The sequence below is a fragment of the Nycticebus coucang genome, chromosome 8, assembly GCF_027406575.1.
Source record: "Nycticebus coucang isolate mNycCou1 chromosome 8, mNycCou1.pri, whole genome shotgun sequence".
NCBI classification, from domain to species: domain Eukaryota; kingdom Metazoa; phylum Chordata; class Mammalia; order Primates; family Lorisidae; genus Nycticebus; species Nycticebus coucang.
In genome coordinates, this window is record NC_069787.1 from 133,266,103 (window position 1) to 133,842,818 (window position 576,716).

The 576,716-nt window shown below is 41.3% G+C and overlaps 1 protein-coding gene across 2 annotated transcripts; it reads left to right on the top strand.

Annotated features, from left to right (window-relative positions):
* The first annotated feature begins 13,105 nt into the window (after window positions 1–13,105).
* On the top strand, window positions 13,106–438,408 carry LOC128592504 (translation initiation factor IF-2-like). Of its 2 annotated transcripts, XM_053600449.1 has the most exons (6): window positions 13,106–13,924; window positions 65,369–65,458; window positions 111,115–111,218; window positions 350,233–350,357; window positions 436,287–436,355; window positions 438,306–438,408. In XM_053600449.1, exons 1-5 carry the CDS (start codon window positions 13,132–13,134, stop codon window positions 436,312–436,314), a joined length of 1,140 nt encoding a protein of 379 aa, XP_053456424.1. In that variant the 5' UTR covers window positions 13,106–13,131; the 3' UTR covers window positions 436,315–436,355; window positions 438,306–438,408. The 2 variants fall into 2 exon arrangements, with proteins under 2 accessions (XP_053456424.1, XP_053456423.1); XM_053600448.1 differs by lacking the exons at window positions 436,287–436,355; window positions 438,306–438,408 and adding an exon at window positions 354,650–354,758.
* The last annotated feature ends 138,308 nt before the right edge of the window (window positions 438,409–576,716 follow it).

Consider the following 576,716-nt stretch of genomic DNA (forward strand, 5'->3'; position numbering starts at 1 on the left):
TCCTTGTCCACCTTCCTCGCTCCTCAACTTCCTATCCTCCTCCTCTTCCTTTGTTTATTACTATTACCTCACCCTCGGCCAGACTTGGAACTGAAGCTATGTTACCACACACAATCAATAATTAGGACTTAAGTTTGGAATGGTTTCCCTCAAAAACTATGAATGTCTTTGCTTCATTAGCATGCCATGTAACTAATAGCAGGTGCACTCTCGATGCGGCATATACATTATAGAAGCTTTACTCAAAGTGGCTGGTCTGTGAATGCTTCCTTACTTAGTCCCATGGGTGATAAGGTGCTTACCTCAGAATGAAAGTCAGAAGAGTGCTTACTTCATTGATCTTGACATCAAGAAAATATATCAGCTAAGCTAAATCATATTCTTTTGATGCAGTCTACTTCTGTTCTGACGTAAACTCATCTTACTAGGGACCAAGGTGACACGCTTTGCAGTTTAACACTCATCTGCAGACTGCACATTTAAAAAAACAATTAGGATGCAATTCACATAAATACAATTTACCTTTAAAAGTGCTTTTTAGTATTTTGACAAAATTGTATGAAAATGCTATCTGATTCCAGATATCTAATTCCAGCACCATCACCACTAATTCGGAACATTCCCCCACAAAAAGGAGGTCCCCGGTGTACTGATAGTCACTCTGTCTTCTCTGCGGCTGCAGTTCCTGAAAATCACTGATTTACTCTCTGTCTCTATGGATTATCTGTTTCGGGCCTTTCTTATAAATGGCATCGTAAGTCAGTACGTGGCCTACTGGTTTCTGACACCTTCCACTTAGCATGAGGTTTTCAAGGTTCATCCATTAGTGGTGTGTATTCATTCCCTTTTATTTACGGCTGAAAAATGTTTATAGACATATCATATATTGTTTATTCACCAATTGAAAGGCTTTTAGGGTGTTTTAAGTAGGTACGCACATTCTCATGTCAGTTTTTGTGTGGACAGATGTCTTCAAGTCTCTTGACCTAATAGTCACATCTGTGTTTGAGATTTGGAAGAACTGCCAAACTATTTTTCAAAGTAGCTATACTGCTTTAGATTCCTACTAGCAAAGTATAAGGGTTCCAATTTCTCCATATCATTGACAATATTTGCTAATGTGTCATAGAGTCTAGCATCCTAATAGGTGAGTCTACATCATAGTAGGTGAAAAGTAACTTATCCGTGTGGTTTTAAGCACATTTCCCTAGTGACTATTGATGTTGAACACCTTTTCAGGAGCTTGTTGGCTATTTATATATCTTCCTGAGAAATGTCTAGTCAAGTTTTCCCACCATTCCTTTTATTGTTGAGTTGTGAGTGCTCTTTACATATGCTCGATAGTAGTCCCTTATTGGATATATGACTTATAAACATTTGATCCCATTCTGTGGATTTCCTTTTTACTTTCTCGATTATATGCTGACTGTACTTTGGATAACATATTCAGTAGTTACATAGTAAGATGAAACTGTCTGTTTCATCTGCTGTATCAGTGGTTCTCAACCTTCCTAATGCCATGGCCCTTTAATACAGTTCCTATGGGTCACAACCCACAGGTTGAGAACCGCTGTGCTATATTACAGGAAATTATAGGAAATATTCCAGCGGCAAATGTGTAATATTTTTGTGTATAAGAGTAGGATAATGAACTTTCAAGAACCCCAGCTTTGGCCTTATAAATTAGGGCCCAAGCCACTATTTGGGTTTAACCTTCCAGAGAATGGCTGGCAAGTTTTTCTATCTTTTTATGTGCGGTTGAAATGGATAGGTCTGAGACCATATTGGGTTTGATTTTTTTTCTTATGTAAACTGTTTTACTTATATACACTGAGGTTTATGAGCCACTATTTTGCTCATTTACTCACTCTTTTGAAATTCTCCTGTAATTTAGCCATATTGAGTTGGGAAAGAAATGGATAACCTTATCATCAAAGTTTGTTTTGGGCTATTCCTGGTATGAAAACTTGTTTTTAAAAAGGTAAGCCAGTGGCATATCATCAGCAACTTATGACAGTTATGACTCTAGTACCTAGATAGACAGTCTCCTAAGCCCACACCTCGGAGGTGGTGTTGCTTTGCTCTGTGTTTCTTTGTGATCAAGCCTGCTCACCTTTCCTGGCATATTTAATTGTATTGGCAGGGTGTTCAACCACAGCCCATGGCTGGCTTTGAATGCTTATCTGAGTTGTCTTGGGCCACACATTAATTACACAAATACTAGCTAGAAAGCTGATGAGCAAAAAAAGTTTCATGCATGATTTTTGTGATATCTGCAATCACAGAGAAGCATTCATAGCCAGCCATGGGCCAGAGCTGATGTCCCTGTTAGGGACTATTTGGATATAATGAGTTACCCACAGTAGTCATCCATAAGAACAGGACTTTAGAATCTAAGTTGCCCTTTTATTGATAGTCTGCAATACATTAATAGCGAGGGACTTCAATGTCCCTCTTTCAGCAATGGACAGATCACAAAGACAGAAAATCATTAAAGACATACTGGGCTTGAATTACACTTTAGACTACATGTGTCTTGCAGACATACACAGAACATTCTATCCTACAGCAGCAGAATGAACATTCTTCTCAAACACATGAGAAGCAATCTCCAGGATACATCCTATGTTAGGCTACAAAACAGCTCCTAACAAATTTAGATTGAAAACAGTATGAAGCTAAAAATCACTAACAGGAATTTTGGAAAATTCACAAATATGTGAAAATTAAACAACACATCCCTGAATAACCAGTGGCTCAAAGAAGAAATTAAAAGGAAAATTTAAACATAATTTAAGAAGAATGAAAATAAACACACAACATTCCATGGGCTGTGGGATGCAGCAAAAGCAGTTCTATGAGTGGAGTGTGTAGCAGTAAATTACTGCATCAAAATACAAAAGAGATCTTAAATGAACAGACTAATATTATACCTTAAGGGAAGAGAGAAAGAAAAACAAGCTAGGTTCAAAGTTAATAAATATAAAAGCAGGAATAAATAAAGTGGAGACTAAAAACAATGAAAAGATTAACAAAAGTAAGGGAGAAGAAAACTAAAATAGACAAGTCTTTAGGTAGCCTAAGAAAAAAGACTCAATAAAACCAGAAATGATACGGAAATACAGAGAATCATGAGGTCACTATGAAGAATCATGCTAACAAATGGGATACTCTAGAAGAAAAGGATAAATTCCTAGAAACATCCAACCTAAAAGACTGAATCATGAAGAAATGGAAAATCAGAGCAGACTGATAAGTAAGGAGATTGCATCAAGAATAAAAAGACTCCCATCAAAGAAAATCCTGGGCTTCACTGCTGAATTCTACCAAACATTTAAAGAACTAACCAACCCTTTTCAAACTCTTTCACAAAATTAAAGAGAAGAGAATATTCCAAACACATTTTATAAAGCTAGATTTACCTTTGTGTCAAAGCCAGGAAAGGACACTATAAGAAAAGAAAATTAGAAGCTGATATCCTTGATAAACGCAGATGCAAACATTGTTAACAAAACACTAGCAAACTGAATTCAATGGGAATACTCACCAAAACAAAGTGGAATTTACTTCGGAGTTGCAAGGATGGTGCAATGTATGCAAACCCATAAATATGACAGACCACGATAATAGAATGAAGGAAACAAACTACATGATCATCTCCGCAGGTGTAGCCAAAACATCTGATGAAACTCAACATTCTTCCATAATAAAAAAAACTCAACAAAAGAGGAACAGAAGGAATGCATCTCAACACGATGAAGACCACATATCATAAGCCCATAGCCAACATCACACTCAACAGTGAACAGTTGTCCTCTAAGCCCAGGAACAAGACAAGGGTGCTCATTTTTGCCATTTCTCTTCAATATACTAGTCCTATCCAGAGCTAGTAGGAAAGGGAAAGAAATAAAAGGCTTTTAAGTTAGAAAGGAAAAAAATTAAATTATTCGTTTGCAGATAACATGACACCATATAGAGATAACTTTAAAGACGCCACCAAAAATATTTAGAAATAATAAATTCAGTAAAGTTGTGGTATACATTTTGACATACAAAAATTAGTGACATTTCTTGTTATTAACAACCACCAAAGAAAATAAGTAAAAATAATACAATCTCATTTATAACACCTATGGAAATAAAAATCTTTGGGAATAGACTTAACCAAGGAAATTAAAATCTTTACACTGAAAACTACAAAACTCTGATAAAATTAATTGAAAAAGATAGAAATAAATAGAAAGATATCCCATATTCATAGGTTTAAAGAATTAATGTTGTCAAAATGGCCATAGTACCCAAAGCAATCTGCAGATTCAATGCAATTCCTATTAAAATTCCAATGATACTTTTCACAGAAGTAGAAGAAATAATCCTAAAATTTTTTGGAATACCAAAAGACCCCGTGTAACCAAAGCGATCTTGAGAAAGACGAGCCAAGCTGGCAGCATCAAACTACCTGACATCAACATATGACAGAGCTATAGTACTGAAAACAGCATCGTACTGGCATAAAAACAGACACAAACAACAATGGAACATAATCCAGGCACTTACGGTCAATTGACGTTTGATAAAGATGCTAAGAATTCACAAGGAGGAAAGGAGAGCCTCTTCAATAAATAGTGTTGGGACAGCTGGAAAGCCACATACAGAAGAATGAAATGAAGCCTTCATCTCACACCAGATACAACTCAAATTAATTAAGGACCTAAATGTAAGGTTTGAAATAGTAAAACTGCTAGAGGAGAACATGGAGGCGACGTTGGCTTTGAGGTTTTGAACGTAAACCCCAAAACACAGACAACAAAAGCAAAAACAGACAAGCAAGGAATCCCATCAAACTAAAAAGCTTCTGCCCAGCTGTGAAGAGGCAAGCTTCGGAAAAGGAGAAAATATCTGCAAAGGGTAAATCTGATGAAGAGTTAGCATCCAAAATAAATGATTGCATTTCTCGCTGCTGGGCTTTGTTGAGACTCCCTTTTTTCAAATTGAAGTTTGAGCAAGTCTGTCGGCACCATTTCTCCACAAGCACGTGTTCACTTCAAGTCTTTGTGTCACCTTCTGGTAATGCTCACTTATTTCTCTAGCTTTTTATATCATAATTATATCTGTTATGGTCTTCTGTGATCAGTGATCTTTGTCGAAATTGTGTGGAGCACCATGACCCACGTGACTTGTAATTGTGTGGGGACACCCACATAGGACAAAAAACAGCAGGAAACTGTATCATTACATGTCCTGTGCCTTCTGACTGCTCCACTGAGTAGCCACTTCCCCATCTTGCTGCCTCTTCTCAGGTCTTCCTGTTCTCTAAGAAAAAATGATATTAAAAATAGGTCTATTAGTAACCCTATAATGATTTCTAGGTGTTCAAGGAAAAATAAAGAGTTTCATGTCTCTCACTTTGAATTAAAAGCTAGAAATGATTAACCTTAATGAGGAAGCTATGTCAAAAGCCAAGAGAGGCTGAGAGCAAGTCTATGCATGCCAAACAGTTACCCAAGTTGAGAATGCAAAGAAAAAATTCTTGAGGAAAATTAAAAGTGCTCCTCCAATGAACAGACAATTTGATAAGAAAGTGAGAAATAAAATCTTATTGCTGATATGGAAAAAAAATTCGGTGGTCTGGATAGAAGATTGAACCACCTACATCATTCCCTTAAGCTAAAGCCTAATCCATAGTAAGGTCCTAATTCTCTTCAATTTTATGAAGGCTGAGAGAGAAGCTGTGGAAGTTGGAAGCCTGGCTGGTTCATGAGGGTTGAGGAAGGCACCTGTCTCCGTAACCTTCAAGGGCCTATGGAGAAACTGCAGCAAGTTATCTAGAAGATCTAAGATCAGTGGTGAAAGTGGCTACACTAAACCACAGATTTCCATAGAAAATTAAATAATCATTGGAAAAAGATGCCATTTAGGACATTCCTACTTTGAGAGGAGAAGACTGGGCCTTCCCTCAAAGCCTCAAAGGACAGACTGACTCATTTGTTTGGGCTAATGCAGGTGGTAGCATTAGGTTGAAGTCACTGATCATTTACTATTCTGAAAATGCTATGGTCCTTAAGAATTCTCTTAAGTTTACTCTGCTTGTGTTCTATAAATGGAACAGCAAAGCCTGGATGACACCACACCTGTTAAGTATGGTTTGTTAAATATCTGAAGACCACTGTTTAAACTTAGTGGTCGGAAAAGAAGATCCCTTTCAAAATACCACTGATCACTGACAACGTACGCGGCCACCCAAGAGCTCTGATAAAGATGTACAAGGACATTGCTGTTGTTCTCATGCCTGCTAACATAACACTTGTTCTTCAGCTCATGAATTAAGGAGTAATAATAACTTTCAAATTTGTTTATTGGAGAATACATTTTATAAGGCCATCACTGCCATAGGTAATGATTCCTCCAATGGATCTAAGCAAAGTAAATTGAAAGCCCTTTAAAAAGGATTCACCATTCTTTTTTTTTTTTTTTTTTTTTATTGTTGTGAATTCATTAAAGGTCCAAAGAACCAGGTTACACTGATTGCGTCTGTTAGGTAAAGTCCCTCTTACTAATTGTGTGCCTGCAAGAACATTCATGATTCATGGGAGGAGGTCAAAATATCAGGACTGAACAGAATTTGTAAGAATTTGATTCTAATCCTCATGGGTGACTTTGAGAGGAAGTAGACGCAAGTATGGTGGAAACAGCATGAGAGCTAGCATTAGAGGGGGAGCCTAAAGATGTGCCTGATTGTTGCAATTTTATAATAAAACAAATGGATGAGAACTGCTTCTTATGGGTAAGTAAAGAGAGTGGTTTCTTGAGATGGACTCTATAGTTGAAGATTCTGTGGACATTGTTGAAATGATCACAAAAGATTTAGAGTATTACATAAACTTAGTTGATGAAGCAAAGGCAGGTTTTGGGAGTGTGGACTTCCAATTTTGAAAGAAGTTCAACTGTATGGAAGAATTCTGTATGAAAGAGCCAACTCATTAGGCAAACAGTAAGAAATTGCCACAGCCACCTCAACCTTAGCAACTGCCACTCTGATCAGCCAGTCACCATCAACACTGAAGCAAGACTCTCCACCAACAGAAAGATTATGACTTGGGTGGCGCCTGTGGCTCAAAGGAGTAGGGCGCTGGCCCCATATACCGGAGGTGGGGGGTTCAAACCCAGCCCCGGCCATAAAACTGCAAAAACAAACAAACATTATGACTTGCCGAAGGCTCGGATGATTATTAGCATTTCTTAGCATTAAATCATTTTTTAAATGAAGGTATAGATTTATTTTATTAGGCATAAGGCTATTCACACTTAACAGAACACAGTATGGTGTAAGCCCAACTTTTATATGCACTGGGAAGCCCCAAAATTCATCGACTCAACTTATTGAGGCTCAACTTATTTGAGCCCCCCAAATTCATCGACTCAACAATTTGCTTTGTTGTGGTAGTCTGGGATCGAACCCACAATTTCTTCAGAGTGTGCCTATAAAGGAAATCCAACAACTATATAGCAAGAAAACAAATAGCCCAGTTAAAAAGTGAGCAAAGAGCCTAAAAGTACTTTTTAAAAAAGATAGAAAATGTACAACAGGTGTATGAAAAAATTCTCAATGTCACTAATCATTAGAAAAGGACTAGTTAAAACCACAGGATCACTTCATACCTGTTAGAATGGGTATTACCCAAAAGGCAAAAAAATATAGTAAGTGTTGGGGAGGATGTGTGAAACAGAGAGCCCTAGCACACTGTTCTAGAGAATGCAAATTCGTCTAGCCATTATGGAATGTCTGAAGGTTCCTCATAAAGTTAAAAATAGAATTACGATACAATCCAGCAATCCTGCTTCTGGTTATGTAGCCAGAAGAATTAAAAGCAATATCTCGAAGTATGGACACACCTTTGTTTTCTGCAGCATTATTTACAGTAGCCAAGCATGGAAGCAACCCGTTGACAGACGAGTGGATGAGGAAAATGTCATATAAGCCTACAATGGAATATTATAAAGTCTTAAAGCGAAGAAAATTCTGTCATATGCTACAGCATGGGTGAACCTTATGGATATTATGCTAAACGAACCAGTCATGAGAGAACCAGTGCTGTATGATTATACTCACGTGAAGTATCCAGTGCAGTTAACATAGAAGGAGAAGGTGGAGAGCGGGGTGCCAAGGGCTGGGTGCAAGGGGGAGCGGCAGTTAGGGTTTATGAGAAGAGAGTTTCAGTTTGCAAGATAAAAGATTTCCAGAGATCTGTTGCACAACAACATGATTATGCTTTACACTACTGATCCACGCACTGAAAAATAGTCAAGGTTATAAACGTAATGTTTCATACAGTATTTTTTACCCTATACACATAAATCGGCATCAGCCGTGCAAGGCGTAGATCCTGTAAAGTGTAAGTCAAATGTCTAGCGAGGCTAATCTTCTATTTACTTTCTAATAAATAGAAACAGTTCCAGATCTGATCATTTCATCATCATTTACCTATGATTGGCAAATCTTTATGACCAGCAGGAGCATTTTGCCATATTGAGAAATTATGCATATAAAACGGTAGACAGATAGTTCAGTTTATAACTTTCTTTTAAAAATGATAGAGAAAACTATGGGTTTGACGGGACGAAATTTAGTGGCAGGTAAGATGAAAGGGGGAATGATTATTCACAGCTTTGTGTGGCGATCCTAGGGGGTTTTGGTGAGTTTCATTCTGTTTTGCCTGACATCAAGATTTCCATCTACGTGGCTCATTAGTGCTGGTGAGCACTCCTGTAATGGCGATTTATTACACTTTCAGGTGACAGAAGCTGTCCTTTGAAGAATTGCTTCCTGACCTCGTCTTTCAACTCATAACACCTGCCAAATGAAGTGGCTGGCTCTTTTGTCCTGTCGCCATACTGACCCTGGGAGTTTTTGTGTAGAAGAAACAAGGCTGGAAAGCTCTGGCTGGACGGTGTTGGTACATCTTGCTTGTGGAATTGCTGATACAGCTTGCTGGTGGAATTGCATGGATAAACACTTTCTCAGTTAGAAGAAGACAGACAACAAGATAAAGTATTTGGTTACTGCAAAGTTTCAAGCACCAGCTGAGGAAGGTTTTGAGAACATCTGGTTGGAATCTATTTCTTTGTAGACAAGCAATCCTTTCTACCATCAGCATACATAAAGCATGAAATTGACTCACTCTGCCTCCCTCTTACAAGGGAGAGCAGGTTAGATTTACTGCTCTTTTGATGCAAGCCCAGAGGGAGAGTGGGGTGGCAGGTGGCGTACCCATGGAGGGCCCCCCAAATCTTTTGGACTCCTCTCAGGGAAAATATTTGTCTGTAAAATGTAACCCACGTTTAAGAAGCTGTCTGGGCTGATAGTATAAAAGATCATTTACAAAAATAAAACCCAGCTCATGATGTTCTCTTGTTTTCATAAGATTTGTATCTAAAGAAAGTTTGTCATCAACATAAAACTCCCTTTTTTAATCATAAAAATTGGTTCTTTATGTACTTGGATCATTCTATTCCCTAGTTAAATTTAAATTTCTCTTACTTGGGCAATAAGAGTTGTTTTCTCCGCATTGCCTTCATCTATATGTTCACAGCACCCTAAACCCACCACATTTCAATGTTATTTTAGTGTGTAAGACTGCAACTAACAGGTTTCATGACATTAAAACTTTTCCATTTTAGAGCTATGGCACAACCACACAATCAAACCAAATAACCATTATTTTTAAACTGTGTTAATGTACCAGAGGAGGGGGCGCTGAATTCAAACCAGTGTCTTCTAGTCATGGGAAACTTCTAAATGCTTATGAGAGAGTATATTTCACTTAATGATAATTCCTTACCTGGAGTTGTGTTTATATTATTATTCATGCTAGACTAACTTGAAATCCACCTCGCTTTATGAAATGTTCACTAATCATATTGAGCCTGTTATGTTCAGAGTGCTTTGTATGTTCATCCATAATAAAAACGTGCTTCCAAACTGATGCACACTTAAAAGGCACATTTTCTAATTTGTGATTTTCAATATGTCTATTTATTTCCCACATGCCTAATCTTTCCTTTATCAAACAACCGTGCAATCACATGATTTACATCCATGACTGTATTTTCTCCATTATTCTTTAGCTCTTAAAATAGTTCTGAATGTCAGCTGTGAGCTCTGGATTATATAAAATTTAGCCTTGTAATAAATATAGCCTATTATTTATACAAGGCTTTCTGAAATATAAGGAAAGAAAATGTTCAGAAAGTTTTTGCATTTAAGGAGAAAATGAGATTAGTTGAAGACAGATCCAGGCACAGTTAAAACTAGTTCAAAAGCAAAAATAAGCTTAGCAAGTGACAAAAAATTTCAGGGTACAATTTTTACTATAACCTTTAGGTAGGCTAAAAATTTGCATTAAAGTAACTCAGATAAAAATGTATTGAAACAATCTGGAGTCTTTAGGTTCCATCTGAAACACAAACTGGAAATCAAATCAATACAGAGATACTTTGCTAAGAAGAATATGTTCCAGCTCCATCCATGTAAACATGAAAAAGGTAAAGTCTCCATCTTTCTTTAAGGCTGCATAATATTCCATGGTGTACATATACCACAATTTATTGATCCATTCGTGGGTCAATGGGCACTTGGGCTTCTTCCATGACTTAGCAATTGTGAATTGGGCTGCAATAAACATTCTGGTACAAATATCTTTGTTATAATGTGATTTTTGGTCTTCTGAGTATATAACTAGTAGAGGAATTGTAGGATTGAATGGCAGGTCTATTAGCAAAGTATCTCAAAAATAGAAGAAAAACTATCCAATGTACTCAGCCCTACTATGAAACTAATTTATAGCTATTAATTGGGTTATGAAAGCTATAACCCAATTATAGCCTAAGAATATGGGGAAAGAGGAAAGGGAGGGGAGAGAGGAGGATGGGTGGAGGGAGTGTAATTGGTGGGACCACACCTACAGTACATAGGTACCTGTGAAACTTACTAAATGTAGATTATAAATGTTTTAACACAATAACTAAGAAAAAGAAAGGCTAGGTTAACCAGTGTGATGAAAATATTTCAAATTGCATACAAAACCAGCAGATGGTACCCCATGATTGCATTAAGGTACACAGCTATGATTTAATAAAAAAAAAAAAAATCAATACAGAGGATTAATCTTTTTACCTATACTTACATCCAGGCGAGGAGGAGAACAGCCCCACCTTATGCAATCAGTACACTCACTATTATGGGATGGCAGCCCCCTGCCTGCCTTTGGTCATTTCACTGTTGATTAGCACCTCAACACAAGAGGGAGATAAAAAAGAAGAGGGGGTGACATTAGGCAATCAACTCTGTTACTTGTCAACAAACATGGCAAAAAGATTTAGGATAAGTTAGAAAAGAGGGTTAACAAAAGATTTAAAAATTATCAACGTACTTTAGCAATGTGTCAGACTTGTTATTATCAGAACTAATCAAGAGTGAGCCAAGTTGTAAAGCATCTATATAGCAGATGCCAGCGCTGCCACCAAGGCCACCATCTCTGGGGTGAGAGAAGGCCTGAGTCGGCGACAGCTGAAATTTAGAAGAAAGAAGGAATTTTTGAAATAAGGGCCTCAAGTAATGATTTCTGTTATGTAAATGGCTTTAAAATTCTATTGGTTAAAGATATTTGTCAAAAGAAAAAATTGTCTAGTTATATATTTGTGATTTATTTTCACTGCAAGTTAAACTTCAGTTAAAACATGTTAAAAATACAGCTATGTCCAAGCGAAATAAAAGATACAACACGGTGCCATGAATTTCAAATTCCTCCCCAAATCAAGGGGAACTGAGGCACAGGATGCTAATGAATTCCGGAGCAGCCTGCTCTATTTCACCTTCACTTTTTTTTTTTTGTTGTTGTTGTTCTTTTTAGAGAAACCCCCAAAGTTTGCTCTTCAGTCGGTTCTGTAACGCCCACTGGCTTTTTAGGTTGTAGAAAAAGCAAAAGAAAAGAAAGGGGAACACGGGGTCAGAAGACTGTGATGTTCAGCCAGATGGTTAATCCAACTGGCAGGGCAAGAGGGAGCCCAGGAAAGCCGCACAGGGAAGAGCCTTTCAGGGCTCCGGGGCGGGACCAAGCCGGTGGCCCTACTTCAAGGCCAATCCTCGGGTAGGAATGCGTCACGGGGGAGCCACTTTGGGTAAGTTTAGGAACCAAAGAAAAACTTGTCCCACTGCAGAATGCTTCATTTTCTTCAGGGCTAAAGAGCAGATCATGGCTTCGGAGGCTGCGCGGTCCTTGTTGGAGGGCACGACGCACCAGAGATTTGTATTTTCAAGAAACCGAGTCCAGCGGTTTGCGGCCTTCCGGACAGCAGCTGGCGCCGGGCAGAGGCGCAGCCTCCGGACTGGGCTGCGGACGACCGCGTCGGCCTTGGCTTTGAGTCCCGGGCAGCCGACCAGCTCTGCAGTCCGAGCTTCCGGTTCCGAGCAGCGCTGACCTTTCAGAGAGGACAGTGGGGGCTCGCCACCTGCCGCGCCTCGGTGTATGGGAGGGAGTAAGTTTGTTAAAGGGTTTGCTCCTCCTCATAACTCCACGGTCTGAAGGGGTTGAGGTGGTGGCCAGGGGAAACGAAGAGAGGGCGGCGTGACCTGCAACTGTCGACTTGGCAGGAGATTTGACCCCATCAACTGCTGTTCGGTTCCCACTCGGTGCACGACCCCGCCGCCGGGTGCGCTGACGCCTCCCGGGACTCGCCGCGGGGAGACGATCCCAGTCCGCCCTCCTGTGGTCTCCGCCGTGGCAGGTGCGCGCTGGTTAGGCCCAGAGCTGGCTCGTGCGCCGGCGGGGGCAGGTCTGCGTCGCCTCTTTGGAGGGATTGGAGGGTGGGTGGGAGGCGGGTGAGTGGGAAGGGTTGGAGAGCGGAGTTAGGCGGAGTATTGGGCAGAGCCCCTGGGTTTCTGGCGTCCCACCTGCCCCTCCGGACTCCCGCGTGCGGCCCCAGCATGCAGCATCCGCCGCGCGTCTTCCCCTCGGCGTCCCGCGGAGAGGAGGGCGGGGTCCGGCGGCCCAGGGCGCAGCAGCCGCGGCGGCAGCTGGGCTGTCTCTTTAAGCGCTCCGGAGGGGCCGGGCGGGAGGCGGCGAGCGCGTTTCCATGGCACCGCTGCTGCGGGGGCTGCGGGACCGCCGGGCTCGCCCAGCTTCAGTCGCTCCCGACGGAGCAGGGGCGCGCAGCGCGGCGGTCACTGCGCCTGGGGGCTCGCCCGGCCGACCCTCCGCCTTCCCGGCAGCTTGCGTCGCCCGGAGGGGCCGCGCCGCTGCCTCCCGGTCCTCGAGGAGACGCTCCTCGCCTGTCCTTCGAGCCTGGCACACCAACTTCTGCCCGGAGAACCCAACTTCTGCTTCGGGTTCGGACTTGCCGAGCCGCCGGAACCGCGCGCTCCGCGCAGCCCGGGCGGTGGCTGGAGCCGCTCCGCCTCGCCGAGATGACCCCGCGACTGTGGCTCCGGGCTCCCTGCGCTGGGGCGGCTGGCGCCTGGCCGCCGGGAAGCGCCCTGCAGCTCCGGCCCTGCATGTAAGTGGCGCCCGCGCGCCCCGGAACGCCGGGAGAGAACGAGAGAGAGAGCGAGAGAGCGAGAGAGAGAGGGAGAGAGCGAGAGAGCTCGTGCGCCCCGTCCGGTCGCGTCCCGCCCCGCCTCGCCCGGCCCGGCCCCTCTGCGAACGCCACAGCCAGGCCGGGAAGGGGCCGAGGACCGAGGGCGGCGTCGCTCCCGCGGGCTCTGCGGTCTGTTCCCGGCTCAGCGCAGCGGGAACGCGGCGGCCGAGGCGTCCTGGGGAGCGATCCGGGCCGGGCTGTGCACCTGACTCGTCCTCAGCCGGGCAGGGCTTCCCGCCCCATCGGGTTTGGGTGTGTGCGCGTGTACGTGGGCTGTGCCTGTGTGTTTCAGGTAATTTTCTCCTTGTAAGAGTAATTGGCTAATGACTAGAGTCTCTTTGTGAACGGACTGTGAATGAAATCTTGTTGAATAGTGAGTTTCTTGACATTTTTCTTCTTCAAGAGACCAATGACTTCGCGCTTATGTTTCTTTTTTCTTTTCTTTTTTTTTTTTTTTTGAGAAGTATCACCGAATTCAAAGGAGTGGATTATTCCACAGGTTCGATGAGAGAGGTAACCGGGCTTATCTGCTGAAGTGGGGCCCTGGGAGAGGAGAGTGTCGGCCACGTCGCTGCTGGTCCCCTGGGAGGATTGAAGAGCTGGGGAGTTGCTGATTGTCTGAGACGGTCATGGTTCCCTTTCCGGGGTAGAAATCCTGTCGCTGGGACATGCTTGTTCTTGGTCGCTCCGTCAGGTGCAGTGAGGAGCCCAGGGGAGTCTAAGGCTTTAGAATCGCCTTGTGCTCTGGGCTGGCTGGAGAAGTTTCTCTGACTTCTGGGGGACCAGTGAGAGGACAGCCTGATCTAATTCTGCCTCAGGATTTCTGCTCTTGGGCCGTTAGGAGCAGATACCAGAGCATTTTCAATGTTTACACATTTTCGCCACTCTGCTACTTTTTTGCTTCATCTTTGTTTGTCTGAAACGTGATATTTAATCATAGAAAAGTGGCTTAGGTAAGTGCACAAAGCCATGCATACATGTCTGGAGCTTTACTTTTTCCTGTAAGAAAAATTCGGTTTTATTTGGTTCGGGGATTCACTTCGGGTTTCTGTAGTTCCCTCTCACCTGACTGGTTACTGCAGATGTCACTGGGTACAAATCTGGACACACGGCCGCTGTGTAGTATCACAGGTGTAGTTTGTAAATATGTATTTGGCAGGGAGTTTTGGCTGTGTGATTTCGCTTGGATTGATAAGATATGTCTTGTTTATTTTGAAGAGAAGCTGGACTTGACTTTCCTCTTCAGTGTTTCTCAGAGGACACCTCTCACTTTGGACAGCTTGTGCTGGCATTTGCCTTCCCTTCCTAGAAGCTGCCTTGCTGCGAGCTCCCTGAGTACCATGCTTTTACTTTTACAGGTCACTTTAAGCGTATCCTGGTTGGGCTTATCAGGCAGCCACAGAGTCACCCAGGCACACTGAGAGGGAACAGTCCCTTCCGAGAGAGACACCGAGAAACCACAGGAACACCCTCATCGCTTCTGACCTGGCTTAGCTGTTTGACCTCATGTTACAGTATTGACTCTTTCACTGACTGGAATGGAGGGATGACACTGCATATTTTGTCTTCTAAGGAGGCTGCTATGCAGCTTATTTATTTATCAGATGGGAGGAGATCAGTATGAAAATATACACATTCTTAAGTGTTTAATAGAGATACTTTTTCTGGGGAGTTATTGCATAAAGGAATACTCTCCTGACTCTTAGTGCTTTCTGAAATCTGGATGGGAAGAAACCAGTCCAATTTGCATTTAATCCTCTCTGGTACTAGAGTGAATATGATTTCTTAGGCAGGGACTGTATTGGGATCGAGTGCTAGGCTTCTGCAGATACCTTTCCAATTGTTTCAGGCATGTGCAATGCAACCGTGTCTAGATTGCACTTGGCTTCCACACCCCTGTCCATCTATTAAATTAGAGAGAATCCTTCCTGAGATTTGTACTGACCTCTGAGGTCCCTTATCCGTGCGTGCAGGCTTCTAATGAGGTGGAGACTACTGATGAGAATTGGTCATCTTACTGAATGACACACATAGGTCATTAACACCGGTGAAAGTTTTATGTAGCTATCTTGTACTTGAACAGATTTTGGAGCTGGGGTTACCCCTGAAAATAAGAAATAAGCTTGTAGCTAACTAATGCTCAGCCTAGATTTAATGCAGGGTGTTTGTGGTACATTGCTCTGCAGGTAAGCTCATTTTCAAAGGAAATTTTCTTAACAAAGCAAAAACCATATGACAGATGAATATTCAGACTCTAATGATAATTGATCTGTCAGATGTCTTATCACTTTCAGGAAATCTTGAATAACTAAGGTGAAGCAGATTCATAAAATCAGTATTCTGCAGAGTACTTCAGTGTCTATTATGTAAGTAAGTATTAGAAATAACGGGTAACAATCTCTTTAATTCTTACTTAGATGCCAGACAGATTTCCGACAACTTTACACGGATGACTTCATGTAATCCTAGAAGTGCCCTGTGAGGGAGGCAGTATTATCACACACATTTTCCAATGAAGAAAGAGACAGTAAGGTTAAGAACACATTCCAAGAATTCAGAAGATCTGGATCCAGGCAGTTTGATTTTAGAGCTGGAGTTCTTAGCATATACAGCCCATTTCAAACGCCTAGGCCTAGCCAGTGTTTTTAAAAGGTTCTTCTTAATCACTTCCAAGCTTTCTCAGTGAGAGTGAGGCTGGTATCTTCTCCCTAGGTGGATTTGAGAAGCCTGTGTAGACTTTTTTGATAGTTCTCACAGCTGCAGGGATCTGTTGGTATTGGTGCTGGGAATGGCGGGAGCTTGGAATGTTAATTGTCACACAACAGGCAGGACAGTTAAGCACAGGAAGATCTGATTTCTCCCCTCTTCACTGAGACTCTCCCTGAGAAATTCTCCTGCTATCTGAGGGCTGCAGTACGCTTGGGTATTAAAACCATAAGGTAGCCTTAAACTGGGTTTAGTGCAGTGGGAAAAGGTGTCCTTGGCAATACCATTAACAATGGGAGATTAGTAACTGGTGATGGCATTTTGGTAAAGGAATACTGAAGAGTTCACTTATGTTAATGGAATTCTGTAAATGTTTCTTGAAGGATTAAATAGGAGGAAAGAAACTCTATCTGGATCTTTGAGAATCAAAGGAAAATGGTTGTCTGTAATGCATTCTTTCAAAATTTATCCTTTGTAATGTATTCCTGTAAACACTTGCATAATTGTTTTATGCAAGACGGTGAAAAGTAGTAAACATGGAAGTGTTGGAGACGTCAAACCAAGCAGAAGTGGATAAAGGCAGGTCCAATGGCTCAAGCTTCTGGAACTTGGAATATTTAGATTTCTCTGATACCAGGAGGAAGATTATAAAATGTGTGCCCGTTTTGTGCCTCAGCAGTCACCTAAACTGGGTGGGTGATCTCACACATCCATTACCCTAAGGTGGATTATCTGCTACAGGCAGTTTTGACAAACACCTCTAAAATATGACTGCTTTGGAATGATCTGTCCACCTCTCTCCCCAGGGCACACACGCAGAGCTAAGTTCCACCTTGCTCTCTCCCCAGGGCACACACAGAGCTAAATTCCACCTTGGCTTTCTTTGCTGGGGGAATAGCAGAGATGTAGGTTTTATGAAGAACTAATGGATTTAGAAATAGAGCAAATGAGGAAGCTGTGAGAATAATCTGGGATAGTGAAGGGGAATTAACAAGTGTTGTCTGTTGCTCCACACACCATACCAGAATTTGCTTTTTATTTTATTTTGCTTTGCTTTGTTTTCACTTTCCTTATGATAAAGCCTGAAATGGAGCTGTCTTAGTCTGTTTTGGCTGCCCTAATACCTCGCCATAAACTGGGTGGCTTTTACAGGACATTCATTTTTTCCAGCTGTGGAGACTGGGAAGTCCAGGTCCAGGGCACTGGTAGACTCAGAGTCTGGCAGGGCCTTTGTCCTCGGTCATAGGTGCAGCCATGTCCTCTCAGGTAGAAGGGACAGATTTACACTGATCTCAGTCATGAGGGTTCCACTTCAGGACTTCCTAGCCTCCTAAAAACTCCAGATCCTAATACCATCACCTTGGTCATTGGAATTTTAACCTATGAATTTTAGGGGGAGACAGTCATTCAGGTCATAGCATGACTAAATAAGAGATTTCTGGGGCTGATAACAATCCCCTTTTAAAATTATGAATAATTTTAGTGTGATCTTGGGGGGGGTCTGTCATTTGCTTATTAATCTAAACTAGTTCTGAAAGACTTGTTTCTCCTTTTGAAATCGGCAACATTAAATGAGCACAAAGAGAGTTTGAGAAGAGGAGGCTGTGGTGCACCCTCTGTGGGTAAAGCACTGTTTTTAGGAGTTTGTGCTTATTAATCTCTCTAGTCCTAGCGACAGTTATATGAGGGAGACGATCCTGTTGTCCATGAGGACACTGGGGTGTTGTGGGTTAGGTAACATGTCTGAAATTTTGTGGCTCAGAAGTGGTGGGGTGGGCTCGGGGCCCCTTCTGCCAGCTCCAGAGCTCGTGCCTAATCACCTCTCCCCACGGTGCTGCCTGTACCCTCAAGGCTGCCCTCCTCGGCTCCTAAACCACCGGCCTCTCTGACCTTTTGGCTTACTCCGAATCTTTCCTATTTTCAGTAATAGCTGTTCTTTCTCCTGTTCTCCCAAGTAGACCAAAACCTTTGCCCGATAGTTTTAGCAGTCAACACCAATCCTTGCGTTGTTGATGAAATTGGCATTTTGTTACAGGAATTTTCTCAGCGTCTCTGTCCTCTGTCTTAATATTATTTACATGTTTACTCTCTTCGTTCTTCTGTGTTTCGTAGAAATAAATTTCTCCTTCTTGTTTCAAGATACTCCCTTCCCTGTTTGTTCCTGATCCCATCTTTTAAATGGTTTTTCTACCAATCGTTTCTTTTCCTTCTTTGATTTACAGCTCTTTCCTTCACACTGCCTTCCCCACTTTTCTTCTAAGTGTTCCCAGGCTCCCTTTCTCCTTCTCTTCCTGGCCTATGTCTAGAATATGTCTTATCTGTACAGATACCTCCCCTGCTTCTACTCCTCTTCGCCTTCAGTTGCTTAAAAATAGCTCAGAGATGCTGCTCCCCTCTTTATAAAAAGTCATGCATCATTTGACCCATGGCTGTCTAGCTGCACCTGCTACCTGGCCTCCTCAGACTCTGCCCTCTTTTTGGAATTTCCCCGACTTCCTCTTTTCCTAGCATGTGGGATTACTAGCCATATCTGTTTCTTTCTTTTCCACATCTTTCTTTGCACTTTTCTGTTGTACACTTTGTCTTATTTGTAGTTTTTGTCCTCCATGGGCCCCTGTGTTCACCCCTCCCATCTTCGTTTCCCTTCTTATTCTTCACCTGTTACCTGGTTTACCTCTCTCCCTCCTGTCCTCATATGCACTATCCTCATGACACTCAGATATGTACATCAAAGCCCTAATCTAGGAGGTACGGACTTGCCTTTTTAACTGTGGATTTATTAATACCCTCTCTGCAGATCTCAGACTCTGTGTGTCCCTAGACGAGGTCTGATCCTCACTGTCCTCTCTGCAGATCTCGGACTCAATGTGTCCCTAGACCACATCTGATCCCCACTTTTCTCTCTGCAGATCTCAGACTCAGTGTGTCCCTAGACCGCATCTGGTCCTGACTGTCCTCTCTGCAGATCTCAGACTCGGTGTGTCCTTAGAGCTCGTCTAGTCTCCACTGTCCTCTCCATAGGTGTCAATCTCTGTGTGTCCCTAGACCACGTCTGGTCCCCACTGTCCTCTCTGCAGATCTCAGACTCAATGTGTTCCTAGACCACATCTGATCCCCACTTTTCTCTCTGCAGATCTCAGACTCAGTGTGTCCCTAGACCACATCTGGTCCTGACTGTCCTCTCTGCAGATCTCAGACTCGGTGTGTCCTTAGAGCTCGTCTAGTCTCCACTGTCCTCTCCATAGGTGTCAATCTCTGTGTGTCCCTAGACCACGTCTGGTCCCCACTGTCCTCTCTGCAGATCTCAGACTCAATGTGTTCCTAGACCACATCTGATCCCCACTTTTCTCTCTGCAGATCTCAGATTCATTGTGTCCCTAGACCACGTCTTGTCCTCACTGTCCTCTCCGCAGATCTCAGATTCAGTGTGTCCCTAGACCACGTCTGGTCCTCACTGTCCTGTCTATAGATCTCAGACTTGATGTTTCCCTAGACCATGTCTAGTCGTTACTGTTCTCTCTGTAGACCTCAGACTCAGTGTGTCCCTACACCACGTCTGGTTGTCACTGTCCTCTCTGTGGACCTCAGATTGGTGTATCCCTAGAACAGGTCTGGTCCTCACTGTCCTCTCCACAGATCTCAGACTTGGTGTGTACCTAGACCACGTCTGATCCCCACTGTTCTCTCTGCAGATCTCAGACTCAGTGTGTTCCTAGACCAGGTCTGATCCCCACTGTCTCCTCTGCAGATCTCAGACTCAGTGTGTCCCTAGACCAGGTCTGATCCTCACTGTCCTCTCCACAGATCTCAGACTTGGTGTGTCCCTAGACCATGTCTGATCCCCACTGTCCTCTCTGCAGATCTCAGACTCAGTGTGTTCCTTGACCAGGTCTGGTCCCCACTGTCCCCTCTGCAGACCTCAGACTCAGTTTGTGCCTAGACCACGTCTGATCCTCCCTGTCCTCTCTGTAGATCTCAGCCCGGTGAGTCCCTAGACCTCGTCTAGGCCCCACTGTCTTCTCTATAGATGTCAATCTCTGTGTGTCCCTAGACCACATCTGATCCCCTCTGTCCTCTCCACAGATCTCAGACTCGTTGTGTCCCTAGACCACGTCTGATCCCCTCTGTCCTCTCCACAGATCTCAGACTCGTTGTGTCCCTAGACCACATCTGGTCCTCACTGTCCTCTCTGCAGATCTCAGACTCGTTGTGTCCCTAGACCACGTCTGGTCCCCACTGTCCTCTCCGCAGATCTCAGATGTGTTGTGTCCCTAGACCTTGGTTAGTCCTCCATGTCTCAATTCATAGGTGCATCTTCTTTGTGATATTTGAAATTTTTTATCCATGATAATATATTATGTACTTTACTTATTTTTGAGCTTTACGTGACATGGTTGTAACAGGGATTTGGATATGGCAATTAGATTAATATAAGTTAATATTTATCTTCCTATCACTTGCCAGATGCTGTAAACACCCACAGTGAAATTCTTGGTGCAAACACTTAAGCCTGGTCATGCTGTTTTTAGTCGTAGATCACTGCAAATATCCCTTGGTTGATCTTCCCTTTTATATCCTCTAAAGCATCTGTGTTTTTATTGTATGTGCCACTTAATTTTTATCATAGTTGATTTCTAAGGCAAAGCCCCCCCTAATGTTATTTCCTTTCTTTAAAACTCTGGAATAAGATTTAGGCATCATAATATTAATATTATTCTTCAATAGCATTTACTGTGTACCAGGATAACTTAAGCACTTTACATATTTTAATTCATTTAATCTTCACAACATCCCTATCAGAAGGTAATATTAGTGATACCATTTTAGGATGAGGAATCTGAAGTCCAGGGAAGTGAATGTTTTCCAGAGAGAGTTCTGATAAGGTCATGAAGTTCAGGAGAGAGGTGGGATAGTAATTTAACTCCTGGGATTATGAACTCAGGCCATCAGACTCTCGAATCTGCACCCTCAGGTACCTCACTGTTTGCAAGGGCATATCTTTCTGCCACCATTCAGTTTTATATAGACTAAGTAGTTGAGTTTAGACGGTTTTCTTCGCTTTTTGTTTTTTAATTTTTTTCTTTATTCCCCTTCTCCTAATCAAGAACTGTGAGTAGCCTAAGTTCACTCTACTTCCAAAGTAAGAAGTTAGTCTGGCACGGTTGCCAGTTGCTGACAGAGCCACGAGATTCTGGATCAAAGACTTTGTTAGACCGTTAGTCCATAGAGCATCCTGAGCTTGATGTCCACATCAGCTCACTGTGTCCCTCCTCACAGATAAGTTCCATGGGGGATATGAGAAGGGGCTGTAATGGTCACTGTGTGCAGAGGGAGTCTGTGACACCAGTCGTGAGGGACCTGGAGCTCAAAACTGCCAATAATAACAAAGGGCCTGCTGGCCAACCTGCCGGCCAACCTGCCAGTCCTCGCAATTACGGGGAACATTATCGTAATTATCCTGCTCAGCAAACAACTCTGCCCTCAGCCCTGGCGGAGGACACCCTCTGCAGCTTCCGAGGCTGTTTGCTGTACAACTGCCCTTCCATAATAAAAGCCTGCGATGCTGCTTCACAAGTAGAAGTGCGAGAGACGCTGAATGTCCCACTGCGTACCCAACAGCTCTCCTGTTCCCCATTTTTGCAGCATAAATGTGCTGAGGTTTAAACCTGCCTGTGCTCTCTTCTGTTGAGCCCAGCACTGGTTCTCCCATTCTTTTTTAACACTTTAGGCCCTCAGAGCTCCATGGACTTACAAGTGTAGTGAGTTTACTCAAGGGGCTGCGGTAAAACTTCAACTGTCTGTCTTTTCTTCACTGCCATTAAAATCAAATCACTAACTCAGGTGCTCACTAATCCAGAACCTCTAAACCTGTGTTACCAGGTGTAGGGGGCTTTGGACAGCAGGGGAGTGACCTCATGAGACCTTTGTTACCAGGTGTAGGGAACTTTGGACAGCAGGGGAGTGACCTCATGAGACCTCTGTTACCAGGTATAGGGGACTTGGACAGAAGGGGAGAGACCGCATGAAACCTGTGTTCCCAGGTGGAAGGGACTTTGGACAGCACGGGAGTGACCTCATGAGACATGTGTTACCAGGTGTAGGGAACTTTGGACAGCAGGGGAGTGACCTCATGATACCTTCGTTACCAGGTGGATGGGACTTGGGACAGCAGGGGAGTGACCTCATGTGACCTGTGATCCCAGGTGGAGGGGACTTTGGACAGCAGGGGAGTGACCTCATGAGACCTGTGTCCCCGGGTGGAGGGGACTTTGGACAGCAGGGGAGTGACCTCATGAGACCTGTGATCCCAGGGGAGGGGACTTTGGACAGCAGGGGAGTGACCTCATGAGACCTGTGTCCCCGGGTGGAGGGGACTTTGGACAGCAGGGGAGTGACCTCATGAGACCTGTGATCCCAGGGGAGGGGACTTCGGATAGCAGGGGAGTGACCTCATGAGAGCTGTGTCCCCAGGTGGAAGGGACTTTGGACAGCAGGGCAGTGACCTCATGAGACCTATGTTCCCAGGTGGAGGGGATTTTGGACAGCACAGGTGTGACCTCAAGAGACCTATGATCCCAGATTGTGGGGACTTTGGAAGTGGGGGAGTGACCTCATGAGACCTGTGATCCTAGGTGGTGGGGACTTTGGACAGCAGGAGAGTGACCTCATGAGACCTATGATCCCAGGTGAGGGGGACTTTGGATAGCAGGGGACTGACCTCATGAGACCTATGTTCCCAGGTTGGGGGAACTTTGTACAGCAAGGGAGTGACCTCTTGAGACCTGTGATCCCAGGTGGAGGGGACTTTGGACAGCAGGCGAGAGTGACCTCATGAGACCTGTGTTCCCAGGTGAGGGACTTTGGACAGCAGGAGAGTGACCTCATGAGACCTGTGATCCCAGGTGGAGGGGACTTTGGACAGCAGGCGAGTAACCTCATGAGACCTGTGTTCCCAGGTGTGGGGGACTTTGGACAGCAGGGGAGTGACCTCATGAGACCTGTGTCCCCAGGTGGAGGGGACTTTGGACAGCAGGGGAGTGACCTCATGAGACCAGTGTTCCCAGGTTGGTGGACTTTGTACAGCAGGGGAGTGACCTCATGAGACCTATGTTCCCAGGTTGGGGGAACTTTGTACAACAGGGGTGTGACCTCATGAGACCTGTGATCCCAGGTGGGGGGGACTTTGGACAGCAGGGGAGTGACCTCATGAGACCTGCGATCCCAGGTGGGGGGGACTTTGGACAGCAGGGGAGTGAGCTCATGAGACCTGTGATCCCATTTGGAGGGGACTTTGGACAGCAGAGGAGTGAGCTCATGAGACCTGTGTTCCCAGGTGGGTGGCACATTGCTGAGGGTACAGCCAGAGAGGCAGGGCTCCCTGCAGGGATGCTCATTAGGTACTTGGGAAAGTAGCTTGAATCAATCCAATACCCAGAAGATGTGGTGCTGCTGATGAATGGAGGTATGGGTCTGAAAGCTTACTATCAAGGAGAGCTGAGGAGTGGAGCTAGTGAGTGCATGGAAGTGAGGGGGTGAGTGGGAAGGCCTTCATCCTCTAGGAGGGGAGGGGAGGAGGAGAGGGTGGAGGCGTCCACTGTGACCATGGGAGTGTTCACGTGTCTGTGAGTCCTCTGGGGACCTTCCAGGGAAGCTCTGCCATAGGCTTCGAGGCTGGCGAGAGTGGTCCGGCCACAGCATGTAGGGGTGTTGAAGCAATGGGAAACAAATGTATGTGAAAAGTGAGGGAAAAGATTATTGAAGAAGGAAACTGGGAAATTTTCATATGTGAGAGGAGGGTGTGTGAAAAGTGCCTGAGGAGGAGACCTGCTGGGAGGGAGGAGAGAAGGCGGGGTGTGCTGTGGACGCCGTGGGGTTAGATGAGTGGACGGTGCCACTACTAAAACCCTGCCTTGTACAGCCTCCTGAACAGACCCAACTTCAAGACGTTGGTCTAGTTGAGAACTTCACTCCCAGAGCCATGATGACAAGAAGCAGACTCCTATCGCGTGGCCTTGTGTTGGCAGGTGACATTTGTGCCTGGCGTTTTTCTCTGTGCTCTGTATCTGCCATCGTTCTCAGCTCCTTATCTGCATGGCCAATAGTAACGGCAGAAAGAATGTCCAGCTCCTGGATGGTGCGTCTGCTCCTGGATGGTGACCCAGGTACAGTCCCCACAGAACTATAGAAAATGGTTCATCATACTTCAATCATAACTTTCATAGAAAATGGTTCTATGGGGACTGTAAGGTGGGTATGATAGGGTCTCCACCTGGAGGAGCTTATTATCAACTGTGGTGTTCTTTGCTGTGGGATAGTCAGGCACGTTAAAGCAGTGACACCAAAGTAGAGCTTGTAATCAGGAAGGAAGGAAATAAATTCATGAGAGGAAATCATGGAGAGCCTCATGGAAGTGATGGCAGGTTGGGGTTAAGGTCACAAGAGTATTCATTTTCAGGAAGACAGCACTGCATGCAAGGCTCTGGCGGTGTTGGAAAGGCAGAGTGTCTTTGGCAGATGATACACACGGCAGGTGACAGGTGTCACCACCATCATCTCCAGGCACCTGCCGCCCGACTCTCACCAGCATACTCCAGGGTCCCCAAATGTACCCCACATGTTTCTGCATGGTGTCTTTTTTCTTTCTGCATCCTCCACCACTTCCAGGCCAATCTCCAAGGCCCAGCATGAAAGTCAGCTATTTCACGAGTACTTCCCGGCCCCTCAGATAGGATTAATTGTGTCTCTGTCTGTCTCAGCAATCTCAGTGGACAGTTTTGTTTAACGTAGGTATCTGGAGATCTCTAGCATCTTCTAAAAACTGATCACCATGATAGCCTTGTGATAACAATGAGGATGTGTTTGGAATTAGTTAGAAGTACTTCCAGCTGACTCCTGGTAAAATCACCTTGTTGTATATAAATTATGTGGCTTGTCAACTCATGATCTGGAAAATGTTTCCTGTCACTCTTCAGTGAACAGTTTCCACTGGTGCTTACAGTTTCCCTCACTGATGTGGTTAATTAAGGATTGACAGTAATCCTGAGCTTCTGTGGATTTTACTCTCGAGAGAAAAGGCAGTCCAAGGAGACCAGGGGTTCAATTTCTCTAAATGATTGTAAAAACATTTTCATGGGTTAGTGGAGTGGATGCTGACTAGGTAAAGAAATCTAATTTTGAATAGTTTTTTTTTTTTTTTTCTGAAGCTGAAAGCATTAATGTATAGTTGCAGGATCGCAGGTGTTTATTTTATTTGGGGATCTCATGGACAGCGTGATGACTATAGTAAAGAGAACTAAGGGCAAGTACTGTGGACCTTACTGCTGCCTTAGAATAAGGGAGTAGATTTTAAATGTTCTCTGCACGGGCAAAAAAGGCAACCAGGTAAGGCGATAGACATGTTGAGTAACTCGATAATGGCGATCATTTTACAATACAGTGCACACACAACACACACACACACATACACATATACACATACATATATTTATGTCAAATCATCTCATTATATATCTTAAATTGACATGATTTTGTTTATCAATCATACTTCAATAAGCCTGGAAAAAGAACACAAAAATAAAATAATAGTCAAATTGTATTGCTTCTTTATTATGGAGTTTCATGAACAAAATTTCACTATCCTAACTACAAAGTCCAAAAGGTAAGAAAACAGTTCTCAGCATGAATAAACTGGAAATGTATCTTGATATCAAAAATTTATTTTCCAATGCATTTCACGGTTTACTCATGCTGAGATCCACTTCTTATCTTTGGAACTTTTGAATCCTCTGTATCGGGATGATCAAAAATGAATATGGGTTTTCTTTAAATGTACTGGAATAGCACCTGTGAAATAAAACTAAGACACAGCGATGTACATTAGCCGGCTGTATGACAGCATCATATTTGTGTTGGGCTGTAAGCGTGTCATATGCAATACTGGAATGAAGTATGAATTTTGACAGCAAACACTGTAGGCCTGGGCCATTGTAAGATACCCCGGCCTCTCTGTACAGCAAGTCTTGCTTGGCTGACCTGAAAGCAACAAGTCTGGAGACCAGGCAGGGAGCTTCCCCTACTTTTATGACAGTGGTTCTCAACCTTCCTGTCGCGACCCACAGGAATTGTATTAAAGGGCCATGGCATTAGGAAGGTTGAGAACCACTGTTTTATGCGTCTACTTACAGTAGAAATGCTATTAACATTTTAATTGTTTCACATCTAAATTTTCTCTAAATGTCACCTTTAAAGGGCTCTGGTGTATTAAAATTTGAAGGACCAGAGAGTTCCTAGTCTATTCTAAGGACCTAGTGATGGTAAAGACTCTAAATACTTTTTTCTTTCCTTGAACAACCAACTGATTCCTTGTAGTAGCTACGTGTGTTTAAAGGCAGGGTCTGCACTGGCCAGGTCCAGTCCCACGAGAAACTGTCTCCCTCTTCTCTCTTCTGAATCCTTGGGCCTCTGCAAGTCCCTTTCAGCATTTCCTGTTATTTCCTGTGCTTTTGTTTCATTGCCTTTGTTATTTCTATAGGCAGAGTCTCATTTCATTGAGGAAAAGTATGAACCTAATAATGGTTGCATTAACACTAGACACTGATCATCTAGTGCTTTCCAAATGGTCATTTAGAGTTTCAAAAGTTCACTTATTTAAACAGAATTCCTTTATAAAATGAGGAATTACTTTTAAACAAACATTGTTCAGTATTTCTTTACCTTCTAGATGTTGGTTGTTATAAAGCAAGGAAAGTTCAGGTTTATGCCTCCTAAAAAACAGTAGTTTATCACAATATTAGTGGATGTCTTTATCTGAAATCCCAATGCATTATAGCATACTCTGTAAAACTAAAAGAAAAATAAAAGAAACTGGATTTTTATCATTTAAATAAGTTTCCATCTTAATGATCAGAGAATGGAGAGCAGATGGTTCTCTAAGGGTAAGACGTGAAAACCAGTTTCTCTGTCATTATACATGTGTTAGCCCTTTGCTTCTGTGTAAACGAGACGTCTTCTGGGTCGGTTGACGTCTGTTAGATCTCCGTAGGCAACGCGGCAAGGACTTCCCACATTATTACACTTATTTTATCTGAACAAAAAAATCTGTATATTTGTACTATGCCTCTGATGTTGAAAAGTCATTATTTAAGGATAAAAAGGCAAATAAATACAATTTGCTGTAACTTACATATTTTATTCAATCCAATTTTATTTTCTCCGTGATGAGTATAAGCCTTTATTGGTCCTCCCCTCAGTTACGTTTGAAGATGTCCAGCTCCAGAGAGCCTGCTTCTGTTGTGAAGGGTAAGTGGTCTGGTTTGGGTCGACCAGCTGCAGCACTGGTACCAGCTTCAATATTAATAGAGGTACACTTTGAAACCTTTCACCCTCAGAAATTCCTATTTCATTTTCTCATAAGTTTTATTCTGTTTGTCTTGTGAAGTCCCCTTTTTGTGCTTAACAAAACGTTAAGCCTTCATTTCAGCTTGGGTCTGTGATAGAGGTGTCGATGTTTAGATTCTGGAGCTATTAGGGTCCAAGGAGAGTTAACGGATGTGCCCGGGTCACTGTGCTGTGGTCTTTGTGCTACATGTCACATGTGCATCAATAAACTTGTTTTCTCTTGAAAACCATCTTTAAAATATTCTCTTTCATGTGTGACATCCACGTGGCCGCATGTCACATTCTTCATAACTTCCCCAAGGCTTTGCTTCTTGCTGTGACTACTTCAATTATCTTAAAATTTAAGCTTTTCATCTGGTGACATGGTGGGGCGTTTATGTTTCTGGCATGATTTTCTAGTGTAGAGAAAAGAGGCCTGTTCTGAAGGAAATAGGATCCTCTTCTGATGGGGTGGAGTTCTTTGATAGGGGGTTCTGGTCCCCATGGAGATAGATACTTCAAGAGAGCTAAGGGCCTAGAAGAAAAGTTAATTCTAAAGGACCCCAGAAGCCCAAGGAAGGCTTTTTCACGTGTGATACCCTGGCTGAGAATTGAACTTGAACAAGACGTGAAGTCTCACAAAGGAGGAGGGTTACATGTGGGGAGCAGGATTGTGAGTTAGGCTTCCTGCCTCTGTTCAGTGTGGTGCCAGGAGATAGTAGGGCTTTTGACCTACACACAAATTAAATGCCACCTGTCAAAAAAGTAAGCATTATGGCTGATTCTTTGCAATTGTCTGAGATGGAAAACACATTTGTGAGGAAGCAGCCAGGAATGGAAAGTCTGAATTAAAATGAATTATTGCTTGAAGGAAAGATAGATGCCTATTCTGATTGAACTTGAGGCTGGCAGTGAATCCATTACACCAACATACCATCATTGTCTGTTTCATCGAGGACTTCATTTGCCTACGAAATAAATTTGTTTTCTCTTGAAAACCATCTTTAAAATTTCTGTGTGTGAGCAAAAAAAAAAAAAAAAAAAAAAAAGAAAGAAAAATTGGAAATGGCTTAAATCTCCAAGAATGAGGAAACAGCTAGGTAAATTATAATATATCCTTATAATGGAGCATTTATGCAGCTATTAAAAATGTTTACAAAGAATTTTAATGCCCTATAAAATGCTTATAAGTCAAAGAAGAAACAGGATATGAAGGCCCGTTGCAGTATGCTTTTATATATAAATCTATGAATATAAAAATAATAAGGAGGAAATGTATTAAAATATTTTAATAGTCTTTATGTCTTGGTCGTGAATTATGTATAATTGTTACTCTTTCATCAACAGCTCTCAGTTTTGGCCAACTTTTCTTTAATGAACATCTATTACTTTTCCATAGGAAAAAATACTTTTAAAATGTTCAATTTTCTTCTGAAATTATTTTTCAATCTGTAATCTATTACTGACACGAGGCAGATGAAGACAACTTCGTAAGACCACTTTTGAGCCACCTGTGGTACTACACTTTGTTTCTGATAAAAAACTTCAGGATTCATTTGTATTTCAGTAAGGTTGTGTTACTGGGCACTCAATCTGGGCTGCTAATATTTAATATTCCAGTAATGATCAAATAAATATAAATTTTCTTAATTTAAAGGCTCTGGAAGTTTCCCAGAGCAGGAGGGAAGAGTGTCCATAGCGCGTGGGTTCACTCTGATCACCTTGCTCCAAATCAGCTGCTGTCAGCTACTCAGGGACAGGGGGCGTGAGCATGGGGTCTTCAGACTTAGTGGGTCAGGGTTACCGTCACGTGTTATGTTTCTCCTTTTGTGTGTATCATCTGCTATATACTTTAACAAGTTTATTACTTATCTTTTTCTACTCCTGAGGGTAAGATAGACCTGACTTGGTTTTCAGCCTATTCTTACTTCTATAACCAGTTGCTTACATATAAAAATATTTTGCTTGCCTGAAACTCAGTTATCTGGCAGCCTGTTCACAGGTGGTGCTTTCTATCTGTGGGTTCCACCTCCCCTGGGCACAACCAACCACAGATCAAAGATAATTGAGAAAAACAATAAAAAGTAACAATATAGCGATAAAATTGTGAGAATCAGAAACTACAGTAGAACATAGCATGTACACTGTATTAGGTGTGGTAAGTAATCTAAAGATGATTTAAAGTGCATGGGGGGGATGTGCATAGGTGATATTCAAATATCACACCATTAGGGGCTATCCACTGTGGAAGAGACTTGTGCATCCACAGATTTTAGCATCCGTGGGGGCCTGGAACCAGCTCCCAGAGATACCAAGCAATTAGTGTACCTGGGAAATAGTTGGGAATCAAGAAATAGAAAGTAACAGCAACCTAACTAGCAACGATCACCACTTATTGGATGCTTCTCAGAGGGGCACTTACCTTACTATCTCATTGAATCATCCCAACCTATGCACTGTTTATAGATGAGAAAAGGGAGGCTCAGAAAAGTTGAGTAGCTTGTGCAGGGTCACACAGCTGGTTATCGTGAAGCTAGGACCTGACCACGTCACCAAACCCAAACATACCCTTGAATATTACAGCCCATGAAAGTGAAAGCACATGTTACAAAGTCTGTGCTCTGAGAAGGCTGGATTTTATACTTCAAGGTCCCAAGAAAGTTTCACTGTATTTTGCACATGACTTAGGCAAATTTGTGAAAAACATATTGGAAAAGAGGAAAAAGGGTCTTCTAGATGTAGGAATTGCTAGCAAAGTAGAAGATATGGCTGTACACTGATAGTAAAGGAGACTAAAAAAATTAAAATACATTCCCAAGAACTCAGAAAGCTTGATATTCTGGGTCTGTTAGGAAAAGTTATCTTGTTCCCTATATTAACTTCTTTATCAATATAATAAATACAGAGCTTGATAATGGTAGATTCATCTTGCCAATAAAATATTACAGTCAGTATGGTCCTAATTTTTGAATATTTCTATTTTTATTACATAATTTATGCATTTTGTATTAGAAAGACTCGAAAATACAGATAATATAAAATAACATACTAAAAATATCTCATAATTTCACAGTCAGAGATAGCCACTATTAACATTTTGGAAGAACTACATTTACATAAATGTAACTATAGATATGTAGGTTTATGTTTTAACAAAAGGGACTATGTTTTGTTTTTAAAAATTATCTTTAGTTACTGTTCTGTTATAGAGAAGTATATAATACATTTGACAGTGATTTTCTTCCAGTAAGTATTAAAATACACACATTTATCTGATGCTTTAAGGAAAAGTGGATATTAATCAGAAAATCATTCTGTGTGAATCAGTTTGTTTCTTAATGATGCTATATCAGTTAGGTGCTAGGTATTTTATTTTTATGATACAGCACTCTCATCACTCCCTTGTATTTAGATTAAACATTTTAGAGAAAGATTTTTTTTTAGTTAAGAAGAAAGGATCAGTAATGAGAGTGATGATGTAAGGGTGTTTTGAAAGGAAAAAAGTAAACCTGCCCTATATTCCCCGGCTAGAACTGCTGTGATGTAAAACCATCTTCTCTTTCCTTGGAATTGCAGCAGTTTTGTATCCGTCAGACTATTTGCTTCAGGGGGAGGGGCCGGGTCCATTTCCAGAAGCTGTTGTCTTTGGTTAGTTCCTTTGACAGTGATTCCTTGAGCTCCTACTCTGTGCAGGCCTCGTGTTAATATAGCAAAGGAATGTAAAAATGTGCCTGCTAGACTCAAAAAACTGCCCTCTAGCGACTCAAAATCCCAAACTGTTGTATGAGAGGGAATTGAGCTGAGAGGCCTGCAGAGGACGTGAAAGGTGAGAGTAGCCCTGTGGAGGTTGATGTGCTAAGTCTGGAGTAGCTGAGCTGTGTGTGGGCAGGATTAGGGGCTAGGGAACACGCGTGTTTAGTGATGGAGATGAGGGTATGACACTGAACAACACTCCAGGAGCTGAGAAGTCTGGGCCTGTCAGAGGGACATCACCCGTGTGCCCTGCTGGAGGTGGGATTTTCTCTTAAAGGAAGGAGGAGCCCTTGGAAATACTGTCAGCAGAGCCAAGGAGAATAGGTGTGGTGTAGAGGAAGGCCTCTGTAGCTATGTGGTGGTGGTAGGACGTGATAAGGATGTGACCTAGAGGGTTAGAGAGGAAGACATTGAGCTGATGATCTTGCTGATTGAGGGATGTGGGAGGAAAGAGAGTGGGCAGAGAAAATGGTAACATCATTGCCCCTGGGTTGGGGACGGGTTGCAGGGTGAGGTCCCCTGCGAGCGAAGAGGATGCTGAAGACAGCAGATGGAGAAGGTATTTCAAAGACGATGTGTGTGGGACGGGCACTGATGGCTATGTGGGACTTGAGTTCATAGAAAGCCATGCCCAGAACAGCAGGTGCGGAGGTTGTCTAAGACAGACAGCCGTAGGAACCAAGGAAGGGGAGATGACTGCTCCGGTAACGTCTGTGGGGTCAGAGGGACCCGAGGACCACCATCCTTCTCGGGGTCAGAATGGAATAGGGGTTACAGGATGGCCTCTGCTCCTGGGTTCACCTCCTAGTTCTCCCTCTTTGCAGGGCCAGCTAGCTACTCCTGCTGTCTCCTGCCCCATAACATGGACACAAGACATACTTGCATCTCGGGCTGGTTGTGAACCAAATGAATTTCTTTCTCACAGTACATGGGCTGGCTCTTCGTAATAGTGCCATAGATTTTGGTTTAGCTTTACTGTGTTATTAAAATGACTGGGGGAAATAAAGGAGAACCAGTGAAGGACACAGAATAAGTCGTCAAAGGTCCAGAGGAGAGGGCCAAAAACAAGGAGAACCCCAGAGGGAAGGCGGGTTGTCTCAAATGTCTCAGGAGAGCCTGGTGAAGCAAGAGTGCAAAGGGGCCCTTTTTGGTTATAAGAGTTTGCAGGAGCACCTGCTGGGATGGGGCCAGGATCCTGACACACTGGTCTGGGAAATTAAAAGGAGGAGAGAGCGTGGCTGAGGTCAAAGAGCCAGGCTGGTGGTGAGAGAGGGGTTGGGTGAGTGAGTGTGGGTATTGGGAAGTGTGAATGAATCTGAGGTGTTTCATATAAATGAGGAGGATCAGCCCAGGCATGTCGCCAGGAAGTGAATTAAGAGAACTCCTTAAATGCCGTGAAGGCTATGTTAGCCAATTTGAGGAAAACATTTCAAATTGTATATAAAAACAGCACATCGTACCCCATGATTGCATTAATGTACACAGCTATGATTTCATTAAAAAAAAAGAACCCCCTCATTCGTGCATCCGACTTACTCATGACAAATCTACTGTGTGTGTCACAGGGCCACGAGCTGAGGAAACTCTCAAGGAACTACCCTGGAAGGCTGTGTGGGGAGAGACGGCTGTAACTGTTCCATGGCCTTCTGGCTTTGGGAGGTGAAGGGGGGGCAGGAGCCCTATCTCTCTGGGGCTGAGATACAATTTACGTAGGCCTGGTAGCATCCTGGGCGAGTGTCCGATCATGGTGCTGATCTGAAGACAGAAGGTCATCTCTGCAGCTCCTGCAGCAGGTACGACCACAGTTCAGGGGCTCCCTGCCGGAGGGAAGCCCTGCAGGCTGGCTTCTCTCTGTCCTGCTCACTGGCCTGTTCCCAGTGTGGCCTCTGGCTGTATCTTTTACTAATATGCTTTCTCTTTCAAAAGCAGAACAGTATATTGGAAAGAAGATGAAGCTGGATAACTAAGGAGTCCGTCCACTTTCTTTCATTTGTTCAAATATGCTTTGAGCACCTACTGTGGGCCCAACAATATGCCGTGGGCTGGAATTACCACGGGGGCAGAGTAAGTAGAGCCCCTGCCCCAAAGAGCTTGCATTCCAGGGAGGGAGGCTCACAGTTAAGCAAAACCACACTCCAGTAGGCGGGTGGAGGTTCACAGTCCTGCCCAGACCAGCCAGGGCACCTTCCAGGCCAAAACTGCTGGTGAAGCTGAGAGCTGGGAGGGGAGGCAGGTTGAGGGAAGCCAGTGCAGGGCAGGAGGGTGGAGAGGTTTCTAAATAGAGCAAACAGCCCAGGTGGAGGCCTTGCAGATATGGAATAGCCTGCACTTTCCCGGACCTGACAGAGGCTGAGAGAGCCTGGGACGCAGTGTGTGCCGTCCCTGTGGCCAGTTAGGTGATCCTGGGCAACAGTGACTCTGATCTTCTATCCCCTCCTCTGTAAGGCCAGAAGTGGGCAGAAGGATGTCTTTTTAGGCTGCTGTTCTTAGAACATGGAGATAAAAACAAGATATGGAGGAAATTGTGCTGCAGACTCTAAGTAGGGTGGACTGGAGTGCGGGGAGGGCAGGAGAGAAAGAAACGTTGGATGTGCTGGACGCTGCTGGCTGACAAGGGGGCTGTGCTGGGAATCTGCACCGGGAGGGACACGCTCCCTGGAGATGGGGTGCTGGGCCGCACAATGACTGGGACATTCCAGAGAGAGGTGGTTCATTTGTGCTGGGAATCTGCACCGGGAGGGACACGCTCTCTGGAGATGGGGTGCTGGGCCGCACAATGACTGGGACATTCCCGAGAGGTGGTTCATTTGTGCTGGGAATCTGCACCGGGAGGGACACGCTCCCTGGAGATGGGGTGCTGGGCCGCACAATGACTGGGACATTCCCGAGAGGTGGTTCATTTGTGCTGGGAATCTGCACGGGGAGGGACACGCTCCCTGGAGATGGGGTGCTGGGCCGCACAATGACTGGGACATTCCCGAGAGGTGGTTCATTTGAGAGGGATCACCATGAAATGTTGCAAAGGAACTGAGTTTGTGAGTTTCGGGAGGGTGGAGCAGGGACCAGAGCCGGAAGGCTGAGGGTAAGGATACAAAGGAAGAAAGAACTCTGCATCTGTGTCAAGGAACTTCAGAAGAAAGTGCTTAAAAATTGGATTGACCTTGAGCTTAGATTTAACTCCAACGTTCCTTCAATACATGCTCTTTTCAATCTAGTTAACTGGGTAAACTCTACACTTCACAACAGAGAACACCAAAGTGGCAGCCAGTCTGTGGCTGGTCAGAGCACACCAGCGAAACGGCAGATGCCGAGTTCCCAGCAGCTGTGGAGCCCATGTTTTCTATTTCGCTTCTATTGCCAGTGTATGAATATTAAACATTTTTTGAAGTTTCCAATATTCTGTTTGTAGCAGCGTAGAAGACGACCTGCACATTCCTTAATAGAGTTGTTCCTCAGCAAAATCAAGGGAGACTTGAATTGTACGTGAGGGTTATTTTTACAATTATTTGAAGTTGCAGTGTGTGGGAATTTAACTTTATTGATGTGCGTTTGAGTTCTGAAAGAGATGAAAGATGCTGGGGCAACGTGCTCCCTGTGTATGTTTGGGGATGGGATTGCCCAAAAGGGCACGGCCACCCCTGGCACAAATGCTCGATTGACCTACCCAGGTAGGAGAGGAAGCCCAGCAGGGTGGGGCGGGTGCTGGAAATTGAAAGGCAATCATGGGCACGGCGGGGAGGCCCCTGCTGCTCCTTCCGATTTAACATTCCCTTGGCATCCAGACCACATGCATAGTTTAGCATCGGTACAGGCAAAGGGGAGAACGTGGGGAGTTGGGACAGTGTTGCCGTTGGTTACTGTGATTTGCTATAGTTTCATTTTTCTCAATGGTCAGAGAGTACTGTTTGCAGTCAGAAAACCCTCCCCATGTATGTGTCCTTCAAAGGACTGATTTATGGTTGCTATGGGAACTGTTTTATCAAATTTTGAAAATTAGTGTATTTCAGGTCATCTGTAGAAAACAGTCTCTGTGTGTGTGTGTCTAAGGAAGGAATAGAATTTTGTTCACATCATTAAAGTGAAACATGCACCTTTGTTAGGTGGCTTGTGCGGTGTGACATTGTTCACTCCTTTGTGAATCCTGAGCTTTGCCTTAGAATTGTATCCAGACTCTGGCTAGTCCTTGAATCCTTCCTGGTGGTCACTCTGTTCCCAGCCATCTCCCTGTCCTTCCTGGACTATGGACACAGCCTCCTAAGTGGCCTCCCAACTTATACCCTCCACTCTTTCCCACCCTGCCCGTGGAGCGATTCTGTTAAAATATATCTGATCACATCCCCCTTCTTCTCGAAACCCTGATCATTTCCCCCTCACTCCGAGGAAAAGCCAGTGTCCTCATGGGGACCCTCAGGCCCCCTGACCTCCCAGCTGATCTCCTGGAACTCATCTTCGACTGCTCAGACAGGCTCAGCCTATGGAGGCGCACTCAGCTCCTTGCAAGGAGTTGCCTCCCTCAGGGCTGTGGGGTTTGCTGTTTATCTGCCTAAAGATACTTCTCCAGACAGCTGTGCCACTCACTCTCCACCTCGTTCTGGTTATTTGCTTCAATGTCAGCTTCTCAGTAAAGCTTCCAATTCCTCAAGATCTTACCTCCCCTTTCCTGCTTCCCTGTTTTATTTTTTCACAGCACTGATACTGATCTCATCTACTATTTATCTGTCCATTTCCTGCATCAGGTTGTCAACTCCCTGAAGACATGCTGTCCATTTCCTAGTACCCGGTTGCTATTAATATTTGTTGAATAAATAGTCATATTCCTTTGCATAATCTCCACAATGGTATCTATTTCTTTCAGAAAGACCTGTCCTGTGCCTAGTTAAGTGTTGATGACATTAATCACCAAATAGCAAACATCACCCCTAACACAGGGCAGAGGGTACAAAGTTGAGTCAGGAGGGAGTGCCAGGCAGTTACAGGACCTGCTAGTTAAATGCTGCGGGAAAGGCAAGCCCAGGTGGCTTTGGGGGAAAGGGGCAAACATTTCTCTAGTTCCTCACGATACTCTCCTATTTTTCAGCTTCAGTGAGGTGACATGAATTTCCCAGGCTCCTGAGACCTTCAGGTCAGATAGTTAAGACTGGCTGGGCGTAGGCCGAAAGCCCCCGCTACAGGAGCTGTCACTCTGCCTCGTCACAGGGACAGGGAGGTAGGTTTAACTCTGTTCAAAGACCTATTTACTTCTTTCACAGAAGACTTAAGTTGAAAGGCCTCTGACTTCACAAGCAAAGAGGTTGTATAAAGGCATGTCATTATTTCTAATCACTGAATGTCTCGAAGAGTGTGACAAGGCCATCGTGAGTGGAGATATTAGGAACTTGTCCTTCTGAGGTGTCTTCTCTGTGAAGACTACCGGGACCCCGTCCTCAGGCAGAGTTTCAATGCTCTCTTCTCTGTGCAGCCCTAGTGCTTGCCTTTTTGTTAATTATCAGGTTTTTGGATAAATGGATGATTATTTAGACACCTCCTTTGTCAAATATAGGAACATCTTGGCGTAAGGATGGTTTTGTCTTGATGATCCCCAAGCACCCAGCACTTCTGCAGATGTTTTTGAGGAAACAAATCCATAGGCAGAATCTGTAACTGAAAATACAAATCCTTGGGGCACACCTGCTGCGTAGGGGGGACTGTGGCCTCTCTTCATCTTCACATCTTCACATCTCAGACGCTAGGGAACAAAGGCAGATTATATGATCTCTGCAAACCATCCGAGCCAGACTGTGACAAGATGTGGGAAAAACTGATTTCTAAGGTAGAAACGCTGGCAGCTTTTGGACAAAGAAACATGATTCGTAATTAGAATCCATAGATTGTTTTATAATTTACCAAGTGCTTTCACCAACATTTCATTCTCACAGAACTCAGTGAGGTAGAGAGGTATAATCCCAATTTACAGACGATGAACCTTCAGAGAGATCAGGATAACGTTGAACTTGATCAGCTCACACAGCTGAATTATGGAATTCACACAAAAACCTAAGGTCTTCTGATTTCAAATCCTGGATATTTCCTCCTGTGTCTTATCTTCCCAGTACACTGAAATTTTGTATCCTTAAGAATATATAGAGCTGTGAGTTACGTTCTCCATTCATGGTATCTGTAAAGGTGAGTCGAATGTTGTTTGCTTCGTAACTCTTTTCCCTATCGTAAAGAGCTTTGGTTTACGAATTAATAGGACCACGTTTATATCTTTTAATAAAGCCACATTTTATTTTTTACTCATCTTTCATCTATGGAGTGAGATTATAGTTCTTTATCTCACTTGAAATACTTTACGATAATCTTATGTAAAATCCAGATGGGCAGAAGAATTTTATAAATGTTGAAAATGATTGTGTTTGTTCTGTCTTGCATATTTTGACCTTTTGAAAGTTTATGGCTAACCCCAGAGTAACAGACTGCCAGTGCTATTTATTCAAGAAGTTATTAATATGAGATTTATATATGACAGAAGGTAGATGGAATCTTCATAGATGAAGGCCAGTAATAGGAAGTAGCAGATATTAATATGAAAAATGACAGCTTCTTTAAAAAATATCAAGTGAACTTTTGACTTAAAGCTAGTACAGCAGGCCTGCAGGGACAGGAAAAAATAGACTGGAGGGTCGTGTCTCACACTTGCATACTTAAACCATCTAAGTCTGATTTCCCTCCAGCATTACCAGTCTCATTGATTATCGTTCTTATTTTTCTTTGCACTTCAACCAAGTTTCTAGACAAGTCAAAGTGGTTAGAAGATTGATCTGTGTATATTTGCTGATCGATTGCATTTGTTACAAACTGCAGTGGAAAAAGTTGTCATAAAGGTCTCAATTAAATAACACACCAACTGCCACAGATAAACATCTCATAGTGGGATTTCAGCTGAATATACTGGGCTGCAGTTTTTCACTTTGCATTGATCAGGTAGCCCTGTGATTGCAGACAGGGGCTTAAAATAGTTCTCTAGAGAAATTCTATCCTTAATAGAGTACATGCAGGTATGTTTAGGTGTGAGTCAAGGGAAAGTCCTGGGAAGGTTCAGGAAGTAACTATGGATCTGAAATCTGCAGTGCAGTCAAGGTAATTTTGGAAGAGCATAGGAGTCTCTGTGATAAATTATAAAATGACATTCATAGAACATTGCTTATAGATAATGGTAGATATTAAAACTGGCTTAATCAGACACCCTTCAGTAGGAAGGGCAGAACTAGATTTCGACTTCTTATTGTTAGGAGGAGAGCAGGGCGTAGCACACACCCTTGATTAATAAGCCAGTGCTCCTTTTTAGAGAAGTTCTTCTCATCTAAAGGAATAATCCAAAATATGGAGCAAACCAACAGCATGAAGGTGTTGGTCCATGTGGTAGAGTTTTCACAGGCATTGAGAGTTAGGCTTGTGAAGTCAGCATCATGAAAATTACTTTGATATAGGATTACAGACAAATAAATTGTTTTATGCAGATAAAATTGTAGATAACTTGCTATTAATTTTTGTCATAAATATGTACACAAAATATATTTTTGAAAAAATAGTAGCCATTTGATTACTCTAGTCAACATCTTACAGGTAAGATAACCGAGGTTTAGCACAGTTAAATAGTTTGGGGAGGCCGTGCAGCTAACCTGTGGCCCAGGCTGAACTTGATTCCACGGTGCCTGCCTCCCAAGACTGTGCTTTAATGTTGCTCCTGCACTTAAAATATTATATACGTATATTTTATAAGGAAAATTAAGGAGAAGCCCAGAGAGGTGTGGTGAACATGTTTCTCCTTGACTTGGTTTGTCAGCTTTCATTTTCTTTTGACTTTCAGTTTTCCCAGTCCTTCTTCAAGGGCATCTCCCTTTCCCTTTCAGTTTGTGGTCACGAAGATTCCCATTTCCAGTAAGACTATATTTTGGCGGATAATCAAACCCGTGCCTCACCCACTCTCCCCCGCTGTGTCTGTCTGGTCTTCTGTCCCTAACCGTGTCCTCCAGGACACCTCCCGCCGGTCTCAGGTTATTCCTTCTTGCCTAAGACTACTGGGAATAGCCAAGGAATTCTCAGACTCCCTTTTGGGGGTGACTGTCATTGAGTATTTGCAATCTCAGTAATTCGGCATCTCTTCTTTCTTGCTGTGTCCTTCTCCTTTTGTGAGGTGTTTCTCTGGAAGGTCGTAACTGTGTGAAGCAAACCTGGCTGTTTCTGGAGGCTTAATATGAATTTGGCTGTTTAAAAGTTTTAAGCAGTGTGACTATTTCCCTGTCCTCCCAGGAGTCATGGGTAGAGGTGGAAGATGCTGGTGTTTATCGCATGTTTTTAATTAACTTGTTTGTTTTTAGGGTATCTTTTCTTCTCTGCCATTTTTCCCTTTGGACTCAGCAAGTTTTTGAATTGCTGCTTCTCCTGCCAGGAGAAGGTCCTTGGAGAGAGGTCCTAGTGATGGTAAGAGACCCTGGAGATCTCAAGAGATGTTAATTAGGAGAAGTAAATAAATGGCCTGTTTATTCATATGCGCATTTTAATGCTATCCTTTCCTTTTTTAAATTAAGAAGTAGAAAATGTGCTTGTGCTTAAATGTAGTGTAAAGTTTCTTGTATTCCTCTGGGTCCTGGTGCATTTTCCCTGGTTGCAGAAAATATGTTCAAAAGAATTTTATCTCTGGAGAATGTCCGTTCTCTGTTTTATGGCTTTTTATTGGTGCTGTAGCCCCCTGCACAAAAAATAGCATATGAATAGTAATACCATTTTATAATCTTCCTGGTAACCATACTTGCTTATTTTTAATAATTAGAGAGGACCAGAATTAAAGCAATAGAGGCTTGGGAATAGCTCATAATTTGCATAAAACTCTTTTCATCAAAAAGTGTAAAAATTTGGAGTGACAGAGCAGGGAGGAACCTTTAGAGTGTCTCTTCACTCCTATCTTCAGGAACCTCACGTTTAAGACAGCGTAAGAAAGTGCAATGCTTCCGCACTTTGGAAGCCATTAAAAATATTTTCAAAACTCTGGTATCCTCCTTTTAAAATTGAGTAAGTCATGCCAGTGGGGCTTTCTTATTAGTCTTTTACTTGATCTCTTAAAACAGAATTCAAGCTTGTTTCATGTCCTATTCAACAGAGGTGACATAGAATAGCAATGGGGAGCCCGAACTCTGGGGGTTGGACCCTCAGTTTAAATTGTGACTTTGTCGCTTGCTATTAGTAGCACTTTGCCACCTCTCCTGGATGAAATATTTGGCTTCACTTAGCCATAGTGCACTCATGTCTAAAGTCGGGTTATACCGACTGTGGAAATTTAGTGAGCTGTTTCATGTAAGAGATGCTACGAACAGTGCCTGGTACAGACAGGCGTTAGAGGATTGTTGTTAGGTTTGCAATTAAAACAGGAAGCTGCTCTGCACACTGGACAGGGTAGAGTAGCAGGTGGGAGGAAACCGGATCTCAAGTGTCAGGAGGTAGGAAGAAAGCCCCAATTTGCAGTGTGTGCATGTTATGATAGAACCACGTCTAGTTACCTTCAGGGGACCATGGAGATAGGTCTGACGTCAACGAAGAAAGAAATGATAGTTTCAAAATCCATCCAGCAGAACTTAATCCTATTGCTGTGGACTCGATGGAGTAATGTTGCCTGGATCATACTGCTATTAGCTGAATTTGCAGATTTGGACTGATATGATTGCAATTCTTGTTAATGGGTCACAAACATTATTGGGAATTTGAGAATATTTATCATATAATAAGAATACCTAGAATGAAAAAATAAAGTAGAATTAAAAGTAGAAAATCGGCACTACGGAGTGACAGAACTAAAGTGAGTCACCCTGCGGTCTAATGTATGCGTCGTCACTGAACTTCAGATTTTGGTCTGAGGTCCTTTGCAGCCAAGACAAGGAAGCTGTGATCAGTTGCATTATTATTATTATTATCTAAAGGGGAAAGTAAAGAGTTAATTTTTCCTAGTAGACTTTTTAAAGGAGATCAATCACAGGGCGCCATCAACAATGAGCACTGATTTAATAACGATCCCTCAGTCAAAGATTTTGAAGCACATCTTCTGTTTTAAAGCCACCTTGGGAAAAGTCTGAAGATGATCAAGTGTCAGTTCCGCACAGGTGCGGCTGGGAAAGTAGCGCAGTGTGTGTACGTGAACTTGACGAGGTCTGATTTTATCCACAGGGCAGTGAGGAACTATGAAGTCCTAGAAGGCTCTACATCTGTCAACAACGTCCTTTCACATCTCTTCTCTCAGCCAGAGTTTGAGAGGAGCTGGGAAGTGAGGTCTTATTCTAGAGGTGAGGGCCGGGGTAGGAATACTCCAGTTGGGAGTTTTAGCAGGACCAGTATGCTCATAATTTGCATAAAACGCTTCATCAAAAAGTTCCTTCATCCTTTTTTTTGAAGCTCTGAGTTTGGTAGGGTGCCTTGGAGCCCTCGTCGGGGTGGGTGGGGCTAAGTGGAAAACTTCGAAGGTACAGTTAGTCAGTGTAGCTTTACTTCTTTGCATAGGTTGAATTTGATCAAAAGACTTATACAGCAAACAGTGGAAGAAGTTATTTTGCTTAAAAATACTGGAAAGCTGCTACCCTATTGCATGGTTATAGGGATTTTGGTTTTTGTTTTGTTATTTATCACAGCAATAAAACCATCCACCATAAACTCTCATGGTTTAATTTAACGAGAGGTTTTTTTTGTTTGACGTGAGCTCCAGCCAAACAGATTAGTTGCACTGGGTAGGCAAACAAATAAATAAATGAATATCCAGTATCTTATAGTTCCCTAACTATATCAGCCTCTTGGAGAACATTTTCCAAAGATGCTGACTTTAGTTTTAGAGTGATTCACACTGCTCCATAATTTTTTATTTTTGACCGTGGCTATTTTGACCTTGGCTCACATATCGAGACCAACCTAATAATGAAAATAAACCATAACAGCATACAGAAGAATATTTATATTTCTAATTTCTATGGAAATAGAAAATGCTTCCAATTCCTACAGTTATTTATGACACATTTAAGACACTAAAACATAGGCCTGCTCCGTGCCAGTAGAGATGATTAGTTCTGTTTTTGTAACCCTAATTATTCCAACATATAAAAATGCAAGCTTTGCATAAGTGTCGATAATCAAGTCTCTGCATCGATATCATGAATCTTAGGTCATAGCTTGTTCCTGTCATTAGGGTGAGGGCAATGTAAGGTGGATAAAAGGTGTCTTTAATCTGTTCTGAAGTGGCAAAATACAGATGAATAAAGATAAAGCCTTCTTTTCAATCTGTGCTCTCTGATTGAAATGGAGTTTTATCAGGTCTTTGGATTAAAGAAGACTGGTCATGGAGTTGAGAGTTGTTTACACTTCCTTAAAGTTTTACATCCCTAATCCTAAAAATTTATTTAGAATAGGGTTACCAGAAATTTATTATATAAATCAGGATACCTTCGAGGTGCTTAATAACAGGGTGTAAGCAAAGAGGGAAGGCAAACTTCTGGGCAAACACCATGTATGTCTTCCAAAGTCTACATGTAAACAGATACAAGAACCTCCATGTGACAGGGTTACAGAGATGGAAATATAGTTTATTAAAAGTAATAAAACATATTCATAATTGAACAGTTAGAACATATAAGAGATATAAATAAAAATATAAATCACCTATAAACTTATTCCCTAGTGATTGTAATTGATAATATTTGGGTGAGTGAATTTCCATCTAGAATTTTTTTTTAATTAAATCATAGCTGTGTACAATAATGCAATCATGAGGTACAATGTGCTGGTTTTATATACAGTTTGAAATATTTTCATTTAACTGGTTAACATAACCTTCATGGCAATTTCTTAGTTATTCTTCAGACTTTTATATCCTACATTTAGTAAATTTCACCTGTACCCTTCTAAGATGTACCATAAGTGTGGATTCATCTAGAATTTTTATGTGTGGCAGAGAACATACAGTTTCTCTCTTGTTTTAGTTGGGATTACTTTTAATTACCATTTTGTAACTGAGGCTTTGACTCCATTATTAATGATGAGCATTTTTTTCATGTCAAGTCTTTTTTGAAAATATGTTCTTTCAGGGTTATAATGTGTTTTTTATCTTATAGTTGTACTGTAATTTATTAATGCTTCTCTATCATTGGTATTTTGAGTAAATTCTGATTTTTTTTACTACAATAAAATATGGTGAACCTGTTTGCACCTTAGTTTTTGAGTCTCATAATTTCCTGAGGCTGAATTCCTAGAAGTATAATTACTGATATAAATTTTCAGGGCTTTTGGTATGTTTGTGTATACATATATCTGTAACTATATATGTATCTATATCCATATTCAAATTGTCCTTCTGCATAAGTATACCAATTTAAAATACACCAACCATGTGTTATATTGTCCCAAATGGTTGATATTTTCTTATATAACATCTATAATAGCAGTACCTAAATTGAGCAGAAGAAAATGATGTACATGTCCAGTTTTCCTCCGACGTAGCTCCCACTTTGCTACAGGGCAAGTGAGTAGAAAGTAATGACTTCATTGAGATGCCTTTTGCTTTATTAACTTTGGAGAAATCACGACATCTCTTACTATTTTTTTCTTTGAATGGTTTCATGAAATGACGAGCATAGTTGGGTTAGGTTATGAAAATATAAAAGTCTACTGAATTTTTTAACATATCTGAGTGATTCAAAAAAAGTGGAAGTGAATTAAGCATCTAAATAAGTGTTCAGCTGAAACTTTGGAAAGTGCCAAGGAGAGGTGGTGTGAATATCAGGGCTTTTCACTGGCGTGGCTGTTCCAGGTGGGGTAACTTCAGTTGGATGTGTGAAGCTGTTTTAAACTGAGGGATCATCCTTTTGCTTAGTTGCAGAAGCTAAAGGAGGTCATTTTTCAGGGTCTTTGGTCCGTCCGACTGGCATTGTTCTTTTTTTAGAAGGTGAACGAACGATTATAGAAGCTCAGCCTCTGAGGGGCCCCTGTGATGGAGGCACAGCAAGTGAGCAAACGCACAGCTCTTGCTCTGAATGGAGCGCAGGAGCCATGAGCAGGTCTTCACCTGCCCTTTAGGGATCTTATTTTCTTAACTTAGAGGAGTGATCCTTTCCCATTCTATTTTTTTCTTGCTGTATTCTAAATAATCTATTGGGGAAAATATCAGCCCTGAAGAGCTTCTCCTTGTCTCTCAGATTGAGGGAAGAGAGTCCAGTAGTCCCCTGGGCTAAAGGGAAGGTTTACAGCCACATCACGTTTGGGTCTCCTAAGGCAAGACGGCTACTAGAGCAGTTGTGGACCCCTTGTGTTTCACTGGGACTTCCCTGCGTGCGTACCCAAACCTTCCCTCCATCTTACCTGCGTATTTCATGAGGCCACACAATGTGCAGAGTGGTATGTTCAGAACGTGTATACTCGCTCAGGTCCATGAATGTTTTGGTAGAGCTTTATTGGTGTATAAGACAAGAATACGATATTTACTGGACACTTCAGATGTGCTATTAATACATGTAAGTCCTCTAAATTAAGAAGTTAGTTTAGGTTTCTCCTGTGAGGAGGATGGTGCATGTCTTAGGATCATACGGGGAGTTGGCCACAGCGCCATGTGTGTGGGAGGGTGGGTTAGTAACTGCAATTATTAAGTTTAAGGATGCATCTTTTAGCCCTTCACAGACTTCTAAAATAGGAGACTTCCACTTAGATCAGTGGTTCTGAACCTGTGGGTCGTGACCCCTTTTGATTGTATTAAAGGTTCATGGCCTACTCAGATCAGGAACCAGATAAGGCTGCCCATTGTCTCCACTGCTCTTTAACATTGTAATGGAAGTTTTAGCCATTGTAATTAGGGAAGAAAAGGCAATCAAGGGTATCCATATAGGGTCAGAAGAGATCAAACTTTTGCTCTTCGCAGATGATATGATTGTATATCTGGAAAACATCAGGGATTCTACTACAAAACTCTTAGAAGTGATCAAGGAATACAGCAGCATCTCAGGTTACAAAATCAACATTCACAAATCGGTAGCTTTTCTATATACCAACGATAGTGAAGCTGAAAAAACAGTTAAGAACTCTATTCCATTCACAGTAGTGCCAAAGCAGATGAAATACTTGGGAGTTTATCTAACAAAGGACGTGAAAGATCTCTATAAAGAGAACTATGAAACTCTAAGAAAAGAAATAGCTGAAAATGTTAACAAATGGAAAAACATACCATGCTCATGGCTGGGAAGAATCAACATTGTTAAAATGTCCATACTACCCAAAGCAATATGCAATTTTAATGCAATCCCTATTAAAGCTCCACTGTCATACTTTAAAAAACAATACTTCGTTTTATATGGAATCAGAAAAAAACCTTGAATAGCCAAGACATTACTCAGAAATAAAAACAAAGCAGGAGGAATCACACTACCAGACCTCAGACTATACTACAAATTGATAGTGATCAAAACAGCTAGGTACTGGCACAAAAACAGAGAAGTAGATGTCTGGAACAGAATAGAGAACCAAGAGATGAATCCAGCTACTTACTGTTATTTAATCTTTGATAAGCCAATTAAAAACATCCAGTGGGGTAAAGATTCCCTATTTAACAAATGGTGCTGGGTGAACTGGCTGGCGATCTGTAAAAGACTGAAACTGTATCCACACCTTCGCCATTAACTAAGATAGACTCTCACTGGATTAAAGATTTAAACTTAAGACATGGAACTATAAAAATACTAGAAGAGAGTGCAGGGAAAACCCTTGAAGAAATCGGTCTAGGTGAGTATTTTATGAGAAGGACCCCCCGGGCAATTGAAGCAGCTTAAAAAATACACTACTGGGACCTGATCAAACGAAAAAGCTTCTGCACAGCCAAGAACACAGTAAGTAAAGCAAGCAAACAGCCCTCAGAATGGGAGAAGATATTTGCATGTTATGTCTCCGACAAAGGTTTAATAACCAGAATCCACACAGAACTCAAATGTATAAGCAAGAAAAGAACAAGGGATCCCATCGCAGGCTGGGCAAAGGACTTGAAGAGAAACTTCTCTGAAGAAGACAGGCACATGGCCTACAGACATATGAAAAAATTCTCATCATCCTTAATCATCGGAGAAATGCAAATCAAAAGTACTTTGAGATATCATCTAACTCCAGTAAGATTAGCCCATATCACAAAATCCCAAGACCAGAGGTGTTGGTGTGGATTTGGAGAAAAGGGCACACTTCTGCACTGCTGGTGGGAATGCAAATTAAAACATTCTTTTTGGAAAGATGTTTGGAGACCACTTAGAGATGTAAAAATAGATCCGCCATTTAATCCTATAATTCCTCTACTAGGCATATACCCAGAAGACCAAAAATCACATCATAACAAAGATGTTTGTACCAGAATGTTTATTGCAGCCCAATTCATAATTGCTAAGTCATGGAAAAAGCCCAAATGCCCATCGATCCACAAATGGATTAATAAATTGTGGTATATGTACACCATGGAATATTATGCAGCCTTAAAGAAAGATGGAGATTTTACCTCTTTCATGTTTACATGGATGGATCTGGAACATATTCTTCTTAGTAAAGTATCTCAAGAATGGAAGAAAAAGTACCCAGTGTACTCGTCCCTACTATGAAACTAATTTATGGCTTTCGCATGAAAGCTATAACCCAGTTACAACCCAAGAATAGGGGGAAGGGGGAAAGGGAGGGGAGGGAGGGGGGAGGTGGGCGGAGGGAGGGTGATTGATGGGATTACACCTGCGGTGCATCTTACAAGGGTATATGTGAAACTTAGTAAATGTAGAATGTAAATGTCTTAACACAATAATAAAGAAAATGCCAGGAATGCTATGTTAACCAGTGTGATGAAAATGTGTCAAACGGTCTATAAAACCAGTGTATGGTGCCCCATGCTCGCATTAATGTACACAGCTATGATTTAATAATAATAATAATAAAAAGGTTCATGGCATTAGGAAGGTTGAGAATCCCTGACTTAGATGGTGGGATGGGATAAAATAAGTAGGATGTCACTAAGGAAGGCCAAATTTGGTTGTCTTTCTGATGGATAATAAACCAGCTAGAAGGCAACATTGTCTAAGAGGAAAACCAAGTAGTATCAAACGCATTTCTTGGGACATATAGAAGAGAATTACTATGGTGTATATCCTTCAAGGTTGGAAAAGGAGGGGGAAATATTTTTAAACTGCAGAGTGAGGAACTATTAAAAGATCAGAGGAGCAACATCTGTCAGAGCCTCCCGGCTATGCTCTGTCCATCGCTTCCCACACAGCCTTTCCCAGCAGCTTGCTGAAGACTTTGGCTGCCATGTGTTCAAGGGCCAAGTGTTCATCTCTTTTAGGGCTGCGGGGTCTCTCAAGGTAACCCTGTCAGTGTTTAACGGCACTGCCAAAACATTATTCCTGTTATCCCACCTAAACAAAACAAAAGTGACAACCAAAATTGTTCCAGAAACAGGGGAAGCACAGGGTGCCAATACACACTGAAATGTGGGAGAATCATGGGAAGAACTGTCTGGCAAAACACGCTGTGAAAAAAGAGAAAAGAATTCAAATGTGAGCTTTCTGTGTTTACAGGGAACAGTTATGTGATTATAGAAATGCTTTGCTTTGGTGGATGGACAACACGTATAAGATGCAAGTGTCTCTTGCGTTCAAACATTCTGAATTACTATCTGGAAGAGTATTGCACAGTGATAGACTTTTAATTGACTGACATATTTACACGCCTTCAGATAGGAGGAGAAAATCAATGGTCTCCAAGAATCAATTCTTATGTTAGGATTCCCTGATGATTATTGAGATGGTTGGTGTTGAGGGTCTGTTGTGAGGTTCCAGGCGCCTGTGGGTGTAATTAAATGGATGTTTACTAAGCAGCTGCTATGATAAGAGGTGTGGGATACAGAGCTAACCAAGATGTGGTTCGGTTTTTAGAGGGAGTTTGTGAAATCCGTAGAGAGATTCGATGGCACCGATTTGAGAAGGGCTGCCTGAGAGCACGCCGCATTTCTACAAGAGTCTTTGCTGCTGCAGAAGCCGGTCTCGATGTGGGAGAACATGCAAAGCTCTCCTGGAGGGAGAGTGGTCTGCACCTGGAAGGGGAGAAGAAGGTTGTGACTGATGGGAGGTAAATAGGGGACCCTACACACAGAGAGAGGAGGGCGTAGAGGTGGGAATGCAGGTGTGTTTTGTTTTCTCAAAGCCAGCCAGGGTTTCTGAGGAGGGAGCACCATCAGAGCTTTAGGAAATAGCCTTTAGGAAGAGACAGGACATAAATAAAGATGGGGCAGGCAGCTACCGCCTTGGCTTAGAGAAAAGGTGGTGAGTGCTTGTCCTGGATACGCTGCAAGGAGGGAAGATGAGCTAGTCCTGGGAGGGAATTGGGAAGAAAGGCCTGGGTGGTTGTGAGGGAGAATCAGAGGTAACACAAAGACAGCAGAATCACTGTGGACTATTGAGGCCACCGTGAAAACTGGGCAGAAGGCAAGTGTCCTTGCCGTCGAAGCCTGCTTCTCTTCCAACTTCGTTGCTTCCTCCCTTCCCATCCTTCCTTCCACCCCTCCGTCTGGCCTCTGCTTTATGCCTGGCTCTGGACAAGGTGAAGTGATGAGGGAAAAAAAAAAACTGCAAAGGATACCTCCTGCCCTGCCCTGCCCTGCAAGTGCTTGTCCTCTAGTTTGGAGGATAGGATCCGTCCACACGTCTGAAATCAGAAGCACACAGTTGACGAGAATATAACTGTTGTGTGGATTTGGAAGAGAAAACCAAGGGGCTGGATCTCTGCCTTACAGAAGCTAATCTTAGATGCAGACATGCGAAGCTCTGTGTGTCGGGTAATACAGGGGCTCAGGCTCACACTCTGCTCGTTTGCGTATCAGGTAGTACATGGATGGGGTCAGTTTAATGTCGGATTAGACATTGACAACAGATTTCTCTTTCGGGGAGAGTTCTTGAAGATGTTAGCTTCTCTCCATGTGCTGTCACCTTGTCGTCGGAGATCAGAGGAATATTAAATAAGTTTGTGACAAGCTATTCCTGCCCTCCTGATATTTGCTGAGATTCCTCACCCCGAGGAATTCCTTTGCAGATGCTTCTTTTTGAAAGCTTTCCTGTATTTTATAAATATTTGTTGAACGAATGAACATGGTGACTGTATAAATCAACTTAACCCCAACTTTCAGACATGGCATTCCTAGATGACGCGAAATCTTCAATTGATTTTAGGGTCGCGTGTGTTGTGGCAAAGTCTTAGCCCGGGAGCCAGGCTTGAGGTTTCCAATTTCACGTCTGGGAGTCGTGAACTAGAAAAGTGCAATGCTGCCCATCCACTCCCTTTTTAAAATAAGCTTTGTGGCTCCAGTAGAAAGTATGAGACTTTATTTTATTCCCAGATTATTTAAAAAATCTTAAAAGAATCCAAAATGGGCTGGTTATTTTGCACTTCCCTCTTAATAGCACCCAAGGATAAATACCGGTATCTCTTGTTGCCATCTGTTTTTTAGTTTCTAGGTCTATTTTTATTTCGTGTTTCTATTCTGTTAAAAATTCTATTCTATTTATAAAAAAGTACATATAGTTGGCAATGTGAGATTTTTGCATCTTCTTGTGTTTCATGAGACCAACTACTAGATCGTTTTGGAAGACATAGTGATTTGTGAAATTTAAATATGAACACCAATAGAGAGGGGAAGAAAAACAGTATTTGCCCAACAGGAGATGTGTTCTGCTCTTCCCAAGGCCAGAGGTGAGGGCCCCTTGGCTGGAAGAGCCTCCCCACGTCTGATCTTTGGACAGTCACTGTGGTCAAAGGCAGACTCAGAACATACACTGTGTCTGTAGGGTTGTGGTATTGATTCTTGTATGACACTTGGAAGCATTTTTTTTTTTTTCCCCATTTCTTCTCTTTTGGGACTCTGTTCTCTAATTAAAACTGGTGTTTTGGAAAAAAGAGAACGTGAATTCTGAATACAGTAATAAATTATATCCTTGCTTCAGATGGAATTAAAATGACTGCAGACTTGAAATTTCCCTGCCTCTGAAAACTTAATTTGATCTTTTCTGTTACATACCAAGTAGTGATTTGTAGAGGCACAGACTGTGAGATTAATTGAGGCAGCCATCTCTTCTGGCGCATCTAATCTTACATCTAATTATCTGATCATCTGAATCACAAATACAGTAGTTAAAGGGTGTCTGTTGAAAGGGCAGCCTTAAAATATAAATATTAAAAAGGAGCTGCCTCGTTTTCAGCAGACAGACATGCGGATGTTGCAATAAGCATCATGTTACTGGTGGCTGTGGGTTGGCAGGTTACATAAAAACGTGGTTACATCACTCCCTTACTAAAAGGTGAAGATCATTCTGAAGTCTGCACTAGGCTTGTTTTGACAATTAACCTCCATTAGTATTCCAGACCACATAAGAGCAAAACTCTTAAAAGGTTCTCCTTTCATGAATGTGCTGTCTAATCGACTTCATCATTTAGGACCGTCGTCACTGTAAGGGCTGAGTTGATATTTATACAAAGCAAAACCTTAAGTACAATATTATGAGCAATTAAACCCAGTGTGCATGGAATTATTGTACATTTATATGTAACAGAGTAAAAACATTGCACCGGACTGGTAAGCTTTCTCTATGAATCTAATTAACTTTGACAGGCTTTGGGCTTTTCTCCCTTTTTTTGGAAGTGCTGTAGGTAAACGCTCTTGCATCTGGAAAACTTCAAACAGTTTGATCAGCATTTTAGATCTGATTTTATATGTGCGTATTGAGGCTCTGTCTTAAATACAGAATTGGCGGGCGTGGGGCGCACAGCCTCTTGTGGTGGGGAGGCAGATGTGGCTGGAGCACAGCTGTAGGCTGGAGCCCCTGGTGAGCGCTGCTGCCCCCATGTCATGGCAGATACTGCTACAAACAGCTCTTCACATACTGGGCTCTGGTTAGTGTTGTGCTTGTGAAAAGTTGACATCTCAGTGCTGATGGGTGGGAGGGCAGTTGGGGGGAGAGGTTCCTCTCACCCTTACCCGCCACAGCCTCAGGGAACAGAGGCATCAGGAGTAAATCCAGGTCCCCACGGAGTCCAAGGACTGTGTTTTATGAATGTGGAGTGAAGGGCCCCGGCAGGCAGGGATTACAACACTGGGGGTGCGGGAGTCCCCTGTCTCCTCTTGATTCACTGAAATCTCCCTAAAACTGGGCCTTGGGTGGAAGTTAGGAGTTTTTCTTTTTTCATTAAATCATAGCTGTGTACATTGATATAATCATGGGGCATCATTCACTAGCTTCACAGACCGTTTACCAAGTTTCACATATACCCTTGTAAGATGCACCGCTGGTGTAATCCCACCAATCCCCTTCCCTCTACCCACCTCCTCCCTCCCTCCCCTCCCTCTCTCCCTTCCCCCTATTGTTAGGTTGTAACTGTGTTATAGCTTTCATGTGAAAACCCTAAATTAGTTTCATAGTAGAGCTGAGTACATTGGGTACTTTTTCTTCCATTCTTGAGATACTTTACTAAGAAGAATATGTTCCAGCTCTATCCATGTAAACATGAAAGTGGAAATGTTGAACAGGCCCATATCAAGTTAGGAGTTTTTCTAGTTAATTGCCATGGCATAACCAGAGCGGCAGCAACAAACCTCCACAACCAACCGAGTTGGTTTACTCAGGGCCAACCACTTAGGTGATTTGCATACATTATTTAATCATTACCTCAACTCTCTGCTACTATTTCCAAATTATGAACGAGGAGACAGAAACTCAGAGTGTTCATTCTCAACATCACATAACTAGAAAATGCTGTTAGAATGTTATTAAAACACAGGACAAAAAAAAAAATTAAAAAAAATAAAACGCAAGGTAGACCATAATCAATTAACATTGAATATTGAATGAGATAAAAATTAAGTGAAAAAATGTAACAAAGCAGTATATGTCATATGGGGCTATTTATGAAACAAGTATAGAAAAAGAATTTGTGTGTGTACATGTGTGTGTCTATGTGTACATGTACACTTACACACATATATGTATATATTCACACACACACAGAGGGTGCTGAAAATTGTATGTATGTTTTAAGAAAGGAAAAAATGTACTAAATTTGTAATACCTGAGTCACATTTGACTTCTGCAATTGCAAGAGGTGCTTAATGTGACTTGTGTTCATCTTTTGTTATCAGTATGTGTCATTGCCATTTTGATAGAGTTTACCATATGTATACATTTTTGGCGCCCTCTGGGTCTGCCCACGTATGTAAACGTAGACAGAGAGGAGCAGAGCTGAGCACACACACGGCCGACGGTGGTCATCGTTACCTGGCTGAGCAGGAGGAAGAGCCAAAGGAGAACGATGTTTCAGGTTTTGCTCAGTAAATTCTTCCCTGTTCAAATCTTTAATTCATGTGTTGCTTGGGTAGTCACAAATTTAAAGTTCAAGAAAGGACTTTAGCTGAGACAAAGAAAAGTGGTAGCAGCTCTGTGCTTTTTTCACTAATCTATGTGGCCTTTTAAAATGTTTATTAATGTTAAAACATCCCTGAGAAAGGAGTGGTGAATTTCCTGTCTGCCTATTGGTTATCAAAAAGCTCTGCTTGTAGATGACCTGGGGTTGTATTAGAATTCCATTTTTTTTTTTTTTTTTTTTTTGAGACGGAGTCTCACTTTGTCACCCTCGGCAGAGTGCCGTGGCATCACAACTCACAGCAACTTCAAACTTCTGGGCCTAAGTGATTCTCTTGCCTCAGCCTCCTAAGTAGCTGGGACTACAGGCACCCCCCACAAAGCTCAGTTATTTTTTGGTTGCAGTTGTCATTGTTGTTTAGCAGGCCTGGGTCAGGCTCAAACCCGCCAGCCTTGGTGAATGTGGCTGGCTCCCTACTCACTGAGCTATGGATGCTGAGCCCCAAATTCCATTCTCAATTTAAACCAACCAGTACGTACGGAGTGGCTATGGTGTGTTCTGCCCTGGGAGGCCCTGATGCGGTCTCAGAGATAAACAGGGCCCTGGCTCTGCTCTCACAGTGTTAACAGCATCATGAGCAACTTGTGCCTAAGCAGCTGATGAAAAAAGCCCATGTCACACAGGTGGTGATAGCTGGAGAAGCAGAGCTCTACAGGGACCTGGGTGTTGGGGTGGGGACAATGATTTCTAAGGCCAGAGCTCACGTAAGGTCAGGGCTCATGTAACAACTCATTTGGCACCTGGGAAATGTCTAAGAGGCTGGGTATGATGGGCGGTATTAATATGCGGCTTCTCTTCTCAAGGACATGTGTTGTAGGAAAGAGAACATTAGAATACAGGCCAATAGCAAAGAGCAAGGAGGGCAGGGGAGTGTGTGAGCAGCTGTACAGTGGTACAGGTTGGGCACTGAGCAAGACGGGGAGTCTGGAAGTGCTGATCACGGGGGGCAAGAATTGCAGAAGTTTCCCTAGGGAGACAAATTATAATACTGGTATTCTGGGAGTTAGAAGTTACCCTGTAAAAGAAATGTAGCCAGAAACCCTCTTTTATACTTTGAAATTGGCCTTTGAAGTTTCTCTTTATCTCTGACCCTTGTTAAAAAAAAGGAGCAGAATAACAAGTAAGTGTATCCACGGTAGCTTCATTTAATTGATGTATTTATATGTTAATGCATGTGCATTGTGATGGTGTGCACATGTGTGCATGTATATTCCCCTGTATGGATGTGTTTGTATTTGTGTGCGCATGTATCTAGTGTACACGTGTACATACATGAACACAAAATCAGGCATCGCAGACAGATGCCTCCCACCCCTTCTCCTCCTCTCCCTCCCGTCCTTCCATTTGTCTTTTCTGCTTGTGTAACTAAGACATTGAACATGGAATCAGGGACCCTTGATAGAACTACAAACTACAAAAGATTTCTGCTCTAAGGAACAGGTGCTGGAAGTGGGGAGGAGCTGGTTGTTTTGGGAGTTTCCCTGTAAGAGGCAGGAAACCCACATGATCATGTACGTAAGCCCCTCGCACAGTACCGGCACATCCCAGATGCTTCGTAAGCATTCAGTCTCTACTCTGCCTTTTCCAACAAACTTTAATGATTCAATCTAGGAAGAAGAGAGAAAAACCCACATGTGAGAAGGTTATAGAATTTTTTTAAAAGGCTATGAGTCACATATTTGAAAGAAATTTTATTTTAAACAGCCAGTTCCTGCCAGTGTCTCAATATTACAGTGACTGGGTCAGTTACTGGGCAACTCTGAATGTCTCAGAGGAAGAACAATGTGGGTGCTGTTAAAATGCGTCTGCATCCAGAGGAATCGCATATGTTGTAGAGTATTGGGGATGGTAAATTTTTTTTAAATATTCACATATTTCTGTGATATCAATGATTTTTCCTTTTTGTTTTTAATACTTACAAAACCCATAAAGCTCTTCATAGCCAGTGTGAATCATACTAATTTAGTTGAAGACTAAACTGGGAGTCTGAATCTTCATGCATTTTTTAAAAAATGGTAATTTTCCAAATTATATAAGTATAATGAGAGAGATAACATGTTTGTTGTAGAACTGCTGGGGTCTGCCTGTATGTGTTTATTTGGGGTAGTTTTGTAGAGCAGGGTGGACATTGTAGGAGGGAGGATTAAAGTCTCCCTTCCCCGACCATCACTTGGACCCCTCCTGATTATTTCTCTGGATCCCAAAAACCACATTGGTTCCATGGAATACTTGGAGCCCTGTTTGAGCAAAGGTTCTTATCCATCTGAACTGATGAGGTGGGACAGATATTGCAGGGAGCCCCGGTCCTCCTGAGTTGGGTGACCACTCACAGACACTCCTTTACTCTGCGTGAGCTTACAGGTGCCAGCGTTAATATGTCTCAGATATGGTGCATTAGAGACCAATAGAAATGGTTCTTGTCCCCAGGAAACACAGCATACGGAGAGGTACTTGATAAAGGGGTTATTCTAGGGCTTGGAGGCAGTGGTGTGCTCCTGCTGCTTGACCTTCCTGGGAGTCCGTAGTGAGCAGGTCCTAATGAGTGACTGTGTGTGATGTTTACCTTCTCTACATGGCCTTGAACCAGAATGTGACTTCTGTGACGCAGAGCTTCCCATACTGTTATTTGTGTGTTGAAATCTGAGCAAACACATGACTCTTTCCCTGCCATTGTTACACGGTAATTTCATTCAAATGGTCCTTTTGACATCCTGGCTTTTCTTTAATTCAGCCTGGTAGGAGCATATACACCCTCACTCTCTGCCCCCAAACACCAGTCTGCTTGCCTGTGAGATCAGCAGGTCTGAAGAAGACAGTGGGGGAGGAAGAGCAGAGAGGATTCATCTCTGTTGTCACAAATGACAGGAATTCCTTCTTCGATGGGGCTGGAGAGTGTCTTATTGGGCATATGTACAGCATTTACTGTACCCAAACATCATCTCATTTATAATCCAGTAAACCAGGAACCTGGATTAAGAAATTGCCCATTCCATTCTTTCTCTCCTGGTCTTGAGAGGAAGGTTTCAGGATGGTAGCAGAGGTTCCTGCGGCTCTGGGATGGGACGGACTCACTGAGCGAGGCTGCTCCAGGGGCGGTGGAATGCGGGTATCATGGGTGTGTTTCTTAGCCCCCCAGATGATCATGGTTATCACAGTTTGAGGGTCGTTGGTAATGTAGATCTGTGATTGCAGACTGGAGTAAATCTGTGTTCCATAATGGCAAGTTGCTCCGCCGGGAGTCTGTCACGAGGCAAACTGGATCTGGCTTTTGATCTTTTTAGAGTAAAATAAAATTTTTAAATTTATGCAAATCAGCTAGTTCCCCCGTTTTCTCGTTCCCCCTTTTCTGCTCCCCTCCCTTCTCTCCCCTCTCTGCTCTTCCTCCCGCCCCACCTTCTTCATACCTGCTGATCTCACCCATCAGCGGACTGCTGTCTGGGGTGGACTGTGGCCACTGGGCGAGGGTGTTTAGGCTCCTATCGGGCTGCCCGTCAGGGGTCCCTAGGATGTAGTTCTCACACCATAGCATGCATTAGGACCTCCAGAGGACTGGGAAACACCAGATGGCCAGACCCCACCTCCAGAGTTTCTGCCTCAGTAACGAGGAGGGGCCGGGGATTCCCTTCACTAACAAATTCCTGCGTGTTGCCAATGCTGCCGGTCCAGGAACCCCACTTTAAAAAACTGATCTAGCAGCAGCTCTCCTTTCTGTATAAAACTATTATTGCTTTTTATATTACAGTAAATTATAAAAAAGTAAATTATAAAAAAAGACCTGATTTGAGGATGGATTATCACTTGGAATAGCTATAATTCTAGGGAAAATTGGAGAATCTGCTCTGTCTTTAAGTATTTCAGGGAGGAGACAGTAGCTTTCCTAATAACTTATTCAAGTAGTTTTTCAATAGGAGAAAACATCTGGTATAAGGTCTTTATGTGAAACTTAGCCTATCTTTGTCTTCAGCTTTTTGACTTTGGAAAGGTTTTTGTTTTTTGTTTTTGGCCGGGGTTGGGTTTGAACCCACCAACTCTGGCATATGGGGCCGGTGCCATACTCCTTTGAGCCACAGGCACCACCACTGACTTTGGAAAGGTGACATCACTTGGTAACTGAAGAAAATCATCCCTCTTCTCTCTTCCCTGTATTCATATTTCCAGGATAATAATACATTGCTTTAGTACTTCAGTACTGACCTTAATTTAATTTGATAAACAGAAGGATGCTGAATGGTAAGGCCAATTATTTTTGATGAAAGAAAGCTGATCTCTTTTAACCTGTACCAGGAAGATTTAACAAAAGACACTTAAGTTCCTGGAAAGATGTTTATCTGACCTGGAGTGACTTTAATTTAACATTCCTCTTTCAAGTAAGGGTTTATGTCAGAGAATTATATCGATATACCCTGGTGCCAATTGTGTTTTCTAGTTAGTAAATTAATGGCTGATGTAAGCCCTGGTCTGTAGGATAGTTGCGTGACTTTTCATCAGACATCGGGTGTAATGATGTCTGAGGATACAGCCAATTTTTCTATAGTAATTGTTTTGGTATTTTTTAAAATTAACAAATAAAAATTGTATATCTTTATCGTGTACAACATGTTTTGAAATATCTGTACATTGTGGAATGGCCGAATTGAGCTAATTAACAAGTGGATTACTTCATATAGTTTTTTTTTTGTGTGCGTATGGTAAGAACATTTTAAATCTCCTCTAAATAATTTTTAAGAATATAATTCATTGTTATTAACTAAGGTCACCTTGTTGTACAGTAGGTCCCTTGAATTTATTCCTTCCATTTATAAACTGAATTTCTGTATCCTTTGACCACATCTTCCCATTCCCGTCCCCCTCTCTGCACGGCGCCCGTCTGCACACTCTCTCCTGAGGTGACTGCAGCTTCTCAGATTCCACGCATACGTCAGATCACTCCGTGTTTCTCTTTCTCTGCCTGGCTAATTTCACTTAAGGTGATATTTTCCAGGTTCATCTATGTTGTCACAAATGACAGGACTTCCTCTTTTTATAAGGCTGGAGAGTGTCTTGTTGGGCGTATGTACAACATTCACTGTATCCATTTATTCACGGAGGGACCCGTAGGTTGATTCCATATCTTGGCTTTTGTGAATTATGGTGCAGTGAACATGACTGTGTAAAGATTTGTTCAAAATCCTGCTTTTAATTCTTTGGACATATACCCAGAGGTGGATTCTGTGGTGGATCTATTTTTAATTCTTTGGGAGCCTCCATACTGTTTCTTTAACAGCTGTACTAATCCACCTTGTACCTGCAAAGTAAGGCTTCCCTTTCCTCACATCCCCCCAACTCTTGGTACCTTTCATCTTTTTGGTAATCACTCTAATGGATGTGAGGTGATATATCATTGTGATTCAATTTTTGTTTCTCTGAAAATTGGTGATATTGAGAATGTTTTCATATACCTGTTGGCCATTTGTCTGTCTTCTTTTGAGAAATGTGTATTCAGATCATTTTCTATTTCTATACTTTTTTTTTTTTTTTGAGACAGAGTCTCACTATGTCACCCTCAGTAGAGTGCTGTGGCATCACAGCTCACAGCAACCTCCAACTCTTGGGCTTACGTGATTCTCTTGCCTCAGCCTCCTGAGTAGCTGGGACTACAGGTGCCCACCACAAGGCCCGGCTATTTTTTTGTTGCAGTTGTCATTGTCGTTTAGCAGACCCAGTCCGGGGTTGAACCCACCAGCCTTGGTGTATGTGGCTGGCGCCCCAACCACTGAAGTATGGGCGCCACCCCATTTTCTATTTCTTAATCAGGTCATTTGTTTTCCTACCATTGAGTTGTTCATGTTCCTAATATATGAATTTTGGATTTTAACCCAGTTTTAGCTGTATGGTTTGCATATATTTTCTCCCATTCTGTAGGTTGTTTCTTCATTCTGTTCATTGTTTCCTTGGCAGAGTGGAAGCTTTTTGGTTTGATATAATTCCGCTTGCAGATTTTCACTTTTTTTGCCCATGCTTTTGGGGTCATATCCAAAAAATCATTGCCCAGACCAATGCCATGGAGCTTTCCCCCGTGTTTACTTCTTTTTTTTTTTTTCTTTGTATTAAATACTTTATTCATCTTCTTGCCACAATGATGGCACATAATAAACTGCTCCAAAACCCAGTAGCAACAAACCTGCTCATGGGGCTGTGGTTTGGCTACGGCTATTCTGGATACTACTGGGATTTACTAAGTTTGATTCCAGGCTATGTGTTGAGTTCTAGCCGATACCATATTTCCTCATTTTCCTTGGACTTAGAGCTATCTAGGGTACATCTTAGTGTGCTAAAGTATCAAAAGACAAGAGCCATGTCAACCTGTACAATCATTACATCACATTTGATTATATCCCTTGGCTTTAGTAAACTTCATAGCAAAGCCCAATATTTATGGATTTATGGGAAAAAGAGGAGTGTTTTGTTTGTTTTGAGACAGAGTCTCAAGCTGTCACCCTCCGTATAGTGCCGTAGCATCACAGCTCACAGCAACCTCAAACTCTTGGGCTTAAGCAATTCTCTTGCCTCAGCCTTCCAAGTAGCTGGGACTACAGGAACCTGCCACAATGCCCAGCTATTTTTCTGTTGCAGTTGTCATTGTTTTTTTTTTTTTTTTTATTGTTGGGGATTCATTGAGGGTACAATAAGCCAGGTTACACTGATTGCAATTGTTAGGCAAAGTCCCTCTTGCAATCATGTCTTGCCCCCATAACGTGTGACACACACCGAGGCCCCACCCCCCTCCCGTGTTTACTTCTAGTGGCTCTATAGTGTCACGTTTATGTTGAAGTCTTTAATTCATTTTGAGTTGCTTTTGTATCTGATATGAGATAAAGGTCTGATTTGATTCCTGTGCTATGATTTCCAGTTGTCCCAACACCATTTATTGAAGAGACTATTTTTACCTATTATGTGTTCTTAGTATCTTTGTCAAAAATCAATTGACTGTAAATGCCTGGTTTATTTCTAGGCCTTTTCTTCTATTCCCTTGGTCCACATGTGTGTTTTTATGCCAGTATCATGATGTGTTTACAGCTTTGTAGCATGTCTTGAAGTCAGGTAGTGTGATGACTCCAGCTTGTTCTACCTGCTCACCTTGGCTTCGGGTATTTAGGGCCCTTTGTGGTTCTGGTTCCATACAAATTTTAGGATTGTTTTCCTGTTTCTTGAAAAATGCCATTGTGATTTTAATAGGGATTACATTGAATCTGTAGATAGCTTTGGGTAGTATGGAAATTCTGACAATAGTCTTAGGATCCGTGAACACAGGATAGCTCTCATTTCTCGTCTTCTTCAGCTCCTCTCATCCATGATTTTTAGTTTTTAGTGTACAGAAATTTCACTTCCTGCATAAAGTAAACCTCAGATTTTATGGAGTCCAGGTCTTATAAAATCTAGGGGGGTTCTTTTAAAGAGGAAAAAATATGTCCTTACATTTGCAAATTTTACAAAACGTGTAGTATTATGAAAATGTTGTTTATCTGTTTCCAGGGCTAGAAGTGGCACGTGCCAGCAATGGCCTGCAAAGGATGCGTTTTATTCATGTCAAGGACAATCTATTTCTGATCATACTGTGTATTATAGGCCCTCGATACCATTGCTAATGCATTGTGAATTCTTCACCACGGTGTCTTCAAAGCAGGGTGATTCCTATTTCTGAGACACTTTTTCTGATGCCACTAGGACTTGATGTTGAATGTACGTTAGCTTGAAAAAAAAATTAGAGAAAGAAAATATTGGATAGAATGTAAATCAACCAGTATTTTTCTATGTAATGTAAATCAATAGCTTGTTTATAAGGAACCTCCCCTCACATGGGAAGGAGATGGACAGTAAAGACAAAACAATGACAAATTGGTTGACCAAGGAGAAGTTATTAGCTGGATGGTCCTGACAGGGTAGCAGCCAGGCTGGTTGGGGCAGACTTCTGTAGACACGATTCTTTCTATCTTGTAAGTTTTAGAGGAGACATGGCTGGAAGGTTTCGAATGGCGGAGAATTTTCGTTTGTGAAGTCCTCAAATTAGAAAGGTGTTAGCGGAGCCCTGGAAGGTTAGGTTAGGGAGAGAATGGGATACTGAGATGGGCTGAGTGTCAGAATTGTTTGTCTTTTCTGCTCTTGAAGATGTGTGGTCAGGTGAATATTCACAAGTGTTTGTGCTTTGAGATGATGACAAAAAATAAATGAAGAATAAATATAATCATTACAGCTTCCTCTTGATTCAGATCAATGCAGTGGCTTGATTCTTACAAGAACCTGAAGGAAAATTTAATAAAATAAGAGAATTAAAGAGGCAGGTAAAGCCATTTTAAGATATTCACAAATACTGAAAAGGTTTTTCTTTTGATTTGGAATCGTAAGGCGATCATCTAAAGGGAAGGGGGTGCAGTATTGGCCCATTCTATTCCTGATCAGTGTAGACCACCATTCCTTTTAAATAGTTTATGCATCATAGTAACTAGATTGCCAAGGAAAACAAAGTATCATTTATAATTGTTATTTGAATATTTTATGTAAAACCTAATCTTTTGAAAACTTAGAGAAGTCATTGTAGATTAAGATAAGAAATAAAGATTTGTACTTATAAGAAATTAATGATAGTTCTGAAATTGGGGAACCATTTAGTGCTGGGAGAGATAAACACAAATTGTAGCATCTATCTGATAGAGTTTTGTTTAGATTGCTTCTAGTGATAAACCGTCTATAAGAATATAAATCAAGGGCTAGTGTTTGCCATAAATTTGCAATGTTTAGCATAATTTTCATTCACATTTCATACTAAAGTGACACCAAGAAATATGAGATTAATAGTTATTAAGTGAAAATGTCTTTCACATTCGTAGTCATTTTTAGAAACGGTTACATGTAATTCATTTAGGGAGCAGAAAAAATTAATTTGCAGCTATGTTGAGATCTAGAGCATCAAAACAAAGAGGGAGCAGCATATAGTAATATACCATAAGGGTGGATTCATTTTTAATTTCTTCATTTTGATTTTTGGTACCTTAGAGTCCCCTTCAGGTCACCGCTTTTCAGTTTATTGATGCTAGAATATTATACAAATAGCTTAAGGAAGGAACAGCTTGGTACCTGTTCACAAATTATGTCATAGGTTTAGAGACCACAGGCTTATCCGTGCTGAGAGGATAGAGGTCAGAGGGCAGCACAGCAGCCTGGTGCTTTTTATTAATTTCAATTAGTGTTTTCATTAGGAAGTGTCATTTTAGATTCTGATTTTTTTTTAAATGAGGCAGAATCTAGTTTAATTTATTTCACTTCACTGCAAATTGGCAATGATGTATGAGATAAATCCTGCAGGTAATATCTCTTGGAGAAATTTAGCCTCAGACTTTCTTTAGGAGCTTTTACATCCAGCTAGTTTTTGCTAAGCATTGGTTACATGATAGGTACTGTTGTGCGTGTTTTACAGGCAAACTGATTCATGTCATCTTTATTACAGGAGCCCTTTTCTGGCAAAGTCACCCATTCACATACCTTTCACAGAAGGTGCCACTTACTAAACACCTTCTATGTAGGCCCTGGACTAGGGAAGCAGTTGAAGTTTTAGAGGCTGTTGAAGAAAAAAAGGATCATATTTAAGAGTTTATAGAATATAAATCAAGAGTTCTGGTAAATAAAGTATTGTTAAGTCCATAATTTGAGACTTTATTGCTCAAAATACCCATCACAGATAAATAAACTATTTTAAAAATATGATAGTACAAACAGGGTTATGTGAAAGTTTGAAATGGGACCCATAGGTGAACCAGAAAATGGGGGTAACACCAAGCAGTAATGAGTCGGGGTATCACATGGGTCCGCTCAGCTCTGGGTCTCGAAGCAGGCGGAGGTAGCTTAGAGTTAAAGAACAATCGTGCCCCCAAACTCAGTATGAAAGTATGAACTATCCCTTCCTGACCATGTCCCCTTTCAGTCCTGGGCTGCCCAGATACTGATTTCCAGGAAACCGATGCCTGGTTTCTGGAGTGGGTGCCCAGGAGCCCGTGGAGGGAGCTGTAGCTAAACAGCACCCTGGCCTGGAAGAAGGCTCAGTGCCGGAGTAGGGCGTGGGGGTGTCTTCATTTTTATTTTTCTCATCCTTAGCACATATCACTAGCTGATTCACACATTTTTAAGTCATGTCAGCTTACTAAGTGATTTTAGCTTAGCTGAAAACTTACATTTTAAAATCTGTCTTCTTTTTCTGCCATTGCAAGCTGTAACTATTGCTCTGGTAGCTTAAAGAATCAGCGAGGGCAGCGGCAAAGGCTGGTCTGGCTCCCGCACACCTGCACTCTCTCCCATTTCCTCTCCTGGATCCTCCTGGTTTGGGAGGAGAAGGGAGGAGAAAGGAAGTAGCTTCTGTAGTGTCGAGACAGTACCTGATGGATCTGGGCTGTTTTTGTCTGGAGTTGTTGCCCTCTATTTTAGATGGTGTGCCCCGTGTCCAGCCTGGCCTTTGTTTGAGGGTCACCCCAGAGAAGGGCAGTGCAGTCTCTGTTTGATGTCAACCATGGTTTATAAGCCCAGCCCATCTTGGAAACATGTGGTCACTTGATGCAGCAGCCACACGGGTCGAAGTCAGATTTATTTCCTTTCCTCTTTCCCCAAGTCTTTTACTCTGAAGGAAGAAAGAACTAAGGAGGCGTGGATGTCACTCGTAGTAAAATGGGGTTTCCAGTTCTTAAGAACATTATGTAGAGAGATGTGCAGCTTTTGGATGACACTCTGAAATGTGGAAAGACGTCTTTTGTTTTAGCTCTGCCGTTAGCCACAACCCTAAGAGCACAAGAAAAGGTCTCCTTAAAATCCTGCTGCCCTAGATATGTGCAGAGGGAGAGACAGAAGAACTTTCTAGACCAGGTTTAAATCTTCAAATCAACCTCCAAAACAAAAATAAGTTTCAGGGAAGGCGGTTACCAAAATCATTGATCAGACTGTCAATTAATTCCAGCAGAAATAAAAATTACTTAAAGTTATAAAAAATTTAAATAAGTGTTAAATCCTAAAAGAAAAAATGAAAAATACACACATAAAATATGAAATGTGTGCATCGTATCTGGGAATCTGATGTCCAGGTGTAGGTAGAGCAGTTTGCAGAGAAGCTGATGTCCACGTGCAGATAGAGCAGTTTGCAGGGAATATGATGTGGCCTTGTGAAAGCTCAGATTTTCTTTAGGCTAACTGCCCAACTCCCGGTGGGTTTATGGATGCAGTTTTTATATTTATTATTCATCACAGCACTGTAAGCTACTAGGTTATTAAAATGTGGTATGCAAACTCGTAAATAACATTCACCTTGGACCTCATTCAATTTATATGAGATTAAAAGTCCAAACATTCACCTTTCAGAAAATATATCTGGAAGTGAGAATTGGGCTATAAATGACATCAGATGGTTAGATTTGGAGCCACAGCAGAAAAGTGATAACAAAAAGGAACCACAGTCCCAGAGGGTGACGAGTGTCATGAGGTGCTTATTAGTCCTCTGACTATCACTGGACATGTTCACAGAGTTACTTGGGGGCTGACCAGAGCCCAACATCGGAGCTCATTTCTGTTTTCCTAGATTATGAGTATGGAGACTAAGCCAGACTGTTCAATTCCGAGGGCAGGAATATCATAGTTTGATCATTTTTGCATTCTCAACAGGATCATTGCTTGGCTTGTAAGTGACCTTGAAACCATGAAAATTATGACTATTTGGCCAAGCTTGCTATTATAATTAGTGGTGTTTTCAAATGCAAAATGTTTGATACGGACCAGTAAATCATTCATCTTTAAGTAAAACATTCCTCAAATCACACAAGAAGATAATTAAAAAAATTTAATTCTGGCACTCCAAGCTATCAATATTAGTTAGCCCCACACATTTAAAAATTAAGGATAGTGTATCTAAAATCCTACAAATATGTATAAACTTTCTGTAAGGAAATATTAATATAATGGTGTAAATTGAAAAGTGTTTGAGTTTAGACAAGCATTACACGTGAAACCCAATTAAATGTGTGGATGTGAAACATTGTTCAGAAATAATTTCCAGGAAAAAATAAGACTTCTTTTGATGAACTGGCTTGCTTTTGCTTTATAGATATTCAGAATTCTGCAATTGTGTTTTCAAATTTTGAAAGAGCTCAGAGCTTGATTTGCAGCTTAATTTTTTTAACCGGGGGAACTTAGGACTTTTATATCTCTCTTCTAAATTTCTCATGGTCTTTAAAATCTATTCTGATCATTTTTTTCCCAGGTCCTGATTTTATTTTGTGTTGCATGTATTTCTCTTTGTTACTTTATGTATTTTTAACACTATCGCAGGTTTCGTGGAAAATGAATAAATAGATGCTTCACATATCACACATGTATTTTGAAGACATTCCTCCTCTTTTCTTTTTCCAAGGCCAAATGTTTGTGAAGAACATTCCTTCCCATCACCCAGCTCTGCAAACAGGCTGCTCCGGCCCAGGGTGGTGTGTGGCTGGGAAGGAAGGTAAGGCTGTTTCTGTCACTCCTTTTTGGTTATTAAAAATCAAGTACCTCAACAGCTCTGACATATTTTACCCAATAAATTTTGTGTTCATTAAGCAAATGGGTGTAACTCCGCCCATCTAGAACTTCCAAAGTTACATATTTTTCTTCAGTCACAGGATATGTTATTACTCTACTTTAGGCCTCATTTATGTGTGCGGTATTTTGGGTTAGATGCCGCTAATTTTATCTCATGGCATGATAGACCTTTGAAAGCTGAAGATCAGAAAACTATCAGACACAAGGAATATTGTGTTGGCTTGCTAAATTTAGCACACCTTGGATCCAGGGGACCCGCAATGCTACGCCAACGTCTGACCTGTCCTTGGAACTCTGGCAGCACCTTTGAAACCCAGAGCTGCTTTCACTTTATTGCGGCCTTTGAATTCAGATTATCTCGGCAGGCCAGACGAGGAGAGAGACGGCAAGTGTCCACAGTGCTTGTTCTGCGAGTCAAGGCTTCATGCAGAGTTTTTTCCCCCCAAATTTTAAAATACTTTCATAAAACATTGAAGAACTTCTGAGTACAAATACACATAGTTGATGATGGGTTAAGGATCTGAACTTAGGATACTTAACATTAAAAAAAGCATCGTTTCAGCTTAGGGAAGAATTCACTACTCATATTGCCAACAGAAAGCTGGGGAATTTAACCGTCACTGGCTTTGCCATTGTATAAAAATATGAGACTGCTGATAATACAGGGCCAAATAAACTATTATAAGATTAAATAATTTATCACTGTGGGTATTTACTTATGCATTGTGTGTGGGGACATGGGTGATGAATCTTTGAATGAATAGTCTTTGCTTTTGGCCTAAACTCAGGACTTTAAAATGATGTCTAAATAGAAAACTTCCCCTGGCTCTTACTAGAGGTATGACCGTAGGTAAATTTTCTTTTTTTTTTTTTTTTATTGTTGGGGATTCATTGAGGGTACAATAAGCCAGGTTACACTGATTGCAATTGTTAGGTAAAGTCCCTCTTGCAATCATGTCTTGCCCCCATAAAGGTAAATTTTCTATATTTCTCTGTGCCTAAGTCTGTAAATCTAGAAAAACAACACCACACATGGATATTATAAAGGTTGACTGACAGATATTAACACTGGGCCCCATGCCTGGCACACGGTAGGTATTCAGTACGTGTTAGATTTTTTTTAAAGTTTATTTTAAAAATTATGATGGAGATCATATTTATATAGTTGGTGATTTTTTCGTTAGAGTACTTGAGTTTGAAAATGGCTTTTCATTTAGATGTTCTGTACTTACCCGCAAGGTTTAATCATTGTTGGTAATGGGGAGAAGCTGAAGAAAGTCCACTGATTAAGTATTTGGGGAGACAAACGTAAGTGAAACATGTTTTATGTTTTTATTCTGAAGTACTTTTATACCTGTTGTGCATGACAGTGAGTTTGGAGTGAAGGCAGTGTTCAAAGATGTTTATTTAGCATCTTTGCCAAGCTTATATCCCCTTTATCTGTATCAAAGTAGACGAACCTATACTCACATCTCAGTTGTAGAGACGCGAACAAAATATCAGGTCACACTTCAGGTTGGTGAGAACATGTTATTAAAAACGCCACAGCCAATAAGCACTATTTCTGATAGAATAGCAAAAAGCGGACTGTGTCCACATGGTGGGAAAGAAGTGTTGAAAGTGGACCTTGAATTGACCTTGAATAATAAAGAGGATTTGGACTTGGGATGAGGGCGAAGGAATATCGAAGGGAGAGAATTTATTTGTACTTTTGGGATAAAAAGAAAATATGGCATTGATTTGGCAGAAAGATATCAGCCTATTTAGAGATATTTGGTATTACGATGGTCTTTTGGTTAGTCAGCATGAATAGTGCGGTGTTTTCAACCTTTTGTTCATTATTTCCCCCCAAGGAGCCTTTTTAAACTTTTTTTCCTGTAATTGCCCCCATGAACGTTTAACACTGCTTATCTGTGTCTGTGCTGTGTGCACCTGCGGGGCCATACTCGGTGGTGTCAGCTGACAGCTTAGACTCCTCCACCCACACCAGTAACCGATTGTCCTCCCCCGTGGGTGACGTCACCACTGCTGAGAAGTTGAGAGCGCTTACTGGGGCCGGAGTATGACACGCGTTACCTTCTTGTGCTTCAGGATTCCATTATTCTCTTCGTACTTTTGGGCTCCTTTCTTGGTAGTGTGAGTGATTCTTTTTTTTTTTTTTTTTTTGTAGAGACAGAGTCTCACTGTACCGCCCTCGGGTAGAGTGCCGTGGTGTCACACGGCTCACAGCAACCTCTAACTCTTGGGCTTACGTGATTCTCCTGCCTCAGCCTCCCGAACAGCTGGGACTACAGGCGCCTGCCACAAGTGTGAGTGATTCTTAGCTATTTTATACTACAGGACACAAGGATCCATATTAATTGTCATTAAACTGTACTTATAATGAATCTTGGTTGTACATGTGATGAGGTATATGTAATATGTGCAAGTTATATACATGCATCTCTCTAGTCACATTTATTGCATCTGTATGGACGGATTTGAACTGGAGGAGAAATCACTGGGTTTGAGGTGGCAGCTTTGCCTGGAGAGGCAGTGTTCTAGCCCTGGGTTAGGTTCCTGTGCTTGTAGGACCTGGCAGGATGCCAGCTGCAGGCAGGTGCACAGCACAGAGCCGTGGACGGTCCAGGAGCTGCTGGGGGCAGAAGCGGGGAGCCGATGAGCCGGCTGCCTATACGGTGAGTTACAATTCTCCCTGTCTAACCCTGTCACTGGAGCTGGTGCCCGTTTTGCTCTGTTCTGGTCTTCAAACTTGTCAAGTTTTTGGCATCTTTGGAATCACCGCAGATTCTGAAGGTCTCTTTGGTCTGAAACTCACACATGACATGTGTGAGAATGCCCAGCAGGCCTTCCTGTTAAGTGTCTCTAAGGACAGGTCCCAACTCAGGACCTGTGAAAGGCTGCTTTATATTCCATCTCTTTATTTAAAAGACAGTTGATTTAAAACCAGGCGGGTTACACCGTGACTTCATCTTTCTTTTCTGTTTGCCCCTTTTCCATATCATCAAATTTGTAATCCGCAGTTGATTCGAAAGTCTGGAGGAAAATCATCGTTGTAAATCTAAATGGGATTTCTCAACTTGGGCTTGTCTTGATTAATTGCCGAACTCTGGAGGCAGTTTACTTTTTAAGATGAGGTATGCAGTCCTTTTGCAGACCTCTGCCAAGAGCGTTTCAAAATCTTTGGAGTGCGTGTGACAGCATGAGGCAGCAGAGCTGATGGCTTTATACAGTTCATTGACGCCAGGAGAAATGGTCGTTGTTTAGCGACTCCTTTGCCTGTATTATGTGTTTATGGTCATTGCAAAGTTACTTAAAATGCCTCAGTGTGCTGGAATCAGTGCAGGACCGAGCACGACAATTCATCTCTCCTGCCAGGCTGTTCCCTGGGGAGTTGGCTGCATCCTGCTTCCTTCCCCAGTGCGCTTTTTGCTCTTGAAATGTCTCAGTGAAGTTGCCGCAGGCTTGTGGTGAGGGGTGCGCTGAGGGTCACTGTGCATCTGCATACAGCGCTAGCCTGCCATGTAAGATCGGTGAAAACATCTGCCCAGGACTTCGTCTTTGCTGTATTACAAACTCCTGGAAATTGGTGACTTGTGAGATGATTTCTTTACATGGCTGTGTGACACCTGTCATAGTCTGTTGTCTCTGGTGAGTTTGGGGCATCTCTATTTGATCTGTAGGTTGTTTTGAGCACACATTCATATTATTCATAGAGTTTCTTTAGACCAGTGTGTCTCAAATTTGAAGGTGAATACAGATCACCTGGTAAATTGTTAAAGTGATTTCAGTTCAGTAGGTCTGGAGGGCCCTGGGCTTCAGCGTTTCTAGATGGTACAGCCATTCCCTCCTGCACACAGAGTCCGGTAAGGCTTTAAATGGAGAGCCTTCACTTGTAACAAAAACGCTGTTTCACCTGCAGTGGGAGGTGCTGGTGGAAGTGTCTGTGGCTCTGTGGCAACCTGGTGCCTTTGCTGGTTTCCCTTCCTTCTCTGTCTTCCATTCTCCCATTCTGCCTTTAGCTGTCTTTGCCGTGGGGACTCCTTTCAAAGGAAGCGAACGCCCAGACGGTGAGACCCAGCAGGGGATCTCATGGACCCCACCACTGGGCCATTAGCTTCCACCCTTTTACCGTGATCTGGTCCTGCCTGCTTGGCTTGAGGGCCCGGCCAGTTTTGCAGATTCAGACTGAAGGCAGGACCACCTCTCTGGAGACTGGTGAACACTCAAAATGAGCCGTGACGTAAACCCAATAACTTAAGGAATAATCAGTGTCACAAGATATGCTTTGTGCTTTTGCTTTAGTCACTCTTAAGAGTTCAGGGGGCAGCAGTAAGTACAAAGCAGTCCATTTTGTGAAGGAAATGGCAGCGTGATAATAGGTAAACCTCATTCTGACCTCAACTGTTAAATCTTTAACCATAGTTTAAGATCGCTGATATAGTATGTTTCTGAGAGATTTCTGTGGTCTGTGAATGAACAAATTGGGATTAACAGGGATTTGTCAGTTAGACAAGTTGATTAACATTAAATTGACTAGTTAATTTACTACTTGGGGGTCTTTTATTTTAATAAAGAAACCCCAAACCCTGATACTTACGTGATTCTCAAAGTTTCAACACTTGGTAACTGAGTTTTCGAGGCTGGAACTTTATCCACTGTCACAATTGTGGGCATGAACAATAAAGATGCTTCTTGTGCAGAGAATTTTCAGAATGGCCACTGACTTATTCTTTTCTGTGTCTGTCGTGAGGCTGGGCAATTTCAAAAGGATTTGTTTTGACTGAGTTATCTGAGTCTGGTCTCCAGAGAGTGTGAACATATTTGCATTTTCCTTTTCAGAGTAAGGAAAACCAAAGCAGACTATGTTAGAGAAGTTAAAGAAATATGTGTAAATGGCTATCACAAATATTGCACCATTATCTCCTGCTGCTATCTCCTTTGCTTTCTTGTATTAATTCCTCGAATCTTTGTAAGTGGAATTGGGAGGTTACTGAGAGCTCATCACTCATGTCCACTTTTCTCCTCTGCCCTTGGCATAAGGTTAAGGCTAACCTTTTCCATGGGTCGCATCAGAGCCATACTTCTAAAATAATCCTGATACTCTTTCTGGGTTGTTTGCTTTTATTATTATTATTAAATCATAGCTGTGTACATTAGTGCAATCAAAGGGCACAATGTGCTGGTTTCATATACAATCTGAAATATTCTCATCAAACTGTTCAACGTAGCCTTCATGGCATTGTCTTAGTTATTGTATGTAGACATTTATATTCTGCCTTTAGTAGGTTTCGCCTGTACCCATTCTAAGATGCACCGTAGGTGTGGCCCCACCCATTACCCTCCCTCTCCCCCCCCTCCCCTCCCTTCCCCTTCCTTGGCCCTTTCCCCATAGTCTTGTGCTATAGTTGTGTTATAGCCTTCATGTGAAAGCTATAAATTAGCTTCATAGTAGGGCTGAGTACATTGGATACTTTTTCTTCCATTCCTGAGATACTTTGCTAAGAAGAATATTGTGAGTTAAAATAAAGCCTCTTTTAAATTCCCATTTATTTTTTGATCAGGGAACACTGATTTTCAAACAGGTCAGTGGATGCTTTGAGGTGTAGGGCGTTTTCATTATTTTCAAGAAGGTAATAGATATTATACAGTGATCCACGGGAACAAATGATTTTCCTCTAAATAAATTATTTCAGCTACATGTGCTACTCTGGTTTCCAAATCTGGATCAGATTATGAAGGGCAATCTCAGATGTCATTCATTCATTAAGGATATTTAAAACTCAATTATTGCTTTCTAAGTGTATTTGTTTTGATAGAGCAAATCTTGTAAAACAAAGTCCCAGAGGGCAAAGGAAATTATTAAGAGACATTTGGTTATGATAATGACTTAGGAATTATACAGGGATTAATTTATTCTTTATTTTCTATGCCAGTACTTGAATATTTTGATTATTCTGTTTCTTAATAACTTTTATTTACTAATGTAGTGAAAGTACTTTATGAAAATCAGTTTTCTTGGTATATCTCAGTTTTGTTTTGGTAAAAATGCTGGATTATTTTAATATAGGAAGAATCCATCCATCTTTTCTACAAGTTTGTTTGTACACCCTGAAATTCCAGAAGCTCTGAGAGGTCAACCACACACAGTAGCTTTCAGTAACCTACACTGCATTCTTCAATATGTTGTTGTCCAAATGTGTTTACCTTTAGATTTTTGACGTTTTTGTCTTCTGTTGCTGTAGAACTGTTGAATTGCCAAAAAAAAAAAAAAAAAACTGATGAGCCCTGGGAGTCACGCACCTGCAGCTGGGATTCGGACACTCCTACATGGTGCTACATTTCATCCAGCAGAGTTTTATGAAAGGATTATGAAAACTGTCTAAGATATCATTTAAATGTTTAAGAAACAAATGGGGACCCCAATTAAGAAATGACACTAGCTAAGTCTTGAAAGAAGATTAAAAATTAAAATCAGCAAAGACTGTTTTTAAAAAGAATATATCGTCAGGACGCGCAGTCTGTCAAGCAGGCTGATTACAGGGTCTTGACACTGCCTATTAGCTGCTTCTTCGTCAGTGGCTGGATTTGAGTTCTGATAGATGAGTAATTTAAGTGAAAAAGTTTCAAATTATAAAAAAAAACCCATTATTCAATAAAAAAGCAAAAAAGCATACAGCCCTATTGCCTTGAGATAAACATGGTGGTCTTCCTTGTATAATTACATTCACATGTATGAAATTTTACGTAAATGAGATCACATTCTGTGTGCTGTTTTATACCCATGTTGTCCCCCCCAAGTCTTTCCTTGTGTTCTCTCCTCTTCCCTGTTAACTTCTTTCCCCAATATTAACCTGCTGTGTACCATTTTGTGTGTACAAACAGAGGTGTGATAGTCCATGACATTCAGGTACCACAAATTTTTGACCACCAATTTAGTGATGGACATTGATTGTTTTGATCTTTTTGCACAATAATCAATGCTACAATAATGTGGTGTTTTAAATGCTGTGGGACAAATTTCCTGCACTGGAATTGTTTTTTTTGTGTGTGTATGTGGGGGGTCGGTGAATATGTGTGCTTAATTTCTTTTTTTTTTTTTTTTTAATTTTTTTTTTTTTTTAGAGACAGAGTCTCTCTTTATGGCCCTCGGCAGAGTGTCGTGGCCTCACACAGCTCACAGCAACCTCCAACTCCTGGGCTTAAGCGATTCTCCTGCCTCAGCCTCCCGAGCAGCTGGGACCACAGGCACCCGCCACAACGCCCGGCTATTTTTTAGTTGCAGTGTGGCCGGGGCTGGGTTTGAACCCGCCACCCTCGGCATATGGGGCCGGCGCCCTACCGACTGAGCCACAGGCGCAGCCCTGTGTGCTTAATTTCAATATGATTAAAGTTCAAAACAGTTAATATTTTTAAGATGTTTTGTGGATCATGATAATGGCTTTAGCAAGTTATTTGATTGGGATGGACTATGATCTAGCTGGAATCCAAATTATGTACTTATTTTTTGACAGGGTAATATAACAGGGAATCACTGCATCTTCTTCCAAATTCAGGAATGTGATGAATAAGTATTTAGGACTGGGTTGACTGCAGACATGGATTGCTCTCAGCACAGGCTTAAAGTATATATATATATATATATATAAAAAGTCTAGAATAAACCAGCTGGTCTTTAAAAAAAAATGGAGAAAAGACTCCAATCCTAGAGAGGGAAGGGACGTGCTGATAATTGAGAGAAGTGCTTGAAGTTAATAATGATTCTAAAATTGCTGATCTACTTAACTCATTTGAAAAATCTGCCTCTAATAAGTAAAAATGAAGAAAATGAATTTGGACAATTAGGAAGCAATGAAGAGCTTTCTAAAATAGCTATTGATTAAAGGAATCAAAAGAAATTCTTTGAAGATTTGAACATATGCAAATCAGGCTAGATAGCTGGTGGTGGAATTATCTATCTTATTTCATTTTGTGGATCCAGGAAGGACAATGTGGAGCTTCATTAACTGATTGATACCCCTCCCCCCACCCAAGCCACCCCTCTTCACATGAGTCACTCAGTTGGCCTTTTCTCTGGTCAGACGTTGAGCTGAATAATCACCTAATGGTTGGATGCTGAGACCTCAGATCCTCTTGTTTCTTTCCGTCAGTCTTCCTGTCTGTTTTCCAATTAGTCATTAAATATTTACACACCAAACTGGGTGCTAGGCACTGCAAGTGCCAAAACCAGTAGGCATCCTTGGCATGTTGGGAAATAGAGACCAAAGCTGGCAAGTGCCGTGATGGGGAGCAGTGCCTCTCTTACAGGGAACAAGAGATGGCCCATTTGTGTCACACAGGGGCTGAGGGGTGGTTTCTCAAAGATTTGAAAGTATGAAATACAACTAGTTCCTAAAGATAAACAGAACAATAATGTAGAGTTATTCAGAAAGAGAATAGCATATTGCCCAGAAACAAGAACTAGTATACCAAGTTCAAAGAATAATAACAATGTCGATATTAGTAGCTCCCTTCAGGGCAATAAGAGATATGTGTGGGGCATGGCAAACAAAAAAAAAAAATGAGTTTTGTAAAGATCTAGGGGGGCAGTTCCTTAGGTTTTCTTGGTCTACCCAGACCAGGTACTCCATAACCTTATGCAGAGGCGGCTAACTGATGGGATTTTGCAAGGGCTTTGCTGAGTCTACCTCTCTGAGCAGGCAGTCCTGGAATTGGGGTGTCTTGAGTGTAACCCAGTACTGGCTGGCACTCTGCTCTCGTGTCTGTGGCAGAAGCCCCAAGAGCAGTGGTTCTCAACCTTCCTAATGCTGCGACCCTTTAATATAGTTCCTGTGGGTCGTGACCCACTGCCTAAGTGGCTCCCCTTACTTAAAAGTAGGTGTTGATGCCCATTAAAATGACATGTTGCTGGAATGCTATCTGGTGACACAAGTGTCCTCAGGAGTTCTGGGGGGGAGGCTGGGTCTTATCAGTGGCCACCAGCATTATCTTTGCTTCATCTTAGAGAAGTCATTTTATATCTGTAGCTTCACTATTATCATTAGTGAAACAATAGCTCTGGTTTTCCTGAGCACTCACCATATGCCAGATGATATTCTAAACAATTTGCTTGTATTAAGTTACCTGTCTGTACAACTGGTCTATGAGGTGAACGTTCTGACGCCCCCCAGTTTTAGCCACCCGAGGTGTACAAATTGGTCCAAGGTGTGATGGTTAGGGAGCGTGGGATCTGAGATCCAGATCCTCAGGTTCAGGCTCCAGAGCCTTCGAGCTGAATTTCCGATTCAGGAGGCCTTTGTAACAATGTTTGACATAAATTTCTACCTGCCGTATCGTTATTTGTGAGAATTGTATAAAATAACACAGATGACTTATGAGCTGGAAAGCTTTTTCTGAGCATTACTTCTTGTTTTAACTGCAAATTCTCTGAGAACTGTAGAAGAGTTCCGGGGGAGAGAAGAAGGTGCTGCTGCGGCGTCACTTCTCAGGTGGGAAATCTGGGCCGACTTTGGGGGTTGGGTCCCAGCTGTGACTTTGAGCCAGTCAGGAAGTTCTAGCCCAGTGGTCTGATGTGTGCTCTGCATGACTGTCTGTTCTATGAGGATCGGATGTTAGACCAAAGGATTTTCCTGACGTGGCACGTCTCTGAGAGCATTTCTAACTCGAAAGTGTTATTTGTGAGTTGACTCGTGTTCCCTCACAATTCCTAGGTTGAAGTGCTAACCCCAGCACCTCAGAACATGACTTTATCTGGAAATAGGGTGGTCGCAGATGTAATTAGTCAAGATGAGGTCATAATGAAGTGAGGTAAGCCCCAAATCCAATATGACCTCTGTCCTTATAAAATGGGAAAATTTGTCACACCTATAATCCTAGCACTGTGGGAGGTCAAGGCGGGTGGATCGCCTGAGCTCATGGGTTCAAGACCAGCCTGAGCAAGAGCGAGACCCCATCTCTAAATATAGCTGGGTGGGTGCCTGTAGTCCCATCTTTTTGGGAGGCTGAGACAAGAGAAGCTCTTGAGCCCAGTGGTTTGAGGTTGCTCACAGCACTCTACAGGGGCAACAAAATGAGACTCTGTCTCAAAATAATAATAATAATAATAATAATAATAATAATAAAAGGGAAAATTTGGGCAGAGAGACATGCACACATGGAAAATGCCATGAAAAAATGAAGGTGGAGACTGGGATGATGCATGGACAAGATAAGGAATGTCAAAAGAATGACAGGGAGTGGCCAGGAGGTGGGCGGTGGGGACGGGAGAGGCGGCTGGGACAGGAGAGGCGGCCGGCGGGGACGGGAGAGATTCCCCCTCACGTTTCTCAGAAGGCACCAACCCTGCTGCCCCCGGCTCAGCCTCCAGAACTGCGAGACAGTGTTCATGGCTTCAGCCCCTCAGTCTGCGGTAATTTGTTACGGTGTCCTAGCAAATGAATATGGGAAGTTTAGAAAACATTTTCTCTTTCTTCACAGCTTCCTTTCAGCAGTTGGCCTATTGAAACAATGAAAATGGGAAGAAAATGGCAGGGGGTTTATAAAGAGCAAATCATGCTAAGAAAACTCGATAGCTTACTTTAATTGAATTATAATGAAATTAGTGTGAGAAGGAGATTTAATTTGAAAAAAAATAAAAAAAATCATTAATTGAACATGCTTAGAATCCTGAGTCCTAAGTGAGCGTTAGGAGAGGACGACGTTGAAATGAGGTGCAGTTTGCACAGGACGAGTAACTGGGCAGGAGGGAGCTGGGGTCACGGAGGCTGCAAAGCCCAACACTTTCTGACTGTTGACAGGATGGCGTGGGTTACCCTGAGCACATTATTTTTCACCGTATTAATAATGTCTACATTGTCTACGTGTTAAGTGTGTGTAAGCGTAAGATGGTCCCTGTGCAGGGCAGCACAGACAGATTTAGGTTGTTCCCATGGATGGGCCAGTCTACTTGCTAGTGGCTCAAAGCATACAGACTGCATTACATGCACAAAATCATTTAAACATTGTATGACCCTCAAATACTATACAAAATCACTTTCTGTCTGTGTGTATGAGGTGCAAATAGTATATAAATGAATCTGGTGTTCAGACCCGGGGCTCATTCCCAAGACATCTTATTATCTGTCAGCAAAAATTCCAAAATCCAAAAAAGCATCCAAGCATTTTGGATAAGGGATACTCAGTTTGTGTTTTGGAGCTAAATTAATACATGTTCTTACTTAGCATGAGACGACGATGTTAAATCCAGTGTTATTTTTGTCACGTAAAGACCCTGGGCATGAGAGCCCATGACCCCCGCAGGGTGAGGCAGGTGTCACTATGCTCTCCGCTATGCAGCCTGACGCAGAGTACGGCAGGTTGTCAGGAATGGGAGCCAGTGCAACTGAGAGGGGGAGGGACAGGCTCCCTGTGAGCAAAGTGAAGGATGGGGTGTCTGACATCGCCCAGAGTGCCTGAGAAAGGGGCTCTGTGCAGAAGGTCTTGATGTTGATCTGAAAATAGAAGTTTTGAAGGGTTTTTGCTGACGTGGGCTTTTAGGTATGCTTGGCATGGCTGGCCAGTGTTAGCAAATTTAAGGAACATTTTTTAAAAGACTGCATGAGAACTGCCTGATCTGGAAGATAAATAACCTCAGAGGAGAAAGACCACACCATCCATAGTTATTTTATTCCACACAGTGTGGTTAATGACCAATGAGAACATGTTGACTGTGGAGAATGAGGATGGTGTAGTCAGCTCACAGACCCAGCCTTCTGGTGACAGGTCTGTCCCCAGGGCTTTAAACAAGTCGGCTGATTTAATGTTCACAACAGCGCTACAGATGAGCGCCATTAATAGTCTTTACAGATGGTGTAACTGAGGTCGAGAGAAGTTAAATAACTTACCTGAGGTCACCCAGGTGGTAAATGAAAAGGGCAAGGTGTGTACTGAGGTGACCCAGCTCCAGGTCCAGTCTTTCAGCCACTGTGCAACGCTATTTCTTTAAAAAAAAGAAAATTTTGCTTATGAAAAATAGAGTTGGTATCTTTTCCCTGAGTGGACATGGGGGACTTATACTTTATTTCAAGTGTTTAAACCTAGTCATTGTTCTTAGAAAACAATCTTTCTTACAAAGTTGAGCTGAATGGTAATCTTCATTTGAAGTTTTACTTACCATACATCCATGTTAGTAAATGCTTATTTAGGGCCTGCATAAGACCTACACAGCCCCACTGTGGAAAAACCTGCATAGGCTTGGAGAAAGCAAAACAAATCTTTGTCATGTGACAAATGACAGTCTCAGAAAGACATTCAACATGGTGCAGGGACTAGGTTGCTTGGAAAGTTAGGACAAATGAGACGGGATGTTAATGCCAGGCCACACAGTCCTGCCTCGCTCAACAGTTTGGATTTCAATGCCTTGTGTGTATAACACCACTGAAGGTTTTAAGATAGGGCACTTTATAAATGAAGGTGCACTTTAAAGATATACCTGTAAGACAAAAGTAAAAGCTGAAACTCCAAGGAAAAGAAAACGTTCGTATCATTGAAATAGTCAAATGTTGCATGTCCAAGAGTCTTCCCTTTATCTGAGGGGGATATGTTCTGCGGTCCACAGAGGACGCCCAAAACCATAAATAGTGCTGAATCCTACACACACTGTCTTTCCTGTACATACAGACTTGTGATAAAGTTTAATTTAAAATTAGGCAGAGTTGGAAATTAGCAACAATGTTAATAGAGTAGATAGAACAACTTTGACAATATACTCCACTCAGAGCTCTGGGGATGTGGTCTCTACGTCCCTCCGCGTTTTACGTGAGAGACTCACCCCCTTCTGGTGATGCCGCGAGGTGCTGAACTGCCAGCCTGGGGAGATGGAGTGAGGTGCGCGGCTGGGACTGTGAGTTTCCAGGTTGGGGTGCAGCCTGGGGAGATGGAGTGAGGCACGCGGCTGTGACTGTGACTTTCCAGGTTGGGGTGCAGCCTGGGGAGATGGAGTGAGGCGCGCAGCTGTGACTGTGACTTTCCAGATTGGCGTGCAGCCTGGGGAGATGGAGTGAGGTGCGCGGCTGTGACTGTGACTTTCCAGGTTGGGGTGCAGCCTGGGGAGATGCAGTGAGGTGCATGGCTGTGACTGTGACTTTCCAGGTTGGGTTGCAGCCTGGGGAGATGAAGTGAGGTGCATGGCTGTGACTGTGACTTTCCAGGTTGGGTTGCAGCCTGGGGAGATGGAGTGAGGTGCATGGCTGTGACTGTGACTTTCCAGGTCGGGGTGCAGCCTGGGGAGATGGAGTGAGCTGCATGGCTGTGACTGTGACTTTCCAGGTCGGGGTGCAGCCTGGGGTGATGGAGTGAGGTACATGGCTGTGACTGTGACTTTCCAGGTTGGGGTGCAGCCTGGGGAGATGGAGTGAGGTGCGTGGCTGTGACTGTGACTTTCCAGTTTCGGCTGCAGCACCACCATGGCTTACGTCCCTTCTGGCTTCCCACAACTTCACAGAAAGTTCATTCTCCACATGGATCTTAGAAACCTCAGCATACAGTTTTTTTCTTGTCTAAGTCAAGAACTTTCCCCTTTTCACTTAGAGAAAGCATTTTCCTGCTTCTCATTGGCATATCTGAATTGCTACCATCACTGCTCTGGCACTTTGAGGCTGTATTTAAATAAAATGAGGGTTATCTGTCCTGAGCACTGCAGTCCAAGGACAGCAGATCGAATAACGCAGGTGGACACCAAGAGACCGACGTGCAGGAGCTGGTCAAACGGTCCGTCACGTCCCAGGCGCAGTGGAGAAGGCCAGTGTGAGGTGTCATCACATGGATCAGAACAGTGTGCCAATTAAACATTTATGAACTGTTTGTTTTTGGAATTTCCCATTTACTATTTTCTAACCTCAGCTGACCTTGAGTAACTGAACCCTCTGAAAGAAAAACTGTGAGGGTGTGCGGTCGTTTCTCCTTTTTCCTGCTTGCAGCCAACAGTTTTTGTTTTTTTCATTTATTTATTTTTTTAAGTCAAATTTCTCTTATCAAGTTAAAAATTAAGATTTTCTTAAACAATTTTTAGTTTATTAACTACAAGTTTAAATTATATTTTTCTTGATAAATGAATTTGAAAGAAGAAATCCTGGGTTAAAAACAAGAGATAATATTCTATATTATAGATATTGAAATTCTGCCTTCACTAATTTTTGGAATGTTACAGCTGGGCTCATTCCTACCATTTTAATTTGCAGTACATGATGTGTGTGCCTGTGTGTTGTGAGATTTCACGTGAGCTTGTTTATTTCTGGGTATTCTAAGCCAGACATGCACTAACAACATCACCACTAACAAAAACCATTGGGATTTGTTACTTGGTTTGGTGGGACAGTTTCATTCTTTAGTTAATTTTGAAGTCATAAGTTATTTTATTGTACCATAAAAGCCTAGTAGGCTGGGCACGGTGGCTCACCCCTGTGATCCTGGCACTCTGGGAGGCCAAGAGAAGTGGATCGCTTGAGCTCAGGGGTTCAAAACCAGCCTGAGGAAAAGCAAGACCCCATCTCTACTAAAAATAGAAAAATTGGCCCAGGCGTTGTGGAGGGCACCTGTAGTCTCAGCTACTCGGGAGGCTGAGGCAAGAGGATTGCTTGAGCCTAAGAGTTTGAGGTTGCTGTGCGCTGTGACAATGTCACAGTACTCTAACCAGGATGACAGAGTGAGTGACACTCTGTCCTAAAATGAATGAATGAATGAAAAAACAGCCCACTGGTAATAGCTGTCGGTGGAATGGACCATTCCACTCTTCTCTGTTAGAAGTTAGGCTGGTCAACATAAGAAACTGCAAGTGGGGTAACCCACCATCAAAATGCTCAGGTGATCAGGCTGTTCTGTGTTGGGTTAAAAAAAGCTTCCGCCAAGTTCTCTGCTTCCAGGTCAGTCTGGGAGTCTGGTATTTGTTGGGTAGAGGTGGAAGGCAGGGGGATACACCTGGTGGCCCACCACCTCCGACGGGTGGGGAGTGGGGAGGACACATCTGGTGACCCTGCCACCTTCGACGGGGGGTGGGGAGTCCCCTGGGCACAGGGTGTCTTGAGGGTAATGTAAGGATACATTTCCTGAGAGGCAAAGAAGAGGACTTGAGAAGACAAAGCAAAAGGTTGAATCCTGCATGGAATGAAAGGAGGAGGGAATGAGAGTCAGGGCAATCAGAGACTCAAACTCACCTGCCCAGGTGAGGACCCTGCGCAACACGAGCTGGGCATCCTCCCTCACTGGTCAAGGGTGGTGAAAGGCTGGACATGCAGGACGCAAAGCCATGATGTAAGGGCTGGACCTGCAGGACACAAGGCCTTGATGTAAAGGCTGATGTGAAGGATGCGAGGCCTTGATGTAAAAGCCGGACTTGTAGGATGTGAGGCCATGATATATGGGCTGGACGTGCAGGACACGAGGCCTCGATGTAAAGACTGGACTTGTAGGACACGAGGCCCTGAGGTCCTATTTCTTAGGCATGCATGATCATTTCTGAGGTGCTTACTATCTTTCTCAGAATGTATTCTCTGGATCGCAGTTGCCATTGTATTTTAGGAAGTGTCATATGAAATGAAGTCTCCTTGAGACCCTGGGATAAAACCGACTTGGTCATGATGTATAATTTGTTTGATGTGTTGCTGGATTCTGTTTGTTACGATCTTATTGAATATTTTTGCATCTATATTCATTAGTGATATTAGTCTATGATTTTCTTTTCTTGTTGGATCTTTTCCTGGTTTGGGAATCAGAGATAGAACGTGTTGGGTAGTCTTCCTTCTTTTTCTACATTTTGGAACAGGTTGAGTAATATAGGTACTAATTCCTCTTTAAAGGTTTGGTAGAATTCTGACATGAAGCCATCTGGTCCCGGGCTTTTCTTTTTAGGGAGATTTTGTATGGTTCATGCTATTTCAGAACTTGATATGGGTCTGTTCAACATTTCCACTTGATTCTGGCTAAGTCTTGGAAGGTGACGTGCTTCCAAGTATTGGTCAATTTCCTTCAGATTTTCATATTTCTGAGAATAAAGTTTCTTGTAATATTCATTAAGGGTTTTTTTGAATTACTGAGGAGTCTGTTATTTCGTCTTTGTCATTTCTGATTGATGAGATTAGACATTTTACTTTTTTTTTCCTGGTTAGGTTAGCCAAAGGTTTATCTATTTTATTGACCTTTTCAAAAAACCAACTTTTTGACTTATTGATCTGTTGTATAATTCTTTTGTTTTCAATTTCATTTAATTCTGCTCTAATTTTGGTTATTTCTTTTCTTCTACTGGGTTTGGGGTTGGAATATTCTTCCTTTTCCAGTTGCTTGAGATGTCCCATTAAGTTGTTGACTTCCTCTCTTTCCATTCTAAAAAGGTTCTGCACAGCCAAGAACACAGTAAATAAAGCAAGCAAACAGCCCTCAGAATGGTAGAAGATATTTGCAGGTTATGTCTCCAACAAAAGTTTAATAACAAGAATCCACAGAGAACTCAAACGTATAAGCAAGAAAAGAACAAATGATCCCATCGCAGGCTGGGCAAGGGACTTGAAGAGAAACTTCTCTGAAGAAGACAGGCACATGGCCTACAGATATATGAAAAAATGCTCATCATCCTTAATCATCAGAGAAATGCAAATCAAAACTACCTTGAGATACCATCTAACTCCAGTAAGATTAGCCCATATCACAAAATCCCAAGACCAGAGATGTTGGAGTGGATGTGAAGAAAAGGGGACACTTCTATACTGCTGGTGGGAATGCAAATTAATACATTCCTTTTGGAAAGATGTTTGGAGAACACTTAGAGATCTAAAAATAGATATGCCATTCAATCCTATAATTCCTCTACTAGGTATATACCCAGAAGACCAAAAATCACATTATAACAAAGGTATTTTTACCAGAATGTTTATTGCAGCCCAATTCATAATTGCTAAGTCATGGAAAAAGCCCAAGTGCCCATCGATCCATGAATGGATAAATAAATTGTGGTATATGTACACCATGGAATATTATGCAGCCTTAAAGAAAGATGGAGATTTTACCTCTTTCATGTTTACGTGGATGGAGCTGGAACATATTCTTCTTAGTGAAGTATCTCAAGAATGGAAGAAAAAGTATCCAATGTACTCAGCTCTACTATGAAACTAATTTATAGCTTTCACATGAAAGGTATAACCCAGTTACAACCTAAGAATAGGGGGAAGGGGGAGAGGGAGGAGAGGGGGACTAATGGGCGGAGGGAGGGTGATTGGTGGGATTATGCCTGCGGTGCATCTTATAAGGGTACATGTGAAACTTAGTAAATGTAGAACATAAATGTCTAAACACAATAAGAAAATGCCAGGAATGCTATGTTAACCAGTGTGATGAAAATATGTCAAACGGTCTATAAAACCAGTGTATGGTGGCCTATGATCGCATTAATGTACACAGCTATAATTTAATAATAAAAAAAATAAAGAAGATATACAAATGGCCAAAAAAAGAAAAAAAAAAAAAGAATGAAGTCTCCATGTTCAGAGGAGCTTGGGAAATGCTCTCTTAGCTAACGTCATATTCATTTTGTTGATACTTTCCAGAGCCTTCAGTGTGTTAAAGTGTATTGTGACTCCCATAGAACAGAGTGTTGATTCCTGTGTATTCAAAGCCCGTATGGCTCTGTGGCCTTTTTACTGGGGGTATCTCAAAGCCTTGAGAATTATTATTTTGTGTAGAGCCTACTTGCTCTGGGAAATAGATATATAACGCATTTATTTTATATACACACATATAAAAATAATAAAAAGCTAAAGCTGTTTTTACAATCTGCTCAACTAATAATAACATATTTATATAGTATTTTTAAAAAACCCCCACACTTTCCATATGTTACCTCATTTAAGCTCACAACCACTCTGCGAGGGAGTTCATCTTACTCCCAAATTAGAGTTGAGGTGACAGAGCCCCAGAAAGCTTAATTGATTTGCTCAAGTCACAGCTTGGAGTAGCTAAGCCAAGATTTCAACCCCGATTGTTAATGTTTCTGGTGCTGTCTCTCCCTGGCCTGGGATAGCAGGGCTCACACTGGCCCTGACTGCTCCCTCTCTCACCACATGGCCATGGGCCCAAATTGGAGGAGGCAGAGGGGTCCTGGGGAGCCTTTTCTCTTCTTTCTCGGTGGGGGTTCTCATGAAGTTTTCACAGTTCATACTTTTCTGTTTCCTGCCCTTCATGCATCAGCATTTAGTCCCACTTCTTCTAATAAACAAGTTTAAACCAATGCATTTGTAGATATTACTGGTTTAACGTATTTGTATTTTAACAAGGGCCTTTGAAAGCACAGAGCTCGGCCTACCTTTTGATAGGGCTGTGGCTGTCAGCAGATGCAGAGCCCTCGTTGGTGGGGCAGCTTTCAAAAATCCCTCCACATGTGCCGTGCAGGCCGTGGGTCGTGTCACCTTCTCCCTGAGGTGCAGAACTGCTGTCTGTCCCCCCAGGTGGGTTCTAAGTGTTAGCGGCCAACGTCCCTTCATTACTGTCAGTGGGTCTGAAGCTCCAGCCACAGCTGCTCCGTGCGCTTGGTGCTGAGGTCTGGGCTTCTAATCAGTGATCATTTCGGGTTTCACAGCCACCACCCGCTCTGCCTTCACCTCCCCACAGGGTACCTCTGTAAACTTGCCTTCTAACCTCGACGGTATGAAACGCCCACCTGCACCTTCCAAATGCCCACGGCCTCAGTGCCGATCACAGGAGCGTGTGTTTACCATGGAGTCAAGTGCTCCACGTCAGTGTCATAGGACAAAATGGAAGGGTGTGGAAAAGAATGGAAACTTATTTCCAAATAGATCTGCTCCTTGACCTCAGCTTCCAGGTCATCGCTGTGCCTTTGGAATGTCACACCTGAGAAGGGAATCTTTGCTTTGCTAGAGACCTTGGGTCTCCAGATAGTCTGACAATACGATTTAGGCTGGGGGATGGGGGATCTTGCCACACCAGAAACACCCACAATGTGACTGAGGGGAGGGGCCTTGGGTCGTGACCAGAGGGGCCTCAGCAAAAACCCTGAACGCTGTGCTCCGTGAGAGCTCCCGGGTGGCAGCCATCTGTGCACTGTCACCTACTGCCACACAGCAAGAGCTGACACTTTTCTGTCTCTGGGAGTCACGGGGAGGACCGTGGAAGCTCCGCTTTGGGTGGTTTTTGGACTTTATTCTCTGTATGCACTTCTTCCCTTGGCTGATTTTAATATACTAACTCTAAGAGTTTTATGAGTTCTTCTAACAAATTATTGAAAGTGAGGGTAGTTTTAGGAATCCCCAGTCTTTCAGTTTGTGTCAGGAGGGAGGGTTATGCCTTGCGGGAAGAGTTGTCTCCCTGGTTTCTTAGTTGGCCTAAACTCTTGCCGAGGGGAAGTCTCTTTTCTTCTGCTTCAGGGTGAAAGTGCTCCGGATCTCAGTTTGATCCCTGTCTGTGTGGGACGTGGAGACAGATCAGGAGCATCCCGGCTGCTCCGTGGGGCAGGGTGGTGCTGGACGGGGCTTCCTCGTTGCTGATGGAAAGGAAGTATCTGGACAGCTTTGGTGTGGTGTGCGGAAAGGAACTGCCCTGCACACCATTTATTGAATCAGGTGGCAAACTACAGAAGGCAAAGGCGGAAACAATGTTATTATAATCTGTTGGCTGCGAACAACCCCAATAACCAGACGTGCGAGCCCAGTAGGAGCATAAAGGACCCGAGACCCCAACTCTGAAGAGCCCACTGGCGTCTGAGTGAACGTTTGTTGAAGTTGTGACAATGATTTAGAAATGGTTTTAAGACTGTAAGCTAAAGAACATTTAACAGCTAGAGTTTTAATGATTTAGCTTAATTAAAGGCGATTTTTCCCATTTTGACAGGAAGTAGGACATATTCTATGCTAGTGTGGGTTCTAGCGACCCCTCCTTGTCTTCATTTATCCTGAGGAATCTTCCGCGGGAGGCTGCAAAGTGCAGACACTTACATTACATCAACCTTGGAGAAGGGTCGAAACAAACCTATGAGTTAAGCAAGAACATGTTACAGCTGAAGAGCACGTCAGGAATACCTCAAGAGAAAAATAGCACTACTTGTCCCCACAGCCTGTGTACCACTGACATGGCCCCCTTTCCATCTCCCTGGAGTTAAGTGAAGACACGCTGTTCTTCACTCTAGTCCCAGGGTGTGTAGACAGAGGAGAGAAATCATAGCCCTCGGTTCCTCACATATAAAGGAGGGACAGCGCAGGTGCATCGTCAGTAAGATACACTGACAGAGACACATAATCATACTGTGAAAACCTCAGATACCACGGCTGGTTAGTGAAGGTCTGGGACTCAGGGAAGCTCAATGCTTCATCCTTAATTTAGAGAATTGTTGATAAATACAATAGCACCTAGAGAAAAATCATGAGAGAGAAAATCATGTTGTAAAAGGATTCAAGGAAAGGCATAAGATGGAAAATAAAATTAAAAGGAAGCACATCAAATAGAGGATATATGTTGGAGAACATGGATGGTAATTAAAATGAAGACTAAATACACTAATATAAGAAATACAAAAGTTGATATGTGTGACGTATCTAATTCAGGCACTGTAAGTTATTTTCTTATTTAGATAGTTTTACATTATGACGATGGCACATTTAAAAAAGGGAACATGTATTTTCTCTGAGTGTCACTTGAAAAATTTTTCACGCCAAGCTGTAATTGAAGTTTTATAGATTAGCGCAAATACTGTAGGGTGAAGAATGCTTTTTCATAGCCAATTAACAAAAAGGAAAAGTTATCCATGTAACAAGAAAATTAAAGCTGACAAAAACTAATAGTTTAGTAAATAGAAAACTAGAGATGATATTCTGCATGATTCAAAGTCATTTATGTACTGAAAAAGAGTGAAGACGCCTTTGTGAAGTGGGGAAAGGAAGCTGGGAGTGGACTATTGAGTCAGCGAGACGGAGGCGCTTGAGTGAAGGGCGGCTCTGTTATTCTTCTGAAGATGGTCCATACTTATTCATTCTTGCCTTCAATTTATTCATCGACTCCACAAATCATTGTATCAAACACTTAGCTAAATCTTTTGATTACGAAGGTGAAATGCTCTTACCAGTTAAGAAAATGTTCTTAAAGGTTAAGAAAAATGATTAAATGCCTTCTTAAGATTTAAGCAATATTTTGTTTGGCATAATCTAGTAAGAAGTATTTCATTTCCTTTTAAGATATTTTTGAAGTCCTCCTAAAATGCATGTGACCTTAGAGTAATATTATTTTTCAGAGAATAAGAACATTCTTTAACCATTCCGAATGGATTGTATTTTACTACAAAGGAATAATAAAGATTGAAGTCAAGAAAAAGATTGTCAATAACACCAACCAGCCTTTCAAAAATTGGGGAAAGGTAGTCCCTATCACACCCAAAGGTCTGTTGTTACAGTATTTAAAAATTTCCCTCCTTTTTTAAAAATTAATTAGATTGGACAGAAAAACAGGCTTCCAGGAGTCGTCTTTGTGGCTTTAACCTGCATCACGGTCCTTCTGGCTTCAACTTACTTCTGTTGTAAAATATCACCTGTGAGAATCAGCCAGGGAGCAGCAGGTGAGACTGGATACTTACCTTAAAGACGGTCTTTTGGCTCCTGACCACTAACAATGTGATCATATCTGTACCATTTACCTAGTTACACAAACCTAAGCAAAAAGAAAATGTATAAAATCCAATGTCACAGGCTTAAATAATATAGCTACTTTTCCATTATGTTTGTTAATTTATTTCTTTAGGGCATGACATTGAACCCTATGTTATCTGCACCTTAAAAAAAAAAAAAGAATAAGAAAAAAAGGACTTTTTTTTCCTCAGGGAAATAGATTTGCTTTCATTGAAGATGTGTGACCAGATTATGAATGACCCAGGCAGTACAGGCAAAAAGGAAATGACAAAGTCAGAATGAACAGAGGGGAAAATGGCCCGTGACACTGTCTCAAGGTCGAAGGTCTACGGTTTCTAAATGGTGACTCAGGCCAGGACTGACTCTCAGCATCTCTCTAACTGATTCCCAGCAAGGGACCTGAAACAAATTGAGTTTTAAATATGTCTGTTGAATGAGTGAATTAATAGATTCATCAGAATTTAATTTAACTTGCTAATGATTGGTGTGCAGCTTTTAACTCGAGACTTGGAGTTACAGGCATCTTATTTCTCTCTGGGCCATGGTGCCAGTGGCTGGGGTCATTTTCTCTCTACCAGGAAGGCAGGGCTTTGGGTGTCTGGCAGCTCAGCGGGGCTTTCCCCAGGACAGACGACTTAGTGCCACATCATAATGCTATCAGTCATGTTACCTTGTGGTAAATAAACTTGTTATCACAATAAAACATTCATATCAACTAGTCATTAGCATTGGTACTTTTCTTAAGACATTAAAAACTCAAGAGCAAAAAAAGAAAACCTAAAGAAACATAAATATTTAGTTTCAAATTAAATGCCATCGCTGGATTTCAGAGGAAACCAATCACTACCTAATCCCACTCCTGTATCCTCCCAGGGATTAAGTAACCAATTTATTTCAAAATTTGTTTGGAGTTAATAATCTCCACAGCCGCATTCATGGCTCCACGGTGCTTGGGGCTGCAGAGCAGCCTGGGCATCAAAGCTCCTGCATCCGTCTTCCATCCTTTTCTCAGGTGAGACCTTTTCTGCCTGCTGGCAATTTCTCAAAGAGCAGCATTAATAATTTGCCATCGGACGACTTCCAATTCTGTTGTCTTGTTTCCTTGTCTGCTCTGCACCTTTTTTTTCTTCACAAGGAGAAACAGGCTGTTTTGACAGCAGGCGGTTGGGTCAGGGCCTCCAGCGAGGAGCACAGAGGCGCTCCTGGGACTGCCCCCAGTGGGACGTCCCTCGTGTGTGCCGCGCCCGTCATCTTCACGTCCTCTCCTTCTGGAGGCCTCTCCTCAAAGAGCCACACGCTCAGGATGTTTGCAGGTTTCTGTTGGCAATTCAAATTTACATGAAAGTTCCATAATTGAAGTATTTTTGAAAATCCTCTGGTGTAAGGAAAACATGACACCCAGTACTGCAAATATAATTTTATATTCAGAAGCAGACATATTTTGAAGGTAAAACATTTGAACTGAAAAGGATGAACTGAGAGATTTATTTGAAAAATTTAGTAAAAGATATAAAGGGAAAAAGTCTGCCATTTCTGTGTGTGGTCGTCAAAGGTATTTCCCCGGGCTGGTTGCAGGCTCGTGAGGGCTGACTACCGGTGCCAAGAGTCTGTAGTATTGTCTGCATTGGAATGGACGAGCGCTGGGCATAAGCCCAAGGTCAGATACGGCGGGGCCAGTCCATCGCTGTAGGTCACTGTCCTCCAGGGCTCTCGGCAATCTCCCTTCTCATGAGCACTAGTTAGAATAGATCAGATGTTTACCACATGCCGCACAGGATGATGGCTTTTGAGGGGAGAGTCGTTTGCATTTTTCTCCTATTTGGAATAGAAGAGAGGTGCTGAGTGAGATATTACTGTATTGACTCCTCAGAGCAGCCCTATGGAAAAAAGTATTTTATGTGCTATCATTATCGCTATTTTAGAGATGAGAAAATTGAGGCTAGGAGCAATTAAATAAATGGCTCAAGGCTGGTGTAAGTGTAGTGGGACTCACGGGGGGAGCCCAGGGTCTTAGTGTCACCTAGCATGTGACGCCGTGTGATTCAGTGTCTGCAGTGGACACTGCTGTGTTACCTGCTTCGAGTGACCTGGCATCCATGTTCCCAGAGGTCCCAGCATTTAACTCGGCATTGCAATTTCATCTTTTCTCTTTCCCCTGGCTTTTAAAATGACTCCTGGCCTATAGGAATATCTTCCATAGATTTGAAGAGATGTTTCAGGGTTTTTTCCCCACATTATAAATCATAGTTAGTGCCGTTTATCAGAAGTAGTTTCATTGTTTGGAAGTGCACTTGCCATAAATTCAGATGCTTTGTGGAGCCTATTTACAGATGAGGGTTTTCTGTCATTCTTCACTCCTTCTGAAAAGGAAGCAGCAAAATGGTGATTGAAAAATCATCAGCCAGTTAAGTTCCCGTGACAGTAGTCCATCTGAGGAAGCACGCCCAAGTCTCTGAAAGTCCTGCGTCTGTGTGCCCCAGCATGCAGGAGATAGTGCACAAAACGGCAGACAGAGGTGGTGCGGCCCGCAGGGGAATTGGGTTTTCATTGTGTGTGTCAAAAAATAAATGAATTCAAGAGTAACCACTTGAAGAGTCATTCTCCGTTAATGTCTTTGGTGCAAAAATGTGCTCAGATTGTGCTGCCTCTGAAGAGTGTGACTCAAAGAAGTAAATTACTTTCTAGCTAGCAGCTTTTGATTGCCACAGGCTCGTGGTACCAGCCAACCCAGCAAAAGTAGAGCAGAGAAAACAGTAGTTTGCATTTTTCTCTTAATCAAAATGAGGGAGAGATGAAATGAGAATCCGTGGAGGTACCGAGCTTTGTGATGCCCGAAGTTTATAAAAAGGCGTAAACGTCCTGTCACAAGTCTCAACAAGAACCACTTCAATGACTGGTATACATTTCCCAGGAAGTTTTTATTTGGAATAGAGGGTCTAGGAAATGGTTTTGAGGTGTGAAAGCTGTAAACTGTATTCTTTGAAGGTTTTTCAAGTATATATTCAGCAGTTAATGTAATTATGTAAATTTGTCTGGGGCAGTTAGACAGTTAGAAGCCAGGGCTAGTGAAAGGCTCAGTCAGAGGTTCACCCGTGGTCTGGGCATCCAGTAAGCATCTGAGCTGTTCTGCAATCAGGCAGAGGCTTCTCTGGTTCTCTGGTCCCAAGGGGACTGGGCCATGAAATAAAGTGTTCCCAGGAGATCTACCCAGACTGCATGGCAGGTGCGTCCTTGAGATGCCTGAAGTGGGCGGCACCGAACGTATATACACACGTTGGGAGGGTGGGCTCAGCCTGTGACTCTGAGCACACCAGGTGCGTGTAGAATGAACTGTGAATGATCTGTTTGTGACAAGAATTTATTTGAATGAGTTTGAGAAATCTGACTTCATTTGTAAAACTACTGCAAGGGAATGCATACTTCTTGAATTGCTTCTGCTTTGCTGTTATATGTAACAATTCCTAGATTCTGGGTTGCTCAAAGTATTAAATAAGGTGATATATGGATAGCAGCCACTTCTGTGCCAGGCAGATGGTAAGTGCCCAGTAAATGATGTCTATTATTTTTAATAGTGTGTGACAAGTACCAATATTAACTAAATGTAACATACACCACTTTGAAGGGCTGATATGAATTGACAAAAACTCTAGGTGTTGTGTAGGTACAAAATACTAACACCTTGGTTTTATGGACCTTAGAAATGCAGCGTGCCTTACAGCAGCGTAACAGGTAGTCCCGGTGTTACTGAAGAATTCTTTGTGCGTGGGCACAATCTCATTCATACAGGTGTGGAGGAGCCCAGGAGGGCCCACGTGACATACGATGCTTATGTGAAAACTTGTTAGGAGATTTAGAAAGCGTGAGAAATGAACTTCAGTAGATATACAGCTGGATGGTAAGAGCCTTCCAGAAACTGTCTAGGGGCAGGAAGTGAGAGACGGCAGAAGAAATGGGGCTGGTGGACCTGCAGGACGACAGCTCTTCTGTCAGACAAAGGCGTCCTGTGTGGGAGGAGGTCGGGGTGAAACAGTTCCTTCAAGACAGTGAAGGGAAGGGAGAGCACAGGGTTAGAAGTTCTGAGTTGAAGGCCCGATTCTGCTCAAAGATGATTTTGTTGTCCCTGGCAAAGTGAGCACATTTCCTGGGCCTCGTTACCCTCCTGTAGGCGTCCTGTGAATGCTGTGGGTGTGAGAGGGGCCTCGGCAACCTTCCTGAGAACTTACTGGAGTAGCCCGGAGAGCAGGTGTGCTGGTGACCACACTGAGTCTCGGCTGTGATCTTAACAGCACAGACAGTGCGAGGGCCTGACACAGAATCTGAGAGTGGTCAGCGTGTTAGGGTAGAATGGGACGCGGTGCTTACTTGGTTTATCACCCAAAAGAAAGGGAAGCTCTGATGTTTGTGGGTGGGGGGGAGACTGAGGAAAGAGGAAGAAGGCGAGAGGCAGGAAGAGGTGAGTAGATGTGGCTTCCAGAGAGAAATAGGATCAGGGAAGAGATGTGCAGGAGGCAGCAGAGCTGGTGACAAGAGGCAGAGCACCCCCCGCTTCCTCCCTCAGCAGGTGTCAACACAGATGAATTCTGCCCCACGGTGTCCAGACTCGGCTGCAGGACCCTTCTGCAGGCGGCATCTTGGGATGCGAGAATGAGTTCAAGTGTACACGTTACACACTTCTCAGGCCTAGGTTAGCTCCAGTGTTGCTATGAGACCTACTGATTCCCCCACGTCACTCTTATTGTTGAGTCTTCTCCACCCGACCGCCTTTTCATTTCTGCTGGTTATTCGTCCTCTGCTATGGACTGGACTGTGTCCTCTCCTCCACATTTGCCTGTGGCAGATCCCACTGTCATGGTGTTTGACATAGGTCCTGTGCGGAGGTGACTAAGGTGGATGAGCGGACAAGGGTGAGAAGAAAGGCTCCGTGTCTCCATAGGAAGAGCCACAGAGCTGGCCGTTCTCACCTGCACACGCGGAAGAGTTGGGGGAGCCCAGGGCTCAGCCACCTGCTGCTCGAGGCAGCAAGCCTCAGAAGAAACTGACCTTGTTGCATCTTGATACTGGGCTTCTCCAGAACTGCAAGAAATTAATTTCTATTGTCTAAGCCTGTACAATCTGCGTTTTTTTGTTATGGCAGCCCACATGGCCTAATTCACTCACACCTGTGGCCCTAACCTGTGGTCATAACCTGTGGTCTGAGTCTTGTCCTCCTAACTCAATATAAACTCTTTAACTCAGTATCTTGCTTTATACGGCCTTGCTGTCCTCAGGGTGTGAATGTGACACTGAAAAGTTTATAAGTGACTTGGATCTTGACTGCATTTTGTTTACTCACTGAGGAAATCATGTCACCAGTTTTGGAAGACTTTTTATAAATAACCTGAGTAAGAGTTTTAGCACCCAAATTAGGTCATCTGGAATATATATTTTATCAGCCATTGTTAGTGCTAGCATGTTAGTATAAAATGGTGAGGATAAACTGATGAACAGAAACAGGCTCAATTTTTGATTCTGTAGATAATTTGCTAGTTTTCCAACAGGCACCTGGGCCCAAGACTCTGGGCCATGCCCAGTAAAAATCTCAGCCTTTGGCACAATTTTTTTTTCTTTCTTTTTTTCCAGCTGTGATTCTGATTAGTGACTGGGCTGAGACTGGATCCCAGGTTGTTGGGCGCTGAGTCAAGGCTTCCTGGAGTGCCAGTAAAGGCTATGCTTTGATTTCATTTTGCTCTGCTGGTATTTCCTATTGCTGAATTTGATGGGGGAGAGCTATCCCTAAAATATTCCTGTATGAGTTTTTTTTTTTAATGGAAGAGCATTTTCCTCCTTATTAATGCAGATGAGACTTTAAAAGCTCATTTACTGAGCACTTAGTATTTGCCAAGCACCTGTCCAAACCATGTAAACTGTTATGCAATCCTTGCAAAGTTTCCAAGTAGGTACTTACTGTCAGTACTTCAAGCTGAGGCCTGGAGCAGTCATGTAACTTACAGCCATCGAGTAGGAAAGCCTGGATCCACACTCAGACACAGCCTGCTACTGGAGTCCAGACTCTTCCACATTAACTGTATGCCTCTCCCATTGAGTACAAGCCCCAGAGAACCTGTCCTGACCGTCTGCACCATCTAATCAGCATAAGCTAATAATATTCTCTCTTGTTCTGAGTGGCAGTGAAGAGCTGGCAACGTTAAGTAAGATAATTATTTTTTGGAAGGTGAGCGTCTCATATACAGTGTCATTTATCCTTTAATTTGTGGCAGTAGATTGTAGAAGTTGAAGGTGTTCTGGAGATAGACTAAGGACACATTAGCCAGACTCTGCAGATTTTTGCTTGTTGACTTGGGAAGGATTATTCATTCTCTCTGTACCTTAACTTCTTCACATGCAAAATAAGAAAGAGGAACAATTCTTATCTGTTAGGGTTATTGATAACAAAATGAGAGATGTGTGTGAATTACTTGATACTGTATCTGACATGTAGCAAGCACATGATAAACCGCCAGCAGCCCCCCATCAAACCACAGCAGAAGGGAGGTCAGTGCCGGTCAGCTGGGTGCATTCCCAGCAGCCCCTCATCAAACCACAGCAGAAGGGAGGTTGGCATCGGTCAGCTGGGTGCATTCCCAGCAGCACCCCATCGAACCACAGCAGAAGAGAGGTCGTGCCGCAGCGCCGGTCAGCTGGGTGCATTCCCAGCAGCCCCCCATCAAACCACAGCAGAAGGGAGGTCAGCGTCGGTCAGCTGGGTGCATTCCCAGCATCCCCCCATCAAACTACAGCGGAAGGGAGGTCAGCGTCGGTCAGCTGGGTGCATTCCCAGCATCCCCCCATCAAACTACAGCGGAAGGGAGGTCATGCTGCAGTGTCGGTCAGCTGGGTGCATTCCCAGCAGCCCCCCATCAAACTACAGCAGAAGGGAGGTCGTGCTGCAGCGCCGGTCAGCTGGGTGCATTCCGAGCAGCCCCCCCATCAAACTACAGCAGAAGGGAGGTCATGCTGCAGCGCTGGTCAGCTGGGTGCATTCCCAGCAGCACCCCATCAAACCACAGCAGAAGGGAGGTCAGCGTCGGTCAGCTGGGTGCATTCCCAGAAGCCCCCCATCAAACTACAGCAGAAGAGAGGTCGTGCTGCAGCGCTGGTCAGCTGGGTGCATTCCCAGCAGCCCCCCCATCAAACCACAGCAGAAGGGAGGTCGTGCTGCAGTGCTGGTCAGCTGGGTGCATTCCCAGCAGCCCCCCATCAAACCACAGCAGAAGGGAGGTCGTGCAGCAGCGCCAGTCAGCTGGCTGCATTCTCAGCAGCCCCCCCATCAAACTACAGCAGAAGGGAGGGTGTGCTGCAGCACCAGTCAGCTGGGTGCATTCCCAGCAGCCCCCCATCAAACCACAGCAGAAGGGAGGTCGTGCTGCAGCGCTGGTCAGCTGGATATATTCTTCATTTGCTTTCTGGTGAATGGAACAAGTCAAGGGAGAGTCATCAGATTGAGCGGGATGTTTCTAGGCCTGGTCTTGTCACAGGACAAACTGTTTATGTGGATCTATCTCTACAAGGATATTGTGAATAATTAGTGACCCAGTGATGATCCTGAGAGTGAATAAGAAGTGAGAGGCAAGTGTCCTTATGATAAAGGATTTTTTTCCTTCTGGGTAGATGCCCAGTAATGGGATTGCAGGATCGAATGGGAGGTCTAGCTTGAGTGCTTTAAGGTTTTTCCATACTTCCTTCCAGAAAGGTTGTACTAGTTTGCAGTCCCACCAGCAGTGTAAAAGTGTTCCCTTCTCTCCGCATCCACGCCAGCATCTGCAGTTTTGAGATTTTGTGATGTGGGCCATTCTCACTGGGGTTAGATGGTATCTCAGGGTGGTTTTGATTTGCATTTCTCTAATAGATAGGGATGATGAACATTTTTTCATATGTTTGTTAGCCATTCGTCTGTCTTCTTTAGAGAAGGTTCTATTCCTGTCTCTTGCCCATTGATATATGGGATTGTTGGCTTTTTTTATCCTTTGTATTAACCTGGATAGAAGTGGAACACATTATTCTTAGTAAAGCATCACAAGAATGGAGAAGCAAGAATCCTATACACTTAATTTTGATATGAGGACAATTAATGACACAGTGGGGGTGGGGGAAGGGGAGAGCAGAGAGAGAGGGAAGGAGGGAGGGGGTGGGGCCGTGGCGTGTGCCACACATTTTGGGGGGGGGCAAGAGACGATTGTAAGAGGGATTTTACCTAACAAATGCATTCAGTGTAACCTGGTTTCTTGTACCCTCAATGAATCCCCAACAATGAAAAATAAATAAATAAATAAATAAACTCAGGGAATGAATATTTAGACTTTATTTAGAAATCTTTACTTTTTTTAAACTGGGATGTTTCTTTCCTAAAGTACTCCAGATAGCACCCATTTTTCTTTTTATTAATGCACTACTGTTTCAATATCCAATTATAGCGTAGACTAATCAGTGAGATCATGAAAAAAGTGCAGGAAGGCAGGAGGCCATGTTTCTGCCCCCGCTTGTCTGGAGGAGTGAGGACTTCTCAGATGTCCTAGTTGGGGTGGAGCTGGGGGCAAGGGGGCTCCAAGTTTATCAGATCTCCTGCCTTTATGCCATTAGTTACGTTACCTTAGGGAGATTATTTAACTTTCTCAGCCTGTTTTGTCACATGTAACATGGAGACTGTCATTCTCACCTGTGAGTTAAAATGAGGATTGGGCTGTATGCAAATCACCTGGTACAAGAGGTGGGTGGGGGGATTCATTCAACACGTCCTCCTGCCATTCAGAGATGGCAGACGTTCTTCTTAGGATCTCAACGCCATGCCCCATGCTGTTACAACATGACTCTCCATTACCAAGAAAATAATTTTTAGAAGTTACGGGCATTTTGAAGTACATTCAATGGTGGTGAGTTTTGCCTCCTTCAAATGCCTGGACACATATTATCTAAGTTCTAGTACACAGGCAGAGAAGTAGCCCAAATTATTGATACATGGTGAACTTTAAAGCCTAACCTTTCTTTTTTTTTTCTTTTTTTTTGGTTTTTGGCTAGGGCTGGGTTTGAACCCACCAACTCCGGAATATGGGGCTGGCGCCACACCCCTTTGAGCCACAAACCTTTCAAAAGCTATTAATGTGGAGGGCGACGTCTCAGAAAGTAGTATGCAAATCCCCCAGATGTAAATAAACCGAGCTGAGTATGGGCTTGTTATGTTACTGGATTCAGGAGACCACTGCAGATGACACCTGACCCACACGTCAGCAGATCAGTATGAGTCACAACAGATCCCAGACAGAAGAGTCCCACTCTGCTGGTCCTGCTTACTGAGGTGACACCTAACGTCCATGGCTGAATGGTTACCTTCTCAGGGTGGCTTGCCCGGACCTTCCTCTGCAACACATCACCTCCTCATGTCAGCCGCTGTTCACACTTCTCGGCCCACGTGCAATGCCGTGTTTTGTTTTTCTTCTGAGCATTTACCACTGTCTTTTATACTGTGCGTCTTTTTGGTAGACTCCCACAGCAGAAGGGAAGCTCGTTAGGGATAGGAAGTTTTTTCTGCCTGGTTTACCGTTGCTACTTCACATCTCTGTGTTAGAACACTTCCTAGCACACGACGGCTCTCTGAGTATTTTTTGAATGAAGGAGCCACACTGCCATTTATATTTGCATAACTCTCCAGTAGTGAAGGTGTGTATTGCATGTAAGTAAACTGTTGCTAGTCCACTGTTCAGTCATTTCCAGTAAATCTATTCTTGACCCGACAAAGTAATTTCAGAAATTAGGGATTATGAACATCCTGCTATTCATAATTAAGGTTCTTGAGCCCAGGGTAGGAAGTTCAGGTAAAAGCCCCTCCCACTATCATTTCAGCATCCATGGTAGCAGACTGTATTTGTTTCAGAGGGAAGATTATCAAAATTAGCCTACAAAGTCATAGGATATCCCCCAAGTAGGTAAGAGAATGATTATTGGACATAAAACTTATCACCAAGCATTCTAAGGTTCCTTTACACGGTCAGTCCTTAGGACTGAGGATGTCTGTGTTGGCAGAAGGACATGGAGCTGAGCCTTCTACAGGACCGCAGATTGACTTACATCCATTACAGTTTCTCGCTTGGCCATGATCTTCACAACACTAAATACGTTTCAGTTATAATGTTACTACTTTAAATATCATTGTCAATTTTTCCTTTGAAAAATACTTTTCTCTTATATGATTTAAAAGAATATTGAATTTTTATAAAGATAAAGGTTCTTGTACCCAGACACGTGTCTTTGATTTTGATAATGTATCGTAACTTAAAAATTCAGTAAACAGTCACTGCAGTAGGCAGAATTCTGGTTCCCTAAAGATGTCCAGGTCCTAATCCCCAGAAGCTGTGACTATGAAACTTTATGTGGCAAAAGAGAGGTTGCAAGTCTGATTAAGGTTAAGGACTTTGAGATGGGGAGGTTTTCTTGGATTATCTGGTTGGCAAAATCTAATCACATGAGTCTTTACAAGTGGAGAGTTTTTCCCAGTGGTGATCAGTGAGAATAAAATAGAAGGAGCTGTTGCCAGCTTTGAGAGAGGAGGAAGAGGCCGGCTACCCAAGGGATACAGGAAACGTCTAGAACAGCAGTTCTCAACCAGTGGGTCACAACCCCTTTGGGGGTCTCCTGCATATCAGATATTTACATTACAATTCATAACAGTAGCAAAATTATAGTAATGAAGTAGCAATGAAAATAATTTTATGGTTGGGGGTCACCACAACATGAGGAACCATATTAAAGGGTCACGGCATTAGGAAGGTTGAGAACCACTGTTCTAGAATCTGGAAAAACCGAAGAAATAGATTCCCTTCTAGAGCCCCCAGAAAGAACCCTGCCCTGCAGGCAAATTGGTTTTAGTCCAGTGAGACCCATGTAGGATTTCTTGCCTAATATAAGAAAGTAAATTTGTGCTTGTGTAAGTCAATAAGTTTGTAGTAATTTGTTACAACAGAAAGACAAAATTAATATAGCTGGGCACAGTGGTGCCCACCTGTAGTCCCAGCTATGTGGAGGCTGAGGCAGCAGAATGGCTTGAACCCAGGAATCTGAGCTCAACCTGGACAATAAGCAAGACCTCATCTTTAAAAGATAATGATGATACAAAATTAATATAGTCACTGGTTGGTAAATAAACCATACTTATATGAGGTTGTAGTCATTATTTTAAAACTTTTGGTTGTTAGACTTGTGTAAGTAAATATTCATTACAAAAATTTTTTTCTTCCTTGCCAGTGATGTGAAATACTCATTAAATGCCTTACTTTGAAGTGCACTTTGGGGTAATTACCTTATGGTGCCATAGTAACTTAAAAATCAGATGATTTTGAAATATCTGAATGGTGAAAGATTATCTTACAATCAGTTGGAACACATTTCTTTTACACTGTTGATTTGAATGCTATGGAAACACTTTGGTGTTGTTTTTCTGGAAACAGTTCAATGTCTGAGGAATCAGCTTTTTTACATTGTAAACTGTATCTCATTCACACGGTCTGGAGTTAATTTTTCATGAGTGATAAATTGCCACTTAACATGAGCTTTTGCAAGTGAAATCTGAAACTATACCTCCGTGTTGGGCCTGATGGTAATGTGTGTCAGGGCAAACGGCTGAGCAGGAGAAAGCCTTGCAGTGGCGCTGACCCGGCACCCCAGCCGTCCAACTGGATTCCTTCGCATTATTAGTATTTATAGTCGTTTCTTCTCTAGTATTCTTTAGCTCTGAGTTTTGTTTAATTTAAGAAGGGCTAGTGAAGTTAATTATGTTGTCTAGAAATGGAAAAAGAAACCCACCAATAGCCGGGAAGATTCCTGCTAATGTTGATACGATTGAATTCATAGTGGAGGCAGCTGGATTTAATTATCAGTCTGCAACGTTGCAGCTTCAGCGGCAGTTGCTGAGGATAGGATAATGCAAGTCGCCTTCAAAGTCACTCACATTAGAGATAAAGACCTTGTCATTCCGTCAGACAGTTGGCTGAACAAGTATGAAAATGAACAAAGATTTCCCAAGGGAGGCTGCAGACTCAGGATTGGTTGTGTCTCTGGCTTTGATTCAAATATGTCAGACACGGAGGATTTTTTCTTTCTAACTTACAGTGTTAGCCATTCTTAGCATGAAGGGTGGGTTGTGGAAAGAGGTGGAGGGTGGAGGTATCAGGTAGCAACTGTAGAAATCCTTAGTTAACTACTTACTCCACTTTTCCTCATTCAGTTCATTTATGGGGAGAAATGTAGACAGGAATCCCGGGTTCTAATTATCTTAGTTGCATTACCTAAATACCAGCTTAAATTATTTTATTTTATTTTTTTGCAGTTTTTGGCCGGGGCTGGGTTTGAACCCACCACCTCCAGTATATGGGGCCGGCACCTCTACTTCTTGAGCCACAGGTGCCATCCCAGCTTAAATTCTTTCACAGCCATGACCAAGCTTGCTTAGAGCAACAGTGGGCATTGATAGCAGAAACTGAATATTGCTTCTTCTAAATCAGGGTTTTTCCCTAGCAGCACTATCACCATTTTGAGCCAGATCATTCTGGTAAGGGGCCATCCTATGATACTGTTCTGCAGCCTCTTGGCCTGTATTTCCTGAATGCTGGTAGCATCCCTTCTGGTGTGATGACCAAAAATGTCTCCAGATACTGCCAGAAGTCCCCTGAAGGGGTGCAAGATCAAGCAGGCCTTTTTGAAAACCACAGCTACTGAAAATCTGTGAGAGGAGATATGCAAATTACTTTTGGAAGGTACAAGAAGTTCCTTTCCAACAAGCTCTTGATAGTGTTAGCTTATTATCCTATAAAGTGGACAGTTACTGTGCTTGGTATTTCCAAGGGAATGGAATGCTTGTGGGAAATACGACCATGTTAGAACTCACGTGGGCGTGTACACACACAGACATGCACACGGACACCTCCCATCTCTGTAGGAACTGCTTGCTTTTATAATGATGTCCTTATGGGATTTCAGACAGGCTATTCAGAAGCACAACACCTCTCAGCATAAATCCTACCGCCAGGGTTGCTTCTCCGCACAGCCGTACTTCATCCTCTAGGAAGCAGCCCTTTAGCGACATGAGATATGAAACAGTGGGACGCAATAAGAAACGAATGAATCTTTAATGAAGACTTTTTAATAGAAGTCGCATTGTTTTAATAATAGGGAAGATAACACGGCGTTAGTGCTGGCAATTAATTAAGGAATTCTTGCCAAGATAATTGGTAATCATTTTCCTAATTTCCTTGCATGATTCAATACGTACATTTTATGGGTCTTTGGTAAAATTATTTTTGAAGGTGATAACCTTAGTTGACTAAATCATTGCTCCCTTTGCATGTAGTTGGAGTTACCAGGTCGGGGTTCAAAAATGTTAAGGGAGTTTTTCCTGCCTTGTTTCAGCTAATGCAAGAATAGTTAAGATTTGCCTGTCTTTCCAAGTATGATGCAGAAGAAAAAGCCCTCTTAAGGTCCATCTGGAGGCTTTTATTGATTTTTGGTTGCGTTTTTAATATGTACTCATCTCAAAGCTCATATCTAAAGAACACAGGGCAACTTGGGTCTGGTTTGGTTTAATGGAGAAGGGAGAACTTGGAGATCTGAGGTCTGTTCCTATCTGACCGTGAGCAGGCTGAGATTTACTCTTCTAATCCCTTATACACAGTAGATAACAAACTACCCCCCCACCATGCACCAAATCCCCTACCCCTATAAAATGTGATAGGGATTAATTAGAGACGTCATTTGAAATGTTTGTGAGCCTAGAAGAAAAATGTGATCTATAATGCAGGGTGTTCCTCATTTTTTCCTTCCTGGTCTCTGTGCTGGGCAGCTCTGCCTCCCTGTCTCTTCCCACCTCGCATTTAGCTGTTGTGGTTGATTACGCTGTTTACTCACATTCCCTCTCCCAGCTTGTATTAAAGGAACCGAATTAGATTTCATTTTGTCGAGAGATTTAAACCCTACTACGTCGGACAGATTTTGAATTCACTGTTAAATGCATTCCTACAGGCCCTAGTCACAATCTCAACAAAGTTGAAAACACCAACTTTATTTTTTTAGCCACCTTGAATAAAAATGATACTGTTTATTTTTAACATGTTTGGAATATTCTGATATAAACACTATCAATTCTGATGGACTTCAGTAATGGGAATAGTATCTGTGCTATTTTTTTTTTCTTTTATGGAAAACTGATTTCTAACAGTTCCCTTTTTTTGGTAAATCTAATTGCTTTTGCTTCACCCAGAATTCGCAGGCAATTGCTTTTCTCACTATTACAAATATATTGCGAGTGGAGCTTTTCTGTTCAGGGTGGCTGACCTGAATCTGTTTTCTTTCACAGTAATCTTGTGATGTTTCCAAGCTCAGGGAAGCTGACAGAGTTTGAAAAGACAATATTCATCAGTCAGACTATGGCTGCTGCTTTTGCATCTTTTACATATAACTGTCAAAAAATCCCATTACTACCCAAGTTCGGGCCAAGGCATGAAAGTACAATCAGAGCTTTGCAGATCTGGCAAACAGGAACTCGAAACCATCCCTTGTTTTTGACCCCAATTTACTGCTATCCCACACAAATTTGGTGTTCTCAATTTCTGAAGAAATTATCTATATCACACATACGGGCTCAGGTCCAGAGGTCATAGGAAATGTCACTTTATATTAAAAAAGGGCCCACCTCAAATCTGGCTTTGTGCTTTACTCCTTGCATTAATAATGACTTCTTTCCAGCTCTCATTCTGCTCTTCAGTCCTGGGGGACACATATTTTAATTTTTTATTGGCTGTGGTAGAGTTTTAGCAGGTTCATAGGAGTCCTGCCCATTGCTTTCTGAAGTAGCCAACGAGGGGCTGGAGGGGTGTGTGTGTGCGTGTGTGTGTGTGTTTGTGTGTGTGCATGTGTGTGCGTGCGTGTTTGTGTGTGTGTGCATGTGCGTGCGCGTGCGTGTTTGTGTGTGTGTGCGTGCGCGTGTGTGTGTGTTGGTTGGTGAGGAAGAAGCAACAGTTGATTTCAACTGAAGCAGCACACATGGGTCCCTAGTTAAAGAGGATAGAAATCAGAATATTTGTATGCATTTGGACCCGTGATTTTTAACAGGTGTGCCTTGAAGATGTTTAAAGATCGTTAATTAAATTATATTCAAAAGAAGGTCAAAGCACAGTAAGTATATATATATATTTTTTTTACTCCTTTTTGATTAGCATAATTTAAGCGTGTTGTGGAAGTATGTCATCAGACGAAAAAGGTTGAAAAACACTGATTTAGACCCTCCTAAGGGCTCCTGGACTCTGAAATTTGATGGTAGATAGGTTAAGGACAATCAAAGAGAAGACAGTTTATCTGTGATTTGACCTATATAGCAAAATTTATTGAAGTTTGTAAGATCAAACTTTAATTAAAAAAAAAATTGAGGCCAGTCATGGTGGCTCCTGACTGTAATCCTAGGACTCCGAAAGGCCAAGACAGGAGGATCCCTTGAACTCAGAAGTTTGAGACCTGCCTGAGGAAGAGCGAGATCCCATCTCTACTAAAAACAGAAAAGCTAGCCAGGGATGGTAGTGCACACCACAGTCCCAGCTACTTGGGAGGCTGAGGCAGGAGGATCACTTGAGCCTAGGAGTTTAAGGTTGCTGTGAGCAAGGCTGATGGCACAGCACTCTAGCCCGGGGCAAAAGAATGAAACTCTTTCTCAAGAAGAAAAAAAAATTGGTTACTGTAGTCAACTAGTCTCCACCCTCTGCCTGACTGCTGGGCCTGATAGCATTTCCTTCTGTATACTCTGTGGGTTGAATTTATGCTCCCTAAAATATTTATGTCTAAGTATTTTGCAACTCAAATGTTTAACCATAAAATATACGTAGAGATTTGAATAAGGCACAAAATATCATATTTATGATAATTTGCCATTTTGAGAAATGACAAAGGTCTTATCACGTAAGTATTTGTAGAATCTGACTTTTTAGGTGATGACAGCTTTGTTGACTGACAGGCAGGTTGTCCAGAGGAAAACAAAATCCATCTTTAGGTAGAAATCATCAGGTAGGGTAGAAATCAAATACAAATGTGTGGTGCAGGTGTTTGTGTCTGAGTCCTGAGATTCCACACTGGAGCTGTGGCACGTTCGGAGAGAAGATCTCCGGGCTCCTTTTGTCCCTGGGCATCATAGTTCTCAAAGACAGTATGATAGAATTGGCCAGAGGAGGTTCTGGTGGTTAGATCTGAATCATATTTTCTGTTGGAATCTCAAGGATTCCTTGAAACTTACATCCTACTTTTCGCACGTACAGGTGGAGGAGCTGAGTAGAAAGTTTTATATGATTCGACAAGGGAGTGGTTTGGTTTCTTCACTTCCAGCGTCCCCAAAACTTGTTTCTGCCATTTGTTTTGATATAAAAATCAGTGCCTTATTTATTTAGTACTCACCCTCAATCTTGTTTTGAATTATTTTAACACTATAAAGTTCACCTTCTTTTTCACCAAATAGGAATGACGCTACCTGTGAAAACAGAGAGTGAGTCTCAGGTAGCATTTTCATAGACCCCAGTGTGCACAGAGCTGCATTTGTCATCAGAGGCCACTTCCCCAGGCCCTGACGTCTCTGAAGCTGAGCCCCCATCTTCCTCCAAACTCACCACTGCTGGGGTTCGCTCCTTAGCCGTAACAAACTTTCCTCCCGAAACTGGGTACCATCCTCGACTTCTCTTTTTCTTTATACCCTATGCCAAGTTTAAAAAAAGGAAATCCTTTTAAGTTCTAGTTCTGTGTTCCAGTTATGTACAGAACTCATGGCTTCCCACCGCCTGCTCCGCCTCTGTGTTTGGTCTGGTTACTGCAGGTGCCCAAGCTGGCTCCTGCCTGATCTTAGCTCTCCTTTCTCTGGACACAGGAAGACAACGCTCCTGCTCTGAAGGGTGCCGGGGGGCTCCCCGCGTACCCACTGTGCGTGGGTACTCACTGTCCCCCTCTATGCCGGGCCCTCTGATCTCATGTGCACCTGCTCCCACGTACCCACTGTGTGTGGGAGTCTTCACTGTCCCCCTCTATGCCGGGCCCTCTGATCTCATGTGCACCTGCTCCCGCGGACCCACTGTGTGTGGGAGTCTTCACTGTCCCCCTCTATGCCGGGCCCTCTCATCTCATGTGCTCCTGCTCCCGTGTACCCACTGTGTGTGGGAGTCTTCACTGTCCCCCTCTATGCCGGCCCTCTGATCTCATGTGCTCCTGCTCCCGTGTACCCACTGCGTGTGGGAGTCTTCACTGTCCCCCTCTATGCCGGCCCTCTGATCTCATGTGCTCCTGCTCCCGTGTACCCACTGTGCGTGGGAGTCTTCACTGTCCCCCTCTATGCCGGCCCTCTGATCTCATGTGCTCCTGCTCCCACGTACCCACTGTGTGTGGGAGTCTTCACTGTCCCCCTCTATGCCGGCCCTCTGATCTCATGTGCTCCTGCTCCCGTGTACCCACTGCGTGTGGGAGTCTTCACTGTCCCCCTCTATGCCGGGCCCTCTGATCTCATGTGCTCCTGCTCCCGCGTAACCACTGCGTGTGGGAGTCTTCACTGTCCCCCTCTATGCCGGGCCCTCTGATCTCATGTGCTCCTGCTCCCGCGAACCCACTGCGTGTGGGAGTCTTCACTGTCCCCCTCTATGCCGGGCCCTCTGATCTCATGTGCTCCTGCTCCCGTGTACCCACTGTGTGTGGGAGTCTTCACTGTCCCCCTCTATGCCGGGCCCTCTGATCTCATGTGCACCTGCTCCCACGTACCCACTGTGTGTGGGAGTCTTCACTGTCCCCCTCTATGCCGGGCCCTCTGATCTCATGTGCACCTGCTCCCGCGGACCCACTGTGTGTGGGAGTCTTCACTGTCCCCCTCTATGCCGGGCCCTCTCATCTCATGTGCTCCTGCTCCCGTGTACCCACTGTGTGTGGGAGTCTTCACTGTCCCCCTCTATGCCGGCCCTCTGATCTCATGTGCTCCTGCTCCCGTGTACCCACTGCGTGTGGGAGTCTTCACTGTCCCCCTCTATGCCGGCCCTCTGATCTCATGTGCTCCTGCTCCCGTGTACCCACTGTGCGTGGGAGTCTTCACTGTCCCCCTCTATGCCGGCCCTCTGATCTCATGTGCTCCTGCTCCCACGTACCCACTGTGTGTGGGAGTCTTCACTGTCCCCCTCTATGCCGGCCCTCTGATCTCATGTGCTCCTGCTCCCGTGTACCCACTGCGTGTGGGAGTCTTCACTGTCCCCCTCTATGCCGGGCCCTCTGATCTCATGTGCTCCTGCTCCCGTGTACCCACTGTGTGTGGGAGTCTTCACTGTCCCCCTCTATGCCGGGCCCTCTGATCTCATGTGTTCCTGCTCCTCTGTACCCACTGCGTGTGCGAGTCTTCACTGTCCCCCTCTATGCCCAGCCCTCTGATCTCGTACTCCTGCTGACTCTCCACTTCCCACTGTCTGTGCCGGCCACACCGCCTCTGCTGTCCCTCGTGCGGGCTGAGCATGTGCCCTGCCCTGCCCTGCCCTGGCTCCTGCTCAGCTTCCCTCGCTTCTGTAACTGTTCCCCTAAAGGTCTGCATGGCCGGCTTCCCCATCACACAGCGGGTTCTTGCTGGAGGAATCTTTATCTGGGGTATCTTATCTGGGATATCTTTAAAATTACAGCTGCTTGCCTGGCCCTTTCTACCTCCTTACCTTGTACAATTTCTCACCCCTCAGGCACATACAGCTTTCCAGCAGGCTCTGCCATTTAGTTCATTTATTTGTACTCCTTGGATGCCAGCTCTATGAAGGTGGAGGGTTTTCTTGGGCTCTGTTCAATGCCACATTCTGAACCTGGAACAGTGCTTGGTACACAGCATGCTCTCAGTAACCAGGGTCATTAAGTTACTGCCTACTATAAATGTATTTTCACATCCTTCTTTCAATTTGATTCTCCTCTGTGCTCCTTGGAGGTTGGATACAGGAGTCAGTTCTTGACTCATGAGTAGATGTTGAACAGATAGAAGCCAGTGGCCTTCAGGGAGCTGGGAGGAGTACAGAGGGGCCAGGACAGAGAGAGCTGCGTGTGAAAATTTGAGAGGGGAAAGGTACAAGGGTGCAGGAGAGGAAATGGTGGGAAAAGAACATGAAAACCTCACAGCAGGCAGCTTGTGGAGGGTCTCATATACCATACCAGGGCGTCCGCTGTGTCCTCAGGGCAGGGAAGGGCTGTTCTGAGATCACATAAGACTTGACTCACTCAGAATGATATTTTGAAAAAAAAAAACAAAACAAAACTCTTTGATATAAATTATTTTTCTTTTCTTTTTTTTATTAAATCATTTGCACATAGATCATAAATACATTCATGCCATTATGGGATTCAAGTGTTGATTATTTGTACACATTGGAGTGCTTACATCCTACTAATCAACATAGCCTTCACCTCATTTACCCAATTACAGCATGAAGACATTTGTGTTCTACACCTGATAGATCCAACTTGTACTTAAATGTGTTCCATAGGTGTGGTCCCCCTCCCAACCCTCCCTTTATCCCTTCCCATCCCCTTCCCCTTTCCTCCTTCATCCTGGGCTGTTTCATTTTTCATATGCAAGTGTGAGTGATTGGAAATTGGTTATCTTTTTTTTTCATTCCTGAGATACTTTACTAAGAAAGTACTACTTTACTCCATCCATGTAAACATAAAAGAGGTAAAGTCTCCATTTTTAATGCTGCATAGTATTCCATGGTATACATATACCACAATTTATTAATCCATTCATGAGTCAGTGGGCACTTGGGCTTCTTCAATGACTTGGCTATTATGAATTGAGCTGCAATGAACAATCTGGTGCAAATATCTTTATTGCCAAATGATTTTTGGTCCTTTGGATATACACTTAGAAGAGGAATTGCAGGATCAAACAGCAGGTCTACATTTAGATCCCTGAGTGTTCTCCAAACTTCCTTCCAAAAGGAACGTACTAGCTTGCATTCCCACAGCAGTGCAGAAGTGTTCCCTTTTCTCCACATCCACACCAACATCTGTAGTTTTGGGATTTTGTGATGTGGGATATTCTTACTGGAGTTAGATGGTATCTCAGAGTAGTTTTGGTTTGCATTTCTCTGATGATTAAAAATGATGAAGATGATATAAATTCTTTTCAACAATTATTAACTCTTCAAATGCATAGATGGACATAGAAAACAATGTCATGGCATAATTATCATGAAACATACCTTGGGCAGATTATGGCAAATGAATGTGGTTCCAAGCCACAGAGAAGGCCACATTTGCACTCAACAACACGGGCTCTGGGGACCTTTGTAAGAGGAATGCCTTTGACCCTATCACCAGCTTAGGAGCTTTGTACCACCACCCTGGTGATGTTTCTGCTTCATCATCAAACAGGCTCCTTAGTCCTGCACTTCTTAACCATTGAACATACTTTTATTTGTTTTGCTGCTAACAGGAAAATGATAACTTTCCTTTTAATGAGCAGCATTTTAAATTAGTTTTCTATCTGCTTTCATAAAGAGAAACTGACTAAAACTTTTAGTATGAAATCCAGTTGCTTTGGAAAAACAAAGACTTCTTTGTTATAGAAGGAAAACAAGTCTTCTAGAGAAGGAAATTGTATTTTTGGAGGAAGCATTGGAAGCTGATACGTGAGAGATAGTATGTAGGTTGCCAATGGTGATTGTAACTTCTCCAGATAAAGACTCTACCAGGTGGACGGTCTCTGGGAACTGTCACATGTTCAATTAAGATGTTTTAGCGAATTTAGTGAGAGTCAGGTAGTTTTTCATCTTTATCTCAACTTCCAGCACATCAAAAGAACTTCGCTTTAATTGCCTCTTGTAGAAATTAATCTGTATGGAATCCTATCTCCAAATAGCCAGAGAGGCCAGGCCCACGCCAGCAGGCAATCTTCTCTCCACACTTGCAAGTACCCGGAGAGATTTGCTCATATGTGAACAGACCCCTGTTGGGCTCTTATTAGTAGAGTTAGGAGAAACTTATTTTAAATTGAGAGTTTAGGAACTCTAATAACTTTTTGTCAGTTGGAATTTTATTCTTGGTTCTGAGCAACAGAAATTGGCTGGTTATTTTAAGCCCAAGTATTTCACTGCGTGGCTGGTTGAGGAGGGAAGGGGCATGCTCATTTTTGGGAAGAGGGGGTCTGATATAGAAAATTTGCAGAAGCTAGCAAGCTCCGGGCGCAGCAGGAACCACAGTCAATAGCAGAAGTCTGGTTTGCAGATGGCGACTGCTTCTGCAAGGATTCTGTCTTCCAGAAGTTTCCTCTTTTTTTTTTTTTTTTTTCACAATTCAAGCTGCCAGAAGCAAGTGCCTGACAGGCTACCAGAGAGTTGGTGATGGAAAACTCTCTCCCTTTTTGCCATTAGTGTGACATAACAATACAAGGTGGGTCCTACTGCCGAGATAATACCAAATGCACAATGTAATCTAAGGAGGGTGACACCATCTTCATAGGAAATTAGAAGTAGGGGAGATCAGATGCTCTCAAAATGATGAGCACTTTGTACACTTGGCATGTTATTATATGTTTGTTTGTTTTTTTTTAAGTGACTGGTAGGGTAAGGGATAAGGATTCTTGCCTTTGTAAATTGGTTTAAATTATCCATGTATTTTTATACATCCACATGGTATATAGATTTCTCTTTTTGTATCAAAAACGAAACAGTGGGTTAGAATAGAAAATGGGGAAAGTTTGATGCAAACCAAATTTACTGTCTACCTGTAGTAACTCAGGACTTTCTGTAGTACCATAAACCCAAGATTGCTGCTTTGCAGGATGCTTGAATTGCTCTACTTTGTGCTTGCTTACTATTTCTGAACTTCTAACAAACAGGAGGCAGGGTAAACACACTCAAAAAGTCTTTGTTTATCTTCAAATAAGCTTAGGAACAAAGAGAACCACTGATTAAAAGTGAGGCAGGTATATCAGTATATGTGTGTGTATATATATATATATTATTTATATATTTTAAAATTTTAAACTGTTAAGAGTCAATTTCAGGCCTGATGTTGTGACTTAAACACTTTGATGGGCCTTTCTTTTCTTTTTTTAGAGATAGAGTTTCTCTGTCACCTACTCTAGGGTCCAGTGGCTTAATCATAGCTCATTTGTAACCTCAAATTCCTGGGTGCAAGTGGTTGTCCTGCCTCAGCCTCCCAAGAAGTTAGGGATCCAGATACAGATGTGTACCACATGCCTAGCTAATTAAAAAAAAAAAATGTAGATACAGGGTTTTGCTATGTTGCTTGGGCTAATCTCAAGTTCCTGGCCTCAAGTGATCCTCCCAGCTAGGCCTCATTAAGTCTTGGGATTACAGGGATGGGCCACTGCACCCAGCCTCAGTGAGTGTTTCTTTTTTTTTTTTTTTTTTTTTTGTAGAGACAGAGTCTCACTTCTCACTTTATGGCCCTCGGTAGAGTGCCATGGCCTCACACAGCTCACAGCAACCTTCAACTCCTGGGCTTAAGCGATTCTCTTGCCTCAGCCTCCCGAGTAGCTGGGACTACAGGTACCCGCCACAACGCCCAGCTATTTTTTGGTTGCAGTTTGGCCGGGGCCGGGTTTGAACCCGTCACCCTCGGTATATGGGGCCGGTGCCTTCCCGACTGAGCCACAGGCGCCGCCCTCAGTGAGTGTTTCTTAAAAACAAATTAATTCTTTACATACCCACTGGATTATTATCAAAGTCATAAAATTAATATGCATAGAATACTGTTATCTATAGACCTTATTCAGACTTTTATCAATTAGCCAAATGTCCTTTTTAGAAAAAGAAAATTTCAGAGCTTGGTATTCTGTTGTCATGTTTTGTTGGTCTTTGTAATATGGAGTAGGCCTGAATTACTCTGGAAAACTCCTGCATAACTCTGGAAAACTTCTGCATTACTCTGGAATACTCCTACTTTACTCTGAAAAACTTCCACATGGATCTGGAAAACTCGTGCATTTATCTAGTAAACTCATGCATTAATCTAGAAAAAGGGTTTTTTAAATATTTTAAGATACGGATTTATAAAATACTATGGGTATGATAACAAGAATGGTGTTGTATCAAGTCTGATGATTAATAAGAGTGCAAACTTGCCAGGTTTCACAACCTGGGTACATCAGTGTCTCATAGCTGTGTTCAAGTTTACACGTGGCAGTGTCTTATTGAGCCCTGTTCATTATTGTTGTGTGTTCTTGTGTGCCGTGGTGAGAATGACCAAACTTGAACTAGAACAACAAACAAACATTTGTAAATTTCTTGTTAAACTTGGCAGGAGTGGAAGTGACATTCGGATGCTGTAGTCCAGGTTTATTGAGAAACACCATGAAGAAAATGGCCTTGAACAAATGTATTAAATGTTTTGATGAGGGGAAAGAAAGTCGCTGATGAAGAGAGGTCAGGGCACCCAGTAATGAGAAGAACTGATGAGAAGAAGTGACTCTGAGAAGCACAGCAGACCAAGTAAACATTGACTGAGAATCAGGGGAATCTTAGGCAACAACTCACAGCTCTTACATCACAACAGTGTACCAGCTCACACAGCACTGTCTGTGAGGGAGTTTTTAGCCAGTAAACAATTAACAGTATTGGAACACCCTCCCTACTCACCTGATTTGGCCCCTAATAACTATTTTTCTTTACCCAACGATAAAGGAATTATTGAAAGGAAGACATTTTGATGAAATTCAGCACACCAAGGGTAATACAGTGACAGCTCTGAAGGCCATTCCTGAAGAGAGTTCCAAAGCTGCTTTGAAAGGTGGGTTGGGTGCTGGCTAGCTCCAGAGGGAGTGACCGCAGTGGCACTCAGTGACATTCAGCAGTGAGGTGGAGGCCCTGTTTCTAGGATGACTTTGCAAACTTACTTGTCCTCATGTTCTCAGGGCATGTCAGGAGGCGTGTCAGGAGGCATCTGAGGCTGAGTCCCGTTCCCCGGGATGTGAACTTTATCACTTGGTTAAGGTGGTGTCCACCAGGTTCACCAAAGGTACTATTTTTCCTTTTTAATTAGTATCTAATGCAGAAATATTTTGACACAATGGAAACAACCCATTGTTTCTCCAACTTTTACTTATTGATATTTGTGTCAACTGATAATTTCTGCCAAATGCTGATTTTTCTAATTATTCCTTCTATGTTTTTTAGTTGTATTTTGCTATAATGAAGAATGTTCCTTGTTTGTCTGTCTGTTTGTATTGAGGTGGACTGAGAGATGCTTGGTCAGGGCATCCTAATCCTTCACTCTCATGATTTATTTCGATGTTTGAGTTCTCTTGAATTTGCCCAATGTTAGCCCTTTTAAGGTGGTTCCCATGGACTTCTACAGTTCTTTCCTGCCAAGATAAGAAGACCCTGTGTCTGTATTCCCCATAACACAGTGTGTTGTGTAACGTAGATGCTTAATAATTATGCCGAACCTGCCAATGATTTTTCACCTTAGATTGTGTAAAATTTGCCTTCAAAGTAAACTTCTCTAAAAAGCTAATTCAGGAAAATACACAAAACTTTGATTTATTATTTTCATGCTTAGAATACCATGGGTGGAACAAAATTATAGTTTTCTAATTTTGTTTAAACTTGATTTTCTCCTTTTAAAGTAACTTGCCCGTCTTCTTTATTTCATACGATGTAAAATAATTCGCAAACATGAGGGTATGTTCTCGGTTGAGTTCCTTGTCTGACATAACAGACACATTGGTTTTGTTGCCTGTTATCCTGAGAGAAGTTGGGGATCTTCAAGCAAAATGAATGAAAATAGAAATTTTCTTCCATGATTAACTTGTGTCCCAGGCAACCCTTTGGGACTGGTTCATAACTTTCTTCCTTCTATGCTAATCCTCTAGGCTCCTTCTATAAAGAAATTGTTTTTGAGATTAGTTATTATTTGCCTTTTATTTCCTTTAAGATAAAGAAGTTATAAAAGAAACCAAATGCCAAAATACTGCCAGTATCTTGCCTATATCTTGATATAATTTTTTATTTTTTGATTTTGATTTTTTTATTAAATCAGCTGTGTACATTAGTGCAATCAAGGGGTACAAGGTGCTGGTTTCATATACAATCTGAAATATTTTCATCAAATTGTTTAATATAGCTTTCATGGCATTTTCTTAATTATTGTATGTAGACATTTGTATTCTGCATTTAGTAAGTTTCACCTGTACTCATTCTAAGATGCACCGTGGGTGTGACCCCACCAATTATCTTCCCTCTACACTAACCTCCCCCCTCCTTTCCCCTCCCTTGGCCCTTCCCCCATATTCTTGTGCTGTAGTTGGATTATAGCCTTCATGTGAAAGCTATAAATTAGCTTCATAGTAGGGCTGAGTACAATGGATACTTTTTCTTCCATTCTTGAGATACTTTGCTAAGAAGAATTGAAATGGAGCCCTCAACTTAACTTAGGCTGGGCAATTGCCTTGGGAGGACAGTGTTAACTCATCTACCGTTAGGAAGTCGCTGATGTTCGGAGCTTAAGCTACCGTGTCATGTTCAGATGACTACAGTATAGTGGGAGACACCTAAAGTCCCAAGTAGGACAACAAGGGGTGCTGAGAGCAGGGATGGGGTGCTGACTTTGCCCAGATGAAGCTAGTTAGCAAGATGTCTTTAAAAATAAGTGCAAATCAATGTGTCCAAAAATGGAGAGTTTCTTAAATCTTTCAGGATGGTCGACGTTAAATGATAATTTACTCCAAAAGAGATAAGTTATATGAACAAAAGTACTCATCATTTTAAACTATAACCAATAGTGTTCTGTAACCACATTGTGAATTTGGGGGCGTGTCCTGTCTAACAGATTTGCTCTTATGGAGTGAGGTGACATAATGGCCTCATAAATGAAGGAAGGCATTGAACAGATTGCCTATGGAATGGTGTGAAGGCTTTTGATTATTTTTATATGATGTAATTGTAGTATTATGGATTTAAAAATCACTAAACCTGGCACCCATTTACCCGTGCAGAGGGCACGTGTGTAGAGAAGCTTCATGAGTGCATGAAATCCTTTACGTTGTGAGTCCACTTTTCTGGGCGTTTACATTTTACCCTGAAAGCGTCCTTAGCCTTTATCAGGTTCTTGGTGGAGTGCTGTAAATTAGGAAGCACTTGTGCAGTGGTGTGTTGAAAGTAGGACTTGACTACAATTGTCGCCCTAGACTAGCTACACTCAGTGTAATCTTAGACTAATAATTTCACTTCTCTAAACCTCAGTTTCTTCATTTATAAAACAGGAGATTTAAAAAAAAATAAAATAGGAGATTTATTTGAAGTCAAGTCTCCTCCAAAGACGTACCTCAATTGCCAAGCACATTGTGAAGGATTCTGCAGTCTTGGGTGGACACAGGGTCAGTATTTTGCACTTTACAAGCATAGCCCCTGACAGGTACTAAGACATTTGAATCTTGATTTTTCAGTTTCCTTTGGAGGGGGAAACTGTCTGTTCTGGGCCCACGCACAGCAGCCAGTTGGAGCAGGTCAGTACGAACACATTTGTGAAACCACATGTGCTCAAGGTCACCACAGCCCCCAGCATGCCCTGCATCCTCCATCCAGCCTGCTTGGTTTATTTATGGCTTTCCTCAGTTGGAAGCATTTGATATGGTCTCCTCTGATCTGCACCCTTAAGCCAAGGAAAGAGAATAGATTGATTGGATCAGGGGGAGGTGACATCATGCTAGGAACGGCTGGCCTTGGGTGAGGCTTTACAGAGAGAATTCTGAGGCTGTCTGTATTCCTGTGTACCCCAATTATGGAGGAAATTTTCATGCTTTTTGATGAAAAAGGTTTCTCTGCTTGGAGTTGATAATGGAAACTGATCCTCAACTTGTATGACATTAAACATCTTGTATGACACCCGATGCATTTGCCCTCTGCCGATATTTTAGGATGTTGTATTACCCCGGGCTTAATAGATCCCAGGTTAGAGTAGAGAGAAAGAGTCTAAAAATAGTGGTGTTTATGTGATGAAACTTCTCTGGCCCTGCTTGTTTACAAGTAAGATGAAAACTAAAGTAATGGTGCATTTTTTTCCTTTTTGTGTATTTCATTTTTTATTTCAGAATATTGCAAAGCTACACATGTTTTGGTTACACGCATTGCTTTTATACAGTTTCAGTCAAAGTTATAAGTGCACATTTTAAGCAACTCCACTGTCCAGCTCGGGGGTCTACAAGTTTTTCTGTGAAGAGCCACAGAGTAAATATGTTTTGCTTTGCAGCCCATATAGTTTTTGATGCAAGCACATAATCCATGTTAAACAATATATAAACATATAAACGAATGGTCAAGTCTGTGTTCCAGTAAAACTCCATTTAGTACAATGGATAGATTTGACCTGTTGGTTGTACCTGCCAATCCCTGGGCTGGTGATCATTAGAATATGGTGGCTGATTTTAAAGATCTTGACAAATAATCATGACGTTTAATATAGGACACTGCTGCAGGAGGTATTAGCCAAGAAGACCCTCAGGAAAAGTGGTCTGGGGTAGTTTAACTCCACCAAGAAGACGCTGTTGGGTGACAAATTTATGTTTGACATAAAAATAATTTCTTTATAACTAGAGGGGTTACATTTTAGAATGAATTATCAGGGCAGTTTGTGGACTCTCCCCGAAAGGTTGTAAAAATAGTATAGATTTTTAACTTTTTGAGCCAACATTCTATAGAAATGTGAACAGAATGATCTGTGAGTGCCTAGAGATGATCAGTCGGAAGGTGAATTCACGCAGTTGTGCAACACCGGGCAGCAGCAGGCTCACAATTCCACTTTCTCATTTTCACCTCTGCACTCAATATTTTCATGTTCTTGGGGAAGGATTATTTTAAACCCCTTCATAATCTCTGACATGCCCAAGTGTTCCAAGGAGCACGGTTGATTAACTGCTAATGAAACTATTAGTAGTGTATTCAATGATTGTGAAATGCTACGTAAATTTTAAATAGCACATGTAATATCTCATTTAGCAGAATTATTTTCAATTCCTTTTGAAATCTCTGTTCTGTGTTTGCCTATTCTCTGAAGTCTTCTCTGCAGACAGCTGTGATTGTGTGAAGGGGGAAGGTCATTAACCATTTCATTAACTTCCTTGGTCACACTGTGGGTCAGTAATTTAAAGCAGTAACTATAGAAACTTCAATTAGTTCAAATTACTGTCTCACTTATATCAAATAGATTCGTAGAAAAATACGGTGATAGCATCAGCAAGGACTTTAGAGACACTGCATTCAAACCTTTTATAGTTAGAACACAGAAACTGGAATTCTGTTGTGGGTTTGAGGGTGCCTGATAGAAAACTAGAACTTCACATAGATTGCTTATTCCACAAAATAAAGTTTTAAAATTTCAGATCTTTACTGGCCATAAATTTATTAGAAGGATGTAAACTCAGGTTTCATAGACCTGCTTAGCCAAAGTATTTATCATCGTGTATAACCTGATAAATATAAACACCTAAGTTCTTTTTGAGAGCAGCACTCTGGACATTCAGCTATTGCCAGTTCTGTTTTCTTCATGTGAGTGGTGCTTTCTTAGAATTTTTGTTATCCGTACGAATAATGACATAAACTAAGAGGATGACTGTGGGGCGCGGACTGTGGCCCCCAGGGCCCCCACAAACTGGGAAATGCTCAGGGAGCGACCCCCAACCACGTCTCCTCCTTTAACAACATTCTTTTCACCTGCCAGAAGTCACGTAGCCCCTGCATACTTTCCCTGTTATCGGCATGTACAGTTTTTCCTCTTCATAAGTTTGATCTCTACGTCATGTGTTAAGATTTAAGCCACCTTGATTAAGACGCTGAATAAATAAAACTGTCTCCCTGGCTCAGGTGCTGGCTGCCGCCATCAGCTGCGTCGGTCCTCCCGACGCCATCCTGTCTCTCCTTTCCTGTTGTCTTCGTGTTTCTCTCCTTGTTTCTTCATTTCCCACCATTTCCACTCAAATCAACTCTCCGTCCTTGCACTGGTTTGCGAGAGATGACAGTGGAAACTTGTGCTCCACATGGCAGGTTAAAGATTCATTCTAGCCTATCGGCATTCTATAGGGGAGGAGTAACGGACGAGTGTAATCGCTGCATTATACTTGTTAGATCATAAGTACAATTTAATAAAGAAAGAAGACCATTTTCCTGTTAGTAGGGATCAAATGTTAGCATAATTGCAAGTTAAAAATTTATCTGAGAATATCTGTGTCTTATAGATGGTATAGATGAAGAAAACGTATGAGATATTTCTTTTCTGATACGAGTCTTGTTTTAAGCCATGATGATGTGTATTATGTGTAATCACACAGCAGTCATGATTCCCGTATCCATACAGTCATAGTCTACCGTCCCTTCCATGATGATTAAGGATGCTTCCTTTAAAGCAGTGACATAAGGGGGGCTTTGACACTTGTTTCAGATTTAACCAAGAAGTTTTTGAAATGTTTAAATTGTATTTACCACACCAATCTATGAGCAACTATTTGTGTGTGAGTTATCAGTTTGTAAGAAAAAGCAGTGTCATTAAGCTAGTTACTACTCCAACACGATCAGCAAAAATACTATGTGTCATGTTCCAGCTTCAGCACTTGTAACGTACACACTTGACCTTGAACAGTTCTGAGTATTTCCAAATGTTAATTTTACCAGTAGATTTTATGCCATTGACATCGAAGAAGTATGTTGTCATCTCCGCCTGCAATTCCAAAAACTTTGCAACAGCAACATCGTATTTGTGAGACTAATCTTAAGATGCATTTCATTTGGTACATGTACTTATTAATTTTTTAAAACATGGAATATGATTTATCTACAGTACAATGTACAGATCATAAGCACCTGGTTTAATAGTTTTGAAACTTCATCATGGTAGGGTTTCTGCTATTCAATTCCACCATTCCCTGAACCGTAGCCCTGACACCTGGGACTGCGGCTCTGATTCCTATCGCCACATCTTCCTCACTCCGGGCCCACAGCCTCGTACGAGTGGTGTCGTGAAGTGTGCCCTGGGTCACGTGTGACTCCTTCACTCCACGTGTTTCTTGAGCTTTGTATATAATGTTGGCTGTTTCAGCAGTTCCTTTATTTTTATTGCCAAGTATGAATGTTTTTGTCATGAACTCCTGTTTTATGATGCGAGTTAAAACTGTGGGAAGGAAGGACTAACTTCATAGAAGTTAGAGAGAAAGGCTACATTTGAGGATTTTTTTCCTCCATGTAGACCAATTCTTACTCAAACATACCCTATTATATCACACATTTCTATAGAAACAAAATTATTGTAATTACAATAACTGGACTTCACATGTCTTACTATAAATATTTTAGGAAAAATGTTAGAGCATGGCCTCAGAGTTTTTAATATATGCATGTGTACTATTTACTAATTTTATCAAATAAATACTTATTGGAGGCCTACTACATGGCAGGCATAACAATGAGAATTTTCTCATGTTATGAAACGATACGTAAAATTTGCAGAAGAAATGAAGCATCAGTAACTGACACAAACCCATGTATTTATTTAATTGATGATCCCCAGTTTTAGTATTAATGTGTCACTTTGACGCAAATGAAAAAATGTCGGTAAAGATGTAAGATCTGTCAGGAGGGTACTGAGGAAGTTGAGTTTGTATACATGATCTTTCAGAAACTGTCCTCGAGATTTTCTTTGCTACTTGTTGTTGAAAAATGGACTCCACAGGGCTAAAGCATCATGGAGATTTTAATTAAGTTTTAATTAAATATTTTCCATGGTTTTGCATAATGAGAAGATAATATCAAATCTAATTCCTGAAAAGTCTAACGTGCATCCTGGTCATTAGCACATGAGAGATCTCTAAGCCTCCACGCATGAGTTAGAACTGTTTTTGTGAAGTGTATTTTAAAAGAATGATACTAACACTGTTTCTAAACATGTTTATTAAAATCAATCAACTCAATAGAATACTCCATGAGGGAAAATTTTTGTTTTAATTTTTACTTCAGATTTTGCTGGTTTTACTCTACTTGTTAGTTTTTAAAAATCTCAGTGAAGTACTCTTTTGGATTTTTAAAAGTCTGAGGAGATAGAATATAAAGTGTTTCATCACTTTTTAATTTGTAAACCTGGTAGAAGTTGCGTAAAGTCTTTGTTTCTTTGTAATTGGGGATAATAATATACCAAGATCATAGGTTTGTTGTGAGGCTGACACGTGAGAATCTCATAGTATTTTAGTGCCCCACATTGACTGTATTTAAATGAAGTTGTAAGGATCAACTGACAGGATTGACATAGGGGTCCTCAAACTACGGCCCACGGGCCACATGAGGCGGTGTGATTGTATTTGTTCCTGTTTTGTTTTTTTACTTCAAAATAAGATATGTGCAGTGTGCATAGGAATTTGTTCATAGTTTTTTTTTTGTTTGTTTGTTTTTTAAACTATAGTCCGGCCCTCCAACAGTCTGAGGGACAATGAACTGGCCCCCTGTGTAAAAAGTTTGAGGACCTCTGATTGAAATATATGACAAAGTTGTCATTTCTTCATTTTTAATATATTGTAAGCCTTAACCAAATAAAAGTATCCTGTGCCTCTCCTGACCTTTAAAGATGCTAATTTAAAAAAACCTGGTTCAATTGACCAAACATATATTAAGTTTTCATTGTTTGTCAAGAATTGTATTAAGTTCTAGAAATTCAGAGATGGACTTTTACTTATTCAGTTTTTTTCCCTTATTCTTTTCAGCTTTGCATTCAGTTTGTATTTTGACCCCCCCTGGTAAGGTCTGTATGTTAACATTGATAAATTAATTGAGGGGACTATCTAGTCTCTGAAATCTCTTTCAGTCTTGAACTCCTATGCCTCCTAAATCTGAGTTTTGGATCCTCACAGGGACATGTGCGGATGTTGGAGAGTGCAGCAACTTCACACCCAAGTTCCAGAAACTTCCGAGTCAGATGGACCTGGGTATCAATCTTTACCAGTTGGGGAAGGCAAGAATCTCTTTGAATTTATCTTTGTGGAGTAATCCATAAAATGAGGATACAAATATTGCTTCCTTTGTAGTGTATTATAAGGACTAAATGAGAGAATGTGTGTGAGGTACTTTTATGCTCAGAATATGATAAACTGAAAATATTAGTTGTTATTATTTGGGCTATATGAGCATAGGTAATTTACTTACCCGATATATTCCTAAATGTACCCAAGTTTGAATAAAGTGCATTTGTTCTTATTTTTGGCTTTTATTTTTAATTAGGATGGATACATAATAATGTGTGTATTTATAGGCTGTGTTTGATGTGTTGATACAGATGTACGATAAGAGTTAATCAACTCAGGGAAATTGGGGAGGAGGGGTCTGTCATCTCCAGCAGTCATCATTACTTTGTGTTAGGAATGTCCAAATCCCTGTCTTTCAGTCACTGTAAATTAGGCCCTAAGTTGTTGATTAAAGTCACCTTTTTGCTCCAAGTGTCGTCTGTTCATCTAACTCCATTTTTGTGCCTATTAACCATCTTCACTTAATCCTCCCCTCCCTGCCCGCCACCCTGCTCAGCTTCTGGTAACCATCTCTCTACTCTGTCTCTGACGTCAGTTGTTTTAGTATTTGGGGTTACACATACAGGCGAGAACAGGTGAAATTTCTCTTTCTGTGCTTGCCGGATTTCAATTACCATAACGTTCTCCAATTTCATCCATGTTGCTGCAAGTCCAGGATTTCATTCTTTTTTGGCTGTGTATTATAATCCATTGTGTGCGTGGACCACAGTTTATTTATCCAGTCCTCCCCGGGTGGAAATGAGGTTGATTTCGAACCGTGGCTGTTGTGACTGGCGCTGCAGCGCACATGGGACGGCAGATGTGTTTCTGATAGACTGAATCCCCTCCTTGGGGATTGCTGGGTGAGATGTTAGTTACATTTGCAGGATTTTTTTTGTTTGTTTTGTTTTGCTTTCTGAGGTACCTCCCTACTGTTCTCTACAGTTGCACTAATTTACATTCCCAACAGCAGTGGTCAAGGGTTCCCCTTCCTCCACACCCTCCGTGAGGAGGCTTTGCAGGCACTCAGTGGTTACTGAGTGTGTAATCTGTCTCCGCAGCCATGGCGGCCCCAGCCCAGTGATGCTGTGTCTCTCAGACGCATGGTGGTACCACCTTGGTGGACTTGGGTAAGATACAGGAGAATTTTTTGTGTTAGCAGGCGAAGTCTCTCATCTCACCTCCCTCACTCTGTGTACTGGACTGCTGGAGTTGGGGGAGCAGTGACGTGGGCACTGCCTTGGGGCCCCCAGTGCCAACTCACACTTGGAGCCAGCCCGGTCTCACACAAAGCCCATGGTGACAGCTGGCTGGCTACCTCCTATGTTTACGTAAAGCCCAAGGACCCTTGAATCAGCAGGTGGTGAATCCCGCTGGGTTTTGGCCTTCCCTATAGGGAAGACTGTTTCTTCCTGGCCCTGGGTGAGTCTAGAAATGCCATCTGGGACTAGTCCTGGAATCAGAGGTTCAGGAATTTGCTCAGTACTTTATTTTACTGTGCTTGAGCTAGTACTCAAGCTGTAAAACAAAGTCCCCTGAACTCTTTCCTTTCCTCCAAGTGAATTAAGATTGTCTCTGAGCTACCTTGCCTGGAATTGTGGGGAGTGACAAAGGTATTGTATTGGCTGCCACCGCTGGTGTCTCACTGGGTCATGTGTACCCCAAGGCCACTGGCACCACTGCAAGGATTGCCCAAGGACTGCGGCCTTTGTGGCCTGTCTCCTTTGAAGATCTATTCTGCTTTTTGTCACCTGGTGGTGGCCTGGCCTGACCTCAGGTTTCAGGACAGATGGTTTCCACGTAGCCAGGCTGATATAAATGTCCCCTCTGTGGACACTGGCAGAGCCTGTGTTTTCCGCTGTGACAGGGCAGGCCTGAGCTCCAGGGCAGAGTCCCACAACGTCCCTGTCCCTTCCCTGGCTCACAGATTCTCTCTCTGCTTGGGGCACTGGGGCTGCTGGGATACAGGAGGGCTGGTGTAGGCAGCACTAGACTGTCTTTCTGCCTCTCCAAGCCTGCTTTCCTTGGCACAACGTGAAAATCACCCATCTGATGTTTGTTTCATCTGAAGGTGCCTCTGCATGTGTACGGTTGTTGAGTTTGGTGTTTGTGCAAATGGCCATTGCTGGAGGGGTCTGCTTGGCCTGCTCCTCCCTGCCCTTCTTTTACAAGAGAAGTTAGCGCATATGTTGTGATGACTAATGTATGCATTCCTGTGTATTCTGATCACATTCTCGTCAATTGAGGACAGCGCTCCAAGGTTCTTTGTTGGTAGAGGACGGCCGCATAGTAACAGGGTCACCCATGTTTGGTGTCATCCTGCCCAGCACAGGGCTCCACACAGCTGCTGCCCCAGCTTCGCTGATTCAATGGACAGTGACTGCTGAAGGACCTAATGACAAGAATTCTGCATGGTCACCTGCCACTAATACACTAGATGATGAACTCTTGTCCAGGACAAGGTTCATAAATGGTTAGCACCAGAATGCCGGTTTGTGCTTGCTGGCATCATCCCATTACTTCCCAATCTCTGTTTTTTTCAATGACACAAATACATAGACATGTGGCCTTTTGGTGACTTAATAAGATGGGATACAATCATACCTTTAACTTCTTCATAGCAAGAATCCTAAGTACTAAAGGAAGCAGGTACCTTTCCTTTTCCTATTTTATTTTCAGTAAATTTGGGACCAGAAGAAAATAGATGACCTGTGATTATGGACCAATTTTAAGCAGATCCAGTAAATGTTATTCTGTTTCGGAGGCAGGTGCTTTTCCCCGAGGGTGACACATTGTCCCATCTCTCATGGTCAGTAATGTCCTTATGACTTTAAGCTGAGCCTTTCAGCATTGCCCTGGGGCTCCGTTGTGTCTGATGTGACTATGGGGCCTCCGTATGAAGAATCCCTATGGGATTGTGACGGAAAAAAAAAAAAAAACAAGTGCGTATCATTAAAAGTTACAACATGGGGCCAAAGCCAAGCTTCCCTTTCTATATCTTTGATCTTAATGATCTGAGTTTGGGCCAGAATAGTTTTCTGCTCTTAGAACAGCTGCTGGGATATAAAAGAGCATTTCTAAGAAGTATAGAGATGGAGAAATATGAATCAAAATCAGGATTAGTGAAGTTAATTTAGCCATTGGATATAAAGAAGTATTTTGATATCTAGTTTGGTAATGTACTGGGGGGGGGTCAGGTATTCTTAATTAAAAAAAAAATTCAAGGTTAAAATTTAAAACTATACACATCTTTCAGATTATTTTTCTTGTTAGTGTGTGGAGTCAGATAGAAAGTAGAGATATTCCGGGTGGTGCCTGTGGCTCAAAGGAGTAGGGCGCTGGCCCCATATGCTGGAGGTGGTGGGTTCAAACCCAGTCCCGGCAAAAAACTGCAAAAAAAGAAAAAAGAAAAAAAAAAAAAAAGAGAGATATTCCAGGGTATAAATCCTCCAGTGGGAAAGTCAGTCAAAATAATCCAGATGTTTCTGCCCTTTTAAAGGTTAAAGCTGGTTTGCTCATAAAGCCCAGAGCAGTGTGATGGGAGATGTTTAATAAATCTTGGAATTTGGTAGTAGAAGAAAAGTGGTGAATTTACAGACCTTAAGCTTGGCTGCTGGGATTGTCACATTCTGCCACCTAAGAGCAGAAAAGATTTCTTCCAGCTGTAAAATTGTGGGTTATAAGAAATGTCACACTTTAACTTTCTTTTTTCCTGTTTGAATCCATATGCTCTGAATGTTACCAGCTTTTCAGGCTTTAGAAGCTGAAGGCTTCTGCTACTGGAGTGAAATTCATCTCCATGGCTCTCCTAAAAATACATGTATTTCTTTTTTGAAATATCAGCTCTGGGATGGCAGGGATAATTTCACTGTGGCCTTTACAGCGTTTGGCTTTTGTCTGGAAGACCCAGACAGTGCAGAGGGTATGACATGTCTCTGCAGTGACACGGACACGGGCCCCTTAGGACTGACATTTCAGAAACTCCCTCGTGTATTACAAAGCAACACGCAGAGAGGGTCTCAGAGTCACTGGATAGCGAACTTCACCGCAGGGAAGGAGGCAGGGACCTGCAGTAAAGGCTTTTCAGGGGAAACCATTAGGCATAATGAGATTACTCCAGCCGGTGGTGGATTCCTGTCAGTCCAGCCATCTCCAGGGGAAGCTGGGAGCCACCAGCCTCATGCACGTGCCCACGGGCCTCACGCACGCCACCACCAGCATCATGCACACCCACACGGGCCTCATGCACGCGCCTCCACCCCCCGCCACCCCCCTCCACCGGCCTCATGCATGCCCCCCCCAACCGGCCTCATGCACGCCCCCACCAGCCTCACGCATGCCACCACCAGCATCATGCACACCCACACGGGCCTCACGCACGCCCCCCACCACGGGCCTCACGCACGCCACCACCAGCATCATGCACACCCACAGGGCCTCATGCACGCGCCTCCACCCCCCGCCACCCCCCCAACCGGCCTCACGCACGCCCCCACCAGCCTCACGCACGCCCCCACCAGCCTCACGCATGCCACCACCAGCATCATGCACACCCACACGGGCCTCACGCACTACCCCCCACACCGGCCTCACGCACGCCCCCCCACCTCCCGCCACCCCCCGCCACCGGCCTCACGCACGCCCCCACCAGCGTCACGCACGCCCCCACCAGCGTCACGCACGCCCCCACCAGCGTCACGCACGCCCACCCAGCGGCCTCACGCCTCTCCCCCACCGGCCTGGCGTGTGGCTCTCGCTGGCTTGTTGCTGAGCTCTGGTACCTTCAGTGACCTTAGGCACTGCTTTCAGGGTGTGGGCTAAGAATTCGTCAGGCTCAAGAGATGTTTTAAAACTTCACTTTTCATCTGAGTTGGCCTTAGGAATTCACAGATAAACTGGGAAAGGAGAAGGTAATTTTAGGGTCTTTTGAAATGTGAACTATCTATAAAATACTGATGAGACATACAGTGAGCTATTCTGGGGTTAGTGCAGCAGCACTGGTAGAACACGTATATATGAAAAAATATTTGTAGTGTACTGGTCTGACATATATTGAAGCATCTTAAAATAGATGTAAAATACTGGTATCAAAAGAGGGCTGATACTGTGTTATGGGTTAGTTGGGCTTATATAATCTTCGAGCATTGTTATTATGGGAAGCATGGTTTTAAAGTGATAGTTCAATTATATAATTACTCATTAGCATTTTTTTTGAAACAAGGCTTCGTTTTGTCACCTGGGCTAGAGTACAGGGATCATGGCTCACTGCAACCTCAAACTCCCAGGCTCAAGGGATCCTCTTGCCTCAGCCACTTGAGCAGCTGAGACTACGAACACAACACTGTCACTCTTGGATACTTATTGTATTTATTTATTTTTGTAAAAACAAGGTGTCATTATGTTGCCCAAGCTGGTCTTGAACTCCTGGAGTCAGGTGATCCTCTTGTCTTGGCCCGCTCAGGGGCTGCGATTACGGGTGGGGCCACCTCAACTAGCCTCTTAGTTCTTGGGCAAACATCTTTAGAAAGATTTGGAGACAGACCTGCTAGCTGCTCAGCCATTATCTGTATTCTTTCTTTGCTGTTTAGCTCAAGACAGCTTGAGCCTTTTATGACATTCCTGCTCCCTCTTTGCCAGCCCAGTACTATCCCATTCTGATCAGTGAGGTCTGGGGACAGGTAGGCTACGGAAGTCTTGGAAAAGCCTTTAATTTCCTGGTAAAAGGGAACACACATTTTGACTTAGCCAGTGTCTGCATGGTTATTTTCATCTTTCTGTTTGTTGCCTTGTTTAGAAATTGAACTGATTATGGCTACCTTCTACTTCTAGTTATGGGAGATGAAATCGTAGTTACTGGAGGGATTTTGAGTCATGATTGCAAAGTGGCTGCTACACCCTGCAGACGACCTCCTCACAGAGGCCAGGAGTTAATTCAGTGACTGGCTTCCACTTAGATTTTTCGCCCTTACTAATTCACACGGCTAGAACAGTGGCAAAGCATAGACATGGGAAGTACGTGGATCCCTGATAGTTCCAGTTAGGAGTTGAACCTGTGAGTCCAAATGCTTACCTATGAACTTTTATTATTTGCTTACAGCATCATAATAAGATGGTGTATTACTTGCAGCTGTACACATTACTATATAAAATAGACAGGTAGAATCTGGAGGGGGGGGGATATATTTGATGCTTGACTAAGAAAGAGTATGACCAAGGAGGGTTGACCCGTGTGAAGTGAATTGACTGTTCTCCAGAGTAGTAGAAATTGGTGGGCGGCGCCTGTGGCTCAAGGAGTAGGGCGCCGGTCCCGTATGCCGGAGGTGGCGGGTTCAAACCCAGCCCCGGCCCAAAAACCACAAAAAAAAAAAAAAAAAAGAAATTGGTTATGAAATCCACTAACGGCTTTATGGTAAAATGAAGATCTATTCCAGCATTTCTAGTTATTCTTAACAAAAATACTAGACCTATTTTCTGGTCTGATTATTAAGTTTTCTAAAGCAGTTTCTTACCAGCATTTAGGAAAGAATTCTAGCTATGTAAACAGCTGTTATACAGGGGACAGGGGATATGTAATCTAAAATGTTAACCTTAAAAAAGTCTATGTTTGCATTTATCAATTAGGAATTATTTTGCATTTCATTCCTTTGCTCTGAACTGACTTAAAGGGCCCAAAGCTATACTAGAATGGTTAATTTATCTATGGATTGTCAAAGATTAGTTATGTGTGGGCTTGGTGCCTGTAACACAGTGGTTACGGTGCCAGGCATAGCAACGAGGCTGGTAGGTTCAAGCCTGACCCGGGCCAGCTAATCAAAAATGACAATTGCAACAAAAAATAGCTAGGTGTTGTGGCAGAGGTCTGTAGTCCCAGCTACTTGGGAGGCTGAGGCAAGAGAATCACTTGAGCCCAAAAGTCTGAGGTTGCTGTGAGCTGTGACGCAACGGCACTCTACTGAGAGCAACATAGTGAGACATTGTCTCAAAAAAAAAAAAAAAAGATTAATTATATGTGATTCAGTAAGTAGTAACCCAATATTTTAAAAACTACTTATCGTCATTCAGTAAAAAAATAAATAAATAAAAACTACTTATCTGTTTAAATTTGGATTAGATACATTGGTAAATAACAACTGGAGAACACACTTCACATATTCAACCTCAAGCATCTCTGTGTTTCATTAAAACTGATTCTAATAAGATGTTTTGAGCAAGATTTGTCCCAGTGAACAAAAAATGTAAAATACCTCAGTGGACCAAATAAGAATTGCTTTAGAAATGGCAAATTTCATAACTGATAGCAGTGTTCTGAGTGAAAAAAAGTCAGTTTAGGGTGTCAAAATGCTTTTTAATATTCAGATTTATCCTGGTGACTATTTCATTATTGCATAGAAGCCCAAAGTGGGTGAGATGTTACAAATACCAACAGTGAGGAAATCTGGTTCTTTTAAGTCGTGTTCTTGGCTGAGGCTACAGAGTTTCCCAGGGGTGTCAGTTATAAAGCAACACACAGGGCTTGGCAGCAAATTGGAGCTAATGAGCCTTCCATCCCCAAGACTGTCCAAGAGGCATGCTAAGTTTCACCCATCTGTCACTAGTCTCCTCTGTCCCATGTCAGAGTCAAATTTGGAAACTGATGACACTGGAGGTTCTGTTATGTTCCTGCCAGCTTGGATGTCCTGGAGCAGTAACTGCCGTGCATGTGGGTTTCTGCATGGGGCCCCGACTTCGGACCCTCCGTGTTCTGGGCCTTACTTGCAGGGCACCGGATGGTAGAAGCCGCAGAGACGCTAACACCTATTACTTTAAAAAAAATTATTTTATGTGAAAGTCACAGAACGCAGAACAAACCTAACATTTGGTTGGATTATATTTTTTTGCTCCTTAACCAAATACGAGTGGCTACATACTGTACAACTATACATTTTCAGAGAATGGTGGTCTAAGGTACTGTAGTTTATGAGGATAGGATTGAAAACATCACAGTAAAAGTTACCCCTTTAAACACCTGATACAAATGAATCTCCGGAATGATGTTCAACAAACAAAGCCAGACACTTGGAAGAATCGACAAGAACGATAGTGTTTACAGAAAGCTCAAAAATGGGTGACTAGTGTGTGTCCAGAACATCGGGGCAGTGGCTGCCCTTGGGGCAGTTCCTGAAGGTGGGGTTCTAAATGCTAGGAATTCACTCTTTGTTGGTCTGGCTAACGGTTATGTGATGTGTTTATGTTGTGAAATTTGTCAACATAACGCATTGATAGTTTGCCTATTTTTTTCGTTTGGATATCTTTTTTTTTTTTTTTTTAAGTGATTTTCTGATGTCCCCATTCAGGCCACCAAATGATAAGTTTGGAAAATGCTCAGCTGCTCAGTAGGTGTTCATGGGACAAGAAAAGAATTTCTTGAGGCCAAGATTAGAATGTGAAAGTGTCAGTTTATGTTATGTTAGAGAAAGGGAGGAGAGTGGGGGGAAGAGAGCAGAGAGCAGGTGATGAGAGGAGGGAGCTGGGGAGGGGAGAAGGCCTGAGAGAACGGGGTACATCCCACAGGCGGGAAGGAAGGACGTCAGTCCTGAATATCATTTTTCAATTGAAAAAATTAGAAAAGAATTACCTTGTAAATTAAGTTGTTTAAAAATAATACACTAACCACAAAGCAAAAGAATTATTTTTCAACATCATTCAGAATTATCGATGACAATGACAATTATTTATGGGGTGTGTCTATGTTAGATGTGGCTCTAAGTGTATGAATTGCATTACTTAGTAATTATACCAATTTTGGAGGTGCTGATTATCCTGGTTTGGTAAGGAAAAATTGGGATTTGGAGAAATTATGTTGTTCGCTGGTGGTCACAGAGCAAGTTGGGGGCTGCGTGCACACTCTGGTGCTGGTGGGTCTGGCAGCGGACCAGGAGGAGCTTTCCCGTGTGCTACACGCCTGTGCTCCTGGCTGCAGATGCACATGGAGACAAGTTGTTAATTTCAGACTGTGGACTTGATTTTCATTTTGGGAGCAGTTTTTTCCCCTGTCTTATCCTACCATTCCCACAATCATCAATGATTTGTTATTACAGGCAGATTTTGCTCTCAATCTGTACTTGGAATTTATAGAACTCAAGAAAGAACCAACTATAAAGCAGCAGTGGTGGTTTAAGCCTAAAGTTTGAAAAACACGAAAGGTTAGCGGTATTTCATAGAGAACTCCAGCAGGTAAATTTGGGGATACTTTGATTGGCAGCCTCATGATTATTTTTATTATTTTAGAAGGCTGCTTCCAAGTTCTCACCTTTCCTTTGTGCTTCTAAAGTTTATGGTCAAGAAAAAAAAAGAAGTGGAAGATAAAGCTTTGAAGGGTTCTGCGGAGTAATTAGACTTTGGGAAATAACGCAGTCTAAGAACCACATTTTATTTCTCACTGGAGGACTGATTTCCTCCCAGGGACCATGGGCAGTGCTCATGAAGAGGTGAGTGCTGAGGGAGGTGGGCCTGTGCCCGGGGGAGGACAGGTATTAACTTTTGTGCCAGGCAAGATGAAGGGGTAGAAGTGATAGTTATATAGTTTCAAAAGCACCAAAGCATCTCCTTTTATCCCCACGATTCTGTGAAATTGTTACTGCTGTTAATGTCCATTTTGTAAATTATGAATCTGGGGCTCAAAAAGACCCGGTAGGTCACAGAATATGGAAATGAAGGGAAGAGGAGTTAATTATTGCTAGATAAACTGGGAAGGCTTTCTGAAGGAAGTGCACGAGTTCGGTGCTTAAACAACAAATTAGATTTGAGCACAAGGGAGTAAGGGAAGAGCCATGCTGGTGGAAGGAGTGGTGAGAGCCAAGATCCGACCAGCAGATAGGAGCAGGTGTCTTTTTAAAAGCCGTCAGTCTTCCACTGTGGGGGAGAACGGGTCTGGGGCCATGGTAGTTTGGCTGACAGAAAGAAAAAAAACATGTTTGTGATCACACCATGCAGCCTGGTTCTGTGGGCTGTAGGAGTAGAGATCGTATGTGTCAGTTAACATGAATACTGTGGATAGACAGGAGAAGAGAGGAAACGGAGGGCGGAGGCTGGGCAGCGAGTGAGACAAAGGTGCAAGTGCGCTGAGTTAGGATGAAGCGGTGGAGCTGGGGTGGAGTGGGGTGGAGAGCTCTCCAGTGGTGACGGCTTCCTTGTAAGGCCGGAGCTCCCGCCTGTCCATGACCTTCTAACCGAGCACCATTGCAGAGGGAGCCTGAGGAATCTCATGAAGAATTTTCATTGTAACTCCATTTACCTGCTAATTTGATAAATTAGGGTTCTTTCTAAATTTATTAAGATTACAGCAAGTAAATGTGGCACTTTTCACTTATTTGTATAATTTTAATTTCATCTTATATGGACACATTTTGGAAAAAGATGAACTTAAAGCTGGCTTTAAAGCTATTATGTTTGAAGCAGGGAACTGCTGTTTCACATGTGCCTCTGGCTTCTGTTCTTTGTAGCCTGGTCCCTGGGTCTCTGGGTCTCTGGGTCCCTAGCACGTTTGACAATCAGAGATTTTTTTTTTAACACTTTTTCCTCTGTGTAACAAGATTACTTCTAGTAATTATCATGGGACAGTCAGTTATTTTTTTTCTTTTTCTTATTAAATCATAGCTGTGTACATTAATGCAGTCATGGGGTATAACGTGCTGATTTTATATACAGTTTGAAATATTTTCATCCAACTGGTTAACACAGCCTTCACATTTTCTTAGTTATCGTGTTTTTTGGTTTGTTCTTTGGATTTAGAATAACAATGTAATCAAAATACCTTATAATTTTAAGGTTTAAGTAAAATACTATAAAACATTCACAAATGCCAGGAAATGTGTGGAAAGCAAGGGAAATGTTACACCATGTGGTTTGTACTGTTTCACTGATTTGAATTTTACACACAAAAGAAAATTCCAGCTAAACACCCAGCATGGCAGAATAAAAGGACTGTAAGTTCGGAATCTTCTCTAGGAAGACTGCGCTGCTGTTGCTTACTTTGAATCTAGTGATTAAACGTAGATCAGGAAGTAACACATGTGTTGGAAACACAGTGGCACCTGAGGAAGCTCAGGTCGTTCATCCTGAATTATTGTAAAAGTTACATTTGAAATGAATACGTGTAGTTCAGTTTTTACTCGCTGGGGCTTGGTTGTATACGGGGAAGTGAGTTGTATGTTAATTGTTCTCCAGACTTTTATGCGGAATAAAAATTTTATGAAAGAATAAGTAATAAAGACGTGCCAATTTGAAACATACAAGTTATTAAACTCAATAGTAACTATAGAGTTCTTCATAAATTAGACCAAAACACACTTTTCAGGGTGTGTTGTCATTGAACTTGTTGAAATTACGGGTCCCTGATGATGAAAAAAAGCTAGCCAACATTCAGGCAGCCTTGCAAATGATAGCCTGGGTCCCCAGCATGTTTGACAATCAGAGATTTTTTGAACACCTTTTCCTCTGTATAAGAAGATTACTTCTAGCAATTGTCATGGGATAGTCAGTTATTATTTTTTTGATTTGATACCCTCGTGTGCCACATGCCACGGCCTCCACTAGTGCCCCTCTTCCCTCTGAGATGGCTCCTTTCCCAGCCCTGCCTCTGGCCATGGCCTCCGTCGCCCTTCCAGTCTAAATCAGACACCACGTTGGTTACTGGATTACCAGGCCCGAGTGCTGTTGTCTTCCCTTCTGTGACCCACGACCAGCTGTTTTCATAACTCTGCAGACTACCTGGTGATATTTGCAAATGTGGTTACTGAGAGGATAATCTTACTCAGCACTTTTTTCCAACCAGCCAAACCACTCTGAGACACTTCTTACAGTTCAACAAAAAGGAAACTATTACAGTGGCCACATTTGCTTTTGTGTTGCCATTGATGTTATAGAGACTCAAGAAATAGGATATTAGCACATATAGGCCTGCAACTTAATGTATGCACTTCATATTTTCTCTATCAAAATTTGAACGTACTTCATATTTCTATCCCCCTCCAGAACAAGATGAGGAATGCTCCCCTGATCTAGCCTCATCTCTTTTGTTTTCTGTTTTACCAGTGTCTGAAATCTTTGTTCTGTGTTTTTTGTTTTTTTTTTTTTTTGTAGAGACCGAGTCTCACTTTATCGCCCTCGGTAGAGTGCCGTGGCCTCACACAGCTCACAGCAACCTCCAACGCCTGGGCTTAAGCGATTCTCTTGCCTCAGCCTCCCGAGTAGCTGGGACTACAGGCGCCCGCCACAACGCCCGGCTATTTTTTGGTTGCAGTTTGGCCGGGCCGGGTTTGAACCCGCCACCCTCGGTATATGGGGCCGGAGCCCTACTCACTGAGCCACAGGTGCTGCCCATTCTATGTGTATTTTTAAAGCCCTCTGAATTCTTTTATTATACTGAGTGTTCAGTCAGAATTGCTGGGAGATGTTATTACTTTGCACTGTTTCACACACCCCATGTCCTTCTCCTTCCTGAGGCGCATTGCGGGGAGTGTGTGTCACCGGTGGAGCCCCAGTCTTTGTACATCTCGAGGGGTCTTGCCTTATCATCACTGGGTCTGGTTAGTTCAGCTGGGCCTGGAAGTTTAGGCTGGTGGCCGTTTTTGAACATTTCTGAATATTCTGGCTGCTATGCCGCTGATTGATACATGCTGCCAGCCCAATGATCACTCGTCTCTCTATAGCTCTTGGCTTAGAAGGCTTTTAAAGTTTTTTCTTGATCATTAATGTGTTCTAATTTTATTATGAGGCATCTAAATATGAACTTTCTTTTATAAGTCTTGCATTCTTCTCATTTTCACCATCTGAGATTTATTTTTCTTTAGTTCTTGAGAATTCTCAGCCATCATAATTTTTTTTTTGGGGGGGGGATCTTGATCCTTCACCATCATCTCAATTTGCTACCAATTCTGGAAGCTGGAATGGTTATGATGTATGGAAGCTGAGTGACGTTGCTAGTGGTCACTGATTCTGGGACATTTACTCCTTCAAGGGTGTATGTGTGACGGTACCTCCTAGCTCCTCCCAGTTAAACAGAAATATAGCTAATAAATGTGAGCAGAAGTGATGTGTGTCATTTCCAAGTTGAAGAAGGAAAACACCTGGGCAGCCATCCAGCCTGTCTTTCCTTCTGCTGCAGCAGTTGGTAAATAAGCTTTTGTGCAGCCACTGGGATGTGTCTGTTGTTGCCACATAGCAGATCTGCCCTGATTAACCCCGAAGCCTCTCCGCCCATTCTGCAGTGTGCCCATGGTTCCCTCGCACCATTTTCATTTATTTATTTCTCTAACACTCTTTCAGCGGAAGAATTGTTTTTTCCCCTGTGTTCAGCTTAGGTTTAATCTCTGTTTTTAGTGTTTATTTTAGCAACTCTTTTCCTACCATTTAATGTTCTATCTCCATATTAACTACCAGTCCTGGGTTTATAATTATTAATTGTAATTTCTTATACTCAACTTTATATATGCAATTTATCTTCATTTCTGCAATATTCTGCAAGTATTTTAAACATATTATTTGTGAATAATTTTCAAACTTTTATTATTTGCATTCCCCTCAAATGAATTCTCTCAATTCTTTATAATGTCAGCTGTTTACTGTGGCAGTTCTCATCTGATAAGAGATTTTTGTTTGCTAACTCCTTTTAAATATGAGTTTTGGGTTATTCTTTGTGTTGCTGCTGGGCATTTTTTTTTTTCCTGTTTAATTCCTTTTTTCTTGAGGTCATATGCCTTTTCTACTAGCTTTGTGGTTCCCTCTATGGAGCTCCTCTCTAATCAGAAGTAGGCCACACGCTGCCTATGGTCTCTGGGCCTCAGAGGTGCTGGTGTTTTACAGATCTTGTTGCTAAGTCAGGGAACGACTGGACCCAGGGTCAGTATGAGAAGCAGCTTTGGTTCCCCTCACTGCTCTGAGTGTATGCTGAGGCAGTTTCTGCCTTAGGCAATAATCACCATTTTTTATCAAGTCTTTTTTTACAAAATGGGAACACTAGACTCAACCTCTGGTTTCACACCCTGAGTCTGGTCCCAGTCTTCTGATGCAGCGTCTGGACCCCTGTCCCTCTCCTCCCCATGTCCCACCTTGAAGTTTCTTTATTCTAGTCCAAGAACCTGGTAGATTGTTCTTAGTGTTTTGTTTTTCTGTTCTAAGATGTTATTCTTCCTTCTAAGCCCAGTTTTGTCTTTTAAAATATTATTTATTATGTAACAATTATATAAATGGATGTGTGTGTTTTATTCTTTGCTATAGCTTAGAAGCAGGTGGAATGATTATTTATACCTGAACTCATAATTCCATCTTAATAAGAAGTTAAAGTCTTTAATTTAAATGAGATTAACCCTCTGACTCATCACGTGGTGATCCTTTTCTTATTACAAATTACAGATATTTCATTTTGATTTATCTCCCTCACAATGGTTTTCCCTTAAATTTTAAAAGATCTTCTCGGAAATTACAGAGTTGTTTGGTGTGGAGGCAGCTGATTGAGTCTGAAAGAACATGATGGGGCCTCAGCAGAATGATTAAGATACCTGCCACTCACCTTGCTCCTTTGTGGGAGTGGGTGAGTGTGGGTAACCCAGCTTTCTAGTCTTCTCATAGTTTTTTTTTTTTCTTTTTCCTCTTCATTTAGTAAAATAATTAATAACTTAGGGAAAAAATAAACAGAGATAGGAGGACATCAGGGTTAGAATCACCTAATAAAATGTTGCTGGTATCTGGGGAAAAAGGTTGTGCCCCATTTATCTTCTGTCTGCTGTGGGTGAGATGAAATCAGGTCCTGTCTCATTTGTACTATTAGGCGTACCGGTGACAGGCTCCAAGACCGTGTAGGTTATAAAATGCAATATTTTTCAAAGGAGTGTCCGTAGAGATGCAACAGTGTTTTACTTTGAAGATTAGCTTAGCTTTTCATTCATTCTTCTTTTGTTGAATTTTTTTTTTAATCACAAATGTGTTACCCCCCCTTTTTTTAGGAGTCAGGGTCTTACTCTTGCTCAGGCAAGTCTCAAAAAAAAAAAAAAGCAATGAAATAAATATAAAAAATAAGCAAGGAAACAATTGTGTCACCCTTGGGAATATTTTTATAGGTAATCAAAACATTTGAAACAATTTCAGGGGATTTTTTCACCTGATTAAAGAAGCCTTTCCTTTATTAAAATACTTAAGCTTTCATGGTACATTTATCTGCTTTTATATCATTCCTTCTTTAACCAAAAAGTATTCTTCTTTACAAAAGATACTCTTTTTTTTTTTTTTTTTCTTTGTGGAAATAGTTTTAAAAGGTGTGCCATGTGACATATAACTTTAACTTCTGTACTGGATTGAGTATGGTTCCAAGAAGCTGTAAGCTTATTTGGAAATAAGGCCTTTGCAGATGTATACAAGTTAACGTGAGGTCATGCTGGGGTGCAAAGAGCCCTCATCCAATGATTGTTGTCTTTATAAGGACGGGGACATTGACACACAGGCACAAAGCGAGGAAAATGTCACGAGAAGGAAGAGATGGAGGTTGGAGCAATATGTCTGCATGCCAAGGACTGCCAGCCATCAACAGAGTTAAAAGAGTTTCCCCCTGAGAGCCTGCAGAGGGTCAGTGGGCTGGCACCTTGCTAGGGACCTCCAGCCTCCAGAGCACACAGTTTATGGCACCTTTTTCCTGGAAATCCTAAGAAAGTAATTTGCCTTTTTACATAGCTTATTCTGAGCGTAATGAAACCTTTATCTGTGGTGTGACTAAGTAAATTTGTTTCAAACCCATTCTGTTCAAGGGGCCGTAGAAATGCACTGCCCTGTCTTGCCCCTTGGGAAAGTAGACAGGGTTTCTTTGCTTTTCTTGCTGGGCCTTCCGTTCTCTGGTCATCAGTTGTTTCGTTTCTTTATGTCCGTTTACTTCTTTCTTCCACTCTGTGTTCAGACAGCTGTTGTGCTCCAAGAAGGACTGAGGTTTCCAGGAGCAAAAATCTCAGATAATCAAATTTCATTAGATCAGTTCTTGAATTTTGTGCTTAATTCTAAGTCTGTGGGCTCAAGTAGGAGAGTCTGACTTCCCAAATGTTTTTCAGCCATAGATGCTCTAGGAAAGAAACGGTGGCTGTGGTGGTGACGTTCACGTTGCCTACTGTATACCTCGTGTGGCAGGCTCACACTTTCTCACAAGATGTGTCAGTGACTACAAGAAGTTTAATGGAACTTGGTTGGACCAGTACTTGACACCACACTCATTCTTTGTTATCCATTAATATCTCAAGATGCTACGAAAGTCACTTGCAGGAATGCTGTTTGAATGAGAACAGCGTCTTCTCCCTGATGAGCCTCAAGGCTCCTGAGTTTGTTGTGAGCCTTCAGCTCTTTTTTTTGAATGTTTGAGGTCACTGAAAGCAGGACTGTGAGAGGCACAAGGAGTCCGCCCTTGTCCTCACCAGTTGTTGGTCTCCCTAAAGTACTATTGACTTGAATGGGAGTCTGTTGTTCATTTGAGCCTATTTTACATTTATTTTCCTGTCATAATTTTGGTGCTGAGAAAGATTAAGTAAGTCTCAAGTTGGAAAATGCTGTAAGAAATTGAAATCAAAGGCAGAGACACATCAGCACAGTGGACCAGGCTTTTCCTCTGTCTGTATATAAATCTCTCACGCTTCCCAGGGTGTCTGGATTTTGAGTTAATGATGCAGCATTATGTCTTACATCTAATTAGTTTAATTCAGAAACCAAACAGGGTTGTCCCAAGGTCTGCGGTTTGTCCTGCAGGAGCTGGGATGACGCACTTGTGCTCTCATCATCAGTCTGCTCGACTTCCTTGATGCAACAGGTGTGGATAGAGCAGGTGACAAAATGTACAAAGTCCTGGCCCTGAAGGAGCCCAGGTCCTCGTATGGAGAGACCAGCAGAAATGATACATTTCTAAGATTTCCAGTGTATATGTTTGTAACAGGAAGTAAGAAAAATAAGGTGGGACAGGGCATGGGAATAGAGGTGAGGGTGAGGGACAGTTAGCAATTTGGAGGATAGTGAACAGAGAGGATATCATTGTAGGCCGGGTGTCGTGGCTCCTGCCTATAATCCCAGCCCCTGGGAGGCTGAGGTGTGTGGATCTCCCGAGCTTAGGAGTTTGAGACTAGCCTGAGCAAGAGTGAAACCCCATCTCTACTAATGGCTCCATCACGGGAGACTGAGGCAAGAAGATCTTTTGAGCCCAGGAGTGAGAGGTTGCTGTGAGCTATGACTCCATAGCCCTCCAGCTTTGATAACAGAGTAAGACTGTCTAAAATAAAGAAGGAAGGGGGGAGAGAAAGAGGCTGAGAAGGAAGGAAGGAAGGGAGAGAGGGCGGGAAGGGAAGGAAGTGGTATCATTGAGAGGATGGGATTTGGTAAGACATCCAAAGAGTATAAAGGAACAACCCATGTAACTTGTGGGAGAACATTTGGGAATGTGGAACAGCCAGGGGCAGGGATGTGTTGGGTGACTGGAGAACAACACAGCTGGTATTTTGTACACGGGGGCTAGGGGCGGAGGGTGTGTGATGGGAAGACGGGGTGGCCTCATCCTGAAGGCCTTTTAGGCCACTCCAAGGATTTTAGCTTTTGCTCTGTATGGGATGGGAAGTCATTGAAGAGATGTGAGCAGAGAAATGCTGCAATCTAGCTTGTAGTTTAATAGCAGCATAATGACTGCAGGATGTCGCCACCCAAGCTCAATGAGCAGCCCTCACTAGGGCCTTGGAAACAGACGCAGGCAGGTTTTCCTGGAGGGAATCTACCCCATGGATGCAGATATCATAGGAGCTACGGAGTGAATTGATCTCTGTTTTTTTTTTGTAGAGACAGATTCTCACTGTACCGCCCTCGGTAGAGTGCCGTGGCGTCACACGGCTCACAGCAACCTCTAACTCTTGGGCTTACGCGATTCTCTTACCTCAGCCTCCCGAGCAGCTGGGACTACAGGCACCCGCCACAACACCCGGCTATTTTTGTTGTTGTTGTTGCAGTTTGGCCGGGGCTGGGTTTGAACCCGCCACCCTCGGCATATGGGGCCGGCGCCCTACTCACTGAGCCACAGGCGCCGCCCTGGTCTCTGTTTTTAAAATAACTAAATTGTATTAGTTAAAACATTACTATAATCTATTCTAAGAGAAATGTTCTCAGAGTGGTACAGTAATTGAACATGAACCCTACACAGACATGATGAATCCTTTTAAGTCCTCCTTTCTCCTAGTTGTACTGTTCAATGACAAACAGAGAAAAATGATTAGGAATAACAGAGTCTTTATGGTGGGATTTTTTTTTTTTTTTTAAGAAAACTTGAGCTGAGAACCTGTCCATATTCTTTTTTTACAGAAGAAAAAAACATCTGCTGAAGAAAGACGTGTTCCACCAGTTTTGAAATCAGCATTTCTGTTCTGTCATTTAATTATCACCAGATTTTAAAAATTATGGTCAAAACAAGTTTTATGTCATGGGTTTCCTAGGTGCAGTTAGAAGCCCAACCCTCTTCCTTCAGCTTAAACATGCTGTCGTTAAATAGAACTTTGGAAACTAGTAAATAAAGGAATAGAACCAGGAGTTTATCCTATATTTCTTAAGCTATATCTTAGAATAACCAAATAGTTAATGAGAAGAATATTATTTTTGCAGAGGCACATTAGCTATAGAGAAGAACATTAGCTATAATATAACATGAACCACTCATTTATAAACTTACAACTTGTAAGACTTGTCCTCACTCAGACATCCCTTACATCAGTATTTGTTCTGATTCCATCCAATGTCAGTGCCTTTTCTGATCAGAATAGCAGTATGAAAATATAACATACTTTTCTAATCAGTGTATTAAATATGAATATATTGATTATGGAAATGCAAATAATTTTTACATGAAAATACTAATTACATAAAAGATGTGAGATCTTCATGAAGTCCACAAAAGCAGTGTTTTGTGAACTGTTTGATCCACTCTCAAAATTATTAACAAAGATCTGGGAGAGTTATACTAGTTAATCATTTGAAGAATTGATAAAAACTTTATGGATTATCAAAGATAATGCTTCTGAAGTACATGTGCTTAATGTCAAATCAATAATAATAAATAATAATAAGTTATCAATTATTTAATTCATATTATATTCCAAGTATTGCTCCAAGTACCTTATTTACAGGTGGATATTGGTTTGGCTAAGGTATACCAAAGGCTCACAACAACAAGAGCTTGGATAAGCAAGAGTTTTATTTATTTTTTATTGTAAATACCTAAGCTGATATAGTGACTCCAGAGACCTGTGCTCCTTCCATGTTGTTGCTCTGCTTCCCTTGGGTGCTTGCTTCACTGCACAATTCAAGAGATCTCCCTCTCTGGCTTGTATTTTTACTAGTCATAGTTTTATGTCCTTTGAGAGTCAAAATTGGAAGCCAGGGGATTAGATTAAAGATGGCGACTGAGTAACAACTTCCCTTCAACTGGGAACAGCGAGTCTGGGGAGACAAGACTCCAGGCATCTCTGGCCGGTGGGATCTGCCTATAATCATCCCTTTGAGGATACAGGGAGCCAGCAAGGGACTTCTGGACCCCAAGAGGAGGACAAAAACAGTGGAAAACAGGTGAGTGGTTGTGTGTGTTCGATCGACCTAATCACGCTGGCAACCGAAAATACAAGCAGCAGTGAGACTGCAAACTGGAAAGGCCTTACCTGTGAACTGTTTTGGTGTTCTTGGACTTGGCACTCAGTTGAACTGCCTTGGGGAGAGCTTGAGCAGGAGTGTGGAGAATTTTGGGCATTGTCTGGGGCCCCAGACTGAGCCACTGAGCTGGTGCAGGAAGCCATTGTGAAAGAACTGCCCCGGCAAGCTCCACCCTCAGGGTCTCAGAACAAGGATTGGGCGGGTCAAAGTAACCTACTGACTGAGCAGCCTAAAGGCGGGGACTGAGCTGCCTTACAGCCTTAATCCTTAGGGGCAGAGTGAGACAGTTTTGGCACACTGGAGCCTTGGGCTGTTGCCCTGGGTAGAGTGCCGTGACGTCACAACTCAAAGCAACCTCAAACTCCTGGGCTTGGCGCCGCCCGGACCTCCATAACAGCTGTGCAGTGACCCCCGACCGGTGACCCGCACCCACCAGGCCTCCGCATTCCCTGACCAGGAACTGCGGGAGCCATGCAACCCTGTGTCCTGCCTCCCGTGTCCTCCCAGGTTCCACACTAGCCTGTTCATCTGGACAGAGACTCTGGTAGCTGCGTGTCCTTTGGAGCCCTCCCTGCCTCTGCACAGAGCTCTTCTCCTTGCCAGAGACTGCTGGAGCCTTGGGCTCTCTGTGCCAAAGTCACTGGGTGCCTGGCACTCCCAGAACTGTGTGCACCACCCCCAGCCCTGTTGCTGGATCCGGTGTGTCACAAACCGGAGCTGCTTCCACAACCAGAACTCCCTAGCTAGAGCAGCCCCAGAGGAACTACACAGGGTCACTCCCTACAAAGATCCAGCAACAATAGAGTGATCCCACTGGGGTCTAATCTTGGACAGACACCTCCCCAACTCTGAGGACAGCCAGAGGCAACGGTGATAAACAATCATGAGTCGAAATCAACAGAAAAACTCTGGCAATATGAATAATCAGAGTAGATCAACTCCCCTAAGGATCAATGGGGCAGAAACAGCACAAGATCCCATGCACAAACAAATAGCTGCGATGTCAGAAATTGAATTCAGGATCTGGATAGCAAATAAGATCGAATTAGAATTCCAAAAGTTAACTCGAGAATTCAATGGATTCAAAGACCAAATGACCAAAGATTTCGACACATTGAGACAAGAAGTTGCATCCCTCAAAGACCTGAGAAACACAGTAGAATCCCTCACAACAGAATGGAGCAAGCAGAAGAAAGGATTTCTGACACTGAAGACAAAGCTTTCGAACGCTCCCAAACCCTCAAAGAAGAAGAGAAATGGAGAGCAAAAACAGACCACTCTCTCAGAGAGCTCTGGGATAATTTGAAGAAAATCAATATTCGTCTTATAGGGATCCCCGAAAGTGACGAAGTGGCTTCACAAGGCACAGAGTCTCTTCTCCATGAGATTATGAGGGAGAACTTTCCAGACATGGCAAGAGATTCTGAAATTCAGATAGCAGACAGTTTCAGAACTCCAGCACGACTCATCCCAAATAAGACATCCTCCAGACACATCATCATCAATTTCACTAAAGTTAATATGAAGGAGAAAGTTCTGAAAGCAGCAAGACGAAAGAAAACCATTACCTACAAGGGGAAGTATATCAGAATAACTGCAAATCTCTCTGCTGAAACCTTTCAAGCTAGAAGAGGATGGTCATCGACTTTTAATCTCCTAAAACAAAATAACTTTCAACTCAGGATCCTGTACCCAGCTAAACTGAGTTTCATTTATGACGGAGAAATTAAATACTTCAACGACATTCCCATGTTGAAGAAATTTGCCACAACTAAACCAGCTCTCCAGGACATTCTTAGACCTATTCTCCATAAAGACCAGCATAATTCTCCACCACAAAAGTAAACCCACCCCAAAAATTTTTGATCAAATTCCAACTTCCACAGTTGCAAAAGGATTAAAAATGTCCACCGGTCTCTCGAAAGGCTTATCAATACTCTCAATGTGAATGGTTTAAATTGTCCTCTAAAGAGGCATAGCTTGGCGGACTGGATACAAAAACTCAAGCCAGATATCTGCTGCTTCCAAGAATTGCATCTTACATTAAAAGACTGATATAGACTCAAGGTGAAGGGATGGCCATCTATATTCCAGGCAAATGGAAAGCAGAAAAAAGCAGGCGTTGCAATCCTGTTCGCAGACACAACAGGCTTTAAACCAACCAAAATAACTAAGGATAAGGATGGACACTTCATATTTGTTAAAGGTAATACTCAATATGACGAGATCTCAATTATTAATATTTATGCACCCAACCACAATGCACCTCAATTTGTAAGAGAAACTCTAACAGACATGAGCAACTCAATTTCCTCCACTTCCATAGTAGTTGGAGATTTTAACACCCCTTTAGTAGTCCTGGATAGATCCTCCAAAAAGAAGCTAAGAAGAGAAATTTTAGATTTAAACTCAACCATTCAACATCTAGACTTAACAGACATCTACAGAACATTTCATCCCAACAAAACTGAATACACATTCTTCTCATCAGCCCACGGAACATACTCCAAAATCGACCACATCCTAGGCCACAAATCTAACCTCAGAAAATTTAAAAAACTAGAAATTATTCCTTGCATCTTCTCAGACCATCATGGAATAAAAGTTGAACTCAATAACAACAGGAACCTGCATACCCATACAAAAACATGGAAGCTAAACAACCTTATGCTGAAGGATACATGGGTTATAAACGAGATTAAGAAGGAAATCACCATATTTTTGGAACAAAACAACAATCAAGGTACAAATTACCAGAACCTCTGGGATACTGCAAAGGCAGTCCTAAGAGGGAAATTTATAGCATTGCAAGCCTTCCTCAAGAAAACGGAAAGAGAGGAAGTCAATAACTTAATGGAACATCTCAAGCAACTGGAGAAAGAAGAAAACTTCAACCCCAAATGCATCAGAAGAAAAGAAATAACCAAAATCAGAGCAGAATTAAATGAAATTGAAAACAAAAGAATTATACAACAGATCAATAAATCCAAAAGCTGGTTTTTTGAAAAGATAAATAAAATAGATAAACCTTTGACCAACCTAACAGGAAAAAAAGAATAAAATCTCTAATTTCATCAATCAGAAATGGTAATGATGAAATAACAACAGACCCCTCAGAAATTCAAAAAATCCTTAACGAATACTACAAGAAACTCTACTCTCACAAATAAGAAAATCTGAAAGAAATCGACCAATACCTAGAATCACACCACCTACCAAGACTTAGCCAGAATGAAGTGAAAATGTTGAACAGGCCTATATCAAGTTCTGAAATAGCATGAACTATGCAAAATCTCCCTAAAAAGAAAAGCCCTAGACCAGATGGCTTTACGTCCGAATTCTACCAAACATTTAAAGAAGAACTAGTACCTATACTACTAAACCTCTTCCAAAATATAGAAAAAGAAGGAATATGACCCAGCACATTCTACGAAGCAAACATCACCTTGATCCCCAAACCAGGGAAAGACCCAACAAGAAAAGAAAATTATAGACCAATATCACTAATGAATATAGATGCTGAAATACTCAATAAGATCCTAACAAACAGAATCCAACAACACATCAAAAAAATTATACACCATGACCAATTCAGATTTATCCAGGGTCACAAGGCTGGTTCAATATACGTAAATCTATAAATGTAATTCAACACATAAACAAACTTAAAAATAAAGACCATATGATTCTTTCAATTGATGCAGAAAACGCTTTTGATAAATCCAGCATCCCTTCATGATCAGAGCACATAAGAAAATTGGTATAGAAGGGACATTTCTTAAACTAATAGAGGCCATCTATAGCAAACCCAGAGCCAATATCGTATTGAATGGAGTTAAATTGAAATCATTTCCACTTAGATTAGGAACCAGGCAAGGTTGCCCATTGTCTCCATTGCTCTTTAACATTGTAATGGAAGTTTTAGCCATTGCAATTAGGGAAGAAAGGGCGATCAAGGGTATCCACATAGGTCAGAAGCGATCAAACTCTTCGCAGATGATGTGATCGTATATCTGGAAAACACTAGGGATTCTACTACAAAACTTTTATAAGTGATCAAGGAATATAGCAATGTCTCAGGCTACAAAATCAACACCCATAAATCTGTAGCCTTTATATATACCAACAATAACCAAGCCAAAAAAACAGTCAAGGACTCTATTCCTTTCACAGTAGTGCCAAAGAAGATGAAATATTTGGGAGTACACCTAACAAAGGATGTGAAAGATCTCTACAAAGAGAACTATGAAACTAAGAAAAGAAATAGCTGAAGATGTTAACAGATGGAAAAACATACCATGCTCATGGCTGGGAAGAATCAACATTGTTAAAATGTCCATACTGCCCAAAGCAATATATAATTTTAATGCAATTCCTATTAAAGCTCCATTGTCATACTTTTAAGATCTTGATAAAATAATACTTCATTTTATATGGGATCAGAAAAAACATCGAATAGCCAAAACATTACTGAGCAATAAAAACAAAGCAGGAGGAATCACGCTACCAGACCTGAGACTGTACTATAAATCCATAGTGATCAAAACTGCATGGTACTGGCACAAAAGCAGAGAAGTAGATGTCTGGAACAGAATAGAGAACCAAGAGACGGATCCAGCAACTTACCGTTACTTGATCTTTGACAAGCCGATTAAAAACATTCAGTGGGGAAAAGATTCCCTATTTAACAAATGGTGCTGGGTAAACTGGCTGGCAACCTGTAGAAGATTGAAACTGGACCCACACCTTTCACCATTAACTAAGATAGACTCTCACTGGATAAAAGATTTAAACTTAAGACATGAAACTATAAAAATACTTGAAGAAAGTGCAGGGAAAACTCTTGAAGGAATCGGCCTGGGTGAATATTTTATGAGGAGGACTTCCCAGGCAATTGAAGCAGTATCAAAAATACACTACTGGGACCTGATCAAACTAAAAAGCTTCTGCACAGCCAAGAACATAGTGAGTAAAGCAAGCAGACAGCCCTCAGAGTGGGAGAGAATATTTGCAGGTTATAACTCCGATAAAGGTCTAATAACGAGAATCCACAGAGAACTCAAACGTATTAACAAGAAAAGAACACGTGACCCCATCTCAGGGTGGGCAAGGGACTTGAAGAGAAAATTCTCTAAAGAAGACCGATGCAAGATCTACAAACACATGAAAAAAGCTCATCATCCTTAATCATCAGAGAAATGCAAATCAAAACTACTTTGGGATATCACCTAACCCCTGTAAGAGTAGCCCACACAACAAAATCCCAAAACCAGAAATGTTGGTGTGGATGTGGAGAAAAGGGCACACTTCCCTACCAGCACCCATAGCCACTCCCTTGATTAAAGCAGCCTGCTGGGGTTTAGTCAAGCAGGCTTAGGGACTTCTAAGCTTCCACAGGCACAAGAACTTAAAGAGCAAGAGGAAATGAAAGGAAAATTAGGGCAAGGAAACAGATAAAAGAAATCACTCATGAGGAAGAATCAGCAGAAAACTCCAGGCAACATGAAGAACAAGTCCAGAACAACCCCGCCAAGGGACCATGAGGTAGCTACTGCAGAGGATTCCACCTATACAGAAATGTTAGGAATGACAGAAAGGGAATTTAGAATACACATGTGGAAAACAATGAAAGAAATGATGGAAACAATGAAGGAAACTGCTAATAAAGTGGAAAATAACCAAAAGGAAATCCAAAAACAGAATCAAATCAGAGATGAACGATATGAAGAATATAAAAAGGATATAGCAGAGCTGAAGGAAATGAAACAGTCAATCAGGGAATTTAAAGATGCAATGGAAAGTATCAGCAAAAGGTTAGACCATGCAGAAGAAAGAATTTCAGAGGTAGAAGACAAAGCTTTTGAGATAACTCAGATAGTAAAAGAGGCAGAAAAGAAGAGAGAGAAAGCAGAACGTTCACTGTCAGAATTATGGGACTTTATGAAGCGTTCCAACATACAAGTTATAGGAATTCCAGAAGGGGAAGAAGAATGCCCCAGAGGAATGGAAGCCATACTAGAGAATATTATAAAAGAAAATTTCCCAAACATAACTAAAGATTCTGACACAGTGCTTTCAGAGGGCTATCGGACCCCAGGCGCCACAACTCTAACCGAACTTCTCCAAGACACATTGTGATGAACCTGTCCAAAGTCAGGACAAAAGAAAAGATTCTGCAAGCTGCCAGGAGTAAGCGCCAGTTGACCTACAGGGGCAAATCCATCAGAGTGACCTCAGACTTCTCTAATGAAACTTTCCAAGCAAGAAGACAATGGTCATCTACCTTTAATCTTCTTAAACAGAACAATTTCCAGCCCAGAATTCTGTACCCTGCTAAGCTAAGCTTCAAAATTGACGGAGAAATCAAATCATTTACGGATATACAAACATTGAGGAAATTCGCCACAACAAGACCAGCTCTACAGGAAATACTTCAACCTGTTCTGCACACTGACCACCACAATGGATCAGCAGCAAAGTAAGAACTCAGAAATCAAAGGACAGAACCTAACCTCCACACTGATGCAAAAGATAAAACTAAGCAATGGACTCTCACCAAATAAGACGAATAGAATACTACCACACTTATCAATTATCTCCATAAATGTTAATGGCTTGAATTCCCCACTGAAGAGACATAGATTGGCTGACTGGATTAAAAAACACAAGCCATCCATTTGCTGTCTGCAAGAAACACACCTGGCTTCAAAAGACAAATTAAAGCTCTGAGTCAAGGGTTGGAAGACAATTTTTCAGGCAAATGGAATTCGGAAGAAAAGAGGAGTTGCAATCTTATTTTCAGGTACATGTGGATTTAAAGCAACTAAAGTCAAAAAAGACAAAGATGGTCACTTTATATTGCTCAAGGGAAAACTACAACAACAAGACATTTCAATTCTAAATATCTATGCACCCAATTTAAATGCTCCCAGATTCTTGAAGCAGACCTTACTCAGTCTGAGCAATATGATATCTGATAATACCATCATAACAGGGGACTTTAACACACCTCTTACAGAGCTGGACAGATCCTCTAAACAGAAATTAAACAAAGATATAAGAGATTTAAATGAGACCCTAGAACAACTATGCTTGATAGAAGCATATAGAACACTCCACCCCAAAGATAAAGAATATACATTCTTCTCATCACCCCATGGAACATTCTCCAAAATTGATCATATCCTGGGACACAAAACAAATATCAACAGAATCAAAAGAATTGAAATTTTACCTTGTATCTTCTCAGACCATAAGGCACTAAAGGTGGAACTCAACTCTAACAAAAATGCTCGACCCCACCCAAAGGCATGGAAATTAAACAATCTTCTGTTGAATAACAGATGGGTGCAGGAAGAAATAAAACAGGAAATCATTAACTTCCTTGAGCATAACAACGATGAAGACACAAGCTACCAAAACCTGTGGGATACTGCAAAAGCAGTTTTGAGAGGAAAATTCATCGCTTTAGATGCCTACATTCGAAAAACAGAAGGAGAGCACATCAACAATCTCACAAGAGATCTTATGGAAGTGGAAAAAGAAGAACAATCTAAGCCTAAACTCAGTAGAAGAAAAGAAATATCCAAAATCAAATCAGAGATCAATGAAATTGAAAACAAAAGAATCATTGAGAAAATTAATGAAACAAGGAGTTGGTTTTTTGAAAAAATAAATAAAATAGATAAACCATTGGCCAGACTAAATAGAAATAGAAAAGTAAAATCTCTAGTAACCTCAATCAGAAACGATAAAGGGGAAATAACAACTGATCCCACAGAGATACAAGAGATCATCTCTGAATACTACCAGAAACTCTATGCCCAGAAATTTGACAATGTGAAGGAAATGGATCGATATTTGGAATCACACCCTCTTCCTAGACTCAGCCAGGAAGAAATAGACCTCCTGAACAGACCAATTTCAAGCACTGAGATCAAATAAACAATAAAAAAGCTTCCAACTAAAAAATGCCCTGGTCCAGATGGCTTCACTCCAGAATGCTATCAAACCTTCAAGGAAGAGCTTATTCCTGTACTGCAGAAATTATTCCAAAAAACTGAGGAAGAAGGAATCTTCCCCAACACATTCTATGAAGCAAACATCACCCTGATACCAAAACCAGGAAAAGACCCAAACAAAAAGGAGAATTTCAGACCAATCTCACTCATGAATATAGATGGAAAAATTCTCAACAAAATCCTAGCCAATAGATTATAGCTTATCATCAAAAAAGTCATTCATCATGATCAAGTAGGCTTCATCCCAGGGATGCAAGGCTGGTTTAACATATGCAAGTCCATAAACGTTATCCACCATATTAACAGAGGCAAAAATAAAGATCACATGATCCTCTCAATAGATGCAGAAAAAGCATTTGATAAAATCCAGCATCCTTTTCTAATTAGAACACTGAAGAGTAGAGGCATAGGTGGCACATTTCTAAAACTGATTGAAGCTATCTATGACAAACCCACAGCCAATATTTTACTGAATGGAATAAAACTGAAAGCTTTTCCTCTTAGAACTGGAACCAGACAAGGTTGTCCTCTGTCACCTTTACTATTCAACATAGTGCTGGAAGTTCTAGCCAATACAATTAGGCAAGACAAGGAAATAAAGGGAATCCAAATGGGAGCAGAGGAGGTCAAACTCTCCCTCTTTGCTGACGACATGATCTTATACTTAGAGAACCCCAAAGACTCAACCACAAGACTCCTAGAAGTCATCAAAAAATACAGTAATGTTTCAGGATATAAAATCAATGTCCACAAGTCAGTAGCCTTTGTATACACCAATAACATTCAAGATGAGAAGCTAATTAAGGACACAACTCCCTTCACCATAGTTTCAAAGAAAATGAAATACCTAGGAATATACCTAACGAAGGAGGTGAAGGACCTCTATAAAGAAAACTATGAACTCCTCAGAAAGGAAATAGCAGAGGATATTAACAAATGGAAGAACATACCATGCTCATGGCTTGGAAGAATCAACATTGTTAAAATGTCTATACTTCCCAAAGCAATCTACCTATTCAATGCCATTCCTATCAAAGTACCTACATCGTACTTTCTAGATTTGGAAAAAATGATTCTGCGTTTTGTATGGAACCGGAAAAAACCCCGTATAGCTAAGGCAGTTCTTAGTAACAAAAATAAAGCTGGGGGCATCAGCATACCAAATTTTAGTCTGTACTACAAAGCCATAGTGCTCAAGACAGCATGGTAGTGGCACAAAAACAGAGACATAGACACTTGGAATCGAATTGAACACCAAGAAATGAAACTAACATCTTACAAACACCTAATCTTCGATAAACCAAACAAGAACTTACCTTGGGGGAAAGACCCCCTATTCAATAAATGGTGTTGGGAGAACTGGATGTCTACATGTAAAAGACTGAAACTGGACCCACACCTTTCCCCACTCACAAAAATTGATTCAAGATGGATAAAGGACTTAAATTTAAGGCATGAAACAATAAAAATCCTCAAAGAAAGCATAGGAAAAACACTGGAAGATATTGGCCTGGGGGAAGACTTCATGAAGAAGACTGCCATGGCAATTGCAACAACAACAAAAATAAAGAAATGGGACTTCATTAAACTGAAAAGCTTCTGTACAGCTAAGGAGACGATAACCAAAGCAAAGAGACAACCCACACAATGGGAAAGGATATTTGCATATTTTCAATCACACAAAAGCTTGATAACCAGGATCTATAGAGAACTCAAATTAATCCACATGAAAAAAGCCAACAATCCCTTATATCAATGGGCAAGAGACATGAATAGAACTTTCTCTAAAGACGACAGACGAATGGCTAACAAACATATGAAAAAATGTTCATCATCTCTATATATTAGAGAAATGCAAATCAAAACATCCCTGAGATTATCATCTAACCCCAGTGAGAATGGCCCACATCACAAAATCTCAAAACTGCAGATGCTGGCGTGGATGTGGAGAGAAGGGAACACTTGTACATTGCTGGTGGGACTGCAAACTAGTACAACCTTTCTGGAAGGAAGTATGGAGAAACCTCAAAGCACTCAACCTAGACCTCCCATTCGATCCTGCAATCCCATTACTGGGCATCTACCCAGAAGGAAAGAAATCCTTTTATCATAAGGACACTTGTACTAGACTGTTTATTGCAGCTCAATTTACAATCGCCAAAATGTGGAAACAGCCTAAATGCCCACCAACCCAGGAATGGATTAACAAGCTGTGGTATATGTATACCATGGAATACTATTCACCCATTAAAAAAAATGGAGACTTTACATCCTTCGTATTAACCTGGATGGACGTGGAAGACGTTATTCTTAGTAAAGCATCACAAGAATGGAGAAGCATGAATCCTATGTACTATCTTGATATGAGGACAATTAATGACAATTAAGGTTATGGGGGGGGAAGCAGAAAGAGGGAGGGAGGGAGGTGGGTGGGGCCTTAGTGTGTGTCACACTTTATGGGGGCAAGACATGATTGCAAGAGGGAGTTTACCTAACAATTGCAATCAGTGTAACCTGGCTTATTGTACCCTCAATGAATCCCCAACAGTAAAAAAAAAAAAAAGGGCACACTTCTACACTGCGGGTGGGAATGCACACTAATACGTTCCTTCTGGAAGGATGTTTGGAGAATACTTAGAGACCTAAAAATAGACCTGCATTCGATCTTATAATTCCTTTACTAGGTATATACCCAGAAGACCAAAAATCACAATATAACAAAGACATCTGTACCAGAATGTTTATTGCAGCCCAATTCATAATTGCTAAGTCATGGAAGAAGCCCAAGTGCCCATCGACCCACGAATGGATTAGCAAATTGTGGTACATGTATACCATGGAATATTATGCAGCCTTAAAGAAAGATGGAGACTTTACCTCTTTCATGTTTACATGTATGGAGCTGGAAGATATTCTTCTTAGCAAAGTATCTCAGAAATGGAAGAAAAAGTATCCAATGTACTCAGACCTACTATGAAGCTAAATTATAGCTTTCACATGAAGACTATAACCCAACTATAGCACAAGACTATGGGGAAAGGGCCAAGGAAGGGGAAGGGAGGGGGGCGGTTTTGGTGGAGGGAGGGTAACGGGTGGGGCCACATCTATGGTGCATCTTAGAATGGGTACAGGCGATTGCACTAATGTACACAGCTATGATTTAACAATAAAAAAAAGAAAAAAAATGTTAGAATTAGAATTAAAAAAAAAAATTGGAAGCCAGATATATCACTTTTGCTCATATACTGCTGATAAACACCTAGTCACTTGACCATATCCAGCTGCAAAGATGGTGGAGAAATGTAGGATTATTTTTGGTGGCCATATGTTCAGGGCTCACTGGCAGCCTGTGCCCTCGGGAATTATTTTATTCCATCCCCATAACAATTCTGTGAGGTAGACACCATTATGATCTTGAGTATTATAGATAGATTAGACATCTTAGGTCTGGAAATGTTTGATGATTTGCACAAACTTAGGAAATCCTTTAAATGTTTTTGCAAATATGGCCTTTGTTTTGATCATGCTTTGAACATGTAAAGTGGGGATGTCCAAGTTTTTTCTTTTTTTTTATTCCTGTGCCACACACTGAAAGAGAAGAGTTTTCTTGAGCCATACAGTAATTACACAAACAGTAAAGAAAGCTGATTAGAAAAAAAAAATTCTGTGTCTACTATATGTGATATTTGACACAACAGATAAGCAGAAATAGTCCTCACAAAATCAGCATGTGACCCACAGGCAGCAGGTTGGACACCCTTGATGGAAAGGAATGTCTGTGTTTCTAAAACTTTGAATGGTAAAGGAGAGATTTACTTATCTTTACTCAAGTTAGTTTAGAGTGACACTTTTGTAAAATGCCACAGGAATAACAGCAGTTGTTTCAAAAATTTCTGAACACTGACTCTCAATTGTTTTAATACCTTGTTGCAGACGGGGAGAATAGTTTGTGTGCTGGCATCAGTCCTCGGATCACCATTTCTATAGCCCTGAATAAAGCCATACACCTTTAATAATGAACTTCAGTAGAAAAATGACACTGACTTCTCACTCCTGATGTGCTCTTTAATCCAGTCTTGTTTGCTTCAAAAGCTGATGAGCAACTACAGCTGTAACAAATATTGAAAAGATAAACTGTGTACATTTTTTCATAATTTCAGTTTTATCTGTCAAGAAAAAAAATTATTTTTTATTCTCCTTACAGAGAAATTTTGTACTTCACTCTGTTTAAATTTGCTGTCGTATATATTTTTTAAAAATACTAATTATCCTGAAGTGCAGCTTCGTGTACATTTACAAGTGTACTTGAAACCTCTTGCAGTCTTGAGAGCTGTGGGATCCTTTAATCTCCAAAAAGAATTTATATATTCTTACAATAAAAGATGCTTGGGCAATGTGTCTGTCAAATGGAAAGAAAAATTCAAGAAATCATTTGCAGGAGGGGTAGCAGATACAGCTATCATCTAGGCTGGCTTAAGCCAGTTTATGTCATGTGTAAATTCTGCTCAATTGGTCATAGTTACCTAGAATATCATGCTGAGAAAAATTCTGAGTCCAAATAGGTTCATCTGGGAGGGCCCATTGTGCATAATTAATGATGCCTAGCAGAGGAGCGGGGGGGGGGGGTGTTGGGGGTGTGTGGGGGTGTGGGGTAGGGTGCACAAATTCTGTGTTATTTTCCTCCATTAACTATTTTGCTGGTTCCGAGCTTCTTGCAGCAAAAGGAAAGTATTAAACATAGTAGGTTATGTTTATTATCACATGAAAAGGAAATACTCACATTTGTAAGAAAGATAAACTTTTCCTTTGTTCAAAATTTTGAAATGGTTTTGTTTCCTACATGGATGGAATGTTGAAAAAAACACAACGATTAGCACAGCACATCTTAGCACAGACCCTCAGCAGTGAGTTGCCAGCAGGTACACCAACAGTTATATACTGATTTTTTTTTTTTTTTGCATTTTTTGGCTGGGTCTGGGTTTGAACCCTCCATCTCCGGCATATGGGGCCGGCACCCTACTGCTTTGAGACACAGGTGCCGCCCAATTATATACTGATTTTTGAAAATAACTTTTGATAGTCCAAGAGCATGTCAAACAGAAGAAACAAGGCTTAACTTCTGTAAAAAAATTCCAGAAACCCCACACTGCCCTTGTAATTAGTGACGAAGAGACTAACATAAACGTATGGAAGGTTAAATGATCATTCTGTTATTCCCTCTTTTTTCTCTATATGAAGTTAGGGTTTACGTATTTTTTCTTTTTCAAAAATTATTTCATTTTTCTTCCCTGTCCAAAGAGATAATGTGACCTGATGTATGGATGGGACATATCAGGGAGATGAGAAGATGGTATTTGCAAACTTCCAAACTACGGCTGGTATTTTCACAGAGGTTTTGACAACGGAGATGGTGGTGAAGGCAGCTGCCAATAATAGATCAATGCACAGAGGCAGGAGACAGACCTGTGTAGACTGGGTGCTCCGCTGCTTTCTTCTCCAACACCTTTTTCACTACCTACCTTCTGTTCTTTTGCTCCAGATATTCATAATCCTTATTTGGTCCCTTGTCCAATGTTTCCTACCTCTTTACGCATTTCCTGCCCTTTCAAAGAGTATAAACTTTATGATTCAGTAGGAGCAGATTTGAAGGTCATCTCTCACCTTGTTATTTTTTCGGTTGGCAGAGGTGAGCTTACACTGTTACTGCTCATGGTGATGCCTTCTTAGCAGAGCTCATGCTGGTCCTCACCCTGGTGTGTTCTCTGCTGCTGTGATGCTTCAAGCTTGAATCATCCCTCTTACTGTGCTTTATCTGTAAAAATTAAAAACTCCTCAGTGCTGTCCATACAGTAAGTAACGTTGTGCTCTGAACAACTCTCCTAGGAGATAATAAATTATTTTAAAATGTTAATTGGGGAGACTTCCACTTCTGGCCGTTATAGTAGCAGGAACTGAATTTATAGTCCTGCCTGAAATAAGCCCTTCAAAATAGATAACTTATACAAAATAATAGTTTTCTGACACAAGACATCTGACCTTGAAGGTCAGTAAGCTGAGAGACTGAGAACAAATGAGCTGTTGTTATGATTGCCCCAGTTTATTCCCTGAAGACAGTTTCCAGGTCCAAGCACAGGGAGGGTAAAGCCTGGCAAAGCCTGCAGGACCCCCAAGTTGAGAAGACAGAGCTGAGTCTGGGGAGACTCAGCAGTCCAGGGTTCCCAGGACAGAGTAACAAAAAGAGAGACTTTGACAGTGAGAGGACACGGGAGATCTTCAGAGGATCTCCTGGAGCCCGAGCGCTGCCATCAAAGTCAGGGGAAAGAATCCTCTGAATTAAAGGATTAAAAGGAGCAGTGTCTGGCCCTCACAGGCTGACGTGTCTGTTCCTACTAGCCAGACAGAAAAGGCACCGTCAGTGGGTCGTTGCCTGGAGCACTCAGCAGTGGGGGAAGTTGGGCTCAGAAAATGGTACCCTGAGCAAAGGCCCCGGAAGCAGCTTCAGAAGCACCCTCTGGCCTTCTCCTGCTGTCCTTTCTCTGGCTCCTCTAGCCACGGAGGAATTATCTGACCTACCTTGTTTTGACTGTAAGTCGTACGACCTGACCTCTCACTCCAGAGAGGGACCTGTCCCACACCCAGAAGGAAGAAATGAGCCAAGAGGCCAACAAGAACCTAGAGAAACAGGTTTTCCGGGGCTTCCCCCCTGGGGCTGTCAGCCTGAGATTGGACCCTTCTGTCCAGTCTTATTGCTGCTCTGGTCTCCACACCTTGTTGACCCTAGGCGTAAGAATGGACCTCTGCCCCCCATCTTTGGGTCTTCTTTCTGAAGGCTCCTGTGTCACATGAAACTGTGATCAGATGAGTTCTCATCCCTTTCCCTTATTAATCTGCCTTTTGTAGGTTGATTTTCAGCAGCCCTTCAGAGGGTGAAGGGGAAATTTTCCCAGGAATAATTAGCCCTTTGGAGAACAGTTCTTTGAACTCATCTTGTATGTTATGAAAGCAAATCTGAAAGAATCAACTGTTACTACATAACCCAACTTTTCAAATGACTAAGAACAATTGCCAAGAGAGGCCATAGTCAGCCATAAAACAAATCTCATTAAATTTAAAGGGATTCAAGTAATGCAAGTGTATTGTCTGACCACAATGGGAATAATGATAAATCACCAACAGAAATATATTTGCAAAATCCCCCATGTATTTGAAAACAAATTGTAACGTGCTTCTAAATAATCCTTGTCCAAAGAAGAAATCAAAAGGAGAAATAAAAAGTAGTTTGAATTGAGTACAAATAAATGCACAGCGTATCCAGAAATTGTGAGGTCCTGTTAGGCAGGGGAAATTTTTGACACCAAATGCCCATGTATTATTGGAAATGAAGAAAAGTCTCCAATTAATGACTCAATTTCCACCTTAGAAACTAGAAAATAAGTGCAAATTAAACCCAAACTAAGCGGGAAGAAGGAAACACTAAAAACCAGCAAAGCAATCAGCAAAACAAAACAGAAAAACAAGAGAAGATCAATGAAACTAAACACTGGTTCTTTGAGAAGATTAATAAAATTGATAACCCCCTAGCAGGATTCTTCAGAGGAAAAGCAAGAGTGAAGATGTAAATTAGCAAAATCATGAACCAGAGAGGTGACATCACTTTAGATTCTAAACCCATTAAGAATAATAAAGGAATACAATGAATAGCTTTATGCCAATAAGTTCACCAACTTAGATATAATGGGAATATTCATTGAAAGACACAAATTAACAAAAGTCACTAAAAAAATTAATACCCCATGTAGCCCTATATTATACTTAAAGAAATTGCATTTGTAATTCAAAACCTTCAACAAAGAGAACCCTAGACTAAAAGGCTTCACTGGTGAATTTAGGAGGAAATAGTAACAATTCTCTATGAAGTGTTTCATAAAGTCTAAGAGAAAAAAAGAAGAGAAAAGAAAATAGTGACTAATTCTCACATAAATTGGATTTAATTTTGACCAAAGTACATTATTTGAACAATAATTTTTAATTCAACTTGTTAATATGTTGTTTAGGATATTGCATCCTCATTTATAAGTGAAATATGTTTGTAATTTCCCTTTATAGTAATGTATTTTTTCCAATTTTAATATCAGGTATATGCAGATGAAGTAGAATGATTTTGAAGTATTTCTTCTTTTTCTATTGTTTGTAAGATTTGGCATGATCTTTTTTTTGAAATTATCTTCCATTTTTATTTATAAAAATAAACTTTGGAAAAAGAAAAAAAAGTTAACTCATGACTCCATACGGAACCTCAGAGTCAAAGCATTCTATGATAGATATACTACTATTTGACAATGTGAAGGTTACTTTTTTTGCATTATGATTATTATTGCTCAGTATTTCGTTACAGCAATCATCTGATTTCTTTTCTGAATGTATTTATTTTCATTCGTTCTTTGCGAGGTTTTTGTTTCTAGTCTTTACCTTAAACATTGTTATTGTTATTAAATTTTAAGCCTCTTTCGTTTTGTGAAGGCAAAAAGTGGAAACCAAATAAACACATGTACATGTGAAAAAAAAAAATTAAGTCTAAGAGAAGACTTCCCAGGTCTTTCTTTGTGACCAGAATTGTCCTGGAACCAAAACCATGCAAAAATATACCAAGAAAAGTTTAAAATGACAGATCAGGATCCTTTATTCTTTAAAATTAACATAATTCATTAATTCATTAAAATTAATGTAAAAATTTATAATTCTTTAAAATTAATGTAAAAATTCTAAATAAAAACTTTAGAAAACATAACTTAACAATGTGTACAAAAGGTAATACCCAATGACCAAGTAAGATTTATCAGGCACGTAATATAATATAGTTACAAACTAACAAATTAACAAACTGTCAAAGAAAACATATGACCATCCCAATAGTTACAGCAAAATCATTTGAAAAATTAAATATTCATTTGAGTAAAAACTCTGAGCAGAGTAGGGATGGAAGAGAATCTCTTTGGTCTGACAAAGGGACTCTATGCAAACCCACAGCTCATTCTATTTGTGGAAAAACGGTATGTTTTCCTGGTGAAATGAGAAACTAAGGGAGATGGTACACTTCTACCACTTCCAGTCCACAATGTGTAAAGATTCTAGCCAGTAAAATTAGGCAAGAAAAAGAAATTAAATTTGTCTTGATTGAAAAAGAAGAAACACAATGGCCTTTATCTGAGGTCACCTGGTTTTCTATGTAGAAAATCTAATAAAGTCTATGAAAAAGATAATAAAACTAAAAAGTGAGTTTAGTAAGGTTGGAGCACATAAGGTAATTATTCAAAAATTAAAGATCTCTATGTACTAGCAAATCTCATGATAGTCAAATTAACAAAGTGATACCATTTACTGCACAATGAAAAAGTATGAAATGGCTTGAGATAAATTTAACAAAAGATGCAAAAGAATGATACACTGAAAATTACAAAAAAATGCTGACAAATTAAAGAGCTCTTAAATCAATGATGAAAATATGTTAAAAGTCATTTCTCTCCAAATTGATCTATAGATTCAGTGTAATGCTACCCTAATACCCAATAAATAGTCTTCTTTTTGGGGGGAGAGGTTAGCAATGACTTGTTAATAAGTAGCTAACTTATTCTACAAGTCATACAGAAATGTAAAGGACCCAGAATAGATACAATAACTTTGCAATAGAATTTAGAGAACAAACATTACCTGATATCAAGACTTAAAAAAATCTATGATAATCAATACAGTACGATGTCAGCATAAAGATAAACAATGTGTCAAAAGGACAGGAGAGCTGAGCCCAGGAGGCCTGTACACACACACAGACGGCCCATCTTCTGCAAAGCTGCAAAGCCAGTTCACTAGGTAGCTGGAGGTTTTTTAAAACCAACAAATAGTGCTAGAATTATTGGATGGGCATAGGCAGCAAAAGACAATGGAGAAAAAAACTCAAAAATGAATCATAGGTTTAATGGTTACTGAGGCTGGGAAGGGTAGGGTCATGTAGGGGATGTGAAGAGAGATTGCTTAATGGGCCCAACAGTATCGCTAGAAGGAATCTGTTCTGATGCTCAGTAGCACGGGGGTAAGGGTATAGTTAGTCAAAAGTCATTTATTGTGATTTTCAAAGTAGCTGAAAGAGAAGATGTGGAATGTTGCTAACACGAAGAAACACTAAATGTGTTTGGTGATAGATGTCCCAGGTTACCCTGATTTGATCTTTATGCACTGTTTACTTGTATCATGTCTCATGCCTCCTATAAATAATTTCTACAATTAGTAGGAATCAAAAACTTGTAGCACAGTGGTTACGACACCAGCCACATACACCGAAGTTGGTGGGTTCGAACTCAGTCCCGGCCAGTTAAAACAACAATGACAACTGCACCAAAAATAGCCAAGGGTTTTGGCGGGTACCTGTAGTCCCAGCTACTTGGCAGTCTGAGAAAAGAGAATCGCTTAAGCCCAAGAGTTTGAAGTGACTGGAAACTGTGATGCCACAGCACTCTACCAAGGGCAACATAGTCGGACTCTATCTCAAAACAAAAACAAACTAGGTACATAGCCAGAGGAGATGTACAGATGGCAAAGAGCACACGAAAATACTATCGACAGAAGATCAGAAATATGTTCATGTTTTAGAGAGCAGCATGAGGACCAGGAAATGAAGTCCACACTAAACCAGAAGACACCACTAACCGTCTCCTAGAATTTCAACTTTAAGAAGCTGCTAATAAAAGCACTATTCCATCTTATAAGTAGAGCACAGTGGTATGTTCGTAGTGGAATATGTTGTTGATATAATAAAACATATTTGTAGCAAAAAAAAATACTATTGACATCGTAAGTCATTGGAGAAATGCAGATTAGAATCACAAGAAAATTTAGCTACACATCTAACAAAATGCCTATAATTCAAAAAAATGACCATGTTGGCAAGAAGCTGGAGAGTCGGGAACTTGCCTCTGTGGGTGGCGAAGTGGTGGAAAACGACTTTGTGAACACTCTGGCCAGTTCTTAAAAATGGAAACACACACTTACGTCACTCTGCCATTTCTCTCATGGATATTTACCCACAGGAAATGAAAGTGTATGTTCATTCAAAGATTGTGCATGAGTGTTCCTAGCAGCTTTATTTATAAGAGTGATAACTGTAAAAAAAAAAAACAAAAAAAACCCCTGATGTTCATCATGGCGAATTTATAAGTAGTCTGTGATGTGTCCATACAATAGGGTGGCACTCAGCAATAAAAAGAAACAACATAAATGAATCTTAAAGTAATTTTTCTGAATGAAAGAGCCTGACCGAAAAGGAACATATTGAATGATTTATCTATTAGGAAATATAAATTAATACTTAGTCACAACAAAACAGATCAATTTTTGGCTGGTGGTGCTTGCGGGTAGAGAGGCTGGAGCAGGGCTGCGAGGAGAAATTATGAGGAGGCACCAGGAAACTTTGTGGGGTCATGAATACACTCATTTTGTTGATTTTGGTGATGGTTTCATGGGCAGGTACCTATGTGAAAACTTACCAGACAGTTTATACATTGTAGTTTTACTGTATATCACGTCTGCCTCAGGAAACCTGTTAAAATGCCAACTGTTTTCTGCTGTCCTTTGCCAGGTCTTAGGGATTCTCTCCCAGACAATTTAAGCTGTGAGTTAAATGCATAAACATGTGTAACAGTGTTGCCCAGGACTGAGATTCCTCCCTGGCTGTTGACCACTTTTTCATCTCTCCACAGGGTGCTGCAACACCAGAGAATTCTGTGAATGCGGTTTTTATCCCCAGCCCAGATGAGGTTTAATTCAGCTGCTACCTTTAGCAAGTGATCTGTCAGATAGGCAGGGCTTAAACAGGAAACTCACCCCCTGGACAGGAGTGTGGTATAACTTAAGCCAGCTCTCATGATTAGGAAGTTCTTGAGTATAGTGATACGTTTCTATTTGTATTGTTATTGATTGGAATGAAAATATATGTTATTATAGAAAAATTCTTAATATTTGAAAGCCCAGATAGGGGAGCGAGATGAGAGTCCGTCAATGTTGCTGCTGGGTGTAGTGCTGGGACTTCTCAGCTGGATCCTTCCCTAAATGCTCTCTCAGAGAGGACCACGTGGGGTGCCCTCGTACCAGTGGCCCAGCAGGTGGAGTGAGGGGGCTCTGACCTCTCACATTTTGTTCAAAACAGGATTATTTTTATGAGTTTTTTTTTTTTTTTTTTTGGTGGTTTTTAGCCGGGGCTGGGTTTGAGCTCACCACCTCTGGTATATGGGACCAGTGCCCTACTCCTTGAGCCACAGGCGCTGCCTTTTTATCAGTTTTAATTTTATGGTTTTGTGTAAATTTTCTCTTGCTAACTTTTTTCTTTCTCTTTTTAAGTCACTGGAATGATTGAAATAATTTATTCTTGGAGCAGAGACACATAAGTTTAAATCTTTCTTGCCCATTTTTTAGATGTCTTACTCATTAGTAAAATTGGGTAAAACAGATTGAGTGAAACACTCAAAATAATTGAGAGTTTCTACCTCACCATCATTGTTTTGGTAGTCATTTGCTGCAGTTGCCGTAACAAAACACCACAGCTGGGTGACTTAAAACCTAGAAGTTTTTTGTGTTACCATTCTGGAGGCCAGAAGTGCAAGATCAAAATGTTTGTGTGTTTGGTTTCTTCTGGAGCTTCTCTCCTTGGCTTGCAAACTGTCTCTCTCCCTGGCCTTCCTCCCTCTGGGTTCTCATGTGGACCCCTTGGTTTGTGTCCTAATTTCCTCTTTTTTTGTTGTTGTTGTTGAGACAGAGCCTCAAGCTGTCACCCTGGGTAGAGTGCAGTGACATCACAGCTCACAGCAACCTCTAACTCCTGGGCTTAAGCGATTCTCTTGCCTCAGCTCCCCAAGTAGCTGTAACTACAGGCGCCTGCCACAATGCCTGGCTATTTTTTGATTGTAGTTGTCATTGTTGTTTGGCAGGCCTGGGCTGGATTTCAACCCATCAGCTCTGGATATGTGGCTGGCGCCTTAGCCACTTGAGCTACAGGCACCAAGCCTAATTTCCTCTTTTTCTGAGAACACCAGTCACGTTAAATTAGAAGCCACCATGTCTTACTGAACCTTAATTATCTTGTTAGAGGCCCTATCCTCAAGCAAAGTCACGTTCCAAGATACTAGGAATTCTGACTTCAATAGGTGAATTTTAGGGGAACAAAATTCTGCCCATAACAGCTTCCATTTTTATTTCTTTTTCTTTTTTATTTCTTTCCATTCTTGTGTTACTTTGTTAAGAAGAATGTGTTTCAGCTCCACCAAGTAGACACAAAGACGTTTCAAAGTCTCCATCTTTTCTTATGGCTGAATATTGCTCCAGGGTACACAGATAACAAGACTTGCTAATCCACCACAGCTGGATGGGCATGTGGGTTGATTCCATGTCACGGTGATTGTGAATTGAGCTGTAGTAAACATTCTGGTGCAAATATCCTTGTGGTAAAATGATTTTTATTCTTCTGGGTAGATTTCCCAGTAATGGGATTGCAGGATAAAATGGAAGGTCTACTTTTAGTTTTTTGAGAATTCTCCATACTTCTTTCCATAAAGATTGTGTTAGTTTGCAGTCCCACTAGCAGTGCAAAAGTGTTCCTTCTCTCCACATCCATGGCAGCATCTGCAGATTTGAGACTTTGTGATGTGGGCTATTCTCCCTGGAGTTAGGCGAGATCTCGGGGTGGTTTTGATTTGCATTCCTCTGATGGTTAGGAATGATGAGCACTTTTTCATGTGTTTTTTAGCTATTTGTCATCTTTAGAGAAGTTTCTGTACAAGCCCATTGCCCACTAATAAATGGGGTTGTTTTCTCTTGTTGATTAGTTTGAGTTCTCTGTAGATTCTAGTTACCAGGCCTTTGTCATATTTACAGCATGCAGATCTAGTCTCCCATTCTGAAGGCTGTTTGCTTAGTTGTGGTGCCCTTAGCTGTGCAGAAGCTTTTTAGCTCGACCATGTGCCATTTATTTATTTTTGGTGTTGCTGCAATTGCCAGAGTGTCTTCTTCATAAAACCTTTTCCCAGGCCAATTTTGTCTAGTGTTTTCCCTACACTCTTTTCTATGATTTTTAGTTTCGTGTCTTAAATTTAAATCTTTTATTATTATTATTATTATTTATTATTTATTTTTTTGCAGTTTTTGGCCAGGACAGGGTTTGAACCTGCCACCTCTGGTATATGGGGCCGGCACCCTACTCCTTTGAGCCACAGGTGCTGCCCCTTGAATTTAAATCTTTTATCCAGTGAGAGTTGATTTTTGTCAGGGGTGAGATATGTGGGTCCAGTTTCAGTTTTGTACCTGTGGCTAACCCAGTTCTCCCAAAACCATTTATTAAATAGGAATTTTTTTCTCCGGTGCATGGTTTTGTTTAGTTTAATCAAAGATCAAATGACAATGTGTGGCTGGGTTCATCCTAGATTCTGTATTCTATTCCATACGTACATATCTCTATTTTTGTGTCAGCACCTGCTGTTTTGATCATTATAGACTTGTAGTATAACCTGAAGTCTGGTAATGTGAGGGCTCCAGATTTGTTTTTATTTCTTAAAATTTTATTGGCTACTTGGGGTTTTCTCTGGTTCCATATCAATCGAAGTACTGTTTCTTCCAATACTTCAAAGTATGATGGTGGTACTTTGATGGGGATTCCATTAAATCTGTAGATCTCTTTGGGTAGTACGGACATTTTAATGATGTTCATTCTTCCTTGCCAAGAGCATGGTATGTTCTTCCTTTTTGTGTGTGTGTCTCAAGGTTTCATGGTTCTCTTTATAGAGATCCTTCACATCCATTGTTAGATATATTCCCCAGTATTTCATTTTCCTTGAAGCTGGGAGGTGTTGTGTCTTTAACTTGATTCTTGATTTGACTGTCCTTGACATATATGAAGACTACTGATTTGTGGACATTGATTTTGTAACCTCAGACATTGCTGTATTTCTTGATCACTTCTAAGACGTTTGTATTTGAATCCCTGGGGTTTTCTAGTTATATGATTATATCATCCATGAAGAGCAAGAGTTTGACCTTCTCTGTCCTGCTTTGAATATACCTGATGTCTTCTTTTGCCTGGTTATGATAGCTACAACTTCCTGCACTGTGTTGAACAGCAGTGCTGATAGTGCACATCCTCATCTGGTTCAAGTTCTAAGTGGAAGTAAGTTCAGTTTTACTCCATTCAATATATTGACTGTGGGTTTGTTGTAGATGGCCTCTATCAGTTTAAAAAAGTGAGTTCTTTAAAAAGATTAATTGATAAACCCTTGGCCAAACTAACCTATGCCTATTTTCTTTTTTTGTAGAGACAGAGTCTCACTTTATGGCCCTGGGTAGAGTGCCGTGGCCTCACACAGCTCACAGCAACCTCCAACTCCTGGGCTTAAGCGATTCTCTTGCCTCAGCCTCCCGAGTAGCTGGGACTACAGGCGCCTGCCACAATGCCCGGCTATTTTTTGTTGCAGTTTGGCCGGGCCGGGTTTGAACCCGCCACCCTCGGTATATGGGGCTGGCGCCTTACCAACTGAGCCACAGGCGCCGCCCACCTATGCCTATTTTCTTAAGTGTTCTTGTCAAAAAAAAGGATGGTAGATCTTGTCAAATGCCTTTTCTGCATCAATTGAGATAATTGTATCTGTCTTTGTTTTTTTATTTTATTTATGTCGTGAATTTTATTTATGGATTTATGCTGAACCAACCTTGCATCCCTGGGATAAAATCTACTTGATCATGATGTATATATTTTTTAACATGTTGCTGTATTCTGTTTGATAGGATCTTACTGAATATTTTTGCACCAATATTCATTAATGATATTGGCCTATAGTTTTACTTTTTTGGTCCTTTCTTGGCTTTGGAATCAGGGTAATATTTGTCTCATAGAATGTGTTGAGGGGGGATTTCTTCCTTCTCTGTATTTTGGGATAGGTTATGCAATATAGGAACTAGTTCCTTTTTGGAAGTTTGATAGAATTCTGAAGGGAAACCATCTAGTCCAGGTATTTTCTTTTTTGGACTATTTTGTATTGTTGATGCAATTTTAGTGCTTGATATAGGTTTGTTCAAAATTTCTAATTCTTTCTGACTGAGTTTAGGAAGGTGGTATGTTTCCAGGTATTGGTCCATTTCCTCTAAATTTTCAAATTTCTAGGCCTAAAGTTTTTTGTAGTAATTGTTGAGGATCTTTTGTATTTCTGTGGTATCTGTTGGTTCCCTTTTTCACTTCTAACTGAGGTTATTAGAGATTTTACTTTTCTATTTCTGGTTAATCTGGCCAAGCGTTTATCAATTTTATTAATATCTTTAAAGAACCAATATTTTGTTTCGCCTGATCTTCTGAATCTTTCTTGTATCTTAGCTTCCATTTTTATAAAACGAAGACTTGCCTTTCAAGGTTCTTTTCAGCAATGATGAGATAATCTATGATAAAGCATTCGTAAATGACCAGGCACATCTTAGGCACTTAGGAGATGACAATTATTCCAATTGTGAAATAAAAATATGTGTCTTTGCTCATACAGGGAAAATAAATTTTAGATACTGATGCCCTGACTGTAAGTGCAAGGCTTTTTTCCCCCTGTAATTTAAAATGTGCGAAGATGTAAAAGGAATCTATAACAACATCATAGAAAATGCTATTCAGGTTACAACAAGTCTGTTTTTAACAAGTTTAAATTTGGATGAGAAGGGCAAGACGTGACTTTTGTTTCTGCAGCTCTTCACTCGGGTGAAGAAGAATAGTCTTCAATATTCTAGAGCCCTTAAATTAAGGAGAAGCCCGATGAGGAGGACAGGTTATACATGTGTGTGATGGCAGTGGTAGCAGTTTGCACCACCTCCAATTCCTTTCCTGTTTTACCACCAGGGGGGAAAAATGGGAATTCATCCAACTGTGTTTTAAACTGTGGTCACAGGAAAGGTCGTTTCTGTTTCTTTCCCCCTAAGAAATTCAAGAAGTCTGAAATTCAAACACACTTGTGAAATGCAAATAGTTTTATTTATTAATGGCCATTAATGGTCTGTAATCATCACAGCTGATTAAGTAAATAAGCAAATCATTTATTAGAAGTGTTTGCAGAATTAAATTCACAAATTCTCTAATTGTTTTTCTTCTAGATGAATTTAGCCATATCTGATCTTGAATTGAGTGAAGGAACCAAGCTTCAAAAGAACACAATTTGAAGAAGCAGATGAGTATCTTATAATTATAAAACATCATGATGCTCTTTAAAATTCTATATGTTACTCATAATTTGTAAGTTCAATGATCTGTGCTGTTATATTAATTAACTCTCAAAATTCTAATAGCCGAGCAGATCACTTGATTTCACTTGCCTACACTGCTTTATGTTAATTAATGGAAACTATAAATTCAGAGCCCTTGCAAATTGTGCTGCTTCATTGAGTTTAGTGCTCTTATAATTCCTGCTCTTAATTAAATAATGAGGCTCCAGAGCACATTCGTAACTGTGGGTTAAAACAGATTGAGGCTATAGCTGGGATTCCTACTAGCCAGTCAGGAGAATCAATGTGTGTCTTTTCTAATAAATGGAAGAATTTATTATTGAATCTTCAGCCTGGTGAGGTGGGAGGCATGCTGTAGAAAAACCCATCTTTGTTTTGATCAAGTTGGATTTTCATCTGCTCTTTCCAGTTGCCCCTGCCTGGTTTGGAAGGGGTGAATTCTTTTGTTTCTTTGTGATCAATGCAAGCCTTGCTTGTGTAGAAGAGGAGCAATCAGTGTAGTGTGCTCTCTTCCTTCCTTGAAGGTGACTTTTTGTCATTCATTCTGAAGTCAACAAATATGGATCCAACAAATATGGATGGAGCCTCTACAAAGGACCCAAGGGCTACAGACACAATAAGGAGATTCCTTTGAGAAAGCACTGAAATCTCAAGTCACATGAATCTTGGAGTCCAGATTATTTCAATAGAGAGAATCCATATAATATTTTCATACTCTAATCATACAAAGGAATTTTTTTTTTTTTTTGTGAGACAGTCTCAAGCTGTTGCCCTGGGTTGAGTGTCATGGCGTCACAGCTCACAGCAACCTCAACTTCCTGGGCTTAAGCAATTCTCCTGCCTCAGCCTCCCAAGTAGCTGGGACTACAGGTGCCCACCACAACGCCCAGCTCTTTTTTGTTGTTGTTGCAGTTGTCATTGTTGTTTTAGCTGGCCCAGGCTGGGTTCGAATCTGCCAGCTTTGGTGTATGTGGTTGGTGGCCTACCCAGTGAGCAACAGGTACCGCCCCTATACAAAGGAATTTAAAAAACACATTATTTATAAGAATTTATCATAGTGAAAATGTCTGATAAAAGAATAATACTTTCAGCTGAGAGTTCGTATAATGAATAAGCCAGCCTTAGTTTTTACCTGGACTGAAGGCTTTTTTCCTTCTCCCCCCATCATTCCGAAGTACATTTCCTACCTAATCACTTGTATTTTACTTTTTACTTTCTTTCATTCTCTTTAGCACAGAATGAAACAGCATATTTTGTTGCTCATGTTATTCAGCTTTATCCATAGGATGAGAACATCAAGGGCAGTTTATTTTTAAGGAGTAACCGCATCCCTTATCACAAAGTTTTTCTACAGAGGAGAAGTAAATTTTTCATCCATGACAAAGTAGTCTAAGGATCAAAGTAATGCAGAATAGCAGTTGTGGGGATAAGGGGACATGTGCCCTTTCCCTTGAAAACCAACTCACAATTAAGGAAGATTAATGAGAGGAAGAGGTTGATTTACTGTGGGCATGGGGAGAATCATGGAGTGATTGCTTGGTATCCCAATGGGATTCAATATTTTTATGTTTACCTTTTAGAGGAGAGGGGATATTAGCAGCACAGGTAATTTTGTTTCAGGGTTGCTAAGAAGGATGAATGAATGGAGAGAATACATTGATTTATAAATGAATCTCTTATGGAACTAATTAGCCTGAGAGAAAGGTGTTATGTTTATATTTAACATAATTTGGATCAGGTCTGGTTGCATTCTTGATCATGTTCCCTCCCACCCTCCCCCCGCAATGTCCTGAGGTAACAGTGAGAGGAAGGGGAATAGATTATTGTTTTGATGGTCAGTGTGGTTTATGCAGAGAGAGGAAGAGGCCCTTCTAATGCTTTTTGATCATAAATGGCCTTAAATTTGAAATATTCTTTGTACCAAAGTGTCATAATTTGGGGGACACATTTCCTAAGTTCTTTTGCAGGAGATCTAAATTGCACCTGAAGGATTTAACTGGACTCTGCTAGTTCATGATTATTCACAAGGTTTCCAATGGGTGGGGAATCTCTTTTATTTTAGCCAATCTCTTTTCTCCTTCCTTTTGATCCTTCCTGTAGTTATTTGATTTCTTTCCAGCAAATGAAATATTCAACTTTATTACTTGGCTCAGTTTCCTTTGAGAAAGAGGCTAGGACAATGTATTGGTTAATCGTGATTCAAAATCATATGTAATAAATATTGGTTAAAAGAGATTTAAAAATATATGCAATAAGCATTGGGTAATATAATATCTCATTTACTGTAAGATAGTGCTGATGAAAATGTGGCTCACAATCTCTTAGAACCTCATCAAACAAATCTAAGAGAAAGTGTTGGGAAGTGTTGAGAGCAGTCTGCCATTCTCAGAAACCCGCATACATGATGGGTAGACCCTTACTGAACAGGGTTGAGCTATAGAAGAATCAGGGATAAACAAAGAACAAACATCAGTCTTTTAGCACAGGTAGTTAAGTACTGATGCAAATTATCCTTGATTTTTAAATGTTTCCTCAATTTTAAGATACAGCTCAACTTCAAAGTTGTTATAATGTGAAAAAATAAAACACTATTTTAGGGGTTTTGGAAGTTTTCCATTATTAATTTATTCCTTTATTTCCCATGAGAAGTTTCTTTTTATAGGAGGAGTGGAGGTATTTCTTCTTTTTATTATCTTTGTGTGTATGCGTGTTAATGTCAACAGTTGTGTGGTGTAATCAAGTTGAGTTGACTTTGATTTCAGGCAGACTTATAGTGGGCTTATAATTTGGACAAGGCTCACATTCTGTAACAAGAGAAATAAAAATACATCTCAAGGTTGTTCATGCTCCTTTCTTATTCTCTATTGGATTAATACAATAGACCATTTGGGACATGTTTCTTTTTACTTATAAATATATCTCTCTCTCAAATATGTGTGAGCACACACACAAACTCATATACATAGATAATTTTTAATGCCTTAATATAAATTAATAATCTCTGAATTTACCTTTTATGTACTACTAATATGACATTTTAAATATTGGTTATGAAAAATTAGACTAATTATATGAATACTACAAGTGAACGTTTTAAAATGAGGTCAAGAATTACCTCTTATGCCTTACTCTCTGGCTCTTATTCTGAGTAATAGCTCATTGAACAAATACCGGAAATACATTAAAATTGAGTGTGCCCTTAACATGGTTAGTTTTCAAATTATTCAGCTGTTGAACTAATACATTTGATATATATCTTCTACAGATAATAATATTTTATAACCCAATATTTTAAATTATTTGCAATAGTCACATTATCTTACATTCTTAAGCTTTTAGTAAATTTGTATTATTTAAAAATTTTAAATAATTATTAGCTTATGAAGATTTCTTTGGAGTATGAAACTTTTCTTTAAGAAAATTAAGCCCTAACAAACAAATAGTATTTGCTACATAATCTTGACTACCACTTTAATAAATTCTTTTTTTAGGCAACTTTTATTTAGGATATTCTTATTTTGTCAGGAGAAGTATATGCTAACATTTAAGTTAATTGAGCTAGACCTTTATTTTACGTTTTGCCTACCTTATGCTTTATTTCTATTTGAATTTTAATATCTTGAATTGTAAAATTAATATAATAGCATTCAGTTTCATCTTAGTTTGTTGAGAAACTTGAACTTTTATTAGGAGATGAGCTAAACAGCTAGAAGCTAGATGTTAGGTTACCTTTCATTTTCAAGTAGTTACATGAACTAGGATCATATTTTAGTAAAAAGTGTTTTACACATATTTTAAATGATTTTACCATTATAAATTATGTACTTAGTTTATAAAATTAAAATGAAGAAAATTAGTATTATTTGATTCAGCAAGTATTTTACTATCTTGTGATTGCTACTTTTAACATTACGGTGAGTCTTTCAGGATTTTAATCATACATTTATTTTACTTAATTTGATAATATTTTATCTTCTAAAGTAGTACCATAACATATAACATATTCAGTTTAATGGCAGTCTCTTAATAAACGTAATTTACGTGATTATTATTAACATTTAGACGTCCTTGTATCGAATATAGGTCAGCCCCAGTTTTTACATCTTGTAACTAAAATTCTGCTCACCTGGTGTCTTTCAATCGCTACAACACTGTGGGGGCAGGCAAGGATTGGTGTATATAGGTATATATGTTAGTACCTGTCAAGGGATTGAGAGGTTAAGGTACCAACCCAATGTCATAAAATCAGGAAGTTTGAAGGCTAGCTGATAAACCAGACCCTTGCTGTTGTAATAATTGCCCTTACTCCTAACTTGCTCCCACCATTAAAAGGAGACAGGACAGAGATGATGCCTGTCAGGTGTGTGTGACCGGCGCACAGTTCCTACCTCTGCAGAGGTTGTGGCAATGGATTAAGAGAGTTTTTAGATGAGACCTCAGCGTCGGTGCAGCTTGTGACCTATTGAGGAAAGAGACTGAAAACAGCATAAAATTACTATGTGTGCAGAATAGAATTATCTGACAGAATAATGACATTCCTCTGCAATCAGCTAAAGTGGAAGGAGATTCTATTTAATCCAACCAGATTAGATGAAATGAAGCTTGGTAATCAAGAGCGGTACAGATGTTTGGGTAAAACTGATCTCATCTCTGATGAACCAGAAACATGCTTAGAAAATACAGGACTCAAAAATGTATGCATTAGATTAACCAATCAGTATCTCACGTGCATCTCAAATTAAACTTCAAAGCTATAATTTAGAATGTATGTCTTTTAGAAAAACAAAACATATTCTACTCCTAAGTTAGACTGGCATTGTTACTTCCCTCATACCCAGTAAAGATGCGGCAGTTTCTCGCTATGCCATGGATTTAATCCTATCTTTTATTTTGGGGGAAGTTCTTTCATTGAATCATGAGACTATTTGTGTTTCATATGAGCAAAGTTGGCACACATCACAGGCAGTGGGCAAGCTGACGTGGCTATAAAGAGCTCACACTTAACCCTGAGTAAATTGATAACTGGCTCACTGGGACCTTTCCCTTCCCAGAACGCTGAGGGAAGCTGAGAAGGCCGTCACGGAGGGGCATGATTTACGGTATTTATAGGTAAGAAGTGCTGATGTGTTGCTGGCTTTTATCCTGATGGCCAAATGAGCAAGGCATCCCAGAATAACCCACGTAGGCATCTCCTTGTGCCATTCTGGGTTAGTCCCTGTCGCTAGGAGAAGGCTCTTTGCTTTTGTCCCTTCCAAAGTAAGAATTCTGGCTTGAATTTTCATTTCCCAAACTCTCTGAACAATAATGCCATTCTTCAATGATATTTGGAGACATTTCATACTTGCTCCCTGGGCTACACACAGTACAGTGATTTGATATGAACTGATAACATTTTTTTGTTCTCTCACAAGGTAATAATACCATGCATTTAAATTTTTCTCAGCCTCAATATTCTCTCCATAAAATGGGAAAAAACCTGGGGTGGTGGTGGTGGTGGTTGTAAGAAGTGAATGTGATGACTTGGATGAAGCATGGTGAACACGCAATAGATAATAGCTGTTATTATTCACTCAAGAGTTGGTCAAAATCATAACAGAAAGGAACTAAGTTTTGGTATCAGGTCTACTCATTTTCTATTTTGTCTTTTATTAGATGTATGACATTGGTCAAATACTCTGTTACTAAGCTAAATTCTCTATTACATGCATGAATTGTGTGTGTGTGTTCTTTAGATAGAAAAGAACCTGACACATGTATTTTGGGGAATGCTTACTGTGTCAGAGAACTCTTCTGGAATTATTTAGGAGCAAATTGAGAATTTTTTTTTTAGAGACAGAGTCTCACTATGTCACCCTTGGTAGAGTTTATGGCATCACAGCTCATAGCAACCTCTAACTCCTGGGCTTAGGTGATTCCCTTGCCTCAGCCTCCCGAGTAGCTGGGACTAGAGGCACCTGCCACAACGCCCAGGTATTTTTTGTTGTTGCAGTTTGGCTGGGGCCGGGTTTGAACCCACCACCCTTGGTATATGGGGCTGGTGCCCTACCCACAGAGCCACACGCACCGCCTTTGAGAATAATTTTTTAGCAGTCATTAATTTTTGGAGAGCACAGTGTAGAAGTGGTTGTCAGTGTTTTGTGATGAAGGTAGTACATCATGAATGGTTGACATTCACTGTTGTAATAATAATTTAAGCTCATATAATGAATCAGTTCAAATCACTGAGCATATTTACCAACCTGTACACATAATTAACATTTTAATTCCCCTGAATATCTTATCTCATTATTCACACAGCTTAGGAAAACATGTTAAATAGACCCTGGCAGTAGTAAGCTGAGGTTCTCCCAGACACAAGAGAAGGACATTGAAGTTCTGTTAGTGACCACTTGAGTGTGAGGTCACTTCTGAAGTGAGAAGAGCAAAGTTGTGGGTATTTTCATGATCTCCCCAAAGTTCTGATCTCCCCAATCAAAACTTTGCTAGAATATAATTTGAGCTTAGTGGGTGAGATTTGAAAATGGCCTATTTTGTCTTAGATTTAAGAAACTTTAATTTGCTTCTGTTCAAGTTACTGAGCTCAAATGTTCCCCAAGCAAACAGACCAGGGTCCTTCCTAACCTCATTCACCATATTCACACTCGACTCGATGATCTTCTCATTTCCAAACGGTTGGACTGCCATCCAAATTCAACAGGGCTTGATTTCTCTTTTTTTAAATTTTTGATTGGCTTTCTATATTACTCTCTTCTCTTTTCTGAGGCTTCCTTTCACAACAACAAATAAATGTTCAGCAACAGAATCAATTGTCAAATACCAAGCCAATATTCAAGTTATAGGGTAAAATGACATTTTTGAATTCCTATTAAAATTCCCACTACAACATAACAGGAAAAAATAGAAACTTGTGACACTGAATGTCAAGACTTCCATCAGGAGACAACATTTCCAGTAATTCACCAAAATGATAAACACACAGGGAGAGAGGGGAGCCCCCAATACGTGACCTCCAGGCCTTTTAGAAAACACGGAGTTCTTCCTTTGGCTACACATATGCGAATCTACAAGAAAGGTGATATGTGGGCATCAAAGGAATGGGTACTGCCCAGAAAAGCATGCCGCACAGATGTCACCATCGCACAAGTAGAAGAGTCTACAGTGTCACCCAGCATGCTGTTGGCATTGTCATAAACAAATAAGTTAAGGGCAGGATTCTTTCCAAGAGGGTTAATGTTTTTACTAAGCATAGTAAGCCCTCTAAGAGCTGAGATAGCTTCCTAAAATGCAAAGGTATCTTCACAAAGGAAAATGATCAGAAAAAGAAGCCAGAGAAAAAGGTACCTGGGTTCAACTGAAGTGCCAGTCTGCTGCATCCTGTGAGAACTAATGGAAAGGAGCCTGAGCTCCTAGAACCTGATCCCTATGAGTTCATGGCATAATAGGCACAGCGAGCTTGGTGACAGCCAATGGAAAGGCCCCAGAGCTGCTGGATCACACTCGAAGGGTTTGCGGCAGAAGGGGCAGACAGCGCAGCACTCGGGAAAGCCAAGAGAAGCAGGTGTGTGAGGGGCGTACGGTGCCGGGACCTGTTCCCTGTGAATTCATGGCATAACCTGGGCAAAAAGCATTTGGGGGAGGGGGGCTTCTGTTAAAAAAGAAAGAAGACTTACAACCAATCTATTGCCAAAGCATGGGGAACAATTTGAAATAATTAGTTGAAAAAACTGGAGGATTAAGTTGGATAGGAGAATGCAGTTCACATTTTTTAAAAGGTATGCCTATCTAACTGTTCACTAGCAAATTTTTTGAATTGAAAGAATAAATAAAAATAGCTTTTTGAAAAACATTTATCAATTTAAAGAGAATTTTGGCCAATTGAGAGGACCAAAAATTGAAATGTTAAGAAAATCTTTGTTTAAAAAAAGGGAGGGGGAGAAAAACTACGGTCAGTTAGAGACTGCAATCTAAATCATGATTGCTTTAAATTTTATAAAATTCAGTATAAAAGTGAAAAATAGTCTTAGAGTAGTATGGACAATATAAACAGTAATTTAATTTAAAATTGACAATCATTTTTGTTACTGATAACTTGAGATTTACAGTTTAAAATTTAAAGATAAACATCAGTGGATTTAGACTATACTGAGTATCTTGCAAATTGCTAGAGAATATAAAAGTATAAAAGTTATAAATCAAAGTAAGCATTATAAAGTAACATGAAAATATATAAGGGAAGACTAAATATAATAATCTTGGCAATTAAAATGAACTCCTCTGTTAACATAAAAGACTTTCACATTTGTTAAAAATTAAAGACTCACTGGTTCCAACTTGCCCAGGGACAGAGAATTTTAAAAGAATACACGTTTAGAGTAGTATCCAGACAAACCAAAATAATAAGAACAGAAATGGTAATATTAATTTTAGAAAAATTTATTTTCCTGGACAATTTTATTTTTCTTCAACTTAAAAGAAAGTTACAATCTCAGTAAATATATAACAGAAAAATAAATATGCAAACACTCTTAAAAATGTAAGCTAAATTGACAAAAATAAATGTTTTAGAAGAATTTACTATTTGTTCAGTCAATAAAATATTAAGTAAAATAAAATAGCACAACCAGAAAAAATTAACCTAAAGGACTCTGTAACCTTTAAAGACCACACACTCTTATATATACACAGGTGTGCGCGCGCACACACACACACACATACACACACACACACACACACACACTCTCTGGGTTTTTTTGATGCAAAGTCTCACTCTGTTCAGCCCAGAGTACCATGGAGTCAGCTTAACTCACAGCAACCTCAACCTCATGAGTTCAAGTGATCTTTCTGTCCTAGCCTCCCACAGTAGGTGTGACTACAGGTGCCCACCACAACGCCTGGCAAGTTTTGTTTTTGTTTTTCTGTTTTTAGTAAAGTTGGGATCTCCCTCTTGTTCAAACTAGTCTTAACTTCCTGAGCTCAAGGGATCTTCCTGCCTCAGCCTCCCAGAGTGTCAGGATTAGAAGCCTAGGCCATCATGCCTTGCCCCCACAGACTCTTCTATGACTTGAGAAACACTACAAAACTCCCTCCAACTTGAAATTGTACAGGGTACATCCGGTTATTCTATCCATTAAAGTTTCTGAAATCAGATGATTTTAAATGACTTCCTTCATATTTTCAGAAAAAAAGATACTTCCATACAGAACATGGAAAAGTTAGAATTGCTGAACATGATAAATTTAGTACAAAAAGACTGCATATCTGACCCAAATGGACTAGATAAGGTGGTGGGCATATTATTTATTTTGTCCTTGAAACATCTCTAACCACTCCCATCCTTGCTAAATGAATTCTCCTTTTCTTTGTTCTGGCTGCAGTCCTCCCCGTTCAAGGTGACTAATCATGATTGGTCCAACTCTAAACTAAGGAAGAATTATGTTCCTCTTTTTTAGCAGTTCATTTTTCTGACATTCTCTAGAGCTTGGGTATGTCTTATTGACTCGGCTATGGCCAGTTGAACTCAGGGGAACTCTGCTGGGGAATCCTGGAGAAACCCGAATCAGTGTCTTAATATAAAGTTAGATGGGAGAGCAGGGCCTATTGTCTGGAGTGGCTGCAGCCATTTTGTGACAATGAGATGGCAAGTGGAAAAAAAATCCTTGACTGTAGATGAAGATGATGGAGAAGAAAGGTTGTTCAAATGCAAGGGTATATTTCACAGTAACTAAGAGTAAATTTTAAATGTCTTGCCACAAAAAATAAGTGAGGTTGATGGTGATCTATTTGATTTAAGCACTCCACATTGTATATCAAATTATCACATTGTACTCCATAAATGTATACAGTTATCATTTTAATTAAAAAGGAATAAAAGATTCTTGTTTTTTCAGCAGTTCAAATTTTTCCATGTTAAAATAAATATTTAAAGAACTAAAAAAAAATAAAAATAAAAAGAGCTTGTATTACTGATGACATAATTGTCCTTTGAACCAGTCTTGGAATCTCCTCTTGTGCTTTTCCTATTAACTTAAATAACACACACACACCCACATACATGTGCACACACATACGTGCCACTGTTAAAGTTCATTTTATTTTTATTTTGTTGTAATACCTGGAAGTACTCATTCGATAGAAAGCCAAAAATCCAAAATAAAATATTGGCAAAGAAAAAGAATTAGGAGTTCACAGAAAGAATCACTTACCACACTTTAATGATGTTATGCTGAACTAAAACTTATTTTTAAGAAGCAAAGATGCTCTAACATTAGGAACTGTATTACTATAACAACAAATTATGGAATCTGTTACATAATTAATATCCACTACTAATGGTATTTTAAAGTGTAAGTAAAGCTGAAATAAATATGCTAAATTTAAAAAATAATATTTTGGTGAGTTTTCCATTATAGGTAGTTAAGGTAAGATGAGGGTAATTATTATTATTGTAATCTAAATAATTCTCTTCTGAATGTTGTAGTCAGTAAAATATGTTCTGAAATTGAAATAAAATTTTAAATGTTAAAAAGGAAATTAATACTGTTATTTGAAAAGAATATGATTACATGCCTACAAATCTAGTGGAAATAAACTGAATTGTTAAGAATGCTCATTAGAATGGCCCGAGGTGAACAGACACTGCCCAGTCTAGTGTCTGCACACAGACACCCCAGGATGTGGGGATGGTAGCACTGACTCATCTGAACTTGAGGACATTTATCAAAACATGAAAGGTACAGTCAGCTTCTATATCTATGAGGAGACTAAGTAGAGACTCTAAGACTGAATAATTCCAGTCACTCTGAAGGTCTGTTGTGCTTTGTTGTGTTGGTATTTTATCATCTTTTATCAAGCCCTAGTTGAAATGTCCTTATGAGCATTTATCATCTTTCATTCTGATGTCATCGCTACCTAACAACATTTGATAAATTATTTGGCTTCTCGGACACCTTGATCCTGGAAATAGGGGTGTGTGTGTGTGTGTGCGTGCGCGCGCGCGTGTGCACGCACAGACACGTGTTCTAGAGACTTCTAGTACCTTTCTTGCTAATAAAATTATATTCCTACAAATACAGCAGTTAATTAGAATTCTGGTTAAGTACAACAGCAGAAAGGATATGAATTGGTCAATAAATTATATTTTGAAAATTGGTTTATATAAAGAAAAAACAAGTGACAACAGATTTGTATAAGATATGTCAAAATGCCCAGGCAATTGAAGCAGCTTCAAAAATGCACTACTGGGACTTGATCAAACTAAAAAGCTTCTGCACAGCCAAGAACACAGTAAGTAAAGCAAGCAGACAGCCCTCAGAATGGGAGAAGATATTTGCAGGTTATGTCTCCGACAAAGGTTTAATAACCAGAATCCACGGAGAACTCAAACGCATTAGCAAGAATAGAACAAGGGATCCCATCGCAGGCTGGGCAAGGGATTTGAAGAGAAACTTCTCTGAAGAAGACAGGTACGCGGCCTTCAGACATATAAAAAAATGCTCATCATCTTTAATCATCAGAGAAATGCAAATCAAAACTACTTTGAGACACCATCTAACTCCATGAGCCTAGCCTATATCACAAAATCCCAAGACCAGAGATGTTGGCGCGGATGTGGAGAAAAGGGAACACTTCTACACTGCTGGTGGGAATGCAAATTAATACATTCCTTTTGGAAAGAGATATGGAGAACACTTAGAGATCTAAAAATAGATCTGCCATTCAATCCTGTAATCCTGCTACTGGGCATATACCTGGAAGACCAAAAATCACATCATAACAAAGATATTTGTTCCAGAATGTTTATTGCAGCCCAATTCATAATTGCTAAGTCGTGGAAGAAGCCCAAGTGCCCATCGATCCACGAATGTATTAATAAATTGTGGTATATGTACGCCATGGAATATTATGCAGCCTTAAAGAAAGATGGAGACTTTACCTCTTTCATGTTTACATGGATGGAGCTGGAACATATTCTTCTTAGTAAAGTATCTCAAGAATGGAAGAAAAAGTACCCAATGTACTCAGCCCTACTATGAAACTAATTTAGGGTTTTCACATGAAAGCTATAACCCAGTTATAACCTAAGAATAGGGAGAAGGGGGAAAGGGAGGGAAGGGAGGGGGGAGATGGGTAGAGGGAAGGGGATTGGTGGGATTACACCAGCGGTGCATCTTACAAGGGTATATGTGAAACTTGGTAAAAGGTCTGTGAAGCTAGTGAATGATGCCCCATGATCATATCAATGTACACAGCTATGATTTAATAATAAAAAAAAAGATATGTCAAAATGAATTCCACATAAACAGAAAAATTTTATTTTATTTTATTTTATTATTTTTGTTGTTGTTGTTGGAGTTTGGCTGGGGCTGGGTTTGAACCCGCCACCCTTGGTATATGGGGCTGGCGCCCTACTCACTGAGCCACAGGTGCCGACCCAAATGGAAAAATTTAAAAAAAAATAAAAAATTACTAAAGACTTTTAAGAGAATCTAGGAGAACATGTACATGGATATAACTTATATCCTAGGTTTAGGAAAAATTTCCTAAAAGGGAAATTACTATCAAATGCAATGAACTCTTGCTTGGGTTAGTAGACAGGACTTGTGGGGAATGTATCTGATATTTAAATGTCTCAACGTACACCATTAAATTCCCTCCCATTATTTTGGGAGGGAGAAGAGTTTTTCCAACATTTTATTCCTGGATTCTTATGGTTTTATGCCTTATACATTTAAGTCATTTATCCATCGTAAATTAATTTTTGTGAGTGGTGAGAGGTACAGATCCTGTTTCAGTTTTTTTCATGTGGCTATCCGGTTTTTCTAGCAGCATTTATTGAATAGGGACTCTTTTCCCAAGTGTGTATTTCTGCCTGCCTTGTCAGAGATCAGTTGGCTGTATCTGGATGGTTTTATATTTGAGTTCTCTATTCTGTTCCATTAGTCTATTTCTCTATTTTTTGTGCCAATACCATGCTGTTTTGGTTACTATAGCCTCATAGAATAGTTTGACGTCTGGTAATGTGAAGCCTTAAGGTTTGTTCCTTTTGCTTAAGAGTGCGTTCGCTACTTGGGCTCTCTTCTGATTCCAAGCAAAGCATAGAATTATTTTTTCTATATCTGTGAAATACGATGTTGGTATTTTGTTGGGAACTGGATTAAATCTGTGAATCACTTTGGATAGTATTATGGCCATCTGAATAATGTTCGTTTTTCCGATCCACGAACGTGACCTGTTTCTCCATTTGTTTGTGTCGTCTGCAATTTCTTTTCTTAAAGTTAAGCAGTTCTCTCCACTCAGGTAAAGACAAGAGATGTAAAGTCTCCCTTTATGGCTGAATACACGTACCACAGTTTATTAATCCTTTTGTGTGTTGATGGGCACTTGGGTTGCTTATACATCTTTGCGATTGCAAACTGAGCTGCTATAAATATTTCAGTGTAAATGTCCTTAAGGTAAACTGATTTTTTTTTCTTCTGGGAAGATACCTAGTAATGAGATTGCCACTTCATCTATATTTTTGAATTTATGTGGAAAGAGATTTCATAGTATTCATAGGTGGTATTTTGTATGTATCTGGTATTAGTTGTGATACCTTCATTTTTATTTCCAATTGAGCTTATTAAGGTCCTTTCTCTTTGATTCATAGTTAATCTAGCAAGAGGTACAATAGTTTTGTTTATCTTTTCAAAGAACCAATTTCTTTTTTTTGTTGTTTTGAGACAGAGTCTCACTGTGTCATCCTTAGTAGAGTGCCATGGTGTCACAGCAAGTAGCTGGGACTACAGGTGCCTGTCACAGAACCCAGCTATTTTTGGTTGCAGTTGTCATTGTTGGTTAGCTGGTCCCAGCTGGGTTCAGACCCACCACCTTCTCTGTATGTGGCTGGTGCTGTAACCACTATGCTATGGGTGCCGAGCCAGAACCAACTTCTTATTTCACTGATCTATAGTTTTCTGTTTTCAGTTTCATTTAGGTCTATGCTGACATCAGTTATTTCTGTTCATTTGTTGGCGTTGGGTGTGGTTTGGCTGCCTTTTATAGTTCCAATGAGATATTTTTATTTTCTTATGACATTTTTGTATGTGAAACGGCTACCATAATTCTTGAGCCAGACTTTGTAAGGATGAACTCTTTAAATTCTTGGGAGTCATTATCAAAGAGAAATTTGATTCACACAAGTGAATTTAGAAAGCATTTATATATTATTACAACCATTCTAAAATTTATAACAGTTGAAATTATGTATTTTAAAACATTTTTTTGTTTCAGGTTAATTGAGGGTACAAAGAATTAGGTTACAATGTTTGCCTTTGTTAGGTAAGGTCCCTCTTATAATTGTCCAATGTGATATTTTTAATAGGGATTGAGCAAAACTGTGTTTTAAAATAATTTCAGAAAGTTAGGTTAAAGGGGTTAAAAATTCCCTTAAAAAAACAAAAAACAAAAATGTAAAGCTGTGTGCCATGGCTCACACATGTAATCCCCGCACTTTGGGAGGCCAAGGTGGGAGGACTGCTTGAAGCCAGGAGTTCGAGGCCAGCCTTGGCAGCATAGACAAACCATGTCTCTACAAAAACTAGCCAGGTGTGGTGGCAGGTAACTGTAATACCAGTTACTTGGGAAGCTGAGGTGGGAGCATTGCCTGAGCCTGGGAGTTTGGGGCTACTGTGAGCTTTGATCACACCACTGCATTTCAGCCTGGTGGCTGAGTGAAACCCTGTCTGGAAAGGAGAGGAGAGTAGAGAAGGGGAAGGGAGGGGAGGAGAGGGGAGGGAGGGAGAGAGAGAGAGAAAGATAGAGGTGTAATATGTATATCTATGCGTACTTACATATGATAAAAATATATAGAAAGGTAAAAATTAAAATTCTTCTCTGCCCTTATTCCTTCTGGTTTTATTTGGTAGCCATAACTACTTAACAATTTTACCTTCTTTTGAATATAGAATCTTATTAATAAAATCCCCATACCTTTGGCAACTTGAGACTGTATTTATCAACTTTCCTTGTGAAAAAATGAGGGATTTAAACCTTGAAGTCTATTCTAATATGAAGGCAGCAGATGAGCTCATGCAAGGGGTGGATAAGGGAATGAGCAAGTGGGGAGGAGGACGGAGGGGACGGGGACTCAAGATGTACCGCACACTTCTTGGGGGAGGGACACAATTATAAGAGGGACTTTTTCTAACAAATGCAATCAGCATAACCTAATTCATTGTACCCCAATGAATCCCAAACAATAATAAAAAAAGAGACAAAAAAAAAAACCTCGAACATCCTGCTAATTTTATAAGTTTTATATTTTTAAGTCTTCTGAGTTTCTTGATTTAATTTATATGTATGTATACTTATATGCGTATATGTGTATATGCATATAATATTTATCACAATTCAAAGAACAAAAGTTAGTAGCCTTCATTACTTTTATCCCGTCTTTCATTCTCCATTTTATAAAATTTGCTAAATTATTATTACATTTGCTACAATTCATAGTATTTACATAAATTCTGAAAACTATGTTTATTTTGTGCTTTACCTATAAATTGACTCAAAAAAACAAACATTATTAAAATATTATAAATGTGTACATAAATATTACTGTAAAACTAATGTGTAGTTGGACCCATAAAAGAGTGCAATTCTTTGTCTACAAAATATTAAATGTGATATAGTAATTTCTTACATGTGGAATGTTTGAAGGCCAAACTTCTATTTACTTGCACTTGCAAAAAAAAAAAAAAAAAAAAAAAAACCCAAAAAACAAAAAACAACTTTCCTCTGACATTAGTTTGGCAAAATATAAAATTATATTTCAATATCATTACTCTTTAAGATTTGAGAAATCTTCCTTGTTGCCCACGGGATTGCTCATGGGAAACTCATGATAATGGGGAAACACGAATCCTTGCTGTCTCCCATGAACTCGTGATAATGGGGAGCATGATGTCATGAGCACACACGAATCCTTGCTGTCTCCCATGAACTCGTGATAATGGGGAGCATGATGTCATGAGTACACATGAATCCTTGCTGTCTCCTGTGAACTCATGGTAATGGGGAGCATGATGTCATGAGCACACACGAATCCTTGCTGTCTCCCATGAACTCGTGATAATGGGGAGCATGATGTCATGAGTACACATGAATCCTTGCTGTCTCCCATGAACTCGTGATAATGGGGAGCATGATGTCACGAGCACACACGAATCCTTGCTGTCTCCTGTGAACTCATGATAATGGGGAGCATGATGTCACGAGTACACATGAATCCTTGCTGTCTCCTGTGAACTCAAGATGATGGGGAGCATGATGTCACGAGTACACATGAATCCTTGCTGTCTCCTGTGAACTCATGATAATGGGGAGCATGATGTCACGAGTACACATGAATCCTTGCTGTCTCCCGTGAACTCATGATAATGGGGAGCACGATGTCACGAGCACACACGAATCCTTGCTGTCTCCTGTGAACTAATGATAATGGGGAGCATGATGTCACGAGTACACACGAATCCTTGCTGTCTCCTGTGAACTCATGATGATGGGGAGCATGATGTCACGAGTACACACGAATCCTTGCTGTCTCCCGTGAACTCATGATGATGGGGAGCATGATGTCACGAGTACACACGAATCCTTGCTGTCTCCCGTGAACTCATGATGATGGGGAGCATGATGTCACGAGCAAACACGAATCCTTGCTGTCTCCTGTGAACTAATGATAATGGGGAGCATGATGTCACGAGTACACACGAATCCTTGCTGTCTCCTGTGAACTCATGATGATGGGGAGCATGATGTCACGAGTACACATGAATCCTTGCTGTCTCCCGTGAACTCATGATGATGGGGAGCATGATGTCACGAGTACACACGAATCCTTGCTGTCTCCTGTGAACTCATGATAATGGGGAGCATGATGTCACGAGTACACATGAATCCTTGCTGTCTCCCATGAACTCATGGTAATGGGGAGCATGATGTCACGAGTACACACGAATCCTTGCTGTCTCCCATGAACTCGTGATAATGGGGAGCATGATGTCATGAGCACACACGAATCCTTGCTGTCTCCCGTGAACTCATGATGATGGGGAGCATGATGTCACGAGTACACACGAATCCTTGCTGTCTCCTGTGAACTCATGATGATGGGGAGCATGATGTCACGAGTACACATGAATCCTTGCTGTCTCCCGTGAACTCATGATGATGGGGAGCATGATGTCACGAGTACACATGAATCCTTGCTGTCTCCTGTGAACTCATGGTAATGGGGAGCATGATGTCACGAGTACACATGAATCCTTGCTGTCTCCCATGAACTCGTGATAATGGGGAGCATGATGTCATGAGCACACACGAATCCTTGCTGTCTCCCATGAACTCGTGATAATGGGGAGCATGATGTCACGAGTACACATGAATCCTTGCTGTCTCCCATGAACTCATGATAATGGGAAGCATGATGTCACGAGTACATACGAATCCTTACTGTCTCCTGTGAACTCATGATAATGGGAAGCATGATGTCACGAGCACACACAAATCCTTGCTGTCTTGTGTGGTGAACTCATGATAATGGGGAGCATGGTGTCACGAGCACACACGAATCCTTGCTGTCTTGTGTGGTGAACTTATGATAATGGGGAGCATTTTGTCACGAGCACACACGAATCCTTGCTGTCTTGTGTGGTGAACTCATGATAATGGGGAGCATGGTGTCACGAGCACACACGAATCCTTGCTGTCTTGTGTGGTGAACTCATGATAATGGGGAGCATGGTGTCACAAGCACACAAGAATCCTTGCTATCTTGTGTGGTAGGAAATAGTTTTACTCTCTGTGGAAGTTTTTAGGATATTTTCTTATCTTTGTAATTCTGAAGTTTCATCCAGAAGTTTTTAGGTGTATGTCTTCGTAAAAATATTGATTAGTCTTGCTTTGCCCTACTTGAACCGTTCACTTTTAAAGGCATATTTGTTTCTGCTCTGCTTTCTTTTTAGTGTTTTCTTGATCCCTTTCCCCTCTAAGTTGATTCATGTGTTTCCTGGACTTTTTATTTGTGAGTCAAATTTTTACTCTTCTTGTTCGTTCCTCTGTTACTTTGCTTTTCATTCTATGACACTCTACTTTCTCTCTCTCTCTCTCTGTCTCTCTTTAATTTAATCATAGCTGTGTACATTAATATAATCATGGGGTAACATACACTGGTTTTATATACAATTTAACATATTTTTATCACACTGGTTAACATAGCCTTCCTGGCATTTTCTTATTTATTGTGAGACTCTACTTTTATACTAGAGATTTTCACTGCCTTAGCTTTTGTTTCCTTCTACTGTTAAATCAACTGTGGATCTTACAGCCTATCAACGAGTCATGAAGTAAATTGAATGAGTTTCTTTACGAAACAGGTAGAATGATCATAGAGAGTATGGCTGTAAGAGAAAGTGTTCTGTATTGAAATCTCTGTGTGTGCATGGAAATGTATACACAATGTATTACATGTTAAATACACACTCACACCACACTTTTTTTTTTTTTTTTTTTGTGGAGACAGAGTCCCACCCTATGCCCTGAGCAGAGTGCAGTGGCGTCGTAGCTCACTGCAACCCTACTCTGGGGCTGTGAGCATCCTGCTGCCTCAGCCTCCGAAGCCGCTGGGATTACAGGCGCTGGCTGCAGCGCCCGGCTGGGTTTTTCAACTTTTTTTCATGAGCTGGAGTCTCCCTCTCGCTCAGACAAGCCTTGTATTCTGTTCTGATTGCTCAAGCAATCCTCCCACCTCAGCCTCCCACAGTGCTGGGATTACAGGTGTGAGCCACTGCACCCGGCTAGATGTTTTTTTTTTTTTGCCCAGATGATAGTAGAATATTTTATTTTATTTATTTATTTTTTTTTCTACTGAGGTCTTTTATCTTTTTTTTAATTTTTTAATTTTTTAATTTCTTTTTATTATTGGGGATTCATTGAGGGTATAATAAGCCAGGTTACATTGATTGCAATTGTTAGGCATAGTCCATCTTGCAATCATGTCTTGCCCCCATAAAGTGTGACACACACCAAGGCCCCACCCCACTCCCCCCGTCCCTAGAAAGCAGAAAGACGGCTAGATGTTAAATATATTTATTGGTCAAAAAATGTAAAGTCCACTGATTTAGCCTTTAGTCTTCTCTTTTTGTCCTTGAATCATTTACTTGTGGTGGAAACTCCTCTTGATTTATGGATACAATATCCCCTTGGCTCTCTCTGAAGATACTAAGTAACATATTTTTGAAGAACTATTTTCCCCTTGACTTTATTTTCTCTTGGATTTGTTAATTTATTTCCTTATAATGATCCCTGTTTTTCATGTTGTTAATATTTCTCTTTCATCTGGTGATCTTTGTTTTATTTATAGTTATACAGATAAGTTAAGGACGAGTTTAATCAATACAGCTAGTTTGTCTGGGATTATCATAGTAGTGCCAGGGGTCTGTTTTCTAATCTCCCTTAAATATGAGGTTCTAATTTCACACAGTTGGTGACAGCAGTGACTGCACAGAGCGGCTGGTGGGCAGAGGGCACACTGCCCCGTGATGCTTTCCATTGCCGAGTCAGGAGGACTTGACTCAGGGAGGGGGAGCCTGGGTGAATTTCACTTCCTAGTCAAATGGCGTATTCTTTCTTCCCACACGCTGTAGAGGTTTGGCGCTATCTTCAGCTCCTTCTGTTTCTTTCCCTCAGGCTTCAACACCCACATGTAACCCTCCACTGGGAGATAACCCATTTTCTTAGGAGAAATGTTCTCTAGGCTTAATCCAAAGGGAAAATGTCACTGGCCACCATATGCAGGGAAGAACTGGCCTGCCTAGTCCAGCGGCCGGCTCTGGATAAAGTGCTTTAACTAACCTGGGTACTGGCCCATCCTGGCCCCTTGCTGTCCTTGGACTCACGACTTTGAACTTTGAGCTTCTACAGGGCTCCCTCGGCTGTGGCTTTTTTCTGCTTTGTTTTGTTCTCTAACCAGATTTCATCTGATTTCTGAGTTCCGGGACTTCCTCACATTCCACACTCTGTGTATGGAGTACAGCATTCTCTTCCAGGTGAAAAAGCGTCATGGTCTATTTCCTTCAAAGATATCTCCCTGCCTGTTTTTTCACTGAGAACCCTTGAGATAGACAAAGATAAGAAGTGTTTGGTTTGGGTCTTTACTGGGTAGGCATCACCTTCCTTGCAATAAATTTGTCTTTACACGACAAGAAACTTGAAACTCCTCTTACCTTTCACCAAGTGACTCTACTTCAGGGAATAGGTCCCAAGGGAAATGAGCCAACATACACAAACAGATTTCTGCATATATCAAGTTATAAGAACACCATAAATACGTAAAATCCAATCTAGGGGGATGGTTAAGCAAATTAGGATTTATCCATCTGATAGCATATCATGATATAACTAAAAGTCATGTGTCCATGGTTTGTTCAGATTATACAGAAAATCTTACAGTATAATGTTGAGTTGCAAACTGCACATAAAACTGCATATGTGTAAGAATTTCACAGATCTATAAATAAACAGTTGTATATATTTATAGGAAAGAACAAAAATCAAATTTGTCAAACTGTTAGCTGTAGTTAAATCTGAGCGGGGGCTTACTAATCATCTTGTCTGTTTGTACTTTTCAATAAGGGTTTTAGTTTTATATAATGACCATGATTTATTTTGCATTATTTAAATATTTTAAGGATAAATTCCACTTTTGTAAGTTTGGTCCTTGAGCGGAGACTCCTCCTTCTGTCCTATACGCCTCTGTCTGCGTATAGCTGTCCACCGTGACAGTGGTCATTACACAGTTTGGTCCTTGAGCAGAGACGCCTCCCTCTGTCCTATACGTCTCTGTCTGCAAAGCTATCCACTGTGACAGTGGTCATTACACAAAGTGTGTCCTTGAGCAGAGACGCCTCCCTCTGTCCTCTATGTCTCTGTATGCAGATAGCTGTCCACCGTGACAGTGGTCAAAAGTTTGGTCCTTAAGCAGAGACGCCTCCCTCTGTCCTATACATCTGTGTATGCAGATAGCTGTCCACCGTGACAGTGGTCATTACACAAAGTTTGGTCCTTGAGCAGAGACGCCTCCCTCTGTCCTGTACGTCTCTGTCTGCAGATAGCTGTCCACCGTGACAGTGGTCATTACACAAAGTTTGGTCCTTGAGCAGAGACGCCTCCCTCTGTCCTATACATCTGTGTATGCAGATAGCTGTCCACCGTGACAGTGGTCATTACACAAAGTTTGGTCCTTGAGCAGAGACGCCTCCCTCTGTCCTGTACGTCTCTGTCTGCACATAGCTGTCCACCGTGACAGTGGTCATTACACAAAGTTTGGTCCTTGAGCAGAGACGCCTCCCTCTGTCCTATATGTCTCTGTCTGCGTATAGCTGTCCACCGTGACAGTGGTCATTACACAAAGTTTGGTCCTTGAGCAGAGATGCCTCCCTCTGTCCTATACGTCTCTGTCTGCAGATAGCTGTCCACCGTGACAGTGGTCATTACACAAAGTTTGGTCCTTGAGCAGAGAGTCCTCCCTCTGTCCTATACGTCTCTGTCTGCAGATAGCTGTCCACCGTGACAGTGGTCATTACACAAAGTTTGGTCCTTGAGCAGAGATGCCTCCCTCTGTCCTATATGTCTCTGTCTGCGTATAGCTGTCCACCGTGACAGTGGTCATTACACAAAGTTTGGTCCTTGAGCAGAGAGTCCTCCCTCTGTTCTATACGTCTCTGTCTGCGTATAGCTGTCCACCGTGACAGTGGTCATTACACAAAGTTTGGTCCTTGAGCAGAGAGTCCTCCCTCTGTTCTATATGTCTCTGTCTGCGTATAGCTGTCCACCGTGACAGTGGTCATTACACAAAGTTTGGTCCTTGAGCAGAGAGTCCTCCCTCTGTTCTATACGTCTCTGTCTGCGTATAGCTGTCCACCGTGACAGTGGTCATTACACAAAGTTTGGTCCTTGAGCAGAGAGTCCTCCCTCTGTTCTATACGTCTCTGTCTGCGTATAGCTGTCCACCGTGACAGTGGTCATTACACAAAGTTTGGTCCTTGAGCAGAGAGTCCTCCCTCTGTTCTATACGTCTCTGTCTGCGTATAGCTGTCCACCGTGACAGTGGTCATTACACAAAGTTTGGTCCTTGAGCAGAGAGTCCTCCCTCTGTTCTATACGTCTCTGTCTGCGTATAGCTGTCCACCGTGACAGTGGTCATTACACAAAGTTTGGTCCTTGAGCAGAGAGTCCTCCCTCTGTTCTATACGTCTCTGTCTGCGTATAGCTGTCCACCGTGACAGTGGTCATTACACAAAGTTTGGTCCTTGAGCAGAGAGTCCTCCCTCTGTTCTATACGTCTCTGTCTGCGTATAGCTGTCCACCGTGACAGTGGTCATTACACAAAGTTTGGTCCTTGAGCAGAGAGTCCTCCCTCTGTTCTATACGTCTCTGTCTGCATATAGCTGTCCACCGTGACAGTGGTCATTACACAAAGTTTGGTCCTTGAGCAGAGAGTCCTCCCTCTGTCCTATATGTCTCTGTCTGCGTATAGCTGTCCACCGTGACAGTGGTCATTACACAAAGTTTGGTCCTTGAGCAGAGACTCCTCCATCTGTCCTATATGTCTCTGCGTATAGCTGTCCACCGTGACAGTGGTCATTACACAAAGTTTGGTCCTTGAGCAGAGAGTCCTCCCTCTGTTCTATACGTCTCTGTCTGCGTATAGCTGTCCACCGTGACAGTGGTCATTACACAAAGTTTGGTCCTTGAGCAGAGACTCCTCCATCTGTCCTATATGTCTCTGCGTATAGCTGTCCACCGTGACAGTGGTCATTACACAAAGTTTGGTCCTTGAGCAGAGAGTCCTCCCTCTGTTCTATACGTCTCTGTCTGCGTATAGCTGTCCACCGTGACAGTGGTCATTACACAAAGTTTGGTCCTTGAGCAGAGACTCCTCCATCTGTCCTATATGTCTCTGCGTATAGCTGTCCACCGTGACAGTGGTCATTACACAAAGTTTGGTCCTTGAGCAGAGACGCCTCCCTCTGTCCTATATGTCTCTGTCTGCGTATAGCTGTCCACCGTGACAGTGCTCATTACACAAAGTTTGGTCCTTGAGCAGAGAGTCCTCCCTCTGTCCTATACGTCTCTGTCTGCAGATAGCTGTCCACCGTGACAGTGGTCATTACACAAAGTTTGGTCCTTGAGCAGAGATGCCTCCCTCTGTCCTATATGTCTCTGTCTGCGTATAGCTGTCCACCGTGACAGTGGTCATTACACAAAGTTTGGTCCTTGAGCAGAGAGTCCTCCCTCTGTCCTATACGTCTCTGTCTGCGTATAGCTGTCCACCGTGACAGTGGTCATTACACAAAGTTTGGTCCTTGAGCAGAGAGTCCTCCCTCTGTTCTATACGTCTCTGTCTGCATATAGCTGTCCACCGTGACAGTGGTCATTACACAAAGTTTGGTCCTTGAGCAGAGAGTCCTCCCTCTGTTCTATACGTCTCTGTCTGCATATAGCTGTCCACCGTGACAGTGGTCATTACACAAAGTTTGGTCCTTGAGCAGAGAGTCCTCCCTCTGTTCTATACGTCTCTGTCTGCGTATAGCTGTCCACCGTGACAGTGGTCATTACACAGTTTGGTCCTTGAGCAGAGAGTCCTCCCTCTGTCCTATACGTCTCTGTCTGCGTATAGCTGTCCACCGTGACAGTGGTCATTACACAAAGTTTGGTCCTTGAGCAGAGACGCCTCCCTCTGTCCTATACGTCTCTGTCTGCGTATAGCTGTCCACCGTGACAGTGGTCATTACACAGTTTGGTCCTTGAGCAGAGAGTCCTCCCTCTGTCCTGTACGTCTCTGTCTGCGTATAGCTGTCCACCGTGACAGTGGTCATTACACAAAGTTTGGTCCTTGAGCAGAGAGTCCTCCCTCTGTTCTATACGTCTCTGTCTGCGTATAGCTGTCCACCGTGACAGTGGTCATTACACAAAGTTTGGTCCTTGAGCAGAGAGTCCTCCCTCTGTTCTATACGTCTCTGTCTGCGTATAGCTGTCCACCGTGACAGTGGTCATTACACAAAGTTTGGTCCTTGAGCAGAGAGTCCTCCCTCTGTTCTATACGTCTCTGTCTGCGTATAGCTGTCCACCGTGACAGTGGTCATTACACAAAGTTTGGTCCTTGAGCAGAGAGTCCTCCCTCTGTCCTGTACGTCTCTGTCTGCGTATAGCTGTCCACCGTGACAGTGGTCATTACACAAAGTTTGGTCCTTGAGCAGAGAGTCCTCCCTCTGTTCTATACGTCTCTGTCTGCGTATAGCTGTCCACCGTGACAGTGGTCATTACACAAAGTTTGGTCCTTGAGCAGAGAGTCCTCCCTCTGTTCTATACGTCTCTGTCTGCGTATAGCTGTCCACCGTGACAGTGGTCATTACACAAAGTTTGGTCCTTGAGCAGAGACGCCTCCCTCTGTCCTATACGTCTCTGTCTGCGTATAGCTGTCCACCGTGACAGTGGTCATTACACAGTTTGGTCCTTGAGCAGAGAGTCCTCCCTCTGTCCTATACGTCTCTGTCTGCGTATAGCTGTCCACCGTGACAGTGGTCATTACACAAAGTTTGGTCCTTGAGCAGAGACGCCTCCCTCTGTCCTATACGTCTCTGTCTGCGTATAGCTGTCCACCGTGACAGTGGTCATTACACAAAGTTTGGTCCTTGAGCAGAGACGCCTCCCTCTGTCCTATACGTCTCTGTCTGCGTATAGCTGTCCACCGTGACAGTTGTCATTACACAGTTTGGTCCTTGAGCAGAGAGTCCTCCCTCTGTCCTGTACGTCTCTGTCTGCGTATAGCTGTCCACCGTGACAGTGGTCATTACACAAAGTTTGGTCCTTGAGCAGAGAGTCCTCCCTCTGTTCTATACGTCTCTGTCTGCGTATAGCTGTCCACCGTGACAGTGGTCATTACACAGTTTGGTCCTTGAGCAGAGAGTCCTCCCTCTGTTCTATACGTCTCTGTCTGCGTATAGCTGTCCACCGTGACAGTGGTCATTACACAAAGTTTGGTCCTTGAGCAGAGAGTCCTCCCTCTGTCCTGTACGTCTCTGTCTGCACATAGCTGTCCACCGTGACAGTGGTCATTACACAAAGTTTGGTCCTTGAGCAGAGAGTCCTCCCTCTGTCCTATACGTCTCTGTCTGCGTATAGCTGTCCACCGTGACAGTGGTCATTACACAAAGTTTGGTCCTTGAGCAGAGAGTCCTCCCTCTGTTCTATACGTCTCTGTCTGCATATAGCTGTCCACCGTGACAGTGGTCATTACACAAAGTTTGGTCCTTGAGCAGAGAGTCCTCCCTCTGTTCTATACGTCTCTGTCTGTGTATAGCTGTCCACCGTGACAGTGGTCATTACACAAAGTTTGGTCCTTGAGCAGAGAGTCCTCCCTCTGTTCTATACGTCTCTGTCTGCGTATAGCTGTCCACCGTGACAGTGGTCATTACACAAAGTTTGGTCCTTGAGCAGAGAGTCCTCCCTCTGATCTATACGTCTCTGTCTGCGTATAGCTGTCCACCGTGACAGTGGTCATTACACAAAGTTTGGTCCTTGAGCAGAGAGTCCTCCCTCTGTTCTATACGTCTCTGTCTGCGTATAGCTGTCCACCGTGACAGTGGTCATTACACAAAGTTTGGTCCTTGAGCAGAGAGTCCTCCCTCTGTTCTATACGTCTCTGTCTGCATATAGCTGTCCACCGTGACAGTGGTCATTACACAAAGTTTGGTCCTTGAGCAGAGAGTCCTCCCTCTGTCCTATATGTCTCTGTCTGCGTATAGCTGTCCACCGTGACAGTGGTCATTACACAAAGTTTGGTCCTTGAGCAGAGACTCCTCCATCTGTCCTATATGTCTCTGCGTATAGCTGTCCACCGTGACAGTGGTCATTACACAAAGTTTGGTCCTTGAGCAGAGAGTCCTCCCTCTGTTCTATACGTCTCTGTCTGCGTATAGCTGTCCACCGTGACAGTGCTCATTACACAAAGTTTGGTCCTTGAGCAGAGACTCCTCCATCTGTCCTATATGTCTCTGCGTATAGCTGTCCACCGTGACAGTGGTCATTACACAAAGTTTGGTCCTTGAGCAGAGAGTCCTCCCTCTGTTCTATACGTCTCTGTCTGCGTATAGCTGTCCACCGTGACAGTGGTCATTACACAGTTTGGTCCTTGAGCAGAGAGTCCTCCCTCTGTCCTATACGTCTCTGTCTGCGTATAGCTGTCCACCGTGACAGTGGTCATTACACAAAGTTTGGTCCTTGAGCAGAGACGCCTCCCTCTGTCCTATACGTCTCTGTCTGCGTATAGCTGTCCACCGTGACAGTGGTCATTACACAGTTTGGTCCTTGAGCAGAGAGTCCTCCCTCTGTCCTGTACGTCTCTGTCTGCGTATAGCTGTCCACCGTGACAGTGGTCATTACACAAAGTTTGGTCCTTGAGCAGAGAGTCCTCCCTCTGTTCTATACGTCTCTGTCTGCGTATAGCTGTCCACCGTGACAGTGGTCATTACACAAAGTTTGGTCCTTGAGCAGAGAGTCCTCCCTCTGTTCTATACGTCTCTGTCTGCGTATAGCTGTCCACCGTGACAGTGGTCATTACACAAAGTTTGGTCTTTGAGCAGAGAGTCCTCCCTCTGTTCTATACGTCTCTGTCTGCGTATAGCTGTCCACCGTGACAGTGGTCATTACACAAAGTTTGGTCCTTGAGCAGAGAGTCCTCCCTCTGTCCTGTACGTCTCTGTCTGCGTATAGCTGTCCACCGTGACAGTGGTCATTACACAAAGTTTGGTCCTTGAGCAGAGAGTCCTCCCTCTGTTCTATACGTCTCTGTCTGCGTATAGCTGTCCACCGTGACAGTGGTCATTACACAAAGTTTGGTCCTTGAGCAGAGAGTCCTCCCTCTGTTCTATACGTCTCTGTCTGCGTATAGCTGTCCACCGTGACAGTGGTCATTACACAAAGTTTGGTCCTTGAGCAGAGAGTCCTCCCTCTGTCCTGTACGTCTCTGTCTGCGTATAGCTGTCCACCGTGACAGTGGTCATTACACAAAGTTTGGTCCTTGAGCAGAGAGTCCTCCCTCTGTCCTGTACGTCTCTGTCTGCGTATAGCTGTCCACCGTGACAGTGGTCATTACACAAAGTTTGGTCCTTGAGCAGAGAGTCCTCCCTCTGTCCTATACGTCTCTGTCTGCGTATAGCTGTCCACTGTGACAGTGGTCATTACACAAAGTTTGGTCCTTGAGCAGAGAGTCCTCCCTCTGTTCTATACGTCTCTGTCTGCGTATAGCTGTCCACTGTGACAGTGGTCATTACACAAAGTTTGGTCCTTGAGCAGAGAGTCCTCCCTCTGTTCTATACGTCTCTGTCTGCGTATAGCTGTCCACTGTGACAGTGGTCATTACACAAAGTTTGGTCCTTGTGCAGAGAGTCCTCCCTCTGTTCTATACGTCTCTGTCTGCGTATAGCTGTCCACCGTGACTGTGGTCATTACACAAAGTTTGGTCCTTGAGCAGAGAGTCCTCCCTCTGTTCTATACGTCTCTGTCTGCGTATAGCTGTCCACCGTGACAGTGGTCATTACACAAAGTTTGGTCCTTGAGCAGAGAGTCCTCCCTCTGTCCTGTACGTCTCTGTCTGCGTATAGCTGTCCACCGTGACAGTGGTCATTACACAAAGTTTGGTCCTTGAGCAGAGAGTCCTCCCTCTGTCCTATACGTCTCTGTCTGCGTATAGCTGTCCACTGTGACAGTGGTCATTACACAAAGTTTGGTCCTTGAGCAGAGAGTCCTCCCTCTGTTCTATACGTCTCTGTCTGCGTATAGCTGTCCACTGTGACAGTGGTCATTACACAAAGTTTGGTCCTTGAGCAGAGAGTCCTCCCTCTGTTCTATACGTCTCTGTCTGCGTATAGCTGTCCACTGTGACAGTGGTCATTACACAAAGTTTGGTCCTTGTGCAGAGAGTCCTCCCTCTGTTCTATACGTCTCTGTCTGCGTATAGCTGTCCACCGTGACAGTGGTCATTACACAAAGTTTGGTCCTTGAGCAGAGAGTCCTCCCTCTGTTCTATACGTCTCTGTCTGCGTATAGCTGTCCACTGTGACAGTGGTCATTACACAAAGTTTGGTCCTTGAGCAGAGAGTCCTCCCTCTGTTCTATACGTCTCTGTCTGCGTATAGCTGTCCACCGTGACAGTGGTCATTACACAAAGTTTGGTCCTTGAGCAGAGAGTCCTCCCTCTGTTCTATACGTCTCTGTCTGCATATAGCTGTCCACTGTGACAGTGGTCATTACACAAAGTTTGGTCCTTGAGCAGAGAGTCCTCCCTCTTTTCTATACGTCTCTGTCTGCGTATAGCTGTCCACTGTGACAGTGGTCATTACACAAAGTTTGGTCCTTGAGCAGAGAGTCCTCCCTCTGTTCTATACGTCTCTGTCTGCGTATAGCTGTCCACCGTGACAGTGGTCATTACACAAAGTTTGGTCCTTGAGCAGAGAGTCCTCCCTCTGTTCTATACGTCTCTGTCTGCGTATAGCTGTCCACCGTGACAGTGGTCATTACACAAAGTTTGGTCCTTGAGCAGAGAGTCCTCCCTCTGTTCTATACGTCTCTGTCTGCGTATAGCTGTCCACTGTGACAGTGGTCATTACACAAAGTTTGGTCCTTGAGCAGAGAGTCCTCCCTCTGTTCTATACGTCTCTGTCTGCGTATAGCTGTCCACCGTGACAGTGGTCATTACACAAAGTTTGGTCCTTGAGCAGAGAGTCCTCCCTCTGTTCTATACGTCTCTGTCTGCGTATAGCTGTCCACCGTGACAGTGGTCATTACACAAAGTTTGGTCCTTGAGCAGAGAGTCCTCCCTCTGTTCTATACGTCTCTGTCTGCGTATAGCTGTCCACCGTGACAGTGGTCATTACACAAAGTTTGGTCCTTGAGCAGAGAGTCCTCCCTCTGTTCTATACGTCTCTGTCTGCATATAGCTGTCCACCGTGACAGTGGTCATTACACAAAGTTTGGTCCTTGAGCAGAGAGTCCTCCCTCTGTCCTATATGTCTCTGTCTGCGTATAGCTGTCCACCGTGACAGTGGTCATTACACAAAGTTTGGTCCTTGAGCAGAGACTCCTCCATCTGTCCTATATGTCTCTGCGTATAGCTGTCCACCGTGACAGTGGTCATTACACAAAGTTTGGTCCTTGAGCAGAGAGTCCTCCCTCTGTTCTATACGTCTCTGTCTGCGTATAGCTGTCCACCGTGACAGTGGTCATTACACAAAGTTTGGTCCTTGAGCAGAGACTCCTCCATCTGTCCTATATGTCTCTGCGTATAGCTGTCCACCGTGACAGTGGTCATTACACAAAGTTTGGTCCTTGAGCAGAGAGTCCTCCCTCTGTTCTATACGTCTCTGTCTGCGTATAGCTGTCCACCGTGACAGTGGTCATTACACAAAGTTTGGTCCTTGAGCAGAGACTCCTCCATCTGTCCTATATGTCTCTGCGTATAGCTGTCCACCGTGACAGTGGTCATTACACAAAGTTTGGTCCTTGAGCAGAGAGTCCTCCCTCTGTTCTATACGTCTCTGTCTGCGTATAGCTGTCCACCGTGACAGTGGTCATTACACAAAGTTTGGTCCTTGAGCAGAGACTCCTCCATCTGTCCTATATGTCTCTGTCTGCGTATAGCTGTCCACCGTGACAGTGGTCATTACACAAAGTTTGGTCCTTGAGCAGAGAGTCCTCCCTCTGTTCTATACGTCTCTGTCTGCGTATAGCTGTCCACCGTGACAGTGGTCATTACACAAAGTTTGGTCCTTGAGCAGAGAGTCCTCCCTCTGTCCTATACGTCTCTGTCTGCATATAGCTGTCCACTGTGACAGTGGTCATTACGCACCATTTTTTAATTTTCCCCAAGTGTCTGCTTCCCCAGCACCCTTTAACTGTAAGTTTTTTGGAAGTATGGGAACTGTTGCTCCTTTATAATAAATAGTATTTCACGTATAATAGGTGTTCAGCTTTTTTCTGCTTTTTTTTTTAAGTTTGTTTGTTTTCATTCTTTATACAACTGTTTCTGAAGCAGCAGTTCTCAACATAGTCTCCTAGATGTTGCCAGGACACTTGCATGAGCTCTGTGAGGTCAGGTTATTTTCATAATAATGCTGAGCCTTGGCTTAGCACTGGACAAATGCACTGGCTGTGCAAAGCCACAGTCAGTCAAGTGCACCTTGAGTGTGGGCAGCGTATTCTTCTTTGCTACACACTCATAGTACCAAAGGGAAAAGAAGTGCCATTTTCACTTAAGAATGTCTTTGATAAAACAATAAAAACTACTTACTGTAGTAAATCATGACTCTTGAATATACCAGTTTGTAATATTCTATGTGGCAAAATGGAATGTTTACAAAAAGCACTTCTGATGTGTTGGTAAAGTTCCACCCTAATGTGAGGTGGACGGGTGGGACACACAGGCTCACAGGCCTGGTTACAGAGTCCACCTTGCAACTAACCTTTAAGACACTATCCCTTGTCAAATTTTGATGTAGTGTCAGGAACATTAATAGTCTTGATGTAGTATCAAGAACATTAATATCTTAAAAGGTCATTAAAATATTCCTTCCTTCTCTAACAAAGTCTCTGTGTTTAGCTAGATTATCTTCGTATTCTTCAACCAAAATGACCTGTCACAGCAGATGGCTGTGCGGAAGCAGATGTGAGAACCAGCCGCCATCCACTAACTCCGAGCATGAGAGGGAATTGTAAACACATGAAACGTGACATTAATCCCACTATCTTTTGAATATAGATATTTTCATAGAAATGCGTTAAGGTATGATGGGTTTATTATTTTTATATTTAAGTAAATGAATGAGTAATATTTTTAATTTCTCAGCTTAAATTTCTAACATGGTCAATTTCTAATAGTTACAACCCATATATACAGAAACTCTTTGGTTTCCTCAATAATTTTTAAAAGTGTAAAGGGATATTTATTATTGCCATATTTTTTAACTTATTACAATGATAAAATGTGAGACGGCTTGTCCAAAGTGACATGTTACTAAGGACAGAGGCAGGGTTTAAGCTCGGACCTGACTGCTTGCTCCTCAACATTGCTATAGTCAACTTTATAAAACCAAGGGATATTTTTTCCAGTTCGCTGACAATATCTGGATAATTTCTTCCTTGATTATCACTTTCATCAGTCCGGCACCCAGCAGGCTCTGAGCACTGATGGGGTATATGTATGAGCACAGCTTTAGGGGGATCTTGTGTACACTTCTGAGACACCTTTTCCATCCCCAGCACCATCAGCCGTTCTTTCTTCAGTCAGGCTCCACTTCCAGTTGTAAACACCTGTGCCTATTCAGGCTTTCAGACACTCTGTAAACTATTTGTTCCACATCTTTGTTTCTTCAGGGATTGGAATGTTCTCCATTCTTCGCGAGCTCATTGTTATCACAATTGCCATGAACAGTGGCGATTGTAGATCACCAGTAGAACAGTATTATCATGTGGCTTCTATAATGTGCTGTTAATCACAGCTACCACATTTTTCACGCAATATTAACAAGCAGTCCTGAAATTTCAATATTTCTATGAAGCAATCATTGTGACAATTGAGGCACCCGTGGTTTGTAACACCGTCTCCCCTCCCCCTTGCTTGTGATTTCCATGTCCACGTGGGAGTGGAACTAGACCGTGGCTCTCACCAGCAGAGCCTCTTCCCAGGCTTTGAACTGGGTAGCTCTGCAGCTAGTTCTGGCTCTTCTGGGATTTTTCTTTTCAGTATTTTCATCTCAACTGAATTACTTGCTGTCTTCCTGCCAGACCCCACCCTCTGTCCGGACTCTGGCCTGGCTCCCTCTCTACTGGCTGTTCTGGAACATTTGTAACAACAGAGCCAGGTGCTTCTTCCTCAGATCACTGTGACTCTGAAACAGACTCGTGACGGGTTTCATCTCTCACCCATCCTCTCCGGCAACCCCTCACGGAGACCAAATTCTGTGACCACAAACAATTTCTGAGACACCATATTGTGAAATAGATGCAGAAATGTTTTTACATTGATTTTGAATGCCAAACAGTATCGTGATTCCCTTCTGGGCCTTCTCCCACTTTCTCTGCATGAATACAAACATACTCCACTTTTTGAGTGTGCATTCATTCCTTGTGACTTCAGTATCAAATTGTATGCTCTCCAGAGTTTTACAAAAACAATAGATGATATTTTATTATGTTTAAGCATTAGTCCAGAAATTATGCTACAAGGCTTAAATAAATGTCCTAAAGGACTGGCCATCAGTCCTTTCCCTGGACTCCCCTTCTCCCACTTATACTCTGAGGCATTTGTCTGCTTCCCAGTATCAGCTCTTGCTTGTCCAGACACTTCCCTGTTCGTTACGTCTTGACCCTTACCTGTCTGTGTCTGCTCTTCTAGCCTCGTCATTTTAGCTTTCTCTGCCTTTCTCCAGGGAGATCTGCTGGTATCCCCACCCTTACCTGGGGAGACCCAGGGCTATATTCACATGTGGGAACCCCTGGACTATTCTCACATGTGAATATAGTGACACCAAATTTTCATTTTTCTGGATCCTCAAGCCCAGTTAGAGTTGGAGCACCAGGTCGTCATATATTCGGACCTCATGAGAATGAGTTTGTTCTGTGCTTTACTCTTTATGCTTTTGACGTCACTGAGAGTTAGATCAGGATGTGTCCAAATACAGGTTTCCACGGCTTTTATCAGCAGCCTAGGATAAGACATTGATCATTATTTTCCTGATACCCTTACCTAAAAATCCACCTGGTATACTTACCTTGGAATATTGTCATGGGTAAAGTTTGTTTACACTAAATTGTCTCTGTCAATTTGGGAAGCTTTAATAACATGTCATAGACTGGGTGGTTTATGAACAATACAAGTTTATTTATTTATTTTTGTTGTTGTTGTTGTTTTGCAGTTTTTTTGGCCGGGGCTGGGTTTGAATCCGCCACCTCTGGTATATGGGGCCAGCGCCCCACTCCGTGAGCCACAGACACCACCCAATACAAGTTTATTTCTCAAAGCTTTGGAGGCCGGGAGGTTCAAGATCAAGATGCTAGGAGGGAGGGGGATGGGAATGGGGAGGTCAGACTGAGGGAGGGTGAATGGTGGGATCACACCTATGGTGCATAATGCAAGGGTGCTTGTCAGATCTATTAGTATAGAGTTTAAATGTCTTAACACAATAATTAAGTAAATGAGATGAGGTATATATTAACCAGTGTGATGTAAGCATTCCTAATTTTATATGAAATCAGCACATTGTACCCCATAATGCATTAAAGTACATGTGATCTATGTGTTTATGATTTAATAATAATAAAAAAAAAGGTGGAGGTGCTGGCAGATCCAGGTCTGGTGAGGACACTCTTGCTGGTTTGCCGAAGGTCACGTTCACACTGTGTCTTCACGTGGTAGAGACGGAGAGACAGAGCAAACTGCCACATCTCTTCTCATAAATGCATAATCCCAGTCAGAAGGGCCCCCCTCATGCCCTCATCACCTCCTCCATCACATGGCAGGTTTGCATTTCACCATGTGAACTGTGGGGGTGAACATTCAATCCATGACATTAATGAGGTGATGCTCACAGATTGTCACAGACATACGTGTAAGCACGCATTCTCCACGGTACACAATGAGCGGTGAGCGGTCTGTCACATCCCCTGCTGGACACTGCCCCCTAGGAAGCTCATCTGTAAGAATAGGTCAATTTGAGATTCCTTAGCTCAACTTGATGATTTAAATCACATGACTTTATGCCTTGTAACAGCTTCCTAATGCCTTCCAACAGCTACCTGAGCTCAGAAATATAAAAATCATGGTAAGAGAGCAAGGGTCATGGAATAAAAAGAAGAAATAGTTACAGAGACCTTGCAGGACACAGAGAAATCGAAGGAAAATAGAGATAATAAAATAAGCCCATGTTATCTGGGCTAGTAGAAGTCAGAATCACCTTTCCTTCAATATGTCAGGCGTTTCCAACAACTTCCCTTCTCCCAGGGCAGCAGGAGAGACTTACATGATGACGTTGCCTCCAAGTCTTTGCCTTCTGACCCAGCTGCTTGGTCAGTAGAGGGAGTGTCACAGCAAAAAGAAAGCCCCAGGGAGTGGTGCTGACCGAGTGCAGGACAGTGGAGGGTGCTGCGCCCAGGGTGGGTGATGGCGAGTGGAGGATTGTGGTCCGTCAGTATTGCAAAGGAAGTTAAAGACTGAATTGTTTTTCTGTGCTGTGTTCTGTTCACCTGTATTATTCCTCTGATAACTTTTCAGTTGTAGAAGAAATCTTTCTTCTCTTTTCCTCTTCCTCGGCCTCTCTTTTAGGGTCCCAGAGCCCACTATTTGTAGTCCATTTGTCCCAGTGATTTTTTATGTCATAGTGTAGAATAGTTTTTAGTTGATTATTATTTTCAACAAAGTGAAATGGGGGAAATTTATTTTCAAAAATATGAAACTGGGTGCCAAGGAGGAAAGTGCTTATCAAAGCTTCCTAGCAAGGAGAGCCAGCGTGGGAAGTTGCCTTGTGAATGGCGTCCCCCCACCACCCACCGGGGACTCCGGGGACAGGTGTCTGGAAAGCCAGAGTGGGAAGTTACAGGCCTGGGAATGACAGGCCTCTTGCTTACCCCTAGGACTCATGGGACAGGTGTCTGGCTTAACATTGGCATTTCTGTGGCTGGTTTGTCACCTTGGCAGTCGCCGTGTCAGAAGGCAGAAGGACACGTGGAGAGCTCTGTAAATGGCGATCTACTATCTATCCTTTCTCTCTCTCTCAAGGGGGGTTTATGACCTTTAATGTGTTTTCAGAAAGGAAATACAAATTTCAAAGTTAATGTAGGAATTCAGAGAGTCACCATATGAAAAATTACCCTTTTAATCCCATATATACACAGAACACTCACACATATGGGTAGATTTTTCTTTTTTCAACCCCACCCCCATACTTCTCCTGACAAAACTCAAATTATATTTTAATGTTCTGTGCTTTGTTGTGACTTCTGACATTTTCAGACATTTTTTATTAATTTTTTTTGAATTTGTTGCTTTGAAATGCCCCCCTGGGGTTATGTAGGGTGCAGGTCTACACAATTATTATCTGCAGTCAGCAAAACCGAGTATCTGGGAGGGAGTAATTATACAATCCCTGGTGCCATCAGCTACTTCTGAACATATTGCAAAAGAGACTGTATTCATTTCAAAGTGGTTGTAACTAAATGAATCACTACCTTTGGGGGACAGGGTAATAGAGAGTATATTAAAACTGTGTAAAGTCTGTAAGAAGTCAGTATATTAAAATCTGTTAGAAAAGGTCGCCACTGACTGGGTTGATATCTGCAGTCCGTAGCCCGAATCGTGCCAATACCTGTGGTCCTTATCTCTGATGTGTCTCCAGGCAGGAAATGAAATCTGAAACTGCCTCTGGACGGCTGTGAACCAGACTACAGACTTCTTAGTTGAAGAAGTTTCTGCTTTTATTTTCCCCCTTTGGAATTATTCTGTGTATTTTAGTGCGGAGGTATACACAGGATTTTACAGGATTTGTACTTCGGACACACGGAGAGAAAGCTTAGAGCCTTTCCTACCCCCAGCCAATTACCTTTGGAGAGGTGTCAGCTGTGCTTTGCTAATGAGTGTTGCCGGAGGATGTTCTGGTCGGTCGTGGAACACAGGGACTTGTGAGTCACGGCGGAGTCAGACAGCCTGTCAGTCTGTTGATCAGGGATGCTGGCGTTCTCTTTGTAACACCTGCAGACCAATTAGATGGAGGGGCTCTTAGAACTTTTTTGAGGGGGTGGACACTTCTTTTAACGGTTAGCATGGGCATCTGTTGTATGGAGGAGAATGAGATCAAAAAATTTATGATCAATTTTTGGAGGAAAATTTGGACTAGGTATTTTTTTAAAAAGTCCTATTGTGTTAAGAAGTAGCCAAGGAAATCATCTGAGACCTGTATCTCGGCACATTTGAAAGTTCAAAAGAATGAGGACAAACATGTTTCCTGGGCCACGCTTTTCATGAAATGCCTATTGTTTTGATAATTAGTTCATTATAAAGGAGAGATGTGAAGGGTGACCTCTGTCCAGTCTGGTTGTTGGGAAGCAAGTGGACTGATTTCCTCTGGGCAGTGTGATCAGTTGCCCGTGATGAAGCCGAGATGAACGATCCGCTCCGCCCGGGCACATTGTATTTTTGCAAAGACATCAGCGTTTCGTGCAGCTTTGGAGAGGGCTCGGGCTTCATGTTCACACCGTAGTGTTCTGCCTTCTTCCTCCTCCCTCCACCCCTATCAGGACCGTCAGAGAAATTCAACCAGTGCCTCGAGGAGAAGTTAGGGGAATTTGGGACAGGAACAGTGGAGTTGCATTTTATAGATTTTCTACTATGGGAACAGCAGCTGGTTACAGAATAGGTAACTGTCAGCAATTTTATTTTCTTTGCTGTATGGAACCTCAGGGAGAAAATGTTCCTATATGTACTGAAGTGTTCTATTTTTCTAAATTGTACAGTGGTTGAAAATTGTGGCTATCACTACTTGTGCTTTTTCTATTTGCAATTATAATAAAGTGATGACAAGCGTATTTAGAAGTTATACTGAGGCTCTATAAACATGTATTGCAAATCTAGAACTTAGCTCTGGCATTCCAGAATTACTGTCAGAGGTCCCATTGACAACCTGACGAGGATCTGCAGCGCTGGCCGGTGAGTGAGCGTCCTCAGCGTGCTCTGCAGGTCCCTGTGGCTGCAAATGTTGGCATTAGTTACAGTAACCTCTATTTAAAGGTTATGGGCAAATGAGATCAATTTTAACTCATCTGAGTTTTGTTTTTCTTGTCTTTTTTTTTTTTTTGAGACAGAGTTTCACTCTGTCACCCTCTGTAGGGTGCTGTGGCGTCACAGCTCACAGCAATCTCCAGCTACTGGGCTTAGACGATTCTCCTGCCTCAGCCTCCCACTAGCTGGGACTACAGGCGCCCACCACAATGCCCGTCTATTTTTTATATTGCAGTTTGGCCGGGGCTGGATTTGAACCTGCCACCCTCAGTAATATGGGGCCGGCGCCCTACTCAGTGAGCCACAGGTGCTGTTCTCCTGTCTTATTTTACTTGAACAAAAGCTTACTTTTAAAAAATCATGTATTTGCTTTGCGATGGCAGCAATGTGAAAACTGAGGGTCTGTGAAGAGTTCACTTCGTTATTTGCTTGTGACAGTTTGAGTGAGGACTCCTAGGTCCTGTTGTTTCTGGTGCATTATTACTGTAGGATCCAGGAATAATACCTGCATTTCTGTAATATCCTCATTTAAAAGTATGTCTTGTTAAAATTGTGGATGATGGAGCACCAAGTATTAGCATTTTAAAGTGGAAAGAGCCAAACTGCAGCCCTCGGCAGCCCCAGGGTGAGTCTTTCTGGTTCTGCCCTTTATTAATGATGGGGTCAGGAAAGGGTTAACTCCCACCCTGTGGTTCCCGGACGCGGCCAGTACAGTTCACGTTCTAAACATGTTTTTTAATTGGCTTGTCAAAAATCAAATAGCGGTAAGTAGCTGGATTCATCTCTTGGTTCTCTATTCTGTTCCAGATATCTACTTCTCTGTTTTTGTGCCAATTAAAAACATTCAGTGGGGGAAAAGATTCCCTATTTAACAAATGGTGCTGGGTGAACTGGCTGGCAACCTGCAGAAGACTGAAATTGGACCCACACCTTTCACCATTAACTAAGATAGACTGTCATTGGATTAAAGATTTAAACTTAAGACATGAAACTATAAAAATACTAGAGGAGAATGCAGGGAAAACCCTTGAAGAAATTGGTCTGGGTGAGTATTTCATGAGGAGAACCCCCCGGGCAATTGAAGCAGCTTCAAAAATACAGTACTGGGACTTGATCAAACTAAAAAGCTTCTGCACAGCTAAGAACACTGTACGTAAAGCAAACAAACAGCCCTCAGAATGGGAGAAGATATTTGCAGGGTATATCTCTGACAAAGGTTTAATAACTAGAATCCACAGAGAACTCAAACGCATCAGCAAGAAAAAAACAAGGGATCCCATCGCAGGCTGGGCAAGGGATTTGAAGAGAAACTTCTCTGAAGAAGACAGGCGCACGGCCTTCAGACATATGAAAAAATGCTCATCATCTTTAATCATCAGAGAAATGCAAATAAAAACTACTTTGAGATATCATCTAACTCCAGTGAGTCTAGCCTATATCACAAAATCTCAAGACCAGAGATGTTGGCATGGATGTGGAGAAAAGGGAACACTTCTGCACTGCTGGTGGGAATGCAAATTAATACATTCCTTTTGGAAAGATATATGGAGAACACTCAGAGATCTAAAAATAGATCTGCCATTCAATCCTGTAATTCCTCTGCTGGGCATATACCCAGAAGACCAAAAATCACAACATAACAAAGATATTTGTACCAGAATGTTTATTGCAGCCCAATTCATAATAGCTAAGTCATGGAAAAAGCCCAAGTGCCCATCGATCCACGAATGGATTAATAAATTGTGGTATATGTACACCATGGAATACTATGCAGCCTTAAAGAAAGATGGGGACTTTACCTCTTTCATGTTTACATGGATGGAGCTCGAACATATTCTTCTTAGTAAAGTATCTCAAGAATGGAAGAAAAAGTATCTAATGTACTCAGCCCTACTATGAAACTTATATAGGGTTTTCACATGAAAGCTATAACCCAGTTACAACCTGACAATAGGGGGAAGTGGGAAAGGGGGGGTGGCGGGTAGAGGGAGGGGGATCGGTGGGATCATACCTGTGGTGCATCTTACAGGGGTATTTGCGAAACTTGGTAAATGTAGAATGTAAATGTTTTGGCACAGTAACATAGCCGGAAAGGCTATGTTAACCATTGTGATAAAAATGTGTCAAATGGTCTATGAAGCGAGTGTATGATGCCCCATGATCATATCAATGTATACAGTTATGATTCAATAAAATAAATAAATAAAAAAAATAAACATGTTTTTTATATTGCAGCTATCTCTAGTAGCATTCGGGTTAAGTAATCATTAACTGTAGTCATCCATTCATAGGTTTAGCAGGCAGTATTTACAGTCATCTGGGTAGAATTTTACTAGATGTTGAGAAGATTATGAGTAGCAACAGACTTGTTTATAAGAGGAGAAGACAGGTGAATAACTAATATGATGCAGAATGGAAATGCTGTGTCTGCCTCTCAGACACGGGTTTAAGAAGTGCCACAATCTGAATGTTTGTGTCCCCATGTGGGGGGTGAGTGCCCTGATAAAAGAGACCCCAAAGACCCCACCTTGTCCCTCTGCCATGTGCAAACAGCCGCAGCCACACTGTGCCACGCAGGAGAAGGCCAGCCTTCACTAGACTCCCAATCTGCCAGCTCCCTGATCTTAAATGTCCCTGCCTTCACGACTATGAAAAATAAATTTATGTCATTTATAAATCACCCAGTTTTGCTATTTTGTTAACATGGCCAGAATTAACTCAAGCAAGGAGGTCTCTTGAGAAGAAAACCTGTGGAGGTCACAGGTTTCTGGGATGACAGATGGAGGCAACCTGGGGTCTGGCTGCAGGACTCTTCTTCCTGGGAGTTTTAAAACTTGGCACGGGGCTTGCCTTCAGATAACATAGATGCCTGGGCTTCATATTATCGTTTTAAAATAAACAATAATTTTTTAATGTTCTAGAACATTCAGCAGTTGTTAAAATATATAATTATTTATAAGGGTCATAAATTTATTTTACTGTCTGTATAAATTTATTTATACATGGCTATAAATATCTCTAACTGCAGGTTCCCCACCCCATTATTATTATTTGCATATTAATGAAAATTAATATTATTTGTTTATAGCACAAAAAACTAATAAATAATTTATAGCACAATAAGAGGGTCATCCAAGTGTTCTCTGAAGTGCCTTTTTAAATTTTTTAAAGCTTTTCTTGGTGGAAGATGTGTGGATATGGTAGCCAACCTTATTTTTAAGCAGATATTGGAACTGAGATTTGTTCAGATTATCTGGACAGAGCGTCATCTTGCAGTAAATAAAAAACCTTGACTTTGTTGAACTATGATGAAATAATTCCCAGGCTCTGTGGAATGACTTTCACTACCATAGATAATTCTTCTGAAAAATTAAACCTGACCTTCATCTTACAAAAGCATGTTAATTTTCAGAGTTGACAGATGTTTCCATGTGACTCTGGATGAGGCCTCTCAAAACATCCTCCAACTGAGCTCTGAAGAAATGTGTCCTGTTTTCTCAAGAGAAACAATTAGAAAAGGTGGTGTCAGCCATGGCAGCCTCTGTGGAACATAAGGGGAGTGCTTTTCTCAGGTGGAAATAGATGGCTCCTTTGCTGTGAGGCTGTGTCAGTGAAAACAGAAGTGTGGTTAGATTAGTGGCCATTGACATGGTGCCCCCAAAAGGAGAGCAAGGTCATCTCTAGATCAGAAGTGGCAATAGCTTCAGAGCAAGTCCTAAGCTATTATATTAGCAGAAGCAAAAGGAAAATTTAGATGCTATTATCTTAAATATTATTTTTTGCCATAGACCACTTAAAAGGACCAGAATGTTCCTTGCTCCTCCCATCCCACTGATTCAACTTGCCATTTATACAATTTGTCACTGTCCTACAAACTTTATCAGCTCTAACATGCCATTAAATGGGTGTAGATGTATCATTATTTTAGGTGTCAATAAGAAAGAAAAATGGGCCAGGCTTAGTAGCTCCTGCCTGTAATCCTGGGAGACCTAGGTGGGTGGATTCCTTAAGCTCAGGGGTTCAAGACCTGCCTGAGCAAGAGCAAGACCCCTTCTCTACTAAAAATAGAAAAACTAGCTGGGTGTTGTGGCTGGTCCCTGGAGTCTCAGCTACTTGAGAGGCTGAGGTGGGAGGATCAGTCGAGTCTAGGAGTTTGAGGTTGCTGTGATGCCACAGAACTCTAGCCAGGGTGACAGAGTGAGACTTCATTTCAAGGAAAATAAAAAAAAGAAGAAAGAAAAATGCACCCAAGTGAACTGAGGTTTCATTATCACTTTATTTCACGTGTACCGAAAGAGCTCTTTAAAAGGCCTCTCAGTGCCAAGTGAGTTTTCTGACTCTGTCTTAACCAACTTAGAACAAAGAGGGGTCTGTAATGGTTATACTTCCTCCAGTGGCAAATATCAGAGTCAAGCAAAGGTGCAGAGCAATATGCTGGGTCCTGCAGCACGTTTGCTTGGCATACGACCCCCGGTTTGCAGCCCAAGGTTCTCTGCTTTGGAAGGAGAAGGAGGGAAGCTGCTCTGCAGGGAAAAAGTACTAGAGGGCAGTGACAGCACAATTCACAGCTGTCAGAAAAGGACAAATGCTCCTGAGATGCCTTCATTTGTAAAATGCACCCTGACTTCAGAGATGTTAACATGTGAAAAAAAACAACAGTACACTTTGGAATAGAAGCAGTCAGATGTGCGTGTGGAAGCTCTGCGGTGTCCCCAGGTGCTGAGTGGTGAAGGCAGCGAGGCCACTTAGACCAGCACTGAATGTGTTGGCAGATCATTCTGTTGACAGTTATTTTTGGTTATTTTTAAAAACTCAGTAAGCCATTAGTTACCAGCCTTTAGTCTTAAGTAAAATTGAAAATTGATGGAGTGTCTTCATTCTCTTTTAAGGGAAGCAGAGTGCTGTCTTGCCCTTTGAAGATAAGCTTTTGGAGTTCATATTCAACCCTTTTGGAGAGCACAATAGTGGGGTAGGATCCACTGTAGAGAATCTCGTGGTGGTTTAAAAGGCTACCATCATGAACGCTACCCACCCGTGGGCCCGGAGGAACACCCACTTCAGATGCAAGTTGTGTGACAGATGTAGGATTTAAGCTAAAAGTTATTTTTGTTATTGTTTTTACTTCTGTTGGGATTCATGCATTACATGAATTTCTCACAGGTTTTCTTGGGCTTCACAATCAAGGATGATGTGATGGAGAGAAAGATAATTTACATTCCTTTTGATCCCCACCCTCAGTTGAGTAAAATTCTCATTTATGAAAGTCTGTTGGCAGGTGAGTTAGAAAACGTTCAGTCCAGACCTGAATCCTGCAGACTGTGGAGTTTGGTAAAGGGTCCTGTATTTAAATTCTGGAAGTAAACATCCTGAAATCTGTACTTTTTCAAACATATCTCCAGTTATTTCTCATAAAGTTAGTGCAGGTGTAACACTTGGAGAAGCAAGTGTTGGAGTAGCCCTCGTAGTTAATGATAAATTATTTTACCCATGTGGGCCTGTGTCTCCATTCTCAGCACTCCTCAGTTATAAGTTTCTTCTTTCTCCAAGATCCCACAAAAGCAGAGGACTTTTCCCCACAGGAAGTGTTCTCTGTGCAGATCAAAGCCACTGGCTTTGGCCCAGCAAACGTTTGAACTGGGCAAACAGTTCAAAAAATATAAATTATCATGCATTTTCTTTGTCCAGAAATATTCTGGTCTTACTAGAATGTTTTTAGATTTCCCATTACAGAGGCACACAAGTTCTTAGAAATTCCCTTTATCACCTACAGCCTCCGCTCCTGCCTGGGCTGCTTAGCCTCTCGCAACTTTCCGACCTGCAATGCTCCTTCACTTTGAAGTCTACCAAGACGCCATGCAGTCTTTTCTGGAAAAAATAAAAATGAAACAGATTCATTCATGCACTGAAGAGTTTGCTTGGTAATATGTTCGGAAGGAAGAATAGAACATACAACGATATTGTTGATGGGGTGATCCTCCGTACAGGTGTGTGATAACGTTAGGTCAAGTTGGTCGTAAGGAATTAGGATGAACGTGGCTGTGTGTCAGCCGGCTTTGAGCTCATTGGCAAAAGGTCTGGACCATTTGTGTTGTGTTGGATAACTTGGTGGATTTAGGAAGATTTGTTTTCCTTCCTGAAGAAGCTGAAGCTTGCAATCTTCCATATGTAATTCTTTGAGGAAGAGCTAATTGCACTACACTCTAACCAACTATTTGCATTTAATTAGCAACAGTTTCTACTGAATTCTGCGTACTTACTATAATGTTTCTTTTACGTTGGTGTTTGGAAGTGTGTTTATCTTATTTAGTAACTATTTAAAGATGTTGGCACACCTCCTGGCTTCTGCAAGGTTCTCCAAATAGTCTACTCAAGGGAAATATCCATCAGTTACAAACATCACAGGAGTCAGCTTCTTCATCTCTGAGAGAGCTTTCTGCTAGAGGGCGGGTTCTGACACTTCTCACCAGCACTGACCTGGCAGTAGTTATACATGTGATGTTACATTATGTGTTTTAGAATTAAATTAAGTTACAACTTAGTTTGTGTTTATTTTAGGAGGCATCATGGGAATGTGTTCTAAAGCAGAGCTCTCAAATCAGGTTTTCCTTCATGGAGGAAAAGCCACATAAAACTGCCACGTGAAGGGGCTGGGGAGAGGAGCCCAGGAGAGGCCCCCCATTTCAACCCTGACCATGCTGCCTCCCCGATACCCCAGTCTTGGAATTCTAGCCTCCAGAATATGAGAAAATACATTTCTGTGTTTAAGCCACCCAGCGTATGGCATTTTCTTATGGCTGCCTGGGCTGAGTAATGCAGAAGTGGGCGTTGGTCAGTCTTGCCTACCAGAGACCATGAGCCCAGGTGTACACACCATGGAGCCTGGCGAATGTGGCACCTGGGCTTTTCCTGCTGTTGTGGAGTGTTGTGTATCATGTGAGGGGCCTCTGGGGTAAACTGTTAGGGGTCAGAGCTTGGCTGTGACACTGGAGCTCCCTGCCGGGTCAGTCTGGTCCCTGCCCGGGTTCTTGGCATCCCCACGTGGCCCGGGGCAGCCTCTCAGCCCATATCTGCCGTTCCACATCTTGTTTCCTTTTGGGTCCTACATCTGCCTCTGCCACGACAATCTGGGCAGGCACCTGTGTGCAAACTCCCAGACTCTCAGTGCGTTTTGTGATGAACTCACCCTGGTTCCAGCTCTTGGCCAAGGAATTGATAAACTAATCCTTGCAAATATATTAATGGATTTTCAGATGGTGACTTTTAAGGTAACTTATGTACATTTTAATAGAGCTTCTTCTGGAGGCAAAGCCTCAAACACCAAGGAGTCATTCTACTGACACCATTTCAGGCTGTTTTCCTCTGAGATTGTCATGTAGGCAGCTGTGTCATTGACTTAATTCAAGTAACAACTGAAAGGCGTAAATGAAACAACCGAATCATCAGTCCTACTCACGGTCGTAAAGCAAACCAAATCATCCTACTCAAGGTCGTAAACATCTGTGACAGGGACAGCAGGCTCTTTCTGGATACTGTCACTTCCTCTTCCCATCGGTTTGAGGACTTTGCTTCATCAAAATGCTCCTCCTCTGTTCCTCTCCTCCCTCCCTCGCCTCCTGTCCCTTTCTTGCCTTTCTCTCCGTCTGAGCCTCAGCACATGCCCTGAGTGCTGTGCACACAGGTGAGTGCAGTGTGTGCTGTATGTGGGGTGCACACAGGTGAGTGCTGTGTGTGCTGTATGTGGGGTGCACACAGGTGAGTGCAGTGTGTGCTGTATGTGGGGTGCACACAGGTGAGTGCAGTGTGTGCTGTATGTGGGGTGCACACAGGTGAGTGCAGTGTGTGCTGTATGTGGGGTGCACACAGGTGAGTGCTGTGTGTGCTGTATGTGGGGTGCACACAGGTGAGTGCAGTGTGTGCTGTATGTGGGGTGCACACAGGTGAGTGCAGTGTGTGTGCTGTATGTGGGGTGCACACAGGTGAGTGCAGTGTGTGCTGTATGTGGGGTGCACACAGGTGAGTGCAGTGTGTGCTGTATGTGGGGTGCACACAGGTGAGTGCAGTGTGTGCTGTATGTGGGGTGCACACAGGTGAGTGCAGTGTGTGTGCTGTATGTGCGGTGCACACAGGTGAGTGCAGTGTGTGTGCTGTATGTGGGGTGCACACAGGTGAGTGCAGTGTGTGTGCTGTATGTGGGGTGCACACAGGTGAGTGCAGTGTGTGTGCTGTATGTGCGGTGCACACAGGTGAGTGCAGTGTGTGTGCTGTATGTGGGGTGCACACAGGTGAGTGCAGTGTGTGTGCTGTATGTGGGGTGCACACAGGTGAGTGCAGTGTGTGCTGTATGTGCGGTGCACACAGGTGAGTGCAGTGTGTGTGCTGTATGTGGGGTGCACACAGGTGAGTGCAGTGTGTGCTGTATGTGCGGTACACACAGGTGAGTGCAGTGTGTGCTATATGTGGGGTGCACACAGGTGAGTGCAGTGTGTGTTGTATGTGGGGTGCACACAGGTGAGTGCAGTGTGTGCTGTATGTGGGGTGCACAGAGGTGAGTGCAGTGTGTGCTGCATGTGGGGTGCACACAGGTGAGTGCAGTGTGTGCTGTATGTGGGGTGCACACAGGTGAGTGCTGTGTGTGTGCTGTATGTGGGGTGCACACAGGTGAGTGCAGTGTGTGCTGTATGTGGGGTGCACACAGGTGAGTGCAGTGTGTGCTGTATGTGCGGTGCACACAGGTGAGTGCAGTGTGTGTGCTGTATGTGGGGTGCACACAGGTGAGTGCTGTGTGTGCTGTATGTGCGGTACACACAGGTGAGTGCTGTGTGTGCTGTATGTGGGGTGCACACAGGTGAGTGCAGTGTGTGCTGTATGTGGGGTGCACACAGGTGAGTGCAGTGTGTGCTGTATGTGGGGTGCACAGAGGTGAGGGCAGTGTGTGCTGCATGTGGGGTGCACACAGGTGAGTGCAGTGTGTGCTGTATGTGGGGTGCACACAGGTGAGTGCAGTGTGTGCTGTAAGTGGGGTGCACACAGGTGAGTGCAGTGTGTGCTGTATGTGTGGTGCACACAGGTGAGTGCTGTGTGTGCTGTATGTGGGGTGCACACAGGTGAGTGCAGTGTGTGCTGTATGTGGGGTGCACACAGGTGAGTGCTGTGTGTGTGCTGTATGTGGGGTGCACACAGGTGAGTGCAGTGTGTGCTGTATGTGGGGTGCACACAGGTGAGTGCAGTGTGTGTGCTGTATGTGGGGTGCACACAGGTGAGTGCTGTGTGTGCTGTATGTGGAGTGCACACAGGTGAGTGCTGTGTGTGCTGTATGTGGGGTGCACACAGGTGAGTGCTGTGTGTGCTGTATGTGGGGTGCACACAGGTGAGTGCAGTGTGTTTACTGTATGTGGGGTGCACACAGGTGAGTGCAGTGTGTGCTGTAAGTGGGGTGCACACAGGTGAGTGCAGTGTGTGCTGTATGTGTGGTGCACACAGGTGAGTGCTGTGTGTGCTGTATGTGGGGTGCACACAGGTGAGTGCAGTGTGTGCTGTATGTGGGGTGCACACAGGTGAGTGCTGTGTGTGTGCTGTATGTGGGGTGCACACAGGTGAGTGCAGTGTGTGCTGTATGTGGGGTGCACACAGGTGAGTGCAGTGTGTGTGCTGTATGTGGGGTGCACACAGGTGAGTGCTGTGTGTGCTGTATGTGGAGTGCACACAGGTGAGTGCTGTGTGTGCTGTATGTGGGGTGCACACAGGTGAGTGCTGTGTGTGCTGTATGTGGGGTGCACACAGGTGAGTGCTGTGTGTGCTGTATGTGGGGTGCACACAGGTGAGTGCAGTGTGTTTACTGTATGTGGGGTGCACACAGGTGAGTGCAGTGTGTTTACTGTATGTGGGGTGCACACAAGGGAGTGCTGTGTGTGCTGTATGTGGGTTGTACACACGTGTGTGTCCCCAGCTCCTCTTTCTGGGACCATTCCCATGTACATGTGTTTACATTTCTGTCCTCTTCAGAACCAGCTCCTGTCCGCCTCTGCCTTCATTCTCTTTTGCCAAATTAAGCCCAATGTCTATGAAAAAATGAGTCTATAGAATCACTTTCCCTATGTTTCATCAAGTAATAATTCTTTCATCCAATTTCTGCTCACAATTCTCACCCTTTACACTGGTCCAATTCAGGTTGTCCAGTTTTTTTTTTTTTTTTGATCAATTATTGCCCCATTGTTTAAAATCAGACAACTACGGACACTCACCCTATAGCACCTGTTGTCCGCTGTATCCAACAGAGAAGAAATTGAGATTATAATTAATAGCTCTAAGAATATGCCCTTTGTTTCTAATCCCTTATTCTTCTGTGTCCAAATAGGAGAGCCATCACCTAGTGCTGGGAATGGTGGAGAAATGGAGCTAAAGGCACAGGGAGAGACCCTTCCTACTCCCCTGGTCTCTCTGCAGTTTCAGTCTGAGGAAACTCAGGTGAGGAGAGAGCAGCTCCCCGAGGCAGGATTTATCAAGCTCAAGATTACTGAGACTTGGAGGGGGGCTGTCCTGCACTTTGTAGGGTGATCTGCAGCAGGTGGGGTTTCTACCCACCACTCTGATAGCATCTCCTCCCCTAGCTGTGACAATTTAAAGTGTCTCCAAACATCCCTGAGGGCAAAACCCCTCTCCCTGGTCACTAGTGCTCTCCTCAAATTGAGACCCTCTGCTTCAGGAGAAATGAAATTTGGCGTTTTCATTATTTTACTGGGCAGAATATTCAAATCACTGGAGTGAACTGTTCTTATACCTAAAGATCGTAGGAAAAGTTATAGAACCTGCCAAACTTACAGTGCTAGAGAAGCAAAGTTAAAAACAAACAAACAAAAAACCATGAAAAAGAATAAAGTTCCTGTAAGTATACCCTCTTCTTTTCTGTCACATTTTTGTTTAAAATTATTATACCTGTTTCCTTACCTGTAGGAAAAGCATAAGGATATTGATTCTGGTTTTCCCCAGTTTTGTACCAGCTAAATTATTCATAGCGCCTCCACTCACTCTCACAAGTGTCCCATTTGGGGTGATAAATCATATGGTCATCCTGCTATGTATCGTTTGAACTATAAGCTTCAGGAGGAAAGCACCTTTATTCTTTTTTTTTTTTTTTTTTTATTGTTGGGGATTCATTGAGGGTACAATAAGCCAGTTACACTGATTGCAATTGTTAGGTAAAGTCCCTCTTGCAATGTGTCCCTACAACAGCGTTATGTAATGGTCAATCAATAAATATTTATAAATATGTACAGTTAAACCAAAAACTCAATTATGTTATACAGTCTATCAGCAAACTTGGCCTGACCCCTAAAAAAATAATATGAGCACATATACAGAGAATTTCCCTCTGTGAGTGGAGTTTTCCGGTATGGGCAGAGAGATATTGAATTTCCATTTTCTCCCAGAATTAATTTTCTGAGAGATATGAGTGCTTCTTACCCAGATACTACAAAACGAAAGGGCTGGTTACAACTTTGGTTAAATACATTTCACTATCACTGCTTTATGAGCTTAATTATATTTTAAAATATAGCTATTACTCATTCTTTACACATTATTAGTAAGTTAGTCCTTATTTTTTTCTCAAAGAGGAGTACAGAATTTAGTCTGTGAAGGATGTTTGTCAGGCTGGAATGCAGCTCTGCAGAGGTGAACCTTCCCTCTGCTCAGAGTCAACATCTGTCCCCTCCTCACCACTGAGCAGGAGCCGGGACAGACACACACATCCCTGCAGGCCCAGAAAAATTTTTACATACTTTTCCTTGTCATTTTCAAGTTTACTTTTTAAGTTAGTTGCTGAAGAAATCAAGAACCACTTTTGCTTTAGAAGCAAATCAGGAGTGATACGGTCCTGTGACTGGTAGAATGTGCCCCTGGCCTTTGGTAAGAACACGGTGGCCTAACGGGGATGCCCTTGTCTCAAAGCTTAAAATTGTAAGATTATAGCAAATAGATATTTGCAGTAAACACCCAAGAAAATGCCTTAATGCCTTTGGAATTGAAGGCACGCTTCTAGAAATATTTACGATTCAAAAAGATTGAGAATAAAATAATGTTATTTTCTCGCCCTGGCTGTGAGTATTTGCAGGTATTAATTTCTCATATCCTGTGAATCAGGTATCTCTGGCCCCACTGCGTGTTTCATTAAACCCTGATTCTGAGAGCTTTGGGTTTAAATTCACGTCTTTCCATCTCTGAACCTTTTGTCTTTCAGTGTTTCATTAGGAGTCTTTTGGCCAATATTAGGAAGCAAAGGGAATAAATACATTTATTGCGTTTAATGGAGGAAAATTCTTATAAACCTGGAAAATTATTAGACAATATTTTTATCTAAAAAGCAAAGATAATAAGAGTAACCACTTCATAGGACCTCATAAGAGACTAAAATTAAATAGTGTGAATACAGAATTTGGCAAAATGATAGTGCCCTTTTTATTAAGTGCAGAGAAAGAATGCATTGTATCTGCCCATAAATGATTTTTAACATACACGGGAAATGATTGGGAACATTAATAATTCTTTAAGTAGGCTCGGTACCTGTAGCTCAGCGGCTAGGGTGCGGGCCACATACACCAGGGCTGGCAGGTTCGAACCCGGCCCGGGCCCTGCCAAACAATGACAACTACAACAAAAAATAGCTGGGTGTTGTGGCGGACACTTGTTGTCCCAACTACTTGGGAGGCTGAGGCAAGAGAATCGCTTAAACCCAAGAGTTGGAGGTTGCTGTGAGCTGTGAAGCCGCAACACTCTACTGAGGGTGACAAAGTGAGACTCTGTCTCAAAAAATAATAATAATGATAATGATAATTCTTTAAGTATTGTTTGGTTTTATTCATCCACGCAGTATTTAATGAGGGTGTTATTTCGGCAGCGTGTGGGCAGAGGCCTGACCAAGAACGTGCAGAAGTGTCCTGTCTGCCACTGGACCACTCACCTCCTAGTCACCAACATGAATCTCACACTCTAAATCAGAGAATGCCGAGGCATGAGGTTCCACCAGCAGGCGACAGGCATTTCCAGAGATGGGGTGGACGCTGCTAGCTGCCCCCTGAGCTGCAGAACTCCGGAGGGATGGTGGAGGTCACGAGAGAAGCCTGTGGTGTGCGGAGGCCACGGGAGGCCCCTTTGGGAAAAAAGGAAGGCCACTGGGTGAAACCAGAAAAGGAGACTGGGTGCAGCCGTGTTATTCACTCCAGCTTCTCCAGTAGCCAGTTTGTAAACGAGGCCCATCTGAGGAGGGATTGACACCTGTTTTCTGTGTTCCTTAAGGCAACGCTTACAGTAAGAGGAGTTAAGAAGTTGGTTTCCCTGGTCTTGAGATTTTGTGATATAGGCTAGTCTCAGTGGAGTTAGATGATATCTCAAAGTAGTTTTGATTTGCATTTCTCTGATGATTAAAGATGATGAGCATTTTTTCATATGTTTGAAGGCCGTGCGCCTGTCTTCTTCAGAGAAGTGTCTCTTCAAATCCCTTGCCCAGCCTGCGATGGGATCCCTTGTTTTTTTCTTGCTGATGTCAAATGGTCTATGAAGCGAGTGTATGATGCCCCATGATCATATCAATGTATACAGTTATGATTTAATAATAAAAAAAAAGAAGTTGGTTTCCTCCTGTGAGGTGGTGCATACAAACAAGGAGAGGACATCCTGCTGTGAAACGCTTTATGCTTGCACGTAAAATAAGCTAAGCTGGTTACAAATGTTACTTGATCAGGTCAGTGCACCACAGAGTCTCCGGGCGTGCTTTGCCCCTTTGCTCTCACCAAGGGGATGGGAATCCTGACTGGTTAGATTCCCTTGTTCCCCGCCCCAGTGACTGGCTTCTGCTATCTTCCAGTACACGGAGAGGTGGAAAGAAGATGATGTGTTTTTTTTGTTTTTGTTTTTTTGTTTTTTGGTTAGGTAAACTTTCAGAGAGATTCTAATACCTTTCTAGCCTATTTACTGTATTTATCCTATCTATAATTTTAGGTGTTCTTTCATACCAGTTTTAAAAGCTTTGCTGAGATACAGTCTCATGCTCTGCGATTCACTTATTTAAAGATGTGACGCGGTGGCTTTTGCTGTATTCAGAGTTGTGTGCAGCATTGCCATGGTCAGTGCTAGAATGTGTTCCGCACCCCAAAAAGAAATGGGGTGTCTTTTAGCCGTCACTCCCTGCTTCCTCCATCCCTCCCCCGAGCCCTGAGCAACCACAAAATCCTTCCTATAGATTGGCCTCTTCTACTGCGGCTGTGGCATACAAATGGGATATCGTAATATGAGGCTTATTTCTTTGACCTACATGATATTTTCAGGTGCAGCCGTGGTGAAGTATGTGTCCGTTTTTCATTTCTATAATGTTCCCTTGCATGGAAATACCATATTTTACTTATCAATACATCAGTTGATAGACATTGGGTTGTTTCCACTTTGGAGGTGTTAGGAACAAAGCTGACGGGAACACTCAGATGCAGACTTTTTCTGTGAGCGTGTTTCCGTTTCTCTAGCATACACGCCCAGGTGTACACATCATCACAGGCCAGCTTTGTGTTTCAGCCTCTCGTGCCGTCGGGAGCCCGGAGCTGGCTGTGGGAGGTGTCTGCGTCCGGGCGTGCGGCTCCCACGCACCTGCTTTCAGCCGGTCTTACTTCACTTGGCTCCACCTTAGGCTCTCTGCTTCTCTTGCATACAAATTCTTCCTTATGTGCTCATATGACTACCAGGCTTAAAATGCCAACCAAATCCTTTACCTTTAGCACAGACTGTTTCTCTAGCCTTTAGATCCCTAATAAATGCTCATCACCAAACAGGTCTTGGCGAGTGTCCCATAGCAACTTTTTATCAGTCTTTGATTACCCTCCAGTCCAACGTTCTCTCCTCCTATCTATTCTAACTGAGCGAAAGGCTCATCCTAATGAGGAAACTAATGGCCGTATGAGACTCATCACTTCCCTTATACGATCCATCATCAAACCCCTCTGATTGAATTTTCTGAACAGGACACTGTCCCCTCTCACTGGCCGCTCTCAAGTTTAACTTTTCACACTCCAGATCACTGCCTTCCTCCCCCATCTATTCTTCTCAGGATTGGCAGAAGGATTCCTCTGAAGCACATATCTAAACATATAACTCCCTCACTTAAAATCTTTCAAAGTTTCCCAATAATGTGAAGAATAAAATGGCCACTCCTGGGCTTGGTGCACAGACTGTCCACAAATGACCTCATGCTGCTTCTGTGACTCTCCCCTGTGTCCAGACTCACCAAAATCTATTAGACGTCTTCAGATGCCTGCCCATCAGTCGCCTTCCATAGACTGTGCTGTGCCACTTTGTAGTCTGGCTAAATTCAACTGCAATTCTTGGTGAGATGAACAAATAAGCATGTATCAGACAAGATATATTATCTTTTAGTTCTTCAAAATAGCTTGATCCTTTGGTGAGAATTTTCTCTGATCTCTGTCTGATCTGGTTTGGCTCTTTAAGGATATTGCACTTCCTTTCCCCATAAATATTACTGGGCTGTATTTTATTTTTATTGTTTTTCTGAGTCTCACTTTGTCACTCTTGGTAGAGTGCCGTAGTGTCACAGCTCACCTCAAACTCTTGGGCTTAAGTGATTCTCTTGCCTCAGCCTCCCAAGTAGCTGGGACTCCAGGCGCCTGCCACAATGGCCAGCTATTTTTTTGTTGCTGTAGTTGTCATTGTTGTTTAGCAGGCCCGGGCTGGGTTTGAACCCGCCAGCTTCAGTGCATGTGGCTGGCACCGTAACCCCTGTGCTATAGGCGCCAAACCACTGGGCTGTATTTTAAATATTCTTTACTGGTCTGACTTCCTGAGTTCACTGTCAGTTTTTTGAGTATGGGATGGTATATATTTTATGTCTGTCATTTCATCACTGTGTTCATTGTGTTGAATGGATACACCAATTCTCCATGCTACAGATATTCCAGGAACTCTCGGATCTCGCGTTTTAGACCCTCTGTACTTCAACTGACGCCCTTCCTGGGCATCTGCAGCGAGTGGCTGTGTTGACTGCTTGTCATGCAGTACTGGGCCCCTTATTCCAAAGCTGGTTCTTATACCTGTTTTCCTGCAGCTGCTCACCGGCTTCTCTTTCTGGGTCTCCCGGTTTTTCTCGTTGCTTTGCCTTGGACTTGGCCAGCATGGCTGCTTAGATTGGTCTCTAAAGGCCAGGAGGCTTGACTCGCTTTGCGGCTTGTGAGGGGCTGTGTGTTCCTGGCCTTCATGCTGGGACTCTATTATTCTATGTAGCCCAGCCAGTGACTTGCTTTGCAAATGGATATAATGGGAACTGAAACATTCACCTCTGTAATAGCTGTTGCTAAACCACCCAAAAAGAGAACAAGTATTTCTATAAGTTTCTTCTGACTCTCCCTTTAAATGGTTGAATTTAATAGCTAGACTTTTTAAAAATGAAGGGATTAGGGGTGATACGGGAATTCAACCCTTGAATGCCTCTTTCCCACACATAGTTTTAGAATCAGTTTTTTAAACATCTGCTTCTGTTGTAAGGAAAATAGCTTTCATTTTAGTACCCCAAAGGGGATTCCAGTTCCCACGAGTCAGATGAATGTATTTGCAGTTTGGAAAAAGAACTAATAGGGCTGTCCTGTTGAATGTCGAATGGGAGAGTGAATGCATTTGAGGTAAAAGAGATTCTTACTTGTACGTATGAAATGTGCAATGCTGTACAAAAAAATATAGTCAACATCTAATTGCAAAAGTTTATTACTAATTTCTTAATTAATCAACAGAATTTTTTAATGCTTTTTTATCATTTGAGTTTTGTTTGGTAGCTTCACCTTTCTTTGTATTTAAATATTAACAAGGAATATAGAGAAATAACTTAAGAAAAATGTTTAGCTTTTTAAGGTTCCATATAGTATTCTGAATAGACAGAAGCCCACATGCATTGGTGGCTGTCTAATTTAGCGTTTCTCATCAAAGTTGTATTTCCCATGTTTTTGCTCTCTGAGGAGTTTATAGTTTGAAGATTCCAGACACAAAATGCAGATGTATTTTATAAAGTGAAAAGAGAGTGTCAGTGTTGTAAGGACTAGGCGTAGTTACCACGCAACATTTTTTTTGTTTGTTTCAAATACAGTATTTTGAAGAAATGTGAATACTTTTCGAGCCTACCACTCCCCTCAGATACTGCCAATTAGGTGAAATCTGGCGGGTATAAAAGCAAAATATATAAAGTAGTAACTTTCATAATGAGATATTGTTTATTCTAGTAGATAAAAGAGATTTATGGAAGGGGATAGAAGACACCTATCTGGAGGGTAATGTGCTGAATGAGGTGTTTTGATTTGTTTCAGAGGTTTCCATTCTGAACTTGTCAAGTGATTTTCAATTCTGAAAATTTCTACAGGTTGTTTCACAATTGTTTCTTTAATTATTTGTAAATACACTTTTTGAAATTACTACCTCCTAGGTACTCTGAGGTGTAGACACTCAAGAAATACATCTCTAAATCTGTTAGAAAAACAGCACATTCCTCTACGTCCTGTTTGTCTGCCATCTGCTTCCTCTGCTTGAGAGAGACCAGGAGAATTTAGGATGGCGAAGAGCAGGTTTATCACACAGACGTGTGAGCCGCCCTTCGTGGGTCACCACAGCCTGGAAAGGACAACGGGCAGTGCAGCAAATAATCACAGATCCCGAGGACAGAGGGGCCGGGGAAGGGCAAAGGGCAGAGACGCCGCCTCTTAGCTGCCTTTTGTGATGACTGTCTACTGAAAGTCGTAAATAAAACTGGGTGTAGAAACAGAGTCAACACGATGTGCTTTTATGGAGTTACACGTGAAGACAGGACACACTGGGAAAGAAATTTTACGAGGAAGCAGTCTTTGGATGGAAGGCGTCCCGTAAATTTTATGCTTGACTATATAAAAAGAGATAAACCGAAAAGTCAAGTCATTTCCTAAGAGCAAAGAACTTGTTAAAATGATATTTTTATTTTTTTCTCTGCCCGGAGTCTAGGCCCTGAGGGAGGCTTTGGGGGCTCAGAGCTTTTCAAGTATGTTGACAATAGCAGGAGACAGATGTCTTGTTCGGCTCCTGAGCAGACTTCTCCTTCTTTTCATGGTTATTGTTAAACACTATTTTCTGTCTGTTGTCACCTAATGAAAGTGACTGTCAGCAATTCACTTCTTCCCACCGATCACGTACGCTGGATGTGGAAATATTCACTAAGATTAAAAGACGAAGATGTGTTGGTGGCAGCAGCAACAGCAACAGTGACTCTTACTTCAACAATGAGGAGTAAATGAACATCAGGCTTACGAGGAGTGCGTGGTGGGACTTCCAGGGTGTTGACAATTCTCAAACCTCCTCCCAGCCCCTTCCCCTGCCCTGCTAACTCCTGGGACTATGTCACAGCCATCAGAAGCTGAATGGTCCCAACATATTTATTTATTGTTTAATCATTTAATAAACACATAGGTGGTACTTAACCACGTGCCGTGCACTGTTCTAAGTGCTACAAGCAGCTGGTGGGACACATATTCTTTTCCTCTTTGACTTACAGATAAGGAAATAGAGGAAAGCAGCGTATCATTACTTTCCCAAAGCCACGTAAATGATCTGAACTTGGCAGTCTGCCTCCAGAATCTGTATCCTCACCTACTAAGCAAGGGAATTTCTCTAAATGAGTTTACACAAACAGACTATATTTTAAAAAATAAATATGCTATGGTGACCAGGAACAGTATATCAATACCCATGAATACATTAACTTTAAGCTACTTAAATGTAAGGCATGAAAACATTGGTCATTTTTATGTCTTCTTTTGCAAAGCTTCTGTTCATGGCTTTTGCCCACTTTTTCCTGTGGTTGTTTGGATTTCCTTGCTAATTTTCTTGAGTTCTTTGTACATTCTGGTATGAGGCCTAGTTGATGTACACCCATAGCTTGTGAATATTTGCTCTCCTTCTGTAGGTTGCCTATTTGCTCTTCTGATTATTTCCATAGTTGTACAGAAGATGTTTTGTTTTATTTATTTATTTTTTTTGGCCAGGGCTGGTTTGAACCCACCACTTCTGGTATATGGGGCTGGAGCCCTACTCCTTTGAGCCACAGGCGCCACCCTGTACAGAAGATTTTTAAAATTTAATTGTTTCCATTTATTTATTTATGTTGTTGCTCTGATTGTCATTGGAGTTTTCTTCATACATTCTTTGATGTCCAGAATTTTATTCCAGAAGTCTTATGTTTTCATGTCTTACATTTAAGTTTTTATACATCTTGAATTAATTTATATGAGTGGTAAAGGTACAGATCCTGTTTCAATCTTCTGCACATGGCTATCCAACTTTCCCAGCACCATTTACTGAATAGGGCTTCTTTTCCCCCATATGACACAAACAAATGGGAAAAACATACCATGCTCATGGACTGGGCAGCGTCACTCCCCAGTCGCTCTAGGAGATAATTGGTTCCAGCTGATTAGCGGTTAGCCCCTGTGTATAAGTTGTGTGGTGAGTCTCCTGTTCACCAGCTCCTCCCAGCCTCCCTCATTTGGTGGTTGTGTCTGTACTCACTGCTCTTGCATTGCTCTTTATTTTACAGAGAGTTTAAAATGTTTGAATTCTACAGAGTGTTTCTAACCATGTCCATTAAAAGTGGAAAAATAAAAGACACAAATACACACACATATAAACAAAGAAAAAAAACTTCCCAGGCTTCCTGAAGAATGGAATAGTATCCTATTTTCAGGACGTGAAATAATGTTTCTAGTTGCTTAATACTATTTCATCTCGTAGGGAAAAAGTCTGTGTCAAAATTTGTCTTCTGAGGACATTTAAATTATCTACCACTGGTCAAAATACAGCTAAGAATGAGGGAAAATGGAGATTAATTTATTTTTTTCTTAAAACAGCTTTTAAATTTTTACTTGGGGCTTAGTTTTAAATAATTATTATTCAATATTCATGATTTGTCACAGTAGGTTAGCCCAGGTGGGATCTTAACTAATTTTAGGTACATGATGCCTTGCTTGTTTCATCTCACTATTATAGACGTTTTTGAGGGTCTTATTTTCTCAAAAAAATTCCCTAGAAAATTTCTTATACATTTTCGTCTTATCAGTAATAGGGAAAGAGTTTAATTTAATTGCTTACTTACCAGATAAAACAATTCTTAATGCCAATACACTCAATCTGAATTTTGTTATTTGAAAGAACATTTGTCAACCTAATGTTTTTAGATGGATGACTAACTTTAATCATTTTTGGAATTTTTGAAGGTGTGGTTGAAAGTAAGATTAATTTAACGTTTTCTGCCTACCACGAGAACTAGTGAAGTCCAGCCGTAACACAATGGCATTTATATTTCATTTCAGAGGATGATCACATCTAAATGGTACATATTTGGGGACTGATTTCTGTAGAATCTAAAAATTTGTATTTCACTTACTACTTCTGCATGTTGACCTCTACATATTTCAGAGAAATGTTTTTTTTTTACCTCTTACTATTAAATTGGGCTGAAATTTGGCTTTTTTACCCTGCATGTACAGTGTCACACTTTAAAGTATGTTAAAATTTTGATGGCTCGGGATGAATTGCCAAATCACAGGACTGGCCCCAGATAGCGGAGTTAATAGTTTGGAGGAATGACAACTCCATGTGTTATTCTTTTCAAATGAAAGCCTAAAAACGCATTCTGCCTATTGTCCTTTTAGGAGTTAAAATAAATCCAATCTATTTTCACATTTACATTGTACCTGAATTTAAAATGCCTAGATTCATTCATCTCTTACAGTCTCTGTGAGTCTAACCACGTCCCAAAATATTTTCTAACGTGCATATAGTAGCCTCTTTGGAGGGGAAAAATCCTTATACCAGGTTCGCTTTCCTGCAGGTGAATCAAAGCCTAGACTGTTAAAGACACTCTCCTTAAAACAAGGTTAATAAACACTCGAAGGCAGCAACTCATAGTGAAGCTCGATGGGCTCCGATTTCTGTTTTTCTACGAGTGAATTGAAATCACAGCATATTCAGAGAAATAAAAGTATCCCCAGTTTCTGAAGGAAGGGGATTTTGGCATCCCCATCAGGAACTTTGATCAGGTATGTTACTTACTAGCTTTGCAGATTAAGGAGGACATTTGCTCACGATGGAGCCGGTGTGAAGCATTTGTTGTTGTTGTTTCTTGTTTTTCCAACATGTTCATTATCATCCCTAATATTCCATGAGCCACTTTTTGCTTGGTACCTTCTTTGTTCTCCATCAAATTTTAGTTTTCTAATTTCAGCATTTTAACGTTCATTGAATTTCTTGTTCTGTGGTTTCTTATCAGTTCTGGAACATGTCCATTATCTCTGGATGAAAAGACACCTATTACTTTAGTACTGAAAACATGGTCTGGGAACTCGTGAAATTTTCTCTTTCCATTTTGTCTTGCTTTTTTCTCTGAGACCTTTGAACTTTACTTTCCTGATGTCATACACAACTGCTTAATATCCTGCATAATGGTGTTGCCATTTTGCCCCAACGTCTGAATGATTTTCTTTGTCAACCTTTTTTCCCACTGAGTCAGGATGATGTTTGAGAGAGGTACCTCTTCCCTTTCAACTTCCTGAGAGATTAAGTTGTCAGATGGGCAAGGAACGATCCCCTGCTTTTAGCTAAATGAGGATGTCCTGCCAGTTGAGGGTTTTCACTGTGGGGCATCAGCTTGGGGGTCATTTTCTCTTCACTAGGAGGAGAGCAATATTTATACAAACTAATTATCCAGCCTTCAACTATGTGTAGCCTTACTAAATAGTGCAGTATTGAATAAATAATTGTTCAGTAAATAATGATTGGATACTGCCGAGTCTTTTGTACACAGAACCTTGTCTGTTTCTCTCTTTATCTCCCCACACGTTCAGGGTTCATACCTCCCTCCAGTCTGCAGGTTTCTGCTCCTGTTCTCTAAGGGCCAGGCAGCATCTTGTGTAAGGTGGCCTGGGCTGGATGGAATCATGAGTTCTAACCAACGTGAAACCAACAGGAATAACCATATTAAGTTTGTAGCACAATTTTATTGGTTATTCACATTGTATACATTTTAATTCTCCTGCTTGAAGCTTCGAATGTTGTCTCTAACAACCTTTCAAGTTAGCTGGTATTGAAAAGGGTAAATTCCTCCTCTGTACGTCACTCTTTACAGGCTGTCTGTGGGGTCCTTCATAATGTCCAGTTGTATAGATTTATCACTCCTACATTTCAGCTAAAAGATCCTACTGAATGTCTGCTTTATAATCTCACATCTTGAAATTTTAAGTTGCTTTTACTATAAAGAAAACATTAGAATTACCATAAGAATTCATACATTTAAAAGATGCTTTCCGGCATGTGAACACGTCAGGAAATGTTCATGGTACGAGCAGTTAAAACACGGGTGTTGTAAATTTGAACAAAGACCTTTTATCTTAGACTCAAGATTACCTGATTATTAAGACATAGTCACATCTCAAATCTGAAGTTCTCTTATAATGTCACGACCTTTAACTGGAAGGGGAGATGTAAATACCATAATACTTAAGCCATTAGAGGAACGTTTTTATTTCTGTAGGCTTTTCCACTTGGTCTCAGAGGATTAACTAAATGGATGAGTATTTGATGGGGGTTTGGTGAATTTCAGTAGGAAAAAAGCCAACTTTTCTATTAACTGTCAAGTACATGGTTCCTTCTAGATTTATCACCAATCCCCTAAATGATCACCAAGAATTCTGTTGACTTATATAAGGTTTTGGGGCATGTAGAAGGCTATGGTTTAATCAAAAGGCCAGTGGTTATTTTCTTTGAAAAAGTCAAAGTAGTAAACCTATAGTGTAACTTTATAACTCCAAGGTTAGGGAGCAGTGGTCTTCAAAATCCGCCATATACACAGAGCTTTTTAAAAAGGCTGATGGTTCGGGTCCATTCCCAGAGATTCTAGAGTGCAAAATTTTAAGCATTCAAATTTATAAGAGCTTCCCAGGTGGTTTTAATGCATCACCAATCTTGAGAATCACCAGGCAATGCAGCGCTTCTTAAACCACAGCATGTGTAACAATCACCTGGGGGTCTTGTTAAGCTGCTGAGTCCTTTGCAGGGGGGCTTTGGGCCCTAAGAGTCTGAATTCCTATCAAACTCCCAGGAGAAGCTGATGCTTTGGGTTTATGGACACTAGTGTAGTAAGCATGTAGAATCTCCCTTTCTTTTTCCTGTTTGTCAGATTCTTCCATTCTTCAGAACTGTGATGCAAGTTTTAATTCCACACCATATTCCTAGAGCCCTTTTCTTTCCATCTTTGCCTGTAGTGTTTGCTCACGAGTTTTTCTAAGAATGTTCCTTTCTAATAAACCAGGATATAGAGAGGCTTTCCTTGACCCTTATGCCTTTCCTAACAGGAAGGCCAACCTGCATTTATGCACATGCAATTGGTGAGTGCCTTAGACAGGAGGAGAAATGTAACTCTGATCGCTGCAGGGTGTCCTCAGGGACCTGTGTATAGCTCCTCTGGGAGTCCTTGTTCACTTCCCAGACAGACGGTATCTGAGTGATCTCACCAACCTCTGCATGTTGTAGGTAATTAGTTCTAATTTGCCCCAGTTTCCTGAAGTTTGAAAGTGATCCAATATCCAATATTCTGTTTTGAAACTCAGCCTTTTCTGTTTCCTTTTCTCTTTCTGATTTACTAAGAGAGTCTCAGGTCTCTGAGCCACATTCAATGGTGTTTCTTGGATTCTGTTGTATGGGAGTATCGAGTGGGCAGCTTACTGAGGACGGAGCCTTCTGAGTTCATCTTCAGAGATTCTGAGCTGCCAGGTCTGCTCAGGAAGTGCTCATGGGGTGATTTTGTTGTAGGAAAGCCAACCTTGAAGAAACGCTGAATTTGATCTGGCTTCTCAAGCTTTTGTGTGTATTGACCTCACCTTCAGCTCTGGTCACAGTGAACATTCTGGTTCAGGGCGTCTGGGGGTGACTCTCCTGGCTGTCCCTCGGTGCTCTGAGTACTGAGGTTTTAGACCCCCAGTACCTCATTAATACCACACCAGACTCATCAGTGCTTCTGCCTTCAATTAATAAAATGTATTTTTAATATCATACCAATGGTTAAAACATAAATGTCTTAAGGGCAAAATTTCAAATCATACAACACCGACCTCGGAAGGGACCTGCTAGGTAACTACTCCAGAGCTCTGTTGCCGATGCTTCACCCAGGAGCTCAAATTTTCAGCCCCACCTCATTCTGTTTAAAGAAAAAGTAAAATTTAAATGCTTTCTTGATAGCAGGTGGTTAGGACCTTGAAGAAAAAAAAATGTTCTAAAAGATTTGACTCTCAGTTCTGCTCAGGTTCCAACCAGCCTCTGCAGGCCTGGGTTGGGCCGTCTGTGAAAGCTTGTCTCCTTCCCTCGCCGCTCAAATCAACATCACCTTGCTCGTTGCTGAAGAGCTGGGATTGGGCTTTTTTTTCTTTATTAAATCATAGCTGTGTACATCAATATGATCATGGGGCACCATACACTTGTTTCATAGAATAATTGACACATTTTCATCTCATTAGTTGACATAGCCCTCCTGGCATTTTCCTAGTTACTTTGCCAAGACATTTACATTCCACATTTGCCAAGGCTCACATATACCCTTGTAAGATGCACCACAGGTGTGATCATTTCAATCCCTCTCCCTCTACCCACCTCCCCCCTTCCTCCCCACGCTTTCCCCCTTCCCCCTGTTCTTAGGTTGTAACTTGGTTATAGCTTTCTTGTGAAGCCCCTAAGTTAGTTTCATAGTAGGGGTGAATACATTGGATATTTTTTCTTCCATTCTTGAGACACTTTACTGAGAAGAATATGTTCCAGCTCCATCCATGTAAACATGAAGGAGGTAAAGTCTCCATCTTTCTTCAAGGCTGCATAGTATTCCATGGTGTACATATACCACAATTTGTTAATCCATTCGTTGATCGATGGGCACTTGGGTTTCTTCCATGACTTAGCAATTATGAATAGGGCTGCAATAAAGATTCTGGTACAAATATCTTTGTTATGATGTGGTTTTTGGTCTTCTGGGTATATGCCCAGCAGAGGAATTACAGGATTGAATGGCAGATCTATTTTTAGATCTCTAAGTATTCTCCATATATCTTTCCAAAAGGAATGTATTAGTTTGCATTCCCACCAGCAGTGCAAAAGTGTTCCCTTTTCTCCATATCCACACCAACATCTCTGGTCTTGAGATTTTGTGATATACGCTAGTCTCACTGGAGTTAGATGATATCTCAAAGTAGTTTTGATTTGCATTTCTCTGATGATTAAAGATGATGAGCATTTTTTAATATGTCTGAAGGCCGCTCTCCTGTCTTCTTCGGAGAAGTTTCTTTTCAATTCTCTTGCCCAGCCTGTGATGGGATCCCTCGTTCTTTTCTTGCTAATGCGTTTGAGTTCTCTGTGGATTCTGGTTATTAAACCTTTGTCAGAGACATAACCAGCAAATATCTTCTCCCATTCTGAGGGCTGTTTGCTTGCTTTACTTACTGTGTTCTTGGCTGTGCAGAAGCTTTTTAGTTTGATCAAGTCCCAAAAGTGTATTTTTGAAGCTGCTTCAATTGCCCGGGGGGTCCTTCTCATAAAAAACTCACCCAACCCAATTTCTTCAAGGGTTTTCCCTACACTCTCTTCTAGTATTTTTATAGTTTCATGTCTTAAGTTTAGGTATTTAATCCAGTAAGAGTCTGTCTTAGTTAGTGGTGAAAGGTGTGGATCCAGTTTCATTCTTCTACAGGTTGCCAGCCAGTTCACCCAGCACCATTTGTTAAATAGGGAATCTTTTCCCCACTCGATGTTTTTAATTGGCTTGTCAAAGATTAAATAACGGTAAGTAGCTGGGTTCATCTCTTGGTTCTCTATTCTGTTCCAGACATCTACTTCTCTGTTTTTGTGCCAATACCATCCTGTTTTGATCACTATCGATTTGTAGTATAATCTGAGGTCTGGTAGCGTAATTCCTCCTGCTTTGTTTTTATTTTTGAGTAATGTCTTGGCTATTCAAGGTTTTTTCTGATTCCATATAAAATGAAGTATTGTTTTTTCAAGATCTTTAAAGTATGACAGTGGAATTTTAATAGGGATTGTGTTGAAGGTATATATTGCTTTGGGTAGTATGGACATTTTAACAATGTTGATTCTTCCCAGCCATGAGCATGGTATCTTTTTCCATTTATTAACATTCTCAGCTATCTCTTTTCTTAGAGTTTCATAGTTCTCTTTATATAGATCTTTCACATCCTTTGTTAGATAAACTCCCAAATATTTCATCTTCTTTGGCATTACTGTGAATGGGATAGAGTCCTTAATTTTTTTTCAACTTGACTATTGTTGGTATATATAAAGGCTACTGATTTATGAATGTTGATTTTGTAACCTGAGACGTTGCTGTATTCCTTGATCACTTCCAAGAGTTTTGTAGTAGAGTCCCTAGTGTTTTCCAGATATACAATCATATCATCTGCGAAGAGCGAAAGTTTGATCTCTTCTGACCCTATGTGGATGCCCTTGATCGCCTTTTCTTCCCTAATTGCGGTGGCTAAAACTTCCATTACAATGTTGAAAAGCAATGGAGACAATGGGCAGCCTTGTCTGGTTCCTGATCTAAGTGGAAATGATTCCATTTTAACTCCGTTCAATATGATACTGGCTGTCGGTTTGCTGTATATGGCCTCTATCAGTTTAAGAAATGTCCCTGGGCAGCGCCTGTGGCTCAACGGGTAGGGCGCCGGTCCCATATGCCGGAGGTAGTGGGTTCAAGCCCAGCCCCGGCCAAAAAAAAAAAAAAAAAAAAAAGAAATGTCCCTTCTATACCAATTTTCTTAAGTGTTCTGATCATGAAGTGATGTTGGATGTTATCAAAAGCTTTTTCTGCATCGATTGAGAGGATCATATGATCTTTGTTTTTTACTTTGTTTATGTGCTAAATTACATTTATAGATTTACGTATATTGAACCAGCCTTGAGACCCTGGGATAAAGCCAACTTGATCGTGATGTATGATTTGTTTGATATGTTGCTGGATTCTGTTTGTTAGGATCTTGTTGAATATTTTTGCGTCTATATTCATTAGTGATATTGGTCTGTAATTTTCTTTTTCTGTTGGATCTTTTCCTGGTTTGGGGATCAGGGTGATGTTTGCTTCATAGAACGTGTTGGGGAGTCTTCCTTCTTTTTCTACATTTTGGAACAGTTTGAGCAATATAGGTACTAATTCCTCTTTAAAGGTTTGATAGAATTCTGATGTGAAACCATCTGGTCCCAGACTTTTCTTTTTGGGGAGGTTTTGTATGGTTGATGTTATTTCCGAACTAGAAATGGACCTGTTCAACATTTCCACTTGATTCTGGTTAAGTCTTGGAAGGTGACGAGCTTCCAAGTATCTGTCCATTTTCTTTAGATTTTCATATTTCTGAGAGTAAAGTTTCTTGTAATATTCATTAAGGATTTTTTGGATTTCTGAGGAGTCTGTTGTTATTTTGTCTTTGTCATTTCTGATTGATGAGATTAGAGATTTTACTCTTTTTTTCCTGATTAGGTTGGCCAACGGTTTATCTATTTTGTTGACCTTTTCAAAAAACTAGCTTTTTGTTTTATTGATCTGTTGTATTGTTCTTTTGTTTTCAATTTCATTTAATTCTGCTCTGATTTTGGTTATTTCTTTTCTTCTACTGGGTTTGGGGTTGGAGTGTTCTTCCTTTTCCGGTTGCTTGAGATGTCCCATTAAGTTGCTAACTTCCTCTCTTTCTGTTCTCCTGAGGAAGGCTTGCAGCGCTATAAATTTCCCTCTTAGAACTGCCTTTGACGTGTCCCAGAGGTTCTGATAGTTTGTGTCTTCATTGTCGTTTTGTTCCAAAAATTTGGCAATTTCCTTCTTGATCTCGTCTCTCACCCAGCTATCATTCAGGATGAGGTTATTTAACTTCCATGTTTTTGTATGAGTATGTAGATTCCTGTTGTTACTCAGCTTAAGTTTTATTCCATGATGGTCCGAGAGGATGCATGGAATAACTTCTATTTCTTTAAATTTACTGAGGTTAGATTTGTGACCTAAGATGTGATCGATTTTGGAGTAAGTTCCGTGGGCTGATGAGAAGTATGTGTATTCAGTTTTGTTAGGATGAAATGTTCTGTAGATGTCTGCTAGATCTAAATGCTGGATGGTTAGATTAAAATCTAAAATTTCTTTACTCAGCTTTTTGTTGGAGGATCAATCCCTCACTGCCAAAGGAGTGTTAAAATCTCCGACTATTATGGAGCTGGAGGAAATCAAGTTGCTCATGTCTGTTAGAGTTTCTCTTATGAATTGAGGTGCATTCTGATTGGGTGCATAGATATTAATAATTGAAATCTCATCATATTGAGTATTACCCTTAACAAATATGAAGTGACCATTCTTGTCCTTCCTTACTTTTGTTGGTTTAAAGCCTATTGTGTCTGCAAATAAAATTGCAACACCTGCTTTTTTCTGGTTACCATGTGCCTGAAATATGGATGATCATCCTTTCACCCTGAGTCTGTATTTGTCTTTTAGGTTAAGATGTGACTCTTCTAAGCAACAGATATCTGGTCTGAGTTTTTGTATCCAGTCAGCTAACCTATGTCTCTTTAGAAGACAGTTTAAGCCATTCACATTAATGGAGATTATTGATAAGTCTGGTGAAATTTTGGGTATCGAGTTTTTCAAAAGTTCAGTGGACAATTTTAATATTTTCGCCATTGTAGAAGTTGGAGTTTGATCAGGAGTTTCTGAGTGAGTTTACGTTTGAGGTAGAGGATTGGGTTGGTCATTACGGAGGATAGGTCTGAGAATATCCTGAAGAGCTGGTTTGGTTGAGGCAAATTTCTTCAACATATGAATGTCATTAAAGTATTTAATTTCTCCATCATAGATGAAACTCAGTTTAGCTGGGTACAAGATCCGGGGTTGAAAGTTATTTTGCTTTAGGAGATTAAAAGTCGATGACCACCCTCTTCTGGCTTGAAAAGTTTCAGCAGAGGTCTGCAGTCATTCTAATGTTCTTACCTTTGTAGGTAATGGCTTTCTTTCGCCTGATAACCTTGAGAATTTTCTCTTTCATGATGATTTTAGTGAAGCTAATTATGATATGTCTGGGGGATGACTTATTGGGGTTGAATTGTGCTGGAGTTCTGAAACTGTCTGCTATCTGAATTTCAGAATCTCTAGGCATTTCTGGAAAATTCTCTTTCATAATTTCATGCAGAAGGGCCTCTGTGCCCATCGATGCCACTTCATCGTTTTCCAGAACTCCTATTATTCGTATATTTGCCTTCTTCGAATTATCCCAGAGCTCTCTAAGAGAAAGATCCGTTTTGCTCTCCATTTCTCTTCCTCTTTGAGAGTTTGGGAGCATTCGAAGGCTTTATCTTCGATGTCAGAAATCCTTTCTTCTGCTTGGTCCATTCTGTTGCTGAGGGATTATACTGTATTTTTCATATCTTTAAGGGCTGCAAATTCTTGCTTCAGTGTGTCTAAGTCTTTGGTGGTTTTGTCTTTAAATTTGTTAAATTCTTGAGACAACTTTTGAATTTCTCCTCGGATTCCTAATTCCATTTTATCAATCTTGTATGCAATCCAAATTGTGAATTCGATTTCTGACATGTCTGCCAGTTGTTTATGAATGGGATCTTCAATTACATCCACCATTTCTTTCCTTGGGGGTTTGATCTATTCTGGTTATTCATGTTACCAGAGATTTTCCGCTGATTCCGCCCCATGGTTGTTTTACTCCCTTTGATTTTTCCCCTAGGGTTTTGTTGAGGACCCGTTCAGTGTTGTGGCCTGAGAGACTGGGGCCCTGTCTGGTGTGGTGGGGCTGAGTGGTTCTGACTTATTGTCAGCTGGCTTCTGTTTGACCTCAGTGAAGCACTTACTCTGGGTTGAAGTCTCAGTTCTCTGAGTCGGCCCTACCCTGCATGTTTCCTGGGTCTGTGAGTCACCTCATGCAAATCCTATACTCAGGGGTGGCCTCCTCTGGTTGCCCAGGGAGGCAGGGGTATGGCTTTAGCCGCCTCAGGGAACTGCCACTCTGATGTGGGTCTCCCCTAGCCTCACTCCTGTGTCCCAGAGTCAGGACCGACCAGCGGCAGTTCGGGCACTGTCCACACCCCGACAAATCCCTCAAGAATCTGGACTCCTGGGGGACAGGCCTCCAGATCCCAGAGTGAGGGTGGGGTGGGGTGCTGGGAGCTCAGAGCCACCGGAAGCAAGCTCACTCCATTCCTCCCAATCTTTGGCTCCACCACACTGCCGCAGCCCAAGCCTCCAGGTTTCAGAATGGGGGTGTGGTGGGGGGACCGGCTGGAGCCCAGAACTGCGAGGCAGCGAACAGACTCAGCTCCACCCAGTTCCCTGCCCTGCCACACGGCAGGCGCTCAGGTCTCCGGACCACAAAGCGAGGGCGGGGCGAGCGCCGGGAGCCCAGAGCCAGCAAGGGCTCAGAGCTGCAGGGAGCCCAGTCGGCAGCGAGCAAATTCAGTTTCTCCCAGTCTTTCGCCCAGTTGTACTGCCGCAGCTCAAGCCTTCAGGCTTCAGAGTGGGGGCGAGGGGGGGAGCGGCTGGAGCCCAGAGCCACTGGGCAGCGAACAGACTTGGCTACCCCCAATTCCCTGCCCGGCCACACGGCAGGCGTTCAGGTCTCCGGACCACAGAGTGAGGGCAGGGGAGCGCCTGGAGCCCAGAGCCAGCAGGGGCTCTGAGCTGTAGGGAGCCCGGTCGACAGCGAGCAAATTCAGTTTCTCCCAGTCTCTGGCCTGGTTGTACCGCCACAGCTCAAGCCTTCAGGCTTCAGAGTGGGGGCGGGGTGGAAGGAGCGGCTGGAGCCCAGAACTGCTGGGCAGCAAACAGACTCGGCTACCCCCAGTTCCCTGCCGGGCCACACGGCAGGCGTTCAGCTCTCTGGACCACAGAGTGAGGGCGGGGGGAGCTCCAGGAGCTCAGAGCAGCAGGGAGCTCAGAGCAGCTGGTAGCGAGTTTGACTCAGTTATATGCCTGGTTATATTGTTGCCCAAGAAGGGCTGCTGCACCTTGCCTCGGGGAAGCGCCACCCTGGTGAGGGTCTTCCTCCGCTGACTGTCCTGACCTCTCTCCCATGCTCCAGAATCAGCGCTGACCAGCCGCAGCTCGGGGACTGTCCTCTCCCCTTTAGGAGTCACCCAAGAATCCGAACTCCTGGGGGACAGGCTTTCAGACCTCAGAGAGAGTGGAGGGAAGTGCTGGGTGCTCAGAGTTGCCGGCAAAGGATATTTATAGATTTATACAGTTTTATGCCTGGCAGGAGAACGCCTAGGCATCCTAGTAAGGGAGGTAGGTCCAGTTTGTAGTAGGTCTCTCCCGTGAAGTGTAGTGGGATGGCCTTTGATTTCTGCCCTTTTGTTTGTGGGGCCCTTAAGCCGATCAGGTGGGGGAGGGGGGACTCCCATCCGCTTGGTGATGGGTTTTGTACCTTTTGTTTGCTTCCTTGTGGTCACAGCTCTCCTCAGCAGGGTTGATGTGTGTTCTTCAACTTTCTTGCTTGGTGTTGCTCGAATCCATCAGGTTACTTGCTAAGTTTTCGTCCCCTAACTCTCCTTCAGGACGGGAGCCTCTGTGGAAAGCTGGCTTCAGTCCGCCATCTTCCCATCATCCTCTCTGGGATTGGGCTTTGAACTTACCACAGGCTGGATGCATCACACCAGCCCAGTGCCTATTTGTTCATTACTTCAATAAAATCTGCACCAAGGTGCTGACTTTGAAAGTTAGCTGGACCTATAAATCTTATAAAAAAGACATAGCCCCTATTTACTTTAGTATTAAACATCAAAAGGTATAAAAGACTGCCCTGGAGATTCATTGTTGATGGAGCTAAGGTTGGTTTTTGCCTTTTGTTTGCTTTGGTTGGTTGAACGCAAGAGACATCTATGTAAAACATCAATAAACTGGCGTTTCTGGTGTTGAAAGGATTTTTAAAGATGAAATTCTTTTCCATTATTTCCTGTGGAGTTTATTAAAGAAAAAGGAAAGAAAATTATTTAAGAGACAATCTGAATCTAAAACCTGATGTAAACTGTTCAGAAATTTTGAAGCTGCATTGAATACAAATCCTACCATCTTCTGTATGACAGGCCCTAAGAAATTTATTTTAGCATCTATGAAGTGATTTTCCCATCTGTGAAATGGAGGTAATAATAGTTAACTGCAGAGCTATATATAATTATAAAACATGATGAAATATATATGTATATATAACATAATATATAGGAAAGAATAATCAGCTGTCTTTCTAGGTTCATTTTCTTACATATTACAGCTATTGCAAATTGTCATTGCTTTTGCATATTTGTTCTCTTTGAGTACAATGCACAATTTTAGTATATTTAGTCTATTTAAATCCTGGAACTATTACACAGATGACTTTAAAGGCATAAAATTATATGGAAGGTTGTATTATTTTTAAAATAATTTAAAAAATATAAAGGCATAAAATTAGATGGAAGGTTGTATTATTTTTAAAATAATTTTAAAAATATATATTTCTATAGAATCTTTTTAATAAAAGCCAGGTCACGTATTCAGAATAAAATTTATGAAAAAGGCAAGATGATTCAGTTCTGCTGAATTATAAAACTGAAGATTTTAGCTCTTTAGAAAATGATAATTTTGTAAGATAAATTATTTCTCTGCAGCATTTACTATACGTGGCCTGGTGTTTATTGTTCTTGAGGAAAGTTTGGGGCAGTGACAAAACTAGTCTGTAGAGGAGAGTTTTCTTATTTACTCTGCTCTTGGAAAAATAATTAAATTCTTTTTGTTCATTTCTTTAACTGGAGGGTCCTCAAACAGAAGCAGTTCCTCTCCCCTTCTTCTTGAAAGGACAGTTGGCAATATCTGGAGACATTTTTGGCTCCTCCTTCGAGGGCTCAGGGCACGAGGTCGGGAACGTGCTCCAGAACCCGCAGCACAAGGGCAATTGCTCACAGTGACAGATTATTGAGCACAAAACGTTGGCGGTGCTCAGCTTGGGGGATGCTGATTTAATCTATAGAATGATTAAAACGTCTATGGTGTCATGTAGCTCTAAACCAATGGCTCTCAACCTTCCTAATGCCATGGCCTTTTAATATAGTCCCTGTGGGTCACGACCTACAGGTTGAGAACTGCTGCTCTAAACCATGCTTTCTTAATGGGTATGAGATTATTTTCAAGGGAGCTTGAATTGGTTCTTAGTGAATGGAAGAAAAGTCTTAGATATTACAGTGGACTGTGGCCCTCCGAAGGTTAACCCTGCTCAACAATATGAAGAGATACGTAACACATCTGTGATGTTGTAATTTCATAAGGGCCTGGGTAGGATGATGGAGAGAGCAACGTCCAGGTGGGCTCACAGTGGACGATAATGGAAATACTGAGAAACGTGGCCCTGTTTGCAGGCAGACAGCATCAGGGAGTCGCCCACTCACCAAGTAGTGCCCACCTGCCTGCCCCACTCACGTTCTTGCCTTCCCTGCATCTTGGGCACCGTGACAGTCGGTCAGATTGAGGGACCTGAGCCAGGATGGGGACTGTCCCAGCCAAGAGCCCGCCAGGCCTTGGCCTCCTTCTGACTCCACACTCCACCTTAGCCCTGCGACAGACGCCCTCTGCACGCCTCCCTCTCTCTTCCCCAGACAATCCTCCCTCTCCCTTCTTCCTCTTATTTCTTTGGTCCACTTTTAATTCTACTATCAAGTGAGAAAATAACCTTCATCTGGCACTTCTCTGTCCTAACAGAATAAAGGGAATAGTTTGAAGGAAAATCAAATGCGTAATGGATCTGTTATTTCAACCCCGACAGCACCAAATACCAAATACTCTTCTGAATCTCCACTCATTTCGTCCGCCCTTTCCCTTACCTGCTTTTCCTTAGACACCGATATTTGATTCATCCAATCAACAAATTGGTTGAGTGCCTTCTACAGGTGAGGCACAGTGAATTCTTCCTCTTGGGGAACCAACGTTCTAAAAGAGGATGCAAAAAATAAGCAATAAACTTCATAAATGAGTAAATCACAGCATGGTAAATGTTAAGTGCTGCAAAAAACTACACCAGTATCATGGGGATTTGGAAGGGCATTAGAGGGCAGCTTGGATTAGAGGGCAGCTTGCAAAATTGAATAAATTTGTTTCACTTAATATATATAACAATATATTTCATCATCATGGCTAAAAATAGCTGAAAACCTTAATCTTTGCCACTTGCATTTAATTTTGTGAAGTAGATACCACTCCCCTCATCTTCATTTTGCACAAGGGAGCTTTCTTGCCATCCTGCTGAGAGGGGACAGAGTCACCTCCAGACCTGGAGACTTGTTCTGTAATCTCACCCCTGACTGATACGTCAGGTCGCATTCCTACTGAGCTTAGTGGCCTTAACAACTAAATTGCTGTTTAATTACATTTCATGGGCAATATAGCACAGTAATTACAAAAGGAAAAAAACACACCTGACAGTTATTAAAAATGGCAAAGAAGTCTTTAAGACTGTGGTGTTAGAGGAGAGAGATCAAAGTCTACCTGAACACAGTGGACTAGTGGGAGATTTGTAGCCAGCGAGCAGAGTCAAGGAGTTGGTGAATGGAAAGTTCTAAGAAGAACTTGATTCAGCATCAAGTAGAGAATGACGCTTGCTAAACAGAGTTTGCTTGTTTTGACCAAGCTCGTTCACTGTGACGTAAATGCTGAAATCAGCCACTGATTCTTTTTGCCGCCTTACCATCAGGTCTCCAATAACCCTTGACTTATAGTGGGCATTGAAGGATAATTGTTGAATGAACAAATGAGTAAATTAGTCGATTATGTTAACAGGATTATTTTTTCCTTGTTGGAGGTTTCCTAAAAGGCAGCATTCACTTCCTTTTTGTCGTCCTACATTGAGTTCATTGATTTGTAAATTGGGTCCCTTAAAGGATTAAGGGTTTTCAGTCCCTTTCTGAGGCCCAGCTTTCCTGGTTTTAGGGTTAAAGTAGCTCCAGTTTGATTTGTTTTCTATATTGATCCGATAATTGTTTCACTGCTAAAAGGCTTTGAAATCCACTGACCTAGTATAATTCCCAACACATTCAATAGGTCATTCAATAAATGTTTGCTGGTTTAATGAACAAGGCAGGAAAAAACCTGCCAGAAATACTATCATTTTAATAAATCATAACTGTATACATTAATGCATTTATGGGGTGCAATGTGCTGATTTTATATACAATTTAGAATGCTTACATCAAACTGGTTGACATAGCCTTCAATCACTTACTTATTGTGTTAAGATATTTGTACTCTACACTTAATAGATTTGACATGTACCCTTGCAATATGCAACATAGGTGTGGTCCCACCAATTATCCTCCCTTCACCTGGTCTCCTCCCTCCCTCCCCATTCTCGTCCCTCCTTCATCCTGGGCTATATTGTTTCAACGTGAAGAAACACTCAGGCCTGACATTTTCCTCAATAGTCTACCCATAATAATCCATCCCCACCAGTATTAAGTTTTATTTGTGCATCCTTCCAAAACTAATTCAGATTTGATTAGAAAATTAAAATATATATTTTAAAATAGTTTTTAAAAATATAGCCTAATGGCTTTTCTGGTGTTGTGGCATTATTTTATTGTTTTCTTCATATTATTAAGTGGTCAGTAATACCAGTGCTACATATAAAAACAGTAAGCATGAATTAAATCACCACCCATAAGATAATTGTTAGCAAAATAAAAGATGAGGCGTCAACATTCTCCACACTGTACTAAAATATTTCTTACTAAAACTTAACATTTCTTTAACTTAGTTTCATATAAAGTTAATAATACAAATATCATAGCCACCCACGGATCAAAAGGGGTTCCCTGTCGGTGATTTCTGTTATTTGTGACTGAAAAAATTCGTATTCTTCAGATTCCTTGCACCACAATAATTTTCACAAAAAACATTGTAATTTTCTTTTAGGTCTTGTTTCTCCTCCAGTAGAAGATGGAGAGTGATGGCAGTGCTGGTGGGGGATTTGAGGTGGGGGTGGAGGCCAGACAGAAATCAGGATGAAGACTGATGCCATGGCCATCCCAGGGCAGGAGGGGGCTGATTCTGGCCCTGAAGCTCGATGGTTTTGTGAGGGAAACAGCTAGAAGGTTAGCAAAGCCCTGGGAGGCATTTGTACACTTTGGGAAAAAACATGCCTGTGTTCCTGGCTAAAGTGACTTGAAGGGAAATGTGTCCAGGGGGTCCAGGCTGCTTACTGATGAGGGACCTCCTTAGATCAGAGGTCAAGGCTTACAAAATCAAGCTACAGAATCAGTCTGAAATTTAGGGAGAGTGATAACAGTCAACACTGGAAATGCTTTTGATTGTTTTGTCATATTCACAACAAACACGTCTGGGCAGCTCTAGGTGATGTGTGCAGACATGGAGTGGGTGTTTGGACTCTTCAGCTCTAGAGCATGCTCACACCATGGTGCTATTTTGAACCATAGTAATTAAAAAGTCACATCTTTCATTTTTTAGCTAGTTTACCCTCTCATCTGCTTTTAAAAAATGAACCCTTGGCGGTGCCTGTGCCTCAAAGGAGTAGGGCGCCGGCCCCATACGCCGGAGGTGGCAGGTTCAAACGCAGCCCTGGCAAAACACAAAACAAAACAAAAACAAAAACGAACCCTTAAAATCCCTTTACGAACCAAAATTGAAACAAACATGTGACACATGTAAACACACACACAGACTGAGTCTCACTGTATGTTACATGGTACCAGTGTCAAACCATGTAATAGGCACATTTTCATAAAGGATATAACAAGAGATTGACATGCATTTATTATTAATGAATTATTTAATAAACCACAGCATAACAATTTAAAGCACAGACATTTATATTTGGAAATGTGTATTTTGACACACCTATTTTTCAGATATGGAATTTGAGAAACAGAAAAGTAACAAGTTCAGTCACACGGCACACGTTATCAGTAGGAGTCAGGTCTACAGTCTGTGCTTTAGGACCCCAGCATAACACTGTTTATCAATGAGTATATGAGGGAAGCCCAGATGAACCACTTATTTAATATTCATTTATTTATTCATTCATTCAGGTATTACTGCAAATATTTAAACGAATGAAAAATCTTCAAAGAAATGTTTGAATGAAGAGATCCCAGATATATGTTAAAGTCATGTCCTAATTTACACTAGACATGTAATATTTCCAAGAATAAATGTACATATGTGCATATAACTTGATTCTCTTCTCTTTAAGTGGTTATTAATTTATTTGTTATTATTTCTTTTTATTTCAAAATATAAAACTGATAAAAATGTTTTTGTTGCATGGCCTGAGTCAAGGCAATAAATGTTCCCATCACCTGAATAGTCTTCATTGCACCTGTTAGGTAGGTGCCCCTCCCCAACACTGCTTAATTGTCAATGACTTTTACTTTTCCCTGTATACTTGTATGCCAGTTGGTTAGTTCCAATTTATTAGAGAGTATATGTGGTACTTGTCTTTCCATTCCCGAGATATTTCACTTAGAATAATGGTTTCCAGTTCTTTCCAAATTGCTCCAAAAGAGCAATTTTTGCTTCATCCTCTTTAATTCATCCTTTTTAGGACTGACTAGTACTCCATGGTACACATATACTGCAGTTTGTTAATCTACTCATGAGCTGACGTGCACTTGGCTGGTACTCCATGGTACACATATACCGCAGTTTGTTAATCTACTCATGAGCTGACATGCACTTGGCTGGTACTCCATGGTACACATATACCGCAGTTTGTTAATCTACTCATGAGCTGACGTGCACTTGGCTAGTACTCCATGGTACACATATACCGCAGTTTGTTAATCTACTCATGAGCTGACGTGCACTTGGCTAGTACTCCATGGTACACATATACCGCAGTTTGTTAATCTACTCATGAGCTGACGTGCACTTGGCTAGTACTCCATGGTACACATATACCGCAGTTTGTTAATCTATTCATGAGCTGACGTGCATTTGGTTAGTACTCCATGGTACACATATGCCGCAGTTTGTTAATCTACTCATGAGCTGACGTGCACTTGGCTGGTACTCCATGGTACACATATACCGCAGTTTGTTAATCTATTCATGAGCTGATGTGCATTTGGTTAGTACTCCATAGTACACATATGCCGCAGTTTGTTAATCTACTCATGAGCTGACGTGCACTTGGCTGGTACTCCATGGTACACATATACCGCAGTTTGTTAATCTACTCATGAACTAACGTGCACTTGGCTAGTACTCCATGGTACACATATACCGCAGTTTGTTAATCTACTCATGAGCTGACATGCACTTGGCTGGTACCCCATGGTACGCATATACCGCAGTTTGTTAATCTATTCATGAGCTGAAGTGCACTTGATTAGTACTCCATGGTACACATATACCGCAGTTTGTTAATCTACTCATGAACTGACATGCACTTGATTAGTACTCCATGGTACACATATACCACAGTTTGTTAATCTACTCATGAGCTGACGTGCACTTGGCTAGTACTCCATGGTACACATATACTGCAGTTTGTTAATCTACTCATGAGCTGATGTGCACTTGGCTGATACAAGATCCTTGGAGTTGTGAATTCTGCTGCAATGAACATTGAAGTGCAAGCATCTACTTGATAAAAATGACTTCTTTTCCTTTGACATACTCAGCAGTGGGACTCATAGATAAAATGGTAGATCTAGTTTTAGTTTTTTGAGAAATTATCACACTGTTTTTCATACGGGGTGTACTGATTTGAGTCTAGCCAAGAGTGTACAAGCATTCTGTTCTCTCTGCATCCATGCCAGAGTTTGTTGTTTTTGGATCTTTTAATAAAAGCTATTCTAAGGTGATATATCATTGTGGTTTTAATTTGCATTTCCTGACGATTAGTGATGTTGAACATTTTTTCACGTCTGTCTATTTATCTTCTTCTGTAAAACTTCTGGTCATTCTTTTTCCTTCTTTTTACTGGGGTTGTTTTTTTTTTTTTTTTGTTTTTTTTCCTGTTTATTTGTTTGAATTCTTTGTAGATTATAGATATTAGCTCTTTATTAGATGTGTACTTTGAAACATTTTCTCCCACTCCATGGGTTGTCCATTTTATTTCCTTGGCTGTGCAGAAGCTTTTAAGTTTAATCAAGTCTCATTTATTTATTTTTATTGTTGCTATTATTTCCATTGGGGTCTTAGTCAGAAGTCTTTGCCTAGACTGATATCTAGAAGAGTTTTTCTACATTTTCTAGAATTCTTCTGCTTTCATCCTTTACACTTAAGTATTTTATTCATCTTGAATTAATTTGGGGGGTAGGAAATTATAGAGGTCTTGTTTCATTCTTCTGCATGTAGCTGTCTGATTTTCTCAGCACCAGTCATTAAACAGCACTTCTTTTCCCCAATGTACATTGTTATCTGTTTTATCAAAGATTCTCAGCTGTATGTAGATGGTTTGGGGTCTGGGTTCACTATTTATCTATGTCTATTTTTTTTTTTAACCATACTATGCTGTTTTGGTTATTATAGCCTGGTAGTATAGTTTGAAGTCTGGTAATGTGATACCTCTAGATTTTTTTCCCTTTTTTTAAAGATTGCTTTGACTATTTAGACTCTTTTCTGGTTCCCAACAAAGCAAATAATAATTTTTTTTTTTACATCTGTGAAATATGCCATTGGTATTTTGACGTTGATTGCACTGAATCCATAAATCAGGTTGGGAAGTATAAACATTTTACCAATGTGGATTCAACCAATCTCTGAGTGTGATTTCTTTCCATCTATAATTTCTTTCCCTGGTGTTCGACAGTTCTTCTTGCAGAGATCTTTCACCCTCTTTGTTAAGTGTATTCCTAGGTGTTTTATTGTCTTTGTTGCTATTGTGAAATAGACTGAGTCTTTGATTTGAATCTCAGCTTGAATGTTGTATGTGTATAGAAGTGCTATTGATCTTTGTACATTGATTCTGTATCCTGAGCCACTGCTGAATTGATTATCAATTCCAGGAGTCTCTTGCTGGAGTCTTTGGACTTTTCTAGATATAAGATCAGATTGTCAGCAAAAAGTGATAGTTTGACCTCCTATTTCCTGATTTGGATGCTCCCTTGACTGTTTTCTCTGGCTAGGACTAGCCATGAGATAACTTTATTTAGTTCTAGAAGGGTTTGGTTTATAAATCTGGATGCACCTGTGTTAGGTGCACAAGTCCTTAGAATTGTTATGTTTTCTTGTAGAAGACATTATGCAATTATTTAATGAACAACTTTGTCTCTCTTTACTTTTGTTGCTTTGAAGCCTTTGCTATATGAGAACAGCTACAGCATTTTTTATTTTTTTCTTTGGGTTTGCATTTCATGAAATTGTTTCTTTCCCCACCCTTTTGCCTTTAGTCTGAATAAATCCTTGTGGATTAGATGTGTTTTTTGGAGACAGCTGATGCTTGACTTGTATTTTATTATTTTTCAGGCAGCCTATGTCTCTTGAGAGGTGAGTTAAATCCATTCACATTTGTTGAAAGAACTAATAAGTGGGGTGTATTTCTGTTCGTCCTGTGGAGTAGAACTGCATGCTTCGTTGTTTCTCTGGAGCATTCTGGTACCTGGGCTCTGCACTTTGGCATTTGAGTGGTTTTACACTGGTGGGTATCTGTCTGCTGATCAGGGCACTATTCAGACTCAAGTACTTCCTCCAGGGTAGGTCTGATCTTGACAAATTCCCTCAATATTTGTTTATTGAGAAAATCTTTTTTTCCCCCTTCATATAAAAAACTTAGTTTTCCATGATACAAAATTCTAGGCTGGCCATTATTCTGTTTGAGAAGAGAGAGAATAAGGCTCCAGTTCCTTCTGGCTTGTAAGCTCTCACTTGAGAAATTTGCAGTTACTGTGATGGGTGTTTTTTGGCAAGTCACCCGAGGCTTTTGCTTTCTGGTTAGAAAGAGTTCTTCTTTCTTGTTAACTGTGGTCCGTCTGAGGACTGCATGTTGTGGTAATTGTCTCTTGGCAATTACTCTCCTGGAGTCTGTTGTACTTCTAGGACTGGATGTCCAGATTTCTAGCTAGACCTAGGAAATCTTCCTCAAATATTCTCTTAAATTGGTTTTTTAGAGCTTGTTTATTTTCTTCTTCATCCTTAGGGATGTCTATGATTTTTTTGTTAAGCCTTTTCACAAACATCATATTCCTTATAGGCTTTGTTCATCCTCTTATTTCTCTGTGCTTTCTCTTTGACAGACTTGTTTAAATTAAAGGTGTTATCTTTTATCTCTGATATTTCTTCTGCCTAATCCAGCCTATTCTTAATGCTTTCCACAATGTTCTGTATTTCCTTGAATGTTTTCATTTCCTGATCTCTGCTTGATGACTTGTTTTAAATAATTTGGTTTCTTTGGATAAGTTTTCATTCATTTTCTGCATTTTTAAATTTCTTTATGTCAGATTTCTATTTTCTCTTAAAATTCATTGTGTTTCCTTACAATGCATGCCTAAAATTCTTCATCAGCCATTTCAATATTTTCACTGTGGTTCGTTTCCATTGGTATGGTTTTTTTTTTTAAAGGGGGATGTTGTTTTCTTTCACTCTGACTTTTTATGTTTCCAGAGTATTTTTTCACTGATTCCTTCTTATCTGGAGCTCCTGTAGCTTTTGAGTTTTGGGATTTATTTTGTTGAGATAATCACATGCCCAGTTTAATCTCTGAGGTAGTAGGTTGTGTACGTGGGTGATACTCAGCCACTCCCTGTATGGCAGAGTCAGCAAGTGCCGTGAAGGGCATGTTTGACCTCCCTTGGCAGAAGGAACAGCCTGTATGGTTGTTTTGGGATCCTGTGTCTGACTCTGGTCCCTCAGGAGAAGCACTTTTGTATCCCAGGGGTGGATACTCTGCCACAGTAGAGTGAGTGGGAGGCTGTGGCTGGGCAAGCCTGGGTTGGTGAGCTTGCCTTCAGGCTTCCCCAAAGCTGGCAAGGTATCTGTTTAAGCAGTGGTCAGAGATTTTCCAGCTTCTAGTCAAAGCCACCAGGGAGGGCCTGAAGTGGCCTCCTCCTGTCAGAAAGTCTGCTTGTGGAAGTTGGCCGTATGAGATTCACAGTCTAGAAGTGTGAAGCAGGCTTTACTTCTCTCCACCTTCCCCTGCTCTGTGGCTGTCCACCTGCTGCCTACCTGCAGGCAGGAGCTCAAGCCAGCAGAAGTCGTCCCATCAACAGTGATGCAGGCTGGGAGGTTTTCTGCCCAGAAGCCTGGTCTGAGCTAAGAGCACAGCCCTCCCATGGAGGGAGGAATGCCGCACAAGCATGCTGCCACTAGGACCCGGCTGCACTCTTAACCCTGATCTTCCTCTGCTATTGTTTATCTGAGGGGAGAGAAAGTGTCACTGATGAAGAGAGGTCAGGGCAACCAGTAATGAACATCTGACAAAAACATCACAAAAAATTCATTAAACTGTATATCAAAATCATAGGCTGGCTGTGAGAAGCACAGCAGACCAAGTAAACGTTGATAGAGAAATAGGAAAAGCTTACCTAAAAATCTTAGCTAACAATTACAGCCATGAGTCAGCTCATGCAGCACTATCTGTGAGGGAGTTTTTAGCTGAACAAATAACTATATTGGAACATTCTCCCTACTCGTCTGATCTGGCCTCCAATACTTTTTTTTCCTTACCCAAAGATAAAGGAAATATTAAAAGGACACATTCAAGAGATCAAGGGAAATATGACAACAGCTCTGATGTCCATTCCAGAAAAAGAGTTCCACAATTGCTTTGAAGTGTGGACGAGGTGCTGTACAGGTTCCAAAGAGGACTACTTCGGAGGTGACTGTAGTGATCGTCAGCAGTGAGGCAGGTAGCACTTCTTATAGGGCGAGTTTGCAAACTAAATTGTCAGACCACACATATACAATTGTTATTTGTCAATAACTTTTTAAAAGTACAAGTATAAAATTAGGTGCAGTGTCACACTAAGTATCCTGGAAACTTAAGGTTGACCAGCTCTTTGGCATATCTGTCCTTCCAGAGGCCCCAAAGGATTCTTACATATTGTCTAAAGCCCACATTTTATGGAACACTGTTCTAGCATATCCCGTCTCATTTCATTTTTGTTACAATAAACGTTATGTTTTCCTGGAATGTGCTTTTGCAGATTGGTCTTCCTGTTACTGTCTTACCTTATAGTTAAATATTTAGGTGAGACCTTTAGTATTGATTAGTATTATGACTACATTAAGAAATAGATTGTTCTGGTATTGAATTTAAGAATTTTGTGAATTTCAAAAAAAAAAAAATTCCTTTCATATAGTTCTTATTAGTATTAAATCAAACATCTATAGTTTCTCTCCCAAAAGCATTATGGGATAGAAAAAGGGATATGGGTTAAATCCTGGTTTCCCTTCTTAGAAACAACTTATGCATGAAAAAAATATCATATTGCTCCAAAAATTAAATGCGATGCTGTGTGAGTGCCTGACACAGGGGCTGTTCCTTAGGGGAGGACGCCTGGTCAGTATTTCTTGCCTCACTTTAGTGTTTTTTCCTTTTCCTGATTCACCTCTCCCCACATTCACTAGGGTATTTTTGTCCCTAGATTACTGAAGAATTCTTGAAGAAAGAAACTCAAATTTCTTTTTAGAACTTTGCATTTTAGCTCTCCTACCTATTTCACATATGAAAAGGCTTATGAAATTTTGTTGTTTTTCTATGGAATAGACAAATTTGGCTTACAGCGACAATGGCGGTATTTTCATTTTTGCTGAGTGATTTCTTCGGGCTCAGCCAGCAGTGCTCTGTTCACTTCATCATCTTTAATTCCTATAACAAATCTGAAATGTGGGCACAATGATTTCCTATTGTTATGATGAAAAAATCTGAGACTTACACAGCTTCATGCGGCTTTTGCACAAAGTCACACAATGGAAAAGTGGCAGAACAGACGCCACTGCTGGGCCGAGTGTGGAGTTCTGCCTTTAGCCACTGCTATGATTCTGAGATAACATTCCATACAGGAAAATTAATTTTACTCATAATAACCATTTTCTCCTACTTAACAACAACCTTCTGTGTGTATTAACAGCTATTGGTAATGTGCCTACTATTTGCTTTGTTGTAAATGCTGGCATTCAGATATTGTAGTGTGGCCCATTTTTACCTAGGAAATTACTGAGAAATACAATTTTTAGTGATGGAGTAGGAACGCTTTCAATTTCCATCGTCTCTTGGCAGTTATAATTTTTAATAAAACTCTTTGCTGTATACTTCAGTTTTACTAATGTGATTATATGAGCTAACATCAAAAGGGTTCATTGCTTAATGACCAAGAACTGAGCATGTCAGGATGTAGGAGTTAGAAATGGTTTTAAATAAATCAATTGCAAGTGAATTAATCTTTGAAAACAGTGCTTGAGTATTTTCCATATAAAAGTCATTTCCCTTATGACTTCATAGAACCCCTGAAAGTATCTTTTTGATGTTTATTGTTTTCACGGTGGCAAGAAGAGCTGCATTGGGTTATAATAACATGGTTTATTTCTGCCTCTAAATTATCTGTGGATGAGAGTGGATTTATGTAGCTGTGTGCATTTGCTCAGTGCCTGTTCAGCACCCTTCCAGAATCACTTACCCGTTGCCTGTGGTTGCATACGTATCGTTGTGAAAATGAGCAAGTGCTGACTCAGAGGGATGCACTGTTTACGCTGTGGGGCTTTCTGTACTGCCAGCACAACTGCGTGCTTACAGGCAGCTTGGTGTACTTAAGATTTACAAGTCATCTTTTGTCCCCAAGAAGCCATCTGAGATGACCCTGAGCATAAAAGTTGCTAAGCCAATTGCATCCTTTAAATCTAAAACTTTGGTAATTCAAGATGCATCTTTCTTTCCTTTTTCTACCCTTCCTCCCTCTTTCCCTTCCTTCCCCCTCCCCAAAGCAATATACATTTGTAATTTATTAGGCAACGTCACCAAAAACATGAAATCATTTTTCTTAGGAATCCCTTCTCTTTCCATGGGTCCCTGTGTATTCTTATCTTCCCTGTGGCTCAAATTAATTTGTAAGTCTCAGAGTAATTCACAATTTCTGAGTATTCTTTTCATAGGTATTATTAAACTTGGAGTTTATCTTTCCTTTTCAAATTACTAAATTGATAAGATCAAAAGCTCAGATATAGTTACGATATATCTTTAGGAATAAATGTTCTAAGTACTTAATGTGTGCAAAAGAAAGGTGTCAGACTAAAAAAAAACATTGCTAGAAGGATTTAATACTCACCTGAAATTTAAAAAGATAATTATCTCAAATTCCAACCGAAAAGGACACCTAAAATACTTTAAATGATACAGGTAAACATTTACAGAAGGTTCTTATTAGAATACTTAAACTATTTTTTAGAATAGGCCCCGTGAGGTGATTTCACTCCAGGTGGATTTCTGGCATTGAACTCAAAATCACTAAATATCCTGTTGTATCATCAGGTTAAGATATTTTATTTTGGAGGGCATTTACTTACAGAGTTCCTTCTCTCCTTCTCCAAATGACAAATATGTTGTTTATTATTTAATTCACAGTAGAATTGTGCCACGATAACTGTGCTTCAGGTAGAAGGACAGAGGGAATTGTAGCCTGCACCACAGGCAGAATTGTAGGAGTCTATGTACTATTTGTAAATTGTGCTCTTGAAATACAACTTCCAATTCTGATTCTGTGTCGTGGGTTCAAACCAAAAGCAAGCAATAAATATCCTTTTATTTTTGTTCTATTTTTCTTCCTTTCTTCCTTTCTGCTTCCTTGTTTCTTCCCTCCACAGACACAGCTTTGAGGTCTAAGTGAAAATACAAAGGTGATGAGCGGCAGAACCCAGCAGTGGCTCTCAGACACTGGCTTCTGGTGCCCGGGAGGAACTTTGTCTCACAATTGAAAGTTCCTTTCAAACTGTACAGGATTTGAATCATCAAATTTGAAAGAATTTGGCAGTTATTCAGCTCTCCATCTGCTTCCAATAAAAGATGCTATTATTAAGTCATGAGATGAGAATCTACACTTTCGTTGAGGCTTTGAGAGAAAAGGATTCAATAATCCTTTTTTAAAACTCAGTTCGGTGTTTAATAACTTAAACTGTCATAAATTTTTTTTCATCGTTAGACCAAATTCTTTTTGTTGTCATTTAAGCCCAAGCATTGGATGAACAGCCTCATAGAATTAATCTGTGAATGCAACATCAAAAGGACACGATAATTACAGCCCAAGCTGTTTTGCATCAGTCAAGCCATTCTAGTTCTAAAAATCCAGAACTGGGACTCTCATTAATCATGATTACATTTTAGTATTTAATACTAATATTTATAAAGGCTGAATTTGTTTGATGTGCTCCTGAATATCTGTTAACTTGTCTAAAACCATATTAAGATTTATAATGTACACCTGGTTGCCTTTTTTGTTTCCTGCTAGTCACTAAAATTGAGTCTGTGAATAGTATTCTGAATAACAAGAATATGTGTAGCCCTAATGTAAAAGTCATTTATTCTTATGGAAACAATTTCACTATATCTTTAACTATTCTAGAATTTATCACGGAAAAGTTTCCATAATCTTTTATGAGAATTAAAATTAAAGGTCATCAAGCCATTTTATTGCTTCCTTTGATCATCTTCCTGAGCCTTCTGCTTCAAGTCCTAATCCTTCTTGTGATCTGCCTCACTTCTAAATCCATTCGTTTTTCTTCCTTGCTATGCCCCAGCTTTAAGTGTTGCCCCCATCTCACTAACCTCTGGCATCGTAGCTACCAGCATATTGTTAGCTGCACCTGCTACCCATCCAGAACAACTCTAATGCTCACACACTCATTCCTTGGCTACTTTCACTGCTGCTGGTACACTTAGGTCACCCATTAATAGGTGCCAAAAGCAGTTACGGGACTGTTTTTGGTATAAGAATAAAAACTAGACATGTAAACACTATCTAGAGTTTGTATAATTGATTTTCATGATTCACCTGCATGAAGGCATTTATTTCTTCATGCAGCTGCCTCTTACTCACTAATGTTCTTTAATTTCCACCTGCAGGCTCCCGTTAGCCTTTCTTGTAGAGCTGGTCTATCAGGAACACTCCCTCAGCTTTTGTTTATCTGGGAATGTCTTAATTTCTCCCTCACACTTGAAGGAAAATCTTAATGGATGTAGGATTCTTTGTTGACTTTTTATTTCTTTTAGCACTTGGAATATATCAACCCACTGCCTTCTGGCCTCCAAAGTTTTTTATTTTTTTTTTTAATTGTTTGAGATTCATTGAGTATACACAGACTTAGGTTACACTGATTGCATTTGTTAGGTAAAGACCCTCTTGTAATTGTGTCCCACCCCCAAGAGGTGTGCCATACACCCACCGTGATCCCCATCCCCCTCCCTTCTCCCCTCTCCCTCATTCCCTTACTCCCCACCATGTATTAGATCATCTACTACCTTCGTATTAGACTCGAGGACATTAGATTCTTGCTTTTCCATTCTCATGATGCTTTACCAATCAGAATGTGTTCCAACTCAATCCAGGTTAATACAAAAGTTATTGGTAAGGTACTGATAATTTTGTTGAGAGTTTCTTGTATAGGATGAGTTGCTTTTATCTTGCTGCTTTCAAAATTCTTTTTTTGTCCTTGGCTGTTGACAGTTTGATAACGTGTATGATATGTCTCAGTGAGGGTCACTTTGAGTTTATCTTATTTGAGCTTGTTGAGCTTCTTAGATATTTATATTCATGTCTTTCATCAGATTAAAGAAGTTGGCCAATATTTCTTTAAATAGTCTATCTTACCTTTTTTTCTCTCTCTCCTCCTTCTGGAACCAGGGTGACTCCTCTGTTAGTCCACATGATGTGTCATACAGGCCCCAAGGCTCTGTCCAGTTTTGATCAATCATTTCCTCTTCCTTGGACTCACTGTTCTCCATTGTCCTGTCTTCAAGTTCACCAGTGCTTTCTTCTACTCTCTCAAGTATGCTTTTGAATGCCTTTAATAAGTTTTCCATCTCAGTTGAAGCTTTAGAACCTTTTATTTTCTATTTCTTTTAGGTTTTCTTACTTTTATTTATATTTTCTTTTTGTTTATGTTTCATTTTCTTGACATTCTCCACATCTCCTGTAGTGCCCTGGGTATCTTTAAGAGAATTGGGCTAGAGACTTGATCTGGGGGATCCACTGTCAGGTCTTTGTCAGGGGAAGTTTATGTTCATTTATTTTTTTGAATGGGCCATTCTCTCTAGTTTCTTTGTACACCTTGTGATTTAGTTTTTTATGGGACACTGGACATTTGAATCTAATACTGTTGTGACTTTATATGTCTACCTCTCCACCTTCCCTAGTGTTTAGTATTTTTTTTTTTGGTTGATTGTGTTGCTGTTATTTGGCTTTTGTAATTGGGATAGGCTGTTTGTGGGCCAAGAACAAACCTAAGGGGCACTCTCATGTCTTCTGGACTCTTTTCTGAGAATAAGCCATCTCCTGGATATGTGCAGTGACTTTCTAATTTACCCACATATGTGGCTGGTTTCAAATGCCATCACCTTTAATGTCTGGGCCTCAAAACAGGGAAAGGCAGAAATTACAAAGGGAAAAGGCACTGGTCCTTTAAATCCCCTGGAAATCACTTCAACCAAAAGAAGAGTGATTTACAACGATGGGTAGTTGCAACAACAATAGCCACTCCCTCGCTTTCTGTGTTTAGAATGAGCCATCAGTGATCAGAACATAAATCCCCGACACTCAGGGGACAGGCTTCGTTATGCTCGCCCTGGCTCCTGCAGGCTACATGCCAGCTGCTCCTGGAACATATGTGCAGCTGTCTGCCAGTGGGCTACTGAGTGGTAGGTGTGTAGCTGCCATTGCAGTAGAGATGAAAGTGACCTCAATTCATGGTCACAGCCTTCCCCTGCAAGTTGCAAGCCTCCCATGGACTCTAGAGTCTTAAACAGTCACATCAGACAGATGTGTCAGTGCACCTGTTGTCTGGGTGGGAAGACAGGGGGCTTCTGCCTCTGCAGTGTTTTCAAAAACCTCTTTATTTTATTGCATTTTAAAGAAAAACGAATACTTATTATGAATTACTCAAGAAGAAATTGCCTCAGATGAGAAGGGCTTTATGCGTCTGGTTTTAAAATTCAGCCTAGAACATTATATATCAATTGCAGTGGTTGTGATTTCATTAAAAGTAAGAGAAACCCAATTCAGAATAGCTCAGGCAGAAGTGAAGATTTTATTAGCCTAAGTAACCAAATAATGTGATGTATGAGTGAAGAGATGCATCTGGCGTCAGGAGCATGAGGAGTGAAAATGCTGAAGTGATCCTGGAATTCTCTCTCCCCCCACCCTTGTCTTTGAGTGAGGCATCCATCCTCCAAAGACATGTTTCATACACAGGATGGTTCTGCTGCCTGAGAACTGGTAGTTCTGCCCACTGGTAGAGATTAGAATTTTTCTTCTTCGTTTGTCTTTCTTCCTTCTTCCTTGTTTCCTCCTCCTCTTCCCCCTCCTCTTCTTCTTTTCTTCTTTTCTTCTTCTTCCTCCCCTTTCCATGTGGAAAATTCTGATTTTAATGAGCTATTATTTGAGTATATTAAGAGGGAGTCTATCAGTCTGGTTCGTGTCTTAGAAAGACCATCTTGGTTGCTCTGTGTGGTGGTGGGATATGGAGCATAGAAGAGTGAGGGAAGCCAGTTAGGATGTCCCTATGGAGGTTCAGCTGAAAAAATGCAGTTGTTTAGAGACAGCTGGATCAGAAAAGCTAAGAACTGCTCATGTGGGTATATTGTGAAGTATAACTAATAAGTAAAACTGATGCACTGGATGGAAGTAAGATACGAGGAATCAAAGAGAAATAAGGATATTTGACCTAAGCAATTTGATGAATGGCAATATCACTTAATAAAACATATGCTGGGGAAAAGAATCCCTATTCATTAAAGGGTGCTGGGAGAACTGGATAATCACATGTAAAAGACTGAAATGGGAGCCTCACCTCTTACCACTTACAAAAATTGAGTCAGGATGATAAAAGATTTAAATCTAAGGCATGAAACAATAAAAATCCTGGAAAAAAGTGCAGGGAAAACACTTGAAGATATTGGCCTGAGGAAAGATTTTTTGAAGAAGAATTCCATGGCAATTGCAACAACAACAAAAATAAACAAATGGGACTTAATTAATCTGAAAAGCTTCTGTACAGCTAAGAAAACAACAACCAAAGCAAACAGACAACCTAAAGAATGGGAAAATATATTTGCATATTATAAATTGGACAAACCTTAATAACTAGGCTTTATAGAGAAATCAAATTAACCAATAAAAAAAACTGAATATTCCCTATATCACTGGGCAAGACAGAAGAATAGAACTTTCCCTTAAGAAGACAGACAAATGGCTAAAAACATGAAAAAATGCTCATCATCCCTAATCATCAGAGAAATACAAATCAAAACCACTCTGAGATATCATCTAACCCCAGTGAGAATGGCCCACATCACAAAGTCTTAAAGCTGCAGATGCTGGTATGGATGTGGGGAGAAGGAAACACTTTCACGCTGCTGGCGGGACTACAAACTAATACAACCTTTTTCAGAAGGAAGTATGGAGAAACATCAAAGAACTCAAATTAAACCTCCCTTTGATTCTGAAATCCCATTACTGGGCATCTACCCAAAGGGGAAAAAAATAATTTACCAGAAGGACATTTGGACTAGACTGTTTATCTCAGCTCAATTTATAATCACCAAAATGTGGAAATAGCCAAAATGCCCCCCAACCCAGGAATGGGTTAACAAGCTGTGGTATATGTACACAATGGAATACTATTCAGCCACTAAAAACGTTGGAGACTTTACATCTCTTGGTAAAGAGCTGGAACACATTTTTCTTAGTAAAGCATCACAGGAATGGAGAAGCAAGAATCCAATGTACTCTATTCTAATATGAAGGCAGTAGATGAGCTAATACAAGGGAGGGTGGATAAGGCAACAAGGGATTTGGGGTCACAGTGGAAGGAAACGAGGGGTATGGGAGTCGTGGTGGTGTACGGCACACCACTTGTAGGAGGAGGGCAATTGCATGAGGGACTTTACATAACAACGTCAATCAGTGTAACCTAATTCTTTGTATCTTCAATGAATCTCAAACAATAAAAAATATGTATATCACTTAATAAGAAAGAAATGCTTAAAGAAACAAGAATGAGAAACAGTGGTTTAAGATCAATGTACTTCCTAAACATTCAAGTGGAGGTTCAAGTGGCCAGTTGGTCATTCAAATTGGAGTTCAGGTCAGAAGCAAGAATGGAGATAACATTTTTGAAAAGCAATTACAGAGTTATTATGTGAAAATAAATGTGATTCTTTACTCAGAAAATCTACTAGAAGGAACATTAAACACCTTAGAATTGAAATAGCGAGTTCAAGAAAATGGAAAAATTAAAGATAAATAATTATATTAATGTTTTCTTCTATACTAGTAATAACCAATAGCCATTAGAAGATGTGAATCTATCCTAATACAGAGATCTAGAGGTATCCCTGTGATGCACAATGCAATCCACATATTCCAGTGAATTTTTATGGATTTTTGCATAGATTCAAACAAATGGAGAAATATCATATTCCAACATCTGAGACAGAATTTGCTGAACATTTTATCCAATGTCAATTCACACTCTGTATTGCCTTTTAGCAGAACTACAATAGAATGGGTCACAGTAACTGGTAGCAACAGCCTTAAAAAAGACAAGACCCTCCCTCCCTCTGCCCACAAGTGATGGGAGTGGACTCACATAATGGCAGGACTGTGCATGGCAGACACCCGAGTGATACGATGTGAGCTTCTAAGTAATGCAGACGTAATTCTCCTAAGATTCTACTCTCCCCCTTAAGTAGGGGGAGAGGAGAATTGATCTTAATATGGGGCTTTTGTTAATGCAAAAAGCTAAAATGACACAAAAGGGAGGTCTGGTAAGCAAGAATCAGAAGTAAGCAAAGAAATTACGTCTTCAGAGAGATTCAGGAGAGTGTGGCGGACCACCAGTAGGGAACAGATCCAGGATCCCACTGTGTGTTAGGAGAGAAATCAGGACAGTGCGGCAGACGGACTGTGAGGAACAGTTACAGGATCCACTGTGTGCTATGAGAGAAACTCAGGAGAGTGCGGCAGGTGGACTGTGAGAAACAGGTACAGGATCCCACTGTGTGAATGACAGAAACTCAGGAGAGTGCAGTAGACTGTGAGGAACAGTTACAGGATCCACTGTGTGCTATGAGAGAAACTCAGGAGAGTGCAGCAGACGGACTGTGAGGAACAGGTACAGGATCCCACTGTGTGCTATGAGAGAAACTCAGGAGAGTGCGGCAGGTGGACTGTGAGAAACAGGTACAGGATCCCACTGTGTGCTATGAGAGAAACTAAGGAAAGTGCAGCATGTGGACTGTGAGGAACAGGTACAGGATCCCACTGTGTGCTATGAGAGAAACTCAGGAAAGTGCAGCATGTGGACTGTGAGGAACAGGTACAAGATCCCACTGTGTGCTATGAGAGAAACTCAGGAGAGTGTGGCAGGTGGACTGTGAGAAACAGATACAGGATCCCACTGTGTGCTATGAGAGAAACTCAGGAAAGTGCAGCATGTGGACTGTGAGGAACAGGTACAAGATCCCACTGTGTGCTATGAGAGAAACTCAGGAAAGTGCAGCATGTGGACTGTGAGGAACAGGTAAAAGATCCCACTGTGTGCTATGAGAGAAACTCAGGAAAGTGCAGCATGTGGACTGTGAGGAACAGGTACAGGATCTCACTGTGTGCTATGAGAGAAACTAAGGAGAGTGTGGCAGGTGGACTGTGAGGAACAGTTACAGGATCCCACTGTGTGCTATGAGAGAAACTCAGGAGAGTGTGGCAGGTGGACTGTGAGAAACAGATACAGGATCCCACTGTGTGCTATGAGAGAACCTCAGGAAAGTGCAGCATGTGGACTGTGAGGAACAGGTACAAGATCCCACCGTGTGCTATGAGAGAAACTCAGGAGAGTGCTGCAGACGGACTGTGAGGAACAGGTACAGGATCCCACTGTGTGCTATGAGAGAAACTCAGGAGAGTGCGGCAGGTGGACTGTGAGGAACAGATACAGGATCCCAATGTGTGCTATGAGAGAAACTCAGGAAAGTGCAGCATGTGGACTGTGAGGAACAGGTACAGGATCTCACTGTGTGCTATGAGAGAAACTCAGGAGAAGGCGGCACGTGGACTGTGAGGAACAGGTACAGGATCCCACTGTGTGCTATGAGAGAAACTCAGGAGAATGCGGCAGACAGATTGTGAGGAACAGTTACAGGATCCCAATGTGTGCTATGAGAGAAACTCAGGAGAGTGCAGCATGTGGACTGGGAGAAACAGGTACAGGATCCCACTGTGTGCTATGAGAGAAACTCAGGAGAGTGCAGCAGACACACTGTGAGAAACAGGTACAGGATCCCACTGTGTGTTAGGAGAGAAAATCAGGAGAGTGCGACAGACGGACTGTGAGGAACAGGTACAGGATCCCAACGTGTGCTATGAGAGAAACACAGGAGAGTGCAGCAGACAGACTGTGAGGAACAGGTATAGCATCCCACTGCGTGTTAGGAGAGAAAATCAGGAGAGTGCAGCAGATAGACTGTGAGGAACAGGTACAGCATCCCACTGTGTGTTACGAGAGAAAATCAGCAGAGTGCAGCAGACAGACTGTGAGGAACAGGTACAGGATCCCACTGCGTGTTAGGAGAGAAAACCAGGAGAGTGCGGCAGATGGACGGTGGGGAACAGGTACAGGATCCACTGTGTGCTATGAAAGAAACTCAGGAGAATGTGGCATGTGGACTGTGAGGAACAGGTACAGGATCCCACTGTGTGCTATGAGAGAAACTCAGGAGAGTGCAGCAGACAGACTGTGAGAAACAGGTACAGGATCCCACTGTGTCTTAGGAGAGAAAATAGGAGAGTGCGGCAGACGGACTGTGAGGAACAGGTACAGGATCCCAATGTGTGTTAGGAGAGAAAAACAAGAGAGTGCAGCAGACAGACTGTGAGGAACAGGTACAGGATCCCACTGCGTGTTAGGAGAGAAAATCAGGAGAGTGCAGCAGACGGACTGTGAGAAATAGTTACAGGATCCCACTGTGTGTTAGGAGAGAAAATCAGGAGAGTGCGGCAGACAGACTGTGAGGAACAGGTACAGCATCCCACTGTGTGTTAGGAGAGAAAAACAAGAGAGTGCAGCAGACAGACTGTGAGGAACAGGTACAGGATCCCACTGCGTGTTAGGAGAGAAAATCAGGAGAGTGCAGCAGACGGACTGTGAGAAATAGTTACAGGATCCCACTGTGTGTTAGGAGAGAAAATCAGGAGAGTGCGGCAGATGGACTGTGAGGAACGGGTACAGGATCCACTGTGTGCTATGAGAGAAAAACAGGAGAGTGCAGCAGACGGACTGTGAGAAACAGGTACAGGATCCCACTGTGTATTAGGAGAGAAAATCAGGAGAGTGCGGCAGACGGACTGTGAGGAACAGGTACAGGATCCACTGTGTGCTAGGAGAGAAAAACAAGAGAGTGCAGCAGACAGACTGTGAGGAACAGGTACAGGATCCCACTGCGTGTTAGGAGAGAAAATCAGGAGAGTGCAGCAGACAGACTGTGAGGAACAGGTACAGCATCCCACTGTGTGTTAGGAGAGAAAAACAAGAGAGTGCAGCAGACAGACTGTGAGGAACAGGTACAGGATCCCACTGCGTGTTAGGAGAGAAAATCAGGAGAGTGCAGCAGACGGACTGTGAGAAATAGTTACAGGATCCCACTGTGTGTTAGGAGAGAAAATCAGGAGAGTGCGGCAGATGGACTGTGAGGAACGGGTACAGGATCCACTGTGTGCTATGAGAGAAAAACAGGAGAGTGCAGCAGACGGACTGTGAGAAACAGGTACAGGATCCCACTGTGTGTTAGGAGAGAAAAACAGGAGAGTGCGGCAGACGGACTGTGAGGAACAGGTACAGGATCCACTGTGTGCTATGAGAGAAACTCAGGAGAGTGCAGCAGACAGACTGTGAGAAACAGGTACAGGACCCCACTGTGTGTTAGGAGAGAAAATCAGGAGAGTGCGGCAGACGGACTGTGAGGAACAGATACAGGATCCCAATGTGTGCTATGAGAGAAACTCAGGAGAGAGCAGCAGACAGACTGTGAGGAACAGGTACAGGATCCCAATGTGTGCTATGAGAGGAACTCAGGAGAGTGCAGCAGACAGACTGTGAGAAATAGGTACAGGACCCCACTGTGTGTTAGGAGAGAAAATCAGGAGAGTGAGGCAGATGGACTGTGAGGAACAGATACAGGATCCCAATGTGTGCTATGAGAGAAACTCAGGAGAGAGCAGCAGACAGACTGTGAGGAACAGGTACAGGATCCCACTGCGTGTTAGGAGAGAAAATCAGGAGAGTGCGACAGACTGACTGTGAGGAACAGGTACAGGATCCACTGTGTGCTATGAGAGATACTCAGGAGAGTGCTGCAGACGGACTGTGAGAAACATGTACAGGATCCCACTGCGTGTTAGGAGAGAAACTCAGGAGAGTGTGGCAGACTGACTGTGAGGAACAGGTACAGGATCCACTGTGTGCTATGAGAGAAACTCAGGAGAGTGCGGCAGACGGACTGTGAGAAACAGGTACAGGATCCACTGTGTGCTATGAGAGAAACTCAGGAGAGTGCGGCAGACGGACTGTGAGAAACAGGTACAGGATCCACTGTGTGCTATGAGAGAAACTCAGGAGAGTGCGGCAGACGGACTGTGAGAAACAGGTACAGGATCCACTGTGTGCTATGAGAGAAACTCAGGAGAGTGCTGCAGACGGACTGTGAGAAACAGGTACAGGACCCCACTGTGTGTTAGGAGAGAAACTCAGGAGAGTGTGGCAGATGGACTGTGAGGAACAGATACAGGATCCCAATGTGTGCTATGAGAGAAACTCAGGAGAGAGCAGCAGACAGACTGTGAGGAACAGGTACAGGATCCCACTGCGTCTTAGGAGAGAAAATCAGGAGAGTGCGGCAGACAGACTGTGAGGAACAGGTACAGGATCCACTGTGTGCTATGAGAGAAACTCAGGAGAGTGCAGCAGACAGACTGTGAGAAACAGGTACAGGATCCCACTGTGTGTTAAGAGAGAAAATCAGGAGATTGCGGCAGATGGACTGTGAGGAACAGGTACAAGATCCCACTGTGTGCTATGAGAGAAACTCAGGAGACTGCTGCAGACGGACTGTGAGGAACAGGTATAGGATCCACAGTGGGCTATGAGAGAAACTCAGGAGAGTGTAGCAGACAGACTGTGAGAAACAGGTACAGGATCCCACTCTGTGCTATGAGAGAAAATCAGGAGAGCGTAGCAGACAGACTGTGAGAAACAGGTACAGGATCCCACTGTGTGTTAGGAGAGAAAATCAGGAGAGTGCGGCAGACGGACTGTGAGGAACAGGTACAAGAACCCACTATGTGCTATGAGAGAAACTCAGGAGACTGCTGCAGACGGACTGTGAGGAACAGGTACAGGATCCACTGTGTGCTATGAGGGAAACTCAGGAGAGTGCAGCAGACGGACTGTGAGGAACAGGTACAGGATCACACTGTGTGTTAGGAGAGAAACTCAGGAGACTACGGCAGATGGACTGTGAGGAACATGTACAGGATCCCACTGTGTGAATGACAGAAACTCAGGAGAGTGCAGTAGACTGTGAGGAACAGGTACAGTATCCACTGTGTGCTATGAGAGAAACTCAAGAGAGTGCAGCAGACGGACTGTGAGGAACAGGTACACGATCCACTGTGTGCTATGACAGAAACTCAGGAGAGTGTAGCAGACAGACTGTGAGAAACAGGTACAGGATCCCACTGTGTGTTAGGAGAGAAAATCAGGAGAGTGCGGCAGATGGACTGTGAGGAACAGGTACAAGATCCCACTGTGTGCTATGAGAGAAACTCAAGAGACTGCTGCAGACGGACTGTGAGGAACAGGTACAGGATCCACTGTGTGCTATGAGAGAAACTCAGGAGAGTGCAGCAGACAGACTGTGAGAAACAGGTACAGGACCCCACTGTGTGTTAGGAGAGAAACTCAGGAGAGTGCGGCAGGTGGACTGTGAGGAACAGATACAGGATCCCAATGTGTGCTATGAGAGAAACTCAGGAGAGAGCAGCAGACAGACTGTGAGGAACAGGTACAGGATCCCACTGCGTGTTAGGAGAGAAAATCAGGAGAGTGCGGCAGACGGACTGTGAGGAACAGGTACAGGATCCACTGTGTGCTATGAGAGAAACTCAGGACAGTGCAGCAGACAGAGTGTGAGAAACAGGTACAGGATCCCACTGTGTGTTAAGAGAGAAAATCAGGAGATTGCGGCAGATGGACTGTTAGGAACAGGTACAAGATCCCACTGTGTGCTATGAGAGAAACTCAGGAGACTGCTGCAGACGGACTGTGAGGAACAGGTATAGGATCCACAGTGTGCTATGAGAGAAACTCAGGAGAGTGTAGCAGACAGACTGTGAGAAACAGGTACAGGATCCCACTCTGTGCTATGAGAGAAAATCAGGAGAGCGCAGCAGACAGACTGTGAGAAACAGGTACAGGATCCCACTGTGTGTTAGGAGAGAAAATCAGGAGAGTGCGGCAGACGGACTGTGAGGAACAGGTACAAGAATCCACTATGTGCTATGAGAGAAACTCAGGAGACTGCTGCAGACGGACTGTGAGGAACAGGTACAGGATCCACTGTGTGCTATGAGGGAAACTCAGGAGAGTGCAGCAGACGGACTGTGAGGAACAGGTACAGGATCACACTGTGTGTTAGGAGAGAAACTCAGGAGACTACGGCAGATGGACTGTGAGGAACATGTACAGGATCCCACTGTGTGAATGACAGAAACTCAGGAGAGTGCAGTAGACTGTGAGGAACAGGTACAGTATCCACTGTGTGCTATGAGAGAAACTCAAGAGAGTGCAGCAGACGGACTGTGAGGAACAGGTACACGATCCACTGTGTGCTATGACAGAAACTCAGGAGAGTGTAGCAGACAGACTGTGAGAAACAGGTACAGGATCCCACTGTGTGTTAGGAGAGAAAATCAGGAGAGTGCGGCAGATGGACTGTGAGGAACAGGTACAAGATCCCACTGTGTGCTATGAGAGAAACTCAAGAGACTGCTGCAGACGGACTGTGAGGAACAGGTACAGGATCCACTGTGTGCTATGAGAGAAACTCAGGAGAGTGCAGCAGACAGACTGTGAGAAACAGGTACAGGACCCCACTGTGTGTTAGGAGAGAAACTCAGGAGAGTGCGGCAGGTGGACTGTGAGGAACAGATACAGGATCCCAATGTGTGCTATGAGAGAAACTCAGGAGAGAGCAGCAGACAGACTGTGAGGAACAGGTACAGGATCCCACTGCGTGTTAGGAGAGAAAATCAGGAGAGTGCGGCAGACGGACTGTGAGGAACAGGTACAGGATCCACTGTGTGCTATGAGAGAAACTCAGGACAGTGCAGCAGACAGAGTGTGAGAAACAGGTACAGGATCCCACTCTGTGCTATGAGAGAAACTCAGGAGAGTGCAGCAGACAGACTGTGAGAAACAGGTACAGGATCCCACTGGGTGTTACGAGAGAAAATCAGGAGAGGGCGGCAGATGGACTGTGAGGAACAGGTACAAGATCCCACTGTGTGCTATGAGAGAAACTCAGGAGACTGCTGCAGACGGTCTGTGAGGAACACGTACAGGATCCACTGTGTGCTAAGAGAGAAACTCAGGAGAGTGCAGCAGACAGACTGTGAGAAACAGGTACAGGATCCCACTGTGCGTTAGGAGAGAAAATCAGGAGAGTGCGGCAGATGGACTGTGAGGAACAGGTACAAGATCCCACTGTGTGCTATAAGAGAAACTCAGGAGGCTGCTGCAGACGGACTGTGAGAAACAGGTACAGGATCCCAATGTGTGCTATGAGAGAAACTCAGGAGAGAGCAGCAGACAGACTGTGAGGAACAGGTACAGGATCCCACTGCGTGTTAGGAGAGAAAATCAGGAGAGTGCGGCAGACGGACTGTGAGGAACAGGTACAGGATCCACTGTGTGCTATGAGAGAAACTCAGGAGAGTGCAGCAGACAGACTGTGAGAAACAGGTACAGGATCCCACTGTGTGTTAGGAGAGAAAATCAGGAGAGTGTGGCAGATGGACTGTGAGGAACAGGTACAAGATCCCACTGTGTGCTATGAGAGAAACTCAGGAGACTGCTGCAGACGGTCTGTGAGGAACACGTACAGGATCCACTGTGTGCTAAGAGAGAAACTCAGGAGAGTGCAGCAGACAGACTGTGAGAAACAGGTACAGGACCCCACTGTATGTTAGGAGAGAAAATCAGGAGAGTGCGGCAGATGGACTGTGAGGAACAGATACAGGATCCCAATGTGTGTTATGAGAGAAACTCAGGAGAGAGCAGCAGACAGACTGTGAGGAACAGGTACAGGATCCACTGTGTGCTATGAGAGAAAATCAGGAGAGTGCGGCAGACAGACTGTGAGGAACAGGTACAGGATCCCACTGCGTGTTAGGAGAGAAAATCAGGAGAGTGCAACAGACTGACTGTGAGGAACAGGTACAGGATCCACTGTGTGCTATGAGAGAAACTCAGGAGAGTGCGGCAGACGGACTGTGAGAAACAGGTACAGGATCCACTGTGTGCTATGAGAGAAACTCAGGAGAGTGCTGCAGACGGACTGTGAGAAACAGGTACAGGATCCCACTGCATGTTAGGAGAGAAACTCAGGAGAGTGTGGCAGACTGACTGTGAGGAACAGGTACAGGATCCACTGTGTGCTATGAGAGAAACTCAGGAGAGTGCGGCAGACGGACTGTGAGAAACAGGTACAGGATCCACTGTGTGCTATGAGAGAAACTCAGGAGAGTGCTGCAGACGGACTGTGAGAAACAGGTACAGGACCCCACTGTGTGTTAGGAGAGAAACTCAAGAGAGTGTGGCAGATGGACTGTGAGGAACAGATACAGGATCCCAATGTGTGCTATGAGAGAAACTCAGGAGAGAGCAGCAGACAGACTGTGAGGAACAGGTACAGGATCCCACTGTGTGCTATGAGAGAAACTCAGGAGAGTGTGGCAGGTGGACTGTGAGAAACAGATACAGGATCCCACTGTGTGCTATGAGAGAACCTCAGGAAAGTGCAGCATGTGGACTGTGAGGAACAGGTACAAGATCCCACCGTGTGCTATGAGAGAAACTCAGGAGAGTGCTGCAGACGGACTGTGAGGAACAGGTACAAGATCCCACTGTGTGCTATGAGAGAAACTCAGGAGAGTGCGGCAGGTGGACTGTGAGGAACAGATACAGGATCCCAATGTGTGCTATGAGAGAAACTCAGGAAAGTGCAGCATGTGGACTGTGAGGAACAGGTACAGGATCTCACTGTGTGCTATGAGAGAAACTCAGGAGAAGGCGGCACGTGGACTGTGAGGAACAGGTACAGGATCCCACTGTGTGCTATGAGAGAAACTCAGGAGAAGGCGGCACGTGGACTGTGAGGAACAGGTACAGGATCCCACTGTGTGCTATGAGAGAAACTCAGGAGAATGCGGCAGACAGATTGTGAGGAACAGTTACAGGATCCCAATGTGTGCTATGAGAGAAACTCAGGAGAGTGCAGCATGTGGACTGGGAGAAACAGGTACAGGATCCCACTGTGTGCTATGAGAGAAACTCAGGAGAGTGCAGCAGACACACTGTGAGAAACAGGTACAGGATCCCACTGTGTGTTAGGAGAGAAAATCAGGAGAGTGCGACAGACGGACTGTGAGGAACAGGTACAGGATCCCAACGTGTGCTATGAGAGAAACACAGGAGAGTGCAGCAGACAGACTGTGAGGAACAGGTATAGCATCCCACTGCGTGTTAGGAGAGAAAATTAGGAGAGTGCAGCAGACAGAATGTGAGAAACAGGTACAGGATCCCACTGCATGTTAGGAGAGAAAATCAGGAGAGTGCGGCAGACAGACTGTGAGGAACAGGTACAGGATCCCACTGTGTGTTAGGAGAGAAAATCAGGAGAGTGCAGTAGACAGACTGTGAGAAACAGGTACAGGATCCCACTGTGTGTTAGGAGAGAAAATCAGGAGAGTGCAGCAGATAGACTGTGAGGAACAGGTACAGCATCCCACTGTGTGTTACGAGAGAAAATCAGCAGAGTGCAGCAGACAGACTGTGAGGAACAGGTACAGGATCCCACTGCGTGTTAGGAGAGAAAACCAGGAGAGTGCGGCAGATGGACGGTGGGGAACAGGTACAGGATCCACTGTGTGCTATGAAAGAAACTCAGGAGAATGTGGCATGTGGACTGTGAGGAACAGGTACAGGATCCCACTGTGTGCTATGAGAGAAACTCAGGAGAGTGCAGCAGACAGACTGTGAGAAACAGGTACAGGATCCCACTGTGTCTTAGGAGAGAAAATAGGAGAGTGCGGCAGACGGACTGTGAGGAACAGGTACAGGATCCCAATGTGTGTTAGGAGAGAAAAACAAGAGAGTGCAGCAGACAGACTGTGAGGAACAGGTACAGGATCCCACTGCGTGTTAGGAGAGAAAATCAGGAGAGTGCAGCAGACGGACTGTGAGAAATAGTTACAGGATCCCACTGTGTGTTAGGAGAGAAAATCAGGAGAGTGCGGCAGACAGACTGTGAGGAACAGCTACAGCATCCCACTGTGTGTTAGGAGAGAAAAACAAGAGAGTGCAGCAGACAGACTGTGAGGAACAGGTACAGGATCCCACTGCGTGTTAGGAGAGAAAATCAGGAGAGTGCAGCAGACGGACTGTGAGAAATAGTTACAGGATCCCACTGTGTGTTAGGAGAGAAAATCAGGAGAGTGCGGCAGATGGACTGTGAGGAACGGGTACAGGATCCACTGTGTGCTATGAGAGAAAAACAGGAGAGTGCAGCAGACGGACTGTGAGAAACAGGTACAGGATCCCACTGTGTATTAGGAGAGAAAATCAGGAGAGTGCGGCAGACGGACTGTGAGGAACAGGTACAGGATCCACTGTGTGCTAGGAGAGAAAAACAAGAGAGTGCAGCAGACAGACTGTGAGGAACAGGTACAGGATCCCACTGCGTGTTAGGAGAGAAAATCAGGAGAGTGCGGCAGACAGACTGTGAGGAACAGGTACAGCATCCCACTGTGTGTTAGGAGAGAAAAACAAGAGAGTGCAGCAGACAGACTGTGAGGAACAGGTACAGGATCCCACTGCGTGTTAGGAGAGAAAATCAGGAGAGTGCAGCAGACGGACTGTGAGAAATAGTTACAGGATCCCACTGTGTGTTAGGAGAGAAAATCAGGAGAGTGCGGCAGATGGACTGTGAGGAACGGGTACAGGATCCACTGTGTGCTATGAGAGAAAAACAGGAGAGTGCAGCAGACGGACTGTGAGAAACAGGTACAGGATCCCACTGTGTGTTAGGAGAGAAAAACAGGAGAGTGCGGCAGACGGACTGTGAGGAACAGGTACAGGATCCACTGTGTGCTATGAGAGAAACTCAGGAGAGTGCAGCAGACAGACTGTGAGAAACAGGTACAGGACCCCACTGTGTGTTAGGAGAGAAAATCAGGAGAGTGCGGCAGACGGACTGTGAGGAACAGATACAGGATCCCAATGTGTGCTATGAGAGAAACTCAGGAGAGAGCAGCAGACAGACTGTGAGGAACAGGTACAGGATCCCAATGTGTGCTATGAGAGGAACTCAGGAGAGTGCAGCAGACAGACTGTGAGAAATAGGTACAGGACCCCACTGTGTGTTAGGAGAGAAAATCAGGAGAGTGAGGCAGATGGACTGTGAGGAACAGATACAGGATCCCAATGTGTGCTATGAGAGAAACTCAGGAGAGAGCAGCAGACAGACTGTGAGGAACAGGTACAGGATCCCACTGCGTGTTAGGAGAGAAAATCAGGAGAGTGCGACAGACTGACTGTGAGGAACAGGTACAGGATCCACTGTGTGCTATGAGAGATACTCAGGAGAGTGCTGCAGACGGACTGTGAGAAACATGTACAGGATCCCACTGCGTGTTAGGAGAGAAACTCAGGAGAGTGTGGCAGACTGACTGTGAGGAACAGGTACAGGATCCACTGTGTGCTATGAGAGAAACTCAGGAGAGTGCGGCAGACGGACTGTGAGAAACAGGTACAGGATCCACTGTGTGCTATGAGAGAAACTCAGGAGAGTGCGGCAGACGGACTGTGAGAAACAGGTACAGGATCCACTGTGTGCTATGAGAGAAACTCAGGAGAGTGCGGCAGACGGACTGTGAGAAACAGGTACAGGATCCACTGTGTGCTATGAGAGAAACTCAGGAGAGTGCTGCAGACGGACTGTGAGAAACAGGTACAGGACCCCACTGTGTGTTAGGAGAGAAACTCAGGAGAGTGTGGCAGATGGACTGTGAGGAACAGATACAGGATCCCAATGTGTGCTATGAGAGAAACTCAGGAGAGAGCAGCAGACAGACTGTGAGGAACAGGTACAGGATCCCACTGCGTCTTAGGAGAGAAAATCAGGAGAGTGCGGCAGACAGACTGTGAGGAACAGGTACAGGATCCACTGTGTGCTATGAGAGAAACTCAGGAGAGTGCAGCAGACAGACTGTGAGAAACAGGTACAGGATCCCACTGTGTGTTAAGAGAGAAAATCAGGAGATTGCGGCAGATGGACTGTGAGGAACAGGTACAAGATCCCACTGTGTGCTATGAGAGAAACTCAGGAGACTGCTGCAGACGGACTGTGAGGAACAGGTATAGGATCCACAGTGTGCTATGAGAGAAACTCAGGAGAGTGTAGCAGACAGACTGTGAGAAACAGGTACAGGATCCCACTCTGTGCTATGAGAGAAAATCAGGAGAGCGCAGCAGACAGACTGTGAGAAACAGGTACAGGATCCCACTGTGTGTTAGGAGAGAAAATCAGGAGAGTGCGGCAGACGGACTGTGAGGAACAGGTACAAGAACCCACTATGTGCTATGAGAGAAACTCAGGAGACTGCTGCAGACGGACTGTGAGGAACAGGTACAGGATCCACTGTGTGCTATGAGGGAAACTCAGGAGAGTGCAGCAGACGGACTGTGAGGAACAGGTACAGGATCACACTGTGTGTTAGGAGAGAAACTCAGGAGACTACGGCAGATGGACTGTGAGGAACATGTACAGGATCCCACTGTGTGAATGACAGAAACTCAGGAGAGTGCAGTAGACTGTGAGGAACAGGTACAGTATCCACTGTGTGCTATGAGAGAAACTCAAGAGAGTGCAGCAGACGGACTGTGAGGAACAGGTACACGATCCACTGTGTGCTATGACAGAAACTCAGGAGAGTGTAGCAGACAGACTGTGAGAAACAGGTACAGGATCCCACTGTGTGTTAGGAGAGAAAATCAGGAGAGTGCGGCAGATGGACTGTGAGGAACAGGTACAAGATCCCACTGTGTGCTATGAGAGAAACTCAAGAGACTGCTGCAGACGGACTGTGAGGAACAGGTACAGGATCCACTGTGTGCTATGAGAGAAACTCAGGAGAGTGCAGCAGACAGACTGTGAGAAACAGGTACAGGACCCCACTGTGTGTTAGGAGAGAAACTCAGGAGAGTGCGGCAGGTGGACTGTGAGGAACAGATACAGGATCCCAATGTGTGCTATGAGAGAAACTCAGGAGAGAGCAGCAGACAGACTGTGAGGAACAGGTACAGGATCCCACTGCGTGTTAGGAGAGAAAATCAGGAGAGTGCGGCAGACGGACTGTGAGGAACAGGTACAGGATCCACTGTGTGCTATGAGAGAAACTCAGGACAGTGCAGCAGACAGAGTGTGAGAAACAGGTACAGGATCCCACTCTGTGCTATGAGAGAAACTCAGGAGAGTGCAGCAGACAGACTGTGAGAAACAGGTACAGGATCCCACTGGGTGTTACGAGAGAAAATCAGGAGAGGGCGGCAGATGGACTGTGAGGAACAGGTACAAGATCCCACTGTGTGCTATGAGAGAAACTCAGGAGACTGCTGCAGACGGTCTGTGAGGAACACGTACAGGATCCACTGTGTGCTAAGAGAGAAACTCAGGAGAGTGCAGCAGACAGACTGTGAGAAACAGGTACAGGATCCCACTGTGCGTTAGGAGAGAAAATCAGGAGAGTGCGGCAGATGGACTGTGAGGAACAGGTACAAGATCCCACTGTGTGCTATAAGAGAAACTCAGGAGGCTGCTGCAGACGGACTGTGAGAAACAGGTACAGGATCCCAATGTGTGCTATGAGAGAAACTCAGGAGAGAGCAGCAGACAGACTGTGAGGAACAGGTACAGGATCCCACTGCGTGTTAGGAGAGAAAATCAGGAGAGTGCGGCAGACGGACTGTGAGGAACAGGTACAGGATCCACTGTGTGCTATGAGAGAAACTCAGGAGAGTGCAGCAGACAGACTGTGAGAAACAGGTACAGGATCCCACTGTGTGTTAGGAGAGAAAATCAGGAGAGTGTGGCAGATGGACTGTGAGGAACAGGTACAAGATCCCACTGTGTGCTATGAGAGAAACTCAGGAGACTGCTGCAGACGGTCTGTGAGGAACACGTACAGGATCCACTGTGTGCTAAGAGAGAAACTCAGGAGAGTGCAGCAGACAGACTGTGAGAAACAGGTACAGGACCCCACTGTATGTTAGGAGAGAAAATCAGGAGAGTGCGGCAGATGGACTGTGAGGAACAGATACAGGATCCCAATGTGTGTTATGAGAGAAACTCAGGAGAGAGCAGCAGACAGACTGTGAGGAACAGGTACAGGATCCACTGTGTGCTATGAGAGAAAATCAGGAGAGTGCGGCAGACAGACTGTGAGGAACAGGTACAGGATCCCACTGCGTGTTAGGAGAGAAAATCAGGAGAGTGCAACAGACTGACTGTGAGGAACAGGTACAGGATCCACTGTGTGCTATGAGAGAAACTCAGGAGAGTGCGGCAGACGGACTGTGAGAAACAGGTACAGGATCCACTGTGTGCTATGAGAGAAACTCAGGAGAGTGCTGCAGACGGACTGTGAGAAACAGGTACAGGATCCCACTGCATGTTAGGAGAGAAACTCAGGAGAGTGTGGCAGACTGACTGTGAGGAACAGGTACAGGATCCACTGTGTGCTATGAGAGAAACTCAGGAGAGTGCGGCAGACGGACTGTGAGAAACAGGTACAGGATCCACTGTGTGCTATGAGAGAAACTCAGGAGAGTGCTGCAGACGGACTGTGAGAAACAGGTACAGGACCCCACTGTGTGTTAGGAGAGAAACTCAAGAGAGTGTGGCAGATGGACTGTGAGGAACAGATACAGGATCCCAATGTGTGCTATGAGAGAAACTCAGGAGAGAGCAGCAGACAGACTGTGAGGAACAGGTACAGGATCCCACTGTGTGCTATGAGAGAAACTCAGGAGAGTGTGGCAGGTGGACTGTGAGAAACAGATACAGGATCCCACTGTGTGCTATGAGAGAACCTCAGGAAAGTGCAGCATGTGGACTGTGAGGAACAGGTACAAGATCCCACCGTGTGCTATGAGAGAAACTCAGGAGAGTGCTGCAGACGGACTGTGAGGAACAGGTACAAGATCCCACTGTGTGCTATGAGAGAAACTCAGGAGAGTGCGGCAGGTGGACTGTGAGGAACAGATACAGGATCCCAATGTGTGCTATGAGAGAAACTCAGGAAAGTGCAGCATGTGGACTGTGAGGAACAGGTACAGGATCTCACTGTGTGCTATGAGAGAAACTCAGGAGAAGGCGGCACGTGGACTGTGAGGAACAGGTACAGGATCCCACTGTGTGCTATGAGAGAAACTCAGGAGAAGGCGGCACGTGGACTGTGAGGAACAGGTACAGGATCCCACTGTGTGCTATGAGAGAAACTCAGGAGAATGCGGCAGACAGATTGTGAGGAACAGTTACAGGATCCCAATGTGTGCTATGAGAGAAACTCAGGAGAGTGCAGCATGTGGACTGGGAGAAACAGGTACAGGATCCCACTGTGTGCTATGAGAGAAACTCAGGAGAGTGCAGCAGACACACTGTGAGAAACAGGTACAGGATCCCACTGTGTGTTAGGAGAGAAAATCAGGAGAGTGCGACAGACGGACTGTGAGGAACAGGTACAGGATCCCAACGTGTGCTATGAGAGAAACACAGGAGAGTGCAGCAGACAGACTGTGAGGAACAGGTATAGCATCCCACTGCGTGTTAGGAGAGAAAATTAGGAGAGTGCAGCAGACAGAATGTGAGAAACAGGTACAGGATCCCACTGCATGTTAGGAGAGAAAATCAGGAGAGTGCGGCAGACAGACTGTGAGGAACAGGTACAGGATCCCACTGTGTGTTAGGAGAGAAAATCAGGAGAGTGCAGTAGACAGACTGTGAGAAACAGGTACAGGATCCCACTGTGTGTTAGGAGAGAAAATCAGGAGAGTGCAGCAGATAGACTGTGAGGAACAGGTACAGCATCCCACTGTGTGTTACGAGAGAAAATCAGCAGAGTGCAGCAGACAGACTGTGAGGAACAGGTACAGGATCCCACTGCGTGTTAGGAGAGAAAACCAGGAGAGTGCGGCAGATGGACGGTGGGGAACAGGTACAGGATCCACTGTGTGCTATGAAAGAAACTCAGGAGAATGTGGCATGTGGACTGTGAGGAACAGGTACAGGATCCCACTGTGTGCTATGAGAGAAACTCAGGAGAGTGCAGCAGACAGACTGTGAGAAACAGGTACAGGATCCCACTGTGTCTTAGGAGAGAAAATAGGAGAGTGCGGCAGACGGACTGTGAGGAACAGGTACAGGATCCCAATGTGTGTTAGGAGAGAAAAACAAGAGAGTGCAGCAGACAGACTGTGAGGAACAGGTACAGGATCCCACTGCGTGTTAGGAGAGAAAATCAGGAGAGTGCAGCAGACGGACTGTGAGAAATAGTTACAGGATCCCACTGTGTGTTAGGAGAGAAAATCAGGAGAGTGCGGCAGACAGACTGTGAGGAACAGGTACAGCATCCCACTGTGTGTTAGGAGAGAAAAACAAGAGAGTGCAGCAGACAGACTGTGAGGAACAGGTACAGGATCCCACTGCGTGTTAGGAGAGAAAATCAGGAGAGTGCAGCAGACGGACTGTGAGAAATAGTTACAGGATCCCACTGTGTGTTAGGAGAGAAAATCAGGAGAGTGCGGCAGATGGACTGTGAGGAACGGGTACAGGATCCACTGTGTGCTATGAGAGAAAAACAGGAGAGTGCAGCAGACGGACTGTGAGAAACAGGTACAGGATCCCACTGTGTATTAGGAGAGAAAATCAGGAGAGTGCGGCAGACGGACTGTGAGGAACAGGTACAGGATCCACTGTGTGCTAGGAGTGAAAAACAAGAGAGTGCAGCAGACAGACTGTGAGGAACAGGTACAGGATCCCACTGCGTGTTAGGAGAGAAAATCAGGAGAGTGCGGCAGACAGACTGTGAGGAACAGGTACAGCATCCCACTGTGTGTTAGGAGAGAAAAACAAGAGAGTGCAGCAGACAGACTGTGAGGAACAGGTACAGGATCCCACTGCGTGTTAGGAGAGAAAATCAGGAGAGTGCAGCAGACGGACTGTGAGAAATAGTTACAGGATCCCACTGTGTGTTAGGAGAGAAAATCAGGAGAGTGCGGCAGATGGACTGTGAGGAACGGGTACAGGATCCACTGTGTGCTATGAGAGAAAAACAGGAGAGTGCAGCAGACGGACTGTGAGAAACAGGTACAGGATCCCACTGTGTGTTAGGAGAGAAAAACAGGAGAGTGCGGCAGACGGACTGTGAGGAACAGGTACAGGATCCACTGTGTGCTATGAGAGAAACTCAGGAGAGTGCAGCAGACAGACTGTGAGAAACAGGTACAGGACCCCACTGTGTGTTAGGAGAGAAAATCAGGAGAGTGCGGCAGACGGACTGTGAGGAACAGATACAGGATCCCAATGTGTGCTATGAGAGAAACTCAGGAGAGAGCAGCAGACAGACTGTGAGGAACAGGTACAGGATCCCAATGTGTGCTATGAGAGGAACTCAGGAGAGTGCAGCAGACAGACTGTGAGAAATAGGTACAGGACCCCACTGTGTGTTAGGAGAGAAAATCAGGAGAGTGAGGCAGATGGACTGTGAGGAACAGATACAGGATCCCAATGTGTGCTATGAGAGAAACTCAGGAGAGAGCAGCAGACAGACTGTGAGGAACAGGTACAGGATCCCACTGCGTGTTAGGAGAGAAAATCAGGAGAGTGCGACAGACTGACTGTGAGGAACAGGTACAGGATCCACTGTGTGCTATGAGAGATACTCAGGAGAGTGCTGCAGACGGACTGTGAGAAACATGTACAGGATCCCACTGCGTGTTAGGAGAGAAACTCAGGAGAGTGTGGCAGACTGACTGTGAGGAACAGGTACAGGATCCACTGTGTGCTATGAGAGAAACTCAGGAGAGTGCGGCAGACGGACTGTGAGAAACAGGTACAGGATCCACTGTGTGCTATGAGAGAAACTCAGGAGAGTGCGGCAGACGGACTGTGAGAAACAGGTACAGGATCCACTGTGTGCTATGAGAGAAACTCAGGAGAGTGCGGCAGACGGACTGTGAGAAACAGGTACAGGATCCACTGTGTGCTATGAGAGAAACTCAGGAGAGTGCTGCAGACGGACTGTGAGAAACAGGTACAGGACCCCACTGTGTGTTAGGAGAGAAACTCAGGAGAGTGTGGCAGATGGACTGTGAGGAACAGATACAGGATCCCAATGTGTGCTATGAGAGAAACTCAGGAGAGAGCAGCAGACAGACTGTGAGGAACAGGTACAGGATCCCACTGCGTCTTAGGAGAGAAAATCAGGAGAGTGCGGCAGACAGACTGTGAGGAACAGGTACAGGATCCACTGTGTGCTATGAGAGAAACTCAGGAGAGTGCAGCAGACAGACTGTGAGAAACAGGTACAGGATCCCACTGTGTGTTAAGAGAGAAAATCAGGAGATTGCGGCAGATGGACTGTGAGGAACAGGTACAAGATCCCACTGTGTGCTATGAGAGAAACTCAGGAGACTGCTGCAGACGGACTGTGAGGAACAGGTATAGGATCCACAGTGTGCTATGAGAGAAACTCAGGAGAGTGTAGCAGACAGACTGTGAGAAACAGGTACAGGATCCCACTCTGTGCTATGAGAGAAAATCAGGAGAGCGCAGCAGACAGACTGTGAGAAACAGGTACAGGATCCCACTGTGTGTTAGGAGAGAAAATCAGGAGAGTGCGGCAGACGGACTGTGAGGAACAGGTACAAGAACCCACTATGTGCTATGAGAGAAACTCAGGAGACTGCTGCAGACGGACTGTGAGGAACAGGTACAGGATCCACTGTGTGCTATGAGGGAAACTCAGGAGAGTGCAGCAGACGGACTGTGAGGAACAGGTACAGGATCACACTGTGTGTTAGGAGAGAAACTCAGGAGACTACGGCAGATGGACTGTGAGGAACATGTACAGGATCCCACTGTGTGAATGACAGAAACTCAGGAGAGTGCAGTAGACTGTGAGGAACAGGTACAGTATCCACTGTGTGCTATGAGAGAAACTCAAGAGAGTGCAGCAGACGGACTGTGAGGAACAGGTACACGATCCACTGTGTGCTATGACAGAAACTCAGGAGAGTGTAGCAGACAGACTGTGAGAAACAGGTACAGGATCCCACTGTGTGTTAGGAGAGAAAATCAGGAGAGTGCGGCAGATGGACTGTGAGGAACAGGTACAAGATCCCACTGTGTGCTATGAGAGAAACTCAAGAGACTGCTGCAGACGGACTGTGAGGAACAGGTACAGGATCCACTGTGTGCTATGAGAGAAACTCAGGAGAGTGCAGCAGACAGACTGTGAGAAACAGGTACAGGACCCCACTGTGTGTTAGGAGAGAAACTCAGGAGAGTGCGGCAGGTGGACTGTGAGGAACAGATACAGGATCCCAATGTGTGCTATGAGAGAAACTCAGGAGAGAGCAGCAGACAGACTGTGAGGAACAGGTACAGGATCCCACTGCGTGTTAGGAGAGAAAATCAGGAGAGTGCGGCAGACGGACTGTGAGGAACAGGTACAGGATCCACTGTGTGCTATGAGAGAAACTCAGGACAGTGCAGCAGACAGAGTGTGAGAAACAGGTACAGGATCCCACTCTGTGCTATGAGAGAAACTCAGGAGAGTGCAGCAGACAGACTGTGAGAAACAGGTACAGGATCCCACTGGGTGTTACGAGAGAAAATCAGGAGAGGGCGGCAGATGGACTGTGAGGAACAGGTACAAGATCCCACTGTGTGCTATGAGAGAAACTCAGGAGACTGCTGCAGACGGTCTGTGAGGAACACGTACAGGATCCACTGTGTGCTAAGAGAGAAACTCAGGAGAGTGCAGCAGACAGACTGTGAGAAACAGGTACAGGATCCCACTGTGCGTTAGGAGAGAAAATCAGGAGAGTGCGGCAGATGGACTGTGAGGAACAGGTACAAGATCCCACTGTGTGCTATAAGAGAAACTCAGGAGGCTGCTGCAGACGGACTGTGAGAAACAGGTACAGGATCCCAATGTGTGCTATGAGAGAAACTCAGGAGAGAGCAGCAGACAGACTGTGAGGAACAGGTACAGGATCCCACTGCGTGTTAGGAGAGAAAATCAGGAGAGTGCGGCAGACGGACTGTGAGGAACAGGTACAGGATCCACTGTGTGCTATGAGAGAAACTCAGGAGAGTGCAGCAGACAGACTGTGAGAAACAGGTACAGGATCCCACTGTGTGTTAGGAGAGAAAATCAGGAGAGTGTGGCAGATGGACTGTGAGGAACAGGTACAAGATCCCACTGTGTGCTATGAGAGAAACTCAGGAGACTGCTGCAGACGGTCTGTGAGGAACACGTACAGGATCCACTGTGTGCTAAGAGAGAAACTCAGGAGAGTGCAGCAGACAGACTGTGAGAAACAGGTACAGGACCCCACTGTATGTTAGGAGAGAAAATCAGGAGAGTGCGGCAGATGGACTGTGAGGAACAGATACAGGATCCCAATGTGTGTTATGAGAGAAACTCAGGAGAGAGCAGCAGACAGACTGTGAGGAACAGGTACAGGATCCACTGTGTGCTATGAGAGAAAATCAGGAGAGTGCGGCAGACAGACTGTGAGGAACAGGTACAGGATCCCACTGCGTGTTAGGAGAGAAAATCAGGAGAGTGCAACAGACTGACTGTGAGGAACAGGTACAGGATCCACTGTGTGCTATGAGAGAAACTCAGGAGAGTGCGGCAGACGGACTGTGAGAAACAGGTACAGGATCCACTGTGTGCTATGAGAGAAACTCAGGAGAGTGCTGCAGACGGACTGTGAGAAACAGGTACAGGATCCCACTGCATGTTAGGAGAGAAACTCAGGAGAGTGTGGCAGACTGACTGTGAGGAACAGGTACAGGATCCACTGTGTGCTATGAGAGAAACTCAGGAGAGTGCGGCAGACGGACTGTGAGAAACAGGTACAGGATCCACTGTGTGCTATGAGAGAAACTCAGGAGAGTGCTGCAGACGGACTGTGAGAAACAGGTACAGGACCCCACTGTGTGTTAGGAGAGAAACTCAAGAGAGTGTGGCAGATGGACTGTGAGGAACAGATACAGGATCCCAATGTGTGCTATGAGAGAAACTCAGGAGAGAGCAGCAGACAGACTGTGAGGAACAGGTACAGGATCCCACTGCGTCTTAGGAGAGAAAATCAGGAGAGTGCGGCAGACAGACTGTGAGGAACAGGTACAGGATCCACTGTGTGCTATCAGAGAAACTCAGGAGAGTGCAGCAGACAGACTGTGAGAAACAGGTACAGGATCCCACTGTGTGTTAGGAGAGAAAATCAGGAGATTGTGGCAGATGGACTGTGAGGAACAGGTACAAGATCCCACTGTGTGCTATGAGAGAAACTCAGGAGACTGCTGCAGACGGTCTGTGAGGAACACGTACAGGATCCACTGTGTGCTATGAGAGAAACTCAGTAGAGTGCAGCAGACAGACTGTGAGAAACAGGTACAGGACCCCACTGTGTGTTAGGAGAGAAACTCAGGAGAGTGCGGCAGATGGACTGTGAGGAACAGATACAGGATCCCAATGTGTGCTATGAGAGAAACTCAGGAGAGAGCAGCAGACAGACTGTGAGGAACAGGTACAGGATCCCACAGCGTGTTAGGAGAGAAAATCAGGAGAGTGCAGCAGACGGACTGTGAGGAACAGGTACAGGATCCACTATGTGCTATGAGAGAAACTCAGGAGACTGCTGCAGACGGACTGTGAGGAACAGGTACAGGATCCCACTCCGTGCTACGAGAGAAACTCAGGAGAGTGCAGCAGACAGACTGTGAGAAACAGGTACAGGATCCCACTGTGTGTTAGGAGAGAAAATCAGGAGAGTGCGGCAGATGGACTGTGAGGAACAGGTACAAGATCCCACTGTGTGCTATAAGAGAAACTCTGGAGACTGCTGCAGACGGACTGTGGGGAACAGGTACAGGATCCACTGTGTGCTATGATAGAAACTCAGGAGATTGCTGCGGACGGACTGTGAGGAACAGGTACAGGATCCACTTTGTGCTATGTGAGAAACTCAGGAGAGTGCAGGAGACAGACTGTGAGAAACAGGTACAGGACCCCACTGTGTGCTATGAGAGAAACTCAGGAGAGTGCAGCAGACAGACTGTGAGAAACATGTACAGGATCCCACTGTGTGTTAGGAGAGAAAATCAGGAGAGTGCGGCAGATGGACTGTGAGGAACAGGTATAGGATCCCACTGTGTGCTATGAGAGAAACTCAGGAGAGTGTGGCAGGTGGACTGTGAGGAACAGATCCAGGATCCCACTGTGTGCTGTGAGAGAAATTCAGGAGAGTGTGGCAGACAGACTGTGAGGAACAGATCCAGGATCCCACTGTGTGCTATGAGAGAAACTCAGGAGAGTGTGGCAGGTGGACTGTGAGGAACAGATCCAGGATCCCACTGTGTGCTATGAGAGAAACTCAGGAGAGTGCGGCAGACGGACTGTGAGAAACAGGTACAGGATGCCACTGCTTGTTAGGAGAGAAAATCAGGAGAGTGCAGCAGACAGACTGTGAGGAACAGGTACAGGATCCCACTGCGTGTTAGGAGAGAAACTCAGGAGAGTGTGGCAGATGGACTGTGAGGAACAGATACAGGATCCCAATGTGTGCTATGAGAGAAACTCAGGCGAGAGCAGCAGACAGACTGTGAGGAACAGGTACAGGATCCCACTGCGTCTTAGGAGAGAAAATCAGGAGAGTGTGGCAGACAGACTGTGAGGAACACGTACAGGATCCACTGTGTGCTATGAGAGAAACTCAGGAGAGTGCAGCAGACAGACTGTGAGGAACAGGTACAGGATCCACAGTGTGCTATGAGGGAAACTCAGGAGAGTGCAGCAGACGGACTGTGAGGAACAGGTACAAGATCCCACTATGTGCTATGAGAGAAACTCAGGAGACTGCTGCAGACAGACTGTGAGGAACAGGTACAGGATCCACTGTGTGCTATGAGGGAAACTCAGGAGAGTGCAGCAGACGGACTGTGAGGAACAGGTACAGGATCCCACTGTGTGTTAGGAGAGAAACTCAGGAGACTACGGCAGATGGACTCTGAGGAACAGGTACAGGATCCCACTGTGTGAATGACAGAAACTCAGGAGAGTGCAGTAGACTGTGAGGAACAGGTACAGGATCCCACTGTGTGCTATGAGAGAAACTCAGGAGTGTGTGGCAGGTGGACTGTGAGGAACAGATCCAGGATCCCACGGTGTGCTGTTAGAGAAATTCAGGAGAGTGCGGCAGACAGACTGTGAGGAACAGATCCAGGATCCCACTGTGTGCTATGAGAGAACCTCAGGAGAGCGTGGCAGGTGGACTGTGAGGAACAGATCCAGGATCCCACTGGGTGCTATTAGAGAAACTCAGGAGGTGCAACGGAGTGTGAGGGACAGATCCAGGATCTCACTGTGTGCTATGAGAGAAACTCAGGAGAGTGCGGCAGATGGACTGTGAGGAACAGGACGCTACTGTGTGCTATGAGAGAGGAAGTTCCTTCAAACCCCATTGCCTTGTCAAGCCTTCCGTGGGTCACCTAAGCTGTGATCTCCTTAGTATCAGTATTGCCTATATCGATTGTCACAGCAGTCAAAAAATTTTTATGTACTAAGATATACAGAGCCAAATTGTTTAATAGGAAAAAATAGATCTTTAATAAAAAGAAATTATAAAAGAGAAATAGATCATTAGTATTTATACCAAGGAATATTTCACAACCAAACAAATTCCATATTTATGACAGTTGTATCTTCTTATATGTTCACATGTTTGTATATTGTATATAGGTTGATTATCCTCTCCCCAAATAGCTTGGTGCCAGAAGTATTTCTGATTTCTAAAAAATTCAAAAATATTCAAAAAAAATTGGGAATACTTGCATATACATTATGAGATATCTTAGGGACAGGACCGAAGTCTAAACAGAAAATTCATTTATGCTTTATACAGTATATACCTATACATATAGCCTAATTTTATACAGTAATTTTAATAATTTTGTGAATGAAACAAAGTTTGTGTACATTGAACCATCAGAACACAAAGGTGTTACTGTCTCAGCCACCCAGGTAGACAAGCAATCTTCCGTGGTCTAGTATGACCATCATTTGTGACTTTGGATTTTTATTCAGATAAATCATTGTTTTCTTATTCTATATAAGTACTTAACAGTAAAAGGTGTGACATACCACTGTACAGGGACCAATGATACGCTCATAGTAACCCAGCAGCACAAGTAGTTTCACCAGTACACCTGCATCAGGTGTTAACAGCTCAGCCAGTTGGAGGAGAGTCTCAGTGTCAGCCCGTGGTCCTGTGATTAGATTATAAGGTTAGTGTGCACTGCACTGTAACCCCCGGGATGCTAAGTAAACTGGGTTTTGTGCTCCCGACCTTTGACCATGATCCTCCACATGAGGTCAGGTGTGACCATAACTCCCTGGGATGCTGAGTAAACTGTGTGTTGTGCTCCTGACCTTTGACCATGACCCCCCACATGAGGTCAGGCATGACCATAACTCCCTGGGATGCTGAGTAAACTGTGTGCTGTGCCTCTGACCTTTGACTGTGACCTTTCACATGAGGTCAGATGTGGGATTTTTTGCCTGTGGCATGAGGTCAGTGCTCAAAAACGTTTTATATTTTGGGGCCTTGTGGATTTTACAATTAGGAGTGTTCAACTTGTATATGATTTACATGTCATATGCGGCAGTTATATATTCACAAATACGACAATGTTATATTCAGTGATAAATCAGTTAATAGACAGAAGCTCATCTTACGGCAGTAAGTTAAAAGCAGAACACAAAGCTAGAAGTAAATCTGATGAAGCATTTATACATGCACTCCCGTAGGCCATCAGCCTCATCCACTGGAACTTTGAAATGGGATTGTATGAATTTATTTCAGTATGTCAGCCTACCTTCCAGGAAGCAGTGTCCCCAAGGGTTTCTCCTGGGGCAGTTGTACCTGTGCTTTGGGATGGGTTCTCTGCCGGCTGTGTTGTGGCCCTTGTAAGATCTCCCTCTCCAGGGAGTGCTGCCCTAAACTGATCCTCGCGGCCCAGGCTGCTGCTGTAGTCTCGAGTTGGCACCTTCCCCCTCCTAATGCCTGCAGCATACTCAAGCTGGATTTTATTAATGGCATGGGAATCACTGGACTCGAGCACAGATTTGTTCCTATCAGTGGGGCTCTTGGTACTTACAGCCAAAATATATATAACCTCATGTGAAGAATACACCTTCTCACAAGATCCCCCTATACTATTTCAACTTGCAGAAACAGATTTCCAGAAAGATCCACATCTAAAGTTTGGGCCCAAATGCTCTGCAGCTATAGTGGGTGGAGAGACACTTTTCTGCTGGAAATCCAGCCCCCTTGAATGTCCTTTCCCAAGGTGGTGAAGGATAGAAACATTTATTTCCGGCAGAGGGACTTTCTTCTGCAGGAAATAAATAAACTCTTCTCTTCAGGAAAGTGCGTGGATTCCCAGTATTTACATTACATTTCCCAACATCTAGATCATTCAGTCTTAAATAACATTCCTGTGGACACAGCCCTGTCCATGCCTCGTGCCCTGGAGGATGACGTTTAGGATGGTCAGGGCAACATATCCTTCCTGCCATGATTGAACCTCTTCATTTCCTTGTGACTAAATGTTTTCATGAGTTCACACCATGCACTAAAGAATAAAAATAAATTTTATCATAGGGTGATCCAAATATATATATATCATAGGGTGATCCAAATATATGTTTGGAGGACAAAATATTTTATGACTCTGCAAAGATACATTCCTTCCACTAGCACCAGTTTATAACACTGCAGAGATATGCTAGCACCTCAATTCCAAGCTTTCCTAGCAAAACTGGAAACGGACCTGCCAAATGCCTGAGTAACTAAAAGCCTTGCAAAAGTGGCCCTTTGCAGAAGGAAACTTCCCTTAAGGGAAATTCATTTTTCCATCCTAGAATTTAACAACTACTTGCAATCCCCAAAGTGATGTTATTCAAAATAAAATAATTTACTCTCTTCAATGGTCACACGTGAATAGTGATTATCTCTGAGTAATGAGATTTACTTTTTAAATAATTTTCTATGTTTTAAAAGTTTCCTGTATTGAATATGTATTATTAAAAGTGAAATAATTTTAAGAAGTCTGTGTTGGAGTTTATTTATCTGCATTTATTCAAGTGAGTACTATAGTTGTTTGTCAAGCTAACTTATTAACAGCTTAAATGCTACTAACTTGGTAAGAGTTTTATTTAAATGGACATTTTTCATTCTAAAGAAAATGAGGTGCTTCTATTAGCAGCATGATGGCCATGTCTGTAAGAATTCCAGTTAGCTTAAATTAGGAGCTCAAAACTTCTAAAAAGTAAAAAATAAGATTGAATCTCAACATTTTCCATCCTCCTACCCATCAAGTCAGAAGGTTATTAACTTTGCATCATTTGAAATTTGCGAGAGGTTCATTTTATTTTTATTTTTGGGCTTTTTTGGGGGACGGGGTTGGTGTTTCAGTTAGGGCACTGTGAGGGGCTCTATCCATGTGGGGTTAATTACTAAACTACCTAATTAACTGTTTTTAGAGACCAAAGGAGTGGATTATTCTATGGCATGGACTTTTAAGTCATCAAAAATTTCCAACATTAATGAAATTATTGTATCATTATGTTATCATTTGTGATAACATTTTTATTTTGGGGTTAAGTAACATCTCAGCTGTGGTTTCAGAACCAATTAATGGTACATGCCAACAGAATTCAAGTTCATTTAGTTTTATTCCCTTTGACTGTAGTGAAACAGAGAAAGAAACTTTAATTCAATTTTAAGTGCAATAATTAATTGAATTGAGCTTATGAATGGAATCTCCTCATTGGCAGTGCCAGGAGGTTAATTAAATAGTTTTATAGAATTTTTGTGAATTGAAATGTATCTCTGAGTAATGTGATAAATATTTAATAGGAATGAAAACACAGTTGATTTTATTTTCTTTTCATTAGTCCAGAGTAGATAATTTATTATTAGATTTTTTTAAAAAAACCACTGTTCATTTTTCAGTACCGTTTGTTAATACAGATGTGGTGTAGAAGCCTTTATAATCCATTTTTCTTAAGCAAAATTGCTTTGAGATGCATTTTTATTTTATTTTCTAAAGCAATGTTTCTTTGAGTTATGTTGTAAAATATATACAAACCATGTTTTTTGATATTGAAATTCAGTTAAAATGTATAGCCTCCCGGTACAATCAAAGAGTTCTTCCATAAACAGGCTAATGACAATAATTAGAATTGTGTCTGCACCAGCGTCATCTTCTGTGGCGTTTGAGATAGGATTATTGTCTTTGGACTCCTCCTGCTTTCCAGCAGTTGAAATGTCAGCCTTTAAATCATTTTTTAATTTCACTTTATCACTTTTCTTTTCCAGTATGTAACATATCCACCCTTTTACTGACCTTTTATAAAATGTTTCTCTTTGTTACAAGAATAAAGTGACAGTGCACTCTTACTTGATAATTATCAGGAAACTATGAGATCAAAGAAGGAATAGTTAATTTTGTGTCTCCGCCTTTCTCTAAGTCTTCTATGCTCTTTTAGACTGATTCTTATTGACCAGGACTCAAATAGGGGTACAGGTCAGAAAACTCAGACAAAGGCCGTCAATGTAAGCTTTTCTAATTGCATATGAAATCAGCACATTGTACCCCATAAATGCATTAATGCATACATGATCTATGTGTTTATGATTTAATAAAAAAATAAAATGAAATGAAAATAGAGTTTTCCTTTAATTATTCTTTAACAGGTTAGCTAGGTATTTTTTTTTTCTATTAAACACAGCAAATAGGTCAAATTAAAATCATTTCTATTGACATTCACATAATTCTATAATACAATATTGGACTTGCCTGTATTAATTAGGCCAAAACTATAATCCTTATCTCCACTTTACAATTATCTATGTATGAATAGTTAGTTGCCAAAAGGGCTGGATTCATTGGCTTGGATTTTTTTTCTAGGTGCATTCTTATGTTTTCGGTAGCTGAATGTTCTGCTGGATAATTTCTGTTAATTAAAGTTGATAATCCCAGAAAATGAAGCCCAGTACATCTTGAGGCATTCTCGCTGCCTCTGAGTTGTGGATAGTATGGTGATCTGCCTCTTTGAAATGCCTCATGACTCTTTAACTGTTCTAAACAGACTGTAGCAGGTAACGAGACTCCTTTCCCACCTCGTGGTGAAAGAGAACATTCTTTTTTTCTTAGAAATGCTTTGTGAAGATGGAATTATACACCTTGTATTTTAGAACCTACAATTTCTCCTTTAGGGTTGTGGTTTTTTATGTTTTAGTCTCCTACACCTTGTTAAACAATGAAGCAGAGAACCCCACCATTTGCCTTTAATGTCTGACTTTTGAAAAGCATAACCGTTGATCAAACTTTTTTTCAATTATGGTTCCCTAGGCCATTCACAAACATGCATTGAAACAGTTTATTAGTGTTAATTGTGGTAATTTTATGGCCTAGGGATTAGATCAAGAGACCTTTCAAAACTCCTTTTGATGAAACAAGTAATAAAGTACAGAAACAGCCAATTCTGTGGTTCAATATTTATGTGTCTGTGCTAGAAGCTTTACATAAATTTGAACACTTTTCACAGGTGTTTGCAGAGTGAAAATATGTCAGTGCTTTAGGCACTCTCGCCTTGTCTCTGGACTCCCTGGCTATGTTCAATAAAATTTGATATCTCCTGAAGGACCATTATGGTTTATTGGCTTAATGAAGCGAGTTGGAAAAGGTTTTGTACAGCACCTTTACATTGCTCTGGATGCTTTATAAAGTTGCAAAGTGTGTTTCGATTTTATGCAATTCCAGAGATGGGTTTGTTTCCAGTGTGACCAAACGGAGCTGTGGGAATAGCTTTCTTACTGACATACCCTGGCTCCAGCCCCTCCATGGACCATGGTAACTTCTCCAAAGAGAGTGTCTTCCAAACAACAGTGAGCAGAGCATTAATTCCCTCCTCTGGAAATCTGCCAGGATATCATGATCAATGCAGTGGCATGGAGACTAGTTCGAGAGTCCTCTGATTAATATTTTGTCACACAGAAGATCTCGAAAAGAGAGATGTGTCTCTTATGCTGTTTGTTTCTTGAAGTACACATTTCCATGTTTGACTCTTGGGGATGGACCCTGAAAAACACTAGTTTTCCACCCTAAAATCAGTTTATAACAGAAAATTTTAAGCCTTTTTAATGTAAGGAAGGGGAATAAAAACAGAAAAATGTACAGGTCTGCTTAGTATTTAGACAGATTAGCGGAGTTGAATCTGGAAAATACCCTTCCAGCAAGATAAACAGGACAGAACCCTGTCCTTTCTCATTTAACCCATAACCATATGGGTTAAAAACCTTCATGCTCACATTCTCATTTGTGGCTAAAAGGATGCATTCATAATGATACTTTATTTTTTGTATATATTACATTTTTATAACCTGATACCATTTATGAGCAAATATATTCACTATTCTCTGAAAAAGTGAGTAAATGTCTCTAAGACTACCTACGATGTTTGTGAAAACATTTGAATGATCTGGCTAGGAAAAAATTAGAGGTGTGTCTTTTTTTTTTTTTTTGGCCAGGGCTGTATAGGTGAAAAGCCTATATGTCTCTGTGTTCATTGTGTGATTATAGATCAATAGTGTGTACATGCAGAACTGGATATTTAATCTAGTCAGAAGTAAAGAAGTTTGCTACTTGCCATCTGAGCTAGTAGTCATTCTTTGCCTCATACTATTTCAATAAGCAGGCTTCACCTCTGCGTCATTGACCACCTGAATGGCCATCACGCAACAGGGCTGTTTTTAAACCTGCCACCTCTGGTATATGGAGCCAGCACCCTACTCCTTGAGCCACAGGCACCACCCAAGAGGTGTGTCTTTAAAAGATTATTTGGGAGGCTGAGGTGGAAAGATCATGTAAGCCCAATAGTTTAAGGTTACAGTGAGTGTTGGATGGAATAATAATGTTAATAATAATTCAGTTAGACTCAAACTAGTAATTTTAGGGCATCTATTAAGAACTATGATTCTAGAATGAATAAAATATACTTCACGCCATCAGAGACCATTTGCCCTGTTGAGCACAGCCAAGTCTAGTATGATATATGCTATAACTGAATTACAAAATTCTGAATGAGTGTCTTAGAAGTTTTAACTTGAGGGCAGAGAATGTGACACTTTGATGTTATTGCACAGAAAGGAAGACATTTGCTTATCATTTACATGATTTTCCTCATGTCTGACTCCTGGGACTAAGACGAAACTCTGCTCTCCATGAAAGGAACCCAGGTGGGAATGCCCTGCTCTGCTCCAGCATGAACACAGCCTTCCAGTGTGAAATTGAAACATGGAGAATGTCTTGATCCAAAATATTGCGTCTGAAAATGTAGTAAAAAATCATAAATGGAAAGGAATGAGCTCAGAAGTTCAAGACCAGCCTGAGCAAGAGGGAGACCCTGTCTCTACTAAAAATAGAAAAACTAGCAGGGCATCCTGGCAGACGTCTGAGTAGCAGTCCCAGCTACTCGGGAGGCTGAGGCAGGAGGATCACGTGAGCCCAGGAGTTTGAGGTTGCTGTGAGCCGTGAAGCCACGGCACTCTACCTGGTATGACAGAGTGAGACTGTCTCAGCACAAAATGCATACTTTTTCTGGCTCCTCTGGAAATATGAAAGTATAAATTGCTAGACTATAATTGTGATTACAAACTGAGCACTGATCACCTTCAGGTGAGGTATTAAGAGTCACCCCTGCAGCTCTGGGACCCACAGCATCCAAGCAGACGGCTGGGGAGCTGCTGCTTCTCCCACACGTCCTAATCTCTGTTTCTGTCAGAAAGTCCGGCATCTGATCAACCAGCCATCTCAAGCCAGAGAGCCCTGGGCACACCACACAGCTCTGAAGACTTTGTGACAACCTGTTAGTGGAACTGGAAACCTTTTCTTAAAGGTTACTTGCCGGTTTCAAGCAAAAAGTGGGGAAAGTTTAATGATAGGGAATGAGTTTCTGAGCACTTTGTGTGTGCTGAAAATTTAATGCTGTTTTTATGGTTAATTCACGATAATTGAACTGAAGTGCTCTGAAGTCCTGTTAAAGTCTATTTATGACCGGTGCCCTCTTTGTCAGTGCAGTGAAAGCACCACGCAGAGAAAGAAGTGGGCAGCACGGTGAGCACTTAGCCACACGTCCTCCTTCCCCTGAATGTCTGTTTTTCTAAGTGCTTTTTTCCTTTTAACCCGTCTAGCTCATTGAGTCAGCAGGCCTGCTAGGCCCTTTATCACTGTGCTTGGAGAGCTGGGAAGGGCAGACGAAGGCACTTTGGTGCAATTCGCCGTAAATCTGCCCTGTAGGTCAAGGTTGCAAGGACAGGTCAGCAGGAGGAGAGTCTGTGGGGCAAGAGAATTAGATAAACTGCCACTTGGATAATAACACCGACAAACATTTATGTAAAGATAATGTCCAGTCTTTGGTAGAATGTGGAATACATATATATAGATATATTCACAAGCAGTGCTGAGAGTTAGTCCGTTATATGAAACATCACACTTTTACCTGGAAATACTATTTTATAATGGCTAAAAGTTGGTAACACCTTTATCTTCAAGAAGAGCAGGTTAAATTAAAATTGAATTATGCTCTATTCAAAGTATGGAATACTAAGTAGACATTTAAATAGTGATGGAAAATTTAATTACATGGAAAACTCTCCAGTAAATTAAGTGGGAAAAAGATATCATATTTTATTAGATCATATTATATATTTTGTTTAGAAAAGTATTTCTCTATAAGAAGAAAAAAGACTACCATAGGTGCATATGATATTAGCAATAAGTTTTTGGTAACAATGTTTTACATTTTTTCTTATTGTTTCTTCTCCTAATTATCTTTAACAAATACGAACAATAGAAGATTATAAAAAGTTGTAAGAAAGCTATATAAAATAAATTTGTAAACAGAGTCTGTACACGTTGAAGAATTCGTGCTTGTAAACAAAAAGGAATTAGAAAGTGAGCAAGGCTTATTTCAGTAACATCTAATTCATTATCCAACTACTAATTTATTACCTTGTTCCTAAGAATTGAGCCTTCCATAATCCTATTTAAAAATAAAACCATATTAAAGATGGAAACAACCCCCATCTCCCCTTCTCTAACTCCCGGCTCTCTCTCCCCTCTCTTCTTCCCACCCCTTCCTTTCTCTGGTATAAAATAAACTTATGCTTTTATATTCTAAGAAAAAAAAATAAAAAGGAACATACAGTGACCATGAGTATGTAGTTGTGAAAAAGGTGTAGAAATCTCAGCAGTGTGTACTGTGTTAAAATATAATTGAATCCATGATGGCAGCTTCTCTGCCTCCTCCTCCCTTCCTTCCCTCCCTCTCTCTTTCTTCCTCTTTCCCTGTTTCTTTCTGTTTCTTTCTTTCTTTCCTTATTTTCTTTCTTTCTTTTCCTTCCGTCCTTCCTTCCCTCCCTCCTTCCTTTCCTTCCTTCCCTCCCTCCTTCCTTTCCTTCCTTCCCTCCCTCTCTCCCTCCCTCCCTCTCTCTTTCTCTCTCTCTTTCTTTCTTCTTTTCATTTCACTCTGTCACCCAGGTGAGTGTGCAGTGTCATCCTTATAGTTCATTACACCCTCAAACTCCTGAACTCAGTCAAACTCTCCTCCTGTCTCAGCTTCCCCAGTATCTGGGACTGCAGGTGTACACCCCTGTGCCTGGCTAATTTTTGTATTTTTTATGGAGACGGGATCTTGCTGCATTGCTCAGGCTGGTCTCAAACTCCTGGCTTGGCCTCCTTGGTACTAGGATTATAGGTATGAGCCACTGCACCTGACGGATGGCTTATAATTCTGAAAATGAGATCAGGAAATAATTATTTGGAAGCAATAAGTAAGAGTGTATTTCTGTGCATTTTTTTAATATTTGTAATATAAAATGTATAATATAAAATGTTTCATGTGTTAATAGAAAAGTATGGAAACAAATGCACCTTTGTCGTTTGGGTTAGTTTGAGTTCCCATGGAGTAGAATTGCCCGCATTTCATTGTAGCCCTGTCTGTATAATAGTGGGCAGTCTGGGGCGGGAGGTTAGGCTGGTGGGACTGGGGAGAACAGGAAGGGAGAATGGCTTTCTGTGGGCCTATGTGACTTCCTTGACCCTTGCTTTTCTAATCTGTGAATTGAAGAAAATAATAACAAATACCTATTAAAGTCGTTACGTAAAAAGCATAAAGTGCCTAGGAAAATACTTGCCAAACAGCGTTTATTCAATGAATATTTGATCTATACTTGAATTTGGAGTCTCCCTTGGAGATTCAAATTTAATTACTGAAATGGCTAATGGCTTCAAAAGTAGCCTTTTTAGAGAAACTCAAGCAGTTATTTTTTTCACAGAACTTCATGATTAGGTACGAGGCTAATCTATTCAATTTCATGCCGAAGGTCCATGGAGTGTTCAAATTTCTGTCGTTTGTTTGGGTTCATATTTGACTTTGATAAGTTCACAAATGCAGATTCTTTTAACTACAGAACAAGTTAGTTTTTCATCATAGACACTTCATATTCAGCGGGTTAACTTGATTGACAGCTGTTCTAAGGAGAGATTCAGAAGCTGGATAACAAGTCAGTGGCAGTTAAAGACTGAACTACTGAATAAGGAAATTTGGCTAGAATTTCGTCATCATGATATCTGTTTGACTTGTATGGTCATTAACTCAAGAAAAAACATCTTGGTTCTCTTCTCAAAAGAATAACTGTTGTAGGGAAAGGCAGTGCTGAAAGCTTTCGGAAATTACATTGGGAGGTGGTGTACAAGGCACTCTTTCTGAAATGTATTTGCCTTTAAACTATTCAGAGGAATTTGAGTGGTGATTGTTACCTGAGTCTTTATCCAAAAGTGTAGTGCTGAGGGCAGCCTCTGGCCTTGAGGACTTTTGTGGACACACCCTGGCTGCCTAAAACACCGGTGTGAGGGCCTCTTCCAGTCATAGACACCCAAAGGTTTCGCTCAGCCTAGGCAAGTGGAATCTTACTGGCTGACAGTCTTACTTCTTTGGGTCTATTTTGTTTTTAAATTATTGCAACCTAGATTTCCTTTTACTTATTTCTAAGTCACAATAATCCTGAAAGTATCATTTTACTAACCAGAACAAAAATGTTCTCCAAAGCTTTCAGGCTAAAACAAAGGAGTTCTGTAATTTTAAAAAGGCCTTAAATGTCTGAATTTTGTCTGGGAAAAAGAACACTGTGTAATCCGTATTTTTCAGACTTGTAAAGCACATAGAAATGGGTGGTATTGGACATATGGAGCTGTTCATTTTGCAGAACACTTACGATCAGATGTTCTTAAATAACAGGATGAGGAACGCAAGCTTAATTAGCTCAATTGTCTGTGCGTAACTGGGCCGATTCTCAACTTTTCTTTCCGTTGCCAGTTTAGGATGCCGCATAACACTTGCACGTTCTGCTCTAATAAAATTCTCCAGCCCTACCACAATCCGGCCAGCAGTCCTTGAAAGTATTTCTACTCAGCAACACTATTATCATGTTACGCTATAGCAAGAGCTGAAGTAAGATTTTATGGCCTATATTTGAAGACATATAGTCTAGAATTCTTATTCAGTCATGAACAGGCTTTCTTGTTATCCTTATTTTTTTAAGTGATCATCTTTAATATCAGACCTAACCGTGTTCGTATTTCTTTGGACCATCTAGTGCTTGAATGGCTGTTTCAGGTGGCATAAAGTGCTTATGACATCAGTGGTAGGGAGAAGGGATAAGTCTAAAGAAGTAGAGAGGTGGGCTTCTAAGTGTGCAGCTGTGATGAGGCTCCTGGGGTTGTTACAAAGCTGCAAGTGTATTTGTTTCGTACAGCTGCTATAACAAATTACTACAGCCTTGCTGGTTAAAAACATCCCCAACATGTCATCTTATAGTTATAGAGATAAGAAGTCTGGAGTGGGTCCACTGGGCTACCCCCACGGTGTTGGCAGGCATGTTCCTTCTGGGGCTGGGGAGACACCTTTCTCATCTTCTAGAGGCATTGTGCATTCCTTGTTCCCTGTTTCCTTTCCACCTTCGAGTTCAGCAGTGGTGTAGCAACACTTCCGTGCCTGCGTCGCCCTGACCCTGCCTCCCTCTCCCACATATAAAGGACTCTGTGCTATTGGGCTCCCCTGGATAACGCAGGACAATCTTTTTCTTTTAATGTCACTTTATCAGCAACTTTAATTCCATCTGCACCTTTAATTCCTCCTTGCTATGTGTATCAGTGGTGTTTTCAAGAAAAACCTAAGTGGTATAATTCAGTCCATGTCTGAAGGCCTCCGAGGCAGGGCTGGTGGTCTAAGTCCTGGTCTGTGTCTGAAAGCCCCAGGAATGGCAGCACCGATGCCCAGAGGTGGGGAAGGGTGGACGTCTCAGCTCAGCAAAGGGCACACACGTATGTTGTTTCTCCATCTTCCTGTCCCGCTCAGCCCTCGATGGGAGTGATGACGTCCCTTCACGTTGGTGGGAATCATCTTCTTTACTCAGTTGACACATTTAAATGTTAATATCTTCTCGGGCATCCTCAGGGACACATCCTGAAGTATTTTATCAGCTTTCTGGGTATTCATCAGCCTGGTCATGTCAACACAATTAACCATCAGACCAGGTAATACACAATATTCACAGGTTCTTGAGATTGAGGCATGGACATTTGGGGGCATTTAGAACAATTATTCTGCCCATCACGGAATGTATTTCTATTTTTAAAAGAAGTCGGAATGCTTGTCTTAGATGAGTGCTCTGGATGTAGAAATGTTTAAAGCTAATTATAATTTTTTTAACTCCATGAGATGCGTATCATCTCAGCAGTGTATTTTTGCCTTCGGTCTGCCTCTTTGCTGCCCCTGGGACATTGCATGCCCGAGTCTTTGTAGAAAATTATTTCTGCTCACTTGTGGGTTTTAAATGTACTGGCGGACACGTCCATGTAGGAACGTCTGTGAAGCAATATTTGAGCAGTACAGTACAAAGAGCACAAGGCAGGGGCTTTGGGGTTGATCATCCTAGGGTGAAGCAGGTAGGTCTTGAAAATTTATAATGAATCTGGGCTGGAAAAGAGGGAATTTTAAAGGTACTTGAAAGACATTGTGAGTAGGGGAGGCAAGGCTGTCAGCAGAAGCAGGTGTTGGTCTGGCTGGATTAGGACCGAAAAGTAAGGATAATTTATCTGATAAGATGGACCTATTATCACACAGTTTCCCTGGCCTTTTTTAGAGTTTTGCTTTATTTTGAAAAGCAATAGATTGTTAAGTTCTTCAGCCAGAGAAATAGGTGGCTACAATGCTGGCTAAAGGAGTTATTTTAGAATTATCATCATAGAGAAGAAAGCTTGAGCCGGAAAGATGACTGTCTTGTCATCCCAGTGAGCAATGATAAGACACCCAGACTAAGGTGCTCAAAATGGGCTGAAAAAATACTAAGGCATCGCAAAGAAGGGATCAGCAAGGCTGTGAGGCGCCAACGGCCCAACTGTAATAAACTTTTAGGCAGGGGTACTCGGGGCACACTGCAATCACTGGAGGAGGTGCAGACGTTTGAAAAATTCATACCATTGAATTAAATGCATTATTTTTCAAGAATAAAGAGCTTAAGGCCAAATACCAAGCTTGAAGAGATGCCTGTATCAGGGTAGTAAGAAAAGGAAGGGAATAAGGGGGAGAAAGATGGAACTGTCACAAACCAGGGCCCCGCACCTAAGGCAGGAGGCGGCTGTAGGGTAGAGAACAAAAGATTTTATGGTAACAAATACCTGTTTGTGCAGTGTGAAAACTGATGGCTGATGTGGAAGTAGAGAGAGAAAAATAAAGAAAACTTGTTGAAAACAGTTCCATTGGAACTTAAAATTAAATGTTAGTTGATGATGAGAAGATGAATGTCAAGGTTTTTCAGCTTTGAAATGCTTACAAGATTGGAAAAAACAAAAAATAAAAAAAAAACCAACCACTATACAAGGGTGGGGGGCAAGGTCCCCAAGGAGCGGGGTGCAGCAGACATCTCTGAAGGGTCTGTCATGTGTCACCTCATCTGTGACATGTGCTCATTTTGCCCCCATTTGCTCCAGGAACCCTCTTTTCCAGCTATGACCTTACCCTACTGACACCCAAAAGTTTCTCGGGCGATGGAATGGGGAGACTCAAGACGGGATAATCAGAATCTTTTTTCTAGAAATTTCATACTGAGCCTGAGAAATCTGTCACTTATTTCTACAGGTGACATGAAATAAAAGCATAAGAACTCAGGCGCATCACAGCAGGGGGAGCCAGTCAGGGGACCAGAGGAGCCGGCCAGCAGCAGAGGCCGGAGGGCAGGGAGGGCTCTGCTGGGCTCCTCCTCCTGCTGGGCTGTGTTCCTGCTCTGAGCTGACCATCTGAGGTTTTTCTCTTTGCCTAGATTTCTATAATTATCTCTTTCATTTATCTGAACATTTCCTTCTTTGCTTAAACAAAGCTGAAATGATCCTGTCACTTTTTAATCAAAAGAGTGGTGAATAAGAGACTCGGAAAGGTTGAATCCAGAATGCTAGCTGACGTTCTGAGGACACGTCTTCCTTAAGTAATAGAGAGATGGAGGGATGTGGTACAATAAGGAAATCAGAAAACCAACAGTGGTGCTTTGGAAGACCCGTGTTTTTCACCTCGTGATTAGTCCAAGCTTCTGATTAGATGACATTTTTTCTGGGAAGCTTTCCATAATCCATGACTCTAGCTAAGGTGCCATTCTCAGAATACTGCTGTGAACATGCCCCTCTCAGCATTTGTTGCACTGTTTTTAAATTGCTGTTAGACTTATCTCTAACAGCCCCCAGACACTAAGCCCCGTGGACTCAGGGGTCAGGTGTATTTGTAGCTCATGTCTTCCCTGTGGAGACCGATGTTTGCCCCTTTTGCACAATGTTGAGTCAAAGCTGCTTTCCATTAAAATAGCTATTCCCCAAAAAGTGTAGAGTAGAAATTCAGAGTTCATCCTTGCAACATCATAAAAACATGCCTGAAGATTGTAAATATGCTATTTAACTTAATATTACAAGTTCGAAGTGTTTAAAATGTATTTAGATGTTTATTTGGGGCAAGTTGCTGATTTCTTTAGCTAATAATAATAATTACTTTGCAAAGCAGTCTCAAAGGTTACTACCTGATCATTTTACGGGGCTGGATCTTCTAAACACAAACATGGAGGGTGAAGGAAAAGAGAGGGTCCCTCATGGTTTGTGATTTGCTTTAGTAGAAATATTTTGAGCAATAAGAGTAATGTCCAGGGAGGGGGAAATGAGATCATAGAATCCAGACATCTCATAGAACAATCTGGGCACGTGCCTGATCTCCACTAGCAGTTCTAGCTTTTGTGAGCTTTAGATCAAAAAGCTTTTCCAAACAGGCCTCCAAGCCTATTGCTGTAACAAGTGGAACGCACCCTCTGATGATTTTAAAGTGAAGAAATTGGTGTGTGGCACTTTACAAGAAGGCCAGCGACCTTTGATAGTCAGATGAAAGTGTAATGGGAATGTTACTGTGGGTGTAGTTCAACTCTAGCACAGTCCTTTTTTTTTGGATTGTTAAGCTCTAAAAGAAATGGGAAGCTTTATCGCTTTACCATTTTTCTAAGGTTTGATTATGTACTAGATGCCATGCTATAGGCCTTAGATAAATTTGCCATCCCATCTAGATTAATTTCAGCACAATTGACTCTAGTGTTTGAAAATAGTTTTGAAGACGCAAAGTTTTCCGTTCTTAAAATAAGAACACATTCACTCACTGGACCCACACCTTGCTTTCCCTTTGCCGACGTGTAAGGAGGGGGCGCCCGCGTGGTTCACGGCGGTGTGGGCAGATGTCAGCCCTCGTCTTCCTGCACACACTCAAGCGATCTGAATTCATTTTTTTCTCTCGCTGAAAGCCCTTCCATCCCCCCCTGAACATATTGATCTTCAGTCGCGCATAGGCGTCCCCTCCTCCTGGTGTTTCTGCCCGCCGGCCTCTGCTTCTCATTATTTCTGTATTGGGTCCTCTGCACTCGCAGCTGATACCAATCAGGCTTCTCACAAGTGCATTTCAAAGGCACGGAGCCTCTGGTGTTTCACTCCCAGGAAAGTAACACTGGCTGTCCGCTTTGTACCTGTAGCACTGACTCATTCAGCTGACTTAATTTGCTTGTCAAAATTTTTTTAAAAATTATAAAAGTACATGCATTTTCAGCTCCTCCCCATGATCCATTTTCATCCTATCTATGAGTAAAAAGAGAAGATTTTCCTGTGAGGGACACAGCAAATGGGTGCACCCCGTAACAAAGGAGCATCAGTGTTGGTCACCACCCAGTCCTGAGCCTGCCGGGGGCTGCCTCACAGCTCCTGAGAGGGACCCAGCTGGCTGCATGTTTTCAAGGAAGACCCAGAGGCAGAGGGCAGAGGAGGTCAGAAGCACTTCTGGGGGTTCTGCTTCTGACACTACATCCGTGCAGTCCTGCAGCCCTGTCTTTCTGGAGAAAATTGTGTATGCTCACTGGATTGCTAGTAGAAATTCTCACACGATTGTTACTAGTCTCCTGTGATCAGGGTGAATTGCTCCCACCTCACCTATCTGACAGAGTTTTCAAAACATTCGGTCCGAATAGATTCAAGAAAAATAGTAGCAACAATAACAATTAAACCCGACAGAAGTGCCCGATGCATCCCCTGTACGGCCTGCTTCCTCGCACTAAATCTTCAGCAGTGTAAATTCTAGGTCACTACCTATGAAATGCCTGATTTTAAATCAAAAGTTTAGTTGATTATATCTCAAACAAGAAACATTACAATTCATAAAAGTATGCGTCTGAACTTTTGACACAGTTTTGCCATTGTAATGGTATCTGATTTAGGTCAGAAGTGAAAAACCTGGAGAGTGAGAGGTAAGGACATCACAACAGGTGTTTTTTCAAGCTTGTTGAGATGTGGACTGATTTATTGACTTTTTTTTTATTAAATCATAGTTGTGTACATTAATGCAGTCACGGGGTACAATGTGCTGGTTTTATATACAATTTGACATATTTTTATCACCTGGCATTTTCTTAGTTACTATGTTAAGACATTATATTCTACATTTAGTAAGTTTCACCTGTACCCTTGTAAGATGCACTGTAAGTGTGATCCCACCAATCACCCTCCCTCCGGCCATCCTCCCCTCTCCCCCTCCCCTCCCTTTGCCTTCCCTTTCCCCATATTCTTAGGTTATAACTGGGTTATAGCTTTCATATGAAAGCTATAAATTAGTTTCATAGTAGGCCTGAGTACATTGAATACTTTTTCTTCCATTCTTGAGATACTTTGCTAAGAAGAATATGTTCCAGCTCCATCCATGTAAACATGAAAGAGGTGAGGTCTCCATCTTTCTTTAAGGCTGCATAATATTCCATGGTGTACATATACCACAATTTATTAATCCATTCGTGGATTGATGGGCACTTGGGCTTCTTCCATGACTTAGCAATTATGAATTGGGCTGCAATAAACATTCTAGTACAAATATCTTTGTTATAGTGTGATTTTTTTTGGTCTTCTGGATATATACCTAGTAGAGGAATCGTAGGATTGAATGGCAGGTGTATTTTTAGATCTCTAAGTGTTCTCCAAACATCTTTCCAAAAGGACCGTATTAGTTTTCATTCCCACCAGCAGTGTAGAAGTATTCCCTTTTCTCCACATCCACGCCAACATCTCTGGTCTTGGGATTTTGTGATATAGGCTAATCTCACTGGAGTTAGATGATATCTCAAAGTAGTTTTGATTTGCATTTCTCTGATGATTAAGGATGATGAACATTTTTTCATATGTCTGTAGGCCATGCATCTGTCTTCTTCAGAGAAGTTTCTCTTTAAGTCCCTTGCCCACCCTGAGATGGGATCATTTGTTCTTTTCTTGCTAATACATTTGGTGTCCACTGAGGGTACAAAGAATTAGGCTACACCGATTGTGTTTGTTAGGTAAAGCCCCTCTTATAATTGCGTCCCATCCCCAAGGGGTGTGCCGTACACCATGACCTTCCAACCCCCACCGTCTTCCCCTCTTCCAGATCCCTCATTCCCTTGCCCCCCACCATGAGTTGATTTGAGTTTTTCTCCCATGTGGGCAGGTGTTATATCATTTACTGGCTTCACATTAGAATTGCATACATTGGATTCTTGCTTCTCCATTTTTGTGATACTTCACTACGAAGAATGTGTTCCATGTCCATCCAGGTTAATGCAAGAAGTGATCTGAAGTCTGGAAGAAGTGGTATCAGCTGGTGTAAGGTTTGGTGAATACGGCAGATGACAGGGAGTTTCTGAGTCCAGCTTCTGTAGTTTGAGCAGTGTTTGTGCAATATGTCATCCAGTGTCGTCCTACGAGAGGACTGGCCTATCTCTAAGGACCACTTTCAGTTGCTTAATCACAAGCATCTTCATCGTTTTGTCCAACTGGCTGCAGTAGACATCTGCTGTTACCAACTGACCAGTTTCATGAGCTGTAGCAGGTTAATACCAGCGCTGGACCACCATGCAGACACTGTTAGTTTTATTTGATGAATATTTGCTTTGGGGACTATGCTCTGGCACTTCATCTGTATCTGACTATTGTGCCAAACACTTGAGATTGTTGAAAAGAATCCAGTTTTAATCACATGTAACAATACATTGTAGAGATGGTTTGCCTTTATGTCATTACAACAAGGAGAGGCAAGCTGTGAGTTGTTTTCTCTTCGGACACATTTAGTCCATGCAGTGCCCATCTACCCAGCTCTTTACCTTGCTGATTTGTTGCAAATGGCCCAATATTGTTGGAATAGTAACATCAACCTTGCTGCCAATTCACATGGAGGTGAGATGGACTTGCTGCGCGACGGCTCTCAGCTCACCATCATCCACCTTGGTTGCAGGTTGCCCCAGGGCTCATTTTCAAGGTTAAAATCACCAGAACAGAGCTTCTCAAACCATCAACCTCATTTGCCACATCCTTCCCAAACACTTCCTTGATATTTTGAGCGTTCTGCCCTTTCTGGTTCTACAGAGGAACACATATTCAGAAATAACACAATTTTTTGACTTACCCAAGGTTTTGCAAAAATTGCTCTCAAAAATTATTGAAAGATAATCACAAGCTAAAACATGTGCTTGAAAGAATGAGGGTATACCTTCACGATAGGAGTAAAACAAGAAATGTCAAAGTGAAGTACCAGTGACATCTACCATCAAACTTGGTACTTAAGGAAATTGGACCTTTCATACGAATAACCTAACAGCTTCTAACCCGTACCACAGGTGAGAACGTTGTGGCTTAGAAAAATTTTAAGACTCATGTTTTACCAGTTTGGAGATGTACATTTTTAGCATCTCTGAAATTGGGCTACATCTTACTATAGATGTATCTTACGATGATAATTGGCCAATTTGTTTTATCTTTCTGAGTGGCAGAAAAAGTAACTAGTGTATCTGACCTTCGGTGGTGGTTTGAATTTCACACAGTACAGCACCTTATCCAAGGTCATCCAGTTCCAATGTGGCACAACATACCAGAAATTCCACGCTGTGTCCTCAAACCTTCTGCCTCCCAGAAAGAAAAACTGAAAGGTAGAGGTGACCTAGCTCATTAGAAGTAGTGGGTTCTTGCTGAACTGTGGTGTCCTTTCACTGGATGAGTTGGTGTTGATAAAGAATTTCTGAAGACGCTCGCCATTCTGGCCCCAGATTTTAGGCACTGCGATTTTGCAGGTTAAAGGAAGCTATCTTAGTGGTACTGCAGGGAGACAATAACCTTGGAAATTTTTTCCATTTTCAGTCCTGACCCTTAAATTTGTCATGAAGACAAGGAGAGGAATTGGGAGTCTCTTTGCTTTCTCTCCGTTTTAAGAATCTTGTGTTCTCTGAACTTCTCCTCCTCTAAGTCCTGGGCAGCCCTTTCCTATACAGGTTGCTCTCCAAGGAATTACAGTAATCAAAGGGAAGGGCGGTCAGCTCTTTAGGGACTGATAACTTTCAGTTATGCGTGAGGGAATGTGTCTGCAAAGGCATTTATCTTTCTTTACTTGCCGTTCACACTAAGGAGTCTGAAAACCAGTAACTGATTTCTTCCCTCCAAATGTTCCAGCCGCCTTTGCAGCACCGCTCATGTCCCGGCCTTCTGTTTGAGTATCACCCCAGCATGTCTGCCCGTCTGTTTTCGGGACAGTTTATTGGCCGTGATGCTGGGAAACATGCAACTTATGTTTCTTAACTTTTTTTCCTGCTGTATTTTCCTTTCCAAATTAATGCTACAAATGGCAACCATTTAAAAAGTTGGCACTTGTCAAAAGAACTGGAAAAAAATCATCCAATTCATATTTCTGTGATAGGATGTTAATGAAATACTTTGGTATGCTGGAAGTTCCATTGAACACTGGCTTGGTAAGAGAAGCCATCTTACAATAAGTATCTTTAAGTCCTGACCCTTAAATTTGAAAACAAAAACTCTTGAAATACTTCCAAAGAGTTTATTTCATCTTGGGATAAATCACAAATGTACTTCCAAATACTTAACTGCTCTTCCTATCAAAGATCAACCTAACTTTGTTGTGATATCAGAGCTCTTACTGGCCTTCCAGGAAGGTCAATGCTAATTGTGGAAATTTTCATGTAACTGGGTCATTTTTCACAAGATGAATATTCTTAAAACTAGAAATTAGATATCATATTCCAGTATTTTGATAACAGCTTTTTTAATCATGAGATTCTTTTTTTAATGATTTTTATGACTTGGTTTAGACTTTCTAGCCTATCCTTTGCCTGGGATTATTTCTTTTATTCAGCTTGTACAAAGATAAAAGTCAAAGTCCCATTTGAAAAAAAATCTGGGGATGTCCACCCAGGCTGTTTTTTGACTCGTTTTCCTTTCGCCCAGTTGTTGCTTCCTTAGCACTTGTCTGCCATCTAATTAATGTACATCAGTTTTGTTTTGTCATCTCTGTTCAGAAATGTGATTGGATGAAGAGTCCAACTTTATGGCATCATCTAACACATCACCATGTGTAAGTGAAACGCGCTGACTTGCCTGAGTTTGTGCTTCAGAAATTACAGAGTTGCTGTCAGCGTCACTCCTTCAGAAACAAAGGTGACTAGGGCCATCTATGTAATTTGGGGGACTTAGTGAAAAAAGCGAGTAGGCTTCCACCTGGAAGGATTACAATTTCTAGGTCCTAGATACTTGAATGGGGGTGGGTGAGTGTTGACTTCTGGGTGCATCATGGAACTGGCAGCTCACCTGAGTGTGGACCCACACCTGATAAGCCTCCCACACCTGCACCCGGGGCCCACGTTCTCCAGCAGACCTCGCTGCTGCCTGCTGTGTTGGACACAGGCTGGCAGTGGCAGTGGGCTGGAGCCAAGATGGAAGAAGCCACCTGGGGAGGGGAGGAAAGACACGCTTTGAGGTGGAGCCCCCAACTTCCAGGGCACACTCCACTGCCCACTGGACTTCCCTCACGAAGCACAGCCTCACAGACAGACGTGAGTCAGAATCTCAGGGTGGTGACCGCAGAATGAAGCATTAGCCCCCTGGCAGCCGTGCTGGTTGCATGTCTGAGAAACCATCCCCCAAACAGGCACTCTTTCCATTATGACACCACACTGCCACCCCTGTGTTGTTTCCTTGATGTTTCAAATGTTTATTCACAATCATTTCATAATATATACTGGGTCATAACTATGGAGCAGTGTGGTGGACAGATGGCTCTCTTTCTTCAAATCCCTATTACATCTCCACAGCCACTACCAGGGATGTAACGATAGGACAACCAAGTAAACAAAAGTGCATGACTGAAGGAAGATTACTTGCACCCTAATTTCTAGTTTATTTAATTCAACAATGGGATGGTTATACGTATAAATGACAAATATCTATCTCTGCCTCGTACCAATTTTCAGGCCTGAAGGCCCCAGAGGGGTTGACTGTTGTCATCTGAGGGTCACACAGTGCTGTGAGTCAGTGGTTTTGGCCCTTATTACAATGTGTAGGCACAATCACCTGGGAATAATTTTTTTTTTTTTTGCAGTTTTTGGCCGGGGCTGGGTTTGAACCCGCCACCTCCTGCATAGGGGTCCAGCGCCCTACTCCTTTGAGCCACAGGCGGCGCCCTGGGAGTAATTTTATAAACATTATGCATGGCTCCCTTGCTCAGAGAATCTGGTTTAATTGGTGAGGAGGTGAGGGCCTGATCATTATTGCTTTTCAAAAGTTCAGAGGAAGAGACAGGACCAAGGGGAGAGGGTGATGCTGGTGGTCGGCTTGGGAAGTCAGCCACAGTCCTGCACGTGGCCTCTCCGTGGGATTGACCTTCTCAGAGCCTGACCACTGCCTTCTGAGAGGCAGTTTCCGAAGATTGAATGTTACAAGAGGCCCAGGCAGAAGCTGTAAGACTTCCTGCGACCTAGCCTTCGAAGCCCCAAAGCATCCCTCTGTCACATTTTATTTGTCAAATGGTCACTAAGGCCAAGCCAGACACACAAGGGAAGGAAGGAGATGCCACCTGTTGTTGGTGGGGTGTCAAGAGCACATTAGAGAAAAACATACGGGATGTTGGACTATTTTGCAGTTGTTCTTGAAGAATACAATTGACCATAAATTGTTATGGACAATATTAAGTGGGAAAAAAGTCAAGGAAATAGCTCAAGGTGTGATTTGTTCCCATTACTTTTCAATTCACAAACCAGGCCTTTACCAAGTTAGCAGCTTGTGATTTCTAACTGTGATTGTAAAAAAGTCCACTCATTTAAAAAAAAAAATCTTTGTGAAGGTAAAAGTACATTGCTGAGTTAAAAAAAAGGAAAGCCATGATAAGTTAAATGGCAAAATCTCTTTATGCTACTATATTTTCCTTCCTGGGGCCTCTTTAATAAAGGCAATTTATAAAAGCTAGAATTTGGAAGGACATGTATTCCAGCTCTAATATTTGTACATTTAAAAGGACAGAACACAGAAGAGCCCAAATTTCTGTATCAAATATAACCTTGGCGTGACCTCTTGATAAATGCCGCTGCAGTTAAGGCAATTATTAATTCTTTGCCCGACTCGATTCGGCCCAGCCACTAGGTTCACACAGTAGTGGGCATTTATCCACACATGGCAATCGCCCGTTCTTTTCTAGGTATGGTGGTGGTCTGGAACTTTGCAGAGAAAGACATGTACATTTGTTTCTTGAAGCACAGTGGTGCTATTGTGGTATTATGAATCTTCACACAAAGTTGGAAAATGGTAACATGAAGTGTTACTATTCAGCGTATTTATAATTCCCATGATCAGTCTCAACCCATTTAGGCAGCCTGCCATAAATATATGGTGCACGTTTCACATGGATATTTCATATGACTCCAAGGAGCACTCATCTGTGGCGAGAGACGTGAGCTGTAGATGCTCCTGCCCTTCTTTTTACCATGGGCACATTTTCTCTTACTTTGTATTTTCTTTCCAAGAGCTATGAGGTGTGATTAGTGGTGGAATCCCTGAGCTAGCTCGCTAGACCCATTCTGGGGTATTCGTAGCTACATTCATTTAGTGGGCAGACAGATTCAGCCATAAGGGAAAAATCATGATATTATATGTACATAAAGCAGTCAGGGGGGTGTTAATCACTCATTATTTTGAACAATTTATTTTTTTCTAAGAGGGCCTCCTTTTATACTTCCACAGGATCTTAAGATTTTTCTTGCTTTAAAAAAAGTAAACAGCAGTTTTCAACCTCCCTTCATCTTGACATCCCGTTAGCTTTTTCACATGCAGGGATGAACGCCTTCCACTCCCACGTCTAGGGGTGCTCCTATGGGAAGGGCCACCACTTTAACAGCACTCAGAGCACTCCCGGAGAAGTGTCAGTTCCCAAACCCGCTCCTGGTCTATGCAATCAGTGAAATGCCTACAGTTCTGCATTTCAACAAGATTTGGGGGTGATCTTGATACTGGAACTTCATCTTTTCTCCTGGCTGGCTTGCCAAATATGATACTGGTGTTTCAGGTTCTTTGTTTCAGTGATTCAAAGAACGAATCAAGGGACCACAGATCAGAGGTGAGACAGGATTTATTCACAGAAACTACAAAAACCAAAGCTCCTGACAGAGAGAACGCAGGGAGGGAATAAAGTCTCTTGCTCCCTCTCCAAAGTCTGTCTCCAGGCTCTCTGCTCAGGGGTATATAGTTGTAGGGGGTTGTTTTGCCGAACTCAGTGTTTACTTTTAGGGCATGGGTCTTCCTCGCTCTCAGGCATTGGAAACTCACATGAAATTCACCAGTCAGAAGTGGGCCGGAAGGACACTACCCCTGCAACTGTCCGGCCCTCTGGCGACTGGAGCCTCCCAGGACCCTCTGCCTACCCTTCAGCTCGCTGGTTCCACTGCCAGCTACAGCTGCACCAGCACCACCGGGGCAAAGGCGGCAGGTCTTGGTGCCATCTGTCCTGCATCAATCTTACAGGAAATTTTGAGACTCACTGCCTAGAGCTTCAGGACATTAACTACAGTCCTAGAAGTAGCAGAATGGGCATCAGAACTCATCAGAAATGCAGAGACTCGGGCCTCAGCCCATGCCTGTGGACACAGTCTGCGTTTAGTGCACGCCCGGAATGGATCTGCCATGACATGTGTGACATGTGTGGCAGAGGAGAAAGTCCAAATTCCTAACCCGTCACACGTGCTCAGCTTAGTGGCCGCCGCTGTATCTCCAGCCCCATGCATTCTGCTTGAACCACTTCAACTTCCAAGATGAGCCTTTTGGAACTGCAGGCATTCTCCCATCTTTGAAATACAAAACAGCAGGTTCCTATAGTCCAGCCTTATACATGGATTCCTTTTAAAAGGGTTTCATGATTCCTTAAGGACACATTGAATACTTACAAATATTGCTTAATATCTGTATATCTGAGATCCCGTTTTCATGTACCTATTAATCATTACAGTGCCTAACACGTACAGGGTGCTCAGTTAATACTTGTTAAATGAATGAGTGCATATTTCACATGCAACAAATTCACTACTGGTGATGAAAGCACATATTTTCTTATTTTTACTCATGTTTTCTTTTTTTTTTTTTTCATGTTTTCTTATTTTAACTATCTTCTCCAATACAACAAATCCACCACTGATAGTGGAAGCTTTTATTATGATTTACCTTATAACAGCTAATAAAAAACAAAGGAGTGGAAATGCATTTTCCAAATGTTATTATATATAAAAGTCATGTATCAAAACAATTTGCATCATGCAAAATGTAAGTCCCTACCTTGTGACTAATTATACTCTTAGTCAACAAAAGTGTGCGTTCTAAGGAAATCCCTAGCTTTCTGAGATTTGAACTTCACAGTATGTTTTTTTATAGAATGTTGACTCATCTTAAGATGATAATGGGCACCCCTAAATTTACCAATTTTGCAACTACATTGTACACCACCTCTACTAATGTAGGATAGAGTTGGCTGGGACCCCCCGATTTTATATCAGAAGAAATAGGAAGCTAGAGAACATCTTTAAACCTCCAGTTTTTTCTGCTGTGATTTAACTACGACAAAGATCAGAGCTTGGCCTGGTTTCACCTTGACCAGAGGATGCATTCTTCACATGCGCTCCTTGAATCTGGCAATGGTGCCTCTTAGGGTTTTCTGCTTGGCCAGCAAATATTCTTTGGATGAATGTATCTTTGATGAAAATGAGATCTCCATAAATCTTTAACTTAGGTACTGAAAAAATCACACACATATTCTATGAAAAAAAATGAAGATAAATGTTCACTTTATCTGTTTGTATCAGATAAATTTATCCAAGTTGCTTGGCCAGAGAATATCCAAATTGTTCAGATTATCTATATCTATTTTTTTTTTTGTGCTTTCAAAAGTAAAGTTTGTTTATTGAAAAAAACGATAGATTCCTCACAGATATAGTAGAAGGTTGAAGTTCATGATAATAATCATTGTTGACATTTCAGAATATATTCTTCTGGATTTATTTCTCTGCAGGTACTATGATATATGTTATGATTTATGTATAGCATGGACAACTAGTTCTAAAATGTACTCGGGGGAACACATGTGGTTTCAGAATACAACTATAAAGCATTTTTGATCAGTGGTCATGCTATTACACACATGAACTGCATACACACACAGGGGCAGGGTGTACCTGTTTCCCTTTTGTGTTTTGCATGTATGTAACTAGTATAAACATTTTATTAATATGCTTCATCAGATGTAAAATATTAGAAATCAATGAAAGCATGAAGTGATTATCCAAGAGTTTCATTTAATTGTATGTTTACATCTTTTCCTTAAATATTAAAATATTTTAATTTTTCTTGGTAAAAAATGATTAGCAGAATTTTTGAAAACTGATGGTTAAATAATTATTTTTCTTGCTGATTGTGGAAGAAAATTTCTGAATTGGGAGCACTAGGGCTCCAGGTCTTCTTGGGCAATATTGCTTCTAATGTAAGAAATAGTAGGCTTTATTAAGCAATGAATTCTGAATTAGCCTTTCTTTACACTTATTTTGAATTTAACTCTTTTTACTTTAAGGAAGTTTGATTCTATTTGAGGTGGGCTGTTTCCTAATGATGTGTTTATATTCTGGGTTGTTTAAATTTTCATCATTATTTTAACTTACATCAAATAAAAACCCTATCCTCAGTTTCCTCTCCCAAGGCATGTGTGACTCACTAAAAAGTTACCCACTTATGCACACATACACACACCTGTGTGTTCACTTACAGTTATTGAAAGCATCTTTCAAAGTCATGGTCAAGGCCTAAATACCTCAATTTATTAAAATTAACGAGGATAAGGCATTTGGGACACTTGACCAGAGGATGCTATTCATAGATCCAATGCTTACATGGTAATTATAAATAGTAGATTCAATGCCCTTTATCTGTGAAATTCTCCAAAGAAGGGGAAAATCAAGTTATTATCTTAGTATTACATTGTTCTCTAAGATGATTCCTAAAATGGACTGTTCATAATAATTAACTTGGAAAACTTAGAAATGCAATTCATCAGTAGCTTTGGGCTAGACTTGAGGTTTGGTTTAAGGTCAGGAATAAAAATCTCTTTGCTCAACCTTTGTGACTGGAATTTGAAAACATACACTAAGTATTTTACTTGCCCTTCTTTGTGTTTATTTCCCTTTATCTAAGCAATTAAAATGGAAATGTAACGGGGGAGGATAAGATCAAGATGGCCAACTAGATGCAGGTGGTTTGTGCCTCCTCCATGGAGAGGGACCAGAATGTCAGCTGACGCTCACATCGCGAATGGATTGTCGAGGAGAGAATAGTAGGATTCAACAGGGAAGTGGCAGGAAGCACCAAAAGTGGGTGAAAAGAGAGTTCAGGGAAACTTCCATGGCCAGGGACTGGCTAAGAGCTGGGAGAATCTCCTGTAAATGACAAAACAGAAAGAGAAGCCCTTGGGCTCCACACACTGAGATGAGCTGTTATGATCTTGGCTATAAAAGAATCCCTTGGCACAGGCAGGTCTTGGGCCTAACATAGGGAGTTGCCTGGAGATTGCAGAAACTTTGCTCCGACAGGGAACTCATACGAAATCCCACAGGCTTTTGATCCTGGAGCAGCTTGAGCCAGGTGCCATGCTGAGATCCAAGGTATCAGGGAATTGTGAGTGTGCCTGTTGGGTGGAAGAATCCAGTGCCCCAGACCCCAGAAAGGCCCTGCTGCCCGGCTCTGGGCCGCTGCTGAGGCTGAACGCTAGTGCACAGAATTTCCCATAGTTGCTGCCCGCACTGCTTTCCAGGTGGGGCCCCAGCCTCTCTAGTCCTAAACCCAAGACAACTTTTTGACAGTTTAACACTGCACTGTGCCCCACCCTGGAACTAAATTCAAGCTGACATGGCTGCAGTCCCCACATGGCTGGGGAAGACAGGGGAGCCAGGCTTTCCAAGCAGAGATCTAGGACTACCAACCCCTGTAACGGGCTGTGGTGGTGAGACTGAATCTCCTGTGAACTGCACTCCCCACGTTTTCGGCCAGTGACCTCTGGTCATAAGCCTAAGGCACAGTTTGGGGGGTTTCGAGCTAGGCTGTGCTCCACCCTCAGCCTGAGGTCAGACTGATGAAGCTGGAGCCACTGAAAAACAAAGGAAGCATGGGAAGCCTAGGCTTTCCTATTGATGGGACAGTTCCCACCACCATGCTGTGGGTTGTTGCAAGATCATAACATGGGTGGACTGCACTCCCCACGATTTCTTTCCCATTCCACTTGCCTGAAAGCTCCTCACCCCATTGATTTAAAGACAATAGTTGGCACAATTTTGAGAGTTTGTCATTGGGCTGCACCATTAAATCACATTCAGGGTGACATGGCTGCAGCTGCCACCAAGTTGGAAAGGGACAAGAGATGCTAAGCTCTTCTAAGCACACTAAAGATAATACCCACCACCCTGCCATAGGCTGCTGTGGGACATGAGTCCAGCCTGCCCAGTGCATTGCACCTACCAACGTCAGCAACATGGACCACTGGGATCCCAGTGGGTGGCTCCACAACAACTACGGACACCTCCCACATCCAACCACCAGCTGTTCAGGAGCCAGAGGACTTTCCCATACCCTGTCTGTCTGCCCCAACCCTTAACCTCTGAGCAAGTCATTTGACATCCCAAGAGTTGGACTTCTAGGACCCACTAACACTGCTGATAGTGAAGCTGCTTTGGGGCCTAAGGCCAGGCACACATAGCAGCCTACTGCTGCCACTACTGAGACCTAAAGACTGGCTCAGTGGATGCTGAAGTCACTAGCAAAACTTCACCACAGCCTCAACTAAACCAACAAGAAAATCACAGGTGTCATTGACTGGTACACTTCCTGAGAAATCATACAAAGATCACACAATTATAGGCACTCAAAATAAAGCCAAATTGTCCTACTCAATCATATATATATATATATATATATATTCAGGAAAAAAATTCTTCCCTTTGTAAGTAATTTCAAAAAAGTAAAAAAAGCAACTGCTACAACAAATGCACAGACATCAACATAAGGACACAGGAAATATGAAAAATCAAGAAAATATGATACCAGCAAAGGACCACAGCAACTGATACCAATAAAGAATAATTTCCTATAATATAAGATAAAGAATTCCCGATATTGAGTCTAAAAAATCTCAGTGACATGCAAGAGAAATCTGAAAGCCAATACAAAGAAAAAAGAAAAATAAATTCAGGTTATTTGTGAATGAGAAATTTACCAAGGAAGCACATATCTTAGAAAAAGCAGACGTTCTGTATCTGAAAAAATCATTGAAGGAAATACAAAAACATTCACTATATTAACAATATATTAGACCAAGCAGATGAAAGAATCTCAGAACTTGGCTCGGCACCTATAGCACAGTGATTATAGTGCCAGCCACATACCCTGAGGCTGGCAGATTCGACCCCAGCCTGAGCCAGTTAAACAATGACAACTCCAACAAAAAATAGTCGGGTGTTGTGATGGGCACCTGTAGTCCCAGCTACTTGGGAGGCGGGGAGGCAAGAAAATCACTTAAGCCTAGAGTTTGAGGTTGCTGTGAGCTGTGACAACATAGCACTCTACCAAGGGCAACATAGTGAGACTCTTGTGTAAAAAAAAAAATAAAAAAGAAACTCAGAACTTGTAGATAGGTCTTTTAAAATTATTTATTCAGAAAAATTAAGAAACAAAGAATAATAAAGAATGAGTAAAGTCTTTACAACATCTGGGACTAAATAAAGTGGAAATTTTTACAAATTATCATTATTCCTGAGGGAGAAGAGATACCAAAAAGTTTAGAAAAATTATTTAAGGAAATAATTGATGAAAACTTCCTAGGACCAGCAAGAGAGTTAGACATTCAGATATAGGAGGCCCAATGATTCTTGTTCAAATATATTGCCAAAGGACGTCACCATGGCATGTTATAATCAAAATAACTAAAGTTGAAGGGAAAGAAAAAGAAATGTATCTAGTCATCAATAAAGAACAATGAATTCTCAGAAAAACCATACAAGCCAAAAGAGAATGAGATGGCATTTTCAAAATGATGAAAGAAAAAGAAAAAAGAAAAAACCTACTAACTAAAAATTTTATATACTGACCGGGTACAATGGCTCATGCCTATAATCCTAGCACTCTGGGAGGCCAAGGCAGGTGCACTGCTTGATCTCATGAGTTCAAGATCAGCCTGAGCAAAAGTGAGACCCAGTCTCTACTAAAAATAGAAAAACTGAAGCAAGAGAATCACATGAGCCTGAGTTGGAGGTTGCTGTGAGCTATGATGCTATGGCACTCTAACCCAGGGCAATAGCTTGAGACTCTGTCTCAAAAACAAACAAACAAAAAATGAATTTTATAACCTTTCATTATAGGCTTTTAAAATGAAAGAGAAATAAAGTCTTTCCTGGACAAGCAAAAATTGAGGGAAATGTTCAGTACTAGAGTAGCCCTACAGAGAATGCTTAGAGATGTTTTTAACATGGAAATGAAAGGTCAATATGCACTGTCATGAAAACACCAAAATATAACCTTCTATGGTCTAATGAAACAATCTTAGGAGGGAGGAAGTGAAAGGAGTTAAATAGTAATATGACAGTAGTTCAGCAAATCACAAAGATAAAAAGAGGAAAAAAAAGAATTTGTAAAACTAGAAAATAAGCAAAAATATGACAAGAACAAAGTCTTGCATATCAAAATTAACCTTGAGCATAAATGGATAAAATTCTCCACTTAATACACATACACACCCACAGGTAGTATGTATAAAAACAATATGATCTAAATATATGCTGTTTATAAGAAACACTTTACTTATAAAGACATACATGGTTTGAAAATAAAGAGGTGATAAACATATTCCATGTAAGCAGAAATGAAACATAAGGGGGAATGGCTATATTATATTAGTAAAATAGACGTCACATCAAAAAAGTTATACACAAAGGGATAAATTCAGTAATAGAATACAGCGATCCTAAACATATGTACACCCAACATTGGAACATCTAGATTCACCGAACAAATATTACTAGACCTAAAGAAAGAGATAGACTGCAATACAATAATAGTGGGGAACTTCAATATCCCACTCACAGTACTAGGTGGATCCTCAAGACAGAAAGTCAACAAAGAAAGATGGGACTTAAATGGGACTCAGGGCAAATGGACTTAATAGACATATACAGAATATTCTACCCAACCAAGACAGAACATAAATTCTTTTTATTAGCACATGCAACCTTCTCCAAGATAGACCACATATTAAATCACAAAATAAGCCTTAACAAATTTTTAAAAATCCAAATTATATCAAGAATCTTTTTAGATCACAGTGAAGTAAAGTTAGGAATCAGTATTAACAGAAACTTCAGAAAGTATGTAAATATATTCAAATTAAACCACATGCTCCCGAATGTTCACCGGGTCATCCAAATTGGGAATGAAGTCAGATTTTCTCTGTCTGCTAATGGCAGCATCTTATACCCAGAAGAACCCTAAAGATGTCTCCAAAAGATTTCTAGTTTTGATAAATAAATTCAGCCAAGTCTTAGGTTATTAAATCAATGTATAAAAATCAATAGCATTTCTATACCCCAATAATGACTAAAGTGAGAAAATAAAAAACTCAATCACACTTAAATGACTGCAAAATAAATAAATTAGTTAATTACTTAGGAATAAATTTAATCAAGGAATTGAAAGATCTCTACAAAAAAAAAAAACACAAAACAAAAGAAAAAAACTACAGTCACTGGTAAAAGAAACTATAAATGACACAAATGGAAAGCCATCTCATGCTCAGCATTCAGAATTATCAGTATTGTTATTATGATATGCCCAAAACAACCTACAGATTTAATGTAATTCCTATCAAAATACCAATGTCATTTTCCCAGAATTATAAAAAAAAAAATTCTAACATTCACATGAAACCAAAAAAGAGCCTATGTACCCAAAGCAATACTAAGCAAAAGGAACAAAACTGGAGGCAGCACATCAACAGACTTCAAGTTATACTACATGGTTATTGTCACCAAAACAACCTGGTACTGGCATAAAAATAGACACATGGATCACTGGAACATAATAGGGAACCCAGATGTAAAACTATTTACCTGCTACAAACTGACCTTCCGACAAAGCAGATAAAAACACACAATGGGGCCAAGACACACTATTCAGTAAACGGTGCTGGGAAAATTGGATAGCCATATGCATAAGAATGAAATTGCAGCTCTGTCTCTCAGTATATACAAACAGTATTTCAAGATGGATTAAACACTTAAATGTAAGTCTGCGAACCACAAAAAATTTAGGAGAAAACCTAGGAAAAACTTTTCTGGGCATTAGTATAGGCAAATAATTTATGATTAAGACTCCAAAAGCAAATGCAATAAAAAGAAAAATAGACAACTGGACTTAATTAAACCAAATAGTTTGGTCAGGTGTGGTGGCTCACGCCTGTAACCTTTGCACTCTGGGAGGCCATGGCAGGTGGATTCCTTGAGCTCATGAGTTGAGACCAGCCTGAGCAAGACCTAGTCTATACTAAAAATAGAAAAACTGAGATAAGAGGATGGCTTGAGCCTGAGTTGGAGGTTGCTGTGAGCTATGATGCCATGACACTCAACCCAGGGCAACAGCTTGAGACTCTGTCTCAAAAAATAAATAAATAAATAAAAAAGAATAGTTTCTACACAACAAATGAAATAGTTAACCAAGCAAATGGACAGCCTACATGACAGGAAAAATATTCATACATTATGCATCTGACAAAGGACTAATAACAAGAATCTATAAGAAACTTAAACAACACGACAGAAAAAAAATCAAACAACCCCATTAAAAAGTGGGCAAAAGACACAGACATTTTTAATGGAATACATGTAAATGGCCAACAAGCATGTGAATAAATGCTCAACATCACTGATCATCAAAGAAATGCTAATTAAAACCACCATACCATTCTACCACTAGTTAGAATGGGCATTATAAAGAAATAATTTATCATCTTCCTAGGATGATATGGTCTACATCTGAGGTTTCACAGGCAAAGTTCATCTATGTTTATATGTACCTTTGAGTCTTATCTATCTTAAGTTTTAGCTGAATTATGAAATATGAATGAAATATCTTTATTAAGCCAATTGCTTTGTTATCATTGAAGCATGACACTGTAGTGTTCTACTTTGGTTCAAATTGCTACAGCTATGTTGACTCTTTTTTCCAACATAACAGTGATAACCTGGAATCTTTTCTTAATCTGGAAATCAGCAACTGCTTCAACACAGGATGTTTTATATATCTTGATTTCCACCACGAAAAGGGGGTGTAGTTTTTAACTTAACAGTCATATGCCAGACACTGTAATAGTGAGGTTCCCTGCCCTCAGGGGACTTACAATCTACAGAATTACAAATTAGGATTTGGGTTTATGAAAAAATAAATAAATAACAAATAACAACAAGGATACAATGAGAGAAAATAATGGAATGTGTGAAGGTGGGAAATGAGGATGTTTTACTTTAGTTACAAATGTCAGGGAAAAACTTTTTGAGCAGACATCATCATCAATTGTGTTTCTGGAAACAGACATTGTGATCTGAAGTCTAGAGGTTGATTAGGAAATACATCCGAGCACAATGTGATGGGAGTGAGGTAAGCAGACCTGGGAGGAGGTGGAGTTCTGGAGCTGAGCTACTTCCCCAGTGTTGTCCCTGCCTTGAAGCAAAGAGGCCTAGCTTAGCCTTTGTATAACTGCCACCCCATGTACCTTAGGTTGGGTAAGGGCATCTTCTCAAGAGATGGCATGATCTTGGGTAAGATAGATGTCCTCAGTTGAGGATAATTCTTGGTTAAGAATTCAGGTGAGGGTTCTCAGCCTTTGAAAGCCCCAGGAGAATAGACACAAATACCTAAAGTCTAAAGGGGAACCTAACAGTCACACCAGAGTATTCAGCATGACTATAACTTCATAACCTCAAATGCAGGAAGCCAGAGCCAAATGAGAGTGGAGAGGAAGGGCTTTCCATGGAGAGAGTGCGCCCGGATTGGAAAAACCTTCAGTTGATACAACTCAGAGTTTCATAGTCCAAGTGCTACTGAGTCTACTTATTAATATATGGAGTGTCATTTTGGTAGGAATATGAAAAAAAGTCAGGACAGTGCACTGGTCTGTGGAAAATAAAACTGTGGCTTAGTCGTGATGGTAACAATAATATGAACAAAAGCAAACATTTCCAAAGTATAGTTGAAGGACTAATCAGCAGAAGTTGGTGAAGACTGCATGGTGTGAGTGAGTGAGCAGAGAGGTTGATATTTTCTACGTTTCTGGAGTGAGCAGCTAAGTGGGTGGCACTGCCATTTACTGAACGTGGGATGTAAGAGAACAAACTTCTGAAGTCTATTGAAAAGAGTCTTGTGAGTCAGTCAACACAACCAAAATACAAGTGAGCCACATTTCCTCTTGCAATGTTTTGCATCTCCAATGGCTCACCCTCCCATTACTAAAACAGACCAGTAGAGTCATTATGGAGAACGATAATAAAAGCAGCCTAATGGTGTAGATTTTTTATCACCGCAGAAAACATGGATCGACTGAGATTCCAATGTTCTATAGCACCTGTATAGATTCCAGGTGGCACTGGATATTTTGTGTGTCTCTGTACGGGGCATATTACTCTGGACATCCATCACATGGATCATCCCTCCTTATTCAGTCACTTATTCAATTTTGTGTGTCAGAAACTGTCCTAAAGTGCTGGAGGACACACCATTGAACATGACTGAAAAGGTCTCCGAGCCTCTTGTGAAGCTTACACTCTAGTCAAGGGAAGAAGACAACAAACTGGTCAGTAAGTAGGGGAAGAAAATCATTTCCAATAGTGATCAATATATAAAAATTCAAAAGGGGGAGGTGGAGCTCAGGACCAGTACAACGGGGAGAATATTCCATAGTAGAGCTCTCTATAAAGAGGTAAGAGGGAGCCTTCATGTGAGAGTCTGGGAGATCTTTCCAAGCAAAGGAGAGAGAACATTTAACTGCTTCATGTGGGAACGAGCTTAGAATGTCAAGAACCAGTTTAGGCTGAAGCATCATGACAGGGCGAGTACCCAGAAATGAAGTTGGAGAAATAGACTGGAGGACTCTTGGAGGACATGAAAAGAATTTTGTGTGTCATTCAAAGAGCACTAGAAAGCTGTTGGAAATTGTAAGCAGCCAATGACATCATCCCATTTCTGTTTTCAAAATATCAATTTGACTGATGTGGAATTTATTTTAAAGGAAGCCTAGAAGGAAATTCTGCCCGTAACAGGTTGGTGAGCTGGACTGAGGTAGCAGGAGAGAGAGAGAGAGGCGTGATTTGAAATCTATTCTGGAGGTAAATCTGATGGGAACAGTCGATAGCTGGGATCTGGAGAGGAGATAAAAGACTGTTCCTTAATTTGTATCTTGAGCAGAGGGATGGACATTGGTAGAATATAAGAAAAGAAAAAGTGTGGAAAGAAAAGTTTTGAAGAAAGGAACCAAATGTTCTCTTATGAAAACGTTAAGGTTGCTGTTGGACTTGATCTGGAGCCAATGGAAAGAAGTTTGAGTTGAAGTAAAAAATGTAGGAGTCACCAAAGTACAGATGTTAATCAACCATGTGGGAACGGATGACATCACATCAAGAGAGAGAATGGGGAAGAAAGAACAGGCCTGGGGCCAATCCCAGGCCACCCATCACCTGCGGTTCTGGCTGAAGAGGATGCTTCAGCAAAGACCATACAAATCCCTGTGCATTTTTCCCCCCACCTTGTTGTGGGCATGTGTAAAGATGACCTTTCATTAAGCTGTGAGTAGGTGATAAAATGAGGAGAGTGCTCTGCCACAGACATCAGCAAGAAAAAATGTTTCAGTAAAGAGAGGATGGTCGGGCTCTCTGAATGGGCGGGCTTGTGAGATGAAAGTCTCTGGTCACTTGGTGAGAGCAGGTGCGGTGGAGTGGAGGGAACCAGAAGCCCAGTGCAGGAGGAGGAGCCGGAGGCCGTGAAATGCAAAGGCCAGGAGGGTCATTATTTGGTAGGTTTCAACAAGAGAGTAGCAGAGCAGGGTAGTTTCCAGGAAGGAAAGATGAGGAGATGAGAAGTCAGCTTTCCAAAGATGGGACCTTAGAGCTAATGGGAAAATTCCAGCTGATACAGGAAAAAATGATGTAGGAGAGAGAGGGGATAGTAGTGTCTCCACGAGGTGAGCGGGAGAGACCTGGAGCCCAGCACAGCTCAGCCCTTCATCTGAGCAGGGGCAGGGGGTCCTTCCACAGAGGAAAGGCAGGGGTGTGGGTGCAGATGCAGAGAGCCTGGCAGCTGAGTGATGAGCAAACAGCAGTGTCCCCGCCCCGTGTGCCCGTCCTCTCCCCGAGGGTGGCAGCATCCCCGCCCCGCGAGCCCGTCCTCTCCCCGCGGGTGGCAGTGTCCCCGCCCTGCGTGCCCGTCCTCTCCCCCAGAGTGGTAGATGAGGCTGTGAAGGCAGGGGTAGTGGACATGCAGGATGCAGAAATGCCAAAACCATGCAGTAAGTCTGATGTGTCTTCTAGGGGAAAGGTTTAAAGAACACGTTCTCAGGTAATCACCAGTTAGCTGTATTTAACAGATAAGGACCTGTGGAATAATAGCATCCTGGAAGAGTGCCCCGTGTTGACGATGGAGAGTAAGTGATAGGACATGGTGACGTAGTGCTCCCAGCTGGTGGACGCATCCCCACACTCCTTAGATGGAGAGTAAGTGACAGGACATGGTGACGTAGTGCTCCCAGCTGGTGGACGCGTCCCCACACTCCTTAGATGGAGAGTAAGTGACACGTCCCCACGCTCCTTAGTAGACATATCTGTTTTTAATCATTGATAATGATGAACACATCTACGTATTATGTCTTTCTTTGAAGATAAGTTTCTGAAGTTAGCAAGAAGATGTTCAATAATAGATTTTATATATGAGTTTATTGAAATCAAGAAAATATTTCTTGTTTGGGGAGAGGGTTTTAAATTTGTTTTCTTTCTCTTGATACATGAAGGGTGATCATGCTTTTCAGAGCCCTTGAGGGTAGCGGGTAAAACATCTATTTTTAGGGCAACAAAACTCAGCTAGTACAGTCTTATACCCCAGCTTCCTCAACTCATTTTCTTCTTTCATCTGTGCAGAACATTAATTGGGTGAAGGTTGCAGTGGGGACACAGCCCTCCCACAGAGTACTTGTGAGGACAGATTTTTATCGTGCTTGATAAAGCGTCTGTTCTACATTAGAGCCTATCACGAGACAGGTCATTCTGATCTTGCACTTTCTCTGCGTGAGTGTCACACCTGTCTGGGTGGCTCTGAGGAAGGAAGGTCAGTTAGGGCTGAAATAACGCTCTGTGCTCTCTCCCTGTTGTAATCAAATAATTGTCAGGTAGGAGACTAAGTCTGGGTTTTGAATAATTGGAGGGGAAACGTTATATGCCAACAATTTCTACCACCCACAAGTCCATGTGTGTTTTTTATGTGGATATGTATTTATGTGCCTCCCCCAGGTGCTGGTCATCTAAGAGTGACATTTTGCTATGCACTGTGATTTCTTTACCTATGATTATGGGCATTTATTAGTCGCGTTTATTTGAATTTTAACATTCTTAAATTGCAGGAAAAAAGCTTGAGGATTAAAAGTATTTCTTTGTCCAATGCAAGAAAGAGAATAAGGGATAAAATGTTGAAATTAGAAGTCTAAGAAGTACAGATTTGCAACAAATTTGTACTTTGTCTTCAGTTTAAAATTATATTTTGAAAGCTGGGCACAGTGACTCATGCCTGTAATCCCAGCACTTGGGAGGCTGAGGTGGGTGGATTGCCTGAGCTCATAAGTTCGAGACCAACCTGAGCAAGAGTGAGACTCTGTCTCTAAAAATAACCAGGCGTTGTGGCAGGCAGCTGTAGTCCCAACTACCTGGGGGGCTAAAGCAAGAGAATTGCTTGAACCCAAGAGTTTGAGGTTGCTGTGAGCTAAGATGCCATGCTACCCTACCAAGGGTGACCAAATGAAAATCTGTCTTGAAAGAAAAAAGGATATTTTGAGTGCTGAGTCATGATTTACGGGGTGAAGTTGTGGAAGTTTATCTTTAAGCCAATCTAACTTTGTAGAATTCTAAAGTCTATATTCTCTGGAGAAAAACTACACCTAAGTAGTTGAAACAGGACCTGGTTACATAGAGTAAGATGAATATAACTATAAATTTTAAAGATTTGTGAACTGGAGCCAATTTGTACAACATTTCTGTCTTTGGTGATCTTATTAAAATGCAGACTCATTTTAATAAGTGTATGCAGACACATACAATGTGCTATAATGATACTTAAGTATCAACTTTGACCGCCTCCAACTCTATTTAAATCCATCTCCAAGAAGGTTTACAACATAAAATTTTGTTGTTTTTTTTTACCTAATAATTCTTTATGCCTGAGTATTTAAATGTTTGGTTATTGGTTAATGTTTATCTTCATCATATTTTCACGTATCATATGCATGGTCTTTGGAGACATAATATTTGATAAATCTAAAAAATAAATACGCACAGTACATATTGTTAATGCTTGGCTGCCAGTGTATATTTAGGATACATGACATTTTTCTTTGCTCTTTTAGAAAGATTGATTTTTGTCTCTGCATAGCTTTTATGGTTAGATTGAGTGATGATTTTCTCTCTCAAAGGTATCAGTGGAAACATTTCTCACTGCCTGGGGTGGTCATGTACCACAGCTGGCAGCACATTAAAACTACTTTCCCATCTAAGTGCATAATTTTGTCACCTGGTGATAAACAGCAAAGAGCTACAAAAGGAAATTTTGCAAAAAAAAAGCCCTATTTTAACTGAGCTACTCCTGCAACTCTGTCAATTAAGCCTTTCAAAGTAGATAAAAACATTTGTTTGTGACTTAAATAACTCAGCAAATTCCAGCAAGACTCAGCAAACATCAGAATGCCATTTCCTCAGGACGCAGCCACATTCTTGTTGGACATGTATGAGCAGACAGAGTCTGTGAAAACCTTTTAAGTCAAAGAAAAAGCAACACTATTAGCTAAAAGTATGTCAATGACGTTAACAAATGAATAAAAAATATTAAAAACATGACACAAATAATATGTCCAGGAATACCATGTTCTCAGATCTTTCAGATTAATCTTTCTATGTGGATAAATTTAATGGTGTTATCTTACACATATTCATGAAAAAACAAAGCACTGGATCTAATAGAAATTCTACTGTAATTGTTCAAACAGATATATGCCATAGAAAGAAGATGAGAGAGATAATAAATTAATTTGAATTTTGAACATTTTTATATTCATATTTCCATTTCATATATATTAATTTTCATTTCAAGGTCTGGTGATGAATTATTTGTTGCCTAATGATAAAATTCTTAAAGAAATAATAGTCATATTTGCTGCCTAGATTCATATGGTGCCAGTAGTTCAAACACGGAATAATAATGACTGAGTAAAAAAAATCAGACATCCGCTTACAAGTGACATTTTAGGAATTACCTTACTAAACTATTCTTAAAGTTCTATACTTTTGAAAAATAATGCATTTTTCTTGACAACCTCATCAAAATATGTTTCCTTTTCCTTTTAAAGAGAGAAAATATGAAAATATTTATTGTTACACTTTGCCAAGCCACCATCTAATCTGATCTGTTCCCCGTTTTCCCAATATTGTCTTCACTGGGGAACCTGAGACTCACTTCCATACCGATGAATAGCCTTTTGAAACTATTACATCTTGCCTGTTCAAATTCTGTTTTATAGATTCCCTACTTTCTGTTTCTGCTTCCAAAGTAAAATGATACCCTCAATGAATGGACTCTGTATCCTTGAAACACACACACCTTTCAAAGCATCAGCAAACGTGTCTGGCTCCGTGAAGCCGGTGGAATGATTTGTTGATCCTCTTCCCTTCATCCCCACAAATTACAACCTGTTGAAATCTGCTACTTTTGCTAGTGGAGCCTGACCCTACATCTCTCTACAGAGAATTGAACTGTCAGCCTCTGAAATAACAGAATAATTTAGGTGATGAGGTTTTACTGTTTTTTTTCTGCTCAAAGGATCATACTAGAAAACATAATACTCTCTACAGAGATAATCCCCCAATTCTGTAAGAACAGTAAGAACCGTGCCTCTTTGAAAATAACATTGATGCGATAGATGGATTGTTCATGTAATAAATTTGAGGTATAATTTTCCCTCAGAAACGTTAATGGCAATGAGATAATTAAGTTTTCTGGGGAGCAGGGGAACAGAATATTGGGCTATTTCTGATTTTAGGTAGATAATGAAAGAAATTACTTGGTTTTTTTTTGGCAATTCATATTTTTAGCTTTTTATTAAAATATTATAAAATTACTATATTATAAAATTATAAAATAATTGCAGATTTATGAAAAGTTATAAAGAAATATACAGGGAGAGCCTATATACCCACCATATCTCCCAAAAAGTTGATTTTATCTAAAACTACCGTAAAATATCAAGACCAGGGAATTGATAGTGTAACAATCTATAGAACTTTTTCAGATTCCACCAGTTACATTGTGTATGTATTCATATAGTTTTATGCTGTTTTATCAGATGTGTGTGTCGCTTTGTGTAACTATCACTGCTACTGGGATACAAAACTATTTCATTACCATAAGGTTTTCTTGTAGAAATTACTTGTAAAACAAAGAACTATTGCTGTTTTAGTAGAGGGCATAAGAAAATAAGATATTGGATTGGAGGTCACTGAGTAGCACTAATTTTAGGAAATGTACATTCATACCCTGAGTTTTGAAAAAAAGACCCAGAAGTGGTAGTGAGGTTGCTACAGATGTCCTCTAAATGTTTCCAGGCCCCCCCAGTGGCAGTGTTTTAACCTACAAATATGGGTTGGCCCCGTGAGCTCTCAGCTGGTGGTTGATACAATTTGTCCAGGTGGGCCAGCTGTTTGGCAGGCTAAAAATAAGACTGGAAAAGTGAATTTAAAGAGAAAAAGGGACTCAGCTAAAGCTAATATTCAAGGTAAAATCTAAGCTATATCCATTCTTTAATTGTTCAGGGGAGGAAGACCAACAAATAGGTGCCAGATTTAAACGGAAGAGTTAATCCAGGCAGAGGTCACACATGAGGCTTTCTGCTGGCTGCTTACTTCAACGGAAGTGGAACATTTTAGGGATTTCAGTTTTGTGGAACCCCAAACTAATAAAATTCAAGAGACTTCTACTTAAAAATAATATAAAATTATAAATTCATAATTAGGTCCAGGCCTTGGAAGGGACTCATAGAAAAGTGAAAGCCTGAAGTTTCAACTTCAGAAGCCTCCCGGGCAATCTGCCTCTGCGTACAGAGAGGCTGCCTGTCTGTTTTAAGGGCAGATTACTCCTAAGGGAAAAGATATCCGAACCAGGAAAGGAGCTGACTCATGTCCAACAGTAACAACCGGGCCTGCCTGTGAGAGTCACCTGAAGACTTCCAAATGAAGCGGGGCTTGGGCTCCATCTCTGGAGATTTCTACCCAAGTTGTCTTTTTTTTTTATATATATATTTTTTATTATTAAATCATAACTGTATACATTGATATGATCATGGGGCATCATACACTCGCTTCATAAACCATTTGACACATTTTTATCACAGTGGTTAACATAGCCTTTCTGGCGTTATCTCAGTTACTGTGCCAAAACATTTACATTCTACATTTACCAAGTTTCGCAAATACCCCTGTAATTAATGCACCACAGGTGTGATTCCACCGATCCCCCTCCCTCTACCCACCCCCCCCTTTCCCACTTCCCCCTATTGTTAAGTTGTAACTGGGTTATAGCTTTCATCCAAGTTGTCTGGGTTGGTGACAGGTTCCTATCTTCTAGTTAATTCTAAAATGCAATTAAGCTTGACAGCTACTGGTCGTAAATAACTATGGTGGAGATACCTGCACCACTGCTTTGTAAGCAGCATCTATCCCACATAGCAAGACATTGTCTCAGGGGGTTTCCAGGATCCTCTTCCCAGTTCTCAGGCCCTCCAGAAAGATGTGGGTTTCCACTGAGTTAGCAAGGAGGATTCTGGCACTCCAGGAAGAGCCTCATGGTGCAGGTGCAGGACGCTGCATCTGTACTCCAGTGGTCCTGGCTTGTTTGAGAGCCTCATATTTCTACCTCTTTATCTAGTATTACCCCATTTCCAGAAAATAAGACATCCTCCGAAAATAAGACCTACTTACAGGAAAGATAAGACGTCCCCTGAAAATAAGACCTAGCGCATCTTTGGGAGTCACACCTTAAAATAAGGCACTGTCTTATTTTCGGGGAAACAGGGTATTAACAGGATAACATTCTTGAGGGGGGCAGGGAAAGCTCAAGCCCTGATAGAAGGAACCAAAGATCTGTCTACCACAAGGGGACATGTGAGGAAGTCCCGCAATGTGAGTCCCAGGGGGGGGATGTGAGATGTGTGAGGAAGTCCCCCCATGTGAGTCCCCGGGGGGGGGATGTAAGATGTGTGAGGACTGCCCCACATATGAGTCCCGGGGGGGATGTGAGATGTGTGAGGACTGCCCCCCATGTGAGTCCCCTGGGGGGGGATGTAAGATGTGTGAGGACTGCCCCCCATGTGAGTCCCTGGGGGGGGGATGTAAGATGTGTGAGGACTGCCCCACATATGAGTCCCGGGGGGGATGTGAGATGTGTGAGGACTGCCCTCCATGTGAGTCCCGGGGGGGATGTGAGATGTGTGAGGACTGCCCCCAATGTGAATCTTGAAGGGGGGACGAGAGATGTGTGAGGACTGTCCCCTATGTGAGTCCCGGGGGGAATGTGAGATGTGTGAGATGTGTGAGGACTGCCCCCCATGAGAGTCATGGGGGAGATGTGCGATGTGTGAGGACTGCCCACCATGTGAGTCCTGGTGGGGGGGCTGTGTGAGATGTGTGAGGACTGCCCCCATGTGAGTCCCGGGTGGATGTGAGATGTGTGAGGACTGCCCCCCTTGTGAGTCCCGGGTGGATGTGAGATGTGTGAGGACTGCCCACCATGTGAGTCCTGGGGGTATGTGAGATGTGTGAGGAAAGTCTCCCATGTGAGTCCCGGGGGGGATGTCAGATGTGTGAGGACTGCCCCCCATGTGAGTCCTGGGGGGGATGTCAGATGTGTGAGGACTGCCCCCCATGTGAGTCCTGGGGGGGATGTGAGATGTGTGAGGAAAGTCCCCCATGTGAGTCCCGGGGGGGATGTGGGATGTGTGAGGACTGCCCCCCATGTGAGTCCTGGGGGGGATGTGAGATGTGTGAGGACTGCCCCCCATGTGAGTCCTGGGGGGGATGTCAGATGTGTGAGAACTGCCCCCCATGTGAGTCCTGGGGGTGATGTCAGATGTGTGAGGACTGCCCCCCATGTGAGTCCCGGGGGGGATGTGAGATGTGTGAGGACTGCCCCCCATGTGAGTCCTGGGGGTGATGTCAGATGTGTGAGGACTGCCCCCCATGTGAGTCCCGGGGGGGATGTCAGATGTGTGAGGACTGCCCCCCATGTGAGTCCTGGGGGCGTTGTCAGATGTGTGAGGACTGCCCCCCATGTGAGTCCCGGGGGGGATGTCAGATGTGTGAGGACTGCCCCCCATGTGAGTCCCGGGGGGGATGTCAGATGTGTGAGGACTGCCCCCCATGTGAGTCCTGGGGGGGATGTGAGATGTGTGAGGACTGCCCCCCATGTGAGTCCTGGGGGCGTTGTCAGATGTGTGAGGACTGCCCCCCATGTGAGTCCTGGGGGTGATGTCAGATGTGTGAGGACTGCCCCCCATGTGAGTCCTGGGGGTGATGTCAGATGTGTGAGGACTGCCCCCCATGTGAGTCCTGGGGGTGATGTCAGATGTGTGAGGACTGCCCCCCATGTGAGTCCTGGGGGTGATGTCAGATGTGTGAGGACTGCCCCCCATGTGAGTCCTGGGGGGGATGTCAGATGTGTGAGGACTGCCCCCCATGTGAGTCCTGGGGGGGATGTCAGATGTGTGAGGACTGCCCCCCATGTGAGTCCTGGGGGGGATGTCAGATGTGTGAGGACTGCCCCCCATGTGAGTCCTGGGGGGGATGTCAGATGTGTGAGGACTGCCCCCCATGTGAGTCCTGGGGGGGATGTGAGATGTGTGAGGACTGCCCCCCATGTGAGTCCTGGGGGGGATGTGAGATGTGTGAGGACTGCCCCCCATGTGAGTACTGGGGGGTGTGTGAGATGTGTGAGGACTGCCCCCCATGTGAGTCCCGGGTGGATGTGAGATGTGTGAGGACTGCTCCCCATGTGAGTCCCGGGTGGATGTGAGATGTGTGAGGACTGCCCCCCATGTGAGTCCCGGGTGGATGTGAGATGTGTGAGGACTGCTCCCCATGTGAGTCCCGGGTGGATGTGAGATGTGTGAGGACTGCTCCCCATGTGAGTCCCGGGTGGATGTGAGATGTGTGAGGACTGCTCCCCATGTGAGTCCCGGGTGGATGTGAGATGTGTGAGGACTGCCCCCATGTGAGTCCCGGATAGGGGTATGTGAGATGTGTGAGGACTGCCCCCCATGTGAGTCCCGGGTGGATGTGAGATGTGTGAGGACTGCCCCCATGTGAGTTCCGGATAGGGGTATGTGAGATGTGTGAGGACTGCCCCCATGTGAGTCCCGGGTGGATGTGAGATGTGTGAGGACTGCCCCCCATGTGAGTCCTTGGGGGGGATGTCAGATGTGTGAGGACTGCCCCCCATGTGAGTCCCGGGTGGATGTGAGATGTGTGAGGACTGCCCCCCATGTGAGTCCTGGGGGGGATGTGAGATGTGTGAGGACTGCCCCCATGTGAGTCCCGGATAGGGGTATGTGAGATGTGTGAGGACTGCCCCCATGTGAGTCCCGGGTGGATGTGAGATGTGTGAGGACTGCCCCCATGTGAGTCCCGGATAGGGGTATGTGAGATGTGTGAGGACTGCCCCCCATGTGAGTCCCGGGTGGATGTGAGATGTGTGAGGACTGCCCCCCATGTGAGTCCTGGGGGGGATGTCAGATGTGTGAGGACTGCCCCCCATGTGAGTCCTGGGGGGGATGTCAGATGTGTGAGGACTGCTCCCCATGTGAGTCCCGGGTGGATGTGAGATGTGTGAGGACTGCCCCCCATGTGAGTCCTGGGGGGGATGTGAGATGTGTGAGGACTGCTCCCCATGTGAGTCCCGGGTGGATGTGAGATGTGTGAGGACTGCTCCCCATGTGAGTCCCGGGTGGATGTGAGATGTGTGAGGACTGCCCCCATGTGAGTCCCGGGTGGATGTGAGATGTGTCAGGACTGCCCCCATGTGAGTCCCGGATAGGGGTATGTGAGATGTGTGAGGAAAGTCCCCCATGTGAGTCCCGGGGAGGGGTATGTGAGATGTGTGAGGACTGCCCCCCATGTGAGTCCCGGGTGGATGTGAGATGTGTGAGGACTGCCCCCCATGTGAGTCCCAGGTGGATGTGAGATGTGTGAGGACTGCCCCCCATGTGAGTCCTTGGGGGGGATGTCAGATGTGTGAGGACTGCCCCCCATGTGAGTCCTGGGGAGGGGTATGTGAGATGTGTGAGGACTGCCCCCCATGTGAGTCCTGGGGGGGATGTGAGATGTGTGAGGACTGCCCCCCATGTGAGTCCCGGGGGGGATGTCAGATGTGTGAGGACTGCCCCCCATGTGAGTCCTGGGGGGGATGTCAGATGTGTGAGGACTGCCCCCCATGTGAGTCCTGGGGAGGATGTCAGATGTGTGAGGACTGCCCCCCATGTGAGTCCTGGGGAGGATGTCAGATGTGTGAGGACTGCCCCCCATGTGAGTCCTGGGGGTGATGTCAGATGTGTGAGGACTGCTCCCCATGTGAGTCCCAGGGAGGGGGATGTGAGATGTGTTAGGACTGCCCCCCATGTGAGTCCTGGGGGGGATGTCAGATGTGTGAGGAGTGCCCCCCATGTGAGTCCTGGGGGAGATGTCAGATGTGTGAGGACTGCCCCCCATGTGAGTCCTGGGGGGGATGTCAGATGTGTGAGGACTGCCCCCAATGTGAGTCCTGGGGGGGATGTCAGATGTGTGAGGACTGCCCCCTATGTGAGTCCTGGGGGGGATGTCAGATGTGTGAGGACTGCCCCCCTTGTGAGTCCGAGGGGGGATGTGAGATGTGTGAGGACTGCCCCCCATGTGAGTCCAGGGGAATCTATGGGAACTTCTCACCACATACACCCCAGGGAAGTCCGGAACCCCTCCTCACATCTGCAGGGCAGTGGTGACCAGTTCTGGATCTTGCAGAAGTCCTCACCCTGATACCATGGCTTAAACTGATCCTCCGTAGTGTGGCAGGAAGCTTCCTTGGCTGTTTCTCTGCCGTCACTGGTCATTTCTAATGCTCAGATGATGCTCTTTGCTTTCCGAGTCGACGGCACTGCTGCTGTTGAGACTGGGTTTTTATCCCCTGCACTAACGCCTTCCTTCTGCTCCTGGCTTTCCTACCCTTGTCAGCTGTAAGCTGATGGAGTGTGGATGCATAGACATGTTTACCCCACTCAGCTGGCTATTGGCTCCACATGAGCCGGGTTTGCTATTGCTGATCAAACTGATGGTGTCCGCTCTGGATTCCCAGCTCGCCTGGGCTCAGGAGAGCTCCGTGCTGGCTGTGACTTGGCGATGAGCTCTGATCTCGTCCTCCCAGGATCCAGAGGCAGGTGGGGTGCACAGAAAGGATATAAGAGAGAAACTCAAATCCTAGGTTCAAATCTGATTCTCTTCCTTCCCAATCATGGGACTGTGACATGTTAGTTACTCTGTGACCTCCTACATAAAACATAAAGAAGAGCCCTGTCTGACAGAATTTTTTATTGTTTTATTTTTATTGAGACAGAGTCTCACTTTAGAGTGCCATGGCGTCATTCACAGCAACCTCAAGCTTTTGGGCTCAAGAAATACCTAATACAATTTTTAAATGTGGTGAAAATGAAAATCTTTTGAAATATGATTGGCACATGGATATGCCAATATAACTTAAATATCATATTTAAGTAAATTGGTTCTCTTTGTTAAGAAAGGTATCTATTATTATAACTCTTTCAGAAAAGTCTCTTTACCTGGGAAAGGCTTTTTAAAAAGTTTAATGGTCCTGGTTATATTTCCTTTGTGTGATTCTAGTAAGCCATCAGGAATAGCAATGCATTTTTTTTTTTTTAGGGATGAAGTATAGATTTAGAGATTCTGAATATTAAATATTGTTACATTTTATCACTCTCTGCCTGTTGATTTGCAGTCCACAGTCAACTGTAGGATATAAATCAAGAGAAATAATTAGAAAGTACCTGAAGCCCTCCTGTGTCCTCAGCATCACATATTCAGTCTCAGGGTGTCAAATTTATGTTTCCTGAAAATGTACCCTTGTATTGCTTTTGGGTAATTGACTAAATGAAATGACAACACCTTTTTTCTGTATACAGAGCACAAATAAAAATACATGAGACTTTTCTATAGGTGTACATGCACATTAGAAGAAGACAAAGGGGAAGTCACGCACCTGTCATGTATTACATTTTATTCATTAGGTCAGCAAACTGTGCCAGACACCGTTCCAGGTGGTAGGGATATAGCAGTGAAGAAACCAGACTTAAACCTTGGCTCTTGTCTGGTATAAATTTCACCATCAACAGACTAAAATATGAAAACATAATCTTTCCCTTATTTATATTGCATACCTGTTATGACCAGTTAGCAAAATTTCTTCTTTTTATTTTATAATATGGCTTTTGTATAAATCTTTCTTAAAAAACTGTAAGGGCAGGCGGCACCTGTGGCTCAGTCGGTAAGGTGCCGGCCCCATATACCGAGGGTGGCGGGTTCAAACCCGGCCCCGGCCAAAACTGCAACAAAAACAATAGCCGGGTGTTGTGGCGGGCGCCTGTAGTCCCAGCTACTTGGGAGGCTGAGGCAAGAGAATTGCTTAAGCCCAGGAGTTGGAGGTTGCTGTGAGCTGTGTGATGCCACGGCACTCTACCTAGGGCCATAAAGTGAAACTCTGTCTCTACAAAAAAAAAAAAAAAAACTGTAAGGGCATGATTATGCTAAATGTATTCTGTATATGATGAAAAGCAACCATGGAGGGGGCTCTCACAGCAGAGTTGGGGGTGAAGTTGACCACAGACTTCAGATCTTTCCACTTAGGTTGACTGAACATATTTTACGGCTTCTGAAATCATTGTATAATATTTTTTATTCTCCTCATGATTTACATCTATAATTCTAGGAATAAAGCGGGGCAAAAGTCTATTTTCTTCTTACTTTGTCTTACTACAAGTACGAAAAGTAGAATTATATTCACCCCAACTTATCCGTGTAAGTGAGCACTCCACAAGGAATCAAAACAAAATTATTTCTATTAATTAAAGCAATCTTACACATGTGACAGTAGTTTATATCTGAAATAGATTTTATAAAATTTATTCTGTATTTTTAGTAGCTAAGGACCACAAGAATATTGTGCTAACCACATAAGCAGCTTGACCTAGGTGTCAGCCTTGGTTTTTATTTTTCTGATCTTTTTAGTTTTACAACTATCACAATCTCTAACCGTCTGGTTTTTCTTCACCTGTAACTTCAGTGGTCCCCTTTCATTGTTAGCTGTCACTGAATAGAGTCTGCAGGTGAATAGCTGGTTCCAGACGATGAGGATGGTAGAGATGAAGACGCTTTGGAGTATCTTTGAACATGGCTTTGACAAAGCTATCTTTTAAAAAAATCTACGTCATTGAAGCATTTTTCATAATAATCCTTTTACGAATTACTTCACAGATATATTTCAACAGAGAATTTGTAGGTGGGAGGGGAAGACACAATTTTAGTTGTAGAACAAGAGTGACTTAGTTAATAGGAGCAGTTTCTGGACAGTGAACACTGATGCTTCTGTATCAGGTGGGAATAACAAATGCTGATAGCAAAACGCAGTGTTCTTGTAGCTAAGCAACAGTAAATTCTATTTCACTCTAAGAAATATCAATTAGGAAGGAAAGGAATTTAAGGAATCCATGGACGAAATACATAATTGACCACTGAGGGAAAGGATTTAAGTGTGAGAATTTTCCCACACGTGGTATCTTTCTACCCTGGGCATTTTTCAGGTATCTATTTAAGTGTCGGAAGAGGCAGTCACCATTCCTCAAAATGTGTGGAATGGAGCAGAGAGGTTGTGGATCCTCATGTTCCTTCAACATGAAGAAAGGAGTGAGTCATGGTAAGGTGAATTCCCTGGAGAACTCATTCAGGAGGTGACGCTTTAATTTCTTAAACAAACTTACAGGCCGGGCCCTGCTGGCTCACACCTATAATCCTGGTACTCTGGGAACCCAAGGCAGGTGGATTGCTTGAGCTGAGGAATTTGAGACCAGGCTGAGCAAGAGTGAGACCCTGTCTCTAAAAAGAAAGTAGCCTCCCAAGTAGCTGGGAGGCTGAGTCAAGAGAATGTCTTGAGCCCAAGAGTTTGAGATTGCCATGAGCTATGACACCATAGCACTCTACCCCAGGGCAAGTGAGACTGTCTCTCAGAAACCAACCAAACAAACAAAAAAACCTTATAAAAATGATGTAAGAAAATAATAATAAATTATTACAAATAAAATGTTTAAACTAATCCCACCATACATGTGATTTTTACCTACTGGCCTCACAAGTCCCAAGCAAATTTAGTGTGGAGTTGTTGTTCATCCCTAGAACATTTTTATAATGTTCTCTAAATCATCTTTGTCTTCCAATAAACATTATTCTTTTAAACTTCAGATTCTCTACAACAACACTAGAGTGTCATTATTATGACATTGTCTCTCTAGCTGTGGTCATTATCCCCAGGGACTATCAAAATGTCTGGCATATAGTAGGTGCTTAATAAATGCTTGCGAAGTGAACAAACAAATACTATAGTTCATGTTCAAACCATTTCCCTTCACCAATACACTAAAGTGAATATCACAATAAAGCTAGTCACATAGATTTTTTGATTCCCTGTTCACATATAAAAGTTATGCTGACTTTCTACTGTACTATATGTGGTATGTGATAGGATTATGTCTAAGAAAAACCTACATACCATTTTATTCTAAGAAAAAATGCCACCAATCATCTCAGACTCCAGCAAGTTGTTCTCTTTTTACGGGTGAAAGGTCTTGCCTTGATATTGAGGCTGCCGAGTGATCACAGCGGTTGCTGAAGATTGAGGTAGTTGTGACAATTTCTTAAAATAAGGTAACAAAGACGTTTGCTTCATTAAATGACTTTTCTTTTCACAAAAGATTTCCGTATAGAATACAATGCTATTTAGTGGCGTTTTACCCATAGAATTTTTTTCAAACCCTGCCACTGCTTTATCAACTGGCTTTATGTAATATCCTAAATCTTTTGTTGGCATTTCATCAATGTTCATGGCATCTTCACCAGGAGGAGATTCCACTTGTTTGCTTATCTACTAGTTTGCCTGGTATTATAACAATTCAGTAACATCTTCAAGCTCCACTGTTGTTGCTGTTGAGACAAAGTCTCCCTCTGTAACCCTGGGTGGCAGAGAATATGCAGTGATGTCACCATAGCTCACAGCAACCTCCAACTCCTAGGCTCAGGTGATCCTCCTGCCTCAGTCTCCTGAGAGCGTGGGGCTACGGGCTTGCACCACTATGCCTGGCTAATACCTTCCATTTTTGGTAGAGACAGAGGCTTTCTCTTGCTCAGGCTGGTTCAAGCCCCACTTTTAATTCTATTTCTCTTGCTGTTTTTATTACATCTGCAGTTCCTTCCTATACTAAGCCCTTAACCCCTCAACGTTGTCCATAATTATTGGAATCTGCTTCTTCCAAACTCTTGTTGATATCATAACCTCCTGACATGGATCACATATATTCATAATGGCATTTGAAGTGGTGAATCCTTTCCAGAAATTTTTCAATTTATTGTGCTCAGATGCATCAGAGGAATTATTAGCTATGGCAGCTCTATCCTTACAAAATGGTGTATCTTAAGACCTAAAAGTTGAAATTGCTCCTTGATCTACGGGCTGTAGAATAAATGTTGTGTTAGAAAGTGTGAAAAGAACATTAATTTCCTCATACATCTTCATCAGAACTTTCAGGTGACCAGGGCATTTCAATAAGTCGTAATATTTTGAAAGGAAACATTTTTTTCTTTTTTTCTGAGCAGTAGGTCTCAACATTAGGCTTCAAGTATTCAGTAAACCATGATTTAAACAGACATGTTGTCATCCAGACTTTCTTGTTCCATTTCTAGAGGACAGGCAGAATAGATTTTGCACAATTTATAAGGATCGTAGGATTTTCGGAATGATAGATGAACATGGGCTTCAGCTTAAAGTCTCCAGTGAATCAGCTTGTCTTTAGAAGCTTTGGAGCCAGGAATAAACTTCTAACTATGAGAGTCCTAGATGGCATCACCTTCCAATAGAATTTTGTCTCTGTGAATACCTGTGGTTTAGTGCAGCCACCTCCATCAGTGATCTTTGCTAGATCTTCTGGATAACTTGGTGCCGTTTCTGTATCAACACTTGATACTTCTCCTTGTGTGTAATGATGTTACAGAGACATCTTCTTTCCTTAAACCTTGTGAACTGCACTCTGCTAGATTCTGACTCTTCTTCTGCAGCTCCCTCCCCTCTCAGCCTAGAACCGAAGAAGTTGGAGGCTTGTTCTGTATTAGGCTGTGGATTAGATGAATGGACTGTTGTGGCTGGTGGGCTCTTTTGCATAGACCACTAAAACATTCTCCGTGGCAGGAAAGAGGCTGCTTTGCTTTCTTATCATCCATGTGTTCACTGCAGCTACACCTTTAATTTCTTTCAACTTTTCCTTTGCATTAAGTTTGGCAAACCGCTTGGTGCAAGAAGTCCTAGCTTTCAACCTGTCTTAGCTTTCAACATGCCTTCCTCACTGAGCTTAATTATTTCCACCTTTTGATTTAAAGGGAGAGATATGCGAATATTTATTTTTTACTTGGACATTTTGAGGTCATTTCAGGGTTATTAATTGGCCTAATTTTAATCTTGTGTATAAAGATATAGGGAGGATGTGGGAGAGGGAGAAAGATGGGAGAGTGGCTGGTTGCTGGAGCAGTCAGAACGAACACATGTGGCAGTTATCAGTTAAGTTCACTGTCTCATTGGGGTGCCTGAAAACAATGACAACAGTTACATCACCAATCACCAATCACTGTAATGGACATAATAATCATGAAAAAGGTTGAAATATTGCAAGAATTACCAGACTGTGACACTGAGACACAGTGAGCATGCACTCCTGCACAAATGGCACCAGGAGACTGCTCAATGCAGGATTGCTAAACCCTCAATTTGCAAAACACGCAACATCTGCAGAATGCGGAAAAGCGACATGCGGTAAAACAAGGAGCACCTGTGCACCTGGCGGCTGCAGCGTAGCCCACGAGCCCAGCAGCCGCGGCGTTGTCCATGTGCCTGGCTGCTGCATTATTGCCCCTGCACCTGGCGACTGCAGCGTAGCCCGCGAGCCCGGCAGCCGCGGCGTTGTCCACGTGCCTGGCTGCTGCATTATTGCCCCTGCACCTGGCGGCTGCAGCATTGCCCGCGAGCCCGGCAGCTGCGGCGTTGTCCACGTGCCTGGCTGCTGCATTATTGCCCCTGCACCTGGTGGCTGCAGCATTGCCCGCGAGCCCGGCAGCTGCGGCGTTGTCCACGTGCCTGGCTGCTGCATTATTGCCCCTGCACCTGGCGGCTGCAGCATTGCCCGCCAGCCCGGCAGCTGAGGCGTAGTCCATGTGCCTGGCTGCTGCATTATTGCCCCTGCACCTGGCGGCTGCAGCATTGCCCGCGAGCCCGGCAGCCGCGGCGTTGTCCATGTGCCTGGCTGCTGCATTATTGCCCCTGCACCTGGCGGCTGCAGCATTGCCCGCGAGCCCGGCAGCCGCGGCGTTGTCCATGTGCCTGGCTGCTGCATTATTGCCCCTGCACCTGGCGGCTGCAGCGTAGCCCGCGAGCGCGTCAGCTGTGGCATCGCCTGTGATCCTGGCAGCTGTGGTGTACCCTAGGAGCCCAGCAGCTGTGGCATCATTTGCTGAAACTGTCTATGCTTTTCACAGTGATGGTGGGGTTTTTTGTTTTAATAATTATGCATTTATTTTAGAATAGAAAAATATCTTTCACTACTTTTTTTTTCTTTTTTTTTTTTTATTGTTGGGGATTCATTGAGGGTATAATAAGCCAGGTTACACTGATTGCAATTGTTAAATAAAGTCCCTCTTGCAATCATGTCTTGCCCCCTACTTTTAAGCCTGGTTACCATTTATGGTAAAAACATTAAGAAAAAAATGTTGCTTAAAGAAAAAGAGTAAGAAAACCAGGTGAGAGGTCCATAGATTGACAAATACAGAAACAGTAACATAAAGTAAGAAAAGTACAGAAAATAGGACAGCGCCTGTGGCTCAAAGGAGTAGGGTGCCTGCCCCATATGCCGGAGGTCGCAGGTTCAAACCCAGCCCTAGCCAAAAACGAAAAAAAAAAAAGAAAGAAAAGAAAACTACAGCAAATACTGTTTGGTAGATTGTAATTGACCAATCTTTAGATTAGATGTTAGAGGCTAATACCTTGGTGGAGGGAACTGAGCTATTAAATGGTTTTAATTAATAGGAACTACCAGTTCGTGAGCATCATTAAGTACTAGTAATAATCTAGGACCTTGCTCAAAAGTTACTGCATTTAATCCTTACCCAATTAACTCTCCTGAAGTCACGTGCAGGAAAGCAAGGCCAGACTGTGCACAGGGGGCGGTCTTCACTGTCAGCCTGCACGGTTCTTTATGCCAGGCTACCTTTCAACTCACTAACAAGGTTAACGTGTTAATTCAGATGAGTAATTCTATGAGTGATAGTTCAGGCCAGGTGGGTGCTAGAGGTCAACTATAGAAATAGCAGGCATGGTCCTCAGGCCGTGTTAACGCTGGTGAAATAGCGACTTGACCAACTTTCCCCTTTCCTCCTCATTCCCTCTCTCCTTTCTCTTTTCCCTCCTCCTGCTTTTTTTTCTGAGAGATGACTCTAAGTGAACATTTTATCATTCTTGGCTATGTGTAGTTACTTACCATTCAAAAGATCCACATTTGGAATGGAGCTACAGCAATTAAAATTACATGTTCATTGTTTTCCTGTGTTATAAAAAATACCTACTTTCAGATTTTAACATTCCACCATAGTTTCATAAAAATCAATCTCAAATATATTCATTTATTTTTCCCTTCCTCTCTCTTTCCCTCCCTCCCTCCCTCCATCTCACTTTCCTCCCTCGCTCCCTTTTTTCCTTCCTTGGACTAAGAATCCCCAATTATTAATATAGAGAAAAGAAACAACTTCTGAGTTAGGTCTTATTTTCCTGATAGGTAATGAGGCAAACATTGGCTATTGAGTTTAAATCTTGAGACACTCCCACTAATTATCAAATTTTTCTGAGCCATCTTTCTCTCATAAAAGGGAGGGTATAAAATCTGCTTCATAGGGCTATCTTAAAAATTAAATAGGATATATTTATAGTGCTTAATCTTTGATTGGATACCCCCAAAATGCAGCTGTTACAAATTTGATTGCACATCATATTACACTATCTTATCACTATTATTCATCCAAATAGTTTGGTATAATTTAGAGTGATTGAAAATCCATGCATATACATAGTAAGAAACGTAGGTGGCCTGGCTCTCTCCTCTGCAGAGGGTGTAGTTTTTGACTTTAGTCCTAACTACTGTCCAGGACGTACAGAGACCGGAAGTGCTTCTGCCTCTCCAGAAATGCTATGCTGTCCTTTCTATATCGAACGTAATCTTAATTAAATCTATTGGCAACAGTGATTTATATTTTAATAAACAGATATATCAGCTAACATAAAGAGTTACGATTCCTGGTGGGACCACACCTACGGTACGTCTTACAAGGGCACATGTGAAACTTACTAAATGTAGAATATAATTGTCTTAACACAATAACTAAGAAAATGCCAGGAAGGCTATGTTAACCAGTGTGATGAAAATATGTCAGATGGTCTATGAAAACCAGTATATGGTGTCCCATGATTGCATTAATGTACACAGCTATGATTTAATTAAAAAAAAAAAAGTTACGATTCTTGGCTGATTGTCTCCCCAAATGCCCAGCTCAGCCTTCACACATTTTCTTTGGCTTAGGTAATAAACACTATGCAAGACTTATAGTTATGTTTCTGCAGGAGGACTTCAAAACCCCTTGTCCCTGTGATCCTCGGAGCCCAGACAGGGAAGGGTAGACACTGTCTCGTCATAAGAGCCTGACTTGCTGTGTTTTGCAGTAACATGAAAGGCACCTGTGCAGTTTCCAGAGTAATGCATTTTACATTGCTCACTAGCTCGTGCGCATTCTTAACTAGAAAGAGGCCAGCATTTGCCTTTGCTATGTGCAATGTTCTGCTGTAGTTTCTGATTTGTCTCATTCCATCATATTTATTAACAAATGACACTGAATTGGCTCAATGCCCCTCTCGTGGCTTAAAACCTTCTGTTTGATAAACACTTTGTTTCTAGAAATAACTATTTCCCTTGTGATTTTCTACCAGAGTCAGATGAATAAACTTGATGAAACATGTAGAAAAACTTTAAGCAGATGATGACATGCTTATCCGTATTCCGTTTCCATGCCAGACGATTCTGTTTGGTAATGAGGCTCCTCTCCTTCTTCAGATTGGTTAAAGGCACTTTATGTACCTTTTCTTAAAATACAAGTACGAAAGCATCATATAATTCTATTTTATTCCCTTTAAAGACAAGACAAGACAAGATAATTTCACTGAATCTGTATGACGCTCTTTCATGTCCCCTCCATGATTTCCCTTAACTTCCTGGCATTCGGTAAGGTTTGCATTTCATACGAACTTATTCTTAACAAGTGATTTGAATTGAGCGCCATGTTTTAAGGGTAAAAAAGAGCATATTATCACAATAAAAAGGAGGGATGTCAATGAAAGAGCAGACAAGGCCTGATTGATGTCAGGACGTTATTTTTTCTGTGAACTCCCATCAGCCTGGATTCACAAAGCAGAAAGGAGGCTCTCACGCCCACAGGGGATGTATGGAAAGGGATTTGAAATTCTGATAGAGTAACTTCAAAAACATAGCAGTGGAAATAATTTATTTCACTGCAGAGCCACCAATTCAACTTTTACATTGAAATGATTCTTTTTGAAGTTCCACGTGGTTGCAGGAAGGCTCCACGGCTTCTGCACCTGGGTGCTGAGGGTGCTGGGGCAGGAGCCCTTTTCCGCCCTGTCCGGGACCAAGCAGGCCACTGCTCTGGTCCTTCCTGCAGGTCCTTCCTGGTCACTCCCTGAAAGGGCAACAACAACTGACAGCACATGATTTGATTTAGTGAAGGAAGAGGTTGGGGTAATACACACATTTTTCTTTTGTTCCCTTGAAAATGTTTTCAAAGGTTAATTTCAGGCATTATGTAAAGGCAACAGAAAAACAGGAAAAATGTTAAGGCTATTTAGTACTTGGGCATTTTAATCCATGATGACTATCACGTTTGATTATTAGTTACATTGGATGGACTATAGGGTCATCTCCAAAGATGAAACAGGAAACTAGAGAATCAGGCAACGTCGCTGACTGTGAGGCGTCTCTAAGTTCAGCCAGTTGTCCAACAAAGATTCAATTAGTGAGACAACAAGGATTTTGAAGGAAGAAAGGAATTTTTAATACGACAGACGTTGGACAATGGGCAAAGCTGCCTCAAATTCATCTCTCTGATTAAGGGAAATCCTAGGCTTTTAAAGCAGGGGCCATGTCGGGTAGGTCATGGGTATGGTGAAACTGGGCATCAGGGGTTTTGCCTGGGCCTTCTGAGTCTCGGGTTCTTTTCTTGTCTTGAGGAAAATCTACCATTACAGGGAAACAACTCAAAGTTCAAGTTGTTAGTTACAGAAGAGAATTATAGAAGGTCATTGAAATTTGTTCAATGTAGGGTTGATCACAGCTAAGGCCATTCCAGATGCAGACATGATATTTCCTTGGGTTTTTTCTCTCTGCTTTATTAGCTCTGCCTGGGCAGCTCCAGGCATCTGCTTGTTCATGAGTTACCCTGAGTTGATAATCACCAGGAAACAAAAAAAGCAACTACCATCTCTGGACAGTGTTTCCCAACCAGATCCCATCTGTCACAGCTGCATGTTTAATGGCGGATAACTAAAATTATGCAGAAAGACAGTAGCCTAATATACTATAAAATGAATTTCTGTGGTATTAACCTACATGCAGAGTTTGACAGTGTATGACCTATCACGCATCCAGTCTATAAAATTTACCCACACGTAGGAACTCCTAGACCCCTAGACTCCTTTCCACAGATCTACAACTGGTCTGCAACTCGCCAGTTGAAAATCATTGCTCTACAATTTTAATGATCGCTATCCCAATCAGATAAGAAAAATGAAGCCCCCAAAGATCCCTGAATTAATTGTTTCAAGGGTCACAAATTTTAAAGCAGAAATAAAAGGAGTTTGAATAAAAAAACGCATTGCCTAATTTGTCTCCATTGATGTCCACACCTTCAGACAAATAGAAAAAAAAAAGCATTTGCAAAATCTTTATAGAATTTCTTTAACAACATTTTTGATGGTTGTACAAGATCATACTAGTTGAAAACAAATTAGAAATTTAAAGGAAGACAACCCCTGAACCTAAGTTCTAAAAATACAAGTTAGCATGCTTATGCTACATCAGTCTCCATGTGTTAGAAACAACCAAAAATTCTTTTTTTTTTTTTTTTTTTTTTGTAGAGACAGAGTCTCACTTTATGGCCCTCGGTAGAGTGCCGTGGCCTCACACAGCTCACAGCAACCTCCAACTCCTGGGCTTAAGCGATTCTCTTGCCTCAGCCTCCCAAGTAGCTGGGACTACAGGCACCCGCCACAACGCCTGGCTATTTTTTGGTTGCAGTTTGGCCGGGGCCGGGTTTGAACCCGCCACCCTCGGTATATGGGGCCGGCGTCCTACCGACTGAGCCACAGGCGCCGCCCAACAACCAAAAATTCTTAGGCTTATGCATTTAATTTTTTGCAAATGTTTGTCTCCCGATTCTCTGTAATGCTTTCAGTTTTGAGAAAATAATACAAGAGACAACAAAAATTAAAAAAAATAAAATAAAACAAACAACAAAAAAACAGGCCTGGCACAGTGGCTTATGCCTGTAATCCTAGCACTCTGGGAAGCTGAGGTGGGTGAATTGCTTGAGCTCCAGAGTTGGACACCATCCTGAACAAAAGCGAGACCCCATCTCTACCAAAATACAAGAAAACTAGCCAGGTGTTGTGGTAGGTGCCTATAGTCCCAGCTATTTGGGAGGCTTAGGCAGGAAGATCGCTTGAGCCCAAGAGTTTGAGGATGCTGTGAGCTATGATGCCCTAGCACTCTACCCAGGGTGACAGAGTGAGACTGTCTCAATTAAAAAAAAAAAAAAGGGAAATACAGGTGTTTGTTTTTACATGAACATTTTCCTGGAATCTACAGATTTTTTTTTTTTTCATATGAGGTCCTTCTATCTTTGATGTAACAAAACAACAGAAAATTCACTATTGCTATAAATAATACTTGTACTTTTAATAATTTCTTATGCCAGTTACCTAAATTGATCTATTATTAATATTTAAAATCAGCATGGTAGATAATTACACATACACACAAAAGAAACAATCAAAACCACAACAAAAGTCTATACATATAATTCTAGAAAAGATGAAAGACTTAGAATTATAGAGAACATTTTTGTTATAAAAATTTTAGTTTATAGGGTGGCACCTGTGGCTCAGTGAGTAGGGCGCTGGCTCCATATACCAAGGGTGGCAGGTTCAAACCCAGCCCCAGCCAAACTGCAACAATAAAATAGCCGGGCGTTGTGGTGGGTGCCTGTGGTCCTAGCTACTCGGGAGGCTGAGGGAAGAGAATCATCTACACCCAGAAGCTGCAGGTTGCTGTGAGCTGTGATGCCACAGCACTCTACCTAGGATGATAAAGTGAGACTCTGTCTCTTAAAAAAATGAATAAATAAATAAAATAAAATTTTAGTTTATATATATATATTAATTTAAGGAGGAAGTGTCTCCATTCTAAAAAAAAAAAGTTTCATGATCAGATACCAAACTTGAATCCTGGAGAATTCCCCTTCAGGGTAGGGATTAATAGTGAATGACTTTATGGTTTATAGTTAATTACCATTTATCAAATGCTGAAAAGATATAGTCAACTGAAAAGTGATCTCTAGTTAACAAGCTTTTTCAACTAAGGGTGACTTTTGTCTCCCGCCGCAGAACAACGGGATTGAATTCTATGCTAATGAAACTGTTTTTCAGTGGAGCATACAGTGATTTTCATAATTCCAGTCCTGGCTGGGACGTTCAGAAAATGGCACATATCCAGAATAATTAAAATGAGATTTAAGGCCATATCTTGGAAGGCTTTTTCATTTTTTAGGATGGTATGTTTGTGACTGAAGTTACTTCTACTTAAAAATTTCAGACCTTAAATTAAACTTGGTGTGAAGCAAAGTCCTAACGTCCCTTGAAAGTGAAATTTCAACCAACTTTGCTACTTCTGGCCTTGTGATCTTGAAAAATTTCCTTAACTTTTCTGAGCCTCAACATGCCTAACTGTAAAATAATGAATACTTACCTTTCAGGGTCGTTAAGAATGTTCTTATCATCTGTAAAGCTCCTGACATAATGCGTACTCAATAAATCATAATTGCAATTATTATCATTAGAATGATTACCAGTGTAATCAAATAATGATTATTATTATTCACGTGTGATTTAGGAGGTGAGCCTTTATAAACACACTGAACATTAACACCTTTCTAATGGAAGTTTCAGGTTAAAAATAACCAATACGAGATAAATGCTTTATAGGCATTGGTTGATGAACCAATGATTATGAAATTTGGAAATGCTAAATCTGGTAAACTGCTCAATTTCTCTAATGTGATAGAACAGACAAAATTCTTTAGGGGCCCAAACTGTCACATACATAGGTTGTTTGATCACCTTTAAAACATGTCCTTTTTCAAATGAATATTTCTCCTTCAGTAATTTCGCACTTCGTTGTAAACTGTTGTATAGCTCTGTGAATAATATATCTTTCTTTATTTCTTTTTTTTTTTTTTTTTTTGTAGAGACAGAGTTTCACTTTATGGCCCTCGGTAGAGTGCCATGGCATCACACAGCTCACAGCAACCTCCAACTCCTGGGCTTAAGTGATTCTCTTGCCTCAGCCTCCCGAGTAGCTGGGACTACAGGTATCTTTCTTACAAAGGACAGACACAGTATTGATTTTTCCTGAGATATTCCTTTGCCGTAACTCAACTCACAGTGCATTATCTATTGAAAAAAATAAAAAATAAATAAAATATTTTCTTTATACTAAGAAAAGAAAACTGTAAGTCCAGACAAAGGAAAGTCTGTCTGGAAAATTCTTTGTACTATTGTAGGCTGTGAATATAAAACACAAAAGAAGAAAAGAAAAACTTAGGATGAAGGTTGGTGACTTGGATGTGATAGGTACTGGTCTCTCCACAAGATGGCGCTCATTCCCCCTCCTTGTTTGGTCAATTGACAAAAATAAATTTATCACTTTTCTTGTACATTCACAGAACAAATATATTGTTGGTTTATGTATTATGTTTAGCTGGTGTCCAGTATTTTACAAATGCTCTGTTATGTTTCTTACTCTGAGTATTAAGGAGTGTATTTTTACCTCCTGTAAGGCTGTTTAAATGTGAGCACACCAAATCTCAGAAGGACATACCTACCTCACTCCCACTCTCAAATCCAATAACTCTCATACTAATGTTCTAAAAAAGTCTCTAAAATCTTTGGTTTAAACTATTAAAGATAAAACTGAACATTAACTGAAAAGAACCGGTTTCTCCCTCTCTCCCTCCCTTTTTTTGAGGCAGAGACAGAGGCTCACCCTGTCACCCTGGGTAGAGTGCCCTGGTGTCAGCTCACAGCAGCCTCCACTACTGTGTTCAAGGGATCCTCCTACCTCAGCCTCCTGAGTAGATGGGACTACAGGCACCCACTGGGATACACAGCTACTTTTTTCTGTTTTTAGTAGAGACGGGGTCTTGCTTTTGCTTAGGCTGGTCTCAAACTCCTGAGCTCAAGTAATCCTCCCACCCTGGCCTCCTAGAGTGCTAGGACCTCCTTTTTTTTTTCTTTTTTTATCATGATCATTATAGTTTTAAACTTTAAGTGAATACAACTTTCAATTTTAAACAAAGCGGCTGTGATACGTCCAGTTGGATGTGAGTAGCCAGCATATTTACCTCTGAAGACCCTTGGTTCTTCTTACATTACTGAAAGTTCAGTATGGGTCCCCAGAGCCACATGAAAAATGACATTTTCATTTATCTTTCATTCTTAAACAGATACCTTAGGTTACCTAAGGCCCACCCATTGGGCGTAGGTCCTCTTCTTCTGTGGGACTCCTCTTTTCTCTGAAACGATGGACGCAAGGTTTATACTCCTGACCATTTCAGGAAGGTGAGCATGCTGGAGGCACTTCGTAGAGTCTTTCCCCTTCTCTGTTTCCATCTGGGGTGGGGATCTGAAGGAGGAAAACTCATATATAGTGGTTACCAGTTAATTTATCTGGTGGACATATCACTTTACTCTGTTTTTCTCACTTACGGTTACTTTACCATACTAAACTTGGGGTGCTAGGAATGGTCTCCGATAAACTACAGTATTTCTCGGGAGCTTAACTCATGCCAACTTCTAGAGAACCACTCTTACCCAGAGGAGAGCAAGTGGCAACATCTTTTTTCCCTTTACATGGGCTCCCTGCATTGCAATTTTCATTACAGATGTCGAGCTTTGCTTATCTGCTGGGTTACCTCTGATACAAAGGAGGCTCCATTATCACTCTGTGTAGAGGAAGTAAGTCTACGTATATCGTGATGATCTGCGGGACAGAGTTGACCACGTCCAGCTCCTTGCAGGAGTGGTTCACCAGGTTCCCACTGGAGGTCTGCTTGGAGAAGCTCCCGGGTGTCCATGGGGCCTGTACAGAAGGTCGAGGAGCAGACAGCAGAAGCAAAGTTCCCCTGGTGGACACCACCCTGGTAGCTGCACTTGGTGATACTTCATAAATTTCCCAGAGCTCCACAGATGCTCAGATGGACTTCAGTATGCTTCTGGGTGCCATTGACAATGGAGTTGTCAGTCCAGAGACTGAGCCAATAGTTACGAGCGAGGAAGCCATGTGCTTACACAAAAAGGGGAAGGTGTTCAGGAATGGAATGAACAGACTGATGGCCTTCATTTGGTCCCAGGATGCAAACAGTTTGACCTTCCCATCTTAGCCTCACCTGTCTCCGTCAGCTCCCTGCTCTCTTCCTCGGGACTCTGGCTTCCTGCAGCTTGGCCAGGTTGTTGTGATGATGCCCTCACTGCAGCTGGTCACCTGGGGTGTCCAGCACCAGCAGGCCACTGTCCATGTCCTTGGCCTTCCTCTGGATGGATGATTCCTGTCATCCCATTGTCTCCCAAGGCCTGTTCCCACTCTACACTGACACACACAGCCAGGAACTTGGCAAGGCCCTGTCCTGGGCCAGTAGTGCCTGGTAGGAGCCCATCTTGGAGTGAGCTCATACAGAAGGATGCTGGCAACTTACTGCTGTCTCTGTTCAGGTTTATTTTAATCTAAATTCCAACCACAGTATTGAACCCTGGGGAAAAGAACCTGCCAGCAGCCCTATTCTATCTGCAACATAAATGACTCCCTTTCTGGTGCAGGACAGTGCATGATGGCCACGTGGTTGGGCTCAGCCGTGGCCTGCGCCAGGGCTGTTATTTCAGTAGCATGCTTAGTATCCTCATTTCCTTCCAGATGGCACCACTAGCGTGCAGGACCATAAAAGCATATTTGGAGTCCACATAAACTTTTGCCTTTTTCCCTCTGGGTAACTGAAGAGCTCTGGTCAAAGCAATCCACTCAGCTTCTTAGGCTGATGCCCTGGTGGCAGTGCCATTGTTCCCAGGTCTGGTGTTCAGTGACCACTGCATACCCGGCCCTTCACTGTCCATCGTCAGTAAAGCTGCTCGTGTTGATGAAAAGATCTCAGTCTGGCCCCAGCATCGGGAGATCTGACAGATCATCCTGCTGGAGTACACAGCCTCTGGAGCCCCCACAGTCAGCTGCAGAGCCTCATCCTCTTCACTGGTGGCAGGTGGCAGGTGGCAGGGGGCAGGATGGAGAGAAGATGGGCCTCTGACAGCAACCCAGGAGCTGCTCCTGCCCCAGGCAGGGAGGCCGTCCCCTCACACACTGCCGCTGGCCGTGGATTGGCTCCCGGCACCTGTGCTAAGACTCCAAGGCTCATGCTTTGTTTTATATGAATGTATCATTTAAATTCTTTCCACAATTCAGGCAAACCAAAGCAGGGGTAATCGTAAGACCGTATTTAGTTTTTTAATGGAATTTTGACAGGCTGTGGTCTAGGTCAGGGGCTTAAGGGCCCCCTGTGATGGATCTGATGTTAGTCCACACGTTTGGGTCATGATGTGAGAACCTGCTGTGCCTGTGAACCTAAACTCTCACCAAACAGCTCAGGGAGCCCTTTACGCCCCCTGCAGCACAGCCGTAGTGTCCTGCCCTTCACATGGACACAGTTCCTTTCCTTCACTGTTAATGGTGCAAAGAGCCTGTGCAAAGCTATGGTCATGGCTGTGGAGGATGTACATTCTCTCTGTTCGCCTGGGGTCCGGTGGGCCTAAGTGGCTGCACTCAGTTTTTGTAGCTTTCTTCTTGCAAATGTGATGATTTGCACAGCGGCTGAGGCCCAGACCGTGAAGCACACTGCTCTGCAAGGGAGCCCCACCCTGCCCAGCACCTGTGGGAGCTGCTGGCGGGAGCTGGGCTGCTGTGGCTTCTGGAATAGCTCCTGATCACCCTGCTGCGTGCCAGGGTCTGCCAGGCTCACCAGAGTGGTGCAGGTAGCAGCAGAAGTGCTCTCTGGGGTCGCCTCCTGGGCCTACTGCAGCCAGTTCCTCAGCCACCACTTGCCAAGAGGACAGCTGCGGCTGCCCCCCACGTCCCCCCTACTGCCTGGCTCACGGGCTGGTGCATGGCTGGTGCCTGGGGTCGGGGGTGGGGTGAGGGGGACAGCAGGATGGGGGTGAGGGAGGGTGGGGGGAGAGGGTTGCGGGTGACTGCTTCTGCTCACTCAGCTTGGCACCCGTCAAGTCCCCACTGTCAATTGCAGCTGGGTCACCAATGGAGACATTTAGATTGGGGACACTAATGAGCCAGGGGGCTCTAGGACCCTCCTTCATTATCTGAGTTCCAAGCTTGAAAAAAAATCATTGTTATTGTGGGGGTCCTTGTTATGGGCAGCCCTTTGCCCTTGGGGGGCAGTGCTCTTCGCAGGGTTCCCCCTGAAAGGGCACCTTCTATCAGTCTTGCCCTTCACTTATCAGAGGATCCTGCCGGCCCTCCTGCACATTCAAGCCACCCTTCTCACCTTGCTCTCATGGAAATCGCCCTGCCTCGGCTATGAGTGCTCTCCGGCCCAACTGAGTTTCCCCCCAGATCTTGGGAGGAGAGAACATTCTCACTCCTGAGTCATAACCCAGTGGGTATGAGGCTGAAGAATCATTAGTTCCAGCCACACCCTCCTGCGGCCCTCCTGCTGCCAAGATGGTAGGTGGTGGCAAGTGGCGTTGCCCCGGCCCGGCTTCCTGGGCAGCTATGGGCCTGGTTGGGAGTCTCCCATTAGTAGACCCCGTGACCTCCACATCAGAGCCCAGCAGCACCTCTATGGCATGTGGGGAGTTGGCTGTGGGAGCAGGCTCGTGAGATCTAACCCAGTTAATCCAGCCCCAATTTTATCACACAGCCTTCCAGCTTCTTTAAGCAATTGCGTGAAAGATTGTACCTACGGGATCTTGTCCCATTCACCTGGCCTTCAACAAAGTAATTCCAGTTGTAACACAGTAAATTGAAGTTCCATTCAGAAGTCACTCCTCGCACATGAGCACATATGCTGGATTACAGTAACACCATTCTCTTTCAGACGTAGACTCATGGCCATAGTGAGCCAGTCAGCCAAGATTCTTCCCAAGGGTTTTCACAGGGCTTCTCAGATTGAAACCAAACTCACAGAGCACAACAATGAACAGAGCATGACCAGGAGGCAACATGGGGAATCCCTCCTCCAAATCATCCCAGCATGGAACCTGATCTAACAAGTGGGAACTGGGCAAGGGAGAATCAACTTCTCTCCCAGAGCCAACATCTCCTGATCCAAAAGGGAATGAACTTCCAAAGCCCCTGGTTCCATTCAACCACAACTTCCATCCCCAAATGGCACCTACAAATAAGAGCCCTGTAAAGGGGTTGAAGGTCTGGAAACCTTCCCCAATGGGTAGAATCAAGGGTCTTTGGTCTGCAATCAAGACCACTGCAGAACTTCCAGTGGTCAAGCATTGAAACACCTCCCAAACCTGTTTCCTTTTCCTCAACAAGATTCAAGTTGGTGGAAGTTGTGTCTAATTCAGAGTTGATTGATAGGCATTCCCCAGAGCTAAACAGGCTGCAGCTGTGACCACCCCTCATTGTCCTACGTAAAAAATAAGCTGCTCCTCCTACCGGGGCAGGACGTGTGGCTGCTGCCTCCTCTTGCCTCTGTGAAGTGCTCTCACCAGGGTGCTGTCTCACCCAGGTCTTATCAGGGACTGAGGGCCCACCCGAGGTCACCAACTCTGTTGCTGAAAGTTTGGTACTTGGGCTAGCTGCCAGGTGAACAAGGACAAGTGCTTTGAAGGAAAGAAAGAGAAGGTTATTACTTTGCCATCAAATGAGGAGGACGACAGACTCACGTCTTAGGAAAAAAATCCATCCTCCTAACTCCAGTGATTTTTCAACCCATGCACCATGGTACACTGGTGTGCCATGAGAGGATCTTGGGTGTGCCGCAAAAATTCTTAATTATTTTTGGAAGAAGTTTAAGGCACAGTAAGTACATTCTTTTGTTTATAATCTTTTTTTTATCAACATAATTTAAATGTGCCATGGAAGTTTAACTATAGGTTCAAGTGTAAGGTGAGATTAAAAAAAGGTTGAAAAACTCTGCCGTAGGGTGGTGCCCATGGCTCCAAGGAGTAGGGTGCTGGTCCCATATGCCAAGGTTCATACCCAGCCCCGGCCAAAAACTGCAAAAAAAAAGAAAAGAAAAACTCTGCTGTAATCTGAAATACAGAGCTTTTTTTTTTTTTGGCGAGGGGGGGGAAGGGAGGGGGAGGGACGTTCAGCTTCTAGCTATTGGTGTTTAACTATAATTATAATTGATGGTTTTGATTGACCCCACCTGTGGGGAAGAATGTCTCATGCTCTCTGCCTAGACAATTCCAGTAAGCCATCTCCTGTGGTACCAAAAAAAAAAAACTAAAGAACACTCCCTGTCCCTCTGGTCATTACCCCATGACAGGGATGCAGGTTTTAGTTCCCCAGAAGGGTGAGAGGGTTTTGAAGAGATCACAGCTCGTAAAACACTTTTGCTTTTGTTCAAGCCTTTTCTCTGTTGCATTTTCCCTTATTGCTGATGTGAGATGTCACAACTATACTCTGTCACTTTAAGTTCGTGTCAACTGAAGTCTCAACAATCATATCATTTTTCTTAAAACAGGAAAAACGATGATGCATTGATTTTTTTTTTTTTTTTTATGCTCAGATGCAAAGCAATATATATTACTTTTTGGAAAAGAAAACATTAAACTATCAAGTCATTAAACAGGTTTTGAATGATACAGGTAAATAAATAAAAGGAATTTATCTGAGAAGTCCACATTTATCTTTGTCATGTTCTATTTCCTAGTCACTGACTTTCTTTCAAAAGAATTAGAAGGTATGAAGCACAGGTGGGCAAAATTATAGCTCACTTAATTTGTTAGTGTGATGACAGAGATTTCCTACGGAGAACTCTCGTTGTAAAATAGCTTCCGGTATTGACATAAATTTTGGGCAGACGTTACAGTCAGACTTAGGGGAGTTTATGGTTTCTCTCAGACAGTTGGGAGTTACAGTAAAGTCTCTCATACCTACATCATAACAACTAGTATTATACAGTCTTTGCCTCACCGTTTAAGACTGCCAGCAGCGTATTGGAACCTCGTCTTGTACCACACAGCAAAAGTCATACTTTGAAAAGAGGAGGAAGAAAATCTAAAGAGGGTCTAAGAAGAGAAGAATAATTTTATGGAGAGAAAACCAAGACTTAGAGGGTCCCTGGGAGAGCAGCACGGTTATAGAGTTGGAATGATTTAATAAAAATAACCGTGACTGCTCTAATACCTCCTTATGTGCTAGATGTCCAAGGGTCTTCAAACTACGGCCCACGGGCTACATGAGGCGGTGTGATTGTATTTGTTCATGTTTTGTTTTTTTTACTTCAAAATAAGACATGTGCAGTGTGCATAGGAATTTGTTCATAGTTTTGTTTTGTTTTTTAACTATAGTATGGCCTTTCAAAGGTATGAGGGACAGTAAACTGCCCTCCTGTTTAAAAGTTTGAGGACCCCTGGAAGCAGTCCACACTCATTAGCTCATTTACACTTCCAACATTCCTAATGAGACGAAAGTCATTTTCTTCTTCATTAACAAGATGGGGTGCTGAGAATCAGAAAGGTCAGGTGGCTCGGATTTGGAGGTAGAATTTAAACCCAGGTGTATCTTGTTACAAATCCTGTCTCTTTATCCACTGTATACCCCTCATGTGCCCCGCCTCACGGACTTTTAAGGACACAGAACGTTAGAATGTGACTATGAGCAATATCTTTTTATGAATGTAGGTCAGTTGCTCCATTCTTTCAAATTTTAAAGACATCGAGAAAATGTATTTTCAACACACACTCAAGAGATTTTGATTTGATGCAGGGAAGTTCTTTATCCTCAGCATGTGGAAACAGTGAAAGACCCAAATGAATTGGGGCTGTGTGGACTCTGAAATGTATGTCTTCAAGACGTGAGTAGTCAAAAGCACCTTTATAAATCGTATGAGTCAGTTCCCCACAAGAACATAAGGGGCTGCACACAGGTGTCTCCTTTTGGAGATTTTTATTTTAATTATAAACACTTTAATCTGAAAGAGATTTCATACATATTGAACTCAACATCACTCCACAGTCACTTCACAGCTGTCAGGGTAAAATCTTAGACTTTTAAGGAGGTGGTATTACTTTATAGGATAACTTTCCTCACTTAGCATTTTTGCACATTCTCATTAACTAGGCACCTAACCTACTTTTAGTTGTTACAGCTACATGGAAATTTCTCCTGTTGCTACACCTGAGGTGGCTAGGTATTCATGTAATGTCTGGTATTTAGATGTTTCTCTGCTTTTTTGCTACCCCAAGTGAATATTTGTTACCATTTTTTTTGGGGGGGTATTAGAAGGGCAGATGTTTGTTTTCTTTGAAATAAAATCCCAGGAGTGGCATTGTTCTATCAAAGAATATTAATCGTTTTTGTAACTCTTGTTAAACACATTGCTTTTTGGAAAGAACAAACAACTTTTTAATGACATTAGCAATGTACAAATTATATATCCCAAACTCAGATTCCGAATAAGTGAGTTTGTTCTAGTTTTCTAATTTAGTAAAATAAGGGAGCGTAACTGCCCCGGTGTTTGAGTGCAGGAGGAGGGGAGGGCACGGGTGCAGTGTGTGGGTCCTTGCCTTGTGCAAATGAAGGCTCAGCCTTGGTGCAGAGATGCCCGGCTTTATGGAGACTCTAGAAATCTAAGTTTTATATGTTGTTTCACAACTTTTAAGCATTGGCAAGACACTGGGATGTGTGTGTGTTTGTGTGTGTGTATGTGTGTGTGTATTTCAGCACCAGCAGCGTGTGCATGTGTGCGGGCCTGTGTGTGTCTGAATGTGTGTGTGTGCTGGTGCTGATCCCGCCCCTGGGCAGCTCTCCAGGTGGTCACCTTGAGACATGCATTCTGCATCCCCAGAATCTCACACTGAGCTGTACCACTTTTTAATTTTATTTGTCATGTCAGTGGAGGGGGGAGGGGTATTAGTTAGGTTTCCCCAGAGAGACATAACCAATAGGACATATTCAAAAGGAGATTTATTGTAAGCAATTGGCTCCTACAATTGTGGAGGCTGGGAAGTCTCACGATCTGGAGACCCAGCAAACCCAGTGGTATGATCCAATCCCAGCCCAGTGGGATGGATGGTGTCAATCCTCGTCTCAGGGCTGTTGGAATGAGACTTGTAGGCGGGCGGGCGGGAAGCTCACAGGTGACATCCTCTTGCACTGTCTGTCCCATTAGGGCTCTGGCTGCACTGGAGGTGACACTCACTGTAGAGAGGGCAGTCTACTGAGCCCACCAAGTCAAGTTATGTCTGGAAAGACCCTCACAGATATACCTTGCAATAATGTTTGATCTGGGAAATTTGGCCGTGTGTCATACTGATACACAAAGTGAGTTATACGAAGTGAACCCTTTGTCAACTTGGCACCTGACACACCTCTTCAAACCAGGCTTAAGCTTCAAAAAAAAAAAAAAAAGTGACAATAACAAGATCATTCTGCCTAAATAACACAACTGTCCTGTAAATAACCAGAGACACACTAGCTCCTTCTCCGGAGAAGGAGGTGTGTCCTTAGGTGACGTCAACTCTTCCCGTTGATATCCTGTAACTTAAAGACTATGATGTAACATTATCAATACTTAACTCTATTTATAAAGTCAACAGATCATAAGTCACATGATTCAGAAATAGGAGAGAAAAGACCACAAAGATATACATCTCAGGGACAAATGTGTTTGGGGTGAAAGAAGGGGCATACTCATGACCTTTGCACTCCCAGTCTCCGTGACGGGTCCCGCGGGGCAGCTGGGACTGCTTCGACCCTGCTGCCGTGACCCCAGTCTTCATTTCTAGAGGGTCTGGGCCACTGTTCGCCCTGCCTGGCTGAACTCCTGTCATTTTTTGTTGACTTTAATCTCAGGGCGTGTTAATTCTAAGAATTGCCCTGCTGTACTCTGGACACACACCTTCTCCCCTCCACTGTGGAGTCCTCGGCCAATTTCCCCCCTCTAGTCAGAATCTGTCATCCCAACAACTCCCTCTTTTTTGTTTGTTGATTCAAAAGCATAAAGAGCCCGAAGTGCCTGGCAACAGTCCTAGCTTCCAGCTCACTGGTCACTGCTGTGTCTCAGAGCATTTTACTGTGGGGATTAAGGCTTCAATGACAGCAAAGCATGAATTCACAGGCACAGGAAGCAAAAATGTGTGCACATATTCACATACGTGTACATAAATGCACACGACAGCATATTTTAATCAAACGTGTTTACTGCACGGCCTCATTACATGGCCTCTTTTGCGTGTCACTGTGCAGCTGGTGCAGTTTCACACCTTCATCTTCATTTGACCGAATCCCACTGTACTTCATTTCTTCAATATCAGGAATTCACCTCCATAGCTGGACAGGAATGTTCTTTTTTCTCTTTTCTTTTTGAGACAGAGTCTCACTATGTCACCCTTGGTAGAGTGCTGTAGCATCACAGATCACAGCAACCTCAAACTCTTGGGCTTAAGTGATTCTCTTGCCTCAACCTCTCAAGTAGCTGAGACTGCAGGTGCCTGCCACACGCCCAGCTATTTTTTTTTTTGTTGTTGTTGCAGTTGTGATTGTTGTTTAGCAGGCTGGGTTCAAACCCGCCAGCCTCAGTGCATGTGGCCGGCACCATAACCACTGTGCTACAGGCAACAACCCTCATTTTATTTTCAATAAAATGTTTAACTCAGACTCATCCAGAATTCAGTACAGTGCATGGTATGGGGAAGGACTCTAAGGTAATTTTTTTCTACACTGATATCACACTGGTCCATTACAATTTATTAAATAGTAATTTGTTTCTTATTGTTCGAGATTCATAGAATCATTTGAATTGATTTTGCCAGTCTCAGTTGGGTTTCATCAGTATGGTTTTATGGGTCTTGAACTTTTTCTTACTATGTAATTATTGCTTTGTGAGTTTAATCTCTGCTATAATAACTCAGAGACATGTCTTGTTATGCAGACAAGGTGACCTCTTCATGTCCCCTAATGTTCTTTTTGCCCCCCACCCACCAAGAGTGTCATCTTCTGAAGCCCACTTACATGGGCGAGGAGACTGAAATGAAATTAGTCAAAAGTAAATGACGGACTGTCAGGGTCACACATCTGCCAAGTGAGCTGCATCCCCATGCAGTGGCGAGATTGACAGGTTCTGTTGAATATTTTATGAACATATTCAATTAGAAAATAGTTGGTCTCAGAGTTTCCTTATAATGGATGTTCTCTGGCTTTTCTTTCCTCCTGTCATCATCTGAACAATCCCGATATCAGACAACATGTTTCCCTGTGTTGTGAGGACAAGCTCAGTCTCAGAGCCCTCTGGGGAACCTTCCCGAAATGTCCTCACAGCTGCTCTTGCCGGCCCTCCTGCAGCCTCCCTTGGCTGCAGCTTCCTCTTGCCCCTTGCACACCTGGCACAAGTTATTGCACAGGCTCTGGAACACAGTAGGGCAGAAAAATTTGGTAAATGAGTTTAGTCCATGTGAGGGATGTGGAGTGACCTTTGCTGTGACGATGTTCCCCCCTCTGTGGGTGCAGGAAGAAGTCTGAGGTTCTGGCGCTGCTGTGATACCACTGGGCTGCCTTCAGTAGTTGGCTTCATTCTGGCTGTGGCTCAGATGTTTGAGACTGGACTGAAAGCTAAAATGAGCATTGTCACAGCTGATCATCATAGTGACAGAATGAATATATGTGGGGTTCTTTGAATAATCTTTCCATTCTGAGATGGATAGCAGAACCTATGCCTAGATGACTCAGAATAGTGTCAGTCTTTGTCCAGAAAACCATACAGGTTATCCTAAAGTTTAAAGCTGAAATCCATTCCGTCTTTGCAATGCAATCTGTTGTTACCTGCCAGCGGTAAACTGGTTATCCCTGTTACAAGAGTGTGCTGTGCTGGGCCTCTGGGAACGATATTTGTCTAGACAATGATAATATATAACATAGCTCGTAGAAATGAAATTTTTCCATCTAGCATGTTTTCTGATTACATCTTAAAGAAAAACATTTTGGTAAATATATCTAAAATGAAAGTGAAGATATTTTGCAACTGTAAACCGTCCCCACATAGCAGGGATGTAGCCCATTAATTCTCAGTGCTCCAGGCGAGGCTGACAGTTTATAAGTAGTGAATCCAGAGAGTTATGAAGATATTAAATCTTACATCTGGTGAGAAAATGTGTTATTTCACTGTGCTGATTGATGGGCACTTTCCCATTACGGTGCAATTTGGGAAATCGCACTGTTAATTGCTAGGGTTTTAGCAAAGCTCTGTACTTCAATTCCAATTACTTTAGTTTTGAAAAATAGAACAGCTGGATGGTAAAATTGCCCGGAGCTGTCACCGAGGGAGAGCCCAGCGAGCACCTTGAGCTCTGCCATTCCTGATATGGGTCTCGGCAGAGCTATGAGGGAAGTGGAAGGCTCCGGCACCGGGCTCTTCCTGCCATGTGCTTGCTTCTGACTCTGGAGCAGGGCTGTTTGTGAGGGCTCAGCTGGTTCCCACCCTGGTCACCTGGCACCCTCCCAGCAGCTTCCATTTGCTTCCCTTTCACAAATCTCATGTTTCTTAATCTCCTGACCATAAGGTGAGTGCTTCCTTGCTTTGTAGAGAAAGTTTAGCCCTTCTCCTCAGTTTCCTTTTGCTGTCAAATCAACCTTGGGAGCCACTGTCCATGGGACAAATTACGTTTCCACGCACAATCTCTTTCTCTCTGGCTAAGTCTAGGGAGAACCACTCCAGCTGTGGTTTGGAATTTACCCAGCATTGGTAGCTAAATGCAATCAACCTGGGTGAGTCACACCCCCGTACTCCCCACATATATCCCAGTTCACTGCATTTGAATCTGACAAGGCGTCTGATTGTTACTCATTTACTGGTGAATGTGAGGTGGACACCAGGAGGCCCTGCCTTGCTCACATAGCTGTGAACATATAAGGGGCTTTCTTCAGTTTCAAAATTCAGGAGCCATCATGAAATGAGGCCATAACACTTCTGAGAAAATCCCAATAAGGACAAACGTGGGGACAGTTTTCCAGGAGACAACACTGTGAGATTGAACAAAGCTTAGGCATGCAGATGGAAATTTTAAGGAAAACTGCGTCCTGTCTTTCTAGAACCTCTTCCTATTCAATATATATTTTTGATGTAAATTCAGATTAATCGTTTTTGGTGCACCTTCAAGTCAGTCATGCTGAAATATGTGTTCAACATGTTTTTGGTTGGGGGCAGGCAGATGCCTTTCCTCCCTGACATAGCCCTGAGCAGTCCAGCTCCGGCCCCGGACTTGTGTTATGCTCAGCTAGAAAAATAATTGTCCTAATTATGTTACTCCTGAGGGGATGCTTTCATGGAGTCTCACTCTCCCTCCTGCCCCCAGGGGGTTCTCAATAAGATGACTGTATGGCTGTGTGGCCTGTGCTGCCTCCTAACATAATTACGAATACTCCCGTAACTCTCAAAAGAGCGACAGGTTATATGATAAATTACATAGTCACCCTACTTATCCACGTGTATCTTCACCACTTTCCTCAACTTTAGAGGAAGTCTGTTGTGTAAAATCTTCTTAATCTCTCTCAACAGTCTGTCCTGTTGGTCACCTTTGTGGGCTGATGCTCTGGAAAGGATCCCAAGCCTCAGTCATGCCATGCGTAAAGTCCCCACTGTGTCAGAAAACTATGTCTGAAGGAAGCCTTAAAACAAATCAACAACAGCAACAACAAAAATGGGGCAAATTCAGTGGTTTGACTTCCTTTCAAAAACCAAGACATAATTGAGTAATAAATACTGTTTTCATTTGATATGATTTCTCACTTGCTATTTTGCATGAATGGCCAATCTCCCTGTTCTGAAATCTTTGAGGTGCTGCCTTTCTGAGCCATTTTTACAGCTCCTGTAGCTCCCTCCTTCCCCACAGTCAACACTCCCTCACTCCCACTCTTCTGTTCTAGGTCCTGTTTTCTACTTCTGGTTCCGGGATCTGCCCTGCACGTCCGGCATGCTACCCAAGGGCTCATCCGTCTTCTGAAGACTGTGCCGAGCCCTGTGGACAAGGAGCAGCTGACAACGAGCAGAGGTAGGATTGTGAATGTGGGCGTTTTTCACAGCCCTGAGTAGCGCCCACTGCGTTATCAACGTGCGTTTTGCTTTGTGAGATCCCGACTCCTTTGCACTTTATTATGACCCTGCAAAGCCATTTGCTGTGGGATTTTATGACTCTTGCTGAAAGCGTCTGTACTGGTATTTTTATGCATGAAAACTCATTTCCTTGTGACAGGGGCCATTTATTTAGATTCTAGTCTATACTCAATCCCATTCTTCTTCCAGAAAGTCTCGGGACTTCTGTGTTGCTCTCTTCCCCTTCCAGAACTGCTTTTGCACATAAGATTGGATTTTTTCTTAGTAATTGAGTTATTCATAATTCTATAATTATTTTTCCATATGCAATTTCTGTCTCCCTGGATATTTGTAAAGTTTACTCGTGGAAGCAACCATATATTCCTAGACCTGTTGGATCTCTTACAGAAGTAAAGTTCTCATTAAGTACGTGAAAAAGTTGCATTGGTCAGCGCGATAGATTCTAGACCAAAGTGTCAGACAGAGAACCTGCTTCAGTCAGGGCTTTTTGACCTCAGGCATGAGAAACCACTTCTAGTTTATTTAAACGAATGTGAAGATGTTGTCTTGATCTTCTGTAAAGTTGTGCTAGTCTATCAGAAAATTTAAGGAACAGAGAAAACCACAGTTGTGGAAACAGCAGAATCCAGGGCAGCCCGAGGTCTCCACGTGACTGTTATCAGTGGGCAGACCTTGTGGTTTTTGTGGTATTGCTTCACAATTCAACATCTAGAGCTGAATTTGGGTCTTATGCTGTCGTGTTTGGACAGGGAAGGGTGGACTCTCTCGATTAGTGGTGTTTACAAGCCCGGGGCCAATGAGTGGTTCTTTCTGTGTGATGCCTCAGACTAGCAGAGGCACCTAGCAAAGACACCCCTGGGTATCTTTCCTTTCATTCCACTGCTGCTGCTTCCACATTTCTTCACCCAAGCAGACAGGCATGTGCTCTCTGATGCTCCACCCCACATTTATTTATAGCTCATCTGGGGCACTTGTGCATTTACAGATTCTGTTCTATGCTTTTATAACCTGTAGCAGCGACTGGATTTCTATGCGGGTAAAAGGAAGGAACGATAATACAATATTAATGCTAGCTCTAAGAGTGCTATTAACTTGGGGGGGGGGGGAACTTTATGCCTTTTATCCTGACTCAAGGGGAGAGTCCGAGAGAAGCACTGGGTTTGGGACTTCCTGTGCCGTCTGCCCATCATCCCTTGGCTAATTCAAAGTTATATCCTTTCTTTGTAATTAACCACAACCATAAATGTTAATGGCTTTCCATGAGTTTTGTGAGTACTTCCAGAGATTTATTATAAGCATGGCCTTGGGAATCCTCAAACTTGCAGTTAGTGTCAGAAGGGAGGGTAGTCTTACAAACCAACTTTACAGTTGCCTAAACTGCCAAGAAGTTGGCTGAAGTCCTCCCAAGAAGGCACCTAAGCTATTGATTCCTCTTAGCCTATCACACCAGTTATTTGGAGAAAGAAATTAATTATGGATTCAGTTTTGGTACTATTCATGACAGCCCTCACCCCTCCCCTAATTTTTTGTTTTCCAAATTTATTAAAGTAAATGTGTTTGTTAAAAGAAACAAGCCACTTAGGACTATAATATCTAAAAAAGCTTTTATTCTTTTTAACAATGGTGTTACCAAGTTTTTTTGTTGTTGTTGTTTAAATAACTAAAGAAAAAGGAAGAGAAGGAAGGAAAAAGGAAAGAAAAAAATTGTCACATTGGTTAAAGTTCAAGGAGTAGAAAAAAAATTATCTGTGGGAAAATAAATCCCCTGTATTTCTCCTCTGATAAAATCTTTTAGTTTTTAAAACAAGAATTGCTTTCTTCCTTTTAATTCAACATTTATGCATTTATTAATGTTAAAGAATCTCTTTTAGAGTGATTGACACCCTTAAGTTTTTACTGTTTGTCGGTGAAATTTCAAGCCACACATTAACAGTTTCAGTTCCTCTGTCTCCTTATCTGTCATTAGCAGGCCCCATTCATTTTGTTTCTAATCTCTATTTAAATTACATTGTTATTATTCTTTTTTTATGCCTGTCAGCTACCACATTTTTATACTATTGTTTTCTTTCTTTCTTTTTTTTGAGACATAGGGTCTCACTATGTTGCCCTTGGTAGGGTGCAGTGGTGTCACAGCTCACAGTAACCTCATAGACTCTTGGGCTTAAGTGATTCTCTTGCCTCAGCCTCCCAAGTAGCTGTGACTATAGGTGCCCACCACAACACCTGGCTATTTTTTAGACTTTATGATTTGGTGCCTTTTAAGAAATTATTTGCCCTTTCCTTACCAAATCAGTTAAACTATGGGTTTGTTATTGAGTGCCCACAATATGTGAAGCTCCACTTACTATTTTGGGGGTCACATTTTGTAAAAATCCAGGCCTTTGTTACCGAGTCTTTAGATTTGAGGTGTGTGTATGTCTGCTAGTCTTCAGAAATGACCTTTAAATTTCAGACTTCCCCCACAACATTCTGTAATGTAATATTAATTTAATGACTGGGGGGAATTAAACACACATCCCTAAAACTCACCACGAAGGTCGATGTAATAACATCTACAGAAGGTCTATGTAATAGATACTATTACAGAATAAATTAGACTGAATGAACTGTGTTATAGCAGATAGTAGCACACACAACATGTGTATCGAGCAATTAAAAAAATACAGATGATCTAAAGGAATTTGACCATTAGCAAAAGTCCACTTGGAAAGTACCTTTCACTATTTTCATTGATAAATCTTGAATCTACAGAAAATCCTAAAATATTAGCTTGAGAAATAAATTGTTTAAATAAACTGGCTTGAGACAGACCATGAACTTAATTAAAAAACTATATCTTAAGTTCTCACCAGTACTTTAAACCCTCTTAACAGACATAAATAGGAATTATAATGCTGTAGTAATGTATATTAAGAGAACCATAGATTTTTATAATTCTCTAATTAATATATTTCTATATCTTGTTGATAGACTTTTTCCTCTTTCATTATGAAAAGAAGGTGTTATGTTAATAGAGGTTTTTTAACAATGATAGTAGTGGATATATTCTGAGCAGCGTGTATACACCAGGTAAAGCATTGTTTTATATTTTGATCATTTAATTCCATACAAAAACATAATGTAAAGGTTCTATTATTATCCCTATTTTACTATGAGAGAAATAAATTAGTCCCAAGAGAGCTTAAATAACAGGTTTGAGAGCAAAAATGCAGCCTGTGGTAGGGGGAGCTGAGGGGTGATCCCAGTTAGACTCCAAAACTCTCACTATTGGTAATCTTAGAGCAGAAATAAACTGGATGGTCATGGTCTGTAAATAGGGTCATGATTCAGCTACAGACGCTATGCCCAGTAAGTTAAATCACAGCTAGTTCATGGAAAATAGGAACCAGGTCTCCTGACCTCTTTTTAGGGCATTTTAATAGCATGTTATTTTCTGTCCACCTGTTGTTAGTTCATAGTAATCCCAGCCTCAAAACTTTCAAGCTGAAGACACACAAGACAGCCTTATAAGCTGCAATCCCATGTGATTTCTGATGCAAAGTCATCAAATCATTCATCTAAGAGAGAAAAAAATCCCATGGCTCTGAACATTTAGATTCTTCCAAGCAAATTAATAGTTCACAGAATTGAATGCTTTACCCTAAAACAGGTAGAAAAATTCACACCTGAGCTCCTTTAGATCTGGATGGCTTGAACTGTGGCTTGCATCCGTAGTGAGGGTGAAGTACATGATTTCCGTGGAAAGTACAGAGAGCGAACAAGCTTTAATACAGCGTGGTGCTTCAGGGATGTTTTTTAATCTTGTTCTCTTATTTTTAACTGATAAATCCAAACCTAAGAAGGTGTGTGACCTGTTTGGATATTGGTCTTAGAGTTTCCAATCACATTCCTTTTCAAATGCTCTACTGTAGTTCTCTTTATGGCAGAAAGAGGTAGCCTCACTCCACGAGCAGGGCAGAGCGGCCTTTCAAAAGCGAGCGTGCTTTAAAGTGATAGACTTTTGTTTATTTTAATTTTAAAATAATGTTCTACATCTTTTAGTCTTTAGTAAAATTACAATTACAGTTGTCACGGCAGAGGTGTGTACCGTGTTTTAGTCTTTAGTTGGGGAGTCGTTGTCACCAGGTAATCAGCTCTTGGCTTAATGGAAACTCCAGTTTCATGCACACAGGTGGAGACTATGTGATTCTTGGAACACGTAAGATTAAACAAACAGGTTTCTTGCCACAGAACTTCTCAGGATGTTTGGCGTATAGACTTCTCAGTTACAAAGAAGAGGAGCCTACGAAGCCTTTCCAACGTATATTGGACCATGTAAACCATTTTCATGCAAAGAACACATTTTGGGAAGAGGCTATTCTAATTCATAGCTTGGTCTCTATTTTATTATATAGATTCATTGTTTCTTAAAATAATCTTTTCATTGAAAATTCGATACTGTAAGCATTCTATTGTGATATCAAAAGAGATTTAGATTTGGATCATTTTTTTCTAAACCCCATCATAAAATTTTGCCTGCTTGTTAAAAAATATTACATCTTGTTTTTAAATTTTCAGATGAATATGAGAGTACCAATGGCCAGGTTATGTTTTTGCCTTTGTTAGGTAAAGTTTGAGTTGTATCTGAGCCCTTCACCCAGGAGGTGTGCCGTATACTGTTACATTGTGCTTGTTATTTGAATAAAGATTTTATGAGATTATCTCAGCGTTTGAAAATGATGTCAGTAGGTCACCCGTCTAAACATTAGAAGCAGTTGCCTCCTGGCTTCTGATGCCTGCTGTTGGTGGGACTCCAATCTTTCTAGTCATAGCACCTTTCTTAGCCTCAATTCCTTGTTTATCAAAAATAAAAACCTTTCCTATCTACTTCCCAGTGTTTTGAATATGAAATCACATAATTACATTTACAGTGTAATCTAAGAAATAACGATAGTAATGTAAGATATTGTCAACATTGAATTATCATTATCATCGTTATATGACTGTTCTTATCCCCATCTAATTCTCTAAGTGTTGGATAGAGTTGATGGAGATTTATCATCCTTGCTGAAGACAATTTGAAGTAAAGAATGATTGATTATTTGAATAAAGTACGAATTTTTCCGAGTAATTTCTTCCCGACCATCTCTTAGAGAAAACTCCCTCTCTATGTTGATATGGGTTGGATAGCTTCATTTGTTTCTCCTTATTTGCTTTCAGCTATCACAACTACCATTCCCATGGGGGGCATTCTTTGTCTTATAATTTATTTTTACGTGAGAAGACAAAACTCTTTTTAGTTTAATGCATTTTTTTCCTTCAAGTTTCCTGTGAGTGGCATTTATGTGCAATTTCAGATTTATTCTGTCATAATGGCATTTTAAAAAGATTATCCTTAGGCATTATGATGGATTTAGAATAAAGCTAGCTAAAAATTTTATCTTTATAGTGAAAAAGCAAGCTCCTAAATGTCTTTAAACATAGTCCATCTTTCAGGGACCTTTCCATTTGGAGATAAGTATGTCTCCCGAGTGTATTGAACAACAGTAATTCATGGCATTTACTCAGCATCATGTGTTTTCAAAGCAGTCTGCAAGCGTCAATGCATTTCCCCACCCAACAATCCCAGCGCTGAGGAGCAGATACGGCCTGACCACCACCTGATCCAGCTTTCGTGCCCCAAATCGCCTTCTGTGCTCACATCACTGAGCCTTTGTTTGATGAAAAATCATCACTGAGACAAAAGAAAGGCCAGAGACAAGCTCCTTTTTCTCCACTCACTTGTCCTTTACTTGCTCACGAGTGGGCTAATCCATCACCATTTCAGTGAGAGCTGCTTCCCCAGCGCTCTTCAGAGGGGTTTGCCTGGGCCATAACTACAATGACAAGATACTCTTTCAAGGTCCTTTTAGGGAAGTTTCTGTACTCACCCTTGAAGGCCCAATTCAGATGTTATTTCATAACTAAAATGTTCCACAAAACCTCTTTATCTGTGTTTCTGTCTCGCCATTATTTAATTTCCCCTTCCTGTATTCTCACAGAATTTTAGACATATTTCGGTTTTAGCTCTTGCACGAGTTTGGTGCAGCTCCCTCCGGGATGGAAGCACTTCTGTGGCCTGTGACATCTCGTGTGTTCATCTGTTTACCATCATCCATTAGCACAGTGTCTGGAGTTTGTAGGAACTGAAGAACCCTTAAGTTGTTGGCTACTCATGGTGAGCCCTCACCTCGCCTCTACCCTTTGTTCTGATGGATGTGAAAAGCAGCAGACAGATCCAATCAGATGGGTTCAGGAGGTCTCCCTAGAGGCGTGACTGCTTTAGCTAAATTCTGGGAATGATGAGGTGTTACTTTGGTGGAGAGGGTGGGAAACAGTGTGAAAGTGCCACGGCAAGGAACAGCGCACCACACTTCACTGTAGATAGTCCACCCTCCTCTTCATCCTCACCGCCATCCTCAACTCACTTGCATGGCCACGTTCAAGGTGCCCGCCATTGTCCTTGGTGTCACACAGACTTTGTCTCCTATAACAATCACCATGGTCATGCAAATGTAGAAATTAATGTCATTATATTTTTTTCAGAAAGACTAAGAAACTTTCTCAAGTTCACAGAGCAGTAAGTGAGGTAGTCAGGACTGAACTTTGTGACAGGAGGATGGTGTCTGTGTGTACTGCCTGGGCCACCTGGACCCACCTGGAGGCTGCCTGCTCTCGGGACACCTGCTGACTGTGTCAGCTCTCTTTTCTCCTTTGTCTATGAGCCTGTGAGTGGTGAGAAGCCCAGAGGCTACATTCAGTGGAACTTTTCAATTCTGTGATTCTGTCCTGAAAGACCTCCTATAGAAGGAGTCCCCATTAGCTGCAAATGGAGCTGTGATCACAGGGGGAAGGAGGACAGGAGCGGAGACCATTATCCTCTCTTCTAAGATGTCTAAAGCAGACCATGACAGCTTTCATGTTCTCACTTCTTGCTTTGAGCTCTATACCTTGAAGGCTACCTTTCTTCTCTGGTCCTCAAAATGGTTTTATTCTCAGAATTATAAAAGGCAGTGCTATTAGTGCATGCTCATGCTGTTTAAGGAAGCAAAAACGTTTTCAATCTTGAATACAATTACTTAGGGGGTGTTTAATTTAAAACAAGGTAGATCGAGCTCTATTGCTTGAGGTTAAAGACATGATATATTCCTTACAGCGCTTTGGACCACAGTGCTGGCTCATTGCCGAGTCAGCTGGAGCCATTTGAGAGCTGCAGTATACCCAAAACAGAGATATTTGCAATTTACATCAATCAAAGCAATCGATGAAATTTGCAAAGGACTGTGGCTTTTTGAAAACTGAGAAGTCACCTAAAATTTCAGCAGTGGCTTCCTGGATTATAAAGATTCATTCCACCTTCTATCCCAAACTTACTATATCATAAAATTAATGCAAGGGACATTTAATTAATATTAGAAGGACATAGAAGTGTGTGTTTATATGTCATTTGGGGTGTGGAATATTCACTTGGGGATTGAGAAAATAAGTTTTATATCTTACTTTTCCCTCCTTTGCCCCTCTCTATACACACACATATACACATATTTTATATACATGTATTTATATATACACACACGTATTTTACTTTTCTCAACCGTTTTAGATTCACAGAAAAACTGAGCAGAAAGTACAGAGATTTCTCATGTATCTCCTACACAGGAGACAGCCGCCTCCTCCTCACCTTTCCCTACCAGAGTGAGGCCTTGTTATGACTAAGGAACATACTTTGATTGATATATGGCTCTCAGCGAAAGCCCTGGGGGCCCACTCGGGGTGTTGTGCACCCAGTGGGCATCATTTCACTGCCCTAAATATCCTCTGTGCACAGCCTATTCTGCCCTTGCTCCCTGTTAGCCACTGGTGACCACTAATCTTTTTACTGTCTTCTAGTTTTTCCTTCTCTGGAATGAATGTCATTTAGTTGAAATCATGCAGTCTGCAGCCTTGTACATCTATTATGCATTATTCAGTGCTGAAAGGATATGAGCTAGCAAGCCATGAAGAGACATGGGGGAAATGTAAAGGCGTAACTGCTGAGTGGAAGAACCCAGTCTGGAAGGGGACATTCTGCTTCATTCCAACTAGAGCCTCGTGCCACAGACAGATGTGTTCTGTGATGGGCGGATGTACAACAGTGGTCCTATAAGATCACAATATTGTATTTGTACTCTGCTTTCCTATGAGCAAATACTCAGATACCATTGTGTTATAATTATCTGCAGTATTCAGGAGAGTAACTGCTGTGCAGGTTTGTAGTCAGGCCGCAGCAGGCTATAGAGTCCCCTGTAGCCTAAGTGTGCAGTGGGCTGTACCACCAGGTTTGTGTTAGTACACCGAGGTTTACACAGGGACAAACTTGACTGATGACACGTCTCCTAGAACCCATCCCTGCCTGTCACTAACTGGTACATGACTGTGGATGACTTGGACTTATTTTAATTCTCACCAGTTGCTTACATGACCTTGAGTAAATCTTAACCCTTTGGCAATTGGGTGTATTTATTCACTTAGTAGCCTGATTCGTCTTACATAGTGTTTGTTAAAAATTTATTAAAAAACATTATATGCTTTCTTTATCTTGTCCTATAAGCATCCTTTTTTAGATTGTAAAAGTCTAGGATAGAGGACATGGCAATGGCAATGCACAAAACTTTGGATACATTGAAACTCGTGAAGTCATTAGCAAGTGATTTCACTCTTGGTCTTAGAAGACTTTGTAAGGTCCCTTCATAACGGAGGGTCTTGGACTGGAAAACACAATAGGACAAAAATGATCTGGAGTATTGAATGTGTACCCTTGTCACCTTCATGGCTAGGAAACTAATCATTGGCATTAAAATATTCTATTAAGTACCATAAGCTTTGTGGCATTAATTTGGAAATTTTAAATGTGATTAGATTTACAAAGGCTACCCTGGATGAGACTAATATGATGGAGTTTTAAGAATATATAAAGGCTACTTATGAAATTAAAGAAATAATAGCATGGATTATAAAAGGTCTGTTTGATGAAAATAAGACAAATGAGTATTTCAGCCAGTGACAAGTGAAGGGTGAGACGTAAAAGGTTTTTAGATGGGGGTGGAAAACATAATTATTTTTAATATATCAATGAAAGTTTTATAGAATTGTTGGATTTCAGAAATGATTTAACAAAAGCATAATAATAAATTATAAAGCATAAAATACATGAGATATATTTGCTGTGATGGTTAGATTCCTAAAAGCTTAGGTAGCAGACTGAGCTAGCCAACTTAGTGTTTGAGTTATGTGGGATATAACGCGAAAAAATAGAATTAAAAGAGCCAGCCAAGGAGTAAACCACTGAATGCTCTTATATAAATATTTTATGAGGGTTTAAATAAAGCAATTAAGGCTGTCCACTAAATATACGTTGTACTAGTTTTATAGGCGATAAAATGAGTAAAAATTTTTACTGTATTTAAGAATTTCCATTTACTAATTCCTTACCCATTGTAAATGCTTTAATATTTTCATCCACTATCTGTAAAAAAAAAGCTGTGAACACAATAACTAAGAAAATGCCATGAAGGCTATGTTAACCAGTTCGATGAAAATTTTTCAAATTGTATATAAAACCAGCACACTGTACCCCATGATTGCATTAATGTACACAGCTATGATTTAATAAAAAAAACTGTGCTGTTTCAGCTGTGGCCCTCCCAGCCACCTTCCCCCGTTTGATGAGTTTGCATTGAATTACTCAGAGTGGTTGACCCTTTGTCCCAGGCTTTTCCCAAAGCCCTTTGCTTGCCCTTAGGATATGAGTCTCAGGTGCTGTTTTTTTCTAAGCATAACTTCAGCAAGTCCTTGAGGTCTGTTGTCTGTCTCTCTTTGTCCCTGTGTGTGTGTGTGTGTGTGTGTGTACGTACTTAGACCTCATGGAGAACGTGTCAGGGAAGAAAACCTCTTATTCACTTTGTCTTTCATCATGTTTTTTAAAAAGTGAGAGCTAGTAGCTCTCAATTATCCTCAACTCTGGGCATTTAAGCATATTCGAACCATTTCTTCTAGTTAGGGACCAGGCATTTAACACTTTTTTTCACATATACAGGACTTGAACTTAGAATAAAGGATTCTTGGTTGGCAAGATTGAGTACACCATCTGTGCATTAATAAAAATAAACCAAATTTACTCTCTAAAGCTCTTGAAATAATTATTTCAGAAAAATTGATGTAGTTACAATATGCTCTATTTTTCAAAAATTACAGATAATTCTCATTGCAAAGAAATATTTTTTAAAAATAGTTGCTGATGCCTTAACTTAGGGATTAAACACCTGGAATTTCCTCCATCTTCAGAGTTCTTGGATTCTCACTTGGCTGCTTCCCCTTGGCCTACTTCTTCTGCTTTCCACATTTTTACCTATTGCCAGAAGAAAATAGCAGATAGGGCACTACGTGGCGCATATATGATCATCTGAGGCTGAGACGATCACCTTAGAAGACATTCCTAAAGAGGGTCATTGAACTGATGTACAGGGAATCCCCAGCTCCAGTGGAAACTGTGATTTCATATGTCTCTGAAGGTCTGTGTTGAGCTTCTTAGCTTACAGCTCTAGAAAGCTTAAGGATGGGGAAGGCTCTTTCAACCTTCTGAAGAAATTATATGCATAAGTGGAACCCCTATTTCTCCATAGTTTGGTATAAGCACATCTGAATTATTAGGGGTTAAGGCTCTAGGGCAGCAGTTTTTAACCTGTGGGTCCTGATCCAGAGGAACTATGTTAAAGGGCTGCGGCATTAGGAAGGTTGAGAAAGACTGCTCTAGGGAGAGGTGATCTCAGCAGTTATCAAAATGCAGAGAAAAACGATTGCCTTTCTGGAGTATTTTCCTCACATTAAGTATTCATAGCACCAATGTCTTAATTTAATAAATGGGAGGCTAAACACCCTGGGGTTCCTACTTAAGGAAACTGAAACTTAACTCTCAATTTAAAAGAAAATAAAAATTAAGGTTGGCCAATTGCAGGAAGACAAGTAGGCATTAGTTATATTGTCTTGAACTTCCCTAGTGGTTATTCCAAATAAAACAAGGGATCAAATTTTTACCAATTCAGTAATTTCTTTCCTCTGTTTCTGCATCAAAGCCTCCCCCTGACTGCCTTCAGCAGAGCCCTGAACCACTCCAGGTTGGAGCTGCCCAGTTCATGAACTGCTGTCTGCTCAAAGAAACTCTTAAATTTTAATATGTCAGCGTTTGTCTTTTCACAAATGCTCACACACTTCCTATCACAACATCTACCCACCTGCAGCTTTTCTCTTTCTTTCTTACCTGGGACGAGCAGTGGCTGAGAGTGGGGTGTCTGGTCCCATCAGAACATTAATTAGCTGTGTGGTTGAAGCAAAGTTACCACAGATGTAAAAAGACTTGCTCTTCATGAACTTTGAGAGAATTTACAGCTTGAAAAGTGTTTAATTCCATGTGTTTCTGATCTTTGGATATGTCTACACTTTATAACCTCTGTGAGGTCATAGCTTCTATCTGCCATCACCAGTAGAACACTGCTGGCTGTGACTTGGGCACTTCAGACCCTAAACTCCTTCAAAGGAGTCGAGAATTAAAGATACACTCCTGCCACAGATTTAGGACCCCAATCATTTCCTTGCGTCGTGATGAACTGTTGGTGCATGGGTAGGGTTAACTCTGAAGCTGTGTGGGTGAGACGAAGCTTCTTTAGACTCAGAAAGATTGTCAAAACTAGAGGTTTTGAGCCTTATGATTTGTAACTCTATACAGATAAAGTGTAGAAAAGAGTAGTGGAATTCTAATGAATTTGCACAAGTTCTTACTAGGCGACAGAGAAAACACACCCCCATCCTAAACAAAAACCCTCCTAAAAATAAGAAAATTCATTATAAAACTCACAGATGATTGATCTAGGATGACCTATTGCTCACCTGATAATCACCTCCTTTTATCTAATTGTGGAGAATATAATGAACAATTATTTTCTGGTGAATGTCAAGTAGGATTGGATTTCTTAAGGGGTTTTTAGTGACAGTGAAGCTGTTATTTTCCTTGAGGTCAGGGTTGTATGATCTCTTTCTTACATTGAGCATCTGAACTTCGTTAGTTGAAACCCCTTCTCCCAGAGTTACGGTCAGGTATCTAAGTAGTATAAAAGGTATATTTTTAGCAAAGGAATCCAGAATGTGTTACTGCTAATCTTCTGAGCCATTAGTGTTATTCATATGATAAAATGTTAATGTTTCTCTTCTAATTTAAGTGCATTTCTGAACATACCTCAAAGCCAAGGCATGCTGGGTTGAAATGAGGAATGTGATTAGATTTGATTTTAATAGAACATAACATTGATGGAATTGAGATTGACCTCATTATGACTCTCAATTCTACACTAGGTCTTTGCTTTAGGCGTTAAAGAGCATATGGTAATAACTTTTTTTATAAAACTTTGTCATTAAAGATTTAGTGAAGAGATTATCTAAAATACTTTTTATCAAATATCTTATTTAAATAAGTGGAATTCTTTAAAGCAGTCACCGAGCTGATGAAATTAAAGTTAGAAAAATCTATTGGGTTATCTTACTTCTCCCAGAAAAGGATTACTTCAGAGGAAAGGAGGCAGGAAAATGAAAACGACGGAAACAATTACAATATTAATATTATAGATGAGACGGAAATGGATATGTTGAATTTGTTAGAGAAGTCAAATGGAATAAATCATTCTTTAAGAAATCCCTTAACCCCTTTCTTATATATTAACTTTATATGTCCAAGGTATTTACAATTAAATCATAGGTTATTTTTAAACCTAAGTGATATAATAAACCTAAGTGGGTTTTTTGTTTGTTTGTTTATTTTTCCTTTGGCCTGGGACTGGGTTTGAACCCACCACCTCTGGCATATGAGGCCGGCGCCCTACTCTTTTGAGCCATAGGCGCCACCCTAAACCTAAGTGATTTTAAGGGTGTTTTGTTACAAATAAGCACCTGAAATTCTAATTTTGATTGAAAATTTATAAAGCAAATTATTTGCTTGTACTACCGTAACATGCCTTTTTTGTGTTGAATTCTCAACATGGAACTCTGTTTAATCACACATGTATACTATTTTCAGTTTGTTATGTAATCTGCACACGTACTAAAATGGCATTGAGTTGGGTTTTATGTTCACCCCAAGTGGGGAATCCCACTGTGATCTCATAATTTATTTCTCTGAAGGAGAAGTTAAGTGTAGAAGAGTATAGGGTTATTAAGGAATAACCAAATGCTTTACTAATGAATTAACATAAATTGACTTTTTCTTTCCTGGACAGAGTTTCAGGTCCACTTGTGACCAGAGCTGTACGTAGGGCTTCTTATTCTCCAGGTCACTGCCTCATGCAGAACACGGAATAGGTGACGCCAGCAAATCGATCTCACCGCTTCCCTTATGATGGGAGAGATTTGTTATGTCTTCACCTGATATAGTTACTGTGAAGCCCTTCTGGCTGAATGCCTCTTTTCTTATTTTATGGATGAAAGGAGAAAAATATATTTCCATCAATTTTTCAACCTATCCATGTTTTGCTTCAACAGTCTGTGCTACCAGGAGGTGGGAAACCTGAGCAGTTGCTAGATGGTACGTTTCGTGAAGGGAGCCACAAAGGACAGAACAGACTGAGTTCTGAAGAGGGGGACACTGAGAAAGTGAAGCCAGATCAGCAAAACAAAAGTAAGGAGAGGCCTAGAGCCAATTAATCAACACCAAACCCATACAGAGTCTGGAGAGCACGTTGCTTGCTGTACCTTTAACCCTTGATAAATGAATTCATTTTGAATTTTACTAGGATGGAAGGATTAAATGTAAACTGATTGTAGATGCAAAACAAGTCATTCAAATTTGTAAGGTAGGCTACACTTTGTAAGAAAATATTCATTTTGAGAGAAATTAACAGTAACATCTGAACATTTTGCTAAGTGTTTTACAGTGTAGAGACTATCAACTAAAACATTATTGTAAGGTCTGAAAAGTGCAGAAAAATGACAGGTTTTTTTCTTTTACTTGGAATAGAACTTTGTCTGCCTTTATTTAAATAAGTACGATTCTATCGGTACTAAAATGCAAAGTTCACATATGATAAGATCACAACATTTTAGAACTTAATTCTAAACTTCTTAACCCAGAAACTTCAAGAATTTTTAATGCAAAACTAATGTTGATGAACAAGGGACATTCTATTACAAACCAAATGCTTGTTTTTTACTGTCAACCTATCTCCGTTTGTAAGATGTTTTCTTTCGGCAGAATTAGCTTTTGTAGAAATCACTTGCCCTGGTAACCACCGCATTGATCTCACGGTAAAGAACACTGACATGCTCATTCAGTTGTCTTCACATCTCTTGGTATAAAAGCAGCTGCAAAATTATCAGTAGCATATTCCAGAACTTAAAAGCTCGTCTTTGTGACACCCATTTCATCTTTTCAAAACCAGTAACAGGTTGTCACTGGAGGTTCTCTTTTGACTATGACATAGACGCGGAGCGTAACTAATGCATGAAACTCCCGGGCACAGGGGAAAGACAGCAGCGGTGAGGTGGAATTTGCCGAGATGTATGTTTTGCACAGTAGGACTTACTGATATCAGAAAACTAAGAAAGTATCTTTGGTGTTTTTAAAGACTTCGGCAGAAAGTTGAAGATTTGAGGAGCGTGGTGGAAGGTTTCATTGCTTCTTTCAGTAAATGGCTGGGACAACAGCAAAGAGAGGATTTGGGAAATAAATGGTTGGCCACAGAGACGGCCTTCCGTGGTGAGGGGAAATTTCAGCCTTGCCTAAGACACAGATGGTCTCTGGGTAGAGATAAAAAAATGACAGATTTTTTGGTTTTGTTTTTTTTTTTCATTTTTTACGCACAGTCAGTCTACAGTGGTTTTTTTTTTTTTGTTTGTTTTATTTTGTTTTGTTTTAATAGACTGGGCTGCATTGGAAGGTAGAATTTTTTTATTTCTGGGGAATGTTGGCCCCAGTGAGTGACTTCTTACTGAAAGAACTTGTGAGATGGTCCAAAGCATAAGTGAATTTTTTTTTTTTCTTTTTTTTTTATTGTTGGGGATTCATTGAGGGTACAATAAGCCAGTTACACTGATTGCAATTGTTAGGTAAAGTCCCTCTTGCAATCATGTCTTGCCCCCATAAAGTGTGACACACACTAAGGCCCCACCCCACTCCCTCCCTCTCTCTTTCTGCTTCCCCCCCCCCATAACCTTAATTGTCATTAATTGTCCTCATATCAAGATTGAGTACATAGGATTCATGCTTCTCCATTCTTGTGATGCTTTACTAAGAATAATGTCTTCCACTTCCATCCAGGTTAATACGAAGGATGTAAAGTCTCCATTTTTTTTAATGACATAAGTGAATTTTTAATTTCCTTATCTGTTTATTTTTGTACCTCAAAAATATTTTTATAAGGATGTATTTTTTTATATACCAGTTAATCTAATCGGGATCATAAGCCGTAAATATAAATTTCTATCATTAGAAAAGAATTAAGTTATCTCTACCATATTCTGAGACAAATACACAGAAATTAAATTTACAGAATTAAAAAACACATTTTTTTTTTTTTTTTACAACACATCTTCTTAAGGTTTGGCATTACTATAAAGGGCTATTTCATGTGACCCCACACTGGGAAGGGGTCAGTTCTACTTACGAACGTGGAGGAAAAACCCTGGAGAGAATAACCTGGCACCACAGGTGGGGTGGGGCCGGGGCTGAGTCTCCGGGAGGAGGGTTTTAACTGGCGAGGACGTGCATTTCCAGACACTGGAGAAGCAACCACGTGTGTGTCAGACCCGGAGTACAGGCCTCCATGCAGCTGAATACACTCAGACGTGAAGGTTGTCACAGCACTGCAAGTTCAACCCGAAATTTATCAAACATTTTAAGTCAATCTGTTCTGTATTTACAGTGTGGGGCCACCTTGTTTTTATAGTCAAAATTCATAGACGATAGGAATTGTCACCAAGTTTTCTGATATATATTCTATAAAATTGAAGGATCTTTGTTCTGGAATTGGGTTGTGATATTCCTAAAACATAATTAGTAAGAGTTATCTGAATGACCATATTCAGATTTTTTAAACACAATTAAATGATTCCAAGTATTATGTTCTGTAATTTAACTTTGAATTCTCACTTTTTAATAATTTCAAGGAAAACCAAGTTTATATGGAATATATTATAGCTTCAAGTTTCTCCTCATGATGTTTAAAATGAACACCTCACACTGAATAGGTAAGGTTTTTAAGTGGCATATTTTTTATTGTCATCAGGAAATAATTACTACAGGCATGAACACTGAGAGCTCTGTTCCTCCTGTCCTTTACAGATGTGGGTATATCTCCGTCTTTAATGAGTTGGACAGGTAACAGTTAGATCATATGACAGCTGAGATCCTTCCAACTTGAAGTTCTAATATTCTATTTTATATTTATTTTTCTAGTTCAGATAAATATGAGGGTACAAATGATTAGGTTACATTACATTTTATATTTCCTTTCTTGAGGATCTGCAATAATTTTTTTGACTAAAATTTACTCTTTGCTATGTTAATAGGTCAATAGTTTAGAAAATAGTCAAGTATTACAAGGATGGAAAAGTAAGCATTCAGTATACTCAATACTAACAGAAAAGTAGTCGATGAACAACTGTACACACAAAAAAAAACACAAACTTAAGTAGGAGGAGGGGAGGAGGTAGGAAGGGGGAGGGAGGGGGTTGCTGAGCTCTCACTAACTGAAGGGGCTTGAGGCCACCAGATGAGGGGGGTTTGATTCCAGGAATGAAACAGGTTGACACCAAGTCCCTGTCAGGAACTCTGGGAGGAGTAAACCTTGGTCTGTAATTATCATCACAAAGCAGGAAAAAGTAGTTTACAGTGACTTATCAGACATCACTAATAAGGGGGAACATGGAAAGTGTCAGAATGTCTCCAAATGTTTTTGCAAAACCACGGACCTTTAGCAAGACCATTACCTTTGCATTATGAGACCTTTGGCATCTAGAGAATCTTTACTCTTTAGGGCTGATATTGCCACACCTCACACGTACATTCTCCCTCAGAGGCCAGTTTTCATATGTCCTGCACATACACAACTCACATACCATTCTCGGGACTCCCTAGTCTCTCAAGGAGAGAACAAGTCTTACGCTAAAGATCAGGGATCAGTTTCCCTGAAACCTAATGGGGGTACAAAATAGAGGCCGTGGCACATCTCCTGGATGGAGGGCTTAACCCAACTTGAACTTTACCTAAGAAATATAAACTATATAAGCTAGTACCCATATATGAATCTGAAATTTAAAAAAAAAAAGAAAATAGTTTTCAAAAGATTAAGATCTTATGCAAAATTGGGCCAGATTTTTCTTGCAACACATAGACAACCATCTTGAAAATGCACATTTTAAGTTAGTTTTGTTGACCATCACTGGGAATGTTAGGTGAATGAATGTGTCTGTGTCAAGAACAACATTTCATCATCAGTCCAAAAAAAGCTGTTATGAACACATCCCCTGGAGCCCCACGTGACTCCCACAAACGGAGGAAGCTCTTTTAGTTAGTATGGTCAGGGCCAGTACTTGGCTGGTTAGTGAACATGTTGGTGTATAAAGAATCCAAAGTCCTTAATGCACACAATATTATTTTAACTTGAGATATATAAATATACATCAATGACCCATCTTTTGATGAATGATCAGGACTTTTTCTTTGACTATGGGTCTTTGACGCTTTTTGTTCTATTCTTATTATAAACCATATCCATCATCTGTCTTTCCCATATGCAGGTTCACCTTCTTGCAAAAGAGGTGAGATTGTAAAGATGCTTGCAAAGTATCAGCAAGAAATCCTTCTAGGAGTTTATACTTTTTTCCCCATGCCTAATTCAGCTACACTTCAACTTTTCACCATTAGCAAGTCTTCCCAAAACTTTCAAAACTTGGTTCTTTTAGACAGTCATATTTTATACATTTATATAATATATACTTTTTACTGTTTGGGATTCATTGAGGGTACAAAGGATGAGGTTACACGATTGCATTTGTTAGGTGAAGTCCCTCTTGTAATGGTGTCCTGCCTCCAAGAGGTGCATTCACCGTGCCTCCTGGCCCCTTCCCTCTTTCCTCTCTCCCCACTCCCTCATTTCCCCTACCCTCCACTCTATATTAGGTCATCTGCTGCCTTCATGTTAGAATGGAGCATGGGCTCTTCACAGACCTCAAGGCAATAAAGGTGAAACTCCAACAAAAACATTCATTCTCACTCAAAGACATGGAAATTAAACAACCTATGTTGAATGATAGTTGGGTTCAGGAAGAGATAAAAGTGGAAGTTGTTAAATTCCTCAAACACAACAACAATGAAGACGCAAGTTACCAAAACCTGTGGGAGAAGCAAAGGCAGTCCTAAGAGGGAAATTTATTGCATTAGATTCTTACATTTAAAAAACAGAAAGAGAGCACATCAACAAACTCACGAGCTGTCTAATCCTAAACCCAGCAGAAGAAAAGAAAGTGATATAATATTTAACTAAATTTATATCATTATAACTAAAAGTACAGAGGACAAATGGATTTGAGCACAAACACAACTGACTCATTGTGGGTGACAACTCAGCCAGGCACAGAAGCCCATGGCGAGCGCGCAGCCCCTGGTCCTGGTGTGAACATGCCATGGGTACTGGTCATCGTGTTGAAAGAAACAGTTTCTCCTTTATGTGTTGTCAATGATGTAATTTGAATGGACAAGCAAATGCTTAGGTCTGTTTTGTCCAGGCATTGTACTAAGTAAACAAGGAATATAAAGATGCATAAGACACAGCCACTGCAATTTATAAAAGGAAAGTTAAAGCAGTGAGGCTCTCTGAACTCTCCTGCAGGCAACAGTCTTACGAACTCCTACCCTTGGCTCTTTCTTGAAGGGGTATGAGTGCTGGTTGTATTTTGTTCCCTGCCCCCACCCCGATGCTCAATGAGTAATAAGGCAGTATTAACATCCTGGTTTTGTTTCCTTTTGATTGCTTTTTGGTCAGCTTGAGCCTGAGAAAAATTTATGCACAGTGCTTAAAAGCACCAATTTATGCTGAAAGCTTTGGAATTATCGTGGAGCCGTCATGAAGCCACTGCAAATTGATGTCGCAGTCAGAGAAATGCTGGAAATCAAACATTGAATGGCACTTGGTATACAACGTCAAAACATGTTTGTATTATGCCTTTGAACACAAGCCTTAAAAAGACTGAGCCATTTGTGGGTTACAAGATTTTTACTAGATGTGTGCTTTCTATAAACTTGTCTTTATATTTTATGAAAGTAATACATGTTCACCATTTCCTTCTTACCCATCCTTACAAAAGTTATGCCACATTTTTATTAAATTAATATTCAGTATTCTGCAACTATATAAATATTGATCATAGATAAGCCATTTAGTAGTCTAAGATTATATTTCTTTTCTGGCTTGTGTGTGTGTGTGTGTGTAACCAGATTCACTTTTCTCATTGGCTTCTTTTCCTCTGTAGCTATCACTAATTCAATACAAACTTTCCGAGAGAACTTAGACTCATTTCCACAAAGTCAAATCCTTGAAAGAATCTAGTGATTCTACTTTCTCTTTAAAGACAGATCTTCTAGGGCCACAGTCACTCCTAGTATCTTGGTTTCCCTGGTGTCTGGGGATCATCTCTTTCCCCTCTTTCACATTCGGTCACCTGTTTTCTGAATTTCATGCCGTCTTATGTCTTACGGAGGACACTATTCAGTAGCTTCTTGAAAAAGACTGAGGAGCAACTTCCTTGAAATCTTGACTGTCTTACAAGGCCTACCTCACAGCCTCACATACGATCGAGCATATGAATGGTTACAGAATTCTAGGCTGGAAAATGCTGCTCCTCCAAATGGTGAGCAGAGTGACAACTTTCAGATTCTCAATCTCTTGTATCTGGTCATTTTTGAAAGGTCTCATAATTTTTCCTTCCATCAGTGTTCTAAAGTTTTGTGACAGTGTGTCCTAGCGGGGGCCCTTCCATTCATTTGCGCTGTGTATTTGGCAGGCTCTGGAAAACTCACTGATATTGATAAATTATCTATTGTATGTATATTTCTGGTATCCTAGTTTCCATCCAGTTGTTTTATATTTAGTCTGAGAGATTTCTTCAAACGTTTTATTAGATTGTTTCTGAATAACCATTATTTTAATTTATAAATGTTTTTCCTCTTTTCTAAAAGTTTTTGTTTATACTTTCCTGATGAAATTACATAGGCGTGATATCTTAAATATCTTCTTTTATGTCTGAAAACACACATATGCAAATATATATACACTTACCTAGCTGCTTCTTGAATTGGACTGTTTTCTTCAAGGTTATTTTTATTTTTTTACTATTTGTTTATTTTAGTTTTTCATAGTCGAGGTACTTGTCAAATGTAATCCTTGACTGTCCATTATGTTTGAAAATGAAGTACACAGGCTGGGTGCCTGTTGCACAGTGGCTACGGCACACCAGCCACATACACCGAAGTTGGTGGGTTCAAATCCAGCCTAGGCCAGCTAAACAACAATGACAACTACAACAAAAAATAGCCAGGCTAAAAAAGTCCCAGCTACTTGGGAGGCTGAGGCAAGAGAATTGCTTAAGCCCAAGACTTTGAGGTTGCTGTGAGCTGTGACGCCACAGCACTCTACCCAGGGTTTCATAGTGTGACTCCGTCTCAAAGAAAATGAAGCACACAGATGTTTGATGGGAATTAGTATGTGTGCCTGTCTGTTTGTATCTGTGTGTGTAGGTATGTGAATGTGCATGTCTGTGTGGGTGAGTGTGTGTGTGTGGACATATGTCTGAGTATGTGTGTGAATGTGTGTGTGAGTGCATATGTATATGTGTGTATGTGTATATATGTGTGTGAATGTGTGTGTATGTGTGTGTGAGTGCATATGTATATGTGTGTATGTGTATATATGTGTGTGAATGTGTGTGTATGTGTGTGTGAGTGCATATGTATATGTGTGTGTATATGTGTGTGTGAGTGTGTATGTGTATATGTGTGTGTATGTGTGTGTGAGTGCATATGTATATGTGTGTACGTGAGTGTGTATGTGTATATATGTGTGTGAATGTGTGTGTATGTGTGTGAGTGCATATGTATATGTGTATACGTGTGTGTATGTGTGCGAGTGCATATGTATGTGTGTATGTGAGTGTGTATGTATATATATGTGTGTGAGTGTGTGTATGCATGAGAGTGTATATGAGCATATGTGAGTGTGTATGTGTGTGTGTATATGTGTGTGTGAAAAGGGTGCACAATGCAAGGGTGCATGTCTTACCACAATAACTAAACGAGATGAGGTAGATATTAACCAGTGTGATGTAAGTGCTCCTAATTCTTTTTTTTTTTTTTTTTTTTTGACCTGGGCTGGGTTTGAACCCACCACCTCCAGTGTGTGGGGCCGGCGCCTGCTCCTTGAGCCACAGGCACCGCCCAAGTGCTCCTAATTCTATATGAAATCAGCACATTGTACCCCATAAATGCATTAGTGTATACATGATCTATGTGTTTATGATTTATTTAAAAAAGAAAATTCATCTTTGGGCAAATGACCAGGGATTAGCTATTGTTTGTTCTTCAACGGCTGATATCCAGCTATCAGTGAAAATCTGCAGGTCTTATTTCTTGGGTCGTGTGGCCACCTGGTTTCCCAGGAAAGAATTCTGCACTCTCAGTCAACACGGATAGCAATTTGCTCTGTTTTCTGTGTGAACTCCATGCCCGCCCTTAGCTGCTGTGCCCTCTCTCCATAGAGTAAACGTCACATGGGGAAAGAGCCGTCAGCCACCTGAGTGGACCAGGGCATTTGCTGGTCTGTGTCTCCTTATATGAACTTAAAATCAGCCCTCTTTTTTCCAGCCTCACCTGCACCCTGGACTTAGAGGTCTCTGGTAACTAACTCCTCAGCCTGGTGGGGTTGGTGCGTATGAAGCTGGTTTACATCCTCTTCCTCTGTGGGAGGTGAAGGGTCTCAGTCTGGCTGACTCAGTGACCCTCTGTCCTGCTTCCCCTTTCCAGAACCTGGTCGCGTCTCATCTCCTGTCCCCTGTACACCTCCGTGGTTATCCTTGACTTCTTTATTCCAATTTTAGTGAGATTTGGGGAGGGAATGGAATAAAAATTATAAGGGTTCCTTTTCTCATTAGTAAGAGGAAATTGCTCAATATTTGCTTTTTAAATGCACAATACACTGTATAGTAAACAGTTATTGATTTATTTATCAGTTCTGACCTTTGGCTAATAGTATTTTAACTTTGGATATTACATTTATAATCTCTAGGATTATTTATCATTTATTTTTATAATGTGAAAAATAAAGTCTGAGCTCCCATAAGATGAAAATAGTTCATTTTCACCATGTTGTTCTTGAATGTTGCCTTTCAGATTGTATTCCTAAATGTTTTTTATCTCTTCTATAACAAAAAGTTTTAATGCACATCTGACTCCCTCTCATCTTACAGGTGTTTATATCTAATGCTGTTTTCTTTATCTGCCTTACTTTATAAAATATTCCCTTTAGCAGAGATTAGAAGTACTTTATTACTTATTGTCTAACTCAATGAAATTTCATACAGGTAAATATTCCAGTTATATTTCATAGATATGTCTACATACATATTTGAATCACATAAATGTCAATTGCAATATATTCATTTCTTTGGAGATAAAATGTATTAAGGGTACTTTTTAAAAAATGTCTGAAATATAAATCTATGTTTAGAAGTTTACGATGCCTCAAGTACACAACATTGTCAGTGGAAAAATTATGCTGTAAGTTTGTTTTTATGTTGCTAATAAAATGAAACTGTGTTAGGTGAGAATACATTAAAAATGATAGTTGACGTTAAAAAGCCACTAAATGGTGATTGTTTTCCAATAACAAAAAACATAATATTTACCCAGCATTCGTTGAAACAACCATTCCAGATGAAAATTTTATTTAATTTGGCAAATGAATGATATTTATATTCTTCAATGGAATAGATTACTAAAAAAATAAATGGCTCTGCCACCATGAACTATCTTGCCACTTTTTTTAACCAGTTAGATTTTGGCTTAAGCTAAGATTGATTGATGATTAATTGCTGCTTAATCTATCCTGTGATTGGTGAGTAAATTGAGGGCTTTCGTTGTTTCTGCAGTGTGTGTGAGTGTAGCTGAGCTGGCTGAATACAGAAATTGCTGGAGGACTCCTGCAATTTGTAGTAACAAACAGTAAAGAACCAAAGGCAGGGTGAGGTTTTAAATAATGCCTCCCTGATCCACATGCTGATTCCTTGAGCCTGTGAGTACGTTACCTCCTATGACAAAGGGGACTTGCGGGTGTGATCAGATTAAGGCTCTGGAGAGGAGTGTCCTGAATTTTCCAGATGGGCTCGATGACGGGGTCACATCTGTCTTCGTAAAACAGTGGCAGAAGAAGGTAAGATTCCAGAAGTGGACGGGTGATGTGGTGGTGGAAGCAAAGAGGAATGTAAATGTGCTGTGCTGCCAGCTTTAGAGCTACGGACAAAGTAAGAGGCCGGGAGAAATACAGGAGTGCAGCTCTGGAAGCAGGGAAAGGCCAGGGAAAGGATGTTCTTCGTGAGTTCCAGAGAGAAAATAGTCCTCCCATCCGTTGGAGTTTAGCTCAGTGAAACTGATTTCAGACTTACAGCTTTCAGAACTAGAAGAGAATAAATTTGCATTAAGTGTAATTTTTTCGAGACAGAGTTTCACTCTGTCCCCCTGGATAGAGTGCTGTGGTATCACAGCTCACAGCAACCTCAGACTCTTGGGCTTAAAGCAATTCTCTTACCTCAGCCTCCCAAGTAGCTGGGACTACAGGCACCCACCACAAGGCCTGGCTGTGTTTTGGTTGTAGTTGTCATTGTTTGGCAGGCATGGGCTGGGTTCCAACCCTCCAGCTCTGGTGTATGTGACTGGCACCCTGGCTGCTGAGCTATGGCGCCCAGCCTAAGTGTAATTTGTTATAGCAACAATAGAAAACTAACACAGCCAGTTACCCCAAATCACTACAAAATATTACAAAACCAACAAACAGAAAACTAAAGCCACCAACCCATGTATCCCTTCAACTATAACCTAGATCCACGCTGAAAGAAGATTCTTACAGAATGTTTGCAAAGTGTTTCAGTGACCATTATTTTGCAAAAAGATTTCTCAGGGTTTTTCCATGAGGTGGGATATTTAGTGGCATTCTTTGTAAAAGTTACCTGAGGTAACTAGGCTTAGAAATATCTTTAGGTTCAACGACAGAATAATTTTGTTTTTTCTCTTGTAATTTTCTTTTTATACCTTGTTCTCTATGGAGGGATGAAGTGAATTATGTAACATAGCTTATGAAGTTTAATAGGAACAGGTTGAACTGCAAAACAGTTTATGAAGCTGAGACTTCAAAAAATTTGCCGCTTAAACATGTATACTATCTCACAATAAGCCCAGCAATCATCAGTTCTTTTGAATATTATTTAAGCTTCTGTATCAATTATCTCTTTGTACATAACAAACCACTCTAACACTCACTAACTTAAAATAACAACCATGTATTCACGATTCTGTGGTCTGGGCTGGGCTCAGCTGGCAGGTTCTTTTGCTGGCCTTGCGGATGGACCTTTGACGCCTCAGCTGGGCCTGAGCAATCGGTTGACCACAGCTCTCCATCCCAATATTGCTTCTCATTTTCCACTGGGCTGGACTGTGTTTCTTCAGGTTTTCAGGGAAATATTCCAAGAGGGCAAAAAAGGGAAGCTGCAGGCCTCTCCAGGGGTGGCCTGATAAGTCATACAATGGCACCTCCATCACATTCTCTTGGCGGAAGCAAATGATGAGGTCAGCCCCCTTTGAAGGGGTGGAGAAGGAGTCTTCTTCGTGGCCAGAATGGTGTCACGTTGGAAGGGATATGGATATGGGTAGTGCTAGTGTAATCCTCTACCTCACACCTCCAAGGCACATGGTTCCATGTTTTTAACCTTAGCCAGACAACAAGGGCCTTTTGGATTTTTATGTTTTTTAATCGGTGATGACTAACAGTGGGGAACAGTAGAGGAAGAAGCATTGTGGGAATCTGGCTGGCAAAATCATATTACTTAAAAATTTTAGGGGCCTGTATCATGGATAAATGTTTCTTTTGTTGTTGTTTTTTCCCATTACTTTCAAATATGTTATTTGAATGTAGAAAATACAAAATAGTATCCTGTTTGAATATAGAATATACTGTGAGATTGTTCATTATTTGACACAAATATATTGAAAATCAAAGCGATTTGGTCTTTGATTCAATAAACTGTGAGATTGTCCATTATTTGACATAAATATGTTGAAAACCAGAGTGATTTGATGTTTCTGTGTGTTGGTGGAAGAAAAATGGTTAGATCTATAGTTGGGCCAGCCAGTGAAAACGGACGATGAGACCCTGGTCAGGGGACAGGTGGTTCCCAGCCTGGTTGTTCCTCAGATTACCTGGGAGCTTGTAAAAATGTGGATGCTCAAGTCCTGTCACAGCCCAGTTACATCACAATTTCTACATGTCTACATTTCTTAAAAGCTTTCCAGAGAGCATAATGTGTAGCCAGGATTTAGGGGCACTCAGTGCTTTAATGGTTAGAGATTTAGAAGAATGGTTTGGAGTAGATATGAAGACATGGTATAGAAAGGTTGGATTTAGATAGCGCTTTCATCCAGAGCTGACCACACCCTGGCAGTGCCGCAAAGTGGAAAAACTATTAAACTTCTTAGTTTGATAGGAGAAAAAAATGTCCTAAGTTTTTATGGAGCTCTTAATTTTAAAATATACGAATAGAGAGCAAAACAGTACCAGTGACAACACGGTATTTTTGAGCCAACATAAGTAATTAAAACTCTGATAACTAGATACAAATAATAATAAAATGATTTTCGTTTATCAAATACATTTTATGTTCTCTGTTTAAAATAACAATATTTATAACCAGACATTTGTAGTTTGTACTCTTTTCCCAATGGAGTTATTGTTAACTGACTGTCAGGTAGAGTTAAAAGTATATTGTTAAAGAGTTGATGAGGCTCTTCAAAGAAGCAACCTTCTTGTAATCATTCTTAAATGTACATTACTCTCAGGAAATGGAAGAACATGTTGGATTGCATGCAAACAGGCATCCAGTTCACTGTTTTAGGTAGGAAAGAACGTTAGCAACTGGAAGTGGGGAATTTATAAGGCTCTAGAGCAGCAATTCTCAACCTGTGGGTTGTGACCACTTTGGACTGTATTAAAGGTTTGCAGCATTAGGAAGGTTAAGAACCACTGCTCTGGAGTCATCTGGGCTGGATAGAAATTTAGCTTGTTCGTTGAAGCCACTTCAATTTTGCTTGTTACAGCAAAGCTTCTCTCTCACGAATAACGTGTTTCCATCAGAGCCACTCACAAAGGGCCGAAATAATGGAACTCTTCATTTGTTGACCCTCTAAAGTGGCTGATTAAAAACTGTGTTTGTTGGCTCAAAACTGTCGTCTCAAATCAAGATGTGATGGAGTGGGGAGAGGAATCTGAAACTGTACCCGAAATGAAAGATTAAGGTCTCAGACTGAGCAAAACCACAAAGCGGGTAGTGTTTCTTTGTCCCCCGCCCCCTTCTTAAAAAAGTAATTACTGGTGGAGTAAGAATACACCCAGGCATACAACGATTTAAGATGACATGAAATCTTTGCAGTTAGTTACAAAAGTTGATTTATTCCAGAGGACCCAGAAAAAGGGTTCAATAAAACCGTCTCCACATGTTGAGACTGTTTGCTTCAACCTGAGTCTTTAGGATACAAAAATCAGTTTTGAGATAAAAAAAAAAATTATCTAAAAAAACTATGTAAAGAGGGCAGCACCTGTGGCTTAAAGGAGTAGGGTGCCAGCCCCATATGCCAGAGGTGGCGGGTTCAAGCCCAGCCCTGGCCAAAATCTGCAAAAAAAACCCAAAACCTCTATGTAAACGGTCAGGATTAGGAAATTAAAAATAAATAAAATTACCCCTTTGATCTGCAACAACAGGCCTTTTTTTGTTTATGGATTCCCAGTCCACTATGGTGAAGCGTGTGCTGTGTTTAAGGACTGACAACCGTTCTCTTACTGACAGATCCCTGTAGTGTCTTTCTGTAGAGTGACTTGTTCTTAAATAGGGTCATATCAGACTTTCTTGGAAATCATGCTTGGAGTCCAGAGCATGGCGCAGACACTGACGGGACGGGTCTGCCTCTAAGCTGAGCAGCCTGGTAAATGGCCAGGAAGGTGAGAGACTGGACCCCAGGCGAGCTGAGATAGCTGCCAGGCTGTTAGATTGATCAGGGATTACACTGAAACCTGATTCTGATCATGAACAAAGTACTGTGTCCTGAGGCGCACACAGTGAGTAAACAGGAACACAGCCCAGCGTTCTTTTACTGTGATGTGTGGGCATAAATGAGCTTTACGAATGTATTTCCTTAATTGATTCTGAGGAGGAATGTTCTTGGGTAAATATCTGAAAATCAATTTTCAGATAAAGCCTTTAGTGTAAAAAGTAAATTATTAGCGGAGGTCCTTAAAGTAATTATACTACATGGAAATCAATATAAACACTGTATTGTAGTATTTATCTCACTTATGAATGTGCAAGTGTGTGGGGGTAAACATTGCAATAAGCCAGGCTGAAGTTTGCATTCGAAGTAACAAGTAAATATATTCTATGTCAATGTCCAAAGTCAGCTAAAAGCTGAGATTTAAAATGTTCCTGGGAGGATGATACGATGTCCCATGGCCCGCGGAAAGGGTGGTGTGCTCTCTCTCTTGTTTTTTCCCCTTTAATTCCTCCTCCAGGCAGAGTGCCTGGTTTTCCATCTCCCAGTGGTTACCTCTGTCTCTCCATAGTGTTCTGGAGCTGTCTTGATTTTTATTTACTTATTTTTTGGTTTTAGAGTAAAATATCCTCAAGTCATCATTTGCCCTCATTTAAAATTGAGCTCTTTTATATCTACTTTAAGTCTTTATGTTTTCTTTCTTTTTTCCCCTCTGAGTAAGGAGCACCATACCTCCATCTTCAGCAAAATGAAAATCCCGCTGACACGGTGCGTTCGCCTTCCACCCCTGAGTCCCGTCTCCAGGTTCCTTTGATGTTTTAGCCTCTTTTATCACCTTCACTACTACAGGTCTGGTTTGATGTCCCCTCATTTTTCACCTGAAACTTATAACAGCTCTCTAACTAGAATAGTTAGAATATATTTACTTGTTCCCGTGAATGCAAACTTCCGCCTGGCTTCTAACAACTGTTCCCCACCACACACTTGTACACTCATAAGTGTACACAGTGTTTATATTGATTTCCGGGTAATTTTCCTTAGCATGCACAGTGTACTTGGAAAATGCCCAGATTCCCTGGTGCCGTGCTCACCACACTCACAGCCTCTGACAGGAGGGTCCTCGCCAGCCCAGGCTCTCATCGGTTTTCTGCTCTCGCAAGTCCGGTGATAATGGACTTCTAGGAGCTGCTTAGTCTCCTGCATCTCTTGTGCTGCTCACGTTCTCTCTCTTCTTGGAATGCCCTATTTTTACTGTCCGCGTGGAAGGTTCCTTTTCATTTTTCGTGTTAACAGTTCCTCTCCTCTCTCCCAAATCCTGTCCTGAAGGGGTTCCCTGGAAGATTCGTATCAGGGGGCCAGTGCCCTTTGGGCACGTGCTACCTGGACGTGAATCCATCTATAGATAAGTCAGTGTTGGTAAAATCCTGTGTGGGAATCGAAGCCTGGTGCTCTGAGGGGTCAAGTACTGTGACCTTGTACGGAGTGAGACGATAACGAAGGTGCTGTCTCTCAAGCCGGCGTACTTGAGTCCCTGGGATGAGGGTGGCCAGAGAGGTAGGGGCGGTGGTGTGTATACCTGGAGTAGAGAGGGGAGACCTAAACAAGGTGGTCTTTCTGTCTCAGGAAGCCAGAAAATAAGAGCAGAGTCTTCAGAGAGTGCTGGGATCAGAGCTAGGATACGAAATGCAAACTCCAAGTGTAAATATAGGCACAGGCGTTGACAAGGACGAGGGGAAGCTGAGCAGGAGCCAGGCAGAGATGGAGCTGAACAGGAGCAGGGAGGGCTGGGGCAAGGAGGTCCTGGGCCCCTGTTGGCATCCGTTATGAGCACCCTCACTCACCATTCTTTCTGGAGGGTATGTGGAGACGTGGGGCCTTGGCCAAGTGGATTGACTTAGGTCACCGATCTCAGCAACTCTAGTGTCACATTTCCAAACGCAGATTAAGATGAAGGACAAAAGCTCTGTGTCCCCATCTCAGAATAATTTGGATTGGAAAAGGAACTTATTTTTAAGGCATCCTACAGTTCTGCGATGCTATGACTCTGTGACTTTATTGTTATTTGGTAATTTTGTGTGACCATAATTGCGTTTTGCAAATTTCTAAGTAACTGTCATGTCAATGTGTTTGTTGTCTGTTACTTAGCTTCACTTTCCCTTTTAATATTGAAAAAATGGGGTGCACATTCATATCATTCTACAATAACAGAAATGACTTGTCTTCAGGATTTCTTAAAAGTATATAGTATGCTTTTTTTGTTTAACAGCTCTACATTTTTGAAAAACAAATTTGTCAGATGAAGTTTTAGGTACCATAAAGTAATGCAGCAGATTTATGTATTGGCAGTGTATCTTAGATGGTATTTTTATATATATTTTTGTAACTCATAAAAATATATACCACCATTAGAAGGACTCTAGGGAAGATCCTGCTTTGTAAAAACAAGTTGATGGTGGAGAAAGTTAGACATTTAAGTTCAGAATGATTGATGTAAAGTATATTGCATGAGACTGTAGAGTTGAATTTTCCAGATGATAGAAAATTGACAGTAAAGAAATATATACAAACTACATTTCAAAGAAGTTGTTGATTGTTTACCTTTCACTATGTGTTCTTTTAGATCCAGTACAGATAATCTGAATTGAAAATTGCACTGGAAATGTCTTCCTCCAAGCTTTTTTTTTTTTTTTTGGCTCTTTTATAAAATGTTATTTATCCAATGATAAGTTGGATTTGTTGTGCCTGCTTTTGCTTTAAACCTTTATCTTCTTCTGCTGACTCTTGTGCCATCAGACCTGTTAGATCTGCCAGACGTCCTCTCTCGGCCCGAGAAATCAAGCGTGGGTGAGACCTGGTGCCCAACAGGAAGGCGACCCACACTTGGTTTCAGGGGCTGTGAGAACCCCTGCAGTTTGGAGGGACGCCGTTTGTGTTGACACAGGCCTTCCAGAGAACAAAACCGTCAGAACAACTTTGTTTAATTATGGACAGAAACAAATAGGAAACAGATAAAATCCATGACTATCACATTTTTGCTCTATTGGGGTCTTTTAGAATTTTCTGAATGATGTGAAGCAGCTTGACAGCTAATGGTTTGCTGCCTCAGTTAATGATTTTAAAACAGTGCAAATCTGACGTGCTTCTTCCTTACACGCGACCCCCTTCTCCCTCCACCTCTCCGGATGCGGTGGTCAGTTTGCCCTCGGTCCTGGGCGTGGCTCCCTGGAGACTGTCAGACATGGACAGACAGAGACATACCAGGAAAGAAGGGAATTTGCTGGGCCCGCCTTTAGGCTTGGGCAGCTTCCAGCCCCTTTTCTAACCACATTTTCCCCACACCCAGTTCTTCTCACAGATGAATCCCATTTTTCTGTGTAGGAGATGGGAATTCTTTCAAATAATCCATCTGGCAAAATCTGTGAAGTAAAGAAACTGAGGTAAATAAATATATGTTGCTAAAATCGTTATTGCATATGTGGTATCTTTCTGATCATTCATTTATAGCGCATATTTGTTGAGCTAGTATTAATTTTTTGTTTCATGCTCCTTAAGTTTGCTGGAGTGAGGGGCAGGGCCACGACCGTGTTCAGATAGGTTGGCAGAGGAACAATTTCATAATTGATTTTTAGGTTTTCAACCAGAATTCTGAAGGCCTGGACACTTGGCGTAGAAAATAAAGCTAGAAAGGCAAGTTCTGCCAAGTACATGATCTATACCTCCTGGCTATGGTAGTCTCACTTAGAGAAACAAGAAAGTCATTTCTAGTGAAGATTTATTCTATATTTCCTTAATTGATTTTCATATTTGTAATACATTTTCTATTTATAAATGGTATTCCTTTGTTCCACTTAAAGTAGTTTAATTTATAAATATACAAAATTAATCAAGACATATTCCTATTTTGTTGGGCTCTAATACTTAAAGCCCAGACTACTTCTTTGTTAGAAAATTAGTTGGAGAAACACAGTTTTCTTTGAATCGTTATCTCAATTAAAGAACTTCCCTTAGACATTCTAGAGAAGTTCTGTCCAGTAGATTTTTCTGCAATGGTCAAAGTGACCAAGGGCACTTGAAATATGACCAGGGCAGCTCAGGAACTAAACCTTCAAATATATACAGCTACATGTGATTAGAGGCTATTATATTAGCACAGTTCTAGACTGCATTAGTCAATTTTTTTCTAAGTTAAACTTTCACTAAATTCACCTTTATTGGTTTTTATATAAATTCGGTACGTTTGAGGTAGTAACTTAAGTTTATGTATTTGAGAGCAGTTTTAATTCATCACCAGGTCCCTTTGGGCTGGTACCAAGCCAAACAAAATAGCTTATAAAACAATAGAAATTTATTTTTCACAGCTCTGGAAGCTGAGAAGTCCGGGGTGAAGGCAACGACTGATTTGTTGTTTGCTGAAGACAAATTTCATAGTACACAGGGAGAGGGTGGCTCCTTATGGGGTCCACACATGTGGGAAGGGGCAAACAGCTGCTTCAAGCCTGTTTCATGAGGGAACTGACTCCTCTCCAAGGCCTCCCAAAGGCTCCATCTCCTGATGCCATCACCTTGGGTGTTAGGATCTCAAGACATAAATTTTGGGCTCAACACGAATGTTTAAACCAACTTTACAGAGTAAACTACCTGCAAAATAGAGAGTGAACTAAAACAGTTTTCTAAGTTTTAAACTATATGGGTGCCACTTGATTTTTCATAAAAATATGTCAGATTTTTGCTGAAAGCTAAACTCTGGCCCATCATCAAGTGAGGATCAAACAGTTATTGAATAGTAAATACATTTGGTTACCATTAAATACATTGTTCTTTAAGGTTTTCAGATGATTCCTATCAATGATCTTACAGTCTTGCTGGACAAATAAAGCTATCAAGCATGAAATAAATAAAAAATAAATCAGTGTTCAAATCTGTTATGTAAAATAAGAGTGCACAAGGGGGGTGATCAGTGTGGGTCATGGTCGTCAGTCTCTGCATTTTAAAGCCAAAAGGAGCCTTAGAAATTATTCATTCTGAGTTTTAGAAATAATGAAATTGTATTTCATCATCTCTATGCATTCAAGGTTTCATGTCAGCTAATGATGTGTCCAGTGCTGAAATGAAGGTCTCCCCACTTTCAGTCTCCTGGTCTCTTTTCTCTAGGTTGCCTATAAGATGCACCTGGAGGAGCTTGATCTTAATACGTCATTACAAAGAAAGTTGGGATTAAGAAATTACAAACCAAGTTCTGATTCAAACATGTGTAGTGTTGCCGGAACGTTACTTGCTCACTCAACGCATTAGTAATGTTTGCCATATCCTTCTACCACCTGTTTATAAATTTTAATTTTGTTTATAAACAAGTATTGCAAGGAAAATGAAATTAGTGATCAAAAGTCCAAGGTAACAAGGAAATAAATGCCTGAAAAGTAAGAACTAAACCATGGTACAGATTCTAGCCAGACACTTTGCCTAGGCTATGGGTGCATTCTTTCTTATAAAGCGATTAGTGAGTGGTAGAAAAAAATGTGAGATGCAAACAACCCCACATACTACAAGGAGCAATGCTTTCATTTGCCTTCAGTTTAAAATGATGGGATTTACAAGGTCCAGTTGCTAACTGTAATATCGCCTACGGATCTCCATAGAGTAGTTCTGTGACTGCCTGAGAAAATGAGCCAGTGCAGCGTTGCTCACAGGTGTCTGCATGAACTTGTGTCCGTGGTGGTGGAGGTTAAGGCATGGTGGTTATTTTTCACCTTGTATAACAATTGTGCACGTTTTCTGATGCGCTGTCTTGTTTGAAACAAAGCTCTTTTCAACTACTGGTTGCTGTTGTCCCTTACAGAGAAAATAATTGTATCATTAATTGAAAAATTTTTTAATTGAGAGTATAAAGAATTAGGTTACAATGTTTCCATTTTTTAGGTTAAAGTCCCTCTTAAAATTGTGTCCTGCCCCAAGAGGTGTGCCATACGCCCTAACATTGTGCCCCTTAAGTGGGAGCACACCCATCCCCCTCCTTCCTCCCCTGTCCCTACTCCCTGGTTCCTCCGTCCCCCACCTTGAGCTGATTTGAGTTTTTCTCTTCTGTGGGTGTGTATTAGATCGTCTACTGGCTTCATATTAGAATTGGGTACATTGGATTCTTCTCTATTGTTCTGAGGCTTTGCCATTACTTGGCCACCTACCCAGAAGAAAAAAAAATCCTTTATCATAAGAACATTTGCACTATACTGTTTATTACAGCTCAAATTACAATCGCCAAAATGTGGAATCTAATTTTAATTATGTGGCATTTAGATGGATTAACTCACCATCTACAAAAATGCAATTCTTGCCATTCATGAAGTAAAAAACACCAAAGAACTTTTATTGTGGATAGTAGAACAGTTAGGGCATATTGGTAACTCTGTGGGATATGGAAATGATTTATGAGGGGAAAGAATTATATGTATTTTTCTATTAAAAGTGGAAATTGCTGTTAAAATACAGTTCTAAAGTTTTTTTAAACATTCACAGAAATATCAAGTGAATGTGTGTCCCAACTTATTTTACACATTGATGAGGACCCTCAGAATAGTGAGGAAGGCTTAGTGAAGGATCAGACTTATTTATACAGTTCATTTGGAAAGGCCGAGTTATAGAAAATACTAATTAATGTCCAACAGGGAAAAAAATCATAACCTAGAAAATCAAGTGGCCTTTGTGCAGGGCTGCCAGTGTCACAATGAGAGGGCCCATAGGTCTGTGAGTGCTCCAGTGTGACAGTGAGAGGGTCACAGGACTGTGAGCGCTCCAGTGTGACAGTGAGAGGCACACAGGTCTGTGAGCGCTCCAGTGTGACAGTGAGAGGGTCACAGGACTGTGAGGGCTCCAGTGTGACAGTGAGAGGGTCACAAGTCTGTGAGGGCTCCAGTGTGACAGTGAGAGGGTCACAAGACTGTGAGTGCTCCAGTGTGACAGTGAGAGGGTCACAGGACTGTAAGTGCTACAGTGTGACAGTGAGAGGGTCACAAGTCTGAGGGCTCCAGTGTGACAGTGAGAGGGTCACAGGACTGTGAGGGCTCCAGTGGGACAGTGAGAGGCACACAGGTCTGTGAGTGCTCCGGTGTGACAGTGAGAGGGTCACAGGTCTGTGAGGGCTCCATTGTGACAGTGAGAGGGTCACAAGTCTGTGAGGGCTCCAGGGTGACAGTGAGAGGGTCATAGGACTGTGAGGGCTCCATTGTGACAGTGAGAGGGTCACAGGACTGTGAGGGCTCCAGTGTGACAGTGAGAGGGTCACAGGTCTGTGAGGGCTCCGTTGTGACAGTGAGAGGCACACAGGTCTGTGAGGGCTCCGTTGTGACAGTGAGAAGGTCACAGGTCTGTGAGGGCTCCAGTGTGACAGTGAGAGGGTCACAGGACTGTGAGGGCTCCAGTGTGACAGTGAGAGGGTCACAGGACTGTGAGGGCTCCAGTGTGACAGTGAGAGGGTCACAGGACTGTGAGGGCTCCAGTGTGACAGTGAGAGGGTCACAGGACTGTGAGTGCTCCAGTGTGACAGTGAGAGGGTCACAGGACTGTGAGGGCTCCAGTGTGACAGTGAGAGGGTCACAGGACTGTGAGGGCTCCAGTGTGACAGTGAGAGGGTCACAGGACTGTGAGTGCTCCAGTGTGACAGTGAGAGGGTCACAGGACTGTGAGGGCTCCAGTGTGACAGTGAGAGGGTCACAGTCTGTGAGGGCTCCAGTGTGACAGTGAGAGGGTCACAGGTCTCTGCTCCAGTGTGACAGTGAGAGGGTCACAGGACTATGAGGGCTCCAGTGTGACTGTGAGAGGGTCACAGGTCTCTGCTCCAGTGTGACAGTGAGAGGGTCACAGGACTATGAGGGCTCCAGTGTGACAGTGAGAGGGTCACAGGACTATGAGTGCTCCAGTGTGACAGTGAGAGGGTCACAGGACTGTGAGGGCTCCAGTGTGACAGTGAGAGGGTCACAGTCTGTGAGGGCTCCAGTGTGACAGTGAGAGGGTCACAGTCTGTGAGGGCTCCAGTGTGACAGTGAGAGGGTCACAGGACTATGAGGGCTCCAGTGTGACAGTGAGAGGCACACAGGTCTGTGAGGGCTCCGGTGTGACACTGATGACTTTATACCTTATTTTTGTGAACTCAAGGACTTTGTAAGGACATGGTTATTACTCCTTAAATTTAGTAAAGAACTAAAAACCCAGTGAAATTTCAGGCATAACCGATGGTGAAACCAAGATAATTCAGGCCTTCACTGTGTACAGCCTCGTATCTTTTTCTTTTCTTTTCTATTTGATTTAATGTTATTTAATTCGGCATATACTTCTTGGACTGGGCCCTAGCATATGGAATTGAGGAAGAAGACTTGTTTCTGCACTGCAGAAACTCCTGGGCTGGTCCCCAAATTGGTAATAATATAGAATATGCAATTTTTTATACTAGTTTTTTTCTTAATATTCTACTATGAGCATTTTTTTCATGTTGCCACATTGTCCTAATTATCATTTTAATAGTATTCTTCAAGAAGGGTTTAAAAACAGCTCAAGTTTCCTGTAGGAAACACAGTATAATTTATGGTTACGTTTCTAGTGTAAGTCTTAGCAATAGAGTTAGACTCACATGCAGGTATAAAATTATCCTCTAAAATGACCTAGCCCAGTGACTAGTGTTTGATAGATGTTTGGAAAGTCTTTGTTCCTTTTCTTCTAAGTACTAGAGTTTTATACTTGAAGCAACCTTGCCACAGGCACAATCCTTTCTTTTCTTCCTTTGTTTTCCTTTTTTTTTTTGCAGTTTTGGCCAGGGCTGGACTTGAACTCACTACCTCTGGTATATGGGGCCAGCACCCTACTCCTTGAGCCACAGGCGCCACCCTCTTTTGTTTTCCTTTTTACTTTTCTTAATAGTTTAACTGAGGTAATGGAGGGCACTGCACTTTATTTCTTCAGGCCTTATCTCCATCCCTTACTGACCATACTATTGATAAGTCAATTTACTTCTTGGGGATTTTTTTATGCATTTTAGAGGGGAGAGTTTCACTAGAATCCATATAACATTTCTTTACGATCTAACTTTTTTTATTTCTTTCTGAGCTATCATGCTAATGAAATTAATATAAAAATCTATTATCTCTTTAAGAAAAAAGTTCTTATAAGGCTATGCTTAACATACGAAATAAACTCACTTTGTAAGGAGCCCTAGAGTAACATAAAGTAATACACATTCATTTGGAAACAGAATCTGACATTTTAACATCACACTATGTATGAATGTCTAATTTTTTAGACATTCTAATTTAACATCACTCTATGTATGAATGTCTAATTTTTTTTCTGTGGGTTTTCATGATTAATGCTCAGTTACACTTTCAGGTAGCTGGTACGTTTCTCAGCCTATTAAAAAAGGTGCAACTCAGAAAAGTTACCACCTTATTCTAAATAGCCCATCTAGTGTATGGTCCAGTGTATCATGCCAGTGTCTAGAAACTGATGTGTTCTTTTAAAAACATTGCTTTAACTTGTAAGTAACAATATTTTTTCTTCTTTAAAAGTTTTAGAAAGGTCGCTTGAGCCTGGTTTTGTGATCCACAACTATTTTGAAATAGTCCCTCTTTAGGGAAGCAGGAAGTAATTTCCTTCTTACCTCACATAATTGTCCTTACACTAAGACCCTGTCAAAATCTTTATATTCATCATTTTTTTTAAAATGGTAAACACTAAGGCCTGGGAAGCCCCTTGACCTGGAATCCAAGTGATATGGTGGAAGGCATTTCAGAGTAAAGGTCAGAATTCTACACTTCTGTCCCAGCACATTTGCTAACATGTGCGATTTAGCTGATTTCCAGTAAAATCATTTTCAGAAGTGAGATAGGTGGACCACATGAACTCCAGGATCTTACACTCTTATATTCTATACATCTATTTTTCCCCCCTTTGCCATTCTGTGTGGGGGGTGGGAGTAGGGAATTAAAATTCTGTTGCGTTAATATAAAAATTTTAGACAAATTAAATTTCACAGAATCTAATTGAGCAAGTAACAATTCATGACTTGGGCAGCCTTCAGAAACAGAAGATGTTCAGAAAGCTCCACTCTACAATGTGGGCAAATGGCATTCATGTGTGAAAAATGGAAGTGAGAGGCTGGGCGTGGTGGCTCACACCTGTAATACTAGCACTTTGGAGGTTGAGGCAGATGGATTGCCTGAGCTCACAAGTTCAAGACCAGCCTGAACCAGAGCGAGACCTTGTCTCTAAAAATAGCCAGGCATTGTGGCAGATGCCTGTATTCCCAGCTACTTAGGAGGCTGAGACAAGAGAATCTCTAGAGCCCAAGAATTTGAGGTTGCTGTGAGCTATGACACCAGGGCACTCTACTGAGGGTGACAACGTAAGACTCTGTCTAGAAAGAAAGAGATAGAGATAAAGAAAGAAGGAAATAAGGAAAATAAAAATGGGAATGAGGTACAACAACAGCATAACTGGTTGCAGCTTGGCATTTACCTCATTTGAACATGGTCTGATCAGTTGGCCACCTGTGATTGACACAGAAACTCAGCTGCTGGATTGACACTTAGCTCTATGTTAGGAAAGCATATTCCCATCTTAGGCATTCAGTTAGTTTTTATACTTAGTTAAATTGTAGTTTGTTACATAAGGACTCAAGTACAGAAGCATCCTCCGGCCAAATTTAGTTTAACTGAAACAGTTTCCCCCTTTTAGTCGGCCTTTCTATTTTGAGAGATTGACCAAAACCTTGGGCATTGCTACCATTCTCTCTCCATTATAAATGGACACATTTGGTCTCAGTATGGAATTCACAAACACAATGTTACTCTAGTTTAATATCTCCTTATTTTCTTGCTGATCTATTCAAAGTGAACCATTTGATGATTGACAGGCAGCTGCACACAAACATTCAGGACTTGAGAATACGTAATGCACCAGGGGAACCCTTAGAATGACCATCAACAGAACCATAGTGCACCAGGGGAACCCTTAGAATGACCATCAGCAGAACCATAGTGCACCAGGGGAACCCTTAGAATGACCATCAGCAGAACCATAGTGCACCAGGGGAACCCTTAGAATGACCATCAGCAGAACCACACCAAAAGACTTCAGTGCACCCCTTAAAAACTAAAGTTCAGGTAACAGTTCAGTGGTATTTCGGTATAATTGGTCATGGTCTGTGTTTAGGATACGATGGTGATTAAGGACCATAGTCTGACTTAAAAAGGTATCAAACTTTGTTGTTAGGTTGTTAACATTAGTCTAGTCATAGTAACCTGGAGACTCACTAGGAGAACATAGAATTAGCAAAACTTGAGAAGCCATGCTTGTCCCCCCCACCCCCCACTCTTAGGATGCCTGTTCCTGTGATATCATGTGCTACTTTCTCTGAGAAATTCCCTTCAATATCTGGTGGCAGTGTTTAAAAAAATAGCAGTATCAGCCACCTTTTAAATTAAGCTTTCTGCAAAAGAAAGTCAGGGGAAGATGATACAGTGTTCAGTTTTGTTCAATACCTTACACAGCCCCTAACATGAGCTAAAAGGAGACCTAAATCTGAAGTGTTTAATAATTGGTTTTTGTTGTTGTTGTTGTTTTTTTTTTGTTTTTGTTTTTTTTTTTTTTTTTTTTGAGAACATGTTATCCACCTTTTGTGGGGTAGCTTCCATCTGTCTGAACCTCTGGGAGGTTGGCTGGCCACAAAGTCCAAGATTTTTCCTCAAATTACAGATTAGTTTCAAATTACATATTACTGGTACTCCATTACCAAGAGTTGAGCGCTCAGAAACCCCCTTGGAAATCTTTCCTCATTGGAAACTAGCTCATCTTTGCAAACCAAACAACTGCTTTTTTAAATTTTGTTTTGTTTTTGCTAAAGCATAAGCCTTAATGGAAGTCATTCACAAATTATGATCCCATGGATTTTCCTGTAGGGAAAGGGAAAGAGTAAGACAACAGAAAATAAGGAAAAGAGTAAGGGTTTCATGAACCTCATCCGTGACCTGGGAAGGCTGTTCTCACGTAGGTTGCTGCCTATTCCTGGGGAGAAGCTTCCCTGATCAGCTGTACCTAAAGGCCTCCAATGGGTATTTGGTTCCAAGAGGTTGCAGGGGACCTTCTGAGTTGTGAGATGTGGATCCAGAGTTTTACCACAGTCTGGCTGATGAGAAGGACTCAGGATGGTCTTTTCCAATGGGGTTCAAGGGCATTCTTTCTATGATTCATTTTCCAGAAGGCCAAATCGTCTAGGTTTCAGAGCTGCAAGGATTTAATTGTTCTTAGCTGGTGGATCATGGAAAGCTTCCTTTACCTGGAGAAAATGCACCCTGGCATAATGCACTGGAGTCTTGTAGCATTTATTCATGACAGGGTTTAGGAGACCCGAAGGCATAGCCTTTCAGTGACTGTTTCATTGGGGTTCCACTTACGTGTCCCACTAAGGGTAGATCTGATTGCCATCAAGGCTAGTGGGAGTAGCTTTAACCAAGGAAATCCAGTCACTTCAGTTAACATGTCAGTGTCAGTTTTAAAATGTCATTTGTCTTCTCAACCCTTCCAGAAGATGGAGGGTGATAAGAGACAACAGTGATGCTGTTGTGTTCATAACACCTTATTTAATTGCCTTAAACTTTTCAAGAAAAATGGGTGCCTCTATTTCTGGATATTTCTCTAGAAATGCCCCATAACAAAACATTTTTTAATAATTTGTAACTATGGTTATTGTAGTGGCCTTCCTGTGTTGAAAGCTTCTATCCAGCTAGAGAACACGGACTATGAAGAAAACATAGTCACATCCCATTGAGGTGGCAATTAGATGAAATCCCTCTGTAAATGTTCACATTGCTGTCAAAGAGCAGAAATGTTCCACCCATGGTTTTGATTGTCTTCACAGGATTATGGGTTGAAAAGCCAAGCATTAATTATGAACCATTCTAGCACTTTTTTAGAACAGCCACCACACCAATATGTTTCCATAACTTGTGTTGCTTTTTTTACTCCAGAATGAGTTAATAATGTGAGATGTAAGGACTCAGAAAAGACCAGGTGATGATCCAGACCCTGCATTATGAGTCCACACTTAGCAATGAATTTATGTCCTTGTAGATACCACATTCGTAGCACTGGCTTTCTGTTAATAAGTCATCATAGGCAGTGCAAAAGGAAAGCTTTGGACGCAATAAATTTAAGAGAGTTTATTTGTACAAATAGCAATTGATGAATTAGGTGCCACTGAGAATCAGAGAAGATTCAGAGTGCTCAGTGACAGCCATGTAGGCAGCAAGCTTTTACGTGAAGGAATGACAAAGAAAAACTGCTTGCTGGGGAAAAGTGGAAAGATCCCGGTTGGAGCTTAGATGGGAGTCTCTGTGATTAAGTCTCTAATTTCCTTTAACTGTTTATGTTGGGCTTTGCTTTCTAATATAGGAACTAAAAGCTCTGGGAATTCTCAATCTAATAGGAATCTGTTAGGAATCTGTAAAAATAATGATTCCTCCTCTGGGTCAGCCTCTCATTTATGAGAGATGGATCAAAGTTAGTCACAAGGACCACTCCTGTCACCTGATGGCTGGATCGTCTTTGATGATGATGTTAGGCTCATTGAAGAAAGATTCCTAGAGTTAGGTGATATTTCAGGGTGCTTTAGATTTGCATTTGTCTGGCGATCAGGGGCGATGAGCTTTTTTTCAGGTGTTTGTTAGCCATTTGGCTGTTTTCATCAGAGAAGGTTATGCTCACATCTCTTGCCCAGTGGCAGTTGGGATTGTTTGCTCTTTTTTGTTGTTGTTGATTAATGTAAGCTCTCTGTAGATTCTAGTTATCAACCCTTGGTCAGATTGATACCTTGAAAGTATCTTTTCCCATTCAGAAAGTTGTCTATTTGCTTTACTTCTTGTGTCCTTAGCTGTGCAGAAGCTTTCAGCTTAATTAAGTCCCATTTGTTCATTCTGTTGTTGTTGTTGTGATGGTTGCTAAAGTCTTTCTTCTTAGTAAAGGATCACAAGAATAGAGAAGCAAGAATCCAATGTGCTTCATTCCAATATGAAGCCAGTAGATGATCTAATACATACCCATGTAAGAGAAAAACTCATATCAATTCAACGTAGGGGCTGGGGAATGAGGGAACAGGGTGAAGGGAGGAGTGAGGGACATGGAGGGAACAGCACATGTCTTGGGGGCAGGATGCAATTATAAGAGGGACTTTACCTAACAATTACAATTGGTGTAACCTACTTCTTTGTACCCTCAGTGAACCTGAAACAAAAAAAAAGGAAGATGCATTTTGTTCATTTTTGTACTTTAAGTGGAGTGATCCTATCTGATGTACCTGTCATCCTGTGGATATGGACTTAAGACTCTAGAGCAGCGGTTCTCAACCTGTGGGTCGTGACCCCTTTTTAACAATGAAAATACATTGCGGCATTAGGAAGGTTGAGACCCACTGCTCTAGAGAGAATACAGAACATGAGGGAGACAGCAGTAATGATTGTTAGGCAGGTCATACTAAGAGACTGATACGTGCCCTTAGCGAAGATCTCCATGAACCAACCCATCTGAAATCAAAGAATCAACCAAAGGAAGAGTCAGCTTGTGTTAACCAGGTGTTCTATTTGCTAACACTTTGTCATTGAGTTTCTATGATACCAGAGGTGTTTATTCAGGTGCAACAGGAGTTGTTACTAATTTTATACTTTACACTTATGTTACAGAGGGGTTGCCTCTGTTTTTAGCCAGTAGACCAATGCAATTCTACTATTTAAAGTTACTTGAGCTAGAGAATTTAGAGATTCTTAAAGGAAAGCCATAGCCTTAGATGTAGAGCCAGCCATAGTGGCTAATGTCAAAGAGAAATTTCTGATCATTATTTTGTCTGTACACACCACAAGCCATGGGAAAAGCTGCCAAACAAAGTCTGCCCACCTACCATGGATAACATTCACTGGTGTCTTTTTAACCTATGGTGTAGATGTAGGTTTAGAGGGGCAGACCTGTGTGTGGCTTCTGGCTGATTATGAATTAACAATGGCATCATGAGAATCCCTGGTTCACCGTGGCCTTTTCTCTATTCATCAATTCATGGGATGGCTGAAGCATGTGACTGAGAGTTAAGTCCTCCACAGATAGAGATGTACCCCAAGGATATGTATAAGGCTTCTTCTTGGGTAATGTCATTTAGGAAGCCATTAGTTGGAATTGAGGCATTGGCAATTTCTAAGCAAGAGTCTGATGCTAATTTTACATATTGAAAGACTGCCAAAATATATAGGTAGACAGGCCTTCCTGCAAATAGCTCTATTTAAAGTGCTTTCTTTTGCAACAGAGTCTTTTAAGATGCAGTCAGTGGACCTAGTTATCCCAGCCCATGGTTATCTTTACAAGGGGCAGAAACAAATTGGCCTAGGAAATTAAATTTATAGAAGACACCAGCTGCATCATCTAAACAGATGGTCACATTTGGGGTTCTGGCAAATTCAGGTACAATGTGGACTAAAGGATATCTCAGTTACTCAAAGATTTTGACTTGGCCTAGGGAACCCAATGCTCATTTAGATTTCCTGCAGAAGATATTGACTGTGAGATTCTAATCATGACATTACTGTTCCATGCACAGATAGAAAAAGCAAGGGTGGCACCTGTGGCTCAGTGAGTAGGGCACCAGCCCCATATACTGAGGGTGGTGGGGTGGAATCTAGCTCCTGCCAAACTGCAAAAAAAAAAAAAAAAAAATAGCAGGGCGTTTTGGCAGGCACTTGTAGTCCCAACTACTCAGGAGGTTGAGGCAAGAGAATTGCCTAAGCCCAAGAGATGGAGGTTGCCACAGCATTCTGCCAAGAGCAACAAAGTGAGACTGTCTTTAAAAAAATAAAAGGAAGGAAGGAAGGGAGGAAGTAAAGAAGGAAAGAAAGAAAGAAGGAAAGAAAAAGAGAGAGGAAAAGAAATAAGAGCTAATGATACGGGCAGGAGGTTCCTGGTCCATGTTCTTGGGAAATCTGGCTCCATTCATGATGCCATCTGCTTCTGGGGAGAGATCTCCCTGGTCAGCTTTATTTTGAAATCCTCAACTTGTGTTCAGTTCCTGAAGTCTGAGCTTAAAAACAGGAAAATAAGCCCTGAAGCTTTGTAGCAGCGTGAGTGGTGAGAATTTGGTCTGGTCCCTTTTAATTAGGTGTGAAGGCAGTCTTCTTTTGAACAATTTTGGTGTGATTTTCGAAAGACCCCAGTTCTAGGTTCTAGGTCAAGGAAAATGAGGACCTCAATCTATGGATCATGAAAGGCTCCCTGTGCCTAGGAACAATATGCTTTGACATAATGCACTGGGACCTCACAATAATGAATTATATTAGAGGTGAAAAGCCCAAGAAATGCCTGAGGTTCTGTCATTAAGGACGTAAGTCTGTTAGTGAATATTTAACACCTGAGGTTCTATCATTAAAGAAGTAGGTCTATTGATGAATATTTAATACCTGAGGTTCTATCTTTAAAGACTTAGGTCTATTGGTGTATATCTTGTAAGGTCAGCTTGTGCTTTCCAGTAGGGGTTAAGTATAATTTCCATTAAAACCAGTAATAAAACTTTTAATAAGGAGAACCCAATGGATTCCATTACTTTAGCCAATTTTATTTTTAAGGTACCATTTGTCCATTCAACCTTTGGAGAAGCTGGGATATAAGGACAAAGGCATACTATTTTGTTCATAAACCTTTTAAAATTGTTTAATAATTTTTCTAGTAAAATGAGTTCCTCTATCACCTGAAATCTATCCAGGAACACCCATCCCATAAAGGAACCACATTCTCTAGGGTTTTTGGTCTGTTTTTGTTTTATTTTGTTTTTTTTTTTTTCCCTGTGTCATTGGCTGCATGCATGAAAAGACCTCACTCTATTCCAAGAACCAGGTTCACATTATGAAGCTACAGGAACATACTGATAGCTCATTGAGGGTGACAGATATTCACATTGCCTGGCAGATGATGGAAGTGTAGTGCCTGAAACCTTAGTGGTTTTTCCTGGATTATGAATCTAACAAATTAGACATTGATTATAAACTTAAGAACGTTTCTTAAGCTCAAGAACAATCACTTCAATAATTTTTCATAATTTAGACCATCTTTTTACACTATGTTGATTGTGGAATGTAGAGACTTTGTAGAAATAATTTTAAGGACTCAGGGATGATCAGACAGTTGTGTCGGGACCCCTATGGAACTGGTCTCAGTTGCCGCAGGAAGGAACCAAGCATGACAGGGATTAGAAGTACAAGCTTGCAGGAGGTGGGCTAACCTTAGTTGCAGGGTAGCCCCGAGCCCCCTCTGCAATGGCTATTTATTAAGGTTATACACAACAGGTGTGGAGTGTTAAGGTAACTGACATACACAACCAGTGTGGGGAGTTAAGGTGACTGACATACACAACAGATGTGGAGCGTTAAGGTGACTGACATACACAACAGGTGTGGGGAGTTAAGGTGACTGACATACACAACAGGTGTGGGGAGTTAAGGTGACTGACATACACAACCGGTGTGGGGAGTTAAGGTGACTGACATACACAACCGGTGTGGGGAGTTAAGGTGACTGACATACACAACCGGTGTGGGGAGTTAAGGTGACTGACATACACAACTGGTGTGGGGAGTTAAGGTGACATACACAACCGGTGTGGGGAGTTAAGGTGACTGACATACACAACCAGTGTGGGGAGTTAAGGTAATGACATACACAACCTGTGTGGGGAGTTAAGGTGACTGACATACACAACCGGTGTGGGGAGTTAAGGTGACTGACATACACAACCGGTGTGGGGAGTTAAGGTGACTGACATATACAACAGGTGTGGGGAGTTAAGGTGACTGACATATACAACAGGTGTGGGGAGTTAAGGTGACAGACATACACAACAGGTGTGGGGAGTTAAGGTAATTACATACAAGGGCTGCATGCGGAAGGACTGCCACCTGCTCTTTCCTCTCGTGTTCTTTCCCCACAACCCCCATGAAGAAGTACTAAGCATCAATGTTTATCACATGCTTACTAGTGAGCGACTGATCTTATCTCATTCCAGGACACTGAGTTACTTGGAGGTTTGCCCCCAAGTCACAAAACGTCTCTAGGCTGGCCCGGAGATGGTCCTGTTCTCAGCATGTCCTTTTAATGTGATAAGAATCAGTAATTGTCCTTTGGAAGAATGATGTCCATTCCTCTACACAGTTGCTTAGGTCCTCTAGGAGTGGAGTCCATGTTTGTTATTAAATTTGCATTCTGGTAAGTGCCAATTTTCCTTCTCCAATTGAGGCACATTGCATCATTTACTGAATAAACATTCATAGGTATCTTGATCTGAATCCATCTTGTGGAGTTCAATTGAGTTGCTTATCCTAACACTTTGAGTAGTAGCTGACTTGGCATGGAAGTTCAAGAGGGCATTTTATGAATGTGAGCTTCAGTTTATGAATGTGAGCTTCAGTTTTAATAACAGCAATTTGTGAATACAACAAATAGCAGAAGAAGCTTGTTAATTTGGGGTCAATTTTTATTGGGGTCCCACTAGAAATAAGGAATCTTCTTTGGTTCTGTATTATGCAAAAATCACAGAATATCCCGAAGGCATATCTACCACCACTATAATTGTCGAGGGATTTTTTTCTTAGATATTTGACAAACTTGGCAACCTTTCCAGTCAGACTGGCTTCAATTAGGGAAGACTTTCCTTTTCTGTTAGTTCACTCTGGGTTGTCACAGCATACCCCTGTTGGACATTTTCCTGATGCTATGGCACAGGATTCATCAACAAAAAATACTAGCTCTTGATAGTCCAATGGAGCACCTTGTACATTGGTGCTAGGGGTCAATGGAGGTAAAGCCACATTTACACAACACGATCATCAGCAACACAGGAAAGATAGCAAATTAGCAGGGTCAAGAAGATTAAGGCACTTTTAACAGTGGTAGGAAGAGACAGGAGAATAATTTCCTAAGATTGTTAATAAATGCTAATAAATGTGGTGTTCAAGTAGACTTTAATAGCATTTCCACGGCTGGTAGAGTTTACGAATAAAGTTTCCTAAGCCAGCTCAGATGGAACCTCCACTGATGTAGTTGCTGATGCTATTGGCTTTGAACACTTGATGCACATCCCGCTGCTGGGTCTAATTGCAGGCCCTAGGAAGTGATAGGTCTGCCTTTGCCTCCATGTTCTTGGGTAAGAATGTCTAAAGTTGCTTGTCATGTTTATGAGCCAGTGAGGTGAATGGTTTGGTATAATTTGGAAGTCCTAAGACTATGGAGGGCCATAGGGCCATTTGTATTAATAGTTGTCAGAGAATGCCCATGGTTATCCTTTTAAGGTAAAGGCTCTTGGATAGTAGTTTGTAAGTTCACACAAGGGAGATGGCCAACAGGGAAAGATTTGAAACCAGCAAGTCCCCCCCGAAAATGTCTTAATTGAATTTTAGTCACAGATATGGGGAAATGTGAATGGCTTTTATTCCTACAGGTGAGAGGGAAATTCCTCTGCAGTCAGATCATGTCCAAAATAATGAACATTTTCTTTGGAAAATTGGAGTATTTCCATAGAAATCTTATTGCTTTTGTAAGCCAACTGTCATAGGAGGTAAGTGGAACCTATTTCTGAACTGCCTTAGCAGGAGAACATAGCAGTCAGCCATCAACAGATTGAATAAGAGCAGAATTCCTAGTGAATTGTGAATCTGCAAATCCTGATGCAATGTCCAAGAAAAATAAGATGGGACTTTGGTAAGCCTCTGCGACATTGTGGTCAGAGCACATTGTTGACTTTTCCAAGACAAGTAAGTATTGACTCTCCTTATCAACTGGAGCACTAAAGAAGGCTGAGCAAATGTCCAGTGCCCACTACTGTAAACCCGTTTGAATTTGTGGGCACATGAAGCAAGAGGGTATTAGGATTTGGAAGTATTAGAAACCTCGGTATTATAATCTTACTTACCATGTGCAAATCTTGAACAATCTCATCCACTGAGTCTTAAACCAGTAGGATTAGAGTGTTACAAGGGCTAGTTAAAGAAATTGTTACACAAATCTTCGTTTAATTCATCCTTTACATTGGTGAGAATTGCTAAATAGCCTCTGGTTTAGGCAGGTATCAAGGCAGTTTAGGCCGTGGGTTAGAATGATCTTTATGGGTTTGTGTAGGCTCAGAAATTAATTTTTTCCTTTATCAGTTGAAGAAGCCCACACACATTTAGGTTACTTTAGGAAAGGCAGGGTGTTTATCTGTTTGAAATTCAGTATTACCAGCATCTACCTATAGGGAACAGAGCAGGTGAGGTTCAGAAGAGGTAGGAAATTCTAAGATTATTTCTTCTTCAGAAGAGAATTTTATGTGTCTTCCTACTTGAGAGAGCAAGTCTCGTCTACTGTATCCAGTGGGGCAGTATCACCCAGGCAGAAGGCACGGCTTCTGAAAATGGTCCCAGTGCCAATTGGCCAGGTTCAGACAAAGGGGCTTGACTGGAAACTCCCCACTGCAGAAATATCTACATGCAGGGAATTGTTAGTTCTGAGGGTTGGGTTTAAAGCAGATAAAATGTCTGCCAATACTGTACGTGATCTCCATTAATCTTAAGCTTAGTTTCCCATTATTCACTTAAATGCATAGGAAATAGTTTATGAGATGATGCCTCAGATGTCCATCATGGTAATTGTTCCAGGAGTCACACTCCCAGGTTTGACTTCCTTACATGAAGAAACAACCTGGGTCAAAGCAGCACTTCCACCAGATGATTGGTCAAGAGTGGAAATTTTTCCAGGGCCCAGGCTGTTTACAATAAAGGCAGATACTTCAAGACACAGGTTTCTCAAGTTTGGACATCTTGGTTTTGATTTAAAATGTGTACAAGGAGGTCCTCCTGGTCTCTGCAGCTGTGCAGCTACACAGACATGAATCTGTTTACTTTTGATTTTTGTCTTGTTCTAGAGTCTTCCCAGAATGTTCATCTAGAGATAGCAATTCAATCCTATGTACTAAGTTTAGGACGAAGTTCATTTATGAATAGTTAATGCTATTTTAATCCCTGTAGGAGATATCTCTTAGTATATTTTAGTAAGAATGTTTTATAAATAGTATTTCTAAATAGGCTCTGTAGTCCGAAACTGGTTCTTCTCTCCCCCCACCCCAGTCCACACAATTGTCTCATGGACCAATCATATTTTTTTGGAGGGAATTCCTAGGAATTAAATTTAGAATGTTTATTGCAGTTCTTAAAGCATCTGTTAGCCCTATTTTGAGTATAATTTAATATTCTCCTCATGTATTTCCTATTCCTTTTTGCCATCCATTTTTGAGTTTCACCAGGTCCCAATGTCCTGTGAATAAACTGATAAAGATCAGGGGGTCCTGAACCTCCTGCTCCAGTAAGGAATCGAAATTCCTCAGAAGATCCCTGGGGTTTTCCCTTGGGTTAGGGAAGTTTTCACAGTGGCTGGGCTCCTTCTGGAACATGGAGTAGAGACCTCACTCATCAGAGGAGTTTGCTGTGGAAGGCACCTGTCTCACCCCTTTACTCCTTAATCTTCAGAGTAATCCAGCAGTTGATCAAGGATTAGCAGACTCACAGTTTTTAAGGAAAGACGTATAAAGGGAAGGAACTGCTGTGGCGAAGTCAATCAAGGTCTAGTCATTTTTGTAATGTTCTCAATTTGTTGCTTAAGGGAAGGTTGTCATTTGCCTTTTGAAAGAATTTTTTAGAAAGGCAATCTTTATTTAATCAAAGATGCTTCTATGTATCAGTTAAAAAGTGCATCTCATTGCTTTTGAGGAGATTTGGATCCTTTCTTTCCACATATGACAACTTTAATTCTAAATTACGTTCATTAAAGTCAACTCATTTTTCTTAAAAAAAGCACACGTTCTTCATCCAAAATATAAAATTTATTGGAGTCTGAGAAGGTGGAGTGCCACACTCTTTTAATTTGGATGAGCTCCCCATGGAAAGGTACAGCACACCTGAGGCCTGTAACTGAACCCAGTCCAGTTAATTACCAAACCTGCCCTGCTGCTGGACACTTCTGGACTAGAAATTTCTCCAACTCCCTACAGTCCAAAGCACAATTAGTGAAACTCAGTCTGTACTCACAGACAAGAAAGCAGTGAGCAGTATGGACTCCCAGGGAACCCCACCTGGTCACTCTGGGGGTCACCAGAGAGCTCCTTTGGATCCCACTTGTGATATCAAATCTTTAAAAGGAAAAATTTAGATAAAATAAATATGATAGAGTTTGAGCGAAGAATGATTCATGAGTCAGGGAGTGTTCAGACTCTCAAGAGTTAGAGATCTTCCCTGCCATGGTGTGGGCCATGACCTGCCTGGAGAAGGGAGATAGCAGAACTGGGCTGGGTTCCTTTAGCAGGAAGACCTTGCTCAGAGCTTTGGTACATCTTATTGGTAAATTCTTCAGTTTTGTTTTCCTGTTTATGTTGGCCTCTTCTTTGCCCACGTGGAAACCAAAAGCATTGGGCTGTCTCAACATAACGGCTGGCCTCCCTATTAGGATTTTTTTAACCAGTCATGGGCCAGTCTCATGGAGTAACTTCAAATTGTCTATCTTAACAATTTCAGTACTTGCTGACTTAGCATGAAAATCCACCAAAGCATCTCCTTGATTTCAGTGAATTCTTGTTCTGCTTAATGTTGGGTTAGCAGTTTTATAAAACCAGTTTCTTCATTAATATTCTGGGAATTCTTATTCAGTCCAATGGTAAGATCAGATTCTTAGGAATTTATACAATTTTTGGAACAAATATTGATGACACACCCAAACAAATATCAAAAAAGGTTTAACATCACTTATTATTTGGGATTGCTTTACATATAACTTAATATATCAAATATACCCAACTATTTAATATCTTTTATAAGGAAAGAGAAACATTATTTTGAAAAATTAATTCCCAGGGCCTATCTGGAAAATCTCAAAGTTAATTTTAAATCAAGATAAAGAACTAGGCGGTGACCATAGCTCAGTGGGTAGGACGCTGACCACATATACCAAGGCTGGTGGGTTTGAACCCGGCCCAGGCCAGCTAAACAACAAAGACAACTGCAACAAAAAAATAGCTGGGCATTGTGGTGGCCACCTCCAATTATAGCTACTTGGGAGTCTGAGGCAAGAGAATCACTTAAGCCAGTAGTTTTCAACTTTCCTAATGCCGTGACCCTTTAATACAGTTCCTCATGTTGTGGTGACCCCCAACCATAAAATTATTTTTATTGTTGCCTCATAACTGTAATTTTGCTACTGCTATGAATCGTAATGTAAATATCTGATATGCAGGATGTATTTAGGCAACCCCTGTGAAAGGGTAGTTCAACCCCCAAAGGGGTCATGACTCACACATTGAGAACCGCTGGCTTAAGCCCAAGAGTTTGAGGTTGCTGTGAGCTGTGACGCCACAGCACTCTACCCAGGGTGACATAGTGAGACTCTCTCTCTCAAAAAACAACAACAAAAAAACTTCTATGTCATTTGCGTTCACCTAGTTTACTGGTTCTTAACAATTATCCTCAAGTTGCTCATTAAACACAAGTAGCCAGGCAGTGCCTATGGCTCAAAGGGGTAGGGTGCTGGCCCCATATGCCGGAGGTGGTGGGTTCAAACCCAGCCCTGGCTAAAAAATGCAAAAAAAAAAAAAAACACAACTAGCCATTGGAAGAGTTCAGGAAATGCCAAAATATATATCTATGTTATGTCAACCTAAAAGGAAGAAGCTGAGACAAATTAATGTTAGTACAGAGTTTATTTGGGCCAACCTCAAGGACTGCAGCTTGGGAAACCAGATTCAATTCAAGCAGCAGTTACAAGGGGATATGTGTGTTTTTTTTTTAAAGATAGTTCCGGAATTGTTTGCCACAGTATACACTAAGATAGCATGAGCTGTTGATTCCATATGCATTATTTTTTGCATCATAAATTCCAGGAACATGAAGATAGTGAGGCAGCTAGTTGTCAAAACAAACCAGAGTGGAATTTGTGGGGACTGAGAAAAATACAGCGTAAGAGAAGAGACGGAAACAAGGGATGGGATCCGGAGGTCTGACTGAGCTGATGGCTACAGCCAGCACCAAAACACAAAATCAGCTTTATTTTATATTATCTGTACGGGGTTGTCCAGGGGGAGGTAGCATAGACAAAATGAGGAAATAGCATAAACAAAAGACATAGTTTTGCTCTTACAGCACAATAGGAAAATATAAATGACTTTAAAAAAGACAAATCATTTTGTTAATAGTTTCTACTCAACTTTGTTAACGTATGACAAGAAGCAAGAAGGGAAAGATCATGAGGATCCCAGAATAGTTGACAAAACAAAGGAAGAATTATGTGACTTAGTGGTTACTACTTAATGTTAGCATATGACAAGAAGAGGAAAAGGAAAGATTATGGGGTCTCTGCATCGTTAACTAGACAAAGAAAGAGCTACATGACTTCTGGCAGAGGGAGCATGAAGAAAGGAATATAGCTATTTTGGGAACAGAGAAGAAACAATTGGGGGTTCATTCTCTGAATGTTCCCCAGACTGTGAGGGCTCCGCCAGTCTCACAGCCCACTCCCCACATCTAGTAACAAGCAAAATGATTTTAAACAATTACCCCCAGGCATGGGTGCAAGGGTTATGACTAAAGTCCTACACACACGTCTCTTTGGGCCTTATGACTTTGCCTACCTCACATAGATCAGGCAGCTCTGAGCTGTTCTGTTCTCACTTCCCTTTTGTTGTTCAAACATCTGTCCATGGAAGCACTGATGATCCATCTCTGCTTAGGTTAGAGTGAAAGATGTGTTTCACCCAGGGTGTTGGGGAGGCCCGTTCCCATGGGGTCCTACAGACTTACACACCTGCCGTAACTGGTTGAGTCATACCTACTGTTCATAATGCCATGCTTTGGCCTTTTTGGTAGAAGTAAAACAATGAGAAATACATAGTAAAACCTACCCTGTTGGGGATTCGATCCAAATTTTTGGAAAACAATAAAAACTATCAGGAGGAAAAGAATGGCGGCCAAGTAACAGCTTCTGTGCAGCCAGGTGCAGTGAGAGTGGTGAGAAAAGACTCCAGGCATCTCTGGCCAGTGGGTTTTGTCCAGAGGCTGCCCTTTGGTGACACAGGAAGCTGGTGAGAGACTTCTGGACCCCACGAGGACAGAAGCGGTGGAAAATCTGGCAAGTGGTAGGTGTGTTTGTTCGGTTGGAGGCTGCCCACAGCCGTACGCATAGCAACAGTGAGACTGCAAGCAGGAAAAGCCTTACCTGTGGGCTGTTTTGGTTTTCTTGAACTTGGGAACTCGATTGAACTGCCTTGGGAGATCTTGAGCCGGTGTGTGCAGATGACTTTGGATGTTGTCTGGGGCCCTGGTCTGAGAAGCTGAGCCAGAAGGGAGCTAATATTGTTCAGCTGTAGGCTGCCCGCACAGCTGCTGTGGAAGAGCTGCCCCTGTGTGTTGCAGCACGGAGATCAGCCGGGAGACCTTAGGCGAGCAATCTAGTGACTGAGCTGCCCAAAGGAGGTTACTGAGACACTGGGGCAGTGCAGAGTTCCAAGTGTGGCAGATTAACAGCCTTGGACCTCAGAGGCATAGTGAGAGCCTGGACTCAGTGCCCTGGATAAGCAGGAGAGATCCCAGGGATAAGTGCTTTCCTTGGAAAGCCTCTGCCTGGCCAAAGTTCCTAGTTTGGAGTGTCTTTCAAGTGGGACGAGTACATTTTTGGGCTCCCAAGCCTGTGGGATCTGAAAAATCAGCAGATGCCTCCAGTCTCCATCTTGTACAGCTGTATCAACATTGTGATTAACATCTTATACCTCAGAAGATCACCTGTTGCCCAGACAATATTCAGCAAGATATATATATATATATATACTATTTGGTTCTTTGATTTGGGGGCTTTTTTGTGGGGGGAGGGTTGACTTTTTCTTTTTTTGTTTGTTCAGTTTTCTTAATTTCAACATTTTTCCCTGTGTTTTTTTCCCCCCACTATCCTAGTTTAAATACATTTTTTCATTTTTGCCTTCCTTAATAATTAGAATTTCATTTTTGCCAGTATTTCTGCCCCTATTTTTTTTCCTCCATTGTTACCCCATAAGCATTCTTGCTTATTTGTTTTGGTTTGATTTATAGTATTTTTGGCTTTCCTCTCTATCTGATGGAGATGGGGTACTGTGTTTGAGGTGGGGTACCATGTTTGATCCAGCTGGCAAAGAGCTGTTGACCTCAAGGAAATCACCCAACTCAGCACCCCCAGAGGTTGGGGGTCTTAAAGGTTGGGTCATAGTACACTATTATACACCTATATTACTCCTGTTTCTCTCTTTCACTGTCTTTCTTTCTTTCTGTCAATATTTCCTATTACTCCCTTTTCTTTCTCTTTTTTTCTTTCTTCTTTAAATATTTTTTTCCCTTCTTGCTCTAAAACTTTAAAGAGCAAGGAGAAGTGAAAGAATAATTAGGGTAAGGAAACAGACACAAAAAGCACTCATGAAGAAGAATCAGCAGAAAAATCCTAGTAACATGAAATACCAGTTCAGAGTAACCCCTTCTAGGGATCACAAGGTAGCTACAGCAGAGGACTCCACCTATAAAGAAATGTTAGAAATGACAGAAGGGGAATTTAAAATACAGATGATGAAAACAATGAAGGAAATTGCTGAGAAAGTAGAAAATAATCAGAAGGAAATCCAAAAACAGAATCAAATAAGAGATTAAAGATACCAAGAATATAAAAAGGATATAGCAGAGCTGAAGCAACTGAAGCAGTCAATTAGGGAACTTAAGGATGCAACAGAAAGTATCAGCAATAGATTAGATCATGAGGAAGAAAGAATCTCAGAGGTAGAGGATAAAAATCTGGAGATAACTCAGATAGTTAAAGAGGCAGAAAAGAATAGAGAGAAAGTAAAACATTCACTGGCAGAACTATGAGACTCTATGAAGCGTTCAAACATAGGAGTTATAGGTATCCCAGAAGGGGAAGAGGAATGACCCAGAGGAATGGAAGCCATTCTAGATAATATTATAAAGGAAAATTTCCCTAATATCACCAAAGATTCTGACATACTCCTTTCAGAGGGATATAGGTCCCCTGGTCGCCTCAATTCAAATATAGCTTCTCCAAGGCACATTGTGATGAATCTATCTAAAGTCAAGACAAAAGTAAAGATTTTGCAAGCTGCCAGGAATAAGCACCAACTGACCTACAGGGGCAAACCCATCAGGGTCACTGCAGAGTTCTCTAATGAAGCTTTCCAGGACAGAAGACAATGGTCATCTGTCTTTAATCTACTTAAACAGAACAACCTCCAGCCCAGAATTTTATATTCTGCTAAGCTTTAAAATTGACGGAGAAATCAAGTCTTTTATTGATATGCAAACATTGAGGAAATTTGCCACAACAAGACCAGCCTTATAGAAAATATTTCAACCTGTTCTGCACACTGACCATCACAGTGGACCTTCAGCAAAGTAAACATCCAGAAATTAAAGGACAGAACCTAGTTTCCACAATGATGCAAGAGACAAAACTAAGCAATGGACTTTCACAAAACAAGATGAATAGAATGCTACCACACTTATCAATTATCTCAATAAATGTCAATGGCTTAAATTCCCCACTGAAGAGGCATAAATTGGCTGATTGGATTAAAAAACAGAAGCCATCTATTTGCTGTCTGCAGGAAATACACCTCATATCAAAAGACAAAACTCAGATATAAAGGCTAGAAGTCAGTTTCTCAGGCAAACGGAATTCAGAAGAAAAGAGGGGTTGTGATCTTATTTACAGATACATGTGGATTTAAAGCAACTAAAGTCAAAAAAGACAAGGATAGTCACTTCATATTGGTCAAGGGAAAAATATAAGAAGACATTTCAATTCTAAATATTTATGCACCCAATTTAAATGCTTCCAGATTCTTGAAACAGACTTTGCTTAGTTTGAGCAATGTGATATCCTATAACACCATAGTAATGGAGGACTTTAATACCCCTCTCTCAGAGCTGGACAGATCCTCTAAACAGAAATTAAACAAAGATGTTAGAGATTTAAATGAGACCCTAGAACAACTGTGCTTGATAGACGTATATAGAACACTCCATCCCAAAGATAAAGAATGTACATTCTTCTCATCATCCCATGGAACATTCTCCAAAATTGATCATATCCTAGGACACAAAAAAACCCTCAAAAGAATCAAAAGAACTGAAATTTTACCTTGCATCTTCTCAGACCACAAGGCACTAAAAGAGGAACTCAACTCTAACAAAAAACGCTCAACCTCACACAAAGGCATGGAAGTTAAACAACTTTATGCTGAATGACAGTTGGGTGCAGGAAGAAATAAAAAAGGAAATTATTAACTTCCTTGAGTGTAACAACAATGAATACACAAGTTACCAAAACCTATGGGATACAGCAAAAGCAGTCCTGAGAGGAAGATTTATCTCTTTAGAAGCCTACATTTGAAAAACAGAAAAAGAGCACATCAACAAACTCACAAGCCATCTGATGAAATTGGAAAAAGAAGAACAATCTAAGTCTAAACCCAGCAGAACAAAAGAAATATCCAAAATTAAATCAGAGATTAATGAAATTGAAAACAAAAGAATCATTCAGAAAATTAATGAAACAAGGAGTTGGTTTTTTGAAAAAATAAATAAAATAGATAAACCATTGGCCCAGACTAATGAGAAATAGAAAAGTAAAATCTCTAGTAACCTCAATCAGAAACGATAAAGGGGAAATAACAACTGATCCCACAGAGATACAAGAGATCATCTCTGAATACTACCAGAAACTCTATGCCCAGAAATTTGATAATGTGAAGGAAATGGATCAATATTTGGAATCACACCCTCTCACTAGACTTACCCAAGATGAAATAGATCTTCTGAACAGACCAATTTCAAGCACTGAGATCAAAGAAACAATAAAAAATCTTCCATCAAAAATGCCCTGGTCTGGATGGCTTCACACCAGAATTTTATCAAAACTTCAAAGAGCTTATTCCTATATTGCAGAAATTATTCCAAAAAATTGAGAAGGAAGGAATCTTCCCCAATACGTTTTATGAAGCAAACATCACTCTGATACCAAAACCAGGAAAAGACCCAACTAAAAAGGAGAATTTCAGACCAATTTCACTAGTGAACATAGATGCAAAAATTCTCAACAAAATCTTAGCCAACAGACCACAGCTTATCATCAAAAAAGTCATACATCATGATCAAGTAGGTTTCATCCCAGGGATGCAAGGCTGGTTTAATATACGCAAGTCTATAAACATTATTCACCATATTAACAGAAGTAAAAGTAAAAACTATATGATCCTCTCAATAGATGCAGAAAAAGCATTCGACAAAATCCAGCATCCTTTTCTAATTAGAACACTGAGTAGTATAGGCATAGGTGGCACATTTCTGAAACTGATCGAAGCTATTTATGACAAATCCACAGCCAATATTTTACTGAATGGAGTCAAACTGAAAGCGTTTCTTCTTAGAACTGGAACCAGACAAGGTTGTCATCTGTCAACCTTACTATTCAACATAGTGCTGGAAGTTCTAGCCAATACAGTTAGACAAGATAAGAAAATAAAGGGCATCCAAATCGGAGCAGAGGAGGTAAAACTTTCCCTTTTTGCTGATGATATGATCTTATACTTAGAGAACCCTAAAGACTCAACCACAAGACTCTTGGAAGTCATTAAAAAATACTGTAATGTTTCAGGATATAAAATCAATGTCCACAAGTCAGTTGCTTTTGTATATGCCAACAACAGCCAAGATGAATTGTTAATTAAAGACACAACTCCCTTCACCATAGCCCCAAAGAAAATGAAATACTTAGGAATATACCTAACAAAAGGGGTGAAGGACTTTTATAAAGAAAATTATGTAACCTTAAGAAAGGAAATAGCAGAGGACCTTAACAAATGGAAGAACATACCATGCTCATGGCAGGGAAGAATCAACATTGTTAAAATGTCTATACTTCCCAGAGCAATTTTTCTGATTGAATGCCATACCTATTAAAATACCAACATCCTATTTTCAAGACTTGCAAAAAATGATTCTGTGTTTTGTATGGAACCAGAAAAAAATCTGTATAGCTAAGGCAGTTCTTAGTAATAAAAACAAAGCCAGGGGTATCACCATACTGGATTTTAGGCGGTATTACAAGGCCATAGTGGTCAAGACAGCATGGTACCGGCACAAAAATAGACACATAGACATTTGGAATCAAATAGAAAACCAGGAAATGAAATCAACAACTTACAGCCACCTAATCTTCGACAAACCAAACAAGAGCATCCATTGGGGGAAAGATTCCCTATTCAATAAATGGTGTTGGGAGAACTGGATATCCACATGTAAAAGACTGAAACTGGACCCACACCTTTCTCCACTCACAAAAATTGACCCAAGATGGATAAAGGACTTAAATTGAAGGCATGAAACAATAAAAAATCCTCAAAGAAAGCATAGGAAAAACACTGGAAGATACTGGCCTGGGGAAAGACTTCATGAAGAAGACTGCCATGGTAATAGCAACAACAACAAAAATAAACAAATGGGATTTAATAAAATTGAAAAGTTTCTGTACAGCCAAGGAGACAACAACCAAAGCAAATAGACAACCTACACAATGGGAAAGGATATTTGCATATTTTGAATCAGACAAACATTTAATAACCAGGATCTATACAGAACTTCAATTAATTCACAAGAAAAAAACCAACAATCCCATACATCAATGGGGAAGAGAGATGAATAGAATCTTCTCCAAAGATGACAGATGAATGGCCAGCAATCATATGAAAAAATGCTCAGCATCCCTAATTATTAGAGAAATGCAGATTAAAACCACCCTGAGATATCACCTAACCCCAGTGAGAATGGTCCATATCACAAAATCTCAAAACTGCAGATGCTGGCGCAGTTGCAGAGAGAAAGGAACACTTTTACACTTCTGGTGGGACTGCAAACTAGTACAACCTTTTTGGAAGGAAGTGTGGAGAAACCTCAACTCAATCTGGACCTCCCGTTTGATCCTGCAATCCAATTACTGGGCATCTATCCAGAAGGGAAAAAAAAAAACCCTTTTATTATAAAGATACTTGTACTAGGCTGTTTATCACAGCCCAATTTACAATCGCCAAATTGTGGAAACAACCTAAATGTCCTTCAACCCAGGAATGGATGGGTAAGCTGTGGTATATGTATACAATGGAATATTATTCAGCCATAAAAAATGGAGATTTTTCAGCATTTGTACTAACCTGGATGGAGGTGGGACACATTATTCTTAGTGAAGCATCATAGGGGTGGAGAAGTATGAATCTTATGTACTCAATTTTGATTTGAAGACAATTAATGACATGGTGGGGAGTGGGGGAAGGGGAGAGCAGACAAGGAGGGAAGGGCTGAGGGAAAGGAAACGGAAAAAAAAAAAGACTAAGAAAAAAATAGTGACTAATTTTCACATAAATTGGTTTTAATTTTGATCAAAGTATATTACTTAAACATTAATTCTTAACATGCTAATGTATTGTTTTGGATATTGTATCCTCATTTATAAGTGACATATGCTTGTAATTTCTCCTTTATTATATTTTCTCCAACTTTAATATTAAGTGTACCTATCAAGTAGAGTGATTTTGATATAGTTCTTCTTTTTCTATTGTCTATAAGATTTAGCATGATCTGTTTTTTGAAATTATTTTTTACTTTTATTTATAAATATTAGTTGTCTATTTTTTGATACTTAAAAAAAAACAAGTTAACTGATGACTCCATACTGAATCTCACAGTCAAAGCATTCTATAATCGACATAGTCTTTTTAGACAATGTGAATGTTACTTTCTTTACATTATTATTATTATTGCTCAATATTTCAATGAAGCAATTGTCTGATTCCTTTTCTGAATGTATTTATGTTCCTTTGTTCTTTACAAGGTTTTTGTTTCTAATCCTTATCTTAAACATTGTTATTGTTATTTAAAAAAAAACTTAACAATCATCAAAGCTGGAATCTAGTAACAGTCATGCTGTAATTTTTCTCTGAATCATTTTTTCTCTCTCCAGTGTCCCATTTCTACCAAAGAGACAACATAGTAATACCAGTTTATTGCTGAAGATTAGTTTTTGTGCTTTCTACTTGGCCTTATCATTTGCATCAAGTGCGGGAAGGATAGGGATTGGCCATATAAGATCCTTTACTGCAACGTTCTGAAGAAATCTCACAGTAGACATTGTTTTGCTTTTGGAGAAAGGTCTTCTCCTGTCAACCAGGCTAGAATGCAGTAGCATAATCACTTACTTCAACCTTGAACTCCCTGACTCGAGCGATCCTCCTGCCCCAGCCTTCTGACTTGCTAGGACTACAGGTATACACCACCACTCCCAGCTGATTTTTAATTTTTTTTTTTGTATAGATTCTGTGTTTCCCAGGCTGATCTCAAATCCCTTGGCCTCTTAAAGTGTTAGGATTATATGTGTGAGCCGCTGTGCCTGGCCAGATTAGAATTCTCTAAGTCCTTCTGAGGCTAAGAAGTAAAGCCAAGGATTTACCAGACTGTGCTTGAAATTAATGGGGTGAATTTCTTTCTTCCAGGTCCCAAAAATGTCTTGAGTCTCAAGACAAAAAAGTAACATTGTTTAGTTACTGCCAGGTCATAAACCTTGAATGGGACAATAGACAAAGTGCCATACCCAGTCTTCCCAAGGGACTTCTTATCAGCTCTATGAAGTCAACCTCCGTTCTTCAAAGCATCCTGGTCACATCTGAAAATATACTATTCCAGTCAAAGCCTTGGTAAAATGAAGTGCCTCCAATTGCATCCTGTTACAGAAAACAGATTCTTATCAAATTTATGCAAATAAATAGATTGCCACAAAATAAGAATATGTAGGAATTCTTTCCAAATTTTGGAGAAATCAGGTGTTGCTGTCCGCTAGCCCAATCAACGACACAAAGGTATCACTGCAGACAGAATGATTTAAGGGAAGACTGGGGGCTCGCTCAGGCTCACAGCGATTGTTCATCTTTATTCACTGTATTATATATCCAAACCCATCAGATAAGAATAAGTAAGAATAAAGAACAAAAGCATTTATTGAGACTGCCATAAAAATTTCTCCTCAGCATAAATGTTACAAAGCATGTACACATCATTTCTAAGTCTGGAGCATTTAACTGACAGATAAACTACAAGGACACCACGCTGTCTGTTCTGTTCACCCACCTCCCTATAATGTTAAATGAAACTTTTGTGTAATTTCAAGTTAGGGAATGAAGAGCAACAGGTCAGCTCCAGGCAGGTGCTAAATCTCCAGCTATGACTTGCCCGGGACCTCAGGGTATCATTTCTCAAGGCCTTTTCAGCTATCAGGGAGGAATTAACCCCTGCATCTCTGCTGTTTTAGCAAGCAGGGAGGAATTAACCCCCGAGTCTCGCTTATGGCTGAGAATGGAATTTTCCCATCTTAGGTTCTCGTACCTCAAGGAGCACATGTGAGACAAAGCCACCTTTCTGGGGTGCTGAGGACCGTGCCCCTTCATCAGGTAGAGAGAAAGTCAAGTGTTTCAATTTTTGTTACAAAGTATATTTACACAATTGGTGTAAGCTATAAAATAGCTAAAAAATATTTTCTTGATTCCAATAAATGAAATATAGAAGGAATCAGCAATGTTTTAAATAAAAGTCATAGCTGTCATCAGTCTTCTGTCCATTTAGTCAGCATCACGTGGTTCTGTTCTGCTTGATGTTGGGTTAGCCGTGCTCATGAATGCATGATTATTATTATTTCAACGGAGTTATGGGGCACTGTTTTTATTGGTGTTTTGGAAGTTTTTACTTAGTTCAGTGATGGAATCTCCAAAGTTATCAAAAACTTTTATTTAAGAGTAATTTAATGAATTTCCTTAAAGAAAAAGTAAATTTTGGACTGTAACTCATTATAAACTGCTTTCTAAGAAGAATCAAAGTAAAATAATACTTGTCTGTGAATAACAAGGGCTGAGAATAGTTATAGTTAAAAATTCAGTTAACAAGGAAATTTGGTTATTTCTATGGCATGTGTTTTAACATAATAACCATAATTACATGTGACAACATATATCAAGACATATCAGAATTTTTGGAATCTCAGGTAATTTTGGGAGACATTCTAATAACACATCCATACAAATACAATTCAAAGAAAGCTAAACACCATTTCTTATATGACAATACTTCTCCTGTGACTGAAAGACATCAAACAAGTGTCTCTTGTGAACTTCCGGAGCTTCCTTTTGGGAAAGATTGAACAAATCATTTTTAAAGATTTTAAAGAATTTGAAATTTGATTTGCAAAGCAATGTCAAATATTAAAGGTTTAAAATTCTCCATCACTTGGTCTTTGTAAAATGATAAGTTATTCATTTAATGAAAGTGACAATTCAGAGATTTCAAAAAGCAAAAACCTTTACTCTGGTAAAGATGCAGTTTCCCAGAAAATGAAGATTCAATAAAGATGGCTCAAGGTAAACTCTCCCCCACTTTTGGTTTTGGAGTTTATTCAGTGGGTGAACAAAAGCCTTTGACTGTTGCTTATTACTGCTACACAAAAGCAACTTCCACCTTTGCATCAGAATATTATTAATGCTAAAGCCAATAATAAAACTCATAAACATACCCATCCAATGTTAATCATCTTTACCACATAAACCACGATTTCTGTAAACCCTTTAAAAGGTGTAACAATCTTCCATTAAAGAACGTATCAGTGCTCCTAGAAAACTGTTGTTTCATCACAGGGGCCAGGACTCTGCCCTGCTCTGTGTACTTTTGATATTAATGCATCATATTTAGGAAAACTTATAAATAAATTTTCTGAGTTTCGCCAACTTGAGCACACATAAGGTCAGTCTTTCATAAACCTTCTACAACTTGCTTAATACGTGGGCTGTCACACTAGAAAAACAAATTGTTTTCCTTTAGGCCACAGTGTTTTATTGTGAAAATAGAATAAAAACATCAAAGACAAGATGATCCTTTCTAATTGAATGTTTTGTTACTTTTTGTTTTCTGTGCATGAGTTACATGCAACTCACGCAGCCCTAGAATTTCTTTCTACTCTGCATGCCATGTTACCATGTGAGTTGCATGTGACTCATAACATACTTTTATTTATTGTTGGGAATTCATTGAGGGTACAATAAGCCAGGTTACACTGATTGCAATTGTTAGGTAAAGTCCCTCTTGCAATCATGTCTTGCCCCCATAAAGTGTGACACACACCAAGGCCCCACCCCCGTCCCTCCATCCCTCTTTCTGCTTTTCCTCCCCCCCATAACCTTAATTGTCATTAATTGTCCTCATATCAAAATTGAGTACATAGGATTCATGCTTCTCCATTCTTGTGATGCTTTACTAAGAATAACATCTTCCACTTCCATCCAGGTTAATACAAAGTCTGTAAAGTCTCCATTTTTTTAATAGCGGAATAGTATTCCATGGTGTACATATACCACAGCTTGTGAATCCATCCCTGGGTTGGTGGCATTTAGGTTGTTTCCACACTTTGGCGATTATAAATTGAGTTGTGATGAACAGTCCTTATGTAAATGTCCTTGTGGTAAAATGATTTTTTTTTTCATCTAAGTAAATGCCTAGTGAGGAATAGGATTGTAGGATCAAGTGGGAAATCTTAATTTGAATGCTTTGAAGATTCTTTATACTTCTTTCCAAAAAGATTGTTTTAGTTTGCAGTCCAACCAGTCGTGTGGAAGTGTTCCCTCCTCTCCACATCCACGTGAGCATCTGCAGCTTTGAGACTTTGTGCTGTGGGCCATTCTCACTGGGGTTAGGTGATATCTCAGATGGTTTTGAGTTGCATTTCTCTGACTATCAGGGAAAATGAGCATTTTTTCAAATGTTTGTTAGTCATTCAATGGTCTGTCTTCATCAGAGAAGGTTCTGTTCATATCTCTTGCCCAGAGGTAGATGGGATTGTTTACTCTTTTTCTGTTGATTAATTTGAGTTCTCTGTAGATTCTCGTTAAATCAACCCCTTGTCAGATTCATACCATGCAAATATCTCTTCCCATTCTGAAGGCTGTCTTTTTGCTTTATTTTTTTGTGTCCTTAGTTGTGCAGAAGATTTTTAGCTTAATTCTCATTTGTTAGTTTCTGTTGTTGGGATGACTGCTGAAGTCTTTGTCATAAAATCTTACCACAGTCCAACATCATTAAGAGTTTCTCCCACACTTTCTTTGAAGATTTTTGTCATTTAGTGTCTTAGATTTAAGTCTCTTATTCATCTTGAGTTAATTTTTGTCAGGGGTGAAAGGTGTGGGTCAAGTTTCCATCTTTACATGTGGTTATCCAGTTCTCTCAGCACCATTTGTTGAGTAGGGATTCTTTTCTGCGCTGTATGCTTTTGTTTGGTTTATCAAAGATCAGATGGCAAGTAGAGACTTGTTTCATCTCTTGGATTTCTATTTTGTTCCATATGTCTGTGTCTCTATTTTAATGCCAGTACTATGCTGTTTTAATTACTGTGGACTTGTAATATAGCCTGAAGTCTAATAGGGTTTTGTTTTCATTACTAAGAATGGCCTTAGCTATCTGGAGTTTCTTTCTGATTTCACACAAAATGAAGTACTATTTTTTCCAGTTCTTCAAAGTATGGTATTGATATTTTAATGATGATTGCATTGGATCTGTAGATTGCTTTGGGCAGAATAGACATTTTGACAATGTTGATTCTTCCCAGCCAAGAGCTTGGTATGTTCTTTCATTTGTTAGTGTCTTCTGCAATTTCATTGCTTAGGGTTTCATAATTCGCTTTGGAAAGATCTTTCACCTCTTTTATTAGGTATTTTCTTAAGTATTTCATTTTCTTTGAAGCTACTGTGAAGGGAATTGTGTCTGTGATTTGCTTCTCAACTTGGCTGTTACTGGCATGTACAAAGGCTACTGATTTGTGGACACTGATTTTATATCCTGAGACATTACTGTATTTCACTCCCTGGAGTTTTATGGTTGAGTCTCTGGGGTTTTCTAAGTATAAGATCATATCATCAGTAAAAAGTGAGAGGTTGACCTCCTCTGCCCTTTATATCCTTCTCTTGCCTGATTGCATTGGCTACAACTTCCAATGTGTTCAATAATAGTGGTGATAGTGGATATCCTTGTTTGATTCCAGTTCTAAGGGAAAAGCTTTCAGTTTTACTCCATTCAGTATGATGTTAGCTATGGGTTTGCCTTAGATGGGTTCAATCAGCTTAAGAACTGTGCCAACTATTCCTATTTTCTTAAGTGTTCTTGTTAGAAAATGGTGCTGATTTTTGTTAAATGTTTTTTCTGCATCTATTGAGAGGATCATATGGTCTTTGTTTTTGTTACTATTGATATGAAGTATTACACTTATGGATGTACATATGTTAAACTAGCCTTGCATCCCTTTGATGAAGCCTACCTGATTGTGATGTATAATTTTTGTTAATGTATAGCTGTAATCTACTGGCTAAGATTTTGTTGAGTATTTTTGCATCAATATTTATTAGTAAAATTGGTCTGTAGTTTTCCTTTTTGGTTGGGTCCTTTCCTGGTTTGGGTATCAGGGTGATGTTTGCATTCTAGAACACGTTGGGAAAGATTCCTTCTTCTCAGTGTTTTGGAATAGGTTCTGCAGTACAGGTGCAAGCTCATCTTTGATGGTTTGATAGAATTCTGATGTGAAGCCATCTGGTCCAAGGCTTCTTTTTGTTGGAAGCTTTTTTTATTGTTCCTGTTATCTCAGACCTTGATGTGTTCAAGAGATCTATTTCTTCCTGGTTAAGTGTAGGAATATGGTGTGATTCCAAGTATTTGGTCTATTTTCTCCACATTGTCAAATTTATGGGCCTAGAGTTTTTGGTAGTAGTCAGAAATAATCTCTTGAATATTTACGGTATCAGTTGTTATTTCTCCCTTTTCATTTCTGACTGAGGTTATTAAATATTTTACTTTTCTATTTCTGGTTACTCTGGCCAGTGGTTTATTTATTTTATTTATATTTTCAAAGAACCAACTATTTGCTTCATTATTTTTCTGAATGGTTCTTTTATTTTCAATTTCATTTATTTCTGATTTAAATTTGGTTATTTCTATTATCCTGATAGGTTTGGGATTGGATTTCTCTTCCTTTTCCATTTCTTAAGAAGATTCATTACATTTCTGATGTGCTGTCTTTATGTTTTTCAGATATAGGCATCTAATGTGACAAATTTCATTCTCATGACTGCTTTTTCAGTGTCCTACAGGTTTTGGTAGCTATGTCTTCATCGTTGTTCTCAAGGAAGTTAATGATTTCCATTTTTATCTCTTCACTGACCCAAGAGTCATTCATCATAATGTTGTTTAATATCCATGACTTTGGATGGGAGTAAAAGTTTTTGTTGCAGTTGAATTCCACCTTTATTGCCTTGAAGTCTGAGAAGATACAAGGTACAGTTAAATTCCTTTGATTTTATTAAGGTTTGGTTTGTGTCTTAGGATATGATCTATTTTGGAGACTGTTCCATGGACCAAGAAGAATAATATATATTTTTTAGTCTGGAATGAAGTATTCCATATGTGACTATTAAGGGTCATGTTTAAGTCCCTTATATCTTTGTTTAGTTTCTGTTTAGAGGATCTATCCACATCTGTAAGAGGAGTGTTAAAGTTTTCTGCCATTATGGTATTACAGAATATCATATACCCCAGACTAATTAAAGTCTATTTCAAAAATTTGGGATCATTTAAGTTGGGTGCATAAATATTTAGAATTGAAATGTCTACTTGTTGTATTGTTCTCTTGACCAATATGAAGTGTCCATCTTTGTATTTTTTAACTTTAGTTGCTTTAAATACACTTATATCTGAAAATAGGATTGCAACCTCTCCTTTCTTCTGATTTCCATTTGCCTGAAAAATTGTTTTCTGTACATTAACTTTGAGTTTTACTTTGTCTTTCAAGACTAAGTGTGTTTCCTAAAGTCAGCAAATGAATGGCTTGTGCTTTTCTAAACAATCAGTCAGCCTATGCCTTTTTAATTGGTAATTCAAGCCATTAATATTTATTGAGAGAATTGGTAAGTGTGATGGAGTTCTATTTATGTTATTTTGTAAAAGTCCATTGGTTAGTTTTATCTTTGGGGTCATTGTGGAAGCTGGGTTTTGTCCTTTAATTTCTGGGTGTTTAGTTTGCTGGTGGTTTCTTGTGATGGTCCATGTGGATTATAGGCCTAAGTATTTCTTGTAGAGCTGGTCTTATTGTGGCAGACTTCCTTAAGTTTGCATATCAGAAAATTATTTGATTTCTCCATCAGTTTTAAAGCTTAGCTTAGCATGATATAGAATTCTGGCCTGAAAATTGTTTTAAGTATGGTAAAGCTAGATGACTTGAAAAGTTTTATTTGAGAAGCCCGCAATCTTCCGTGATGGATTTGCCCATGTAGGTCAATTGGCACCTACTCCTGGCTGCTTACAGAATCTTCTCTTTTACCTTGAATTTGGACAGGTTCATGTCAATGTGTCTTGGAGAAGATCTGTTTGAGTTGAGAAGACCTGGGGTCTGATATCCCTCTGAAAGGAGTGTGTTGGGATCTTTGGTGATACTTGGAAAATTTTCATTTATGATATCCTCTACTATGGCTCCCATTCCTCTGGGGTGTTCTTCATCCCCTTCTGGGATACCTATAACTGACATGTTTGACTGCTTTGTGAAGTCCCATAATTCTCTCAGTAAACATTCTTCTTTCTCTCTCTTTTTTTCTGTCTCTTTACCTGCTGAGTTAGCTCAAGAGCTTTATCCTCTACCTCTGAGATTTTTTTTTCTGCATGGTCTAATCTGTTATGGATATTTTCTACTGCATCTTGAAATTCTCTGATTGACTGCTTCAATTCCTTAAGCTCTGCTGTGTCATTTCTATATTCTTCATATCATTCATCTCTTATTGGATTCTGTTTCTGGATTTCCTTTTGGCTATTTATAATTTCTCAGCAATTCCTTCGTTGTTTTTACCATCCATATTTTAAATTCCCTTTCTGTCATTTCTAACATTTCTTATAGAATTCTCTGCAATAGCTAACTCATTATCTCTTATTGGGAGTTTGATTTGGTCTGTGTTGCCAGGATTTCTCTGCTGTTTCTTCCTCATGAGTGTTTTCTTTTTGCCTGTTGCCTTGCCCTACTTTTTCCTTTCACTTCCTCCTGCTCTTTAAGTTGCCATGCCTCTGACCTAAGATGTTGAAGTGTCCTTTTGGTAAAGGACTAAAAGGAAGAGAAGAGTGAAGAGCAAGAAGGAATAAAAGATTACACAAAAAGTTCAACATACATAAATCTATAAATATAATACATTACATAAATAAAATAAGAAACAAAGACTATGTGATTCTCTCAATTGATACAAAAAATGCATGGTTTCATGATCAAAATACTTAAGAAAATAGGCTTAGATGGGTCATGTCTTAAACTCATAGAGGCTATATACAGCAAATCCACAGACAATATCATATGAAATTGAGTAAAATTGAAAACATTTCTACTCATATCAGGCACCAGGCAAGGATGCCCATTGTCTCCACTGCTATTCAACATAGTAATGGAAGTCTTAGGCATCACAATCAGGCAAAAGAAGGCAATCAAGGGTATCTAAATGGGGTCAGAGGAGATTAAACTCTCACTCTTTGCTGATGATAAGATCCTATACCTGAAAAATCCCAGCCACTCAACTACAAAACTCTTAGAAGTGATAAAGAAATACAATAGCATCTCATGATACAAAATCAATACTCACAAATTAGTAACTTTTGTATATGCCAACAATAGTCAAGCTGAAATTATACTCAAAGACTCTATTCCCTTTACGGTAGTGCCAAAGAAGATGAAATATCTGGGAATTTACCTAACAAAGGATGTGAAAGATCTCTAAAAAGAGAGTTATGAAACTCTGAGAAAAGAAATAGCTGAAGATGTTAACAAATGGAAAAACATAACAGTGTTCATGGCTGGGAAGAATCACATTGTTAAAATGTTCATACTACCCAAAGCAATCTACAGATTTAATGCAATCCCTATTGAAGCAACATTGTCATAGTTTAAAGAGCTTGAAAAAATAGTTCTTAATTTTATATGGAATCAGAAAAAAACTCGATCCAGGTGCGGTGGCTCATGCCTGTAATCCCAGCACTGTGGGAGCTTGAGGAGGGAGAATTGCTTGAGTTCAGGAGTTCTAGACTTGCCTGAGCAAGAATGAGAACACTACTCATAAAAAAATGAAAAACCCAGCCAGGCACCATGGCAAGCACCTGTACTCTCTGCAACTTTTGGAGGCTGAGGCAGTGGGAAACCCATAGCCTGAATCTGAGGTTGTAGTGAGCTATGATGCCATTGCACTCTGCTCAGGGCATAGGGTGGGACTCTGTCTCAACAACAACAACAAAACTCAAATAGCTAATACATTACTCAGAAATAAAAACAAATTAGGAGGTATCATGGTACCACAGACTTCAGCCTATACTATTAATCTATAGTGATCAAAACAGCATGGTACTGACACAAAAACTGAGAGGTAGATTTATGGAACAGAATAGAGAACCAAGAGATGAACCCAGCTACTTATTGTCATTTGATCTTTGATAAGCCTATGAAAAACATTCAGTGTGGGAAAGATGTCCTATTTAACAAATGGTGCTGGGTGAACTGGCTGGCAATCTATAGAAGACTGAAACTGGACTCTCACCTTTCACTGTTAAAAACAAAAATGATTCTCACTGGATAAAATATTTTAACTTAAGGCATGAAACTATAAAAATACTAGAAGTGAGAACAGGGAAAACACTTGAAAAAATCATCCTGGGAAAATATTTTATGTGGAGGACCCCCTAGGCAATTGAAGTAACACCAAAAATCCATCACTGGGATCTGATCAAACTATAAAACTTCTGCACAGCTAAGAGCACAGTAAGTAAAGCAAACAGACAACCTTCAGAATGGGTGAAGATTTTTGCAGGTTCTGCTTCTGACAAAAGTTTGATAACTAGAGTCCACAAAGAACTCAAACTAATCAATAAGAAAAGAACAAATAACCCATTTCTATGTGGGCAAGAGACTTGAACAGAAACTTCTCTGATGAAGACAGGTGCATGGCCTACAAACACATAAAAAAATGTTCATCATCTTTAATCATCAGAGAAATGCAATTCAAACTACTTTGAGATATCATCTAACTTCAGTAAGATTAGCCCACATAATAAAATCCCAAAAGTACAGATGTTGGCATGGATGTGGAGAGAATACTTCTACACTGCTGGTGGGAATGCAAGCTAATATTGCCTTTTTGGAAAGAAGTTTGTAGAATACTCAAGAAACTAAAAGACCTACAGCTCAATCCTGCAATTCCTCTACCAGGTATATACCCAAATGATCAAAAATCATTTTACAACAAAGACATTTGCACCAGAATGTTTGTTGTAGCTTGATTCATAATTGCCAAGTCATGGAAACAGCCCAAGTGCCCATCGACCCATGAATGGATTAACAAATTGTGGTACATGTAGACCATGGAATACTATGCAGCCATAAAATGATGGTGACCTCACATGTTTTGTGTTTACCTAGATGGAGCTGGAACATATTCTTCTTAGTAAAGAATCTCAAGAATGGGGAAAAAAAGGTATCCAGTGTACTCAATACTACTATGAAATCAATATATAATCACCTACACATTCTTATGAATGGTAAAACATAACTATATTCCTGAAAGTAGGAGGGAAGAGGAAAGAAAGGAGAAGAGAGGGGTGAGGCTGGGGCTGGGGAGGGTATCTGGGGGGACCTCAATGTGCATAATGCAATGGTACATTTCAAAACTATTAAGAAAAGAGTATAATTGTCTTACCACAACAAGTAAGCAAGGTGATAGATGTGTTAATCAGTTTGATGTAAGCATTTCACTGTGTATATCAAATCAGTACACTGAACTCCATAAATGCATCAATGTACACAGTTATGGCTTAATAAAAAAAAAGATTAAAAAAGAGAAAGGAAAGTGGGGGAGTAAAAGGGAACATTGACAAAAAGAAGAGAGGAACAGAAGAGAGAGACATGAATAACAGTGGTTGACAGTAGGGTGCTTTGACCCATACCCACAAATCCCAACCTCTAGGGGGCTGGATTGGTTGGGTCTCTCGAAGTCTGGAGCTCTTTACCAGCCTGAGCAGACACAAAACCCCACCTCCTCCAAATAGAGACAAAAAACAAAATTACTATAAATCAAAATAAATAAACACCTTAAGGGGTAAAATTGGGGGGGTGGATAACAGGGGCATAAAAAGTCGCCAAAATGAAGCCCTTATTATTCAAGAAGGAGAGAATGAAAAATTATAATTATGTGAGAAAATAGAAAAAAAGAAAAGGAAAAATCTAAGGGGAAAAGTTGAAAAACATTTTTCAAAAGAAAAATAAACCATATATATCCATATATAGTTTATATATAGTTTATATTTAAACTATGTATATATAGTTTATATCTAAACTTTATATGTATATATAGTTCATATCTTATATGTATATATCTTGCTGTATATTGCCTGGGTAACAGGTGATCTTCTGGGGTTTGAGGTGCTAATCACAATGCTGATACAACTGTATGAGATGGAGACTGGAAGCCTCTGACTTGCTGAGGAGACTTGGTACCATCTTCCTGACTGCTTTGCCCTCAGTCCCCACAGCACTGGGTGCCTGAAGCTCTCCTCAGTCCACTTAATAGACATGCATTGACCTTTCTAAACCATGTCCCTTGGCTAAGTAGTGGCTGTCCCAGGAAGATCTCTCCAGAAGTGGCTGCCCCACTGTATCAGGTACACCAGAACTGGCCTCTCTCTAGGAGAGAGGGCCAAGCCTGCAAGGCAGCTTTCCCACACTGACTGCCCAGCCTGCAGCCCAACAAGGAGAGGTCCACCCTACCTGGGTGGCTCAGTCCTGGACCCTGGATCCTGGACCCTGGGCCCTGTTCAAAATCACCTGCTCACTCACCTACGCTCTGCCAAGGTAACTTAACCAAGTGCCCAGGTCCAAAACCCCCCACAGCGCAGGGTTTCTCTATATGCAAACTGTCACCACCTCTCCGGCCACAGGGCCAGCCACAGGGTCACCCGCAGCTGCACTGGTGGCCTCTGTCCCCACCCAGGTACTTTCCACTTCACTGCTTCTCCCATTCTCCTCTTGAGGTACTGAAGTGTTCTGCTACCTCCCCATCACAAGCCAGAGGTGCCTGGAGTCTTTTTCTCCCCAATCTCACCACTTACGGCTGCCAAGCAGCTGTCCCATAACATACTTATTGAACTTGTTTCTGAGAATTGAGTCTTTTCCCCTTCTACAAGTATTTAGTTCTGTCTTGAATGGACCTCGTGTTGTCCTGGATGACAGCCTCTGAATCATACCCTGTAAAGATGTGTAGCAATGTCATGTCACCTCATATTACTGTATTGATTTTATTCAAAGAGCTGTCAGGCGAACATTAAGGCAAAATGCACAACTGGAAGTTTTGGTAATTGGAGAACACAGGACCATGTGGGTGGCTGTCTTGGGTAGCCCTGGAGCAGGTGGCAGGAGGTGGGGGTGGGGGATGTGCCCATTGACAGTGAAAACAAGGAGTAGAAGTTTCAAGAGCCTCTGGGCTCAAAACTAGCATGAGTTACATACAACTCACATGGCAGTCAATGTTTTAAACCTTCAGTTTGTCCTATACTTCCCTTTTTATATTGGCATTCTACTCTGACAAAAATATTAATATCTTTTCCCCCTTTCCATTTTGACCACACAAAGTTCTCATGTAAAAAAAAAAAAAAATTACCCTCCTTTCAACTTCCTTCACATCTTATTTCTTTATATGCTCTGTCTGTAGGATTGCTCTTCTTATAGCTAATAGTTTTAAAACTATGTATATTAACTACAATTTTAATTCTTAGTAACTCTAATTTCCAGTGAAAACCCTAAGAAGTAAGCAATTGTTTTATGTGAGTATTTGTGGGTTAAAACAGATCTCAATATAGTTAGCATTTCTATACCATATAAATAACTGAGATGTTTTGTGATTATTACTTGATTTAACATAACAAGACTTAAAGATTAAGTTTTTAAAAAAGATTTTTGAAACTATAGCTGACTCTAAGCTCATAGTACTTGACACATGGCCGCCAGTAAGTTGAGAGACTCAGAAAGCCAGGACACTGAGCAGGTGGCAGCAGAGTGTCCGACAGAACACTCTTCAGCTAGTGTGACCTTCGGGCTCTTTTTACATTAAGGGGAGGAGGAATAGGGGATTTGTAAGATATGGCTAATGGCTGGGCAGCACTGGGCAGCAGGGAGGGCTCCAGGGGATTGTGAAACTTCTTTGCTGTTGGCCAGTTGACTTTGGATGATGTAGGTTGGGTCATGATGTTTCCATAAGTCTCTAACAGATTTGTTGTCACATGTGTGCTTACTTTCCTTATCTCTCCAGGTGTGTGTTTTGGGAAAGGGATGATTATCCTCTTTTTTTTAGAATTGGACTACAAAATAAATTCTTCCTAATTAGGTAGACCAGGTGCAGAGATAAGCAGAATCTTTTGATCCAAAGGATATTAAAGCAGCAAATGGAGCTGGTCATGCTAAGTCTAACTTCTGTTGTTACAAAACTATGGTTTCTGGGACACATCCAACCCAGCATTAATATGAGACACATAATTCTAAGAGTCAAATGTTGTGCATCTAATCATAAGGGGCGTGTGATGGAGAGCTTCAGAAGGAGAGTAGATTATGGCTAGGATTTATTTCCCTTTGGGACAGACAATAAAGGATAAGCAGTGAAACATAATTATGTGCTTACTCTAAAAGCCCGAGGCCTGGGCAGTGTTCTGTTTCGGGACGACGCTAATGTAAAGAGGCCTTCCAGGGTTCAGTGGACCCCAGTGCTCCTTTGTTTAGAGGGGAACGTGTGTTTTCCAAAGGGCAGACTCCTGAAGAAGTCCCAAAGAGATAATAACTGCTTATTTAGGCTTTGAAATAATGGAGACTGTACAATGCACCTATCTGTAGACAGGATCTCCTGGGAAGAAAAGATAACCGTGTGAAGCGTACCAGTTTACTAACCTTGGGATTTCTCTGTCTCTCCTTAGACTATCATCAACATGAACAATTTTCTTTATAATATAATTAGAAAGGGACCACAGAGGACCATAACCATGTCTCTTGTCTTCTTCAACTTCTTTCCAATTATTAGGAGGATAAAGCCCTAAAATTAAAAAAACAAAACAAAACAAACAAACAAAAAAACATTTACTTCCAGGCAGTATCTTTATTCAATTCTAATAAGAAATTGTTTACAGGAATGAGTCAGGCCATTATTAATTTCAAATTAAAGCTTACGCTGTGTATGACCTCTTTAAATCAGCTATTTTCTAATTCATTTATTTTGGCTGTAATTATGACTGATTGCTCAATTCTTGCTGGAATAGTTCTGTGTGGTTCAATTTTAGTTGAAAATTTTACAGTAATAACTAGGGAATATTTTCTACACAACGGTGTAAGATACTTTTTTTTTTTTTTTTTTTACCATATAGAAGGAAGATGGCCGACTTGGACTCCTGATATATTTCTGCTCCCTTCCCTGTGAAGGGTAATTTGTCTGCTTATTCTCTGGCTATGTCTAGGCGGTTCTGACAAATTGAACCTTGTTTCATTTGAGTAAAAGAAAAGACACATATCAGCCACAAACTAGCTAATTTATTCATATTAAATATATAAATATGTGTAAATATACCTTACACAGTTGCACATAAAATATCCTCAGAGATCAGAAGCAAAATATTCCTTGATAAGATATTTGAAAAAGAAACCTCTATCAAGGTTTATGTCACATCCTCATTCTGAAAAATCGGAGCCCCCTCCTTGCTTTCTACACATTGAAACTTAGAAAAAAATTTCATTGATTGTTTTTATTATGCTACAAGGCTCGGCCCTTCTATTTGGTGCCGTGTTCTATTTAAGCCCATCCTTTATCATTGGACAGAAATCCATTTTCAATATTGTTTTGAAAGCCAACTCCTAATGCTTTCTACTTCTGCTGCACCTTATTTTTGTGTATATGATTCAGTGCACAAAACTATCTATTGATATGAAGCAGGCTGAGGAACGATTTCTCAGCTTTGATCACTAGAATGAATCGATTTTTAACAAGCCCTCGGAGTGGCAGCGGGCGTGATGTGTACGTCTAACATCTTCATCCACGGCCTGCCTTTGATTTGCTGTTGCTAAGTGCTCTCTTTCCGCGAGCTTGTCAGTGAAGACTTCCTCAGCCAACTGAAGGTCGTTTACTGGGGTAGAAAATGCTGTTAAATGTTATTTACTGATTAAAATATAATTATAGGCCGTCTCCATTACACAGAGTCATCAATTTGCCATTAGTGCGACTTGATGTAAGCTTTGAAAATGCTAATGAAACTCAAAACTAGCTTTCCAACTGAACATGCTAATTAAAATATAATAAAAAGGTATTTGTTCACTTTGGGCAAGGTTAGTGACAGAATCTGCTGGGTGTCACTTTCTCTTAGTGCTTGCTGTGTTTCATGCTCAGCCAGTAGGCTAGAGTATAAGGCATGGTTGTCTTCACAGAAGAACTGTGCGATCAGAAGTCTCCAGAGCTGTCAGCAGCCTGATATAATTGGAAATGTGAAATCAGAGCACCACTGACTATCTACGTCCCACGCGTGAGTGACACCGGGGGTGGATGTGCTATGGGGGACAATTAACTGTTGTCCATGGCTTCCTGAATATAGCAATACAACTTTTTAAAAATTCTACAATAGGATTGTCAGTCCTTCCTTCTTATTTAATCCTTATTTGATTTCTATAGTCAGTTAATAAGACAAACTGAGTAAAATGTTAACAAAGATAGTCTTTAAAAAAAAAAAAGGAATTCTAGCGAGGTGTGGTGGCTCACACCTATAATCTTAACAAACTGGGAGACCAAGCTGGGTGGATCCACGGAGCCCAGCAGTTTGGGACCACCCTGAGCAAGAGAGGGACCCCTGTCTCTACTAAAAATATAAAAACTTAGGCAGGTACCTGTAGTTTCAACTACTTGGGAGGCTTAGGCAAGAGGATCTCATGAGCCCTAGTGCTGAGGTTTGTGTGAGCTGTGATGCACTCTAGCCTGGGCGACAGAGTGAGACTCGGTCTCAAAAAAAAAAATAAAACAAAATTCTCATTAGTATTACTACAAGTTTTATTTATTAAAGTTTTTTATTCTAATTACTCTTTTAATTTCTGTTATGAGCTTAATGCATTAAATAAGTTATATATATGAGTGTATAGTGTAGTTTTTAGCTCTTTGGACCACTGAAAGAGTTTGTACTTTTTTTTTTTTTTTTGAGACAGAGTCTCACTTTGTCACCCTCGGTAGAGTGCCGTGGAACCGCAGCTCACAGCAACCTCCAGCTCTTGGGCTTAGGTGATTCTCTTGCCTCAGCCTCCCGAGTAGCTGGGACTGCAGGTGCCTGCCACAATGCCCGGCTGAGTTTGAACTTTTTTTTTTTTTTTTTTTTTTTTTTTCTTTTTTTTTTATTGTTGGGGATTCATTGAGGGTACAATAAGCCAGTTACACTGATTGCAATTGTTAGGTAAAGTCCCTCTTGCAATCATGTCTTGCCCCCATAAAGTGTGACACACACTAAGGCCCCACCCCCCTCCCTCCCTCTCTCTTTCTGCTTCCCCCCCCATAACCTTAATTGTCATTAATTGTCCTCATATCAAGATTGAGTACATAGGATTCATGCTTCTCCATTCTTGTGATGCTTTACTAAGAATAATGTCTTCCACTTCCATCCAGGTTAATACGAAGGATGTAAAGTCTCCATTTTTTTTAATGGCTGAATAGTATTCCATGGTATACATATACCACAGCTTGTTAATCCATTCCTGGGTTGGTGGGCATTTAGGCTGTTTCCACATTTTGGCGATTGTAAATTGAGCTGCACTAAACAGTCTAGTACAAGTGTCCTTATGATAAAAGGATTTTTTTCCTTCTGGGTAGATGCCCAGTAATGGGATTGCAGGATCAAATGGGAGGTCTAGGTTGAGTGCTTTGAGGTTTCTCCATACTTCCTTCCAGAAAGGTTGTACTAGTTTGCAGTCCCACCAGCAGTGTAAAAGTGTTCCCTTCTCTCCACATCCACGCCAGCATCTGCAGTTTTGAGATTTTGTGATGTGGGCCATTCTCACTGGGGTTAGATGATATCTCAGGGATGTTTTGATTTGCATTTCTCTAATATATAGAGATGATGAACATTTTTTCATGTGTTTGTTAGCCATTCGTCTGTCGTCTTTAGAGAAAGTTCTATTCATGTCACTTGCCCATTGATATAAGGGATTGTTGGCTTTTTTCGTGTGGATTAATTTGAGTTCTCTATAGATCCTGGTTATCAAGCTTTTGTCTGATTGAAAATATGCAAATATCCTTTCCCATTGTGTGGGTTGTCTCTTTGCTTTGGTTATCGTCACCTTAGCTGTACAGAAGCTTTTCAGTTTAATGAAGTCCCATTTGTTTATTTTTGTTGTTGTTGCAATTGCCATGGCAGTCTTCTTCATGAAGTCTTCCCCCAGGCCAATATCTTCCAGTGTTTTTCCTATGCTTTCTTTGAGGATTTTTATTGTTTCGTGCCTTAAATTTAAGTCCTTTATCCATCTTGAGTCAATTTTTGTGAGTGGGGAAAGGTGTGGGTCCAGTTTCAGTCTTTTACACGCAGACATCCAATTCTCCCAACACCATTTATTGAATAGGGAGTCTTTCCCCCAAGGTAAGTTCTTGTTTGGTTTATCGAAGATTAGGTGGTTGTAAGATGTTAGTTTCATTTCTTGGTGTTCAATTCGATTCCAAGTGTCTATGTCTCTGTTTTTGTGCCAGTACCATGCTGTCTTGAGCACTATGGCTTTATAGTACAGACTAAAATCTGGTATGCTGATGCCCCCAGCTTTATTTTTGTTACTAAGAACTGCCTTAGCTATACGGGGTTTTTTCCGGTTCCATACAAAACGCAGAATCATTTTTTCCAAATCTTGAAAGTACGATGTAGGTACTTTGATAGGAATGGCATTGAATAGGTAGATTGCTTTGGGAAGTATAGACATTTTAACAATGTTGATTCTTCCCATCCATGAGCATGGTATGTTCTTCCATTTGTTAATATCCTCTGCTATTTCCTTTCTGAGGAGTTCATAGTTTTCTTTATAGAGGTCCTTCCCCTCCTTCGTTAGGTATATTCCTAGGTATTTCATTTTCTTTGAAACTATGGTGAAGGGAGTTGTGTCCTTAATTAGCTTCTCCTCTTGACTGTTATTGGTGTATACAAAGGCTACTGACTTGTGGACATTGATTTTATATCCTGAAACATTACTGTATTTTTTGATGACTTCTAGGAGTCTTGTGGTTGAGTCTTTGGGGTTCTCTAAGTATAAGATCATGTCGTCAGCAAAGAGGGAGAGTTTGACCTCCTCTGCTCCCATTTGGATTCCCTTTATTTCCTTGTCTTGCCTAATTGTATTGGCTAGAACTTCCAGCACTATGTTGAATAGTAAAGGTGACAGAGGACAACCTTGTCTGGTTCCAGTTCTAAGAGGAAAAGCTTTCAGTTTTACTCCATTCAGTAAAATATTGGCTGTGGGTTTGTCATAGATGGCTTCAATCAGTTTTAGAAATGTGCCACCTATGCCTATACTCTTCAGTGTTCTAATTAGAAAAGGATGCTGGATTTTATCAAATGCTTTTTCTGCATCTATTGAGAGGATCATGTGATCTTTATTTTTGCCTCTGTTAATATGGTGGATAACGTTTATGGACTTGCGTATGTTGAACCAGCCTTGCATCCCTGGGATGAAGCCTGCTTGATCATGATGAATGACTTTTTTGATGATAAGCTGTAATCTATTGGCTAGGATTTTGTTGAGAATTTTTCCATCTATATTCATGAGTGAGATTGGTCTGAAATTCTCCTTTTTGTTTGGGTCTTTTCCTGGTTTTGGTATCAGGGTGATGTTTGCTTCATAGAATGTGTTGGGGAAGATTCCTTCTTCCTCAATTTTTTGGAATAATTTCTGCAGTACAGGAATAAGCTCTTCCTTGAAGGTTTGATAGAATTCTGGAGTGAAGCCATCTGGACCAGGGCATTTTTTAGTTGGAAGCTTTTTTATTGTTTCTTTGATCTCAGTGCTTGAAATTGGTCTGTTGAGGAGCTCTATTTCTTCCTGGCCAAGTCTAGAGAGAGGGTGTGATTCCAAATATTGATCCATTTCCTTCACATTGTCAAATTTCTGGGCATACAGTTTCTGGTAGTATTCAGAGATGATCTCTTGTATCTCTGTGGGATCAGTTGTTATTTCCCCTTTATCATTTCTGATTGAGGTTACTAGAGATTTTACTTTTCTATTTCTAGTTAGTCTGGCCAATGGTTTATCTATTTTATTTATTTTTTCAAAAAACCAACTCCTTGTTTCATTAATATTCTGAATGATTCTTTTGTTTTCAATTTCATTGATCTCTGATTTGATTTTGGAGATTTCTTTTCTTCTACTGAGTTTAGGCTTAGATTGTTCTTCTTTTTCCAATTCCATAAGGTCTCTTGTGAGATTGTTGATGTGCTCTCTGTCTGTTTTTCGAATGTAGGCATCTAAAGCGATGAATTTTCCTCTCAAAACTGCTTTTGCAGTATCCCACAGGTTTTGGTAGCTTGTGTCTTCATTGTTGTTATGCTTAAGGAAGTTAGTGATTTCCTGTTTGATTTCTTCCTGCACCCATCTGTTATTCAACAGAAGATTGTTTAATTTCCATGCCTTTGGATGGGGTCGAGCATTTTTGTTAGAGTTGAGTTCCACCTTTAGTGCCTTATGGTCTGAAAAGATACAAGGTAAAATTTCAATTCTTTTGATTCTGTTGATATTTGTTTTGTGTCCCAGGATATGATCAATTTTGGAGAATGTTCCATGGGGTGATGAGAAGAATGTATATTCTTTATCTTTGGGGTGGAGTGTTCTATATGCGTCTATCAAGCATAATTGTTCTAGGGTCTCATTTAAATCTCTTATATCTTTGTTTAATTTCTGTTTAGAGGATCTGTCCAGCTCTGTAAGAGGTGTGTTAAAGTCCCCTGTTATGATGGTATTATCAGATATCATATCGCTCAGACTGAGTAAGGTCTGTTTCAAGAATCTGGGAGCATTTAAATTTGGTGCATAGATATTTAGAATTGAAATGTCTTCTTGTTGTAGTTTTCCCTTGACCAATATAAAGTGACCATCTTTGTCTTTTTTGACTTTAGTTGCTTTAAATCCACATGTATCTGAAAATAAGATTGCAACTCCTCTTTTCTTCTGAATTCCATTTGCCTGAAAAATTGTCTTCCAACCCTTGACTCGGAGCTTTAATTTGTCTTTTGAAGCCAGGTGTGTTTCTTGCAGACAGCAAATGGATGGCTTGTGTTTTTTAATCCAGTCAGCCAATCTATGTCTCTTCAGTGGGGAATTCAAGCCATTAACATTTATGGAGATAATTGATAAGTGTGGTAGTATTCTATTCGTCTTATTTGGTGAGAGTCCATTGCTTAGTTTTATCTTTTGCATCAGTGTGGAGGTTAGGTTCTGTCCTTTGATTTCTGAGTTCTTACTTTGCTGCTGATCCATTGTGGTGGTCAGTGTGCAGAACAGGTTGAAGTATTCCCTGTAGAGCTGGTCTTGTTGTGGTGAATTTCCTCAATGTTTGTATATCCGTAAATGATTTGATTTCTCCATCAATTTTGAAGCTTAGCTTAGCAGGGTACAGAATTCTGGGCTGAAAATTGTTCTGTTTAAGTAGATTAAAGGTAGATGACCATTGTCTTCTTGCTTGGAAAGTTTCATTAGAGAAGTCTGAGGTCACTCTGATGGATTTGCCCCTGTAGGTCAACTGGCGCTTACTCCTGGCAGCTTGCAGAATCTTTTCTTTTGTCTTGACTTTGGACAGGTTCATCACAATGTGTCTTGGAGAAGCTCGGTTAGAGTTGAGGCGACCTGGGGTCCGATAGCCCTCTGAAAGCAGTGTGTCAGAATCTTTGGTGATGTTTGGGAAATTTTCTTTTATAATATTCTCTAGTATGGCTTCCATTCCTCTGGGGCATTCTTCTTCCCCTTCTGGAATTCCTATAACTCGTATGTTGGAACGTTTCATAAAGTCCCATAATTCTGACAGTGAACGTTCTGCTTTCTCTCTCTTCTTTTCTGCCTCTTTTACTATCTGAGTTATCTCAAAAACTTTGTCTTCTACCTCTGAAATTCTTTCTTCTGCATGGTCTAACCTGTTGCTGATACTTTCCATTGCATCTTTAAGTTCCCTGATTGACTGTTTCATTTCCTTCAGCTCTGCTATATCCTTTTTATATTCTTCATATCGTTCATCTCTGATTTGATTCTGTTTTTGGATTTCCTTTTGGTTAATTTCCACTTTACTAGCAGTTTCCTTCATTGTTTCCATCATTTCTTTCATTGTTTTCAACATGTGTATTCTAAATTCCCTTTCTGTCATTCCTAACATTTCTGTATAGGTGGAATCCTCTGCAGTAGCTACCTCATGGTCCCTTGGCGGGGTTGTTCTGGACTGGTTCTTCATGTTGCCTGGAGTTTTCTGCTGATTCTTCCTCATGAGTGATTTCTTTTATCTGTTTCCTTGCCCTAATTTTCCTTTCACTTCCTCTTGCTCTTTAAGTTCTTGTGCCTGTGGACTAAGGGTTACAGGACCAGAAAGGTGAGAAGGTTGAAGAGCAAAAAAGGGATGAAAGAAAGGAGGACCGAGTGATAAGAAAAAAAAGAAAGATAGAGAAAGGAGAGGGGGTAGGGATAAGGAATATTGACAAAAAGAAGAGAGGCACAGAAAGAGGGAGACAGGGCAATATAGGTGTACAGTAGGGTACTTTGACACAACCTTAAAAAACCCCACCTTCTGGGGGTTGGGTGCCCAGTTGGGTGGTTCCCTTGAGGTCAGCAGCTCTTTGCTAACCTGGTCAGACACAGTACCCCACCTCCACCAAGTAGAGAGGAAAGACAAAAATGCTATAAATCAAACCAAAACAAGCAAACAGAAAACTTTATGGCGATAAAATTGGGTGAAAAACCAAGTGATAGCGGTAGAAACACTAGCAAAAATGAAGTTGTAGTTATTAAAAAAGGCAGCAATGGGAAATTATAATTAAACTAGAAAAATTGAGAAAGGAAAAGGGATCTGTATGGAAAAGATTGAAATTAAGAAACAAAAGAACATCAACAACGTCAAAATAAACAAACAAAAAAACCCAACCAAACAAAAAAAAAAGAAAAAAAAAAATACACAACCAAAAACAAAGCAGTTTGTATATGTTGTTGAATATTGTCTGGGCAACACGTGGTCTTTTGGGGTATGAGATGTTAGTCACAGTTCTGATACGACTGGAGGCTGCTGATTTCTCAAACCCCAGCAGGTAGACACCCTAAATCTCTCTTCAGCCCACTTAAAAGGCACTTTGAACTTGTAAACTTGCTGAGCAGAAGCTTTCCCAGCTTTCTTGCTGGAATCACTGCTGAAGTGGCTATCCACTTACTCAGTGTGCCAAAACCGGTCTCACTCTGCCCCTGAGGGTTAGGGCTGCAAGGCGGCTCAGACCCCACCCTTAGGCTACTTGGTTGCTGGGTTACCAGCTCCCACCCGTTTCTAGCTCTGCGACCCTGAGGGCGGAGCTTGCCGGGGCAGATCACTGACAATGGATCCGTGTGACCCACCGCCAAACACTATTAGCTCCGTCTGGCTCAGCGGCTCAGACTGGGGCCCTAGACAACGGCCAAAGTTCTCCGCACTCCCACTCAGGCCTTCCCCAAGGCAGTTCAACTCAGTGCCAAGTCCAAGGACATCAAAACAGTTCACAGGTAAGGCCTTTCTGGTTTGCAGTCTCGCTGCTACTGAACTTACAGTTGTGGGCGGGTTTAGACGGGTTGAACACACGCGACCACTTGCCGGTTTTCCACTGTTTTAGTCCTCCTCTTGGGGTCCAGAAGTCTCTCGCTGACTCCCTGTATCCTCATAGGAGTGATGATAGGCAGTTCCCACCAGCCAGAGACGCCTGGAGTCCTATCTCCCCAGACTCACGGTGCCCAGATGCAAGGAAGCTGTTACTCGGCTGCCATCTTGCTCCGCCCCCAATGTCTGTTATTTCTAAGCTGCCCAGCTTGTGGCGTTTTGTTATGGCAGCCTGAATGAATGAAGACATACCTACATCCAGAGGCCTTGATCCTTTCTTTGCTTGCGTTTCCTGCGTGGCGGAGCCGCAGAGCCGGCCTGTCGCCTACCTGCCTCCCAGGTCCCGGCCGGAAGCTGCTCGAGTTTGAACTTTTTAAAAATGTTTTTAGCCTACTTGTCAGATATCTTAGAATTGTCCTTTTCTGTTGAATTCCACTAAGAATATAATGACCTTTCAATATATTGACAACATACCCTCATATGAATGATTTTTCTTTTTATTAAAAAGTATAGTTTCCATTTTTCATTAATCTAGAGATTTCAAGTTTGACAATTTAAGAGTATTTCTTGACAGCTGTGACTGTCAAGAAGAGAACAGAATAAATGATTAAACTGTGTAAATCCAGAGAAACCAACCTGACGTTGCAAAGAAAAAAGTTATATTTCTGGTTTTAGAAATAAATATGTCAAACTAATATAATTGCATTGTCCTAAGCCCACTTTCCCAAGAGGATTAGCGTCTAGCTGGTTATCGGCTCGTCTAGGGCTCACACCAGAGAGGGCACGAACGTTCCATCGTTTCACCAGCATTGAGCTAACTGCATGCAGATTCCTCTCTTATTAAAATAGTTCAAGTTACAGCACTAATGGAAAGAAACCAAGATCACAGTGATCTTTAAGTCTTGTTTGACAGGCAAACAAAACACGAATGGGAGCCAGATGATGGCAGAATTGCTTGTAACTTCCTATTTACCTTTTTCTTCCTGTCTTCCTTGCATACGCTTCCCATTTTGTGTGTTAAATTGACAGAATGGTGCTCAGAACTCTTTCCATTAAATATATAAGGAGGCACCCATCGTGGTAGGGCCCTGAAACACGCTTTGTTAGCTCCGTTTCTCTTGTCTGCTCCCATTTGACTCTCTGTCTGGGGACACCATCAAAGGCAGCATCTCCCTGGGTTTCTATGTTTACTGTTTCCTTGGTGGTCTCTGGGTTCCTGTGTTCTTTTAGACACACATTTACATTTTATTCTTAAACACACACATACAGAGCAAAAAAATTCAGGGCAGATCAAGAGACACAGAGCAGACCGTGTGTTTCTGTCTGTCTTCGACTTAGCTGGGCACGAGAGCCCCGCAGTGGTCTGAGTCCAGCCTGCCTTTTCTGATGAAGCCTTGCTCAGACCTGGACTGAGCAATGGACGTAGTTGTCAACTAGATGCGAGCCCCTTTTTAAGACCTCTTGGTCTTATTTATCACAACATCACAGATGCTTAATGATAAAAAATTTACCACATCTCAGGGTACAATTATGCACTTTCCTGAAGTCTTTTCATTTCCCTTCTTTCTTTTTTGGGAGACAAAAGATCCTTTGTCTAAATTGCCACATGTTTGAAGACTATATTATCTTGAGTAATTTTTTCAGAAAACACCCAAAGTTTCTATCAGTTTTCCACAGTGGCAATTCTGTCTTCCTCTCTGAAAACATGTTAGAATAAAAGATGTGCTTGACAGTTGATTAGGAAAGTGACATATATTTTACTTCCTTTCAGATGAAACCTTCTGAAAACGTATTTACTTACCAGGGGCAGTGACAGCCTGTCTAGCAAAAATAATTGATATCCTTTCTGGTTATCGTAGAAGAGGAGTGATGAAACAACAGAGACCTTTCTCTCACCTTCAGAGAGAAATAAACTAGAATAAACTTAGTATCATTAAATTAAGGCTTTCCTTTGGGCACATCTGGCCACTGACAGATTCTCATATATTTGTAGTAACTCTTTGCCGTATTGGGGCTTGGTGTGGTATTTTCAAATATTTCTGCCATGGAAACATGCATATCCTGCCTTTAAGGGAAGGTAAAATATAGCTATACATCACCATGTATTCGGAAATATAAAAATTAAGTATAGTGCGACTTCAGTAATTCAGAGTACTATAGACAGAAGTCTTTTCTAAATGAAAGCTTATTCATTTTTGAGTAAAGTTTGAACAGGAATGCTGGTTCTGGTATTTGTAAGCTAAATGTCCTTAAGGAAGCCTGCAGGACCTTATGGAATTTTTCCTTTTCACATATGTAAAATAGATAAGCCTGTAGTACTCACTCCTTTGAAGTCCTGTATAAGAAATTATGTAATTATTATTATGGGATACATTTAAAGAAATGAAATTAGTTTTGATGTTTATCTGTACGAAGAACAATGATTTAAAAATATTTTTTAAGAGAGATCTGTCTGGTCTGCTTTAAGAAACAAAACCTGCTTTTCATTACTAATACTATTAATATTCTAACTATAATATAATATTAATTATATTTTGATATAATTATGATTAATATTATAGTAATGTTAATACTCATGATTAATATTAATAATTTATATACTAATGTATGTCAGTGATGTGTTGATTTGTTTTCAAGGGCCAAAGATGTTAAAATTATTTTTTAAAAGCACTGTCATTTTCATAGGAATATTTGCAACATTAATTTCTTAAAGATTTTATTACAGATCTTCTTTTCTTAGCACTTTAAAGTCAACTGTATGAAACTACTAATGTAAAGTTCTTTTTGTTTTTGGGGGGTTTTTTGGCCTTTGAGGTGCCATCCCAGGGGGGTGCTGCTCATTTTAAAGTTGGTAGAGTGAGGTTATTCACTGTACCAGAAACTCATTAATTCACGGCAAACCTCGGAGCCAGGAACTGAGCTATGCTGCCAAATTCCTTATATTTCAGGCACTATGGAATATCCTCAGTTTTATGTTAAAACATTCCACATTCATAAATCAGTATGTGGCTATAGACATCAGATCAAAGCGTGGTTGTAGGGCATCTGTAGGAGTCATGCTTTGTTGACTTAATGGAAACTCTGTCTTCAGAGAAGTAGAAAATCGGTTGTCTCTGAAGGTTATAAAGTTCCAAGCCATTGCTTGCCACCCGAGAGCATTAATCCTGCCGTGTTGGCTGTTTTCACAGTTAAGGAGTGGCCTTTTGGAGTGCTAATTGTCCATGTCGCTTCTCCAAGCCATTAGGTAATAAATTAGATATAATGTGTGATTTTTATGAGAAATATTGTGTTAAATTTTGTGCACACCAATGTCCTTCAGCCATCTCATGTAATCCTATGTTTTCTGACCTATGAAAAATACAAAAACTTCCAGCATTCAGGGAGACTCCATTCTGCCACTGGATTTAACAGCCCTGTCCTTGAAGAATGTCTGATTTGGGGAATCATAGGTAGGGTGTTTTGACTTGATTACATGTAAATTTTATTAAATCTAACTTTGAGATTTTAACTCCTAAATAGCAGTCCATTTTTTAATGAATCTTGAGAGATCAAGAACTTTACTAAAATTTTTTATTGTTATTGTTAACTAAAAAAAAAAAATGAGGTTTATAGTTCAGAAAAGGAGAGCTTTCTTTCTCATAAATGATAGCTACTTACTGGGTGGTCAGTCTGACAGGTTGGGAAGCCATGCTTGAACTGGAAGCCTGACACATGTGCTTCAAAGAAGAGAAAAAGTGGGGGCGGCACCTGTGGCTCAAAGGAGTAGGGCGCCGGCCCCATATGCCAGAGGTGGCAGGTTCAAACCCAACCCCCACCAAAAACTGCAAAAAAAAAAAAGAAGAGACAAAGGGGACAGGATCATAGGCTGAGCAGGCTTCTCAAATACACACGTTCACCAAGCTGTAGGGGGAGTCGTGAGTGTTCAAGAATTGACATCATATCGTGGAATTGTGCTTTATTTTTCCCATCCCATGAGGGCTGGGGATTCTATTTCAAGGTGTGTCTGGGATCCTCTTGGCTGAGAAGTGTCTATTTAGCTAGCAGGTGGCCTACAATTTTATTTTTAGTTCATATTCTGCTAATCACGTTTCTGTGAACGTCTCTTAAAATCTTGAAGATTAATATTTAATATTATAAATCATAAAAATATTAATTAAAGCATTGAATTCTGATGATTTTTAAGGTACAATGTTCCTTTTTATCATAGTATAATCTTTATAATACATGGCCATATTATTTAACTTACTTTTCATTATTGTTTACTTTATTATGGAATTTTGTGCTGTTTGTCTCATTTGTAAATTGAGGAAACTGAAGGGAGGAGGTTGACTTGAATGACAAAAAGTCATGTAATAGGGCAGTGCCTATGGCTGAAAGGAGTAAGGCGCCAGCCCCATAAACTGGAGGTGGCAGATTCAAACCTGGCCCCAACCAAAAACTGCAAAAAAAAAAAAAAAAAAAAAACAAATGTCATGCAACAGCCAGTGGTAAAACAGATCACACATTGGGCTGAATGCTGTGTGCAGGACTATGTACTAATAGGAACACACTTCCCATATCAGAGTGGTTGTTATTAAATAAATCAAACTTTCTTCTTTGACAGCGGGGGCATTTATTTTTTCTGATGACATGAGTGATTTGTGCCACTGAAAAATTTTGCAAATGATGTCTGCGTAGTGTACCAAATTTTCAGGTTTGGAATCTGCTATTGCAGGTACAGGCATCCTTTGTCACTGTGTGACAAGACATGAATAGGACTTCTCGAGCCACAGACCTTGATGGAAATGTTAGATAACTGCACCCAAAACCAATGTTTTATACTTCAGATCAGAGCAAATTCTAAGGCATCCACCTTGGACACAGTGTCTATACAAGCCAGTCGGAATTCACTACATTTTTTTTCTTTCTTCCTTAGAAGAACAATGTAATTTCTATTATTGCAGATTCTCAAAATAAATTATTGAAAAACCCACACAGTTTCTGACCAAACATTTGCCAATATTTGCATCCCCTTTGTTTTGGTGGAGAATCAAAAAACAGAAAGTGGTTCCCAGCGGGGAAGTTACACACACACAGGCTTTATGTAGATGCCAAAGTTAAAATGATGCCAAGGGGCAGATGGAAACCAAGTCTGAATGAGGAAATTGCGAGCCAGGCCTCTTGCTGTGGCTGGAATGCGGCCTGGCTGTGTCCTGGATCCTCTGTCCTTATTACTGAGATTCCAGTTATTTATGAATTGGATCCCCATGTAGTTATCTTGCTGTTATTGTAAAATGCCACACGATATTTTGTGCTAAGTCTATAAATGCCTGGTGCCAGCAGTGTGTTTATTTTGGGTTTGTAATCTCCGTGCTTATACCCTTTTTCTGACATTTTCCTGGTATCTCCCTGCGAATCAGATGGCTATGGAGCCCAGCTTCCTTTCAGCAATTGACAGTCTCCGCTGCAGCCCAGCACCAATTCACACTCCAGGGGACCATCCACCCCAGGATGAGATTTGCTATCAGCTGTCTGACACTCTGGGTAGTTTCAAAATTACTCCTAGGATTTAGACTCCTTGCAGGTAATTCTTAGAGAAACATGAAGAAATATTGGTTATTTGAAGTGTAAAAATAAAGAGAAGCTATAAAGCAGGATCATTTGAGTTGGAGGAAAAAGAGGGGGTTCCAAGAGGTGACTGGACACATTTTCTAATTCAGTGACTTTCAAAGTCTTTCGAACAGGATATAAAATAAGAAATGCAGTTTATAGTGTGACTTCTTTTATGTAATGTATTATCAAGATTTATAATGCAATATATAAATATAAGTATATACTTACATATAAAATATTTTATAACACAATACTTAACCTTATTACATAATATTGTTAAAAACAAGATTAAAAGTATGATTCTTACAGGTGATGTTGTCTTATGTTTCGACTTGACATGGTTAAGGAGTGTCCAAGCGGTGGTAAAGGGTGTCTGGGCATATCTGTGAGGGTGTTTCTGGAAAATATTAGCCTTTGAATCAGTAGACTTCTCAGTAGCTTTCAAAATATCACTGCTCTCACTGCTATGGGCAGGCATCAGTCAGCCAGTCCTCTGAGGGAAAAGACAGAAGAAATGGGCAGAGGAGGGGTACATCCTCGCTCTGTCCCTCCCTCCCTCTCACCCTGAGGTAAAATGTCCATCCTCACCTGCCCTGGGTGGTCAGGGAGAGAGCCTCTCCCCTCCTCCCACTCTCCACTCACAGCCCTGCTTTGCTGACCCTCAGAGACCAGCAGGTGTCACAGTGTGGGACTTCTCAGGCTCCCTCAATCCCACTGTAAATCTCCTCTTAAGGGAGGAGAGATATATCTACCACTGGTCATGTTTTTCTAGAATATCCCAACTAATACACCCTGTAAAAATAAACTGAACACATATCAAAGATTTTACTCAATTATTAATGAGGGATCCAATAGAATGGTAAGATTCATTAAAAGGTATTTAACTACTTTTCTACTGGATAAATGCCCAGTACTGCGATTGCTGGAACAAATGGTAGGTCTGTTTGTAATTCTTTAAGGAATTTCCACACTGTCTTCCCTAGTGGTTGTCCTGAATTGCAGCCCGCCAGCCGTGGGTAAGTGTTCCTTGCTCTCAGCACCCACACCAGCACCACCTGAGCCATTCGAACACAGATACGGTGATAGCTCATTGTGGTTTTAATTTATGTTTCCATGATGGTAAGCATTTCTTTCATGTGTTTGTCTATCTTTTGAAAAGCTTTTGTCCTGGCTTTTGCCCACTTTTTAAAGGGGTTGTTTGTTCTTTGTTCTTGCAACCCAAGTGCCCTTCAGTTCATGAATATGTTAACAAAATGTGATACTATGGAGCACCACTCAGCCATGACGAAGGGTGAATTAAGGCCTTGTTCAACCATTTGGATGGAACTGAAGACCATTATCCTAAGTAGAATTATCTGAGGAATGGGAAAACAAATACCACTTCTACTATCTTTTAAGGTGCAGCTAGCCACTGAGCACACACATGTACACAGAGGGGGTGAAACTCAGTGGAGGTTGGGCAGGTGGCGTGATACGGAGATGGTGGGTGACAGCCTGCCTGACGGGTACAAGGAAGGCTGTCTGGGTGATGGGCACTCTGATAAACCTGACTCAAGCATGACAGTGGCAATCACGTAGCCAAAAACATCTGGACCCCTGTAATACTTTGAAATTAAAAAAAAAAAAAAGGTTGTTTGAGTTGGGCACGGTGGTTCACACCCATAATTCTAGAACTTTGGAAGGCTGAGGTGGGATTATTGCTTGAGGCCAGGGCAACATAGCAAGAGTTTGTCTCTACAAAATTTAAAAAAACTAACTGGGCATAGAACTTGGAAGGTGAAGGTAAGATCTCTTGAATTTAGAAGTTTGAGATTGCAGTGAACTATGTTTGTCCTGAGTGACAAGATGAGACTCTGTTGTTTAAAATAAAAGTTTTTTTTTTTTTAATTATTAAATCATAGCTGTGTACATTAGTGCAATCAAGGGGTACAATGTGCTGGTTTCATATACAATCTGAAACATTCTCATCAAACTGTTCAATGTAGCCTTCATGGCATTTTCTTAGTTATTGTATGTAGACATTTGTATTCTGCATTTAGTAAGTTTCGCCTGTACCCATTCTAAGATGCACCATAGGTGTGGCCCCACCCATTACTCTCTCTCCACCCTAATCTCCCCCCTCCCTTCCCCTTCCTTGGCCCTTACCTCATAGTCTTGTGCTATAGTTGGGTTATAGCCTTCATGTGAAAGCTAGAATTTAGCTTCATAGTAGGGCTGAATACATTGGATACTTTTTCTTCCATTCCTAAGATACTTTGCTAAGAAGAATATGTTCCAGCTCCATCCATGTAAACATGAAAGAGGTAAAGTCTCCATCTTTCTTTAAGGCTGCATAATATTCCATGGTATACATGTACCACAATTTGCTAATCCATTCGTGGGTCGATGGGCACTTGGCTTCTTCCATGACTTAGCAATTATGAATTGGGCTGCAATAAACATTCTGGTACAGATGTCTTTGTTATATTGTGATTTTTGGTCTTCTGGGTATAAACCTAGTAAAGGAATTATAGGATCGAATGGCAGGTCTATTTTTAGGTCCCTAAGTATTCTCCAAACATCTTTCCAGAAGGAACATATTAGTGTGCATTCCCACCAGCAGTGTAGAAGTGTGCCCTTTTCTCCACATCCATGCCAACATCTCTGGTTTTGGGATTTTGTTATGTGGGCTACTCTTACAGGGGTTAGGTGATATCTCAAAGTAGTTTTGGTTTGCATTTCTCTGATGATTAAAGATGATGAGCTTTTTTTCATGTGTTTGTAGATCGTGCATCGGTCTTCTTTAGAGAAGTTTCTCTTCAAGTCCCTTGCCCACCCTGAGATGGGATCACGTGTTCTTTACTTGGTAATACGTTTGAGTTCCCTGTGGATTCTGGTTATGAGACCTTTATCGGAGGTATAACCTGCAAATATTTTCTCCCATTCTGAGGGCTGTCTGCTTGCTTTACTTACTGTGTTCTTGGCTGTGCAGAAGCTTTTTAGTTTGATCAGGTCCCAGTAGTGTATTTTTGATACTGCTTCAATTGCCTGGGGAGTCCTCCTCATAAAGTATTCACCCAGGCCGATTCCTTCAAGAGTTTTCCCTGCACTTTCTTCAAGTATTTTTATAGTTTCACATCTCAAGTTTAAATCTTTTATCCAGTGAGAGTCTATCTTAGTTAATGGTGAAAGGTGTGGGTCTAGTTTCAATCTTCTACAGTTTGCCAGCCAGTTCACCCAGCACCATTTGTTAAATAGGGAATCTTTTCCCCACTGAATGTTTTTAATTGGCTTGTCAAAGATCAAATAATGGTAAGTAGCTGGATTCATCTTTTGGTTCTCTATTCTGTTCCAGACATCTACTTTTCTGTTTTTGTGCCAATACCATGCTGTTTTGATCACTATCGATTTATAGTACAGTCTCAGGTCTGGTAGCGTGATTCCTCCTGCTTTGTTTTTATTACTGAGTAATGTTTTGGCTATTCGAGGTTTTTTCTGATTCCATATAAAATGAAGTATTATTTTTTCAAGACCTTTAAAATATGACAATGGAGCTTTAATAGGAATTTCATTAAAATTATATATTGCTTTGGTAAGTATAGACATTTTAACAATGTTGATTCTTCCCAGCCATGAGCATGGTATGTTTTTCCATCTGTTAACATCTTCGGCTATTTCTTTTCTTAGAGTTTCATAGTTCTCTTTGTAGAGATCTTTCACATCCTTTGTTAGGTATACTCCCAAATATTTCATCTTCTTTAGCACCACTATGAAGGGAATAGAGTCCTTGACTTTTTCGGCTTGTTTATGGTTGGTATATATAAAGGCTACAGATTTATGGGTGTTGATTTTGTAGCCTGAGACATTGCTGTATTCCTTGATCACTTCTAAAAGTTTTGTAGCAGAATCCCTAATGTTTTCCAGATACACAATCATATCATCTGTGAAAGTTTGATCTCTTCTGACCCTATGTGGATACCCTTGATCACCTTTTCTTCCCTAATTGCAATGGCTAGAACTTCCATTACAATGTTAAAGAGCAATGGAGACAATGGGCAACCTTGCCTGGTTCCTGATCTAAGTGGAAATTATTTCAGTTTAACTCCATTCAATATGATATTGGCTGTGGGTTTGCTGTAGATGGCTTCTATTAGTTTAAGAAATGTCCCTTCTATACCAATTTTCTTAAGTTTTCTGATCATAAAGGATGCTGGATATTATCAAAAGCTTTTTCTGCATCAATTGAAAGAATCATATGGCCCTTATTTTTTAGTTTGTTTATGTGCTGAATTACATGTATAGATTTACGTATGTTGAACCAGCCTTGAGACTCTGGGAGAAATCGCACTTGGTCATGGTGTATAATTTTTTTGATGTGTTGTTGGATTCTGTTTGTTAGGATCTTACTGAGTATTTAAGCATCAATATTCATTAGTGATATTGGTCTATAATTTTCTTTTCTTGTTGGGTCTTTCCCTGGTTTGGGGATCAAGGTGATGTTTGCTTGATAGAATGTGTTGGGTAATATTCATTCTTTTTCTATATCTTGGAAGCAGTTCAGTAATATAGGTACTAGTTCTTCTTTAAAGGTTTGGTAGAATTCTGATGTAAAGCCATCTGGTCCTGGGCTTTTCTTTTTAGGGAGATTTTGTACAGTTGATGCTATTTCAGAACTTGATATAGGCCCGTTCAACATTTCCACTTCATTCCGCCTAAGTCTTGGTAGGTGGCATACTTCCAGGTATTGGTTGATTTCTTTCAGATTTTCATATTTCTGAGAGTAGAGTTTCTTGTAGTATTCGTTAAGGATTTTTTGAATTTCTGAGGGGTCTGTTCTTATTTCATCATTACCATTTCTGATTGATGAAATTAGAGATTTTACTCTTTTTTTCCTGGTTAGGTTGGCCAAAGGTTTATCTATTTTATTGATCTTTTCCAAAAACCAACTTTTGGATTTATTGATCTGTTGTATAATTCTTTTGTTTTCAATTTCATTTAATTCTGCTCTGATTTTGGTTATTTCTTTTCTTCTGTTGGATTTGGGGTTGGAGTATTCTTCCTTCTCCAGTTGCTTGAGATGTCCCAGTAAGTTATTAACTTCATTTCTTTCCGTTATCTTGAGGAAGGCTTGCAGTGCTATAAATTTCCCTCTTAGAACTGCCTTTGCAGTATCCCAGAGGTTCTGGTAATTCGTGTCTTGATTGTTGTTTTGTTCCAAAAATTTGGTGATTTCCTTCTTAATCTTGTCTATAACCCATCTATCCTTCAGCATAAGGTTGTTTAGCTTCCATGTTTTTGTATGGGTATGCAGGTTCCTGTTGTTATTGAGTTCAACTTTTATTCCATGATGGTCTGAGATGATGCAAGGAATAATTTCTACTTTTTTAAATTTGCTGAGGTTATATTTGTGGCCTAGGATGTGGTCAATTTTGGAGTATCTTCCGGGGCTGATGAGAGAATGTGAATTCAGTTTTGTTGAGATGAAATGTTCTGTAGATGTCTGTTAAGTCCAGATGTTGAATGGTTAAGTTTAAATCTAAAATTTCTTTGCTTAGCTTCTTTTTGGAGGATCTATCCAGCACTGCTAAAGGGGTATTAAAATCTCCAACTACTGTGAAACTGGAGGAAATCAAGTTGCTCATGTCTGTTAGAATTTCTCTTATAAATTGAGGTGTGTTCTGGTTGGGTGCATAAATATTAATAATTGAAATCTCATCATATTTAATACCTCAATATTAAAGGTAATATTGAGTATTACCTTTAACAAATATGAAGTGTCCATCCTTATCTTTCCTTATTTCGGTTGGTTTAAAGCCTATTGCGTCGTCTGCAAATAGGATTGCAACGCCTGCTTAAATAAAGTTTTTTGAGAGGGCCAATTATTTATAAACAACTTAATAAAGAAATGTTAAGATAAAATTACCAAGTTTGATGCAAAACTGATTAATGTGTTAAAGGACAAACAACCATAATATTAGTGTTAAATTTTACTAGACAAAAATAATTTACATTTCTACTTCATAGAACTCTACAATGTCATATGTAATTTCACTAAATCTGAGACTCTTCATTATTAATGTGTCACACTAAGTTAATTTCCCTAAATAATTCTTGGCTGGGCCGATAATGGGTGGATGCCAGACCATGATGCCCACAGATGCTATTGGAAGATACACTGACCAACTTTGTTACTTATTTCTTCCAAGTTTGTTTAATATGTTTTATTATAATGCCCTCTGATATTTTCTATTATATTCTATTTTTTTGAAATGCTAGTACAACCTATTAAATTATTTCGATAACCATAGTAGATTGTAACCGAATTTAAATGACACTGCTCTAATGTAAAAATATGATGTCCCCAAACACTGCCAGACATTGGCAAGTTTCTTTCTCTATCTTATAAGTAAAATAAATGAATAAAATAATAAATAAAAAATTAATAATAAGGAGGAGAAGGAGGTGAGGGGCTGGGGAAGAGCAAGGAATAAAAGCAAATAAAAGCAAGGCAGTGATCTATCCCCAGGGATGTCAGCCTTCTTAAGGCGATAAGGGCTTTTTTACAAAAGTTGGGATTCTTTTCTCTCATAAAGACATATTTTGCTTAAGGTGCAACTTCAGCTTTTTATCTCCTGATTAGAGTGGAATATAGACCATTTTGTAGAGTTTTTATAGTTATGGGACTGATGTTACCCAGAGCTACTATCTCACTTTACAGAGTATGAAGTTGTGACCGAGATTAAGACCACTTTCTCCATCACCCAGCTATCCTGTGGGGATGCCCCATTGCAGACCTCTGCATGACGTCCCCAGACTCAGGAGGGTGTGAGCTTCAGTTGTGAGCAACAGTCACTAGAGGAGACTCTCAGGAGAAGCATTTGGCTTCCTGGTCCGAATTGTCCCATTTCTAAAATAGGACAGAAGCTCATGTGAGAATCCAAAGATGGACTGTATGTGAATGTCTTTGCAAAACAGAAAAGCACTTTGAAAATGTAAAGTAGCTGTAATTATCCCTGACGTTTTATGCAGTGCACATTTTCCCACCCCCAGTATTCTGTAATACACAAAATCTAAATGTTGAGCTATTTGCACATGCTTGGAAGTAATTTGGATCACATATACAAAATCTAGGTAATTCCCGTTAATTTTTAAGGGCATTCTGTCTTCTCCATACAGTTCTGTATTAAAACTAAGATGTGACAACTATTATTGCTAATAGATCATCACTCTAAAATATTCTAAAATTTCCAAGTTAGCACCATTCTGATAAAATGTAGCATTATTATACAAGGCTTTCCACCTATGGAGGTTTCTAATTATGTGTTCATGCATAAAAAATGCAACTAGAAAAACTGATAAATGGCCAACAGCTACTTCCCTGCTGATTACACAAAATTTCATTATAGTAGAACATTTAACAACTTAATTCTGAGCTCTCTCAGGAATACTCTGTAAAATGTTTTTCTTAGGTCTCTCTTTGAGCATTGAATTCCCAGCTTAAATAAAAAGTGCATTGAGACTTTGCCATAAGCAAAGTTAAATCATTAAATCACAGAAGATGAGCTTGAAAATGAGGGAGAAATACAGAAGGAATAAACACCAGCACAGCACCCAATGTTCTTCTCCCTCCCTGTCATTCAGAGAGATAATAATTACTGAAGTAGGAACGAGGTAGTTTTATTACAAAGGCTGTTCTCCTGATTCCTAAGATACAAGTTTGAAAATTCCCCATAAAGATAAAGAAAAAATTATTCTAGGCATAATCATGCCTTTTATTAAGTGCTTCAGACAGATGCAGTAGTGGAATTCTCAAGTTTTCCCCTTTTCCGTGTCTCTGCTTCCTTCCCTAATTCGTCTGACTGCGCCAGGACAGGAGCACGTAGTCACTAACGGACCCGGGAACTTGTGCTGCTGGGCAAGTGCTGGTCTGTGTTTTTTAACTGAAAAAGCAAGCCCCCGTTGGATGGCCATGGGACCAAATCTTGCCAGGATGCTGGAGGAAGATACGTTGCTTTATTTATACCAGACAATGCTTTTTTCTTTAACTCCTACTGAGCTATCTGGACCCTCTGCTGCTGGTGCCTTCCCTGTGACCCTCCTGCTGACCTCAGTACCCACGTCCCAACTGCAGAATATGCCACACACTTTCCTGCTGATGCAAATGGGCGCTCAGTGTTGGAGCCATGGCAGCCTGGTCTATAAAACAGAGATGAGGCCTCCCGGGGCCACTCCCACACCTGCAGGCTGCTCGGCGCTCCCTCACCAGGCCTCTGGGAAGGGCACTTCTTTGCTTCCAGGGCCCCCGGACTGTACATCTCTTTCCTTTCTCCTGTCTCCATTTTTTTCCCTGTTAAGTTAACTTGACATCTTATATTTGGGGATTCCTACTTGGAGTTTTGGAGAAGAGGAATAAGCAAGGAAGGATAAGACAGGAAGCGCTAGAAGACAGGAAATTTAAACATACAGTAGCTGTCTAGTTACATTTAGCTGTAACGGCCTCTTTGTTCTCCATTCCCCACACCCATAGATAGTGCAGGGCCCGTCTACCAGAAGCCCAATTCAAATTCTATTCTTTTTTTACAGGTTTTATTTATTTGATTGGTAACTTCTCACCCTACACTTCCATAACATTGTCTTTTAAAGAAACCCATTCCATTCCATTCCATCTTATCCTATCCTATCCTATCCATTTATTTACGATAGAGTCTCACTCTGTTGCCCAGGCTAATGTTAACTGAGAACATCTGAGTTCACAGCAACTTCAAACACCTGGGCTCTAGTAGTCCTCCTGCCTCAGCCTCCTGAGTAGCTGGGACTATAGGTGCCTGCCACTGCACCTGGTTATTTTTTTCTGTTTTTAGTAGAGACCAGGGCTCCTCCTTGCTTAGGATGGTCTTGAACTCTGAGCTTACATGATCCTCCTGTCTCGCCCTCCCACAGTGCTAGGATTATACATGTGAGGCACCACACCACCTCTATTTTCTTTCTAATATTGACTAAAAATTGTATGCATTATTATTTACAACCTAATATTTTGAATTATATGCACACTATGAAATGATTAAATCTGGCTAATTAGTGTATATATTATCTCACATAGTTATCGTTTTGGTGGTAATAGCGTATTACATCCACTCCTTGAGAGTTTTTCAAGAATATCATATGTATTATTAAGTACAGACGCCATGATATAGATAGCTTGAATAATCCTCCTTCCTAACTGAAATATTATATCCTTTAACCAATATCCCCCAAGCACTCCCATCGCTGTCTGCATCCCCCCAGCCTTTGGTAACCACCTATTCACTCTTTATTCTTCAGAATTTTTCTGAGATCGGGTGAGCATTTATCTTTCTGTGGTTGTCTTGTTTCGCTAAGCATAATGCCCTGTGGGCTCATTCATATTGTTTCAAGCCTGAATAATATTCCAGGTTCTCAACCTGTGGGTCGCGACCCACAGGAACTGTATCAAAGGGCCACAGCATCAGGAAGGTTGAGAACCACTGCTCCATGGTTCCTCGCCTTGAGTAATGCTACAGTCAACACTGGAGTACAGATGTTTCTCTCTGATGTGCTGATGTCATTCCCTTTGGGAATATACCCACTAGGGAATTGCTAGACTATATTATAATTTTATTTTATTTTTATTTTTTTTAATTCTATTTTAATTGTTTGAAAAACCTCCATACTGTTTTATGCAGTGGCTGCACTAATTTACACTCCCTCACACTATGTGAAGGTGCCCTTCTCTGTACATTCTCACAAGTTTATCTTTTGTCTTTTTTTTTTTTTTCCTTGAGACAGAGTATTGCTATGTTGCCCAGGTTAGAGTGCCATGGCATCACAGCTCACAGCAACTTCAAAATCCTGGGCTCAAGCAGTCCTCCTGCCTCAGCCTCCCCAGTAGCTGGGACTACAGGTGCCCACCACAACTTCCAGCTATTTTTTCCTATTTTTAGTAGAGATGGGGTCTTGCTCTAGCTCAGGCTGGTTTGGAATTCCTGAGCTCAAGGAATCTGCCTCCATCAGCTTCCAGAGTGTAGGGCTTCCAGACATGCGCCCAGCCTTGCCTTTGTTACATTTTGCCATGAAATATGCACTCCAGGGTATAATGTATACCCACATTTTTGGCCCAAACATTTAGAAAAGTGACCCTGAAGAAAGTGGCCAGCTCTTGGCTTGGAGGAACACATCTCAGCAGGGCTGATGCTCCCCTTGCAAACATGAAGACGACACCACCTTCTCTGCCACCCGTCCTCTCTCCTGGGAGCCTGTCCCTCCCTGCCACATCGGGCTGAGGACAGGATGCCACACATGTGGCCAGCAGGGCAGGAGCTTCTGAGACCACCCAGGCATGGGCAGCCTGGCAGGCCCTTGGGATCTGCGCAGGGCTCCAGGTTCCTTCTGTACAGCTGGGCCTCACCCCACACCACACATCCCGCCTCGCCAGCCCTACCACCGTCTCCTCACCACAGAGCCAGGAGGCAGTAGGCTCCAACCAGATCCTGACGCCGCCTGACTGGAACCCATGCACCGGGCAGCCCAGGAGGCCCGGTGGGCTACCCTGCTCCGGAGCCACAGGACCCCTGTACAATGCATATCCTATTTTTACCTCAAAAATTTGAGGGAATAGTATGTGTGACATACAGCAGAATGTAGTAGTTCTAACAGATACGTGATGGTATCTCATTGTGGTTTGGTTTACATTTCTCTGATGATCAGAGATGCTGAGCATTTTTTCACACACCTGTTGACCATTTTTATGTCTTCTTTGAAGAAATGTCTAGTCAGGTCCTTTGCCAGTTTTTCATTTATTTATTTCCTTGCTATTGAATAGAGTTTCTTACATATTTTGCTTATTAACTCCTTATCAGACACAGTTTGCAAATATTTCCTCCCATTCCACAGGTTGTCTGTTTACAGTGTTGATTTTTTTCTTGATTGTACAGAAGCTTTTTAGTTTGCTGTAATCTGTTTGTTATTTTTTGCTTTTGTTGCCTATGTCTTTGTGGTCTTATCTACAAGTCATTGCCCAGACCAATGGCAGAAAACTTTTCCCCTCCATTTTCGTCTGGTAGTTGCATAGTTTTCGGTCTTGCATCTTAGTCTGTAATACGTTCTGAGCTGATGTTTGTACAGGTGTGAGCTACGTATCTGGTTTCATTTTCTGTGTGTAAGTGGCTGTCTAGTTCTTCCCAGCATGTGTGATGAAGGGACCGCTCTTTCCCCACTGTGTGGTCTGGGTGTCTTTGTGAAAAGTCAGTTGAACACGAAGGTGCTTATTTCTGGGCTCTCTGTCTGTGTGTCTGTTTCTGACAAGGCCACGATGTTTCGTTGCTATAATTTGAAGTGTCTTATGAAGTCCGGTGCTGTCCTATGCTGGCTTTGTTTATTGTTGTCCTAGATACTTCTCTTTCAATCTATAGGAATGATAGGACATGGAGTTTCAAAATTGTATTTATTTATTTATGTTTATTGTCTTGACTATTTCCCACATTTTAGGACAGGTGCAAGTTTCATGTTTCTTGTTTGTTTAACTGACCTTTAGAACCACACCTCTCCCAGGTGCATTCCACATGAGAATTAGAAAAATGATCGTGCCTAATTGGTTGAATTTTAGACTGAATTAATTCTTGCAGATGTGCAGCATTCTGACAATGTTACTATTCTGTCATCACTGAATGCTGTTCAAGGAAATCATTTCTGAAAGATTACTTTCCATTTTGCCTATGTTGACTCCTTTTTTGCTATTTAATTTGCCTCCTCAGCTGGTAATATAGCAATGGAAGAGGTGATTATTTTTTTATAGATATTTTCCTGCATTCAGTGGTTGGCGCCAGTTCTGACAGTTGACCTGGGTGGTATTCAAACCCAGGACCTTATGGAGAAGGTGATCATACCATCGCTGAAATTGGGAATCCTTCATCTTTCAGTTTGGAAGTTTCAAATGAAGATTTTCTTCCCTACATTTCATGGACACTGTAAAGTTAGAGCAGACCTCCCAAAATCTGACCTTTAGCTGAAGGTTTAGAGGTTGAATGAAAGGAAGCCAGCGACTGATGTCATTTTGTCTGACTTTCCTGCAGGCGGGCAGAGGAGGGTTGTGGAGTATGTTTTGTGTCATTTGATGACAATGAGTCCGTGATAATCTATGGCTTACAGCCAGACCAATTTCTCTATCATGGCAACTGGGTCTTCTGTTAAAACCTGACACTTTGCTACAGGTCACTGCTTTATTTCTTACAGACTTTTGGTGAATTACCTTCACAAAACACTAAGAACACATCTGTAAGTTTAAATTTCTCTATGGCCAGAAGGACAGTGTGCCCTGTGTTAAGGAGAAGGGGGTTATGTTTGGTGAGAAAATGGATGTACATTTTTAAAATTAAAATATGATTCAATTATCTAGGGGATAAGCCAATAAATGACTTTGTATTACTATAATTGCTTCCATTTGCAAAGTACAGTTTTGCAAACAAAACTCACTTGTTACTATCTAAATGCCATTAACTTTGGACAAGGAGATGGGTATGTGTGTCCCAAGGGGGGAGGGGGAGATGGAAAGCACGTCTTCCTCTCACCATCAATCTGTGTCGTGGCATAAATTTGTGATTTCACTATGATTATTCTTTTAAGGGAAGGCAAAGCATGAGTGGTTTTCCTTGTAACACAGAGCGTTCTGATTTAATTGTTTTTAGTAGTCGACTCTGATTTCTGATTTCAATTGTGTTCTCCCTGACAGGCCCCTAGTTCATGATCCTCTACCCTTCCCACCCTGCAGTTTGACTGGAAGACATTAAAAAAACTCATCAAAAACTGCCTTGTGCTTCTAACACTCTGCAATTTACCCTAACAGTCACTCACTATTTATTTGTCAAATGAGATCTTAACTTTGCCTTTTATGCAAGAGTTGGCACATGGCAGGAGGCAGTAGTCTTGTGGTGGCAAACACAGGCTACGCCCGGATCACCAGCAAGCAGGGAAATGGGGGCGGAGAGAGACAGATGTGGCTTGCAAATCCTGTTCTTTCTCTGACCGTCTGGGCCACCCCAAGAACATCATCGGGCTGCCCAAATCTTACCACTGAATTTGTAGGATCCACAGAGTTCGGGTCTGATCCTTCTTTTGTTCTTTTTCTTTTATGTCTTATGCTTAAACACGTAGCACAGGGACACAGAAAAATGCTGTGACTAAACCTGATATCAATGTTAATGCACACAGAAATCACATTCTCTAACTGCAAAAGGAAATCAAGTCATTCCTTTTCCCCTCTGAAATGCTTCAAATTTGATTTAAGAACTACTTTATGAGTGATTTGAAAGATGATTCTCTTGTGATAAAAACATGTTCATATACAAGGAAGGCAGTGAGGCCATCTGAATGATTGTTACTACAGAGTCAGGTGGTGACGTTGCCTGTCTCTGTGTTTTTAATCCTGAGTGGTGTGGCGGTGGCTCACAGTATATGATAAAATATTTGCCCACGCAGACACAGAAGGACTCTTAAATTTTCTATTTTGAGAGCCAAGGCAGGGTAGGATTTCTAATCAGTGTAGCACCCTTTAAAATCTTTTGGTTGATGCCTGTATAGTCAGAAATGAAAAAAAAAAAAAAAAAGAAAGAAAGAAACATGAATAGATTTCCCAAGAGAGTCAGAGTGAACTGTGATTAAGCTTAGAATATAAAATTGCCATTTATGATTAGTTCAGTTCAATTAGTTCCATTTTCTACCTATCCCTTCATTCCTCTATTCAACCAGCCAGCATTTAGGCTCCACACAATGCCCTGGGGATAAAGAAATCAAAGACACCATCAAAGAATTCCAGGTCTTGTGATAAAGATGGTGATATTACCACAGCACCAGAAGGTGTCATGGGGAGGGTCTGGGGCAGGCAGGGGGTACAGGTTATGGGGTGCAGATTATTTGAGAATTACATGGAAGGCCAGAGGGGGAAGTGCTGAACCATGCCAAAAGGTAGTTTTTATGGGAATGGAAAATATTCCCTACCCTCAGGGAGCGTGCAGTTCTTACAGCTTCCTTTTAACTCATGTTATAGGCCTTCATCTTTGAAGATGTTTAGCACTGAAAGGCTTTAGTGCAATGTCTAGTTAGAAACACTAGGTTGTAATCCCAGGCCTCCAATTGCCCATTTGCTCAAAGATTTCTGATTTGCTTGCTATCATTCTCTTTTGCAAAGAATTCATCACTATCATGTTTTTATGTAATGCTGTATTAAAAAGGCATCCAGAATACGGGGTGGGGGAAAAAGCCAACCAACTAATGCTAAGTTTGGTGACTGTGACATGTTCATAAATTTTTTCATATTATCTGTGAAATGCTGCAATACTATTTGTCCCAAGAAAACTCTTGCATTCCTGTCTTAATTAAATCTCTCAAACCAAGCGGGTTTCTGCAGGATATAATCCATTCATTCAGGTGTGAAAGGCTGGAAACTACTTAGATATTTACAACCCTGGTAGCTGTGTCTGGGATAAAATTAATTTATTTCTGAGTTGTCTGCGTTCTGCGGTGTATTCAAGCTTTCCCCTAAAAGATTCATTTTAGGACAGTTCTGAAAATTACTGGAAATATGAAAATAGATTGTAAACTCTTGGGGCAAAGACCATGTTTTGATTTGAGTTCCCTTTACGGCTCTGAAAGTCCTATGTGTACCTGTGGCTCCTTACACATATGTAAATAAAAATAAAATGATCAGCTACACTAGAATAAAGAGACACTTTCTAATAAAAGGACATTTATGTGAGAAAACAAGAGGACTTTAGAAAATGCAGCTACTGGGAAAAGACCGTTTTGGATTATATAGCTCTAGGTTTATTTTCCTGCACTCATCACAATGGGAATAATATTTGTCTGAAGTTACAGCAATGGTTTGTGATGAAAGAGGCTACAAGCCCACCAGTAATTCAATTCACGGCAAGTAGAGTAATTATAGTTCTCAGTTACCTTATCAGTCACTCGGAGTTGAAATAGTGGGTACCAAGGAAGGCGACGGAACAGAGAGGCAGAATTCGGGGAGGATGAAGCAGCCCAATGACTGAGCTTAGCAAGTTTGAGAGGGCTCTCCCCTAGACACCGACTCTCCCAGGAAAAGTGATGCAGGAGTGTTCTGGGAATGTCTTCAAAGGTGAAAAATAAGACACTATTAAACGCAAAGCATGGAGATCACCCTGCTGATGAAAAGGAAGATAAGGGGACCGTTGGAGTCCACTGCTTATAAAGCATTGTCTGTTTTCAAGATCTGAAATGCAAAAAGCAATTATCTGCTGAACAGAACAAGGACGGATCAGCAAGGACGAGGCTGTGAAGACAGCAGACACCTGCAGGCAGGTGGAAAGGCCAAGACACAAAATGAGTCCCAATTAGAGCAGGTCGCCGCCGAGAAGGGAGAGACCTTTCACAACGCGCATGGAATGAGAGAGGGCAGAGGCGGGGCGGGTTCCCCAGTTAATAAGGAGGGAAACAAATTCTATGATGCGGACAAGCCTGAGGTTGGGCCGTGTGGATGTATTTTTAGATTGTAGCCAAGGGGGGGGGGGGAACTACAGTCAGAGACTGAATACAGCCCATAGATACAGGCTCAGAAATAGTTATTAAAGGAAAAACCAAACAATTAAAACTTGATTCTTTTAACTATATTCAACAGAGGTCATGTGTAGGGATGACTCGGACGACCAGAATGCACTCTCAAGGCTGTGCCCTCCTGGGAGCCTAACTGCTGCACAGGGAGGTTGGATAAAATTCCACAAATCAAAGTCTTTAGAGACCCTTAGACTGTCTCACCCTTATATGAAATTATTGGAAATGAAATCACTGTAACCTATTTTTAAATATAAGAGATGTTGGAAATAATATTTTCTAAACACACTTTTATGCTCAGAAAATGGAACATTTCTTCCTGAGCCAAACAATTATAGATTAGCAGTGAACACTGATTTGTCAATAGAAAATGAGGTAAAATAACTCAATTTAGTCTTATAAAATTATAAAACTCGAAGCTAAGCAGAAAAATATCTGTTTATGGTTTTTTATGTTATTTTTAATTGGTGCAATGCAAAGAATAAGGCTAGTGATGTTGTTTATATATAGAAATTCCAGGGTAACTGAAAATGCTTAAAATGGTTCTTAGTCCCATTAGAATTAACTCATTTCAAGAAGCTTTTCTTCTGTATCTTATATAAATCTATAACCAGTTAATTAAGCAGTTGAACTCAGAGAGATAGTGATATGAGATGGGTTTGTTTTTCCACATTCTCCATAAAGCACAATTTTGTGTCCCTCCTCCCCACATTTATTTATTTATTTGAGACAGAGTCTCACTTTATCACCATCGGTAGAGTGCTGTGATATCATAGCTCACAGCAACTTCTAACTCTTGGGCTTCAGTGATTATCTTGCCTCAGACTCCCAAGAAGCTGGGACTACAGGTGCCTGCCACAATGCCTGGCTATTTATTTATATATGTATATTTTTTTTGAGGCAAAGTCTCATTTTGTCACCCTGGGTCAAGTGCTGTGCTGTCATAGCTCACAGCAACCTTGAACTCTTGGGCCCATGCGATCCTCTTGCCTCAGCCTCGCATGTAGCTGGGAGTACAGGCACCCACCACCACGCCCGGCCACTGTGCCTGGCCCCTTCACAGCCTGTATTGTGAGAAGCAGGAAAGCAGCGTCATTAGAGTAGATGTGGCCACTTGACCCCTCACTCGCTTGTTGTGTGGCCTCAGGAAAGTTACTTTCCCTGCGTACATAACTCCACATCTGATCTGGGGGTGATGAGAGCACTTACTTCAAAGCCTGTTATGGGGACATGATAAATGACTTTGTGTGAACCAGTTTGAACAGTGCCGAGAACCCAGTGCCTGCTCAGCGAGCCTTGGCCACGGCTGCATCTCAAACCCCACATTTTCTCCACCTAAGGCATTGGTGACTTAAAACTCTCCTCCTGACACCTGGGCTGTTTTCCTCTCCCCTGGTTAGTTTTGAGCCTAAATCTGGGGGAGTCACTTTGAAGGAAAGGCAAGATCTCTTTCAGTCTACTTTGGTCTTGAGACATTGTGGGGCCTGGCCGGAGTCCCTGAGGAGGCCACATTTGGTGTCCCCACATAGTGGGGCAGGGTTGGGACTGGAACTGCAGGTCGGAGGAGGAGAAGCCAGGTCTATATGTGGAGCCCTCCCCGGGGCTCGTGTCTGCCTGGAGGAGACTGCTGTGGGAACTCCTCAAATCACACTGCCATGAGTGTGGTGTGAGGGTTCCCCGCTTGGCAACATAGGTGCCTCTCCATGCTCTCGTACTCCCTGCCAAGTGGGGAGCCCCACTCCAGGGTCTCCTGAACTGGCACTTCACGTTTGGAAGCAGGCACTGACAGGACAGCCAGGCGCAGCTTTCTGGAAGTTTCTGGGCTCTCACGTTATTGCCCCAAAGAGTGGTAGGAATGCAGGTGACTCCACCCTACCCTTGGCCTTCTGATTATGAAGTCTGGTGACAGGTGCAGCAATGTGCCCTCTTATTAAGACCAGCCCTCACTGTGGGCAGCTCTGTGCACAGCATTGGGCACTCAGTGTCTATGTGGCCACAATCTGGGGGCCTTGTCATCAGTGCTAGGCCAGCAGGAAAGCAGGGTCCCCGCCAGCTTGTCGCAGATGTACAAGCTTGTTGATTTGGGGCTATGGCCACTCGCTGCCATCTTTTGACTTTGTGGGTCCTCTCACTGTCCCAGTGCCCCATGCTTTGCTCAGCTCACACCCCTGCCCACGGGTTCCTGTCTCATGTATCCCCACTTTCCAGCTGTGCAACTTTTAGTTTCATATGTGAAACTCATTTTTAATTGACATCTTGGAAAATCTCATTATGAGCAAATGATGCAGAATGACTTACGTGGATAATTTCAGAGATCACTGTCGTCTGTTGCAGCTTTTCCAACCTACACATGGTTTGCCTTGACCAAATGTGCCTTAAAGGACATTTTAAAAGAAATGTATCTATTTGGCTTATGGGCAAAAAGAGTCTTTATTGAGAAGATTCCGGTCATGGGATCCATACTTAGTCCTTTCAGAATCCAAGTTCTCTGCACGGATGTGGTTGAATAAAATATAGTGAGATGGGCTCCTCCCAGGTGTCTGCTCAGCTCTTTACACCTGTCAGTCTGTCTCTCTCTCTCCCTGTCTCTTATTTCCAGGAGAGATGGAGTAAACAGTAGATATGGGCCCAGGCCATAACATTATTGACAGAAATGTAACATCATTGTGGCATCTCAGGAAACAAGACGTGGCCTTTCTACAAGGCCTGAACTGCGGCAGTGTTGAGTCGAGCCATTTTTTCACAGATCCTTCTATTGTAAGACTGTTACCCATGAAACGGAGAGTTTTAGCTTTACTTCCTTGCTTTATTCCAAGACTCACATGGAGGAAAGGAGGTCTGATGCTGTATCTTGTGTTTAGTGACTCAGGACCTCAAATATTAACTGCCCTCATTTCTTCCCTCCTCTATTTTTTAAACAAAGGGAAAATGCCCATGAAAGAAAATTGTCTAACAGAAAGTGAAAACTACTTTGATTTCTGTATGGCAGATGCCAAGTTTTGGTAATCAAATGGAAAACTTTCAGAAGTCTTTTTGGTAAAAACACTGCCATTTCTCTGGGTATACCGCTCTCCCAGTAACTCATTACATCAACTTTTGCTTTGATATTGAGTTGGAATCCCTCTCCGACTTAAGCCTGGTGTGAGAATATTGGGAAATGACACTTTAATCCTGGAGGGCTGATTTCATTAAAGACCTCATAATGAACTGGCAACCCAGCCCTGCCTTCTTAAGTGTGGCTCTTAGATGACGCTGATGAAATCACTCCTGTCATTAGAAGTCAGGTGTAGGAGCACAAGAGTGTTGAGTCATGTTCAGGGATCTCAGATTAGGAATTAAAATTACTATGTCCCTTTAGCTCAGAAAGCTCCTCAGTCTTTCCACCCAATAGGTATGGATTAACCCACCCTCATCCCCCTTGAGTCCGTGGAGACTCAAGGCACACTTCCCTGTTTGCACATAACTGCTGATCAACTAGTTCCAGTATACTACTGAGTACATGTGGTGTTATTTTCTTTATTTTTGTAATACTTCACTTAGAAGACTGCTCTCCAGTTCCATCCAGCTTGTTATATAAGATACTAGCTCACCATTGGTTTTTAAATGGATGAGAAGTACTTCATATCATACAAACACCACATTTTATTAATCTACACATATATGGACGGGCACATGAGTTTTTTCCACATTCCTACACTTAAGGATTGTGCCGCTGTAAACACTGAAGTGCAGGTGTCTTTACATTTAAAAATACCTTTTTTTCCTTTGAGTAAATACCCAGTAGTTGGATTGCTGAATCAAATGGGAGGTCTACTGAAGTTCTTTGAAGTGTCTCTGTGCCACCTTCCATAGACATTGTGCTCGTTTGCAGTCCCACCAGCAACGTAAAAGTGTTCTTTTCTCTGGGCATCCACACCAGCATCTATTGTTTTGGGACTTTTTGATAGCAGCCATTCTCATGGAGTTAGGTGATATCTCATGGTAGTTTTGATTTGCATTTCTTTGTTGACTCGAGATGTTGAGCATATCTTCATGTGTTTGTTGGTCATCAGACTATCTTCCAAAGTTTCTGTTTGTATCTTTTGCCACTTTTTAATCAGATTGTTTTATTTATTTTTTCTTGCTGATTTTCTTGAGTTCTTTGTAGATTCTGGTTATCAGCCCTTTGTTGGATGTACGAGACCTGGCAATAAAGGTTGTGAACTCATTCTAGAAAAAAGTGCTACACTCCTCACTGGTGAATATCCCTATAGACACCTTCAAAGTGCTTCCCTTAGAAACTATGCACTGATACCAGTACCCAGTCCACTTTTTAGTGTAATTTTGGATCTTGTCTTCTAGAATGGCCATGAGAGCCATCCCTGTGTTACTCTTGATGGCCTGAATATCATCATAATGTCTTTTGCCAGTATTTCCTTTGTCTTTAGGTAAAGAAAAACATCATTGGGGGCCAGTTCAGGGGGATAAGGAGGGTGTTCCAATACAATTATTTGTTAACTGGCTAAAATAATCCATAGAGTTCAATGTGAGCTGGTGCATTGTCATAATTCAAGAGCCTGTTTTTGCACACACCTTTCTCATGCCAAGATTTTTAGTTAAGATTTTCTTAACTGTTTCTCAATTGGTGTTTATTTGATCTTTTATGTTTCCCACAGTCAGCCAATGATTTTTATGCCAAATTTGATAAATTTTGCAATGTTTTTGTCAGTTCTGCTCATTACTGGCCATTCTGACCACTCTTCATCAGTGATGCTTTCTCTCCACTCAGAAAAATGTTTAATCCATTTGCACACTGCCATTTTCTTCATGGTAGTATACCCATAAACTTGGACTAATATGTACCTGATTTTACTTCACTCTTGCCAATTTTAATAAAAATGTAATGTTTGATCATTGCTCTAATTCAAGCTTTGACATTTTCATGACAGCACACAAAAATACACAATGATAATAATGAACACCACTCAGCATGACACCACCATGCATGGACACAAACACAGCGGTGAGACACTGATGTACCAAGGTTATGAATCCTTACAGAGTTGTCTGTACAGTGCTGCCATTGTAAGAACATGATGCAAGGTCATTAACTTAACTGTCAGGCCTCATATAGCATGCAAATATTTTCTCCCATTCTGTGGGTTGTCTGTGTACTCTAGTGATTGTGTCCTTGGCTATGAAGAAACTTGATTAATTTGATCAGGTCCCATTTTTTTATTTCTGTTGTTGCTTGGATTGCTTGTGAGGTCTTCTCCATAAATTCTTTCTGTAGGCCAGTATCCATAAGAGTTTTCCAACATGTTTTAGAATCCTTATAGTTCATGCCATAGGTTTAAGTCTTTTATCTGTCATAAATAGTTTGTGTGAGTTGTGAGAAGTGCAGATCCCATTTCAGTCTTTCTCATGTGGCTACCCAGTTTTCTCAGCACCATTGGTTAATAGGTATTCTTTCCCCCAGTACATGCCTTTATCTTCTATGTCAAAAATCAGATGAGAGTATGAGAATAATTTCATCTTTGTGTTCTTTGTTCTGATTCATAGGTCTATTTCTATTTTTGTGCCTGTAATTTCTGCCAATCCCAAATTCAGCAGAAGAAAAGAAATAACCAAGATCAGAGCAGAACTAAATGAATTTAAAACAAAATAACTATGCAGAAGATTAATGAAGCAAAAAGTTGGTTCTTTGAAAAGCTAAACAAACTTGACATGCCTCTAGCTAGATTAATTAGAAACAGAGTAGAAATAACTTCAATAAGCTCAATTAAACATGAAAAAGGAATTTACAGCTGATATCATGGAAATACAAAATATCATGTTGGAGTACTATAAAAATATCTATGTTCACAATCTTGAAAATGTGAAGGAAATGAGCAAATTTGGGGAAACATGCGGCTTCCCTAGGCACAATCAGGAAGCTATAAAACTCTTCAACAAACCAGTATCAAACACTGAAATTGAGGCAACAATAAAAAGCCTTCCAACCAAAACAAGTCCCAGACCAGATGGACTTATACCCAAATTTTACCAAACCTAGGCAGAAGAGCTTAAGTCTACACTGCAGAATTGTTCCTTAGCGTTTAGAAGGAAGAAATCCTCCTTAACTCATCCTATGAAGTCAAAATTACCCTGATACCAAAGCCAGGAAAAGACACAACTAAAAACAAAAACTAAAGACCAATATCCTTTGTGAATATAGATGTGAAAATTCTCAATAAAATCTTAGCAAACTGAATTCAGCTGCACATCACAAAAATAATTCATCATGGCCAAGTGGACTTCATCCCAGAGATGCAAGGATGGCTCAACATATGCATATCTGTAAATGTTGTCCACTGCATGAGTAGATAGGAAAACAAAGACCATTTGATCCTTTCAATAGATGTAGAAAAAGCATTTGACAAAATTCATAGCTATTACTTAAGCTGAGTCTCAGTCCAAATTACTCCTATGCTTCGTCCTCTGGACTCCCCCCCCCAAAAAAAAAATGCATAATGCTTTCATAATAATTAATTTCATAGAGTATTTACCATATTGCAGGCACTGTGCTAAATGCTTCACATATGTTATCTCATTTAATCCTGTCAACAACTTTTTGAGGTAGGAAATACCATATTAGGTTTCTTCTTCTTTTCAGAAGAAGAAGGTTTCTTCTTCTTTTCATGAAGAAACTGAATTCTAGAGCAAGGGTCTGCCTCAAAGCCTGTAAATGAAGGGATCAGAATTTGAATCAAGATCTTTCTGTCTGCTGTGCCCACAGTTTCAACTACACTACTAATATGTATTGCTGTTGGAACTGTTTTAATTGTGTTCTTTTATATTTTTTTTATCTATTAGATTATTTATTAGAGAGTGACATAAAAAGATTGAAAATTTTAATGACCAGCTCTCAGGTTGACATGCGTGGATGATACAGAGTGGCTATAAAGTTCAAGTGCAATTTACTATTTTAAATTATACATGAACTTTATGGACACCCTGTGTTTTTTACTATGTCTCTCTAATACTCTAATAAATCTTCACTTTAAACATGAATGCTACTTCACATCAGAGTTTCAGGTTCTCATACAGAACAAATTATCAACCTTAATGTTGATGTCAATTGTTTAATTCAGTTTTCATTCTGCATTTGTTTTCTGTTTGAGCTCACCTTTTTTTTTTTTTTCCTTCTGTTTCTGTTGCCATTTTCATTTTCTGCCCTTGGTGGCCCAAGATTTAATCTGTCTATCTTTGTTTTCCTGTGTCAGTGTTGTAAACATCAAAGACTTTGTTAACAAGTGATTTAAGATTGCTACTTGGAAATCATATTTATCTATTGTTAGTAGAGTATTATTAAGTGAAAATAAAATTCTGAGAAATTGCCAATTTAACTTTTAAGGCAATGGTTTAATCCTCTTATTAACCTGGAATGCGTATAGTTGACACTAGTATTATTAAAAGGGGTGACATTTGTTATTATGTCACCGTGTTCCGAGAATTTGTGTGGAACATCCTGTCAAAGTTGCTATTACACTAGGATTTCTCCTTTTTTTGTGGTTCTGTTCTCATTTGTGATACAATAGCAACTTCACTGCAAAAGAAGAACCACGTAAACTAGGGATGGTTTAAACAAATTAGAGAAAGAAGAGAGAGAGAGAGAGAGTACTTCATTTTTTGAGCAGATTCTCAGCTGACTGGTGGGAACTATTTACTTCTTTTCTTTCTAGCCCTTTCCTAATTCATAAGGGTACCTGCAACCTTGGGGGCATGTGACTAGGTTTGGGCTAACCCAGACCAGACCTTCTGCTGTATAGGTACTTTCAAGGCTACTGAGGCTATTCCTGCCATCATTTTGCAGTAGGAATTTTCTAGAATGGATTCAGATTTGGGGTAATCTTGTGTGCCTCTTAATCGCACAGAATATGTGCAGTAGCCTTTTCTTAAGGCATGTTTCTTAGAGCATGTTTGTAAGACGGGATGAGAGAGATGCTCTAAAAAGGTGGAGACCCTCGGTGGGGAGTATGTTTGGGAAAAGGGAACAAAGCAAAACAGTTGTCTTTCTGGAAGAATATCATAGTACTTAGAATATACCACCCTGTAAGGGGGTCTTCTAAGAGGCAGGTTAGTGAGTGCTATGGTCTAAATGTATGTCCAACCCAAATTCATGTGTTGAAGTCCTAGTTCCCAAACTGATGGAATTAGAGATGGGGCCTTTGGGGTGGCATGTAGCTAATGAGGGCTATGCCCTCATTAATGAGATTAGTGTCCTTTTAGAAAAGGTCCCAGAGAGCTTCCATCACATGAGGGCACAACAAGAAAGCACCACATGAAACAGGAAACACCCTGGATAGACACCACCTCTTCCAGGGTTTGATCTTGGACTTCTCAGCTTCCAGAACTGTGAGAAATAAATGTCTGCTGTTGTAAGCTGCCCGGTTTATGTTATTTTGTTACAGCAGCCCAAACAGGCTAAGTGAGCATGTGCTTTTCTGATATTTGACCACTAAAACCATCTCGAGGAAGCAGCAAGAGAGCTAAGTTTTCCTGAGAACACTGTGTGTTAAGGAACACTGTTAGTAGATACGTGAGTGTCTCCACCTACTTGGGACAAAACGTCATGTGGATTCCTTCTGCTAGGACAGACTCTTAATAAATATTTTCCACATGTTTCTGTTGCAAGTACTATAATATTTACAATTTTACAAAAAATTTGACTCTGTATAAAGAACCATTAACGTATTCTACCCTTTAACCCCGTAATTCCACCTTGGAAAAGAAATACTAAAGAAAAAATCTAAAATGTCTACTTTAGATGACATATGATTTTTTTTTCAGTGTGGAATTTTAAATCACGTATTTGATATTAAAAACAACTTAAATGCCCAAGAAAAAGTAAGCAAATTCTACTATATTAAATGTGAATTATACAATAGTTATAAAGACTATGACAATATGAAAATCCTTAGAAGTCTGACAAGCAGGATATAAAATTTTATGCACTCAGTGCATTCATAAGTCAAAAAAGAAGCAAAAGAAAATTTTTCAATAGAAAATACACAAAATGCCAACATTAATTATAATTTGTTAGACTTTTGTGCATGGTTTCTTTCCTGCTCTTTTCTAATATTTTAAAATCTTTTTTGAATTATAACTTTGGCCCCTGAATGAGCCAGATTTTTATATTTGCTCACAGTCAACAAGGCTCTTTTTTTGTTTTGTTTTGCTTTGTTTTTCACCCAATGCTGTCAGCTTTTCTCTGAAGGGTAAGTGGATTCCTCCAAATAGCCAAGAATGATCCCACCCGGGCTTTCACTTATAGAATGGGGAAATTTTACTATGAAGTTTCAAGACTTTGTGAAGTCTAAATACACAGACCACAGCTCTCTGCTTTCTGCACTCTCCATAAATGATCAGGTAATAAAATGCAAAGAGGAGAGGGGCTGACAGAACCATTTCTGCTTTATTTCATTTACATGAGCTTTGTTTTTTTAAACCTCACAGATGAGCTCTTCAGTGTCTGAAGTTATTTCACACAGAATTTTTAACATCTTATTATTGAAATGAAAGGGGAAAATCAATGGTAAACATCCTGTAGATGGAACACATTTGATTTCAATTTGCACCAAATTGCTGGTTATTAAATCCATTGTGATGCTCTCTTCACTGGGTAAACTCCTCAGCTCCTGGCTGCTGAACAAGTCGGTGCCTCTAAGCTTTCTGATGCTTGTTGCCAACTTTTTTTCCATAGTATGTGGCTTGTTATTTAAAGACATACCGGGGAAGTTTTCAAAATAGATCCACATTCACTTTGACATTAGAAAGTTGTTGTATTTATTGGTTTGGGTTTTGAAATAGTAAAATAGCAGGAATGAATCATTTGTGGTCACCTGGGGCTTTCTTTCTCTCGGATTTCAGCTCTGGGAATATTTACTCATAGATACCTCGCCACTCTTCAAAAGAAAATTGAGGCACGTCTTATTGACGTACTTGAGGTATACATTTTCACTCTCTTCATAGGAAATGTTCTTTGTCAATTTTGAAGTGATATTCACTGCATTTTGTGATTCTGAAATTTCCTTGGGGACGATGTAAGTATAGAACCAGTTCATGGTACCTACCTCCATAGAAATGGGATATATGCAGGTATGGTACAGAATACATTCGACTGCGAATAACCAAGAGATGCTGAAACTATTAGCAGTTTATTTATAGTACAAGTGGTCAGGGGAAGACATGAAAGGCTGGCACAGTGGTTCAAGAGTGCCCATAAGTGCCCAGTTCTTACCATATTCCCTCCAGCCTCCAAACAGCGCCCACCTCCTCTTGGTGCTTTTCACGGATGGATTCAAAGCGGCTTTGCACCTCCACACATTTGAGCACTGTGTGTCATGAATGATGAGGTGGGAAATAAGATGGGCCTATGCCTGTGTTAGGAAGTATCCCCAGGAATCCTCACCAGACTTCTGTCTGCACTACACAAGCCACCACGGTGTCACATGGCCACTGTCACAGGGCCACTGCTACCTGCAGGAAAGCTTTCGAGACTCTACAGAATAAAAAAGCAGATGGGAGTTATAGCGTGTAGCATGGTGTCCTGCTTCCAGTGATTGCCACATACCTCACCTCTCTAGAACACAACTTAGAACCATCAAATAATCATAACCATTTTCCCCAAACAATATTAGATGTACCAATGTTTAGACACTTAAAGTTACAGACGCTTCTCTCATCCATCAAGCATATCGCAAGGAGAGATGGCAGCCAGGACAATGCAAGGGCCACCAGCTCCAATGGGAACACTTGTAGGACAAGAAATAGTGGAACAATATCCCATAGACACATCTAACACGTGCATAGCCTGGGTTCATTTAATAAACACTATAATTTTCTTATTGTTACAACCGAGCACGACGAAGAGCCATTGGCCACTGGATTTTTAAGAGGAGGGAAGTTACGTTCAGCATGTTTTTATAATCAGGAGGAGATGGCAAGAAGATTTACCTTCTATTTGTTCATAATTGAAAATGTGACATTACCTATAGAAACAAACTCCGATAGGTTATCTGGAAAGGTTTACTAAGCGGAGAAGAGTTTTTGAGACTTAGATTTTGTGCGTCTCCACCCAACCCTTTCCCAGGAGGAAACATGAATGAATCTGTTAGGGAGAATGTTCATGTATGACTGGCACCATTGTATATAGAAGGTCATTTTCATACTAAAAAAGTAAACAGTACAATCTCAGAATTAAAAATAATACTTTAAGGAAAAGTTAAACTTTATGAAAAAGAGATATACTTTTTCTGTTCTTTTTCTCATTTTGGTGCAAATTAATGGAAAACCTTGGTCACAGATCAAAGTTGGCTGTTTAGAGATTTCTGTGAAGGGTTTTGGATATCTGGGATCTCCTGTTTTTCTCATCTTTTATAACATATATACCATTTATGTTTGCTTGGTAGCTGCTGTGTGTAACCAGCCTGCCAGCCACATACATCCTGGGATTTATTTTGTGTGGCTAATTATTTATCTTCCATTGTCTGCTGGGGTCATTTTCCTCTGGGGTTGAGGCTAGGACGGCAAACACCATACACATGACGTCATTGACCCCACCTACGCCGAGAGAAAACTTACTATTCACAGTAATTTTTATTGCTAAGACTAGAAATGATACCAGATCCTGTCTCAACACAACGTTTAGGAGGTTGGATTCAGTCCATCAGAGCTGGCACATAGCATCCCTCTGTTTCATACGAATTAGGTATTAATTCATAATACCAAACCCAGAAGGGCTTTGTTAAAATGTGCTAGCTGTATGAAGAGGGAAACTTAGTGACATGTCCGTTCTTAATAGCCAGCTGTGAGACGGCAGAGAGAAAGTAACAATGGAATAAAGTAGAAATCACTTATGTATTAACTGCAGTGGGAGGAAAGGGCAGGGCATGGCAGAGAGCCGGCCAGCGGGTGGCGTGAAGGCCCCCTCTGCATGAAGGGGAGAGTACAAAAAAGCACCAGCCTGGAGCTCACACAGCCCCAGCTCAGATGCTCCCAGGGCTTCTCATGTGCTTACAGCATTCACCGGCACCCCCAACCTGGGTTTCCACCAAACAGCTGCACAAACTCCAGCAGCCTCACCATTGACCCTGACCTTGATCCACTTGTGTCTCTGGTCTTTGATGTCACTATTCCTAAGGTAATTGGATATAAATGAAATGAATGCACAAATGTCAGGAAATCCATCTTTCAAACATTATCTCTTCCAAGACTTCTTTCCAGAAACATTTTTATGCTGTTCACCCCGAACCCCAGTTAAGATATGGGATTCATTTCCTGAAGGAGGAGGAGAACCATGCAGCTCGGCGGGATTTCCTGTGCTCAGAGTTAGAATGAACTGCAGTGTTACATAGAACAACTCAGAAGTTTTTAAATTGTAACGGGACAGGGTCTACAATATATTTATTACAATTATAATTTTACTTTTAATGAATCCATTTAAGTAAAAAAAGTAACACAGGGACATTCGGAACATGAAAACCAGTTGCCCATAATCCCACTGTACTAATAAGAAGCTGAGACACTGGGACACATTTCCTTGCAGGCACATTTATTTATTTATTTATTCTTTTTGGAAGGGGGAGTTCTATACATTGCTATGTTTTTTTATTTTTCTCATTGAGCCAATAATTACTGCATGCGTTCTGTGTGCCAGAGACACTGTGCTAGACAATTACCGAGACAGATTTGTTTGCACATAATATGATTTTATGTTTATTATTATCATAATATGATATTTATGTTTATATGCCTTCACATGTATGGCTTCATAGTTTTTGAAACTTTGTTCAACATTAACGTAATCAAATTCAGCAGCAAATTTATATTCTATTAGTGGCTGTTCATGGTATTATTAACTTTTGAGTAATGCAAAGCATATACGTTTTCTACAGCATTTCATTCACCTTTATGTATTTTTGCCCCAAAATAGATACCTCTGTGACTTCTACCAGCAGTACCTGAAAAAGGCTTTATTTTTCACAAGGCTTTATTGTACCTTATATTTTATCTTATTTTATTTATTTATTTATTTTTTATTCTTAAATCATAGCTGTGTACCTTAGTGCAATCAAGGGGTACAATGTGCTGGTTTCATATACAATCTGAAACATTCTCATCAAACTGTTCAACGTAGCCTTCATAGCATTTTCTTAGTTATTGTATGTAGACATTTGTATTCTGCCTTTAGTAAGTTTCGCCTGTACCCATTCTAAGATGCACTGTAGGTGTGGCCCCACCAATTACCCTCCCTCCACCCTAATCTGCCCCCTCCCTTCCCCTCCCTTGGCCCTTTCCTCATAGTCTTGTGCTATAGTTGGGTTATAGTCTTCATGTGAAAGCTATAATTTAGCTTCATAGTAGGGCTGAGTACATTGGATACTTTTTCTTCCATTCCTGAGATACTTTGCTAAGAAGAATACGTTCTAGCTCCATCCATGTAAACATGAAAGAGGTAAAGTCTCCATCTTTCTTTAAGGCTGCATAGTATTCCATGGTATACATGTACCACAATTTGCTAATCCATTCGTGGGTCGATGGGCACTTGGGCTTCTTCCAGGACTTAGCAATTATGAACTGGGCTGCAGTAAACATTCTGGTACAGATGTCTTTGTTATATTGTGATTTTTGGTCTTCTGGGTATAAACCTAGTAAAGGAATTATAGGATCGAATGGCAGGTCTATTTTTAGGTCCCTAAGTATTCTCCAAACATCCTTCTAGAAAGAATGTATTAGTGGGCATTCCCACCAGCAGTGTAGAAGTGTGCCCTTTTCTCCACATCCATGCCAATATCTCTGGTTTGGGGATTTTGTTATGTGGGCTACTCTTACTGGGGTTAGGTGATATCTCAAAGTAGTTTTGATTTGCATTTCTCTGATGATTAAGGATGATGAGCTTTTTTTCATGTGTTTGTAGATCGTGCGTCTGTCTACTTTAGAGAAGTTTCTCTTCAACTCCTTTGCCCAACCTGAGATGGGGTCACGTGTTCTTTTCTTGCTAATACGTTTGAGTTCTCTGTGGATTCTGGTTATTAAACCTTTATCGGAGGTATAACCTGCAAATATTTTCTCCCATTCTGAGGGCTGTCTGCTTGCTTTACTTACTATGTTCTTGGCTGTGCAGAAGCTTTTTAGTTTGATCAGGTCCCAGTAGCGTATTTTTGATACTGCTTCAATTGCCTGGGGAGTCCTCCTCATAAAGTATTCACCCAGGCTGATTCCTTTAAGAGTTTTCCCTGCACTTTCTTCAAGTATTTTTATAGTTTCATGTCTTAAGTTTAAGTCTTTTATCCAGTAAGAATCTCTCTTAGTTAATGGTGAAGGGTGTGAGTCCAGCTTCGAGCTTCTACGGGTTGCCAGCCAGTTCACCCAGCACCATTTGTTAAATAGGGGATCTTTTCCCCACTGAATGTTTTTAATTGGCTTGTCAAAGATCAAATAACGGTAAGTAGCTGGATTCATCTCTTGGTTCTCTATTCTGTTCCAGACATCTACTTCTCTGTTTTTGTGCCAATATCATGCTGTTTTGATCACTATCAATTTATAGTACAGTCTCAGGTCTGGAAGCGTGATTCTTCCTGCTTGGTTTTTATTTCTGAGTAATGTTTTGGTTATTCGAGGTTTTTTCTGATTCCATATAAAACGAAGTATTGTTTTTTCAAGATCTTTAAAGTATGACAGTGGAGCTTTAATAGGGATTGCATTAAAATTGTATATTGCTTTGGGTAGTATGGACATTTTAACAATGTTGATTCTTCCCAGTCATGAGCATGGTATATTTTTCCATTTGTTAACATTTTCAGCTATTTCTTTTCTTAGAGTTTCATACTTCTCTTTATAGAGATCTTCCACGTCCTTTGTTAGATAAACTCCAAAATATTTCATCTTCTTTGGCACTACTGTGAAAGGAATAGAGTCCTTGACTGTTTTTTTCGACCTAGTTATTGTTGGTATATATAAAGTCTACCGATTTATGAGTGTTGATTTTTTAGCATGAGACATTGCTGTATTCCTCAATCACTTCTAAAAGTTTTGTAGTAGAATCCCTAGTGTTTTCCAGATATATGATCATATCATCTGCAAAGAGTGAAAGTTTGATCTCTTCTGACCCTATGTGGATACCCTTGATCGCCTTTTCTTCCCTAATTGCAATGGCTAAAACTTCCATCACAATGTTAAAGAGCAGTGGAGACAATGGGCAACCTTGCCTGGTTCCTGATCTGAGTGGAAATGATTTCAATTTAACTCCGTTCAATACGATATTGGCTGTGGGTTTGCTGTAGATGGCCTCTACTAGTTTAAGAAATGTCCCTTCTACATCAATTTTCTTAAGTGTTCTGATCATGAAGGATATTATCAAAAGCTTTTTCTGCATCAATTGAAAGAATCATATGGTCCTTATTTTTTAGTTTATGTGCTGAATTACATGTATAGATTTACGTATATTGAACAAGCCTTGAGACCCTGGGAGAAATCCCACTTGGTCGTGTTGTATAATTGTTTTGATGTGTTGTTGGATTCTGTTTGTTAGGATCTTACTGAGTATTTAAGCATCAATATTCATTAGTGATATTGGTCTATAATTTTCTTTTCTTGTTGGGTCTTTCCCTGGTTTGGGGATCAAGGTGATGTTTGCTTGATAGAATGTGTTGGTTAATATTCATTCTTTTTCTATATCTTGGAAGAGGTTTAGTAATATAGGTACTAGTTCTTCTTTAAAAGTTTGGTAGAATTCTGATGTAAAGCCATCAGGTCCTGGGCTTTTCTTTTTAGGGATATTTTGTATAGTTCATGCTATTTAAGAACTTGATATAGGCCTGTTCAACATTTCCACTTCATTCTGGCTAAGTATTGATGGTGGCATACTTCCAGGTATTGGTCAATTTCTTTCACATTTTCATATTTCTGAGAGTAGAGTTTCTTGTAGTATTCGTTAAGGACTTTTTGAATTTCTGAGGGGTCTGTTGTTGTTTCATCATTACCATTTCTGATTGATGAAATTAGAGATTTATTTTACTACCCTTTTTTTCCTGGTTAGGTTGGCCAAAGATTTACCTATTTTATTGATCTTTTCCAAAAACCAACTTTTGGATTTATTGATCTGTTGTATAATTCTTTTGTTTTCAATTTCATTTAATTCTGCTCTAATTTTGGTTATTTCTTTTCTTCTGTTGGATTTGGGGTTGGAGTATTCTTCCTTCTCCAGTTGCTTGAGATGTCCCATTAAGTTATTAACTTCGTTTCTTTCCGTTTTCTTGAGGAAGGTTTGCAGTGCTACAAATTTCCCTCTTAGGACTGCCTTTGCAGTATTCCAGAAGTCCTGGTAATTCGTGTCTTGATTGTTGTTTTGTTCCAAAAATTTGGTGATTTCTATCTTAATCTTATCTATAACCCATCTATCCTTCAGCATAAGGTTGTTTAGCTTCCATGTTTTTGTATGGGTATGCAGGTTCCTGTTGTTATTGAGTTCAATTTTTATTCCATGATGGTCTGAGAAGATGCAAGGAATAATTTCTACTTTTTTAAATTTGCTGAGGTTAGATTTGTGGCCTAGGATGCGGTCGATTTTGGAGTATGTTCCGTGGACTGGTGAGAGAATGTGTATTCAGTTTTGTTGGGATTAAAAGTTCTATAGATATCTGTTAAGTCCAGATGTTGAATGGTTAAGTTTAAATCTAAAATTTCTTTGCTTAGCTTCTTTTTGGAGGATCTATCCAGCACTGCTAAAGGGGTGTTAAAATCTCCAACTACTATGGAACTGGAGGAAATCAAGTTGCTCATGTCTGTTAGAGTTTCTCTTATAAATTGAGGTGTGTTCTGGTTGGGTGCATGAATAATAATTGAAATCTCATCATATTGAGTTTTACCTTTAACAAGTATGAAGTGTCCATCCTTATCCTTCCTTATTTCAGTTGGTTTAAAGCCTATTGCGTATGAGAATAGGATTGCAATGCCTGCTTTTTTCTGCTTTCCATTTGCCTGGAGTATAGATGACCATCCCTTCACCTTGAGTCTATATTTGTCTTTTAATGTAAGATGTGATTCTTGTATGCAGCAGATATCTGGCTTGTGTTTTTGTATCCAGTCAGCCAACCTGTGCCTCTTTAGAGGACAATTTAAACCATTCACATTAATTGAGAATATTGATAAACCTTTCGAGGGTTCGGTGGACATTTTTAATCCTTTTGCGACTGTGGAAGTTGGAATTGGATCAAAATTTTCTGGGTGGGTTTACTTTTGTGGTGGGGGATTACACTGGTCTTTATGGAGGATAGATCTGAGAATATCCTGGAGAGCTGGTTTAGTTATGGCAAATTTCTTCAACATGTGAATGTCATTGAAGTATTTAATTTCTCCGTCAGAAGTGAAACTCAGTTTATCTGGGTATGGAATCCTGGGTTGAAAGTTATTTTGTTTTAGGAGATTAAAAGTCCATGACCATCCACTTCTAGCTTGAAAGTTTTCAGCAGAGAGATCTGTAGTTATTCTAATATTCTTGCCCTTGTAGGTGATGATTTTCTTTCATCTGGCTGCTTTCAGAATTTTCTCCTTCATATTAACTTTAGTGAAATTGATTATGATGTGTCTGGGGGATGTCTTATTTGGGTGGAGTCATGCTGGAGTTCTGAAACTGTCTGCTATCTAAATTTCAGAATCTCTTGGCATGTCTGGAAAGTTCTCCTTCATAATCTCATGGAGAAGAGACTCTGTGCCTTGTGAAGCCACTGTGTCACTTTCGGGGATCCCTATAAGACGAATATTGGTTTTTCTTAGAATTATCCCAGAGCTCTCTGAGAGAGTGATCTATTTTTGCCCTCCATTTCTCATCAAAATTTGAGAGTTTGGGAGTGTTCGAAGGCTTTGTCTTCAATGTCAGAAATACTTTCTTCTGCTTGCTCCATTCTGTTACTGAATGATTCTACTGTGTTTCTCAGATCTTTGAGGGCTGCAAGTTCTTGTCTCAGTGTGTCAAAATCTTTGGTCATTTGGTCTTTGAAATTGTTGAATTTTTGACCTGCTCCATTTCCGACCTGGGCCGGTTCACCCCTCCTTAGGCAACCTGGTGGTCCCCCGCTCCCAGGAGGTCACCATATTGATGCCGTACTTAGTGCGGACACCCGATCGGCATAGTGCACTACAGCCCAGAACTCCTGGACTCAAGCGATCCTCCTGTCTCAGCCTCCCGAGTAGCTGGGACTACAGGCACGCGCCACCATGCCCAGCAGAAATTGTTGAATTCTTGAGACATCTTTTGGGTTAATGCTTGGAATTCTAATTCGATCTTATTTGCTATCCAGATTCTGAATTCGATTTCTGACATCTCAGCTATTTGTTTGTGCATGGGATCTTGTGCTGTATCTGCCTCATTGATCCTTGGGGGAGTTGATCTATTCTGATTATTCATGTTGACAGAGTTTTTCTGTTGATTTCGCCTCATGATTGTTTTTCACCGTTGTCTCTGGCCATCCTCAGAGTTGGGGAGGTGTTTCTCCAAGATTAGACCCCAGCAGGATCACTCTATTGTTGCTGGATCTTTGTAGGGAGTGACCCTGTGTAGTTCCTCTGGGGCTGCCCCAGCCAGGGAGTTCTGGTTGTGGAAGCAGCTCCACAGTTTGACACACCCGGATCCAGCAACAGGGTGGGAGGTGGTGCACACGGTTCTGGGAGTGCCTGGTGCCCAGTGACTTTGGCTCAGACAGCCCAAGGCTCTAGCAGTCTCTGGCCAGGAGAAGGGCTCTGCGCAGAGGCAGGGAGGGCTCTGGAGGGCACGCAGCTACCAGAGTCCCTGGCCAGACAAGCGGGACTGTGTGGAGTCAGGGAGGGTACAGGAGGGAGGATGCAGGGTTGCGCAGCTCCCGCAGTTCCTGGTCAGGGCATGCGGAGGCCCGGTGGGCACGGGGAGCCGGTCGGGGGTCACAGCACAGCTCTTATGGAAGTCGGGGTGGCACCAAGCCCAGGAGTTTGAGGTTGCTATGAGCTATGACGCCACCGCACTCTCTGTACCTTATATTTTAAAATGTCATATTATATACATTAAAACCGTGGTACATCAATACATTGTGTTATTTTTCTTTTGATTGATTTCTGAAGATGAAATATTATTTAATGTTTGTTAAAGCTGAGATTTGCCGACTGTTGTGGCAACTTTGAATTGTCCCTTTATAGAATTTCCTTATTCATTTCGTGACTGATTTATTAACAATTGTATCCTCTTTAGTAAGGACAGCAATTTGTAATTTTGATGTATTTTCTTTCTTTCTTTTTTTTTTTTGGTTTATTTTATTTTATTTTGGGGGGGGATTCATTGAGGGTACAATAAGCCAGTTACACTGATTACAATTGTTAGGTAAAGTCCCTCTTCCAATCATGTCTTGCCCCCATAAGGTGTGACACACACTAAGGCCCCACCCCCCCTCCCTCCATCCCTCTTTCTGCTCCCCCCCCATAACCTTAATTGTCATTAATTGTCCTCATATCAAGATTGAGTACATAGGATTCATGCTTCTCCATTCTTGTGATGCTTTACTAAGAATAATGTCTTCCACTTCCATCCAGGTTAATACGAAGGATGTAAAGTCTCCATTTTTTTTAATGGCTGAATAGTATTCCATGGTATACATATACCAGAGCTTGTTAATCCATTCCTGGGTTGGTGGGCATTTAGGCTGTTTCCACATTTTGGCGATTGTAAATTGAGCTGCAATAAACAGTCTAATACAAGTGTCCTTATGATAAAAGGATTTCTTTCCTTCTGGGTAGATGCCCAGTAATGGGATTGCAGGATCAAATGGGAGGTCTAGCTTGAGTGCTTTGAGGTTTCTCCATACTTCCTTCCAGAAAGGTTGTACTAGTTTGCAGTCCCACCAGCACTGTGAAAGTGTACCCTTCTCTCCACATCCACGCCAGCATCTGCAGTTTTGAGATTTTGTGATGTGGGCCATTCTCACTGGGGTTAGATGATATCTCAGGGTTGTTTTGATTTGCATTTCTCTAATATATAGAGATGATGAACATTTTTTCATGTGTTTGTTAGCCATTCGTCTGTCGTCTTTAGAGAAAGTTCTATTCATGTCTCTTGCCCATTGATATAAGGGATTGTTGGCTTTTTTCATGTGGATTAATTTGAGTTCTCTATAGATCCTGGTTATCAAGCTTTTGTCTGATTGAAAATATGCAAATATCCTTTCCCATTGTGTGGGTTGTCTCTTTGCTTTGGTTATTGTCTCCTTAGCTGTACAGAAGCTTTTCAGTTTAATGAAGTCCCATTTGTTTATTTTTGTTGTTGTTGCCATTGCCATGGCAGTCTTCTTCATGAAGTCTTCCCCCAGGCCAATATCTTCCAGTGTTTTTCCTATGCTTTCTTTGAGGATTTTTAATGTTTCATGCCTTAAATTTAAGTCCTTTATCCATCTTGAATCAATTTTTGTGAGTGGGGAAAGGTGTGGGTCCAGTTTCAGTCTTTTACATGTAGACATCCAATTCTCCCAACACCGTTTATTGAATAGGGAGTCTTTCCCCCAAGGTAAGTTCTTGTTTGGTTTATCGAAGATTAGGTGGTTGTAAGATGTTAGTTTCATTTCTTGGTGTTCAATTCGATTCCAAGTGTCTATGTCTCTGTTTTTGTGCCAGTAGCATGCTGTCTTGAGCACTATGGCTTTGTAGTACAGACTAAAATCTGGTATGCTGATGCCCCCAGCTTTATTTTTGTTACTAAGAACTGCCTTAGCTATACAGGGTTTTTTCCGGTTCCATACAAAACGCAGAATCATTTTTTCCAAATCTTGAAAGTACGATGTAGGTACTTTGATAGGAATGGCATTGAATAAGTAGATTGCTTTGGGAAGTATAGACATTTTAACAATGTTGATTTTTCCCATCCATGAGCATGGTATGTTCTTCCATTTGTTAATATCCTCTGCTATTTCCTTTCTGAGGAGTTCATAGTTTTCTTTATAGAGGTCCTTCACCTCCTTCATTAGGTATATTCCTAGGTATTTCATTTTCTTTGAAACTATGGTGAAGGGAGTTGTGTCCTTAATTAGCTTCTCATCTTGACTGTTATTGGTGTATACAAAGGCTACTGACTTGTGGACATTGATTTTATATCCTGAAACATTACTGTATTTTTTGATGACTTCTAGGAGTCTTGTGGTTGAGTCTTTGGGGTTCTCTAAGTATAAGATCATGTCGTCAGCAAAGAGGGAGAGTTTGACCTCCTCTGCTCCCATTTGGATTCCCTTTATTTCCTTGTCTTGCCTAATTGTATTGGCTAGAACTTCCAGCACTATGTTGAATAGTAAAGGTGACAGAGGACAACCTTGTCTGGTTCCAGTTCTAAGAGGAAAAGCTTTCAGTTTTACTCCATTCAGTAAAATATTGGCTGTGGGTTTGTCATAGATAGCTTCAATCAGTTTTAGAAATGTGCCACCTATGCCTATACTCTTCAGTGTTCTAATTAGAAAAGGATGCTGGATTTTATCAAATGCTTTTTCTGCATCTATTGAGAGGATCATGTGATCTTTATTTTTGCCTCTGTTAATATGGTGGATAACGTTTATGGACTTGCGTATGTTAAACCAGCCTTGCATCCCTGGGATGAAGCCTACTTGATCATGATGAATGACTTTTTTGATGATAAGCTGTAATATATTGGCTAGGATTTTGTTGAGAATTTTTGCATCTATATTCATGAGTGAGATTGGTCTGAAATTCTCCTTTTTGTTTGGGTCTTTTCCTGGTTTTGGTATCAGGGTGATGTTTGCTTCATAGAATGTGTTGCGGAAGATTCCTTCTTCCTCAATTTTTTGGAATAATTTCTGCAGTACAGGAATAAGCTCTTCCTTGAAGGTTTGATAGAATTCTGGAGTGAAGCCATCTGGACCAGGGCATTTTTTAGTTTGAAGCTTTTTTATTGTTTCTTTGATCTCAGTGCTTGAAATTGGTCTGTTCAGGAGCTCTATTCTTCCTGGCTAAGTCTAGGGAGAGGGTGTGATTCCAAATATTGATCCATTTCCTTCACATTGTCAAATTTCTGGGCATAGAGTTTCTGGTAGTATTCAGAGATGATCTCTTGTATCTCTGTGGGATCAGTTATTATTTCTTCTTTATCGTTTCTGATTGAGGTTACTAGAGATTTTACTTTTCTATTTCTCTTTAGTCTGGCCAATGGTTTATCTATTTTATTTATTTTTTCAAAAAACCAACTCCTTGTTTCATTAATTTTCTGAATGATTCTTTTGTTTTCAATTTCATTGATCTCTGATTTGATTTTGGATATTTCTTTTCTTCTACTGAGTTTAGGCTTAGATTGTTCTTCTTTATCCAATTCCATAAGATCTCTGTGAGATTGTTGATGTGCTCTCTTTCTGTTTTTCGAATGTAGGCATCTAAAGCGATGAATTTTCCTCTCAAAACTGCTTTTGCAGTATTCCACAAGTTTTGGTAGCTTGTGTCTTCCTTGTTGTTATGCTCAAGGAAGTTAATGATTTCCTGTTTTATTTCTTCCTGCACCCATCTGTTATTCAACAGAAGATTGTTTAATTTCCATGCCTTTGGGTGGGGTTGAGCATTTTTGTTAGAGTTGAGTTCCACCTTATTGCCTTATGGTCTGAAAAGATACAAGGTAAAATTTCAATTCTTTTCATTCTGTTGATATTTGTTTTGTGTCCCAGGATATGATCAATTTTGGAGAATGATCCATGGGGTGATGAGAAGAATGTATATTCATTATCTTTGGGTTGGAGTGTTCTATATGCGTCTATCAAGCATAGTTGTTCTAGCGTCTCATTTAAATCTCTTATATCTTTGTTTAATTTCTGTTTAGAGGATCTGTCCAGCTCTGTAAGAGGTGTGTTAAAGTCCCCTGTTATGATGGTATTATCAGACATCATATTGCTCAGACTGAGTAAGGTCTGCTTCAAGAATCTGGGAGCATTTCAATTGGGTGCATAAATATTTAGAATTGAAATGTCTTCTTGTTGTAGTTTTCCCTTGACCAATATAAAGTGACCATCTTTGTCTTTTTTGACTTTAGTTGCTTTAAATCCACATGTATCTGAAAATAAGATTGCAGCTCCTCTTTTCTTCTGAATTCCATTTGCCTGAAAAATTGTCTTCCAACCCTTGACTCGGAGCTTTAATTTGTCTTTTGAAGCCAGGTGTGTTTCTTGCAGACAGCAAATGGATGGCTTGTGTTTTTTAAGCCAGTCAGCCAATCTATGTCTCTTCAGTGGGGAATTCAAGCCATTAACATTTATTGAGATAATCAATAAGTGTGGTAGTATTCTATTCGTCTTATTTGGTGAGAGTCCATTGCTTAGTTTTATCTTTTGCATCAATGTGGAGGTTAGGTTCTGTCCTTTGATTTCTGAGTTCTTACTTTGCTGCTGATCCATTGTGGTGGTCAGTGTGCAGAACAGGTTGAAGTTTTTCCTGTAGAGCTGGTCTTGTTGTGGCGAATTTCCTCAATGTTTGTATATCCGTAAATGATTTGATTTCTCCGTCAGTTTTGAAGCTTAGCTTAGCAGGGTACAGAATTCTGGGCTGAAAATTGTTCTGTTTAAGTAGATTAAAGGTAGATGACCATTGTCTTCTTGCTTGGAAATTTTCATTAGAGAAGTCTGTGGTCACTCTGATGGATTTGCCCCTGTAGGTCAACTGGCGCTTACTCCTGGCAGCTTGCAGAATCTTTTCTTTTGTCTTGACTTTGGACAGGTTCATCACAATGTGTCTTGGAGAAGCTCGGTTAGAGTTGAGGCGACCTGGAGTCCAATATCCCTCTGAAAGCAGTGTGTCAGAATCTTTGGTGATGTTTGGGAAATTTTCTTTCATAATATTCTCTAGTATGGCTTCCATTCCTCTGGGGCATTCTTCTTCCCCTTCTGGAATTCCTATAACTCGTATGTTGGAACGCTTCATAAAGTCACATAATTCTGACAGTGAACGTTCTGCTTTTTCTCTCTTCTTTTCTGCCTCTTTTACTATCTGAGTTATCTCAAAAACTTTGTCTTCTACCTCTGAAATTCTTTCTTCTGCATGGTCTAACCTGTTGCTGATACTTTCCATTGCATCTTTAAGTTCCCTGATTGACTGTTTCATTTCCTTCAGCTCTGCTATATCCTTTTTATATTCTTCATATCGTTCATCTCTGATTTGATTCTGTTTTTGGATTTCCTTTTGTTTATTTTCCACTTTATTAGCAGTTTCCTTCATTGTTTCCATCATTTCTTTCATTGTTTTCAACATGTGTATTCTAAATTCCCTTTCTGTCATTCCTAACATTTCTGTATAGGTGGAATCCTCTGCCGTAGCTACCTCATGGTCCCTTGGTGGGGTTGTTCTGGACTGGTTCTTCATGTTTTCTGGAGTTTTCTGCTGAGTCTTCCTCATGAGTGATTTCTTTTATCTGTTTCCTTGCCCTAATTTTCCTTTCCTTTCCTCTTGCTCTTTAAGTTCTTGTGCCTGTGGACTAAGGGTTACAGGACCAGAAGGGTGAGAATGTTGAAGAGCAAAAAAGGGATGAAATAAAGGAGGACCGAGTGAAAAGAAAAAAAAGAAAGTTAGAGAAAGGAGAGGGGGTGGGGATAAGGAATATTGACAAAAAGAAGAGAGGCACAGAAAGAGGGAGACAGGGCAATATAGGTGTACAGTAGGGTACTTTGACACAACCTTAAAAAACCCCACCTTCTGGGGTGCCCAGTTGGGTGGTTCCCTTGAGGTCAGCAGCTCTTTGCTAACCTAATCAGACACAGTACCCCACCTCCACCAAGTAGAGAGGAAAGAGAAAAATGCTATAAATCAAACCAAAACAAGCAAAAAGAAAACTTTACGGGGATACAATTGGGTGAAAAACCAAATGATAGTGGTAGAAACACTAGCAAAAATGAAGTTGTAGTTATTAAAAAAGGCAGCAATGGGAAATTATAATTAAAGTAGAAAAATTGAGAAAGAAAAAGGGATCTGTATGGAAAAGATTGAAATTAAAAAAGAAAAGAACATCAGCAACGTCAAAATAAACAAAGAAACCAAAAAAAAAAAAAAAACAACCAAACAAAAAAAAAAAGAAAAAAATACACAACCAAAAACAAAGCAGTTTGTATATGTTATTGAATATTGTCTGGGCAACACGTGGTCTTCTGGGGTATGAGATGTTAGTCACAGTTCCGATACGACTGGAGGCTGCTGATTTCTGAAACCCCAGCAGGTAGACACCCTAAATCTCTCTTCAGCCCACTTAAAAGGCACTTTGAACTTGTAAACTTGCTGAGCAGAAGCTTTCCCAGCTTTCTCGCTGGAATCACTGCTGAAGTGGCTATCCACTTACCCAGTGTGCCAAAACCAGTCTCACTCTGCCCCTGAGGGTTAGGGCTGCAAGGCGGCTCAGACCCCACCCTTAGGCTACTTGGTCGCTGGATTACCAGCTCCCACCCGTTTCTAGCTCTGCGACCCTGAGGGCGGAGCTTGCGGGGCAGATCACTGACAATGGTTCCGTGTGACCCACCGCCAAACACTATTAGCTCCGTCTGGCTCAGCGGCTCAGACTGGGGCCCTAGACAATGGCCAAAGTTCTCCGCACTCCCACTCAGGCCTTCCCCAAGGCAGTTCAACTCAGTGCCAAGTCCAAGGACATCAAAACAGTTCACAGGTAAGGCCTTTCTGGTTTGCAGTCTCGCTGCTACTGAACTTATAGTTGTGGGCGGGTTTAGACGGATTGAACACACACGACCACTTGCCGGTTTTCCACTGTTTTAGTCCTCCTCTTGGGGTCCAGAAGTCTCTCGCTGACTCCCTGTATCCTCATAGGAGTGATGATAGGCTGTTCCCACCAGCCAGCGATGCCTGGAGTCCTGTCTCCCCAGACTCACGGTGCCCAGATGCAAGGAAGCTGTTACTCGGCTGCCATCTTGCTCCGCTTCCCAGCTATTTTGATGTATTTTCAAACATTACAATTAATTCTTTTGTCTGTTTTTATACCATAGAAAAGTTTAAAAAGAAGTTATGAGAACAAAGTCATTGATTAGTTTCTTTGTGACTTTTACAAATTATCAAATCTCTCCCCCTCTTCAGAGATTCAATGGATACCCAATTCTAGTTTTTCAGTGGTTTGTTTTGAAAAATATTTAACTTCAATCCACCCAAATCTGTTTTTTAAATGATGTGAGTGGAAGCTCTACCGCATTTCCTTAAGATTGCCAACGTTCATTCAAACACAACTGAATAATTTGATGTGATCTAAATTATATGATCTAGATTATGTTCTAATTGTGATTTAAATTTTACAGAGATCTATGTGATTTCTGGTCCAAACGATAACTTAAATTTAAAATCTAAAACTTAAAATACTTTAAAACTACAAAATATTGCAATATTGTGTAATTCAAAGCATTTGAAATAGCTCTGGGAGGGGAGAAAAACATTGAATTTACTATTTTAGTGCCAGGTTCAGAGAATGTTACCATGTTTCCTTTGCAGACAGAACTTTTAGGCCCATATGATGACAGGATAGCTCTGGCTGTGCAGGGCTGTTTCCAGCAGCATTAATAAATCATATTATAAGCATGGATATTTTGCACAAATATTTAGCTAGAAGGATGTTAGTGGCAGCATTGACATTTTTGAAAAAAGTTGTTGACATTTTTGAAAAAAAATTTAAATAAGCTAAACTCTATGAAAATGAAGCTGTCTGTACAAATCATTATATTGATTAACAATTATTAAAACTATACAATGGCTGTAACCTGGGAAATAACCATGGAATATTATTAAGTTTAAAAAGTTAAGTAGTTAATAAGAGTATATGTAGTTGGATACCATGTTGGTACAAGTGGTATGTATATAGTATGATATATTCAAATATTATTTTCATTGTTATGTAAATCAGAGGGAAAAAAATACTTGAACACTCTCTAGCCCAGCATTGTGAAGATTGCCTGATTATCTTCGTGGGGATGTGGTGCATTCTGCATAACCACACTAGAATTTAGCAGTTATCTGACGCTTGATTCTGTCTGATTTCTTTCTATAAATAGAAAATTGGCATTAGGTGAAATTACTTTGGGGAGGTTGGATTGACAGTGTACAAATCCGAGATTCCCTTTCTTAGAATACTGGGGTTTTGTTCAGATAAGAACAATTGTGGCACCAAATGCTACTCCCCTATATTTCTTGGTGCCATTAACAACATTTAGTTATAAAGTTCCAGGAGGCACTTAGTATCCTCTTGAACACATACCAAAATATCATATCATTAGTTTCTAAACTCATCAGAAAAAAGGGGAAAAGTGCACCCCAATAACTAAAATCTCAGGGTGGATAACGATCTTGCAGGACCGTGAGAAATCCTGTGTTGCCATTTTTGCTTGTTCTTTGTACCCTATCCTGCTGTCTGGGGAGTTGTGTATCAACTCATAGCAGCAAACCAGCCCCTCACTGTCACTTGTTTGGCCTCCTTTGAAAACTCTGTCCTCATAAGAATTGTGCACGGAGTGTGGTTTTGCAAGTTTGATTGTTCTGGGTCTCCTGACTAGACATGGGTAGTACTCCATCATGTCAGGTGAAATTCTGTGCCCTGCTCTCAGAGCAAAGTGTTTAAAAAGAGGGCGTTAACAATCTAAAAAAACAAAAAACACAGAGAGAGAGAGAAGAAAACCTAGGCTCCGGAGTCCTACAGAAACACTAAATTTTTCTGTGGGAAAAATTCTGATTTGGGGCATGTAAGAAATTGTTTTGCCTATGAACTGATGCAGGACATGAGTGAAAAGTAATCAGAGAAATCCTACAATCCACGTGGGACGGCTGGTACCATCACTTTATGTCACGTTTCATATTTCTCTGATTTCATGCTGTGCCAGTCACAGAATGGGCTCCTGGAATTGGAAACAATAATGGAAGCTGTGAAATCAGTGCCAAATACTGACATTAAAATTCTTTTTTGTTAACATTATAGGTAAGGGTGATGGCGAGGAGGAAAAGCCTACATTTTTGTGAAGTTCTTGGAAGGTCTGTGTGAAAGGAAGGGCTGCTTGGTAAAGAAGGAAAAGGAAACCAGTGGTTGCACCATGCCTGGCTCACATGCTGGACTTGTGCAAAGGTGACACTGAAAGTGCTTCATATCTCATTTGCACAGGCAGTCCATAGACTCAGAAGGAGGGCCGGGGCTGCCAGGGTCCTGGAGCTGCCTCCAGGAATTAGCGATTCATTTGCTGGACTGGGAAGTCCTGGGGAAGGGGTGAGAGCAGGTACGGGGTGGCCCTCAGGGAATCTCAGGACAGAGACTTTTCCAGCCAGAGTGGAAACCCATCAATGTTTTAATAACTGGAATGCATATCAGAAGTTAAAGTTCTTCCAGGGTACTAATCTGGGGAGTGGTGCCCAGGATTTCAGATTCCCAAGCGTTATTCAGAGCTTGGAATCCAAATGTTTTCAATTTTAAGAGATTTCTTCTAGGAGTTTCCTGTCATCCCTTCCCTTTGAATTCCAAAATGTTGTCTTTCTGACTGACCTTAGTTAGGTCAGGATTCCCAGCTCAGGTCCTAAGAGAAGCGATTTCAGTTAACCTGTTGAAAGTATCAGCAAGATCGTTTTCTGTGTGGCTTTTGATGGAAACAGTTGTCAAGGCAGTGCCCCTGTCCTGGGAACTGCTCCTTTGAACTGCTCCTCAGAGGCCCTGGCCTGTGCCTGCAGCCACCTCCTAGCATCTCTCTGTAACTCTGAGCAGCTGAACGGTCCTGGGTCCTGACATCTGGGCCTGATGTGCAGGAACGACACCCATCCCAGGTACCTTCTAGAACTGTTAAGTAAAGGTGTCAAAGCACATGTGTTCCATGGACAGAGAACTCCAATTGCTCTGGGAAGACCCTGTTGACTCTTTAAATTCATGACTTGACTTACATTTGTATTTTAACCCCTCTGCTCTCATATATTAGGATTTTTTGTTACTTTTGGTGGCAGAGAAAGTTTGTTCTGAGCACCATTTGTTTTCTAGACCTTAATACCTGATTTACCCTTTAACCTTATATAACTGCTTTAATAAGTTTTCTCTTGTTCTTCCCCTGCCCCATCTCCTGCGTGGCTGGGACCGCAGGTGCATGCCCCCCCACCTACCTCTCATCCCCCTCCTTTCTTCTTGCAGAGTTTAAACCACCCTACATTCGTTGCAATGATTTTTTTGGATCAATAAAAGGCACTTTATTTTTAATTAAACTGCAAGAATCTTTTATTTTTAAATCTTTTTTCCCCCATGCTAAGCTTCTTTTCCTCTCCTTATGTAAAATACCTGTAATTTAGGCAAAAGACAACGACTAGATCCCCAGGTGATGTGATTTATGAACTGATGTTTTCACCAAAAGAAAAAGAAAGGCAGCACAAACTCAGAAAGGTGGAGATGAGAAATTCTGCTAAAATTAGTGCAGGGAAATGCAAATTATCATGAGAGAAATTGTAGCAGAAAGGTTTCTGATAGATCAGTGGGGTCTCTTTTTAATTCAGACTTTAGTCCTCCTATTACTTACCTTCCTCAGGTTTAAAACTTTAAAAATAAGCAAAGAACAGGAATCATTTTCCAAAAGCTTTCGTAAATGTGACATTGATTCATTGATATGCAGCCCATTAGCCCAGAGTTTCATCTCCTCATCTATTATTTCAGTTCTCTCCGGATTTTCCCAGGGCATTTGATGAATGGGAGACCATTTACATTTGGTGCATTAATGACCTCGGTAAATTTTGAAAATGCACCCACATTACATGTGTATATTTTTTCACATCTGCCCACTTGCCCATGGTGCATCCTAAGGGGTAGAAAGGTGTCCATGCAACTCTATTACATGGAGATAATTTGTCAAATCTACCAAGGATAGAACATAAATATCTTAACACAATAATTAAGTAAATAATTAAGAAAGTTATGTTAATTAGTTGACTGTAACAATCCAAATTGCATTTTAAAAAATCAACACATTGTGCCCCACAAAAGGTACAATATATTCTTGATCTATGTGTATATGACTTAATAAAAGGAAAATAAAATAAAAATAAAGTTCTGGAAATGCGAGCTTTTCTCAGTTATACTATGCTGTTTCATCTATAATAGTAATCGTGTGAGAGTTAAAAGACTCCTGTGGAAAAAGAGGCACAAGGCATAGTTCAAAACAAGTATGGACTTCTTGGTTTTCTTCCTCTTTAGAGTCCGTTCCCTAAAGCCTTTCTTTCCAGATGGCTGAAAAATAATGTTTCGGTTTTTTTTTTGTTTCAGCAATGACATTATTTTTGTATTATCTCTCTCTCTCTCTTTTTTTTTTTTTTTACCATGGTGAGTTGAAAAGTAATTTTTTTCTAATATCTTTGGTTGGCTTACCCCCAGATGTATACTAGCCGAAGGCAACATTATATTTGTATAAATGTGTGCACATACAGGTAGACATAAAGTTGGTGTGCAATTTAAAATAGTTTAACATAGTGCCTTGCATTTATGCAGATATGTATGTACTGTGTGTACATTGTACATGTGTATGTGTGTGCATGTATATACACGTGACACACACATATAATCTGTAGCTGTTTCTCCACTTGGGGAGGAGGTGGCCGTGTGGTAGGGTCTCTGCCATCACAGCCTCAGATGAGCTCTGATGTTCCACAGTTACTACCTGATTCTCTGGGGCGTCCTTCTGTCGTCAAGATAGTTGCAATGAAAGAAATCTGGAAGAAATAAAGGTCTAGTAGGAAGGAGCTATTGGGCATTTCTAGTCCCTCCAGACTTAGAAAACTAGACTATTATTTATTATTTACAAAATTTAAGTTTCATATGAGCAGCTTCACTGACCATTGAATCCATCTGTGCTATGGGATTCTGGCTTTGTAGTAGTTGAAATACATCAATTACCTTTACCGAAAAGAAATGTATATTCCCTTATGGATTCATATCAAATATGAGGAATTAACTATGTTTTAGATATTAGGAATTATCTATGGAGATATTGCTCACCATATCTTTGCTAGAATATACTTCTGAGAAGGGAGAATAAATATATTCTTGTTAAAGGTGTTTGAAAGTATGAGAAAAAAAGATTTAGGTTGGACATTTCAGTTGACTGGTAACTGAATCAACATTTCTGATAAAGAAAAGCTATTTTTTTTCTATAAATGCAACACTTAAATTTATATTTCAATATAAGCAAATAACTTTAGGGTAAAAGAAAAGTAGCTTACAGGTCAGTAATTCACCATCTTCACCTCTTTGTGGAAACTGATAACATTTACCACTAGAAAGAAATTTCTAATGCCTGGGTCGAAATCCAGAAGTTGACATCGGGATTTTTTTTTTTTTTCCGGTTTCTGGCCGGGGCTGGGTTAGAACCCACCACCTCCAGCCTATGGGGCTGGCACCCTAACCCTTTGAGCCACAGGTGCCTCCCAACATCAGGATTTGACTGAGAGGACCTGAGGGTCAGCCCTGCATCCCGGCCCTAGGGCTGCAGTCGAGTCTGTTTTGACAGGCTGCTCCTCCAGGGGCAGATCCTCTGGGCAGACGTGTGCCCACCTGGAACGCACTGGAAAGGCCAGATGTAGGTGGCTCTGTGTCCCTTAGTGGGTCCGGTTTCTGTAATACAGATACGTTGTATTTCTTCTGTCTTTGGGCACCTGCACAGTGCTTAACCCATACAGAAACTTTAGTCATTTTTGACAAATAAATAAATGAGTGGAAACATTTATGGGTGAATGAAAGAGCACTGTGTTTTATGCAGAGGTTATGAGGACTCCTTATAAACATGTGGGAAGCACTACCAACATAGGCCATAAAGAAAACGGGACTCAGTAAGCCACAGAGATTAAAGGCCAGACTGAAAATTGGAAAATCGTGGCAATTATTTCTGCGGGGAATTTCCACCTCTAGGCTGGCCGCTCACACCTGCCTCACGGGCTCGTCTCTTTCTGGGTACAACTCACCGAACACCAGCAGAAGGCCGGGTTGGGAACTGGATTCCTCACCTTCAGGTCTGGACTAGCACAATGGCTTCCTACCAGAGTAGCAGCTAAAATCTCTGCCCTGGGGCCCTGCCTAGCAAAAGAGAAAAGCTGGGGTCTAGCTAGCAGCAAGAGAACAGAAACACCAAGAGGGCCAAAGGGAATCCACGCCGTGGGCATGAAACCAAGATTTTTAACCCTATTAGGTGCAGGGAGCACAGTAAAGCAGACTGTTAACAAAGAGGAGGAAAGGGAAGGCGTCCTCACACCTGCCTCAAATCTCAGCATATAATTTCGTCTCAGTTTTGAGCTGACCGGGGAAGACTATGAAAAGAGCAAATGGCCGAGTGTGCACACGCTTCCTAGACGAGGAGCGGCCTCACGTGTAGGACTGCGTGCTGGACTTAAGTCCCTGCGTGTTTCTGTGTGATATTAAACATACGAAAATTAGCTTCTGTATTTACTGCAAGAAAAAATATCCCAAGATAAATGGTAAAAAGAGATGACAGGATGTGTGTCCTCAAGGGAGCCCTCCGGGGATTACCCGATTCTGTGAGACTGGGTGCCCTCCATTGTCTTTCTGTTGACCCAGTTATTTTAGTCTGAAGGAGCAGGAGTTGGGTAGAAAACTGACAGGCAAACGAGCCGTTTCCACAGCATTGCAAAGACATTCTATTCCATAGAGACACGTTTGATTTCTTCACTATGGAAAAGATAACCCAAATTATTTTATTACTATAGAAAAAAATGACCCAAATCATTTTATTACTATAGAAAAACATGACCCAAATAATTTTATTGCCCGTCATATGATATTAACCAGTTTGGCATTTCTTAGAAAATTAATTTCAGAATTCCCAATTGCCTGTGTGTATGTGTCGTGTGATAGAGAGAAAGATTGGTTAATTAATAAGTAGAATAAAAAGGGGGGTGGGGGATGGGGCCTTGGTGTGTGTCACACTTTATGGGGGCAAGACATGATTGCAAGAGGGACTTTGCCTAACAATTGCAATCAGTGTAACCTGGCTTATTGTACCCTCAATGAATCCCCAACAATAAAAAAAAAAAAAAACAAAAAAACAAAACTGGAGAAGCAATGATCATTCTTAAAAAAAAAAAAATAAGTGGAATAAAATCTTTAACATGGGGGCGGCGCCTGTGGCTCAAAGGAGTAGGGCGCTGGTCCCATATGCCAGAGGTAGTGGGTTCAAACCCAGCCCCGGCCAAAAACAGCAAAAAAAAAGAAAATCTTTAACATGTGTTTATTCCATATTTACAGGAGAGTCAGGTTTTTAACTTTTTGAAACTTATGCTAACATCCTTATTTTTGCTGATATCTCCATGTTTAATTTTAAACGCTTGGTACCACTGAGGTTGAGGATTCTCTGCATTCCACTGTTACAGAATCAGTTTCAAATATAATTCACTTCAATACTTTTCTCACCATCCATGGGCCCATGTAGTCCCCATTATTTGCATACAGGCCAATCCCGTGACCTAATTATTTCCTAATTGATCTTCCAAATTCATCTCACCCACCATCATACTCAAAAATAAAAAGATAAATCTTTTGTTGTAAACCCAGGTCACTAGACATTCTTGGCTCAAAGCCTGTTTGAGTTCCTACTGACAAGCAAATCAGGTTTCCACGTGTCTCCTCCTGAGCCACAGCCATCAGAGGCACTGTCCAACCTTCTTGGTCACTGAGCACTGGAGGGAGTTTGCTAGAGCTGCAGAGAAAAGTAGCACAGACTCCGTGGATTCAATGACAGAAATTGACTTCCTCCAAGTCCTGTTCTGGAGGCTGGAAGTCCAGGCACCACCTGCTGAGAGAACAGGTTTCTTCTGAGGGCTGCTCTCCTTGGTTGTGGATGGTCATCTTCTGCCAGGGCCTTCGCTCTGCCATCCCTGTGTCCCCTTCTTATGAGGACACCAGAGAGATCAGATTAAAACCCTCTCATATGATCTCATTTTACTTTAATTTTCTTTTTAAAGACCATTTCCATCTGTAGTCACATGCTGAGGTCTGGGGGTTGAACTTCACCATGTGAATTTTAGGAGACATAATTCAGCCCTTAACACCCACACAGAGGAAGGAAAATGAGTGTCTGTTGACCACACGCAGCGAGGGAAGTTCTCACCTAGTGCTTTTCCATCAGTTAAAACACAGCTGTTGGTGGTGCCCTGCACATCCACCAAGCCAATTTGTATTGGTGACATTGGTGACATCCTGCCTTCCTGATGTCGTCTCAGAGGTGACATTTTCTTACTCCGAAACCCCTATGGTCTTATTTTTCCCTATTAATACTTCTTTTAAAATCTATCTGTTTTTTATGATCATTTAACAGTTATTTCCCCAAAAAACAGATTATTAATTCCTAAAAGCTATTTTCTCTTTTAAAACTCCCCTGAGGATGCAGCCTATTGCCCAGATTGTAGATATTTGCTAAATTAAGAATTCAAAGCAATTAAGGGGAAAGTTTGTGAAAGAAAGAAGACAGGATGGCCAGGGTTATTTGTGAGTGATGGATGAAGTGTAAGAGATATTCGATGAGAACCTCGGTTATGAAGTTCTCAAGTGAGAGCCCAGCAGTGTATGACTTTTGGAACCTAGAGTTTTTCTAATAATAGATTCTCTTATTGTATGTTTTCATTGATGATGTTCTTAGTAAATTATGTTCCATTTATGTAGTTTCATGCCTTAGAGCAATGGAGAACATTTTAATTCTGGCCTCCAATGATTTTAGTGTTGATCCTCATTCCCACTGGATCACGGAGTTCTGAAGATATGGTTTCAGTAAGATCATTCGTCTTCCACAGTCAGTTGGGGTGTGGCTTCATGGGTCAACTTACTGAGTTGCAGCAAATATGTTATGCAATTCAGCCAATTTGGTCTGGCTTTTGAAGCTTGAAAAGATTTGAAGGTCCCAGCTAATGTGCATTATACTTGTCACATTCCCTGAACCAGGTCTCAGACTTGTGAGGGTGTGATCCTAACTCCCTCAACTGCCACCAGACTGTGATATTTATTGCTGTGAAAATTCCCAAGACAAATTTGCTTCTGTGTCACCTTTACCATCATAATGTGTAGCCACAGATGTGATGGCTTCAGACATAACAGCCCTGGCACTTTTTTTTTTCAAGTCTTAGACTTAGTTTGCTGTGAAGTTTTTAGAAGTTTCTGTTTCTTTGGATTATTTTTAAAAACAGCAAGTCATTCTTTTAATAGAGAATTTTGTTATTAAGACCTGTTCTGAAGTAGTTTCATCTGGTTTCTAAATTTAATGGTATGCTCTTATCTCAAAATTTCAGTCACCAGCCACTTAATGTGTATTTTTCTCATTATTGAAGTATTCCAGATGCTTCCCTTAAAAAAAAAAAAAAATTAGCACTTAATTTAACATCATGTACAGGGACTGTTGTGTGTAGGACGGGGTTATAATTATGATCTCTTATTTAAGTAAGGTCTTCTAAATTAAGAATTATATAGTCGGGCACTGTGGTGGGTGCCTGTAGTCAGTCCCAGCTACTTGGGAGGCTGAGGCAAGAGAATCACTTCAGCTCAAGAGTTTGGTGTTGCTGTGACCTGTGATGCCACAGCACTCTACCAAGGGCAACATAGTAAGGCTCTGTCTCAAAAAAAAAAAAAAAGATTAATTAAGAATTGTAGTGTGGGTTGTATGTTTCAGGGAACAGCTCTGTGCTGTGTCTGAGGAACACAAGGGTAAGTAAGACACCTGCTGGCTTGTAGGAAGTTTATAGCGACTGAAGAAAGATAAAATAACAACAGGTAAGTCAGCAAGGAAGGACTTTACACACAGGGGACATTTGCCAGCTGAGCTGGGTATCCCCATCAGAAAGTTATAGACATGGCGTATGCAGCTATGGGTTTAGCAGAGCACAGGGCTACACATGTGTGAATGTGATGGTCGTAACACCATAGTTCTTGAATATGAAAGACTGACAAGATGACCCAGCAAGAGTATGTGAGTGCATTAAGAAGCCACTGGACGAGGGACACGTACACTAATGGATAGACACAGAAAGAAGTCCCACGGAGAAAAATGGGGATAACACCAACAAACATTTTCACACCTAGAGCTCATGCTATGTGTGAAAAGCTGTGCTACGTGTTCAGATTAATGCTCGTAACTAGCCTATCATTGTCATCTTTTTTGTACAGTGATTAAAGGAAGGATTGATGATATTAAAAGCAACAGAGACGTTCACTGTAAGGTGAACTATAGTACTAAAAGTATCCATATTTGGCAATGAGATCTTTGGCGCCCTTGGTGGCCTAGTGAAGAGCTGGATGCCAGAGTCCAGTGGGTCCAAAAGCAAGTCTAGTGTGGAGCTAAGAAGTTCAAGCCAAGGAGTCTGGATGGAAAGGAAAAGAGATGACAGAGTCTTAAATGGGAGCACAGGAAGGGCTGGCTTCTGTTTATTTTTATTTTTTTATTTTTTCATGGTAGAAGAGATAGACTATAGAGGAAAGGCTTCAGGAGCAAGATGACGGTTCCTCACAGACTCTAAGAGGATGGGACGGGTCAGTGAGGCGACGGGAGAGCCGGTGTTGGGGCCCAGCTGAGACTGGACATCAGCTTCTCTGTTGTTCAGTCCATCATCCCCTTTTTGAAATCTCTTCGTAGATAAGTTGGACTTATCTGAGCTGCTCTTCCAGGAGGACGTCTGAGTGTCTGTCTTCCTCACTTATCAGGACACCATTCTACAAACCCAGACCTCAGGGACAATGCTGTTGCCTGCTTCCCGTGCCCCTGCAATCCAGGGAGTTCAGTGCCCCACGAATCACATGGAGATGTTGCCCGCATGTCCCCAAATGCCCATGACAGAATTTGCTTTCTCTTTATGGCCATCTTACCACAGCATATATCAAACATTTTTTTTTAATACAACACTTATGTGAAAATCATTTTCCTTTCTCTGAACGTTTTACTACTTCTGTACCTTAGCCTAATCCCCAAATGTGCTTTCTACATTATCTCCAGTCCCCTTCATTTCTTCAACTGTGAGAACTGAATATGTGATGGGTACTAGCTGCTGGTCTGTCTAATGCAGCGGTTCTCAACCTGTGGGTCACAACCCCTCTGGGGGGCTCCTGCATATCAGATAATTACATTACAGTTCATAACAGTAGCACAATTACAGTTATGAAGTAGCAACAGAAATAATTTTATGGTTGGGGGTCACCACAACATGAGGAACTGTATTAAAGGGTCGCGGCATTAGGAAGGTTGAGAACCACTGGTCTAATGAGATCAGCCGGTTCCAGAACCGTGCAGAGCTTGCCACCCACGAGAGAATCTGGTAGGTTAATAACCATCTAAAGGAGAAGAGAATGAGCCCTTTAATAGACGTCACATGGGAAACGATTGTGCAAACCAATATAGTAAGTACACCCTCCCTCATTTAAAGAGTTTTCTACTCAAATACTGAATCACTTTTACTTCTTCACATGGCTTGCAGGGTAGAAATACCCCTTTCCTTGGCTGGATGGACTTTCCCCCCCTCTTTCTTTGTCTCCTACGTTCGTACCCTGCCAGTTCTCTGCATGGGCTCCTTTTAGAGTCTAAAATCCCAGTGAAAGGACTTTCTCACTGATTGTATGACATGGGTCTGTTTTCACAGCTGTAATCTTAAGGTTTCTTAATAATGCCATGTTTTAAACATTATTCTGAAATGCTAGAACATTTCAACGTGTTCAAAAAGTAAACAGCCAGTTCACATAAAAAGGAGAGAATGCTTATAAAAGTTTCAACAATTTGTATCAGATCATTGGTACTTCATTGAAAATCTCAAGTTCTCGTGACAACAGAATTTTCCCTCAAGGGGAAAATAATTCACTAGACATGTGTGTACATGAGAACCAGATGAAGGTGAGCAGTGAAATTGGAAAGACAATTCCGGGGCTTAGAAGCTGCAGACCGAGTATTTGTAGGTCTACTGGCTTTTTTGGCGTTGGCAAGAATCGTTTTCCCAGCAGAGTAGATTTGGGTAATTTGCATTCATGTTCATGATCACCTTTGACATCGGAGACCCTTAGGACCTGACATCACATATTATTATTATTATTATTATTATTATTACAAACAGAGCTCCCAAACTGCTCAGCTCAAATTGCTACTTCAGTGCTAACAGGAATGGTGCCACATGGTGAGCATATGCTATTGGGGAAAGGAGACGGTGTTTAAGAGCCTTTTACTTTCCAGAGGAAGCCCACCAGGCAGACTGCCGGTATTGAAACTTTGTCCATGTCCTTATTGACCACCATAAACAATGTTTAGAGTCAGGGTTGTTACTTGAAAATAAACCAGGGAGCTCTGGAACATATGGGTGGATATATTCACCAGAAAGCACAACGGACATTTCTCCCTCTGTTTATTCTTTTAAAATGTGTATATTTCACTTCAGGGCATGATGGAACTTTCAGATGGTGTCTTAATGGAGCTTCCCCAGCACAGAAGTGATTTAGTTCTTCCAATGGAGGACGTACTTAAATCTGCTATTTAGAAATTTTGCGTTATCAGAATTGGGTGGAGAATTTCTTTACCTTGGACAGATTTAAAAAACTCTCAAGACTAATTAGGCAACTTAAATGGTGAATAATATGATCTCCCTATGCATTTGCTTTGTGGATTAAATTGATGGGGATTTAATCTTCTTTTTTTATAGTTCCTTTTGTCTCGAAAACTAAAGATCCATTTTCATAAAAGATTTCCCTTTGTTTTGTTTTAGAAAGAGATTTGACACCTGAATGGTAGTGGTAATGAAATTCTCTGTGGGTTAGACTTCAAGGAAGAAATATTAACATGAAATTAATGAAGTATTAACAAATAAATTGAGTTTGTAATGGTAACTATTTCCCTGTGCTGCATGTGCCAACTGTAGACTTATGTATGAGTAGTTTTGAGCATTGCATCTGATCACTCATCAATGCATTCCTAAAAATAAAGCAATTGGGGAAAACTATAATAAATGTCTTTACAAAATAAGACTCTGAACCCTTTAGCCTTCCACCCTCCTTTAAGTAACTTATTCTCTTGTATAAGGACTGCAATTCTAATGTGTGTTAACCTCAAACTTGATATTAACAACGAGCACAACTGAAATCTAACAAGGAGTTTTTATTCCCTTTCCGTAGCTCACGCATTCTCATTCTTCAAGGGAATAGCTGCGGCACACAGGCTACCAGGTTAATCTTGCTTGGATTTGGCTGTCAGCAAATAACTTCTTTGCACAACTGAGGAAGGACCACATAAGGCAAGAGGAGGTGTTTAGGATTGACACAGGGACAGAGGGGGAGCGATCGAGAGGATTGGAGCAAGAGAGTGATAAGATGTATAATGCCTTTTAGGGACAATTAATCTGGAAACCAAGAATAAAATGGGCATGACAGATTCAAAAAATGGAAACAAAGAGACAGTGTTTGTATCACGCAGAGAACCTGGCATCCAACTCAGGAAATGCTGTTTCTACCTGGAATGCCTGAAAGCAAATTGCAGTAGAGAAAAGGTCTGCGGACTCACAATGAGAAGACTTTTGGTAACTCTAAGAATACATTTTTAATAAAATTATGGCAACAGCTATCAGCTTGAGGGGAATTTGAAGAGGACATTTCTGAAGATATCAACAGATATCATAGTCAGAGGGAATGAGGCCCAAGCCAGAAAAATAAATAAAGTTGCTGGAGGAAGAATCAGCAATATTTTTAATATTTTTGAAGTCATGAGAAATTCACAACAGTACAAGAATAATGCACAATCAAGATGAGTATTGCCAACAATGAAATCAGTGACTTTGGGGAGGCATTTGAATGACTGAGAGTAGAGATCATAAAGAGTTGATTCCCCAGCAAGCAGCCCCCAGTCTTGGGAAGCTCACTGATAAATATCTAGGTACATCTGGACACTTAAGGTTAAGAATTCATCCTGGAAAAAGTGCTGTGTTCCTCACTGCTAAATATCACTTTGGTCACCTTCGAAGTTCTCCCCTTGCAAGCCATGCACCAGCCCAGCACCTCATGTATACTTCAAAGCAACTTTGGAACTCTTTGTATGGGATGGCCATCAGAGCTGTCAATATACATAATACCCTTGATGTCCTGAATGTCATCAAATGTCATTCAGGCTCAGGGCCCGTAGCACAGTGGTTATGGCACTGGCCACATGCACCAAGGCTGGTGGGTTCAAACTTGGCCCAGGCCTGCTAAACAACAATGACAATTACAACAACAACAACAAAAAATAGCCGGGTGTTGTGGCGGGCACCTGTAGTTCCAGCTACTTGGTAGGCTGAGACAAGAGAATCACTTGACACCATAGAACTCTACAAAGGGTGACATAGTGAAACTCTGTCTCAAAAAAAAAAAAAGTCATTCAATATTTCCTTTATCTTCAGGAAAACGTCATTAGGGCTAGATTAGCTGAGTAGGGAAGGTGTTCCGATACAGGTATTTGTTTACTGGCTAAAAACTCCCTCACAGACAGTGCCATGTACGTTGGTGCATTGTCATCATGCAAGAGCCATGCCTTTCTCATGCCGAGATTTTCAGTTCTGATTTTAACTATTCCTCTATTGGTTTAACTATTCCTCTTTGTTATGCTTCTCACAGTCAGCTGATGATTTTCACTCATAATTTGTCAAATTTTTACAGTGTTTTCATCAGTTCTGCTTGTGACTGGCTCCCCTGACCTCTCTTCATCAATGACACTTTCTCTCCCCTTTTGCAAATGTTTAATCCATTTATACACCACTGTTTTCGTGGCATTATCCCCATAAACTTGGACTAAAATGTCCCTGATTTTACTTCCACTTTTGCCATATTTAACAAGAAATTTAATGTTTGTTCATGGCTCTAGTTCAAGCTCCAACATTCTCATGATGGCACACAAAAACACCCAACAGTAATAAGGACCCCCACTCAGCAAGATATCTACCCCCACACACTGACAGTAACACTGACGCTGATACACCAGGGTCATGAAACCTTCCTGAGCTGTTTGTACAGTGCTGTTGTCTGATTTTTCCTTTTCTTATAGACACTGATACACCAAGGTCATGAAACCTTCCTGAGCTGTTTGTATAGTGCTGCCAACAACAGCTCACAGTGGCAAGTGTGTGAACTCAATTTTCAGACCTCATGTATTTTGGGGTACACTAAATGATGAATTTTGCTAGTGAGTTCCTACGTTTCACAAGGGCCATAGAGAAGCAAACCAGGAGATCCTTTAGTTTTCCACTTCAAAGGCAAGAGGCAGCCATTTCTTGGATTGCATAAAGCAACTGGAAGAAAAGCACAAAGGGAAAATAGAAATTTTCATTAATATTTTCATGAGTCAAGCTTTAGAGCTACAGCTGTCCCCAGAAGGAAGGATATGTACAGTGGTAATGGCTTGTGGAAGGACGGGATGGGGAGAGGGGAGAAGATTAAAGGGAAGGACGTATTCAGAAATGAACTAATTTGCCTTCGTACCAGGAGCTAAACTTTTGTACCAAAAGTTTCTCTGCCATAGGTGTACTTTAGATGCTTAGTTTCAAAGAGACACAGGCTGACCAGCGGTTTAAAGAGCTGTTAGTTGTTAGATAATGATCTTAGTTCAACTCTCTCCATTTCCCCAAACAGAACTCTTCAACCATCAGCAGTAATTAGTTGGATTTTAGCTTTGGGGCACCAGCCAGTGGATCATGATCAACAGCAGCTCTGTCATTTGGAAGATGAGGTTGCAGGTTGAAGGTGGGAAGTAGTTTTCACTTCCCAAGTTCCTAAAAAGTAGTGTTTTCTCCAATTGTTAGCCTGCTGTGCAAATTATGTGCATATGTGTCTGTGTGGTCAAGGTCACGTTTCTCTTGTTCATTCCATTTCACTTAATAGTATTTACAATTGGATCTATGATATGCCAGTTTTTAAAGATCCTGGTCCTTAAAGAAGGTGATCATAGGATGTTGTCTGAGTTTTCCTTTTCTCATAGATCTTTCCTCTTACTGAAATTCTTCTGCTTTAATTGTAAAAATATTAGTTAGCTCATAAACAATTTATAGAGTTTATCTTCCCAATATTTTCTAGTTATGATAAAAACAAATATTTGAAAAAGTATCTATTACAAATCAAAATTAGTGTTTAAACAAAAAAGATACAGTTGCCAAATTGCTACTTCCCTCTGACGTTCCTTCAGGGAAATATAAGACAGAAAATAGAAATTACTTTTTATGATATGCATGTCTTTCTCCCTTTTGTTGAAATTCACCAGTTTCTTTCAGATTTGGACTTTTCAGCTTTTGTCTTTTCTGGTCATCAGCTCTGGGTTCCAAGTGCTGGATCCCCTGACTTTTCTCTGTCCCTACGACCGGGGCAGTGTCACATTTTGTAGGTTTGTTTTAGTTGTCATTGTTCCATTGTCTTTATCTTTACCCTCTACTTTCTGGCAAGCCGACACATCTCCTAACAGTTCATTGTAACCTTGCCCTGCAGTAATGGAATCCGTGAAGGATGATTCGTTTGGTGCCTTAGACAGAGTGGGGCAGTTACCCAGGGAGGGCAAGAGGGAAGAGGTCAGACTGATGGCCACTGGGATGAAGAATGGAACAAACAGGTGGGAGAGCTTTAAAAGAATGTGTGTACACATATGTGTGTGTGTGTATACGCACACACAGAGCTCAGAAATGCAAGCGCATTTAAAATGTCTAAATACTTGCTGGGGTTTGATTCTGACTTTTCTGTTACTCGCTTTGTGGCCCAGAACACCTAGCACCACTGAGTTTCATTTCCCCTTGTGGAATATCCAGGTTGAAGGTCATCCCAGGGTTACGGTGAGGAAAGCATGAGTCCTTATGTAAAAGTGTTTGGAATACCATTAACTCTTACAACCGTTGTTCCCATGGGAGTGTGGGAGAGAGCTAAGGAAAGCCGGTTAGAGAAGGGCCATGGGGAGGCTGATTTCATTCTTCCTTCCTTCCTTCCTTTACACTTGAGGCTTTACACAGTAGCACTAAATTTGTCTTTCATTTGGTTTGAAATCTAAGTGCTATTTTGTAGGCAGAGGACATTTTCTATTTACTGCTTTCCTGAGCCTGACCTTGCTCTCTAATCCAGGTGCTTCTCCTCCACGCTCCAAACAACAGATTCTTTGAGGAATCAAAGCCCTGTTTTCCCTCCACCTTGGAGGAGGCCATTGTGTGGTTATGACTTCTGCTTGTCTTCTAAGTTGAATACAGAAACTGCCCACCCCATCCTCCTGGTGACCTCATGCTCAAGCTGGTTTTGAGCCTTCTTCCCCACAGGTAGTCCTGGACAGCCACTCAGAGCAGCAGGGCTCAAGAAAAGCCCTCAAATAGTCAGGAGGGAGACAAGATGGCGGACTGAAGCCAGCTTTCAACAAAGGCTCCCGTCCAGAAGGAGAGTTAAGGGACAGGAATTTAGTAAGTATCCTGGTGGACTTGAGCCTCACCAAGAGAGAAGGCTGAAGAACGCACATCAACACCGCTGAGGCAAGTTGTGATCACAAGGACGCAAACAAAAGGTACAAAGTCCACCACCAAGCGGACGGGAGTCCCCCTCCCCCATGAGACCGGCTCTGGAGCCCCACAATTGAACAAGCCGGCAGAAATTAAAGGCCCTCCCACTACACTCCACGGGAGAGACCTTCTAAAAACTGGACCTACCTCCCCTACTGGGGTGCCGTGGCGTTCTCCTGCCGGACATAGGGCTGAATAAAACTTTGGGAATCCTTTGCCGGCAACCCTGAATCCCCGGCGCTCCCCTCCCGCCCACTGAGGTCTGGAGGCCTGTCCCCCAGGACTTCGGATCCTTGGGTGATTTCTCAAGGGGAGTGGACAGTCCCCGAGTTGCGACTGGTCAACATTGACTCTGAGGCGCGCCGAGTGAGGAGAGGGCACCGGGCTGAGGGGGAGTCACGCCTCGCGGCACTTCCCTGCGGTGCAGTGCACCAACCCTCCCCGGGCATACGGGGCCCAAGACTGAATAAGACTCTGGCCTCCCCGCTGAGAGCTGAGAACCCCTACTCTCACTCGGGGTCTGAGGGCCTATCCCCCAGGAGTTCGGCTCCTTGGGTGATTTCTCGAGGGGAGTGCACAGTGCCTGAGCTGCGTCAGGTCAGCGCTGACTCTGGGATACGTGAGCGAGGAGAGGGCACTCCGCTGAGGGGAAATCAAGCCTTGGCGGCACTTCCCTGCAGTGCAGTGCAGGAGCCCTCCCCGGGCACAAGACTGAATAAGACTCTGGCCTCCCCGCTGAGAGCTGAGAGCCCCTACTCTCACTCGGGGTCTGAGGGCCTATCCCTCCGGAGTTCGGCTCCTTGGGTGATTTCTCGAGGGGAGTGCACAGTGCCTGAGCTGCGTCAGGTCAGCGCTGACTCTGGGATACGTGAGCGAGGAGAGGGCACTCTGCTGAGGGAAAATCAAGCCTTGGCGGCACTTCCCTGCGGTGCAGTGCAGGAGCCCTCCCCGGACCGTAGTATTGCGTGAAACTGAATGAAACTCTAGCTTCCCCCTGCCCCACTCCCAATCCGGGTCTGGGGGCCCATCCCCCAAGAGTTCTGATTCTTGGGGGATCTCTTAAGGGGTGTGGACCCAGCACAAACTGCGGCCGCTCAGTGCTGACTCTGGGGCGCGGGACAGAGGAGAAAAGGGTCGCCTGAGTGCCCACACCAGAGCAGCAGTTCCCTGGAGGTAGATCAACAGCCGTTTTTTCTTTAACGGCAGAACGCTCACTTCTGGATATTCTGAGGCCACACCCCCTGTCTCCCTGGGCAACCAGAGGAGGCCACCGGTGTCACGGCTCACAAACCCAGAAGCCTCCAGGGCAGGGCCGACCCAGAGAGGTGTTCAGACGCAATTCTCCAGCAGCAAAGACGTTTGAACTCAAAACAGCCCGTCTCCTGTAGGCGACGACAGGAACAGAGACAGAACCTCACAAAGTTGTCTGTTCTGTTCTGTTCTGTTAGCAGCATCCATCAGGGACGGGGCTAAGCCTGAGTGAACACCTCCTTCCCATCACCTGCATCAAACACTCAAAGATGTCAGGCCCCATCTCCTCCTGCTAGATAGTGGCAGTCTGCGGGGGCCTGGCAGACTTCCTCGCGATTCAGGCAGGTGCAAACCCCTGGAGTGTCTGTTCACTGCAGGCAACTGGGTTAGCCATCTGCAGAGATACCAGTGACTGGGTCCGACGGAGGGGCAAAGTGGGGAAGGAGACGTCAACCTTCCCAGACTGCTCTGTTTGCGGGGTGGCTCCTCCTGACTCCACGCTGCACTGGGGTGAGCTGTCTCAGAGGAGTCACCAGGCCCCTGTGATCCAGTTCCCAGAGACCTCTTGAACCCTTCCACCTGAGACAAGTGCCGATTGAGACAGTTGATTCGGACCTTTTGAACTGGGCTAATAGACTGAGGACTTTTCAGGTGGTGCCCTGGGTGTGCGATTGTAGGAAGGTTTCATTCTCCTTTTCCAACTGGGGCCAGAGGTGGGCAGGCGGGGTGACTTAATTGCTGATTTTTTCACACAGCTGAGACTTCAAGCCAGAGTAGAAGTTGCAATAGGATCGAACAGAAACCAGCTGAAAACAAGACAGAACCACTTTGCTCCACCACACCAGACAGGGCCCCAGTTTCTCAGGCCACAACACTGTACGGGCCCTCGATAAAACCCCAGGGGAAAAACCAAAGGGAGTAAACCATGGGGCGGAATCAGCGGAAAAACTCTGGTAACATGAATAACCAGAATAGATCAACCCCCCCAAGAAAAGATACGGCAGATGTGATTGAAGATCCCATTCATAAACAACTGGCTGAGATGTCAGAAGTTGAATTCAGAATTTGGTTTGCAGACAAGATTAATAAAATGGAATTAGGAATTCGAGGAGAAATTCAAAAACTGTCTCAAGAATTTAACGAATTTAAAGACAAAACCACCAAAGACTTAGACACACTGAAACAAGAACTTACAGCCCTCAAAGATATGAAAAATACAGTAGAATCCCTCAGTAACAGAATGGAGCAAGCAGAAGAAAGGATTTCTGACATTGAAGATAAAGTCTTCGAACGCTCCCAATCTCTCAAAGAGGAAGAGAAATGGAGAGCAAAAACGGATCACTCACTCAGAGAGCTCTCAGATAATTCGAAAAAAAATAACATAAGGGTTATAGGAATTTCGGAGGCTGATGACGTGGCAGCCAAGGGCACAGAGGCCCTTCTACATGAAATTATGAAAGAAAATTTTCCAGACATGCCTAGAGAATCTGAAATTCAGATAGCAGACAGCTTCAGAACCCCAGCACGATTCAACCCCAAAAAGCCATCTCCCAGACATATCATAATTAGCTTCACTAAAGTTAACATGAAAGAGAAGATTCTCAAAGCAGCCCGGCGAAAGAAAACTATAACGTACAAAGGTAAGAATATTAGAATAACTGCAGATCTCTCTGCTGAAACTTTTCAAGCAAGAAGAGGCTGGTCATCAACTTTTAATCTCCTAAAGCAAAAAAACTTTCAACCCAGGATCTTGTATCCAGCTAAACTGAGTTTCATCTATGATGGAGAAATTAAATACTTCAATGACATTCATATGTTGAAAAAATTTGCCATAAGTAAACCAGCTCTTCAGGATGTTCTCAGACCTATCCTCCACAATGACCAACCCAATCCTATGCCACAAAAGTAAACTCACTCAGAAACTTCGGATCAAACTCCAACTTCCACACTGGCGAAAGGATTAAAAATGTCCACTGGACCTTTGAAAAACTCGATACCCAAAACTCCACCAGACTTATCCTTACTCTCCATCAATGTGAATGGCTTAAACTGTCCTCTAAAGAGGCATAGGTTAGCTGACTGGATACAAAAACTTAAGCCAGATATTTGTTGCATACAAGAGTCACATCTCAACTTAAAAGACAAATACAGACTCAGGGTGAAACGATGGTCATCCATATTTCAGGCAAATGGTAATCAGAAAAAAGCAGGTGTTGCAATTTTATTTGCAGATACAGTAGGCTTTAAACCATCAAAAGTAAGGAAGGACAAGAATGGTCACTTCATATTTGTTAAGGGTAATACTCAATATGACGAGATCTCAATTATTAATATCTATGCACCCAACCAGAATGCACCTCAATTTATAAGAGAAACTCTAACAGACATGAGTAACTTGATTTCCTCCAGCTCCATAATCGTTGGAGATTTCAACACTCCCTTGGCAGTGTTGGATCGATCCTCCAGAAAGAAGCTGAGCAAAGAAATCTTAGATTTAAACCTAACCATCCAGTATTTAGATTTAGCAGACATCTACAGAACATTTCATCCCAACAAAACTGAATACACATACTTCTCATCAGCCCACGGAACTTACTCCAAAATCGATCACATCTTAGGTCACAAGTCTAACCTCAGTAAATTTAAAGGAATAGAAATTATTCCATGCATCTTCTCGGACCATCATGGAATAAAACTTGAATTGAGTAACAACAGGAATCTGCATACCGATACAAAAACATGGAAGTTAAATAACCTTATGCTGAATGATAGCTGGGTCAGAGATGAGATTAAGAAAGAAATCACCAATTTTTTGGAACAAAATGACAATGAAGACACAAGCTATCAGAACCTCTGGGACACTGCAAAGGCAGTTCTAAGAGGGAAATTTATAGCACTGCAAGCCTTCCTCAAGAGAACGGAAAGAGAGGAAGTTAACAACTTAATGGGACATCTCACGCAACTGGAAAAGGAAGAACATTCCAACCCCAAACCCAGTAGAAGAAAAGAAATAACCAAAATTAGAGCAGAATTAAATGAAATTGAAAACAAAAGAATAATACAACAGATCAATAAATCAAAAAGCTGGTTTTTTGAAAAGGTCAATAAAATAGATAAACCTCTGGCCAACCTAATCAGGAAAAAAAGAGTAAAATCTCTAATATCATCAATCAGAAACAACAAAGACAAAATAACCACAGACTCATCAGAAATCCAAAAAATCCTTAATGAATATTACAAGAAACTTTATTCTCAGAAATATGAAAATCTGAAGGAAATAGACCGATACTTGGAAGCACGCCACCTTCCAAGACTTAACCAGAATCAAGTGGAAATGTTGAACAGACCCATATCAAGTTCAGAAATAGCATCAACTATACAAAACCTCCCTAAAAAGAAAAGCCCGGGACCAGATGGTTTCACGTCAGAATTCTACCAAACCTTTAAAGAGGAATTAGTACCTATATTACTCAACCTGTTCCAAAATGTAGAAAAAGAAGGAAGACTACCCAACACGTTCTATGAAGCAAATCCTGATCCCCAAACCAGGAAAAGACCCAACAAGAAAAGAAAATTATAGACCAATATCACTAATGAATATAGATGCAAAAATATTCAACAAGATCCTAACAAACAGAATCCAGCAATACATCAAACAAATTATACATCATGACCAAGTTGGTTTTATCCCAGGGTCTCAAGGCTGGTTCAATATACGTAAATCTATAAATGTAATTCAGCACATAAACAAATTAAAAAACAAAGACCATATGATTCTCTCAATTGATGCAGAAAAAGCTTTTGATAATATCCAGCATCCCTTCATGATCAGAACACTCAAGAAAATTGGTCTAGAAGGGACTTTTCTTAAACTGATAGAGGCTATCTACAGCAAACCCACAGCCAATATCATATTGAATGGAGTTAAATTGGAATCATTTCCACTCAGATCAGGAACCAGACAAGGCTGCCCATTGTCTCCATTGCTTTTCAACATTGTAATGGAAGTTTTAGCCACCGCAATTAGGGAAGAAAAGGCGATCAAGGGTATCCATATAGGGTCAGAAGAGATCAAACTCTCGCTCTTCGCAGATGATATGATTGTGTATCTGGAAAACACTAGGGACTCTACTACAAAACTCCTAGAAGTGATCAAGGAATACAGCAGCGTCTCAGGTTACAAAATCAACATTCATAAATCGGTAGCCTTTATATACACCAACAACAGTCAAATTGAAAAAGCAGTTAAGGACTCTATCCCATTCACAGTAGTGCCAAAGAAGATGAAATATTTGGGAATTTACCTAACAAAAGACGTGAAAGATCTCTATAAAGAGAACTATGAAACTCTAAGAAAAGAAATAGCTGAAAATGTTAACAAATGGAAAAACATACCATGCTCATGGCTAGGAAGAATCAACATTATCAAAATGTCCATACTACCCAAAGCAATATATACTTTCAACGCACTCCCTATTAAAGCTCCACTGTCATATTTTAAAGATCTTGAAAAAACATTACTTCGTTTTATATGGAATCAGAAAAAACCTCGAATAGCCAAGACATTACTCAGAAATAAAAACAAAACAGGAGGAATCACACTACCAGACCTCAGACTTTACTACAAATCGATAGTGATCAAAACAGCATGGTATTGGCACAAAAACAGAGAAGTAGATATCTGGAATAGAATAGAGAACCAAGAGATGAATCCAGCTACTTACTGCTATTTGATTTTTGACAAGCCAATTAAAAACATTCAGTGGGGAAAAGATTCCCTATTTAACAAATGGTGCTGGGTGAACTGGCTGGCAACCTGCAGAAGACTGAAATTAGACCCACACCTTTCACCATTAACTAAGATAGACTCTCATTGGATTAAAGATTTAAACTTAAGACATGAAACTATAAAAATACTAGAGGAGAATGCAGGGAAAACCCTTGAAGAAATTGGTCTGGGTGAGTATTTCATGAGGAGAACCCCCCGGGCAATTGAAGCAGCTTCAAAAATACACTACTGGGACTTGATCAAACTAAAAAGCTTCTGCACAGCTAAGAACACAGTAAGCAGAGCAAGCAGACAGCCCTCAGAATGGGAGAAGATATTTGCAGGGTATAACTCTGACAAAGGTTTAATAACCAGAATCCACAGAGAACTCAAACGCATCAGCAAGAAAAAAACAAGGGATCCCATCGCAGGCTGGGCAAGGGATTTGAAGAGAAACTTCTCTGAAGAAGACAGGCGCACGGCCTTCAGACATATGAAAAAATGCTCATCATCTTTAATCATCAGAGAAATGCAAATCAAAACTACTTTGAGATATCATCTAACTCCAATGAGACTAGCCTATATCACAAAATCTCAAGACCAGAGATGTTGGCGTGGATGCGGAGAAAAGGGAACACTTCTGCACTGCTGGTGGGAATGCAAATTAATACATTCCTTTTGGAGGGATATATGGAGAACACTCAGAGATCTAAAAATAGATCTGCCATTCAATCCTGTAATTCCTCTGCTGGGCATATACCCAGAAGACCAAAAATCACAACATAACAAAGATATTTGTACCAGAATGTTTATTGCAGCCCAATTCATAATTGCTAAGTCATGGAAAAAGCCGAAGTGCCCATCGATCCACGAATGGATTAATAAATTGTGGTATATGTATACCATGGAATACTATGCAGCCTTAAAGAAAGATGGAGACTTTACCTCTTTCATGTTTACATGGATGGAGCTGGAACATATTCTTCTTAGTAAAGTATCCCAAGAATGGAAGAAAAAATATCCAATGTACACAGCCCTACTATGAAACTAATTTGGGACTCTCACATGAAAGCTATAACCCAACTACAACTTAACAATAGGGGGAAGTGGGAAAGGGGGGGGTGGGTAGAGGGAGGGGAATCGGTGGGATCACACCTGTGGTGCATATTACAGGGGTATTTGCGAAACTTGGTAAATGTAGAATATAAATGTTTTGGCACAGTAACTGAGATAACGCCGGAAAGGCTATGTTAACCACTGGGATAAAAATGTGTCAAATGGTTTATGAAGTGAGTGTATGATGCCCCATAATCATATCATTGTATACACTTATGATTTAATAAAAAAATTAAAAAAAAAAAAAAGAAAAGCCCTCAAGCTATTGAGAGAATGTCCTTCACATTTAATGAGTTGGTTCTAAAGGCGTAATGGACGTTTTGTCCCATTTTTTCTTTGATATATGCCATATTTCTGTAGCTAAAGGTGAGAATACTGAAAAACATTAGGATAAAATGGAAGGCTTTAATTTTCAGCCTCATGTTTAAACATCTAAGAGACACCAGTAAAGTGGGTTATTGTGTGTTATTAGAGAATACACAGGCTTTTCAATTGTCATGTTCCTGCACAGCGATTCACGTCAACTCTTAAATTACAAACCTTGTTTGTCCCTGTATTAATTTATTAGCTGGCAAAATATGCATTTGCTGTGACAGTTAAATTCTCCACAGCAGCCTATATTCCAGCAGGCTCTTTTCTGGGGCCCATTCTGGTGGTTTTGAGAAGCTAAACAGGTGGCTTGAGGATTTCCACTTTGGCATGAGCTTTGCCAGGGCTTATTCCCTCTCAGTGCCTCTCCTGAAACTTTATTGTTTTTCTTTTTGTGGCAAATGCTTGAGGTCGGTCCATCTTTGCTGAAGCAATTCTCTTTGGGCCTCCTAGCTGACCAGACTCCTCTCTGACCACGTGCTATCCGCGGCTTCTCCCTCTCACCCTGATCTCTTTCTCCTTTTTGCTTCCTATCCAGTGATCTCCGAGTTAATGATTTGGCTTCGTTCAGTTTGAAGTGCCCCAATCTGAGGCATATTTGCCCACCGAGGTAGGTAGGGGATGGATCTCACTGGCCTGAGGCAGCTGTGTGACCCTCTTTCTCTTAACAAAGCAGCAGATTTGACAATCTTAGGCTGGCTTTGTTCTTGTGGAAATTCTTACCCTTGCCCACCATTTGTGGTGTAAGCTCATCCAGCTGTGACCAGCTCCTGCTGCCTGCCTTGTCCCCAGAAACATTTGAAATCCCAGGTCAGGTTCAAAAGTTTATTCAAACAGATGTGGTTCACGGGCAGAGGGATTGGGAGGGTGGGGGCGGCAGCTGGGGAATACCTAATTTCTTACAAATGTCACAAAACATAATTAAAAATCCATTGAGATAGTTTTTTGTTTTTTGTTTTTACTTTATATGCTTGTTTTCTTTTTTTCTTTCTTTTTTATGTCAGATAAATATGAGGGTACAAATGGTTAGGATATGTTGTTTTCATTTCTAAGGTAAAGTTTGAGTTAGCGTTGAGCCCTTTACGGGGGGCTTGCTGAGCACCCTCCCATTGTGCACATTAGGTGAGATCCCGCCAACTGCCCTGTCTCCTCCCCTCTCCCTTCCTCCTCCCCTCTCCCTTCCTCCTCTCCACCCAGACTTTATTTGTGTTTCATTTGTTTGGGTGTGTAGTTGTTTCTTTATTGGTTTCATATTAGTATCGACTACATTTGATATATGATTTTTCAATTCTTCAAATACTTTACTAAGAAGAATGTGTTTCAACTCTATTCAGGTAAACCTAAAATATGTAAAGTCTCCATCTTTTCCATAGAGGTTTTAAGTACTTGTAGGTGAAAATAGGGTATGTTTTCCTTTCATTTTCACAACACATTTGTATCCAAATTCACTTTCTATCAAAGAAAATCTTTTCTACAGTTTAAATTATAGGAACATGGAATCTTGAATATCTTAAGCAGACTTATATGGGTGAATATATGTGTATTTTCACAATATCAGATTGACTAGAGAAATTAGATATAGATAAGATATAGATATTACAGAAGCCGCACAAAGTACCAATGTGTAGTGCGTCTGTGTGGGCGTGGGCATGACCTCACCATGATTCCTGTTATTTCTGTATTTTACATGATATACTCAGGTAGAGTTTCCAGAGCAACACAGATACACTGTCATGATGATAAATTATATAGTTTAATTCAACTTCACCAGTGATAACTCAGATGCCTTCTACAAATCTGTTGCAAGAACAACTTTTTCATGTTCCTAATTCTAGCACAAACACCTAATTATAGAACAGGAGCAGAAAAAAAAATGCCTGGGGAAAAAAGCTTTATGAATAATCAGTGCAAAGCAGAAATGTCTTGCTGGGAATAATCTGGGCCAGCTCAGGTTTCCGTGAGGTTGTTGTGTTTTGTTCTGTTTGGGTTTGTACAGTCTCTTCTCATCATCAGGAAATCAGAAGACAGTAAGCTGTGAGCGAGACTCTTGTTCGAGACAACCTTGTGACCTCCTAACAGGTTTATGAATCTTCTGTGGGAGTTCAGCTGACTAAGTGACTTCTTATATTTGAGAATTTATTCATGAGCCAGCAGAGCTCTAGCAGATATCACAGAGCTTGCGAGAGCTCTAGGGCTGTTCCTGGCTTCATCTTTACACACTGATATTCTATTCTGTTCCCTTGTAGGAATTCAAACGTGGGACTGTGTGTTCAAAATGAAGTATTTCAGGGGCCTTGGCTCAGGGACTCACGACTGTAATCCTAGCACTCTGGGAGGTCGAGGCGGGTGGATTGCCTGAGCTCAGGAGTCTAAGACCAGCCTGAACAAGAACGAGACCCTGTCTCTAAAAATAGCTGGGCATTGTGGCAGGCAGCTGTAGTCCCAGCTACTCAGGAGGCTGAGTCAGGAGGATTATTTAAGTCTAGGAGTTAGAGGTTGCTGTGAGCTGTGATGCCACAGCACTCTGCGGAGGTCAACGTTAGAGTTTGAGACAGACTGTCTCAAAAACATAAATAAATAAAATAAAATATTTCATATAAAACAGGGTCTGTTTTTTCCCTGTGAGCATATATGTATCTTTTAATCCTAGCAAATTAGGGGCATTCTGAAAAGAATGCTCTAGTAAGGTAATAGAGAAACTTCCCTTTATAAAATTAATATAGCGCCACAAAATGAAAACTGTGGTAAGGGCCTGGACTCTGCAAATGTGTAAGCATAGTATGAATGGGCTCGGCACCTGTAGCTCAAGCAGCTAAGGTGCCAGCCACATACACCTGAGTTGGTGGGTTCAAATCTAGTCCAGGCCTGCCAAACAACAATGACAACTAAAAGAACAAAAAACAGCTAGGCATTGTGGTGGGCACCTATAATCCCAGCTACTTGGGAGGCTGAGGCAAGAGAATTGCTTAAGCCTAAAAGTTGGAGGTTGCTGTAAGCTATGATGCCACGGCACTGTACCCAGGGTGACAGACAGCTTGAGACATTGTCTCAAAAAAAAAAAAAAAAAAGCATACTATGTATTTATATATATAATACATAACCAGCCATTGTCTCCTAATTTTTTTTCCCATTATTGCTACTTGGGAGTCACATTGATGATGATTAAAAAGATTCTTAACTTTCTTAATTATTCTCATGGATAACGTCACCCTTGTGAAACCCAAGGCTAGTTTCTGAGCTGTCCTCTGGGCTTTATGGACATTCCAGGGGACCAGCTGACCCACACAGACTGATGGTCCATTCCAGCAACTGATTCAACTGGTCTTGGGACCCCCTATCTGGGAATTGACTTAGCACAAGACGATAATTTCTATACCCTTATAGTCCAACCCCAAACCCAACCCAGCAGCAGACCCAATTGCCTAGCCCTTTGTCCACTAAACTATCTTTTAAAACCCTTTCTCCTAAATTCACAGGGAGAAAGACTTGAGAACTTCTTCCCTTCTCCTTGCATGATGCCCACCGTAGTTAACTCTTTTCCCACTGAGGCACCTGATCTCTAAGTGTCCTCGTCACCTCTCAAGTAGCGGGCAGTGGCCCTGTCACTGCAGGTACAGCTGTAACAAGAGTACTGAGAAAGAAATGGGGTTTCTGTTACATAAAAAAAAAAAAAAAATGAAGGAGAGAAAAGACCTTTAAGGATTAAGTGGTTTATAGGCAAAGCATATAAAACAGAAAGGCTTTATTCCTTTTTATATTTTCTGAGGACAGTCCTGCCTGTGAATCCACAAAATGTTACAGACAGAAATGCACTGAGTTTGCCTGCTGTGATTAAATTTCTCTAATTACACAACCATACTTGATATGTGGGACTGATGTATCACCTCTCTTTTTTTTCTTCTGTAATCATTGTTATATCCGTGCTCTATAATCAACGCTCATCACAGCTAATTAGAGTTTCTTTGTCTGTTGCTTCTGAGATCTGACATTCCTAGAGTTCAACTACAAAATTCATTTTTAAACATCTCTGGCCTCTGGGGGGGTGAGAAAACAAATGAAAATTTTACAGCTGTATTATTCACAAATGGCTTTTTGAATATACTATTTGAATGTACTTTTGTAATGTACTATGATTTTCATTTTTTTTTTTTACGTAATTTACATGATTACTCTTAGAGCAGGAAACCAAGTCCTGCTTATAATCATATAATCATAGGATTCTCCTATGATTTACAGGTACATTCTTATTGGTAAAACAAGTTGACTGTCACCCTTGTTGCTAAAGATTTTGTAGATTTACAAAATCTACAAAAGGACAGATATTTCTGTTGCATTACATTGATATTAATGCTGATTTTTCTTCTAAAATGAATGGAATACTCCAGATTTATATTTACCAGTTCAAAGCTTTGGTTCATTCTCAGACGCAGTTTTCTTTCAGTACGTTTTTAATTATGCACATTTTAAATGTTAAATTAGTGACAGAAAAGTGAGTTAAAATTTAGCTCGTCTATCACAATAAATTTAATCCACCTTTTAGATGTTAATTCAAGACCAGAAATTTCCAACTTACAGTTCTGTTGCCTCATCTGGAAATTTCACCTCCTAATATTCTTCACGGAGGTGATTGTGACCTGTGACTTTGATAAAAGAAATTAGATACTCAAGTACCAGTGTATATTCCACCTTCTTCATTTTATGTTATCCTGCCTTGTTTTCACCATTGTTCTTAATTTGCATTTTCCTTCCTTCTGTTTCTGCCTGTTCTGTAGACCGAGTCCACCTATTCCAAACAGGTAGACCGAGTCATTCCCAAACAAACTCATGTTAGTAGCAGACATTTTGTTCCCTGTTTCTGGGAAGTTCACAGTACACTGAAGGATCTAGGCCTCTAAATACATAATTGAAATAAAATCTGGAAAGGCCTGTTTAAAAAGAGGCAACTTCAAAGACAAGACAAGTTTAAAGAGGGAGTGAAACATTGGTGAGACTAATGAGGGGTGCTTTGCAGCAGATGTAATATTTGTTCTGAGAATTGGACATATTAGTAATAGCTAAAATTTAGGAAGTAACATTCTGTGTGTCAGACACGTGTTCTAAACACTTTAACTCTGTTGGTATGACTCTTCTGCTAGAATTGGTTTTGTTTGGAAGTGGCATGAAGCCTACTGAACCAAAGTGACTTCCAAAGCAAGGTCCAGAGAGAAGATGAAGGAACCACCTTGATCCCTGGAATACTTGTGTTGGAACGGCCAGTCCCACTACTCTGAGGCTGCCGTGGTTGGTGCAAGGCCAAGGAAGCCAGAATGAGAGGCTATCAGGTGAAGCTTGAGATTATAGAAAAAAAGAGAGAGAGATCCTTGTCCAGCCCTCGGCAGCCTCAGCCCCTCACTGCCCTTGCAGCTTCAGCCACTACCTCACTGTAACTGCGGGGAGCTCAAGAGCCAGCCCAGTCCAGCAAAGCCTGCCCCGATGTCCTGACCAGTGGAAACTGAGAAAAGAAAGCAATTATCTTCAGCTACCAACTTTGAGGGTGATTGGTGAATGGTAACGCTAATGGGAACAGACACACAGCTAGTAAGTGGTAGAACCAAAATTTTGAACTCTCTCTCACTCCAGAGCTGTTCTCTTACTTCTATCCCAGGGAACAATTTTGTAAAGACTTATGGATGTTTCTTTATGGTTAAGCACAACCTCCATGTTATGTGAATGTGTGCAAAAACTGGTCCTTCAAATCAATATTCTGAGGGGCAGGAGATGTTTTTGTACAGTGAGCTTTTCTTTTATGGTTGAAAATTAAATGAAGGAAGAATAAGGGAATGTTTGATGGGCTCATAAACACATCAACTGTCGCAGCTTTAAAAGCCAACTGTCAGTGATTGGGCAGATATAAGCTGCATCATCTGGGTAATGACTTCCAACCATATTAAAAAATATATGGCAGTTTAATAGAAGGGGAAACAGTAAATTTTTTTTTTAATGAGACAATAATTTCTAAGTAGGCTGCCAGAAATAGAGAAAACTGAAGCTACTTTAGAGTCAGAAAGCTTGGATTTTAATGAGCTTGAATTTAAATTTTGCCTTTGGTTAGTGTATAGCAACTTGTTGAATTACATTTCCCACACTAGCCAGGAAACTTACTTAGCACAGCAATAGGGTTTATCTTTTAAAAAAACATAGTAGGTTTGCTCTTTGGGTAGCCTGGCCCAGAATAAACACATTCAACAAATATTTGTTAAATGAATAAATGACTAATCTTCTAGAGCCCTATTTTTTATTTGTAAAAGGTAAATGAATAGTTGAGTTTGCAATCCAGAGATTATCAACACTGTCATACCTTGGACCAGGAAATTTTCTAGGTCATAAAAGGGTCTGTACTTCGTAAATAAATGAACAGCTACATTTAAAATTTATGTCCTTGACATGGTAGAGGATAGATGAAAGTTATGTGTAAAAACAAACATGATTAGCACTAATGTAAAACCTGTCCCTACTGTCTTGTATGACGCATGAATAAAGAAGGATTTGAGAGTTCAGCTAAAAGACAGGTTCAGGATATCTCATTTTAATTTAGGATACAGAGGCTTATGTGAGTTTGAAATACTCTTCTGGGATAGAAGTTTCTCAACCATGGGTACTGTAAATCAGAAAGTGATGTCCTGCCATTATGAATAATAAGGCATACTCTACCTCCCTGATTTGTAAAGTTTAAATGAAACCCTGAATGAAAATATGATGACTGTGAAATGTTGACTATGTGAAACAATATATAATTACAAGTATTAATCATGGCTAATTTGTGTTGTTAATGATGTAAGAAAAATACAGATCAAAAAAGCAAATTTATTTACTCATGAGATTTCTCTTAGTTGTGTTGTAGACTTGTACTTGTCACTTTTTACCTTCACAAAGAAGAGCTGAAAATTCAGTAGGAATGTGTATTCTTCAAACTTTCAACCTTCTATCACGTCACACATAGCAGTTACTATTTGCAGTTATTTGATAAGAATTATTATTATTTTTTTTTTTTTGTAGAGACAGAGTCTCACTGTACCGCCCTCGGGTAGAGTGCCGTGGCTTCACATGGCTCACAGCAACCTCTAACTCTTGGGCTTACGCGATTCTCTTGCCTCAGCCTTCCGAGCAGCTGGGATTACAGGCGCCCGCCACAACGCCCGGCTATTTTTCTGTTGCAGTTTGACCGGGGCTGGGTTTGAACCCACCACCCTCGGCACATGGGGCCCGCGCCCTACTCACTGAGCCACAGGTGCTGCCCCTTGATAAGAATTATTTATATACTGCATAGAGAACTTGAGTTAAAGGCAATTTTCCTTAGAAGGTTTCATTATTATAAATAAGGCAAAAAGAAAAAGGAGAACAAATCTTATACGTTACTAATACTTGGGGAATAATGATAGTAATATTAATTAAGTTGCATTTATTTGGGGTGGAGCAAGATGGTGGACTAGAAGCATCTCTGTACTAGTTGCTCGCATTGAGGCAGGGGAAAGAAAACTGCAACCACCTCCAGCTAAGGGAAGCTACCCAGGGAGATGACTTTAGGGGCAAAGCGAAGCAGTGGTGGACCACAGGAGCAAGCAAAAGGTCTGGAGCTGAGGAAAATCAGCATAGAAGACAAGTGCTTGGGAGCAGACAGGGACTGGCTATGCAGCCTTCCCATAGAGGACTAAGGACAGGAAGAGGCTGTCCTGATGTTTTTTGATTTTGATCTAAACTGCTCATTGGAGTGGTCTTGGAAGGCCTGAATGAGTGGATGGACTCAAATAGTATGCAGCAGCCAGGACTGAGTATGGGGTAGGATTGATCACCCATTATGTTAGATGTTAACTGGGTGCTGACATTGTGGGAAGGCCATGTGGGAGAAATGGTCCACAGGGCCCTAGTGCATGGCTGGCTATGGTGCACCTGCTGAGCCTGGGCATCTACACTTGAGGTCAGTTGAGTGGCTCTGGGAATAGTTGTCAGGGGACACTGTGTGCCATGCTTCCTAAGAAATCTGATAAGAGCATTAGAACCCAATCCTGTGGGGACTGAATGCTGACGGAGCAACCAGGCCCAGGTTGAAAGCATCTAAGTCAGGAAGACAGGAAGGATCCACTCTGCAACTAAGAGTGTGGCTTCTGGCCCTAATTTTTCACTGCAAAACAGCATATGGTCTCTGTCTTCTGACACCACAGCGCCACCTGGTGTCCAGATAATATATTGCAATAGAGAAAGAGGGGAAAAAAGCGGGTGCAAGTTATACGTACACACTATACACACATACACACACATATATATCCATATCCTTGGGTTTTTTCCTGTGGTTGTTTTTTTTTTGTTTCATTATTAACTTCTTCAATAGCAAGAGCTCCTCCATTTTTGTTATGGTTTTTCAGCCCCTTTTATTCTCTCTTTTTGATTTCTCTCCTTTTTCCTCCTCTGTGGTAGAGATTTTTATACTTTTCTCATCTTTCCCACATAAATGTGTCATACAACAGCGAAGATGGCTTTCTTTTTTTCCTTTAATTTATATAATTACATTTTTAGTTTATTTTTAATTTTAATCTTTTTATTTTTTCTATCTTTTCTCCGAGTGTTCCTGGTCATGGATTTGGTCTGGATGGCGGGTCACATAATTGGTTAAAGGAGGCATTGGTCTGGCTCTAGGACATCACAGGCTTATAGTTTAGGGTATCCTTATAACTTGGGCTTTAGGAGGGAGAGTATTGGCATGTCCCTACTGTGATATACTATAGAATTTTTTTCTTCTCTTTCTGTATTTGGTGGAAGTGGGGTCTTGGTTTTGCTAAGAATGGTAAGGAGCTCCTGACTTAAGGGGACTCACTTGGTCCAGCCGTCTAGTGTACTAGAGTTCCGATTGTAACCACAGCACCTTGCACCATTTCTCCTGTCATGCTCTTTCTCTTTTTTCACACACTTACTTCTTTTCTTTCAATTCTTCCAACCATCTCACTCTTTACCCTTATCTTCCTTTTGCTTTTGTACCAAAAGGTCACTTCAATACCTAAGCTCTGAGACAAGGTAATTGAAAGTAAAGGAGATATTGAGAAGGAAAAACATAGGAGAAAGGAGTGAACAAAAAGAAAGCACACATGAGGAAGAGACAACAGAAAAATTCTGCCAGGCATGATAGCTCACACCTGGAAACCTAGCACTCTGAGAGGAAGAGGTGGAAGGACTGCCTGAGCTCAGGAGTCCAAGACCAGCCTGAGCCAAAGTGAGATGCCATCTCTAAAAATAGATGGGCATTGTGGCAGCCCCTGTAGTCCAAGCTACTTTGGAGGTTGAGGCAAGAAAATCACTTGAGCCCATGAGTTTGAGGTTGCCATGAGCTATGACATTACACTACTCTACTGGTGGTGACAAAGAGAGACTATCTCTAAAAAAATATGGCAAGGAAAAGAAAAATTCTGACAACTCAGAACAGACCACCACCACCCTACAGAACTATAACACAGCTAACACAGAGGATTTCACCTGTAAGGCATTAATGGAAATGATAGAAAGTGAATTTAAAACATGGATAGCAAAATAATAAAGGGAATAGATAAGAAAGTGGAAAAACAGAACCAAAAAAATAATAGATGCAAGATATAAAGAATACAGAAAGGATATGGAGGAGCTTAAGGAATTTAAGGAGTTAATAAGGAAACTTAAACTAGAAAGTATCAATAAAAGAATAGATCATGGAGAAGATCTATTTAGCCCAGAGCTAAAGGAAAAAGCTCTTGAGGCAGGAAAGAAGAGAGAGAGAGCAGAACATTAGCTCAGAAAATTATGAGACTTCATGAAACAGTCAAACATACAAATTATAGGTATCCCTTAAGGAGAAGAAGAAATGAAAGGAAGCCCCACTGTAGGATATCATAAAGGAAAATTTCCCAAGTTTTTTCTTTTTTTTTTTTATAGATACAGAGTCTCACTGTACCACCCTCAGGTAGAGTGCCGTGGCGTCACACAGCTCACAGCAACCTTTAACTCTTGGGCTTAGCGATTCTCTTGCCTCAGCCTCCTGAGCAGCTGGGACTACAGGCGCCCGCCACAACGCCTGGCTATTCTTTGTTGTTGTTGTTGTTGTTGCAGTTTGGCCTGGGCTGGGTTTGAACCCACCACCCTCGGCAGATGGGGCCAGCGCCCTATTCACTGAGCCACAGGTGCCGCCCCCTAAGTTTCTTTTTTAAAAAATACTTTATTCAAATTAATATAAGGGTACAAGATTTAGGTTACCTTGTTCTCACTTCCAGGGTAAATTTCCATTCGAAGAAGAGCCCCTCCCCCCAAAGTTTCACTAAAGATTATAAAACACTCCTTTTAGAGGGATATTGATATCCAGGTTGTCTCAACATAAACCAAATAGCTCCAAGACACACTGTAATGAACCTGTCCAAAGTCAAGATGAAAGAGAAAATTCTGCAAGCAGCCAGGAATAAGCACAAGGGCAGATCCCACAGGGTGATGATAGACTTTTCAGCTGAAACTTTCCAAGTCAGAAGAGAATGGTCATCTAACTTTATCCTTCTTAAAGAAAATAATTTTTGACCCAGAACTCTGTATCCTGCTAAACTAAGCATCAAGATCAATGGAGGCATCAGATATTTTACTGATATTCAAATATTGAAGAATTTGCCAAAATGAGAGCAGCTCTACGGGAAGTATTTAGACCTAGTCTCAACACTAACCATCACAATGGATCACCAGCAAAGTAAATACCCAGAAACTCAACAACAAAACCTAGCTTCCACAATGGGGCAAAGGTTAAAACTAAGCAATAGAATTTCACAAAATGAAATGAATATAACTCCATCACAGTTATCAATTCTCTCAATAAATGTTAATGGCTTGAATTCCCCACTGAAGAGGCACAGGCTAGCTGATTGGATAAAAAAACACAAGCCATCTATATGCTGTATCCAGGAAACACATCTAACCTTGAAGGACAAATCAAGACCAGGGTAAAGGGATGCAAAACTGTATTTCAGGCAAATGGAAATAAGAAGGAAGGATGGGTCATGATCTTATTTTCAGATACATGTAGATTTAAAGCAACTAAACAGGGTCACTTCATTCTAGTCAAGGGAACAATACAACAAGTGGACATTTCAATTCTAAATATTTATGCACCCAACTCAAATGCACTAAGATTTGTGAAACAAACCTTGATTGGTATGAACATGATAATATCCCATTAAACCACATAATGTCTGGACTTACACACGTCTTTGACAGAACTGGAAAAATCCTCTAAACAGAAACCAAATCAAGATACTTGGAACTTAAATGTGACCCTAGAACAAATAGGCTTAATGGACATATAAAGAACACACCATCACAAAGCTAAGGAATATACGTTCTTCGCATTAGCTTATGGAACATTCTCTAAAAATGGATCATATACTAGGATACAAATCAAACCTAAATGAAATTTGAAGAATTGAAAATATATTTTGTATGTTCTCAGACCACAAGGCAATAAAGATAGAACTCAATTCCAACAAAAAATTTTATTCCCATACAAAGGCACGAAAATTAACCTTATGCTGAATGATAGTTGGGTCAAGGAAGAAATAAGGGAGGAAATTGTTAAATTCCTCAAACATAAAAATGAAGCTACAATTTACAAGAACTTGTAGAATACTGCAAAAGCAGTCTTAAAAGAGAAATTTATCTCATTAGATGCCTACGTCTGAAAAACAGAAAGAGAGCACATAAGCAACCTAATAAATCATCTTAAGGAAATGAAAAAGAAGAGCAATCTAATCCTAAAGATAGCAGAAAAAAATAACCAAAATTAAATCAAAAATAAGCAAAATTGAAAACAAAAGAATCATTCAGAAAATTAACAAAACAAAAAGCTTGTTCTTTGAAAAGATAAAACTGATAAAACTCTGACCACATTAACTAGAAATATAAAAGTAAAATATCTAATAAATTCAATCAGAAATGAAAAGGGGGAATAATAACAGATACCACAGAGATAAAAGAGATTATCTCCAACTACTACAAGGAACTCTATGCCCAGAAATTTGAAAATGTGGAGGAAATGTACCAATACATGAAATTACACTGTCTCCCTAGACTTTATAAAGAATAAATAAATCTCTTGAACAGACCAATTGCAAGAACTGAGATCTAAGAATCAATAAAAAAAAAAGTCCATGACCAGACGACTTCCCACTAGAATTGTATCAAGTCTTCAAAGATGAGCTTGTACCTATACTGCAGAACACATTCCAAAACATTGAGAAGGAAGGAAACTCCCCCAACATGTTCTATGAAGCAAACATCACCCTGATTCCAAAACCAGGAAAGGACCCGACTCAAAGGAGAACTACAGACTAATTTCACTAATGAATATCAATACAAAAATACTCAATAAAATCTTCTCAATAGATTACACCTTCACATTAAAAATATTATACATCATAATCAAGTAGGCTTCATCCCAGGGATGCAAGGCTGGTTGAACTTACGCAAATCCATAAATATAATTCACTATATCAATAGAAACAAAAAAAGAGACCATATGATCCTCTCAATAGATGCAGAAAAAGCATTTGACAAAATTCAGCACCATTTTATAAGAATACTTAAGAAAATAGGCACATTTCTTAAGCTGATTGAAACCATCTATGACAAACCCACAGCTAACATCATACTGAATGGAGCAAAACTGAAAGCTTTTCCATTTAGAACTATAACCAGACAAGGATGTGCACTATTGCCACTATAATTCAGCATAGTTCTGGAAGTTCTAGTCAATGCAGTCAGACAAGAGATGGATAGAAAGGGCATCCAGGGGTGGCGCCTGTGGCTCAGTCGGTAGGGCGCCAGCCCCATATGCCGAGGGTGGCGGGTTCAAGCCCGGCCCCGGCCAGACTGCAACAAAAAAATAGCCAGGCGTTGTGGCGCGTGCCTGTAGTCCCGGCTCGGGAGGCTGAGGCAAGAGAATCGCTTAAGCCCAAGAATTAGAGGTTGCTGTGAGCCGTGTGACGCCACAGCACTCTACCCGAGGGTAGTAAAGTGAGACTCTGTCTCTACAAAAAAAAAAAAAAAGAAAGGGCATCCAAATGGGGGCTGAGGAGGTCAAACTCTTGCTCTTTGTTGATGATATGATCCTATACTTAGAAAACTCCAGAGACTCAACCACAAGACTTCTAGAAGTGATCAAGACAAACAGTAACATCTCAGGGTACAAAATCAAGTCCACAAATCAGTAGCCTTATTACAACAGCCAAGGTGAGAAGCTAATCAAAGACCAAATTCCCTTCACAGTAGCTTCAAATAAAATGTAGTATCTAGGAGTACAACTAACAAAAGAGGTGAACGACCACTATAAAGACAATTTTGAAACCCTAAGAAATGAATTAGCAGAAGGTATTAACAAGTGGAAAGGCCTACCATGCTTCTGGTTGGGAAGAATCAACGTTGTTAAAATGTCTATACTTCCCAAAGCAATCTACAAATTCTATGCAATCCTCATTAAAATACCAACATCATACTTTGAAGAACTGGAAAAAATAGTTCTTCATTTCATATTGAGCCAGAAAAAAACCTATATAGCCAAGATAATTTTTAGTAATGAAAGCAATGCTGGAGGTATTGCCTACCGGATTTCAGGCTATATTACAGACTCACAGTAATCAAAACAGCATAGTATTGGTACAAAAATAGAGACACAGAGATTTGGAACCAAATAGAAAACAAAGAGATGAAACCAGTCTCTTATTGCCATCTGATCTGGGATAAACCAAACAGAAGCATACACTGGGGTAAAGAATCCCTATTCAACAAATGGTGCTGGGAGAACTGGATAACCACATGTAAAAGACTGAAACTGAACACCCATGTTTCACAGCTTAAAAAAAATTGATACGAGATGGATCAAAGATTTAAATCTAAGGCATGAACAATAAAAGTCCTCGAAGAAAATGTGGGAAAAATTATTGAGAATGTCAGACTGGGGAAAGATTTTATGAAGAAGACTTCAGTGGCAATTGCAACAACAACAAAAAATAAACAAATGGGATTAATTAAGCTGAGAAGCTTCTGAACAGCTAAGGACACAACAATCAAAACAAAAAGACAACCTTCAGAATTGGAAAAGATATTTTCATGTTACAAATCTGAAAAAGGTTTTGATACCTAGACTCTACTGAGAACTCAACCAATAAAAAAGAACAAATAATCCCATCTATCACTGGGCAAGAGACATGAATTGAACTTTCTCTGAGAATGACAGACAAATGTCTAACAAACATATGAAACAGTGTTTATCCCTAATCATCAGAGAAATGCAAATCTAAACCACCCTGAGATATTACCTAACCCCAGTAAGATTAGCCCACCTCACCAAGTCCCAAAGCTGCAGATGCTGGCATGGTTGTGAAGAGACAAGAACACTTTTACACTGCTGGTGGGACTGCAAACTCATACAGCCTCTTTGGAAAGAAGTATGGAGAATCCTCAAAGAGCTCCAATTAGACCTCTCGTTTAACACTACAATCCTACTACTACTAGACATGTACCCAGAAGAAAAAGAAGTGATTGCAGACAGATGACAACTGAAGACCCTGTTCTTGGCAAGGGAAACACCCACCAGAAAAAGGGGAAAAACAGAGAAATAAGCTAAGCAAGGCAGAATAAAAGCAGGTCAGCTAAATCAGCCACTAAATGTCTCATGTGAGCGTGTTTCCTACTTTTCCTGGAAGCCTGGCCTGTAGGGGATACAGTTTAAAAACATCCCTGTTGGTTCTGTGAACACTTTGAAGAAACAATGGCCACAGAGGAAGCTGCATGCAAGGCCTGGCAAGAAATATTAATTAGGCTGTCTCCTGCCCAGTTAACAGTCAAAGCAAATACCCATTGTGGAGAATTATATTGTCCAGGGCAGAGATCAAGGGAACAAACAGCTCAAACCCTGAGATATGCGTAGAGAACTTATATCCCTTATCACAGGAGATCCCTCTGTGACTAAGATCAGAAGAAAAGTCTACTGTCCCCCAAATTCTTCAGAGGAGATTGATGCTGGTGGCATTTTACTCCACAGTGAACTAGTGGGACTAAACCTCCCCTCTAAGGAATCTGTGTGTGTGACCACAGACAGGAGGCTGCCCCCACATAAGGCTCATGTTTCATATTTCTCAAGACTGTTCAAACCCTTCAAGTTAATGATTATAGAAACAACAGAAGCTGCCATGCTTACTCAGAGAAACAGCTGACATTTTTGTTCTCTTCCTCAGCTTACCCTCTGGACTAATGAGGAAATAGCCTCCAATAAAAGCTGAGTGGAACAAACACTTGGGGCCACCGCTGCAAACCCCACAAGCTACCAGTGGTCCCTGTGCTCCTACCTTTGATAATTCTATTCTGCGTGTCCTGTCTCCTTATCTTTCGCTGCTTCCAATTTTTCCTCAGTTGATTGCCACCAGCTCCACAGGTCTTTCTTTCTTTCTTTTTTTTTTTTATTGTTGAGGATTCACTGATGGTACAGTAAGCCAGGTTACACTTGCATTTGTTGCAAGTGTATTTGCATTTGTTAGGTAAAGTCCCTCTTGCAATTGTCTCTTGCCCCCCAAAGGTGTGGCACACGCCAAGACCCCAACCCCTCCCTCCTTCCCTCTCTCTGCTCTCCCCTCCCCCCTCACCCACTGTGACCTTAATTGTCATTAATTGTCCTCATATCAAAATTGAGTACATAGGATCCATGCTTCTCCATTCTTATGATGCTTTACTAAGAATAATGTCTTCCACTCCCATCCAGGTAAATACAAAGGATGTAAACTCTCCATTTTAATGGCTGAATAGTATTCCATGGTGTACATATACCACAGCTTGTTAATCCATTCCTGGGTTGAGGGGCATTTAGGCTGTTTCCACATTTTGGCGATTGTAAATTGAGCTGCAATGAACAGTCTAGTACAAGTGTCCTTAAGATAACAGGACTTTTTTTTCCTTCTGGGTAAATGCCCAGTAATGGCATTGCAGGATTAAATGGGAGGTCTAGCTTGAGTGCTTTGAGGTTTCTCCATACTTCCTTCCAAAAAGGTTGTACTACTTTGCAGTCCCACCAGCAGTATAAAAGTGTTCCCTTTTCTCCACATCCACGCCAGCATCTGCAGTTTTGAGAGTTTGTGGTGTGGGCCATTCTCACTGGGGTTAGATGATATCTCAGGGTGGTTTTGATTTGCATTTCTCTAATAGATAGGGATGATGAACACTTTTTCATATGTTTGTTAGCCATTTGTCTGTCTTCTTTAGAGAAGGTTCTATTCATGTCTCTTGCCCATCGATATATGGGATTGTTGGCTTTTCTCATGTGGATTAATTTGAGTTCTCTATAGCTTTTGTCTGATTCAAAATATGCAAATATCCTTTCCCATTGTGTAGGTTGTCTCTTTGCTTTGGTTATTGTGTCCTTAGCTGTACAGAAGCTTTTCAGTTTAATGAAGTCCCATTTGTTTATTTTTGTTGTTGCAATTGCCATGGCAGTCTTCTTCATGAAGTCTTCCCCCAGGCCAATATCTTCCAGTGTTTTTCCTATGCTTTCTTTGAGGATTTTTATTGTTTCATGCCTTAAATTTAAGTCCTTTATCCATCTTGAATCAATTTTTGTGAGTGGAGAAAGGTGTGGGTCCAGTTTCAGTCTCTTACATGTAGACATCCAGTTCTTCCAGCACCATATTTTGAATAGGGAGTCTTTTCTCCAAGGTATGTTCTTGTTTGGTTTATCAAAGATTAGGTGGTTGTAAGATGTTAGTTTCATTTCCTGGTGTTCTATTCAATTCCAAGTGTCTATGTCTCTATTTTTGTGCCAGAACCATGCTGTCTTGACCATTATGGCTTTGTAGTACAGCTTAAAATGTGGTATGGTGATGCCCCCAGCTTTATTTTTATTACTAAGAACTATCTTACCTATATTGGTTTTTTTCTGGTTCCATACAAAACGCAGAATCATTTTTTCCAAATCTTGAAAGTACAATGTTGGTATTTTCATAGGAATGGCATTGAATATGTAGATTGCTTTGGGAAGTATAGACATTTTAACAGTGTTGATTCTTCCCAGCTATAAGCATGGTATGTTCTTCCATTTGTTAATATCCTCTGCTATTTCCTTTCTGAGGATTTCAAAATTTTCTTTATAGAGGTCCTTCACCTCCATTGTTAGGTATATTCCTAGGTATTTCATTTTATTTGAAACTATGATAAAGAGAATTGTGTCCTTAATTAGCTTCTCATCTTGACTCTTATGGGAATATACAAAGGCTACTGAGTTGTGGACATTGATTTTATATCCTGAAACATTACTGTATTTTTTTTGATGACTTCTAGGAGTCTTGTGGTTGAGTCTTTGGGATTCTATAAGTATAAGATCATGTTGTCAGCAAAGAGGGAGAATTTGACCTCCTCTGCTCCCATTTGGATTCACTTTATTTCCTTGTCTTGCCTAATTGTATTGGCTAGAACTTCCAGCACTATGTTGAATAGTAAAGATGACAGAGGAAAAACTTGTCTGGTTCAAGTTCTAAGAGGAAAAGCTTTTAGTTTTACTCCATTCAGTAAAATATTAGCTGTGGGTATGTCATAGATAGCTTCGATCAGTTTTAGAAATGTGCCACTTATGCCTATACTCTTCAGTGTTCTAATTAGAAAAGGATGCTGGATTTTATCGAATGCTTTTTCTTCATCTATTGAGAGGATCATATGATCTTTATTTTTGCCTCTGTTAATATGGTGGATAACATTTATGGACTTGCCTATGTTAAACCAGCCTTGCATCCCTGGCATGAAACCTACTTGATCACGATGTATGACTTTTTTGATGATAAGCTGTAATCTACTGGCTAGGATTTTGTTGAAAATTTTCACATCTGTGTTCATGAGTGAAATTGGTCTGAAATTCTCCTTTATAGTTGGGTCTTTTTCTGGTTTCGGTATCAGGTTGATGTTTGCTTCATAGAACGTGTTGGGGAAGATTCCTTCCTTCTCTATTTTTGGAATAATTTCTGCAGTACAGGAATAAGCTCTTCTTTGAAAATTTGATAAAATTCTGGTGTGAAGCCATCTGGACCAGGGCATTTTTTTGTTGGAAGCTTTTTTATTGTTTCGTTAATCTCAGTGCTTGAAATTGGTTTGTTCAGGAGCTCTATTTCTTCTTGGCTGAGTCTAGGGAGAGGCTTTGATTCCAAATATCATTCCACTTCCTTCACATTCTCAAATTTCTGGGCATAGGGTTTCTGGTAGTATTCAGAGATGATCTCTTGTATCTCTGTGGGATCAGTTGTTATTTCCCCTTTATCATTTCTGATTGAGGTTACTAGAGATTTTACTTTTCTATTTCTCGTTAGTCTGGCCAAAGGTTTATCTATTTTATATATTTTTTCAAAAAACCAACTCCTTGTTTCATTAATTTTCTGAATGATTTTTTCTTTGTTTTCAATTTCATTGATCTGTGATTTGATTTTGGATATTTATTTTCTTCTACTGGGTTTAGGCTTAGATTGTTCTTCTTTTTCTAGTTCCATAAGATGGCTCGTGAGTTGGTTGATGTGCTCTCTTTCTGTTTTTTGAATGTAGGCATCTAAAGCGATAAATTTTTCTTTCAAAACTGCTTTTGCAGTATCCCACAGGTTTTGGTAGCTTGTGTCTTCATTGTTGTTATGCTCAAGGAAGTTAATGATTTCCTGTTTTCTTTCTTCCTGCACCCATCTGTCATTCAACAGAAGTTGTTTAATTTCCATGCCTTTGTGTGGGGGTGAATGTTTTTATTGGAGTTGAGTTCCACCTTTAGTGCCTTATGGTCTGAGAAGATACAAGGTAAAATTTCAATTCTTTTGATTCTCTTGATAATTGTTTTGTGTCCCAGGATATGATCAATTTTGGAGAATGTTCCATGGGGTGATGAGAAGAATGTATATTCTTTATCTTTGGGATGGAGTGTTATATGCATCTATCAAGCACAGTTGTTCTAGGGTCATTTAAATCTCTTGTATCTTTGTTTAATTTCTGTTTACAGGATCTGTCCAGCTCTGTAAGAGAATTGCTAAAGTCCCCTGTTATTATGGTATTATCAGATATCATATTGCTTAGACTGAGTACAGTCAAAACAAACAACAACAAAGTAAAAAACAAACCAAAAATAACAAAACAAAACAAAAAAAAAAACCCAGTATATTTATCTTGTTAAATATTATCTGAGCAACAGGTGTTCTTCTGGGGTATGAGATGTTAATCACAACGCTGATATGACTGGAGGCCTCTGCTTATTTCTCAAACCCACAGGGTGGAGACCCTAAATCTCTCTTCAGCTCTCTTAAAAGGTACTTTAAACTTCTAAACTTGGCTAAGCAGAAGCTTTCCCAGGAAAGTGCTTGTCACTGAGATCACTGCTGAAGTTGCTATCCACTTACCCGGTGTGCCAAAACTGGTCTCACTCTGCCCCTGAGGGTTAAAGCTGTAAGGCAGCTCAGTCCCTGCCTTTAGGCTGCTCTTTCACTAGGTTACTAGCTCCTGCTCGATCCTTGCTCTGCGACCCTGAGGGTGGAACTTGCCAGGGCAGTTCTCTCACAATGGCTCCCTGCGGCCCACAGCCGAACACTATTAGCTCCGTCGGCTGAGAGGCTCAGTCTGGGGCCCTAGACAATACCCAAAGTTCTCTGCACTCCTACTGAAGCTCTCCCCAAATCAGTTTAACTGAGTGCGAAGTCCAAAAGCACCAAAACTTTTTCAGAGGTAAGGCCTTTCCAGTTTTCAGTCTCACTGCTGGTGTACTTACAGCTGCCGGCAGGATTAGACCAATCAAACACACACAACTGCTTGCCAGTTTTCCAGTTTTTGTCCTCCTCTTGAGGTCCAGAAGTCTCTTGCTGACTCCCTGTGTCCTCAAAGGGATGGTTATAGGCAGATCCCACCAGCCAGCGATGCCTGGAGTCTTATCTCCCCCTACTCACGGTGCCCACTTGCAGGGAAGCTGTTACTTGGCCGCCATCTTCTTGTAATTTCCCCAGCTCTATGGGTCTTAAAGGACCCAATCCCCAGGGCAGGACCTGGCAATGATAAAGACATTTGTGCTAGATTATTTATTGCATCTCAATTTACAATTGCCAAGATGTGGAAACAACCTAAATGCCCACCAACCAGGAATGGATTAACAAACTGTGGTATATGTATACCATGGAATACTATGCAACCATAAAAAATGGTGACTTTGCATCTTTTGTATTAACCTGGATGGAGTTGAAACATTTTTCTTAGTAAAGTATCACAAGAATGGAAAAGCAATTATCCAGTGTACTCAATACTAGTACAAAGCCAGTAGATGATCTAATTCCTGCCCGCAGAGGAGAAAAACTCATTTCAATTCAAGTTTTGGGAGGATGAATGAGTGAGATAGGATAGGGGAGGAGGTGGTTTGCTTGCTCCCACTTAATGGATACAATGTAGGTGTATATGGCACACTTCTTGGGTGCAGGACATAGCTACAAGAGGGACTCTATCATATTCAAATATTGTGACGTGGTTGTTTGTTCACTCACATTAACCTGAAATTTAAAAAAAAAAAAAAAGTTACATGTATTTAGGCCTTATTCTGATGCTGTTCATTCCACGTGTAATAATTCATTTAAATTTCACAATATCCACGTGGCAAATACGATTGGTATTATCTTCATTTTTCAGATTCTGAAACTGGAGAATAGAAAGGATAAGTGAAATACTGAAGTAAATAAAAAATCTGAGCTTTGCACCAAACTCATAGCTTTGACCCTGTCATGTTAGTTAGTGTATGATTATTAATTACAATCGAAAATTTCAGTTAAATATAGCTTTTTAAACAGCCTAAATATTTTAAATACATTCTAATTATTAACACACAAATACTACAGTGAGAAGGTGGATACCTTTACTGTTATTATTAAATTTACTCATTTATTATAGGTTTAATGAGCTATGACATATCCTTAACGTCAACATAACTTTAGTTTCAGTATTTTCATCGCCTTTTGAAAAATTCTTAAAAACAAATACATCTCTAGAAATGTAGGCTTCATTACATGAACACATTATAAATGATAGGTCTCTTTTCAATTGTTGGGATTCACTTATATAAAGTAGCCATAGTATAATATGTCTTTTTCTACGAAACTGTAACTTGTTGGTTTTTCTTCAATAACCTTTAATTGGAGAATTTCTGCTGAATTATATTTTTTTAAGTCCTTTGGTATAAATATGAATGAAAAAATATATAAAGTATTTGTACTTAGTACCTGAGAATGCATTTATGTTAGGTTTCAAAATTTGCAAGGAATTTTCATAGGTATTATCATATTTGTAGTTCTCAATATTTCTCTAATCATCATATTCTTTAAGTGGCTCAGAAATGTTAGGTGAGTAACACAGTAGCTCCTGGAGGTGGCAGAACTCAGATTCCAGTCAGCTGTCAGTGTCCACAGCTCTGTACTCTGTTGCCTGAAAGCTAAATGTTCATTCCCCCTTTCTTTGCCTCCACCAGCAATAATGCAGAAGGGAACTTGGTAGGGATTAGGAAACTTAAAGATCAAGATTTTTGTTTTGAGGCTTTCAGTTTATTCCATAGTGACTGGGAACAGAATATGTCAAACCACATATACCTCAATTTTAAGGACAATCCTTAAAAGCCATGAAGTTATTCCACTGGTATTACCTAAGATCTTTGAATAGTGTAACTTTAACATGCATCAGGTACAATTCTATAATTTTCACAATAAAGTCGTAAAGATCCAGAACACTATTTAAATGCATTTTCCAGTTATTCGGGGTATGTATGAATTTTCCAGAGATATTGATTAGTGCCACAGCCTCCTTTAACCTACAGAGAATCCCATTAAGCCTAGGACCTGAAAAAAAAAATTGTTTACTCTGCTGCTAAAGGTAATTGCAATAAGAAGCTTAGGTCGTCACTTCATGAAGCCCATGGAGTTGAAAATGACTATGACACATAAGGTGTATGTATAATTTTTGAGTAATTTTGACAAAGCAAACACACACTTTACAAGACAAAGCAAAAATACACATGCTAAATTGGGTCAAATATATGGTATGTGATTTGAAGATTGACGTAAATTAAATTCAGACACTTCTCATTTTGCTTCTTTATGTTTAGCCCCCTCTATTCAGTTTATCTACCACATTCCTGAAAACAGATTAAGCTGTCACTAAAACTATAAAACCCTAGACTAAATGAATTGCACAGTGTAAAATAGAAGCCTATTTCAAGAAAATGTCCAGATATAAGGAGCCCAAATCCTCAAATTTTGTTTAAAGGTAGTAATTAAGAACTTATTTGGGTAGCTAATTTAACAGATCTTTTTTTTATGTGTTTACAATTCTATCATAATATCTTTGCCCTGCAAGCAGAAATGTGGCACTGTTCTGACAAACATCATATCTAATTCTGGAAAAGACTGCAGTGTCCCATTGCAGATGGAGTGATAGCCCCGATGATATCATTGAACATTTGTCATGCTAACCCGGAGGACTCACTATATGTCAGAGAATTGTTGTCATCTTGCTTTGGAAAAACCAAATTTATTTGCAACCTTGAATGACATTGGACTCATGAAACAACCTGAAATCCACCGTGCGGTGAGTATCTTATAAAACTGCAATTTAAAATCCTAAATATTAACCTGGTTTTCAGAACCATCTTCAAAACTAATGACTTTCAAATTTTTTCTTCGGAATCCCGATTTTCATTTGATAACACCAACTTTATATTTTCATTTTTTTTCCTGAGTGCCTGAGGCCATCAGACATATACCATATTTTCTTATTTACTTTTTTAAAGTAGAAAACAATAGAATTGGAAATGCATGCATATGTATTTTATTTATTAATGTCGTCATGTAACTGGCTAGTGAACCAGCATTAGTAAGACAATGTATCACGGGTTGAATCATGCAGCTGATTTTGCAAAACTCTCAGGTTATACTTAAACACAGCAGAATTGTATGGCAATAGTGCTGACAGGAAAAGCAAAATTGTTTTTGAGCTGATTTTTAGAGCAAGAAATATGACATGATGCTCAGAATTTGTAATTCTATTAAAACTGAATTTCAGTACAAACAGTATTGTATTTGTATTCAGTTCAATACAAACTAAATAAGAAAGCCATTGAGTACCTTCTGTGAATCAGGTTTGAATTTTTAACTATGTGATTATAATAGTTAAAACTTAGCTAACAATAATAAGAGCTACTATTTATAGTTCATGTAGAAACTGTGCTACGCTTTTGTTTGTTTTTTGAGACAGAGTCTTACTCTGTCACCCAGGGTAGAGTATCATGATGTCATAGCTCACAGTAACCTCAAACTCCTGGGTTCAAGCAATCTTCCTGCCTTAGCCTCCCACCACTACACGCACCCACTACAATGCCTGGTTAGTTTCTACTTTTAGTAGAGAGAGGGTCTTACTCTTGCTCAGGCTCATTTTTGTTTTAAAATTTCTGTATTTGTTTCACGTAAAGTCAGACAGAGGCCACTGGCCTGGGCCTATCAACCTAGCTTCCCACTGAAGTAATAACATGCTAGTACATCAAGTAGAACAGTTTAGGACAAGTCAACATCAGTGGAAAGTTTATGGAAATATTGTCATTTTTAAACAACCCACTATTGAAAAGACTCTGACCCTGCTTTATCCAAGGACCCTTATATTCGAAACTCAAGTTAGAAACTTCCACAATAATGCCAGCAAAAATCCGTCCTCCTGAAAAGTAAATGCTTCCTTTTGAACAGATGCTGAAAATTATATAATTTTCTGTTTTTACCAGTCAGAAATCTTGGATCTATTTTTTTAAATAAGGGTGGTACAAGCACTATTATAACAAAAAGGAAAATACATCTCTTTGAAATACATCTCTACCACTGTTACATATCAAATTATTTTTAAAATCTTTCCAAACTTTCCCAATAAGAATATATAGCTTTTATAGTTGCAACAAAAACAGCAAAACTATTGGTAATCCATTTCCAGATAACTGTTCCCAGTGTTGTTGTATAAGTCATCAAAATTATCTCTCACAATGACTATATTGAAGCATACATTTAATTACCTTAATTATTTCCATATTGGTGAACATTTAATTCGTGATACAAGTTTTCACTTAATATATTCAGTCTTCTTTTTAATGACTATACTTGTTCAAATAAGCAAATTTCACATGATCTCAGCAGTTCATTATGAGATTGGCAAATTTTTTATGTAGAAATATCCTTTCTTCAGACATTAATGCAGTTCAATTTCTTCAAAACATATTTTTGGGTAAATTCTTAATTGAATCATGGGACTCCTGATGTCTGATCTGTTCTAACAGAGTTCCTCTTTTGGCAAACTAAGCTTTGAAGATAATACTCGATCTTGTGTATGAACTTGTACTCCAATATATTTTAGAAAGTCAACATTTATTGAACTTTCTCTCTCTCATGCCCAGAAGCATGAAGCACAGGACCTAATTATAAAGTCTTATATTCTTTGTTAATTACTTTGTGTTTACTGCTTATGAATTCTTGGCTTATTGACTGAGTCAGATGTGAAAAAAAAATAAACAAGCACATAAAGTTTCAGTTAATGAACTTTTTTTTGAAATATTATAAGAGAAATTAAGGAGTTGGAAAAACAGTGGTGAATAGTCCTTCTCTTCTTGGCAATGATAGGATAAACAGTAGCAGAGCAATTGATTTACTGAGAACCACTAGATAAGTTGAATGTGTTGTAAAAAAAAAATCACTTATCTGAAGATCTCAAACAATAATATGGCATCCTGGAATATTAAGGAGGTGAGTTTTCCCCTGTAAGGATGAATGCATTAAGAGACATAATGAGAAGGGCTGGAAAGGTGAGAACAGAGTGGCTCCTAATAGAGGGAAAGGTATGTCAAGCATTCAGGAGTCTCCCAGGGTGAGGGAGACATAAATTGGAACTCAATCAACATGGAATCCAAAATTGGAGGAATCAAGACACTGGAGAAAAAGTGTGCCTGTGAGGGTCCAGTGAGATACAGAACCACAGAGGATTTGGTTGGGGGAAAAAAAATAAAAACTTATGAAGAATTACTGAGTAGGAACTAGAGATAAACTGCTAAGCAGGGAAAAAGAATGTTGAAGAACATGAGAATAGGAAACTCGGGGAGTTGCTACTATGTCTGGGACTCAGGGAGAGTATCTAAGAAAGAAAGAAACTTGGAACAACAACAAAAGTAAACAAATGGGACTTCATTAAACTGAAAAGCTTCTGTACAGCTGAAGAGACAACAACCAAAGCAAATAGACAACCTACACAATAAGAAAGGATATTTGCATATTTTGAATCATACAAAAGCTTGAAAACTAGGATCTATAGAGAACTCAAATTAATCCACATGAAAAAAGCCAACAATCCCATATATCAATGGGCAAGAGACATGAATAGAACCTTCTCTAAAGAAGACAGATGAATGACTAACAAACGTGAAAAAATGTTCATCATCCCTATCAGAGAAATGCAAATCAAAACCACCCTGAGATACCATCTAACCCCAGTGAGAATGGCCCACATCACAAAATCTCAAAACTGCAGATGCTGGCGTGGATGTGGAGAGAAGGGAACACTTTTACACTGCTAGTGGGACTGCAAACTAGTACAACCTTTCTGGAAGGAAGTATAGAGAAACCTCAAAGCACTCAACCTAGACCTCCCATTTGATCCTGCAATCCCATTACTGGGCATCTACCCAGAAGGAAAAATCTCCTTTTATCATAAGGACACTTGTACTAGACTATTTATTGCAGCTCAATTTACAATCGCCAAAATGTGGAAACAGCCTAAATGCCCCTCAACCCAGGAATGGATTAACAAGCTGTGGTATATGTATACCATGGAATACTATTCAGCCATTAAAAAAATTGAGACTTTACAGCCTTTGTATTAACCTGAATGGAAGTGGGACACATTATTCTTAGTAAAGCATCACAAGAATGGAGAAGCAAGAATCCTATGTACTCAATTTTGATATGAGGACAATTAATGACAATGACACAGTGGGTGTGGGGGAAGGAGAGAGCAGAGAGAGAAAGAAGGAGGGAGAGGTAAGGGAGGGAGAGCAGAGAGAGGGAAGGAGGGAGAGGGTGGGGCCTTGGTGTGTGCCACACCTTTTGGGGGCACAACACAATTAAAAGAGGGACTTTACCTAAATGCAATCAGTGTTACCTGGTTTCTTGTACCCTTAATGAATTCCCAGCAATAAAAAAAAGAAAAAGTGCTTAAATATAAAAAGATCTGAAAATCATGATTACCGAATCAAACTAATCAAATAACATATACATGTGTGAAATGTAGATAGTACACATTCTATGTAATATACACGCACATGTATCATGCAGAAACCATAGCATCTGGTTCCAATTCCAGAATGCACATTTTTTCCAGTAAACCAAAATTGACCATATGCCTGAATATAAAACCAGCCTTAACAAATTTTATTTATTTATTTATTTAATTTTTTGAGACAAGGTCTCACTTTCTTGCCCTGGGTACAGTGCTGTGATGTCACAGCTCACAGCAACCTCAAACTCTTGGGCATAAGTGATCCTTTGCCTCAGCCTCCCAAGAAGCTAGACTACAAGCACCTGCCACAATGCCCAGCTATTTTTAGAGATGGGAGATCTCACTCTTGCTCAGGCTGGTCTTGAACTCCTGAACTCAGGCAATCCACCTGCTTCAGCCTCCCAGAGTATTATTTAGGATTATCAGTGTGAGCTACTGTGTCCAGCCTTAGCAAATTTTAAAGAATTGAAATTATGGAGAGTATATTCTGTGTTCACTGTGGAATTAATCTAGCATTTCGTAACAGCAAGATGATTAAAAATTCCTCAAATGTTTCCCCCAAATATACTTCAAAATAACCCAAAAAAGAAATGTTAAAGAGCTTGAGTCAAATGATCAAGCATGTGTAGTGTGCAGCTAACACTTTATATTTGAGAAAATGCCCTAAGAACGTTGCTATCTGTTTCTTCCCTCCCAGGACACACGTAATTCTCCCCCCGAGAGGAGCAATTCCTCCCCTCCTGGAGTCCCAGCTTGGCCTGCTCCTGCTTTAACGAACAAATATCCTGGAATGCTGCTATGTGACTTCCAGGGCTAGATAAGAAGAAGCCTGGCCACTCTGGGTCTGTTGTAATGGTCTCTAGAGGATATTGACCACCACCCAAAATGTCTCCACCTGTAGAAATCCAAAGCAGGACGTGTGGACAGGCTGCATGGAGAGAGAGGGGACACCACTGACCAGCCACCCAGCTTCTGACCTTCTCAGTCCACATCCCACCATGAGGAAAAGGCCTGATTGCAAATACAGCCCCAGGTCTCACTGGCCTCCTATCATTCCTGGGGTCCCCTATGACACCTCCACCCTTGTTAATTGTCACTCAAGTGAGAATCCTCAGACGTGTGAAAGATAACAAGTCGTCTGTTCCGACCAGTTGGTGTTGGGGGATTTATTATACACTTAATAGATAACAAGGAATATTTATTTTAAAGGAAGGTAAAACTAAAAGGTCTAATTCTCCCTTTCTAGAACTTAGAAGCAGAACAGTGAATAATTCCAAAGAAAGCAACAGGAAGCAATAATAAAGATCATAACACAAATTCATGAAGTGAAAAAAAAATGTGCAATGCTGAAAAATCAACAGACTAAAACGTGTTTTTTTCACCCCCTTGGAAAAGATTAAACATTGATAAATGCCCAGCAAAGCTGATTGGGAACATAGAGAAGGTACACAGGATAAATTTCAGAATAAGAAAGGGGACCTCATCACAAATTAGACAGATACTTAAAAAATAGTATGATAATTTTGGATGGTGCCTGTGGCTCAAAGGAGTAGGGCGCCAGCCCCATATGCCGGAGGTGGTGGGTTCAAATCCAGCCCCAACCAAAAAAACTGCAAAAAAAAAAAAAGGTATGATAATTTTGTGAACAACTTAAGAGCAATACATCTGAATATTTATATAAAATGAGCAACTTTCCTGAAACATGTAATTTACACAACACATTCAAAAGAAAATCTGAATGTTCTTATATCTATTAAAGAAATTGAATCTGTAATTGAAAGCTTTCGCACACACATATACACCATCCCAGGCCCCAGATGCATTATAAATGAATTCTTTCAAATATTTAAGTCAGAAATGACACCAATCTCACACATATTCCCTCAGAGCATGTGAAAAGATGAAACACTTCCAACTTGTTTTTTTGTATCCCGGCATGACCCCAGTGCCAAAATCTTGTACGTAGATTACCAAAAAGAAAAAGTGCAGGCAAATCTCTCTCATGAATATAGTCTCAAAAATCCTAAATAAAATATTAGCTAATTAAATCCAGGCATATATAAAAGGGTAATACGTCATTACCAGGTTGATTTCAGGAATGCAAGAACCAATCATGTTATTCAACCCATTAACAGAATTAATAAGAAAAAGCACCTAATTATCCTTACAGAATCAGAAAAGGCAGCAAATAAAACTTAAAACCTATTTATGATACAAATATCTAAGAAACTAGATAATCTGCGCGTGCACACACACACACACACCCCGCAGTGAAATGTTAACAGCTCTCCTTCCAGGATCTGAAGCAAGAAAAGGGTGATCATTTTCACCACTTCTGTTTAACATTCTACTTGAGAACCCACAAGTAAAGGAACCAATGTTTTAAGATTGGACAAATGGAAAAATTTTTGAAGCAGCATTTTGACAAGATGTTATCCAAACGGCTAATAGCATGAAAACGTGCTCAACCTAATTCATCACTGGAAAACGTAAATTAAAATCTCAACGTGATGCTATTATCAACTCCCGAAAGAGCTAAAATGAAAAAGAAAAACAAAAAAACAGACTATCCCAAATGTTGGCAAGAATGAGCAGCATCTGGTCTCTAATCCATCACTGATGGGAGTTTAAATTAGAACAGCCTCTTAGGGAGGACTCAACTGCCAAAGGAGAACACATCAGCTCTTTGGACCTGGCAATTCCAGTCCCAGGTGCATCGTCCTCCCTCGATGTCTAGGGAAGATTGACTCCAGGACTCCCGTGGATTTTGTGACAAATTGGCCCTCCATATACCTGTGTTTCCCATCCTGGAAACACTATTTGGGGTCTATGTTTGCTACAGACAGAACCTGCCAATCTGGAGGGCGGCCCGTGCTTCCTGGGAAGATCAGCCTGTAAGTTCTCAGGGCCCCGTGCAGCTCCGGCCTGTGCTTCAGGGCTCAAATGTATCGCCCAACAGAAATAAATACCTAAGTCACCTAAATTCACTGATGGCATGTATGAGAACTTTTAAGGCTATACTCATCATAAAAGCCAAAAATAAGAAATATTCAAATGCTCATTATCTGTGGAATGAATACTGGGGTCTATTCAAAGAAAAGAATAACATACGGAAATAAGGAATGAACTGCAGGTAGACGCAGCATCATCTTGTGTCTCATGAACAGAATTCTGAATAGAAGAAGCCAGGCTCACAAAACAGACACCTGCTACAATTCTACTTAAGCATAGTTAAAAAGACAAAACTAACCGGTAGTGATTAAAGGTCACCCTAGCTGTTTCCTTGCGTGAGGCATGATGCTTCCCAGGCGCTGGAGATGTTCTGGCATCGCATTGAAGTTGCTTTGGTATTTTCTACTTTCAAAACCTTTCAAAACTGGATACTTAAGAATTATGTATTTTCTTCTCTGTGTGGCTTAATGTCAATGAAAAATTAACTTAAGCAAAAGCAGTCTCAACAGCCGTGTAGCCAGGGGTCAGACAAAGCCAGTTCCATCCAGCAGAATGCCTGCCGGCTCACTCTGGTGTTATTTCTTCCTCCTTCTGGTGCTGGTTGTGTTCTGTTCTCGTGGTTGCAGTTTGGGGAGACACGTCCTGTCCGCTTCTGCTGGTCCTAAGCAACCCATTCTCCCTCTCTCTGTCTCCGTCTTCCTTCCTCTCCCCTCTTCTGCTGCCCTCTCCATCCTCCCTCCCTTCCAGCCACTCTCATTTCACAAGGTAAGGATCTTGGAATCAGCCAGCACCTTTCTCATACTAATACAGGGCCAAATATATGTATGGGGGGCTTGATAATTATTGACTGAGAAGCCAATAACAACATATTCAATAGAGGAATAGGTGCCCTAGAGTTCCAACTTTATGATTTCTCTCTCCATGGACAATCTCATCCTCAAATGACAACTTGGATGTGAAATTTCTGACTCCATAAGCCTCCAAACCCATAAGGCTAGAAATCTCCCTAGTGCACTGTTCAAACATACATGTCAGATACCAAAGGTGATGACGTGGATCTTTCTGCACATCAAAATTAGAGTGTCCTAGCTCTAACTAAAACGCGGTATCCTTTTATCTCGTTTAATCTGAGGTCAGATAATGAGGTCCCTCCGTGGTGGTTCGTTTTTGGAGAGCCCTGGACACGAGTTCCTTTCTGTGTCTTTACTAACAGGAGGCTGATTCTGTTTATTCAGTTGCAGATATAAATGAATGTGCCATTGACAATGGTGTCTGTCAGGACTACAGCTGTAACACGGTTGGCAGTTCTTACTGCAAATGTCAAGCTGGCCAAAAGCTGCAGGAGGATGGCAGAGGATGTGAGGATGGCAGTCAGGACTGTCTGCACACTGATAAGGGGACAGAGAACCGCCACATGATGCAAAAGAGAACGTTCGTCTTTCATCCAGAGCCAGTTGAAGTGTCTGTGTTGAATGTTGTCAAGAGCCCAGCTCCCCCTCTCATGTCCAGATTACAAAATTATAACCCTAAGAACACTTCAAGTAGCTTATTATGGGGAACATATGATTATGTCCCCACTGGTTTGGTTGTGTCATGTTCTGATTATGGGATTTCAATTGTTCATTAAAATCCCTGGGTAAAGTACATATTTTTGAAAGCATTTCATATAATTCTAAAGTAAAAAATTCTGCTTATCACAGAATACTCATAAGTTGCTACAATAGGAATGGAGTCTAACCATAGGAATAGTATTCTTGGTGTAGAATTATCATTTTGCACAAACTTCAATTTTCTGTCTCTTTTTAAAATTAATTCCTCCCTTTATTAATGCATCATTTTATTCACGTGACAATCACTGACTCCCTGCTCTGTACTGGGCGTTATTCCATGCTCTAAAAATTAATGAGAAATACATTCTGTCCTGAAGGAGCTCTCTGATTAGAGGCAAAGATTGAAATGTGAGCGCAAAACTTACAAAATGGCATGCTAAGGCATTATCACGTGATTCAAAGAGACACAGGTTTGAGTCCTAGCTCCATTACTTACCAACTGTGGAACCATGGACAAGTTAATCTTGCTGAGACATTTTCTTCATCTGTAAAATTTAGATTAATGAGAGTTCCTAAACCAAAATTTGTTGTGAGAATTAAATATGATGATGCATCCTCAACAGCATGCAGGTGGAGTAGAAGAGGCGTTCAGACAGCTGTGAATGGTCTCTCGTTAATGAACTCAGCTGCGGCTCATCCTGGGCATGTGCGAGAGGGTGGAGCCTGCCTGCCTCCCTCAGCCTCCCAAAGGAGAGGCAGGAGTTGAGAAGGATTACCTTCATACCTGTCCTTTCTGAAGTTTTTCTATCTGTACTCCTAAAATGCTTGAGAATTTTACATATTTAACTATTGTTACTTCTTTGTTTGATTTAAGATCACAGTAAAAAAAAAAAAGAACCAAACCCCCCCCCAAAAAAAAAATCATTTTTTCTGTTTTCCCATTGACCTTACAAAAAATATACTTCTTCACAATGCCAGTTCCTGATGGGACATTTGTGAATAAAGTAGTAAGAGAAAACAAAACAAATAAAACATATCCCCATTGAAGGCGCCAGGGGCTAAGGCTGAGTCTGTGGTTGGGACTATCAAAGATGAGGCAGGTTGTAGGAGTGAGGGAGGTGGAGAATTTATCATATTCCCTTTATCAGCCCCTTCCAGCAAGCCGCGTGCAAATAGCAATGGGAAAGCTCCAGTTGGGCGGTGAGCAGCAGCCCAGGACAAGTGTGCCTGGACCTTCCTGATACAAGCTCATCCCAGCCAGGGTCCTCTGTATAATTCACTAAAGCAAGCCCTAAATTTGCCCAAGGTCTTTTTCATTCAAGTGCAATGATCTTTGTTTCTGGATGTGATTGTTTGGCAATGGTGTTCCCAGGATGAATTTAGTGTCATAGAAGAAAAAGAGTCAAGAGCCACCTTACATTCAAGGTAAAGGCTGGACACCAGCCATGGGAGACACATGGGTCTGTATGATGAGAACATTGTTTGTCATGACTCTCCCTGTGTGACAGGTTGTCTGAGTCTTATTCTTACTGTGACATCATTGTCATTATTATGGACACATTGGAAATGCCTAGCACAACAATTAGGTGTTAGGAATAACAGCTGTTATTATTGTTTTACAATTGTTCCTAGGCTGGTAAGTCATGTTAAGTTTTAAACTCATGGATTCATTTACATTCATTTTTCTCATATTTTATCCCAAGTTAATTACTCTTGTTGCTCATATAAATGTCAAAATATTTAGAGAAATGATTTACATGGTTTTATTTCATTGACCTCTTGGTACAAACGGAATAAGAATAAAAGCAGTATTATGAGAACCAGGAGTCAAGGAGGTAACGTGACTTCCTACTTGCCAAGAGGCAGCTGGAAGTGGTGGTGTGGCGTCCAGCACCTCGCGAGCGAAGAACCGTCTCTCCTGCCTCGGTCCTCTCCTTAGTATATTTTAATTTCCTTAACTATTTGGTAGAGATGGTAATGCTAAAAATTCAGTTTGCTCAATTATTGAATATAGAATGATCTTGACTTACTTATGTACATAATTAAATAAAAAATAATAGAGGTCATTTTGGAGTCCAGTACATTTTAAAGCCACTGCAAACAGGAGTTTCAGTTCAGGTAAGTTCACGACTCACGAATGAGTCATTCGTGTTTATTTCCTGGCTGGTAACAGGATTTTGTGCGCAACACCACAGCATGGAATTGAACAGTCATTTAAGACCTTTTCTTTGCATTAATATAAATTGAACTGAACTTGTTTGAATTGCTTTTTAAAATACAGATCAACATTTTAGTGGTCATTTTTTTGTATTACTAAAATAAATCAAGACTCTGCCCTTAAGTGGAATTGAAAGATTTGTAAACGGTCTCGTTAGCTAATCCCGTTCTTTTACTTTTCTCTAAATAAGCACACACCTGTGAAGCAGGCTTCTGATTAGCTCAGCTGCATTGGCAGCCCCATCTCTCAGGCCTTGCCCTGAGCCTGAGGAGCATTTTCTGATTCCTAGTGATAGATTCTTCCAAGGTGTAGATTAAAGAAACAAATAAGAGGAAAGAGGTGTCTGACGCTGGATGCCGTGGGGATATCCGTGTATAGAGTGTTTAGATGTGTATATTATCTCTAAATGTATCTGTGTAGGTGTATGTTTGTATCTAGGCAGGTCTGTTTATTAAAAGGACATAAGACTTTTCTTCTTTACCAGTCTGAGTTATGATATTTGTAGATATTTAGATATGTGACCACCTTTGCCTTTCAGGAAAAAAAAAGTCCAACTGGTTTTATCATTTTCTTTGCTATTAAATTTAATTTTCTCTCATTTTGTTTAGAATTTTGTATCCACAACTGTGAGTGAAATGGGCCAGCAATTTTTGTTTCTCACTTGTTCTTTGTGACAGTGGTTCTCAACTGGGGTGATTTTGTCCCCCGTGACATCTGGCACTGTCTGAACATGCTCCCGGTGTCCACGCTGAGGGGAGTCGGGGCCGCTGGCATCTGGGGGTTGGGGGCTGGGACTCCGCTAACCGTCCTCCTCTGGTTCTGAACACAGGCCTGGGGGATACTCTTGTCCCGTCCTTCCTGCCTCTTCAACATGTTCTATCTGCTCCTCGACAACTTATCTTTGCATTTTTAGGAGTCTAATTTTTCTCAGGTCAGCAGGTTCCTTTCTACATGTATGCTCATTTTGTCTTTTTTTTATTTTAAAATTTTTGCTCAAAAAGGTTTTATTTTAAATCTTTCTTTCTTTCTTCCTTCCTTTCTTTCTTTCTTTTTTTTCTTTTTTTGAGACAGAGCCTCAAACTCTCCCCCTGGGTAGAGTGCTGTGGCATCACAACTCACAGCAACCTCCAACTCCTGGCTTTAAGCCATTCTCTTGCCTCCACCTCCCAGGTAGCTGGGACTACAGGTGCCCACCACAACGCCCGGCTATGTTTTGGTCGCAGCCGTCATTGTTGTTTGGCGGGCCCGGGCTGGATTCGAACCTGTCAGCTCAAGTGTATTTGGCTGGCACCTTAGCTGTTTGAGCCACAGGCGCTGAGCCTATTGTAAATATTTCTTGTTTAAAATTTCATAATATTAGGATGTACTCATGTTTTGTTTACAGACTTTGGTTTTGCACAGACCGAATCAAAAGTATACACATAAATGTGCCCTCTCCCCAGATGGTGTGTACTAAACCCAGTACACACTCATTTTTATGATTATTTTCTTGTCTTACATTATTTCACATGTAGTCATTCTCTTTCCCATATCTGAATTCGACATCTGTGGTCTTTGTAGAACATGTCAATCTTCTGTCCCTTATTTATAAGCCCTGAGTTATACTCTCTCCCCTTTCATGTACACACCTCTGGCGTGAAGTGCCTTAAAGAGCCCTGTACTTATTTACACATCTATGCTGTCAAATAGTTGGGAATATATCCCGGGAAAAGACCATACCTTATCACTTGTTCATCTCTAACTCAGTTATCTAATGCCTACTAGAATTCCACAAATGCTTATTGAGTGAATGAATGCCCATGCATTCAAACATAAATTCATACAAGCATACAGTCAAAATGCATCCGATTCATTTCCTTATCTACAGATTCTAATCATGCCAATTTTGTCACTTAAAGTTTGGCTAGTAAACCAAGTGGCTGTCATAGGTCTTGATGTAAATGTTTACAGATAATAAGTTGGTTACATTTGAAAGGGCAAAGGCAAATCATGTTTTTATTTCTAAAAAGTAAATCGAAGAGTTTTGGTTGAGTTCCAAGTCTCTTGAAAGTTTCTTTGTAAGACTTGTCTAAATCATTGGTGAGGCAGCAAAGCTAGCTGACTGCTCCAGTGTGGTCATCCATGAAACCTACAAAATGTTCTATATTAAATGATAATTATTACTGTACATTCTTATAAGTTAACTTGCAAACATCATGCCAATTTATTACACATTTGAGATAAATTCTTCTATTTGAGCAAAAGAAATGAACATATACCTTGATAAAGGTATATTGCTTAATGGATTGATTGTTAAAATGTTTAAAAATAATTTTTATGATATTTTGGGTCTTTTTTTTCTTGAAACACTTTAGAAATGATAATGTAAAAAAATAGAGAATGTAACTCAACAGTGGAGTTATAGAAATTCTGAGCTAACAAAAAGGCTTCTGGAGATAGAATCCAGGGAAATTAAATGACTGGACAAGTTCATATGCTGGTTGGTCACACAGTGAAACAAGAGCCCAGGCGTTTTTGATTGTTCTCCACTGTCTTTTCCCCGGGATGCAGTTGACAGGTAGCATGAACTGGTGACAGAGCGGGTTAATCAGAACTGTGGGGTCACGGTGCTGCAGGGGCCGTAGGCCCTCACCTCATGGAGGGCACGGTCGACAGAGGAGGGAAATTGACACCTGGAGAGGCTGACTGATTTTCTCCAAGTCGTAGACAATCTATTTGTAAATCTAGGAACAGAGTCTTGTTCCCCTTTTTCTTTTGTTATTCTTCTCAATTAATTAACCAGTCTGGTCAATAAATATTTATTGGGTGACTGCATGTGCTCGGCACGTGTTGGGTAATTGAACAGCAGAGCGGTTTGAATGTAGTTCCTTCTCTCAGGAGCTTTAAGTCTTGTTCACTATCTTGAACACACAAGCATTGTGTGATATTTTACATGAGAGTGCCAGTAATTATCTTATTTCCTTTGTGGGTTCACACAGGCTGCATTATGTCTCCAGACAGCACCCGCTGAGCTGTGGGCTGCTCATCCACCAGGGAAGGAGGTCTGGTTGGTAACCACTGCTCTCAGCAAAGCCTCCCTATGTGTCGTCTGTGTTTCTCCTTCTGAAGTTGAAGCCTGTTTATTTTCCTTGTGGTGCAGAGAGTCTTAACTAACCAGAATCCTCCTGTACAGCAGCTCTTCCCACACCTACAGGACTCTGTTGACACTTCCTCAACTTAGCAAAAGCATCGTGCCAGATATCGCAGGCTGTGGGCACTTGAGGAAGAAAGAATGTGTGGATATATATTTATACACACACGCATGCACACACGTGTGTATTTGTTTCTGAGTTCATAAAAATAACCTGAGATCATTATGAAGGCTTATCCACTCCTGTGTGTTTCTTTTCTTAATAGTCATGTATTTTTCTTTATTTTTTTATATTTTTATTTTTTTATTTCAGATTAATGTGAGGGTACAAATAACTAGGTTACAATGTTTGCATTTGTTGGGTAGAGCCCCTCCTGTAGCTGCGTCCTGCACCCAGGATGTGTGCCATCACCCTACTTTGTGCCTGTTAAGTGGGAGCTCACCAGCCCCTTCCGTCATCCCCCTCCAACCTTCCCCCATACCCCTGCCTCCACCTGGAACTGATGTGAGTTTTTCTCTTATGTGGCTGTGTATTAGATTGTCTACTGGCTTCCTATTAGAATTGAGTACATTGGATTCTTGCTTTCCCGTTCTTGTGATAATTTACTAAAATGCATTTCTCCTCCATCCTGATAGATCAAAAGGTGTAAAGTCTCCATCTTTTTAATGGCTGACTAGTATTCCATGGTGTACATGTACCACAGCTCGTTAATCCATTCCTGGCCATTTAGGCTGTTTCCACTGCTTGGCTATTGTAAATTGAGCTGTGATAAACTAGCTATTGAATATGTCTTTATCATAAGATGATTTTTTTTTCTTCTTGGTACATGCCTAGTAATGGGATTGCAGGATCAATGGGAGGTCTAATTTGAGTTCTTTGAGGAGTCTCCATATTTCTTTCTAAAGAGATTGCATTCATTTGCAATCTGAAAGTGTTTCCCTCTCTCCACATCCACCCCAGCATCTGCAGCTTTGAGACTTTGCCATGTGGGCCCTTCTCACTGTACGCTTTTGTTTGGTTTATGACAGATGAGATGGCACGTAGAGACTGGTTTCGTCTCTTGGTTTTCCATTCCTTCCATATGTGTATGTTTCCATTTTTGCGCCAACAGCATGCTGTTTTGATCATTGTGGACTTATAATGTAGCCTGAAGCCTGGCAGAGTTAATAGTCAAGTATTGCATAAGAGACCCTTGGCTCTCCTCCGCTGGTGGTACGCAGCATGGGGTTGGCAGACTGTCGGCATACATGTAAAAGGAGACCAGTCTACCCACACATACTGGAGACGAGGTTGTCCATTTTGAAATTATCCTGTGCATTTACACTACAGAATTCACTGTGGTTTGATTTATTTATTTACAGACCGCATCTTGCTCTGTTGCCCAGGCTGGAGTACAGTGGTGTGATCATTGTGTAGCTCACTGCGGCCTTAAACCCCTGGGCTCCTAGTGGTCCTCCTGCCTCAGCCACCTAAGTATCTGGGACTGTAGACACGCACCATAATGCTTGGCTAAGTTTTGTACGTTTTCAGAGTGAGTGCCACTATGTTACCCAGGCTGGCCTTGAACTCCTGGCCTCAGGTGATCCTCCTACCTTGATTTCCAGAAGTACTGGGATTAGAGGCACAAGCCACTGAGCCCAGCCGGCATTTATAGAGCATTTGAAATTCTTGGGTTTTACCATACTTGATGTGTAAATGTATAAAGTCTTCTTTTTTCTCATTCACACATTCATTCACCAAACATGTATCTGACCTGTCTGCTATGCACCACATCAAATGGAGAGCACAGACTCTGGGTGCAAATATGAATTCCGACATTTTGCTAGCTGTGAGACTTAGGGCAAGTTACTTACTATCCATCGACGTTTCTTTCTTCATCTATAAAAAGCAATAGTAATATGATATAGGTTGAAAGATTAATGAGATGTTGCATGAAAACAATTTGGTGATGGGAAACGTCCTCACCCCTGCTTCTTTTCCACAAGCAGATGGATGTTCATTGGTGTAAGATTCCTGACATCCATCTGTCCCCTCGCTCAGCCCCTTCTTCCCAAGTTAGGAGGATAAATTACTTCACTGGTAAGTTTGGGGGAAGAAATTGTGTGTGAGTTCATCCCGCACTCCTGTTTTTTCTTTGGGACCTGCAAATTCATGCAGAAAGTGTCTCTTCCAGTCTGTTCTGCCTCAGTGCTGGTTTAAGCAGGGCAGGACCCCTCTTGGGCAGATGGAGGCTCTCCAGTTGCACCTGTGCCCTGGGGGAGTGTTGTTTGCCCAATTCTGCAAATGTTTTTAGGAGGCACCTTCTTGACTTTGTTGCTGCACTGTGAAATTCTATTATCCAGTTTCAAGTTTAGCAAAAATAAAACCGATTTTTTATGTCCATCTGGGTTAGATCTCAATTAATTCAAAAGTCAGGCAGGCGATGTGACTTTGTTGTTGAATCCTCGAAATAGCAGCACTTAACTTTTTCCCAGTGTGTAGTAGGTACTTAGGAAATTTTATTTCTTTTCTCTTTTCTTTAATTTTCATTCTATGCTAGTTCTTGTTGAAATTTAAAAAAATGTGCAAAATTATCTTTGTCTCTCCAAGGAGCTTCCAGTTCAATAAAGGAGATCAGATGGATGCCCAACATCTGTGGTGTAAGGTAGCAGGAGTATAAAGCAGGTACCGGCAAAGGACTATGAGAATTAAGACAAGGAGAGAATGGGCTCCAGGACAGGGACAGATGCTAACCCCTCAGTCCTGGCACTGACCAGCCTTTCTTTTGTTTCTTTACTTTCCTTAATAACATTCCTCAGTGGCGTTCTTCCCTGGACTACTTGTCCTCCCGGCTCCCCTTCTCTCTTCTTGCTTGAGTGACTCTGGAAAGCATAGGAGATTTTCACAACAGAACTGCCACTGTCACACCCAAGACACTCTTTCAGAAACTGTAAGGAGATTCTTAAATATATGTGTCTTTTTAGTCTAGGAAGAAAATAACATGTAATTCAAATCTGAAATTCGGCTGTAAAGGTAGAAATCCAATCTTTTAAATAAAGGCCATCATTTCCCCCCTAATAATTCTGAGTAATCATTTCAACACTGCAGCTTTCAGCTAATAGGGGAGGGAGGTGGACGAGTCCGTAACAATGCAAATTCCCCAGGATGAGCTGGCTGCCTCTCCAGATTTCACTAGAGACCTGACGATTTAGGGCGGTTATAGCTTCCATAGAGAGGTAGCGCCAAGAGAGAGGGAAACTGGAAAAAAAAAATTGGTCTTACGAGTCTGTGCCAGATGAGCAAGAGGTCATTCTCAAAGTCTTCTTGTTGGTAACATACCAGGATAAAAGTTAGCTGCAGGCAGCCTGGTCCTCAGCAGCACCTGCCCCGGCAAGAACAGTGGTGGAGAAGCAGCCAACCAGGGCGAATGGCTGTGCGGGGCGTCCAGATGTGGTGACTAGCAAGGGACCTTCCCAACACTTGGCTCAGGGTCCTAACATTTGAGCATATATTGGGAATAATCACATACCTTTTATATTTTTGAGAATAAAACTATGTTTCATTGACAATTATTTTTAGTTTCTCTGTTTAGTAGTCTTAAAAACGAACTCATCTTTTTGAAAGATGATATTATTGTGTTTTTTTCCGAGAACAATTTCCCAACTATAACATCTATTCTTAGATCCCTCTGATATGTGTTTACCTTGCAAATATCTATCTTTTTGATTGTGGAATCGTATTCACCAAAGGATCAGTATTCTAAAGAATGGACCCAGGGGTCCTCAAACTGCAGCCCGCAGGCCACCTGAGGTGGTGTGATTGTATTTGTTCCCATTTTGTTTTTTTACTTCAAAATAAGATATGGGCAGGGTGCAAAGGAATTTGTTCATAGTTTTTTTTTTTTTTTTTAAACTATAGTCCGGCCCTCCAACGGTCTGAGGGACAGTGAACTGGCCCCCTGTTTAAAAAGTTTGAGGAGAAGCACCAAAGTAGGAAGAGAAGGTACTTGAGGGTGGAGGACAGTCACCAGGTGTGTCCGTAGAGTTATTTTCTTAAAGACGTCAAGAAGATGGGAAAGAGCAGCACCTTGGGATCATACTGGGGCAGCGGGGGGGGGGGCACACAGGCAGAGAACATGTTCGAGGAACAGTGAGAAGAGGGGTGTTTAAAAAGAGACAGTGCAGGCCGGGCGCGGTGGTTCACACCTGTAGTCCTAGCATTCTGGTTCACGCCTGTAGTCCTAGCATTCCGAGGAAAGTGGATTGCAGGAGCTCACGAGTTCGAGACCAGTCTGAGCAAAAGCGAGATTCCCTCCCCCGCCTCCCCCCATACTGAAAACATAAAAAACTGAGGCAAGAGGATCGCTTAAGCCCAAGAGTTGGAGGTTGCTGTGAGCTATGATGCCACAGTACTCTATCCAGGGCAACAGCTTGAGACTGTCTCAAAAAAATAAATAAATAAATAAAAAATAAAAAATAAAGTTTGAGGACTTCTGAAAGGTAGAGGTTTGGTTCCTGCCCATCAAGATCCATATCCTTTTCTATGACTCTCATAAAAGCAGGCATGGACAACTGGTTTTTAAATTTTCTTTCTATAAGAAATTCCTTCACTTTCTAAATAATAGAGACATTTTTCTCTCAATAAGAAACCAATTCCTGATTTTGAATTAGGAAACAAGTCAGTTAAAATTGACCTCATGTTTTGCTGCCATTGGCTTTTAAGTGTCTGTATTTTTAGTGACCTTTTGAAGACCAGTCACCCTCAGCACTGAATCTCATAGAAAAACAGCCTATGCATTTCAAAGGAAAAAAAAAGTATGTACCTTAGATCATAAGTTTAAGTTTCTGTTTTTATTATTCCTTCTCCTTCTTAATTTCTTAACAGAGCACTTCTTTACTTCCTTGAATATAATTAATATCAAAATAAAATAATACTAATCCTTTTATTTGTCCCAGTGGACACATCTGATGGAGCTATTCCACATTACCAGTAAAACAAAGCTTCCCAAAGTATGCATATTTATTTGTATTTTTCCTTTATATCTTCTATACACGTGCCTCCTTTTAAACATCATATTCCTAATAATAGTAAATGTTATAAATATATAGATTGCTTTATCTACTACAAACATAAACATTTATATATTTCACATTTCTCATGCATAGGAAAGATATAATTAAAGAATCTGGGGAGTTTTTCTAGAAAGCCTTGTTCTCATTTTAGCAGGGGAGATAGCAGACCTTTGGCACTGTATAAAATCATAGTCAGTGATTGTCTACCAAAATACTCAGAGTAGTTGATCATAAGTTAATTACTGTCATCCAAAGATGACGTTATTCTTAGTCTATCTTGCAGGCTGGGGAAAGAAGTTTGTTTTTATAAAAATCCCCTGGAAATAACCAGGAGTAGCCACTGGCGATGCTGGAGGCACTGCCCATTGTTGGAGGTCAGCCGCTGGCTGGGAGCGCACCTGTGATGTGAAGGGGCATTAGCCTTGGGTGGCCTCAGCTCGTCACTGCGTCCTGCTGGGCCCCGTTTCAGGGTTGGGATGGAGATAGCAGGACAAAGAAGCCCCTGGTTTCTCTGGTCAGGGATGGGGGGTCGGATAGAGGACAGACAAGAATAATCATCAAATGGAAAGTATTTTATATGGCTGTTTAAGGCTGTATTAAATGCAAGTTTCTAAATTATAAAATTTGCTACTCTGGTAAGCCCACAAAAGTGAGATTCTTTAAACCTTAACACATTCCAAATAATACCACAAACCACCCTAAGGTAGTCTGCAAACATATTGTGTTTTCTTGGCTTTATCTACGTTTAGTACTTTTTTTTTAACATGACCAAGATGACCCCTGGGCTAATTCATCAAAAAATATTGACAATAGCAAGGAAAAAATTGATTATAAATTACTTTTCATTGGTGAAAAAATAAGTTGATTTAAAACCATTGCTATGTACTTTTAAGCTATGTACCTTTAAATGAGTGACCTGACAGCTTTTGTACTTAAATGGGTTATAAAAGATGGCATTTCTGTAAAATTCAAGCCACCTGAACAGGTCATCAATTTATTTTGTATGTAATTTATTATAGTTTAGATAATCATCAAATTTTGGAGGCTCTACTAAGCACTGGAAAACACATTAGAACTGCAAGTAAGGAAAGTAGGTTGATTGTAATTTGTTAGACTCTGTATTTATTACAAGTGAACAGATTTAATCCCTACAGAAAGCCCAAAGGCATGGAAAAGTGAAATAGCTGCGTAAAACTTAGTGTATTCAACATCCAGCAGACACCACAATTTACCCAACAGTGCAGTATTCCTCAAACTTTACTGTCCATAGGAACCGCCCTAGATCCTGTTGAAATAAGACTCTTGATTCAGCAGGTGTGAGATCAGACTGAGAGCCTCATATCTAACGGGTTTATCCTGGAGTGCAGTGATGTTAGGCCAGACCTAGGAAAAGGATTTTTGTCAGCCCTACCTTCTGCCAGGCAGGTAGCTGAACATGAGCAGGGTGGATGATGGATTTTGGATTGGCTTGGGTCAGACTGACCTGGGCTATAATGAGAATGAGGCTGATTAAGACCTTGCAGGGGGGTTGTTTTGAGAACAGAGTTAATTAAGATCCTGGGATGGGCCAGGTGTGGTGGCTCATGCCTGTAATCCTAGCAGTTAGGAGGCCAAGGTGGGTAGATCGCCTGAGCTCATGGGTTGGAGACCAGCCTGAGCCAGAGCAAGACCTCGTCCCTAAAAATAGCCAGGTGTTGTGATGGCACCTATAGTCCCAGCCACTTGGGAGGCTTAAAGAAGAGGATTGCTTCTAAGAATTTGAGGTTACTGTGAACCTTGACACCATTGAACTCTGTCCAAGGCAGCAAAGTGAGACTCTATCTCAAAAACAAAAACAAACAAACAAACAAAAAGATCCTGAGAGACTTCCAAGAAGCAGCTGACATTCCTCAAAGTTGTGTGTAAAAACCTAAAACCAAACTTTCCAAGAAGTCTGCAGCCACTAGGACGGGGCCCAGCTGGCCATACAGGTTGTTAATAAACTTTCTTTTGGGCTGAAACTTTACTTGCTCTTTTCATTTGCTTTGGTGACTACCTGACATTTGTTTTGGTCAACTTTTCAGATAATTAGAAATCATTTACTATTTTTAATACAGCTATAGAGAAGGAATACAAAATGGTACAGAATATAGTCTCTGCCCATCTGGCAGCTTATTTTAAAAAATAGCTTTATGGAGATAAAATTCACAGCCAATGCAATTCCACTTTTTAAAGTGTATAATCCAGTCAATGGTTTTTAGTATATTCACAAATATATGTAGTTAATGTTAGAACACTTACAATACCTTAAAAAAAGCCCCGTATCTGTAGTACCACACCCTGCACGCCATCACGCTTCTGCCTTAAGCAACCACAAATTTATCTCTGTAGATTTCCCTACTCCGAACTTTTATATGAATGGAACTACGTAACCTGTGGCCTTCGTGACTCACTTCTTTCACTTAGAATAATGTTTTCAAGGTACACCCACATTGTAATATACATGAGTATTCCATTTCTTTCTATGGCCAAATAATATTTCATTGTATAGACATGCCATGTTCTGTTTATTCACTTGTCAGTTAAAGGACGTTTGGGATATCTCTTTTGGCCATCATGACTATCACTGCTATAAACATTCATGTGCAAGTTTTTGTGTGTCATAAGTTATACCTAGCAGTGGAGTTGATGAGCAATATGCTAATTATACATTTAATTCTCCTGGAGCTTTTCATTTAGATAAATAAGATTTAAAAGCATAGATATAATTATTGTGCACATGTAGATACATCTATGACGGCTGTCCAGAAAGCATCCAGCCATAGCCTATAAGAAACAGAGGCATACATAGCTGAACGTTTTACAGACAGCCCTTGTATTGATTTGCCTGCAAATGAGGAGGATGGAGATTCCTGTCTTAAAACTTAAAATGCTGGGTGGGGCCTTGGTGTGTGCCACACCTTTTGGGGGCAAGACAGGATTGCAAGAGGGACTTTGCCTAACAAATGCAATCAGTGTAACCTGGTTTCTTGTACCCTCAATGAATCCCCAACAATAATAATAAAAAAAAAAAAAAAACTGAAAATGCTATTTTCCTCTTCATAAGCAGAAACACAGAGCTCTTCAGGTTTGGGCTATTGTTGTTTAGCTAGAATTGATCATTCTGATTATCCCAGCTTTAGGGAACAGTTCTCTTGAGTATCCCCTGTGGCACAAACCACAAAGGATCACCTGCCCTCCTCACCACAGGCTTGAGGCAGGGGTGCAGATTTTAATTCCCAAAGGAGTGAGGAAGGTTTTAAAGAGACAGAAAACATTTTGATTCTTTTCCTGGTTATTCCCATGACCACTTAATATTTTGAAATTTAAGAAAAAATTAAAATTAAATACTATCCAGAGACATTGCATCTCAACCAGAATGTTTTAGCATATCTATATAAAAATTTCTACTATTATAAAAAAACTCTAAACATTTTTCGTCCTTTATTATTTGGGGATTACGACTTGCTTTTTGTTCATGTCCCCACTGTAGGTTTTGATATTGCCATCTGGAAGTCTGCTTATTCCTTTCATTATGAACTTAGGCTTTCCTTTTATTCTGATTTCTATTTTCATGCATTAAATCCTAAGTTAACTCAGTTTCAAATTAATGAGAAATAAGATTAAAGATGGAAACTTCTCTGAATGTTATTATTAATTATGTTGTTGAGCATAATATTTAGCACTGTTCTAGTCTGGGTGTAAATAAGTTCTCTCTTTGATGAGATGACCTATTTTTTACCTTTGTTCCTGTTATAGTATTTAGGGTTTCCTTTTTGTTGGATGTCACTGGAAAATGAAATTGCCAGATGGTTACAAAGAGAAGTGAGCAACAGCTGCTTAAAAAAAAAAAAAATTCTTGATATACAAAGAAGCCAACAGACAGACAAAAAGGAATGCTTAAAAAAGATGGCTCAGTGAGTAGGGCGCTGGCCCCATATACCGAGGGTGGTGGGTTCAAACCCAGCCCCGGCCAAACTGCAACCAAAAAATAGCCGGGCATTGTGGCGGGTGCCTGTAGTCCCAGCTGCTCGGGAGGCTGAGGCAGGAGAATCACGTAAGCCCAAGAGCTGGAGGTTGCTGTGAGTCCTGTGACATCACGGCACTCTACCGAGGACGGTAAAGTGAGACTCTGTCTCTACAAAAAAAAAAAAAAAAAGAACAAACTTTTGCTTAAAAATGTACAGAGACATGCTCAGAATTCAGAGTGTTGTTTATATCAGAATGAATATGACAAATATGGGTAATGATTCCTGAACTGTTTAGAAACACCTGTTGTCATTGGAACGTGCACGGCTCTGATGCCCCAGCTTGCCTCCCTTCCTTATCTGTAGCTCTGCAGTTCTCCATTTTCTCTGGTAGGAATAAAGACCCACCCTTTTTTCTCACATGAGCTCAGACTGCGGACATCAGGAGGCTTCAGTGATGACTTGAGATCACCCCACTGGACCACCCAGAATACAGTTCCTTTTTCTCTAGGCCTTAGTTTCCCCATCTGTAAAATACGACATTAGCAATGGAATATCTTAAAAGCTTCCTCCAACTTATAGATGCCATCATTCATGTGCATAAGCCTGCAATTTTAAACGTAATCTAAAACCTGGAATTCTGAGCAAGAGGCCAGGAAAAGATTCCTAGAGGTTGTGACGACAGCATAAACATGACATTTGAAACCTCATAGCTACGCTGAGGGCTGTGATATCTAGTAAGATCTGAGATTATATCAAATTAGAGGACAGGAGACAGCAAAGCAGGAGCGGGAGGTGAACCTTACAGAGAGTCCAGACCCCATGGAGTAGACCTAGCCTTTTAGGCGTAGCTTTAAGATAACTTTGTTTTGCATTTAAATCTCTTTCTGTGTCTCTCTCAAACAAAAGCGTCTAGATTTCTGCAGCTCTATCCTGGTGTTAGACATGACCTGGTCAATATATTCACATTGACTGCATTGGTATAAAGTACTCACACAGTTGTCAGTTCAGAGAAGAGTGTAGATAACAAAACAAAACATTATCTATTTCTCTAATAATTCTTTTTATTCCTCATTTTTTAATTGAGAAAAATAGCTGTAGTCTCTAAATATTTCTGCCCTATAACATGTGTATTAATAAAATATATAAATTTTATTTTAACTCAACAAAATGGTTTATATTTGCTGTGCTAGTTCTCAGAAAGAAATTTAAAATTTCTTATGTATGATTCTTATTTTAATAGAAGTATTTATCAAAAATTTTGCCCTTGTGTTTTCTGTATATACTTCACATACTCCCCCGTAATTCAATACATAGTTCTCATAGATTAATAAGCTGATCAGAAATGAAAGAGGGTAACTATAGCTTTAAGGGAACATCGACTTTTAAAATGTTGCTTTCTACACACATGTGTGTGATATTGGTCCAAGTGAGGGGTCTAGGGCATACAAGCCTGAGGACTCAGGTAAAGAAAATTAAACATCTTTCAAAAGTAAACACGAAATCAAGTACAGCAGAAATAAGAATTAACTCCTTTCTCAGAGAGGCTGAGAGAACCTGACCATGACCTTACACTGTTCACAGAGTGTAAGAAAGAGTTTGGCGGTCAAGGGTGGTCAGACTCAAAGATGGGGCTAGAGGCCCCCCAGCATGTCCAGGAAACACAAAGCCCTAATCAAGACTGTGGGAATCTCAGTCTTATGTGCAAATGAAGATGTTGGGCTAATTTACCTTAATGAACAACAAGTTTCACTTACCTAATTCAATTTGTTAGATCTCTGTGATAGCTTATAACATACTTCCCACATCAGTCCAGGCTCAATCAGGAGAATCACACAGTAACTGAAACATGGGAAGAGTAATATAAAGAATTAACCATTACAGGAGGTTGAAGCAATAAGGAATTGGGTAATAGGAAATAAAGAGAGCTCTAAATAGTACAGGAATTCAGCTGCTACCTACCGGGTATGACCTGATTCCAGATTCCATTTCACCAAAGAAAGAGGCTCCCCTAGGGCTGAGATTCAGACCATGCTGGAAAGGGTGTGGCCATATCTCACTGGCTGGCAGAGAGCTCATGCTGTTTCCACACCTGCAGAACCTGGAAATACAGCCTCTGGACACCAGAAGTATGCTCTCCAGAGAGCTGGAGGAAACTGCTCAAGGTGAGGCCTCTTTCACCATAATGTTGCCTGAAGGGAGAGTCAGGGGAATTACCGGTTCTTGAGTACTGTTGGCCACTATTCACTGCACCAGCCAGGCACTAGAGAAGCTGTTCATGCAGGAGCCTGGGACCGGCGGAGCTGCCTGTTCTGCTCGAGATGGCCTTGGGGAAGCTGTGTGTGAGGCAGCGACCTAGTTGTGAACCCCAGCAGCCAGCCACATGGAAGAGAGTGACGCTGGAGAAAGAGCCCACACCTCAGAGGCTAGGAGCTAGGAAAGCTGGGCTCACTGCAGAAGCCAGATGCTGGAGGAGATGCCGCCACTGCAGGAGCTGGGAGTTAAAAGAGGCCACATGAGCTCCAGGAAACAGATGGGAGAGGCCACCCACATTAGGGCACAAGAGGAGCTGTGGGCTGTGTGAGGAGACTGCCCACAGACGTGCAGAGAAGTTGGGATCAGGACCCCTGGCTCGACCCGTCTCCCAGTGCCCTCTGCTGACAAGGCTCGAAACAACATCATGCCCACTGACAAAGTGAAATTAGGGTCCAGATTGAATTTCACTGAGAAGGCAAAAAGTAAATAGTAAATAGAGCTAGGAGGCAATTAACCCACAAATAGATTCCAACTATGTCCCCCCCCCCACTCCTTACAAGAATTGTATATGCATATCTTTTGTTGTGCAGATTTATACACCTGAAGGCAAAGGAATTTCCCCACCCACTGGCCAACCTGGCCAACTGACTTGCTTGGGCCATCAGCATAACAGTGAAAGTGATGCCCCACCGGTTCTGAGAAGTTTTATATAAGACTGTGTGGTTCAGCACGGCCTCCATCCTCCTCCTCCGTCCTCTGCCATGGGGAAAGCGAGTCCTAGAGGGGGTCAACCCTTCCATCCAGGTCCCAGAATAGGTATGGAGCAGGGGATAGCCACATCCAACCTGTGACCTAGATGCAAAAAAAGGTAGTGGAGGTTACATGCCTCTGAGGTTTGGGGTTATTTATTACTGTGACAAAAGCTGACTAATGTGATCTCCAGGAGAGACTTGATAACTTTCTGGTTTCTATTTGGCATCTCGTGGTAAAGCTGGTGTGTGCCATCAGGATTTCTTCTGATATCACATATCCATCTTCAGCAAGGGGAGCCAATACGTGGTGAGGTCCACTTTGGATCGAGGGAATTCATCATGGTAGTTTCATCCTGAGAGAAGTCTCCAGAGGCAGCCAGCCCACACTTCCCAAAGGACGTCCCAGCCTTGGCAACTCCTTAGGTGGAAGGGTAGAGATGACAAGCAGTCTCCTTGATGTGGGGGCGTCCCCACGTCATTGTGACCCTCCTCTCTCTGCCAATTTTGATGATCATTGTCAAGATTATTATTTACATCCATTTATGTGTTTCTTATCAAATGTCCCCAAATCATTTGGGATCCTGGGTTGTGGTTTATCTTTAGCAAACTGTACTTCGTAACAAGACATGATAGACTTCTACACAACTTTTCGTGTAGGAAATGTTTTTTGGTAAATAGTATTATATAAATTCTTCATCATCGGTTATATATTCTGACAACTTAACATGCTCATTTCACACACAGAATTTCTTTTTACTCATTTATTAAGAGAAAATTGTTTTTTAACTCATTGTTGTAATAGCCATTATAACTTAATTGATTTTTTAGTAATTATTATCACATTAGGTAAATTTCAAATTATCCCTTGACCTGCTATACAAACACACACACACACACACACACACACACGCCAGTCTGAAGCTGAGTATTTCAGTCTTCACTGAGCAAAAAAAAAAACCTATTACTATTCCAACAAATACTTTTTAATTAAAATTAGAGATAAGAATTAACATTTTATGATCATTAATATTTAAAGGCATGGGTCAAATAATAAAGTGTATATAAAATATATGTTTGAGAATAAACAGTTCTAATAATTTTCTTTGAGTACTAGAAATATTACTTCAATAGATACTCAAAACTATTGTCCAGGATTTTCAAACTCTCTCTTTGCAGTAACTATCAGTTCTAAAATAATGACCAAGTGCAGGAAAGGCATCATGAGGAGACAGGAAACCACCGAGGGCTAGTCCAGTCTCTGCGACTGCGTGGGCAGGGAATCCCATCGTCTTCTCTCTAAAAGGGGATAATAATATCTGCCCTACTAAACTCATGGGATTTTTTTTTTTTTTAATTTTGAAAACCAAAGGAATGTTTCAGTGTAAAGGGTATCTTAACAGTAAAGGTCTTTGAAAATGTGGAAGTTTTGATACCACGAATACCAATAATTGATTGATGGTGTGTTAACATCTTCCTAACTTGCAATGAACCCAGAGCCTAGTCATGGGGCTAGGACTTAATCAGATGAGTGATCAGCAAAATACATCTTTCTTTTTTTTTTAATTAATTAATTAATTAGTTAATTTATTTATTTATTTTTATTGTTAGGGATTCATTGAGGGTACAATAAGTCAGGTTACATTGATTGCAGTTGTTAGGCAAAGTCCCTCTTGCAATCATGTCTTGCCCCCATAAAGTGTGACACACACCAAGGCCCCACCCCCCTCCCTCCATCCCTCTTTCTGCTTTTCCTCCCCACCCATGACCTTAATTGTCATTAATTGTCCTCATACCAAAATTGAGTACATAGGATTCATGCTTCTCCATTCTTGTGATGCTTTACTGAGAATAATGTCTTCCACTTCCATCCAGGTTAATATGAAGGATGTAAAGTCTCCATTTTTTTTAATAGCTGAATAGTATTCGATGGTATACATATACCACAGCTTGTTAATCCATTCCTGGGTTGGTGGGCATTTAGGCTGTTTCCACATTTTGGCGATTGTAAATTGAGCTGCAATAAACAGTCTAGTACAAGTGTCTTTATGATAAAAGGATTTTTTTCCTTCTGGATAGATGCCCAGTAATGGGATTGCAGGATCAAATGGGAGGTCTAGCTTGAGTGCCTTGAGGTTTCTCCATACTTCCTTCCAGAAAGGTTGTACTAGTTTGCAGTCCCACCAGCAGTGTAAGTCTTCACAGACTTACTACAAATACTTTTTTCCAGGAGTCTCCTGGTAAACATGATTAATTTCTAATGTCTGAGTTCCAAAGTTTAATTTTATGCATGTCTTAAATATAAAGCTAAAACAGGGGGGTGCCTGTGGCTCAGTGAGTAGGGCACTGGCCCCATATACCGAGGGTGGTGGGTTCAAAGCTGGCCCCCACCAAACTGCAACAAAAAAATAGCCAGGCATTCTGGCAGGCACCTGTAGTCCCAGCTACTCGGGAGGCTGAGGCAAGAGAATCACCTAAGCCCAGGAGTTGGAGGTTGCTGTGAGCTGTGATGCGATGGCACTCTACCAAGGGTAATAAAGTGAGACTCTGTCTCTAAAAAAAAAAAAAAAAAAAGTTAAAAAATTAAAGCTAAAACAGCTATGATATTCTGCTTCAAAAGATGACAATAGTTTACCTAGAAAATGAATGTTCTTGTAGGCTAGAAGGAGAGGAGGGACTGGGTGCTATAAAGTCAGATGTGTATGCCAAGTATATGAACCTGAAAACATAGACGTCTTTCTCATAATATAAATAATATTATAATTATGTTATACAAGAAAGAAGAAAGTTTAGAATTTTGTATTAACATTATAAATTATAATAACATTAACTTTCTTTAGATGTGTTATAGAGGATATGAGACTCACGTTTTCTAGTAATTTTCAGTAGACATAACTACTAATCATCTGTAAAGCGGTCATCTCATTTCTAATGTTGAACATGGTAAAAAGGTATAATACATGCTACTCGAATGTACTTAAAGAAAATGAAGGAGGAATCCCACATAAGCCAGGTTGTGCAGGTTTGATTTAAATAGGAATGTTTGGGAAGGTAAATCTCACTTTGTCCATGCCTTTACCTTCTGTGTGATATAATTCTTTGCCAACGAATCACAAATCTCAAGATCTGGGAAAATGGGGCTCTTTGGAAGAGGCAATATATTTTTTATTACCATCTCGAAACAATCTGATGCCATTTTTTCACGAGAGGACTAATAAAAGTCATATTCTCTATTGAAACATCCCTGTATTTCATGAACTCATCTGATATGCCCTTAATAAAGTTTTAAAACAATTCATAATAGATTTTGCAGGAAGCTCAGATCTGCCAGCACTCTCATTAACAGCCTAATTTTAAGCTCTACTTTAGGCATGATTTTCTGCAAAATGTTAGTGAGGCTGTTTAATATTTGAAGAACAGTAGCTGAAAGGACAGGAAACTCAATTAGTCAAAAATCAAATCATATAGCTATTTAGAATAGTTTAACAAACAGAACTGCAATTTGTTCTTATTTCCAAAGTATGGACTTATCTTCATTTCCTCAAATACAAGATTCATTGGAAACGCCAACATTTCTAAATGCTTCTGCTTGAGAAGGGTCGATTAAAACAAGAATTCTCTTCAGCTATTAAAGTGCAAATGTTTTAGAAACCATACCAGGCTCACGGTGTCTGCTCAATAGACTACACGGTAGGTATGAACCAAAAAGGCAGAGCCTCTGCCCCAACTACTGTGAACAGACAAGAAAATTAGCAAAATCACTTTCTTTCTTATATAATTGTCTTTTTTCTATTGGTTTCTCTATAAGGGAGGATGCTCTTTGGGCCCCAGACCTGCTTTCAAAAGTATTTACTTACATAGACTTTCCTACATTAATAAAACTGTTAGCAGATTAAACAACAAGGTAATAATCAAAAACAACAAAACAGTTCTTTGCATCAAGATGAGGAATTGTCCACACTGTATTAACCTTTGTGTGCAGGTGCGCACGTGTCTGTTAGATACAGGAGTGGATTTATAAGAAACTATTGACAGTGTGACCACTGAGTCAGGGAGGATAGAGTAGTCAGCAGGAAGAGAGACTTTTATTTACGGCTGTTCCTTCTGGATATTCTTTCTATTTTTATATTATTTCTTACCTTGAACATGCGATACACTTATAATAGAAAAGTTTTCAAAATGGGATCAGTTTCCTTAAATTTTACCACATTTTACGTTCAGTAAAAATACTTACTCATACAAAAAAATTGGATACATTGGGTGGCACCTGTGGCTCAGGGAGTAGGGCATTGATCCCATATACTGAGGGTGGCAGGTTCGAACCTGGCCCCAGCCAAACAACAAGACAAAATATATATATATATATAAAATGTTTAAATTTGTGATAAATTATAACCTTGCTAAATTCAAAACATGAAAGAATATTTTATTGTTAGCTACAAGTGAAAGAAACAGCAGGCTGTGGTCATTGGACTACTGGAGCTGATAGTGGATTAAAGCGCCCGTTGGCCTTAGATTAGGCAACATGATTTGGGCATGTCACATAGGTCATTAAAGCCATTTTATAGGCGATGTTTCGATTTGGAATCATAAAACTGAAATCAACATGAAGATTGCCCTCTTGTTCATTTTTGTTAGTCCAAATCACATATGTTTCACTCCTGAATCTATTTTTTCTTTATGATTTACCCAAAATTATTTTAAATCTCAGGGACCATTAGCGCAGAGCTGGGTCCTGATTACACACATACCACATCTGAAATCATTTCTCTGTCTGTTTCTGTTGGCTCTCCTTAGTGTTTTATCCCTGTAATTACCAAATTTTGGATAAGACAAGGAGGAAAAAAACAGATGAATGGGCATCCTGGGCTCCTGTGTACCATTCCATTTCTCTGACCTACAAAGAGAATGTATTCTTTCTGGCAGACTTAGTTTATTTTATTCATAGAAGGTATAGGTTTCAGGCTGGTGAGGATCAAAAGTGTTACATTGCTTCACCATGAAAGGTAATAATTACAGGACCTGCTTTTCACTGTGATGTATCTGTTTGCACTTTGGGATATTACCCCTGGGCTGTTACTTAACTGTTGTACTTTAAACACTGGCTTACGTGATATCTCTATGTGCCAAGCAGGACCTGGACTTTTCAAGTTGTACCTTATGTGTGACTCACTCCCACTTGATACGCTGATTATATTCCCTTTAATTAAATCTACGGTATCTTTTTTTAATTTATAGCTCAGTCATGTTAATTTTTGTTTCCTATTTTTAATATTTAGGAAATCAAAAATACTACGTTTCAGGTTAATGAGGCATTAGATGGTTTGGCAATTTATTTTCAAATCTAGGTTGATATTATTTTTCTAAAGATAGAGAAGAATAATTTAGGGTCATTTAGAAGAATCCAACGCCTGATTTATAATTTGAAGCCACTTACTACTGGGCATAAATTGCTTTTTTTTACATAAAAAAGGACATTACCCATATTTTCTAGGAATATCCTGATTTAAGAAGAGCTTATTCTTTTTAATCAAGGAAATTTATTAAGGGTATTACTAGACTAATGTATGTCTATATATTGAATTTGTAACATCTTTATCTGAATAAATTTATCAATAAAACATTTTTGATTAACGTGTCTCAAAATTTGCTTTGGGAAATATAATGCTTTTTTTTTTTCTAACAAGTAGGCAGTATAGAATCTAATCACAATAAAATAATTTTGGAAATTCCAATGGCATGAAATCCTGCTTTTTTACAGTCAGGTTAAAAAGATGACAGGATAAGCCTGTCCAGGTAGCTGCCTAGAATTCCATGGCCTGGCTGAGGATTGAAACCTGATCTTATTCTGGCCAAGGTGTGGTGAACTAATTGGCAATTACCCCCTACACTTAAATACCAATAGAGAAAATTCTAGGTCTCACGATGAGTGGAACGTCAGGGACAGTAGACTGCCCCTGTACGTTGTTGCAGGTGTGCTGGCACAGGTGACCGCCAAGTCACAGAGTCGAATGATTACTGCATTGATTGCCTGCACCAGGACACTGAAGAATAAAAGTGGAGGTGCGTGGTGCTTAAATACCTGAGTTTTTATATTATAAGTATTGAAACCTAAAACAGCATTACCTTCCGTAAAATCAGTACTTGTGGTTTGTCACTTATACTAAATGAAAACTCTGGAGCAAGGGCAGTTACTTCTTTCTCCGCACCTCGAGGCTGCAGGACTTCTCGGCTCCCCATGAGTGAGACTGTCCCTGCCCAGGTTATCCGCTGACCCTGTCAAAGCTGGCCTGCTCCAGCAAAGGGGCCAATCTTTTTTGGATTTTTAGAGGGAGAGGTAACTGTAGCTAGTATGTGGGTGGTATCTCTCCTTGCGACCTTGTTGGGCGGGTGAATCGGATGGGACATGGCATGGAGATACCTACCACCCTCCCTTCTGGGGTCCGTGTTAGCTTCCCGCCCTTTCTTCGTTCATTACTCACTGCAGACCCCCACCCTGGCTTTGTGCTGTTTGTATTTTAGTTAGTTGTTCTCATGTCCGTCTGTCTTGTTAGACTCAAAGCTTCCTAAGTACAGCTCCCTCCCATGCTCGTGTATACTCCCCAGGCCCAGAATGTGGCTGTCTCATAGAAAATAAATTAAACGTTTATTAACGGGCCAATTAAACGTTTCCGACGTGGCTCTCCTGCCCATCCTGCTTAAAAAAAATGACACACAAGGTAAAGAGGAGGAGGGCAGTTCACAGGGCTTATTCAGCGTGATGGCAGCTGCTGTCAGGGGCACATGACTTGCTTTGTTCAAAGTGACAAGGTCACTTTCTTATCTGTAATTTGGTTTCCCGAATAGAGCTGCTCCCCAGGAATGTGACTCACCATAAAAAGGAACAGGTCAAGTTTTTAGGCCCTAATACATCCATAAATAGAGATTCAATCACATGTATGTGGACTTGGCCACGAGAGCCCTCTGTGGACTGACATGGCCGAAATTCTGACTCCACCAAGGTGAATTCACACACACAGCAGAAAGGGCAGGGCCGGTCTCTCTGGGTGCACCGTGTTCACTCAAGTCAGCCTGGACACGTGACTAGCTGCAGGCACAGGTTGGAGTAACAAGGCCATGGTGTGTCTTTTCACTTCAAGGAGATACTGAATTTTTTTTTGTTTGTTTATTTTTTAGACAGAGTCTCACTTTGTCACCCTGAGTAGAGTGCAGTGACATCACAGCTCACAGCAACCTCAAACTTTTGGGCTTCAGTGATTCTCTTGCCTCAGCCTCCCCAGTAGCTGGGACTACAGATTCCCAGCACGACACCCAGCTACTTTTTGCTGAAATTGTCATTGTTGTTTAGCAGGCCTGGTTCGAACCTGCCTGCCTTGGTGTATGTGGCTGGCACCCTAACCACTGAGCAACGGGCGCTGAGCCAGGTAGATATTGAATTAATGGATACTGAATTTTACTTTTGTTCTCAGTTTTTCGGTTGTTTACCCCCCAAATTCCTATAATAATGTAAATGCACACTGTTGATTAACAGGTCACACCATCTACCATGCACAGTAAAAGGCATTACTATTCCTACTTCTACCTAGAAGGAAAATGGGGTTCAAGAGATTAAGATTTGCTCATGATCCATAAATTACAAAATCAGCATTTGTTCTTTACTCCAAAGAATTTTTTTCTTTTTTTGCAGTTTTTGGCTGGGGCCGGGTTTGAACCCACCACCTCCGGTATATGGGGCCGGCGCCGTACTACTCCTGTGAGCCACAGGCACCACCCCAAATCTAGAACTCTTTCTATAATGATACCTCCCCCATATACATATTGTTCAGAGATGTTTATAATCCCTCCAATGAAGAATGTGAGTTAAAACTTTGTTAGCTAACATTCCAGAAATTATTTTAAAAATAATAAAACTTTCATAATAATTTTGTGGGCCATAATTCCATTCCATTTGCTTTATGTAATTGTTTTCTGTTTTTATGTGTGACCTAGATCCTAGGTTTACTGGACATTTTTAAATGAATATTCTAAACTGACTTCCAATCTGTATAAAAGTTTCTAGGTTGTTTGATTTGTTTCTTTGCAGATGCTGTTGAATCTGGAATCCTTAGAAGGTTTTATTAACAAATCCTTCTTAAGCTTTTCATCAGAGTAAATAGCACAAATGCACATGGATGTTATTCTCCACGTAGCAAAGTGTGTCTTCACAATAGCTTCCCAGAAGACCTAGGAAGCTTGTTCCTACCCACCATTTCGTATGGAACCTGGTTTAATGTTGCATTTTTTAAAATAACAAAGACATGTTTATAAAAGCTGGAAATATAGGAATTAAGGGAATCATTATATCTACAACAGTGGATTAGGAAATATTAACATTAATCAGAGATAAGCAGAAATGACAATAGATTTCGATTATTGATTTTGTTTTTTTTCTTTTTGAGACAGAGTCTCACTTTGTCACCCCAGCTGGTGTACACTGGTGTCGTCATAGCTCACAGCAACCTCAAAATCCTGGGCTCAAGTAATTTTCCTACCTGAGCTTCCTGAGTAGATAGGGCTATAGGCACAGGCCACCATACCAGGATAATTTTTTCTATTTTCTATAGAGACATAGTCTCACTCTTGCTCAAGCTGGTCTTGAACTTCTGACCTCAAATGAGCTTTCCACTTTGACCTTTCAGAGTGCTATGATTATAAATCTAGGCCACTGTACTTAGCCTGATTATTGATTTTTAAAGAGCTTTGCCTCTTACAATCTGTGTGTAGAGAAATCTTGAGTTAGGCTCTTAGGGGAATATTACCTTCTTTTTTTGATTCTTCACATTCTTTCTTAATATTTTTTCTTTACCTTTGTAAAATATCATAAAGAATGTGGATCAGAATATACATTATTAAATGTATCTTTTTTACTATTATGGAAGAATATGTTTCTTATATAATACTTAGTAAAAAGGTATTTTTGAAAAGATAATATTGTGAGTTCCCCCATTATATTCTTTTATCCTCTCTAGAGATGTATAAATATATTTAAAAATTAACTAAAAAAAGCCAAGCGAGGCCAGGCACGGTGGCTCACACCTGTAATCCCAGTACTCTGGTAGATTGTGTGAGCCCAAAAGTTTGAGACCAGCCTGAGCAAGAGTGAGATCTCATCTCTAAAAATTAGCTGGATGTTGTGGCAGGTACCTGTACCCCTAGGTACTTGGGAGGTGGAGGCAAGAGCATCACTTGAGCCCAAGAGTTTGAGGTTGCTGTGAGCTATGATGCCATAGTACTTAACCCCAGGGCAACTGAGTAGGACTCTGTCAAAAAGGAAGGAAGGAAGGAGGGAGGGAGGGTAAGCTAAAAAATTAAGTTAAAAAAAAAAAGAGAAACTTTTCCATATAACCAAAAAGAAACAGATCAAGTTCGTAAGTGGGTGTGGATGGGGTTAGCCGAAGTCATAGGTATTTGGGGCTCCAAGTTTGGAAAGAGACAAAGCAACAGGAATCGGACTCATAACAGGATGGAAAGAACCCCCAGTAGGCTGGATGGTTAGTTGGGCAGGGAAGCCGTAATGGTGTGTACAAACAGTGTGGTTCAAACAACAGAAATTATTGTTTCATAGTTCTGGTTGCTGCATAAAGCTGCCGGCAGGCCCCTGGGCCTTCTGAGGGTGCTATGGAAGGATCTGGTACTCGCCTCTCCCCGCAGCTGTTGGATGAAACATTCCGTAAATATCCACGAGGTCCATTTGGTCTGCAGTGCAAGTCTAGTTCATCTGTCCGGTATTGAGAGTGGAATATTGAGGTCTCCAGTGATTATTACATTGTGTCTGGCCCTTTCTTCGCTGTTGATCGTATTTCTTTATTTATCTGGGGCCTGCAGGGCTGGGTGCTTTTGTGGTCAGAATTGTCAGGTCTTCTTGCTAAATTGAACCCTTTCCCATTATGTGATTACCTTTTGTCTCTTCTTCCAGATTTTGTCTTGAAATTTATATTATCTTAAAGAAGTATTCCTGGTCTTTTTTTGGTTTTCATTTGCAAGGATCCCTTTATTGTCAGTCTATGTATGTCTTTATAGGTGAAGTAGTTTTCTTGCAGACAACACATATTTGGCTCTTGAATCGTCTTGTCCTTTTTGTGACTCTGTGACTTTCGACTGGAGAGTTTCATCGATCGTGTTCAGTGTCATTACGGATAGGCAAGGACTTGCTGCCGCCTCATTACTGTTTGACTCCTGGTTGTTTTGTGTTCCTATCTTTCTTTCTGGCTTCCTTATTTTCCTTTATTTAAAAAAATGAGTTTCTCTGGTAGTGTATTCTAATATCTTGCTTTTATGTTTTGTGTTCTATTGTAGATTTTTTTTTTTGAGGTATCATGAAGCTTGCAACAAAAGCTTCATTTTTATGTTTGAGACAGGGTCTTGGTCTGTCACCCAAGCTAGAGCGCAGTGGCATTGTCATAGCTCACAGCAGCCTCAAACTCCTAGGTTAAGGTGATCCTTCTTCCTCAGCCTCCAAGTAGCTGGGACTAGTGATGCCCACCACTAGTTTGACTAAATGTTCTAGTTTTTGTAGAGACGGGGTGTCACTCTTGCCCAGTCTGATCTAAAACTCCTGGCCTCAAGCAACCATCCCACCTCAGCCTTCCAAAGTGCGAGGATTATTGACCTGAGTCACGTCACCACACCTGGCCAAAAACCATTGTATAACCAAATCTTCAAACATATGATAACTCTGCCTTCCATCAAAAACATAACTAAGCAAAGAGAATTCTAACAGAAATTCTTTTTTGTGTGTGTTTGTTTTGTTTTTTATTTATTTATTGTTAAATCATAGCTGTGTACATTAATGTGATCATGGGGCACCATACACTGGTTTTATAGACCGTTTGACATATTTTCATCACACTGGTTAACATAGCCTTCCTGGCATTTTCTCAGTTATTGTGTTAAGACATTTATATTTTACATTTAGTAAGTTTCACATGTACCCTTATAAGATGCACTGTAGGTGTGATCCCACCAATCACCCTCCCTCCGCCCATCCTCCCCCCTCCCTTCCCTGCCCTCCCTCTCCCCATTCCCCATAGTCTTAGGTTATAATTGGGTTATAGCTTTCATATGAAAGCCATAAATTAGTTTCCTAGTAGGGCTGAGTACATCAGATACTCTAACAGAAATTCTATCCCTTAACTCCATCTGTCCCCTACTTCTTAACATTTTGCTGTTTTCACCATATCTTGTTATACTACCTGTAGCTGAAAACATTGCTCTAGTTATTGTTGAAAGGTTTGTTTTCAGTCTTCCTACATAACGTAAGTAGTTTATATGCTGTAATTATAGCAATAAGTATTCTGTATCTGTGTACTTACTGTCTCCAGGGAGAGGAAGACCTTCAGGGGGTTTCTTAGTTGTTCATTAACTCCCCTTTTTCCCTTATTGGAGAACTCTGTTAGAATTTCTTATAGCAAAGCCTAGTGTTGATGAAATCCCTCAGCTATTGCTTGTCTCAGGGTCTTTATTTCTTTTCCACATTTTAAGGATATTTTTGTTGGGTATAATATTCTAGGATTAAGGTTTTTATGTCATGCCCCTCACTCCTGCCCTATATGGTTTCCCCTCGAGAGGCTGGGGCCATACACAGTAGAGCTCCTTTGTGGGTTACTTTTCTTTTTTCTTGCTTCTCTTAGGACCTTTGCTTTATCTGTGACCTTTACGAGCTTAATTGTTAAATCCTTGAGTAGTCTTGTTTAGATTAATCTGCCTGGAGTTTTGTGACCTTCCCACACCTGAATCTTGATATCTTTCTCTAGGTTTGGAAAGTTCTATTTGTTCTTTGAATAAACTTTCCACCTCAGTCTCTCTCAATTTCCACGTTAAGGCCGATGACTCTTAGATTTGCTCTTTGAGGTGATTTTCTAGCTCTAGTAGGAATACTTTCCATTCTCTTTCTTTCTCTTTTTTTTTTTTTTTTTTTGAGACAAAGTCTCACCATGTCACCCTGGGTAGAGTGCTGTGGTGTCACAGCTAACAGCAACTCTTGGGCTTAAGCAATTCTCCTGCCTCAGCCTCCCAAGTAGCTGGGACTACAAGTGCCCACCACAACGCCCGGCTATTTTCTTGTTGTAGTTATCATTGTTGTTTAGCTGGCCCGGGCCGGGCTCAAACCTGCCAGCCTCTGTGCTTGTGGCTGGCATCGTAACGACTGTGCTACAGGTGCCAAGCCTTTATTGTTTTCTTTATCCTCCTCGTATTTTTGGATAGTCTGTCTTCAGTCTAATTCTTTCTTCTGTCTGATCAGTTCTGCTGTTGAGAGACTCAAGCATCCTTCAGTTTGTGAAGTAAATTTCTCAGCTCATGAATTTCTGCTTGATCTGTTTTTATTATTTCAATTTCTTTGTTAAATTTCTGTGGTAGGCTTCTGAATTCCTTCGCTGTATTGTGCTGAAGTTCACTGAGGTACTTCAGGACAGTTGTTTGAATTCTTTGTCTCAGAGGTCATGTGTGGACGTCACTCCAGGATGGATCATTGGTACCTTATTTATATCATGGGGTGAGGTCGCATTTTCCTGAATGTTCTTAATGCATGTGGGTGTTTATCAGTGTCTGAACATTGACAAGCTAGCTATTGATTTTAAGCTTCACAGTATAGGCTTGTTTGAACCTGTCCTTCTTTAGAAGGCTTTGCAGATATTCAAGGGGAATTGAGTGTCATGATCTAAGACTTTGGTCACTGCCTCATCTGTACTGGAGGTGACCCACACCAGGAAGGATGGGACTCCCACAGACATCTAGTCATTCTGCCTTGGTGACTCAGATAAAATGCATGAGAATTCCCCGGATGACCAACGAAGTCTCTCACCGTCCTCTCTCCCCCTCTGTACTGGGCTGCTGGAGTTGGGGGAGGCATGCCATGGGCAGTGCCCTGTGGCCAGCAGCACCTGCCCAAGCCCACGCGAAGCCTGTGGAGATGGTCGCTTGGCTACCCATGATTTCTCTCACAGCCTGAGAATTCTTTAATCAGCAACAGGTGAGTCCTGCCAGGGCTGGGTCCTTCCCTTCTGGGCAACATGTTTCTTCCTGGTCCAGGTGAGTCCTGAAATACCATCTAAGAACTAAGGCCTGGACCCAGGAGCTTCAGGAGTCTGCTTGGTACTTTATTATACAGTGGCTGAGCTGGCACCCAAATTGTAAATCAGTGTCCTCGAAGCTCTTCCCTTTCCTTCCCCGACTGGCAGATCATTGTCTGTGCTTGGAGGGAAGGTGACATGGGCACTGGCTGGGCTGCGGCCGGCATCTCACTATGGCACATGTGCCCCACACTCACTGTCTCCCAGTCAGCACATGGGCAGTAGTTGCCCATTGAATCCAACTGTCTCCCAATTTCGTTCAGACCCGAGGCTGCTTTTCATCAGCCAGTGGTGGGGCTAGCTGCAGCCTGGGATTGAGGCAGAGGCTTTCTCTCTGGCTAGGCTGATCTACGTGCTACCTCTGTGGGCACCTGCAGAATTCCACCCTGTGCTGGTGTCCCCTGGATCAGGGTGGCCTTGAGTTACAATGTAATGTCTCTGAATCCCTTGACCTTTCCCCTCCAGGCACATGGAGGATTCTCTCTCCACTAGTGGACAGGGGCTAAAGGGGCCCTGCTCATGGATGGCGGAGGTGGTGTGGGTGATGCACCATCTTTAGTGCCTCTTTTTCTGATGCAGTGTTATATCCAGGTAGTGTGATCTCTCCCCTGATTTCTTGTTCTTCTGAAGGACTGTGAGTGTAGTTGTTGAATTTGTTCCTGTGGAGGGATGATAGCTGGAGGTTTTTGTTCAGCCTAATTTATATTCCTCAACTGCTGAAGGACTCACAACTAAACCAAACCACTTGATGTTCAAAGACTCTGTGTTAGCTTTTTTTTTTTTTTGAGATAGAGTTTCACTCTGTCACCCTGGATAGAGTGCATTGGCATCATAGCTCATAGCAACCTCCTCAAACTCTTGGCCCCAGTGATCCTCCTGCCTCAGCCTCCTGAATAGCTGGGACTACAGGTGCCCTCTACAACACCTGGCTAATTTTCCTATTTTTAATAGAGATAGGGTCTTGCTCTTGTTCAAGTTATTCTTGAAATCCTGAGCTCCAGGGATCCCCCTCTCTGGCCTCCCAGAGTGCTGGGATTACAGGCATAAGCCTCCACCCTGCCTGTGTTAGGCTCGTTTTCAGGAATGAATGTCCTCTAATGCTATCCCTGTTCTGAAGAGCCCAGATACAAACAACTGGAAAACCAGTAGAAGGAGAGGATTGAATTCAGAGAAAGAGGGAGCAAAGAAAGAAAAAATGTTTTCACACAAGTGGAAATGGCCAAGTAAAATTCTACAGCACATAGGGAAAAAATCAGTGCTAAGGAGAAGAGCTAAGGAACAGCACTGGAAGACGAATTTAATTCCATCAATAAACATGTAATAGTCACAAATGGCTCATAAATAAGCAGAGTCAAGACCCATGAAGAGAAAAAGAAAGGAATACTAGGAGAAAATATGAAACAAAAACTGGCAAATATAAACCAAAAATGAGGGGGTGCAAAATGAAACTAGTAGAAATTATAGACACAGAATTACTGGGTTGAAAGATAGAGAAGATTTCATTTAGTAGACAGCCAAATCAGAAGAGATTCAGAATGGGAAGGAAGGCTTATGATAAGTAGATGATATATTAACATGTCTTAGTATCCGTGTGTCAGGAATTCCAGAAACAGAGGAGATGGCAGAGGAGCAGAATGTCACGAGAGAACAGCTAAAACATGCCGTTCTCAGAATTAGGCAAAGATACATGTCAACACTTTCAGATTAGAAGTGAACACGAACTGTCGTAGAGGAAATTAAAATTAAACTCACCACCTATAGGGAAATTTCAGAATACCTAGAATAAAGAAAACACTATTAAACAAAATAAAAAAGACATTACTTAAAATAGTTGATGAGTTGTCATAGTAATATCTTTAAAAGTAGAGATATATCTTTTAAATGGTGAAGAACATATTAATACAATCAATCCTCATTAATTGTGAGTTTTGTGCCAGAGACACACAAAAACCTAACTCCCTAGGAATAGTGGTTAAAATATCAGCCAGGAATTAAAACACACGTTTATTTATGTGCATTGGCTCATAAAAATAGAAAGTAATTTTGTAAGCCTAGAGTATCATTAAAGAAATCTAAATTTAGGCTTAGCAAATCTTATGATGGTACATTCTTTATATACTTATAAAAACATGGCATCTTTAACAAGAAACCAAGAACGGACTAAATTATCACATGGATACTATGTTAGTTTAATTCCATTAGCTATCTAATGTTTAAATGATTTTTAAAAATTTTTTTTTCTTCTATGTTGTTCGATGTGTGGTGAAGATTCCATCTGGGAGAAACGTTTCATTTTTTATTGGCCTGAATATTAATTGAATTGATTTAATGATTAATTGATGAATTAATTGAATTAGAGATTTTTATATACTGCAGGTTTCAACGAAATTATATAAAGAGAAAGCATTTTCTATATCCCTTTGGACCATATATGCCTCTTGGTATTTCTCTCTATTAAGACTCTGTAAAGCCCAGCAAGAGGGCATTCAGTTTGCTGCTAACAAGAAGCAGCTGTTTTCCATGGTAGATCAATCATTATTTTCTGTATTTCCTATTCAATAACCTTATTTTCAACACGTGTCATGCCCTGCTGAGGAAGTGCTCAGGAGGCCTGTCATATAACAGGACTGGACACAGCTTGAGTTTTCACACCGCAGACCTTCAACTGAAAAAAAGACTCCAACATTTTATTCTTTAATGATTCTCCTTTTATAATAATAACAGATTTCACAGAGACTAGTAGATTATGGATGGAACTATACTTGTTGCCTGGAAATTTGTGAAGTAAGGACAGAGCAGACCTCGGAGGATTTTTTAGTTCCCGTTTGTATAGCACGCTCCTTTGTCACTGTTACCTCTGTGTCCCACGGGACAGCACCTCCACCTTCTATCAGTTCCCCGTAGAGCCCCCGTGGCCACCACCTTATCAAAAGCAGAAAAGAGGAACGGTATATATGTCTTGCTGACTTAATTTCTAACATTACTTAAAGTAAGCTCACCCGGGGAAGTTTATTTAATTTTTTACCATTTGCTTTAAAGAAATGTAGACATTCCTTTGTAGGAGAAAGAAGTTGGAAAGATCCTCCTGAAATCCCTTAATAACAATGAAAATATTAAAAATAATTTCAGAAGCTAACATTCATTGACTTCTCACCATGTTCTGGGGTTTGTGCTGTTGATTATTTTAATCTTCAAACCAAGCAAGAGGGTTGGATGCTATCACCTAGCTCCGTTTTATACAGACGGTGAGAGCTGAGTGGCGTTGAGTAACCAGCAGCCTCAGCATTGCCCAGGTTGTCAGAAATGCAAATTCCCAGGCCCCGCCTGGACCAAAAGAGCTGGGAACTTAGAGGCTGGACCCAGCAACCTGCTTGTTTGTAATCATTTGTTTTTAGCAAACCCTCAGGTAAACTGGATGCATAAAGTTTCCACTGTGCCTTTCAAGTGGAACTTCTTACAGGATTTTTTTTTCATGTGGGGGAGATATTTTGTGTTTGCTTGTTTTAATTTTTTTTTTTGTTTGTTTTGCTTTGTTTCAGTGCCTGAAAACATATCTGATACCTGAAGGTATCCAATAAATGTGCCTTGTAAAGTCTTAGTTGCGGATGAACCTGTAACTTATCATCTCACATCGCTCCACTTAGGGATTATCTCAGAATTCATGCACCCATTTTAACCAGGATGTTTTCTCTTCTCTTGGGTGGATGGTTCCCATAAACATCAGTCTTCTGAGCTTCGGGGCCAGTGTGCAATTGTGGGATTTGCATTTGTGGGTTGGAGCATTCTTGTTCTTAAGACCTCAGTCCCTGAACAGGGCACCTGCTTCAGTGTGTTTGGCTTTTGACAGTTTGGAGGTAGAGAATGAAGAGGAGGGGACTTCTACCACATTCCAGGAGCAGAGCAAGTCACAGGCAAGAATGGCCAGGCAGACAGGCTGTGAACACATAAAACAGTGAAGCTTTGAAGTCTGGAATAATAATTTTTTTGGGGGGGGACAGGGTCTCACTATGTTGGCCTAGGTAGAGTGCCATGGTGTCATAGCTCACAGCAACCTCTAAGTCTTGGGTTCAAGGGATTCTCTTGCCTCAGCCTCCTGAGTAACTATAGGCACCCGCCACAATGCCTGGTTCTTTTTCTTTTTTTTAGAGATGGGGTCTCGCTCTAGCTCAGGCTGGTTTTGAACCCATGAGCTCAGGCAATCCACCCATCTCAGCTTCCCAGAGTGCTGGGATTACAAGCATGAGCCACCACCCCAGGCCATGGATTAATAATTTAAAGTGACATGACAAGCTACATTATAAAGGAGACCATAATTAATAAAATAATTTATGCAAATAGCTATTAAGATGTTAAGTTGGTTGCTGAGTCAAGAGCATTATCATAGGAATCGCCAGGCAGGGGTTCCAGTCTCTGCTCTGCCATTCACTTGCCCTGCTCATTGGTGAACATTAGAAAATGGAGGAGATGGCCCCACCTACCTCGTAAGTTTATTAAGAAGATCAAAAAAGCACAACGTATAGGTTTTTCTTTTGTAATATGAATTCTTATAAAACCTCATAGCTCTAAAAATAATAAAATTTTGAAAATAAGAACACAACACTAAAAAGATTACCACTTTATAATCAGAGCTCTAAAATGATCAGGCTAGTAAAAGTATTACTGTAGTTCAAAAGGCAAATCAAATTCCTAATGAAGAAATTCTGCTGTAAATGTAGAATTGTACCTTGAGAAAAATAAAAAGAAAGAGGAATTGGCTTATAAAAGAGGCTTTTGAACTATGGCAGAAGGTCAAAGTGCACTGGGCCTGTGAACTTCCAAGCGGGAGAACTTGGCCAACTCCAGAGGAAAGGTGCACAGGGTGGGGCACGTCGCACACGGTCCTACAGTTGTGTGGTGGACATTTAGCTGCTAGTACTTGCTGGGAAAACACTAATATGCTAGAAAAAATTCAAATATGAATCCATGCATTGTATTAACCTAATTCCCTTATTTACCAAAATCTTCTCTGCTATTTCTCATTCCAGGAACACTGGTATCAAAATAGGCTGTGTTTGAAAGTACATAAAGAATAGTACAAAAGCGAGCTGGTTTTATTAGCATTATTTTATCCAAGTTTATAAAGAAAGGCTCCATATAACCTAAATCATTCATGTAATCAAGTCCTCGATGAATTTTTCATTAAATCGTTGGCAACATGCAAATGGTAGTAGGCTGAATGACTTAAGGAGTATTAGTCAAATGAACTATCTGCCGTCTTTGAATTCTGTTTTCAGTGATTAAAATGGATAAAGCAATCAGTTAATGTATTTCTGTTTGTAAAAATTCTACGGCAATACCAATACAATCTTCGTATCTGCAGGAATTAGTCTTTTAGAATAGTAATTAACCTTCTAGAAGTGTGTTTATGCACAAATTTGTTTTAATTTGGAAACCTTTCTAACTAAAATTACAGGTAGTGGAACAGGTCACTGTAGGCGTGATGTGTCCCTGGCAGCTGTGGCCCCAGGACTCGGGAAGCCTGAGGGTCTTCTTCATTCCCCCTGCAGCTGCTCTACTCTCCCCACCTGTCTGAGGGCTCCTCCTTCCCTGGATTTGGGCTTCTGGTGCTGTAGAGTGGCTGTCATTTGTTGCAGGTTTTGAACACCTAAACGACATACAGGGAATTTTACTGGACTCAAGTAACATTAAGACAAATCCAAAGGGGGAGAAGGTAGGAATCTGAGGAAGAATTGAGGAGGGGATGGGCATGTCGGTGAGTCTCGTGAGAACAGGGTCATACCCCACAGCTGCAGAATGCCCAGAAATTCAACAGGTGCACAGAGTAATCACCTCGGGGTGAGAAGCCTCCCGGGCCTGGCAGGAGGGCCCAGCCTGTGCTCCTGCTGGTGAGAGGTGCCGCGTGCAGGAGGCCCTTAAGGGCCACGCACCTGTGACACAGGTGGATTGAAGACCAGGTGGCCTTCGCCAGGCCTTGGGCTACCTGGGGAAGATACACCTCTTTCCGCAACCCAAGGATGCAGATCAAGTTTCCTGTCAAAGGGAAATCAGTGCAGATTAAATTTTGTTTGGCAGAAAGAGAAAATTGGCATTTCTTACCTCTGTAAAAACTGGCACTCTTCACCCATTGGTCCTGAGTATAGTGTACGTCTAATACAAGCGTGACGTGCCTCCCTTTGGCTGCTTATGCAGGGTATGAATTCAATTTACGTTTACCTCCTTGTAAACTTTCCTTACCTTTTGCATTATATTGATATTTACCTTTACGGGACAATATCTCGCTATGTGGAAGTAATGTCTGCTCCCATCTGCGTTCTTCAGGTGCCATTTTCTGGTGTTACGAGTGAGCCGCGGGCCCTGACTTACCGTCTGCTTCTCTTATTCAGCTGTGGACTTGCTTTCAGCCCCTAAAGTCCATTGGAAATACAAATAACACATTGGGATACTAAGCAGCAATTTTGAAAATGCGATTAAAGCATGAGAAAATATTCATGTTATGCTATTCAGTGCAAAGAATGGAGTATAGATTTACACAGCGTGGTGTGAACTCTGTACTAAAAATAAAATATGTTAGATATTATAATTGGAGCCACAAATAGCGTTGAAATGGACTGGAGAAAAGCTAATTGCATGGTGATGGAGCTGTACTAAGTTGAGGTCCATAAGATCATTAGCAGGAGATAAAGACTTCTGCATTTTCTTTTCCTGGAAAAAAAAAAAAAAAAACGGAAGCGAAGTTTTCTGCAATGATGTCTTAAAGAAAGAGGCAAAGGAATAAAAGGTTGACTTAGGGTTTACTCAATACACAGCAAACAAATGTAGGTGAAGACTGAAAAATAAATAAACCAGAAGTAGAAACAGACGTGGGTGTAGGCAGTGACATGGAGACTGGAAAAAAAATCATGGAGATGGAAACACAGTCACAGATCAGGAATCTGACGACTGGAAAGAAAGACGTCAAGAGGCAGACATGGACTCCCTGCCAGTGCTGGCTTTTGGGGACACTAAGTTTCCTTTTTAATAATTACTTTCTGTAATGTCCACCTTGTCAACAATAGCAATCTGGTACTTAATAATCATAAAAATATTTTTAAATGTTTATGCGTGTGGTAAACCTGATTTAAGCACAGAGTAAGGGCCTATTTTGTTAGATTTACAAGATTGCATAGCTGTAGTTTGTGAAATTCTGACATCTATCTGTCTGTCACTTGTTTAGGTGAGGATAGAGTGCTGTGTCTCCAGTTAACGGGGACGGGGACGGTAGTGCTGAGCACAGCGACACAGGAATCAAATGGATTTCTAGTTCTCATCGTGGGTCGTACAAGGTTATTCACCGTCATCTTTTTTTTTTTTTTTTTTTTTTTGTAGAGGCAAAGTCTCACTTTATGGCCCCCGGTAGAGTGCCATGGCCTCACACAGCTCAGAGCAACCTCCAGCTCTTGGGCTTAAGCGATTCTCCTGCCTCAGCCTCCCGAGCAGCTGGGACTACAGGCGCCCGCCACAACGCCCAGCTATTTTTTGGTTGCAGTTTGGCCGGGGCCGGGTTTGAACCCACCACCCTCGGTATATGGGGCCAGCGCCCTACTCACTGAGCCACAGGCGCCGCCCTATTCACCGTCATCTTTGTTAAGCAAAAATGCACAAGTGTGGGAGCTGCTCAGGAGTCCAAGAGGGTAGAATGCAGCCTCTGACAACCATCTCTCACGAGTGATTTCTTCAGAGTTCATCTAGAACCCACATTGTAATCGTGGTTTTCTTCACTCCTCTGATCTTCTGTGGAACTCATTGGCATGACACATTCGAAAAGAGTAAGCTTTTAGAATACGTGCCACCCACAAAATCAGAAAAAAGGAGCCTGGTGAGCTAGAAACACCCAGGAATTCATTAGCTGAGGTCTCTGTGTCGTCCTATTTATGATGAGGAGGTGAGGGGGGATGGAGAGGTGGGAAGCAAATTTACCCATTTTTGTTACTTCTTAATATTTCAGAAGATGAGTATATAAAAAAGACTCATTATTCCCATCCCCTAGGGAGGTTGTCAGGGTTTTTAATGAAGTATTCTAAGAGGTTTGGATAAGATGTTAATGAGCGTGACAAACTGTGTTCACTGTATTGAAAATTCATTAGCTTCTTCCTTTCTGTGTTTAGAAATAGTTTTAAGACCAGTTGCTAGACTACTCACTCCCCTCCATGTTAACTGAATAAAAGCCTGCTTAAGGTGTTGAACTTTGTGAGTTTTATGTGAGGAAATAAACAGTAGCTTTTTACTATTCAAATGGTTCCTAATAATAAGGAAAGTTTTCAAAGATTGATAATAGAAAGATTTAGCATATTACTTTAGGGACGACATTTTGATAGTGTGTGATTTAAATTAGAAAGATGTGCGTTAATTTTTGTGAAAATATTCATGAAAATATTAGACATTTTGATATAACAATATTGAAAAGTAATAGCATATTTCTCAGCTTGAAATATATTTCTGAACAATTAAATTTGAAAATATTTTGTTAGATTTTTAATAAAGGAAAGGAAATAGTGCCAAATGTTGAAATTTATTTTCAAACAATGTACTTTTAGAATAAATATTGGCTATCCTTAATCTGTAACTTTTGTACTTATACAAAATTTTGTTACTCTTATTTCAATAATTTTTTGAGAGAATCTTGAGGGCATTGTGTTTAGAATTATATAGTTATACTTTTCTTTTATAATGGGTGCATATATAAAACAGTTATCAGGTATTTTAGTAAATCAAAATAAAGGTAATTATAACAAAAAATAGAGTGCTTTTCTCTTCAGGGCATAAATTAAAAGTTAGGTAAATTTGAGGAAATGTGTCTTTCCCTTATATAACTTTCCAATTAGTTAAAAAAATTACGGTTTCAGTTAAAAGTGCATTTACAGTTTATAAATTTTTTGCATTTTTCTCTTCTAGAAAGGGATTGTGTTAGGAAAGTTTCAGTAGGTTACACATTAAGTTTCCCAGGGGTGGAGGCTGAGTGTTAATGTCCATGTCTTTCACATAACCTCAAATGGTGATGCTAACAGAATACTTGGGGTTTTAAAAATATGTGTTGTGGGGGGCGCCTGTGGCTCAAGGAGTAGGGCACAGGCCCCATATACTGGAGGTGGTGGGTTTGGACCTGGCCCCAGCCAAAAACTGCAAAAATAATAATAATAATAATAATATGGATTATTTATTCACTCAGTTAACCAGAAATGTATCTACCATATTATTTTTTAAAAATATAATAAGGGCATCAAAAGCTGTGCCTATTTCTTTTTCAGAAATTAACTTTTTTTATTAAATCATAAACACATAGATCACATATACACTAACGCATTTATGGAGTACAATGTGCTGATTTCATATAGAATTAGCAGTGTTTACATCATGCTGGTTACTATATACCTCGTCTCGTTTACTTTATTATTTTGTTAAGACATTTATACTCTGTACTAACAGACCCGACGTGTACCCCTGCATTGTGCACCATAGGTGTGATCCCACCATTCACCCTCCCTCCATCTGACCTCCCCCCCTTTCCACCCCCCTCCTCCCTCCTTCATCCTGGGTCATAGTCATGATCCATTCTTCATATAAAAGTGTGAGTGATTGTAAATTGGTTTCATAATAGTACTGAGTACATTGGATATTTGGATATTTTTTCTTCCATTCTTGAGATACTTTACTAAGTAGGGTGTGTTCCAGCTTCATCCATGTAAACGTAAAAGGGGTAAAGTCAAAGTCATCGGTTTTGAATTACATGTAATAATTTTTTCTGGACTTCTCATTTTCCATAAAATTTGTGAGTAAAACTTTTATGAAAGTATTTAAAGAATCACCACCCAGCAAAAAACAAACAAACAAACAAAAACCTTGCATGTACACACCTTATGGCACTGCACAGATACTGTATTTTTTACAAATTGAAAGTTTCTGGCCACCTTTTGTCCACTCACTTTGTGCTCACTTGGTGTCTCCATCACATTTTGGTAATTCTAGCATCATTTCAGAACTTATTATTGTTTCTGTCGTGGTGATGTGTCATCAGTGATTTTGGGTATAACTATGGTAATTATTTTTGGAGTGCTGCAAACCATGTGTAAGATCGGGATCGTGACTGATAAATGCTGTGTGTTCTGATTACGCCCCCACCAGCCATTCCCTCGTCTCTCTCCCTCCCCTCAGGCCTCCTTATTCCCTGAAACCCAACAGTGTTGACATTAGGTTAATTAATAACCCTCCTAGGGCATCTAACCGTGCATGAAAGGA

Bases quoted from the DNA above. Each gene is read 5' to 3' on its own strand.
- LOC128592504 (XM_053600448.1), top strand. From the start codon at position 13,132: ATGGCACCGCTGCTGCGGGGGCTGCGGGACCGCCGGGCTCGCCCAGCT. The intron at 13,925-65,368 runs GTAATTTTCTCC...TCTTTTTCCAAG, and splicing joins GCTGTGCCTGTGTGTTTCAG to GCCAAATGTTTGTGAAGAAC. The intron at 111,219-350,232 runs GTACTATTTTTC...CTTCTGTTCTAG, and splicing joins GTCCACCAGGTTCACCAAAG to GTCCTGTTTTCTACTTCTGG.